Source organism: Sinohyriopsis cumingii, chromosome 12, assembly GCF_028554795.1.
Source record: "Sinohyriopsis cumingii isolate HCF-2022 chromosome 12, ASM2855479v2, whole genome shotgun sequence".
NCBI lineage: Eukaryota > Metazoa > Mollusca > Bivalvia > Unionida > Unionidae > Sinohyriopsis > Sinohyriopsis cumingii.
The window spans coordinates 15945120-16452648 of NC_142972.1; the positions used below are offsets into that span (position 1 = coordinate 15945120).

General features: G+C 34.3%; 1 protein-coding gene across 1 annotated transcript; it reads left to right on the forward strand.

The window, feature by feature from the left end:
- The first annotated feature begins 322 nt into the window (after positions 1-322).
- On the forward strand, positions 323-451566 carry LOC149786031 (E3 ubiquitin-protein ligase rnf213-alpha-like). The gene is made up of 96 exons (XM_089978103.1): positions 323-409; positions 2132-2522; positions 7287-8074; positions 11122-11168; positions 18719-18865; positions 32741-32937; positions 38949-39238; positions 44299-44404; positions 47255-47354; positions 47822-47991; positions 48460-48584; positions 55057-55322; positions 58661-58894; positions 61918-62107; positions 73036-73103; positions 78286-78571; positions 80326-80430; positions 87889-87996; positions 95473-95668; positions 98507-98824; positions 100759-101330; positions 109868-110021; positions 112965-113185; positions 118539-118694; positions 122625-122786; positions 123308-123944; positions 134406-134577; positions 136568-136710; positions 140884-140958; positions 145142-145248; positions 147624-147765; positions 151511-151697; positions 155371-155608; positions 167770-167916; positions 169622-169730; positions 171267-171432; positions 177776-177944; positions 184443-184588; positions 192526-192723; positions 200971-201093; positions 206978-207098; positions 207666-207907; positions 211289-211371; positions 213392-213525; positions 214687-214779; positions 222279-222494; positions 228650-228816; positions 230684-230906; positions 233685-233918; positions 236468-236577; positions 239618-239755; positions 244123-244282; positions 247379-247455; positions 252079-252211; positions 255682-255789; positions 257856-257941; positions 264136-264324; positions 266943-267075; positions 267667-267864; positions 273255-273391; positions 279636-279843; positions 280722-280966; positions 283840-284084; positions 285513-285654; positions 293715-294061; positions 297734-297897; positions 301498-301719; positions 302921-303114; positions 304864-304972; positions 312057-312157; positions 319468-319650; positions 326150-326419; positions 331867-331993; positions 340253-340515; positions 348632-348755; positions 349466-349582; positions 363465-363572; positions 365036-365089; positions 367833-368030; positions 373192-373288; positions 373717-373751; positions 380061-380158; positions 386569-386719; positions 393364-393538; positions 397550-397650; positions 400460-400517; positions 407594-407799; positions 408591-408732; positions 410945-411007; positions 416701-416869; positions 417748-417961; positions 422005-422079; positions 423942-424133; positions 432664-432753; positions 439351-439550; positions 445761-451566. Exons 2-96 carry the CDS (start codon positions 2195-2197, stop codon positions 445915-445917), a joined length of 16719 nt encoding a protein of 5572 aa, XP_089834229.1. The 5' UTR covers positions 323-409; positions 2132-2194; the 3' UTR covers positions 445918-451566.
- The last annotated feature ends 55963 nt before the right edge of the window (positions 451567-507529 follow it).

Below are 507529 nucleotides of genomic sequence, written 5' to 3' on the forward strand. Positions count from 1 at the left end.
GAAATAAAAGAAAATATGAATTCTTGTCACACTGATTTCTTCTTTTCGCAAGTCATTTTGCATACCGCTTTTTGTACTGATTGATATTGTGACCAAAATATTATGAAAATCATGTTGTAAATGCATTAGTCAATGTTTTTATTGTCACTATGTTTCATCTGAAAAAATTATTGAATTTGATAAAGAAATAAAGTTGTTTTCTCACTTATTTCTTCTTCTCGCGATATGAAGTTCTTTTTGCATTTTAGTACTATCCCAGGAATCGTATACCATTTCCCGCCACAGGATGTCGCTTAGTAACATCTACTTTCGGTTTCAACTTTGTGTGGTTGGATTTCCATGAAAATCTACCTCCATTTGCACTTTGGATTTTCCGCCATCAACATCATTGTGTTTCATCGGTGTTTTTGTAAGTAGATGAGTTCACTCTCTGTGACAGCTGTAAAAAGAAAAGAACACTCCGAAACATTTCTTTACCATATACACAGGGGCTCGTATCGTTGCTTACAATTTACATGTCGTACATGCACCACAGGAGTCTGACGTTTTATCAATAAATCACGATGAAATCTCTGACAACACGAAATCACCTTATCGGTGTTAACTTACAGTACGATAAGGTGATTTCGTGTTGTCAGAGATTTCATAATAACGTATTGATAAAACGTCAGACTCTTGTGCATGCACTGCACAATAACTATATATATATGGACCCTTCCTGTATGTGTATGTATATATATATATATATATATATATATATATATATATATATATATCAGCTTTAACGAAAATGGCAATCGCGTTTTGTAACTTTGATCAAGGTGGAAAATAAATCCACCATTTTTATATATTCTGTAATTGTGAACAAGTTATCACTTATCACTTGTTGCTTTAAGTAGATGATCTTCACAAGGGTAAGAGTTGGGATAAATATTAATAATTTCCTAGTCTCAAAATCTTGCAAGTCAATTTCCGTGTTTCATCAGCGCAATACAGGAAGGGTCCAATCTGAAATTAGAGGGGCCCTGGGCATCGTGATATCGGATTTGTTTTAGCACTACCTAGGATATGAAGCATAATGTGTCAGCTTTTCCATCTAAATCAAGCTATTTTTAATTGGAGATGCATCCAAGAATGATAAAAATCAAGTCTGAACTGTTTCTTATATGCTACTTGGAATGTTTTGCCCAAATGTAATCAGTGGGTGAGTGCAATTTTAAAAATGCATTTTTGTAAGTTTTAAGAAAAACATTGTCCCAAATAATTTAATGAAAATGAATAGTCTAAAACTCTTGGTTGTGCTACAAAACATGATTTTTTTCATCATTTTATTTAGGACAAAGAATAAAATCAATAGTAAGTCACATTTGACAGCATTCTTCTGAAGATTACATATACCCTTTGCCCTACCCAGGAATCTGATGTAAATTTTGGACCTTCATTAAAACTTTCATAAGGGTTTATAAACTTATTTCTTTAGATTGTATCCATGTTTAAGAGATACTAAACTTGATAAATGAAAAATATATTTGTAGCCCCATAATAAAGTGGCAATAACTCGATGGCTGTTGTGTATTACCAATGATGCAATAAAGTAAAACATTGGCAGCATAGTGAAAAAGCCTTCTTAGTAGGTTAAGCAAGTCACACGTTACATTTCTCACAATTTCATGGACTCTTTTGTTCACACAGATACATAGACACACAAAAGAACATACCTACACACCCTGATATTAATAATAATCACACACATGTGCATTAATACCCATTGTTGCATAACATATACACACACAAAAACAACTGACCCAGGCTGGCCTAGGCAGGTATTGAATGCACAATTCATGGATTACAAATCAGATGCCATACCTTGAGTCCCTGGATTTAGCAAAGAAATATTGGTAGGACTTGCAAATATGGGACATTATTTTCACACATTTTAGTTGATCAGTATGACTGAAACACATGCTTGCTCTATACCACAATTGCCTCAATTGCCTATTCCACAATTTCATGAGTTACTGGTAACTCTTTAGGGTTGTGTTTCACTTTAAAGTTTACGTTGTCCATTATATTTCAACAAATTGTGCATTTATGAAACTTTACATATTTTTCAATCTTTTTTTCCACCTAGGCATGACTCATCCAAATGACTTGACAGAAATATTAACCTGACGATTCTTGACATTAATCAGCCATGAAGTGTAGGATTTGTAAGGCAGATCTCAAAGAAGATGACAAGTTTTGTTTTGAATGTGGAACCACTGTCTCTGACAGTACTATGGTTGTCCTATGTGAGGGTAGACGGAAAGATGGGACACCATGTGGCGCAGAGTTGATGGGGAGCTACAAATTTTGTAGGCAGTGTGGAAAGAAGGTGGACAAATCATTGTTCCAAAAGAAACAGACACCTTGTGAGGGTAAGAAGGAGGATGGTTCAGTCTGCGGAAAGCTTCTGGAAGAAGATGACAGATTTTGTTTGGAATGTGGAACTGACCGATTAACAGCATCAGTATCACCTGAAGGTTATTTACAACATAAATTTATTTAATTGTATCTTAGTTATAGTATGTTGTATTTTGTCCATTGTCAAAAATTAATCCATACATAAATATTGATCCATTTTTCCAAGGTTTTGCTAAAGGGCAATTACAGTGAAATATTTTGACTTCACTTTGTGATGATTATTTTTTCCCATCACTTTCTACAATTAAATTGATGTTATGTTCAAAACAGTGAGATTGTTGTGGGTTTTATTTTCAAAACTTTTATTTATGTGTTTCTGATTGTTTCTGTTCCTTCAGAGATTTACTGAGTAACATTTTTATTGCTAATTATACAGTGCAAACCTTTTGGTGGCTTCCCACTGACCTATAAAATCTTGGAGCCAATATATCTGTCAAAGGTACATCCAATTAATTTTTTAATTGGCCACATCCAGGGTTCTTAGTGACCAGAGATCCTATTTGAAATAAGCATGACATTTTCAGTGGATGATAATTTTTTTAATAGCTTTACCATGACACATCCTTTTTGATCATTGTATTGGCAAATGGTGTAGTACCAGTCTAGTTTAGTAATTGAACATGCAGATAATGTAACTTGATTTCTGCATTATGTATATATATATATATATATATATATATATATATATATATATATATATATATATATATATATATATATATATATATATATATATAATATACTAATCATTTCAAATACTAGGCAAACCCAGTGTAATTAAATGCACAAATCAAAATTTTTTGATTTGATGGGGGGTGCTAGGTTCAGCAGTGGAAATAAACAGGGATGGTGGGTCTACCAAAAATACACATTTTGTTTTTTTTGGCCTAAAGGTTTAACAATTGAGCATATTCCTTATTAAGAAAAGACAGGAGATTCCTTATGAGTGAATCCTTGATCATGCCACAATGCTTTCTGTCAAATTTATCAAATTCTATTGAGTGAAGTTTGAGAAGAAATCATTTTGGAGATTTTCCATGTTCAGTAATGGGCTGGAGCATATTTGACAGTAAGTTAGAAAATTCAACATTACTTACCAGGTTGGAGTTTGATGATAATTTCATTGAACCTGTTGTACCCATAGGGATGACATGAGATGATGAATATGTCATGTGACGTGTCAGTCATGAGAAAGGTCACAAAATGCAAAATGAGAGACAGGGAGGGTGCATGGGTATGTCATCCCTGAGTGTACTACAGGTTCAATGAAATTATCATCAAACTTAAGCTTGGTAAGGATCATTTAATTTTCCAATTTAATTTAACCTTTCATTCCCTTTGGGACCCCATATGTTTTTAGTGTATCCTTTGACAAAGGCATAGTAGGGTAAAATTATTCTGATATAGATGAAGATGTACAACCTGGAAAAGCCTTTGAATAGTTGTTTGCATAACATATGCAATCAGCAGCATTGGAGAAAATATAATTACAGAAGGCATCCTAGTGGCCGAGACCTTTTGGCCAACTGCTATTGCATTTGGTTTTATAATTAGGCAAATGTCATCCCGGTAGGCAAAATGCAACCCATATAAGCCTCTTGGTTTGTTTTTATGCTCATTGTGTCAAAATCTGTTATTAGCAGTGGGTATTAACCTGTATGAAAACTTCTGCCCTGATTTTAACCATATTCCAGGTGGAATTTTAAAGCGGATTTCACCTAAAGCCTAGATTCCACTTATTATAAATTTTAGGTGTATTCAGGGTTGAATATGGCATGAAATAGGCAAATTACTCCGTCTATTACTAGACGGAATTTGTTTATTCTGTCTACTAGGCAGAATCTGTTTATTCGGCTTATTTAGCCTAGATTCCCCATATTATCACTTTTGGGCAGATTCAGGGTGGAATATAGCTCAAAACATGCAGATTACTCTGTTACTAGGCGGAATCTTTACTTCTGCCAGATTAGATGGAAATACCTGCAGAAACCCCATCCAATGATGAAAATGTCAAGGCAGATTTCAAATGGGCTTTTTAAGCGCTTTCTGCCTAAACCATAAAAAATATACTTCAGATTTCTATTAAACTGCCTAATGATTCTTAGACATTATTGGGAATCAGTGATAAATATTCACAATAATTTTTAAAATGGATCATAAATTTTATTTTGACAGACATTATCAAATAAGATTTAGGTTTTTCTTGTCCTCATTTTCTTTCTCGCATACAAAGCCTAATCCATGATGGCATCGCTTAAGTCTTTTTCATTTTACTGAAAAGTCTGGTGAGATTTCACAAATATTTTGACCAAAACTTTCATTGAAATTGTGGTGAGATCTCACTAAAATTTAACTGAAATATATTTCACAAAAAAATGTGACTAAAAATTTCGTGAGATTTCACAAAAATTTTGATCATTATATAGTATTTTACTAAAGTTTCAGTAGTTTTTCAGACATTTCAGAAAGTTTCAAAGAAATAATGGATAAGAATTAAATAGGACTTTATTAACCAAGGTGATATTTAAGTGTGCATGAAAAACATGTATACAGATGTATTTATATGACATCCAAGGCAAGAGGTATGGGAGATAATAATAATAATAATAATAATAATAATAATAATAATAACAATAATAATAATAATGATAATAATAAGACTTGATTTAGAGAAGGTAACTCAATTAGTTACAGAACTAATCTACCTTGAGGCCTTCTATCTGTGATGTACAACATATACACTATATACAACATGATGTGAAGAACCTGGCTTGACACAAAATAACTAAGTGATTTTAAAAATCAAAGTATCAAGCCTGGACATATGCACAGGCATCTGTGAACATATAGAGATATATAAAATATAAAATATTAATCTGCATTGAAAAATTCAACGGTGAAAATAATGCAAACTTACAGAAAAGCATCCATTTGAGACATTGATTATGAAAAGAAGAAAAGCTTGGAGCCTGCCTTATGTTACTTGTACTGTAGACTGATTTGTGATTGTACAAACTATGATGCTGTTGTGGTCTCTTGAATTATTCCTTGTTTCATAAGCAGCCGTGACAATCGTTTATCATGATATAATTACTCTTATTGGACACTGAATTCTAACACACCTAAAATATTTTGATCGTATGCACAATAATGCCTCACTATATTGAAAGATGATTCTACTTTTCGGCCAAGAAAATTCCGCAAAGATATGACTATCATTGATAGACATGGGTATCTGGCAACAATTCCCACCAGTGATCTATACATTGTTCCCCCTTAAATTCTGGAAGTTAATTAGTTTGGAGTTATATAACTTCAAAATCATCCTGGTTCAATTCTTTGTCATATTTAGCATGTTAGCCGCTACTGTAAAGCTCTTTACGGCACAAAAAGCAAAATGCTAGTCCTGGCGCTCAGTTTTTATACAAATTGACCAATTACATTCCCATCGACTTTGCATTCAAGCTATTCTCATTGCTGCACATATTTCAAATGGTTATTCAATCTTGTATCCCGCTCAAAAATTTGAATCGCCATGTTTAGCAAACATGCTCATCCCCATCAGTTTTTGTTATGCAATGATTTATTGGGCAAGTACAAAATTTTGACCAATCACAAAGCTCTTTACAGCAACCATCTGTTAAACAATAAACTGAACAAATACTTTTTAGAAAGGTCGTTGTGGAATGTGACCGGATAGAGCAAAAAAAAGTTTTGGAGATGATTTTAAAAAAGGGACTATATCGAGGAAGATCAGATTCAGATCAGGAGAAAAGCAAAATTCTGTTTTAAAACAGAAAACAAGATGAAAATATGTTTGAGGGCAGTTAAATCCAATCGAAGTTAAACAAAAATTAAACAACTACAACAACAAAAATTAAAAAGAAATATAACAAAGAAAGATGTGGAAAGAAGTTATAAATTGTGCCCAAAATAAACAATAAAGTTACAGCTATCTGAAACAGGAAATATAAATGCTGCTGAAAATCATTCAAATTGTACAAGGAACAATAAATTTTATTATATCTTATTGATATTTTTATTGAAATGTCAGTGATATTGCAATCACAAAATATCACTATATTTTCAGTCATTTAACTTTACAGACACACAAAAGCCAAGTCCTAATTATGCCTTATTTAACTGATGTAAATGATTAAGTTCTTCATTCTGCCTAGATGTTGGTTAGAAAATAAACTAAGTCCAGATTCCTCCTTTCATATAATAGATGCCAGTGACTAAGTTCCTAATTCCACCTTGATGGTGGGTGGAAAATCAACGAAGTCCAAACTTATGCCAAAAGATGTATTATATAGCAGGAATTTTGACAAAAGTCCATCTTAGACTAAGTTAGAGTTAGATGGACTCTAGATGGATTCATCTTTGATTTCTCTAATTTTCCATGTCTGCCTTTGTATTAACCAGATTTGTAACATTTTAGGCAAATTCCGCGTTGTCGGCTTAAGTTCCAGGTGGAATCCGCCTAATTATTATGCACAGGTATAATGCACAAAACATATTTTGTCATTGATCTCTTGACTACATTCATTCCGTCAATATGAAGCTGACAACACCCACCCCCAGCCCCACCCAAAAGGACCATCACAGAAAGTGTTGTTGCATTTAAGATACTAGAACCACTAACACGTGGGTAAAATTTTATAGAAAGAAAGAGTTCAAAGTAATTTTTCCCATTTCTAAATATACTGTACAGATTCTTATTACCGGTGTATCTTTTATATGAATTTCCCTGTTTTGAAAAAATATAAGTATACATCAACAAATTAGTTTACATGTCATTATTGTTTTTCTTTTATTTACAGTTGCTAGCTGCAGTTCTGATCAAAATCTGAACACTAATAATTCCTCTACTACTGAACGTGCTAGTTACGTACACCATGCCAAGCCTGATGTAGAAAACAAAGAGCAGACCTCAACACCAATATTTCCAACTTCATCAAGTGCAGTATCTCCAGAGAATTTGAATGTGTTTGGTATAAATGCCCCACTGGATGGAGAAAGTAGAAACACTTTGTCAGAAGAAAAGGACAATAATTGTGAGCATGCGTCAGCAGATCACTTTGATGATGATAAGGACAATAATGAAAGAAATAACAAACATAGTTCTGACAGTACAGACTCAGGTGAAGATGAAGTTATGCCATCTGCATCATCACAAGATCAGAAGATAAATAGGCGTAAACGTAAGAAAAAACAAAGCTACGAGAAAAATTCGGTTAAAAAGAAGATGATAGAAGACATTCAAAACAGTTCCCCTGCAAAATCTGGTGAACCGCAGCAGTTTGCAAATCAGGAAGCTGGAATGGAGATTGATAATTCTGTAATAGATGTAGATGCAATAACTGATTTAGAATGTCAGATGGAGAAGGATGGACACCAAATGCCTATTCAAATTGTACAGGATGGTGAGAGCATCTTAGATATTGATGTGAAAGAGAGCAGAGAGATTACAAATGATGTCCATATTGAAGATAAAAATGAAAGTCATGTTAAAGGACCAATTCAGGAGACTGGTACTAATAAAGACCTACAGGTTGAAAAGGACAGTTTGGACAAGATAAAGGACAAAGCATTGGCAGATGTTGTACAGGTAAGAAAGACTCATCTTGATGAAACAAACAAATGCAGAGCATTTGACCAAAGTGGTGGATAAGGAGTCTGTGGAAACTGATAAATATCTTGATATGGTTGACAAGACATCTTATATATATATATATATATATATATTTGTCTTTCTTTCTGATTGTAACAATTGCGAAACAAGGTTGTGAATTAGAAACTCATGGCAGCATCCAAATTTTTTAATACTTTTTTGTATTGTTATATACACATTTTCTTTTAAATTCGCACATACCAATGTTTCTTTATTACTTTTTAAAATTTTTTAATGTTGAGATTTGATTTTATGACAAACAAGAGGTAGTGAATTTGAAACTCAGGCATCCCATTAAAATATATTTTATGTACTTTTTTACATTTTTATGTTGAAACCTTCTTTTGAACTACATACCAATTGTTGTAAAAAAAAATTACCAGTCCTGGAGACTTGATATTCTATTATATAATTATATTCAATAAGATTTAATATAACAGATTTTAGGACTAAACTGAATAAGTGTAATAATTTTATGCCTGCTCAGTAGGACTCCTTTTCTCATCCAGACCCACAATTTCTTCATCAGGACTGACATTTTTGGGGGATTGAGAGTTCTGGAGTCTCAGTGTCAAAGGCCTAAGGAAGTCTCTGCCTTCCATTGTTTAATATAATATTTTTCTTGCTGATCACAAATATGGATGTTTATGTGATTTTTTTTTTACCTTGGCCATTGCTGTATCTAGAGCCTACTGTGTAATAAATTCCTTGGCTTTTCTTCCACTTTATCAGTGTATAGTAATCTGTGATGCCAGAGTCCTTTCAGATCATCCATTCATTAAAGTATTCTCAACAGGAATTTTCTCTTGCATTGGGGAAAGTATGTGGTAGCATTACGACAGTTGTTTTCTAAAATGTGTTATCATTGTAAAACTGAAGGAAAAAGAAACAAAATATAAAAGAAGGAAATGTTTTAAAGATAAAAGAAAAAAGCAGTATTCTGTATTTACCTGACAGAGACCATGTTCTCAAACCTGAGTTTTTGGTCAAAGTTTTTGGGTCTTTGAATTTAATTAACAGATTGAAAGTCTGTGCCTCAGCACACTTTTTATCCTCTTCATAGTTAAAAGGGTCCTTTCATGGTCAGAAAAAACAGATGAAGCACAAAGTTTATTAATGAGTGTAAAAAGAGACAAAATTTGCTGATTCCTAATTAATTATATAAGGCTTATTAATTTTTACATGTATGGACCAATTGCCTGTAGAATTTAAGAGAAATATTTGTTCACTATACAAATTAGTGATTTACTTTTGGAAAATTTAGTAAAGAAACAATATGTAATATTTATTTTTATATTCATGTTTATAAAACAGATAAAAGTTGAATATGAAAATTTCTCCCTTTCTTACTTTGGATAGACAAAGAGAAATTCCTTTGTCATCGTCTACCTGAAGTTTAGATTTATTGAACGAACTGAATTTTTGGTGTGTAATTACTCTGAAGTTACTGTTAAAAAGAGGAAGTCATTCCTGAAGTTTTTCTCACCTCATGTATGTTCCTGAAAGCAACAATTAAACATCAGCAACAGCAAGTACAAAAAAGGGAAGATTTCAAAATCTGAAAAATTGGCAAAATAGTTATTTATGCGATTCCACATATGCCTGTCCCCTTAATTACTGTTGCTAAGTAGATCAGAAGACAGCAATATGGTAGACTTACCATCAGATCCAATAATTTCCACTTAAGGAAAAAATATCTTCCATTCATTTCTAAAACCAGAATTTCATTTCTTTGGATCCTTCTTTATTTAATGGGGAAAATATTGCTACTGAAAGCTGAATTGGCAAACAACGCAGCAGATCTCAACATTGGGATAGCCAGGTACTGTGCAATTTTATGTTGGTTTTTTTATATGTATAATCATTCATTAGGATCACACCAACGGAAGTCATAATTGTTAATACCTGATCTTCTCCATCTTGAGTTTACACTTAGATTTATGAACCATCATAATGATGTTCAAAATGTATTTATTCCTTGTTTATAAATGCAGTGTTTGGAAGGTAAGAAATGAAAATTTTCCATGGGTTTTGGCCTTTATTCATATAATGAATTCTGTGTCCCATAGAACTACATCATTGGCACTGAAATATGACAAAGGAAAATAACTTTCAACAGGGTACGTTGAGTTCATTGATTGGTTACCTCTAATGAATTCTGAACTTGATCTTCCTTACCAGGTTACATTGATTGGGTTACCCGTAATGAGACAAAGAAACCTCATGATAGGATTACGGTCAAGATCATGGTCACTGTGACCTTTATCTACACAGACAAATTATATTTTATATATACTGTGTATGGTACTCCTGTTAAATATATTCATTACAATTTGGAAATTTAACTTATGGTGGGGGGAGGAGGAGGAGAATGGGGTAGAAGGGAGGAGGAAGAGGATGGGATGGAAGGGTGGAGGGTTGGTATGAGATGATACTGGTGAAATGAATGTAGGAATGAAAAGCTGTTAATAGCATGAGAATGATATTTATATTTTGCAGAGTTCCTGTAAGTCTTGTTAATATAGTCATAAAGCTGAAAATGGACTAGGCAGTGTTATTTTTTTTCGATTTAACACATTGGTACAATTAAAGATAATCTCTATTTCCATTATCCTCCTGTTTGTTAACTGTAGCTCTAACTAGGTTCTTATTGGGTACTTTTGCTTGCCTCTGAGTTATGGGAGACCTTTGATCTTTAATGTTAATTTTAAAAACCTTTTAAGAACTGTAAACATTATTCTTGTATTCATTGTATCCCCTAGGGGTGCAAGACTGAGAGTCAAAAATCACCTTGGTGTCAAAACTGGGGGTCAGACTGTTAAAAACAAACTTTGGTATCAAAACTGGGGGTCAGATTAAAAATTTGGGGGTCTCTGAAGCGCAAATGAGGGTAAAGGGAAACACTGTGTATTACATTACTGTGTATTTTGTTTGTGTGTTTATGGTTCTTTAAAAAAGAAACTAACTGTAAAGTAATTTTACAGGCCAGTACTTCTAGTGGAGTGGAAACTGAAAGGAATAGAAGTCAAAGGTAAAGTTAATGTTTCATTGTCATCATAATGATTACATTTGTAAAAATTAGAAATAACATATAATTGTAACCTGCTATTTAAATGTAAAAAATATCACTGTTGTGTAAATTATGATTAAGTGGTTCCCCTTTTATGAGGCCTTACAAAAAGGACAGCCTCACATCTGTGTGTCAGAATGGTCCATACAAACATGTACTTTTTGACTGCCAACATGGCCTCTTGGAAATAAGTGGCCTATTTTGAGAGGGGCCACTCAGTAGGAAGACAACTGTTTTTCATTTTTCTATGCATGTCATAAGTCAGGCATATTATGTTATGACATTGTGTCCATCTGTCTTTTAAGATTTTATAGGGGTTGAAAATCCATTGCCAGGTAGCCTGAGATTCTTTGAACTTAAAACTAACAAAAAGACTTGTACTCAAGGCCAATCTAGACAAACAAGCATGCTTGCAGTGATTTAAAATCAATAAATATGGACTATCATAACATAACATATTTTGTCACTTATTTTTTACATCATTTGTATGAAGGTTAAATACTAAATTTTGAATAATTCAGTCATTATTTTTTAATTAGAATTATCTACAAGATGTTTAATTGGACCTTTTTTCTTCTTCAGGGCAACTATATATCTTGCTCAACAGGACAAAAGCCATATGATCTTAAGTCAAGGCCATGTTTTTCTTGCATCAACAATCTACAGTTGCTATTTTCTACAGTTATTTTCTACAGTTGCTATTTTTGACTTTTGCTCAAAAACTGCTGGCACAGTGTGAAACAGACTTTGCAGGAATATTCTTGAGGTCATGTTCAACCCTACATTTGTTCCACATGGTTCCCTTAGCAATGTTGTGGCTAATCTCCATAACAGCCGAGGTAGTTTTGTTTCCTGGGGACAGGCTTCATCAAAATTGTGTCTGGGTGAGGATTACCTCTCCATTGGTGTGGTTTCAGTAGCAACCATGTAGAAAATTTATTTTTTATCATCTATAGAGTATGTGTGATTAGAATTTTTAACGTAGCTTTTACAATTTTTCAGTCATATCGCTATGATGTCTGCAGTGTGGCAGTTTATAGTGATGTCTAGCACTGGGTCATCATGCCGCAGACATGTAGCATGATGTCCCACCCAGTCACATTATCCTGACACCAGACCGACCAGTCCTAACACTAACCTCTTAATGCTGAGCATCTTGTGAGGCAGCTGTTAGTACCATTTTTGTAAGTCTTTAGTATGACTTGGCCGGGGTTTGAACCCACGACCTCCTGCTTCCGAGGGGGATGCTCTAACCACTAGGCCACTTGAGCGGTTTTATCATCTATAGAATAGCTTAGCAAATTTTTATAATCTTGGTAGGATCTTATTTAGATTATGCTCTGTCAGAATTGTGTTTTCCATATGGTTGCTATGGATACCACATCATTCCTGGGGGAACTACCCTAGGTATCCATAGCAACCATATGGAAAACTCATGTTTTCAGCTTCTTTGGAATGGTTGTTTCTTGGGGTACACTTTACAGCGTTATGTATGAGGTGGCTTCTCTGACATTGTTGTGGCATCTGTAGCATTTTGAAAGTCTAATTTTTTGGAACCACTGATTGGTAGGAATGTTTTTGAATGAAAATTTTGTCTGGGGTGTCTCTACTGATAATGAGGTTACTTCCATACCAAATAATTGGAAAACCTATTTTTAGCTTTTCCATTAGACTAAGCCACTTTTGACTGAATTTGGCAAGAATGTTTATGATGATATGCTTTGTCAAAATTGTGTCATGGGCAGCTAAACTAACAACAGTGGCTTCCTGAGTAGTCAGGTGGAAAATCTCTTTGAACTTTCCTTTAGAATAGTAGAAGCAATTTTGATCAAACTTTATATCAATGTTTCATAGGAATGGCTGTATTAGAATTGTCTTTGAGATGACATACTTGTGGCTTCTACAACAAGCATATGGAAAACTCAGTTTTAACTTTTTTCTCCAGTACAGCTGAGTCATTTTTTGTCATACTAGCTGGGAATGTTTCTTTGTTTATGCTTATAAGATATTTGTACAAGTTGGCTTCCCAAGCAAAGGTGTGACCTTCATAGAAGCTATGTTGAAAACCATTTTTAAGATTTTGCTTAGAATGGCTGAGCCAGTATTGATTAAACTTGGTAGGAACAATTCGTATTTCGTGTCAAACAAGATTTGTTTCCTGGGTGGCTCCCTAGCAATGACAAGGTTTTCATGGCATCGAGGTGGAAACCCATTTTCTGCCACTCCAGAAGAGCAGAACCATTTTTGAAAAAACTGAATGGAATTTTTACTATAACATTTCCTATCCATATTTACATTTGGGAGGTTCCTTTAGCCATGATATGGCTTATGTAGCAAAAAGGTGGAATGAAAACTATTATCAACGTTTTTACAACTGCAGAGCCAGTTGTGATAAAACTTGTTAGGAATAATTTTTAAGACACAGATCTTTGAGAATTTGCTTAGGATGGTGCCCCTGTGCAATATTGTAGGTTTAGCAACCAGGTGCAAAATCAATTATCATGTTTTTCTTCAGTATAAATCAGTGAATTTTGAGCTAAACTTGTAGGAATGATCTTAAGAATGATGCTGTGCCAGATTTGCTTTGGAGTGGTTCTCCTACTAGTGGTGTAGCATCAATAGCAACCAGGTGAAAAAACTACAAATGATATTCATTTATATATAGAAATCTTAATAGAAGGACTTTCCCTTCAAAACTAACTTCTAACTAACCAAATATTATAGGTAGAATCCTGGCAGGAACATTTTTCATATTCATATTAAAGGTATCAACATCTAGTTCAACTGAGGTTACTCTGAGTAGAAATACAGTTAATAATATGTAAAATATGAACAATTTCAACCAAATAGGTGTCTTAACCCAAGTTACTGCCTAATATTGTTACTACATTGCCTTTTATGTCAGTGAGTCAAGGCCCTCTTGTCATGCCCAGTTGGGAATTTGATCAGTCTGGTTTTCTGGTGGGCAACCAAGCAGTTTGAAAGTATTTTCTACTCCAGATTTGTCTGTGCAGTACATAACTTTGTATCAGTTGGAGAAAATATATATTATGACTAGATGTAATGTTACATACCATAGGCATGCAAATTGCCTGATGGTCAAGGATGCAGGAAGGGAAAATATAATTTGTTGTCATGTATCCTTACCTAGAGAATAATTTTTTAACCACCATCAGTTTGTCCATCTGCCCCAATGATTAACCTGTATGTTAAAGTTTTTCAATTGCCTTGTCTTTTTTTATTGGCTCAGCTTGCCATATGGTTGACTGAATGTATGGTATGGTCTTTCATTGTAGCTTGTTCTTTTGACAAACAGCTTGACCAATATGCATATGATTTTACAGGAGATTTCTGGCATCAGGCAACTTTAAAATCTCTCTTTTAAAAATTTTATAACATAATATTCCTAAATTTGACAGGATGCGTATTAGCTTGAAGAACTTTACCATGTATAGAAATGATGCCACTTGGCCATTACTTAAAAAAAACCAAAACATTTCCACAGAAAAGTGCACTTAACAGAATTTTACCAGCTTTATTAGAAAGTGTCCTGGCATAGACACCTTTCAATTATTGGACAAGTGTTTCTGATGTGCCATTACTAATAGATGAAGGTATAAAAATTAGAGAAAGTTTTAAACAATTGTTTTCATAAAATATGCAAACAGTACTGGAACAATTTTTTATAGAAAGCATCCTACTGTTCCAGATTTGTTTATCAGTTGCTTCTGTCTTACGCTGTTAGGTAGATATTAGGCAGGTGAGCAATCTTTGACCCACTTTAGTCTCTTATTTCAATACTATTTTGGCCTACACACTTTGGATTTAGAATAAAGGGGTGGGGCACGATTAACATGCAGGTAGTGGCCAGATTCCTGTTTTATAATAAAGAACTATTGGTTGGATCATATTTGTGGTATATGAATCACGATATGACAAAGATGTACACAAATAATGGAAAAAATGACCAAACAATATCCATGATTCAGTAATTCTGGGAAACAAGTAATATGGTTTGCACTCTACTGTATATTGGGTCTACACATATCAACTTGATGGTCGTTCATTTTGAGAAGGATTATAAATGGGTTTGGTGGTGCTGTTTTATGTGTGTTGGCATACTGGTTGCATTTCCATTGTGCAGGTTACAGAAAGACTTAGACCTGTCATCTGTTCATATACCATTCTCATCCTTGACAAGATAAAGACAAGAACATACTTCCAAACAGACTGCCTGTTATTTGTCAGTGTTTTTAACTCAACATTTTAGTCCTTTCAGACTGCTTCAGATGATCAGCTGCAGGACTCCTCTTGGTCACCATGCCATTTTGTGTTTTGCACTGTAAGAATGCTTTAAAAGAGTCTCATTACCAATTTCATGCCTTCACTTAAATTTCGAAGGTATCTTGAAAACAGCCGAAATAGTGCAATTTCCTCATGCAAGGAAAATCTTATCTAGAAAAAGACTTAAGTGTGGATGCTGCAGTTGAAAAACAACTGTATTTCTGCATCTGCCCCCTTGCTGATTCTGTGCTATTATTTGCATCATTATTACCTATATCAGCATACAAAGAGATATTTCACATGTACAGTTTAACTACTTTACAGATCATTTCATAGCCACTTTCATGTGAAGTTTGTATCAGTTTTGATCTAGTTAGGAACCCAATACTTTTAGATGTGTCATGTAGTTAATAAGCAACATTTCTGATTGGTGGTTATTATTTTTTTACCCAGAACTTGAAGAAACAATAATCACCAGTTAGAATTGAATGCAACATATTACACTGCTTGACACATCAGAAGTGTAGCCTTCAAATTCGATCCAAGTGTATAAGATATGAAACAGTAGAGAATCTTTATGTAAAAATAGTTATTATTGAAAAGTACTTTACATCTTACATGGGGAACAAATCTGAAATGTCTTTATTTTAATATATTTTATCAGTGGCTGAACATGCTGATGGGGTAAAATAATTGGCTTGGAATTAAGATGGGGGGGACGCAGATTTAGGAGAGTTTCATTTGTAGAAGGTGAGTGGGTCACATCAATAGTTATTTTATTTTACTGACAGGAAATGAGTGTATGTGTCAGGTATAGCAGTCTGAGATGATTTCTAAATTTAAAGAATAAAAGGCAAATGACTAATAAAAATTTACAGCAGCTTTCAATTAAAACAACTTAAATAATGAAGTGTCATTCATATCGTTTCTTCATCTCTTGATATGGGTATCAGTAGAAAGTATCTATACATGTATTGTTAAATTGTTTCACCCCTTTGATATACATACATGTATGTGTATATATATATATATATATATATATATATATATATATATATATATATATATATATATATATATATATATATAAAAATCATGTGAGAACTGCGGCGGTTCGAGTCTAAGATTCAGCCAATGTGGGTATGTGAGAAAGCTTGCCAGTAGCTTCTCGTGGGTCGGTGGTTCTTTCTGGGGTTTTCTCGGGTTCTTCCTCCACCATTAATACTGGTCGCCATGTATAGCCTATTGTGTGCTGCAAAATGGCATTAAACCCCACAACAACAACAACATCATGTGAGAAACCTCATACAGGCATACATAATTAAACTAATATGCTCACCTTCACCAGATTTTGAATATGATCATGTAAATCTATTGTGTTGTTAAATGCCACGTTTTTCAGTAGGAAACATTTTTTATTCTTGCCAAAATGTATTTATTAAATGCTATTTTTTTTTGTTGTTGCTCATGCTAATTTATTGCTTATGTGAGCAAACTCTTGTTCATGTGGGCAAAAGTCTTGCTTGTACAGTATTAACAATTCCTTCTCACATGATTTTCACATGAGCAGACTATGTCAACAAAATCTTGTTCATGTTAACAATATCTGCTCATGTGATATCAGATTTTGTTAGATTCTTTTGTACATGTGAGTTCTACCTAATTTGCATGTTGAAATGCACGAGACTAACATGAGTTAGATCTCATATGAGAATCTTGTGTGCCGAAAAATTAATGATATGCAATTTAATTGCTCTGCATATCTTGTGAATTAAACGGTTCATAAATATGGGTGAGTTAAGAATCTGGCTTAAAAGTTAATAGCATTCTCATTCGAAATTTTTATGTAACAAGGTATGATGCGTAGTACTGACTTTAGTGAAGAAAATTGATTCAATAATCTATCTACAGTCAGTAACTTAGCATTTCAAGGCCTACATTTTTTGCTTTGCTATAGAAGATTCAAGGTTACCAATAAGAGCAAATACAACAGACAAGTGTACATTTAAATCTCACCCAAAATCACTGGATGGCGTTACCAGGTGTTGGAAGCAAATGTCCTGTCAACCTTTGACCTTTAGATGAGGCAAACTATGTTTGAATAAAGCAATTTTAAATTTAAATTTTTTTGTTGATAAACTGGTTAAAAGTCCTAGTGCATGTTAATGCACCACATTTTCAATGCAATTTTCATTTAGTTTTTAAACTTTTGTGTTGTTTCATCATTTAGTTTCATTGTTACTTTGCTGTCATTTTCAGTACTGGTGTTTTATTCGTACTGACTATAGTAATGCTGCAATTTATTTCTCAGAAGGAGCACTATTATCCCTGAGTACTGGTGTTTTATTCGTACTGACTATAGTAATGCAGCAATTTATTTCTCAGAAGGAGCACTATCATCCCTGAGTACTGGTGTTTTATTCATACTGACTATAGTAATGCAGCAATTTATTTCTCAGAAGGAGCACTATTATCCCTGAGTACTGGTGTTTTATTCATACTGAATATAGTAATGCAGTAATTTTTTTCTCAGAAGGAGCACTATTATCCCTGAGTACTGGTGTTTTATTCATACTGACTATAGTAATGCAGCAATTTATTTCTCAGAAGGAGCACTATTATCCCTGAGTACTGGTGTTTTATTCGTACTGACTATAGTAATGCAGCAATATATTTCTCAGAAGGAGCACTATTATCCCTGAGTACTGGTGTTTTATTCATACTGACTATAGTAATGCAGTAATTTTTTTCTCAGAAGGAGCACTATTATCCCTGAGTACTGGTGCTTTATTCATACTGCCTATAGTAATGCAGTAATTTTTTTTCTCAGAAGAAGCACTATTATTCCTGAGAACTGCAACTTTTTTTGCGATCTATGCAATGCTTTGTCATAACTGTATGAGCTGTAATGCACATTGAGAGTACTGGCCCTATATATATATATATATATATATATATATATATATATATATATATATATATATAAAGGACACCTGTCGATGAAGGACAGTTCTTGTGTCCCATGACTGTCCTTGTTATATTGGTTTTACTGTATATAGCTGATGTTAGTTTCATTTAACATATGCATTATGATATGAAGGACTCAAATGAAATATATCAGCTGTAAATTAGGAACTAACAACTTTTGATGACTTGAATTCATTAATTTAAAATAAGCATTTTTTGAATAATTTATGTATATTATTAGATTTTAATTTTACTTGTAGAAACAATACAGAATCTGTTAGAGTCCATTTTCATGCTCTCTTGTCACCTGAGTATGACTTGACACCTACAGATGTAATTCTGGTACAGTTTGGTGAGGCTGAGTTGGGAGGATGGCGGTCACATTTGCATAAATGTGCAATAGTCAGGTAATTTAAGGACTATTGGTAATACAAATTGGCTTAATGGATGGGTGTGGTATGGTCAAATATCACGTATAGTATGTATTGAGTTTAAAGTTATATTATTAACTTATATGTTCATGTACAATCTATTTTGTGGAAAATGTATTTATTTGAGCTAAAACAGGCAATATGATATTGTATTTTACCTGCAGTAAATTACAACAATCAGAGAATATTGAGCTTTTGCATTTTAATTGTCTTGTTGTATGAAGACTAATCAAGATGCAACAAGTGTTACATTTTTCATATAAATCGGGCTTTGCATACAATGCACCTGGCAAACATCACAATGCCAAGCAATGGTAGCTGCCATATTGGTCTTCTTCCTGTCAAACTGGTCCCTTGTCATATTACGTGTATAAATGTAACCCAATGGCTATCAGACTTTCCATATTGAAAGTACAGTTATGGTCGGTACCAATTATAGCAAAGAGAATTGCAAAACATTTCTGAAATATATACTCTAAAATGAATTATATGTTTGTTTACATTTTACTTTTGTTCATCACAACTTTCATGGCATGTACTTCTGTAAGTATTAATCAACTATAGTTTATATCTTCAGGGATCATCAGTCTTTTGTTCTGATACCCATCTTATGATAAGGAAAAATACTTGTCATTCAGTAGTTATCTTAAATAAGCCTTTTGTGTATGCATAAATGGGATGCATAATGAATTTGTTTGCTTATATGACAACTATTCTCGTTGTGGTATTCATTCCCACTAGTGTGTGAGAAGGCACTTCCTGCAAAACAAGAATGTGTAACAAATTAAGAAAAATACAAATTTGAACAAACTTACAAACTGATCAGGTAAGATATATGAACAGTTGCACACTTTACAACATGGAACTCAGTTCGGATGGCTATCACAAATGTCACTAATTGTTACGGTTAAGCAAAGTATAGTGTAACATGTACACCACTCCCTTGATAACCTGCACCCTGATAACTCACGAACCAGCTTATAACACAGAGTTGGGCATAGATCCCATTTTTTAAACCAGAAAATACCAAAAAAAATTGATCCCTATTTGTTGAACTTGAAGAAAATCGTGATCAAAATTGGTAATGGAAACTTTGATGTATCGCTCGTTTTATCATTGAAAACGGTAGATAGGACCTGGGAATTTTAACAATACTATGAAATATCAAATTTAAAAATAGGTCTTACAATTTTTTACATTTTCTTTCCAAACAACATTCCTAGTACACTGCAATTAACGATATGTAAAGAAATTTCGATCAATGAAAACGTCACTCACACCGAGTGGAGGTTGTACTTATAAATAAATACAAATTAAATAATTTTTTTATCAATTGAAATTTGTGTTCTAGTTCTATCTTTTATATCCTTTTAAGTGTAATCATCATAAATGCAATGTGTCCTCTTGTAATTAAATGTAAAATGTGTCAATCTACCGTAACAGCTATGTCTGCGAGTGTTTCTGTGAGAACCTAATTATGTGCCAACCTTGTTTTGATAACTGACTTCCAGAAGTATTTGTTGTATTGTTACACTGAATTAAAATCTGGCCTCCTTTGTATTATCACATTAATTATGTCTTTTGAATCAAATAAAGGAGGTGGAATAAAAGAAAAGTTAAAAGGCATGAAAATCCTACAAACTTAAAATCTAGTGGCCCCTGTAAAATAAAGAGTTTGATTTCACAGATACGGACCATTGTGGGCAAGCAAATTTCAGAGAATTCCTGAATTGGCACTTAGAGATATACTCAAGGAAGAAAAGAAGTTTCATTATTAATTCCAGTTAATTCACAACATCAATATTGTACTAATTAAGCAATACAAAAATTTAGTTTCCACGTAGACGATTGTGTCACGAAATAAATGTTGTGTGTTTTTTAAAAAAAGGAATCTTGTTTGGTGGTGTATCAAGAGTTAGTCTAATTCCCTGCTCAGTGGACTCCCGATATGGCAGGATAATATTTAACACCACTACGGGAACCAGACTCGTCAAGAAAACAAAAAGCATTGACATGATACACAGATTTTATTTACGCGTACACATGATGGTTGTTGAAACCAGTTGGAACAATCTTTGATATGTTGGACATATTGAAAATAAATGTTATTTAAACAGAATAATGCACAAATTAATTAGAAAAAGTCCGTTATTAAAAATTATTATCGACATGATTGTAAAATGAGGATTCATTCAATAATCAGCCCAGTTCCCTAACGCCGCTCCCCCCCCTCATCGTTTTCTCGATGTCAAAAGCAATTTTTTTTCAATTTTTGTAGGACCCTTGGTAACTCGTACCTTGCTTATAGTGCAGTCTTTGTTTGTGGACCTTGTTGTGTGCACGTTATCGAGGGAGATGTGTATAAGGATGGTGAATAAGACATGTATTCATGTATATATCCATGTGCTTTTCTTCATTGGATTGTAGGGTGTGTTGAATGTGCCACATATAGGAAAATAGTTTGATCTTATATGTACAATTATGTATGTACATATTAGTGGTAGTTTAGTGACATTGTTATGTATTTGTGATAGCTAGTTATTTGTTGTTTTTTTGTGTGCCATTTCAACACTGGACTGGATAAGTTGGTTTTTATTGTTGTACAGTGTAGTTATTGGCGGAGACATGGATGCTTTAGAAAACAGGTTATAATGAGGCAGTTTAATGTGGCTGGTGGTCTGCATAAAGAGAATATACCAAAATCTTGGATTGCATATATTTTGCTTTGAACCCATTACTAGGATACCAAGAAAGGGGTGAGAGAACTCAAAATTCATTAATTAATGAAGTTTAGAAAAAAAAACTTAATTGCCAATTGTGGTATAATGGATAGTTCAGCATGAACAGAAAGACATGAACCGAGAATATGAATATTCCAGACCCTTGAATTGGGGAAACATCATAATGTTTTGGATTAAAATTGGGTCATTATTATTATTATTACCAAAATGCATGGCAAATTCTGTTATTGTCTTCATCATAAAATGTTGCATATGGCCAATACAGGCCTTCATACCATTTTTAGGAACTACTGTCAAGGTTGTTCAGGACTGACTAGAATCCAATTTATTTGCAAACATTGTGTGCAGAAAAGAGTTAATGTTCAGTTTCTCCAGGTTTTATTCAAAATCCACAGGTTATTCTTTCACACACTTACTGCTAAATGGTGCATGATATTTAACTCAAAGAAACCATAATTTGTAGCCATTTCTTAATCAGACTATCATACCCCAGCAGCCTGTATTGAATTTTTGCATTACCAATAGCCCTTAAGCATTCACTCCTTAATTTTTTATTAAAAAAATAATGGATGATGCAAGAAAAATACATTCCCATTTTACTAATTATAATGTCAGTACAGTGTTTGGGTCCACAGTCAAAATGTTCATCTGTAATTTGATTTGAAAAAATAGAAAAGCTATTGTAGACCATCTGACACCCTCTTTTGACAACCCATAGGCACATATACAGAATGCTGCTATACATTTTAAGATAAAAGAAGACAGGTATATAACATTCAGAATTCAGGACATGATCAAAGGCAAAGATGAAAAATTTAGACCCCAAAAAGGCTACATCCTCCCATTTTCTTTTCTTGGTATAGCCATTCTTGTTATCTCTTTCTCTCTCTCTTGCACACAAATTATGCTTACACTACTGATTTACGATTTAGTGGTAGCTGGAAATAGTTATTCACTTTACCTCTAAACCAAGTGTAGCTACTAAAATCCTGACATGCAAATTATTATATATAGATAGCTTGTTGTAGTGTGGGGTTCTTTTGGGTAAGATCGTTTATGTCCTAAAAATTATGTTCTCTTTAAAAAAATATTGTATGCATTACTTTTCAGAGGAAAATTGGTAGTATAATCCCCTTCTTCAGTAAATACTTCTTTGTTAACTACTGAAGTCAGTTTTATTTTTTCCATTTTTATGTCAGCTGGAGACCAAAATCCAGTCTTCAGTAGATGATACAATGAAGTTGTGTACTGCTGTAATTCATCAGATGGGAAATACAGTGGAGCCTCGTTAATCCAGACACATTCGTTCCCAGCGAATATGTCTGGATTAACGAGTTTTCCGGATAATTGAATCATGCACATTTTTTATTTTACGATATCATCACACCGTATATATGTACATGTATATGCTAGCTTTAAATGTAATGTACTGTATATTCAATAATGGTTGAAATAAATTAATGAATACATCTATTAATTTGTGTTTATTTCACATTATTATAACATGTGCTTATACGTGCATATACGGTGAATAGAAGTTTAGACAATTAACACATCGAACACATCACACTGTGTTCATGTACATGTATGTACTGTACATACATTTATTATGTCAATTTCCTGAAGAAGTCTGTAACCTTTGTTTGCCTGGATTCTTTGGCGGATCTATCTGCAATGATTACTGATAGTGGCCATAGATTGTCAAGGGCATCGCTATTTAATTATTAACACCCCCATCGGCGACTAGCTAAAACATTGTTTATACAATCGCTGGTTACAATATGGTCAGCTACTTAGTTATTGATAGTGGCCATAGATTCTCAAGGGCTTCACTACTGTGTTTTATGTATTATTCTTCTGATTGTATTTTCACATACGATTTTTCGAATTTTCTTATTTTTGGACAGATTATTTCCAGATTATCGAGACAAGTTTTAATGTAATTTTACACTTTGGTCCCCGATTTTGATTTCCGGATACGGAATGCGGATTTCTTGATTAACGGAGCAAATTAACGTTTAGGAATTCCGTTCCCATTGAATTATGTCCGGATAGCAAGGTTTCCAGATAAACGGAGTCCGGATTAATGAGGCTTCACTGTATATTGCATTTTATGTTTGTTCAATGCTGATTTCAGTACCTTCACAGCTTGCACGTGTATGATTTCATACTCTGAAGAGGTTTGTCAGAGTTCATGATTGTGAATTCATATAAGGATAGAATATAGTCTACATAATGAATTGAAGCAATAAATGCTATTGAAAATGATCAAGGCAAGGAAAACATACAATGTATTATTATTTCTATCATGATTTAATTATCATTTAGTTTGTGACATAAGCTTCTTTATGTGAGGTGTGTATGAGAGGATAACAAGAAATATATGTACATTATATGTGAGCACTTAGATCATAACATTAATAGTTTTTTAAAATTTAAAATTGAGGACAGCAATGAGGCTAGTAAGAATTTAAGCATGATGAGTAATGCTGGAAAACAATTTGTTGATGTAGGCCACACAAGTGACAGTTGTAATGAAGATAATATTATGTTCATATGATATAACATGCATAAAGTTATTTACAAAATGACTTTACTGGAGTATGTGGTAAATGACTTAGTTGAAATTCCATAGTAAATTCTACTTCTGAAAAACTGGTAGCTAACTAGGTTTTACCAGCCTACCCACACCTGAATGTAAACTTTTTAACCATAAAAACAAAAACAATCCATTTGGGAGCTAAGATCACCATAACACAGGAACCATGCAAGTCACCCACTTTGCATGGGGCCTTTGCAGCCTCAAAATGGATAGCAGCCTGCATCAATATCGCCTTCCACCCCCTTTCTTGGGAAACCATACAACCTAGAATGACAGACATGCAGTATACATATGCATCATGTTATAAAAGGCATATGATGAGTCTAATAGAAAGAAATATAAACATCCATCCTTAAACATAGGCAAGCATGTGTTAGATGTGCTGAAAGGTAGATTTTTCAAAATGCAAAATATGGCATTCTGCCTAAAGAAATTTGTGGCTGCCAAGTGAAAAGGATATAAGTGGTAACTGTGAAAATTGCAAACAGTGAAAAATGTTAATGCTATTATAACAGAATGCAGTTGGAGTTGGATTTAAAAGAGTGTAACAAAAAACTCGATTCACCTTTGTGTGCTAACTTAATTGAGTTCAGAAATGAATTATAGGTTGGAATGACATTCTGAACATCTAATATATCCTTTGAAAGCATCCGATTTCCAATGCCCTAACTGACTATCAGACAAGCCCTGAGCCACAGCAGTTGTTACTGCATTAATTCTAAAGCTGTGACTCTTGAAGCATTTTGGATCAGACTTGCAGAACTGCAGAGCAAGTTTGAGCTGTGCATTGAATTCTGCATGAGTTATAAGTGTGTTTGAAAGATACATAAATATTGGACCAGGACCAGTAGCTTGCATCGCTGGAGATTTGAGATAGGACAGACAGCAGCATTATATTGTTCTTATTAATTTTTAAAGTGAACTTCTGGCCCTGGCTGTGTTTGAAGGTGTTGAATGTTAGGGTGATGGAAAGGTTGTCAAGAACCAACTGATAAATGTGCAACAGATTAGGGTTATGATGGCTAAGGGACTGCACTGTCATCTCCCCAATTCTCAGGAAGGCATGGAATGTCAGCTGAGGGAACACGTAACTTGAAATAGGAGCTGTTTGTATCAAGAAGATATAGTGGGAGTTGTAGTGTGGGTGGGTTTTTCTAAAATGCACTTATCAATTGGCAATCTATCGTCACAAGAAACTTTATTCCTCTGCATGCGTGCAGCAGTTTCTATATTAGGAAAGAGTTTGTAGGGTCTGCATAATTATTAATTTTTTGTACAAAACCAATGGCAGATACATATGAGGATATTGTTGCTGAGGCATAGTGCTTGTTAACCAGATGAGAAATGAAAAGTGCCAAATTAGCCTGAGAGGCTGATATTGAGGTTTCCAAGATATATTATACAGTGAAAGCTCAATATAGATTCCAGCTGCATCTGTATGTTGCTTTCAACATTTGTGTCAAGGTACTATCTAGTAGAGTATCAAGTGTGTTTGTTAATGAATCAAGTTTGGACAGGTATTGACACTGGTTCTGGGTCCACATATGGAGCTAAGGTCCCGAATCTGCAGCAGCAATTGAGAAAGAGCATCAGCCAGAACATTTTTCTTTCCCAGCATGTGACAGTTTTGAAATTGTATGTTGTATCTGAGGCATGCAAGCACCAGATCTCTAGCAAGGAACATACTGGCAGGGTTCTTTGAGGTTTGCTTTTTTACAATATCTGCCAAAGCCTTGTTGTCAGTGTGAAAGTAAATGCAATAGTTTGCAAGCTGATGTGCCCAAATTTCGATGGCTAGAACAAATTTGGATATAGCTCAAGGAGAGTGATATCTTGCTCTCACCATTCTTTATTCCATGTGCCATGGAACCATTTGCTACCCGCACACTGCCAAAGCCATTTGTGCTGGATGCATCAGTGTGTAAATGAATGGCATGTGAGTCTAGCCAACGATCAGGGAGGATAAAGATTTACCATTGTACCATTGAATTATCTCAGAAATGTGCACCACAGTTGCAGATCAGCCTGAACCTGCCTCGTTATGTGTATGAAGTGATGTGGTTTTGACACACACACTGTTAGATCAATCAACCTTCTCAAGAAAGCTCTGCAAGGAAGGACAACTGCACATGCAAACTGAGTGTAGCAGTTATGGATTGGAGATTGTGGAGTATCATTTTGGGCTTCTGGAGGTAGAGTGTTATCAGACTGTAGCACTTCTTGAGTTTATTTATGGGAAGTCTTACTTCCATCTTAACCGTATCGAGTTCATAGCCCTGAGAATAAATCACAGGGCGAAGTCATTTTGCTTTCCTAACAGAAGAAGGCAAAGTTTACCATTTTTAGGCAACTTAGTCATCCACTTTGCCTGGTAGCATGACCCCTGAATAATGATAATAAACACATAATGTTATTTAAAGAAGAACATTTGGTCCACTGACCAGTCTCCATGATTCATTCTACAATTACAAGTATATGATGTACAATTTTTACAAGTTGTAGTGTTTTTACAAGCTAGATAATATCTGCTTATGCTACTATAAAATACATATCAGGTGCATTAATGATGAGTACACACAGGATTCATACAAAGATTAGTAGTGAACCTGTGTAAAACATTACATATGAGTACATGAAAGTACATTGGTTTATAAAAGAGTACTTCTGAATAACACAAAATCAAGCAAATGATGATTGTGACTAAGATGCTTCGTAAAAACATTGAATTTAGACCTTATAAGGATGGAATGGAATTCCACAGTTTGGATCCAGAAAAAGTGAAATGGAGGAGCAGCACCCTTTCTTTTGCACTGGGACAGAGAGCAAGTTGTGCCTTCTTGTCAGGGAGGAGCTGCAACCTCTTTTCATTCAAAAGGGTAGAAAGTGAGTCGTGCCCTCCCCAATGAAGTGGAAGCAGCACTCTCTACTTGTCCACAGTGAGTCATGCCCCTACCCCCACCCACATATGAGAGGAGCAGCATCCTTTTAGTCTCTGGAGGCCCATTGTTGGTAATGGAATCAAGCCTCCCCCTGTAATATTTTGGGAGAGCTCATGTTCAAATCTATCAGGTCTAGGGAATGGTTTTCCTGTATATCTGATTTGCCTGGTAAGTATTTGTCCTGGCACTGGGTACTTGGTACCAGGCACTGGTCTAAGCCCCTCTTGTATGCTGGTAGAGTCCTCTACTCTCTCCAGATGCTCATTTCATCCTGCAGGGGACTGGGAATTGGTTACAGATGCCAGATCAGGAAAGGGGATCAGATTGGCATTTCCCTTCCAACTTATCTCTCTTAATCCCTATGGGATGTGGGGCCTTCCACCAAAGAGATGCATTTGGTCTTTTCCCTAAATTGAGCCATGGATTTCTGGACCAATGGCGACATCATAGCAAAGATGCTGCCAGGCCACGGGATCACAGGTTTATTACAGCAAAGATAACTAGTCATGTAACTTCTCAAAACCAAATGGGGGGGTGGGGAAATGTCACATAAAAATATTTGCAGTTCCTGCAATTTGTTGTAACTAATGTGTAATGTTTTGTTCTTGTTTTGTTTAGGGTTTTTTAAAACCAAAAATTAGAAATTAAGGTTTGTCAGATTAAATCTTAGGCATCTATTTTGCTGGTGATCTCATTCAAGCTGTACTAAAGTAGATTTAGTGTTTGAATATAAGCATATGTGTGATTGAGATGTGCTGCAGTTGTTGCAGAAACTATCTAGGGGTTTCGATTTAAATGTGACCTGGAGGAGCATAACAAACTGTTCCTTAGATCAGCCATGACAGAACTTTATACTGAGTAACAAAAAGCAAGTTTTATGAATTTTGAAATGGAAAATAACTGATTTATTTATGGTAAGATCATCTGCTGTGGTTGATACTACAGAGTGAGAGTCACATCAGAAACAGTGAATAAACTGAATGACTCTTCAGATACAAGGGGGTCATATATAGATGATTCTCCTTTTCAGAGGCTTTGAATAAGTGGAGTAATAAGAAGCAGAGAAAACTATTTTCCATCTCAGCAAAGTAAATTGTGGATGCAGATGCTTTATACATTTGTTGTCAAAGAAGTGAGATAAAGTCATTAAATGCTCATCTTAAATTAGGTATTTTATAAAAATGCCACCCGTCAGCTACCATTTGGAATTCCCTTTCCCATTCCCTACCTCTAAAGGAGACCTCACCCTCTTACGAAAATTCCTGGCAGCATTGCTGTGGTTGTTGTTGTTTTAGGGTTTAACGCCATTTTTCAGCACACGATAGGCTATACATGGTGGCCAGTATTAATGGTGGAGGAAGAACCCGGGAAATCCCCAGAAAGAACAACCGACCCTTGAGAAGCTACTGGCAAGCTTTTTCACATACCCACATTGGCCGAATCCGAGACTCGAACCTACGCAGACAGAGGTGAGATGGCAGTGATCCATAACGGAGAGCATTTTAGACCACTTGTCCACTCGGGACCCCCATCTCTGTGGTAGTGAGGTTGTTGCTTTAGGCTGGGGTTAGACCTCTTTTCCCCCAAACATTCTAGGAGTGTAGAGAGTGCAGTCCATTACTTCCATGCCAGAAGTTAGTTATTTTTATATCTCTTCCTCCTAAGTCTCTGCTAGTCAACAGAGGGACATTGAGTTGTGTATTACTGCCTTCCAGAAATTAGATGTGATGAAGATGTCCTTTCTTTACTTGTCATTTCACATGACTTTGATACAGAGGAGGCAAAGCTGTGCTCATGATCTGTGTCCCAAGCCTTCAGACTCTGGTGACACTAAAATTCTTTTCAGCTTGGAGAAAGTTTCTGGTTTAACTCTCAACTAGATTCTAGTACAGTTCTAGTACAATAAATAGCATCTGCTTTTCTGTAATTTTGCATCATTTTCCCAGTTTAATTTTTCAATCCAGGATGCTATTTTATATATGTTTATGTGTTCACAGATGCCTGTGCATATGTTCCAGGCTTGATACTTTGATTTTTAAAATCACTTAATTATCTAGTGTTAAGCCAGATTCTTTGCATCATATTGTATATACTGTCTATATTGTACATAACAGATAGAAGGCTCAAGCTAGATTAGTTCTGCAACTAACTGAGTTACCTTCTTTAAATAAAGTCTTTATTATTATTATTATTATTATTTTGAGCATTTCTCCTCATTTGGTTATGTTTAAGGTGCTTTCCCAAAGGTTTAGTAAGGATCAGTATAATGCTAGACTATCTTATGTTAGAGGATGTCTGTCAGATAAAAAAGAGAGAAATCCCCCTCCCACCAGTTCAGGTCCTTGATTTGTGCATCAGGTTATGACTCGTACCTGTTCCTGGCCAATTTGGCCCACAGTGGATGCTCAAACTAATCCAGTGTTTATTTCCATGTGGACCTGGGCCTGCCTCCTAGATTAAACACTGGAAACCTTAGTGAAAAGCCTAGGTCACTTAGCCTGGAATGCTGACCACTGTTCAGCAGTATTGTTCAACCTGCTGTGGGTGGAATCTCTTTTACTTATAATTGTCCTTCATTATTTGTTAGAAGCAGCAGTGAAAACATCTTGGAATATGTTACCCGTCAATATCTATGCCTTGTTAGTGGAGGTTCTCCACTAATGCAGCAATGTTGCACTGGACTGTGACATCCAAGGTCTTACTAGAGCTCAGTAAAACCTTTTGAGGGCTGCTCCCATAAAAGCAGAGACTATTTTGAGGTGGGGGTGGGGACTCATTCACTCCTTGGCTTCTCAGCATCTCAGAGACCAGTAACACCAGTTCTTTGCATTCGATCCTGACCCATAAAATACGTCAAGTACTGAAATCATCAGGACTAATGACAGGGTCAGGGAAAACAACAACCCCATTTCGTCAGGACAAGGGTGGACAGCTCAAGAAACGTGCTCCCTCTTCTGCAGATAATTTCTTTTTCCATTGGTTCCTTGTCTGGTATAATGGTAAATGGCTGGGTCCTTTCTTTCATAAAGGTGGATACTGGCTTTGATCTCTAGATCTCCTTTATCTATTTGAGACCTCCATGTTCTTCCAGCAGTTGAATGTGATGAAATTATACTAAGAGGTACACTCTCTTTATTAGAAGTGTGCAATAGGGAGTTTGTTCATCCTTTTTAAGGTCATTAGGTATCTCAGTCCTCCTTTTTTAATGATTTCTTGATTTACCAGCTAGAGGACCTTGGACTAGATCTCTGTCACTGTTGGTCCATATTGATGAGGCTGGGTTTTCTCCTAGCCCATAGAAATCAGAGCTTACTCCATCTTAAGATTTCATCCATGATGGATTGATATCCGCACAAACAAGACTACTCAGTGGCCCAAGGGACAGATCCTGTCTTCTGTACTACATTTGGTGGAACTGAGAGCAATGACCACATTGTCAGCTCATGCTCATCTTTCTCTGCTGTGGACCTAGTACTCCACAGCAGATGTGGTTCCCATAGGTAGATTGTGCTTGTGCCCTCATGAGTTTCTCTTTGGTGAACTAGAAACCACACATTGACCCTCTTATGCTCATATTTCTCTAGGTGTGGGTTTCCATCATCATCTGATTTGGTGGACAAATTGGGACTGGCTTCTGACCGAAGTCCCCATGCTTGCCCTCGAAACCCACTTGTAACTGTTCACAGCTGTGTCAGATTCCAGATGTGACTCTTATCTGAAGCTGAAAGGACTGGGTCTTTAGAGTTTATGTTCTGAGATAAACCAATCCTCCACATCAGCAACTGGTAATGTGGGCAAATTTCTTAGCCTTTTTGGTGATGCATCAAAACAAGTCAAACTTTTATCCACCTGGCCACAGTAACTGTAGCTGTAAAGTAATATACCACATACAGAAGCATGCAATTTTATTCAGAGAAGTTGGTTTGGTCTTAATAACCAAATACTCCAACAGTCACAAACAGGAAACTGCAACCTAATATTTAGGTGGCAACCTATTTTTCAATGTAGCCTCAGGTGTGGCAAATGAGAAGTGAAATTCACCACACCATGCAAAAACTGAGCAAAACTTTCATGGCCAATTTGCCACTTGTACCAATTGGCGACAAGGTTTCCCATCTGGCTTTAATATCTGAATCAAAATAATGATAAAAAATAGATTAATATTACTATTAGGGTATTCATTTCACCAAGTTCAGTCGAGATTATTTATGAACAATTATTAAACTTTCGTGATAATTATGGGACCATAACTGGTGCTTTTATTATGCACCAAGTCAGATGGCTTTGTATGATAAAACACACTTTTCGCAACTGATATTGACATTGTCTTTTAATGTTAATCCTGATCAATAGTATATAACAGTGTTGACAGTGGTCACTGCCATGATTGCAATAAACATTTGCTGAAGTCTTAATTAGTGAGAGACCATTTAATTCTCTAATCGAGCAGGAGATGAATACTTTGAAACAATTGCCTTGTTCTGATTTGTAATAAAGAATAAGACATTATTCCATTCCATATTTTTCTTGAAACAAATTTATCTTGTGATAAAAGGAAAAAAAAATATAGGAAAGAACATCATTTTAGCCCCATACATCAATATGGTCAGTCCCTTACATTATACATACAGTAAGAAATGATCTCATTCAAAGTTTTGTGTGTGTGTGTGTGTGTATGTACAACAAAAATACAAAATTGTATGAGGACAATACATGCATTACAAGAAAATATAGGATATGAATCATTCTCTTTCTCTCTTACTCTTTTTCTTTCTCTCAAACGAGCCACTATTCATTATTACCAATATTCTACAACATCAAATTTATAACTAAAATATCATCAATACTTAATTAAAATATTTAAAAATACCTGGCTCTCTCTGGGGGTGCTACTAACAAGCTAGAATCTGAATGTACAAGACTTTAATGATTCCCAATCAGTTTATGGCTGGTCCCAGCATTATTGTTTTTTCTGGGCTGATTCCAGCTTAAATAGAATTGGTACTAGGTTGATCCCAGCTCAAGTAAAATCTGCAAGGTTGATTCCAGCATTTGAATGTATTCTGGGCTGATCCCAGCTTAAGTACGCTATGCGGTAGGCTGATCCTAGCATAATAGTTTGTTCTTAAGTTGATCTATGCTAGGCTGATTCCAGCATTACTGTGTTTTCTGGGCTGATCCCAACTCAGAGTATAATTGGTGCTATGGTGATCCCAGCATTCAAGTGAATTCTGGGCTGATCCCATCTTAAATAAATCTATATTAGGCTGGTCCCTGCATAAGAGTGTATTCTGGGTTGATCCCAGATTAGTGGAATTATAGGTAGATCCAGCATGAAGAAAGTATTCTTTTTTTCCTATTTAAAACTGTAGAAGAAATGTATTAAACAGCCATGGTCTTTATGTATTTTGTATTGCTTATAAGTATCTGATTGGGGGAAATGCCAAAATGAATTTGATATTATAATATATCAAATAAAAGTTTTAGTACACTTTGTTCATATTTTATGTTTGTGTGTTATTTTTTTAAATAAATTCTCTTTGCTTAAAATGTATTTAAATTTTCACAGGAAAACTGAAGATGACTATACTGAAATCAAGCTGGAAATAGAAATCTCAAAAAGACTTATTTTTAAAGAGAACAAAATTCTGTACAAGTATGTGGTGGTCAAAGATGGAACAAGTTGCAAGTATATGTGTGAATACTATCATGCGAATCGTCGTGCACAGAGGTGGTTGAACCATCCATATGGAATGAAAAATATGGGTATGTAAAATGAGCATTGAGAAAAGCATCTATTTGCAGAGTCTCTTGGCTGCAGATAGAGCTGCAACAGATATCAAATTTAAGACCTATGTTCGAAGTGGCAGACTTCAACCAGCCTTGAAAATTGTGACTGCTAATGGCAGAGTTTGGAAACATGCCACTGCTCATTCTTGCACATTTTAAAATTGGGAGTAAAAAATATTAATAAAGTTTATGTTGACAAGAAGCAAAAGTTATGTTTACTTAGATACCATAACATAATTTACTTGTAAATCCATGATCTCAAAAATCTTACTGATTTCACTTAATTTCAATTAAGTGACATGGAATTTTAATGGACTTTATTAGTAGGTACATCATGTCAGTTCATGGGGTCAGATTTCAGTTGCTTTTTCTGCATGTCATATATAACAAGTTTATTGTAGACCATTGCTTGGACAGTCATGGGTGGTAGCAAGTCACTGGGAGGATTAGTTTCTGCATGCCTTTAATGTACTTGCATGATCAGAATTTAATTGACTGATCAGTGCTGCAGCACTTTTGACTGTCCTTGTACATCAATACAATTTCTCCTTCGAATACATTCCCCACTCATTAATGTCAGGAAAATGAACTACCACCTCCCACGTTCAGCCCTCCCAAAGATGAACATTTGTACTTTTCTATCTATATTATATAGACAAAGGGTAATAACTCATACTTATTACTTCCCTTGCCACCTATAGGTTGCACTAGTTTCAAGCTTTTGCCATTGACCTGATATTGTTCACTTTGCCTAAATCCATTTGGAAGATACATAGTTGACAGTTCTAAGGAAAACTGCAAGAAACAGTGAGTGATCTGGGAAAGCAAAGGACTAAGAGTACTGATGTTCTCAACATTCAAAATCATACGGCAGTTAGTTTCTGAACATTTAACTTTATTGAGTTTTTGGCCTGCCTGGTGGGTGACTGTTACATATGAAGTGAGAAATCTGCAGCTTGTTCTCCACCATCTACACCATCTGAGTTACAGTGCTACATTTGGTACAACAAGCAACAACAGAATGTATTTGTTCTGGCCAATTTCTCCCTGCCCTTCAATCTTCCTCTGTGTTAGTCGAGATGTTAGATACTTTTGGGGTAGGGAAACTTTGTTTTCTATCCGCAATAGACTGCCTCCTAAACTGAATAGTAGATTGTCTCTTGCCATTGACTCGTGATGCTGACTGCCTCCAGGCAGCTATCTGGGAGGTGCCTGATTCTTGTTTTTTCAAACAGTGTTTGATTGATCTCTTTCTGTCAAGCTAGTGGCAATCCAGATTGCCTCAGAGGCTTTGATTTTAGTTTTGCTACCCACCTCCCCTTTCATCCTCTTCATTCTTGATGGAAGTACATAAGACTTGGTAAAGGACACATTTTTGTATTAAGAGATGCAGACTCATTGAGAAGCAGGTGGTGGACATTGTTTAGAATCCATAATCTCTGGATTTTCCTGGTCAGGAGAGCCAGTGACATTCAAGATGGAGACAGCAATATCAGTCTACTTCTCCATCCATCCAGTTGCATATTTTCTTGTTCATATCCCTCCATCCTTGCAGAAATTCCTTATTAAAGTAGCAAGGAAATTGTATCAGTTTTGCACTCTCTCTCGACTTGAATACAAGTCTATGGACATTTATGAAACTACGACATTGTGTCATATCCCTGTTCTATATGACTTTATCTTTTTCCTTGGCAGCATATTTGGACTATATTCTTCAGAAACATATCAGTTCCATTATAATCCAAGGAAAAAATGGTCTCACTTTCCTTTTACATCACCAAGGTTTTCCAATGAATTATGAAGTCCCATCTTTGTCTATCAAGTTAGTTCATCCATCTGGGTATGGATTTTTTGCCCACCTCAGCCTGGTATGTCTTCCTCACCTTTGAGTGGTCCAAATTCTCCTACTCACAGAATCCATTTCGAACACAAAATGGACCACAACGAGGGAGTTTCTCCAACTTCGTGAATTGTTTTATGAAGCATTGGATCTTATCCCACTAGGTTACCTCAACATGCACCCTTTGCAGATCACCTTGCTATCTCAAGTGCATCCCTCTTCCATGCTGCTCAGTTACAGGATTAGCATAATGAGTTGGATAGTATCATTCATGGATCAGTGAACCAACCAAGGTTGGCTCATGAAAGAAATACCTCTTGAATAGTTGCACCTAGATATGACTGCATGCATGCACCCCCACAAGCACCTGTACTTGAGGAACCCATCTGTTATTGTTCTTTGATATTGTCAGCAACCAGTGGGGTCTTGAGGACACAGGTCTCTACATCAAAATCTCTTGAAGATGAAAGCTATCATCAAAACCTTTCATTTTTGGAGCGACCATTTTCAGATCAATATGGTGTTCTTCATGTCGGACAGCTTGGTGGTGGTTACATACCCTCTTAAACAGGGTAATGCCAATTCACCTCAGTTCTACATTCTGGTCAGGGCATTCCATCACTGGTACACATAATGCAACATCAGCATCCAGATCAGACATATACCTGGCAGACTTGGTGTCTCTGTGAAGGAGGTAAGAGATTCTCTATACAGAATGGTCCCTCTTTCTGTCAGTCTTTTATCAGATTTGCTAGCTGTGGGTGCATCTGATGATTCAAATTTTTACAACCAGGTGGAATCACAAACTGTCAACCTTCATTTCCTTAGTACCAGATCCTGACGTTTGGTCCAGCTGCACTTGATCTCTCAGTTGGGAGCATCTGTGGCCTATAGCCTATCCCCAAATGATGCTAGTTCCTAACAATATACAGAAATTAAGGTTCTAGAAGTGCAAACTGACTCTGACTGCCTCTCTTTGCTCAGACAAATCCTGGACCAACAATCTTCTAGATTTAGCAATAGATTTAGTAGTACCAAGGAAGATCCTGATGAGGTTGAAACTTAAATAACAGCATATGACCCATGTGTTCCATCTTTGTCTGGACTGTCTTCTCTTTCACGAATAGGTCATCTAGAGAGCCTTGCAGCAGAAATAATTAAACTCTTCGATCATGGAAATAATTGCATGAGTATTATGAATATTTAATTTGTATTGTCTGTTGCCTTTTCACCATTATTATATGCTATGAATATCTGTATTTTGTAATTGGCCTTAGTCCAAAATCAAGTTAATGGTCTACCTAATTAGTGACATTTATTTTATAAATAACATAATACATAGCTAATATTTCTTTATTATTATAGATTAAAGATTCAGATCATTATTAATGGAGGTAAACATGTTTATGTTCATCTGAATGTGGGACTAGTTTTTAACTTGGAAATTCTTAATCTTGTTGAGAACTTATAATGTTTTAAAAAGGAAATTGACCTACATCCTGGCTTTATTATTGTGTCTTAACTTTTTATATTAATGTTTTTGTTTGAAAAATTACTAATTCCTACCTTAACATCTGAATCAGTTTTGAATTTGGTATTTATCTATTTAAATTATTTACTGGAATTAAAAAGTGCTCATTAATAATATTTAGACTAAATCATTTTTTTGGAACTGTTGTGAATTCATTCAGGGACCTTGCTGGATTATACCACATTCCAAGCCTTTGGTACATTAACACATCTGAGATTACAGGAATATACAACACATTCAGTATTAGAATTTATTTGGAACACCACTGGCATTCAGTTGGAACTCACTATACATTTGGACTTGTGATGGAACTTTCAGGACTATTTGGGATTTAATCCACTTTGAAGGCTTACAGGGGAAGTAGAACATTTACATGAATTGGTGTAAATTCAAAAACATTGTTTCTTGATTGCCTCTGTCCCCACAATTAGCTGGCATTTTTGTTTGCCTGTTTGAGGAATACAAGTTAGCTCTGATTACTATTAAGGGCATATTCAGGCATCATGGCGGTGAGGATCTTGGTCATAATAAAGACCTCTTGGACTTGTTGGCCTACTTTATCTTCATAGGCCTAAATCACCCGCATTGTTTTCCAAAGTGAAATCTTTCCTGGGTTCAAACAAATCTGAGCCTTTAGTCAGGACTTTGCTGAAACTTCCAACATGCAAAACCTGTTTCCTGACAGTGTTCACTTTGGCATGCAGAATCATGAATTGCATTCCCTTTCTGTTGACCCAGCCTCCCTTCAGTTTTGATAAGTTGGATTGGTGGTTCTTATAACACTACCCAGTTTCCTTGCCAGGAATCATTTGCTTTAGTGGGCAGCAACAAAAAATCATAATATCACGTCTCCGTTTTGACACAATTCAAGACTTTTTCAAACAGAAATTGGTATGTGTGCTCAGACCTTATCTGAAGCAGACTGAGCCAGTTTGTGAATCTCAAAGATGCCACTTTCTCTTAGTCTTGGAAGTATGACATAACCACTAAAGCCCTCTCATCGTGGTTGAAGCAGGTAATACACACGGCATACTCTGATATATCATTAGAACAGATTCGCCACATGAAGATCTCTGCCCATGGGATAAGAGTAATCTCTGTGAGCCTTACCTTGACTTATATCACTATCACTTGCATGATCAACCTTTTTGAGTATTATCTATGAGACTTGGCTCCACACCGACAAACTGTGGTTCTGATAGGCCCTGTCTCAGTCACACAAATGGGCTCCAGAACCAATTGACATCAGCACAAGCTCTGGATGGGCACCCTGAGCAGGTTTTGCTGGATTCACCCAGAAATTCAATGTGGTAAGGAGATCTCATTATTTCTCCATCCCAGACTTGACCTCATCACCTCTGGTTGTGCTGCTTGCAGGTTAGGGGGATGGTTCACCTTCGTATTGGGAATCCAATCTTCTTCCCTCAGAGGTTAACCAAGGTAGAGGTAGGATGCTGAACATTCCCTCAGCCTATTACCTATTTTCCTAATGGTAATATGATCAGGGAATGTATCTGAAGGAGATTTTTCAGTAAATTTATTTTTCTCCTCGAATACTTACCTGGTCAGATTATGTTAACACCCACCTATTCTTCCCACAATGTGATTATCCTGTTACATGGTGTTTTGCTCAGCTTTAAACAAGTGCTCCCTGTATGCAGCAAGAGGAGCTAATGTTCAGGAGTAATGGCCCTTTGTATATATAATATAGACAAAACGCAAATTTTTGTCTAAGGGAGGCATAGATTTGGGAGTTAGTAGGGTTTATATTCCTAATATTAATGTGATCAGGTATGTATTCTAGGAGAAATGTACTTTAACAAAATGTTTGCTTTCATCATCGTTAGCCTTAGATGCTATGTTCTTCTAATATCGATGAATGTGGAGGACATCATGTATCAGTTCCTAGACTTGTTGATTTTAAAAGTTTGAGACTTTATTTTTGGGCTGTAAGTTGGAGTTTAAATCTGCTTTTTGCAAGGTTCTAACATTTAATTAGGTTTTTACAAGGTAGCACGCAGAAAGAAATGGATATCCATGAAATTGACATATTGATTATGTCCTTGGTCAAGATTACAGCAAGTACACAGCGGTCTCATTGGTTTGGTTTCCAAAATACTGCATGTCCATGAAAGTAAATGCATGCAAACTATTTCTGTGCTAGACTTAGTTAAGTAACAGCCCTCTAATCTGCATCCTGGTAGATCAATCAGTGGTGCTATCTACCTTCAGGAATCAAAAACTTGACATATCACAACTATGTAGTTGTGATATGTCAAGTTTTTGATTCCTGAAGGCAGCATGCTCTATAATGACTGAAGGAAAAACAGGTGTCAGTCAATAGTGTAGTCTGACGTGTCGAGTGTCAGGTTAATGGAGAATTGAGGGATATGCAAGATCTAGACCCATGGATTAAAATTAACCATTGAGATGACATGTAATGAGAACCAAAATTATTTCCACTTCAGTTTGTTAAATACATTAATACTGTGTTGTCAAAATGCACCTAATGTTAACATCACTGATAATACTACTATATTTATTGCACATAATTCATCTTACATACCCAGAATTCTTATCATGATTGATTTCTTTATTTTTAATTTTGATTTACAGCTGAATGGCATAAGTATGATGGAATTGTCTTCCCTAAACTGAGAAAAGGAGTTCTTAATACGTTCATGAACTACATGAAAGGGAACTTCAAAGAGAGAGAAAAGGCAGATCTAGTACGAAGTGTAGAATATTTTCTGCCAAAATATTACAAAGATATAATCATTGGACAACATTCAGCAATGCCCATGGATGAGGCTTTGACTCGCCTTGAGGAGCTTCTGTACTCTTTGAGAGGAGTTTACTTTACTGACAGGCAATGCTACACTGACATAAGAGATTATGAAAAAAAGGTTTGTTTTCATAAAAATAGGTTATATTGACTTCATTGAAAATTAATTTAATTTTAGCTTTTAGCTCTACCGGTCTTAGACCAAAGGGCTTATGGGATTGTATGTTGTCTGTCATAGATACTTCTGTTAGCACAAATTTGTTATCACTACTTCTCAAAAACTTCTTGGAAACTTTATACACAGATTCATTTCAGGGTCTAGTTGGTCATAAATGATAATGTGCATTTGACATTCATTTAATACAGCAGCCTTTATGAAAATACTAACAGTATATTTCCAGAATAGATGACCATATGAACATGGAATCATCACTAATAGACATATTATGATATCTAGTTAGTCGGTCTAAAGCGCTCTTCGTTACGGATCACTGCCATCTCACCTCTGTCTGCGGCGGTTCGAGTCTAAGATTCAGCCAATGTGGGCATGTGAGAAAGCTTGCCAGTAGCTTCTCGTGGATCGGTGGTTCTTTCCGGGCTTTTCCGGGTTCTTCCTCCACCATTAATACTGGCCGCCATGTATAGCCTATCGTGCTGAAAAATGGCATTAAACCCCACAACAACAACAACAACATCTAGTTAGTCCTCAGTTTAAATGGTGCTGATACAGCCATCTTGAAAATCATGTTATTGCTACTGCTGTTGAACAGAAAGTCATATTGACATGGTGTTTTTACCAGTGAGACTTTTTGTGATGTCTAATTGGTCTTAAATTAAAATGGTGCTGATGTAATGTCAAGTCTGGTGATAATTCCCACACCAAAATTACAAACCCTTTTACACATGAGATTCTCACATGAGATTTAACTCAGGTTAGGCTCATGTGCATTTTAACTTGCAAATTAGGTAGAACTCATGTGAGCAAATAAATTCTAACAAGAAAATCATGTGCAGGAATTGTTATATGAGCAAGATGTTGCTTATGTGAGCAAGTCTGCTCATGTGAAAATTGCATGCTTATATTGTTGTTGTTGTTATTGTAGGGTTTAACGGAATTTTTCAGCACACAATAGGCTATACATGGCAGCCAGTATAACTGTTGAAGGAAGAACCCTGGAAAACCCTGGGAAGAACCATCAACCCACGAGAAGCTACTGGCAGGCTTTCTCACGTACCCATGTTAGCCGAGCCTGGGACTCGAACCCATGCAGACAGAGGTGAGATGGCAGTGATCCGGAATGGTGAGTGCTTTAAACCACTTTGCTACTAGGGGCTGCTGCATGCTTGTGAGCAAGATGTTGGGCAAAAACAACAAAAAACAACTATAGTATTAGTTTTTTTATTGAACACAGGACAAGAATTAAACAGAATAAGATCATATTCAAATCTATTGATCATAAGCATATTTGAGTTCAATTATTGATCACATGAGAAAAAAGACAACTTGTGTGTGTGTGTGTGTGTGTGTGTGTGTGTTATATTTAATACATCACATGCATTCTATAATAAAAGTTCTTAAAGGTCATAATGAAAGATACTGCAAGAAATTGGCTTCACATGAGGACCATTCTTCACTGTTCCAGAAAATTCAAAGCAAACAAAACAAGTAATTAACATTAAAGTTTCTGAATTTCATCATATATACACATTCATATGCCAGCCTGCAACAATATTTTCCCTTGGAGATTGTTCTCTTTGAATTGAAGCACTTACTGTTGACCACTGAATTTAAGTTTCCAGGCTCTGTTTTGAACTGTAGAAAAATGAAACCTGAAATGGAAATGAAAAAGTTGATGCAAGCATTTTTCTGGTCATGGCATTTGAGACATTCTGTAAGGTTGATTTGTGTTGATTCATTTGACAAGGTGAAGACAAAATACATAATTGTTGTTTGGATTTGATAGCACTTTTAACATATTATCACACACTTTGAAAGTAGGAACCAACTACCTTTCCAAGGACACATTTAGGCAGCCAACCCAGTCTGAAAATGCATCCCTTGGACTATGAGTCTAATTGCTTTACCAATTGAGGTACCATGATTCAGTACCAAACATATAAATTGCACTATTGATGAGATGCCTGCAAGTCACATAGCATATTTCAAATTTTGACTATTTCTATGCATCTTATACACCCCCTTTATTTGAGTCAGAATTTCCTCTGGCAATGTGGGTTTGCTGGACATCTTCCTGTTGCTGTTGATGTTTTGCACTTCTTTCAGATGTTTGCTAACTTTCTTGTGTTGATGAAAATTGTGTGACCTTCAAAAGGTTTAATCTGTAAAATGATGATTAGAGATTAGTATAATTGACCATTTTTTATCTACACAGGACAGAAAGAATGCACTGAGATGGGAAAAGGATTTGGTTGGGAAGAGTCCCAGTATATATAAGCATTAAGAAAAGCTGTAATCCTTATCCAATTAAATCTTTATTTTAAATCTACTAAGTCAAGAGACTTGACAGAAAGGGCAAAAGTCATAAAGGAAAACAGTAGTATATAAAGCTGTATCCCCAAAGCTCTCACCGCTCTTCTGTGTATCATAGCCTTACCCAATGATGGCAATGGTTCTGCAGTAAAATAGAGTGTGCAACGGTTCACAAGGTTGTGTATGTTGCATTAATTAAGTTTCAAGCAATACAATTTATGGCAAACAGTTGCACTCACTAAATTCTGTCATGCAATAATGTATTCAGTAAGATGCAAGTCACAAAGCAACGATCTTAAAAAATCAAGGAAGCACAAAGATTTATTGCATTTTGTTCCCAACTGCATATGCTTAACTTGATCCACACAAAATCAGCAATAAAATAATACTAAGAACAGTTATGTTTGTCCCAATTCAGGTAGGTTTTAAAATTCTGAATGGCTGGATTACTAATTGCTTCAATCAGTAATGCAAATGCTTCACACACAGGCATCTGCAGAATTGGGGAGGGGGCAGGCAGACATGTAGTGGTTAGCTATTAAGTTTTATAGATTTAGGCCAAAACATGTTTATAGGAGTCTTCCCCCCCCCCTTTACAAGTGCGGGTGCCCATGGTTCCACATTTGACTTGTGGAAGGCATAAATAAGTTTTGATATAGTGTTGTGCAACACGAAGGAGGTCAAATACTATTTGATGATTGAGTGGTGTAGGTATTATTGTTAGCAACAAGAGGTTGAATTATATCTTTAAGTTTAAGTAAAATATGGAGCAAAACCATGGCTTATTTTTAAACGACCAAATTAATTTATGCTTATACTAGTGTCTTTCATCATTCCTTAAGCAAAAATTGTAAAAAGAAATGAGTAAACACAACTTACCTCTTTCACAACAAAGAACCAGTCTTTCATAATCCTCAAATATTCTAATATGCTTCCCACTGTCGTTAATGTCTTCCGTTTCATACTGGACATTTACATCAGTACCGATGTGGACATCACTAGATGCTGATATTGGTTTATTTTTGTTAACAATGTCCACATTCTTGTGGTCACAGAAATATGTAAGAGCAAACTTGTTGAAGGAGAATATTAAATAATTTTCTTCCAAAACAGCAGTGCCCTTGGTAAGTGAACATGATCTGCGTGCAAATTTCTGTCTATTGGATTTAAATGTGCTCTTCTACAGGTACACTGTAGGTCAGCATGCAGCATCAGTTGAGTTCATTTGAGGTGCCAAAAAGGGTGAACTATTAGTAAACATTTTTTTTTATGTGCCTTTGTACATATTTACTCATGGATGACTTAATTTTATATATCAAATAAATTGTGTTTTTTTTTTAATCAGATGTTTTATAAAAACTGAGCTATAAGTGAATTCATATCATTGATAAGTTAATTAATATAGCCTTAGTTAGTTCTGATGTTTTTACAGTAGCTTGTGCTGAGTCATGCCCCATAGGACACTCTAATGGTTCTAACAAGCCAATTCTTCCACCGTGTACTCTGATAACCTGGTTCACAGACAAGTTAACGGAAACATCAGTGATTTGTCTCGTGATTATTTCAGTAGCAAACTTCTTTTATAAACTTTTAAATGACACAATCAGAATATTTAAAAGGCTGCAAATAAACAAGATTTTCCATTGCCAGGAATATACACTTGCAAAAAAGTGCAAAACAGCTACACAATCAAACACAACAGGATTCAGCACAGTTTCTTACAGACTAATAAATATTATACACAGTAACATATCATTCAGTAGCAATGATAAGTTCATTTTAGCAATGGTGTAAATTTAGTCTACTGTTTAACCTTTTACCTCATAGAGTGTATGACTTTTTAGCCCTTTGATATACATGTAGCAAAGTTACCAAGTGCAGTGCACTATAAATAGAATACCTGTTACTTATTCAACTCCATACACATAAGCCTGCCTGTTAACTGTTGAGCAGTGTAGTATATGTGATAGTTGACATCAGTTTTAACAATTTTACAGAGGATTACTTTTCATGCATAAACAGTAGGATAACTTTTCACTGTTCAAGAGAAGATCAACAAGGTCTTGTCAAGTCTGTGCATAAGTTTGTTAACATGTCTTTGAAAAAGTAAAAGAATTTGTTGCAAAAGGTGTTAATCAGCCTTTTGTAAATTAAAAAAGTACAGTAGTATTAGTACAGTTTTCGAGGTGCTGCGACTTTGTTAATATTATCTCAAATTTGATTTGGCATCGTATCTGTTACATAGTCTTCATTAGAACTTGGAAATGTGTATAATCATTTGATAACAATATAGATAAATTGGCATCTCTATCTCTATCTCTATTTCTATCTCAACCTCTGAAGAGCATGCTTGCAGGGGTCATACATAGTAAGCCGTGCCCATTTGATAGAGACCACATTCACTCTGTGGTAGTCATCCTTAATGACTTTGCGAGAAAGTATGGTGTGCAGAGCTATTCTTCATGAACTGCTGCAGCAACTCCATCAGGATGCATGGAGAGATGGTGGAGGTTTTTTCTACATTATCTTCTCCACTACCTCTCCACCACCACTGTATTGCATGGGGTTCCAATAATACACGTGGGCTGTACTGTCCATGTCTCTTAAGCATTTGACACTTTATCATTTAAGTCGTCTTTCTACTGTCAGTTGTATTCATTTTTGTGTTGTATTTGTTTTTTTCTTCCCAGTTCTTGCTTTATTTTCCTGTACATGTCCCTTTCATTGATTTTGAGGGTGTTGAGTACATTGCTGGAATAGTGGTGCTGGTGCTTCTTATGTTTCATCTCTTTGATGGTAACTAGTGTCAGAACAAGATGTGTAACAAGATAACCGAGTTGGGGTCAGATTATAACAAGAACACTTTTGATGGTGACAAAAGTACAATGTTTATTGATGAATGATTCAATGAAAAAGACTGATTCATGCACCCACAAAATCCAAATATTGGATATTTAACAAAATATGCATGAACCTGAATGTATTTCAGTTTAAATGAAATGTGTACTGATATGCAAGAAAAATCCTTAAATGGTAAAAAGATACAATGATTATTGATTCAAAATGATTCCACATAAAACAATGGAAAAAATGAATCACATAAACATTGACAATTGCCTCACAAATAGTAATACACGATATAGTTTACTCAACTAATGACATATGATGTGTTTCGCTCACTTAATGAAATATGATTGAGTTTTCACTCAAATAGTGAAATATGAGTTTTCACTCAGATAGTGAAATATGATGAATTTTCACTCTGCTTGTGAAATATGATGAGTTTTCACTCAAACAGTGAAATATGATATGAAACATTGGAACATATATCTTGCGGAGTCTGACATGAATCTGAAAGGTCTTCTCAGCCCCAATACTCTGTCAAATGGTTGAGGAGCCACCATGAACGGTCTGCCTAAAGATCCGTAGAATCTCTCATTCTCTGCAGACCCATTGGTCCAGAAGCCTTGGTTTTTAACCCCATGATGACCTTTATCTTCTTCTGGGCCATCGTCACCCTGACAGCAGCACACTGGGTATAACACAGCCCAAATTAGCACCACAGCTAAACAACACCTACAGTTTGGTGCATATACGGAGATACAGCATAACTATCACTCCGTCCCTCCTTCGCTCTTTCAGCACTACACTCAGAATTCACCAGTCACCGTTCACCAGTCACCGGCCATCATTCAATCAATCACCAATCAGTCATCAGTGATCAATCAGTCAGCTGAAAATATAATATCTGAATCCGTGTACTTCAAATGACTCGGTCATGTATAACAAACAGCACGTAATGATGTTATGTACTGTAGACTTGAGTTGATTTTATACAAATTATATTATCGGTACTACCGTACATGGTGATAATCAGGTTCAGAAGTGAACCTGTATCTGACAAGAATCTTATTGTACTTAACATATAACACCTTCTCTTCCTTAATAAATTCAACATTATTGCGAATATAATTGTTCTGTTAAGTGACATACAGGTAAACTAGAAAACAGACTATAACTTTGCATTATACAACACAAGCCAGAATTACCTATAATACAAAATAAATGTGATAGTAAAACAGTTATATCCTATAATACAAATAGGAAAATAATATTTAACTCACTTACCTCTACAGCTGGAAATCGCACATCATTAAAGTGGACTGCTCATTGACAGGACTCTTCATAATGTAATGTTTTACTATATGACAAAGTAATTTATACACAGGCCATGTAGCCATACACTGCCTGTGTGCTCCAGATATATTGGTTTTCCCATCATTAGCACTTTGCTCGTGCAGCATAGGATGAACCAAACTGACCATTTTGGAATAATGAACAATATATATAAACCACCCTCAGGTAAAGTGTGTACACAAAAAGAGACCCGAGTACATATATTTAATCCAAATAATAAATAAACGATAAATGTATACAAGTCCGTGACAACATGTACTTAAATTGGCATAGATTTGGGTTAGCCAAAGACAAATTTACTATCATCTTGCCCAGGCTAACAAGGGAATGATGCTATTCATATTGAAATGAAAATGTGAATGAATTAAAAAGTTTAACAAACATCCTTGCAAGATTCCCCACCGTCAATTGATGGCCAGATATCTATAGTTTCAAAAGATTGGAAATTTAATTTGTGTTTTATGCTGCCATTGGTAGTGATCGTAAGCATAATTTTTTTTCTTGCAAACAGGACACTTTCATGGCACAATAAATGCATTCCAATCACTATGGAAAATGGAAAAATCTATCAGATTCCATTGCTTTTATTTATGTTTGGTGCTGTCATCCTTTGATGAAAGGTCCTTTGTATTTATGGAAGATTGTAGTCAGCTTGCTTTGATGAAGATGCATCTATTATTGAAAATGCCACTAAATTTAGGCCATCTTTGGAGGACCAAACATATTCCTGTTTGCTACTACGGTGGCAACATGAAATAATTGTAGATCATTGATTGGGGCAGAATTTTGTTTTTCATATGCTTAATATTTATACAGAATGATTGGTACTTCAAATGTAATCAGTTTTCCTTTAAGTTTCAGCAAAACTATTTTTTCTGGTACATTTAAAAAAGAACAATATAGCCATTGTTTGGTTGATTATAGTCTTTCCTGTTCCAGAGGTGGTTGATTTTAGCTAGTCTTGTAGCATTACTATTTGTGTTATATTACAGCATACAGTACTAAGGCCAGATATGAGCATAAACGGATTATGATATAACAAAGCACTGTTAAAGATCATTTGTCAATATGAACAAAGGATTTGTTTATGTAACTATAGATTCCAGTGCATTATATATCCAAGTTTGCAGTATTCTTTCATGGTGCCTTTGAATTTCTCCACTCCAAACCCAAGATTGAATATACAAGTTTTAACAGCTAAAAATGTTTTCACCAAAAACAAATCACAAGATGGTATTTTGTTGTTGCCCATAAGGAAACAATCGCAATTTGTGACATTGGCAAAGCCCAGCATGATCAGTGCTCCTCTTTCCATAAAGAGGAAGGCAATTATTCCATGGGAGTTGCATCCTCTTCTGCAAAGACCATTTTATAGAGGTTTGGTGGGACCTCTCAGATGATGTGTGGGTCCTTTCCACAATAAAGGAGTGTTACTGACTTCATTTCCAGGACCCTCCACCTGTTTCAAGGACATTCACTTTGTGACACCAGTCTCAACTGATATTTTGATTAGCAAAGGTGTGTACCCATTTCAGGAAATTGCAGTAGAGTGAGTAAAAAACTTAAAATATTATGTTTGAACTCAACATCACTTTTTGTCTGAACAGATTCCTTCTGCGAGCAGTTCACCAAGGTGATGGATATAGTAGTGGCTAATGTGTGATCCTTAGGAGTTCACTTCCTCCAGAACTTGACTGACTAGTTGGTGCACATCATCATGAGATGTGCCATTCTGTGGGATCTGTCTGTTAGGAAATGGTGGTTCTTCTGGGCTTAATCTCCAATGAGGAGAACTTGGATCTGATCCAATCTCAGAACTTTGTTAATGTGGGCATGAATTGTCTCACCCCTTAAGGAACAGTCAATATTCTTCCCAACAGAATCTTACAAGGCCTCGTTGTCTTAGCTGGTTTTCATTGCTTATTTATATTGGTCTCCTGATGACTCTGAACATGTCATCAAGCATAATTACCCTAGGAAGGCTTCATATGCAGCTCTTCCAGTTCTTGCTTTTAGCAAACTGGAGATCTCACAAGGACCCTCTGTCCACTCAGATCCATTTAGGATCAAAGTTTTATCACCATATGAGTTGGTCGAGGAATCAGGACAGGTTTCTCACTGGAGTTCTGATTCAGGCTCTGGAACCTCGCTCTTCCTTTTCAATGATACTTCAGATTCAGGCTGGGGTTAGTCTTGCAGGGCCTATGGTTTCAAGAGGAATCTTCCCTTCACATCGACAATCTTGAAATGTGGGCTGTTTTTCTAGATCTTGAAGTCTCTTATAGTTGCCTGGTTAACAGCTCTCTGCAACCTGCCAGTATGATAGAACTCTTCCTTCATTGCTTTTCTGCAACATTTGTGGGGGGAATGGCATTATGGTGGTTTACCTTCCTTTTGACTTGAACCTTGCTGTGGTGATTCTTTGTGATACTGGTTTCCACTCAGTTGAAGCCTTGGCTGCATCGGATGACAACATAAAGGCATCTCTTTCCATATAGTTGTGGTCTTCTTCATGTCTGGAGTGGATGATATTCTTGCTGGTAATTAGCCTTCTTTGGCCTGTTCCAATTCATTGGGTTTCATTGAGGCCAAGCACTTTGATGTTGTACCTTCTCATTTCATTATTAACTTATGGTGTCTTCCTACTCTCATAGGGGTTCTCATGTTAAAGGTACCCTTCCTGGTGTTTGCCTTCATCTTTGGTTGGGAGCCTGGCTTCCAGGAGGCTTTTGCCAGGTCACATCATGGATCCACCTGTAGAGGAATCTTCCTCAATCAGGTGTATTGTTTTTGTCATTTTGTCATTTTTCTGTAATTTGTATAATCCACTGATGGGTGATTGTCCCAGGCTGTTTCACCAGAGCCCATCTGCAATGACACATCAAATTGGATCTTAGCTGGCCTTCATGGCTTTGTAACAGCTTTTTGCAGCTGTATCTTGAATGTTCAAGTATTGTTGCTTTCTCATTGCAAAATAGAGTATTTTATTTTTCCTATCTATAGTCCTAATATTAAAGGTACCTCCTCTACACAACTGTAACATTTCACTTTCCTCCATGGAAATAGTTGCAGTACCTACATGAAGGATTGCCATGAAACTTTAAACACATTTATTTGGTTTAGTTAGCTCTAAATAAAAAAGGTGTTGATTGGCCACTGTAATCTTGAGAATCTTGTTGTCACTACTTATCCAGAACAGATAGATTGAAATGGGGTTTTAAAACTGGTGCCAGTCTGGTGTTTAATGTGGCCACCACAGGAACCATTCTGAAGATCTTGTAAGCACTGCTCTTCCAGAATAGTGTTTTGTATATCTAAATTGTGTGCTTAACTTTTGGCCATAATTGTACATTGTACTTGAAAATAATGGTTATTTATAAACAACATGTTTAGATTACTAACTTTTGTCTTTGATTGTAAGTTGTAAATAAGATGTTGACAAAGCTTTGTGAGTTCTGAATATTCTAGAAATAGACTTGTTTACAATTTTATGGAATTTTTCAGTTAGAAATGACTATATTCCAGAATATTCCATTGCTTCTTAGGTCAAGTGAAATTCATATATATATATATATAGGGTTTGCTAAACAATTATTTGTTCTTATTTTCATATCAGTCTTTGAGAATCTATCGTCAGAGTTTATAGTTGTGTTCAGACATAATTCTAGAAGAATCATTTATTTAAATTATTCATTGGAAATACAAAATGCTCATTGACTAAAACACTATTTCGGGATTAATGAGAACTCATTCAACAACATTCTGGATTGCATCATTCTGGTAGATCATGGCAATCAAGAATATTGGATTTAATTTTTTTCTGTACTTTTGAACTAGTGATCGAACATTTAGGATTATTTGGGATTCAATTCTCAGTACTATAGGTGTTTTTTCTTTTATTTTCACTGTATTCTTGGGAAATAAATTGTTTGTTGAATTATAGTAAGATTTTGCTTTCACTTGCTTTCTTTTATTTTAAGACCTAGTGTTGTAACAATGGAAAGTCAGATTGACATGGGATTTTCACCAGAACACTTCTTAAGATATAGGTCTTCAGTGAAAATGGTGACCAAATGATGTCCGTTATGGCCACCACAGCAGCGATCTTGAAAATCGTATTGTTTCTCTTAATAAATGGAAAGTCATAATTACATGGGGTTTTCATTAAAAGACTTTTTATATTGCCCAATTGGTCCTAAATTAAAATGGTTCTGCTTGGGCATTCAGTATGTTTGTCACAGTGGTTATCTTGAAAATCTTTTTACAACTACTCCTTCTGCATGGATAGTCATATCAACATGGGGTTGTCACTAAAGACGTTTCATGATGTCCAGTTGGTCCTAAATGAAAATGGTGCCACCTGGACATCCATCTTTAAAATCTTGTTATTGATACTATGCCTGAATGGATAGTCATATCAGAAACAGGGTTTTTACTAAAATACTTCTTATGATGTCTAATTGTCTTAAATGAAAGTGTTGTCAATCTGACATCCACTTTAGCAGCTGTCTTGAAAATATTGATCATGGTGCTCCTCCCGAGATCTGAAAGTCATATCAGACATTAAGTTTTCATTGGAAGACTTATGGTGGTTAATAAAAATTGTGCTGATCTGATATCTTGAAAATTTTATTGCTACTCTTCTTGAAAGGAAACTCTTATCAGCATTTGGTCATCATCAGAAGACTTCTTACGAGATCTAGATGGCACCAAATGGAAAGGGTACTGATTTGATATCCAGTATGGCCATAATGGCAGCAGCCGTATTGAAAATCATGTTAAAGCAACTTCTCCTAAATGGAAAGTCATATTGGCATGAGATAATAATAATAATAATAATAATAATAATAATAATAACAATTATATTCAAAGAAGAAGCTCATTTAGTCAACTGGCCAATTTACCATGAGGCATACTACAATTAGATTTGTACATATATTCTCACCAGAAGACTAATTAAGATGCTAGTATTGAGTTGATCCTGATAAAAATTCTGCCAATTTGACCTCTAACATGTCTGCCACAATGAACATACTGAAAATCTTGGAAATACACCACTCCCTTGATAACTCACACCCTAACAATTCATGAACCCACTTATAACGTGGGGTCAGGCATGGATCCCATTTTTAAAACAGAAAATACCTCAAAAATTGATCCCTAATTGTTGAACTTGATGAAAATCGCGATAAAAATTGGTAACGGAAACTTTGATACATTGCTCATTTTCTCGTTGAAAATGGTAGATAGGACCTGGAAATTTGAATAAACATTATGAAAAATCAAATTGAAAAAAAGGTCATACAATTATATACATTTTCTTTCCAAATTACATTCCTAGTACACCACAATTAACGATATGTAAGGAAAATTTGATCAATGAAAATGTCAATTATGCCAAGTGGAGGCAGTACTTTAATAAATAAATAAATACAAATTAAATAAATTTTTATCAATTGAAATTTGTGTTCTAGTTGTCTTTTAGATCCTTTTAAGTGTAATTGTCATGAATGCAATATGTCCTCTTGTAATTAAACATAAAATGCATCAATCTACCATAACAGCTATGTCCGTGAGCATTTCTCAGAGAACATAATTAAGTGCAGACTGTGTTTTGATAAATGACTTGCGGAAGTATTTGTTGTAATGTTGCAATGAATTAAAAGCTGGTCTTCTTTGTATTATCATTTTAATTACGTCTTTTGAATCAAATAAAGGAGGTGGAAAAAAAAGAAAAGTTAAAAGGCACGAAAATCCTACAACCTTAAAATCTAGTGGCCGTGGTCATACTGTCAGGTGAACTCACTTCATTTGATCAATCGAACACTGTTATAAATGTTATTGTGTATGTAACATAAACTACCTTAAATTAACCGATCAAAGATAACAAGGCAGCCAAGCGAGATGAATACTTTGTAGAATAAAGAGCTTGGTATAACAGATATGGATCACTGTGGGCAAGCCAGTTGCAGAGAATTCTTGAACTGGCATTTAGAGATATCCTCAAGGATGATAAGAAATTTCATTGTTACTTCCAATGAAATCATGACATCAGTATTGTACTAATTGAACAATAAAACAATTGAGTTTCAGTGTAGATAATTGTCTCACAAAATAAATGTTGCATGTTTTTGAAAAAAAAAGGAATCTTGTTTGGTGATGTATCAACAGTTAGTCTAGTTCCTGGCAATGTGGGCTCTCGATTTGGAAGGATAATATTAAACACCACTATGAGAACCAGACTGATCAAGAAAACAAAAAGCTGTGATGTAATACACAGATTGTTCGCGTACACATGATGGTTGTTGAAACCAGTTGGATCAATCTTTCACATGGTGGACGTGTTGAAAATAAATGTTATTTAGACAGAATAACAAACAACTTCATTAGAAAAAGTGCGTTATTAAAAATTATTATTGACGTGATTGTAAAATGAAGATTCAGTCATTAAACATCCCATGTCCCTAATGCTGCCCCACCCAGGTTTTTCTCGATGTCAAAGTGATTTTTTTTCCTCAATTTTTGGAGGTCCCTCGGTAACTCACGCCTTGCTTATAGTGCGGTCTATGTTTGTGGACCCCATTGTGCGCAAGCTAACGAGGGAGAGGTGTAATTGTCCTGGATGGATGGTTATATCAGGATGGGATTTTCACCAAAAGTCTTCTGATTGTGTCTAGTTTGTTGAAATAAAAATCTGCTGATCTTGCTTGCTCAGTGCTAATTTGAAAATCTTGTCACTCAAGAATATTATAGAGGGTTTCAACACTAGGCAGTTAAAATAGAAGAAATGGCATATCATGAATTTGTGGAATTTCTTTTTGGACAATGGGGCACCATTCTTTTCAAAGTTATCTTGTTTTTTAAGCTGTATTATTTACTTTTTATAATTATTTGATGAATAAAAATGCAGAAGAACACCTGTTTTCATGGTATCAATTTTATAATTATTTGATGAATAAAAATGCAGAAGAACACCTGTTTTCATGGTATCAGTTTTATAATTATTTGATGAATAAAAATGCAGAAGAACACCTGTTTTCATGGTATCAATTGCCATTATGTGTTCATTTTCTGGTCCTATGCAACTTGACTATTGTTGAACTAGGTATGCATGAGTATTTGGTTCTGTTTCTGGATGAGATAACTGTTTCTTCTTATTTCATTAATTGTTAGATATGCAATGCACATATATTGACTTTTCATATTTTCCCACAGCCCAGTCAAAACCGTCTTTACATTCGATATTACAACTGACCACTATTAATGTTAACACCTACAACCTTAATAACAATGGAAAATCCTCCAACTATAAAGGCAAATTATAAGGTTGGAGAAAATAATTATTGTGACTGAAAGAAGTGAAAAAGAGCAGACCACTCATAAAAAAGTGTTTTAAATGTTGGTAAAACAAATTTAGGTTGTTGTAAAAGAGAAGGAGTAAATCAGAAATGATTTCATATGCTAATATTATGTGATCTTCAAATATAAATGTGATTTCATGTTTAGTGAGAGAAGTATATCTTTATTGCTATATAATTTTGTTTTTAGATGAATGCATACAATATTTTAGCAAAAACTATTAATAAAGAATATAATATAAGTACAGTTTTTGTGGTTATTTTTCTTTAAATTGTTCTGAAACCAGACCTTGGAAACTAGTCTTTATGTACAAACGTGCTATGAGAAATGACCTTTCTTGAGAGACCGTTTTTTGTTGGCAGAAGGGGCAGTCTCTCGTAATAGGTTTTACTGTACAAGACCAAATTTTACTGGTACAAATGCTAATGCTGCCTTCAAAGTTCGCAGTAGATGTCCCAGTTTTATTTCCTATAAAATAATTCCTATACACTTGTGAGAGTAAAGTTGTCCCTTCATTGGGGTCAGATTGCCAACACTGTTGTATGTAATTCATCCCCTTAAAACACTGACAAAATATTCTTGAAGTGCAAGTACCTAACACCCAAACTCTCTTGTTACCATTCTTTATTTGGATTTACAGCAGTTATGAACTCTTGATCTTTGCTAATAAGAACTTAAGATTTGTTACTAAAAATTACTCTTGACTACTGGTTTTCAGCCGCCTAGTAATATATATTTTTAGACCATAAAATATGCAATGTAAGATTCTGTAGAGAAATTATAAATTACTGCCTCATAGTGCATCTCCTGAATCCTAAACTCTTCAATCTTTGGTTGACAGTACTTTCAGAAACATGAACACTGACAGATTAAGTAAAAACTACAGTAGAGTCCTGCCAAAAAATGTCTATGATAATAAAAAATTATGATGAACAAGATAAGAAAGTACATGATTACTTCTTTTTCCCAATTTTTGGTCTGATGCTTATTTTTTATGGACCCCTCATTTGGAAACATTTTCAAAACTAACATGATATTCCAGTTACTTCAGATACTTTGCCACCAGTAAATCGTCATCAGCTATTGAGGGTCTGTTAATTCCTTACCATGCAGCACCATATTTTGTTTACATCACTAGGGAAGTAAAAAAAAAATTGCATTTGCTACAAATTGCAGAACACAGTCAGGATTGATCAATGCTATTAATGAGTGTACCTACTAAAAATATCAAGTTTGCATTTCTTATCCATGCAATGACTATTTGAAATCATAATTTACTGCCAGCTACACACTTTTGTACCAGTCAGGCCAGTGTAAGCCTGGTTGGCCATAGTGATCATTTTTCCATCTGTGACAGTGGAATTGTCAAGTTTTTGCAAGTCTAATATGGACTGTGAGAAAGGGGACACTCCAACATGAAATGTAGTCCAAGATTCCACAGATTACTTGTTTTCTTTTTCTTTTACTTTGCCTTTCTCCCCCCACCTTATTTCTCACAATGAATTAAGAGTTTACAAGTCAGTTAAGGGAGATTCAGGGTGATGTATTTAGCATAAACCTGCCATGCACAATTTCAGATACAATTAAAGAAGTTGAGTGGGAAAATAGTGAGCAAACAAATAATAAAGTTACAAAAATTGTCTGCTCCTTAGGCTCACAAAAGGCAGCTAGTACCTCATTCAATTAACTATTGGCATCAGTTCAGAGGGCATCTTCTGTTTGTAAACCTTATACATAAGGTAATGTAACAGGGATCAACACCAGAGACTGCAGCTGTATAGAGATTTTGGAGGTCAAAGCATCATTATGAGTATACACATTTTGCAGGGTTAGCTACAATGCATACAGTTTTCAGTGTCTCAACTGTTTTTCAAACACTTGCTTTTATTTAGATTTCAGATATGATTATTGCACCAGTGTTGAAATCATTCAAAGAAATTTCTCTAAGTGCTTGGAAGGAAAGTCCAGCAAATTCACAAATCAGAATGCTTCGAGCAGCCATGGTTGTTTCTGCACTAAAATGCTTTAACTGTGAATTGAGTTTAGAGGAACAGGAGCTTCTTGCAAAGGGACTGTTAGTGCGACCCAACTACGAACAGGCTCGCCTGTGCCATGACCTGAATTATATCGAACAAACTTATTCCCCAGGGATGAAAAAGTAAGAAAGAATGAATATCAATTAATACATGTATAACACATTAAATGAAATATATCCATATCCTGCCAAAAAGAGTTGAAAGGTTTTCATTGTTATGCTGCTTTCATTTATCCCCCTGTAGATAACTTGTTGTTACAAGTTGATGTACATATTATGTTTTTATTAAGATTTTTTTATTTTATTTCATTGCTTAATGTGTTTAGATACTGAAGATGATTTGTATACAAGATATTAAAAGTATAAGCTTTATTTTAGTTTCAGCAGAAAGTTAGACAAAACATAATTAGTATTTACCATTTGATTCACTAAAATTCTTTATGTAAATATAGTAACTGTTTGTTTATGAATGGAACTCAAACATGAACATGAAAGTAGAATAGATTCCATATTGAGAAAATTTGCTAAGCAATCCAGGCCTCTTTTTATAGAATGTACTTTACTCAACTCCAAATCATGCTAGAAAATATTGTGACCAATTAAAATGGCTGCATTTGTTCATTACCTCTTGATGCATATACAGAGAAATTAATGTGCTTCCAGAAGTTTTACAGGAGTTAATACTCTTTTTGACTTGCAGCTTAATGCATTGTATAATAGAATCTTGTAAGCACAAGTAATTTTAAAGATTTTAATCAATTGCCATGAAATTTTGATAATCTTAAGATGTAAATGTGAACAATGTGCATCTGTGACTTTTGTTAGAGTAATTGCCCTTGTTAATTGGAACCTGATATTGTGTTTGACAGAATCTTGTGAACACAACTTGTTTTCAGTGGAAACTTTGTATGGTCATCAGATTAAGTCTTAGTTTTTTGGGGTGTTTTTTTACCATCCTCTCACATTTTTTTTGTGGTCATTGTCCTTATTGTCCTGCAGTAATATGAACTGTGCTCTAATAGTGTCATATGGAATGTGCCTCCCTCGAATCTCAAAACATTATTTTCTTGCAATATAATAATGATAACATTAATAACAATTATAATGGTAATGACTTTATTTAAAGACGAAGCTTTTTTGGTCAAATGACCAATCTTCATTGAGGTGTTCTACAATTACATGTGTATGATGTATAATTTTGTATGGGTTTACAATGATAATAGCTTTTAAAGTAGATTTTAAGAACAATGATTAACAAAGAGAAAATATAATATAATATATTATGGTTTTTGTTATTATAGTATCTATACTTTGATATCATAAAAAAGAGTGTTCAAGTTTTTCCTATCTGTTCATAGACCAGAGGAGTTTATGAGATGGTTTGTTGTCTGTCTGTTTGAGTAGGTTTGTTATCGCTATTTCTCCTAAACTACTTGGAGGATAGCCATGAAACTTTACGCATTCATTCCATGGTCCTAATTGTAAATGGTGTCACTGAGATAGTCAAAATAGCCACATGGTGACAACAATTGGCCAGCTTGAAAATCTTGTTATTGCAACTCCTCCTGAACAGGAAGGCATATTAACATAGAATTGTAGTATAAAAAAAGAACCTTATAATATCTAGTTTGTTCCAAACAAAAACAATGCTGATCTGACATCCATTATGTCCACTATAGCAGGAATCTTAAAAATCTTGTTTTTACTTCATCTCTTGAACAGATAGTCATGGTATTTTAATCAGAAGACTTGTGATGTGTAGTTGGTCCTTAGTGAAAATGGTGCCATTTACACATCCACTATGCTGCAACAGTGATCATCTTGAGACTCTTCTTATTACTACTCCTCCAGAATGGATGGTTTTGTCAGCATTGAGATTTTTGCCAAAGACTTTTTATGATGTCTAGTTGTTTCTAAATAAAAATGATGTTAATCATAGGTCCAAAAAATGGCTGACACAGCAGCCATCTTCAACATCTTTTTCTTGCTACCACTCCTAAGCGAAGTATCAAATTGAGATGGGGTTTTAGTTGAAGACTTCTTGTGATGTCCAGTTGGTCCCAAATGAAAATCATGCTGTTTGAATTATGGCGGCCATAATGGCAATGTTTTGAAGATTGTTGCTGGGAATCACCCTGAAAGGATGCTCATATCAACATGAGGTTTTTATAAAAGGCTATTTATGATATATGGTTGGTCCAAAATGAAAATTTGCAACTTAGACAGCCAGCATGGCCACCACCATAGTGGCAATCTTGAAAATTTAGTTATCACTCCTTCTCCTGATAAATGGTCACATCAACAGTGGGTTTTTAGTGAAAGATTTCTTATGTTTAATTTGTCCTAAATGAACAAAGTGATCAACTGACTTAATATGGCCAGTGTTGAAAATCATATTATTGCTACTTCTCCAAGATGGTGGTCATATAGGCAATGTGCTTGCACCAGAAGACTTCTTATGATATCCTGTTTGTCCTGAATAAATGGTGTGAATTTTATATCCAATATGGCCACAATGGCTGTCACCTTGAAAATGTTGTTATAGTTGCTGCTTCAAAACAGTAGTATCAGCATGGGATTTTCAGTAGAATCTGATTTGGCTTATAATGTGGCCATCTTGAAAATCCTATCACTCTGCTCCTCTTAAATTGAAAGTAATTTTGACAAGGGGTTTTCATCAGAAGAGTTCTTAACAGTGTTCTGTTTGGTCCTAAATGAAAATGATGCAAAGTATCCCTTTGGCCATCTTTAAAATATTGTTTTCTCTCCTCATTCCAAATGGATAGATGACTATCAACATGGTTTTTTCACCAGTTGCTTTTGTATGATACCTAGTTAGTCTTAAATGAAAATGGCACCAGTCATACATCTAATATTGCTGCTATGATGGCTGTCTTGAAAATCTTGCTGTCACTACTCCCCCTTAATGGATGGTCATATTGTCATGGGTGTTTCACCAAAAGAATTCCAATGATGTCTATTTTGGCTACATTAAAATGGTGCCAATCTGACATCCAGTATATCCTCCACAGTAGCAAATTTGAAAATCGTGTTATTACTGAATACTGTTGGGAATGGTTTCAACACTTAGCAGTTAAGAGGAAGAAATGGTCTTATCTTGAATTCTTGGAAATATTTTTTACCAAGTAGAGCAGCAGTACATTTGAGGAACTATTTTTATCGTTTAATGTCTTTGTGCCTGTTCACATGGGTCAGTGTTTCAATTAGTCTAATTTTTTTCTGCTAGATTAATGGTTACACTGGTTGCTGGAGACTATTAAAAGCTCCATAGCAGCATGCTGTGCAATTGTTCATTACATAATGGTTCAGAAGAGACAGAAAAGGTAAACAATGGTGCCATTGCTATCTGAAAGCTACACTATTATGTTCAGAAAATACCCATGTTGCAAGCAAAGAGTTATACCTCGTGTTTTATCTGTAAGTGTTTGATTCTTTTTTAGGCAGTTGAATGATGCTATCATCAATTTTATTGATAGCATTGCCAATACAACAAGGAGTCCATGTTTATTTTTGTGTATGCCACTCCACCATTTTTTGATTGGTGCTGTGAAGCCATTTGAAGAAGTATCACTGGATTTAAGTCATGACAATGAAAGTCCAACATGGTGGGGAACTGCATGTGTGACCAAATCTGTTGAATGTTTCAAGAAAAATTCACCATCAAAAGGCACAATGTAAGTAAATGCCAAAATTTCTTTCCCCTCCATTTTTACTTAACCCTTTACCTCATAGAGCATAGTTACAAAGTGCAGCGAGCTATAAATAGGACACCTGTTACCTAGTCGACCCCATACTCATAGGCCTGCCTGTGAACTGTTAAGCAATGTAGTGTATGTTACCTTTAACAGGAATTCTAATCATTTTACATTTTTGGTACACATCTATCATATGTGGAAAAATTTAAGAGTAAAGTCCAGTTGTTATAGCTGTGTAATTATTTATCATGGAGGAATTTTTTATGTGCTTTAAAATCTTGAGAGAACTCATTCACCGTCATGTCAGTGATGCCGCGTGACCAACCGTAGCTGCCATTTCTCATACTCGAAATTTACAAGATTTTCGTCTGCGTCTACATCACTAAGTCATCTGAATTTGATAATTTATAAAAACTAATTGCTGCCTACATCAATATCAGAGCCTTTACCTTGGTTATTGAATCTTTCATAATTGTGATTCTAATTGTGAAAACTTCGTAAGTACTGAATGAAATCCGTGACCTCCATTTTGGAGAGTGGAGATTATGACCCCCAGTTACTTTAAATAGCAGTGTATAAATAGTGACCACATTATCTGATGTAATTGTCATTTGCAGAAATGAATGTAGTATCTAATAGGGGGTTTTCACTGAAGGTGGCGCTACGAAAACCGGTTTAAAATGGCTGATGTTTACAGCCGACGTCAAAAGGACATGCGATTTTGATTTTTTGTCTGGATTTTAGACCTTTTGGCCTGAGATCTAAGGCATAGCCTTCTGAACTACACACAGACAGGTGAACTTTTGCAAAAAGTAGGATAAGTTGGAGATTTGGAGTAAAAAGTTTCCAGGACATGAAAATGATGGCTCTCATTAAGTAAAATGAATACAAAATAAATTCAGACTTATGGATTAAAAGCAAAAACTATGGACATATGATTGTTGAGGTAAAATCTGGATAATTGACTCATCTTTGATTTAGATTTGGGTTTTATATTAGATTTAGTGGAGTTAGTCAGGGAACCAGACCAGCTTTACAGTAGTACCTCAGACGCTTTAAACTGCACATATTTTTTCATGCAATGTGTCTGTATGATAAAGCAATACAGATTGAAGACCAAATGGAAAATAACGCTCTTAAAGAGTGTTAATAATCAGCGCAGAAGAATAAAAAGGAATATTCACATCCTTGTGAATAAAAGCAGGAAGGGACACTTACGTTCATTGGACATCATGTGTCAATTTGAGTATGTCTCATGGTGGGAGATATAATTGCCATCGTCATATGAAGTGGAAAAAAATAATCCAAGAATTACGTCAAGTTGAGAGACAGCTACAAGCCATTGAGGTGCATAAGGATTTGGAACTGAAGTTTGTGCAGCTATGATAGAGGTAAATAAGGTATGCGATGTAGTTTGCAAACTTTTCAGTTGAAACCAGGTTCACCAACGCTGTTCATTCGAGTCCCTGAACTTTTTTTGTTTTCCAGCTTTACAATTGCAGTACATGATATTTTGTTACGTCTTACTGAAAAGTGGTCAAAAGTACAGGAAAAAAATCAACTGCCTTACTGAGATGATCTTGTTAGGGTTGGCAGGTCTGTGAAGGCTTTCAGTTTTTATACAAATGTTGCTGATCACTGTCAAAAATGGAAAAAAAATTCCTTAATTCTCAGAACAGAATTAGACTAAATTTGACAGAAAACATTGTGCCACTTAGGGGTTTCAATTATACAAATGATGCTGATTTGCCAATATATATGATACTAAAATTATAAATCCTTTAAATGACTTGCTCACAAATAAATTTGACAAAAACATTTTGGCCTCAAGAGTTTTTTTAAATTTGTACAGATGATGCCAATTCAGCTTTCAAATACGGCTTCTGCCGAAAATGGAACAAAATGTAATAACTTCTTCTTTAAGGTTTCATAAAAGAATTTGACCAAATTTAACAGCTGGAAGACCTTTTTTACATTTATAGGAATAAAATAGCAATGCAGCATAAAATATGTTTGTATGTAAATAGAAATGAAACCAATCACTGACGTGCTACACTTTAATATGATATAAGTGAATCACCAGGTAAATTGCATTAATTTGCATGGGTTTAACAACCCACCTTACCCCATCCCCCAGCTTAATGGGTTAGCAATATAGAAGTCATCAGTTCATTATAGGTAACTTATAAGTCAAGTATATATCACTTATAAGTCATAAGTTTAGATACTTGGCAAAGAAATTAGACAGATGAGAGATGTCAATTTGCTTTCTGAATTTCTTTCAGTGTGATACAGAGTATTTATGTCGTTCCCAAAACGTTTTATAGGATGTTGTGCTGGATTTTGAGCTCCCCTCCTTATTAACTGCATCTCTCAATTCCCTCCCTCACAGTTTATATTATACAAGATGCACCTAAAAGGAACAGGATATTAAGTAGTTTTAAGGAAATAAAACAAGGTTTCAAGAAGGAACTGGCTTACCATGCATGGACATGTCAAAGTGCCCTTGATCTCTACAAATATTACAAGATCTATCCATACCTGAAACTGAAATTTCTTCATTTGGGCATTCTGTGTACATGATGATTTAATCCAGAACATGAGTACATGCAGGGCATCACCATTTTTTTTTTGGTGTTAATATGCAGTGTAATTGTTGTTTAACATGTGTTGTATCTGTTTAGGGCTGTTCCATTTAATTACATAGGACCTAGGGAAGGCACTTTTTAAGTGGGGTACTCACCCATAGATGCAGTTTAGAATTTTCTTATCATTTTAATATGGACTCTGAAGCAAAGTACCCTGGTGTATATTTTTCAAATACTGCCTTCTCTGGGTACCATGTATGTTTAAATGGAACAGCACTTAATGGTTGCTGTTCCAGACCATTGAAAATATGTCAGAATAAATGGTTTTAAAATTAAAGGATTCCAACAATTTCTGATACGCAGTACTAGACTTTAGAATGGCAATTATGAATTTGAATCATTGCAATTTTGCAGGGTAATTGGAGAGGTAATCAGCCACTTGCATCCCTTATTTGAGATGGACTACCTTCTCCCACGCAGCATAATGGCAATGTTGACCCTGAATGAAGTTGTTGAGGTTATCAGTACTGGGATAATGCCATTTGAAGTCTGTGCTGCTAATCTTACCTATTTTGTGAAAACATCCAAATCAAATGAGGTTAAGGTAATTATGAAAAACTAGAACATTATTTGAGGAGTTCTTTTCATTGTGTTTGTTGATCTGTAACTTTTAGCACTGTGGTATAAATCATACAGCAAGTTCCTGGCATTTGTTGTTTGGGGGTTAAAAAAATAAGGTACATTACTTACTTGTTCAGTCTTACATATACTGAAATTTTATTTTTTAATTATACTTCTTAAATGGAGCTGAATTAGCTATACCAGCAACTACACTCTGTACTGAATTTTGAATATCAAAATATTTTCCAGCAGCGGATATTGATTAAAATTATTTTCATTCATCTATCCATAAATTTACCAATCACACTGACTGCACATGTTTTTGTTTTGCCAGTACCCCCTGGTTTGTGATTTTCACTTCGTGTAATAGCCTGAAGATTTTCTAAATGATTAGCAATTTTATCACCATCACCATTACTAAAGTCAATAACAAAACTGCTATCGATCAAGCCATTCAAACACTCATAAGCAGATCTATGTATGTGATAATTTGTTTCTGTAACACTAACTCGCATGTAACAGGTATTAGTTATAGTACCGAGGGGTCTTTTGCACTGACAGTGTCTGAGGTGATTTGCCTCATAATTATCAGCGATGGGATGTCTTCTGAATTCATCAGCATTGATAACATCAACATGCACTTGTTCCATATATATACTTATTTCTTTCTCCAATTAATAAGTTTTTGAACACAATTGGTTTCTAATCATGGATATTATATCAAGATAATCATTAGCATTTTTTATTGTGGCACCCCCAACCTCATTTTGTGTATCATAGTATCATTTAGCACTCTATATCTTCTCTTTTACCCCCCTCCACCATTCAACACAAAGCTCAGAGTTACCTCTGTCACTCGCCTTGCATATCGTGCATTATTTTGGCCCTAAACATCCCCATTGTACACTTGCAGAATGATTTCCACTATACTCATGGCAGCATGGTTTTCCACATGGGGGTTGTTTATCCAATCATAAGCCACTATTTTTGCTTGTGACATTATTATAATCTAGGATGATCTTTAAATAAAAAAAATATTTTGCCTTAATTCTACAATGAGTAGGAGGAGTGCAGCGAAAGTAGGAGGAGTTGTGGGAGAAACATTTTCAGCTAACTGGAATTAAGATTCACTTTCTAAGTTCAAAGGTTGCCCCGGAATGGTTTGCGAATTCAAAGTAAATAGTTAGAAACTATGAAAGAGTTTGCAAGATTATCTATAATTAAACTAGTGACCACCGGGTTTGATTTTGATAGAGTAGTTGATGATGAGAAAAAACGTCCACCATATGATTTACAATTACATGATTATATCAGAATGGCTAAGGAGGAGTTCAAGCGTGATGGTGCAGCTCATGTTTGGTCAGCATTCTGGATAGATCATGATGGTATTTTCATTGATGCTAATATGAATGACCAAGGGGCATGGATGATTACTGATTGTTTAGTTGGTGATGAAAAGTATTTATTTAGAATTTATTGTCGAACATGATGTTGGCCATCATGATAACCTTAATGTGGATGATCCGGGATAAACTTGACCCTGTTCAGGAAGCATGTGGACAGCGTGTTGTTACCATGGACAAATGTTCTAAACCGGGAATTCTGACAGATATTGACAGGCCATATTATTAAACATCATATCCTGTGACAGCGGTTGTTGACGTACTTTATCCATTAAATGCGCCTAATATTAATGTTCTTTTATCGATGTGGGGTGCAAGTACACCCACTGGCATCTTAAATTGTGTGACTCAGTGGGCCACAGAACATTCTTTGAATGTCTGATGAGGAAATGGATTAGCAGAGTCACGAATTAAAAAAATATAAACAAATGGGCACAGTGTATTGAATCAGGACATGGAGATCTCTGGAACACCAAAAATAATCCTGGTGATGTAATTTCTGTTGATATGTTAACTTGTTACCCCACTAGTTTTCTTGTAGCAGGTGAATATGGTCCTTTGCAGGTGGATCTAATAGGATTTGCTGAGACTAAATCATTTGAGTCTGCAGGTGGATCTAATAGGATTTGCTGAGACTAAATCATTTGAGTCTGCAGGTGGATCTAATGGGATTTGCTGAGACTAAATCATTTGAGTCTGCAGGTGGATCTAATAGGATTTGCTGAGACTAAATCATTTGAGTCTGCAGCAAACATTCATCTGGTTATTGTTGCTTGGTTTGGTCATCATTTTTATAAGCCAGATCCAAAGATAAATCTCGTAGACTGCTGTGCAACAAAAATACTTGGTTCGGCTTCAATAATGCTATTGCGGTATATGCTTGATAAAGGGATATTGACATTGCTGACAGTGAGTGAGGCAATAATTTCATATAGGCCACAAAAAGGGTCTGGCTGCCAAGCTTAAAGTGCAATGATGCAAAAGATATGAGCTGAAAAATTATTGGTAAGTTTACCCATGGTGCCTCATCTGATAACAAGCGCCGCTGTACAAGGTTAATGATGAACCAACCGGAACTTTATTTTATAATCAAAGATACAGCAGTAAAAAGTTTTTTAGCCACCACGGAACTTGCAAACCTACGAAATGGAATCACGATTGGTACCATCATCAGCTACTACAATGGTGATTCACCTGAGTTTACTCGTTGGAGATCTTTACTGCTTGCATATGCATCAATAAACCTGTTATTGATGATTAACTGATTTCCAAATGAAGCAATTAGAGTCACCACAGATTCATTTTATATAAGTAAATCAAAAACAGATCTTTTAAAAAAATCTTCCAATGATGCATATTGACTGTGATTCTGCTCCATGTGGTCATTGGAGAATATAAAATGAGAAAATATGTAATTATTCTGAATTTGCAGATTGTAAACCTCATTGTATTACTGTGATGATAAATTATCAGAACAATGGTGCCATCAGTAAATGATCCTATTACACGTCATCAGATGGTTTATCTTAATGGTCCTGGCTGTTCTGGTAAAACAATGTGTGCATTAGAATTATTTAGGAATTCCACTATAGTAGGGCTAACCCCAAACTCACTGGCTTGAAAGGGAGATGAAAAAGTGGGGTGTTAAGTCTTACACTTACCACAGCTTCTTTTGATGGCACAGTGATGAGTGGATTCCAACTTGAATGAGTGAGAAACATATTCCTAAAGTCATCATTTGGGATGAAATATGTACTGTGTCCAAAGAAATGTTAGAAATATTTCTTTGTTGGTTAGAAACAAAATAAACTGCTATTATCATGTGCATAGATCATGGGCAACCTCCTTCATTTACAGGAGAATCGTCACATAAATGACTAAAAAAATACGTTGAAGTTTACGAGGAAATTTTAAAAGACCACAAGGCCAGTGATGGATCACTGAGAGAGCTAAAAGCCATAATTTCTGGAACTTATGGTGCCCAATGATCTTATAGTTGCATCCAGGAAATAGTTCATGATTCACTTCATCATAGATTATTTGAGCTTAATAAGGAAAGATTTCCCGGGTTGCCAGTTCCACTGTGTTATTGTCCAGTGGTTACTCGTCTTCAAACTATTATCATTGATATTCCAGGAACAGCTCATGTGATGCAGCAAAAGCTTGTTCTTAATGATATAGTAGATGTTCCCATGGAGGTTGTTGAGCAGGATCTGGTACAACCATCATGCTGGACTACAGGACATGCAGTAACAATTAATTCATTGCAGGGGCTAACAATCTCAGATACCAATATTTGGTTTGTCGATGATCATGTCAAATGGTCAAATTTAGTATATTTGGTGGTACATCGCTCCCTCGATAACTAACGCTCCCGGATAACTCGTGATCCCGCTTATAACGCGGTGTCTGTCTTGGCTCCCGATTTTTTCCAGAGAAAATGTATATAAAATATCTTTAAAATATGCTGAACATGAAAAAATTACGATAAGAATTGATAAATTAAACCTTGATATATTGCTCGTTTTATCATCGAAAATGGTGATTAATGCCCGTAAAAATATAATCCATATTTTGAAATTTGCAAGTTCTAAAGAAGAATTAATTTCAGAGATCTCAAAAACGCTTAATTACCCGTATTTGGATGCCAATTTTTGATCTGGGACGCAGAAAAATCACTGAGGCGGGAGTCCTCCGTACGCATGTAATAGGTGCGCGGGAAAATTCAAAGATTTGCTGGTCCTGTTTCAGCCACCTGCTTTGTGGGAAAATGTGTTGATCAGTTAACTGTGTTGATATTTACAATGACAGAATTCTGTGGCTGAAAGACCCTTTGATGTACTGTTGCCATTTTATAAGAGTACATTAAAAAAAAAAAAAAAGAACATGATGCAACAGCTAGGCGGATAGTTCAAAGGCTTTGACTGGTGGCCGAGTGAGAAAATGTACTGATATTTAGTGATTGAATTCAGAGGCAGAAAGACCCAGTTTTAAAATCCTAGCGAGACCTCCATTTAAAGATATCATATATTATGTAAGTTTTTATGATAAATAGTTGTCAGTATACTGTAAATGAACAGTCTGGTGAAATAGCGATCAATGAAAACTTCTGGTAAATGCTAACAGGTGGCAACAGAGAATGAAATAAACACCAATTAAATGTCTTTCTGTGTGAAAGTCACGTTCTAATCCTTTAATTCCATTTCAGTGTAAACATTTTAATCACAACATATTCTGTTCATTGAAAACATGAAAAGAGTCAATCGACCGTCACATCGAAACCCATGAGTACTTCTGTGAGAACCTAATTACATGTACATGCTGGCTTTGTTTTGATCAACAACTTGGGGAAGTGTTTGTTGTATTAAAAAAAAAATCGATTACAAGAGACCTCGGGTGCTGGATTAAGGGTCTTGGAGCTGCCTTTGACGTAAAGCAAAACAGTAACAGAGACAACGACGATGATAGTGACTTCGAATGTTTCAGTGAAACTGATGTCATTAATGCCGAGGATGTTTGGGAGAAATTCGTACAGACTTATGGTCCTGAGATGGGCGTTTCTCTTGATGATATGGAGGAGTGGATTGTGCTGACAATGATTGCCCCACAGCCGAATACATGTCAGATGAAACTATTTTTAAATCTATAACGAACAAATTTGCAGCAGAAGACGAATCTAACTGGAGTAACACAAGTGTTGAAAGTGATGCAGACGCAGATGTTGCACCCCACAATATTTTGATACTGCTGTAAGGTGGCTGGAGACCCAAAATGTTGACTACATAAAGCTCATGCAGTTGAGAAATCTGAGGGAGTTTGCTCGGCGGCAGAGAAACAAGGAGTAACACAGACAAAAAAAATTAACTGATTTTTTCAAAAAGTGAATTGATACTTGTCAAACGTGGCACAAACGGCAAGTATTAACTTGTTCTAATTTACGTTGTTTTAAATTTGTAGACCAATTAAATATGTTAGTACTGATTAACCCTTGTTTTTTTTGTTTTCCATTTTACTTCTATCGCATTCAAATCTATATATCTATCTATCGTTCGATCGACACTGTTTCTCGAAAAGAGTCGATCTTTTGTATATAAAAAATGTCTAATTTGGATCAAACAATAAAACTAGAATGTATCCAATTCAACATAAAAATTAGTGACGTAGTACACAATGTGTAAAGTGGTACATATGTTAAGCAAACGGAAACCACATGGAATAATGTTTTCGATGATCGCCTCAATATACTGTACTTTATCCTGAAATTAATGTTGTCCTATGAGGAAATAATAAAGTACACCATTATGAAGAGATATTTATTCACAGTTAAACTCAGAACGATTATAAAGTGAGTATTCAACAGTATAATCTGCCTACCCCCCCCCCATTTTTCCGTTATGTCGTCACTTTATTGGTTTTGGGCTTATTTTATAGGTCCCTCGATAACTCGCACCTCACTTATAGTGCGGTCGATGTTTCTGGACCCCGATGTGCGCGAGTTATCGAGGGAGTGGTGTATTGAGAGTTACAAAAATATATCAGCTGCAGAGGATGGTTTATAATCAACCTCAGGTAATTGCACAAAGATCCTTCATTAAAATCCCTTCTGTGCCAATACCTGACACAGTAAAGAAAACATTAACTGGTGATCAGTGAGATGATAACAAAAATAAGTTGGAGTTTGATGATGAATTTATCATGATGCTGAGACATGTTGTGGCAGTATTTTCCTAACGTCCACCAACAATTTACTCTGGACAGAATCGATTGTAGTTTGGGCCACACATGCAAAAATGTCACACTGATACATCTTGAATGTAACTGACATCAAGGAGCCAGTGCCCTTTGCAAGCAAATCATGCTGGTGGTAATTGTGTATTTTCAGGAATTACCTGTAATTCACAGATAAATCCACATTGAGGAGGTGCCGCATCTAATCTGTAGATTGCAGGCCTGCCCGTAGATCTTACCACGTTGGAAATTTTATGTTTGGTTATGCTCCAGATAGAATCAGTTGCTCTTGCTTTGCCACCTTCAAGTTAATCAGGTTCATATAAATATCTGACTGTCAAATTGCTGCCCAGCACTGGTCTCGATGGTAAATTGTGCCGCTTAACTTGGAAGTGTTTCTTTGTCAATGCATTGAGTAATTTCATAGCAATGCATGACTTCTCTGTTTAAAGCAGGTATCACGCTTGGTAGTCTTGCAACTCATTCACGAGATCTGTCCTTGCTCGGTTTCCTGGGCATACTGATGTCCAAACAATTGCTCATCAAGTGTTTGATTAAATCTCTCAACAATTGCCTGATCATGATGTATTACATTGTGTCTGCATCTGATTTGAACATTATCTTGTTGCATCAGTGATGATACTGTGGCAAGAAATACTTTGCCAGGATCAACCTGTAGCAATTGTGGCAGTCATAAAGGTCCATGTGAATAAATTCGTTCTAACCTGGCTGTGACTTCAGTTGCTGTTTTAATCAATAGTGGTCTGCTTCCTTGTATCTGCTTGCAACATCGACAATCGTCAGCACATATTTGTATGTACAAGTCTGTCATTTGCATTTATGTGATGTGCCATTGATAGTGTCATGGGGTAAAAACAAAATATCTGCCTGATGAACTTAGTTGGGAGTGCTGACATCAAACCATCCATGTTGAATCATTTTAGGTGGCGGTAGATAAATCTGCCATATTGCCTGTTGGGACAGCCAATCTGTGGCAACAACACATGCTACACCTGCTGCATCGGCAAGTTTGCTTATTGCTATTGTACCTTGCCAGTACCCTCTTGAACTATAGTAGATCGACCCCCTTATTAATTACCAAACAATTAATTTCCTGCACCTATGGCTAACTTACCACTCACAACCAATCTTATCAGCCAGTTGGCAATTGACTCCCTCATAATTTTATTTTTTATAGGCTTCAGTGTGTGAATCAGCTTGACTTTAGTGTTATGTTGTTGTTGCAGATAAATTTTTTATACGCGACATCATGGGTGTGACATGCTTGTTCAATCACATTAACCGAAATTTTTGTTTGACTTTTTTCATCGAGTCTGATATCAAGTTGTGTTCCAGGACCACAGTAATTATATCCTGGAAGATGTTTTTCACCTGGGTACTTACCCCATGGAGTTCCTCTAAAGCTGTACCAATGTCATTTTTTGCCGATTATGTAGATACCGCATATAGCCAATTATTAAAATTGCAGATACCGATTATGAGACAAATTATTTCAAGAAACCGCCTGTTCTACAGTTAGTGAAAGCACTAACATTTGATTGACAAGTGAACCATGCCCTATTTTTGTTATAACTAACAATGCCTAAAATGGGTGCAGATTTATGTTAACAGTTGAAATGTGGTCTCAAGCTACCTTACATGTGATAACTATTTCCCACATTTTATATCCCACCTTATTTCTTATTGTTAACTCGTATATGCAAAAATTAAACTCTTTACTAAATAACATATTTATTCTGAATTAGTTTTTTGGGGGCACATATGCTCTGTGATATGTTTCTTCATTCCTTCTTTTAATTTAACGATGGTAATCAATGCTTATATATACGGTACAGTAATGCCAGGTCAAGTTGACTTGTGTAAGTTTAATTGGTGGGAATGGAGATCATAATTTGCTTGTCGAGAAAAAATCTACAGCATTCAGTGATCATTCCTGGGATTTAGGAAGCAGTTTACTAGCAAGCAAAGCATGTAAAGCGCAGAAAAAATAAATTTCTGAACTCCTGGTTGATGGAGATTTACATTGTAAAGCTAGCCATAAGGGGTGGGGGGCAGTTAATTCCTGAATGCATGAAATAGATGGTTGCATTATACGTCACATATCTTACATTGCAAACTTCAATTGTACAGTTTTAGTATTAAAATGTCATTATCTAAATAAAGTTTCTTACAAAACTAATAATTGGAAAATAATATACATAATATAGATTTGCTTAATACCTGATGTTTCTATTAAAAAAAGAGAGACTGTAGGAAAGTAGATATTTTACATATGATAATGCATTTATTTCAGGTGAAAGCAGTTAGACCTATGCACTAATGGTGGTGCGCAATGCAATGACCATAGAAGTAGTGCAAAACAGTCATGTAATGATTTATTTTGTAATATTATGGCTGTATTGCTTGTTGTCAATAAAATAATAACTATCCCATCTTTTTCAAATTTCATTGCCTATTACATTAATAGTCTTGGAAAAATATTCACTACTTATTCTGGTGACATTTGTTTAAAACTGGCAACAAAATATTGAGATTGGTGTGTTTTTTAGGTGACAACTTTTTAAAAGCCAGGACTGTCCCATGTACTGTTGTAGACTAGTTAAAGTGAGTGTTGAATATAAATAATTTTTCAGTATGCAGATTCAGGTTTGTAGTAAAAAATAAATGACATTTTTCATATGGTGTACTGAATTATGGTATATTATAAATTAGCATGATGTAGGAGCCTCAACAAAATAGTGGTATTAATGTTAGTAGTAGTAATATATAGATTATGCATATTATTGTCAGATTATGCTTTTTTGCCAATTATATTAGCAAAAATTATGCTTATACATTTCTTGGGGTTGGCATGTATGGAAAATTAAGGGCATTATAGAGTTTCACATACTAAGGACTTAACGTAATTGCATGAAATAAAAACTTTGAGAATTTTAGGTTCTCTGAAATATATTTAAATTTGAATTTAGAAAAGGCTTGTATATAACATGATTTAAATTTAAGATACTTCTGGGTAAAAAATTAGTATCTTTTTTATATATTGTATGTTAAATCTTTTTGTAGCTACCTTATATGAGTATATGTGTATACAGTAGTCCCCCTCACATATGGCCACCCCTTATGCATGGGGAGAGTGGCCTTATAAGATGGGTGGCCTTTCCAGAGGGGGACTATATTTGTGAGATGTGTATGTATATGTGTATACAGTAGGAAAGCTACATATAACTTAAATAGTTCTTATCTTCATTTAAAAGTAGCATTAATTATTAAAATGCTCTTCTTGTCACAAAACAGAGTTATTTCAAGGTGACATAACTTAATAGTTATTATTCTTAGGTATGGAATGAGTGTGGCATGCACATTACAAAATCATTCAAAAACGTTATTTGAGGCTTGGTACATACGCTCTTTCATATTTAAAATATTCTCTTTCTGTTTACTCTATTCTCCCTCTGCTACAGAATGTTCTCCTTATTTTTTACGCCCTTGTTTATTTGAGTCTTCCCAACTTAAACTTTTCGGCATGTGAACTCTCCCCATTGTCGTCAGGTTGAATAACTTTTATTTTTCTTCTAAAGTATTATTTCTTCATTTACATGATGGCATGTTAAAGTTTTTTTAATGATTTATTCCTTTGTGGCTAATCGTACAAGACTGCAATTTAATGTTGCTGACAAAACATTTGTAAATGAAATGCCTTATTATACAGGAAGTGATACATGAACTGTCATGTGATGTTTCGGTCTTTGTCTTGTACCCTGTTTTGTTTCATGTTAATTTGTTTCTGTGTGTGTGTGTGTGTGTGTGTGTGTTAATCCATACAATCTATTTTTAGCCTATCTGACCATGTTATCATCTTGACAATTACATCGGTCGTAATCAATTTAATAAAAAATCCACTATGTGAACCCCAAAGCTCTAACAAAACACTGCTGACCCCATTTCTATCTGATCATGCTATGATCTTGACAATTAAAAACGTCTTTTCGTAATCATCATTTTAAAAAAATATCCGCTGTGTGAAACCCAAAGCTCTATCAAAACACTGCTGACCCCATTTCCTGCAAAGTACATGTGCCACTAAGGTTATTATTATATCATAAACTCCAACAATAGCAGGAAATGGGGTCAGCAGTGTTTTGATGATGAAAACCTAACATCTGGAAACAGACATCGGGAAAGATAATTGGATTATTTACCTCACTGTAATTAAATATTGGTTCTGGACAAATTAATAATAAAATGTGGCCACTTGCGAGGGGTAAATTTTACATTTGTGCACTAATATGGTGACCGCTGGTTGCATTAGCAGGGTGGCCTTTCTTGAGGGGTACTTTTGAACACAAACTTGTTGGTGCCAAGGCGATTCTGGCCATAAAAAGAGGGTAACCACTGGTCAGGGGGCCATTCATGAGGGGGACCACTGTGTAAAATTATGTTTATAGTGAATATTCTTCTTGAGTATATCTGGACAGTTTGTGGATTCCTTAATCCTTGAGCTCTTTTTCTAAATAGTGGCAAAGTGAAAACCATATAAAGGTGTGGTAATTTTACATTTTAAAATTCAGGGTAAGTTTGTAGTTTCAGCAGACTATAGTCCCTGCATAAAGAAAACTAAGTCAGTTTCACATTTTTGCTCATGCAGCTTCAGCGTAGACAATTCTTGGTAAGTACTTGACTCTTCTATTTTATGGGAAGCAGTTATTTGCAGCACGTTTCTAGCTTTTGAAACTCTTAGTAGAATGTTTTATACTTGCAGAATAAAGTTGGTGGTGCCATTCATTCCTTCAAAGATTTGTGCAGAACAGCTAAAACACCTGATGAAAGGTATTTCTCTTAAAATGCATTTCATTGTGTGTGTGTATGTGTCTTTTCACAACCCACCGTATTTATCAACAGGCATTGAGCGTTGCAGACCCTGAAATGGGTTATTGTGTGAAATACACATTTTGCATTTTGTTTACATTTCATTTGTGTTTCATTTGCATTTGTAATGCATATAGAATTAATTTTGTATGGATTATGTTTGCATTCCATTCATATTTGCATTTCAGCTAACTTGTCATTTTTATTTATGGTCTTGGAAATTGTTCTAATATTTAGGAAAACGTTTTACTTTGATTCATCATTTCTTTCATTTTTTCTCTGAGGACTTCATGACTTGAATTAAAATTTGAAATAAAAACTTACCTAGATCAAGTTTGATTCTTAACATATTCCAGCAGAATTTTAGAGTTAAGTCCCCAGTTTGACTAAGAACCTTTCCCTTCAGTTTCCACAGAGTAGCTTTTGAAGGACTTTGTGGATTGAACCTTGATTGGATGTGAGGCTTTAATAAGATCTATATTAAGTGTTACTTTTTTCTTGTGAAATTTTATGGCCCCTAATTCACTTAGAACTCTGCCCTTTAATTGATGCATATAGGTTGGGGTATCAATGTTGTCTGAATACATTTATATTTTTTTGTTATTTAATTTATATCAGTTTGTGTGTCTATTTGAAATTTTTACCAATTTCTTTCTGATGGATGATTTGACATGAAATATTAAATCTGGAAATATTTATGAAGGATTTATTAGTTGTGTTATTTGTACTAAAAGTAAATATAAACTCTGTGAGAAATCGGGCCTGGATTTCAGAAAAAGAACTTTAGTTGGGATGTAAACTTAAGTCTAGAACCAAAACATAGCATGGGGAGAATTTGTTTTGTTTAAGGATGATTTTTGATCACAAAAGTAATATATTTGTAAATAATCTGAAAGTTGTTCATAATAACTTGCATTTTCTTTTCAGTTACACATAACAAAATCACATGGTAAATTGAAGATACAAAAACAGATGGAGGATAAAATAGATGAGTGGGTAGAAAAGGGAAAGTAAAGGCATAATAATACAAAAACCCCACAGATTTTAAAAAAATATAATTTACCTATATTCATGATTCATCACATAGTTATATTACAATATAAAACATTTCTATAATGATTTTAATTCGAGTGCAGAGTTTTTTTCTTGATGATGGGAAAAGGGGCCATGACCAGCATATATTTTAGAGCTAAAAATTTATGGGAATGCTCCCTCCTCTATTTGCAAATATGGGGAGATTTCTAAAGACAGTAGGATTAAGAAAGAAAGAATTTTGGGCTTGCAAATATGAAACATGAGATTTGATGATTTATTTTGGTAGGATTTTCTAGAAATATTGTAAATACAACAATTGGGCATTCTAGAGTAGACCCTGCTTGGAAAATCACTGTGGGCATCCTTGAATAAAACCTGCTTGACCAATAATTTTGGGCACACTAGAATAGACCCTGCTTGGCCCATCATTTTGGTAGGGAGGCCCATTGCCATCAGTCAAAACAGCATACAAAGCATATTTCAATTTTAGAAAATTCTTTTGTTTGATGAAGTCATTTCAAATAGATAAAGTACTACAAACTATGCAACATTCTAAAACACATGTGAAAAAATCGCATCATTATCTCTTGTACATTAATGATATATTTCATCACAAAACATATCAGGAATATGCAACATTTAGCTTTTTTGCCATGTTTCTTGCTTTGTTAGAACTTTGCACTTTATCCAAAGTCTATAAATTTCTCTTAGTTTGATTTTAATATGTAATACTATATATCTGAGAAAAACGCACAACTCTGGTAACTTTACTTTTATTTACAGTGTTAAAAATCTGAAAAATGACAAAATCTTTTAAAACATACAGCATTTCTCATGTTCGTCAACCAAAATATTTTGCTAATTGTCACACCTTTGTAGATTATCTTTAAACAGTTTCATCTATTCATACAGTACTAAAGGAAATACTACTTTTATGATAGAAAGCATTGCAAACAAATAGACAAGATGGTCTTAAAAATGCCACATTATGCATTTTTCTTTCTATTAAAAATATTAAGTCCAAGTGTCCATCATCAGAAAATAGAAAGACTGTTAATCAAAGTAAACACTGTTTCAAAGTGATCTACAGGTGGCCTAAATAATTAAACACCAAAAACATGTTTCAAAAATATCTACATTTCCTATTTAACCCTTTACCTCATAGAGCAAAGTTACCCAGTGCAGTACACTATAAATAGAACACCTGTTACTGATTCGACTCCATACACATATGCCAGCCTTTTAACTGCTAAGCAATGTAGTGTATATTATGTTTAACAGCAATTTTAACCATTTTACATTTTTAGTACACATCTATTATGTGTGGAAAAATTTAAGAATAAAGTCCAGTTGTTATAGCTGTTTAATTATTTTTCATGGAAGAATTTTTTATGTGCTTTAAAATCTTGAGAGAACTTGTTCACCGTCAAGTCAGTGAAGCTGCGTGACCAACTGTAGCTGCCATTTCTCATAACTAAGTCATCTGAATTTGATTAATTGCTGCCTACATCAGTATCAGAGCCTTTACCTAAGTTATTGAAGCTTTCACAGGTGTGATTATAATCGTGAAAACTTCGTAAGTACTGAATGAAATCCACGACCTCCATTTTGGAAAGTGGAGATTACGACCTAGTTACTTTAAATAACAGATTTCGACCAGAGCACAAACAGTGACCACATGATCTGAAGTAATTGTCATTCGCAAAAATGAATGTAGTATCAAATAAGGGTTTTTCCCCAAAGGTGGCGCTACGAAAACCCCTTAAAATGGCTGATATTTACAGCAGGCGTCAAAAGGCACTTCCATGCAAATGGAATAGAGGCATCCAAAGGCGCTTGCATGAGGTAAAGGGATAATTAACTGAAAAATTATTTCAGTTTTCTCAGACTTTTAAGGGGAGATAATCAGATATATATGGACCCAACTTTACTTGCAATTTAATATTTTTTCTTTGAATAATAAAAAAACCGTTATACTTATTTTTCTTAGTGCAAGCATAAAAAGATGCATGTGCCAGTTCACTCAATTCAATTTAGAAAATGTATACTAAATAATGTACAATGCAGCATTTTGTGAAATAATTTACACTCTTGTATCTTCCAAAAGGTTACAACATCTGATGCTGCCACTTATAATCTTATACATATGCATATATGTGTATAAAAGCAAACATTATTAATTTGTGGTCCTCTACAAAAAAAGACAATTTGCTAGAATAATAATGACCCAAAAGTAAATCTTTTTTGACAGTGAGGCTATAGGCTTCAAAGTTTTTGGCAATATGGATGAGGCAAAGAAATTGTCCTGTTGTGAGATTCTTAAAATAATCCAAAGTTCCAGATGACACAGGTGGATCAAGTTTGAGCAAACTTTCCAAAGACTGAAATGGCCAGTTTGGAATCGGATGACTCGAGTCTTGAAACCTAATATCACCTTCTGGAAACACTAGTTGTGCATACACATCTGAAAGATGATTATCTCAAAAATTAATTCACCTGTATGGAATTGTAAATATAAATTTTTATCAAACATGTTTAAAGTGTCCTTTGAGTTTTGTCGATAAATTGATTTATGAATGTCGAAAATTTGTCAATATTCATATGTTTCTTAAATTTCTTAAGGGCCTTAAAATTATTTTAGCTATTTAAGGAAAAATTAGCAACTGGGCTGGGGACAGATGCCAAGTCCTTATAATTATTATAATTGTAAATGCTCTAAATACAAGGACATTTTCAATTTCTTTATATCATTCTCACTGAAAATTCATTAATAAAGCAGAAATGCTTACTAACATGTACTGTTGTCATGAATTTAGATAAAAGCCGTGGGGGGCTGCAAAATGCCATCAAACCTTCAAATACTGAATAACTGATTATATAAATTAAATTGACAGTAAATATCATAATAAAAGAGCACAAAAGAGAAGACCCTTATTTCAGATTGATTATTCATGCTTATGTCAATTTACTGTGAAACGTATGTTGGATTTTCCAATAAAGTTGCATACCCAATTAAAGTTTAGAAACAACAGCGTTATTATCAACATACTTATTAAGAGTTGTATGAATTGTTTCCATTGATTGCATGCTGAATTACATAGTGGCCATTTTACTCTGGGCGCCCGATTATCTGGGAATCTTTAATTTGAAGTGTGGCATATTAATGCTTGCAAAAGACATGAGTTTTGGCTCATTCGATGCAGAAAGAAAAGTTTTGTCTATCTGACAGCACACTCCTTAAAATATCAAGAAATACTGGAGGAAAAAGAAAAAAACGTACCTATTTCTTTGTTCTTGCTTGTTCTTCATATTGCAAATACTGTGAGAAAGGTCATAGTGTCAGCTATACATTATATCCAATTTGATTGGTTGAAACTAACACACCTCCACGCACAGAGCAAATCAAATTGTCTGTTGTTTAAGAAATGTGAAGCATCAGTACCGTGCATTAGCGGGTCACAGACCCAGCCGCAATGGACATTCGTAGTGACTGAAAACAAAACAGCTGAGTGCCTATTTCAAACTCATTCTAATTACTTTATTTTTAATGAAAAAATGATAAAAGTTTCAAGATGTAAGGAATGGAAATAAAGCATGAAAGTGGTGTAATTTTTAATATTCTGGTCCATGGGAAACCCATCAAAATTAAAAGTTAATTGTTGGATTTTCACTGATTTGCCATTGATTACCTATTTCGATATCTATGGGCCTCTCTAATTTTGGGGGAAAATTTCTGTTGGGATTATAATTTTCTTGAGTCATTTGTTGGAATGTGGATGTCTTAATGATTTCAGGGTATTTTTTTGGGGGGATTGGGGTTTATTTTCAGCCTCTGAGGAATAATAAAATAATGTCTAAACAGATGTAGAAGTTCAAATAGTCAATCAGAAATTATTTATTGGATGAATATTTTTTAAGCATTGGCTTAACCAGTTAAATATATGTAATGCTCCCAAAAAAATCATTTTTCAGTTTGAATCAGTTGACTTTTCATTTTTGACAATTGCTAAGAGGTAATTTCATATGTACCTTACTTGTATATTGGATTCGAGGAAGCTTGTTATTTTCTAATGAACTTGATCTTGTTTTGTCTTTTTACAATACAAAGCTCTAGGTTGTCTGTGATTCAAACCACAATGTTCTACAAAATGGCTGGTGATCTGCTGAAAGAGACACTGAAGTGTAGCGTTCAGGATCTTGTTGTTGGAGCTGTTCAGACCTTTCTACATGCTGTTGCAATCTATGATATGATTAGAAGAAGTGAGAACTCTGAGAAACTAATTACTCGATTGCAAACAGACCATTTTTCTGATATTTGTAAATTGTATGAAAGTGTTAAAAGCTTTCAAGGAAAATTTGGTCCAGCAATACGGACTTTTGATGTCAGCCTAAAGGTAAGTACAGATTGCACGTCTTTATCCTCATTGTAGTCTTGATTTTATTACATATTCTGCTTGTCCATTTATTCATACCATGTAACCAGCATAGTTCATGAACCTCAGGATATATTTTGATGCCATTTAAAATATTTAAAAAAACAAAAATCTGCATAGTACACAGATATGTTTAATGTCAGAAGAATATTTACACCCAGTGGTAGTCCAGAAATTGTAGATAGCAACAGTTTGAAATTAAATGACTCTCAGTGAAGGTCTTTAACCCCTAGTCCTTAAGCCCACAGAACTGATAATCCAATGAACCATGACTCATACTTATGATAAGTGTGTACACTTGTGTGCCTATTATGTGTATAGTCTTGTCTCCATTTTGGATAGAGTTATGGACATTATGGAGAAAATTATTTTCTTCATAAGTGGGATGATGCTTTGCAGTCTGCGTTACACAACAACTACTTAAGTCTATTCGTAAGGAATATGGTAAGAACACTGTCTCATATACCAAGATGTGCTTTAGTTTTTGTGTGTCTTGTTTACAGGAGTTATGGCCCCTGATTGTTCCCCTTGCAGCTGTATATTGATGATACTTGAATGAGTTTCGTTTCCATCATTATACATTATCATTCGAATGTGTCATGGCTGCTGAATGCTTGCTCTTTTTGCCTGGAATTTTTCAGTACTAGTTCCTCTGTTTAAGATTATGCCAAGCAAACGGTAGTGATTGGAGTTCTTTGTGGTGTACCCATAGTTGATAGCTGTTGATACTCTGGTTCATTCATGCATCTTCCACATAATCAGCAAATTATGCAGGCTGCTGTTTTTATTTAGCATCGGTGTACTTGAAATACTTTGGGGAAAAAATAGATCTCACAGAATTTATTAAAACCAAACTGAATATTTTGTCAAATCTCAGTCTGATGTTCTGAAACCACTGCAGGTGTGAAATTTGCAAAAATGATGCTTATCCGCCATCATTTGTGTATGTCATTGCTATAAATAGAGACATTTTAGATAACTTCTCACTATTTGACCAATATTTTAATAAGTTTTCTTGTACTGAATATATTAATCTGTTGACCATTTTAGACTACCATTGACAGAGTGAAGTCTAACAAAATCTTTGAAGTATTTGCAAATGGTGTTGATCAGCAGTCAGATACAGCAGTCATAAAAAGTGGGAAACGTTGTAACAGCAAATGGCATAAAGACAATTTAATTGGGATCATCCATGCGGCAAGGTCTTTTAATCTAGTTATTTGTGACTTACTATCATGTCTATAGGGTTTGCTTTTGTTGGATTGGTTACCTGACAATCAGAAGTAGTTTTTTCTGTAAAGAAGTGCTTTTCCCAGTGCCAACAGATTTTGCAAACTTGTTACAAGCCATATATCATATGTCAGTTTTTAAATCCAAGGGCTCTTGGCATTAATTATAATGTAATGTTGCCAAAACTTATTTCTATAAATTGGTTGCTCTGTAAACAGTAAAATATGCCAGATGTAACAAAAACTTGTTTTAGTTTCATTATTTTTAATTGACATTATTGAAGCTAAAAGCAAAATACACTTTGCATGTGGTTTTAGAGCTTGGCAGGTATTTTCTGAAAACCATGCACATGCAGAAATTAGTTTCAGATAACAATTGGATCTTGCATTTGGTTTTCATGGGCGAGTATTAGAAGACTAGTGATCGATCTCATATGATCTAGTTTACTGACTCTTTTTGAGAACTTTTCATTTCTTCTTTCTCAGAACTGGAACAATATTTTTGCTCCCCATGATCTTCCATCAGAAGCTGTGAAGGATGCCTGGAATGATCAAGCAGAAAAAGATCTCCATAACACCCTCAGAGAACAGGTTTTTCCAGATATGCTTTTACACATGATCCAATCATACCTTTTTAGCTTTTACACATGATCCAGTCATACCTTTTTAGCTTTTACACATGATCCAATCATACCTTTTTAGCTTTTACACATGATCCAATCATACCTTTTTAGCTTTTACACATGATCCAGTCATACCTTTTTAGCTTTTACACATGATCCAATCATACCTTTTTAGCTTTTACAAATGATCCAATCATACCTTTTTAGCTTTTACACATGATCCAATCATACCTTTTTAGCTTGCTGCTATGAACTAGAGGATTGCAGTTGTACTGCCACAGCATCTGTGTATAAATGGATATACATATGTACAAGCTTGCTGTATCACTTCTTATTAGGTTATTGGCAGTAGTTTGAAGTGGGTTTCTTGGCCTTTTCTTGTTGTAATGTTATTTAGAGTTCTTTTGTTTACAATTTGCAAGAATGTATATTTTTTCTTCTACTACTGACAGCAGAACTGAAAACATGTTTTCACTACTGAAAACTACCTTAAACTACTGAAAACCAGAGCTTACACTACTGAAATGTTTCCAGAGGGTTTTACTTGAATGCCTTCATCAAAGCTTGTTGATGACTTGAATGTTGGATCAAAGGTAACTATTGATTTGGGGGTCAAAAGGTTAAATTCAGATATCAGATTTTCTAAATGAAGAAAAAAATGGTTTATGCACAGAAATTTAACTAATTGATCATGGAACTTCACCAAAGTTTGTGGATGACTTGTACATTGGGTAAGCAAGATGCTTGTTGATTTTGGAGTCAAAAGGTCAATGGTCAAGTTCACTGTGACTAAATTTTGTTCAAGACCACATACCTTGAGATCTGTTGCTAAATAATCTCCAGAATCAACCATACTCTACTTATGCCTACACAGAGGACTATTAAATACATGGCGGGCATATAATGTGTTCATGGCACTTTTGTTAAATTCTTTTTACAGTACTGATGCAAGTTTGTAATGTAGTATTCAAAAAGTGACATTGACTTTTATTAGTTTCAATAGCTGCTCTTTCTTGTTCATTTGGGAATGCAGTTAATAATTCTTTTTTCTTTTTAGTAGTTGTTTGTTAACCCTCATCAAAGATGCAGTTAATATATATAAGCAAAAAGTGACTTGGATCTTTCCCAAAATATTAAAGAACTCCATTGCAAATTAAGCTTTTGTTAGGGTTGGGTATTACTAGAAATTTTGTATAGTAATATATTGTGATGCAGGGCAGTATATTTGGGATATGTATATAGGGAAATCAGAAGAAAGTGCAGAATATTGAAGATTGAACAAGAAGTCAAATTTTCATATAACTTTAATTTCTTTTAAAACTCTATCTTTGTACAGTGGTGGGAAAACATTCATGCATGTGAATGAGTCCAAGCTACATGAGGCAGGCCGAATTTAATTTGCATCTTTTGAACTCAAGTCATATTGGCTGAGCTAAGATAAAATGATGTTGGCTTGTGTGAAGTTAAGTTCATCGTCCCATCCACAAAGTTTTACCTCTGCATTTCTTTCGCACCAAATGGCAAGATTATTGATTAAATTTCAATATTTCTTGGAATTTTAGCAAAAATGCTGCCAAACAAGTGACTTCATGTATTCATTCATATTTATTCAGCACCAGCTCATACAATACCATGATGGCAGTGTCAAATATATTTGATGATTGCTATGTAACATGCAGTTCATTCATTTTCTTTGTGGACATATCTTTTAGAAATCTTGAGTTTTAGAACAGCATTCAGTGACAGAAACAAAGGATTGATACAAATGAAAGTAGTTATTTATATACTTACTGTAAAAACTGATTTATTGGCAGTGTACTTTTGTAAAGGTTTAGGCAGATAATCATATACATGTAAAACTGCAAACCCCTAGCTTTTGTTATTTTATAGCTCTGCTGGACACAAGAGCTTATGGGATGGCATGTTGTTCATTGTCCATCATCAGTGTCTCTGTTAGAACAATTATGTTATTGCTACTATTCTGAAACTACTTTGAGAATTGCAATGAAACTTTATACACACGTTCATCCCATGGTCTATTTTATTTTAAATGAAAATGGCGCTACTTAGGCATCCATTGTGGCTGCTAAAGTGGCCTCATGAATTTTTTTTTTATATCACTATTCCTCCTGAACAGATAAATTGACATGAGTCTTTACCGTAAGACTTCTTGTGATATCTGGTTTGGCCTGAGTGAAAATATCCTTATCTGATGTCTGATATGGCCACTAAAGAACCCAGTTTAAAAATATTGTTATACATTACTTCTCCTGAATGGATGGTCATATCAACATGATGATTTCACCATAAAACTTCGTATGATTTTTGGTTGGTATATGGTTTCCATTATGGCTCCCACAGTAGCCATCTTGAAAATCTTGTTATTGCTGCTACTCCTGAACAGAAAGGCAGATTAAAATAGGGTTTTCACCAGAAAACTTATGCTGTCTTGTTGGTTATAAATTAAATTGGTGCCACTCAGACATCCACTATGGCTGCCACAGTGGCCATATTTTTCTCTGCTTGTCTTGAATAATGGTATTATTAGCACAAGTCTTCACTCAAACACTAATTATAATGTCTAGTTGGTTGTCAATGAAATTGGTGCTGATCTAACTTCCAATCTGGCCACCACAGTGGCCATCTTGAATTTTTTGTATTGCTACATCTCCTAAATAGTTGGTCAATCAACATTGTGCTTTCACCAAAAGAATTTGTATGATGTCTGGTTGGTCTAAATGGAAATGATGCCAATCAGTATTGCCAGCAAAGGTAGCCATCTTGAAATCCTTGTTATTGTTACTCTTTATAAAAAGAAAATCATAGCTATATGGTGATTTCACTAGAAGATTACTAAACAGGAAATCATATCAATATGGGATTTCCACCAGAAGATTTCTTATGATGTCTTGTTGATTCGAAAAGAAATGTGCCAATCTGACATAAAGCATGACACCAATTTTGAAAATCTTGTAGTTGGATAATATAGATGGTTTGAGCACTCTTCAGTCAAAAGGAAGAAACAGTATTATCTTCAATTTCTTGAAATTCTTTTTAGCCAGTAGAGCGAGTATATTCAAAGGACTCCTGTTGTTTTTAGCCTTACTGGTCACAGACCAGAAGAGTTTATGTGATAGCCAGTTGTCTATGATCCATTACCAGTTGTCTCTTGCCAGTCTGTCTTTTAGCACCAGTTTTTTTCAAAACTACTGAAGGGATTGCCATGAAACAGTACACATACATCCATCCAAAGATCTAGTTGGTCCTAATGGAAATGGTGCCCAGCAGACTTAAAAATTGACCACACTTGAACAATATTCTGACGGCTGAAAGAATCATGTTTTGCATTTTATATATGGAGTAAAAATTCAAAGAAACATTGCTGTTCATCATAATCTTGATTAAATAAAGATAGCATCAATATTTTGATGCAATGCACTGATGTATATTAACATTAGTTATTCGTCATGCCTCTTTGATGCAAATTAGTGAAATGGCCTCTCCCACAGCAGAATTTGACTTGACACATCACCCTTGCAGGCCTGTTGTCAGCCAGTTAAGTAATATCTGAAAGGTGGTTGTTTATCTTGGACCACCTTATCTTTTAATTACCTCTGCATCAACTATATGCCCAAGGATGGGTTTAGCCGAGCTTGTAGCAGGACTGTTTACTGTTCATACATATTGATAATGGGCATAATTACCTTTTCATTGTCTCTAAATCAAATGTATGCCCCAAAGACAGGGTTTGACACTAACTGAAGGAGCCAACAGGACTTCCTGCTTTTGGAAACAAGTGGTCCTTCTGACTGATAGAAAGTCCTTCTGATTTATGGTTATACTGAAAAAAATGTGTAATGCATGCAATAAAATAAAACACACACAAGGTTGTTATTTTATTACAGTTTACATTAAATTCTCAACAGTTTATATGCTTTGTTTTGTAATGCTGATGAATCTTGTACATGGTATTTATCATCATCAGCATCAGCAGCAGCAGCAGCAGCATCACTGATGCACCGTCCATTCCCATTCCATTGATCGTTTTGATCCATTAATCCATATACTTCTCTGACATAAAGCATGCTATAGCATGACTGGTGGTTTCACTGTCTGCCTTGAGTACATTCTTTATACCAGGGGTCGGCAAACTTTTTTTGTAATGGGCCACATTATTAATATTTTAGGTTTTGCGGGCCAAGGGTCAAACTCAAAGATGTTTATGTCGATTCACTTATATAAATAACAAAAAAGAAAAAAAAAATCACAAATTTATTTAACAAAATGTAACATAATAATACACAATTGTTTGAAATACAGCTCTACTAATGAGAAGAATGCGATTGATTTTTTTTGAGACAGTATTTCACCAAATTGGGGTTCAGAGTTAATACTCCCTATCATCAGAATTAATTGCAAATGTTCATCTGTTAATGCTGACCTGTATTGAGATTTTACATATATCAGCTTTGAAAATGTCTTTTCACACAGGTAGGTGCTGCCAAATACAGATATAAATCCATAAGCATATGATCTTAATTGACCCTATTCATTGCTTGGAAGACAGTTACATAATTCTGTTAGACTCTTCTCTTGAAATTTTCCTTTTAGCATGTCATCACACTGCAGATTAATCACTTCCAATTGAAGGTTAGGTGGAAGCTCCTCAATTGTACATGTAAATGGATTTTAAAATGTGGAAATGCTTACTGTGCTTACATCAAGATCTGAAAAATGCTGCTGGAACTGTAGTTTGAACTTAGAAAATATATTTGCTGCAAATTTGTGTGGGAATGGAGATTTCACTTCTTCTTTTAATTTTTGACAGCATGGGAAATGCACAAAGCAGTTTGACCCGACTTATGACTCAGCATCAGTTGTCGTAAAATGACTTTACTGCAGAATAAGTTTCACATATGAGCACTGTTTTGCCCTGTAGTTTTAAATTGAAAGCATTAAGAAATCCTATGATATCTGCAGCAAAAGCTAATTTCCAAAGCCATTCAGTGTTTGATAATAGTGGTTGATGGCAGTTTTTCTCGTTTAAAAAAATTTCAATCTCCCCTCGGAGTTAAAAAAATCTCAGTAAAACTTTGCTGGTGCTGAGCCATCAAACTGCTTTATGGTAGGGCAAGTCAGGGTATTCAGCTTCCATTTCTCACAAAAAAATCTCAGAACTAATGATGGTTAAGTCCATGAGAGCGAATGAAGTTCACCATTGACATAACTGGTTCAACAACATGTGATATACTCAAATATTTCCCACAAAGTACCTGCTGGTGAATAATACAGTGAATAACCATAGGCTTTGAACACCTTGCATTTACACAAGCTTGTAGATATTTCCAACTAAGCCTTTCCCTTTTCCACACATATTTTCACCACCATCAGTTGTGACACATTTTAGCCGATTCCACTTCAGATTGTACTTTGTTAACGTTTTTTCAGCTTCCTTGAAAATATTTTTGTCAGTAGTTGCTCCATGCAGGCTATTCATAGAAACTAATTCTTCAGTCACTTCAAACTCAGCATTGATTCTTCAAATAAACAGCAGCAACTGAGCAGTATCAGTGACATTTGTCACCTCGTCAAGAGCCAAGGAAAACCACTCGAAATCATTTGTCTTGTTATTTAATTGGCTAATGATGTTGGTCCCAATTTCCTCAGCTCATCAAGCAACTGTTCTCACCAAAAGGCTGATAGATTTAAATAAATCCACGTTCCCTGGACACATTTCTTCGGCTGCTACAATCAAACATGGTTTAATTAACTCACCGTCAGTAAATGGCTTTCCTTCCTTAGGTAACAAATGAGCTACTTGTAAACTTTCTTTAGTTACAGCCTCATTTTCAGTTTTAATTTTGTGAAGAAATTGCATTGTGATGAAATATTCCATTTTAAAGTTTCATTGTTTTCTGATCATTGCTTGCCTGTGAGTTGAGAATATTGTTTCGAGTGCGTTGACTCATAATGTATGCGGCAACGAAACCCGAGTACATTTTTGACAACATATACATATTGATATAACTCATACACAATTTCATGACAGTGTCTAATAACACCACCAAGCCCAGTGAACATGTTGGCGGCTTTCATTTTTTGATGTTTATTAAATTGTGAGAATCTTTTATCAACCACTGCATTGTCTGCTGCTTGGTTGTGTATGCAATTAAAGAAGAAACACATGTTGGCTATTGTTTGAGCAACGATTGCTTATAGAATTAATTGAAGACAATCACAAAGATGAATTACTGGCTTTACTCATGGTTAAGTATTAAGTAACATTTGCAGTAATGTTTATTTTGGCATAACACTTAAAGAACCTGGTGAAATTGTTAAATTTCACAAGCCACGCCATGATCATATTATATTTATATTCATACACAAACTCTTCCCCAAAATGATAATAAACATTTTACACACGATCATATTGTATTTGAATTCATATGCGATTTCTTCCCCAAAATGATAATAATTTTTTTGTACACTATTTCACGTACTTTGAACAAAAAATATTTTTTCATGTACAAATGAATATATGAAATTTTGGGAACAATGCCACAACCACGTTATATCCAAATTCTTGTTATTGCGATTGCATTTTAACAGGGTTGCACTGTACATTAAGGATGTAAAAGATCATTTCCTGGCCCCCCCCCCCAAAGCTTTGATAAAATTTAATGTTCATTTTCATCTATGTAAGACATGTTTTGAGTATGATTTGAGACACATTTATGATTAGGAATTCAGAGTGATGAGGGAAGTGGATGACAAAATAATTACCTCTGATAATCTGTTAATGAACTTTTTAATTGATCCTTCACTTCTGATTCACAATCATGATAACTGATTTACCTTTCTACCCATTGTCAATATGGCTTTGATTTCTAAAACAGAAAAACCATTTAAATATTAGAAAGCATTCTAGGAACCGAGTTCATTGGCCAACTGCTCATGTAATTGACATTTAGCTAAAATATGTCAACAAGAAGAGCAATTAATTTCAGGCCCACTTGGTCCTCATGTTTATTTAGCTCCTTGCACAGTTATGCAGGGACAGTCATGGAATCTAATTGTTGTATAATTGTTGAAAGTAGTAAACAGCTTATAAAAATAGTCTCATTGACTTACTATTTCTACTCCTGTGATACATTTTTATTTAGCTATATTTATGTTTTCTGCTACTTGTATGGTGATAAAGCCTGATAGGTGCGTTCGTTTTGAGAAGTACAATTATGGGTATCAAAATTGCCTTACCTACCTTAGCAGGTAGCAATGTTGTCATTGCATTGCTCAGTGGTGAGACCTAATCTATATGGAATCCTTGTTTATGTTTGACAGTACAAATCATGATGGAATAAATTTATCTGTCTTTAACCTGTCCAGTTGTCAGATTGTTTAACTCGAGTCTATTCTTACCTTTCAGATGCAGAACAGCACATCTATTACAGGACACTTGATAGAAGTCTACTGTAAAGATTTTGACAATTTCCATCCACGTGTGCAGAATTGTTTGGGTCAATTGGCCTTTAAGGTGAGTTCATATCAGACTGTAATGTATTTAATCTGGAATTTAAATTGACTTTCAATACTTGACAGTTTTTACAGCATGAAATCCCCCCACCAAAAAAAAAAATTGAGGGTACTCATGGTTTTCAAAAAAAAAATCACATTTTACTTGATACTTATATCAATAATCAGTTATTTTCTCCAGAATGGTTGACACAGATCGTTCACAATGTAAACTCAGGTTTATTTATTCAATACTGTTGATTGTCCCTAAGGCCAATACTGATGCACCTCAGTTGTTTCATTTGCTTTCCATGGTTCAAAATGGAAACGCCATGGTGGGTTTTAGATTCTGTTAAGGTGGGTGACTTCACTACCAGTATGGACCTGCAAAATGTGTATCTGCATGGCCTAATTTGCACATTTCTAGGAAGTTCCAGCATTTTGCTTTTAGAACGATTGATAGTTTACCAGTTCATGTCACTCCCTTTTGGATAAGACACCATTCCCCAGGTCTCCATATGTCCTAAGGACAAGGTCACAAGGTTAGAGCCCATTTTAAGACTACCGGCATGGCTGCAACATCTCATTTCAAGACCACTGGTGTGACTGCAACATCCACTTACTTGGATGATATTTTTCAGAAACACCAGGTGAGTTATATCTTGGAGAAAGAAATGAGAGTCCTTAATACTCTCCTCAGCCTTGAATTAGTGGTGAAAAAAGAAAGTCCAAGCTAATATCAACTCAGCATTTTATCCATTTAGGAATCTTATTCAAAGCACAGGTAAACAGAGCATATCTCCCTCAGGAATGGGCATCAAAAGCAGCTCAATGGTGGCTTCATTTCTTACACAGGTGTCTCTCAGTCTGAGAATTCCTTCATCTAATGAGTTTGTTCATTGTGGAAGTGGAATGCATCATTCTGTATCATCATTTAATGAGACTGCTACATGTTTTGTTGTCCCATTGGAGGCTGTGACTTTTTCCCCTGGATCAGTCTATAACATAGAGGTTCCATATCAGAAGATGGGACAACCTGAGTTGGGTGTTGTACTGCAGTACAATCTTCAGAGATCACGTATATAGAAGGCAGAGGTACACATCTACTGATATTATTACAGGAGGCCAGTGGAATATGGTCCACACTATTTCATGTCAACATCCTTGAGATGAAAGCCATACTGAAAGACTAAAAAGTATTTCATTGTGGCAGGAGGAACTACATGGAATGAGTGTTCTCTTTTGTCTGACAACTCCGCTGTGGCAAATTATATCAGAAGGAAGGAAGGTTTCGCATCATCCCTGTTTTCACTCACATATATGCCCCCTGTGATCAACCAATGGTGTATTTGTTTGTGACAAGGTGGAATGCAAAACTCCCAACCTTTGTCCAATTAGTCCTACATTCAAAGGCCTGCACAGTCGATGAGCTTTCCACAGATCAGAATGGTTTGAATGCACACACTGACCCTCTAACACCTCTGATTATATATGTAGGTGATACAGAAAGCAAGAGGATCAGAGTATCACCTCATGTGGGAAAATTCATGGATGAGTGACCTGATACATCTCGTTGCAGAAATACCCACGAAATAGAGGTATTTCTCATCTGCTCAAACAATCTTGATTGCATGTGTTCCATTCCAATCCAGAGTGGTTGAACCTGCATATCTGGATCATATTAAACAAGCCCACAAGAAAAGCTTTCACAGCATGCAGTGGAGAGAATTTCTCGAATGAGATGGCCCTCCACTTTTAAAGCATAAGAAGAGATAATATTCACACAATTTTCGGCATGAACACATTGCATTAATGATGGCATCAATGCCTCATATGGCTAACTTCCTAATTTGACTCTTTGACTAGAAACATTTAGCACTAATCACAGTAAAGGCTACCATTTGTTGCTCTCTGACATGCTGCATCATCATGACAGAGAGGATAATGTACAAACAATGACCTATCCCATCTTTGTCAAATTTGATTTCACAGGTCCATCTGTCTAATTAAATATTTTTTTGATTCAAATAAAAGCTTTATCAAAAATGTAATATACCATGAAAGTTTTCTGTAATTTTATATTTGACATCAAGTTTCATGCTTTAAAAGAGGATTGTTCAGATGGAGGAAATCAAAAGAGGAAAAAACATTTGAAAAGGAGAGTTGTTTTCTTTATCACATGAATACTGCTTATCTATGCAACTACCTGCATGCATGTACTGTTCATTATACAACAATTGCATATTTTTCAAATAACTTTGAATGCTTTTTAAATGAATGTCATTCAAAAACAAAACTTCAAAATGCTGGTTAATCAGCCAAACATGGCACAAATAGGACATTTTTTGGGTACATTGATATTATCTTCAGGAAGAAGCAATGATGTGTTTGTATGTGTGTATTCTTGTAGTTGATCCACCGAGAGCAATAGAGTGTTTCAGTGTATGTGTATATGTGTTTGCCAATGGGGATGTTTTGTCTCTTTGACAGAAACAAATGATGTTACATTGACCTGTAATGTGATCATGTGTCCTTTGCACAATTTACTTCCATAAAGTATATACCCATTCTAATCTTCCTGCCTTACCCTTAGAACCACTATAAGGGGCAGTAACTTCCAAAGTTGCAAGAGTATTAATACTAAAATAAAATATGCCAAAGAAATGGTTTACGTTCCACCCACTCCCTCTCTGTCTCTCTCTCTGTATGTCTGTGTGTGTGTGTGTGTGTGTCTCTCTCTCTCTCTCAAACACACACACACCTGTGTAACTAGATACATAGATTGGGTTGTATGTAAGATCCCTAAGGCAAGGGACATTGTACCACCCACCACCCCCAAATCAGGGAAACACAGAATCGTTTACAGGGACATTTTTTTTTCATAATGCACTTGTAGTGCCAGAAAAATGAAATAATGCGCTAGTAGTGTCAAAAAAATGAAATAAAGTTATTCGCTTAAAATGTTTTGCTACTTTGTCATTATAATTTCCTTCAACACTTACAATATTGCGATAAATAATACATCATGTACTCTAAAGTAACTTGTGAAAATATTGATGTTTTAATCTCTGGTTAACCTTTAATGGAATTTTCCATTCCAGATGATCTCGGTCTCATTTAACTATAACATTCATTTACTACTACCAGCATTTATTATAATACACATGTTTTCTTAATTACCTTTCCTTCCAAGTTAATAAATCTTTGATTTTGTATTTGTATAAGTTTAGCTGCTGATACTTTGTTAATAATTCAACCTAAAAATAAATATTCCTTGTCATTAGTCTTTCTTTAACCTCAAAAATATGTTTCTCTGGTGGTGTAGAAGAGTTTATATTGCATCTCGACTGACTACCACAAACCTTGAATGTTTTCATTACCAGATATATTATTCATTGCCATCTTACAGTTGTTTTGCCTTTACTGACTTTGGCATTTTCTAGCACCAACATAGATAACAAATAATGAAAAGTTGTAGATGTATTTTCTTATTTTGTCATGATGAAAAGGTGTGCCTAGCAGAGCACATGGTGTCAAGATTTTGGGGACAGAGAACCAAAAACTGCAGGAAATCTGCAATCTTGTACTCGGTGTGCAACACTGCAGATTAGTATTTGCCCATATTATCCAGTCATAGAGACATCAAAGAATTACTGCAAGAATGAAGATGAATTAGAGAATTTGACATGAACAGTTTTGATATGAAGGTGAAGAAACATTATTGTTATTTTTTTTAAAATAATAATTTAGATATCTTTCAGTAATCTAAAAATAGTAAAACTAATTACACCATTCAGTGTATCACTAAAAATATTGTTGGTACAAATTGAATAAAATGAATAATTTCACCAAGAAAACAATATACAATGATGCAATTGAAAACCATTGATGTCCTGATGCAAAAACCATAAGAATGAATTAGAAAATTTTAATAAACATTTAGAATAATTTAACTATTTAAGAAACATATCAGTTTTGGTAAAACAGAACTTTAAAAGAGAATATTGACTTCATCCTCTTGCATGTACACTGCTGCACACAAATAAAACAGGTCACTCATACATATAAAATGTTGATGACATCATTTGATGTTTCCTACTGTATATGATGTCCTCATCATTTTACATTAAAAAGACCTATCCATATGGCAGATTAAGATCTGGCATTGGTCCAATTTTAATCAAAAGTTAACCTAGTCTTTTAGCATTGTAACTTTGCTAGTCTGGAAAATTGGGTTTTCAGATTTTCCAGTCCTTGAAGCTACAGGGTGGTTATACTGACTTTGATAGGGATAAATAATTATCAACAAGCAATATTCAGAAAAAGTATCCTCTCATATTTATGTTGTCAGATTTATGGAGAGATCTTCTCTTTGCAATTTACAAATTTGGTTTTAAACACAGAAATATTCCAAATATATCAGGTTTATTTTTACTATTTCAAAGGTAAGTGTCATAAATTCCTATTTCATACTGCGACTCAGCCTGTTTGTAAAGAGTCTGCAATGTACACAGATTTTATCCTTTGAAATACCGTATATCCTTGCATATCAGCTGAATAATTAAAGAAAAATTAAAAAGCCTGGAAGAAGGAGGGAGTCAACTTATCCATGGGCCAAGGCCTAAACTTGAATATTTTTAAAGTTTTTTTTTTTTGACTACCATAAGGGCTGTAAATCTTGGGACAAAAAAATATTTTATTTTCCATGTTTCAAAACTTGTCTGCCTGTAAAAAATGCAACATTTTCTTTTTACCAGCACTTGTAGACACAAAAGATGTGACAAAATGTTCTTTATCAACTCCGGTCACACAGGAATGACCAGCTCTTAATACCATAGATGCAGATTTTGCTTTATTCATTGTTTCTACTAAATCATATTCTTTCAGACTACGTTTCAGCTAGATGCACATCGCTGTTTCATTTATATTAATCCACACACTAACAAGTTACTCTTTTTCAATGATATAAGTGATCCTACAGATTGAGGTAATCTTTATGAATAGGTACACATATTTAATTGTACAAGGCACTTAACTAGCATATATATTCACATAACTGTTATATGTTGATGAAATAATGATAAAATAATAACTATAATCTGAATATATATCAACTAAGATGATTATTGATCTATTTTAGTTTTGTATTTTGGCTGAACAAAATCATAATTTTCCACACATTGGAAAGCTAGTTGTTTAGGTGTCGCTTTTATTTATAATTGGCAGATTTGTCTTTTGTTTTCCAACAGCAATCTAGGCCACTTAATCATTAAAACCCTGAAACAGGCGCAGGTTCAGATGGGTTAAGATGAAATTTTGTTTGGCAGCTATATCAGTACTTTAATGTATAATTGCTTTTTGCTTCATGATATTAGCACAATTATCATAGTTGTGTCAACAGGGTTTGAGGATGCTTATACCAAAGCAAACTACAACTCGTTTTTGAAGGCATTAGAATAATCTTTGAAGCGTTATGTCTGAATCTTCATTAATGTATTATGATGATATTTTAGTTTTGGCTGTGGTGCCAAGGGTTGTACTTCATTCAGTGCATGTTCATGCCTTCATTGTACATCCAGTGATGCCATTATGTAAATATGCTCACTAGCCTAAATGTAAGCATTGAACCAAACACTATTGTTGTTTGTTGTTGTCAAACTGCAATCACATTTAAATGAGTTAGGTATTTACAATTTTAAGACAAAATAAAAACATAATTATGGGTGCATAGATACAGAATTGTAATGCAATAATGCATAAACAAACAATTATTACTTTGAGGCAGACGGGAGAGGTACTGTTACGGTAAACCATGATTGGTCAGTTCTTGTCATCATCTGATCAAATTGTTCTTAAATCTGAATTAAGCAGAATCAAAAAGAAAACAAAAAATAAAATTTATTGACTTTTTAAAGAAATTATATTAACTTATAACATTTCATGTAATAATATTACATGTGAACCACAAGAGAGGTATACATATAATTTTTTTCTAATATAAGTTCGCATAAAATAATGCTTTTAGAACATTTTGTAATGTCTTATTGGACAGGTCAGTTGGCTTATGTGTGGGGCTTGTACTTTTTAATGTTTTTACCTAATGAGCTTGATGGGTTGGTTTATATGTGAATGAGCTTTTACGCGAGTATATATGGTAATTTATTTCATTTTATGTACAAATATCTTAACCAAAATGTTGCAGGTAGAGTTCATTTGCTTATGAGAAATTTGCAATTAAAATTCCTGGTTCCAAGATTTATAGGATGAAAAAAAATTTGTACAGCACAATTTTGTAAATGAAATTTCAGTTTCAGATTTTTAGGTCTATTACCTCTCCAATTTTGGATGTCACTCTTTATCTTGATTAATTGGGCTGAATCTAACAAGTCTGAAGTTTTGAATGTCAACACTGTTTACATAAAAAGCTGTTATTTGTTTTAGTAAATTTGAAATGTCCCTGATCATTAATAAAAGTCAGAGAACAGAGCAACCTTATTTTAATTGATTTGTGGGTTATGCCCACTTGTTAGATAACATAGGATAAAGCTTGTGTCCCATTTTCAGTGAAACTGATGTTGGATTTTTGTACCAGGATAAGATAATCCCATTCACGGAGTCAACCCCTCTAAAGTGTCTATTAATCTCCAAAGTTGGTCACAGTTATTTTGCCTGAATGCACAAAGGAAACAATTTGCCTATTCTCTAGTTTATGTCCTGGTGTCCTCTCCAGTTTCTTGTTGGCTTTTAATGCTTTTTGTATTCTGGGTGCAATATTATCTTTTTTTTTTATCTGTTCAAACTGCAAAATAGAACAGTTTTAAAAGAGTATTTTCATCATCTTTTCTGTTACTTTATTACTATAAATATTTTTGTCTTAATTTTTGTGTTTATTACTGTTATTATTTTTATCTGAATTTATGTTGCAATCTATAAGATTCTGAAGTAAACTCTTATATGGAATTTGAATCTTGAAAATTCATACATTTGCATTCTAATCAACAACAAACTGTATTACTTGTTGGAGGTTTATAAGCTGCATGCTAGTTAAGGTAAACAAGTTTATTTCTTATTTCATCCTGTAAAAATAGGAAATGATGACTTGTATCTCCAGATCTGTCATTCATTGTGAATATTAACCAATTTTCAGGATTACCATCTTTTGCAAAAACAAAGTCATGCATCATATATTTGCTGAATCAAACTAACAAAATAGTTGATATTTTCATAAAGTTTATTGATTGTTTTCCTTTTGTATTTAATACTATTTAAAAGGTTTAGTAAAATGGCTGTTTTAATCACCTGTTTTAAACATTCTGAATTTTGACCATTTTGTACTCTTCCCTATTTTTAAATTCCCATCACTGTTTTGGTGGGAGAAAGAAGTCACTTTAAAAAAAAATTAGATTATGGCATGGACCCTATTTACATATTTAATGACTTTTGGGAGTGGCAGGCATCTGAGATCAAATGGTTTATGCTATTTTCTGATCCTTTATAGGCCATAGAGACTGGATATGATCTTCAAATGAGTCAGCTTGGAGAACATGAAAGAAGCCGCTTTAGACAACTTCTGTGTAGCTTTTTTGAAAAAGAGTGGAAAGCAGCCATGAATAAGAGAGGCATGGAGGAAGACCAACTCATCTTACACCACATCCTGACTTGGGCACCATTTTCACACTTTCTCAAAATGTTCTGTAAGCATCAGTTTACTAATTCTTTATGTTCCTTTTAAGCTTCATGATGTGGATGAGAGCTATGGTGCTACTCATAATGTCAACATTGGAACAGATAAAATCTTACAAATATTTACAGTTTCACTAAATCTGAACCATTCATTCTTCCCAGACCCTAGATACTAGTTTGTAGTGAGTTTCATAGAACCTACTCTACTGGAGAGGGACGAATAGGGCTAACTTTGTACATACATGTATATCATTGTTCACGTTTGGTCTCTTGCAGCCACTATGCATATTATACTTGGAATCATACAACTAGGTACAGAGATGCATCTTGACAAGTACTATGTCCTTATCACTGTGATTCATAAAAGTTATTTCAAGGTGTTTCAAATTTATACATATAAAGCTGATGTGCAGTCCTATATAACCATTACTAAAAAAGAAGAGGTTAGTGTTAGGACTGGTTGGCCTGGTATCAGGATAATGTGACTGGGTGAGACATCATGCTACATGTCTGCGGCATGATACCCCAGTGCTAGACATCACTGTAAACTGCCACACTGCAGAAATCATTGCGATATGACTGAAAAATTGTTAAAGCTATGTTAAAATTCCAAATCACACACACATACACATCACATGTCACATCTAAATGTTTGCATTTCTATGGTGGTGAACATCAGAATTATCATATATTTTCCATTATACTATCCAACTAACAAGTGCAAATATAAATCATTGTTCCAGGTGATGAGATGTATGAGTGAATAATGATTGGACTTGTTTTTGTTTTCTTCCTCTGTTGTATTAATTTAAGCCTTGATATATTATAGTAATTGATTTATTGCAAAATGGTAATAGCCCTGTATACATTGTTTCTTATTAGTGTACTATATAAAGCAAATGTTTCACTCATTGGAAATTCACTTCGAACATTCCACATTGTAAGAAAGATAATTGTTAATAAACTGATAAACTTAAAAAGCCAAAGTACTTCGGCAAATTTGTAATATCTTGTCTGTAATTTTGTTAGAACAAATTTGGTGCTTTTCTGCGACATATATTACAATTGCTGCTGTGATTTGTGTCATTTCATTATTCATCCCACTAGATCAGTATTTTAAAAGCAAAGAAATTCAATTGTCAAACAAGCTTTTTAATATTCTAAAGCATACTTGACAGAAAGGAACAGAACTCAAACATTACCATGTAAATTAAAATAAAAAACTTTCCTATATCTCTCTCTCTCTTTTTATATATATATATATATATATATATATATATATATATATATATATATATATATATATATATATATATTGAGAGAGAGAGAGAGAGAGACTTGAAAATGAAAATGGCATCTCTTACATCCATTATAGCCATTTCTACTCTAAGGAAATGGTCATATCTAAATAGGGGTTTTTGATAGAAAACTTCTTTTGAGATGTTGGTTCTAAATGGCATTGATGTTGATTTAGCTTGCAACATGGGCACCACAGGAACATTCTTAAAATTGTGTTATTTGTAACTACTGTGGAATCTGTTGATGTAGCAATTACACCAAAAAACAATGTACTAAGTGTTGTTGTTCCTAACTGAAAATGATACTGATCTGATCACCATCATGGCCACCACAGCAGTGATCTTCAAATTCTTGTTATTCTCACTGTTATATATTGATCTGGGCTGGTTATTAAAAGATTTCTTGAGATCTGTAGCTAGTTCAAGATGCTAATACGACATCCAATATGACTACAGTGGCAGTCATTTTGAAAATCTTGTCAGAACACTTCATGTTAATGGATGGTCACGTTAACATTGGGTTGTCTTTGGAATACTTTCTGGCATGTGAAGTTGGTGCAGTAACATGTAATTGGCCATTAATGGGTACATCTTTTATGAGAGACACTTTTTCTCCATATGGCACATGCATGCTTTCTGAAAGGTGAATCTTGGTCAGAATATAGTAGAATGTATTCTTTTTTATGATATACCACCAGAGAAAATCATCAAAATTTTGAAGAAATGCTGATCCTGTATTTTCAAGATTTTATATTTTGTTTACTTTTTTTGGTTTGATATACCTTTTAAAGAGTTTTAACTTATGATGACAACTTTTAAAATTATGCAGAAAGTGAGGCAGCTAGAGCTAAATATTAAATATATTTTAAAAATTTAATATGGACCTAGGCCACATACATAGACCACCTCAGAGCACTCCCCCCCCAATAAATTTGTCTTGCATCACTTTCATTATACTTATTTCTTTGGCAAAGTGATACATGACATATATATATTTGGTTTTCAAGTAACCATAGAATCTGCATTGGCAGACTGGTTCTAGCTATTTACTCACTTCATGCACACAGATACCTCACACTGAAACATGCAAACTGTGTGATGACTGTTCTTTTCAAACAGTCTTTATTTTGAACCAGATTTTGCTTCTAAATGGGCTCTATGCATAATCAGGCCACTATTCCACCAAATAACATATAAGCAGTCCACATAAGCTGCTGGTTTGTAGAATTATTCTTGTAAATAGCTAACTCTTCTCTAATTGTTAATGAAAAAACTATAATAGTGAGAGAAAAAACTTTATTCATCTTTCTATTCAATTATTTCTGTCTTCTGGCATCACGATTTTGATTCATGTCATATGACGTTTTGGTATCTCCTTATTAGAATGGTATCGAGTATCATCATTCATTGAATACAAGTAATGTTTGTAGGAGCTGATGTGTCATTAGGTTGTTGATAAAAGGGAACAAAAATCATTAAAGATTACAATGTCAGTCACAAGTGTGACAATTTCATGTGGGTTTTTTTTATATAATAAATTTCTATCTGTAGATGGAAAAGAAAAAGAGCTTTACCTAGACCAGTCACAGACCTGCCTTGAACTAACTCAAGCTGTATCACTCATAGAGGACAGAGTGCGTGCTCTAGAAAATGGAACAGTCACCCTCAGAGACCTGGAACAGATAAAAGCTGCTGAAGACAAGTTTCAAAAACTGATTGCTATCATGTTTGAAAAGTCTAATGAGGAAAATGGGAAACCTCTAAATGTGGCCAAGGCTGTGAAAATTCGTCAGCTAGAGGTGGACAGCTACTACACACAAAAGAAATATGTTGCAACTCTGGTCCAGCTTTGTCATCATGTACATTCAGGTCAGTATATACCTAAACTAAATTCAGGAAAACCTATGTGGTAATATCTTCTCATAGTATCAACTAGAAGTGATCTTCACAAGTACACCACTCCATCAATAACTCATGCCATGATAACCATGAACCTGCTTATAATGCAGGGTCAGGCATGGATTTAAACCAGAAAATGCCAAAAAAATGTATCCCTGTTTGTTGAACTTGAAGAAAATTGCAATCAAAATTGGTAATGGAAACTTTGATATATTGCTTGTTTTATTGTTGAAAATGGTAGATAGGACCTGGAAATTTTAACCAACATTATAAAATATCCACTTTTAATAAAAGGTCCTATAATTTGTTACATTTTCTTTACAAACAACATTCATAGTACATGGTAATTAATGATATTCAAGGAAATTTCAATCAATGAAAGTGTCACGCCTAGTGGTGGCAGTACTTTAATAAATAAATACCAATTAAATAATTTTTTTATCAATTGAAATTCGTGTTCTAGTTCTTTCTTTTAGTTGCTTTGAAGTGTAATCATTCTAAATGCAATGTGACCTCTTGTAATTAAATGTAAAATGTATCAATCTACCATAACAGCTATGTCTGCGAGTGTTTCTTGGAGAACCTAATTAAGTGCTGACCATGTTTTGATATCGGACTAGAGGAAGCATTTGTTGTATTGTTGCACTAAATAAAAAGCTGACCTCCTTTTCTATTATCATGTCAATTATGTCGTTTTAATCAAATAAAGGAGGTGGAATAAAAGTTAAAAAACATTAAAAGGCATACAACTTCTGCATTCTTAAGAACCAGAAGCCCTGGTTGTATCTTGGTTACCTCATTTCAGTTGATCAATCGAACACTGTTATAAATGTTATTTTGTACATAATCTAATTAAACTATCTTAAAATAACCAACTCATTCATAACTGTGATCAAAGAAAGCAATTCAACCAAGTAAAATGAGAACTTTGTAAAATAAAGAACTTTGCTTTTCTTGACTCAGTTTATTGCCCAGTCAATGGCAGTCAGTAAGTTTTGTATAGAAGTATTTTGATGACATCCATGGTGCAGATCACTCAACAGTTAGGAATGAGCAGATTTTGGTACAACTAAATTAGTAGAATGTTTAGAATAACAATTAATATTTTTATATAAGATAACAAAGGCACCTACATGACCACATGGACATACACTTTAGACTTAAAATGAAATACACATACTGATGCAGTAGGCTATTAATTTGCTGGAAATTAAAATGTTTGAACATCTGAGATTTGACAGTTTTCCACATTAGTTATCATTCCAGTAACAAGTTGAGTTTAGAACAATTACTGACAGTTATGTGTTGTTAATTGCAAGATCATAATAGGGACTGTTAAATACAACATACCAAGTCACATGGCTTCTAATGATAGAAACATACCTTTCCCAAGTTGAAATTGACATCACCTTTTGATGCTAAACCTTGTAAATATTTTGTAACTGTTGAGAATGGTCTGTTGAACATATGCCAGTGTCAAGTCTTTATTCGGGAGAGACCATTTAATTTCTAAAGTCGGGCAGGTAAATGCTTGAAACCAATTGTCTTTCTCTGATTTGTTTTATGAAGAAGCAAAAGTGCTAAAAAAATGTTTGTAATAAAAAAGAACTGTATTTCCTTATTCTTCATTCTGTCCTTTACGCTTTGAATGTTAACTATTATTGGCACCTTATAACCACTGTTGTGCTGAGGTGCTGTAAAAAGCTGCTATATACATACTGTCCAGGGTATATAGAATAAAATGGATTGATTGTATGACTAGTGTTCCCTTTTCTATATTAGAAACTTCCAAAAAATTATCTCACTTGAATATTTTGCTGAAAGAAACATTGAGAATGATGATCTTTGAGTACACTGGATTTTGGACAAGTTTTGTCATGCAATAACTCCTATATTTTTTTCAGTTCAATCTGAAGATATTGGTTTAGAGAAAACTATGAGATACCTGGAGGAGAAACGAAACCTTTCCATAAAAGATATTTGTCAACCAACTAATGTGGAATCTGCTGTACCAGAAAAATTTGAACCAAAGATTACAGCCTTCAAACTATCAGATAGAGTTGTCCAGATCCTTAAGCCTCTCCATGAGTCATTCAAAAGTAGCATTTTCTTGAACCTGTGGCAAGATATTGGACAGGCATCAAAAGCCACAACCCTTGATGAAGTGTATGAGCAAGTTTGGAAACCAGCCAATGCGAAAGTGAAGAAAATAAAGCATAAGCTTCTTAATGGAAAAATATCATTTGCTGAGTTGGAGGAATGTCTTGGGAAAATGTACGGAAACAATGAAGAAAAAATGGTGGAAGAAATGATGTTGATAAATGTGTCAGATGTAACAGCTAGAGAAAGGGTAAAGCAGCTGAAGCAGTATCGGCAGTTGGAGGCATGTGTTGATGGGGCAAAGACCATCTTGAATGTCTCAGAAGCTTATGAATTGAGTGGTGATTTTGAAGCAATCAAGACAATTGCATCACAGGTAGATTGGCATGTAGTAGGTTGTATATTTAATATCTGATTAAAACGTACAACATGATGATGATGGTGATGATAATAATATCAGTAATGAGGATGATGATAATGAAGAAGAGAAGTCCAAAAAGGTGGACAACAAATATGAGTGCATTAATTGTAGTGATCATTATCATCAAATTGCTAGATTATGGATTCAGTATCATTAAGGGAAGCTTGACATAATGATCATTTAGGCATCCGTATGCAGATCCATCTCTCTTTTGATTAAGTTAAATGTTGAATTTTTTTATTTCCTTGCAATAAGAGCAAGCTAATTAACAAAATATAGGTATCTTGTCGTAAATTTGAAAAATCAATCTTAAATGTTGAGAGGGACATTTATAGACTGATAAAGTCTAGGGAAAAAATACAAGTCCATACATTTTTGCCTAAATGAAATAACTGTTATGAAAGAAACATTAAATCTGTAAGACCACAAAACAAAAAAGAATTAGAAAAACAAAAACCACTTGGCCCTCTTTGAAAGAGATTAACCAAAGGATACAGGTATCGTCTTTGGAATTTTGGAAACACCATATCATTCTTCAGCATTCTTACAGTAGCTTTCCAACTTGAATATAGGCATGCATATGAACACAACAGAAGGTTTTGCATTTGGCAGATGTGTTACAAAATCAGCCGCAATTCCTTAATATTATTACTGCCCTTACTCTCATAAGAAAGGTACATTTTACATCCAAAATTGCTGCAGTGATATTAGTTAAAAAGACTTATTTCCTCGGAAATTCTTCATTATTTTGAATGATGAGAGTTTCCCTCAGTTGCAGGCATCTGGAAGTCCAGTTTGAAAAAAACTTAACAAATAATATTGAATACATGACACGCAATGCAAAAATCACTTTGTAAAAAGATTTTTTGAACTGCTTTTTGTTACCATGGATAAAGAATAGACAACAAGTTTAGTGTCTTTTTCATCATGAATGATATTTTGTTGATCTAGATGAAGTAAACCATGCAAAAACAAACTTTAAATTAAGGATAAGAAATAACGAACAAACAAACAAAAACTAGTATCTACCTAAATATAAAGGTCACAAACTGATGGAATACATTCTTAAGTCTATACATAATTGCAGAGTATATGTATATATAAATAAAAGTGTACATTTTAAATATCATAATGTAAGGAAAATACATTGTTGATTAGACCGTGTAAAGAAAAATCACAATGTAGACATAATGTAAAACAGCAAACCAAGTGACCTTGAGTATTTGTTTCTATCAAGGAATATCATCAGCATTGGTTACCATGGCACACAGTTTGGCAGGTTGATAATAAAAATACACATAGAAAGAAAAACGCTTAAATTCTCTAACATCTTAGACACCATCTCAGCCAGCCTGCTGATAATCTGAGTTGAACTTGATTTCCAGTCAGATTTCCTACACGCTACTAAAGCTGTCAAAGTTTTTTGTAAAGTCTACCTGATACCTGTCAGTTCTAATAATTGGTTACCCAGGTACTCAATGAAAGGGAAATTGTATTAGATGCGAACCTGAACTACTTTGCTGTAGGGTCATACATGCCACCACCCAGAGAGTTATAATTTAATTATATAAATTATTACAAATATAAGTGGCAAAAAAGTATATCTGAACATCAAATGAATAATCTATATATTTTTTTCCTCCTGTAAGTGCCTCAGGATCCCATGAGATGGAATTGGTCATGTGATGAGTCTGTGAATGGTCCAGCGTCAAGGAGTTGGTACTTTGTGTTTTTCTTGAGTTTTAAAATTTCAAGATTCCAGTAATTTACAGCTGAACTTTCATGCAAATTTGAAATCAGCACGGGCAGAAACTTTCTCTCCCATTTTAAAGGCTTTATACAGTCATAACTGTACCATACTTCATTGTTTCATCGTTTTTGAGTGTGTTGTCTCTTGCACAGCTTTGCACAATGGCGGAATCGGGACAAAGCCAAAGGTATCTTGTCAATACGAGGCATGGACTATTGCAAGAAATATTGCAAAATATAGCCAAGCAGCGTTTAGCTGATAAGGCCAAAGATTTCTCCATCATGGTTGTAACAAAATGCAATGATTCCCAAAGAGGAACAAGTATGCAAAATGATAGCCCTGTAGTGGCAAATCAAGGAGAAATTCTGCATCGACAGATAAAGGGACAATGTCATTACCGATAATAAGTTTGACATGTGACTGTGAAATCTCAAGAGAGTCAGTGACAGAAAACATGACTTCTGCACAACAATGGCGGCACCCAGATGACAGTCTTATTGAATGACAAGTGACACACAATCAAGTGATGTGGGACCATCAGCTTGAATTATTGACAAATTTTATCAGCTATGGCGACAACTTTGAAGTTACAAGTTGACAATCTTAGCAAAAAACACATGGCTGATATGCAGGGACTTGATGAACCAGCATGGAAACGTGTACGGACGGAAACAGTTCAGCATAACGAGGGAAGCGATCTTCCTAACACCAGGGTGGAAAGTGAGGAAGATGTTGATGACTTTGAGCATGGACTTTAAAAGTTAGTAACATCACCACCAAATTTACCCTCCGAAAATGAAGGAAATGACATCCTGAAAGAACTTTCCGACTTTTATGAAGTGCATGAACGTTGTGGGCCGCCCATTCAAGAGGGCTTGGTCAAAGTTGTGAATGCAGGATTCGGGCCCAAATAGCACAGGATAAATTTAAGGATATGAGTGAAAAACATTTAAAGCCACAAAATTGTCAGAATTTAAGTGTGCTTAAAGTAAATCCCGAAATTTGAGCAAAAATGAACAAAGCTACAAAACAGATGGATGCCAAGCTCCAAAAGTTCCAAGGAACTGTTGCTAAAGCTAGTGTTCCCCTTCTCAGGCTCATGGATGAATTACTACATAGTAAGTTAGAAGGTACAACTACAAATGTAAATAAACTTCTTGCAGATGCTGGTGATGTATTGCAGATGCTTTCTTCTGGATTTTGTGACATGTCTCATAAGAGGAAAGAACTGATCAAGCCGGATCTCCACTACAGTTATCAATCTCTCTCTGCACCCCAAAATAAGGTAACTGACCTCCTGTTTGGAGATGATCTGTCTACAAAAGTTAAAAATATTGCAGATGCTCAGCAGATGGGGAACAAAGTGTCTGGAAAGCTTTCAGCTTCAAACACTGGAAGATACTCAAATTATAAAGGTGCTCAAGCAAGACCCAAGTCTTTTTTATTCAAGATGGGGGCCAGGTCCCAGCCCTATCAATGGCAACCATACCAATGGGGACCACAGAACCTCAAAAAGAGAATTTACAAGCCCCCGTCAAGATTTGTGAACAGAGGCAGTGTTGCATCTTCCACAAAAACTGTAAGTAGCAGTTTTCCCATTTGTGAGAGCACAGTTTCTTTCCCAGCCTTATATAATACACCAGAAAATTTTGTTGCTGGTAAAGTTAGTTAAGTGTGCTAAAAAATGGCAGAAAATAACCTCTGATGTATGGATTTTATCAAATCTGAAAGGTTATAGACTTGAACTCGATAGCAGCCCAGTCCAAACTTGCATTCCAAAACAGAGAAAATTCTCTGACAAAGAATCCACTGTCAGTGCAACTGAAATTGATAAACTGCTGAAAAAGGTAAGAATTGGAGAGAATAAACTTTGCCTGTGTAAAGTATCTGTCTAACATTTTCACTTGAAAAAAGCATGATGGGAGCATCCGGGTTATTCTTAACCTGCATGCTTTCAATGCACATGTGGTACATCACCATTTTAAAGTGGAGACATTAAAAACAGCACTGACCATGGTTTGCAAAGATTCCTATTTTGCTTCTGTTGACCTGGAAGATGCATATTACTCTCTTCCAGTTGACATTGCTTTTCACAAATATTTATGCTTTCACTGGAAAGGACAATTGTATCAGTACACCTGGTTACCAAATGGACTGGCATCTGCACCACGAGTATACACCAAAATAATGAAGCCTGTTTTTTCTTCCTTGTGTAAGATGGGATATCTCAATGTTGTCTATTTGGATGATAGTCTTCTTCTAGGTTCAACATACTTAGAGTGTCAAAACAATGTGTGCCATACTGCTGTATTATTGGATGATTTAGGATTTACAATACACCCAACTACATCCATTATGCAACCTACACAAACTATCAGCTTTGTGGGATTTCTCATTAATTCAGTAAATATGATGGTTATATTGACTGAGGGAAAGACACAGGCACTGATTGAGTTTTGTGAAACAGTGTTGAAGCAAAAACATTTGACTATTTGTGAATTAGCACAATTAATAGGAACAATGGTTGCTAGTGAGCCAGGCTTAGAATATGCCCCTCTCTACTACAAACATTTGGAAAGGGAAAAAGATAGATTACGGAAAATGCATAAGGGCAATTATGATGCATCAATTTCTCTTTCCAACAATGTTAAAGGTTCAATTAAATGGTGGATCCAAAATGTTAAAATCAGTTTTACGCCTATTTGCAGAGGTAACCCAGATATTATTATCAAGAGTGACAGTTCTCTTATGGGATGGGGAGGGGTAAATGAGACAGACGATGCTAAAACTGGTGGTTGCTGGAGTAATACTGAGAAAATGAGCCACATCAGTGTTTTAGAATTGCAGGCCTGCTTCCTGACATTGAAGTCTCTTTGTGGATACAAATATAACTTACACATTAGGATCTTCATGGATAATACTGTAGCTGTTGCCTACATTAACAAAATGGGAGGTAGGAAGAGATTACTAGATCAAATGGCCCATGATATTTGGTTTTGGTGTATAGAAAGACAGATTTGTTTGAGTGCTTGCCATCTTCCTGGGAAGAATAATGTAGAAGCAGATCACCTGTCTAGGAATTTCAATGATGATGCAGAGTGGATGTTAAACAAAGCAATCTTTAATAAAATTCTTGCAACATTTGGATAGTTTAATATTGATATGTTTGCCTCTAGATTGAATCATCAAATTCACAAATATGTGTCATATAGACCAGACCCACATGCATGGGCCATTGATGCTTTCTCTGTCACGCGGTCAGGCCTAATTTTATATATGTTCCCACCTTTCAGCTTGGTGGGATGTGTACTTCAGAAGATAGTAGACGACTGTGCAGAAGTGGTTCTTGTAGCACCATTGTGGACAACACAGCCCTGGTTTCCCTGTCTTTTGCGACAAATTGTTCAGCAATCATACATTCTTCCACAGATTCGCTTCCTGTTGACCTTGACTCAGGATCCACTCAAGGAATATCGACTGTTGAAAACCTGGCCAGCAGTGTTTCGTTTATCAGGAAAGCTTGGTTCCATAAAGGCATATCAGGACAAGCTGCCAGTGTCATACTCAACTCATGGAGAGAATCTACAAGGAAACAATATTGGACACATCTCCAGAAATGGTTGCACTTTTCAGTTGGGAAACATATTGATCCCCTTGATCCACCTGTAAATTGGTCCTGGCTTTCCTGACAGAGCTGTTTGACTCTGATTTAGGTTACAGCTCCATCAACACTGCCAGATCTGCTATATCTAGTTTAGTTAAATTAAGTAGTAATGTTGACCTAAGTAATAATGTGCTCATAAAAAGATTTTTGAGAGGAGTTTTTCTACGTAGGCCATGCTTGCCAAGATATGGCATAAGCTGGGATGTGAGAACTGTGCTTCAGCATCTGGAAAAATTGTTTCCCTTGGGGAACATTTCTTTGGAACAAGTGACTCAGAAACTAGTGATCCTGTTGGCCTTACTTAGTGGCCAGAGATGCCAAACTTTGCATGTTATAAATATTGATGATATTACTATTTGTTCTGATAGAGTTGTTTTCAGAATTAGGGACCTTTTGAAGCAAAGTAAACCTAGTCAGCATCTATCACAAATGACTTTTTCTGCATATCATGATAAAAGACTATGAATAGTTGAAACCTTACAAGAATACATCAGTAAAACTTCTTCCTTTTGGGGAAATGAGAAAAAAGTTATTGATAACCACACAACCTCCTTTCAGAGCTGTTGCTAAAAACACCATAGCTAGATGGATCAAGACTGTTATGAAGGAGGCAGTGATTGATTACATCCATTTTTGGGGCCCACAGCACTATAACTGCATCAAGCACTGCTGCAGCTAAAATGAAACTGTCTTTGCATACTATTATTAAGACTGAAGGATGAAGTAATGATTGCACTTTTTGCAAGTTCTATCATAATCCTGTATCAGATAGCTTAAGATTTCAGCATTGCTGTGCTTGGGAAGTCCTAGCTATAAAAATTTTGATTCATTCTCAGATGCTTATATATTGTTCTTTATAATGTTATCTGCTATTACAAATATACATTTTACTTTATTTTTTCTTCATTGTTGTGCTTGGATGAGTAAACTCTGAAATCTCATGGGATCCGGAGGCACTTAAAGGGGAAATAAAATTTCACAATTAAACAAGACTTACCAAAGTCGCAGTTTTAATGGGATTTTATGAACCTGTAAGTGCCTGAGGGATCATGTGCCCACCCATATGCAAATTAATTATCTTCATGCATATCCCACCCTGTTGTTGTGCTCTGAGGCATCCAAGCTGATCATGCTCTAAAGACTGACTCATCACATGACCAATTCCATCTCATGTGATCCCTCAGGCACTTACAGGTTCATAAAATCCCAATCAAACTGCGACTTTGTTAAGTCTTGTTTAATTGTGAAATTTCATGCCATAATTTAAAAAAAAAACATGAAAAATATACATTTATTTTTGCTACTTTCGTGACCTACAGTTCAAATTCTTGTCACAAATTGGCTAAATCTTTGTGGTTTAGTATGAGAATACAGACAAAAAACAAAATAATAAATTATTATATACAACACTCACTTGACCTAGTCTACATGTCTAACTTCTGTTGAATAGTTGTAAAGTCAAGTTCACAAATTCTCTATGCTGTATACACAACAGTCCAATTCCTCTATCAAAATTTCTAAGGCGCTTTTGATTTGTCCTTTTCCTAATGCAGCATGTTCTTCAGTTTAACAAAATCCTTCTCCTGTAACATTTTTCAGTCATATAACATTCATGAGACACATTGATAATGCCAGTTTAGCTTAATATTTGGCACCATTTTTTTTCCCATATAGACTAGTCTGCTATCTAATTGTGTACCATAATATAATGGATCCGTGACACATAGTTTCAAATTCAAGAAACCCATCTGTTTTCTTGGAAATGTGTCATGTACAGTTCCTATAAATAGAAAACAAGGAAACTATTCAACAAACATGGCCCAGTGGTCACACCTGTCAGAAATATTAGATCAGTCAACGATGAATAAATATGCAGCAGCCAGTAGACACAAGACACTAGCTTTGAACTGTTTTTGTTATTTTGTGTCTCACTTGCTCCTGACATCACAAGATATAATCTTGGAAACATGTTGGTTTTTTTTACATGAACTAAATGGGTACCTTACGGCTCATTTAATTAATCATTTACCCCTTGGCATCTTTAATCCTAGCATGACAGACTTTTAAATTTTTGCAAATAATACTGATATACCATCAAATATGGACACCATTGCTAACAATAGAAAAACTTTTAAACATCTTCTTCATATAAGCTGATCATTAGAATTTGACTGAACTTGAAAGAAAATATCCTGGTATGAAGGCCTAGGAAGCTTTTCCAAGTGATATTGATCCACTGTCAAAGAATATCTGCCATTACTAAATATAGATAAACATTGACAACTTCTTCTGAAAAATTGCACAGCAGAATTTGACCAGATCTGAGAGAAATCATTGTGGCATAAGGGATTTTAAATTTATAAAAATGCAAATATGGCTGCAGGTGCCAAAAATCAAAAGTCTTACCACTAGAATACAAACAAATTTGTTAGAATGAACTGTAGGATAAAAGGGTTTCAGGTTAGTACAGGTTAGTACAACTGATGTAATCATGTTATTAAATATAGCTGCCATTACTAAAAATATAACAAAATGTAAATGTCTTTGTCCAAATGAGACAATCTACAATGGTCATGTTACTAAAAAAAACCAACATTTAAACAACCTTATATAAGACAAACCGGTCAACAGAATTTGACCAAGTTTGACAGCATCTGTCAAGTATTTTACTTTCAGCATCCTGGCAGTGATGTGGGGGAAGGGTTGGTGTGATCCTCACGAAGTAATGATGGATTGGCTTTGCATGACACTTTCTTCATCGATTCATTTTCTCCACTCTCAGACAAATGTTTGAATGTTTATGCATGTTTAGTTGGTTAAAAAGTGAGAGGGGCCTATTCTCAACTCAGACCACTGTTTAAAACTGAGGTCTGTATCCTCTCTGTGATGGTAAGCATTGCTATATGAGAATGCTAAAAGGAATGCCTGGTTCAATAATTTACTTGCATTTTATGACTTGTTTTGGCCATTTAATTCAAACTATCGTCATCTTGTATGAATTGACAGAAATTATGATTTTACATTGGGGTTCACTGAATTAATTTTATTTCATTTAGAACTAACAAAGTTTATTTTCAGGAAAATGCTTCAAACAAAATGATGAAAGAATTTGATGAATCTCTGCTTCAAATCTGTGCATTTCTGGAACAAATTTCATCAGAGAAAACCAAATGCCTGGATCACTTCATAAAGTGTAAGCGTCTTGTACAATGGCTGAGGGAATCCATGAAAGGTATGTGTGGCGTTCAATCTGTATCATCTTTTATTTTCTCTCCGATGCCTGAAATCTGTCAATTTTCTACAAAAGCTATTCTTATTGAAGGCTTCAAGGATATTTATGATACAACCCGGATTTAAGCTTGGAGGCAAATCGGGATTCCTAGGTTGCCATCAGAATTTCCCAATTAAACAACAGGGTCCCCACACTGTCAGGAAATTAGGAAAGAGTTGGGGGGAAAAATAGGTTTGTTTCTGACTGGGAAAAAGCTCTAAATTTTGCAAATGTTGGTCAAAGTTTGGGAGAAAAAAAATGAATTTTCACCTACCAATTGATTTTTGAAATAATTTTAAATATGTACAGTAATTGAGTGATGACAGATCAGGAGTTAAATATATTGAGTTCTTACTGGAAATTTTGGTGGAACTAGTACCTTTCGGTCATTTGGGATAGTCATTTGCTGTATGGATCATTTAAATACTCACCCTATACATATTTATATAGTTAATCAAAGTGCTCAGGCAATTTGATTGGTCAAGTGAACCAGTTACCTCTATGTCTGCACCATATTGGTGTCATTTTTATTTTGTTTAGAAGTTATAAAGACCAGTCTGGTATCATACTTTGTCAACATGGCTTTGATGTGTGATTGTAGTAAGTATTAAACAACAAAAAAAAAACTTTTCTTTCCAATCCTCTTTGATATGTAAAGTTAATGAAAATATATGGTGATAAATCATTGCTTACTACTTGGTAGTTTGCACTGGAAACCACACTGTGTCAAGCATTATTGCCAATAGTAAGTAACCTTCATCTCCCCAATTTGCCTTTGTGGTGAATTTTACTCTCAGACTTTACTAAATACTTAAGGGATGATTACAGTAATAACAGTTTTGGGACCCCGTCCCCAGAAATATAATTTTTTTTTTGTAATGAGTATCTTGGGGAATTTCAACACATGAATTTTATGGTTTCTAACCTCACATCCCTCATCACTTGTAGTTTTCGTTGAATTTATTTTGAGCTGATTTATGGTAGCAGATTAAAAAGTTAATATTATTGGGGTTTATATGTAGTGTAAACCAAAATTAGTTACCAGTATACAAGTTTATTATTTTTTTGTAGATAAGTTGCCTACAACTAGTTACATTGTGCATATACAGTGCAAAAGTAGTGAAATGACAAAGTGGAAGGTTTGATAATTTATATTTTAAGTTGTGATGTATTTGTCAAATTGAACAGGTTATAGTTATGTACATTTATGTTCTACTTTCTCAAAAGTCTTTTGGGATTCTGTTCCAAATTAGTGGTCATGAATATTGAAAACTTTTCTTAAAGAGTTCTTTATTTGGTTTTGGAAAAGAAAGGTGGTGTTTTCTAGCTTAAAATAATTCCGAGTTTTCATTCCACGTTTTTAAAATATTTGTCTTAGAAAATAGTGCTGATCTTAACATCTAATGTGGCTGCCACAGTGGCTAATTTGAAAATCTTATCTTTTAAGAGTATCACTGATGGTTTCAGCACTTAACATTAAACAAGAAGAAATGGTTTGAATTCCTGGAAATTATTTTCAGCCAGTAGAGCAGGGGTCTCAAACACTCAGCTTGCAGGCTGCATCACAGTGGCCCATGGAGTTATTTCCTGCAGCTGCAATAACATCCGGATTTTGTAAAATAATTAATAATGCAATTTTTTTCTTTACAGCTAGACAGTTTTATATAGATTTGATTGTTACATTGTTTACTTCTTGCTTCTGACATTTCAACTAGCTACATACTATATGAGCTGCTTTCATTGTCTGCATATAAAGCCTGGAAGGAAGACTTGAATGTCTCTAGTAGCTGCTTTCATTGTCTGCATATAAAGCCTGGAAGGAAGACTTGAATCTTTCTAGTAGCTGCTTTCATTTCTGCATAAAAAGCCTGGAAGGAAGACTTGAATCTCTCGTAGCTGCTATCATTGTCAGCATATAAAGCCTGGAAGGAAGACTTGAATCTCTCTAGTAGCTGCTCATAATTTATAATGTGTCAACCACAGGCTTCTGATCTTAATCTTCAGGATGTAATGATTCAAGTCAATAACAGTATTGGGATGTTTTCACCAGAAATGTCCTTCCTTTAAATCAAATAAATGGGAAATGCAATAAACATATTATGCCCCTTTTGACAGATTAAACATGGTCTTTATTGGATCCTATATATCTACTAATATCAGAGCCCATAAACCAATCTTTATCTAATTAGTACAGAACCTCTTATGTTACATGTAGAATCTGTTAATGCTAAAGTTCAATAACAACAAAGAACGGAAGCAGTTTCCTCATGGTTCCTAAAGTTGTGATGTTGATAAGTTAACCAGACTAAATGGGTTGCTCACCCTTCATGATAACAGTATGCAGAAAATTTTAGTTTATGTATGGCCTTTTATTGTATGAAAGGTTCATTGAATTGTAGTTTACGTGCAGGAAGCTTAGTAGCAGAAGTGTTGGGTTACTGACCTTAACATGACTACCAGTGATGTAATATTATATTTAATTTGCAGTATCTTCATAATTACAGGTGTGGAGAAACTAAATATTTTCATTGAATCTTTACATGTCGGCTCACAGTTAATGTGGAGAACTAAATTTCAAGGACTAAGTCGTTACAGTGCTTCTTATGGGAAGATGCTGTCTCTTATCTGCAATTTGAGATCTGTAGCTTAACGCAAATACAAATTTGCCAGGTAAGGGAGATTTCTGCCCATTCTTTCATGAGGTCTTGAGGATCTGAATGCATTAGTGGACATGGCCACCATCTCTGCTGAAGGGTAAGGGGCATAGAGACTGCCACTGCCAACTGTCTGAACCATGGCAATCCTGTATATTTCTATCAACCTGTCTTCATGTTCTTAGTGAAAGTACTGTATTATATGTCTGTCTGTCTTCTCAGTAAGAATGGTTTCTGGTCATTCTTACAGGTGGTTTGAAGGAACTGAAGGTGTTTGTAGATTTGGCCAGCATCTCAGCTGGGGAGGGGGACATGGAGATTGCCAAGGTCAACTGTCTTCATGCTGCCACTACAGGATATGCTCCACTCATATTTGACCTTGATGAGAATTCTGGGTACAAAGAGCTGCTGGAAAAGTGCCAAATTCTTTGGAAAGAATTGAAGGCTGATCCGGATTTGCCAAACAAACTGGTATGTCACTTGATGGTTAAAAAGCTATGACATATTTGTATGGTCCTGTGAGTAGTTTGCATAATGTATAATGTGATGCAATCAATCAATAATCTATTTAATTTTTTAAAATTCTGCTGAAATAAAGGTACAGGTTATTATAGGCTTAGTTGTGTCAAGACTGTTCAGATTTGTACCACTAATACAAATAATAATAAATAGATGCATATCTGGGACCTTTAGCTAAAGGAAAGCAAAATTTTGCCTCCTTTTTTGCTTATTTTATGTAAATTTGTTCAAAACTTTTCTTAAGCCATCATTAGGCTGGTGGAAAACAAAATGTTTACCTTGCAAAGTCATAACAAATTCTGGTTTGGCAGAAATTCTATGTACAGTATAAGACAGTTGGATAACGTACAACCTTGATTAAAAGTGATGTCATTCATGACATAGTTGTATATCAAATTCATACCATATATTAAATGAATGTAATTCATGACACAGTATGAACATGCATCAACTTAATTCATGCATATATTAATGTAATACATCAACTTAATTCACACATATATTAATGTAACTCATGACACAGTATGAATATGCATCAACATAATTCATACATATATTAATGTAATACATCAACATAATTCATACATATATTAATGTAACTTATCAAACAGTATGAATATACATCAACTTAATTCATACATATATTAATGTAACTCATGACACAGTATGAATATACATCAACATAATTCATACATATATTAATGTAACTCTTGACACAGTATGAATATACATCAACATAATTGATACATATATTAATGTAATACATCAACAAAAGTCATACATATACAGTGTTCACATGGTACCTTGAAAGGACTTGAATTTCGATTCATCCTTGAAAAGTACTTGAAAATCAATTTTACCTTGAATGTCCTTGAAAAGTACTTGAAAATAATCCTCAGTCCTTGAAAAATATAAAATTAATCAACAAATGGATGTACGAAAGTTTCTTTTCATACCATTACGTCATGTAATCGAAATAAAACTGTTTGCTATTGGGTGGTTTACAACACGTGACCAATCAGATATTTATAATTGCATGCACACCTGATTATAGAGAGCATTAAAAAGTGCATATATCTTTTCCAACAATCATTCTTCTTCAGTTTATTTTCTGTGGCAGCGGTACATCTTTGTACTTTAAATCATGGTGAATCAGCTGTTCAAACTCTCAAAACAAAGGATAATGAAAAATATGCACAAAAATGGTCACATTTTGTTCTTATTATATGTCCAAGCTTCTGGTTTTTGGCATATGATCTAAAATTCTGAAGTCTGCTGGAAGTCTATTATTTACTTTTTTGGTGTCACTAAATTACAGCTGTATGCATGTTAACAGAAAGACTGCTTTATATACAATGTGCTTATATTTATGTGTAAATGTACCTGAAAAAATTTTGATGAGTACTCACGCAACAGCAGATATAAAAAAATAGACATGCAGCATACTTTCACAATGGACGATTTTAAGACACTGTGTGAATGCATCCTATCATAAATCAAAGTTATTCCAGAAATCGATTTTGTCTGCTGCAGACAACTTCAGGTACGCATAAATTATGCAAATTGCTATATACGAGGTTGGCCGATGTGTTTTTGTAAAGTGTGTTGGAGAGAGAAGGTGGACTTTGGCAGTATCTGTAAACTCTGATTGTACCAAATATTCAGGAGGGTGCATTCACACCCATCAAAGGATAAACACATGTACATGGCATTGAAAATACAGAAGATTTTTCTGAGTATTTTTCTGCGAGAGCTTACCCATTTCACTTGGAGCAAAATGCCTGGGAAGTGTGTGTTCAACCCCAGTTGGTGTCAAAAACAATAATACAAGACCTGGTAATTAATTTCCCATATACTTAAAAGTGAAATAATGGTGGATTATACCTCCATAATGAGACATTCTACAAATTTGCCTTGACCAAATAACAGGGCTATCAACTCTAAATCTCAATCAAAATTTCCATCCTGTTGATTTTTGTAAGTGTTGTGCATTTATTCCTCTCATCTGATTTATTTGGTATTATCAGTCAGATAGCAGTGTCTTAGATTGACAATAGGCCAGGCCATTTTTACATGAAACTGAAAAATTTCCCATCAATTATAAGTAAACAACTGCTGCTGATTTCAATTATTGTCAATTAGTGGCCCATAATTTTTTTTTACTGGCCCATCACTATTAGTGCTCAGCCTGTAGTGTAGTTGGAGTTTAGAATTTCAAGAACTGTTGAACCTAGAGTATCTTATTTGCTATATAATCTATTGATTTTATTTTTTGTTCTTGATATAAAGATCTGAATTCATTTGTTTTTCTTAGAAATAAAGTGTTGTTATTCTCCTAAGATTTGTTTTTTTTATATTCTCTATTATAAAGTCTCAAGCCTATTTCACAAATATTAGGAAGCCCATTGTCAGAAAATTACAGTATTCTCACTAATCCTTTAAATGGTCATTGATGAATAAACCTAAAGTGCACTGGGCAATGTGGTCATTGAAAAAATTTGACAAAGTCCTTGAAAAGTCCTTGAACTTTGTCACACCAAAGGTGTATGAACCCTGATATATTAATGTAATTTATTACACAGAATGAATACACATCAACTAATTCATATGTATGTTAATGTAATACATCAACTTAAGTCATACATATATTAATGTAATACATCAACTTAATTCATACATATATTAATGTAATGCATCAACATGATTCATACATATCTTAATGTAATACATCAACTTAATTCATGGATATATTAATGTAATACATCAACTTCATACATATATTAATGTAATACATCAACTTAATTCATATATATATTAATGTAATACATCAACTTAATTCATACATATATTAACGTAATACAGCAACTTAATTTATATTAATGTAATACATCAACTTAATTGATGCATATATGAATGTAACTCGTGACAGCATCAATATACATCAGCTTAATTCAGGACAATTATGAGATATCAAACAAACTACCTAGAAAACTATGTATATGAAGATTAAAAATATTGGGAATCAGTTTTACATAAAGCACATAACGTCTCTACAAACAGAAAAAGATGCATGGGTACACAATTGTTTTCTTCACAAAAATATTTTAATCAACTCAGAAGCATACTTCCATATTCCCTGACAGTGTTTGATTGTTCCTAAGACTCAAAAGTGTTTTGAAGTCCCAGGAGGGTCAGTGCTTCTGATCCCAGAAAGGGAAAATTTATCAGTTAAGACTAAGATTTCTTTTCATAAAAACCAATAGAAAATGATTGGAAATTAAAATCTGAATAAAATAAAATAATTTGTATGTTTTCTTTAAAACATTTAATACACTTATAATATATAAAATAGTTGATAGTATTAGCATTGTCAGATATCATTACTATACACACATCTGTGCAACATATTTACGTAATCACAACTGCAATGACTTAAAAAAATTTGTTGTCAAGTATCTGTCTTTAAAATCAGTTGGATGGCAAAATACAGGTGTTAGATGCAGTCATTGCTGCTGTCATTAGTTCATTAGAGTGTTTGAAGGTAATACAAGTGTAATTAGAATTCATCTGTGAATTCATTAGAGAGGGATGGTATTGTTAATCAAACTTCACTGCTGGATTATCCGAGCAAATCCTGGTCAGAACTGATTTTATTCTTGATGACCATAATGTCTGCATTGTCAGAATATTATCTAATGCAGAACTTTAACCATGAGATATGCTTGGCTCTATAGAAAAATGAATATACATCACATTTGGGACTGACCATTTCATTGGGGAAAGGGAGGGGGGCATAATATTTTAAAGTTTAATGGGGGCCTTACAAGTAATACAGCAGTAATAAATACCTCTATCCAGTTAACACTTTATCAACACAAGTTGGTTGTGCTAGCATGAGTATTTGCTGATTACTGTCTTTGAATCAATCAATTTCATGGCTAAAATCATCCAGAAAAGCATGGGTTGATTATTATAGCAAGATTAAGATAACTACTAATAATAAAGAGAACTAATTTTAATGTTCAGTTCAGTGTGTCAGATATGTTCTAGTTTGTTCTGATGTTTCATGCAAGTGGTGCTGTTATTTCTATGAACGTCATACATTCCCCAGAGTGACTTGTCTTGATATGTTATTTGTTGTATGTGCAAAAAAATTAAATGGTTCCTCATGCTGCTATGCTTCACAAAGTAAAACTCCATCAAGCGGGAGTTCTGAAATTTCTGGAATCACAGAAAATGCGTTTTGATATTATTTCTTCAAAATTAATGTGAATCACACTTGGAGTTGAACACTATTCCGATAACTGAAATAATCATGATTTGCATTTTATAGAGTAAAATCTGACTTAAAAGAAACTATGCTGTTGACAAGCTTGCCAATAATCTTTAATACAGATGGTTTAAACATTCTCATTCAAGGCATTGATGTGTAATAACTTTTGTTCTTTATCAATATATTTGATATTACCTAGAATTTAAAATGAATTGGGCTGTTCCACTTTGTTAGCTTTACCGATGCAAATTAGCATAATGCCCCCCCCCCACATCAGCCTTCAAAGGATTTAACAAATCACTCTAGCTATTGTCAGCGAATTTAGTAATGCTTGAAATGGTGTTGTTTACACCTGATCTGTATTTTGATTGCCTCTTTGATCATTGTCCCAAGGATAGTTTTACATGAGTTCTAGGCAGGACTGCATACCATTGATACATGCTAATAGTTACTGGCAATATATATTGAGGTTTTGTGGGGTCTTTTTGTGAAGATTACTCAAAATCATGCATTTTGAAGCACAACAATGTCATAAGTTTTGGGAGTAAAAAGCATGTTTTTAGCCTGACATGTCATGCTATGGCACGTATGCAAAGGTCTTACAGTGTTGATAAACAGCGTTTATATTATTTGGTGCAAATAGAAGCAAATGGTGAGAAAGTAAGATGACCCTTCTTTTCATCTACTGAATTTACTGAAATGACTTCTCACCCAAGACTCCACCAGGTTGCCTATCCACAACTTCCCATTGACTTATCGTGGATGATGTACAAAATATTGTTCTCCTATCACATTAGTAAGTGTTACAGGTTACCCAGCAACAACTTCCTATTTGCTTATGGTGGATGTAAAATATTGTTCTCCTATAGCATTAGTAATTGTTATTATTTAACATTTAAAAACCTACTGTCATGATTACAATACTATCTATGTTAGTCCTATGTATTTAAATGGATTTGTGTTTTCTACAGAATCTGTATTTATTTGACAAATACATATTTTCAAGTTAAATTTTCATTTTTGACTTTGTAGCTTGATACAAACCGTCATCTAGAATGGCTGAAGACTGTAAAACAAGCACATGGGTCAGTAGAAGTTACCTCCCTTGCCCAAGCCGAGGCCATCAACTCCAAGGGAATCTTTTGTGTTGGAGCAATAAATATAGCAAAGAACATGACTATGGGCTTGGTGAGACATTTATATCTTAATCTGTATCCTGATGTCACACTGTTGAGCTGGTAGTTCATTATTTTGCATGACTCCACAGACACAGCTTTTACTGTAGCTTTTTTTCTTCAGTAATACACATGCCACAGGATTTATGCACATCCCCAGATATTGATATTGCCATGAATACATGTCTAAGTTATTCACAGCAAATGCAGAGACGGTGTGTATGCAAAGAAATTTATGAAATGCTTTGCTTTTTCCTGCTGAGTCTACTAATAAAAAGCAGTTTCAGAACTCCTAAAAGCAAATCATTTTTAGCTCACCCTTAGCAAAGTAGAGAGCCACTACCCAAACCAAATTTGCAGGCTTATTTTTAAGATTGCAGCAAGCTTGCTATAACTTTGTGCATGCTCAGATTTGAAACCGTGCAAGCAGGCCCATTACAAGCTTGTGCAAGCTTGCCAATTATGAGCTCGCGCAAGCTTACCAATTACATGCTTGTGCAAGTTTACCAATTACAAGCTTGCGCATAAGCTTGCCAATTACAAGCTGGCACAAGTTTACCAATTACAAGCTTGCAAACAAAGCTGACCTAGCTAGCTGCATTGGAAGGACTGTTATGGCATCAGTTAAATTATTCTATACATGGTCACATACCTCCATTTTTCTAGCTCTTGAGATGCGTAATGTATGTAATATTAAATATTAAAATGAAAATGTTAATATATGGTGAACATTAATTAGCATGAGATCTTACTGTCACAATGAAAGAAAAGAATGAAGTCATCAAATCATATGAATGGGATCTGTATGGGAAACTGAAGACTTTATACTTTTATTCTGTATGGCTTTGGAAATGTTTTACTAATTTTCTTCCATGTAGAAATCCATTTGGGGGAGGGTGTTGTCAAATGGTTAGGTTCCCTCTCTCATCTGTCAAAATTATAAACTATTAGGTGAAAAAACAAGAATGTTTGCCATTTGAATTACTCTGAACCACGTCTTCTAAACAAATTCCTCAGAATAAAATTCTGTATTCTCTCTTCTGGTGTGACTCAGGTACCAACCACTCAAATGGACTACAGCAACATGTACTATGTAACCAGGAAAAAACCCAGAGTATTTACCTCTTTGGCAAAAGCATTTCATTTTTAGTTCAAAATAATTTGAAGAAAATAAAATAGTTAGCCCAAACTAGACACAACATAAAACACCTGGACGTCTCAAGTGTTAAGTCACGACTGACAATTCTTTCTCAATACTTCAGTAATAAGTCTAACTAAGATGCAAAACAGATTCCTGGATGGGGGTCAACCTTCTAGAAATTGAAATTTGTTACATGATAATTATCACATCATCCAGGTGTGGCCTTGACTTAATAATTCTTACACTGAGAAAGAATTAAGAAAAAGAAAAAAATGTTGTTTACTAAAACTATCACTGCTTCTGAATTAAGGTCAGAAACTAGATACAGTGTTTCTATTATTAGTTGTTTATAAAAAAGAACAGTCAGGTCAAACAGAACTGAACTTAATTCCAGGACCATGTAAAATCCAGTAAATAACTTACATTACAATGCCATGTAATGGAACAAAAATAAATTAAAACTAACAAGCAAACAATATAAATTAAATATAAATTAAATCAAATATACATAACACTTCCACCCCCCATAAAAGGACAAGAAAGATTTTTAATCTAAAGCTTTCTTTTTACCATATATAAATTATACATGTGGTTTTTATATAAAAAAATAACATAAGACGAAATGTTATGAATGATGCAAAGCATACATGAAATAATACATTTCTATACATGGGAAAGTGCATCTGCTATTAAATTATCTTTTCCCTTGATGTACCTGATGTCAATATTATATTCCTGTAACAACAAACTTCACCTTAATAATCTTTGAATTTTGTTTTTCATCTTGTCGATGAAAGTAAGGGGGTTGTGGTCACTAAACACACTAATCGAAGAAGGAGCTGAACTAAGGTAAACTTCAAAATGTTGTAATGCCAAATCAGTGCCAAACATTAATTCTCGATTGTTGAATAATTTCCTTGGTGCTTATTTAATTTCTTAGAAACAGAGCACACTGAATGATCAACACCATTTTTATCTTTGTGAATCACTACTTCTCCAACCCCAACATATTTTGTATCAACAGACAGGTTTAAATGATTGACTGAAATTTGGAGCTGTAAGAACTGGTGCAGTCTTAAGTATGACCTTTGACTTATCAAAAGCCTCCTGATATTTTTCAGCCCAATGAAACTTGGATTTCTTGCTCAATAAATTTGTCAGGGGTTCAGTAATTATGGAAAAATCAGAACAAAATTTTTGATAGTATCCAGCCATACCTAAAAATTGCATCAGTTGCTTTTTACTAACAGGCACAGGGAATTCAGAGATAGCCTTGACCTTAGGATCTATAGGTTTAACTTGTCCATGTCCCACAATATGTCCTGAAAATGTTACACAAGCATGGCAGAACTCGCATTTGGGTAAATTAATTGTCAAACTTGCATCAGTGAGTCTGTCAAAGAATTTCAGAATTGTCACTAAATGTTTTTTCTAGATGTTGTTGTAGATGATGACATTATTGATGTAAGCATCACAATTATCTAGACCAGAGGAAATCATATTCATTAGACGTTGAAAAGTACTTGGTGAACCTTTCATTCCAAATGGCATCACTTTATATTGATAAAGTCCATCTGGAATCATAAATGCCAAAATTTTCTTTCCTCTTTCCGTCAGTGAAATTTGCCAAAATCCTTTCAGAAGGTCAAATTGGGTGACATACTTGGCATTTCCCATTTTATCAATGCAGTCATCGTTTTTTGGTAAGGAAAATGAATCAGTTTTAGTCACACCGTTCACCTTCCTATAATCAGTGCACACAGTGTTATCTGGTTTTGGAACAAGTATACATGGAGAACTCATTCACTTTTCCTGGGCTCTATGAGATCATTCCAAAGCAAATACTGAATTTCTTTTTTCAAGTATTCCTGTTTGAGAGGGTTCATCGTGTATGGATGTTGTTTGAACAGGTGTGCAATTTACAATTTCAGCATCATGAAAACTTTTGTTTGTTCTTGTAGAAACATCTGGAAATAAATGCTCATATTCAAGTTATACCCGTTTAAGTTCATTCCTTTCTTGTTGTTGCAAACATGAAAGTTTCTGGTACAGATTATTCATAATTTCTGAATTCCAAAGACTGGTTACTCCAAAATCAGTAGAGTCTGATTCCATCCCTTCGCTTAAATCCTCACTGAGTGGGACAGGTACAACTAAATTAATTGCATGATTAACCTGGCTATCTCTCTCAACATACTCCTTTAACATATTTATGTGGCAAAGTTGATTTGTTTTCACCTCCCAGGAGTATTTATGATATAATTTATGTCATTTACTTTCTTGTCAACTGCGTAAGGACGATAATACTTGGCCTGAAGAGGATTTTGTAGTATGGGCAAGAGATCAAAAACTCTATCACCAGGCTGAAAACTCCTTTCCCTTGTATTTTTATCATACCCTAATTTCATTTTTGCCTGAGTAGAGTGCAGATTAGTTCTTGCAAACTCACAAGCCTTTGACAACTTACACTTAAAATTGGAAACATAATCAAGAAGATGGATTTCAATATCTTCATTAGAAAGAAGTTTCTCTTTTAACAGCTTCAATGGTCCATGCACAGTATGTCCAAAAACTAGTTCAAAGGGACTGAATCCTAAAGATTCTTGAACTGAGTCTCTAACAGCAAACAAAAGTAAATGAATGCCTTCATCCCAATCTTTAAATCTTTAATATTCAATCTTTAAACAAGAAAACATCCTCTTGCAATATCTACTATTCAACTGTCATGCTAAAATATATTTTAGTTATTCTATAAACTTGATTATATATGTTAATGCAGGGTTATAAGTGTATTTCTCACAGAATCTTCAGAATACCCTGCAGTTGACAGTGCCTGATGATGAAGAGGAGTCCCACGGTCACAGGCAATACACATTTGAACAACTGCAGGATCTTCAGAGTCGTCTGATGCTGGTGGCTGGGAAGGCAGAGCAGGGGAAAGATGATGTTGACAGATTTATGCTGGTTAGTAAAGAAACTTATTAATTAATAGCAAAATGTTTAGAATTGGAAGAACATTAAGCACAGCCTGTATATTTCTTAACTATTGAACAATATAAAATATGTGAGACATTTCAGTAATTGGGATGTGGCAGAAAGTTTTTTGCAAAAAGTGGAGGATTTTGATTTTGTAACCAGTTTGTAGGTAAGGTAGTGATCACAAACCATGAATGGAGTAATATTTTTGGTTCCTGCTCAGGTGCTGTGCTCTAAAAATAGTCATCTCAGAAATCTTTTTATATAAAATTCAATACTTTTGAGAATTGTTTTCTAAACTTGGAATGGAAGAATTTTGGAGCTTGTTAAAAGTCATGATGGAAAATATAGGTTAGTTTGTTCACATTCATTAATTTTGTTTGTTGGTATTCTTAGGAATTATTGGTTATTAGTGGGAAGGGTGCAATGACAGTGAGCATAATGTAGGTATGGCTTGTTTTGTTACAGTATTCTGGTAATGTATTTCAAACTCTTTTCTACTCATGTAGGTATTTGACAGTGTGATGAGACTTGCCAGTGTTTTTATTAAACTGAACTCAGCAGGATGTGTCCTTTTCAAACACTGGCAGACAAAGTTTCTATGTGATCCCAAACGCCCTGTTTGTGCCTTTATAGAATTTGGTAAGGGAACCAAAACTCTAAAAGGAAGACAGACCAAAAAAGAGAATGTCATTACAGTCATACCAAAAATAGCAAGATTCATGGAGAATTGTCTGGATAGGTGGATAAGCCACATCAACCAAACAAGATTGGAATATTTTGAATTAAACTATTTCACAACTGACCAGCTGGTTATTTTACAACAAGAACTGGTGAAAGTTGCACCGGGCCAAAGTCCAAACATCAGGATCTACCCACTTTTATCAGCTGTGAAGGAGAATTGTACATATGAAGATCTGGTAGATGCCATGAAGAAGGCTTCAAAAGATTTGGAAGTAGTTCAGATGGAAGTGGATGAGGAACATAAGGAGATGGAAGGTCAGGAGGATGGGGAGGTTTCATCAGATGAAACAAATGACAAAAAGGTTGTACAAAACTTTATTGAGAAGATGATTGAGGCAGGATTTTCAGAGAAACTTGCAGGAGCAGCTCTTTTGCATGTGAAACCTGATGAGATTACAGAGGGTAAGTCTTGTCAATCTATTGAACTAATCTCAAAACACAACTCACAGAGAAAAGATAGATATATGTGTGAGAGAGGAACAGAGAAGTGGATACAGTTATCTGATAACATGGTTTCCATGATACAGAGAAACCAGAAAAATGTCAGGAGAAAGAATAGGTTTGATCCTGACTGGAAAAAGCCCTACAGTTTTGCAAATATTGATCATAGTCAGGGAAAGCAGGAAGTTTCAGTTGCCACTTAATCACAAAAGATTATGCATTTAAGTTGTAACTGAATAGATCAGGAGTCATTTTGTAATGTTTGGAGGTTGCATAACTCTTTAAGTTAGTTGAGATGCAGATTGCTGTATGGATCATTTGGGTGCTTGCCTGAAACATGACCAGTCTATCATCACAATGGGCCAACACAGCTGCAACATGTGGTAGTGTGAGTGTAACTTAACAAAATGTATTTTGATTAATCTTTGATTATTACTTGGTAGTTTTGATTGGGAGCAGCGTTTATCATTATTGTCAATAATAACTCCCCAACTTGCTTTTGTGATGAAATTGACTCTCAGACTTTGCTAAATACCTAAGGGGTAATTCCAGTAATACAATTTTGGGGTTCCCATCCCTAAAATTGGGAATTATTTTTATCATAAAACAAGTGCTTGGGAGAATTATATTGTTTATTACAATTTGTTTGTTTCTTGTAACAGATTAAAAAATTACTATTTTAAGGGTTTGGGGTTTGCAAACTAAAATTAGTTGCATAGTTTTGCTCTTGTTTTGTAGAGAAATTGCATTCTTAATTAGTGGCAGTTTCAGAAGTTGCTGATGCTATTGTGTTCTTGGCCTTTGTTAGAGCTATAGTCTTAAAATATGTAACAAAGGAAGTGAAACCAATAATTTCAGTAAAATTCAAGAAACATCTACTATCACAAATCCAACAGTTTATAATGTTCTGAATTAATTTGGATAGTCCTGAATGTCTTGATGTACCAATGGTCTTGAATTTCCTGATGTACCAATAGCATCAAATGTGTTGATATACCAATAGTCTTGAATGTGTTGATGTGCCTATGGTCTTCACTGTATTGATGTACAACAATGATGCAATCCAGTATGTTTTTGAATGAGTGCTCATTAATTCCATAGTAGTAGTTTACTAAAAAAAAAATCAAGAAGCAATTTGTAATTCAAATGAACAATTTCAAACAATGATTCCATTCAAATTATATCTGAACACAATGAAAATGATTTCACAAACTGATCTTTCAACAGGAATGAATACTTTGTTACCAATCCTCTATTTTTATACAAATCAACTGATCCTTGATGCAGCAGAATGTCCTGTGGGTAAATTTTCCATAAAATTATCAACATGTTTGCTTCTAGAACATTCTAAGCTCATAGATATGGTTAGGCCTTGAACTCAAATTTAAGAAAATATCTTAAAACCATGACAAAAAGTCAGGTAGGCACATACCTCAACATGACAAAAGTCAAGTACACAATATAAATGAAATATTCATAACAATGAAGAAATTTTTTCGTTCAATGACAAGTCCTTGATATGAAACAGCTTTATCTGTTGATTCATCTAATATAATATGTCTAGAGTGCAGTATAATACGTTGTTTGTTATTTTCAGATATTGCTGGAATAAAGGTTCCCTATGATCATATAGCACCATTAGTTTCACATCAAATTAAAGTTTTGATCTGTTTGAAAGGATGGGAATCTATGCAGTATATTTACCAAGCTGACAAATGGCAGACACATGTCAACAAAACAGAATACTGGACACTATTAAAAACTATATTCCCTTTATAAAGCAAGAAGCTTGAAAAATACGTCATAAAAAACATAATTTGGTTTATTAGAAATGGTGGAAGAAAGTCATTTAGTTGTCAAGATCAAGTGTAAGAACTAAATTATTCTTTCCACTCATGAATCACCTGTGACTATATCAAAATATACCCAATTTTGTATTCTTATATTTTAGCTATCTCTCTTTCCTTGTGTGTGTGTGTGTGTGTGTGGGTGCAATAAATTTCATTACTGAAGCCACTGGCTTTATTGAGTTCCACAGCAAAGTTCCAACAAAGTTCCAAAGTATTAGAAATTTCTTATGAACTGTTCTTTATTTACTTTTGGAATTTTATACTGCTTGGTAGACATGTATCATATCAGGCTACCTATACTGGTTTAGTGACTGCAAATAGAAGCATTGTTATTGGATATCTTGTGCATTGACTTATCTTTTCTCAGTTAGATTCATTCTTTTATAGATCCTATTTTTTAACTTATCAGCAATAATTTCCTTGTTTTCTGCTTGGCCTGATATTAGCCATTAGCCAGAATGATGATGTGCTAGCTTTGCTATGTTTTTATCATTTGATTTAAGTAACACACAATACATAGGTTCAGTATAAACTTTATTGTAAACATAAATAATCTTTGGCATAATGGGGGCAAATCCTGTCACAGCGCACTGTACCAGCCGAGCTCTGAAATTTTTCTATAGGAATCAACACATTCTTCCACTGGTGTTCTGTGACATGGAATACAAGCATTTCTGGATATTGTGTGCACAATTCAGCAGTCTCATGGATGCACAGACCGATACAGCCATCCATATCATATGGCACTGCACTTCGTATGGGTTCAATGAAGAGTACTTCATATGGGTTCATTGACGACGTGACTATTTTACAACACTTCAGTCTCCCACTGGCATTCTGTGACATGGAATACAAACGTTTCTGGATATTGTGTGCACAGTTTGGCAGTCTTGAGGTTGCACAGACCAATAGAGCCGTCCATATCATGTCGCACAGTACTTCATATGGGTTCACTGAAGAGCACTTCATGTGGGTTCCTTGAAAACGTGACTATCTTACAAGGGTTCAGTCTCCCACTAACATTCTCTGACATGGAATACAAACATTTCTGGATATTGTGTGCCACCTGACTTCAGAATTCATGCTATTTTGACACAACATGTGCAGGAGTTTGTGTTTTTCTGTGTCCGATAATACTAGGTCAGTGTACAGAACTGGCTTCAAGTGTTTCTTGAAATTTTGGCAATGTCAGACGTTGTCACTCTTTACATGAACTCTCAGATGTTTTGATTTATTTTTCACATGCTGTCACACCCTGCTGCACCTGCTGTATTCCACAGTTAAGCTGTACCATGTAGGAATTATATTCCATTACCTACAGGCTGGTCATAGTAACCCTTTTCAGGAGTCTGACAGGTGACAGAGTATACTTCATGGGATAAAAGGGATCAACATTTCATAGTAAGCCCATATTTCCTATTATATACAGGATGGTGGTGCAGTTGTCACCTATGTTGCGAGAGGGAGTTCACCAGGTGTGGACTTCTTGCTTCAGTGCATGTGTCTGATGGCATTTCTTGGATTCTTGCAATGTGGTGAATTTACGATTCGATCACTGCAGAGAAATTCCTCATGCAACTGCCTGAGGATTCAAGATGCGACTTTTTCAATGGACAAATTTATGTTATACTCACCTTGCCATCTTTAATTTATTTTAAAAGAAACAAAAAAAAGGACCCTTTTCATGTTGGTGTCAATGTTTCAGTCCTTCAGAATTCATGGTTGTGTCCCATGTCCTGTCTGGAGCAGTATTTGAGTCTATGGCAGCAAATTGCTTGGGCTAGAAATCATGGTGCAGCCACATCTGCAGCTGGAGTTGGTATGGAGGACCATTTTATTAAGATTTTAGGACAACAGTCTTCATCATGTTTTACATGCTAGATCAGAGTTCTCCCTAACCATCTTTTGTCTGCTGAGGAACATTTATGTACATACATTTAGTGTCATGTGCTTTGGACACCATTCCTTCCAAATGGATTGTCACAAACTGGCATCCACTTTGGGGCCTCTAATTTGATATATTTTATAACTGAGTACACTGAACTCATACTACAAACTACTTGTGTGCTGGTTTCTTATGCTTTTTTTGTGGTGTGGATAATTTGCTTCGTGGAGCCCATTTTTTTGCAACGGACTATCTGTGTATGTTGGACATGGTATTTCACATGAATAAACACCTCTTCATTCTGCATCGTAGAGCATCTGAGAATGAAATTTTCCATCAAGGTGTGGATATCATATTAATGATACAAACTATGATATCCTTGTATGTACTTTCCATGTGATGAAGAAATTCCATTGTATTCAGATATTAGCTGGATCTTGCCTTTGTGATCCACTGTTCCTCATGGACTATGGTCATGCTTTAAGCAGAACTATCTTTATTGATACTATTAGCGCTGTTTTGCTCAGGTTAGGTTATTATTCACATTGCTATAATGGACACACCTTCCACATCATGGCAGTTACCATTGCTGCTAAGGCTGGAATTCCAGACATGGTCCTCTAATGTATATTGTAGATATATTCAGGTGTACCCCAGTAGAGTTGGATTTGTGTAAAGGCAGATGTCACAGCATGTGCCTCGCTTGTCAGTTCACACTTATGTTAATCAATGCACTATTCAGCTTCTTTACTTAGTGATACCATCATACAATTTCGGAACACTTCAGAGACATTATATAGCTGTACATGCCAGTCATTCATTTTCATATCCAATGCTACATTGTCATTTTGGCTGTATCTTCTATTAGTGGACATGTGACTTCCTGATCCTGAGGATTGCTTTGATAACAAACATCAGCCGATACTCCATACATGCACCGTAGGAAGCGGGTATGAAGTATATGGGCATAATAGTTGAGTACGTTTAAGTACTCACACAAATTGGGGGTCAAAAGCAAAGTTGCGAATGCATGAAACTTGGCAAAGGCCCAAATGAAGTGAAGTGAGCTCTGTGACTTTGGAACAGTGCAACTGTAACAAAGGCCCCCAATTTAAGGAAATGTAAGGATAAATAAAGATAATAATGATTGAGAATGCAATAACATGGAAAATGCATAAAGTAGGTCCTGAACCGCATGATAATCTTGATGTGGCTAAAGTTTTCAATGTTAGATATATGTATTAGATAACCAGTTAGACTTACTGAGTTATGGTTATCAGTGTCCCTGTATACCTCGTATCAGCCCCTTGTGGCTCCACATGCTGGTGTTGGACACTCTTCACAACCCTACAGACTCCCCTAAGTCTCTCTTCCTGAGGTATTCCTATAGAAAAAATTCAGAGCTCAGTTGGTGCATTGTGCTGTGACAGGATTTTGCCCCCAATATGCCAAAAATTACTTGTTTACAATAAAGTTTATACTGAACCTATGTATTGTGTATCATTTAAATTATAATTTAATTTATCAAATGTAGTTTAAGTAATACACAGTGCAGCCTTCTCTGGCCCTTTGTCTGGCCCCTCTTTGTCTACTATGGTTTCATGCCCAGACATGATGTCATTGCAGCCAGTATATGTTAATAAGCTAGTAACTAAATTTAGACATGTTGTAATGTTGAACCAATCAGATGACTGAGCTGGAGCATGTGACCAAACATTGTGTCAGTTAGGGCGTCAGTCATTTAGCAACTCAGATACATGTAGAGATGCATTCCTTTCAGTGCAGATGCTGCATTTAAATCTTTAACATTATTTGCGGAAAGAACCACCTGCTTCCCCTCCTTCCACCATGTTGTTTATTTGGGACATTTCTTGCATAGCTTACCATTCCAGCTCTGTTCTGGGAGCCTTTGTCAAATCAGCTAATGTTTATTATCATGGCAATCCTCAGGATCAGACTTATCAAGTTTCGGTTATCAATGTCCCTATATTCCTCGTATCAGCCCCTTGCAGCTCCACATACAAGTGTCAGACATTCTTCACAACCCTACAAACTCCCCATTTCTCTCTTCCTGAGGTATTCCTATAGAAACAATTCAGGGGCCATTGCCAAGTTTCATGCATTCACAACTTTGCTTTTGACCAATTTGTGTCAGTACTTACCATCTTCACTGATCTGAACCTGATAGAACTGAAGTTAAGTTTGGGTTTCTGCAACCAGGTTGTCTAATTGTCATTTCCCCTACCACGGGAATGCCCGAAACGGAAGTTGAAACATGAACTTAAATAGAGCAGCATGGAAGGCATTGTGAGTGAATTATGGCAGGACTGGAATGCTTTTTGTCATTTTTTTTACATTGTCAATTGGTAGTCTGTCATCTGTTTGCAGTAAAAGTTTATGAAACACTTGCAGAAGTTTGGAATAAGAAAGGAGTTGGTTGGATCAGGGATATTGTTCAGTTTGTGCGCATAGCCAATAGCCAAGACATAGGTAGATATGGTAGATACCACATAGTGTTTTGCATAAAGATGCAAAATGAAAAGTGCCAAATTGGTACTTGAAACAGGGAAAGTGCTATGTAGTTTTAATGTGGTTAAATCAATATAGTGTATCCAAATGCACCTGTAAGTTTCCATCAGACGGGGAAAGAGCACTTTATAGTAAGATGAAACAATATTATACCCTGTCTGTTAATGTTGGTAGTTCCGGGACCTGTTCTGGGATTTCTTCTGCATAGGCTGGGTCAGAAAAAAGGGCACTTTCACATCCAGGCATTTTCAGTGCATAGTTACGACTGCTGAGGTGAAAAAAGCTGTCATTATTCTAGGTGACCTCACAGTATAGCAGAAAGTAGGTTGCTAAGCCAGTGACATCATCCTGACCGAACCTATAAGATGAGAGCTGGAAGAATCTGTGAACCTTCTTGAATTTGTTAACAAGATTTGGATGCACTATCTCCATGAACAGCAAGTTCTCCACTGCGTATCCATCGATTGTTTTAACGAAATTGGCTGAAGTTAGCTCAAACGCCTAACAGAAATTAGATTATGTTGCAACTGTTACAGAAGGGATGGATGTTGTTTTCCCCTAGCGCTGCATTGTTGTCAAAGATGGGGTCATGTGGCAGCAATGATTCTGCATGCCTAAAGAATAGCATGTCTGATGGATCCGTGCTTCCCTCGTTCCAATATTCCTACAGTCAATCAAGGAGTGAATATTTCTGGCTAATGTAGCTGCCATATTTTGCAATGCTACCACCACATAGCTGTCAAATCATTAGTCGGTGTTGAAGGTACTTCCAGTTGCACAAGGTGAATTTGTCTGTTCTTAGAATTGGCTGACTATCCATATAAATGTTGCTGCTATAGCCCACGATAAAACCTAATTCTCCGGTATGTCAAGTCATATTTGGATGTTGATGGCTAGCCAGGGCAAGCAGTAGGGTCAACTCTCCTGTAAAGGCTGCCTCAGTGATTTCGTTTGACCATGTTGTCAATGTTGTCCCAGTATAGACCTCTTCAAAGCCAGCACAGATGCATAAGAACATTTTGATGCAGAGAATCTAAATCCATTTTCTTTCCACAAATAATTTTAAAGATTTAAATGCAGCATCTGCACTGAAAGGAATGCATCACTACAGGCATCCAAGCTGCTATATGACTGATGCCCTAACTGACACATTGTTTGATCACATTCTCCAACTCACTCATCTGATTGGTTCAACACGACAACATATGTGAACTTAGTTACTAGCTTATTAACATATACTGGCTGCAATAACATATGTCTGGGCAGAGAAACCACAGTAGACAAAGAGGGGCCCGGCATGGGGCCAGAGAAAAATGCACTGTGTATTACTTAAACTACATTTAATCAATTAAATTATAAATTACCCCATACTCACGGTATTAATGTAATCTTGATAGAGGTGTATGTAACTGTTATAAAATAGGTTTATTAGCCTTTCTTTGAGAAAATACCTTGTACTGAGAAGCCATAAACATGAACTTATTTTTACTGATGATACTTTATATATTTAGTCCCTAAAGAGATTAATATCTACAAAACACCAGGTGCTCTATCATGGCAGATTATTATTTACAAAAACACCAGGTACCCTCTCATGACAGCCCATATGCAAATGTATATCCTTCCATTTTAGACATTGTTCATGACTATTAACATTTGTTCTTTATTGCCATATAGAGATAAGTAATATTTTAGTTTTACCTGTAAATTATAATGCCATTGCTTGTGTACCAGTTGTCCAGTTTATTTAGGGAAGCCTGTAAAGATATTTCTAACTTGTGCTTTGTGTTTTATATGTCTGATAAATTTCCAGTTCTTAAACATTTGCATCTTGGATGTCTGATAATGTTGTGTTGTTTGCATAACGATCTGTAGATGAAATTGAGTTCCCCAATAAAATTAGTTGGTCATTAATACAGCTATGAATAGTAATGGGCCTAGAATTGAGCCTTGTGGGACTCCGTATCTAATTGTTCCAGGAAGAGGCAAAATGTCATTTATAAACATGTTGTGTTCTCTCATGGTAAAACATTTAATCATGCTGTCATCACATTGGTAAATTTTAAGTTTGCTCAAAAGGATTTCATGATTCACCATGTCAGAAACCTTCCCGAACTCTACCAATACAGATCCTTAGATTATTCTACCTTGATCAAATGCTTGAAGCCCTTTATTGGTTAGGGAGATTAAGGCATTCTGTCATGAATGATTTTGTCTTAAAAGCCAGACTGGTTAGGGTCTAATAACAAGTGTTTGGTTATAAATGAAATGAATGAGTCATGGACATGTTTTGACAAGTTTGGTTAATACTGAAATTGGTCAGTGCCTATCTGGAATATCTTCCTAAATTGAATTCCATTTTTTGAGTACTGAGGCATTACTTTTGCAGTTTACAACATTTTGGGGACAGATGAGGGTGGAATGCTTAAATTGATTATGTATATTATGCTTTCTGAAATAGCTGAGTCTTGGACCAATCTAATCAGGTAATTTAGCTTTCATGGTATCAAGTTCAGTGAGACATTTTTAAATAAAGTTATCTGTACTGCTGGGATAAAGAAACATACCACCATAGGGATTTTGCTGATGCAGAACATTTTTAATTCATCAAAGTTGTTGACTGTTACTCGTTCCTTTAATTTTGTGGTACTGTTGATGACAACAATCATTGAAAACATTTGCAGTATCAGCATAATCAGTGACAATGGTGTAATTTACCGAAAGTCTGATTTTTGTGTGTTCTTACAATGAGTTAATTCAGCTAGAACCTGAGTTGCTGATTTCATTTTGAAGCATTGACTTTTAAGATATTTGGCCTTTTTAGTTTACACCCTCAAAATTTAATTTATGTCATCAAACTTTTGGATTATATTACAAAGAATTTTGTTTAGGTCATCAAGAAATTCACTGTTCTTCATTAAAGTTGTAAACAGTCAGTAAGTGATAGTTTTGTGTGTATTTTTCCTATTTGTCTTGCATTTTACCTTTCTTCTTAGAAAAATAGGGTAATGGTGACTAAGACCAACCTTTGTTGCTTTAACATTTGCCACATTGTCTGATAGATTGATAAAATGTGATCAATTAAAGTGCTTGATATTTCAGTTACCATTGTGGGTTTAGTTGCATTTATAGCTACTTGCATGCAGAGAGGTCTCTGCCATTACCGAAAATTAATTTTAAGCCTAAGGCAGCTACCAGAAACCAGCCTGTTCGGTTTGTAAAGTGACATCATCTTGTATAGCATTGGTTTCCTGATTCTCAAAATCTCACAATCCTGTGTCATTGGTATCATGAAGCACTTTCTGCATTATCTTTAAATCTCAACGCATGATTAATACATTTGGTCAAAGCGTTTGAACAAATCAGTACTGCTAAACAAGAAAATGGAGAGGTGCTGCTTACGTGCCTCTGGTGCACTGCATGTTTATCTTACAATACATTGCTTGTAGCAAAATTAGAGGCAAAATTGTATCTTCATTCTGATGTATTTTTCAAGATTTTGGCATCCAGTTATAAGCAAACTTTTGTTAGAAAATAAAATAGAAAGTAGTGCATTAGTTCAGATTCACTAATTTATATTTTTGGAATTTGTATTTTACACTAGGCAAAGGTTCACAAAAAACAATATAGTGTACCAAAGACAAAAAGTGGTGGATATTTATTTTGACTGGTTTTCTTGTCTGTGTTGATATGACTTTGTCAAACACTTCCACCTATTGTTATAATTGGCAGAGACCTAAGTCGCTGCCATAAAGCCTGAAATATTCCACATACTCAAGATATAAGACTGAGAATGCATTAGATGTACATTTGATAGAAGGCTGTGGTTCTCATATCGGGAAAGTCGGCAGTGTTAAATGTATTATCACTGTGGTGTAATAACATGAGAAAGCTTTTTTCATACTTACATCCATGTTTTTGTTGCTAACAGCATTTTAATAAATTATTTGCTATATCATGCCAATGAAATTGAGGATGAGTGCAATGGCCAATGATACACAGAGGCATCTAACCCAGGCTGGCTGGGCAGGTATCAAACCCATTACCACTGAATTACAATTTCATTATGATATCAATTGAGCTATTATGACTCTCTCACCTAAAGGTAAAAGATAGAAACAGTACATGTTTAAGGTCAAAATTGTTCATCTGTGTCAGGTTTAATTTGGTGCAATGATCATATACTTGAAAAAGAAGAAGAAGATACAGAGGTCTGTGGAGGAAACCATCCAGCTGAAGAGGCCATACCTTATGAAGGCTGGAATAGATCAGACCAATCTGTCATGTCCATCACTGCAGCCATCTTGAACAAACTTGAGGTGGCAAAGGGGTATGGAAATTTTGTTTTTACTTGTGTGATTTCTTGAAACATCTTGCAATGAGATTACATGACAATTATCATGTTTTATAAACAATTGATATGTATACAGCTTCAAATAGTGTCATTAATTTGTGAAGTAGGAGTGGATTTTAAGGAAAAAGAACCTAGTTTGCACAACTTCAGTTTAGTAGCAAAGAGAAGGAAATGAAATATGAAAGCATTACCTTTATGACATCTTTTTATATCTCCCACCATCTATATAGGTGGTGCTCTACAGTTTCATATTTTGCATCAGATTAGATTTTTAATGAAGAACAATTCTAGAGGTTTTCCTCAGTGGTTATCCTGGCTATTTATAAAAGATCTTTGGTATTGTTAATTCTCTTTTGGTCTGTGATTGATGGGTGTAATTTATGTTAGAAAGTAGATTTACCTTATTTCAGATGTGCACTTATCAAGAAAGAGCTAGCTCATCTTGGTTATTTTCACTTCTTGGACTTAAAATTTAATAATGTAAACAAAAGAGCTGATACCTTTCATCACTTTTTATAAATTTTATAATTCATTCATTACACTTTCAGAAGCTGGTATTGTCTAGTCTGGCAAATTCATTTTCCCTATTTTCATAACTGCTAATGACAGTGTACTTTAAACTAATTCAGGCTGACTTTTTTAGCACAAGCGAACCGTCATTTTGGTTATCGGTGTGCATAGATCATGCACAATTTTCCCAAGTAAAATATCCATAGAAATTCCAGCTACAGTACATGAAAGTAACATAAAGGTATACTAAGACTGTCTCCATTGTGCGTGTTGCAAATGCAAACAACTTCACCTTACACCTGTCACTGTCAGAGAATATTATCAGTTGTAGAGTGCCCCCTAATTAGAGGAGGGCAGCACAATTTTATGGAGTTATGACCCATGTTTGAGGTAGAACTTTGCCCTTTAATTGTATCTTATTGGTGGATTCATCTGTGACATATTGACCAATGTCTTTTTCCTTGATATGATTCATTAATACTTTTTCCTGTTAAATACATGTGTATTCATATATACATGTATTTTTTTTTAAATATAGCACAATTAGTACTGGTAATTTGTAGTAGTTCACTAACTACCCTTTCCCACATTCAGGCACATTTCAATGCACCTACCTTATTTCATTATGAGCATGTCTTGATGCCTTGACTGCATTTCAATGTAAAGTCCTTTGGACCCCCCTCCCACATCGCCATACATGTCCATGCACCTTGGTAATATTGGCTTTCATGAAATTTCTATTACATCATAACATGCTAGCATATTAAAAGAATTATACATAGTTAATCAGAGGATATTAGAAATTCCTCTACCTCACCCCTCCTTTAAATGGAATAATCAATGCAGGTAACAATCATGGAATCCAGACAATTAGGTCAACTTTGTAATAATAAATTTATCTAAAGACCATGTCAGTAATCATTAAAACTGTCTTGTAAACAATAAAAAGTACATAACCAAACAGCACTTGATCACTGATTTGAAATTCCAACATTGAGTGGAATCTGTTTGTAACCTGGGACTTGATGAACAAATAAGCAAGAAAATTGCTAATTATAATTTTATACTTTAAAAAACGATAATTTTCATGAAATGTTGAATTTGAAAGCTATAAATGTGCATTTTTTCCCCGGGCAGTGGTATTAGGATACTGTCAGTTTGTGGCATGTTGTTATATTCATTATACATTGTACAGTGTAGCAGGAGACATCACTATACTGAGCAGATGTTTTTTGGTATAAAGCTCATAAACAATGGTTAAGGGTGAATTCAACTTGTAGGTCCAACAATGGGTCCAGTAAAAAAATTCTTTGATAGCCAAGGCAGCAAAGCAAATCTTGAAAAATGACAGTGAAGAATTTAATTAAGAGTTATCTAATCTGATTAAGAGATTTTTCCTCCCTGCTCATGACCGATTGTTAATTACAAAAACATAAATATTTTATTTTTTGCACAGAGACATGGATGTAGATCCATTAATCACAGACTTAGAAGTACTATGGGAAAAGTTTCTGACCTCCGTATCTTCCAGTGTAACTGACTATCTCAGTGTTGAACATCTTGGACTCATTCTGAGAAGGCTGGCTGAAAATGCATACTGTAAGCATTCATATTTCTGCCTCATTTTTTGCACATCTAAGGCATCTGTCCATTGATTCATCAGTTAATTCATATGTTTACATTGTATGTCAGAGCTGTAACTTTTTAATTATTACTCTAAAACATATTTTTATAAAACATAAAAAGTTTCACATTGCTTAGTTACTGCGACATTAGTTTTGTTGTGTAATATTGATAAGTAGGTTAGCTGCAATAGTTAGCATGTAGGTCTTGCATTCCAATAGGATGTGGAATTGAACCCTGCACAGAGCAGACTGGGTCGACTATAGTGTACATATGAGTCATACATCAAATAACAGTCTTTCTAGATAGAGTGTATTCCCAGAGATCATGTTTGTTAGAGATTGATTACATGTGTGAAACAAACTGACCACACAGAGTGCTAAATAGTCTAAACTAGGCTTTGTGCTTTGAGACCTATTTATTGGTCATTAGGTCACAAGCAAACACTTACATAAAACACATATGCAAAATACAACAATAAACTTTTAAATATTTAATATTACAGAATCTAGCTTGTTTCTAATTGTTCTTTCAATTATGTAATAAAATAAATATATCTATATTTATGAAATGATTACAGCTATTTCTGTTGAATGCTTGATATGTTTTGATTGATTAAAAAAATTGGTAATAAATGATCAGAAACAAAAGCCTTTTAAGCATAGGGAATTGTTGTACCATCCTTGATGGGCACAACTAGTTTTTTAATATATTTTGCTATTTAGTCTCTTGCTAATAGATTATGTAATTTTGTTTTCTTTTGTTTCTTAAGTCATGGGACATATGAACTAGGTGAAAAATGTTTCACTGTAAGTTCAGGGACAAGAATTTTTAAATATTTTATCATGTCGCAATATATATAGTAAATGCAGTAGTCCTAACTTCTTATATTTATTGTGATTTCACCCAGCTGTCATTGTGAAACAACATTTTACCATTTTGGATACTACACTGATTATCATTTCTTGTATGATGTTTGATAGGTTTTCAATAGAATATATCTTGACCGTTTCTCTGTTCTTTTTTGTCCATGTTTAATACTTGTATAATGATTAACTTGTGAGTTTCAATCTAGGGAGTTTCTTAAACAGCCTGATGTTGATAGTTTGTTTATTCAGATTTAAATTGAACATCAGATCTTATATGAAAGTTCAGGTCCTTCGTTTATAATTATTTGCATGAAACCCCTGAAATATATCTGTCTGAGCTAATATCTACCCAGACACTGGATCACACATCATTGCTTTAGCCACTGCAGATTACCTTTAAAAATGCCATGTCCAGTCCTTGAAGCATTGATCACTGCATGGTCACAAATAATTATCAAATACTATGATTTAAATTGAGAAATAAAGCAAAGAAGGAAGTTTATATTCCAAAGAAAAGTAAATAAATTAGTTAATGCGTTGTAATTATGTTTAACACAAGCTACACAGTTAATGAGAAAACATCTGAAATTCCCTGTCTCCCCACCCCTAATTCAATTGTCAGTGCAGGTAACAGTCATGAAATCCAGACAATCAGATCAACTTTTAAGTAATAAATTGATATAAAGACCATGTCAGTAATCATTAAATCTGTTTTGTACCTTGAAAACACCCTACTAAGTAAATGAAACATTGCTGACTGTCAAGTCACAAGGAAGTGTCCAATACTGTGATTTAAGATGAGGAAAAACAAAAACCAAAGTTTATTTTCCAAAAAGTAAATATTAATAAGGATGTCATCAAAAAGTGCTTGTGATGGGAACATTGATACAGCCTGAATTCTATGTATTATATTTCAGTTCAACCAGTTCACTTATTAAATGAAGAGTCTATTAGATCAACAGCTATTAAATATTAAACATTTATGACTATGGTGATCAGATTTGTTCCACTGCAGTTTGGTATTCTGCACAGGATGAAATAATTAATGACAGTAGATAAAAATGTTGCTAGTCTCTCAAGTTTTTTTTCCAGTCGAGTCACAGAACAAAAACTACACACCAGTGAAATGAATTTACTAACATAATTGCAGTCAAAGAAGTGGACTGGGAGGTTTTTAAGCATTGTTCCTTTCTTAAGGCTACTAAACAATGTTATTAAATGTGAAAGATTTAAAAATTTCACATGAGAGTAAATGTGATGTGTAGCAATCAACTTAATGCCATGATCCTCTTGTCAGGTTGACTGGCAAAGATAATTGGGGCATTGATTCTAGTGTTAAAGGCACACACTGTCTTGAACAAAATGGGATATAGATATGGAATTTTGTGTTATACATGCCAAAGCACTGTTGTTGAAAAAGAAGAAACTGGTAGGATTTCATATTTTTATGTTAGTCTGTGCTAGCTCATGTTTTTGTGTTGACGTTTTTTTTGTGAGTGTTTGCCTGTTACAAAGGGACTAAAATATTCTGAAAGTGATAAGGGCTAGTTTACTATAGTTTTGCACTGTGTTGTCAATTTCTTATATATATATATATATCATCAGGTACCTAACTCAGGATTAAAATGATTTTTTTTCCTACAATGGATAAAATTAGTTTAGGATTTCTAATATTCCCTTTTTAATTATCATTTGTTATTGAATATTGTTCCATTTATAGGTTTATTTGAAAAATGTGCTGATTCTTACCCCAAAAAATTGTAAATTTAGAAAAGAATTGAGTAAATACTTTTATACTTGATTATTCTATGATTTTGTAGCATGTGCCAGTGTAGATAAAGATTGAAAATTACAGTTTCATCAAATACAGAGTCAAGTCAAGTTAGTTTGGCAAATCAGAAAGCATAAAATATTATGTTTGTTTTTCTTTCTCTGGAACCGAACAGGTATATATATATATATATATATATATATATATATATATATATATATATATATATATATATATATATATATATATATGTATATATACATGGTCCAAACAAAACATGCCAAACAGAGAATATATATATATATATATATACACACACACACACACACACACACACACACGGTCCAAACAAAACATGCCAAACAGAGAATGTACTTTTTCACATCACATGTAAGATCTGTATCCTTCAGTATGTCAGAGAAACTGAAATGTACATGATAAGATCAACCTTCATAGATCTAATTGGATGACAAAGAAGCTGTCCAGACGTCCAGTCGCAGAACACATCTCCCCGCTCATACTTTCAGTGATATAACACTTATTGCAATTGCTTACAATCCCAACTGGAGCTCTGAAACCAGGATAGAAAAGGAATCCTACTGGATATGCAGCCTTAGAACATTGAAACCAAGGGGGTTTAAACCAAGAAGACTAGAAAAAGACAGCTGCACACAAATACAACCATCACTCTCTAAATATGCTTATTAGTCACCCAATAACCTACAATTACTACTGTAACAAAGAAATATCTAGGACATAATTTGCGCTCACATAAATTCGCATAACAGATGGTGGAATGGCTCATCAATTTCTAGGTCAGTATAAAATATTTTTCAGCATCCCCATCAAGTTGATGTATACTAGTTGAAACAACATTTTTTAAAACTTTTATTCCTATAGAAATAACCATGTAAAGTTTTGTAATCTCAACGGTTTTTCTATTGTTTGGCTTGACTTGTCTCTGTTTTGTATTTGCCTTTGAAACAGACTCATTTTTGTTGTCGTCAGTTTATTGCATTTTATATATATATATATATATATATATATATATATATATATATATATATATATATATATATATATATGTAGACATATACGAAGCATTTTTGTTTGCTTTCAGAGAATAATGTGGTTTGTATATTAAATGATGTCATGCATAGACTCGGGTGAAGTCTAATTAGAAGAGGTTGCAAAGATTTTACCTTGATTAACCTTATCATCTGAAATAATGACAACAGGTTTTAGTTTTTGTTAGGGAACAAATATACCAAACAGAATGCCCTACAGTAAACATTGAACTTATTAGTGTGTGTAAGATTTAAAAAATTGTTTAGAGAACATCATTTGTTTAGTTTATATTAAAAACAATTTTAATGTACATGAATGAATAAACAACATTTCACTTTTCATACTTGATAGAATATGCAAAATGCATACAGAAAACCAATGAGTGCAAATGTTTCTGAGGTAAAATTTGATAACCACAGTGTATATTTTCAAAATTTTCAGTGCATAGTAAAATTAACCGACCTTTCCCACCAAGTTTTGTGCCAGGGACACCCAATCTGATTATTTGCCCTAAAGGTAAGTAATTTTAGAGGAGTCTGATCATATACAGTTTTGTTTGTTTGTCTTAATGATGAAAGCTGATGCCATTACACATCTGTGCTTGGAGATTAGTATTAATTTGTATAGTTCTTGCTCTCTTAGGTATTCTTGTGTAACTTAGTTCATAGGTTTTATGGATGTCATGTTTATGTAACTTAAAGCTGTGTGTCTAGTATTCCTGTGTACCAGAATTGGGTTTTACAGATGTCATAAACCAGTAACTTTAAGCTGTGAAGTGTCTAGTATTCTTGTGTACCAGAATTGGGTTTTACAGATGTCATGAACCAGTAAATTTAAGCTGTGATGTGTCTAGTATTTGTGTGTACCAGAATTGGGTTTTACAGATGTCATAAACCAGTAATTTTAAGCTGTGAAGTGTCTAGTATTCCTGTGTACCAGAATTGGGTTTTACAGATGTCATAAACCAGTAACTTTTTAAGTTGTGAAATGTTAGTATACATATGTATCAGAATTCATGGGTGTCATGGTAGTCATAAATCTGTAACTTAAAGCTGTGAATTGTGTAGTATTCCTGGGTACAGAGAATTCATCTTTAAACTATCAATTTTAAATAATGATAATAAATATAATCTTTTGCAAAACAGGAGAAATAGATACCAATTAGAATAAATAAATGCACAGTATCTGTTCCTAATATCCCATCTGTATAAAGACACAGTTATATGGAAATCCTTATGTTGTCTCATCCTTCCAGCCATACACAACTTTGTGAATGCAACTAATCATGCAGCTTTTGATGGCTTGCTTAGAAATGTGGCAAATATTGTTGTCATGGCCTGAAGATATGCTTATTGAAAGATCATTTTGCCTCGTGCAATATTTTTTTCACTGGACAGGCCAAGTGAGCTTATGGTATAATGCAACCATCGTGCATTTTCTGTTCATCGACAATTGCTTATTACCACTATGGAATCCATATTTCGGATTTATTTTTGATTAAACTTTGAATTTTGATTTATATCATTTAAATAATGAGGTGATCTTGGACAAGATTGACTTGTTACCACTCTGGAGGCTACATTATCATATTTCACATGAAAATCACAAAGTTTTAGCTCAATTTCCTAAACAGTCATGTGTATCAAAATACAACTTCCAGCAAATCTTGTTTGAGAGATTTATGTCCATAACCTGTAGCCTGTACAAACAGTAAAGAGTCATGTTTTGACTAGCACTGTTGTGGAAGGATGATTCATTTTTTAAGGCTAAATGATGAAAAATGGCTGTGATTCAGGAAAGAAGGATAAGTCATCAGTGAAGCTGGTTAAGTCCAGCAAAACTGAATGACTGAAATCCAGGTTGGTGCAGTTTGTCAGCAGCAAGGGGAACATTTCATAATTTTCACATGCGACAAACATTATATAAACTTTAGTCATTATGGAGTATATGACATCCATTGAAATAGCACATCACCTTGTATCTGGGCAGATGCATAAAGAGCATTTTCAGTATAGGAAATAGTGTGTTCAACAGGATCTTTAGGGAAGTTTGGATTTCAGTACCATCCTTTCTCTAAGGAGACTGCAAAGTTAAATGGTTATAATGATACATGCAGATACCTTCAGATCTTTTCAATGAACTGTTGGGAACAGCAAAGTCAGAAATTGCATGTTAATTCTGTATTCCACAGAACAATGGATTTGAAAAACAGAAACTGTGTTCTTTTTATTGAATGTCTGTGTGGCTTTGATTATATGAGGTGCACACTGTGTGTGTGTGCATGCATGCATGTGTGTGTGTGTGTACATACAGTACCAGTTATATTTTGTTCAGAAGTATTAGTGCATCAAGGAGAACATATTTTATAGGCTTATATAGGTAGATAACTTGTCCTCAATTGTACAGTGTTGCTCATTTGAGTCGCATGCTCTTTTTGGGTCTCAAAAATGTCCTAATACACTTATACATATTTCTGATTTGTCTTTTTGATTATACTTGGAATAAATGCTTATTTTATCAGGGTTTCCAGTGAGTTTGTTAATGAGTGCGATTGACACATATTAATGAAGATATCTTGCATATGATTGGTTGAGTTTGTTTCCTCTCTAAAGCCTATATTTCTGATCTGATTTTGATCAAATTTGGGATATCTGCTTGTATCATCAAGCTATCAGATAGGTTTGGTAATGAATGAGATATGCAAATATCAATGTTGGGATCTAGAATGTGAGTGGTTCAGCTTTTAACCGCTCTGGAACTGATATTTTTTTTCTGATTGTGATTAAACTTATGTCATCACGATCTTGGATGATTTCAGTATTGAATGAAATCCAAGCATATCAATGAATTGATCTTGCATTAGATTGACTGAGCTTGTTACCACACTGGAGGACATATTTATTATCTGATTTTGATCAAAGATTGGAATATTTACTTGTGTGATAAAGCTATTGAGTGATATTGCAAAGGAGTGGTATCAATGCATAATAATGAGGTGATTTTGTATCAGATTGGCTGAGCATGTTAACACTCTAGATCCAATATTTCTGATATGACTTTCATTAAACTTGGAATATATGGCTGCATCATGAAGATCTTAGACATATTCAGTAGCAGTGATATCCATTAATAATGTGATCTTGCATTTGATTGGCAGAGCTTGTTACTACTTTCTTAGGCCAAATTTCTGATCTGGTTTAGATCAGTCTTAGGTTATAGAATTATGTGGTCAAGATCTCACTTAAGTTTGATGTGAGTGCCATGTATATTGATGAGGCGAATTTTGCATCTGATGGGTTTAAATTCTTACTAGCCTAGAAACTGTAATTGCCATCTTTATTGTCTTGGAGAATGCTTATGACACAACATGGAAGTATGGCAGAACATTTTGAAAGATAGAAACTTCAAAATTTAACAGGGTTCCCATGGGTCCTGTAATCCTAGAAGAAGTTTTAAAATTCAAAACTTTTTTTTAAGGGCCTTGAAAAGTCATGGAATTTCTCAAAACCTTAAAGTTTTTGGAAAAGTCATGGTATTTCTAATAGTGGAGTTAAAGAATTTGATAACTACTAAATTCATAGAGTCTCAAGCATCAATTAAAACAACTTGTTTTGAACACAACACAATTATGATAGGTAATACAAGATATTGTGGTCCTTGAGTTTTGTGAAAAAGTCCTGGAAAAGTTTTGGAAATGTCATGGACTTTGTTTTTGTTACATCTGCAAGAACCTTGGAATTAAGGTTTGTAGCACCCTTTCTGAAAGCTATCATCATAGTGTACATCAGGGCAGTATATTGTCAGCCACCCTATTCAACATCAAAATTAACAGCATAGTGAAACATTTTGATCAAAGAGGATGCATACTAGTGAATGTCAACTATAGGTGAGCAGCATAGACAAAGTTCAGAAATGGAGACTTATTAGCTTTGGTTCTGTAGCTTGTACCTTGACCACACTTTGTGGAGTCTATGCACTTAATTAACTCATTAACCCCTGGAGATTTTTGTCATTTTCACCTGAAATGTGAGTAGGAAACTACATCTGAATACATCCTAATCAATCAGCTTGCAAGATATTATAGTTAAGCCTGCAGCAAGGTTGTGTTAGAAACATTGTGTTTCATTGGCTATTTTGCTCATGCATGTGCAGACGGTTAAATGTTGGAGGCTTTTAAAATTTTTTTTATTATTTTTGCTTATTAGACCCATCATTTTTGTGTCCTGACCCATTTCTTTCTCCAAAAGCCCATCTTGTCCCACTTTTTGCACAGGTTCTCTAGTCTGTGTGCAGTTCAGTCTGGTCTGCCTTAGATCAGAGGCGAAAAAGTCTAAAATCCGGACACAAAATCATATTCCGACCACAAGCTAATTTGGGGTGTAAAAAGGTCAGGTCTAAAAATGTGTTTTTCCCTCTGTATTTTGTAATATGACTAGAAAGCCCCAATTATTTGGTACCATTGTAGAGCTACATCTGTCTATTTTTCTGTAATAACACCCACTTTAGTGTATCTTAAATGACCTTGACACTACAGAGCTCGGAAGTAGGGTACTACCTCCTGAAGCTTAAACAGGGCACAAGGGGTTAATGAGTTATTGTATTGAACAGGTTTGTTGATTTTAGAGTCAAAAATCAGTTCAAATGACTATTAAACATGGGATTGGAAGATAATGTGCCATTAATTGGACTTTTGTTTTAGCTGATGTCTTGTCCACTGTCCTGTCAATGTACATGATGGATCCACACCAACCCCTCCCTCAGGCAGATGAGGTTCTGGTGTGTACACCACAGACAACACTGGATCAGGTAAGTAATGAAAAAAATGACTTTGTGAAAAATGATGCTCTGTAGTCTCAGTTCAAGTCAAAAGCGGAAGGTATGACTAAGGAAGGAATGTTTACCTTGGACTAGGGACTTGGCAGCTCAGAAAAGGAAAGCAATGCAATAGTAGAAGGTTAGTACAACATAAGTGACAGCATTGCCCAATTACATTTTGTATAATGACCTTAGTTTTTAGACCATGTTCCTTGATCAAAGTTTGTAGAGGGCTTGCATGGTTCACATGACATTGAAAAATTATTGAATTTAAGGAGTTGCCTTGAAATATCCTTAAATTTAAAAAAAAAATATTTTTATCTTTGAAAAGTTATTGAATGTTTTGAAAAACTCCTTTAAATATTCCCGAACTCCTTGAATTTTTCAGAGGGGAAATAACATTGGAGTGGGATCAAGTGACACATAAGTCTGGTAGTTTGCCAAATGGAGTTGTATTCCTTTGCTGCAGTGATGTGCTAATTAGTTCAATTTTCTTCTGCGTTAGGATGCACTTGAACAGTGACAAACAAATTTAAGTAATGTCTGGAGGATGTTCAATTTCAATAAGAAAAAATAATTCTTAAAATCATTTTGGGAGTCCTGGAATGAAAACTATATAGGGCTATATAAACTTTGGTGTTCTAAGAATGGAAAGACCTTTGATTTTGGGGTCAAAAGGGCAGTAGCAAAGGATAGTGTGATATTTATTCTTGAGTAAGTTCTTGACCAAATGTTTTAGATGGCTTACTCGTAATGTAATGAGGGAAACATTGGAGTCTTCTGTCTAAAGGTCGGAGGTTCATACCATGGTAAATCTAATTGGAAATTGGCTACAGATAAGACTGTTAACCATGAGTCAGGCCTATGCCTTTAATGGTACCCTTATTTTCTCTGTATTTTAAATTTTTTACAATATGTTTTTATATATTTATTTCAGTCATCATCGCACAGTTGTATCCATTGTAAACATGTTTCCTGTGCAGATGGTGTTGGTATTGGTATTGATTTCACCATTAAGTTTTTGTATCTGGCTTCATTTCTTTTACAGTGTTGCATGTACAGTCATGAAACTTTTGTGCATTTATCTTAAAGGGATATTGTTCACCATTGGGCAAAACAGATCACACTGACTTTTCATGCTGAAGTGAATGTTTATTGCTGATACTATTTTGTTATCTTTTTTGAAAATTCATGGGTACATTCATCTTGATGAGTAATACTGTGGACAAAGTGGGTCACAGTGATCTCCTTTTTCTGATTTTAAATTATGTTGAGTTTTGCATTAGCTTCATTTTACAGATACTTTCATTTGTGCTGTCATGAAACTTGCTATGTGCACTACTAAGGACAGGCACTACAAAGCATGATCGGTCATGGTGATATTGGTCAAGTACATTAAAGCATGATCAAAAAGCAGGTCACAGTGATATTGGTATGCAAGGCATTAGTAAATTGCATGCCTTCCTTCACTTAACTTGCAGTTGTTTTATTTGCAGTACATCTTTTATATGTCTATGTAGTGTTTGAGGGCACATCATCACAATGGTGACTATATGGTTCTGATTAAAAAGTAAAGTTTGATGTAACTCTATGTCTGTTACATCTTATTATGACAGGACTAAGTTTGTGAAACATGTCTTTGTTAAATATAATAGACAATTTATATAGCACATCCTAAGGACTGCTGTTATTGCATGTACTGCTACATATATGTACTTGACGAAAATCAATAATACAGCCAGACATTCAGTCTGGACATGGAGACAGAATGCATTTGTAGGATCAACAATGACTAAAGAAACTCTACATTGTCTTAAAACCTTTTAATGGTGTTTCTTTAAAATATATTGTTACTCATCAAAGGTCATATTATGAACATGATTTTCAAAAGTAAATAATGTAATTGAATTAATTTTTTTCTTTTTTTCAGTGCTTGTTTCTTAGAAAAAGAGAAATAGTCAGACTTAATATTGTGATCACTTTGATATTACGATCCAGCTATTATGACCTGGTTATAACAACCATCTTGTTTACAGCCCTTGAGTTTCTTATGCAGCCCTCCAGTATAAATAGTAACTGCCAGCCTAATCCAATCAGAGAACACTAGTTCTTAGTATTGTTGATCCAATTCACTGCCTATTTCAATTGATGGTCACGTATCTTGTAAGTATTTTATATATTATATTTGAAATATTGCCTTTACTTATCTCATATCCCCATATTCAATCTCCCTGATTAATTCTGTCTTCAGTATACATGAAATTTAGTTCTATTATAAAGACCACTTGTCTGTAAAGTTGACTGTAGGTTAGTCCACAAGATTGGCAATATACATGTATATTCTACATTGCTTTTTGTTCCTGTAGCTGGATGTCTTCTGGAGACTGACAGTAGCTGACACAAGTAGTAAGATCCACTGTCTGGTCAACAGCGACCTTTTGGACTTTGATGTCAGTGACCGTGGAGAGCGACGATTGGAGCATTACATGCAAGAAAAAAACCACATTGGTAAGATAGGACAAGGAATACATGATAATATTTGAATATCTTGAATTGACTTTTATTCATGAGACAATTAAAGTGTATCATGCATCAAACAAAATATCTTTTATATTTGACTCACATGAATTTATTTTTATTTGTTAGGTTTGAAATTTAATGGATTACTTGGTTGCTAGAAACACAAAAACAAATGATTTGATCATTTGTAAAGATCATGAGATCCTTATTCCAACAGAGCCTTATAAGAACACATTCACGAATTTAACCCTTTACCTCATAGAGCATAGTGACAAAGTGCAGCACGCTATAAATAGAACACCTGTTACCTAGCAGACCGCATCCGCATAGGCATGCCTGTGAATTGTTAAGCAATGTAGTGGTGTTACGTTTAACAGCAGTTTTAACCATTTTACGTTTTAGGTAGACATCTATTATATATGGAAAAATTGAAGAGTAAAGTCCGATTGTTATAGCTGTGTACTTATTTTTCACGGAAGAATATTCTATGTGCTTCAAAATCATGAGAGAACTCGTTCACCGTCATGTCCGTGAGGCCGCGTGACCGACTGTAGCTGCCATTTCCCATACTCGAAATTTACATGTTTTTCGTCTGTGTCTACATCACTAAGTCATCTGAATTTGATAATCAATAAAAACTAATTGCTGCTTACATAAATATCAGAGCCTTTACCTTAGTTACTGAATCTTTCGTGGTTGTGATTCTACTCGTGAAAACTTCGTAAGTACTGAATGAAATCCTGCCTGTGAACTGTTAAGCAATTTAGTGTTAGTTACGTTTAACAACAATTTTAACCATTTTACATTTTTGGTACACATATATTATATGTGGACAAATTTAAGAGTAATGTCTGATTGTGATAGCTGTGTAATTATTTTCCACAGAAGAATTTTTTTATGTGCTTCAAAATCTTGAGAGAACTCGTTCACCGTCATGTCCGTGAGGCTGCGTGACCAACCGTAGCTGCCATTTCCGATACTCGAAATTTACAAGGTTTTCGTTTGCGTCTATATCACTAAGTCATCTGAATTTGATAATTTATAAAAACTAACTGCTGCCTACATTAATATCAGAGCCTTTACCTAATTTATTGAATCTTTCGTGGTTGTTATTCTAATCGTGAAAACTTCACACGTACTGAATGAAATCCGCGGCTGCCATTTTGGAGAGTGGAGATTACGACCCAGTTACTTTAAATAGCAGATATCGACCAGTGCATGAATAGCAACCACGTGATCTGACGTAATTGTCATTCGCAGAAATGAATGTAGTATGTAATAGGGGGGTTTTCCCCGAAGGTGGCGCTACGAAAACTAGCTCAAAATGGCTGATGTTTACAGCAGGCGTCAAAAGGCGCTTCTATGCGAATCTTGCAGAGGCGTCAAAAGGCGCTTCCATGCAAATGGAGTAGAGGCGTCCAAAGACGCTTGTATGAGGTAAAGGGTACTGATACATCTACCAAAGAGATTTGTCCAAAAAATGTGCTGTGGGAAGAGCTACTTGTGAATGTTGATATAATGAATAAAAACTGGTTTTGACTGCATAGTTTCTTTCTAACGAATCTCACAGGAAATTGTATCCTCAGTGAGACATATATTTGTTAAAAATACAAATTTTGACACATTGTCACATAAATGATGATACACCTTTTATAAAGAGAATGCTTAAATATTTGACTCATCTGTTCATAAAAGTTGCCTCATCAAAATAATTTGTACAAGGTTGACTCTCCGTATTTATTTGTGGATATACCCAGCTGGTAATAAATGTAATTATTACAGAAATTGAGAAACTTGCCAATTATGCATTAAATGAAAAGATTCAAATTATTCCTACCAAGCAGTATTTTACACTATTGTATACCAAGCAGAGTCCATATTTTAAAAGAAAACAAGAATGAACCCACTATAATTGATCTTTAGATAACACAACGTTTACTTAAATTGTACTGTGAAAATAGGCAAATGACATATAATCATTTAATATAAATATTAGCAGTTTTGTATTCATTTTCCTTCTCAGGGCTGTTCCATTTAAACATACATGGTACCCAGTGAAGGCAGTTTTTAAAAAAATATATGCCATGGTACTTTGATTTCACAGAGTTCATATTAAAACAATAAAAAAAAATTAAACTGCATCTATTGGTGAGTACCCCACTTTAAAAGGGCCTTCCCTGGGTCCCATGTATTTTTTAATGGAACAGCCTTCAAGCAGTATTGATTTAATTGTGTTATAATATTATGCATATGCTTTCATTAGCATGTGTTTGCATGTGAAATAGTCAGGCTGTAGGTGTTGTTATAGAGCAGACTTCGTGTTTGGTAAGAATATTTGAAGAATACATGAATGTTTGTTTGTATGTATTAGCTATTTCCAGTACCTTATTCCAGTAGGGGTTATATGGTGCCAACCAGAGGTAAAATTAAAAAAATATAAAAAATGAAAAATTGCAAAAAGGCGGTTGGAAGATAAACTCTTCTGTAAATGTAAACATTAACAGCAAAATAAAATAAAATGCAAAGATGCTATAATTCTTTAAAATGTAATATAAAATAAAAGACAAAGTATTAATATTTATGTGTTTAGTGATTAAAAATGTGTACATTTCTTAGTAAACTTAACATATCTTGTGAAAAGAATATTAAATTAGACTTCCATAAAACTGCTCATACTCAGAAGTTTGACCTTCTTTCAAAATTGTATGCACCCAAACTCCATGTCAGATTCTCCAGGATTTGCTTACAGGTTGCTGGCTTACAGGTTTTGCTTACAGGTTGCTGGCTTGTTTCAAGATGACGGTTTAATGCAATGGACTTGTCATAGTTTTCAAAAAATCAACATGTACAATTTTAGCTGAGTATATTTTGAAAGTTGAGGTGTTTTGTGAAAGTGGAAACTTATCATTTTATACAAATATACACTTTGAAATATGCCTTTTGTCCTTAAATACAGCTAATGGTGCCCAAAATTAATACAGGTATAACAAAAAGCCAAATTTAGTGATTTATCCAGACTGTTTGGTAACAGATGAGAAGACATTCAGTTTGCTATATTTTGCCCAGACTTTAGAAGTATGACAAACTCAATTATATGATATCATATCTTTTTCTTTTAGAATAAATCTCACTGTTGTAATTTGCCTGTATTTATAGATCTATTTTGTCAATTAATTCTTCCCAGTGGTGAAACTATTTTGAATGTATATGCTGCTTGGCTGTTAATTAATAAAATTAAAAATAAGAATTATTTTTAAGTCTGTTGATTGGAAAACAGTGGAAATCATTAAAGTTCCATTGAATCATATATTCATTTGTCCTCATGTGACTTAAGACTTTTAAGTTAAATCTGAAAAGTATTTTAAGACCTCTAGACAGTTCTTCAATATGAATTTATCAATTTGGGAATACCATAGTTGAGTATGATTTGCTTTTGTTTATTGTGGTTACAATTCTTTATTCATAACAACCAGTTGGATTAAAACTTGAACTTTGATTGCTAATTGCATGATTGAGCAATGCTATGTCACCATCTGTATTTAATCAGCAACAAATATTTTCTTGAATGACTGTGTCTTATACATGTCTGTTTGATGGTTGATTCCTGTCCAGTGTAGCACATACATTGACTGAGGAACCCTGAAGAGCTAGTGTTATAGGTCATGGTGGGTTAAGGGTTTTGATGAAGATGAAATGTTTTCATTTGAGACCAAACAAATTAAATCTATTTCAGATAATCATTATAGACTAGTTGTGGTTTGCAGTGCTGAGAATGAGTTCAGATCTCGAATCATCACAGCTCTGGACAAGTTCAGACGGCCTTCGCTGTCAATAAGAGACATTCATCATATTGCAGATTACATGAAGACAAAACTTCAAGTGAACGATGGAAATACAGCTGCAACAGTAGATTTTGATAGGTTTGTGTGTGTATGTGTGTATACATGTTAAGTACCAGGTAGCATCTTTTTTCCCAACTATTTAAATTCCAGAAACGGCCATATTTACCAAGCATGACCAACAAATGTGCTCAGATGAGCTTATTCAGCATGTTGGACATTGGACAGAAGGTGCTTGCAGTTTTCCCATTTTTAAAAATGTTCTTTCAGTTGTTTAAACATTTTATACCAACAATCCACAAAATTAAATAGGTCTTAATGATTATTTCCCTGACTTGAAAAACCCTATAATTTATAGATTGCCCCAAAGTCTGTATTGAACACATTACATCAGTCCTTTACACTATGTGATTTCAAGCTGGCTAGTTTGTAAGACCAAGTGAGCTAATGGAATGTTCCTTTGTTGCCTGTATGTCTGTCATGAATCAACCATTGCTATTTTCAATTTGTGATGAAAAACCACTTGCCCAGTTTGAACCAAACATGGCACAGCACATCTTTGCATAAACGGCTTTTAAATTTGTACAAATGATTCTGATCTGCCATAAAATGGCCACTATTATTAAAAACAGAACAACTTTTAAAAGACTCTTCTCTGAAAATGATGAACTGATTTCGGTCAAATTGGACAGAAAAAACTCTGTAGTAAAGACCTTTAAAGTTATACAAATGATGATAATTCTTCATCAGATATGGCTGCCATTATTAAAAATAGACAAACCAGTCTGTCATCAGCAGCAGTTGCTGTTTTGAATGTTGCAAAAACATCTGACTGGTTTCAGCCAAATTTGCCTCAGCATCCTTGCATAAAGGACTTTCTGGTATATAAAAATGATGTCAGTCTGTCAGCAAATATGGTCTACATTATTAATAACAGAAACAACTTTTACATGACTTCCCTAAAACTACTGAGGAAGATTTGACCAAACTTGGCAGAAAGCATCCTGGTATGATGACCATTCAAGTTTATACAAATAATCTGATCGACCATTAAAGCTGCCATTACTAACAACAGAACAATGTTAGATGATTTCTACTAAAATAAACACTGAAAAGAAATTTGATAAAATATAACAAAGCATTGTAGCATTAGAACCTGTCAGATTTTTACAAATGATGCTGATCCACCAATAAATATTGTCACTGTTGCTAAAAAATCTCCAAACTGCTTCTTCTCCAAAACTTCTGGATAGAATTTGTCCAAATTTGACAGAAAACATCATGGCATGAGGACCTTTCAGGTTCATACAAAATAACCAATTCTGTCAAGCAATTTGACCGTCATTATTAAAGTTAGAAAATATTTGGATGAATTTATCTAAACAAGAAATGCTGAACAGTTTGACCAACTTTGATTTATGTCATACTGGTATAGAGACCTTTCAACGTTGGAAAAATGATAATGATATTCCATCACATATGGATGTAGATATTATAGAAAACTAAATGAAAATAGCGATGATCAGACTCCTAATGTAATGTCAGTGGCAGCCATTTTGAAAGTCTTGCAATCACTGCTGCTTTAGAGGTATGATTGTACACTGAATATACATGAGGTTTTCACTAAAGCACTTTTCATTGCACTTAGTTGGTCCTAAAACAAAAAGGCACTACTTTTGAATGGATGACTATACCGATATCCTCCCCCTTTCTTAAATAGAATTATCGTATATACTGGCATATAAGCCCATTCCATATAAGCTGACCCCCAAACTGAGCAGGTATAAACACTAAAAAGTGCATGACCTGTGTATAAGCCGACCCACAACTCCAAGACATCTCAAGATGCACAATTTTAATGTTAAATATCATGACTTGAGATTTTAGCAATTCTTGCTTGTGGGCATGATAACAGAAACAGTTATGAATGGATTTTGATAAAATCCATGGTACAGTGAATGACAATCATTTGATACATTGTCTTTTGTGTGGAGGGGCATTTCAAATATAATTAAAGCTTTAGTTAAACGTAACTCTGGGTATGTCTTGATATACTGAAAACAAATTTAATTCCATGTATTTCTATCCATGATGACAGGTTTGAGGTCAAAGACCATGGCAAATACTTTTGTACTGTACCAAGCAGGCATCTAGTGAATGTATTACTCATTTACTTGATAATGTCAATGAAACTACAAGTCAACCTTTTTAGGCTGCAAAAAACTAATTTTTCTTTGACTGTGCTATCAATTGGGGTGTATTTTGCAAGTTAGCTCTATTTGAAGGTGGACTTGTCATCAGTGAGTCAGTGTTGCACTTACAAAAAATGGACAAGCCAAACTGGATAGATTTATATATAGATAGGTAAGTGGGTAGGTAGGTAAAATAAAGACAGACTAGTGTAAAAGACAATTATGTTACAAGTGGAGAATTTTATTAATAAATTTACAACTTGCAATTTGTCAGTCTTTGATAAAAACAAATATTGGACATTTGAATGCCATTTTTATGATAATCCATGATTTAAAATATTGGCCACATACACGTGTAGAAATAGCATCTTAGAATGAATTAGAATAAAATAACAAGTATGATTAAAAAAAACTAAAAAAACTTATTATCAATCATTGCTTGAAAACAAAAAGAGCAACACAAACTCCATTTGGAAAGTCTTCAATGAACTCACTGGAGAAACACACAAAGATCAGACAAAAAAATTCACTCAAATTTCAACATCACCCCTAAATTTATAAATTTTTCTGTATGTCATGCATTAGGATGATTGCTACTCTGCATGAATCGAATCTAGTTTTCAGTAAGATTATACGGTAACTGAAATAAGTAAGAAAATTAACAGAGAGATAGGCATTATAAGGCCTCCTTCTGGCCCATGTATTTGTAAATTTTAATAAAAGTAGTTGATCTGAGAATTATATGGCTAAACAGTGATCAGCATATGAAAAACTTAAATTTTCAATTATTGATGTTTAAACAAGATTAAAATAGGACATAAAATGCTTTCAGTAATTCACTGGAAGCATTAAAGGAGATGTGAGTGCCATTAGTGACAATCTTTGCACTCATTATAACTGGGTGGTACTCCTGTTCATACTTCTCCAAAGATATGTCTCATAACAAATTGGGTTGTTTCACTTCCTTTACCTGTTTCAATTAGGCTACTGATCTCATGCACAGCATTGCTCCAAAAACTAGGAAGCATAAAATCATCCAAGCTATCATGAGTAATTTGTGGCATGGTGTTTTTTTAAATTTCAGATTGCCATTACCTTTTTTCATGTCTTTGGCAATTAACTATATACGCTGCCAAGTGATGATAGTATATATGAGCATTAAGTGTGAAGCTTTGTGAACCATGACTGTTTACTGTTGAAGTAGGTTATGGGCATATTTCATAGTATCAACAAATCTCTCTCTTGCCTCTTGCTTTCTTAAGAAGCCAAATTGTCCAAGTTGCTAGTGTGCTGGACTCGAAACTGAAGGGGTAAAGGTTTATTTGAAATTGTGTTTGTATAAATACAACAATATATGTGAGTTTGACAGTAAAAATCTTTTGTTTGTAACACCTTGATCTGGCAGGTAATCATGAATAAACCAAACAGATTTTTGCAAGTTTCTTGCAATTTTTTTTTCTCCATTTCATAGTTGCTGTTTCAGTATAGAAAATACATGTTATGTTACACTCAAAATGAATCTACATTGTTTTGTGTATTTACTGGGGGAAAATCTTTTTCAGCTCTACAGTTCGTGTTGTCAAGTCATGGCGAGCAGGGGTTGGAAAGTCTTTGTATGTTAAAAGGAGGAATGAAGAGCTGATGCAAAAAAATCCTCACCACAAGATGACCGACCTTGTGAACATCCCCCTCCAGGAAAAAGAGATTAATATCTCCCAGGTGACTCAGATTCTTCTGACTCATATACTGCCACCTGGTGTCACAACACCACGCATATTTCACCTGGACATTGCATATGAGGTAAGTCATACTTGTTAAGTTTCAGTCGCTATAGAACTGGTGAGTGAACTCTATTTGGCATGTCACCTTCCTTTTGAAAACAGTGGGTATTGATTTCATATTATCAACATCTCCAGGTCTCCATCCACACATCAATCTGTTATAACTTTTGTTAAGCCATTAAGTGTAATGCAAGATATAGCAGTCATTTTCCCAACAATAGAATTTTATTATCATGCCCACATTAGTGGGAAAGTAAAACATTGCAGTCGATTTTCACTGATTGAACATCGTCATTTTCAGCTGTTGTGTTAGGTTTTGGGTGAAGTATTTCCTTAACTCACCTGGCCATAAAGCAGAGTAAGTTCATAAATGCCAGCCATTATGCTTTTGGCACAATCATTATACTTTTTCACCAAATTACATCTTACTATTGCATGTATATGGATTATGCTATTCCAGTATGTTCAAAACTACAATAAAATTTAAGCAATAAAAGTTGTATTTATCATTTATAAAGAGAAAGACTAATGCATAGGGGCTAATTTGTCATAAAGCTACATGTATTTTCCTAATTTTCTGTTTATATAAACTGTATTAGACCAATTTCCAAGAAAAAAGACAAGTTTCTTTAATTTCAAATGTCTTACCGATTCATTACATTTATAAGTTAGTGGACCAGTCTGTACTTTTAAAGAAAATGGCGCCAGATTATATGTGAAATAGACTTGTACAATTTGACTTGCTGATGAAAATTCTAGAACAGAAGGGTCTTTTTAAACTTCAAAACATATCTGAACAGAAAAAGGACAAATCAACACCGCTTTACAAATTTGTAAAGAAGAAAATGAGAGTGATGCAATACATTAGTCTGATTGAGAACAGACCTCATGGACTTAACGATCTTTCTGCAAAACTTAGAGACATATTGATTAGTTAAAGTGAGCTTTGAATATGAATCATTTATCTGTATGTATTATGGTTATAACCAATGTGGATTTTGCTTTTACCACGTATTTTGACCTGCTGATCCTGCTTAGTAAAATAAGTGGATATTTTTCATATAGTGTACTGTAATTATGGCATGTAACATTAACTACAATGTCATAGCCTCATTCTGGTTTTCATTATTGGGAATGTGAGAAACAAATAGCAAAGAAATCTTGAAAGAATTGTTTTCATAACATAATCACTCAACAACATTGGAAGGAATCTCCACAGAAAGCATCCAACTGACCCAGATTTCATGGTCAACTGTTGTTTGATTTGGCAATCAGGCAGATTTCAGCTAGATAAGTCATCTTAGGCCAAACTTGGGCCTTATTTCCACAATGGATTCTTTTCATACTTGAGATTAATCATTTGAAACAGAAATTTCATTCTGCAGTACATATACTTACCTCAATGGCTTTGGGTCAATTTCATAGTTATAAGATATTTGCATAAAGATTTTGTAGAAAGTTTTTAATTTGCTTATGTTTCATATACCTTTGATGGGTCATTGCTTCAAACTTGAGATGAGTCATTGTGAAGTAAAGACAGTTAATTCATGAAAGAGTTGCATAAAGATTGTTGTTAAAATTGTTCATTTGTAGATCTTTCTTAAGCATTTCACAGATTTTCTTTGAATCACGGCATTATTTGTATCTTTAAACTATACACTGAAAGTATTTCAATATCGCAGGTCATGCAGAAATATGATTTCCTCATCAAAATTTGGTAAAAATATCCCATCTTCATTGCATAGTCATGTTGGTATCGAAGGGAGTAAAAGAATTTTTATTAAAATTACAAAATACAGCAAAGGCATATTTGATTGAATTGGCAATTACAAATATGCTTCATGACACATTTATTACCATTCTTCCTGGCTGTAGATTTTCCATGGTATTCCAGGAAAAACCATGTAAAACTCGAGCATAGAAATATTCCAGGTTCCTTCCAGGGTAGGATGGAAAAGCATGGAATATTGGCATGGAAAACCCTGGACAATTCTAACATGGAAAACCCTGGAGTATTTGGACTAATATTCCAGGCTCCATCCAGGGTATGCTGGAAAATTATGGAAAATCCCAGAGTACTGGCCTAGACAAAACTGTAATATTTGGCTGGAAAACCATGACAATTTTTCATGAAAATAAGATTCCCTTAGAAAATAATTTTCATAGAAAACAAGAGATTTCCGTAGAAAATAACCTTCATTTTGCTTAGACCCTTACAGGATCACCTTCCCATCTGTTAAAATCGTACACTGTTAGGTGAAAAATAAGAATATTAGCCATTTGAATTACATTCAGTGTCAAAAGATCCATTAACCTGATGCCAAGGGCCCCTCTAATTTCAAATCAAGCCCATCCTGTATTCTAAGTGAGGTGCCCATCAGGTTTGTAAAAAAAAAAATTTGCCTGAGAAAACATTGATCACACTGATGAAATGTGGAAATTTAATTTCATGATGTTGGAAGATTGGTAAATTATTAATACTTATCCCCATGTATGCCCCTTACCCTTTTTGAAGATAATCTATCATACTTCTATTGAAAGCAGTAAACTTTGATTACAATTAAATCGAAGCATGTAATCATTGAATGGGGAACATTGCTTGTGTTACTATAACTAGTGCTCACATGGCTTTAACATAGGCGTGATTCTGAAGTAACGTTTTGGATAATTTATGTGCCAGAAACCAGCCAGAACCAGTGTAGTGGGGTCAGGAACTGCTCCAGCAATTGTTGCAACCTGTGCAGCAATGTAATTAAGGCTAGCATGTATACATGAGAAGCTGTTAACTGATTACTTTATTGTTGTAATTTGGAGAGATTAGGCCTAATGCAGGATGTTTTTTCAGGTATTATGAGTAATAAAGGGGTCAAATGTGATCATATTGGCTTTTGATTATAAAAATCAGCTGACCTTGACCTTGAAATAAAAAAGAAAAGACTGACTAAAAATGATTTTGGCAAAAACCCATGTGTAAGTATTCTGATATTTTTATGGTATTATTTAATTGCTATTGCTCTGTTCAAGATTTTTCAAGTCAAAGATTAATGAATAATAATTCAGCTGTTCCATGCTTACACTTATTAAATACTGGTTGAACAAATTAAATGGTATCAATGAACTACTTCAGAAGTGTAAACAGAAACTGTACATAAATCAAGACATGTTTCTTTTGCTAATGAACATTAACACTGTTGATCCACTGAGTAAGACGGACATTGTTAGAGCAGTGGCTGACCTCAAGACCTGGAGGAAAACATTGCTTTTGGTGAAATTTGTCAAGAAGCAAATAAACACAAGAGTCAATTTAATATGATTTTGTTTTTTTTTTATATTTGAAGTGTAGCAATTGCAAAAATGTGTAAAAAATAATATTGAAAAGGAGAAATTTTGGGGACATGGAAATTGCAGTCCAGGCTTCTAGAGTATTGAGTCAGGGCTTTTTATAATATTTTTGTAAGTCACCAGCCCAGGGCCTGTGTTTAAAAAAAAAATTCTTTGAGCACTGTTAACACTGAACCACCTCTTCTAAACAAATCCTCTCAGAACAAAATATTGCATCCTTCCCTGATTTTTTTTATGATTCAGGTATCATCCATTGAAATAGATTACCGCAGTATGTACTATATATTCTGAAGAAAAAATCTGACTATTTACTTGTTCGTTTGATAAAAACATTTCAATTTTTTGTTCAACATTCGCAGATCACTACACAAGTCTTAGAAGCATCTCCAAGTGTTATTCATGACCATCCTTTAAAGAGATCCTAAACTTTAGTTTTACCATCCTTTTTGAAAGGGCTACAACATGTCCAACGATTGGTACTTTATATCTGTAAACAAAAAAGCAATGAAATTACTCACTTGATACCTTTGAAATAGAATGATTACGATCTTCTTTAAAAATGAAAAAAGTAGATGCAGTGAGCTCTGAACAATTGATGAATTTGATACATGAGAAGAAAAAATTTCCAAAGAAAAAAGGATATTAGATTAACAATCTTGCATGCAATTTGCTAATTTCGTCAGTCTATTGTCAATAACTGTCAACAGTGCATTGAGAACTGTAGCAGCTGTAAATAAAAATGATCTGCAGTTATCATCTCAGTAATTGTATGAAGCAAGATTACAAAATCTCACCTAATGCATTAAATCTTATGTGACAACTGCGCAGCAACAGACATAGATATGGCCCTACAGCCTCCAGACTATAGTCCTGTAAACCGACAGAATGTAACACGGTCTTGAATTTACTCACCAGCATGATAACTCCCTAATTTCACATTATTTCCGGGGTTCTAGGATCCATTGCTGCACATGTATTAGTACTGCATGCAATAAAATTTCCCGAATTAATGAGCTAAATTGTGACAGTTCAATACAAAAAAATTGATCTATTTTTCAAAATGAGGCTCTCATGGTAGTTCTGTCCTCTAACATCTTAAATATATTGTGCATATTTAGAGGTTCATAAACCAGTCTTCAGAACTATAAACAAGGGAAATAAATGCCGTTAAGATCTCGATGCCGAGCTAGGGCTCTGTTGTGGAAAACATTTTATCTTGCGTGATTTTATAAATTTGATTTCTTTTATAAAAAGTAAACAATTCTTTAGGCCATTCTTTTTGTAATCAATGTTGTGAAAAACTTTAAAGCAACTGAATCAGCCAGTTGTGGCAGTGAAATTCTCCACATCAAGTATTGTAGCAAATTCTTTCACCTTTTTGATAATCATGACACGATCTATAGATATGGTAGAATTTGCAGTGCATATTTAATTAAACCATTTAGCTGTGGTTGTCTCCGCATCTTCAGATTTAGCAGTTTTCTGCTTTTCCTATGGGGCGCGGGGCACAGTTACCTTCAAGATAGTATCTTTTATTGACTCAGCAGCTTTCAGCCATCCTGATAGAGTATTGTGTTTCAGTGAAACTTTTTCAAACATATCTTTGTGAGATATCCCACCTTCAGTTTTCTTCACAGCCAGGTATTTAATTTGAAGAGATTATAGATTTAATTATGCATTTTGTGCCACCATTGGTAGCCATCATAAGCATAAATGAAGTTACTTTTCTCTGGCAGAAAATGAAACTTGCTTGAGACAGTAAATCTGTTGTAATCAAGGATAACATTGCAAAATGCACCAATCAATCAGATTCCCTTGCTTTTATACAAGTTTCCTGATGGCTTCTTTTGATGAAGGGTGCATTGTTTTTGTAGAAGATTGTTGCTGGCTTGTTTTGATGAAGGGTGCATGCTCTATTAAAGTTGCCACAAAAACCAACTTCCGAGGACCCAACATATGCCCATTTGTTAACAAGCATTAAAGCCTGGTGGTGATATCAAATAATTTTAAATCAAAGTATGCATCAGAACTGAATTCAATTAAAATTTAAATTATTAAAATTAAATGCTTTTAGCAAAAATGCGTAGGGGTGTAGTTTAATGATAGTTCTTAATTTTAGGCAAGCTTGTTCTATTTAAGCCTTGATAGTTATTTCTTCAAGAGATTGACAATTTAATTTGCGTTTTAAGCCACCATTGGTAGCCATCATTAGCAGAAACAAAGTTAATTTGTTTCCTGCAGAAGGGTGCATTGTTGTTTTAACAAAAGTTTGCAGCTGGCTTGTGTTGATGAATGGTGCACATGTTATTGAAGTCGCTATGAAAACCAATTTCTGAGGACCTGTCTGTTAATACAGCATTAAAGCCTGGTGGCAACATCAAAAAGTAATTGTAGTGCAAACTATGAGTGTGAACTAACTGCTTGTTGACATAAACAGTAAGAAAACAAAGAGTTGGGACTGAGAGCTGTTTACATGTACAGTTATTTTTTTTTATCTTGACATCAAAATAAGCATGACAAATTTGGTAGTAATAATAGACCAAGGGATTGGGACTTTGTATTTTCATCACCATATATGGCTTGTCGACATAATTGATGTACATAAGTGGGTAGGACTGTACTTAAATTTGTTTAACTCTTGCATGGATTCATTTGCCAGCATTTACATAAAACTTTTTTTTGTAAAGTTGTGACCTATTATTGTTTCCATTCCTTAAAGTCCAGCAAAATTAATTGTAGCATGTTGAGCTCTTTTTTTTTTGTTCATACATTGCTAAAAGCTCTAGTTCACATTTTCTCAACTTTTTCTGAATGTTGTCAATACTCTGAATGTCTTGTTATGAAGCAAAGACAAATGGATTATCTTCTTACTTATAATGTCTCATCACAAAGTGAAAACAGCTGATTTTGCAGCAGACACCCTCTTCTGAACGTCAAGGTAACAGACACTGAAATTTATGTTAAAGTTCTGGGTAAAGATTTTTAATTTGCTTTATTCTGTGTATGCTCTTAAATGATACGGTTCATACTTGGGATGCCTCATCATGAAGCAAAGATAGTCATTCTTTTCTACATACCCAGACCACCTGACCTTGAGATCAAGGTCACATACAGAATATTTGTATTTTGGGTTTGATTGAATTTTGTTTTCCTAGCTTCTTATATTTTCTTAAGTCCTTTGTTGGTTCTGTTCATGAATAAAATGTTTCATTGTGTAAGAAAGACAATTCAATCATCAACACCCTTTTCATTCTTTTGATCTTGGTTCAAGGCTGCGTGTTTTCAAGTGATGTTTTGAGCATAGGCTTGACATACAGACCCTAGCATTCTTGGGTATGGGAATCTGTGAGCCAATTCTCACTCTATTATCACAGATGAAAAAAGATGGCTGCCATGTATATGTGGTCTTAACACAGCTCCACTCAGTTCCATGAACTTGATGGAAAAACTGGTGTTAAATATGCTAATACCTGTAGCCATCATTTATACTGTGGATTTATGACAATATTAAGTTAGTGTAAGTGAAATTTTATGTGCACATGTTCATGTATTCAAGTGAATTTGGAAACCTGTTCAGAACAAAGGATTTTTGGCTATCCAAGATGGCTACCGAAGTGGATATACTTGAAATTGAACTACACCTACCATATCTGAACTTCAGTTGATACCAACTCAAACACATTATGCAAGTTTCATTCAAAAGTTTATGGATATGTGCTAGTCATAAATAAGGATCTGATATACTTTTGCTATCACTGCTATGAACAAGCTGAAAATATCAGAATCATGGAAACATATTTAAATACCAGCCTTGTAGGTTCCTTACTCAACACACTCAGCTCAACCTTTTCTGCATCATTCTCTGGCTTTAGTATGTCTGATATACCTGAAGATCAGAGCCACACAGATAATCCCATGCAGGAAAGTCATGTTCAGAATAAAAATGAAAACAATGGTGCAGATGATGATTTGGAATTATCCATTATGGCTGACACTCCAGAATTCTTGAGGGTCAAACATAATAAATACAGTATCACTGTGAATATAGATCCACAAAAGTTTGAGTTTGTAAAACAGATATTGGATTCAGAACCTTGCATGACTTCATGCAGTTCAAGTGTACAAAATGGTATTATCTACAGAACAAAAGAGAAAAACACTGTGACAGCTACATTGTATAAAACAACATGTGTCTTACATATACAGGGGCTGAACAGTCTCACATGGTTAGATCATATTATCTGTAAATGTAAACAGGATGAGAATACCCATGCTAAAGGCATTTATATGCTGACATCTACACCAGTAACTAGATGTAGTACCAAACATGAAACAGTTCCTAAAGTCTTTGACCTAAATGACTCAGGCAATAAAATTAACACCCCTCCAGAGTGTCAGGCAATTACACGCTCCATAAATCATGACCACAGCAGTGATGGCTTAAGCCTTAATGATTTCTTCATGTGTGTACATCAAAAAACAATTAGGAAATTGGAGACCCAAATCGAAGAATTAAAACTACAGTTACATGCTATTAAATCAGCACAGGGAAGGGTTAATGAGCAAGTAACCTCATGTGAAATAGCAATTCAGACAGACTCCCAAATATCAACAGTATCAGATGCTCAGACACAGACAATCCCAGTACCAGCCAAAAGAAAATGTAAAATGACCATGCAAATAAAAACTGATGCCCAAAGTAATCCTGCATTGCAGACAACAGTATCCCCCTCTCAGTCATGTGACACACCTGCAACAGCAATAAGTGTACATCCATGGCCTGCAGTTCAAACAAGTCTGTTACCTTCACCAACAACTGCATTTACCAGTGCTCAGACAAATGTGTCAGAATCAACAACAGTAGTTCACACAACTGAAACACCAATTTCAGCACCTCTTCCTCCAAGATATGTGTCTGAAATACAATCCAGAGTCCAACACACGACATCACAAGCCAGAAAAGATAGGACTCTAATAATTGGCTCCTCAATTTTGAAAAGTATAATACCAAGGAGACTTTTTAAAACAGATGTACAGACTTTAAGAGGTGCAAAAATCAACAACATCACTGACAGAATAATGAACAGTGACCTAACCAAATACAAACAAATTATTATTTTAGTAGGTGGAAATGATGCCTGTGAGGGAAGGTCACTAAATCAACTCAAAACAGATTTTGAAAGTTTATTGTATGCTGCTAGATATTGCAGCCCAAATACATGTAAATTAATGATATCGGGACTACCTCCTCGTGTGGACACCAAGGCCAAAGAAATAAATGATCTGATAATTGACTTATGTGAAGATTTCAACCTACAGTACATTCCACAATACAAATCTTTCTTCATTCAGAATCAGGATGTCAACCTTAGTCTCTACCACAGAGACAAAATTCATCTAAGCAGAAAAGGAACCTCTCAGCTACTGAGAAATATTAACATGTATGCCCCTATTTTCAAGCACTTTAATGAAGAGTGTTGTCTTAACTGTGGAGAAACTGGGCACTTGACACAGGTATGCCATCATGGCAAACAGATCGAGTGTTTTAGGTGTCATAAATATGGACACAAACAAAGACTTTGTCCATCAATGTATACATATTAGGAAGCTGGCAAAGAGGGGAATGCCAACGCTTCATTTACAAAAAAACTAAATGTACCCAGTGGGACTCTTGACTCTAACTATTCAATGGACACTATTGTAGATGCAAATGTAAATGGATTTTCAGGGTTTGTATGTGACTTTGAAGATGCTAGTATATATGAACATTTAAATATAGAAATAGGATGTCAGAATGATAAAAGCAGTATGGAGACAATCTCAGTGAGTACCCCATTGCATGATGACATACATGTAATTGATATGAAACTAAATACAAAAGGTTTTAACATAGGTCACTTAAATGTACAAGGTATAGTGGGAAAGATAGACCAGATTAAGTTAATGTTGTCTTCCATGGAAAATAATATACATGTTTTAGGACTCACTGAAACCAAATTAAATGCTAACCACAATGATGATCTATTTCACTGTCAAGGCTACAATAAACCATTTCGTAGGGACAGAGAGACAGCAGGGGGGGGTCTTGTTGTATACATTAGGGAAGATGTAAATGTAAAAAGGCGACTTGACTTGGAGTCACATGAAATTGAGAGTATCTGGGTGGAAATTTTTCAAAATAATGCAAAATCTTTCCTAGCTGGTTTCATTTATAGACCACCTTCCTCCAAAGCATTTTGGAATGATAACTTTTTGAAACAAATAGAAAGTGTTCTAGCACAGGAGAAAGAAACATATATACTCGGAGATATAAATAAGGACCTTCTCAATACTCAAATAAGGAACAACTGGATGGAATTTATTGAATCATTAGGCCTAGACCAGCTGGTAAATGAGCCTACAAGGGTAACAGAAAAATTAAGCACTCTTATTGATCACATTTATACTAATCTACCAGACAATGTGGCTTGTGTTAATGTACCAAATGTTGGTCTTAGTGACCACTATCCTACTTTTTTGACAAGAAAGGTTAAATGCAAGAAAAATAAGAAAAATACACATAAAACGATCACTTACAGATCGTTCAAAACTTTTAATGAAGAACAATTTCTCAATGACCTATATAAAGTTCCATGGAGTATGATCCAAAATTTGGATGACATAGATGAAGCCATGAGGGTGTGGACTGACTTATTTATGGATGTAGTATCTAAGCATGCACCACTGAAAGTACATCGAGTAAAGACTGATTTTCAACCTAATTGGCTTACTACTGAAATCCTAGATGCTATGAAAACACGAGACAAATTCAAGGCTATGGAAAACCATGCACAATATAAAGTATGGAGAAATAAAATAACAAGTATGATCAAAAAAGCTAAAAAAACTTATTATCAATCATTACTTGAAAACAAAAAGAGCAACACAAACTCCATTTGGAAAGTCTTCAATGAACTCACTGGAGGAACGCACAGAAAACAGACAAATAAAATTCACTCACTTCTGGTAAATGACACCATAGTCACTGATGAAACTGACATTGCAAATGTTTTCAATGATTTTTTCATCAACATTACCACAAAGTTAAAGGAGCCAGTGATAGAAAACAACTTTAATGAACTGAAAAAGTTCTGCAGCAGTAAAATCTCAAAGGAGGTATGTTTCTCTATCCCACCAGTGTCAAAAAACTTTGTTAAAAAATGTCTCAGTGAACTTGATACCAAGAAAACTACAGGACTTGATCAGATTGGTCCACGACTCATTAAATCTTCTGCCTTTGCTATTGTAGATAGCATAACATTCATAATTAATTTAAGTATTGCAACCTCATCTGTCCCCAAAATATGGAAAACTGCAAAAGTAACTCCTATTCACAAATCTGGTTCTAAGGATGACGCTGATAACTACCGACCAATTTCAATACTACCAAACTTGTCAAAATTGATTGAAAAACATGTCCATGACTCATTCATGTCATATTTAACCAAACACTTGCTGTTACACCCTAATCAATCAGGCTTTAGACAGAACCATTCCTGTGAGACCGCCTTGATCTCCCTAACTGATAAATGGCTTCAAGCACTTGACCAAGGTAGAATAATAGGAACTGTATTTGTAGATTTCAGGAAAGCTTTTGACATGGTGGATCATGAAATCCTTTTGAAGAAACTGAAAATCTACCAGTGTGATGAAAGAACAATTAGATGGTTTACTTCATACTTAAATGAGAGAACACAGCATGTTTACATAAATAATGTTCCGTCTGAACCTGAAACAGTTAGATATGGAGTACCACAAGGCTCAATTCTAGGTCCACTACTATTCATTTTATTTATTAATGACCTACCACTTTTACTAAGAGACTCAATATCATCTACAGATCTCTATGCAGATGACACAACATTGTCAGACATCCAAAACACAAAGCATGAACTCGAAATTTCTTTACAGAATGCACTAAACAAACTGGAAAACTGGTGCACATGTAATGGCATGGTGGTAAATACTGGTAAAACTAAAATATTACTTATCTCAACACGGCAAAGAAGGACAAATCTTGATAGTGATGAACTATGTCTGACATGGAAGGATACAAATCTGCAAATAGTCTGTCATGATAGGCTACTTGGTGTTCTGGTAGATAATAACCTATCATGGACTGAACATATCAAACATACCAGTAAAAAAGTCAATTCAAGTTTATGGCTTCTCAGTAGGATAAGACATTTTCTCCCTGAAAGGCACAGGAAACTATTTTATAACAGTTACATACAACCCTATTTGGACTACTGTAGTACAGTATGGGGTAATTCAAATGATAAAAACATAGCAAAGCTGGCACATCTTCAAAAAAGAGCATTTGGGCTAATATCAATCCAGAAAGAAAGCAAGGAAAGTTTAGCTGGTAGGTTAAAAATATTACCTATTAAAGACCGAGTCTGTTTGAGAAAAGCCAAATTAATGTACAGGATATCTCAGAATAGTGCTCCTGAATATTTACAATCACTATTCCAGTATAGGCTACCTGGTAATACTCCCCACCTGCGATCCATGTCTACCAAACAGTATAAAATTCCCAAACCAAATAAGGAGTTATTTAAAAAAAGTTTCCAATACTCTGGAACTCTGCTCTGGAATAGTATTCCAGCTGAGATTAGAAATGCCCACTCTATTTCCTTCTTCCAAACCCAATATATTCAGTGGCTTCAGAGATGCAGCTTAAATAAATAAATTCCTTTGTATGAGGGCCTCAAGGTAGATTAGTTTTTAGCTAATTGTGTTACCCTCTTTAAATAAGGTCATTATTATTATTATTATTATTTTATTATTACATTTCAGGTCCAGGAAGGAGTTGACTATTTCCTGTTCAATCTTCTGATCCTGGGATGCTTGACAGACAAATCTGGATATGTATGGAGACGCTCACCAAGAGATCTGTACCTTGTAGAGACAATCCCAGTAGTTGAATCAGATCAGGCAAGAGAGGTAGATTTCTCATCAAAATTATAATAAGTTTAACAAGCATTCTTCAAACACATAGTGCCTTGTTTTTGCTGCAGAATAGGCCCTTATCTGTGACAAACTTTGCTGTAGAAGTTTAATTGAAAGTAGCTGATACCAACATTACTATCCTTGTGTCTTGTTTACTTTCACAGGCAAGTCACTAATAGTACAACTAGTGCTACTACTACCAGTGTTTAAAAATTATGTTGGCCAGATGGGTCTAAAATAAATACAAATTCATGGGAGCTGTAGGCACCATCTAAAGAGTAATAAAATAAGTGAAAATACAGAGTACAAAATGTGTTGCACTGATAATGCTGTCTGAAAAGGTCAATCTTAATCATTATTTGTATCATTGCCATCATCATTGCATCATCTGTAAATGCATCATCAAAATCTGAATCCATCTTTAAATTAAGCCTGCCATTGCCCTTGAAATGTTAATGGGGTTCCCACACTAGAGGAAAATCATGAAAAAGTAGGGAGACATGAAAACTTTTTTCCCAACTGTGAAAACTCCTTGAATTTTGCAAATGTTGATGAAAGTCAGGAAAACCCCAGAAATTGTATGCCACCACTTGATGACCAAAACAGTTATGTAATTGAGTCATAACTGAACTGATCCTAAGTTTAATTTATTGAGTTTTGACCAGAATATTCAGAGGCTACAGTATAGATCACATAGGTGCTTGCCATAAACACATTTGTATAGTCAATCCAAATACTCATTGGATCAGATTTGTTTTGTAGACTGGTTAATTCACAGTTATCTCAGTATCACTATCTTTCTTACATTGAAGGTATGAAAACCAGTCTAGCATCACAAGAAGCCAACATGGTGGCAGCAAAGCATAGCCACTTACTAGATGGTCTGCAAACATATGCTATTACATCAAGTCATACCTGCATGAAATCGATGGGAAATTTTTTTTTCTCTCAGAAATTATGAATATTATAATCATTATGTCTTTAATCTCAGCTGACAGATGAGATGAAGCTTCAGTATTGATGAAATTTGACTTGGTACTGCCATTTGTACTTTGAGGATAGCTTGCATTTGATACAAGAAAGACACCTTCATTTAAGGTCCATGGTCTAGGTCACATGGACTGAAAAAATGAGAAACAATTTCAACAACACTAAATAAGTTCATTATGCTTTGATTAAAATCTGCAGATGGTTTGCATTGGAGGCAAGGAAGAAATCTGTTGATTTTGGGTAGATTGGGTTAGAAGGACTCCAAGAAGGAAGACAGCAGTTATTCAGTAGTGTTACAGATACAGAAAAATGAAATTGATTAAACAGTTGCTGCCTTTTTGTGGATTTCATCAAAGCTGGAAAAATGAAGCAAATATAAGGACATTATAGCTTTTATCCATGGCATAATGAATACATTTCAAGTATTGTCTGCCCACTGCTTGTGGATGGGTATCTTGTTTGGGTTTTATCCATTCATCCTGAGAAACATGTTTGCACAAAACCTTGGAATGTAGACAAATAAAATTTGGGAGGCATATTTTATATGTGCATGAACTGTGCATTAAGATTTTGTGGTAAACAAAATAGTTTGTAGCACACACAGATTCTTCACTGATTACTCTAGGCTTTAGCAACTGAATTTGTCATTAAATTGTACCGTAAACCATCACTGTATGAAAAAGAAATTTTATTCTGCTTACATTAACAGGGAGGCAATGCATGTTATGTCCATCATGTATTTAACTTTCTGCCGTTCCTGACCTGCCGATCCCCCCAAGAAAGTTTGAATATACTGACCAACAGACCAAAGCCAAGAGGTGAGGACTTTTGTATATTAGCTGGTTATCAGATAAAGTAAACATGTCAAATGCAGAAATTACAACCATACTCAGATCTTTGAACAACATTGAAACCCCTCCAAAAACAATTTATAATCTTTTAAAATTTGCTTTCCACGCAGAAATCTCAGGAAGGTCTTAAATTTTACAGCCCTTTAATATTCCAAATCTTACAAAAAACATGATTTGCAGATGCAATCAGGAAAGAGTATTCTCTTCTGTTGGATGCCTTGCTACATTGGTATCAATTAATGAAGGGGCAGACTAAGCAGTGAAATTACTCCGCAGTATGTATAGATGGAAGATTCCATAAAATGACCACAAATATTATATAAATTGGCATGTTAAGTTAACATTTTGTTTCATGTTATCATTTAGAGGAGTCATTGCTACTAAATACCTATCTTTTCTTCGTGTTGTTTCCTCATCACGATTATCTTTGTTTGAGGCCCTATAATTTGTGCCCATTACTGTTATGTATATCAGTATTGTGTGTTTAACTTTTATCCATGATTGTAGAATGGAAGGGTCTTTTGTAAACAGCATATTACATAGCCAACTTTTGTTCTTAATTATACATTATACTTTAAGATAATGATCATTTGTAAACAACATGTTTACATGGACATGCATTCACTACCTTTGTTTTTCCCTTGGAAATTCTATTGTCTGCCTGAATTTTGACATGTTTATTTTAAACATAATTTTGTTTACTGATATTTGAATTCAAAGTCTACCCATGGCAATTCTAGAAGTGAACTTGTTACAAGTTTGATGGAAAGATGACTCATATCCTGGTCATCTTACTGTGTCTTAGGATTTATATTAGGTTCTCAAGTAAACAAAATTAGTCATTCCTGTATTAATATCAGTTTTTGATGAATCACTTTTAGTTATGCTCAGGTATAATTGGACAGGAATTATTTATTTAAATTATTGATTGGAATTGCAAAGTACTCAGTGACATTTTGGACTAAAACATTACTTTGGGATTATTGTGAATTCTTTCAAAGACATTGTTGAATTTATCATTTTGAGACATCAATAATATTGATACATCAGCACATTCAGGATTGGAATTCATTCAGAACGCCACTAGAATTCATTTGGAACACTTTATCTTTGTGGACTTGTGATAGAACTTTTAGGATTATTTGGGATTTAATTCACAATACTGTAAGTTCCTTTTAAACTTTCACTTTGGATCCTAGGGAAATAAAATGTTTGTTGAATTTTACAAAACATGTTGGTTTTATTTTTCTGTTACTTATTTTAAGACTAAATAGTCATAACAATCACCTAGAGCTTTTGTACACTATTGAGATCTTACCAATTACTTTATATATTGATATGTATTACTATACTGGATGATATTTGAGCAGCAAATTTTGACTCCTGATCTGTTTACTAGATATGCCGATGCATTAAGAATGATTGAGAATGCATGCAGATATATGGTTGAACACACTTCATATTAGACAGCAAAATGTTCACGTTCTTTATTTCTTATTGCAGATTTCAAACAGGAAGATCCACAGTTTGACTTAAAGGAGTTTAATAGTTCCATCTTTCAGATGCCATACCAATATTTAAGTCGACTTGACCAAGGATTTAGAATTGATGATGTAGATCCCAATGTAGCCACGGGGACACCAGCAGACTGCTTAAAGGTTCTTCTGAGGTAAATTGAGGAAAATTTTAATAATGCAGAATGTATGTAGTAAGTATTTTAATAGTAGTAATAAATTACCTGTCACTGTTGTCTTGCTTAATTATTCTAATCTGCAGGTCCCCTTTTCCAAATTCATACTTCCAACCTTCCATAAGATGGAAAGTTCCAGAACACCTAGAGTGGAATGAACAAAGACCCAATCTAACTCCAGTGTCATAAGCCCATGTACATTGTGCCTCTTTTCCTCAGATGCTATTTGCATTAGACATGCACTTCACTCTTGGAAGATTGATTGTTATATGAGCTTTCTTGACCATTTAATGGACCTTTATGTGACAGGCTTTTCTCAGCTCTTTCCATTTCCCTTTCCCAGGGTTTGGGTGAGGAATCACTTCTCTGTTGTATTCCAAGATTTATTTTAGTACTTGTTTCAGCAGTACTCTATTATACTCTTGCCTAGGATAAGTATTACTACCCATTTGTAGTTCTGGAATCTTATGTGAAAATCTACTGTTAAGAAGTACTTGCTATAGGCAGTATGATTATAATTGTTGCATTAAATAATTTTTATAGCATTGCTTTGTATGTATTTTTGAACAGGTATTTGCTGTAAATTGTTACAGTGAATAATTGTAAAGCTCTGGATAATATGCATACTGTATTTCATAATATTTTCCCCAGGTCTCCCTCCCAAAAGGAACGAAACAGCAGAGAGAGGAACAAATCTAAGCATTGAATAAGGTGTAAGCAAGATTTTCTACTTTCTCCCCCAAGACTTCTCTCCAGATGTCTTCAAATTTAGAGAACAAGAATATCTTCTCTAGTTCAGAGAGACTATCTGGGGCAGCATTATACTCATCCTTGCTTTTGCTCTTTCATTCCATGATGATGTTGGGCTTTCCCAAAGGTTTTCTAGGGGCCAGGAATTTGCCAGGCAACAAAGAAGGTGGCCTGTCCCCTTTATATTCTGCAATCAATCTTTGTTCTCAGCAATGAGTTCACTCACCTGCTGTGGACCCTTAGACCACATTCCTTGGACACTTGTGCATCTTAGATGGGGATTTTGGCAGATACTTGGGACATACCTCGCAACCAGATTCATGGAGGTGCTGGAGCTTAAGGCATACACTCTTATAACTACACCTTTGACTGCCAGTCTTTATGGCAGCCCCCATCAACAGTGTCCTCATGGAGTCCTTTCTGCAATACCTGTGATATTGTTGATATGCATTGACCAGTTTGGGGCTCATTCCAAAACTAGAGAAACTGTATTTAATCCATTTTTAGGATTTTCTTTGCATGGGGATGAACTTCCTCGCCTGTGTAATGTGAGTTCTCATTTTCCTGAACAGGATAGACAAATCATGTGTCTTTTATTGGCACTCTAAGCCAGGTTCTTGTCAGCTCACCTATACCATCCACTCCTGTTGACCTTGAAATCTGCATTGATTTGGTTACCCTATTAAGACTTAACATGCACCCACTCCAGTTTCTTCTGCTGGCTAACTGGGGTTGCACAAGGGTGTGATTTTCATTATCACTGAAGTTGGGACTGGTTAATGATGAGAATCCCAGACCCCATCAATACATCAGATTCACATTGGGGAACACACTTGGAACCACCAGGTACTTCCTCAGAGCTTGTGGTCCTTGAAAACTCTACCACATGAACAACTTGGAGATGTGGGCAGTTTTTCAAGGCCTGCATAGATGTATCAACCAAGTTTGGGACCATTGTGTCATGTTTTGCACACAAAAAATATGTTCATCATAGCGTACCTCAGGAGACAAGGAGGTACACATGCCCTTTCTCTTTGTATGGAAGTTTGGAACCTGGTTTGGTCGGCAGCCTCTTAGGAGTTCATGTTCAAAATCTGCTATATTCCCAGCAGGAGATATCTTGGCAGACAGTCTGCCTTGGAAAGGCCATTTAGTCCTTATTCAGAGTATCATTTCCAGTTTTTGTTGTGATCACTGGTAGACTTGTTTTGATAAGAATGAACAAGCTTCCCTTTTATGTTTCCCCAGTCCTGGATCAGAAAGCCTGGGTAGTGGACATCTCCAGTTTAGGATTGGATTGTCTCTTTGTTTATGCTGTACAGCCCTTAAAAATGATTCTGTAAGTTCTCCTCAAAGTCAGGACCTCCACTTCTCTGCTCATTCTGGCGGCCCTTCTTTGGCCCCCTTGGTCAGGGTTTCCTTGCCCATTTGATAGATGAGCCCAAGAGATTACCACTGAGTCGGAACCCGCTTCAAAGCAGCCCACAGATTCTCCACTTTAATGCAGGCACATATCAATTGATCAGTCCAGTATCTCACTCACTGATGCCAAGATTTTACGAATCTCTTGTGTGTTACGTGGTTTTTGTCAAAATACCCTTATGAACAAATGTGTGAAAGTTCCATTGAGAACCTCGCCTTTAAAACTGTCTTCCTGCTTTCCTTAGCATCTGCAGGTAGATGGATCGAGATAGAGATGGAGCGAGCTTAATGACTTACCTGTAGAGAAAGGTTGTTTATGGTTCAGTCGTATTCATGCATGTTTGTAAGCACAGGTGGGTGACTTGATTAGATTTTAATGCCACTGTAATATTTTTTCTATGCTATGAATTGTTTTGATGTAGAAATATTTGGTCTTAAGTGAATTTACATCTATTTCTTGCTCATTTCATTTAAGAATTAGGCCTTTTGTCTTGTGTCAAACTTATCCTAAGCTTTCTTTGTTGTACTTAAATTGACTGAACTGTTTTGATGTAAGGAGATGAAAACGAAACTGAAATTTTTTTCTATATCACACTCCTAATAAAATTTCATTTTATTTGCCTTTCCAGATTTTTTCTTAACTTTTTCAAGTACTAGTGAGTCATGTATAATGCTTTCAGAAAGAAAGCAAATTCCATTTAGTTTTTTTTTATCAAATTTGGTAAACGTGGTTATGACATATATATCTCAGATAATTGTGATTATGAGCTGGAGCCATGTATATTAATAATTTGATCATGAATATCTGATAGGTTGAGCTCTAAACAGCTAATTTTCTTATTAAATTTTGGTCAGACATTTTAATCTTTCATCATCAGGATGTTGGATGAGTTTGAGTATAACTGCGGATCTTAGGTTGGTATGAGGTAATCTTGTATCTAACTGACTGGAAACCAAATTGTACTTGCAGTTTGCTAAAGTATAGTAAATATATCATTTGCCATAATAAATGTAATCTGCACATGTTATTTAGGTGATCTTGCATCTGGTTAGCTGAGCTTGTTACCATTCTAGAATTGTTTTTCTCTTCCTGATGTTAATACAACTTTTAAATAGGGTTAAAGATATAACATCAAGATTTTGGACGACTGATTAGTTGTTTCACACTTTTAACACCTTTTTGTTTACAAAACCCTTGTTAGAATGGCCAAACAAAAACATTCAAGGTAGAGAAAGGAAATATGGTATCTATGTTCTTATTCATATGTAGGTAGTCTTTCTAATTTTTTTTTACTTTCTCTGACTTCCATATGCAAATCACTCTACTACCTATTGTGTGACCCTGCTATAGCATGTTCCACTATAACATGAATTCAGATATAACACGGTTGTGGTGTGGCTCACGAAATTTCATATACATGTATTTTTCTCATACATGAAAAAAATTGTTTCTTAAAAGTATGAAAAGACAGAAAAAGTTTATTTTCATTTTGGGGAAGAGATCACATATGAATAATATAAGACAATCATGGCATGGCTTCTGAAATTGTATATGTATTTTTCTAGTACACGAAAAAATAGTTTTTTCTTCTTAAAAGTATGCAAAATAACATGTAAAGTTTATTCGGGGATTGCGCAGGGCTTCGCCAATGTTGCCGATTGTGATTTTTTCCTTATTGGCTGCAAAGTATACCATCATACAATATTGGCAATATTGTTGGCTGTTTAAACTTTTATATACAACCATGGCCCCTTGAAAGTAAGCCGCAAACTTGATATGAAATGCACTGAAAATTATCTATTATTACATAAACAAATTCTTTGTCCATATTGACAAACCATCTTAACAGTGCATTGTTATATCATAATCCACTTATGTTGACATCTAGCATGAGTACTATATGTCGTGAGATATCTGCTTTTTTTGTTGTTGACATTTCTGGTAGCGGAGAACAACTGGAGGCATTATCTCATAATCTATCATTTGTTGGATTTTCTGCCTCTTGCTAGTAATTAATATATTTATTTTGACTGACATTTGTATATGGATGATAAGTAAAAGTCCTCTTCTTTTCACTCAGAATTAAATCAATCAGAACACTCACATTTTCTTTAGTAATCCCTGTCATCAGACCAGAACACCTGCGTCTCTATCATCTGTTGACCCTTTTTTAAATTTCTGACACATGCGTGGAAGGCAGCATCACTCCGCTGCCGCAAATGTACCCCCCCCCCCGATTTTTTCTTGTTGTCTATTCAACAGGAGGGAGGAACAGTAACTACAATCAACCAAATGACAGCCACAATTCCTTTTTTAAAAATGTACCCAGATAAAATAGTTTGCTGAAATTTCAAAGAAAAGATATTACCTTTGAAGCATGTACTGAGCAAATGGAAAAAAATCAGTCTCAATTATGCAATAAAATTATTTGATGTTGCCACCACAATATGAAATGTGCATTTGTTTGGTTCTCCAAAGCTGTCCTTTAGTGGTGACTTCAATAATGCATGCACCCTTCATCTAAGAAAGCTGACTATAATCTTCAATAAAATCAAAGAACCTATCTTCAAAGGAAGTCAGTACCAAACTTAAATAAAAGTAATGGAATCTGATGGATTGTTTCATTTTCCAATGTGACAGGAACACATTTACTGTACCATGAAAGTTTCCTTTTTGCAGGAAAAAGTTATGCTTATGAATGCTATCAATGGCGGCTTAAAACACAAACTAACTTTTACTGACTTGGGATGTACTGAAAAGTAAATGTGCTTTATCATTCATTACATGATTGTGCTATTTTTTCCACTGAATTCAGACCCATGTGACCTGTGACAAAATTATTGAATATTTTAAATGTGTGTGCATATTTTCAATGGAATTACTTGTATTATGGATTCAATGTATGTGATGAGATTCGCGGGTGAGTACACAGTGTTGATACTCTATTGATGCTATACATTAGATATGTAACTGTAAACAGTATACACATATATGTACCAATGCATGGTTCTCTGAATAAAGTAAATAGTATATGCCTTCTCTGTTTTCACTACAGCTGTATTTCTCATTTAATATGTATCGATTTAAGATGGTAACTGTGCCAATGAAGCAGGTACTGTTGCGCCTGCATTTATTACCTTAGCCCTCCAACACACAATTTTTTTTGGAGTACATGCATCATTTTCTTCAGCTAACTAACCTGGTTGTCTATAACATGGTCAGGTTATTTGGCTTCCAGCTACCGTGTTATAGCGGGGTTACTGTATATTCAAAAAAAGCTGGTTGAATAGATGGCCATCAGATTTTCAAATCACTTTAATTACCCTAGCTGGAGTTTCTCTGACCCTGCCAGCTGTTTTTATCAATATGCTGGCTGAAAAGGCCAGAGACCAGAGGGTAATCAGATCTGAATATTTTTATTTCTCAGAGAATCACCATATTCTGTCCACAGTATCACTTTACGTAAATAATTTCTAGTCATTAACTAATATGCAGAGAGGACCAAAATAATTTTTGCTTTTCAATGCATCCTTCATTAAGATTCAAAGTATACTTTCTTTTGAATGTTGAGGACATTACATTTTAATTGGTTCTATTTACTGTCACTGTTGTATTGACTCTACACGTGAGTGTTTAAAAAGGGGGTTATAACTTGGTACTAAAATAGATAATTTTGTTTGGTTTGAACTGTGCATCAGCCATAACTGGACCTTTGTGGTGATTCATCTTCAATGGCAGGATATGTAGATGAACAAAAAGAAAAACAAATATTTGAACTGCAGTTCATGTTCTTTATTTGTAAACGAGGTTACAGTGTAATCTAATTTACATGAGTCCACTTACAGCTGGCATTGAACTTGACAGGGCATAAGGACAAAATACAAGTTTTATTTTCTAGACAATATATTGGAGAGAACTGATTATTTTCTTTTGTCTTCAGATTATCTGGACAGTAAGAAAAGTGATTATTTTTTAATGTCCTTCACATTACGATTATACTTATTATGCCTATATTTTACTCTTAACAGCTGTCTTTATTTCCTTTTATTGTTTTCTCACTCACCTAATCTCTTTTTCTTCCCATTATCTGTCTGTGTGTCTTGTTTTTCTGTCATTCCCTTTCATAAATAATTTTTTTGGCCTTACCAGGCACTGTGGAGTCCCCGATCCTTCCTGGGCAGAGCTTCGTCACTTTGTTTGGTTCTTCAACACCCAGCTGAGAGACTTTAGGGAGTCTAGCTTTTGTAGTGCCACTGTGGCAGAAGATCTTCCAGGTTTCTCCAAATTTGTGTTGCGGTTCCTGATCCAGATGTCACGGGTATGATCTTTTTTACAGGCCAAGAGTTTACTCACATTTGATCTATTGAAGTATTTGCTAATCACTTTTATATTCTTTTTATTTTCACCTGCTATATTTGCACAGTACACCTCTCCCTTGATAACTCGCGCACAACGGGGTCCACAAACATAGATTGCACTATAAGCGAGGCGCGAGTTACCAAGGGACCTCTAAAAGTTTTTTTAAAAAAATCGCTTTGACATTGAGAAAATCGTAGGGGGGAGGGGGGCAGCATTAGGGAACTTGGCTGTTTAATGACTGAAACCTCATTTTACAATCACGTCAATAATAATTTTTAATAATCTGCTTTCTGTAATGAAGTTGTTCGTTATTCTGTTTAAATAACATATTTTTTCCCTCAAAATATCCAACATATGAAAGATCATTCCAACTGGTTTGAACAACCATCATGTGTACACGAAAAATCTGTGTATTACGTCACTGCTTTTTGTTTTCTTTATGAGTCTGGTTCCCGTATTGGTATTTAATAGTATCTTGCCAGATCGGTAGTCCACAATTTGGGAACTAGACTAACTGTTGATACACAACCAAACAAGATTCCTTTTTTTCAAAAACATGTGACATTTATTTCATGACACGTCTACGTCGAAACTCCTTTTTTTATTGTTCAGTTAGTACAATGTTAATGTTGTGATTTCATTGGAAGTAATAATGAAACTTCTTTTCATCCCAGAGGATATCTCTAAATGCCAGTTCAAGAATTCTCTATAACTCGCTTGCCCACAATGGTCCATATCTGTGAAATCAAGCTCTTTATTTTACAAAGTATTCTTTTTCGCTTTGCTGCCTTGTTATCTTTTATCACAGTTATGAAAGAGTCGGTTAATTTAAGGCAGTTTCTGTTACATACACAATAACGTTTATTACAGTGTTCGACTGATCAAATGAGTTCACCTGACATACGACCGAGGCCAATAGTCCGATTTTTGTGCGTTTTAACTTTTCTTTTATTCCACCTCCTTTTCTTTTTATTCAAAAGACATAATTAGTGTGATATTATAAAGGAGGCCAGCTTTTAATTCATTGCAACAATACAACAAATACTTCAGCAAGTCAGTTATCAAAACACGGTTGGCACTTAATTAGGTTCTCAGAGAAATGCTTGCGGACATAACTGTTATGGTAGATTGACGCATTTTACGTTTAATTACAAGAGGACACATTGCACTTATGACGATTACACTTAAAAGGAACTAAAAGATGGAACTAGAACACAAATTTCAATTGATAAAAAAATTATTTAATTTGTATTTGTTTATTAAAGTAATGTACTGCTCGGCGTAAGTGACATTTTCATTGATCGAAATTTTCTTACATATCGTTAATTGCGGTGTACTAGGAATGTCATTTGGAAAGAAAATATAAAAAAGTGTACGAGTTATTTTTGAATTTTATATTTCATAGTGTTGATTAAAATTTCCAGGTCCTATCTACCGTTTTCAGTGATAAAACGAGCGATACATCAAAGCTTCCATTACCAATTTTGATCACGATTTTCTTCAAGTTCAACAAATAGGGATACATTCTTTGGGTATTTTTGGGTTTAAAAAATGGCACTGATACCGTGTTATAAGTGGGTTCGCGAGTTATCAGGGCACGAGTTATTGCGGGAGTGGTGTACATGGAGGAAATGAGTGTTGATCCAAATATTTATGGAACATTAACAGAGTTCATATGGTCTTTGAAGGTCTTTGACAGTTTGGGAAAAATAAGGTAGCATTTTCAAGGCCTTGAACATTTGGGAAAATCAAGCAGATTACCCTGAGGTCTTTAAAAGTCTTTTGAAAATTGAAATAAACCCAAACATTTTAATTTCTTTCCATAATCATTAATAAAATTGTCCAAGGTTGTTAGATTTGGATGCAGTTGAGTTGTCCTGTTTCTTTCTTTTGATGACCCATTCAGTTTCATTTCATCATTAAACAATGTTGTAGTATTTTGCATTCGTTGTTTTCTCATATAACTTGTATACAAAATGTTATTGAAAATAGGTCTTGGAAATCTATGTTTGTGGTCTTTGAATGTTTGGGAAAAGTCTTTGAATTTATCATTCAGAATTCTGTGTGAACTCTGATTAATGACAGCAACAGGAACATCTTATTTTAGCCAAGGGTGGTCTATGCATTTTTTTTGTTTCACATCAACCCATGGCATAATGTAAGTAACAAGCTGAACCGCTATTTTGAACAAAGTGTCCTTTTGTTCATGAAAGGCCAGATGCAGATCTGTGATTTTTTCTACATGGGTTGAGTCAGGAAAAGCATGGTTTGTTGGTTGAAAGAGCCAGATTTCTGTCATTGAAAAATATGCTGTAATAAGTGGTAAAGACCCCATTTAAACCCCACTCCCCTGACTCCATTCAAAATCTGCCACAAAAAATAACAGCCCATAACAAGCAAAATCAGTTGATCTGTGCAAGAGCTTTATAATTGACCTGTTCAGTGTTCAACATGGCTGTTTCCATGTTTTATGTGAAAGGTTTAAATTATAAAATCTTAAATGTGATGTGAGTCAATACTTTTGGTGGCTTGTTATGATGCTTGCAGCTAGGTGTCTTCCTCCTTGGGAGGTAAATGTAATAAGCAATCAGATTGAATCAGTTTCTTCCAGCTGCATCCAGTGAGACAACAAACTGGTTGGTACTGTTTTGGTCAGTTCCTGTATGGAATAATTCAGCTGATTCCACTTGGAACTTAAGCAGACTCCAGGTGGAATCTGCCTAAAATGTTAGAAATCTGGTTAACACATAGCCAGACATAGAAAATTGGAGAAGTCAAAGAAGAATACATCTTGAGTCTAACTGTAAGATTGACTTTTGTCAAAGTTCCTGCTATACAATACATCCTTGCCATAATTTTGGACTTGGTTTATTTTCCAACCAACATCTAGGCAGATTTAAGAATTTAGTCACTGGCATCTATTAATGAAAGGAAGAATCTGGAGTTTGTGTTCTAACCAACATCTAAATGAAATGAAGAACTTCATCATAAATACATAATTAAATAAATAGGCAGAATTTGGACTTGGTTTTTATGTGGGTAAAGTTAGATGTAAATTTTTACTTTTCTACTCCTGCAACAGTGACAAACTGAATCTTTGTATCGTATTCATTTTACAAAGATAATGTTCCTTGCAGAATTACATGTTAAATGAGTGAAAGAAAATTTTCAGATAGTTCAAGTGCAAATAATGACTTTGCAAGTTTTATTTTGTTTAATATTTTCAGTCTTTGATGGTGGGACTCTACAAATTTGAAAACAACATAAAGTTTCAGACTTTCTAATGTGATGTAATCATTTCACAATTAATCTGTTGTTATAGACAAGTTAACTGTGGAACATCTCAAAGTCAATAAATTTCCCCCAAATATAAATAATTAAAAAAGTTGATGATAAACTAATCCATTCCCTAGTGAAATTTGATTGAAATTTCACTGAAATGTCCTTATTTCACCAAATTTCAGTGAAGTTTCACTGAGATTTAGCAAAACTTTTTGAAAATATCAGTGGAATTTGTGATTGAAATTTCACTGAAATTTAAGTGAAAAAATATCAGTGAGAAACAGTACTTATTAGATATGAAAAAATAACCTTTATTCCATTTTAATCTCATTTATTTTTTGTTTCTTGTACATTTTAAACATTTTCAGCAAAACTTATATTTCCTGTTTTTAAAGCTCTTATTGTGTTGTTAATTTTGAGAACAATAACTTCTTTTCATATTTTGGGGGGTTACTTTTCCTTTTTTTCTAAAACTTGTATTTGATTTAACTACCTTCAGATGACAAAATTGTTTTTGTTTTCAAGCGAAATTCTGCTTTTCTTCTGACCTGAATTCAGTATTCCATGATATGGACCAGTTTATTTTTTTATACATCTATACATCTTGGGTATAATTTTCATTTATGATCTGCTTGGTCTATTCTGCAACAATCCTAATATAACAGTATTCATTCCGTGTATTATTTAACAATAGATTGCTGTGAAGAGCTTTCTGATTGGTCAAAAATTTATACTTGCCCAATGAATCTTAATGGAAACTGATGGCAATGAGCATGCTTGCCAGACATGGCATTTTGAATTTTTTAGCGGGACACAAAATGTTTGAAAAACGGTTTGAAAAATGTGTGGAAAAGAGAACATCATGATGCAAAGTTGATGGAACATAATTGGTTACTTTGTAAGAAAACTGAATGCAGGACTAGCATTTTGTGATTTCTGCCATGAAAATCTGAACTACTACTATTACCAACTTGTAGTGTCTCATGTGTTAAATAGGATGGAATTGGACCACGTCACCAGTATGACTTGGAAGTTACATGATTCCAAACGGATTGACTTCCAGAATTCAAGGAGGGACAATGTATAGAACACTAGTGGGGAATTGATATTGTTGCCAGATACCCATGTATATAAATTTTGGTCATAGTGTTGTGAGTGGTATTATTGTTTAAAATATCCTTGTTGTGTTAGAATTTTGAAAAAAAACCACTGTAATTATATCACGATAAATGTTTCTCATAGCTGTTATGGATGGAGGGCTCGATCAAGTGATCACTACAATATCACAGTTTGTACATTCATAAGTCAAATTTTTGACTTCTGTATCTCCTGAATGTCATATAATAGCTGTATGATTTTGTGTCATTTATATTGAAATATTACTGTGGTTAATAAGGTGCTGTATAATTTGTATCCATTATTTCATTTGAAACCTTTTGATATGTAAGTGAAAAATTATTGAGAATTTAGTACAATTAGTCTTTAGTAACCCTGAAATTTCATTATTTAAGTTTCACTGGTAATTAAGTGAAATTTCAGTGAAAAGCTTGGTCAAAATTTTAGTGCAGTCTTGACAAAATTTCAGTGATATTTTTGACCAAACTTTCATTGGGGATTGCTTTTACTACAGCCTGATAACTTGGACTTGAACAGCACTTCATAGTGTCAAATTTAAGTTGCATAATCATGTCTTGAAATTTTGTACATCATATTCATAAACTCCCCCCCCCCATTTCAAATTGGGGTGTCCACCAATTTTATGTTGCAGACTCTGTGAAAACAGTTTCATTTTTTAAAATTTGTTTTGTTACCTTATCTCTAGAGTTATATGATGACAGTATATAATATATTCTGCCATAGCACAGGAGCTCACTAAAAAGAATCTGAAAAATATAACATGAATACAAGCAACTTTTCTTATTTTTTTTTGTTTATTATATTATGTGAGAATTAAATTTGCTTATAAAAGCTTATATTCAATTAGTCCATGCTGAGAAAATCCACTGTGTGTGTGTGATTTAGATTTTTAATGTAGCTTTAAAAAAAATTTCAGTCATATTGCCATGATGTGTGCAGTGTAAGACAGTTTATAGTGATGTCTAGCACTCGGGCATCATGCAGCAGACATGTAGCATCATGTCCCACCCAGTCACATTATCCTGACACCAGGCCAACCAGTCCTAACACTAACCTGTTAATGCTGAGCTCCTAGCGAGGCAGCTGTTAGTACCAGTTTTAAAAGTCTTTTCTATCAGAGTCGGCCATGGTTCAAACCCGCGACCTCCCGCATCCGAGGCAGATGCTCTAACCACTAGGCCATCGGAGAAACTGCAGACCTGTTCTGGAAAATGAACTAGTTGGTTTTTTGGGACTTAAAATACAAAAACAAGTTGTGAAGATTGACAGTTATTATTCAGTATTTTGAAGTTATCAACTATTTTCACTTGTATATATCATGTAATGTTTATTATTTTCAGCATGTGCTGGAGCTCTAGTAAATTTTACTCTGTCTCTCGCACTCCAGTGATAGAGACAAGTTGCTCAGCATGTCACAAAGGCTAAAAAACTATAAATTTTAAAGATTTTCGGGTTTCTGAGTTTTTTGCACATCATGAAATGAAATAATTTAATGTGGATAATAAGTTTTAGAATTTTATCATTTCTTATAGAAGGTGGAATTTCAGCAAGGTCAGCCAACATTTTGATGCTTTCATAGATATCTGCGATATATCCACCTAATTAGGTGAAATAAATACATAGTAACAGATATATTCTACCCTAAATGTGCCTAAATGTGATATTAAAAGGAATCTATGATAATTAGGCAGAATAAACAAAATTCGCCTTGTAGGCAGAATAAACCGATTCTGCCAAGTAGAAGGTGGAGTAATTTGGGCCATTAATTTCACCCTGAGTCTGCCTAAAAGTGATAATAAATAAGTGGAATCTAGGCTTTAGGTGAAATCGAACCTTGAATCTGGTTCAAGTCAGGGTGGAAGTTTTCATACAGGTTGTAACATGACAAGGGTCAGTGTGGAACAGAGGAAATTAATGGCTTGCAATGAATGTATTAAGATGCAACAAAAACAACAACAGGAACAACATCTGTGTGACTGTTCACTTATATATTATTTAATTTTCAAGTTATCTTTTATCACGTTTTTATTTTAAAAAGGACTTTTCCACAAGGTCCTTGCAGATGAGTGAGGAGTCTCCAGCTACAGTGATGGAGGTAGATGAGGAGGAGGAGGAGGAGGATAATGAGGAGGAGGGAGAGGAAGATCTGGCACAGTACCAGATGAGGAGGACATGGGAGAGTAGGTGAGTTATCTCATAGAGAAACTTTTATACAGTGAAAAGCTTTGTAGATAAAAATGTTGAACTTGACAAGGTAATGTAAGCTTAAATGGATACTTTGAAGATTCATTTGTTATGCATTTTTCATTTTCATTTTCAATGCAACAATTATGTTTGTCAGAGATCTTGGATAAGGTAATAGTTTTTAATTGCTAAAATGATCATGTTGACTAATATTTATATCGCCTCTGTGATAATGCTACGAAATTGTATAGTGTTAGGCTAGTCCATCCATCCTGTTATGTATGTACTTGCATACCAAATTCGTCCAAAGTACAACTTGCCATACATCTTTCCACTGAGTGTGTTATAAGTTTGCATATATTATTGTCATGTGGTCAGCATCCACAGATGATTCTGTTATCATGTACTGATGTGTTTTCAGAGTTGTGATCCTTTTTGTTTTTTAATATAGATACTATATGTGATAATTATTGTATGTGCAACTAGTCACTTAGATTTTGATGAATTGCCCTGACAACTTTGAAGATCATATTGACATGAGGTCAGTCTGTCTTGATGCTCTGATGTAGGTTTTTTCTGAGTAAAATCCCCTTTTTGATGTTAAAGAGTCCTTTGTGTGCAACTAGTCTCACATCTTTTTAAAAAAACAAAACATTGATTTGAAATTTTCTTGTGCATCTTCCATTCTGCCAAAGCTATTTGCTCTTTTCCATTTGTCGCATTCATTCAAGCAAGTTTGGATGGGCAGCAGGCATCCATGCTGTGTAGAAACAGTTCTAGTTTCATAGATGAAGTATTATTAATCATTGTTAGGGACTTGCTCAAAAAGGTCAGTGAAGCTCAATAGTTATCACATGGTCTGTACAGCTCCATCTGTCAACAATTAGTTTTCTAGCTTCTCAGGATATAGGTTTAAGGGAGCTTATGGAATACCATGTGTCTGTCTTGCATCAACTGGATATGCATCCATGCATCAGCAATTACTCTTTGCAATCTGGAGTTCATATTTCTGATCCAGATTTGATCAAAATAAGTTGGAATATATGGTTATATTATTAAGATCTCAGATGAGTTTGATAATAAACAAAATACATGCATATTAATTAGTTGATCTTGCATAGGCTGAGCTTGTTATCACTCCAGAAGTCATATTTCTGATTTGATTTTGAGCAGCCTTAGGATACATGCTTATATCCTTAGAAAACATGCTTATATCCTTAGAATATATGCTTATAATCAATAAGATCTTGGACAATTTGATAATGATTGAGTAGAATTCAAGTTATCTTGCATCTGATCAGATGAGCTTGTTACCCCTCTGAAAGCCAGAGTTTTATTCTGATGTTGATGAAATTTGTAATATGAATATATATTCTCAGGATTTTGGAAGGATTCCATATTAATGAAATAATCTTGCATCAATAGGGCCAGGGCCCCAAGTGGCTGAGTGGTCTAAAGTGCTCTCTGTTACGGATCACTGCCATCTCACCTCTGTCTGCATGGGTTCGAGTCTTGGTTTCGGCTAATGTGGATATGTGAGAAAGCTTGCCAGTAGCTTCTTTTATGTTGGTGGTTCTTTTTGGGGCTTTTCACGGGTTATACCTCCACTATTAATACTGGCTGCCATGTATAGCCTATTGTATGCTGAAAAATGGCATTAAACCCTACAACAACAACAACAACAACAACAACATTGATAGGGCCACTCTGGATACGATATTTCTGATCTGATTTTGATCTAACTTGGTACTCGTGTGATTAAGATCTTGGAGGGTTTCTGAAATAAGAAGGTTCCATGCATAATGATAAGGTGATATTGCATCAAATTGGCTGAGCTTCTTACCTCTCTATAAATCATGTTTTTGATCAAATTTTCATAAAACTTGAATATAAGCTTATATCAACAAGAGCTTAGATGAATTATATAATTAGATGTGAAACAATTCATCTGTATATCGATACATTGATACTTTTGCTGTGCTGATATACAGAAAAATTCAAGCTATGGAGAATCCAAATGATACAATATGCAAATCATTTTAAGCTTCAGTTGTCAAATAATTATAGCACTTTTTGTGACATCTATTTTTTCAGGTATGCAGGTGTTCACACATCTGGGTTCTTCAGCTTGACATGGACTAAACATGATAGGCACATGGTGCCATGGAACAAGAATTATGTCATAATTTAAACCTTGCATCAAGGAAGTTTTACAAATTCATTTTTAAAATACAGGCTACCTAGTAAACCCAGATTGTCTGAATCCCAGTATTGTTCATCTTCAGATGACAATTTCATTCAGCAAATACTGGCTGATGATAGATATAATGACAATAATTTTTAAAGTTTTGAAGTACCATATTTGCCGGCCTGTAAGTCAATGTGGAGTATAAGTCGTATGAGCAAATTTGGTAGATTTTCCATCCTTCATCCATATATAAGTCGATGCTGAGTAAAAGATGAGGCCAGATCAATACCTTGACTTTGTCTTTTTCACTTTGTTCCTCACAGCATCATGAATTTTATCCTATCTGTAACTCTAATCTTTCCGGTCTGGATCAGTAAATGTAACTAAAAGTACCTAAGTTGTTTCACACAGAGTATTTAAAATGTATTATGTACTTTTAGCTACATATAATGATGCTGACCCAAAAACTGAGGTACAGATAGGATAAAATTTGCGATGCTGTGTGGAATTAAACTATAATAACTTCCAGTTTCATAAATATTAAAAGTATCAATGTATGCTATTTCAGATTACCAGCAATATGGAAATTGCATCATTTATGCTAAAATGCTTTTTCCACATTTTGGGAGGGGGGCAAAAGAGATACACAGAGAGATGCATATTTATTCCCTCGCATTTTCTTCTTGCACTCATGAGCAAAATAACAAAATTAAAATATGGCCTTATATATATATATATATATATATATATATATATATATATATATATATATATATATATATATATATATATATATATACGTGAGAGAGAGATATTCCAGGTCTTTATGGGTTTTTTCTTCACCTTATTGCCTCAGTTTAGCTGAAGCTTTTGTCAAAGAGAGAAAAAATTAATAAATTAAATAGTAAATGTAAACTATGAAAATGCATACCATACTCCTTCAGGGTTTGAATATTCACAATAGTTATATCCATATAGACTCCATTTATTAGGTTAAATCCCAAGTATTGACCATTTCACATGATGTCTAATCTTCTTTGCAAGTATAATGACCTCTCCATTCCCAACAATTAAGATTATTTTTTCCATGTGCATGTAATCTTCCTGTACTTAGGTGTCAGTATTGTTTTTGATCTTTGCTTATGCTATATGTTGCTTTAAATTGCTGTTAGTTTTATCGGCAAGTTCAAAAGATGTCACTGGTTGAGAAATTTACACTAGTAACACCTGGCAATTCCTTTCATTATATGGTACCATATTCATAATACCCTAGGTTAGCCTCATTTCCCTATTGGTAGCCTCACTAATCTGATCTGGTCTGCCAAATCTTGACCTCAAACAGGTGTTAACTCTGGAAAACCTGACTACAGCTGTAGCATATTTAATTAGCATGTACATACCACAATAAAGCCACGTGATTCATGAGCAATGGAAGTCTTAAATAAAAAAACTAGAAGGAATTGCTAACCAGTGGTATTAATTGATATGGAATATGGTACTGTACTTTTGTACTTTTGATCAGAGTCATCAGGTAAGTGAACAATAAAAGATACCGTACAATCGTAAATACATCTCTCCCTCTCTCTCTCTCATAATGGGGCATAATTTTTATTTGATCATGAGGTGCAGTAAGAAAATTGTGATGCAATGTCTCTGTCATGGTTATTCATCTTCTAACTTTTCAATTTTAATGCACCAATATCAAATTTAAACAACATATATTACAAACAACTTATATTACTAATGCATGCTGTTTTAAGCACAATTACATCTGGTATAAGTTAATTTTAATACAGACGATCATGTAATTGTTTCAAATCCTCAATGTGGAGTCCTATATTTTTTCAACACGATTTCTTCTCCAGAATGAAATATGTTTTTACATATTTTTTTCTTACTTTGGAGAACATTTTGTATAAGAATTTTTTTTGGACACATGATTAAGCTATTTGGATGACAATATCCATATATAAGTCAATTCGGAGTGTACAACGAAGCTAAGATTTTCTGGTCAAAAAGTGTTGTCTTATAGGCCAGAAAATACGGTACATCAGGTTATTGTAGCTGGGAATGTGTTAATGGAAATACCAGTGAGGTTTTTTTCACTCACAAATGTCTTAAATACAAGTCTAATACATGCTAACTGACAAAAATAAATGGCTAACTGGTCAGTCCCCCTTTCAGTGGTATTTTGAAATGAAATCGAGAAAAAGAAGAATAATGAAGCTAATTAAAGTAAAGACAGTTTAAAAGTTGAAGGCAATTTTCATTTCTTTTCTCAAACAATGTATTCCTTCATAATCATGTGCAGCAAAAATATATACATACTTATGAGGATTAAGATAAACTGATTAATAAAAATGAAAAAAGAATGCTTTCCCTGGGTCCCTGTATGTTTTAATGGAACAGACCTGATTTCTTGTCTAATTCTTGTGTTTCCATAGAATAATTTTTTTACCAAGGAGTAGTTGATTTCAATCATATTAGTTATATTTTAACAATACCTAAAATGATTTGGGTTCCCTGTATATTACTTGATTATTGAGAGTAGTTATGACCCTTCATTGCTAGTCCTTCTAAACTTTGATTTTCACAGCATACCTTTGATTATTGGATTTTAGCAAAATCTTTGCTATGCAGGTTTGTTTTGATTAGATCTCATTTGAATGACCATTTCAGATTCTGTATTAACATTGAGAGGAGTCAAAGGTTCCCATTTGCCCATCTCCTAAATTTTCTCATTTCATCTGTTTTATTTTGCTAAGGATAGTAAGATTTCAACAAGATTTCAACAATATTATTACTGGAGTTATTACTCCTCATTTCTAGTTCTCCAAAAACTTTGGTTAAAACTCCATAATTTTCCAATGATTCTTGACTTTCAGCTAAAACAATTTATATGCAGTTTTATTTTTTATGAGACCTGGGATGAATATGATTTTAATCTGTGATCACATCAGGGTTTTTGTCAAGATTCAATTAGCAGACTGATGGCCCTAATTGCTCATTTGTGTCTCACCTGCATGAGCATGCATGGATATTTAATTACTTTTCAGGTGGTGGTAGTAGTAGTCTTGTCAACACTTTTAAATGCTCTGAAAGTCATATATAATTCACACCCCACAAAACAGAAAAAATCTGTTATGATCCCATGATTTTTTTAAAAGTTGTCTTCTTTTTTTGGATAGCAAAATGCAATGTATGACAGAATTGTAAGAATCCAGTACTCTTGCATATTTTAGTTGATTGTTGTGAAACTCAGCACACATTATCATCATCATCAGAAAAAATGCAGCTTGACCAAAAATTTTGCTCACACTATTTCCAGAAGAGTAATGCATTTTTATTTACTATGGACTCATCTCCATCATGGGATTGAAGGTGGCATGGAATATATTTACATGAGCAAATTGCTCACCATTTCTAAAGTGTTTTATCTTGGAATATTAATAAACCTAGTTATAAAATGGTAATGTTCATATTATTTTGTTAGTGAAAAGTATGCATCTAGAATAATAATATATGCAAGTGTAGTAGGTTATCATTTACTATGTTAAAAGATGGTACCACCTGATAGGATGTGGAAGCATTCCCTCACATCTGCTGGAATGGTCTAGTCACCTCTGGTACCTGACCCTTTTTTTCATCTTTGTATCTCATCAGAGAGAATTGGTCTTGTTGATTTATCCAGGTCTTCCACAACCAGAGTGACAACAAGTCAAGTGTCTGTTGCTACTAAACCACTTGAATTCCAATTGAGAAGAAAATAACACTTCAGGGATTTCCATAATAAGAAGGAAACCACAGTGTTTAAATACTTAACTAATCTGATCACAACATAAATTGTGTTTAGAATCAGATAATAAAAATAATCTAATCTGATCCAAGGCTCTCTAGTAGCAACATTAAATGGAAAGATAGAGAACTTGATTGGATACACCAATTACATACTCAACAGAACTATATTGGATACACCAATTACATACTCAACAGAACTATATTGGATATGCCAATTACATACTCAACAGAATTATATTGGATATGCCAATTACATACTATACAGAACTATATTGGATACACCAATCACATACTATACAGAACAATATTGGATACGCCAATTACATACTCAACAGAACTATATTGGATACACCAATTACATACTATACAGAACTATATTGGATACGCCAATTACATACTGTACAGAACTATATTGGATACACCAATTACATACTATACAGAACTATGTTGGATACGCCAGTTACATACTATACAGAACTATATTGGATACACCAATTACATACTTAATACAGAACTATATTGGATACGTCAATTACATACTATACAGAACTATATTGGATACACCAATTACATACTGTACAGAACTATATTGGATACACCAATTATATACTATACAGAACTTTATTGGATACACCAATTACATACTCAACAGAACTATATTGGATACGCCAGTTACATACTGTACAGAACTATATTGGATACATCAATTACATACTGTACAGAACTATATCGGATACACCAGTTACATACTATACAGAACTATATTGGATACACCAATTACATACTATACAGAACTATATTGGATACACCAATTACATACTATACAGAACTATATTGGATACACCAATTACATACTATACAGAACTATATTGGATACACCAATTACATACTATACAGAACTATATTGGATACATCAATTACATACTGTACAGAACTATATTGGATACACCAATTACATACTATACAGAACTATATTGGATACACCAATTACATACTATACAGAACTATATCGGATACACCAATTACATACTATACAGAACTTTATTGGATACACCAATTACATACTCAACAGAACTATATTGGATACGCCAGTTACATACTGTACAGAACTATATTGGATACACCAATTACATACTATACAGAACTATATCGGATACACCAATTACATACTATACAGAACTATATTGGATACACCAATTACATACTATACAGAACTTTATTGGATACACCAATTACATACTCAACAGAACTATATTGGATACACCAGTTACATACTGTACAGAACTATATCGGATACACCAATTACATACTATACAGAACTATATTGGATACACCAATTACATACTGTACAGAACTAATATTGGATACACCAATTACATACTATACAGAACTTTACTGGATACAACAATTACATACTGTACAGAACTATATTGGATACATCAATTACATACTGTACAGAACTATATTGGATACACCAATTACATACTATACAGCCATTTGGATCAACTGCTTTGTTTAAATTTGATTCCAGGAATTTCTAACTGATCATTTAGTATCTGTTGTATAATTTTTTGTGTAAACTTTTCATTAATGAGATAATGATATAAACTCTCTTGGTAAAATGGTTATGGAGAGCTGAAACTGCCCAAGCAGAGGGCCTCAATCATGCAGTATTGAAGACACTTGCATCTTGCTTTGCGCTATTGAAGACCCAATCTTGACTTCTGCTGTTGAGGAATGTAGCAGCTATTGAAAGTAAAGAAGACATCTTAGCTTTCTGTATCAGATGGTGAGATACTCTGTTTTAGGATAATGTGAAACATAACCTCACCAAGGTGTTAAAGTTAGGGTTTTTTTTCTTCATGAAATGGCCTCATTGATGATCTTAATTGTTAGTTGTAACTTGAAAGCCATAGTAATGTTGCTCATAGTAATTAATTTTTCTTCACAGCCCTCATCCATATGTCTTTTTTAATCCTGATGGACATACTATTACATTCCTGGGATTTAACATTGAACGCAGCACAGGAAACCTGATAGATCAGCAAACCAGACAAGTACTTGAAATGGCGATCATGCCCCAAAATCTGTATGACAGTTTGGTTCACAACAGAGTGCCAATACAAGAAGATTTTGATTCCCTCCCAAGGTTTGTAAGATTTGCTGAATTTTGTTTTGGATAGTGTTTTCTTGCTATATTACATATCTATCTTTTACATTATGCATTTTTTTTTTGCAGTTTCATATGCTAAAATGTGTATTTTTTGTAGAGCCTTTTGTTTCTATGATATGTATTACTCTGATGGATTTGGTATTCATTATAAGCAACATGCATGAATGTATAAGTTTTTTATGTTGTCTGTTTTAAAATGGAATGAGATATATTTGTTTTGTGATGTCCATCTGTCCATCCAAATGTTTGGATAGGAAAAAGATCAAAAACAATTGAGCTAAGTCAAACCACATTGGGTATTTAGATATGTTTAGACTGGGTTGCATGACCTGTTTGTTTCTTGTGACTGAAATTTTTCTGAGATGCTTTTTTTCAAAAAAAGCCTTGTAAGCATAATTAAGCAAAATACCCCATAGGCAGACATAGTCAGTGTTGATTAACCAGACTGGATTTTCAGTGAAATGGAGGGTGCGATTCTAAAGTAAGTGGGCAGCTTGGGGGACCTGCCTGAACAGGGATACAGGTATTTTTTTAAGTACCGTATTTCATGTATTTTTTCATTCCAATCCAGTTATCAGATAAATAATTATTTAAATGTATCATACCTTTTCATACATATCACTTTGTATTTTTTGAAAAATTATATTAAATTATCGGACGTAAAATATTGCCAAGAAGGTTTAGGTTTGCAAAACAGATTGAATATAGCATATTGCCATTTTGTTTTTACAAAAATTAATAATTGTTGGTGAGAAATACAATGAATGATGCATAAGCATGGGCGCCCATGGCATAAGTCAAGGAGTTCATACAGCTCACCCACCCTGACAAGTTTAATCATGCAAATGAAGCTGAAAATATGTCACAAGATTCTGTTCAAAACAATTAGTAAATATTAGCTTTAGTTTCAGACTGCTTACTATACTAACTCTCCTGTCCGTGACTGATTGCCCCCAACGCCAAAAAATCATGTTGGTGCCATAGTGCATAAGCTCTCTTACTGTCATTACAATATCTGCTAGTGTTTATTAACAAATGGACAAAGGATTTCACAGACCAAACCTTTAAATATTATCATTAATTAGTTCTCCTTATTAACTCTGTGACCATAACAAAACATCACATGCATTTTAATTACATCTCAGTACACGCTAAAGTGAAGACCACAGACCATTGGTCAACTAGTCTTATTATTTCATTATAGTCATACAAACATAAAATTTAAAAACCTAGTCATTTTGTATCATAAATATGGAAGTCACGGACTCCGTTAAATCGATTTGCATATATACATATACTATCTTTTAAGTACTTGTTCTGTTTTGACTTGGATATAATTAACATTTTATTACAAATCTATTCTATGATTTACACCACTATTATCGTTACTGGCTAGTTCAGATGATAAGTAATATGTATGATTGCTTGTCCTTATAACATCTGCTGTATGGACAACAGCTTCAATAGCACAGTGACAAATTTTCATTTCCCATAAGTGAGCCTCATTTTTCTACTGGCAGCCTCGCTGATTTGACCTCTTCTGTCAATTCTTGCACTCAGTCTGGTTTCAACTGAAATAACCCAAAGGCTAAGCATGTTTAATTACCGTGTAAATAACACTGCATAGCCATGTGGTTGTTGTGACATTGTACATCGTAATTAAATCAAGAATTAATTGTTGATTTAGGAGTGTTTATTGACAATGGAATATAGTAGGGTCATAATACATGAGGATTATCACAATTTTCAGGTAAGTCTTTTTCTTTCTTTGCAAATGCTACAAATAAAACCACCCTGAATAAATATGGTCTCGTACACTGATAAAATTTTGTTTCCTCTCTCTCTCTCTTTCTCTCTCTCTCTCTCTCTCTCAGACGTATGTGCACTCATGCACATTGACTAAAACGTGATTTCAAGTTCTTTATTTTTTACTACAATTTGATAATGAGTTTTTTGTTAGTGTAAAAATACAAGTTGCACTTAATTTCTTGACAATGTGGTCTCATATTGTTGCGTACAATTTACCAATAAATAATCCCCATAACTAATACATGTTCAAACCATCTTAATCATTTTGCCAACATTACACAACATAACAGCTGCATATGCTCTAAATGCAGACGAGCTTGCACAGTGCGACATAATTCTCCACCCCCTCTCGTTCACTAATAACAACAAAAATCTTGGAGTACTTTTATTTTTATTGTAATTAGATTCTTGAGTTGAAAGCAGAATGAGACAGAAAATATATGTTTACTTTCTACATTTGTACCGTTAGGTTATCGAGTAGTAGCGTGTGTTCCATAGAACTTGTTCAGGTACGATCCTTTTACTTTTCGTACACGGTCAGTACCATGAAATGATAATTATTTATTTTACATATAATTTTTCGTACCCTGAAATTAGTAATTATTTTTTCATGTATGAAAAGTAACATGAAATACGGTAGCCAGATGTAAAGTAAAAGTAGTAAAAAAAAAATCACCTGGTTCCCGGCTGATAAGTATGGCCTGCAGTCCATCATGTTCATTGTCAACCCAGCTGTTGTTATAATTACTTTAACTAGACTACTTCATTAAGATTGCCATGAAAATTTACATACACATTTATGCCATAGTCCGGTTGGTCATAAATGAAAATGGTGCTATTTGGACACCCAAAATAACCACTACAGCGGACATGTTGAAAATGTTATAACTGTTTCTCCCAGATGGAAGATCATATTGACACTGGGTTTCCACTACAAGACTTCTTAATATGATGTCTTATTGGTCCTAAATGAAAATTTTGCCACATTTTTAACATCCAACATGGCAATCTTGAAAATCTTATTATTGCTACTCATCCTAAATGAAAATTCATATTATCACAGGGTTTTCGCCACAAGATTATTCATTATGTCTAATGGCCCTCTTGACAACCCTCTTATTGCTGTTTGTCCTAATTAAATGATCATATCAACATGGAGTTTTAACTATGATGTCTAGTTCATTCCAAATGAAACAGCCATATCATATCCACCATGGCAGACATCTTGAATAGTACCAGTCTAGTGACTACTGTTGTCACCATGGAAGTTACCATGAAATTTTTTGTTGTCACTATTGCTCATAAAGAGAAAATCATACAGAAATCGGTCTTACCGAAAAGACTTGTTATGATGTCTAGTTGGTTCTGATTTAAAAGGGTAGCAATATAATTTCCAGTATGACCACCTTGGTGGCCATTTTGAAAATCTTGTCATTGTTATTCCTTGTAGATTAATGGTAATTTTGACATTAGGTTTTTGACCGTTTGTGGCCTAAGTTGTTAGATCATCTGCTTCAATTGTGGTAGGTAATGGGTTTGAACCCCGGCCAAGTCATACCAAAGATTTATAAAATTGGTACTTGCAGCTGCCTTGCTTGGTGCTCAGCATTAAGAGGTTAGTGCTAGACATCACTATAAACTGCCACACTGCAGACATCGTAGTGATAATGACTGAAAAATTGTGTGTGTGTGTGATTTGGATTTTTAACGTAGCTTTAACAATTTTTTTAGTGATGTCTAGTACTGAGGCATCATACTGCAGACATGTAGCATGATGTCCCACCCAGTCACATTATCCTGACACCAGGCCGACCAGTCCTAATACCCTGTACGAAAACTTCCGCCCTGACTTTAACCAGATTCCAGGTGGAATTTTAAAGCGGATTTCCCTTAAAGCCTTGATTCCACTTATTATAAATTTTAGGTGGGTTCAGGGCGGATTCAGGGTGAAATACAGCCCAAAATATGCAAATTAGTCCGTCTATTACTAAGCAGAATTTGCTTATTCTGCCTTCTAGGCGGAATTGGTTTATTCCGCCTACTAGGTGGAATTTGTTTATTCCGTCTACCAGGTGAAATCTGTTTATTCCGCTTATTTAGCCTAGATTCCCCTTATTATCACTTTTAGGCAGATTCAGGGTGGAATATTGCTTGAAATAACTGTTACTAGGCGGAATCTTTATTTCTGCCTAATTACATGGAAATACCTGCAGAAACCCCATCCAATAATGAAAATGTCAAGACAGATTTCATATGGGCTTTTTTAAGCATTTTCTGCCTAAGCCATAAAAAATTTACTTCAGATTTCTATAATGTATTAAACTGCCTAATGATTTTTTAGATATTATTGGGAATCAATGATAAATATTCACAGTAATATTTAAAATGGATCATAAATTTTATTTTGACAGACATTATCAAATAAGATTTAGGTTTTACTTGTCCTAAGGGGCAATGCCATTTTCTTTCTTGCATACAAAATTTAATCCAACATGGCATCATTTAGTAATATTCATTTCACTTTAAAGTTTGGTGAGATTTCACACATATTTTGACCAAAACTTCCATTGAAATTATGTTGAGGTCTCACTCAAATTTCTTTGAAATATTTGTGAGGTTTCACAAAAAAAATGACAACTTTTGTAAGATTTCACTAAAATTTTGATCATTATATAGTATTTTACTGAAGTTTTTGTTAGTGTTTCAGACATTTCAAAGAAATAATAGATATGAATTAAACAGGACTTTATTAACCAAGGTGATATTTAAGTGTGCATGAAAACAATTATACTGATGTTGTAATTATATGACATCCAAGGCAAGAGAAATGGGAGTTATTACTAATAAAAACAATAAGAATAATAATGACTTTATTTAGAGAAGGTAATTCAATTAGTTACATAATTAATCTACCTTGAGGACTTCTATCTGTGATGTACAAAATAAACAGTATATACAACATGATATGAAGTATCTGACACTAAATAATTAAGTGGTTTTAAAAATCAAAGTATCAAGTCTGGAACCTATGCAAAGGCATCTGTGAACACATAAACATATATAAAATATTAAATATTAATCTGCATTGAAAAATTCTTCCGTGAAAATAATGCAAAATTACAGAAAAGCATCCATCTGAGACAGTTTGATTATGAGAAGAAAAGCTAGGAGCCTGCCTTATGTCATTTGTACTGTAGACTGGATTTTTGATTGCACAAACTATGATGCTGTTGTTGTCTCTCGAATTAGTCCTTGTTCCAAAAGCAGCCGCGAAAAACATATATCATGATATAATAACTCTTATTTTACACTGAATTCCAACACACCAAGAATATTTTGATAATATACACAATAATGCCTCACAAGATTGAAAGTAGATTCTACTTTTCGGCCAAGAAAACTCCGCAAAGATATGACTATCTTTGATAGACATGGATATCTGGCAACAATTCCCACCAGTGATCTACGCATTGTCCCTCCTTAAATTCTGAAGTTAATCAGTTTGGAGCTGTATATTACTTCGAAATTGTCCCGATTCAATTCCTTGTCCTATTTAGCACGTTAGCCACTACTGTAAAGCTCTTTATGGCACAAAAAGCAAAATGCTTGTCCTGGCGTTCAGTTTTCATACAGATTGACCAGTTATGTTCCCATCAAATTTGCATTTAGGGTATTCTCATTGCCGCACATTTTTCAAATGGTTATTCAATCTCTCGTCCCGCTCGAAAATTTGAATCGCCATGCTTAGTAAACATGCTCTTTCCATTCAATTTCTGTTACACGACGATTCATTGGGCAGTTACAAAATGTTGACCAATCAGAAAGCTTTATACGACAATCCTCTGTTAAACAATAAATGGAACAAATACTTATTTGAAAGCTCGTTGTGGAATGGGACCGGATAGAGCATTATTTAAAAAAAGAGTTTTGGAGACGATATTAAAAAATGGGTCCATATCGAGGAAATTCAGGTCAGGAGAAAAGCGAAATTATGTTTTAAAACGGAAAACAAGATGAAAACTTGTTCGAGGGCAGTTAAATCCAATTGAAGTTAAATAAAAATACAACAACAACAACAACAAATTTGAAAAAGAAATTTAACAAGGAAAGCTGTGGAAAGAAGTTATTAAAAAATTGTGTCCAAAATAAACACTAAAAATTTACAGCTATCAGAAACAGGAAATAATTTTAAATGCTGCTGAAAATCATTCAAATTGTACCAGAAACAATACATTTTATTATATCTTATTGATATTTTTATTGAATTGTCAGTGATATTACAATCACAAAATATCACTATATTTTCAGTCATTTAACTTTACATGTTGGTTAGAAAATAAACTAAGTCCTGATTCCTCCTTTCATATAATAGATGCCAGTAACTAAGTTCCTAATTCCACCTAGATGGTGGGTGGAAAATCAACCAAGTCCAAAATTACGCCTAAAGATGTATTTATAGCAGGAATTTGACAAAAGTCCATCTTAGAGTTAGACGGACTCTTAGATGGATTCATCTTTGACTTTTCAAATTTTCCATGTCCGCCTTTGTAGTAACCAGATTTTTAACATTTTAGGCAGATTCCGCCTGGAGTCTGCTTAAGTTCCAGGTGGAATCGGCCTAATTATTTCGTACGGGACTAACCTCTTAATGCTGAGCGCCAAGCAAGGCAGCTGTTAGTACCATTTTTGTATGACTTGACTGGGGATTGAAACCACAACATCATGCATCCAAGGCGGACGCTCTAACCACTAGGCCACCGGAGCGGTCTGAAAAATTGTTGAAGCAATATTAAAAATCCAAATCACAAATACATCACATTAGGTTGTCAGAAGACTTCATATGATGTCTAGTTGGTTTTAAATGAAAATAGTACTAATTTGACATCCAGTATGGCTACCATGGCAGCAATATCAAAAATGTTACTTTAGCTACTCATAAATGGAATGCTATATGAGAAGTTGCTTTTCTTCAGAAATGCTTTTATGATGTGGTCCTCTTGAAAATCCTATTATTGGTACTCCTCTTTAATGAATGGCCATTAAAAATACAGACTCTAATATAATGGCACCATTTTTATAACATTGGACTGTTGTTGCAATTAGAATGCCTGATTCTGTAATCTATTACTACAACATTCAAGGTTTACCTAAACCCAAGAAACACTGAATAAGAAAGACTCATCATGATACCCAACTGGTCATAAATGGTGATGATCTTACATTCATTATGTTCTCTTGAGCAGGCATCTTTAAAATCTTGATATTTTCTCCTGAATTGATGGTCATAACAACATGAGGTTTCACTAAAAGACTTCTTATGTCTAGTTGTTCCTATATGAAAATAGTTCTGGTGTGATGTCCAATATTGCTGCCACAGCAGCCATCTTTAAAATTTAGTTACTCCATTCCTGAATGAAAAGTCTTATTGACATGAGGTTTTGTCCAGAATTTCTAGTTGATCATAAATGAAAACAGTGCTGCTTGCTATCCAATGTGGCTTTCACACTGTCCATTTTAAAGATCTTCTTGCTACTCATCCTGAATGGATAGTCATATGAAGATGGGGATTTTACTGAAAGACTTCTTACAATGTTTAGTAGGTCCTAAAAGAAAATGGTACTGCCCTAGAGAGAGAGAGAGACAGAGTGAGAGAGAGAAGAGTTTTAACATAAAACGTGGTTACAGTGAACCTAGACATAGTAAAGGCATTCGCAAATGTTAAACTAAAATTGAAAATTGCAATTTTAAACATATCTTAAGTAGATAAAGTTATAGCATAGAACAGTTCACATATTTCAGGGCCACATATGTGTTTAATGAAAATTTCTCCAGAGCATTCACTTTTTTCACTATCATTCGAGTTTTCTATTTATCCAGTGTAGAATCACAAGTGATTTTTCATACATTGAAGATTTTTGTTGTTGTTGTTGTTGTTGTGGTGTTTAACACCATTTTGTAGCACACAATAGGCTATACATGGCAGCCAGTATTAATGGTGGAGGAAGAACCTGAGAAAACCCCGGAGAGAACCACTGACCCACGAGAAGCTACTGGCATGCTTTCTCACATACCTACATTGGCTGACTCTGAGACTCGAACCCACGTAGACACGGGTGAGATGGCAATGATCCGTAATGAAGAGTGCTTTAGACCACTCAGCCACTCGGGGGCCCCCATTGAAGAAGAAAAAACTTGTTTAGTAGTATTGGATTTGCTGGATAGGGGTTATACTACCAAGGTATTATGACTGAGTAAGTATTTTTTGAAGAAAGATATACTACTTCAAAACTTGATATCTATTACATTGATAAATTTTATAATCCAAATTACCTAGTAAGTTGCAATATCATTTGGCTTTAAGACCAATATAAGCCAAGTGATAAATCTTGAGCCCACTTGTTTCATTTTTTTAAGGGAGAAAAAAATAGAGAGGCTATGTCAGGTGATGGGAAATACAATGCCTCATGACCCAGATGACACCTATGAATTGACAACAGACAATGTTAAAAAGATTCTGGCCATCTACATGAGATTCAGGTGAGATTTTTGGACATGTAAGTATTGTATATGCAGCTTTTTTTAAATTTTTGTTCCCCCATCCTTTTGATGAAGAAAAGGGGAACATTGTCTACAATGCTTCCATCCATCTCTCCTTGACACTTTTGTTTATGCTCAATAACTAAAGCTATTTCAGATTAATGAATTAAACGTTTGTATACTTGTACATCATCACTTAATTAAGGTAAGTTGCATATCAAATTGAGTATGCTGTATTTAAAGTGAATGGCATAGCATAATATTTTACATTTTAATCGCACTTTCCCTTCTGCTGTTACTGCGTTCATTTGAGATTAAGGTGTGAAATTTTGTGTACTTAGACATCACCACTAGAAGGTGTTTTGAGTCCTATATTTATAGTCCTGGTCACAGCTCAGTATTCTACACTTTCCATCACACCTTCTCTGCTCTATAACTTTTCAGCTGTTTGAATCAAGCTTTGATACTTATGCATGATCCCTAGAATGTCTTGTGTACCATATTGGGACCTGTCTTAAATGTCAAGGTCACAGCTGTGTGTTTTTCTTTCTTTTCCATCACACTTCTTTTCTAATACATACAATTATAGCTAAGATTAAAAATACAGCTTGGGACATATATATGATATTGAACTGAAATCTGATTTTGTCTGGAAGAAGTTATGGAAGGAAATGGCCATTCGTTGTGTTATACAAGAAATCTTTATCATTTTTACACAGCGATCACAAATGATTTGCATTATGTACTCTCTCTTTCCATGACTACAAGGACATGCATAGATACTTTTGCACACACATTATGTTGTTTCCTGTAACTACTGTAAAGTTCCATATGGCAAACATACTTATGAACTGAAAATGTTTATGTCTATCCTGTCCTTTGAATCATTCAGTAGGTGATTTGTATTTATTTCAAAGGAATAAACCAGCAAATGGGTGCTAGATAATAAAGTTAAACATTAAATGACAGTTTGAAAACTATATATATATGACAAGACAGATTTTCATGAATACATTTTTAATACAGTACCTGCTAATATTGACTGAATTAGCATATCTTTTTTCTATCAATAAATGGAGCAAGAAAAACAAATATCTTGACTAAAATGCTTTAATGCAATTGCGAATATTATGTAAAAGGGACTTAAGTATTTTAAAAAAAAGTTGAACAGTTTTGTGCATACATTTGTCATGTATACAAGAACAAATAAAATGAGCCATAATCCTCCAAAATAATCTCTCTCTCTCTCTCTCTCTCTCTCTCTCTCTCTCTCTCTCTCTCTCTCTCTCTCTGTGTCTCATATGTGTGTGCATTTACAGAGCAATGAATACAAATATAGTTTGAAAAAAGTTTGAAATGTTTCTGTTACTGCATGTTGCTGATTATATTAAAGAACCAGTTCCTTGTAAACATGATAAGCTTTCTCACCTGTGTAAAATAAAATCCCAGATAGTACTTTCATTGAAATACCTTTTGTGACTGAAAATAAAGTAATGAAATACATGCAAAATCTAGAAATAACAACATTCACATGTGACAACTTGATTTGAACAAAATTATTATGGATAGGAACATTTGTCATTTCCGAAAGCATAACATACAAATTCCTGACCTAGGGAGAGCTGTGTGGTGGTTAGTGGTGATTAGTGTGCTGTAATCACAACTAGATTTGAATCCTAGCACTGTACCATTGTAGGTACAGGTTTATCTGTCATCTGCATAAAAAGTCGGGTCCTTATATCAAGAGCATCATCCACATCATCAAACATAGATACTTTACTCTATGGAACATTACTGAGATCTTCCAGAAATTTGCCTTATCATAAAGCTTAGATGACCTGTATGTTATGGTTTTATTAGTTTGGGATTCTACAACTGTTGTTAGACCAGATTTTCTGGTTAGGAAAATGAGGAAGTGATCACAAAGACTTCTCTTTTGAATATGTATTTTTGTCGTATTTTATTCCATTTTTATATAGATATGATCTATTAGAGTTATTGAGTAGTCAGTTTGTCATGTTGGTTGGTCCATTAATTGGGTTAGACCAAATGTTTTAGCGAATTTCAATCAATTTCTGTTAGTGTTATTTTTCATTATATCCCTGTTGAAGTCGCCTAAAATATTAATTTCTTTTGGGTCATCAGTCACTTTATCTAGTTGCTTTTCAAAATGCTCATTCCAACTGACCTTCACATAGGAGACCTAAAGACAAAACCCAATGGGAATGGTTCTGTATTTGTTGTTTGATTTACCAGGATCCATATTGCTTCAATTTTATATGACTCTAGATCACTTGTCCTTTGCATAGAAAGCCATTTCTCTCATATACAACAACACGACTAACCTTTGAGCCTATATCACATCTGATTGGTGTGCTATAGCCATTAATGAACAAGAACTCAATTGCTTGATTGTTTTTAACTTTGTTTCATTTAAACCCAGAATATGTCCATTACTGAAGATGCTTTAATTCTGTATACATGCAGTTGATCTTAGATTATCCAAACTAATCATGGATATCTACGAAAATGGTTTGGATATTTAATAGTTTATGTCAGTAATTATGTACTTTAGTATAAAATATGTTGAGCCTATAGTAAAAGTGATACAGGTCATGTACTATTTCATTAATGGGTGTAATTTTTTAGAATTTGATTACACGTGCCTTTACAGGCAATTATTCACTTTATTTGGATCTTCATACATCCATATTTCTTTGGAAGGTGATTATTTACATGCACCAAGAAACACTTAGAGCAAAACTCATGGTTACAGTAGATCAACAGTTTTGGATGAGGTCAGCCAAGATACAATCAGGTACAAGCCTTGTGTCATGCACTTTGATGCCACAATGAAAGCTGCACACATTGAAAAAAATTTATATTACGCTATATTGTGATGGTTAGACCTGACATGCTTTTTTCATGACCCAGTTTAGTACCTGGCCCCCATTGTAAAAGTCCATAGCAATCCATAATTTTTGTCTTGAAGTTTCTTGGTGACTGTTAAGATGCAGAGCATTCAGTAATTAGGATTGAATATACTTTGATTAAACAATATTAATATGAAATTTGAGAACTAATTTCTCATGCCCTCATGTGAATGCTGACATCACATAACATTTGTCACTCTGCAACATACTTTTTTTTAGCCTTTGCAAGGAAAATTAACCTCCTTCATTTGCATGTAATTATATTTTTGACTTGTTTCTTAATTTTTGGCTCACCTGATCAGAGGCTAATTGAGATGATTGTATGGACCTGTTCTGTTATACTAGGTCCATTGTCCAACATTTTGTTAAAACTTGTTGTTGAAGACTCCAGAGGCTTCATTTATGGTCCAAGTTTTGGTCAGACTTAGTATGTATCTTAAAGACATGATCCTGCATCTTATTGATTGAGCTTGTAGACACTCTACAGGTCATTGTTGTTTATCTCTGATGCACACCAATAAATATAAGTATCAGAATTTCTTCATATATGTATTTGTGTAAAAATGATCTCCATATAAATATTTACAGATGGTTTTTGCAGAAAATTTGACACTTTTAAAAGTCTTGAATATCTTGAAGCAGATTTTGATGTATGATGAACGAATTTGAGAGATGCTGATTTTGCAGTATTAAAGTACTGGAAATATTTGTTATTGGATGCATTAATGGTTGTCTAAAAAGTTTCTTAGATATAAATCAAAGTCTTGTCTCCAGGCAGCTGGAAGATATCCAGGTGACAAATCTGGTTCTATACATGACTTATCCTTTTTATTCAGAGAAAGTGATCCTTTAAGTATGATATAGGAAAAGAGAAAAGTGACAGCAACATTAAATTTAGTAGAATGTGGTCTTTGTCCTCTACAGTTTCAATACATTTGTGAATTTACACAAGCTGACTTATGTCAACCATCCATGTCAGCAGTATTGGGTTGACTTGTGCCTCTTGCTCTTTTAGACTTTCCTTTAAACTCTGAAATTTACATATATTTTTTATGAAGGAATGAATCTTGGTTTAACTGTTTGTCATTACTCAGAGGGTGCATTACATGCTAGTTTGAATCTATTATCATCAAAATCAAGAATAGATCAATAGTTCAGGTTACAGTCTGATTTGTCTGTCTGCTTCCAAACTTGATGGCAGTTTAAGGTAAATGGATGAAGCTTGGTATACAATCACTGATCAGCTTGGTATACAGCCACTGATCAGCTTGGTACATAGTCACTGATCAGCTTGGTATACAGTCACTGATCAGCTTGGTACACAGTCACTGATCAGCTTGGTATACAATCACTGATCAGCTTGGTACACAGTCACTGATCAGCTTGATACACAGTCACTGATCAGCTTGGTATACAATCACTGATCAGCTTGGTACACAGTCACTGATCAGCTTGGTACACAGTCACTGATCAGCTTGGTACACAGTCACTGATCAGCTTGGTATACAGCCACTGATCAGCTTGGTATACAGTCACTGATCAGCTTGGTATACAATCACTGATCAGCTTGGTACACAGTCACTGATCAGCTTGGCATACAATCACTGATCAGCTTGGTACACAGTCACTGATCAGCTTGGTACACAGTCACTGATCAGCTTGGTATACAATCACTGATCAGCTTGGTACACAGTCACTGATCAGCTTGGTACACAGTCACTGATCAGCTTGGTATACAGTCACTGATCAGCTTGGTATACAGTCACTGATCAGCTTGGTATACAATCACTGATCAGCTTGGTATACAGTCAGCTTGGTACACAGTCACTGATCAGCTTGGTATACATTCACTGATCAGCTTGGTATACAATCACTGATCAGCTTGGTACACAGTTACTGATCAGCTTGGTATACAGTCACTGATCAGTTTATTGCTCCTTTTCTGTGCTTTTGCTGTAATACCATGATAGGTGGGCAACAAAAATTATGTTATCCAAATTTGCTTCTCTTCTTTCTGAAAGATACCATAAATTTATGTTATTTATTCTATTCTGAATTGAGAATACTTGTTGTAGCATGTATTTTCAAGTACATTTTAGTTGATCTTTATTCATGTATGGCTGTATGGTCTTACAATATATCACTGAATAGATTTGTATACATAATAATTTTTAAATCTAATTGTTTCATGAAGGAATTTTTTCATTGAATTTATTAAATGGTGACATCTAACAAAAATACATGGAGGGACAACATAAAATGTCATAAATAGAATGTTATAAATGGCTTGGGCATTTACATTTAAGGTCTAGACAATTACATCCCAGCATTTCAGACATTTTGTTAGCTGTTTTTATATTCTTTTATTTTCATATAGGCCATGTGAACTTATGGTATGACCTTGTGTCATTTGTTCATTTTCTGTGAACTTCTCAAAAACCATGAAATCAGTTTCAACCAAACCTGGTAGAGAGCATTCTGGCAAGATAGGCTTTCAGATTTGAATAGAGGATGTTGCTTTTGTTATCAAAGATGGCTACCGTGACTAAAACTAGATAAACCTTGAAATGGCTTGTCAAACACCACTCTCCAGCATTTGACCAAATTTGACAAAAAGTGTCTTCACATATTGGTCTTTCAAGTTTGCACAGATGATGCCAATCTAATATCAGGTATGGCCACTGTTAGTAAAGCAAGCAGAAGGATTCAAATATTTCAATATTTGACAAATGTTACTGATTTGCCATGAAATATGGATTAAGATAAAATAATAGAGAAACATTGAAACAGCTGTTTGTAACATACATTATCGACAGCACTGGAAGAAATTTCTACAGAAAACATTCCTACCATCCTGGATTTCATTGCCAGCTAATCCATCATTTGACTATTAGGCAAATTACATCCAGGTGAATGACTTCAGGCCCCTTGGGTCTCTTTTTTTTAACAAGGTGTGACATTCCTGTGATCATCATGGGAGAAACAGGCTGTGGTAAAACCAGATTAGTCAAGTTCATGTGTGCACTACAGACCCCATGTGGAACAGATGTGAAAAATATGATACTGATGAAAGTAAGTGCAAATGTTTATATCTCCTGTTCTTCAAGTTTAATTAGAATTGACAGTTTAAATCAATACATTGTGATGCAAGAGGAATGTTCATGGTTTCATGGTTTACTCTTGCCTAAGACCTCATCAAATCCTTATTTATTATTATATTATTATTATTCAGCACCATGTATAATTTTTTGGACAGTTTATGAGTATGTTTGTTACACATTGGGATACAAAACAATGTTGAAGGATCTAAGTAGATCATAAATATTGCACTGCCTAGAATATTTGCTTTGACTTTCTGAAAACTCACCAACAGTTAATCACAAGATGTATTTAAACTATTGCTATCCAAGATGAAGTTGCACTGTCTTGATATGTTGATTTAATAGACTAAGTGTAATTAAACTTATTTATAAAGAACTTATTAAGAATGTCTGAAAGCTATTACTTCATATTTTTTTATATTGATGAAAGTAAGTGCCTTGGACATAGTAGTTTGTTCACTTGGCCTTATATTTCATGTGCTGATAAACCATTAAGTGCCAACCAACCAATCATTCAACCAGTCTTTTTTTTCTACAGGTGCATGGTGGCACAACAAATGCAGACATAAAGAGAAAAGTAGAGGAAGCAAGGAATATTGCGCAACAGAATACAGACCAGTATGGACCTCACATGTACACAGTGCTTTTCTTTGATGAAGCAAACACAACAGAGGCTATAGGAATGATCAAGGAGATCATGTGTGATAAGTCCATTGAAGGAAAACCACTTGACAAATGTGACCGCCTCAGATTTGTTGCTGCATGCAATCCATACAGGAAGTGAGCTATGATTCTTCAAAAAACCTAACATTTGATAGGTTTCCCTCTGGTTTTTAATATGAGTGAATACAGCTATTGCTATGCCCTTATGTCTGTCTGTAATAAGTATATCCATAAATAATGTTTTTTTCTGGAGCATATCTGAAACCATTCAGGGTATTTAAACCAGACTTGTAATACATGTGAAGCACTTTGTATATAGTTGCCTTTGATACTCAGATTTTCGCTTTTAAAACTTTTTATGTTACTGTTGAAACAATGTGCATGTACATTGGAAAACTTATAGGCATTTGGTCATAGAATAAGAATATAAACTAAGAATGGCAGAACTATATGGTATTTACATAAGCAGCGGATACATCATCTGTAGTTACTGGCCAGAAAACATGCTTTCAAAATTCTTAGTTAAAAGCATAATGAGAATATTAGAAATATAGCAAACTTAATTGTTGTTACATCAAGTCATAACTTCATGAAATCAACATGAAAATTAGTTTTTTTTTTCTTCTCAAAAATTATAAGTGTTACAATCGTTATATCTAATCTGCTAAAAGAAGAGATGAATCTATAGCATTGATGAAATTTGACCTGGTACTTGCCATTTGCATTGCTAGTTCACATGAGTACACAGATCTTGCAACCCACATTTTCATGACATCATAGGTCTAGTTGTCACTTGATATCAACAATAACCGGTTTCAAATCTTAAAGAGACTGCTCCTGTGGCCTAGTGGTTAAAGCATCTGCCTCAGATGCAAGAGATTGCAGGTTCGAACCCTAGCCAAGTCATACCAAAGACTTTTTACAAAAATGGTACTAGCAGCTACCTCACTTGGCACTCAGCATTAAGAGGTTAGTGTTAGGACTGGTTGGTCCGGTGTCAGGATCATGTGACTGCTATGTGTCTGCAGGCATGATGCCCCAGTCACCCACCAGCTAGACATCACTATAAACTGCCACACTTCAGACAATCTTTGCAATATGACTGAAATATTGTTAAAGCTATGCTAAAAATCCAAAACACACACATAAAAATGTTATAAAACATAAAATAAAATAGTAAATGAAAGTTAGATACTTGTAATAACAAAAATGAAAGAACAAAAAATTATCTATACATTTATTCCGAGAACAACAACCAGGTTTTGTTTTATCACATGACTACCATGATGACATGTGCTCTCCGCTTGATGAATCTGACAGGCCTGATTGCTGCGGTAGTGACAGGATTCTGGTTGTTCTTGAAATAAATATGCTCTTTCTGGTTTTTACAAAAGGTATCTGACTTTCATGCAGTGTATTTGAATTGTTTGACAGCGTGAGAAAGGAGTTTATTTTTGATGTCACATGACTATTGGACTTCTTTTGTCATAGCACAGGTGCTCAACGCATGCATGATGTTGAAAAAAAGCAATAATCTGAAGAAAAAACATCATACCGATTGACAACATTACCTCAGATTACTTCCATGACCCGTTTTGACATAGGACCTTGTCTATCATACTATAAGAGTACTCCCATGACCAATTTTGACATAGGACCCTATCATACTATAAAAGAGTACTCCCATGACCCATTTTGACATAGGACCCTGTCTATCATACTATAAAAGAGTACTCCCATGACCCATTTTGACATAGGACCCTGTCTATCATACTATAAAAGAGTACTCCCATGACCTATTTTGACATAGGACCCTGTCTATCATACTATAAAAGAGTATGATAGACAGGATCCTATGTCAGAACATGTCATGGGAGTAATCTGAGGTAATGTTGTCACTCTGTATGATTTTTCCCTTCTGATTATTGCTTTTTCCAAAATCAAGCTCTCGTTGAGCACCTGTGTTGCATTAATAAGAAGCGATACAAACCCTTTTAGTATCAGTAGGTATATATTGTCCGGAGCAGTAGAGAATTCCTTTCATGGCAAAAAGTTCTTGAAATAAATAGTGTTGGGACCAACTTTTTACAATATGCATGGGTCCTTATCTCTGTGAAATTGTATATGAATAGATTATCTACTGAATCTCAACCAGAAATTTTGGAAAAACCTTGGTTTGCAAAAAAGACATTACTTTGAAAGTTTGAAAGGTTGCTGACAACTTGATTTTATCTTGGTGAAAGTCCAAGGAATTTTTGCAGCTAAACCACTAATCAGAAAATACAACTTAATGTTCAAAATCAGTTTAATTGCACAAAGTATTTTACAAAATTCCCAAAGACTAATCAAATTTGGTTTCAGTATATATTACTGCATAAAATTCTTGAAATAAAAACACCTTTTTATAAAAATTAGAGTTTCAGATAATAATAAATGTTATTTTTAAAATGTACTTATTCACCTGAAACATTATCCCATCTTTTTTGGCACTGTGTCTTGTGATTCAGTTTTGAAATGATTTTAAATAATGAATCAGAAATAACACTAACTTCTCGAGTACCTTTTCATTTAAAGTAATAATTGTAGGTCTGTTAGATGTGGGTTATGCAATTAATTTGATACTAGTCACATGTAAAAGATACATATGTATTATACACCAGGGAAGAAAACCTTGTTCTACCTTTATATAGAAACATTTTAAAATGATACTACATTTATGAGATGGACTTGGGCAAAGAAACAGTAAACTGGATCTTTTGAATTTGAATGTTACACATATATTAATTTAGTTGTATAGAACATTTATAGTGATGTCTCTCATTTGGAACTACTGAGATACATTTATAAAATCGTTATGAAGCTAAGACAATTCATTCCCTGAGATGAATGCTTGCTTGTCCATTTTACCTTGGATATTAAAAATTTCTTAATGCATGTGATGGATTTTCTTCATACTTATGATGAATCATTAATAAGCTTAAGATAATTCATTCTCTGAAATGCATTCTTGCCACTTTTTATCTTGAGGTCAAGGTTACAGGCATGTAAATTTTCATTAAATATTTGGTTAAAATTGTTTCATTTGCTTATAACACCTAAATCGCTTGATAGATTTTGTTCATAGATTGAATGAATTTTTATGAAGTTAAGAAAATTATTGCTGTGACATGCTTGCTGAACCTTTTCACCTTGGGGTCGCATCTTTTACAACAATGCTTCAATCAGAGGCTTGACACATAGGCCATGGCTTTTATCTTTTAATTCCATTTTAGTTTCCAATGACATTTAAAGTAAGATTCAAAGAAGCTGTCAGTATGTGCACTGTGTACAGTAAAGCGTAAATAAAACAGGATGTTTCTCATGTTCACTATTCATCAACAATAACTAAAGATCAAAGACAATATTTATTATGATTCACTTTTCTTTTGGTGGAATTCTATTTAATCTACTAGTACAATTAAACTTGTTTGTATTTTGTGCATTTCTATTAAATTTCAGGCACTCAGAGGCCTTGATAAAGCGACTGGAGCAGGCTGGACTGGGATACCATGTAGATGCTGACAAAACCATAGACAGGCTGGGTAATCATAAAACGTTTCTGATCTATCCTAAGATTTTTTATGATGTGCAGAAATAAATTATTTTTATTTTAACTTTTGCTGTATTGATTATTGCAGTCTAGTCCAGTAGAGACCCCATACAACATTGTGTCTTATATAGGTCATTTATTATAAATCTATTGACAATTTTGTTACAATGCACAGCAGAGATCTCATAAGTTATGTACATTGTTGACGTTTCTTATTGCTCTCATTATTCTTTTCCTTTTGAGTTGTCATTGTTTACTCCCAGGTGAGGCATTTGAGTGTTCTGAAGCTTCCTCCATTCATAAGAATTTACAGATATATAACTTTTTAATAGACTCTCAGAAATGTTCATCATCTAAATATATTTTTACCAAGATCTTGGAAATAAATGTTAGCTTCAGAAGAACAGAATTTTATAAATAATGATTGATTCCCCCCCCCCTTTTGGGGCAAAAATTACTTATTATTTAAGCAGTGACATTGTATGGAAATGTATAATACAGGAAATAAAATAACATTTATTTACTTAAATCTAGATATTAATGAAATCATTTATTATTATTATTAGAGGTTTTGATATTTAGCACATTCAGAAATGTTTAATCTGGTAATATTAAATATAACAAAATGGAATTAGTGGAAATAAAAAATAATCTTCGGGTTTAATTGAATGGAGGGCATCAGTGGCATAAAATTATTTCTTGTTTATTTGCTAATTGAAATTGTTTAAAAATTCACCTTTTTGATACCATCGTTTAAAATACATTGAATATTAGTGCAGATGGGACACTTTAACATCAGAATCTTGTCTTTGAGTATTCCAGCAAAATGTCTATTTGACATTAGTCTGGATGCCATGCCAGATATCAAACATTTGCACAGAAAATTTAAGTTCAAATTGTTCATGTAAAACACACACATAAGAAAATCCAACTTGGAACAAATTTAACATGTGTCAAATCAGAATCAAGTCTAAATTTCTCACATGATAACTCACTTGAGAAATTAGAGCTTTGCCTTATTTTCAAACATGAAAAAAATGTAATGGAAAAAAATATTTTCTTAGTTGTAGATTCTTATGTGAACATTAAAATTCTCACCTGAGCAAAATCTGCTCATGTGAAATTTTGTTTAGTTATTCCTTGACTCACAAGCTACCTGATTTGCATACATTGTTAACATTGTTCAAATGTGCAGTTTGTAAGAAGCTCTTGAGAATTCGTAAGATTTTTCTGCATGGATTGGAGCACCACTGCCCAGGGGCAATGTAGAAAGCATTGTTATTGCATGAGGCTGCTCAATACCCTGCCTGGTTGTCAATGACAGAGTTGTGTCTAGGGGACTACTTGCAGACGTGATTTGCAGAGTACTTCTTGGTGTTTGATTTGCAGAACTACTGAGCCTAACTTTAGCTGGATTCATTGGTGTGTCTCAGGGAAGTGACTTCAGTTCCAGCTGTTCAAAGAAGACAGAACTCTTGAAGAAACAATGACAGGATAATAAGCATATAAAATATTTCCACTTTCAACACTGATGACATGTAATTGGTGTCTGCTAACTGGGCTAATGCAACAGACAGCCCCCATCTCAGATTTGCCATACAGAAATGTTGTGGGCATGTCTGAGGAAATTAATAGTGCAGAAAGGCAAATGAAAACATTGACATTGCAGTGACCATCTTTTTAAATTTGCATAAAATTCTGACATCAGCCAGGCTATCAGCTTTGATCACTGTTTTGATTGAAGTCTTCTAAACATTCCATTTATATGGTAATATGTTGTATGCGAGGTAATCCAGTGTGTCCTGCTTTTTTATCAAATCTCGTTCATTATTTGTTCATCTGGAGCAGCTCATGGTGTTTCTTCTTCATGTTTAGATATATCAACCATACTCGCCAATCCAAGCTCAAGCTGTTACTTATCTAACCATTTTCCCTTCTACTGTCAAAGGAAACTTGTAAAAATGAGGTAGTTTGAGAGAGTGTTACAATAAGAATTTGTTCAATATTGACAGGTCGGGTTCCAATGAGGAGATTGGTGTACAGGGTACAGCCACTACCACAGAGTTTGTTGCCCCTGGTATGGGACTTTGGACAGTTGAACACACAGACTGAAGACCTCTACATCAGACAGATGGTCAGGAGATATGTAAGTACCCTACCTACCAATTCAAAGCATGCTGCATGAAAAACATGATTTTCAAATATCAAACCTCCTAACACAAATTTTCAATTATGTATCCATAACAGGGTGTATAAACAAGCAGTGAAAAAACAAAAAAAATTGTATTGCACAATTCATCCAACAAATTGCATCTTATATGCTGTTAGAAAAACCTGAAAGCAGGATGCAGGAGAAGTAACTGAGTAGTTATGGATAAGAACATTTTGGTGCATTGCCCCAGAAAAAAATTAAAATGGCAAAAAGATCAGAAATATTTTATTATTAAATCATTTTTCTGCTAGATCTTAGCATTGTCTTTTGAAAATAAAATAAAACAATGATAGAAAACACAGTGAGATTAAATGTTATTGTCATAAAGAATGATTATTCTAAAAATCCTAGTTTATTCTGACAATTTTATTTTTCATATTTAAAGGTCAGAAGAGCATCATTTATCTATTGCTATTTTTCCCACAAGTTTAAAATTCCTGCAAAAATAAGAGGCTCCAAAATTAACTATAGTCTGTAATTGAAAGTGTCTATTCAAATTAAATTTTAATTGAGTTAGACTGCTTACAGACACTACCTCCTCACTTTTCAACAAGGGCATAGTGGTGACTGAAATAAACAAAATTTAAATCCACTCCTGAAAAACAACAAAAAAACAAAAACAATCAAGTTAAAAGATATCAAGCCACATAAAGCTAACCCCTGAATCCAGGCCTGGTGAATACATTACAAGCTTGTTTACTATGCATATGTCCTGGACAAGTATTGAGAAACTATTGTGTGTCTGTTTTCTTTATAATACTAGACTGATTGTTTATTGATGAGATAAAAAAAAGTTTGCTATTTTGCATGTTGAATTTTTTTGAGATAGGGTATTCCACCTTTTCGTGGCCTAAAATATTTGATCTCATAAAATAACAAGTGTTTTGAAATACATGCATTTTCTTATATTCCAGAATGAAAAATCAAATCAATATGGCATTTTCACCACAAGACTTATTATATCTAATCTATATTAACTGAAAATTATCGCTACTCCATAATGGTTTGTCATTTTGGCATCTGGTTTTCACCATAATGATATCTAGTTTTTGTCCTAAATGACAATTCACACTTAATGTCTTTTGTTGATTGCAGATTAAAAATGGCAGACTTCCTGTTGTACAAGGATTGATTAAGGTGGTCAGTAGAGTTCTTACTGCCTCTCAGGACTTCATGAGACAACAACAGGTACTCATATATTACTAAAAGGTAATGTGCTTTCTCACTCATGTACTGGATTTGATCTTAGGTACAAACTTCTGTTTTAGTTGAAGGCTGCCTATTCAAGGCTGAGGTAAGCAGCAAGTCCACTTTTTTCAAATTTTAAAACAGTTTTGCATGCATGTCAACTTTATGCTTCTTTAGAACTAAAATGGTTTTAGGATTTAGCTCGCCTGTGAGCCTCTGGCATGAACCTGCATCCATTGTCTATTCATCTGCCTACATTTTCTGTCTTCAGCTTCTCTAAGAATATACTTTGCAGGAATATTGCTTAAATCATGCTTTACTAACTTTTGTTGAGGGTGGCTTCACTAGTAACAGTGGGGTTTCCATAGAAACCAAACCCATGCAAAATTTTCCATATAGACTGGATATGGTATCCATACATACTTTTTCAGAAATAACCATATGGAAATGTTATGGATTCCTTACGTACTCCTTATGGAAAGTCCCATGGAATATGCAAATTAGTCCATGAGATCTGTAGGTTGTCCATATGGAATAAAATTAAAATTCCATATGGACTTTGGCAATAATCCATATGGAATTTGGCAATAGTCCACATGGAATTTTTGAAATATACCACATAAAATTTGTAAATGGGCCATATGGAATTTGTAAATAGTTCATATGGAATTTGGCATTAGTCCATCCCATAAAAAATTTCCCAGGTGTACTTAAAAAAGCTAAAAAAGCTTATGGGGTAATTCAAATGATAAAAACATACCAAAGCTGGCACATCTTCAAAAAAGAGCATTTGGGCAAATATCAATCCAGAAAGAAAGCATGGAAAGTTTAGCTGGTAGGTTAAAAATATTACCTATTAAAGACCGAATCTGTTTGAGAAAAGCCAAATTAATGTACAGGATATCTCATAATAGTGCTCCTGAATATTTACAATCACTATTCCAGTATAGGTTACCTGGTAATACTCACCACCTGCAATCCATGTCTACCAAACAGTATAAAATTCCCAAACCAAATAAGGAGTTATTTAAAAAAAGTTTCCAATACTCTGGAACTCTGCTCTGGAATAGTATTCCAGTTGAGATTAGAAATTCCCACTCTATTTCCATCTTCCAAACCCAACATATCCAGTGGCTTCAGAGATGCAGCTTAAATACATAAATTCCTTTGTATGAGGGCCTCAAGGTAGATTAGTTTTTAGCTAATTGTGTTACCCTCTTTAAATAAGGTCATTATTATTATTATTATAAGGCAGATTTCAGACAGGGTTTTTAAGCGCTTTCTGCCTAAACCATAAAAAAAATCTGCTTCAAATTTCTATTAAACTGCCTAATGATTCTTAGACATTATTGGGAATCAATGATAAATATTCACACTAATTTTTTTAATGGATCATAAATTTTATTTTGACAGAAATTATAAAATATGTTTTTCTTGTCCTCCTTTTCTTTCTTGCATGCAAAACCTAATCCTTGATGGCATCACTTAAGTCTTTTTCATTTCACTGAAGTTTGATGAGTTTTCACAAATATTTCGACCTAAACTTTCATTGAAATTGTGGTGAGATCTCACTAAAATTTCACTGAAATATTTGTGAGGTTTCACAGAAAATTTTACTTAAACTTTTGTAAATTTCACTAAAATTCTGATCAGTATATAGTATTTTACTGAAGTTTCAGTACTTTTTCAGACATTTCAGAAGGTTTCACATAAATATTGGATATGAATTAAACAGGACTTTATTAAGCAAGGTGATATTTAAGTGTGCATGAAAAAAATTATACAGATGTAAAAGTAATTATATGACATCCAAGGAAAGAGATATGGGAGTTATTAATAATAATAATAATAATAATAATAATAATAATAATAAAGACTTTATTTAGAGAAGGCAACTCAGTTTAATTACAGAACTAATCTACCTTGAGGCCTTCTATCTGTTATGTACAATATATACAGTATATACAACATGATGTGAAGAATCTGGCTTGACCCTAAATAATTAAGTGTTTTTAAAAATCAAACTATCAAACCTGAGTGGAACATATGCACAGGCATCTGTGAACATATAAACATATATGAAATATAAATATTAATCTGCATTGAAAAATTCAACTGTGAAAATGATGCAGAATTACAGAAAAGCATCCATTTGAGACATTGATTATAAAAAGAAGAAATACTGAGAACCTGCCTTATGTCACTTGTACTGCAGACTTGATTTTTTATTAATGTACTAACTATGATGTTGTTGTGGTTTCTTGAATTAGTCCTTGTTCCACAAGCAGCCATGACAAATGTTTTTCATGATATAATTACTTTTATTTTACACTAAATTCTAATACAACTAGAATATTTTGATAATATAAACAATAATACCACTCACAATATTGAAGGACGATTCTACTTGTGGGCCAAGAAAACTGTGCAAAGATATGACTATCTTTGATAGACATGGGTATTTGGCAACAATTCCCACCACTGGTCTATACGTTGTCCCTCCTTAAATTCTGGAAGTTTATCTGTTTGGAGTCATACAACTTCAAAATCATCCTGGTTCAATTCCTTGTCATATTTAGCATGTTAGCCACAACTGTAAAGCTCTTTATGGCACAAAAAGCAAAATACTAGTCCTGGTGTTCATTTTTCATACAGATTGACCAATTATGTTCCCATTGACTTTGCATTCAAGCTATTCTAATTGCCTCACATTTTTCAAATGGTTATTTAATCATATCCCGCTAAAAAATTTGAATTGCCATGTTTAGCAAGCATGCTTATTACCATCAGTTTCCGTTACGCGATGATTCATTGGGCAAGTACAAAATTTTGACCAGTCAGAAAGCTCTATACAGCAGTCATCTGTTGAATAATAAACAGAGCGAATACTTATTAGAAAGCTCGTTGCAGAATGGAACTGGATAGAGTATTATTAAAAAATAAAGTTTTGGAGATGATATTAAAAAAAGGGTCCATATAGAGAAAAATCAGATTCAGATCAGGAGAAAAGCAAAATTATGTTTTAAAATGGAAAACAAGAAAACTTGTTTGAGGGCAGTTAAATCCAACTGAAGTTCAACAAAAATACAACAACAAAAAAAATTTGAAAAAGAAATATAACAAGGAAAGATGTGGGAAAAAGTTATTGTGCCCAAAAACAACAATAAAATTACAGCTATCAGAAACAGGAAATATAAACGCTGCTGAAAATCATTCAAAGTGTACAAGAAAGAAAAAATAAATTTTATTACGGTATATCTTATTGATATTTTTATTGAAATGTCAGTGATATTACAATCACAAAATATCACTATATTTTCAGAATGTTTGACAAACTCTGTGAAATTTCAATCACAAAATTTCACATATTTTCAGAAATTTTGGTAAAATCTCCTAAAATACCATAATTTTAGTGAAAAAGGACATTTGAGTGAATGTTAAGAAATGTTCATTGATTTTGCTGAAATTTAAGTCACATTTTCACTAGGGTATGATTTTTGTAGAGCATATTTTAATAGGAAGTCAACAAAATTACTTTCCAGAATAAACATTAGATCAAGCCCAAAATCCACCTTGCACCAGATTTTCTAAGTCCAAAGATTCATCTATACTTGTACTACCAGATATTAATATTCTGATCATGTTTACATTTTCTCTACTCTTTTGGTCATGTCTTTGCCTGTTTTTGAACATCTGTGGAAATAAAGAAAGCTGACATGCATGTGTTTTCTTCAAATTTATGAGTACAGTATATATATTCATACTTCCACATCAGCTACACTGACATATACATGTACTCAAACTCCCACCAATATTTCTATCTGAATCAGATAGTTTAGGTTATTAATTCTTCAGGGAGTATTTTCCATGATATTGTAACACATGAGCCTGCTTTCCATATGGAAAAAGTGCTTATGGATTTAAGTTAAAACTTTATTCCATATGGAATTTTTACTTGCTGTGAAGTACTTACAGAACTGATATGGAATAAATTGTATGATTCCATATGCTTTTCAGTCCATATCTCTTCCATACGGATTCATGAAGTATTCCATATGGAATCCATGAGAAATTTCTGTACGGGAAATGAAAAGCTTACTTTTAACTTCCTTAAAATGGGTGAGCAAGTTTGATATAACTTGGTAGGAATGTTGTCTAGGATATGTGGATATGTTGTATTTTAATTGTGTCCATGGTGGTTTTGATATTGTTGTAACTTTCACAGCAACAAGTTGAAAAATGTATTTTTCACTTCTTACTAAGAACAGTTGAGCCAATTTTGATCAAACTTTGCATGAATGTTCTTTTTGACATGCTCTTTTTTGTTCATGGTTTCTCCTGTAGCAATGGTAGAGTTTCCATTGAAACCATGGAAAACTCTAGCATGCAAGACCCTGGAGTATTTGGACAAATAATCCAGACTCTGTCCAGGCTTGCTTGGAAAATCCTGGAATATTGGCCTCGACAAAACTGTAATATTTGGCTTGAAGACCATGAAATATTTTCATGAATAGAAGAGATTTCCCCCCAAAAATAAATTTCATTTGGCTGAGACCCTGACAGGATCCCCCTCCTGTCTATTAAAATTGTACACTGTTAGGTGTAAAACTTGAATATGTGATCAAAAAGTCTGATAGCCCAATGCCCGGGACACTCTAATTTCAGATCGAGCCCCTACTGTATTTTAATTGAGGTACCCATCGGGCTTGTCCAAAAAGAATCTAATTTGCTTGAGAAAATATTGATTGTGCTGACGAAATGTTAAAATTTAATTTCAAGAAGTTGGAAGACAGAACTCAATATTTACGCAATCTACAAGCATATATACAGCATTTAAGGCAATCAAATAGCTACAAGCATTATGAAAACTAAAAATCTAATATGCTAAGCATTCATCTGATTAATGTAGCAGCAGCAACTTATTTTCTTCTGTTTTCATATGGATCATTTACACAGTAGCTACCAGACCAGGTCTTTACATTTGCTCATTTACTTTGGAACAAAATTAAATGTTTATTTACAATGTATCACTATGCCATATTGTTATGTATATCTGTATTTTTTGTAACTCCTGGTACATGATTTTTATCAATTTTAAAAAAAAAATTCATGGGTGTAAATTGTACAGATTATCTTTAGTTAGATTTTGCCTACATGACAGGGTCTGTTAAGAGCATAAAATTACATAGGATTTATAAATAGATGCTTAAATATGTGTTGATAATTACTAATAATGATCTTAATAATAAGACTTAATGATGACTTTGGGTTAATTTGTTATTGACTGATGGGGTTTGGACAGTTCTAGAAGAATTCTGTAAATTCCCATTGGTTGGCCTAGGTCTCATGAATAAGGCAAATTCAAGATAAATTGAGTAGTAAGGTCTGTCATGTGGGGTATGTTGTGAAATATAGTCATAATAGAAAAAAGGTGTATATATATAGAGAGAACAGAGCAATCAGATTCATTTTATTTTGGACTCATCCTCATTTCTTGTGTTCAGTTGTAAGTCTGCAGATGTATTTTATATTGTACTTAGATATTATTCAAGAGGAAGAAACATTTGTTTGGAGTATTCAGTGGAAATAGAAAGTGCTCATTATTTGACTATAATATTGTTCTGGAACTATTGTGAATTATTCAAAGGAGTTCTGGATAATAATAATGATAATAATAATAATAATAATAATAATAATAATAATGAAGACTTTGTATAGTGCCTAATCTTTAGAAGCTCTAAGCGCTTTATAACATTAGACAACATCTATAAGATAAAAAACATATAATGATATGATTACAAACACAAACACCTTGTAATTAGAAAACATAAAAACAAACATGTTGAGAATATTTAAGGTAGGAAACATTATTAGGTCCTTAAGTTTGTTCTTGCAGTCAAAATAAGTGAGTTTTGAGAGCCCTCTTGAATGTGGTCACTGTGTCTTTGTGTCTAAGTTCAGTGGGCAATTCATTCCACATTGCTGGGCCCCCAGGTATGCAAAAGAACGCTGTCCATATGACTTTGTTGTCATAGTGGGAATAATGAGTATACAATTGTCAGAAGAGGAGCGTAAGTATCTTGCTTTTGTGTACACATGAGTGAGGTTGGATAGGTATGTTGGACTAGAATCCGTCAGTGAAACGTAGCACAGAGAACAAATTTTGTGTTTGATTCTGTATCGAATGGATAGCCAGTGTAGGGTACAGAGCAGCGGGGAGGTGTGCTCTGATCGTGGTAATCTAAGTATGATCCGAGCAGCTGTGTTTTGAACATTTTGAAGTTTTTGGAGTAGGTATTGAGATGAATCCATTTTGACAACCCCATTTTGACAACCTCATGATTCCTGGCAGACCAGTACATTTCCAGCTTTGAAATTTATACTGAAATTTTCATTAATTTGGACTTTCATAGAACTTTATCAAGATTATTTTGGATTCACTTCATAATACTGTAAGTTCCTGTCACATTTTCATTTATAACTTTACTAATTAAATTGTTTGTTAAATTTGACAAAACTTGTTGGTTTTGCTTCTTTCTGTTACTTAGTTTGTGACCATGGAGTCATAACACATATGTATACATGTTACAGTGGACATAAAGTCATTTTGGTATGTCAAAATTAATTTATGCATTCATTGTAGCAGAAATTCAGTTTAGATATAGTTGATACATGGCTGTTATGGAGATGCAAGGTACCAAGGAATGCTGATAGACTTAAATTTTATCGTTGGTCACATGGTTCACGTGCATGAACCAAAACAATATTCTAGTAAAAGGTTATTCACTTATACATATATTCTTTACAAATATAAATTTGGTTGTCACATGTGAACCACCTTAATTTTATGAAAATGGTTCCAATTTTAGCACAAAATGGCAATTATATAGACAAATTTGACATCATGAGCATGTGTATATGACGTATCAGATAGTTTTTAAAAAAATTTAAGTTTTTCAAATGCTGATAACATCTTTGCCATGGTATTAATAGATCAAACCTTTTTCTAAAATTTGTATTAAAAATTATTGCCAAAAAGAGGTCATATACTACCTGTCTGTTTTGTGGCATTATTATTTTTGTACATTTTTAAAATTTGTTGTACTTTTACTTTTCTCTCTGCTGTATTTTACAAACACAATCTTTTTATTTTTCTAAGACTTCATCCTACTAGCATCTCTTCTGGACAAATCTCAAACATTATCCAAAGTTGTAAAAAGTTAAAACTTTCTGTACACTGCTTGAATTTATCAAACTGTTTCTTACATGTCTGAACCTCAAAAATTTGACTTTCTGTATCACTCTCTGCAAAATTTCATTCTCACTTTGCTAGATTTTTCCTTTTGATCCTTGAAGTACCAGTATGACTGAATGACATTAATTTTCTTTTTGAGAAGTGAGACATGCTTTTACTTTAAAAGCAAATCATTCTAGTATTCTTTTTTCACTCAAGAATGACTGAAATATAACCAAGGAATTTTGTACATTTTCATTTTCAGGATGAGTGCAGCTTTGTGTCCTTACGAGATGTTGAACGTGCTCTGAATGTAATGAGCTGGTTCTATGCACAGAGTCAAGAGGGGAGAACTCTATTTGACCAAATGGATGAAATTATTCAGCCCTTTACTGATGAAGATCTGGATAGTAATGATGAAGAATATGATGGGGAGGTGGAGGAAGAGATGGAATCTAAGGAAGTTCAGGCTCAGGCTCCAGTAAGATTTTGATATATTGAAATTTCTATACTTTAAATCATTGGCTTTCACTTTACCATTACAATCATAGACTGAAAATCTCATTATGAGGTAAAAACTGTTCCATAATGTTTTAAAATTTAATTGAGTGTACATCTTTTCATCTTATAAATGGGTAATTCTAGAGAATGCATGTTTCTGTGTCAAGATGTACAGTTTGAGGTTAAACTTCAGTATATAATGAAGGAACACTGAATTTATAATTCATTTAAATGCTATGGATGCTTTATGTTATACATATATGGATAGATTGCTTTTATCTTAAGAGATAAGCTGCCTCGCTTGATGCTCAGCATTAAGAAGTTAGTGTTAGGACTGATCGGCCTGGTGTCAGAATAATGTGGCTGGGTGGGACATCATGCTACATGTCTGCGGCATTATGCCCCAGGACTAGACATTACTTTAAACTGCTACACTGCAGACATCGTAGCAATATGACTGAAAAATTGTTAAAGCTACATTAAAAATCCAAATCACATCACGACACATCTTAAGAGATGCACTTTGGTAAATTGGGAATATTCTATTACACCTCCCTCTCAATAATTCACAGAGAAGTCCATAAGCATCAGCTGTAGAACATGTCAGGGCATGAGATAGCAAGGGAAACAATTTTTGGTTAATATTGACATTGGAGTGTGTGGTGGTACTTAGCACCTTCTGTAGATACAGATTTATGAATACTCTTGTCCTGCAGAAACCCTCATTTTAAGGATTTTAATAATAATGGATAAACACATAAATATAGTTGCACTAGTTAACCCCTCAAGATAGCAATTTTAAATGTTTATGGATTGTCAACTGAATCTGATGGACATGGGCACAACTTGGATCAAGAGATTGGGTTTCCACTACAGATAGTATTTATCCACTAGGTAGGTGGATGTCCCCTAAGCCTAGTGGACATCCACTCAGTCTTGTGGAAGTCTGCCATGGATTTTATTGCAGTTACAGTGAGGTTGATGGCATCAATGACTGATTTTATTGCATTTATTCCCTGTCTGAGCACAACAAACAAAAGAGATGAAAGCAACTATTGTGCTGTAATCCTGACCATAGCAATTCTAAATTTCATATCATGCAGTAGTAACATTTCTTGTAGTATTTAGCAGCAGCCTGGCTAGGCATATGCACAAACACGTATAATGTAGACAAAATTCCATTTTAAATATCTTGAATATCCCCCACCCCTGCCCCATGTCAGAGCAAAATCAGACAAATTGCCTAGCTAAACAATACATTCCTACTGAATTGACTACATGTATACTTGTTATTATGTGCAAATGCAGAAATTTCATTCTGCTTTCTCTCAGATGGTATCTTCAATACTCTATCTCAATAAATTATATTTTCATAAAAGTTCTGGATATTAATTTGTCAGTTTACCTTTAATGTCCTTGCTGTTTACAAGACCCACTTCGAACAAATTATTGAAAGGAGTAATACAAATAAAACACTAACAGAGATTACAAACGAACACAAAACTGTTTGAATTTGCATGCATTTTAAATTTCTTTCAGTCCACCCTCTTTAATTTATACAAAGTTTTGAAATGTATATTTAGTTAAATGAAAATGTTGTTATCGCAAAACTGCAATTTAAAATTAAGATATGTTTATGAAAAACAAATATGGACTCAGAAAAGCTTTAATGTTAAGCACTTATATTATTGCATGAAAAGGATAATTGGGTCAGAATGTTACAAGTTAGTAACTAAACTATTCACTTGACATTTGGAACAGTTTTGCACTATTTGTCATATGGACTCACAGAATGTGCATATACTGTAATAAATGAAGCTGCATCTCAGTCAAGTGAAAAAAGCATACATACTAGTTTTCCTCCTGCTGAAAATATTCAAGTGATTATACTTTTTCATCACATTCAATTTAATGATACAGTGTGACCCTGCTATAACATGGTAGTTGGAAGCCAGAGAATCCGACCGTGTTATAGACCGAATCATGTTATAAGCAACCAGAGTAGTCAGCTGAAGAAAATGATGCATGTACCCAAAAAAAATTGCAAAGGGGGAGGGACTAAATGCAGGCAGTAAAATAAGTGCTTCGTTGGCACAGTTACCATCTTAAATCGATGAATATTAAATGAGAAATACACCTGTAGTGAAAACAGAGAAGGCATATATAATATTATACTTTATTTAGAGAATCACGGATTGGTACATGTACGTGTATACTGTTTATATATACATGTCTTATGTATAGCATGAATAGAGTATCAACACTGTGTACTTAACCACGAATCTCATCACATACATTGAATCCACAGTACAAGTAATTCCATCAAATAAATGCACACATAGAGATTTAAAATATTCAACAGGTCATATAGGTCTGAATTTGTGGATAAACATAGCGCAATCACATAACGAATGATGAAGCACATTTACTTTTCAGTACGTCCCAAGTCAGTAAAAGTTACTTTGCATTTTAAGCTGCCATTGATAGCGATCGTAAGCACAAACCTTTTCTCTGCAAAAAGGAAACTTTCACTGCACCGTAAACATGTTCCAGTCACATTGAAAAATGAAAAATCCATCAGATTCCATTGCTTCTATTTAAGTTTGGTACTGACTTCTTTGAAGAAAAGTTCTTTGTTTTTATTGAAGATTTTAGTCGGCTTTCTTTTTTGAAAGGTGCATGCGTTATTGAAGTCACCACTAAAGACCAGCTTTGGAGAACCAAACAAATGCCCATTTCTTATTGTGGCAGCAACATCAATTAATTGTATTGCATGATCAAGACTGATTTTTCTTCCATTGCTTAGTACGTTTTCATAACAGTCGGTGCTTCAAAGTAGTGTTTTCTTTGAAATTTCAGCAAACTTTTATCTGGTACATTTTTAACAATGGAATTTGCTGTCATTTGGTTGATTGTAGTTACAGTTCCTTCCTGCCTATTCAACAGACCCACAAGTAAGATGTTTTTTTTTGTTGTTGTTGCATTTGTGGTACGGACGATAGAGACACATGTGTTCTGGTCTGATGACAAGGATTAGTACAGAAAATGTGGGTGTTCTGAAGGATTTAATTCTGAGTGGAAAGAAGAGGAATTTTACTTACCATCCACACACAGATGTCAGTCTCTGTAAATATATTAATTACTAACAAGTGGCCGAAAATCTGACGAAAGATAGATTATGAGATAATGCCTCGTCCGGTTGAATTCCATTATCAGAAATGTCAACAGCAAAAAAAGACAGATATCTCACAACATACATTACTCATGCTCGATGTAAACATAAGCAGATTATGATATGACAGCGCACTGTTAAGATGGTTTTTCAATATGGACAAAAAAATTGTTTATGTAAAATAAATTTCAGTGCATTTTATATCAAGTTTGAGGCTTCCTTTCATGGGGCCTCTGAATTTCTCCACTCCAAACCAATGGTTGTATATACAAGTTTAAACAGCCAACAATGTTGCCAATAAAAAAAATTGCCAGATGGTATATTTTGCTGCCAATAAGGAAAATAAAATATCATTCTGTGACATTGGCAAAGCCCTACACAATCCTAGAATAAACTTTTTACACTTTATTTTTCGTACTTTTAAGAAGATAAAACTTTTTTCATGTACGAGAAAAATGCATATAAATTTTCAGGAGCCACGCCATGATCGTTTTGTATTATTCATGTGTGATCTCTTCCCCAAAATGATAATAAATTTTTTAAGTTTTTTCTTACTTTAAGAAAGAAATTTTGTTTGTGTGCAAGAAAAATGCATGTATATAAAATTTCGGGAGCCATGCTGCGACCATGTTATATCTAAATTCATGTTATAACAGAGTGTGCTATAGTGGGGTCACACTGTACTCCTAAAATGACCCCATCAGTCATAAGGATATTTGTTTTAGCTGTTGGCTAAAGAATGTAGAGTTCGAATACAACAAGAAAGACTACTGTAAAGGTAAACACATGTCTTGTTGTTCAGTAAACTTGTCCCATGGACATGTATATTTAGTGCAGAAGTACTACACAGAGGCTGAACTTGAAGATGTATTTTGGACTGCGCTCTGTATATTTCATTGTGTGGGAATACTATGCAGGCTGGACTTGATGTTGTATTTTGGATAGTGTTATGTATATTTCATTGTGTGGGAATACTATGCAGGCTGGACTTGATGTTTTAATTTGGATAGTGTTATATATATTTCATTGTGTGGGAATACTATGCAGGCTGGACTTGATGTTGTATTTTGGATAGTGTTATGTATATTTCATTGTGTGGGTATACTATGCAGGCTGGACTTGATGTTGTATTTTGGATAGTGTTATATATATTTCATTGTGTGGAAATACTTCACAGACTGACTAGGTGAGGTATTTTGGATACTGCTATATATATTTCATTGTGCAGGAATACTACGCAGGCTGGAATAGATGATCTATTTTGGATAGCACTATGTATATTTCATTGTGCAGGAATGCTACACAGGCTGGATAAGATGTGTATTTTGGATAGCGCAATGTATATTTTATTGTGTGGGAATACTATGCAGGCTGGAATGGATGATGTATTTTGGATAGCACTATGTATATTTCATTGTGTGGGGGCATGTTAAGCAGACAATTTTAAAAGTGACCTGGGAAATGAAGCAAAAAAATGAGAGCATTTCTTACATTCTTTATTTTAATGACTGAATAAAATAGTTCAAGCAATAATGTTTAAAATACTGGTTCTAAATCTTTCTTTTTTACACCAATACTTATGTGTGATTTTTGTTGTTGTTGTTCAAAAAGCTGAATTTCATCATATCTCCCTCTCTCTTATTAAAATCAGTGTATCATTAACCTTTTTATATTTTGTGAAGCACCTAAATATTCTCATGGAATTCTTTTCTCAGAAATGTTTCTTCCATCTCTCACAATATATGTATGTCAATTGCATTTATGGCAGGTCATCCAATATTAAACAGCATTGTGTACAACTTAGAAAGAGCATTTTGCACTGTCCACTCTAGCTGAACCAACAGTTAAGTTCCATGCAGTTTTGTGGACATCCACTCTTGCTTAAAGATATTGCTGTAACATTCTATTTGGGGCAATACAACTTAATGTTTTCAAAAGGAGTCACACTTATCCATAATGACCACCATTATCTGGTTCATGACTGCCATCAGCATGAATGGATTAATTTAGAAAATGTTTTTGTTCAGAAAATGTTTACAAAGTATGTGGTTTCTTATTAAAATTAGCAAATATCATAATGATGTTTCAGAATTTGCCGATCACCATTTTCTATGACAAAGAGCAATATTTTGAACTTCCATTGACCGATCTCAAAATAAAAATTGTAATGCTAAGATAAGAAAAGCACACTTTGGTCTTTTCTACTGAAAACATGGGATCCACATTATAAGCAGTTTTGCAAGTTAGTCAAGCACGTTAAAATGAGGGAGTGGTTTATAGCATTTTATGTATGTTTATTGGTTACCATTTGCTTGAACAGTTCATAACTTTGTAAGCTTGATGAAGTTTAGATGAAACTGAGCACAGATTTTATATGATGACTTAACTGTGTGTTATGTACAGTAGGAAGGCGTTTTCTTTAAAGGACAATGTTACAGCAATGCAAAATGTAACTCTGTGATCTGTTTCCTTATCAAGGCTGTAACTTTTTAGACACCAGCCCATAAGCTATATTATGGTATGTTGTCCATCAGTCCATTACCAATATTATTTCTGCACATGAGATGGAATTAGTCACGTGATGAGTCAGTGAATGGTCCAGCGTCAAGGAGTCAGCACTTTGTGTTTTTCTTGAGTTTTAAAATTTCGCAATTCCAGTAATTTACAGCTGAACTTACATGCAAATTTGAAATTAGCACAGAGTAGAAACTTTCTCTACCATTTTAAAGGCCTTATACAGTCATAATTGTACTGTACATAAAAATTTCAGATATACAAATGTGCCAAAACATAATCAGAACTCTAGAAGTAGAGGTAGAATGATCACAAAACAGCTATATTGTGTACTATTTGCAGTACCATTGTTTTTTTATTGTTGCTTTACTGTATCTTTGTAAAAAAAATTTGAAACCCAGACAAAAAAATACAACACTATCCAAATTTTCCATGATTTTAATATACAGGAACAAGGGCTTGATGACATAACGAGATCTCTTGTCCTTGCTCTTGGAGTATGCTACCATGCCTGCTTGAAGAACAGAGAGGATTACAGGAAACATGTGGCACAGTTCTTCAAGGCTCCATGTTATCTCCCATATGGGTTTCATCAAATGGAACAGGAAATTTCAATGTAAGATTACCTGGAATAATTGTATGTTTTCTTCCATTTCACTATAAAATGTGTAACAAAGCCTGAAAAATTTGAAGAGGTGTGAGATAAACTTGAATCTCAGAATTTCCTTTTTATTATCTACAGGATATCTGTGATGCTAAATCTCTCATTCTGCTAATCATTCTAACACAAACTGGCCATATAAATCACTTGGATCTTAAATGTTTGTCAACTTTATGAAGTTTAATTTCACAATTATTGACTTTACCCATCAAGTTTTTCTAAAAGAATATGATACAATTTTTTTGTGGTTCAAGATGTGATGGTATTTGTCTTAATTATTGCCAGTAGTAGTTGGAATATCACTATCCTTGAATCTGCAAAGACTGTTGATTCCTCTTAGTATAAGAAATGTGAAGCATTGTTTAAATTTTCATTAATTATGTAGATGAAATTTGTGTGTAATACAACTTTATAGAGTCATATGCACTTTTTATCAGAAATTAGTTTTTGTCATTAAATAGGATAACTTTATTATATGGTTTGTTAGTGACACATACAAAATGATACTGAATCAATGGAAATTTTACCTTAGTAGACACTTTGCCAGTTAAGTTTCCTGCTGACTTAGCATCTTCCAAGATGGAGAATTAAGAAGCCATGCAACTTTCAAAGACATTACCTGAATGATATGTGGGACACTTTTATATGTGCTTGGTGATTTATACAACTTTAAAATCTTCCTCAGACATGAAATAAAAATGTCAGGAGCTTCATTAGTGCAGACAATTTGCTGAAGCAATATTAATATTGCAATTTGTTAGCTACATTCTATTTGTCTAACATTTTGGCAGAGCCTATTATACTGTGTGTTAATCCATCTATCTATCTGTTCAATCACTTTTCCATTTCAGCATGATCACTCATTTCTACTGCATAAACTTTTACCAAACTTTTTGAATGGCTTGTGATAAGGAAAAATCCTGTGAGTTTTGGGGTCAAAAGGTTAAAGATCAGTGTCACTGTGACTTAAAGAAAATTGCCTGATAGCTTGTACTCGGTGTAAAGAAGAAGCCTGTTGATTTTAGGGTCAAAATGTTAAAGAGCTAGGTCACTACAACTGAAAGAAAAAGAGAAGTGGTTTTCACATAATAATATTCATTCTGCTTGACATACCTAGGTCAAACATTGTAGATTGATTGCACTTGATATAAGAAAAAAGGTTATGGATTTCAGGATCAACAGGTCAGAGGTCAAGATTATTGTGACTGAAGGAAGAAAACTGCATTTCACACAATAAACTTAGTCCTGCATCACAAATTTATATCAAACTTTGCCAATAGCTTGAATGTGTGGTAACGTAGATAACATGGGGATCGAATGGTCAAAGGTCAAGGTTAGCATGACTTAAAGAACAATACATGTTTTCTTCATTGAAACTTTACTTCTAGCCAACTTTTGTGGACTTGACAATTAAGAAAAGGTAGAGGTCTGTTAATTTTGGGGTCAACAGGTCAGGTCCTTATGGCTGAAAAAAAAATGACTGGATCATGTGGGTGATTTGTACCTTGGGTAATAAAATAACCTATCAGTTCTTGGGCCTCAAGGTCAAAGGTCATAATCATGGCAAATCTAATAAAAAAAAAACATGGTTTAAACACAGTAACTTCAGTTGAAGATGACATATCTTGACAAAGGTCCAGGTCTTGAAGACCCACTGGTCAGTATCTCCTGAGTTGGTCATGCCTTAATAATTCCTACATAGAATAATACTAAACAGATGATGTGCAATTCTCAGTAGTCTTGTTTGTTAGTTAAAGGAGTAAGAGTAGTACATGTACAGTATAAATGTGTTGTACATCAAAACATATATTATACATCACAGATGCCAGGATGTATTCCTAGAAAATGTTCAGCTGGAGAAGAACATTGCCAAGAACACTGCTCTTAAGGAGAATGTGTTCATGATGGTCACTAGCATTGAGCTGAGGATCCCTCTGTTCCTGGTGGGGAAACCTGGCAGCTCCAAATCCCTGGCCAAAACCATTGTGGCTGATGCCATGCAGGGAAATGCAGCTCACAAGGATCTCTTTAGAGAATTTAAACAGGTATATACTTTGATTGATAGGTCTTTGAAATGTACATGTGTTGCTCATCTTATATCAGATATGACTGCTGTTACAAAAAAAAGAAAAACCTTTTAGCAACAACTTCTCAAAAGCTGCTGAACAGAATCTGAGCAAATTTGTTAGAAACTACCCTAGCTTGAAAGTGACTTGTGAATTTAGACAAATAATGCTGATCTGTCATCCTATATGGCCACTATTATTAAAATAGGAAAAGATAAACAGTTATATATAAAATATGCATCTAAGAGAATTCGACCACCTTCATAGGAAAACATCCTAGCATAAGGGTTTATCAGTATTGGTCTGATGGTGCTGATGTGCTATCAGATATGGGTGCAGATTTATAAAAATAAAAGAGAAACCTTGCAACAGTTCTTTCCATAACATATGCAGAAAAATCTATAGAAAGTGGAAATGGATACACCATTTATTCGTACAGGACAACAGCTTTTGCTGATTGTATATTAAGTGATGAAAATTGATGTGAGGATTGCTGATAAGCATGCTGATGGTTTGGCATCTCTTTTGACTTTCCTAGCAATGGTGTATCTTCTGTAACAGTTACACTGAAAAACCTATTGATCAGCGTGAAATGGCCTGTTTGCTGGACACTTAGCTTAAACACTCAATGGTGATTATTTTTAGGATATGTCTCAATCAGTTTTGCCTTGGATAACTTCCTTAGCAATGGAGCTTCCTTAAGAACTGGATTCATATCATTTTATCAACTGCTGCACCATATTTGTTCAATCTTAGTAAGAATGTTTGTTAAGACATGCTCAGTCAAAATATGTTAGGTATGCCTTCTTTAGCATTGGTGTGGCTTCAACAGGAAACCATATGGAAAATCTATTTTCAACATCTTCAAAAGAATGGCTTAGCCAGGTTTTGGTCAAAGTTGGTAAGATTGATTCTTAGGACATGCCCTTTCAAAATTATGTTCAGGGTGAGTCTCCTAGCAGTGTTATGGCTTTTAAAAACCAGGTATAAAACCTGATTTTGACTTCTTCTCTTTATTTAACCTGCAGAATGTTAGTCAAAGTCAAACTGTGTTGATACCCATTAGCCTTGATGAGTGCTAGCATTAGAAATGGTAGTGTGCATTATGTTATAACAAGCACAATGGTAAGTTTGAAAGAAATTCAGGTCTAATGTCCTGCACCTAGTCAACTAGATGGCACTATTTAACATGTACAAATCCAAATGAGCATAACTCCATCATTTTTTAACCAGTTGTTATGAAATTTTCTGAATATGATTGAGTATCAGACAAAATTATATTAGTGTAATTGCCTAATGAAACAAATTTGATTATGTATGATGTGGTATGCTACTGATTATGTGTAGTTATCTTCACTTGGGGATAGGTCAATGGCTGGTCCAATTTTGACCAAACATAGTAGAAATGTTTCTTAGAACATGATCTGTACAAATTTTATGTCTGGCTCCATTAGAATTGGTTTGACTTCCCAAGCAAACATGATGGAAAACCTTTTTTCATTTTGTTCTTCAGAGATGCCTAACAATTTGATAAATTCTGGTTTGAATGTTGCTTTGGATATGCTTTTTCTAAATTTTGTCTAGGTTGATTCTCCTGGCACTGGTATTACCTACATAGCAGCCAAGTGGAAAACCTAAACGTTATAATTATCTCACATCAGTTATGGCCAGCTGCTATTAAAATATGGTTAAAAATCTTTAATAAAACTACTTTCTCCTTGCCATCTCAGACCAGCTGTGATAAGTAAAGTCCTAACATGAGCACCTTTCACATTCATACAAAAGATACCAGTGCAGCATCTAATACAGCTGAAATTATTCCGAGTAGAAACAGTTAATACCATCAGTTTATACCACATAACTTAGAAATTATTCTGACATGGGTTTCTTTCAACCAAAGGCACCTGCTTTACTATATTTTACCTTTTAGACCACTGTTTGCCAGGTGAGCAATATCAGCCTCACATAGACCTCTTGTTTTAACTGTTTATATGTGTGTTCACAAAGAATGCAAAATTAATTATCCTTCAAAGCTACATTGTTAGCCATGTAAATGTTTTGAGGACAGTTCTTAAGTAAATTTTGTCTTAGAAATGTCACAGAATCGTGATGGAGATAATTTGCAGATTTATGCACATTTGTTAAGAACCTGCATAAAAATGATGTGTACATTACTTTCTCTCTCTCTCTCTCTCTCTCTCTCCAACAGAACTAGAATATCCTAATCATGTAAGCAAGTGTTAAATATTGACCTCATAAATACATTAATAACTAATTTGACTAAATATTCAGTGAAGTCAGTCTTGATTGGTCTTCAATAGAGTAATTATTCAACAAGGACAATTCTGATTGGCCTTTTGAATACATCCTCAATTTTGACAACTGTTTGATATGGTAGAGATCATGCTTGCAAACAGTTACCCTTTTAGGACTGACAAAAATTCCAAATGAGTTTGCCTATCTTAAGTTGATATGGTCATTCCCAGCTTACTTTATAGGTCGGAATAGACTTATGTGGGTAAATTATGTCCTCCTTATAGGTGTCCACTATCTGATACTACCAGGCCCTACTACTTAATACATATATGGATAAAATATGATAATAAGGCACAACATAATAATAATATACACAGGTAACTCTGCAGTAAGTATAGCGAGTCGTGTAAGAATAAAAAAGTTTAGTATAAATCACAATAAGTTTTCCTTCAGTATTTTGCCTGGAATGCAGTGTCATATGCTTCATGTCCCTTATTCCAGGTCCAGATGGTATCCTTCCAATGTAGCCCACTGTCAACACCAGATGGAATTGTGGGAACTTTCCGTCAGTGTGCACAGTTTCAGAAGGATAAAGACCTGGATAGATTTGTGTCTGTGGTTGTTTTGGATGAAGTTGGACTTGCAGAAGACAGTCCCAGAATGCCTCTGAAGACACTTCACCCTCTCCTGGAGGATGGTTGCCAAGGAGATGAGGAACCACAACCACACAAAAAGGCAGGCCAGATTCATGTTATCTCACTTTTAAAACATATCTGACACACAGCTCCCACTCATCAATTATAGTTTTTGATGACAGAAATTGTAGTGATTTTCTGTAACGTCCCATTTGCTATTACACACCCAAAAACATTTATGTACAGTAGAATTTTTGGTTTACATCTGAAATGCATTTCTTCAGAGTTTTTTTACAACTTGACTGTTGTTTGTTATCATTTAAGCATCTGTATTTCAGGTGAAATCTTGACTATCGTTTATCATTGATGCATATATCAGCTTTTGCTCTTTTTGTTGAATCATCTCTTGTATCTTTTATGATTTCATGATTTATTGTAAATCATATTTTTAGCATTTGGTTTACTCTGGTATTAACATGTTTATCATTTAAGATACATTATTACATTATTATATATTGTCATCCATTTGTCATTCTCCTAACAGCTTACTGACGTATTTGTAAAGAAGACTACAATGAATTATAACTCTGGAGGTATTTAGATTTCTGAAGTTTCCATCAGGAGTGAAATATTATGTGTATAGAATATTAAAAGTATTTCACTCTTACTGTTATTTGATTTAGAAAAGGTCTAGGTACTACATGGGCCAGCAGTGAATAGGCATCTATTTATGTACAGAGAAACTTTAAGATGCATTTGATAGTCATCATGATGACAAAAATTTTGTTGAATTCAATCAAATTACACATGTTGCAGGCTTCAAAAAATTTCCTACATAAAGGGTTTCCAGGCTTCTGGAAAATCAGGCAAAAATCAGGAGAAGTAATATATTTTCTTTCCAACCATGATAATACTTGAATTTTGCAAATATTGATCAGTCAGGAAAAACACAGGAATTGTTTGCCACTACTTGATGACAGACACAGTTATGTAATTGAGTTGTAACTGAACTAATTGTAAATTAAATTTATTGAGGTTTGACCAGAATATTTGGAAGTTGCAGTATGGATCATTTGTGTACTTGTTGTAAACATTTATATGGTCAATCCAAAAACTCAGTTGATTCAGTTAGATACTTTTAGTTTATTGGTTATTTCACAGATAGCTCCATATCTAATTTTCTTATCGAAAAGATTTGAAGACCAGTCTAGCATTAAAACAAGCCCAACATAACTGTGATACATGATCTTGGAGAGTGTAAAAGATAAATTGTACAGATTATTATAACCAGTTCCTGTTTTGATATCTGAAGTTATCAAAAACGTATTGTGATAAAACTTATTATTGGTAGTTAGTAAAGGGAACACAGTGTTAGAAATTATTGTCAATAGTAACCTTGGTCACAACCAGCTGATAACCTGATTTTTTGTCAATCTTGTGAGAACAGTTTTCAATTTCAGCACTTTTCACTTGCATCTTAAGTTGGTGCTATGATTACTAAGTCCTGTAGTAATGTTGGAAAATGGGTAATCTGAGTTTCTGCTGATGCTTCCAACATGATGTTTGATATATGGACATTTATTTTGGTGTGTAGGGTCAGAGTAAATTGTCTACTGAAAAATTAGAATTTGCGGAATAGTGTAATGAGTTACCAGCGTGTCTAGCAAACTTAAACCATGTTACATCAAGTGACATATGCATGAAATTAGTAGAAAAATTATTATTTAGGTGGGAGTATTGTAAGTTATATCTTTATTCCGCTGACAGACCAGCCGAAACTACAGCATTGATGAACTTTCATTTTGGAGAAAGTCAGATTCATTGAGAATAGAGCATGTGTCATTGGTGATTTCGATGTATTGCATGACTACCACATTGACATGTGATCTCTGCTTGATGAATATGTCCTGATTGCTGTGATGGCAGCAAGTTTCTGGTTGTTCTTGGAATAAATATGTTGAGAATTATGTCCTTTCATGTTTTTTCAAGTAGTATGTGACTTTCGTTTAATATTTTCAAATTCTTGTACAACAACATTGGAAAGGGGTTTAATGTTGATACCATGTGACTATTGGACCTCTTATGTCATGGGGATTTAGGCTGAGATATCTGTTTGGTCATGTGACTAGCAATGTAAATGGTGAGTACAAAATTTCATCAGTGCTGTAATTTCATCTGTCGGCAGATTAAAGATATAATGAATATAATGCTTGCAATTTCTCAGAAAATAAATCATTTTCTTATTGATCTTGTGAATGTGTGACTTGATAAAACAATGTTTATATATATATAAAATAGATATGCTAAACAGTTGGTCATGCATCAGATAGGGATGTCAAATAGTGTTTCTTCCTGCAGGAATTGTGGTGTCTATGCACTGTGCAGGTTTAAGATTATGGTCTTTGAAAAAGAATAGGTGCCATTTACCATCATGGAAAAATGCACCTGTGCACTTCACAGTCCATTTTTCTCAAGATGAGGAATGCATATCGGGATGTGGCAGAATAAAAAGTCGGGATCCGAAGTAAAATAAAGTTGAATGCAAAATTAATTCATCTCACTGCCAAATTAGATTTGAGATGTTTATTGTGTATATGTTATTTAAAGCTGTAAATGCACAATTATATTCAAAGAAAGTTTGTTTTATAGGTTGCCTTTATTGGTATCTCCAACTGGGCTCTGGACCCTGCTAAGATGAACCGTGGAATTCTGGTGCAGAGGGAGGTACCTGACTTGGAAGAACTCATGAACACTGCAGAGTTAGTTTGATTCTTTTATATAATATAGATGGTTGGTTCTTATAGCTGGTATCATGATTTTAATCACCAAGAATTCTGGAACTGCTACAGTTTTAGCAGTGTATCTGAGTGCCTGACTTTTCTTTATGTAAATGTCCTTTGATAATAATAAAAATAATGATAATAATAATAATAATGCTTTATTTATAGAGGGTGACTCATTAGTCAAGGACTATTCTCCCTTGAGGCCCTCTTAAGGAGAGTATAAGAATGCACATTATATGAAGATATCAATAATTAGTGCTTATTTTAACATGTTTAATATTAAAATACTAAATTCCATTATCTATTGTATACATCAGCATGATAAATGTGTTGCAATTTAAATTACTTAGGACCTCACCTGATGAAGCCAGCAGAACTCTATCTTAATCACATAAGTCCATCAACATTTTAGTTTCCTCAAGATAACTTTACTGACAATTTCCAGCATTCCACATTACCATTAGAATTATGTCCCCTGATTGCCTCTCTTCTTAATATTGGTTTCCAAAGCATAATGTTACAAGGAATGTTCGATTTCAATCAGATTTATCATGTATTAATAAGACCATGACAACATTGGATCGCCAGCAGTCTACATTGTGATGTAGAAGAGTTATGGCCCCTGGGTACACATCTTTGGTTTCTGAAAACAAGTTCCTCTCTTTAATCTCTGCTATATGAGCAATAGTGAGCAATTGAGCAGTCCGTATGCTATGCATCCATTGCAAAAAGCACTATTTAAATAGCTGTAATGCTGTAATTACTCGTTCTCTTCTAACTTAGTGGTAATAATAAGTTTTGTATTTAGATATCATTGATTTTACATATGACTTTGGAGTATTACTTTCCATTACTATTCTTGTATTAATACTACCTTTCATTTCTCTGTTAATTGAGAGACGGAAGCATATGCCAGTCTTAGTGTTCATCCACCTAACCATTCTTTCATCCATCCATCCTTCCTTCCAGCATTATTTCATTGATTCCCTTGAGACTTTGTAAATATTTTGGTCATTGCCTAAAGATCTGGATGTTGACAAGTTGTGTGTGTGTGTGTGTGTGTGTGTGTGTGTGTGTGTGTGTGTGTGTGTGCAATTATTGTTAGAGTAATTGCCTTTTTTAACTTGTAGTAGAACACAATCTCATTAACATAACTATTTCTGCAGTTTATAATGGACTACCGTGAAACCTGGTAAATATTATGTTCATCACCTGAAGGTATGCATATCTGTAAATCTATGTTCTTACAATTTTTGTTTGTATTATTGCCCTGTTTATATGCCCACCATAAAGTAGAGCATGCAGTTGTCTCCCTCTTGAAGAGCCCCACTGACTAACAGCCACTTGCTTGATATAGTCAGAATTTCTTGGCAGCTGCAAGTTTGTTTTCAAAAGTACCCTTTCAATGCATCCAATGGCTGGTGTATTAGTGCAGAAACTTGTCAAATTTATCTGTCATCATTGGCCACATAATGGTGTTTACAGATAGAAATCTCATGAATATTTGTTGATTTCTAAATTCAACACATTGACAATTGTTCCAACATGACATACAAATAAAGTAACGTAATCCATACAGAGAGGTAAGTAATCTGTTTATCCTTACCATTATGAGTTCCTTAGATGTTAGGTTTTTTCCTCACTTTGATAATTACTTGCAATTATTACCCATAATCATCAAGAGACAAGAGCTAGACACAGAGAAGCACTGTATTGTTCAGCTCAAGTCAGTGTGACATTCATTTGCCAGAAAGAAAACACATGGTATGTTGGTAGTTAGGCTTTTCTCTCATAGGCTACAGAATGTACTTGGAAGGATACCAGACTAAATCCAATTAATCACAATCCAGATTTCCCACACCCTCCTGACTTTTAAGGAGGTCCTGGAATCCAACTGGAATTTGAATTAAATGACAATTTCCTGGACACCTTCATAAAAATTACTTTTTGTCATAAAAATGTCCTGGAATTTGATATTAAAAAAGCTAACCTAATAATTTTGTTAGAGAAAATATGTTATTTTTCCACTGCAGCTTTGCAGTGAACAATTTTGTTACTCTCATCATATTATATTGACAGCAGTGGTTGTGATATTTTGGCACATGTGCCTAATTTTTTGTATGCATGTGTAGTCATCAGTTTGCTTTTTTTGTACTAGCAGTTTCTTTATTTTCGTAGTTTGATTTGTACCATCTACAGCAGCAGGACTAAATATTATTTCATCATGAAAGACTATAAAACATTGTTCAATGATGCGTGGTTAGAAGATGAGCATTGTCATGGATGGCTTGAAAGAATAACCTTTTCGAAAATCAAGACATTCTGTGGAATGTTTTCAAAGTATCATTTTCAAATTGGGAGAGTCTGCCTTGACATTATATATAGAATCAGAGATGCACAAGAGAAATGATCCCCATATAAAGAGCCACCCCTCTTATAAGGTCACTTTCCTGTTGCAGAAAGAAATGCCTTATAAAAGGATAGTCCATCTGTCCATCCATAGATTCATTTTCTTACCAATATCATGTCCACAGTAAATATAATTATCCACAATCTACAATTACCAAACTTTGTGAATGTCTTTCACTTTTGGTAAGTAAGAATCCTATCATTCTAGGGTCAAAAGGCTGCAGGTCACTGTAACTGAAAGAAAATTGGTATCTGCACACAAATGTTAGTTATGTAAATAGAGTACTATTAAACAACAGAGTTATTGCCCTTTTTTATTTACAGCCTTGACAGTGTTTGACAAACTTTGAGAATAAAGGTACCCTTCCAATTTTTAGTGTGTTATTAGTAAACACTATGAAAATGTAATAAGACTGGAACAGTGAAAAAATGCACTATGCAGTAATTCATGATATCAGTAAAAAGTAAAACTTTGTCAATTAACTGTGCTGAAGACACATCATAATAATATATGCATTTTCATATACATGTTTGTTAACTCAAATTCATTGTATTGCCTTGTGTCATGTTTGTAGAAATTACATATATGTACTTTTTTTTGTTTCAGTGGAATCTGTGGTACCAAGAATCATGTGTACAACCATGTGAAACCATTTATTGAACCCTTGGCAAAATCTTACCTCAATTTGTTTGAAGTTGCCTCAGACAAACTTCGTGAGTTCTTTGGCCTCAGGGATTTCTACAGGTTTGCATATGTTTGAATTCAAGATTTAGTTGCTATTTTTATTGAGCAATGAAGTAAGTCTCAATAATGTTTATTAATGCAATTGTTTTGATTAGATAATAAAAAGTAGAAAATAGTTGTTTAGGACTTAATATTACTTGTATATATTTATAAATGAAAATGGTGCTTATCAAACAACGAATATGTCCAACATGGTGGCACTCTTCGAAATCATGTTATAGATACTCCCCTGAATGGATGGTCATATTGACATTGACCTTTTATTAAAAAAAAGAGTTTTCCTTTTGATGCAGAGAAAACCATCTTTGGATCCTAGAATAGTGAAAAGTCATTTTTCCTCCAGGCAAATTAGGGCAAGGTGAAAGATCATCAGGGACACTTTATAAATTTTGATTGAAATACCAGAGTGACAAATTGTAATTCTATTATTATTATTATTATTATACCAGCTTTAGTAAACAGGAAGGAATATTTTATTTAATAGTGGGTTTTACACTTATGCCATGTTCAAAGCCATCAGGCCATAATGTATGAGTAGCTGCCAGTCTAATGGAAGTTGACTTAAAACTAAACTGTATGGATTTATCTTTATAACTTATGCATTTGTTCTGATTTAAAGTAGTAATTGAATATTTATTGCTGAAATCCAAATTATGGTGTTTTCAACATTTATGAGGAAAAAATACCCAATTAGATCAATATATTATTGATCCTTACTGATGCTCTGAGTCAGAGATTTACTTTGAATATGATGATTCTTGTGACAGTTAAATAATTATGGAATAAAAACTTTTTGACTGGATATTTGCTTCATTAACTGACCTATTCAGACTGCTAAAAAGCATTATGGTTCCCTGCATCCATGACAGTGGAGTGCATTATCAAATACTATGACCCAGTTGGTAAGAGTGGATATTGAGTGATATGAATCTCACTTTCTTATCAATTTCACACTAGAAAGTTACATTTTCAGCAAAATTAATTTCTAAAATTGGTAGGTGAGATGATACTAAAGGAAAAATGGTGCCCATATCACACCCAAAATGGCTGCCACAAAAATATTGCTACTTCTCCTGAACAGATGGTCGTCTTGATATGTGGTTGTCACTGAAGGACTTGTTCAGATTTGTAGATGGTCATATCTAAAATGGTGCCAATTTTCACAATTCAATATGGCCAACATGGTAGCCATCTTGAAAATCTCATTATGACTTCTTGTCCTGTACAGATGGTCACATCAACAAGGTGTTGTCACCAAAAGACATTTTATGACATATGTAGATATGGCCACCATAGCAGCCACATTTAAAAACTCGTTACTGCTACTTCTTCAGAATGGATGGTCTTAACAGTATGATAATTTGATTGAAAGACTTTTATGGTGATGTTATGGGTCCTGAAAATGGTGCAGATGTTACATTGGAAGATGCCCATCGCAGTGAATATACATTATAAAGGTCATGCATTTTTACATGGAGTTGTTGCTAAAATGATATTGCTGTATACTAAAATGATTATGATCAAACCTCCAAAGAAGCTGCCTGAGTGGTCATATTACAAATTTTGTTGCTTCTTATTCTGAATTTATGGGTAATTTTATTTATCAATCTGGGCTTTTCACTAAAACAGTATACCAGTATGTAGCAGATCCTGTATGAAAATGATCTAAGTGCTTACATGGAGACCATATTAACCATCCCAAAAACCTTGTTATTGCTATTCATTTAGAAGAATTTAAAAAGGGTGACACTGATATGGGATTTTCGTTAAAAGCACCAACTGCAATATGCTGGGGCTAAAAGTACACCAGGATTGACATCACTGCCTTTTTGAACCAATATTTGACTCTCCAGTGATATGCAAATGAAGTCTCAAGTTACTGCTTTAATACTTGGGATCACAGGAACATTAAAAGAACAGCTAAGTACATATTATCTGCCTCTTTATTACTTTTAGAAGAGGTTTCCAAAGGTGAAATTTAGTCTTGTGGTGGAGGGAATATTTTTTGTTTTCTTCAGGAATTTTGGTGGTTACCTTGCCAAATGCTTGGATGTGAGGATGGCTTGTACTAAAATCACACTTTTATAACAGACTTAAAGAGTAATGGGAACAAATCCAATGGCTGGTCAAATGTGGATATGGGCCTGTCTGGGTTTGGGTCAGCATAGTTGGTCAGGGAACCAGAGTAACTTTGCAGGAGTACCTCAGATGTTTTTATCTGCTTATCTTTTTTTATGCAAAGCACTCACATGATTAAACCTTTGCTTATAGCATGATCTAGAAAAGTCATCAAACAAACAAAAATGTGCTGATAGTGAATGGGACAGTCAGCCTCTTAAAATGCTCAGACATTCAGCACAGAAGTATTTAAAGGAATATTCAGTCTTTTTGGATAAAAGCAGAAAAGGCAATTATCTCTGGTATGTTTATTAGACATCATGTTTTTATTTGAACATTGCTTGCAACAGGAGAATTGATTTCCACCGCAATGCAGAGTTTAAAAAAAGTAAAACAAGGATTACATCAGCTTGAAAGATCTAGCAAGAAGCCTTTGATCATCATGGGAATTGGAACTGCAATTTCTGAAAATGAACTGGAGGTCACTAACATTTAAGTGTACTTGCAAATCTTTTATTAAAATAAAATTGCCTTAGCTGCACAAGATCACACTTCAGAACTCATGCACGTGACTTCCAGCTCTACAATTCACTGTAGCAGCACATCATCAAATATTTCATTACACCTTATCAGTGTATAACCTAGGAAGGCAAGATTGAGAGTAAAAAATCCCCATAGTTTCAGAATTTGGGGTCTGATTAAAATTTTGGGGTCTCTTGGACTAGTTGCACTATTGAAATTGTGTGTTAAATGAGTGCATGCCTTAATGAGAAGTTGATAAACTTACGGAAAATTTATTGACTTATGTATAATGTCTCATATGTGTTGGGAGGTCTGAAGAGGTCATGATTGCTTGAAAAGTACTTTAAGTTTGAAACAAATGTATTTTGCTGAAAAAACTTATTTACTTATATAAAATATGAAGAATGAAAATGATGGTCCTTTAAACAAAAAATATGGAATCTGTTGTTCCGAGAGCTGGGTCACTTGTAATGTTTAAATGAATGCATACTGTCATACCTGACAGAACATGGTGTGTCACATGAAAAACTTGATTTTTCACTCTCTACACCACCCTTCTCCTATCTGCAACAGAGCTTTGTTCATGAAACATGATTGCCAATATATCATGTGTAGAAGAAAAGAAAGGGACATTTTAACACAGTGATATATGCCCTTATCCTGTAGGCCCATCCCCAAGACCACAATAGGATTTATATGGGAATATTTAAATGTGCACCATAAATTCCTTTTCCTAAATATCCTTGGCTTTCTTTCCATTCCTATTAATTTCATACCCAATTCAATATTGCTACTGTATATCATAGGTCTTGCATTGGTGATGGTAATATTAAGACAGTTCAGCAAGAGAGTTCTGTGTTTTTACACATTGAAACGTCCTAAGATGATAATTATTTAATTGTAAATTGGAAACATTTTGAAAACTAAATGTGGCAATATTAAAATACAGATATGTAATTTTGTGTATTTTTATAAACTTTTTGTTATGTTAGCCACCTTGAGAAATCAAATACATCAGATTTATTTTTTGACAATATCTCTTCAAAACTAAACTGGAGTTCTTTGAAAAAGAACATGGGGACACCTGCCACCTTTAAAACAAAACTGTTATTCCCTGACATAATATTTAACCCTTATACCTCGTGCAAGTGCCTTTGGATGCTTCTACTTCATTCACATGGAAGTGCCATTTGATGCCTCTACACCAGAGGTGGGCAAACTTTCCAGTGCAAGTGCCATATACACAAATTTACACATTGTCACGGGCCACATAGTTCATTAAGTAAAATAATTAATATTTGAAATAGCAAAATCAAAAGGTTTTTCTAAATAACATCTAATTAATTTTCAGTTGTTAATACATTGTTAATATTTGAAAACTTAAACTTAAACAACAAAAGAAGCACATTTATTTGATAAACAGAGTAACATAAAGTTTAAATTTTTTTAATGTTATACTATATATATATCACAGTGAATGAGCATTAGCAATCTGATTATATATATATATATATATATATATATATATATATATATTTGTGAGACAATACACACATGATGTCCTGAATTATTGCATGGAAGAAAATGTATCATTTTTGGAACTTTTTCATAGGTTGGGCTTCTGGACTGAAATTGCAAAATTCTGTTGAGTACCCTGTGTATTTAAAGACTGGAAAATTAATATGACTGATATATTACACATGTCTTAATGTATTCATATCTTTTAGCCTAATGAAGATGATCTATTCCTTTGTTGAGCGAACCAACAAGCCCCTATCATGGTGCCAGCTTCTTCATTCCATCAAGAGAAATTTTGGGGGTCTGGACAAAATCAACCCTGTAGATACATTTGCCTCAAGGCTTACCATGGTGGATCGCAATGCAGAGGTTTGTTATGGGATAATTGCATAGAAATTATATTCTTTTGATTTTTAGTGGATTAAGTTCAGACTAAATAGAATTAAAATATGGCAGGGGTTAACCTTGACTTGAATTTTAGGGAGAAGTGAGAGCTGAACAGGGAGAAATGGAAACAAATATATATATATATATATATATATATATATATATATATATATATATATATATATATATATATATATATATATATATATATATATATATATATATATATATATATATACACATATATATTTGTGCATGTATGTATGTGTTTTCATTCTTTTATTTGAATTATGCCCTCTGTTTTTCAGTATGCTAAACTGCAGTATTTTATTTTCAAGTAGTAATTTGGTATGTATATTATAAACATATTTTGTACATGTATAAAAATTAACATATTCACTGTAGAAGCTATACATTGTAATAAATTTTAACTGATAGAAGTAACTAGATTTCAGTATTGTAATTGCAATTTAGTAAAAATGCTTATTCAAGTGCCCTTAATCAATAACTTTTTTTTTCTTTATAAATTTCACTATAAAATATCAGTTCAAAAAATGTTTAAATCTGTTTTGAAATAGCCCCTATAACATGTACAAGAAAGCAAATGAACATGTGTCTTCATACAATATTGTTTGTCTCAGTTTCTTATTTGCCAATAAAACATTGCCATAACTATTCAAAGATAACACACTGAAGCATTAAAGTTGGCTTATGAATGAAATAAAACTTTCTTTCCAACTGAATTGAAATTAATAGCCAACATGTGAGTGCATCTATTTTTAAAAAGTGAGGCTTTCTTAAAGTAACTATTCACTTTCTTGCTTCGTTATAACAGTGCATTGATAGGATTGCAAATTAATGGTTTTATTAATTGTCTGTGTGCATGTAGTAGTGTCAGGCATTTAAATAGTATTTGCTTTGCTGCTTTTTCCAGCATTTTCACAAAAATTAGTGAAAACAACTTTGACCTTGCAGCACTTCTTGATTTCCACAACATCCCATATGTTTGTGACCTACATAATTGCATTTTTATGCTAAATCTTCAATAACATAATATTTAGACTTTGCTTTTGCTGTCTATGAATTTAATATTTTCCTTAATATATTTGCCCAAATGTTTATGAAAAAAGACAATCTGACAGTGGTACTTCCCAGACACAGTTAGGTCCTTTATTATTTCTCCCTAACAGGTTCACTTACAGTTATAAATTGATTTATGAAGAAAATAATGCACATGTGGCATTTAAGATCTTCAGGTCACAGAATATATTCTTAAAACACAAATTGCTATTTACATACTATTGTTTAAGTTTCAAAACACAAATTTGTGTTTATTATCATCAAATGATCATTTGTGGAAATCAACACCAGCTATCTGATGGATTGATGCCTAGATTTGCATTGACCTGTAACACAACACCGGATATAACTGGCCAAGGTGAGGGAGCATCTCAAAAGCCATGGCTATTCAACGTACATCCCAAAAATTCACAGGGCGAAGTTGTTTTCACTTTACAAACAGAAAAGGCAACGTTTTCATTTTTTAGGTGATTTAGTTGCCCATTTTGCCTGGTAGCATGACCCCTGCATTAGCAAGGGCATAGGTAAGGTCATGTGGTTACAGTCCTTCACATTTATCAACACAAAATGACCTTTTCTTTCACTTTCTTTACAAAAATGGTATTAGTTTGTTAGAATCGAGATAACATTATTCTTTATAAGAATGTTAATGATGGTTTTGTTAGTGAATAATCTTAAACTGTCTTTAATGTAGAATTCTTTCCTCATGAATTTTTTGTATCATTGGAATAAGCATACAAAGCATTACAAAAGTTGTTTTCTGAAGCGCACATTATGATTATAAAATTTTTTAAAAATCTTTGCAGTAAACAAGTGTACATTTCTACATGGTATTATTTATTTTCCTAATTTGCACTGTGTTCTCAAGCTTAAATTTTTAAAGGCATGAAACTTGGTGAGGAGATGCAATTTTATGAGTACTATACCCTCATTGCAAAAGTAAATTACATTGACCCAATTTAATGCACCTCTGACTTATTTCAATTTATTTACCTTTAATTAAATAAGTCATCACATTGTTCACTTGATGGTAATTGTCACCTCACAGAAAAATTCTGATCAGTTTGATACATTGTTCAAGATTGGCTTATCAAACCCACCCCTTACTTTTTGAGTCTTGAAAAGGGTTGATTACTTTAATTTACCATATGATCATCAGAATAAAAACTGCCCAAAGCATCCTAGGGAATTCCTCAATATGCAAATGGTTATTGAACCTATGCATCACTGTCATCAGCTGCTCAAAGTGAAAACATGGCTGTATATACCTTATGCAATGGAGGCATCAGAGATTACAGTCTCACTGGGATTGGACCATTAATTAATTTCCTATTGAACTTAATGTTCATATTTTAGAAAATAATAATTTGTGCATTAAGATAGTTAACAAACCACACATGCGTCCATTCATTGCTATTAGAAAATTGTTTAGCGGTGAAACACAGGTGTTTTACAGCATTATTTTAAACCTCATGCCCCATAACAGGGCAACTCTCTAGTCTACAATAAATAACAAATATAGCCTTGCACTAACAGTCCATATGCTATTTTTCAGTGGGAATTTAAATACAGGATATCAAAATAAAAGTTAATATTTTGTTGTCAGCTATAGTACGTAGACTGAAGTTTATGAAATGAGTAATGAAAAAAACACAAATGAATCCATTTACTAGCCATTGGATGCATCTGAAAATATTGAGAACTCTATTTGTATTATTCTCCCACCAGTATGCTGGTTCTGTGACTGTAAAATTACTGGTCCAATACATACATACACCTCATGCACAATGAGGTCCAAAAATACTTCACTATCAGCAAGTGCATAAGTTATCGATGAACCTCTGAAAAATGAAAATGGGGGTTCCCACTGGGTGGAATTCAGTTGTTCAGAAGTAGGAGGTCACGGTTAATTAGTGTACTAACATATATGATGATACATTGTATGAAAAGATAGCTTATTATGAATGTCATAATTTCATCAGTACATTTTATATACAGCGTCGAGAGGGGGACCCTGACGATAACACCGCGAGTCTGATCACAGCCTGTCTATATGATACCAACAAGACACAGAGGTATGTATTCCCTCTTTTTATTATGAATTAGTATATGTGATATTCATTTGTTACAAATATTTATACAATCCATTTTCTCTATTTCTCATTTGCATTGCAAATTTGTAGTTTCTTCTTACATGTATTTGGCTGTGGGACAGTCATTGTCAGCAACATTGTTGCAAGTAACAGCCATCTTGGCAACATGTATCTTCATAAATTTCTCCCAAACAACCTCTGCATGAATTACATCTGTTTCAATGAAGCCTTTAAAGTCACTTTCATCATCACTGAATTGTTCAGTGACTGCTTTACATTTAAGGCAACACCAAGACCCTTCCTCCAGCACCTCTCTGTTATATTAGGAATGATCACTGTCCATGCTTGACCACCAATCAGTCTAACACTCTTGGGAAAGACTGTAACACCTTCAATATCCTGCATCAATTGTATTAACAGCCAACAGTAATTCTGCTTGCAAATGCTTATAATTTTTCAGATCTAGTGACTGGATTATAGACGTTGTATATAGGGATGATTGTTAGGCATGAATCATCAGTGTGTTGGGTTGGGCAACTATCTAAAAACTGAATAGCTTTCTCTAAGCCCCTGGATTGCTGGTAGTTTCTAGATGCAAGGACAAACATAACACTCCATAAATATAGTTACAGTCATCCTGTTATAAGCAAGTTTGTGATTTTTCTATGCTCTTATTACCATTTTTTATTATAAAATGAGTGATGTATCAAGGTTTGATTTACCAATTCTGAAAGCAATTTGCATCATGTTTATCACATATGGGCCAAGTTTATATATATATATATATATATACACACACACACACACACACACAAACACACACACACACATACATATATTCTTTTAAAAAATAACCCGGATCAATGCCAAACATTGTGTTATAAGTAGGTTCTCGAATTATTGAGGGAGTGGCATACAACCAGGCTATTCTCTAATCCATGTAATACTGCATATGATTGAGTCTTTAGGCCCAAATAGCAAACCATGTTTGATCAGAAACAAAATTACATTCTAAATTTTGGTATACAAATTCATTTTAGAAGCAGCAAAAATAAATCTTGCCAATACTGCACACTTCCGTGTACACAAATTATCACCTTGTTATTATCACACCTACCTTTGCCCCATGCAAAAATATTTGATCTTTGCCAGTTCAAAAAGTCCTCAATAAATCCTCATTTTTCAGAGTATATTCAATTAAATTTATGGCAAACTCAATTAGAAACTCTATGATGATGTAGCACCTGAGAAAATAAGGAAACTGTTCAACGTACATGGCCAAATGGTCATACACACCAAAAATATAAGATCAGTAGATGGTGGTCTACGATGGATAAATGTGCAGCAGCCAGTAGTCACATGAAAAGATCAGTAGATGGAGGTCTGCGATGGATAAATGTGCAGCAGCCAGTAGTCACATGAAAAGATCAGTAGATGGATGTCTGCGATGGATAAATGTGCAGCAGCCAGTAGTCACATGAAAAGATCAGTAGATGGAGGTCTTTGATGGATAAATGTGCAGCAGCCAGTAGTCACATGAAAAGATCAGTAGATGGAGGTCTATGATGGATAATGTGCAGCAGCCAGTAGTCACATGAAACGATCAGTAGATGGAGGTCTGCGTTGGATAAATGTGCAGCAGCCAGTAGTCACATGAAAAGATCAGTAGATAGAGGTCTACGATGGATAAATGTGCAGCAGCCAGTAGTCACATGAAAAGATCAGTAGATGGAGGTCTATGATGGATAAATGTGCAGCAGCCAGTAGTCACATGAAAAGATCAGTAGATGGAGGTCTGCAATGGATAAATGTGCAGCAGCCAGTAGTCACATGAAAAGATCTGTAGATGGAGGTCTACGATGGATAAATGTGCAGCAGCCAGTAGTCACATGAAAGGATCAGTAGATGGAGGTCTGTGATGGATAAATGTGCAGCAGCCAGTAGTCACATGAAAAGATCAGTAGATGGAGGTCTACGATGGATAAATGTGCAGCAGCCAGTAGTCACATGAAAAGATCTGTAGATGGAGGTCTGCGATGGATAAATGTGCAGCAGCCAGTAGTCACATGAAAAGATCAGTAGATGGAGGTCTATGATGGATAAATGTGCAGCAGCCAGTAGTCACATGAAAAGATCAGTAGATGGAGGTCTGCAATGGATAAATGTGCAGCAGCCAGTAGTCACATGAAAAGATCTGTAGATGGAGGTCTACGATGGATAAATGTGCAGCAGCCAGTAGTCACATGAAAGGATCAGTAGATGGAGGTCTGCGTTGGATAAATGTGCAGCAGCCAGTAGTCACATGAAAAGATCAGTAGATGGAGGTCTGCGATGGATAAATGTGCAGCAGCCAGTAGTCACATGAAAAGATCAGTAGATGGAGGTATATGATAGATAATGTGCAGCAGCCAGTAGTCACATGAAAAGATCAGTAGATGGAGGTCTACGATGGATAAATGTGCAGCAGCCAGTAGTCACATGAAAAGATCAGTAGATGGAGGTCTGCGATGGATAAATGTGCAGCAGCCAGTAGTCACATGAAAAGATCAGTAGATGGAGGTCTATGGTGGATAAATATGCAGCAGCCAGTAGTCACATGAAAAGATCAGTAGATGGAGGTCGACGTTGGATAAATGTGCAGCAGCCAGTAGTCACATGAAAAGATCAGTAGATGGAGGTCTGCGATGGATAAATGTGCAGCAGCCAGTAGTCACATGAAAAGATCAGTAGATGGAGGTCTATGGTGGATAAATGTGCAGCAGCCAGTAGTCACATGAAAAGATCAGTAGATGGAGGTCTGCGTTGGATAAATGTGCAGCAGCCAGTAGTCACATGAAAAGATCAGTAGATGGAGGTCTATGATGGATAAATGTGCAGCAGCCAGTAGTCACATGAAAAGATCAGTAGATGGAGGTCTGCGATGGATAAATGTGCAGCAGCCAGTAGTCACATGAAAAGATCAGTAGATGGAGGTCTGTGATGGATAAATGTGCAGCAGCCAGTAGTCACATGAAAAGATCAGTAGATGGAGGTCTGCGATGGATAAATGTGCAGCAGCCAGTAGTCACATGAAAGGATCAGTAGATGGAGGTCTGCATTGGATAAATGTGCAGCAGCCAGTAGTCACATGAAAAGATCAGTAGATGGAGGTCTATGATGGATAAATGTGCAGCAGCCAGTAGTCACATGAAAAGATCAGTAGATGGAGGTCTGCGATGGATAAATGTGCAGCAGCCAGTAGTCACATGAAAAGATCAGTAGATGGAGGTCTGCGATGGATAAATGTGCAGCAGCCAGTAGTCACACAACATGAACCTTGAATTGTACTCATTATTCTCCTGACATCACCAGATATAATCTTTGATCTTGAACTTGGAAACTTGTTTTTTTGTTAAATGAACTAAATATGTACGGCTAGTTTTATTACCTGGGTAATTATGAATGAGTGAATACCTGGGTAACCTTTGAAGCTTTACCCATGGTGATATTGTATCAATTTCCTATTTGAATGTATATACACAATTCACAGTATTGAATGGTTCGCATTAAAATATTGCTGAAAACATCCCTTCACTTGACTTTTTTAATTGTCTTTCTTTATAACAGTATTTTCCAAGGAGTGTAGCAGCCATTCATTTTGGCAGTATTAGAGGTTCAGATATGTTGGGCTGCAAATTAATGCTTGGAAACAGATTTTGCAGTGATCTCATATACTTAAAGCATTGAATTTCTGAAAATCAAGTGTAAAGTATGAAGTAGTTTTTAAAAAACTATTTCTGTAATAGTTTAACCACCTGATGCAAAAGAGCCAGTTCTAAAATCTACTAACTGAGATGCATGACATAATTAAATATTTATATGATTGTACTGAGCAGAGCTGTTGCATCTTCAGTAGACATATGGCATCTTTGATAGACATGCTGCAGTTCTGTTCTGTCCATTGCAAATAAACATGTATTCCAGGTTTATGCAAGGGCAGTCAAGATATACAACCTTGCACGTTTACTCATGAAATTTAGACTGCAAAATTAAGTACATCATTCTCTAGCACAGTGTGTGAAACTTAACTAAAATTCCAGAAGACCATACTAGCTAGGTCCTGTCTATGTCCACCTGGTCCTACATCTCATATACAAGAAGACAAAATGTAATCAATGATTGAATGCTAAAATAAAGTAGACATAAATATCAGCCCAAATAGGGAATTAATAATGACACATTTTTGGGTTAATTTAATAACTTAGTACATGTTTTCTCCATTTTTTGTTGCAACTTTCTTTTGACTGTATTTTAAATTTCACAAATATTTGTCTGCCAAGTTGATTTTCAGGAGACAATGTACAATAAGAACCATATGAATTCAGGAATCCCTGGTTTGTTTGTATGTTTGCATGTTTATGGTTAATGGCATATCAGCACACTACTGGTCATAGAGGAAGGAAGAACAGCCATGATGATATTTAGTCTTTTTATGAACAATAATACTTTGTACATTTTTGGTAAGAAGGATTTTCAGGGGAGATCAGATTTACTTGTCTGAATGAGTTAACCATATATATAAAGACATCATAAATATGTAAGCATTTTCTTTTTATTTATTTTTAGTGAGAGTCGGTATTTGTTGCTGTTGACTGAGAATTATGAGGCTCTTACCATTATGCAGCAACTGATTCTTACCAGGAATAACATCATTACCATATTTGGGAGTAGTTTTCCTAGTGACCAGGAATACACCCAGGTAAGTTGACATTTTTGACTTGAACGCCATTACAGTGAATTGGAATGTTACAGCCCCAATGCCACTGTTATGTGCAAAAAGTTGTATCTGCCAGGTCATCTGAATAATACTGAATCTTAAAAGATATTAATCCTAATCATTGTTGGGTCCATTCAAACTAGATAATATTGGTGCTTTATCAGATTATGAGCCATGTAACTGAGAAACCTGGCAATTTTCCAACTGTGTACAAATTTATCAGATGTTCATTGATGACATCCATGAATGAACTGATTTCAGTTGAAAGCCGCAACACAAAATTTGATGTCATCACCATTGCAAACATAAGCTAACATTATGCTCTATTGGATTGACTTCAGCCCAGGTTCATGCTTCATTGTATTTTCCAATGCCCCAGCTAATCACCAATATTCACATTGAGTCTTATTTTTATTAAATGCACACATTTCTACTCTTATCTGATTAAAAAAAAACAGGCATTCCTCTCTTTATTCCTTATTCATTCATTGTGTGCACCACAGGTTAATGTTGTTGTTATTCTCATAATATGGTACAGAAATGCTAGGTGTTTACTGGTGTAAGTTTCTTTGGTGGTAACAGAAATGTTAGTTTGCTTGTAGAGAAAAATACACAGCTTTCACAGTTATCATTCAGTGGATTGAAGCTAATTGGTGACAATTTTATTGTTGTGGTTTATATTTGACTATAGTAATGTTGTAGGGGTTAAAACATTGCTGAAATTTGTGTGAATAATGTTTAAATTTAACATTCTCTTTACTGAGAAAAAAAACTTTGTTGTGTGATATTAATTATTTTGTCACAAAGATATTCACAGGTGATAAAATAGAACATGGCTTCTGTGGATTGCATATATCTTTTTATGTAGGATTTTATCAAAGAAATGAAAATTGACAGACATAATGTAATAATTGGGAGTTCTCTGCAAAAAATCAGGAGATATTTTGAGATTGGGATGGTAGGCATGGAATGATCCCAAAAATCGGGAGTTTTTTTTCTCCCGGCATGAGAGTTGACAGGTATGCAGATCATTTCCTTCCTTCCAGAGTTTAGTTAGTTCAGAAGAATGGTGAAATTTATGATGAACAGTGGCATGATATTTTGTTTCTAACAGTTAAACATTTAAAGGGTCTATATTAGACTCTAAATTCTAGAGGGTAAATTCACACCTGTATTTTAAATTGAAGTTTCTAAATATACAAAGGATGAATGAAGGGATTAAATAAGGGCTTGAATTTTTCTGAATGATTTTTAGCTGAACTGGTCAAAGAAAGCTTAAACACTGGCTTGTCATCCATCATCTGTTCATCTATCTATTAGCACAGGTTTATTGTCACTATGCCTCCTCAGCTAATTGGAGGATTGCCAGATAACTGTACATTTGCAATCAACACTAGCAGAAGGAGGATTGCCACAAAACTGTATGTTTATAATCATCCCAGTACTATGAGGATTGCCCCTGAACATTTACAGTTATCCCAGGGTCTACATGGTCCAGAATAATGCTGCCACTGAGACTTGCCTTTCCTTTTTTGTAATTTGAAAATTCCTTACAGTATGTAGTTGATCTTCAATTGGAATGATGCTCCAAAGGGCTGCTTAGATGACCATCCTTAACATAAGGCTGCTTGTATTGAATGGAGGATGATATTGGAAAAGTGTTTTCACTAAAACACTTTAACAGTATGTAAAATAGTTCTGTATAATAATGGTGTTCCAACATGGCAGCCATAGTGGCCATGTTAAAAATTTTGCTATCACTGTTGAATGAGTGGCAGGATTGACATGGAATTCCTATTAAAACACTTCTTGCAATGTGTAAATGGTTTTAAAGGAAGATGGTGCATATCAGAGTCTTAGCATATACATACTTCTGTGAATGAATTTAAAAACAGATCTAATTGACCTTGGTACTAAGTCCAAGATCATTGCTTGAATTTTTGTTCTTTATGACTCAAGATCCTTTCAGCATGACAATATGCTATATAATTCACTCTCAAAACTTTGAGTCCTCAACATTTCTGCAGGACCAAATGATATATAATTCACTCTCAACTGCTGTAATTCTTACCCTGGTACAACTGTCAGTATGCTACTAAACATCAGTTAAATTTGGAAACTCTGCAATTTCCTGCCTGACAAGAACCAGTGGTGATAATAGTACCAAAATCAGTCAAGGACATACTGACCGTTTCAACTACTTTCCCGTACTACTAATTGCAAAACATTGAAATCAATGATAATGACAGATTACTTTGTGTCCAACAAACTACTATTGTTTTCTACATAAATTATTCAGTTCTTGAATGTTTATTTTCACCAAATGTCTGTGTCTTGTTGGATGGCTTGCACTTAGGGTAAGAAAGAAAACATAGATTTTTGGGTCTGTGTCAATGGTCAAGGCCATGTTAAGTCTAATAAGATAATGGTTTCTGTACAGTTAGTTTAGGTCAAAACTGCATTACCTTGTCATGATCAGTTTATACCCTTCCGTTAATAATCTCCAGAGTAAAACAGGCTCTGTTGTTGTCTATATAAAGGTCTATAATGTACTTTTTGCAGTACTCTTGATTACAAAGGTTTGAACTTTCTGTACCTCAACTTTTATAAAGACAAATCCATGCTAGCACAGTTTGAGAAAAAAGCACTTGCAACAAGCAGAATAAATTCTGTACACATATATTTTTATGTATATCAGCTGGACTACATTTTTAAAATTGTTTAAATTTGTAAACATTTGTTAAGAAACCATAGGCTATCCTTACCATAATAATGGAGTATTTTTGCTGCTTTGTCAAAAGCACCATTATATTAAAACTAAAATGCAATAAAATGGTATGAAAGGGGAAAAATTTGTGTAGCTGCAATTCATACAGCTGAGATGAATGTTAAACTTTGAATCTCTTTCAGGGAAATCTTAACCAGAAATTGTACAAAATCATCAGGTAGACGGGAATTTGCCCAGAAAATGAAAAGTAGTGATAAACACCTGGTTGATGCATAATGCCATTGGATTTATTTCATGCACATCAGACATAACTTCTTCCAAGTTTTTCTGGTTATGTATGGTAAATGTTGGGCCTTTTTCAATTGGTACTCATTCTTTTTACAGGGGCTTTAGAATCTACAGCAATCCTGAGACTCTTAACTTGTCAATCCACAATCAAAGCCTTGTTGGCTGATATGTGCAATAGATTTCATATATTGCAAATTTCCTGTTTATGATGTGGTACCAATTCCCATGGTTTGCTACAGACCACAAATATAAAGATGCAATAAAACAATGACCCTACAAAGGAGCAATGAAACCCCCTGCCCAATCCACAAATTAAAAATCCCATGAAAATGTAATTTTTTGTATGACTATGAAAGTTGATAATCATGAAAAATAAAAATGAATTCAAAGTACATGTATTTACTTGTTGTAAATACCTATTTGTTTTGTTTCATAGGTGTGTAGGAATATTAACCGCATCAAGGTGTGTATGGAGACAGGTGACACAGTGGTGTTGATGAACCTGGAAAACTTGTATGAAAGTCTTTATGATGCTCTCAACCAGGTGAGTTGACAAGTAAAGGAAAACATAAATTAAAAACTTCACTTCTTGCTTAAATGCTAAATTTTGAACTACAGTGTACAAAAGATATTGGGAACATCAGATTGAAAAGTTTTCAGATTCATGCAGTACAGCCCACAGGATTTTTTCAAGCACATGTTAGTAGGAAGTAAGACACAGCAGTTACCATTCCAATTCACAGGAATGTCATCAGCAGTTTAAGATTTTGGTTAATGTTTCATTAGCATATATTTCCTAAACCATTGAATGATTTTCATCATACTTGACATGAATCATTATGAAGCTAAGAAAATTATTTCTACCATATGCTCACTTAACCCTTTTACATTGGAGTCAAAGTCACAGTCATAGAAAATTATCTTTAGACTTTGTCTATACTGTTTTATTGATTATATTGCCTAAGCCCTTGTAGATTTCTCTTTATACTTGGAATGAATTATTATAAAACTAAGACAACTTATTTGGTGACATGCACACTAGCCTCTTTGAATTTGGTTCAAGGTTACAGTCAGAAAAAATTGTGTTAAGGCTGTTTCATTTCCTATAATTTCCTATACCACTTGATTGGTTGTATTCTTGCTTGGAATTAATCATTATGAGGGTAAGATAGTTCATTCAGTGACATGTACTCCTGCCCTTTGACCTTGTGGTCAAGTTCACAGTCATAGAAAATTGGCAGTTCGGTTTTGGTTAAAGTTTTTTTCGTTTGCCTGTATTTCCTAAATCCCTTAGTAGAGTTTGTTCATACTTGGCATAATTCATTACGAAGCTTAGACAATTCATTGTGACATTTTTCACCCATTTTTCTTGGGCAGTTTATATCCTCCATGCACAGTCTGTATTAAGGCATTTTACATCGGAGAGGTAGATGCCGGGTAACTTGCCACAATGACTCTGTAGTTGTATTTACTGTACTGTTAGATACAAAGAATAAAATGCTGACCCATGCTGCTGTGCTTTGCAAAGTCTTACTTGGTCAACCAGGAGTTCTGAAATTTAGTTTTGCTGGGCATTGCATCCTTCACAGATTGTACAAATCTGAACCACCAACATATCTGCACTTTTGAAAACCAGACCTACTGATCCTGGTCAAGTCAAAGGTCATTGCTTGCATTTTTGTGTTTTTAAACATCTACTCATATTCGGAGGTTTAGGAGTAAGAAATCGTTTTTCTCATGACACTTGGCATGTATAAAATAGAACATGTTACAACATAAAGCTTTCAAGTGATGGCAATAAGGGAAACAATTTAGTTATACTTCTTAATGATTTGTCCTTTATTCAGAACATGCAAATCAGTTTGTGACAGTTATATATCCTGTATGAGACAATTCTTCACCTTCAGATGCAGTCATTTCACAAATTTGCAGGAAGCAACATGCAGAGGCTTTTCCTTAATTCTCTCCATGCAGTCTCCACTCTCACTCTGATGTGTAGAGAAACAAAAAATCATCTGAGCTGTACTGTACTTGTATTTCATTTATTGTCTCCATGTTAAAATAGGCAAAAATTTAGCAGGTAAAAAAATATAGGTAATTACAAGTCTACTTTACATGGCCCAGAATTCTGATTATGGATAAGTACAAGTCTACTTTACTACCAGAACTTTTTGAGCAAGAAACTCAAAGCTACAAAATCAGATTTGATACTTAGACTGCATCTACAGTCAAGTTGAGTGACTGAAGTGGACAGATATCTAAAGGTTTTATAGTTCTGACTTTATATTTATTCTAATTAAAGTCATAGAATGCCTAACTTTTAGGACTTGGTGCTTGAGTGGAATTTCATGATGAAATAGTGACTTACATCCGCCACTTTTATGCTGCATAAAAACAGGTGTCCAAAGGTACATCATTCTGTACAACTTTTAAGCATGAAAAACAATTACAGTTCATTTCAATGATGTTGAAATGAGTTCAGTTTGGCACATAATGTCACCATTTTTGTCAGTCAGGATTTTTTGTTTTTAATTTTCACAATAATTAAGTAATAAATTTCAAACTATGCTTTTGTATGTGTGCTAAAAATTGTATTGTCACTTTTTTCAGTACTATGTTTATTTTGGAGGAGAGAGATACGTGGATCTCGGGCTTGGAACCCATAGAGTCAAGTGTAGAGTGCACAAGAATTTCAGGTACTACCATTCAGAATGCAATTAAGAACTTATTTTTGTGTATACTATTTTTTCACAATGAACTAATTAGAATTACTTATACTGAAGTTTGCAGTTCACAGGACTCTTGAAGCCAACTGCAAGAGACTTGAATAGATAATTTTTTTATCTCTATTGTTTAGTAAATTTCCATTTTTACTCATTCAGCCAAATTTGATGTGAGCTTATATGGCATAACCCTGCATCCATCTTTACGATCCTCTTACCAACAAAGTTTGGACCAGATATAGCTTTTCTCGGGTTGTGTTCATTTGTTTGTTCATTATGTCCTTAATAACTCAATGTTTTACCTACACTTGTGAAAATTGGTATATGAATGCAGCCTAGGATGAGTCATACCAAAACTAGGTCACTGTGACCTAATTTGCACATGTAAGTGACTTTTGCATTTCAAAAGTTCATTCATTGTGCCCTCAATATTTAGGACCCTGTGTCACTAACACTTATATATAGATACATTTGACAAAAGTGACTCGATCATGACAAAACTATGTCAATTGTGACCTATTTACATGCTTGAGTGATTTTTATATTTTCAGTTGTTTATTCTTTACAACCTCATAATCTTGGACCCTGTTTAACCTACAATCAAGAAAATTGTTGTGTAGATATGTCTTGACAGAAGTGATTCAACTTAATGAATAAATAATTGTGACTTAATTTGCATGCTTGAGTGACATTTATATTTTTGACTGTCTATTCACTGCACCTCTATATCCTGGACACCTTCACTTGCACTAATCAAAATAGGCAGATAGTTACATCTGATTGAATGCAAGTCAACCATACCAGAACAAGGTCAGTTTGATCCATTTTATCATGCTTGATTGACTTCTGTATATAATTTTGACTGCTCATTCATTACACCCTCATTATCTTGAAAAAAAATGCAAAATTTGGTATATGGATAAATCTCAACACAAGTCACTCATCTTTAGCAAAACCATGTTGGTGTGATCTAATTTGCATGCATGACGTACCATTGTATTTTCTACTGCTTATTCACTGACCTTATTTCACCCCTCACACATGAAAATTGGTAGGTAAAAAGATGTAAATTAAATTCAAACATTCAAAAGTAGGTTACTGACCTAATTTGAGCACCTCATTGACTTTAGTGTTTTCAGCTTTTTGTTACATTCTAAATGTGTTGGACCCTATTTCACCTACACTCACGATAATTGTTAAGACATCTCATTGTGAGTCACTCACTTATACTGAACCTATAACAGAAATATGCTGCCAGATTTAGTTTATCCCAGAGATTTATGCCACAGCTGCAATCTGTAATTCTTGTAGACCCATAGATGCCCTCAAAGAGATGAGAACCCTGACACATCATCAGGGAACTGAAATAAGTGGAATTTCAGATTTCCTGTAGGCAGTTTGCAATAAAAGATGAGGATAGCATTACAGCTGCAGTACCTACATACAGAAATAACCCTCTCACTGGCATGACCTAATTGGATAAAGAAGCAGTTATCTTCCACTGGTACAAGACTTGAGAAGATGTGAATCACAATTTGACCGAACCCAAATCATTCAGATATCTCCGCCTCTAAAACCCAAATCATTCAGATATCTCCGCCTCTAAAACCCAAATCATTCAGATATCTCCGCCTCTAAAACAATCTAGGCACCCATGCTTATGGACATTCATCTCAAACCTGGAAGCTGAATCATCTGTCAAAGCAACAGTTTTAACAGTCTTCTACACACTACAAATATATAACTATCTCTCTCACTCTACCCTCACAGTAAATTCAGACCTGCCAACCCTTACGATTTTGCCATAAGTCTTACAAAAATGACCCTTAAAATACGAACTTACAGAATAAGAGGAAAAATTATGGAAATATGATTGTTGAGGTAAATTCCAAATAATTGCCTTATCTGTGTTTGATTTGGATCAGGGTTTCATATTAGCGTTAGTTGAATTAGAGAACCAGACTAACTTTATAATTGTACCTCAGACACTTTAAGCTGCACATATATTAAGCCTCTGCATGATCATATTGATGATTATTGAATGTTTAAAAATGGCATCCAGCTAACAATACATGCCTCTTAAAAAAGGCTTAATAATCAGGACAGAAATATAAAAAGGAATATTTGGATTGTTCACAATAAAAGCAGGGAGGAACACAATTATGTTTAATGGACATCACATGTTGATTTGAGTTTTCTAAGAAGTAAATAGATAATTACTTGTATTTTACCTGTTGTGTTACCTGTTTGTACCTGTATTTTAACATTTGTAATAGATATGCACATTTTATTCAATTAGTCGTAAAGTTGGATTCTTAACCTTGATTTTGACACCTAATCCAGCCAGATATCTTTAAAATTGGCAAAGTTGTTATTTCAAAATCCACAAGTCATTTTGCTTTACAACTCCAAAGTTACTTAGTATTGAAGACGCTATGCCCCAAAAGTTACTTATTGATGAAAGGGTTAACACACTACTGTAGAGTTGGTAATAGTTAAAACCTTTTGCAGACCTGTCCACTCTTATGATTTTGCTAAGTCTTATGAAATTAACCTTAAAATACCGACTTACAGCATACTAGCAAAAGCTACGGAAAAATGATTGTTGCCACAAATCCGGATAGTTGGTTCATCCTTGTTTTATTTGGATCCAGATTTCATCTTAGAATTAGTGAAATTAGTCAGGGAACCAGACTAACTTTACAGCAGCACCCCAGATGCTTTAAGCTGCACCTATTTGTTCATGCTAAGCATCTGCATGATCAAACTGTCAGTTATAGAGTTTTCTAAAATGGCATCCAGAAAGCGATGCATGTTTAAGACGAAAGGGAAAATAAGCTTCTAGAAAAGTGTTAATAATCAACACAGAAGAATAAAAAGGAGTATTCAGATTCTTGTGAATAAAAGATGGAAAGGACACGATTACGTTTATTTGACATCACATGCAAATTTGAGTATGAATTGTGGCGGGAGATATGATTGCCATCGTCATGTGAAAAGAAAGAATTTCCAAGAATTTTGTCAAGTTGAGAGATAGCAACAAGCCATTCACCTGCATAGGGTTTGGAACTAAAGTTTGTGCAACTGTATTAGTGGTAAATAAAGTCTACGCATACTTTACAAACTTTTCAGTTGAACGTAATGTTTATCATCGATGCGTGGAACTTTTAATTACGTTTTCCAGCCTTACAATAGCAGCTATTGATATTTTGGTACACCTTACTGGAAACTGGTCAATCTCATGGAAAAAATCAACTGCCTTACTGAGACGGACTCGTCAGGGTTGGCAAGTCTGCTTATGGCAAAAATCAGAAAATGCTAGTCTTGGCATTCAGGTTTCATACCAATTGACCAATTTCATTCCCATCCACTTTTCATTTAAGCCATTCTCATTTCCATGCATTTTCAAACTTTTAGTTGTGTCAGTGTCCCACTTGCAAATTAGGAATGCCATCCTTGGCAAGCATGCACATTCCCATCAATTTCTGTTGCGCGAAGAATCATTGGGCAAGTTTAAACTTTTGACCAGTCCAAAAGCTTTTTACAGCAGTCATCTATTAAATAATGTACAGAACAAATACTAATATAAAGATCATTGCAGAATATGAATCACAAATCTCACTGACAATTTCAGAAATTTTGGCAATTTCTCAGCAAAATTTCATTGAAATTTCAATCACAATATCTCACTATTTTCAGAATTTTTCACAAAATCTCATTGAAATTTTGTGAAATACCTTTATTTTGGTGAAATAAGGACATGTCAATGAATTTCAGTGAAATTTCTCTGAGATTTCACTGAATTTTCACTGACATTTTCATTGAGGATTGGAATTTTAAGCTAACTAGCTAGTCAATGTTGAAATGAAGAATTTTGTTTTTCCTCTCAAATACTGTAATATAGCAATCTTTGTTGCTTTTTAAAATTAAATTCTACAGTACTATAAAAGAATAAAACCGTTAAGTTTTGTCCTTTGTATTTCTTTTTTTTGTCAAATACACTTGTATATTTTACTTTTTTACAATTTGTTTAAAGACTTTTTTAGAATCTGAATTCAAAAATTTAGGAACCCTTGTGATCTTTGTATTTCATTGCATAAACATTAAATCATAAAAATTCTAAGTAAAAAATTCATTTCCCTTCTTTCAGCAAGTTTGCTAAGTTCACATTTCAATACCTTTTGCTACTAAAACCCATTTGAAGTCAATGTGCAGGATTTCTACACTGGTGGTGGAATCCTGTTCATGGTCAAGCACCAGGAATCCGTGCTAAATTATGTGTCCTGCTCATGCAGAACCAGGTTTATGTTTTTCTTAAAAATCCACACGGATTCCTTGCAAAGTTGTGCCATAGCTAGGCAGATTCCTGTTCATAATTTTGTACAGGATAATGAATTGTTAAGGAATCTCACTGAAGATGGACAATTGAGTTTCATAAAGAAAATTTGGTTCATGTTTCCATAAGTAGAGTATGATGATCGTGTTATTATTTTGTACAACATAACAACTTTAAGAATTCATGTATTTTTGCAATTTTGTTTAATCATCAAAATGTATTTTTAAATTAAAAGAAGATTCAAGAAAGAAATAATCCTGCCAATAATTTAAGAATTGGTTGAAAATATAATTACTGAAAAATAATAATTAATTTTTCAAGAATGTATTTTTAATAGTAATACCCTAACTTATTGTACATTACTGATTTTTTATTATTTATATTTTGTATTTATTGCTGCTTGGAAAGGTAGTACAATAAGCTTTAAAGTGAATCTGCCTGTCAAAAACTTCTTTTATGTATGCATAATAAATTTCTTCCTTTCAAGGTAATTACTTTTCAAATTTTCCAGCAATTATTTCTATCAGCAAATGTCAGAATCGTTGGAGACTGATAAGTTTATAGAGATTATTGTATTTCATCCATTCTTGTGATATTAATGAAATCAATGAAAATTTTATAAAATTACATTGTAGTTAACGAACATAACCCATTTAAACTTCATTTATAACCAAATAACAATCATCAGCATCAAGGATATGAAGACCTTTTTTTCTTTTTTTTAAATTTCATTTCTATTGTTTGTTTTTGTTGTGACCATGTTAACTTAATTATAACAGCAAAAAAAGAGAATACCTTTTTAATAAAATAAATGCATTGAAGCTATGATATCTTTGTGGCACATTTTTAAGGTCTAGATTTATGTGTGATTTTATTCTTGTACATTGTGGCTATTATTTGTTTTCTTCTTAGGCTTTTTGTTTTTGGCACACATTTGGTACATAATGTTATACAAAAGACCAGAGTATCTTCTGAGATACATGTGGCAAAAAATTGCAGCTTTCTGGTAAATTCCATTCAAGAGGAGTTTGTGTGCTAAAAGTGGGTTAGAAGTGTGCCACTAGTGGCACACAACTGCATACTTGTGGGACACTCATCTGGCAAACTTGCATGTGCTCTGCAACCCTGCAGCAATTTGTTTCGTTTCTGTAAATGTTCATCTTTGCATTCATTTGAAGTATTACATCAGTTTGGAATACAATTACAATAACTGAAATAAATATCCTTAGGGCTGTTCCATTTAAACATACATGGTACCTAGGGAAGGCAGTTTTTAAAAAATATTTGCCATGGTACTTAGATTTCATAGAGGTCATATTAAAATGGTAAGAAAATTCTAAATTGCATCTATGGTTGAGTACCCCACATTAAAAGTGCCTTCCCAATGTCCCAGGTATGTTTTACTGGAACAGCCCTTAGTCCAGTTGTCAGGGGGATTGGGATTTAAACATAGTCACTTTATTCACCAATCAAAAATTGGTTAGTGCCTCTTTAAGAAAACTGTGTCAGAAACATTATAGGTGTTGGAATTTCACATGTGTATTTTCCTAGTAGCAGTGCAGTTTTCATCATTCGATTCTATTTCATCAATTCTATATCCCTTTCTTTGAACTCATCCTAGATACTCTGAAAAGTCCTTCTGTTGATAATAACTGATCATAATGCATGGAAGATGAATAATTTATTGTTATGTCATACACAAGTTTTTTTTCTGAGAGTTTATGATTGTTTCTCTTAGTCCTTTATATCATTGAAATTATGTTTATTAAGTTACATAATAAATAGCAAAAAATGTTAATATCAAATTCCATTTTCACATTTTTCTCCATAGATTGATTGTTGTAGCTGAGAAGGATGCAGTCTACAAAAAGTTCCCCATTCCACTCATAAACAGACTGGAAAAGCATTTTCTGACAGCAAATACCATCTTGAACAGGGAACAGAGTGATCTGGCAGAGGAACTTGAGAAATGGGCCAAAGATTTCTGCACAGCAACAGATATACCAATATACATGCAAAGGTAATACAAGTACTGTTAATATTTTTCTAATTCAGTATAAACTTCTGACATGTTTCATGAATTTTCTTTAAGGTTTCAAACTTTTATGAGGAATACCATTTACTGGGAATTTTGTTTCCATTGTTAAAGTTTTATAAATTCATTATTTAGGAACATTCAGTGTATTTGATTTTTTGCAGTGTTATCACTTCTTGATACAAATTGTTATATTCTCTGAAATTTCACACATGGAAAACTTTGTGATTTTTACTTTTACCATGAAAGTCATGAAAATAAAACTATATGGAGATTTCTCTATTTAAAGTATTTCTGTTGCTAAAATTTAATATATTAGCATGGGATGGCAAATGACTTCTGGCCATGAGATCTAGCCAACCAGAAATTTACAGACGTAAGTGCTGTCTTGCTGAAAATGATCTATTACATGAAATTAGTTACTGTACTGCACTGCAATGTATGGAAAAGGACTTAAACTTCACCTCTTAGAAACTGAGAGTAAATTAGTTTATAGAAAAAAAACTGTGTAATAGCATCACATTTTAAATTAAAACAAGTAGTTAATGTGTAAGAGCTTTATAAATGTTGTGTTAGTTTTATATTCTTTGATTTCTTTAAATTGTATTAACTCTGTGTGTGTGTGTGTGTGTGTGTGTGTGTGTGTGTAGGAAGAAGCAAGTTCTTTTTAAAATTGGAATCTGATCTGAGCATGATAATAATATACTTGCAGTCTAGTTTTTCTTAATGAGCAGTATTAATTTAATGACAAATTTTTGAAACTCATGTTTAAAACATCCAGTATTGTGCATATTTAATAATGAATTTTCCATGCTGCAAGTACATTTGTTGTTTGGTTCCAGGTCATGCTACCCTTGTGAAAAAGACCAATTTGCAAAGGTTTTCTTTAGTAATTACTATGATGTATTACAACAGGAAAAAGTAATTGAACTCGGACTTAACAACCATGATGATTTTTCTATAAGTTTTACTGAAATGACCATCAACATATGAATTTATGGAACAATGGTAATACATGAATTTATGGAAGAATGATAATACATGAATTTATGCAACACTGGTATATTGGCTTGTCCGAGTTCAGTTCAGATCTTTGTTTTTGTCTAAACTCAGTGGAGTTGGACCTGGTATTATACTAACTTCTAAGCATGTACCTTAAATGCTTTAATTTATCATTGTAGTTGGTGGAAAATGTTAAGGTGCTCAAGATTTTGGTTTTATTTCATAGAATCATTTGAAATTGTTGTTCCATAAAAACATGTTGAATTAAAGGGGTCAATAAACGTTATAAAAAGTCCAAATCAATATATAAATATAAAAGGACATTCAGATATTAGGTTGAACTTAGAAAAAAGCCAAATTGCACAGTTACTTTTATTGCACATTATGCTGCATCAATTTTAGTACTGCCCATTGTGGGTGAGATGGTTGCCAGTGCCTTTTGAATTTTGAAATCTAGAATGAAGTCAGATCTCTGTTGGGTATGTGTGTGTGTCTGTGTGTGTGTGTGTGTGTGTGTGTGTGTGTGTGTGTGTGTGTGTGTATATATATATATATATATATATATATATATATAGTTTAATGGCACATCAGCACTGTCGTGACTACATCTAAGTGCTTAGTAACTTACTTTAGGCATCCTAATAACTCATACAAAATATAGATAAGACCAAAAACGATACAATCCTTAAAATGCAAAATCAAATTTTTCATACAAACCTAAATATTTTAAGAAGTCTAAGACTTTCCCAAGATAAATATCTGCACAGGATGCATCCCAGGTAAAAAATGTTGACTTGATTTGTTGGCTTTTGCAACATGCAAGATGGCAATTAGGATCTATCTTGCATCCCTACTTGGAGAACTGAACTGTAGGTCATAAAGATTGAAGAGTTCTTTATGAATTTTTTACTTGAACAGAACATTGCCATTTGCTGCATCAGACCATGTTTCTAAACATGTCAAGCATGTTTCCCATGTTGACAGTAGCAAATAGTTATCTGTGTGGTGGGGAAAAAAAACTACTGCCTTTGTATTACAAGTCAATTCAAGAAGAAGTTATAATTTAAAAGTAGTTAGGATTTTAAGTATAGCAACTGATGGTAGCAGTGATTCTGAAAAGCTGTACCCATTAGTTACTATTTATTCTGATCATACAGCAAGGGGTTCCAACTGAAGTTCTTCCAACATGCTCTACTGAGAAAGTATTTTAACATTATTGAATGTTGTTTTGACACAGATAAATATACCATGGTTTAACAATATTGCATTTGTATCAGACAGTTCTTCATTGATGACAGATTGCAAAAAAAGCATGTTGGCACTTGTATTGATTTTCATTGAATATGATGCTTTTAGTAGCTGAATGTAACTTGAAGAATTAAACTGTCAGTTATAGTTGTTAAAGTTTACTTGTTGCTGGTATACATTTTTTCTTTACACCTTGCTAAGAAGGTTCTTTCAGGATTGGCAGTTCTGTTGAGTGCAAATTTTATGCTTGCCTCCTTAAGTTGATAGGTTGACAGAGATAATTGAAAATATATAGCAAAGGGTAGAGTTACTAAGGTGTTAATAAGAGCTTTTCATCTTTTTTCCAAATATAGGAATGAAAAGAACAAGTTCATTTACTTAGTTGGAGAGGTATTTATGGGTTACCATGCTGACACTTGCTCATCAATTATACTGTATATCTGGAAGAGAATTCAAGAAGACAGTTCAAGACACAAGAGAGGGAAGGTAGTTACTGATTCAAAATAACAAGCACATTATTACAGGAGACCTAATGCAGTTCCCCTCAATTTCCCCACACTTTTATGCATATATATATATTGCTGCAATTAGGTCAGTGTGATCTATGTTTCAGACTTTGATGACTTAAATTGGATATGTATAATATTTTTTGAAAGGTTATGGTGAGCTTACCATAGGGAACAAAACAACTTTTCTGAACTTTAATACAGGCACATCTTGATATCCTTACTGCATTTCCCTGCAATCACGTTTTGATGCATCTGCTACATTTGAATGTAAGCACATTTAGACACCATACAGCTCTTCTGGAAACCATGGTAACAAATACAATTTTCATTTGCATGGCCAGTTCATGGCCACACCTGATGGGAACATCCCCTCCAGTACTACAGGTTCTCTGTAATTTTTTGTATTATAGTAGCACATACTAGTTTATAAAATGAATCATAAACGAGGCAAAAGAGTTAAGTAACAATTTGTATTTTGTGGGGTTGTTCCTGTTTATACTTTCCCTTGGAGAGTTATGAATGTCTTTTCTCTTATTCCTGTGATATATACTTGGTCCTTCTTTCATAGATTCTTCATGAAGCCAAGAGAATGTTGTTGTGGTGCGCCACCCCAGATTCGGTGGTGCGACTTGAAAGCTGTAGCTTGATGCCACAGGAAAAGAGGATGCTTAAACAGGTGTACCTGAGGGAGCAGTGTCATGAGAATTTGGCCCAGTACCTGAAGTTCAAGTTACAGAAAGAGCAAACACAAGAGCTATTTGCACAGGTAATTGTATGAATACAGCAGAGCTGTCATTTTACTGCAATATCTATATGGAAAATTCAATTAAAAATTACAGGCTACACCTCTAGATATCAATGTAATGGGAATAGGTTTTCTACAAGGATCTGTGTATCAGAGTTATTTTCATTCATAAGGATTTTCAACTGATGAGAATGCTTTGTTGTACTTAATGCAAGTATCTGTATGATTGTGAATGAACTGACATTATATATCAGGCCTGCAAGTTTGATATCATTATAAATTGTTGATAAGTATATAAAAAAAGCAATGGCACTAATGACTACTCTGAAAATAACAGCTCATTTGGGAATTAAACTATGCATCATGCTTTGTGAGGTTCTTCAAAACTTTTAATGGTCTAAGTATAATAAAAATATGGAAAAAAAATATGCCAAACTACTGATAGACATCAGTCATTATAAATAATGGGTGTGTATATTGCAGATAGGTAGATAATTAGATAGCTATATAGACAGGCAGGTATGCATGTATAGAGACTGAGAAGCTGTCTGCATATGTGCCTTTATGTGTAGGAACAAACATATACATATACGATTGTAGACTTACTATATTTGACCGATTAAGTCCTCAGGGTGTTTTTGAAAATTTATTTTTTGATTGATACTTGAGATTAAATGTCCTTCTTATGTGTGCTTAACCTCCACCTTCCTAAAGGTTCATTAATAACCAGGCTATATGTAAACATCAGAAAGGTTTTGTAAAGAATTAATTATTCCTTGAATTTGTGTTGGTTCTTGACTTTGTACTGTTTAATGATTATTATCAGATCAACCTGAATTTGGGAATCAAGATAATGGTAAGGTCTTCCTACATAGTTGTTTTACCGTCATCTTTTTCATATATCTTTTTTTCAGAATGTGACATCTTTACCTTTTTTGTACATTGGCCATAATATGCTATGACCCTGCCTGTGTTTTAACTTTCCTCATTCCAAAAGATGCCTTAAATTCAACACCACATATTACAGCCAAACTATGTGGATAGTCCTCACTTGGGGTAAATAAGAGTCCTATTGAATTTGGAATCAAAAGGTCAAATGTCAAGGTTACTGTAATTTGCAAGAAAAAGAATGACTGCCATACATTAAAATGAGTTCTCCACAATCAACAGTTGCCCAACATTTTGGCTTTCACTTTAGTTAAAGAAGAAGCCATATTGATTTCATTATCAAAAGTCAAGGTTACTTTGAATAGTTTATGCACATTGACTTAAGTGCTCTTCCATTTAAAGTTAACAAACTGAATGGTTTGTCTTTGGACAAGGAAGAAGCTTATCAGTTGCAGAATCAATATATCAGAGTCAAGGCCACTGACTGAAAGAGCATAAATTGTTTATGCACAAATATTTCTCAGATTTGTATAAAAAAATGTTTGTGGAGTATTTGTACACTGGGTGAGAAAGAACCCAGTTCCTGTTAGTTCCTACAAAGAGGACTATTAAAAATGAGATTGATGTATACTATGCTATTCTCAGTTATCTTGTCTTTTATCTTGTAGTACTTCGTGCTTACATTTAATTGCAAGGACTTATTTTCCTAAAGTTTTTTTTTAAATCCTTTATAGTTACATTTTTAGAACTTAAGTTTTAACTGGTAGGATACATGGCTATTGTTGAACCACCATGGCATTAAACTCTGCTATATCCTTCTGTCCATACACAAATACAAATCAGGGATCCTGAAATTATGATGGCTTTCATGAGATATTTTTTCCTAAATGTAATGTGGTGGACAAATGTTTGTGAAAATTATTATAAATACATTGAAAAGAGATTTACAGTTTTACAAAAATAAGAAAACTTTGATGTGAAATGTATTAAATATTAAATGTATTGGAAAATGTGTCATTTCAATTCCAGATTTAGTATCATCATTCCATACTGCACAAGTTTTCAATCAGACTATTTATAAAAATGATTCATTTTTGTTTAGCAAAGCTATACCTTAGAATTTTACTAACTCAACAACAATATTTAGTGCCACTCAACTGTTTGTCAAACCACCTTACTACCTCAAAAATACTAAACACTTTTAATTAATAATAATATTTATTAATAATAATAATAATAATAAAGACTTTATTTAGAGAAGGTAACTCAATTAGTTACAGAACTAATCTACCTTGAGGTCTTCTATCTGTTATGTACAATATATACAGTATATACAACATGATGTGAAGAATCTGGCTTGACACTAGATGATTAAGTATTTTTAAAAGTCAAAGTATCAAGTCTGGAACATATACAAAGGCATCTGTGAACACATGAACATATATAAATATAAAATATTATCATGCATTGAAAAATTCAACTGTGAAAGTGATGTAAAATTACAAAAAACACAGTCAGTGTTTATTGTACTAGAACTGTTCAACTGTCTGAAGATATCATCCATTTGGGACATTGATTATGAAAAGAAGAAATGCTAGGAGCCTGCCTTATGTCACTGGGAATGTTGTTCCATACCAGTGGACCAGTATATTGAAAACTTTTTTTAAACAATTCCTTTTTTGGCCTTGGTATAATCTTATGGACCTTAAATTTGGAGTGCCATCAGCATCTCTTTGGTGAAAGATATTGCTTAAATAGACAGGAATGGCTTTTCTGGATACTTTATACATCAATTTATCCTTTCTAAGAAATATTCTTTTATATATTGTTAAAACCTTTATATTATTCATTGCATCCTGGAAATTGTCTATACATTGATCTAGAATTAAATGGCAAGCCCTCTTTTGGAGTCTTAAAAGTGTTGTTATGTTTGAATTAGAGGCATTACCTCAACTTACATTACAGTAGTCCAGATATGGCTGAATATAACTTTTATAAAAGATGACCCTATACTGAAGGGGAATGTATGTTTTGATTTTCCTCAGTAGCCAAAGATAAGAATCAACCTTTTTTGAAATATGTTTAATGTGAATAGACCAAATAAGATTGTTATCTATGAATACACCAAGAATTCTATCCTGAGAGGTCATATTAAGGCTTTGATTGGCATTTCTGGTCAAGACTGACAGTAGCGTTTTTCAGCTAAATTCCTCAAACATAAGTGATAATAAAAGTTATATAGTTTTGCTTTTAATTAAGGCTTAGGCTTCATGTATTTTTCTCTAAATGTCTGGTCTGTATAGACTTAAAACTACAGTGTTAAAAAACAGGATAAGAGGGATATGATATTGTAATGCCTATAATATATTGACCATGAGGCAGTCGTCGTTTGTTGGGGGGCTATTTTTGAGGGGGGACAGCCATTGGCAATACTGGTAGTGTAACCCCCAATAACCTTAATGAGACCCATTTTTATTTGTACCACAGTTTCAAGCTGAGTCATCAACAGCTGTATTGATTGACTAAGAAATAATGTGTATACACAATTACCTTTGAATTTTACTTCATTGAGGTATTTATTGCACACTTTAATGGATAACTAAATCAAGAATACATTTGATATACTGATATTTCAGATGTTCTATTTTCAGTGTACAATTAATAAAACGTATTACATACATACTGGTACTTACATGCATACGTACATATATCATACATACATACATACATACATAAGGGTACATATATACATGCATACATACATACACACACACACACACACACACATACATACATACTGGGATGCTACTGTTTCAGTTTTAGTATTATCCATTCAATAATTCCAATTTTTATGACTAGAACATGTTTTCTGGAATTTGATTGGATGTCACGTGATACTGATCTGGAAATTTTTACACATCAATAAATTCTGCGGACTACTTTTTTTTCCCAGTTTCCGTGTCATTTGATGTGAAGTTTTATCTATATCAATTCCTTACACCTTAATAATAACAACAAAATTCCACCCACCTACTCTTGTAATTTTCAATCAAAATTTACAAACCTTAGATTAAAATGGACCAATATAAGTTAAAACAATGTAATTGCACAGACCTTCATGCACTCCACCACTCACCCCTTTTGCCGAAGAAGGCTTGTGGTAGGCTTTACAAAACAATCTTCAGAAATTATTGCATTTCATCTCAACAACATGTTACACTAGCAGTTTTTAAAGGTCAGGGTAATATGTCAAGCAAGGGATCTCACTAAAAATGGACACTATTTTGCTTTTGAAAGCTCAAAATGCATAGAAAGTAACAATGTTGCTATAACAACAAGTGCCATATTCAAATGTAATTTTTGAAGAAAAAAAAGGAATATCCTGGTTTAACCTAAGCAATCATTTATTATATATTAAAATTATGATCATAACAGTCTATCACTGGCATGACCCATTATGAAATTCTACCCTGTATAACTGTATAAACGATCAACAAATCTTGGCTAGTGAAGATCAGACTATGTATTCCATTGCAGTCAAAAGGCTAATGAAAGAAAACTTCGATCTACATAAAAGTGAATGTTTTGTTGATTAAATCTGCTGATCTGATGTTAGAAAAGAAGTAAATTGGAATTATAAGCATTGCATACATTTTTTAAATTACTTTATTTACTTTGTGAGAGATTAGTTCAAATTTACACATTGATTATTACCCAACCATGATCATTTAATATTTTATTAATCACTTCTAACCATTTCAATTAGTTATTTTTGTAAAAAAATATTTTTGTTTATAAAATTTAGCTTAGAATCTTACTCTCCAACCTTCTTGACTAGAAGATGTGGCAAATGACTTGAATAATTTTCTAAAAGAGGGTGGGGATACTAATGTAAGTGCAGGGCTACTTAATAGGTTAGATTCAGTTTTTCATAGATGTGCAGTACTTCTCCCATGCTAAGACCAGATTTAAAAGTATAGAGGTTATTAGAGATAAACTTAATTAATATTTGCAGATATTTCTAAATAATTGTAGGGTATTGACATAAATAAATTCAGTATATTAATATAGATATGATTAAGATATGTGATAAAACGTTTGTCATTTATAGGTTATTTTAGTTTTCAAGATTTGTGTTTTTCATGCATGGAGGGGGTTGGGTTGGAGATCTTCTCAGAGAGTTAAAGGTTATAAGCAAGAATTTGTACTTGGACTGGGAAGGTTTTATAACCTCCAGTCCACTTTCAAGTTTGAAACAGAGTTTACTTGAAACTTTTGTGATAACTGCATGTAATTTTCCAACATTTATAATTTTCTATTGTGACTGGGTTTGGAAACTTTCAACAAGGCTCCAATATATGAAAAATGAAGTTCTGATTATAAGATTATAATTTTTAAGTGAAATATTTAATCAGTTCTAGTTCAAATTTTTTAGCTAAATTCTAAGCTAATACTTAATTCAAGTAAGCAAATCAAGAATGTAATAGTTATAATTTATTGAAGTGGACTTCAATATTTTTCAGATAACAACCCATTCCAAGCTTTTATCAACAGCAGACAAGTTAGATATACATCAGGCAGTGGGAATTCCACCTGAGAGGATTGCATTGGAAACTCTTCAGTCCTTTGACACGGAGCAACAGTTCAACAGAAAAATCAGGTTAAAAGAATGCAAGGCTTATATACTTTTGTGTGCACTCATTGGTTGAGTAAGTGGGACCTATTTCCCTTTTTTATTATGGTTTGCACTTCTTGACATGATATAGTTCCCATAGTCTGGTTCCCTTTCTTATTTGCTCACTTCATGACATGATATAGTTCCTTAGTCTGGTTCCCTTTCTAATATTAAGTGCTGCACTTCATGACATGAAATAGTTCCACATAGTCTGGTCATAAACTTTTAGTATCTAAATATGTACATTTCATTCCATCATGAACCTGCATCAAAATGCGGTAAACATGGGTTTGAAATAAAATATTTTCACCAATCAGCTCTTGGGAAATGTGATTGCCATAGGGCTGCCAGATTTTGATGCTGGTTTAACATTTATGGCAATATGTTTTTATACTAAGCAGCTAACATTAGGGGCTATATGCCAGAAAAAGAGAATTTCAAAGAAATTATAAGATTTATTCAAATATCGTATGATTGTTGCTGTTGAAGCCAGACAAAAATTATGTTTCCAGTTGGCTGATCATCTTTATTTCTCATTTCTGACCCTAGCCCATATTTCAATCATAGTAAAAAAAAAACTCAAGAAAAATCACACTAAATGTATAAATTGTTTTATTATATTAAAAACCTGCCTACCCTATTTTTAAAACCAGTGCAATAGGAAACATGTATTCTTGGCCTAATGATGAATTTAAGTTTTCTTGAATAAGCAAGAAACAGACAAGTATATTTGCAACCCGCTTTTAGCTCACCTTGTCATGAAGCCAAATGAGGTTATAGTATGGTCATCCATTTTATATAGTGTATTGTCCCTGCATGAATAATTACTTGTTACCACTCTGGAGTCCAGATTTTTTATTTGATTTTGATCAGACGTAATTTGAGTTTACATTATCAAAATCTTACATGACTTCGATAATAAACAAAATCCATGAATATAATCCCTTTAACTAATAGGGTCTGCTGTACTGTAGGCAGTTGATATGCATGAACCAAAGACACACAGTGCTGTGTGCTATAAATAGAACACCTGTTACCTTTATGATTCGATGCGCATAGGCCTACCTGTTAAATTCATAGCAATGTAATATATGTTCATTTCAACATCAATTTTTAACCATTTTACCATTGGTATGCATATACTATCTGTAGAAAGGTTTAAGAGTAAAATCAGATCTTTATTATTGTATAATTATATTTCATGCAAGAATTTTTTATATGCTTTGAAATCTTGAGGGAATTTGTTTGACTTCAAGTCTGGAGTGAAGTAGTGTGAGCAGCCATAGCTGACATTTCTCAACCTTGAGATCTACCAGTTCTTTGACTGTCTACACCACTTAATCATCTGAATTTTTAATAAATTATCAAAAATCAGTTGTGTACATCAACATCAGAGCCTATATCTGACTTAGTGAAGCTTTTCTAGTCATAATTCTGGTCATCCAAACTCAAGAAAGTACTGAAAAAATCTGTGACCTCCATTCTGGGGGTGCTGAATCAACTCAGTTACTTTAAATAGCACATTATGACTAGATCTTAAATAGCAACCACATGATCAGAAGTAAGGGTAATTTACCTTACTGCCTGTAGTATCTTGGGTTTTCTCTGAAGGTGACATTGTCAAAACCAGATCAAAATGGCTGATATTTATATCAGGCGTTCAATCATGCTTCCATGCAGATGGTGCAGAGGCATCCAACTTGCTTGCATGCAAATTGGGTTGAGGCATCCATGAGAATGGGGTAGAGGCATTCAGAGGTGATTAAATGAGGTAAAGGGTTAATTGAAGCAATCCTGCATCTGATTGACTGATATTGTTACCACTAGAAGCTTTCTGATCCAATTTAGTTGAAGTTTAGAATATATGGTTCTATCATTAAGCTCTTGGATGAATTTGATAATGAGTGAGGATCACAGATAAATTTGGTGATTTGCATCTGATTGGCTGAGATTGTTATCACTTAGGAAGCCATATTAATGAAATAATTTCGATCAGACTTGAAATAGTGGCTTATAGCATCAAGATCTAGGTTGGGTGGGGTAAAAAGTAAGATCCACTTTTATTTAGGAGGCAGTCTTACATCTGATAAGCTGGCCTTTTTCATCTCACTCCTGGGGGTCAGATTTGTCTATAACATCAAGGTCTCACATGAGTAATGCATGGGATCATCTCATATTAATGATCTTGCAGTTGATTGGCTGAATGTGTTACCACACAAGATACTTTTTTATATCCAATTTTCCAACAGACTTTGTTATGTTTAAATCACTGAGATCTTGTAAGAGTACAATTATGAGCAAGAATCGAGCATATTAATGAGGTGGCTCTGCATCAGATTGGTTGAATTTGTCAGAACATTCTGTTCCAGTTTTGGGGGACACCACTGGTGGACTTGTTTGAAGGCTAAACAACAAGCCCCCATTTTTTATTTCCCATTGCCATCTAAAGGATTTGGACAATGTACACAGTCTGCCTTAAGTGGGATCATTTATTCACTTTTGCTTTGCCATCATTCAGGATCATCCCTCTGGTACTTCACAAATGAGGAACTCTGCTGCTCATTTCATTTTATTAACCTCTCTGTGGCCCCAGTGATTGTGGCTGAATGATCTCCTCATCCTGCTGGTAGGCCATTCCAAGACATTATCCCCAGATGATGGACCTCATGTTATGGCAGAAGTTCTCTCTCTTTCGCACAAATTCTTCCCCATTTTTTCTCCCCCTTTTGGCTGATCTGATCTCAACAAGTGGTAAAGTTCATTATTCAGTCCATCTTCATTTAAGGTGGAGCACCTTTGGGGATTGATGCAGTAGGAAATGTTTCAATCCTAGCTGCCCTTCTTTGAACACAGAGACTTTATTTTTCTTCTGACCTTTTGAAGAGAACAATGCTCAAGACCTTATCTTACCAACTAATGCATAAATGGAATCTCTCTTGCATTTTGCAGTCCCTAACTAAACCCCCTATGAATCATTGGGTAAACTTTCTTTGAGAACTTTACAGTCAAGCCTGTTTTCATGATCCCCTTAGCAGTCTGTTAGTGAGAGAGACCTTTCATTCATGAAATCTAGCTCATGAGCCCTTGCTACCTCATGGACATTTTTAATTCATTAGTGACTGAAGGATGTAATAAGGCCACCATTTTGCAATCTCTCATTACTATCTCCTCCTTTTACCTTCTCTTGTTGATTCATCACAGCAGAGGTATATTTTCTTTGGGTCCGATTGGTATAGCTCAAAAGTGACCCATGTGTATACCATCCAGCCATAGTCTTCTATTCTACAGGACATTTGTGGGATCATCAGCCTCTCAACAAAATGACAAAATTCAGCTGTGCAATTAAAGCAGGTTTTGTATTACTGATATTAAAATGAAGTGTTTGTGGAGTAAAACTAATATTAATGATGTAATACTTACCTGTTGCTACTGCCAGGTTCCCTCCTCCTGCCCCACACTGATGCCCCACTAGTTTAGGCTGCATCCTGAAAAGAATGATGAAAATGCATATCATCAAGGTGTTCTAGAATCTTCTGATTTACACTAATGGGGAGGACAAATTCTCCTATTAGAGTGCCTATTGAGTTTGGTGTACAAAGATAACTGACTGAAAGAAGAAACGTGTTTTTTTCCATAATGAGTTGTGTTTGTAATAAGTTCCTTGACCAAACTTTGTGGATGGTTAGCTCTTAGGAAAGATGGAAGTCTGAGGTCCAATTTAATGTCAAAGGTCAAGGTCAATGATAAATCTAATTAGAACAAAAATGGTTTCTGTTCTAGAGTTAAAAACTGCATAACTTGACCAAAAAGTCAAGGTCATCAGGACCCATTGGTGAGTAATCTCTTTAGTCAACTATGACCTACTATTGCCGACATGAAAGATTTTTATACCATTGCCATAATCCAAACCATATTATGTTATGATATTTCCCATCTGTTACCAATTTAGTTTCTGCACAGTAATTTAAGTTCTCAACTAAGTACAGTTTCTAATCTTTTGTGGAAGGCATGTAATTGGGATAAGGAAGAATGATATCGATTTGAGGGATTAAAGGTCATTGGTTAGGATCACTCTATCCTAAAGGTAAATAAAATGTTTTTTGCACAATAATATTAGTTATACATTACCTACCTGGAGAAGAATTTTTGGATTGCTTGTACATGGGATAAGACAAAAAACTTTCAGTTGTGGGGTCAAAAGGTAAATAGTTTAGGTTAGTGAGAAAATGGAAGAAAAATGGTTGCTGCACAAAACTTTGAGTTTGGTGGCACTATACATTTTCGTATTTTGCATAGGGTTAGGATTTTAAAGAAAAAGAATTTCCCAGGCTTTCCTCACTTGTTATACTGGCTGTTTAAAAAAGACCTTGTATATCTTAGGTATAATTAAAAGAACCTTTAATTCCCTTTATTTTGGTGTATGATTGATGGGTGTACTATGGGTTATAGAGTATACAGCTTGGCCTTAGTTCAAATGTGCACCTTTCAAAAAGTGCTAGCTCTACTTGGTCATTTTCACTTCCTGAACTTCAGAGGTAAATTGTATAAAAAAGAGCTGATAACATTTTTTACATTTTATATATTTGGTAATTCATTCATTGCACTTTCAGAAGCTGGTATTGTCTAGTCTGACAAAATTCATTTTCCCTATTTTAATAGCTGCTGTGTATAGTGTACTTTTGACTAATTCAGGCTGATTTTTTAACACAATGGAGCAGTCATTTTAGTTAGCAGTGTGCTTAAATCATGTAAAATTTCCAAAAGTACAATATCCAAAGAAATATCATCCACATTACATTACTGTAGCATATAGGTATGCCAACATTCTCTCCATTGTGCATGTTTTAAATGCAAACTACTTCACCTTACATACGTCACTCTCTCTAAAGTACATATTAATTGGTAAGATAATGTACCTTCACCAAGGTTTGTGGATGACTAACACTTTGGGTAAGAATGAAGCATATTGAATTTGGGATCATGTGGTTAGAGATTATAGTCACTGTGACCAAAAGAAGATTAATGAAAGAGAACTATTGATTTGGGATTCAGATCAGTGGTCTTGGTCATTGTACCTTGAATATAAAAGGGTTTTGCAGAATAAATTCTGTTCAGGATTTAAGTTCCTTGACCAGACTTTGTGGTTGGTGTCATTTAGAATAATAAAGAAGCCTTTGGATTCATGAGGGTACAGGATAGAGGTGATGACCATTGTAATTCTGATAAGAAAATGATGGTTTCTGCACATTAAATTTGTGTCAAGACCTTATATATTGAGATCCATTGGTCAGTAATCTTCACTGTCAACCATAGCCAAAAAACCATTAAATATGGGGTGGGTACAGTCACATTACTCTTGTTTTACAGTGGACACAAAAAAAGTTGTAGCTGAATTTGTTTATTTCATGAAATGTTGTCACCTTGTGCAAAAAATATTAGCAAATGGCAGTTATGGATACCACTTATGAGAACATAAAAAAGATCATCAGGTACGATCTTACATGGAAAAGTGTGGTACAATTATTGGGGAGGCACCTACCCACCCAACTATGAATCTCATCTAAATTGGTCCTTGTAACCATTTGTTATTATGTGTAGAAGAACATGCACATCTTTCATCTAGTCTAAACCTTGTACATGTAACACTGACCTATTTCAGCCATAAGTCTTAAGATGGACATTTACCACTGCTATAACCAGATGACCTTTAATGACATTTATTTGAAAGTTTGATGCAGTATTTTTCTCCACTTTATACTTTATGCCATTAAAGTCTAATCATTCTTGCATCTTACAGTATTTATATAAAATATTGAACCTTATTTGTATGGGCTGTTTACAGTAATATTTACTCTCTAGGAAACTCAAATTATCATGGCAAAATAATAATGATATTTTGCTGCTACAGTCAAAGAAGTCAATATTTACTGAGGTAAATGATGGAATGATTGCCTGAAATGCCAGATTATGAGATATTGCAGACATACATTGAATGGGGAGCACAATAAGGGTTTCTACCAAGAGTTTGCCATAAGGATGGCTGCTTGGTTTTTAGTGGTGTCATTAAAACATTATTGGCTCTATCATGCCAAGATAATTGGAGCTAAGTAGTCCTTTACCAATGACACAACAAATTAGGTGACACTTCCTAAAGGTCATATAGCAAGGTCAAAGAAGGCAATATACATGCAGTGTCAAAGGATATAATTATATTTTCTTTCTTTTCTAGATCTTTCTTTGAGTCCAGCACAAAGAAGGAGATACTTCTTGTGGTTCAATGTGACTCTGGTGACACCAATGCCAACTTGGTGGCGTGTGCTAGATACTGTATCCTGGATGAACACCAACAGGCAAAGGACAGAAGAACAGCTGCCTGCCATGTGATCTTAATCATACAGCTGCCCAGAATAGCAGGGGGGTGCTTTACTGGATTCCAGGTTAGTCTCAGCCACTGGGAACTTTGCTTTACCCAATATACCAAACAATTTTGTGCAAGAAACCACAGGTCAAGCTCACAATACCCAGTTTAGATATGAAACCTTGACTATATTTTACACTGATGACATTTAGTCTGCTGATAGAGGAACCAAAGTTTGGAACAATCCAGATAGATCTATAACCTAACTTCATTCTAATCAGATTTACATGCTGTTGGAAGGGTGTTGACAGATAATCAGTTGTGTGATTTGGATTTGTAATGTAGCTTTAACAATTTTTTAATCATATCGCTACGATGTCTGCAGTGTGACAGTTTCTATTGATGTTTAGCACTGGGGCATCATGCCGCAGACATGTAGCATGATGTCCCACCCAGTCACATTATCCTCACACCAGGCCGACCAGTCCATTTTTATAAATCTTTGGTATGACTCAGCCAGAGATCAAACCCACAACCTCCCACATCTGACACGGATGCTCTAACCACTAGGCCACCAGAGCAGTACTATATCACAATGCAATAATCAGTTGTGTGATTTGGATTTGTAACGTAGCTTTAACAATTTTTTAATCATATTGGTACGATGTCTGCAGTGTGACAGTTTCTAGTGATGTTTAGCACTGGGGCATCATGCCGCAGACATGTAGCATGATGTCCCACCCAGTCACATTATCCTCACACCAGGCCAACCAGTCCATTTTTCCATTTTTGTAAATCTTTGGTATGACTCAGCCAGGGATCAAACCCACAACCTCCCACATCTGACGTGGATACTCTAACCACTAGGCCACCAGAGCGGTACTAGATCACAATGCATTGTGTATGTTAAATATATATGAATGTGAAGCACAACTGCTAGATGTCATCTCATTTCAGTGTGGGCAATGGCAATCTGCCCATATTGATGACCTAAGGGCTCACAGTGGAGAGATGCCATCCATCCTTGAGATGCTAGGTAAGTCAGTGGGTACACTGATGGAGAGGGCAGTTGGCACTAAGTCTGCAGACACAGCTGACATGGAGGTGGAAGAATTGTTACAGGCCAAGAGGGACAGTCAGTGTGATGCTGCCATGGAAACTGATGATGTGGAAACTGAAAATAATAGACCTGAAATACCAAGGTATAGCTTGTCTCTATTGGTTGATACAAGTGTAATTTATTACTGTTTGTTATTATCATACTTTAGTTATAACAGTCCGGTATTTTATTAGTGTGACTCTATCCATTTTCTGTTTGTCTGTCAGTAACTTGGTACCTTCATGAACAAGTGGGTAGAAAGCCACTAGACTTGGTAGTTTTCTCATCGGTAATATAACTGTGCGAAAAGTGTTTTGTTTGTGCTTTTGATGGTTGTTGGTCACAGGCCATGTTAGAATGGAAGGATGGTGGGGTGTTGAGGCTTTGAAGTACTGTTTTTAATCTAAATATCAGGACTCTCCAGGTTTCCAGAGACTATATTTTAAAAATTTATACAAATTTAAAAAGTACATAAAGTATCTGGACTTCAAGCATGTTTTCTTAAGCCAATTGGGAGAAATTAAATTTGCAACATAAACCGCGAAATGTTTTACCCATACTCAGTAATGGGTGATTGAGTTGATTGTCAGACTTTGAAATCACTTTGATAATCCTAATTATAGCCAAAGTTCCTTGGGCCATCCCAGCATATTTTCTTTTAGTCTTTCTCCCGGCTGGGAGCCAAAGACTGGCAGGTAACCACTTCTGAAGATTTATATTTCTCAATGGGATCACTGTATTCTTGCCACTTTATCGCCTTATCTAAACAGTTTCTCATCATGGATAAGACTGGAGTGGACCAAATAATTTTACTTTTGATGCATACTACATTAAATATCAAACTGTACTTACGTTTGTATGTAGAGGTCATCAGATAGTTAGGACCGAGGCTCATCAGTTCTGTTTATCATTGGCTTAATGGATAAATGCATGAAAAGGGGATGTCACACATACCAAAAGAGACATGCATCTAACATAACTAAACCTATGTACTAACTTATCTCCAATCACTATACATCTACATGAGCAAAAAGATAAACAAACACAGGAAATGCTACCATACAGTCATACCTTCCAGCCTTCATGGCAGAACACAGGGTTTTTTTTAATTTGAAAATTGTTTTATGGTTGCAATCCCAAACCAAAATTGCAAGCTTATTTTTAAGATTGTGGCAGGCTTGCAATTTAACCTTGCTTGCAAGTTCATATCTGAAACCACACAAGTTTGCAAAAGCATGTCTAGTTTATTTTAAGCGTGCACAAGCAAACTAACTACAAGCTTGCATAAGCTTGCAAACAAAGCTGACCTAGCTAGCTGCATCAGAAAAACTGATATGGCATCGAGTAAATTATTCTATACATAGTCACATACCTCCATTTTTCTAGCTCTTGATGTGCAAAAAGTATGTTTTACAGGATTTTCCTAAATGGAATTTTTATCCAGTCTTCCATTCACTGACAAAAAGAATATGTATCTGATTGAGTGTACAATCACTTCAAGAATTTCCTTTAGGCAAAAATCTCAATTGTTTCTCTAACATGAATATCATTTTCTTTAAACTTCAGAATTGGAAAAAAGACATTTGTAGAAAAAAAAGGTAACATTCTATATTTAGCCTAGGACAAGAAATAATTGTTTATTTTGAAATATATTATTAATGTTCATAGCTAATTTAAAGAGAAATGTTGGAATAATACATTTTATTTATTTATGAGGGTAAGTACTTTGGAAAGATTAAACCATTAATTGATTCTGGTTGGGTTACAAAAGGGCTCAGACAACATAAAACAATAAGATATTCTTTAGTGCTTAAAATAGTTGCAATGGACTTACATATCGGATAAGGATGAATTTTAATAATTTCTATGTCCAAGGTCAAAGTCACTCTGAAATGTTTTTTGCATAATAACTAGTTCTATACCATGTTCCTTGACCAAACTTTGTGGAGGGTTTGTACTTAAGGTATGGAAGAATCCAATCACTTTCATTGTTAAAGGTCAATAACATTGTGTCTGAAGGGAAAATGGTTTTTTCGAGTGATGTTTGTACTATACTACTTTCGTTGACCACACTTCATGGATGGCTTGCACATTGGGTAATAAAGAAACTTGTCGAGTCTGTGGTGTATAGCTGAAATGTCACAGTCATGGTAAGTCTAATAAGAAAATAATGGTTCTGCAAGTTACGTTTAGTACAAGATCTGATATTTTTACCAAATGTTTATGGTCATTGTGTCCTGTTGATCAATAATTTCTAGAGTCAGTCATACCTGACTAGTCCCTACATGAAGAAACCTATATAATTTAAGGTCTAAGGGTTAAAAGTCACAGTGATGGTAAGTCTGATAAGAAACTAATGGTTTCTGCACTTTAAATTTTGTACAAGACCTCATGATTGGACCAAAGACCAAGGTTATTTAGACCTATTGGCCAGTAATTTCCAGAGTCAGCTGTACTATACAAGTGGCTTCAGAAAGAACTGTTAATGTGGTGGGCATATAGTGTTCCATTTCACAGTATTCTTTCTATAAATTATATCTTTTGGGAGTTTTCACTCTTTGTTCTGAAATGTTTTACAAATAAAAGTGATGTATTATATACCTGCCTCACATAAGTACATGCATTGCCACTGTAGACATCATCATAGCTGAGATATCGTGATGATGTCTACAGTGGCAATGCATGTACTTATGTGAGACAGGTATATCTGTCATAATGTTGGGAAGAATGGATGACATCACTAATGTTAAAGTTTTAGAAATACAGAGAATTGTCTAAAGGAGAGCATAATAATATTGAATTTCATGTTGCAAACAAGGATTACTGTTATAAGTAAAAATTTGTCTTTTCAATAATAAAACTACAATAATTAGTGCAGGCATTTAAAGTGAGTGCAGAATGTGAGCAGCACTTCAGTTTGACCAAATTTTAACAGTGGTGCTTATGTATGTCACAGATATGTCTTACTTACAACAGGCAAGTTGGAGCAGAGGGAATGGAATGGGAAGGTGAACCTTCAAGTGGCTGTGATCAAGATCAAGGTAATGAACTTCAGGAGGTCATTTATGAAAGAGTTGACCACAAACTGGATGTCCACAGCTTAATACTGTCTTGTATCCAGCCAGCTTTGGCTATGGTCAAGGATAAAGAAGAAACTACTGACAGATCAACACAGAGAATTGAGTTGATGCTTGATCTGCTACATCAAAACCCTACTGAAGGTGAGTATTTGGCTTTGTGATAAATTGAAGGAACTAAATTAAAAAAAATTCCTGTGTTGTAATATTATTTTAAAAATTGTTCAGTAATCATTTGAAGTGCTGTCAAAAATAGAAATATATTACAGGTACCAGTGCTGATGTCACTTTGTTAGTTAGTATTGGAACTGAGCTTTGCATTTGTGCATTGTTCCAAAGCTAGGTAGTATTATACTTTGTTGGAAGATGTAGAACACTCCAGCATGATTAATCTCAATATGGCCTTTGCAGCATGTGCAGTGAATAAGGGACCATCTATTTAATTTTCAGTAGGAGGGGCACAGTTGGGATTTTTTTCTTTTTGAAAAGATATGGTCCCAGAATAACGAGAAAAATATACTCTTGCTCAGATTGGTAGAATAGAACTATTTCTATACATCATTTTAGTTGAAGAAACTACAATCTCTTGTGATTAAACTCCTTCTCCCCCAGTTAAGTGATCAGTCCCTAGGATATCCAAAATTTTGTTTTGCTGGACTTTGTTATTTCACAGATTGCTCGCCCTTCTGTAAATCAAAGCTGTGTTTCAACATTTTCCTTTAAAATAAATAACACTTGCAAACAGTCCTATCTAGCAAATTAATAATCATGTTTTGGTACTTTATGTATGGAGTAAAATCTGACTTCAAAGAAACATTTTGCTACTGACCATGAACTAACCAGTAATCTTCACTAAAAATGGCTTAAACTTTCTCATTCAAGCAAAATGTAATTTTTGTTTCCTCAACATGCATCTCTTGGCTTTACTTGGCTGTAAACAAAATTGGATTGTTCCACTTTTTTCTACTTAATCTGTACTGTCTTTACTTTATAATCACTTCTGAGACAATCAACTTTTTATCTGCCCTGTAGTTTTCCATAAGCATTAAGTTTAACTGTTTGATGTTTATACAAGCTACAGGTTACATATATTGTGGTGTAAAGAAATTTCTTTTTCTCTCTTTTTTCATAAAATTATTGGAAATTATGTTTTTATAAGCACATACTGTCTTCTGAATGGGTTGTGATTTTTTGGAGTAAAAACCAATATTTCACTCACAACCTGTTCTGGCAGGTATGTATACAAAGAGCTCATAAAAGTACACATTCATTTTGCATAGCATGACATCTGTGAATGGCAAGAAAGAGGCACTTTATTGACAGCATCAACATAAAGATTTTGCATTAAAGTGTTTGAAAATCTTCTATCTTATACATTAGGTGCAGTATTTAATTGAAATTTTAGTATAATACTACAGCATGTCTGAAGTTTATACCTTGATAGACTAATATTCACTGTTGCTGTTTGTACCAGTAACTAGGAAACTGTGTTTTTATAATGCCATTCAAATTGTGTTCTGCAAAACCCTTGTTATACCTACCTGTAAATGCTGATAACAAAATTTTCCATAGGTTTACCCTCATTCCTGCATGGGCTGTGCTACCATGTTGCTACTCTTCTGAAAGCAAAGGAGAGAACTGCCTTCAGAGCAGATGACTGGTTGTATACCGAGGCAGCCAAGCCTGAGAACATAAGCAAGGCTGGCACTTTCAGGTACAATTTATATTGATCATGAAGTTAATTAATACATGGATCTTTATGGTATATTATTTATTACAACATTATTAATTTGTTTTACTTTTAATGCAATGAAAAAAAGATATTGCTCTCATGGTGTTGGCTATTGTCTATGGACAGTTTAATTTCAAAAGTCTAACCAGAGTATCTGAACATGACACATACTTGCAGTAACACAGTGGAGGGTTTTACTGATTTAAATTTTTCAAGTGCTTTTTCAAGACTGACATAACCAGTACTGAAATCAGAACTCTGAATCAGTTTTACAGTCAGATTTAGACCTAATGTGATAAGAAAGCATCTAGATAATACAAGAGCTTCCTTTCTCAATGGCTACTTAACAAAAACTACTATATAATAATAATAATGATAATCCTTTAAGGATGGTTACACAATCAGATAAAAGCTGGTTTCCCTTGAGTCCCTCTAATAAATGAACAAGAGCAATATGTGCAGATGTTTGGAGTAAAATATTTAACCAACATCATTATAAAAGATAAATATGAAAGTCATTGAACAGACAGACACTCACAGAGAATAGAGGAAGACAAAATCATCTAATAATTATTCATTTATGGCATGTCTATATTTAGATTTAAATTCTTATCAACTTATGACAGCATTAACAGATAATTAGTTCCAGGCCGTAGTGACAGACTACTGAAAACTTCTTTTAAATAATTCTTTGCATATTTTAGTCATTACACAGTGTATTTTGCCAATAAAAGTTCAAATGAGCACAGCAGAAACTATACATTGTAATTCATTCTGACTCACAGGGTGTTTTAACTACAAATAGGTATAAATAGTTAATCAGCTGCTACAACAACAAGCAATTTAATTTCTATAGTTATAAACTTAACCAAATATTGACAAATCCAAAAGATTCATATTAGTTCATATCCATATAATATCATGGACCACTGCAGTTTGAAAAAAATGAAACTATGTTGTGAAGACACCTGTGCATGTGTTCACATGTGCTTAATATAGGGGTTATTTCAAGCTCGTTGGGAAATGTTTTTGACTGTTACATTCTGGTGATCATTAAAAAAAATAATTATGCATGGTTTCTGTTATTCTCATTTGAAGTCACATGTCCAAAATATATGGTATAATGACCATGAAGGGCACGTAAACCTTAAGCACTGTGTGATACTTCACATGTCAACTGTTCATTTTAAATGAGGCTTTTCCACTCAGAATCAAAACCATGTACTGCACAACACTAAGTGAAAAGAACTTGAACATGCTAATCTGAATAATCTTTAATATAGGAGGGGCTAAATACGAATGAGATTGACTTTGACAAAGCCTTGGGAAAATGGAAAGAAATTAAAGTGAGACAGAAAGTGTATGGTTATGCTGTAATAGTTTATATGTGTTCTAACATTTAAAATCTATGTAAGCTGTAAACCTTCAATGGTTCTAAATCTCCTATGATTTACTTATTGATGACCTTGAAGTGAATGATATTATGATGATGATTGTAATAAAAGTCTGTTTTATGTGTGTAAAAGTAAACTGGGTTGGGGTTGGATGATAATCACCAATCATGGTAACAAAAATACAGTGTTTATTTATAAATGATTTGAAGGTAGAAAAACCCAATATCTAACTCATGTGCATACAAGATCCAAATATTGGACATTTAACAATGATACGCACTAAGTTAAATATCTGATATAAATAAAACAGTTCCTAACTGGAATGAATTTTAATTTAAATGGCAAATGAACTGAGATCAAACAAAACATTAAACACAAAAAAATAACCAAGATACATGACTCAAACAATATGATTCCACTCAAATAATAATAAGAGTCATGTAAACAGTAAGTTATCATCCAAATAATGTTAAATGATTCATACAGCCAATCACAAGCTTTCACTCAAATAGTGACAAATAATTGTGAAAAAAAACATGACTATGATTTACAAATAAAAAATGATAATGATGCTCACACAAATAACAGATTTCACACACAAGTAACAAAGACTTTCACTCAAACAGTGATAATGATATTAACAATAGCAAAAAAGATGTTCGCTCAATTAGTGATAATGACGTTAGCTCAGATAGCTATGATGATAGTATTTCTGGTCTTGTAGCAATGATGGTGGTTTTTATGTTCGATTAGTGATAATGATATGTAACCCAAAGATGGGAGTTAACCTGTGGTGCTCAAATGACATGCACATGGCACTTTCAGTACCACCACTGTCGAATGGTCAAGGAGCCACCACAATTGGCCTGCCCCTCCCAGCCTACACATAAATTCCTTGGACCCTGCAAGCCTGTTGGTTCCGGAGCCATGGTTCCTCAACATGAGATAACCACAATCTCCCTCCGAACCAACATCACCACCAACAGCAGCACAAGGTACATATCAAGTCACAAAGAACCACCACTTGACATCCAAACCAGCTCCATGTCTAAAAACACCCGTCTAACACATAGTTCCACAGGTGACAGCATGAACATCAACAGGCCTAATGCACATCCAACACGGACAATCACACAATGGCTTTCACATCAGCTCCATCACATCACATCACCAACTGCACAGTTCAGACACAGCTCCAAACCAGAAAGCATCAACAGCTCTACAGCTGCCACATTGCCCGACACAGGCAGCTCAAGCAGACTGGGTAAACCACAACAAACACATTGTCCAACTTCACAGTCAAACGATGGCTGACCCCAATTCAGAAACACAAAAACAAAACACAAACACAGACAGCTGAAAATATAAATCCTAAAGCTGTGTAACACGTGACATGGTAATGTATAAAATACCATGACATATGTTACGCATGCACATACATGGAGTTAATTACTTCATAGTAAAGTATTTTAACAGGACTACTGTACACGATTATCACAGTAATCAGGTTTGTATGCGAATCTGCATCCGACAATTAGAATCTTACAGAACTTTAAGTAACATTCTCTCGTTCCTCAATATATCCAACATTTATGTGAATGCAATCGTTCTGTCCAGTTACATACTGGTAAACTAGAAAACAGACTTTAATAAATCTAACATTGCCTTACATAGCTTGGAACTATCTAAAAATACACAATAAATCTTAGAACAAAACAATTCTATCCTGTAACATATATAGAAAAAACAATTCACATACCTCTACAGTTGGAGATATGCACTGTAAAGTGGATGCTTACTGACAAGACTCTTCGTAATGTAAAGTTGGCATCTACCATGAGCCTGTATGTACACAGGCTATGTTGCAATGCAATACCTGTGCTCTCATGGTATACTGGTTTTTCCATCATAAGCACTTCGCTTGTGCATCATGGGGTGAACCGAACTCACTACATCAAAATAACATATATAAATATACATAAACAAAACCCCGAGTACATTTTACTCCAAAATACACTTAATAAATAAACACAATTCCATGACACATAAATCCATCCTTTGTCCATCCATCAGTCTATATATCTCTCAATCCAAAGCATATGAATATGATACATTCATACACTTAGAAAATGTGTTTATGATATACTTTACATACAACACATTTTCTGCAAGAAGATAAACTGTTGTACACAACCAGTGTTAAATGCAAATCTGCATAATGAGAAATAGAGGACAGTTAAAAAAAGAAGCATGTATGTACACACACACACATTTCATGCTTGAATGACTCTAGTACTGTCCGCAGTTTGTTAATGAACCCTCAGTTTCTTGGATCCTATTTCACCTACACTAATGAAATATGGTATATACAGTAGTCCCCCTCTTGAACGGCCCCCCTGACCAGTGGCCACCCGCTCCTTACAGCCACAATCCATTGGCACCAACGAGTTTGTGTTCAAAAGTACCCCTCACAAAAAGGCCACCTGGCTAACGTGGCCAGCATATTAGTGCAATGATATAAAATTTACCCCGCACAAGTGACCGTATTTTATTTTGATATGTATCCAGAACCAGTATTTTATTCATAATGTGTGTTAAGTAATCCGATTTCTGTTTCCCAATGTGAGGTTTTCATTACTGGAAGAAGTGTTGACTAAAGTACATGTACCACTAAGGTTAATATTATATCATTTATACCTCACAAGAAGCCACATTTATTCCATAAAACCGAGAAAGACTCAAATTTTTATCCATACAAAAGGGTAAGTACATGTAATCCAATTAGCCTTACTGCTGCGTTATTAGAGATATCCGGTTTAGTCACTCTGATAATTGTTAAGATTACAATTATTGAACAGTAGTAACAGCTGAGAAGTGGCAGCATCGATGTACAATACACAAGTCAGCAGGAAAATAGTTTGATAGCCTTTATGGCTTCCCTTAGTAAGATGTTGAGCTTGTTCACTTTGATAATTAGTGGCTATTACTACTGACAATAATTGTCAAGATTACAAATCCTAATGGCCATGAGGTCAAATCTGCGTGATGTTAATGGTACATAACGAAGCTGTTTTGGCTTCTCTCATTAGTTTAAGGAAATGTATGAAACAATAGAGACCAGACTATGACTAACGAATCATGTGACAAGATCACTTCCTTTAAAAACACATGGCAATTTGTTTAAATGTATAAAAATTGTTTTATCAGTCTTCTAGTTGGCAACTTGAATAACTAACTGCAGAAAGATCAACATGTCATCGAGGAAAAGAAAAATTCTCAGTTTAGAAGAGAAAGTGAAAGTAATTCAACTGACTGAAAAGGGTTGGGGTTGAGGATCCTTGCAGAAAACTGATATGTCAGAAAGACTCAGATAAACATTATCGTGAAAGATAAGGAAACATTTCTGCAGAAGTGGGAAGGTGGAATGGACAGAGAAAGGAAAATTGTTTGAGCCAGGAGATGTTTGTATCCTGATTTGAATGACAAGGTTTTTGAATGGTTTTGCACTGCACGTGCTAAGAAAATTCATCACACCGGTCGAATGATTCAAGAAAAAGCAACAGTTTTGTCAGTTGAAATGGGATATGACGTCTTTACCACAAGTAACGGATGGTTGCACAGATTTCAAGTCTGACACAATATTAAGTGTTCTGTCCTTAGTGGAGAACCAGCTGATGATAATAATGAAGTTGTTGAAGATTGGAATAAAAGACTAAACGATATATGCAGAGGATATGACAGCAAAGATATTTTTTATTGTGACGAAACTGGTTTGTTTTTCTAGACTGTTACCAACAAAGTGTCATCCCCCTTTAGAAAGGCCACCCTCATTATAAGGTCACTTCCCTGCTGCAATAGGGGTGGCCTTATAAGAGGGAAACTACTGTAGTTACATTAAGTTGACAGAAGTAAATCAACCATACCAATACTAGACACCAGTTTTACTTAAGTATGTTGGAACTTTTTCTCCTGCACTTTGAAAATCAGTACTTGGATGTATACATCTCCATAAAAGTAACTCGGTCATACCAAACGGGATCAATGTGACCCAGTCTTCATCCTTGAGAGACTTGTATTTTCAGCTTTCTGTTAGATATACTAATAATATTTTGAACCCTATTTCACCAACTCACATGTAAATTTGTAGTCGATTATATTTCAGAGAAAATAAATTAACCATAACTAGTGCTCTAAGACATACATTTTCATGTTTTAGTGACTTTTTTAATATTTAACTCTCAGTTCATTACATCATCTAATGATAACCAGAATTAGCAGGGTTATCACATGCTTGGCAAAGTCCTGGAAATTATGAGGGTCATGGAAAAGATATGAAATTAGGTTATAAGTGATTTTGTCCATGAAAATCTTTGATCTTTGTCAAAGCATTCTGGAGCTATTAAAACCTGAATAAAATAAATGGGTTCTCTGAGTTTATTCTAAAGTAAAACATTCACATTTGAAAAAGATCATTTGAGTTGTAAGTGTATTAGTATTGCCTAGATGATTTTTTCTGTTTTTCTGTTTGTATGGTTTTTATTATAAACGCATGTTAGGACAGTACATCTGGTGAATGAGCCCAATGGTCTTGCCATTTAGAATCTCCAGATTCTCAGATTCTGATAGTTTACTTTGAAATATGCTTTCTGGCAAAGCAGATTATACAAATTCCTAGTGATTGAATACAATATAACAAAGGACAAGGTGTTTACAGTATTGGATTATGACTGGATGAAGTGATTCACTGGAGATAAAAAGGAAATTGGTTGGTCAGGCATGTGAGAGAATTATTGATATTTCAGATATGGATGGAATTTAGTACCCTGGAACCTCACTGGAAAACTGTAAAGTTGAGAAACATAGACAAAATGAACAAAATCAACCCAGTGTGACAATCTGCCATGTAACTGACTGATGAAGATGGAAAAGATAAACAACTGTTGTTTTCCATACAACCTTCCCCCTTGCAACCAAGTGATTAAACATTAGCATAAGTCAACCATTTCATGCAGCATTGGAACCTTTATAACTAAGGATGATGTTCTAAAATCATAAATGTTATGGACATTAAAAACTAATCACAGATCACCATTTTTAAAGATCATCAGCAAATACCAATAAACTTTTTCAAACAGTGTTTCCAGACAGTTATGTAGTCAAAGGGTTTGCATGTGGCAGTAGGAAAATGGCTTACATAGGTGTAATTGGCTCAACATTCATTAATAGAGAGTGTTTCAGGTCTGTTTGTTTTATCTTTTATTGAAGGTTTAAGAAATGTTATTATTGCTGTTTTGGATTTAATGTCATTTTTCAGCACAGGACAAGCTATAGATGGCAGCCACTATATTTAGTGGAGGAAGAATCCGGGAAATGCCCGGTTAGAACCACTAACTTGTGGGAAGCAGGCAAGCTTTCTCACATAACCATATTGTCTGAGACTGAGACTCAAACCCATGAGGACAGAAGTGAGATATCAGTGATCTTTAAAGGCAAGCACCATAAACCATTTGGCCGCCCAGGGCCCCTTCAAGAATAGCAAATAGATAATCACATTAGACATTGGAATAATGCCTCAGAAAGTAAAAATTAGACATTTTATGACAGATTTTCTTGGTAAGTAGAGTACTCGAATTAAAATAAAATATCTATATAAGAATTCTCAGAACTTGTATTGTTTCTACCAGAAGTCTCACATATTACATTTTAAATATGCAGATAATAATATTACTTGACACATCGAAAGGCCAAATGTAGTATTTTTAATATTTAAAAACCTTTGCACTTATCTGCCCATTGTAATGTGATGATGACCAAAAAAGTTTCAGATGTGGTCAGTTGTGTTTTAATATTTTTAATTGCAGAAGCTGAAAATTATATTCTGCATCTATTTCTTTATAGGTTTGATGACAAAGTGAAAGTTAGGTCTCCTGATATAAAGAAATTTCTTTAAAAGGAATAATTGTTTGATTGATCATCCCTCAAAAGCATTATTTACAGAACTGAAATGGTTCACAATATATGGCAGGATAGATTTGCACTGGGCAATTCTTTTGTATAAATGTCTACATGGGACTGTACCAGAGTATCTTCAGGACTTAATCATGCCTTTTTCAACACAATACCAGTTGAGATCAATATCACATGGAAACCTTCTAGCACTAAAACCAAGAACAGAGCAATTCAAAAAGAGCTTCCAATACTCTGGTCCAGTGCTGTGGAACAAGTTTCCACTACATGTAAAATCTGCTGAAGATATTAGAGTATTTAAGAAAAGATATCATGAGCATGTATGTGTTTTTATAAATAATGGAATTTAGTATTTTAATATTAAAATAAACAGTAATTATTGCTATCTTCATATAATGTCCATTGTTATACTCTGTTTAAGTGGGCCTCAAGTCCTTGACTAATGAGTCACCCTCTGTAAATAAAGCATTATTATTATTATTATTATTATTATTATTATTGTTGGTGTTGTTTGAGTAAAACTACTTCTTTTTTGAATGTCCTGGAAAAAATTTCGCCATGTCTATATGAGCCCTGTACAAATATACATGTATTATAAAGTTTGAGTGAATTTGAGTTGTCCATTTTGTTCCTTATATGTATTGTGTATATTATCAGATTACAATCTTTTTTATTATTCAGACAAGCTTGCATCCAATACTTTGAGTCCAGGATCTCCCCAATACTTGCTGGAATCTTAGCCCACATTGATACAAACCATAATCTGGACATTATACACAGTCATATCACTTCTGGTGACTGGAAAGCCAGGTTATGGCTTCAGATTCTCAACACTCCAGGTGCCATTCAACTACAGTACTCTGACCTTCAGTCTCCTACTAGGCAACAGGAGTTGAATGAGGTCATCATCAAGACAACGGGGTGTGAAGGTCAAATGTTTACTGGAGTGATGCCCTTCTCCTGGTTGATTTATGAGCAGATAGATGGCATCTGGAAAACTGACCAAGAAAGCCAGGAGGAGGATGAAGGTAAGAAAATTCTAGGGATTTTCCTTCAGTTTTTAATGAATCTGGTGCATACATGTGAGAGAACCAGGATTTGAAACCAGGTGATTTAGATATTTGTATCAGTAAATTGGCTTTTAAACCAGTAGATTTTTCATTGGCATAAATTTTACATTCTTCAAGAAGATTGAAAACAAAATAAATGTGCTATGTATTCTCTTTATTCTATAATAAAACAAGAAGATTTTGAATATAAATCAGATTCAGATTTTGATTGCAATCTTACAGTCATTTCCTTCACAAGATCACTGTCTGGAGACCACTGTTGATATCCACTGTCATTCTTAAGCTTCACACTTTACAGGATCTCGGTAGTTTTCTGCTCTGGATTTCTCCCTGAATCACTTTGTATTTCACACAGAATGGAGAATGTCATCTCTGTATTTGCATTAGAATGTTGTAATGACAAGACAGCTCTGCACAGCCTTCAAAGAAGTTCTAGTTTCAGTGTTCCTGTTGCTGAGTTTGTAAGGTTGCTGACTGCTCTCCAGTAGTTCTCCAAGTTATGTTCACCCAACAACAGAAGTTCCTGACTTGGATTTATGATGTATTCCTGGGTCTCAATCTCTTTCTCTTCATGGATCAGATCCAAAATTTGTTGGCAAGCTTCACCATTGTAAATAAACTTTTAAAAAAGTAAAGATTAATTCAGACTTAGAATAAACAGTGGAAACATTCATGTTGTATTTATCATTTATGAATAATTTATCCCAACTTTAATGTGAAATATCTTTTAATTTTTGTTAACTGATATATCTTATCTAGGAATTAAACATAATTTAGGTGCATGAAAACTTCAAATCAACAGAGGTGAGGTGGCAGTCATCCGTAATGGTGAGTGCTCTAGACCACTAAGCCACTCAGGGCCCCCACTGACAGAGAGAGACAAAATGGTATTCTAAATGTCTGAATGACTTGACTGACTCTTGAACAGTGAACATTATGAAATTTTACAGAATATTTATACATTGTGGTGTATCATTCAAAATTATAATGAACATATAAAGTTTTATAAGTATCTCACTTGTCAAATGTTTCTTGTGATTAGGACTGTATTTCTATTTGGAACAACTGTATTTATGTGATGGAATGTGATTCTTAAATATTATTCAGCTAATGTTTCAATAAATATCTGTTTTTAAAAGAAGAAAACAACAAAGAGCTTTCTTGATTTTGTGCACTCTTGCACAGATACTGATGTTCTAATAATTATATTCTCTCTCTCTCTCTCTCTCTCTCTCTCTCTCTCACATAATTGCTTAGAAAAAGACATATTTTTTCAAATATGTCCAATCCTCAGTAAACTGAAAACCTCGGCTCATGTGTGATTTTGCATCTGTATTTTTGTTTTTACTTTTAATTTATTGATCAGTCAGTGGGGCATAAGTATGTTTTTATGATTTCAGATGTTAATTTGTATAATGTTTGCATTATATTAATCATGAATTCTTGATTATATTTTTGAGGGTATTTCGTGGTAAATGGAATGGTGGAGTAAAACATTTTTATATCCACCATCTGCCCCACACAAAGACAGTTTGGAGAAGTATACTGGAGTCAGCTAATGGCCCATCTTCTGTCAGTCACTCTTTTGATTACTTAATATTAAGGAACCCCTTGAGATATCTTTATTTGGTATGCTTTTTTATAATGACTAGACATTGTTTTCTCTTAAGAAATAAAGTGGAGTCTGTACAATCATCATTTTGAGAGCTATTCCCTTTTTCTTACATGCACATTAAGGTTGAATGTAAATGTGATGATACTGTCCGTCAAGTCTGTTTGCTTCTAGTTCATCAAACACAGTAACTCAAGTTTTCCACCACATGCTGTTAAAAACCCTTGCAAATAGCTAACGTTTGCTTGCAAGGATGAAACCTTTCGATTTTAGGGTTAAAAGTGTCTAAAACTGTAGAACAAAAGACAATTATTTTCAGCACAATGACATCATTTTTATGTATCAGAACCAAACTTTTTATATGGCTTGTACTTGGTGTGAGAAAGAACCCATTCAGTTTGGGAGATATAAATGGTTTAAGGTCACTGTGACTGAAGGAAGAAAACTGGTTCAGCACAGTATCATTAGATTTAATATTTTTAGGTTTATGGGTTTATGTTTGAATCATGGGCACCATATAACCAGTTTTGTGTTGACATGAAGTTAAACCCTATACATTCATACACATGCACATCATGGACAGCGGACCAAATTTTGTAGATGACTTGCATGTGGATTATGAAGAATCCTGTTGATTTGGGTTCAGAAAGGCAATGGTCAGGGTCACTGATGTACAGAAGAATGGTTTCTGTATAATAGCTTTAATTATACTTAACAGTCCTGGACTACAGTGTTGATGCCTTGCAACTGGAGTAAGACAGAAGCCTTTTAAATTCATGATCATAGGTCATTGTCACTCACTGGCTGAAGAATGAAAAATGGTTCATGCAAAAAATGTTAGTTTGGTAAGTATGCCTATTAATTTGTTGGGGAGGGCAGTCAAAAGTCAGGGTCATTGTGCTGAAAGAATTTTTTAAATTTTCATAATGACTTTAGCTCTAGACCATTTACCTTGACCAAAGTTTGTGAGGGGCTTAATGTGTTTATTTGGAAGTGGTCTAATAATTTTGGGTTCAAGAGGACAATGTATGACAGGTTCACTGTAATTTCAAGAAAAAAGGGTTGTGGAGAATAACTTTTCTTGTAGAGTAAGTTCCTTAAGAACAAAAATGGCGGATGGCATACAGTTTTCTAAGAGGGAGGAGAAGAGATTAGGATTCTCTTTGAAAGCTTGAAAACAGTGGTCTTAGTCTGATTTATGAGAGGACCTTAATTATACTTTATTTTACCTGAAATAGAAAAATCTTGTAATGAAAGGAAAAAATATTTGGTTGGAAAAAATTTGCTGTCCCCTTCCTCCATAAAAAAATGAAATAGCCAGTCCTTTACCATTCACGTGCAATAGTCATGAGAAAAATCTCCAACTTCATGAACATGTGCTATTGTTGACAGTGTGTTCTACCTATAATTGACATAGCCAATAAATGCAGATAGAAATATATTTAATAGAAGTTGACCAACCTTTCCTAAAATAAAATTGAATGTACAAGGCTCTTTTTAAATTATTTTTTTTATCGTCAGTTATTGATGAGAGCTGTGCTAATAGCCTTGATGAAAGGTCATAGTCAGTGAGAACATACTTCTTTGCTAATGCCTAAATAGAAACAAAGCACAAGTGTTTAATGTGCCATTCAAAGTAATGTTGTTTATTATTACTGACTGTGTCTATCAATTACACTCTTGTCTGGTTCCATCAAAAATACAACCCCTGCCTATTACATAGGAGATGTTGCTTGCTGACAGATCTAGTTAACATTATTCCCTAAATACTTTTTAGTCGTCAGTTAATGTAAGTCAAATCAGCTTTGGTCTTTCCAGCACACTGCGGCACTTTGCAGTGATATAATTTGATTGCATCTGAATCGTGATGTTCACTGTGAAATGATGGAAAGCTATAATTTTACAAATTGTTGTTCCCAACCAAGGATATTCATTTTAATGGAACATTCATTTTATAATTGATGTAAGATTTAATTTTTGTCTTCTTTTACAAAATGAATGTATTTATATTATTCCAGCACACATGAGAGTAGAGAAAATTGTAGGTCTGGTAAAGAAGACCAAACTAGGACAACAGCTTGAAACTCTGGAGGGTAGTGTTTCTTCAGAAGATGTCGGATACCTGTATGCTCAAGATTTTACCTACATGGTATATCATGCCAAGTCACCTGTTGAACATGAGGTGAGTGTTAACAGTGGTATGGACAGAAAATCATTTTGACAGAAGGCAGTCGGCAGCTGTTGAACACTGTTCTGCTGAGGAGTATTCAACTTGGCAGTAAATTCAGACATTAATACAGGGATAAATGTTACATAGGTTCCTAGTTCAGCATCCATCCTAATTAAGGACAGATAGTATAATATTCATTAAAGCTTATAACCAGTCTGTCATTAATCCCTACAAACAAAAGCTAAGGTTTCCAAATTTTTTTCACATAATTTCTGTCATTCAGCAGACATCATTAGGTACTTCTTGTGTTTGATTTTTCGTGAATTCTCAGATCATATCCAGATTTATAGCTTTGCATTGTCACTTTGTTTCATATTTGTTTACAAAGTATTTGTACAACAGTGTTTAGCAAATTGTGCAGACTTGCTGAACCTGTCTTTCTTTTACCATGGAATTAGGTGTTTCGGGCAAATACTAAATATTATATGACTTGTTTAGATGCTGGAATGTATTATAAATAAATTTGTTTTGAAGGATTAGCATATCATTTGATCAATAAAGGACTATCCAAATCTACAATCTGTTTGAATATTTCCTCAAATTGATTGCTCAAAATCTGTCTTTATGACTGTTGTGTTAAATTATATCACATGTTTCAGTGAACAATGTGTATGAATCTGCCTCTTAAATCTCCATCCATACATTTAATGTTTATTCAGAAAAGTTATTTTTTAAGGTTTACTACAATTCTATTCATTTTGCAAATATTACAATGCATGTTTGAAAAGTGGCTATAATACAGTCATCTAAGTTGTTGCCTTATCCTAGTGCCTACAATAGTTTGTTCATTATTTTACCATTATGCAGCTAGCCAGTACTGATTAAATACATGATATGGAAACTGTCAAGTAATGATTTGTGCACAGTACTGTATATATTATTAATAAAAGACGCTTCTTCCTAGATATAGAGTACGTACAGAATTATAAAATTACGTAATATTTATTTCATTTTAATGCTTGCATGTAAGGTTCAGCCATAATTGTCAGGAAAAGATGATGCTTGGAAACCTCTTATCCACCAGCATTACCTGAAAAAGCCCACTCCACCAGGAAAACCCAATATTCTTGGTACCCAGCGGCAAACATCAGTCCATCTCCTTGGCAAGGTTAAGCCACTGTCTGTGGGAGGCTGTACAACAACAGTCCTTATCCTGTAAAGTGCCTTGTGGAAAAACAGCAGTGAGCACCTCATGTATGAAAGCCTTAGTGGCATTAGCATCCAGCTCAATGCCTCCATGGCACATGTAGAGCTAAACCTCAGTTCGGGTGCAACTACTGGCTGGTTGTTTGGACTCTTTCACATGGTTTTTTCTAAGATGTTTCACTATAAGCCCTTTATGGGTGAATGGTTAAATAAAAATTGTATACTGCACTGAGTACATTTTCATTTGTGAGATTTTCAACTAATTTGGGGGAGTTAGCATGCATCACTGCTCTGCAAGTGTGTCAATTTGTAAAAAAAATTGCACAATTCACATATCCAACAGCATCTCTGCTTAAGTCCAATACACAGCAATATTAATAATCACTTTTGTGTTAAGTTCCTCTTTTGCTATGTCAATAGATCCTGTGTGTCACACAGTGAATAAGCTAGTACATTAAGTTCTAATTGGTGGTTATTATTTATCCTGGACCAAAACTAAGAAATAATCACAAATGTGAATTCAGTGTAAGTTGTGTAGCTTCCAAATTTGACCTAAGTAGGCAAGATACAAATCAGTAAAGAAACTTTGCATAAAAGCGGTTAATAATTAATGAATAAAGTACTTGATTATGCTTGTGGAACACATTTGAAATGTCTCCTTTATGCTATGACTTTGGGATAAATACATAGTGTGGAATTGGACAGGGGTGGAGGGGTGGCTTGGGGAGGGGGCAATATTACAAACCACATCACTTTGTGTAAATTTGTAGAAGGTATTATCAAGTCTTTTTCATTTTTGTTACTAAAAATGAGTGTGTGTACCTGCAACAGCTGTCACAGACTAATTAGTGACAACTGCTGAAGATTAAAATAACTTGCATATGGTAAGTGTCATTTTGTATCAGTTGTCCACTTCTTGTTTCTATATGTGTATCAGTACAGCAAAAGTATCGATATATTGATGAATTGTTTCACCTCTAGTATGCAGTGTATACCCATAAACCAATATTGGCACCAGAGGAATGGATGTCAGTGCAAAGTATTCTTTGCCTAAATACCCAAAGCCAGTGAGCATGAACTTACCACCTCATATCCCTGCAGCTTCCTGGAATTGCACCTAAAAAAGTGCAGCTTTTCACATGTGTCCAAGGAGCTGCATTCACAGATAGATTTGTTAGATATGCTAAACCAAAGCTTGTGCATGAATAGCTGTCTTGACCAGAAAGTCTTGGCCTCACATGCTTTGTACTTATTGCCAACAAAAATATACCATTTTGTGTACAGACAACTGAGAGACACCACCAAAGCTCTTGTGCAGGTGTGTATCTGTCCCTAAACCAAAAATAATGCACCTTCTCTGCCACTTGCCATTCCACAATTCTTCTTAGTGATATACAAAGACAATATCATTGTTTTCTTTGTATTCAAGTAGAAATGCTTTTAAGGACTTTTAAAACTTGTTCTGTAAATGTAAAAGTTTTCATTTTTAAATCATATTGTATGAATTTGTATTGTACTCCTCTATGGACACATTTTTCAGGTTCTTCAATTACATCATTAAATGTCTTTATTTCAACAATGCATTTAGATTTTTAATTGATTATAATATGCACCATAGTGCATTGGAAATGTTTGTGAACAACAATATCAATAGTCTTTGTGTTTTGCTAAGAGAGTGTACTCATTAAGTAGAATAGCTAGTAATAATAACAAAATCTTGAAAAAGTATTTCACTTTGCTTGCTGTCATAATTCATCAATAATTAATTGTTGGAGCAAATTAGTGTATTAATATCATTTTTGTGAGTTTTGTGGCATACCTTGTGTGAAAATTGCTGGTTTTGTGGTTGTGGTCTATGGACTTAAGTCCAAAATAAAGACATTATTATTATTATTATTATTATTATTATTATTATTATTATTATTTCTTCTAAAAATTTGTTCCTTTCTTTCCAATTCTTTCTACTACATTGGTCTCCCTCTTGAGAGACCCCTCCAAAGATAGGTCACCCCTTGTATAAGGACACCAAAGTAGCATATTTTATTTAGTTTGTCCCTCATGAAAGGCCATCCTTTGTATAAAGCTACCTTCTTACTGCAGAAGAGGTGAACTTTATAAGAGGAGGTCAAATGTATTCTATTTCTTGAATACTTTGAGTTACTTTTATTTTTGCACTTTTTGAATTATCACTCAACATCTAAAATCATTTTTCAACCATTTATAAATATTTCAAACAATCTAACAATGTTAATTTCTTCATCATCAATCTTCAACCCATATCTGGATCACAATTTTTATGTTTATGTCTCCATCCTGAGTCATTTGCTTTTGTAAGGTAATTCCTACACAATCCTTTGAATTGAAAAAAGAAAATAATTATACATCATATTTGATTTTAATTTTTAGCTGGTGCACAATGCCATCATGCATGCATTAGCTGTATTCCTGGAGGACAAGTCCCCTAACATCTTAGCCAGGCTTGTCTCGATCCATGAAAGTCAATACAAGATTGTTCAGCATCTTCAGTACTTCCAGAGCATTAATCAAGTGTGGCCTGAGTGTGCTGCAGCCATCAGGACTATGCAGGAGGAGAATCCAAACCATTTTCTACTGATCTCAGAACAGTTTGTAAGTATGGAAACATGTTAGCAATTACAAAAGTTTTGGCAAAATTGGCAAGGAATGTATATTTGCAAACAATTTTTTTTTATTTGCAAGCATATTAATTGTATTGGTGAAATTTCCTGACACTGAAATATCAATTTGCAACATTATATACAATTGTATTAAATTTGTGTTGATGAAATTCAATAGGCAAAGAGTGAGTCAGAGCTCAGAGGAGTGGTGAAAGTAACTGAATGTAAAATTGTATGACTTCGAGCTTCAGTTTGAATTTTTCACTTAAAAACTGTCTATATTATCTCTATTTTAACACTGTTTGGACCTATATCCTAAGTTTAGGTCATATAACATGACAACATCCTACATGAGTATTTTTCATTTCTCTGCCATGGTTTATGTTAGACATGTCTGCACACCTGGTTCTGTCAGGAGTTTGGTATGAGGCTTCATATTAAGAAAATCTAGGTTAATTTATAAAAAATGTCTGACCTAATGTTATAGAGTTATGGTCCCTTTTACACTGTGAATTTTGCCCTCACATACTACATGACTTCATTTGCTCCATATTGTGGGTGTATAGTTGTTGTTTTTAGGCTAATGACAGTTAACTAGATTATGTGACACGATTTGATTTTATTGAGATAATGTGTCTCCACTTAGTGATATGTAATATGTCATACATTTTAAGTTAGTGTGTCAAATTTAAATGAATCCTAACAAGTTTACATGCAGAAAACTTCTAATTTTTTTTATCAGAAACATGTTTGTCTACAGTAAAACATCTATTATCCAAACAAATTGGGGGTCAAAGAATTTGTCCAGATAATGATCTGAATAAATAATAAATATATTCAGGGGGCACTTGGTTGGTCTATATGATTGAAAAGTCTTAAGAATTAGCATTACTATAACTGGCTTTTTACTATATTTGTCCTTAACTCAGTATGAGATTATTTTTTGTAATCACGTTATTTCAGATTGAGATTACACATTTCCATTTTAATTTTTAAAATTTGAAATGAATAATGTACAAATTAAAAATTACTTCACACGAAACTCCTCCGTGATGTGCTATTATCAGAAGAATAACCATAGCTTATAACATGTAATGCTTTTTTGCACCATACATGGAAATAGAGTTGCAGGTATTTTAAACACTTAAATTTAAATTTGCTTAATATTTTGATGTAAGATTTATTTTACCTAGACACTTGCCATCCTTGGATTATGCCTGCTTATTGAGCAGCTTAAACCTCCAGACAGAAACTACCTGAACAATGCAGACAGTCGTCATGAATGGCTGCAGAAGATCTGCAACTATCGACCTGTTGTAGAAAATGGACTGTCTCTCTACTCCTCAGTTAATGGAACTGGAGTGGATCAAGCTGTTTTAAATGCAAAGTAGGTACATATTCATGTGTCTTTCTTTTTAGTTCACCTCTACCACCTGACATAATCATCCAATCAGAAATTTATTATTCCGAATTAAATTAAAGCTTCTATTCAACCTGTTTTTAACTCTACCTAAAAATGGATTCTACAGACATGCACCAAAAGCTAAACAACACAAAATATTGATACTTTACATTACAGTGTCTGTTATCAATTTGATTTCTCCACAATAACTTTAGTCGTCCATTATCTACAGTTACCGAACCTTGCGGATAACTTGCACTTGTTTTTGGTGTGAAAAGGTCAAAGGTCAAAATCAATGTGGCTGAAAGAAGTATGATTTGCACACAATAACTCTAGTTCTGTATCATCTTAGGTCACCAAACTTTGTGGATGGTTGCACTTGGGGTATGAGAGAACCCATTTATTCAGGGTCAAAAGGTCAAAGGTCATGGCCAGTATGACTGAAAGAATAAAAATTGTTTGCCATAACAACATCAGTGCTATATGAAATACCTGGATCATATTTGTGGCTGGCTTGCAGTTAGGGTAAGCAGACACCTATTGTATTTTGGTCCATAGATAAAGGTCACTGACTGAATTTAAGTAAAGTGGTTCCTGCACACAAATTTCAGTTATCTCCATAATATATATTTTTAAACACAGGGCAAGCATATAATATACTGTTTATAGTAGTTATGTTTGTAACTGTTATCACCCTTTTTGACATACAGCATGATAGAATCTTGTAAATTGGTTTAAAAGTATTCACTGAGCTTAGTGCATAATATGGTCATTATCAAAAGATGTTGACCAGTCAGTGTCATATTTTTCTAACTTTGACACATTAACCCCTGGAGCTTTTTGTCATTTTTGCTTGAAAATTGAGTAGGAAACACATTTTGAAAGCTATTTCTGAATAGACTCGAAAACACCAAATCCCCAGTCATCTTTCAATAACATACTGCCTAGTTGTATTACAAACATCATTTTTCGTTGGCTATTTGACTCACACATGAGCAGAAGGGTAAAAGTTGGCCTTCTTTGTTTTTTTTTTCTTTTTTTTTTTTGTTTTTTTTGCTAAATGGAGCCATTATTTTTGTATGGAGACCACTCTTTATTCCAAATGCCCATCTTATCCTACTTTTTGCAAAGGCTCAGCTGTCTGTTTGCAGTTCATACCAGTTTGCCTTAGATTTGATACCAAAAAGTCTAAAATCCAGACACAAAATCGGAATCTGACGACGGGCGAATTTTGGGTTTAAAAAATAAGGTCCAAAAAATGAGGTTTTTCTATCTGTATTTTGTAGTGCAACTAGATATTCCAGATTATTTGGTATCATTATAGAGCTACATCTGTCTACCTTTCTATAATACCACCCACTTTAGTGTATCATGCATGACCATGATGCTACAGAGCTCAGCAGTAGGCTACTACCTCCTGCCCCGTAAAGTCGTCGCTAGGGGTTAATGTGTTATGGGTATAGAATTCACTTTGTACATATGTTCCTCCCACATACATGTAATGAATCTGGCTTCCATTTGATAATGATGATGAATGAAGGACTCCATGAACTTTTGCCGTATTTTGTATGGAGTTTGTAATCCAGCAAATTCAGGTCATTTAAATGATTTTATCTCGTTGTCTTAGAAGTTTATCCATGCATCTTGAACCAAGATAGCACATTAATTGGGACATCCATATCCTCAGATCACAGTTCTAGTTCTAATATGCTGATGATTTCTTTTCATTTGTAGACAGATGTGGACAAGGATAACTGTGGTGAAACTGTTCATTGAGCATGTGGTAACATCAGATAAAGAAACAGAGAAACATGGACCTAAAAACATCATGCCTCTCTGGGTGGTGAGTAATCATGTACTTAATTATAACAGTATGCTATAAATTAAACAGGTTGAAGTTTTTGTGAATTGTTTTTTAATTAATAACATTTTATTGTTTTGTATGTACTTTCTCCATCCCCATATGTAATACAGAAGAATCTAGCTAGCTGTTGCTCTGTCTGTCTGTCTGTAATCCATCTCTCTGTCTGTTAACATTATCATTTCAGGAGCATAACCCCGGCCGAGTCATACCAAAGACTTACAAAAATGGTACTAACAGCTGCCTCGCTTGGCGCTCAGCATTAAGAGGTCAGTGTTAGGACTGGTTGGCCCGGTGTCAGGATAATGTGACTGGGTGGGACATCATGCTATATGTCTGCGGCATGATGCCCCAGTGCTAGACATCATTATAAACTGCCACATTGCAGACATCGTAACGATATGACTGAAAAATTGTTGAAGCTACGTTAAAAATCCAAATCACATCACACATCACATCAGGAGCATACCTCTCAAACCATGTTGTACTTCAATAATTACATTTATTTGGAAGGGTTCTTCTTCCTTGGGTCTTTGTGAAATTACTTTTTACATTTTTTTAACATCTCTGTTTAGTTGGTACCATATTTCCACTCTTTTGTGCCAAGATGCTGTAAAGCACTACTACAAATAAACAATGAAACCTCTCAAACCATTCAGGATATTTCAGATTTGGCACACATGCCAAGCTCATTTCATAGAGGTGTCTTTTGATGCTTAAAATCGTTTACATTAAATTTTGTGTTACAATGGAAATAAAGTGTAACTTAAGTAGTCCAACCATCATACTTATATTATTATTTAGCAGAACACTGAATCTAAAGAAAACATCCCTATCAAGCTTGACACACATATTAGATGAGTGGTCCAGATGTGTCAAGCTTGGTACATATATTGGAGGAGTGGTCCAGATGTGTCATGCTTGGGACACATATAAGATGAGATGTCCAGATGTGTCAAGCCAGGTATGCATTTTAGATGAGTGGTCCAGATGTGTCTAGCTCAGTGTATAGATGAGTGGTCCAGATGTGTCAGGCTTGATACACATATTAGATGAGTGGTCCAGATTTGTCAAGCTTAATACACATATGAGTAGTCCAGATGTGTCAAGCCTGGTAAGCATTTTAGATGAGTGGTCCAGATGTGTCTAGCTTTGTATATAGATGAGTGGTTCACATGTGTGAAGCATGGTACACATATCTGAAGAGTAGTCCAGATGTGACACGCTTGGCACACATATTGGATTAGTGGTGCAGATGTGTCAAACTTGGCATACATGTTAGATGAGTGGTCCTGATGTGTTGGGCTAGACATACATATTAGATGAGTGGTCCTGATGTGTCAGACTTGGTACATGTATTAGATCAGTGGTCCAGATGTGTCTATTTTTGTTTACAGATGAGTGGTCCTGATGTGTCAGACTTGGTACATATATTAGATCAGATTTTGGTTTACAGATGAGTGGTCCTGATGTGTCGGGCTAGGCATACATATTAGATGAGTGGTCCTGATGTGTCAGACTTGGTACATGTATTAAACCAGTGGTCCAGATGTGTCTATTTTGGTTTACAGATGAGTGGTCCTGATGTGTCGGGCTAGGCATACATATTAGATGAGTAGTCCTGATGTGTCAAACTTGTTACACATATTAGATCAGTGGTCCAGGTGTGTCAAGCTTGGTATACAGATGAGTGGTCCTGATGTGTGATCTGTCATTCATATTTCTTCAGATTTTCAATATCATTATTGTTTGTGTAGTTTTGTCTCTGTAATCAATGCATTATCCACACTTTTATTTCCAGGCAAACTTCAAGACTGTTTAAGATGTCTCTGTGAAATTTGGTATAATTATTAGGCTAGTGGTGTAGGAGTGCATATTGCTATTCACAATTCTGCAGTTTCAATAATGTTAACATTTTTATATTTCTTTGTTATTCTATCCATTCATCCACCCATCCATCCATCTATCCATCTTTTGTATCCTGAGCATCGCTCCAAAAACATTAAAACTATTTATATACATTGTACATATATTTTGCCTTTTGCTATTTACAGTTCTTTACAGATAAATTGTACTTTTGTCTCCCTGTCCATTAATCTTCTATTGACAGTGGGGGCAAAACTTCAAAAGTTGTAAGAGATCTCTCTGAAATTTAGGACAGATTAAACGATGTTATTGATTTGTTACTCACAATTCATTTTCAATGTTTTCTTAATTTTGTTGATTTTGTTATCCATCCTTCCATCATTTACACATTTAAAGGACCACTCCAGTGGCCTAAGTGGTTTCAGCATCCTCCTCAGATGTGGGAGATCATGGGTTTGAACCCCGGCCAAGTCATACCAAAGACTTATAAAAATAGTACTAGCAGCTGCCTCGTTTGGCGCTCAGCATTAAGAGGATAGTATTAGGACTGGTCGATGTGGTGTCAGAATAATGTGACTGGGTGGGACATCATGCTACATCTAATTTTAGCAATGACTAAATTTGTTAAAGCTACGTTAAAAATCTAAATAACACACACATTTATTTATGGAGCATAATTCCAAAAACCATTCAACATATCTCTTGAAAACTCTAGATGTACCTTTTGTTATTTGAAATTCTTCAGTTTCAGCATTTATAATGATTTTGTTCTTTTGTCTTTCCATCCATCCACCAATATCTACACTTTTATTTCCAGTTCAAATACCAAAACTGTTGTGAAATTTGCTACGCTTATTAGACTATTGGTGTAAATGTGCCATTTGCTATTCATTCTTCTTGACTTTCAATATATTTAACATTTTAACTTTTGTTCAGTTCATCCATCTATCCAGCACTGACACCTTCAATTCCTGAGCAAAATTCCAAAATCATTAAAAATTTCTCAATGAAACTTTATACACATATTAGACTAGTAATCTAAATGTGGTTTCTGCTTTTAGGAACTCTTCAGGTTCAATATATTTAGCTCACCTGGTTGTAAGTTTAAGTAAACTTATGGTTGATTGATTGATTGATTGATTATATTTTTAACGGCGCATCAGCACTGTAAGGCTATTTAGCGCCAAACAAAATGTTATATGGATAATCTTTTAAAAATTATGACAAGTCTCATATCGACTGCGATATTAAAACACAAATAGTTGAAATTAAAATGGTAAGATGGTAACGGTGAAAAAAAAAGCTTCCCGAGCAACGGGGGATGTAAATGTTGTATGTTAATGAAAAAAGTTGAAAATGTATTAAAATGGGACGGTATAAACTTATGGTATGGCCCTGCATCTAGCATGCATTGTCTGTCAAAATTGTTATTTTTAGCTGGTCCAGTCATAGATCAGAAGAACTTAATGGCATGGCCTGTTGTCTGTCATCCATCATCCATCATGTCTGTCCATGGAGGATTGCCATGAAACTTTTCACAAACATTCATCCCAACATCTAGTTGGTCTTAAATGAAAATAGTATTGTTCAGACATCCAGTATGGCCACCCCAGCAGTCATTTTGAAAATTTTGCTATGGCTATTCTCGGTATTAAATAAAATTGCACTGATCTGATATTAAATAGGGCTGTCACAAAATTTATCATAAAAAACATTATTGCTACTTCTCAATAGAAAGTCATAATGAGATGGTGTATTCACCATAAGACTGTTTGTTGTCTAGTTAGTCTTGGAGAAAATGACGTTAATCTGACATCCAATATGGCAATGTGGTGGCCATATTGATATAGTTAAGAAAAAGACTTTTTATGATACATAGTTTGTCTTTTGTAAAAATGGTGCCAAATGTATATCCAATATGTCTGCCATGACATTATGAAAAACTTGTTATTATTGCTACTCCTTCTAAATGAATGTCCATACTGACTTGTAGTTTTCACCAAACTGATGTCTATTTGGTCCTAAATAAAAATGGTAAATGGTGCTGATCAATTTGGCTGTCACAGCAGCCAATGGAAAATCTTGTTATGACTGGAGAATATCAGAGATGATTTCAACACAAAGCAGTTCAAACAAAGAAATAGTCTTTTTTGGATTGCTGAAAATTCTTTTCAGCCACTAGAGATTCAGTCCTTTTAAGGGCTGTTGTTATTTGAGTTACTGCCCTTTATGTCCTATAGTTAAATGCAATTTATGATGCAATATCATTAGTGCAACAAATCCTTTAGTTTCTGTTGGACAAGCAGAAAACTTTGTCAGTATTAGGGTTATCCACAGGGGAAGCGTATATCAACAAATTACTTTGCATTCTCCACTTTTGCAAATGCTTTTGCCCTTTTTTTGAATACAGTGTATGACAAAATCTTATGAATGCAGCTTGTCTCACATTTGTTAATGGTTTGCCATGAAACTTGGTAAGCATACAATCATCATCAGATGATGATAATTTCAACTCTCATGATCTTTGTTTGAGTTATTGCTCTTTTTATATTGTTGTCATGATGCAAAAGGTATTATGTTATCAGTGCTGAAGGAAAGTCTTTTTATATCCATGTCCAAGGCTGGTGACTTAAAAAAAATCACATGCCCTGACTTGTTAATTCTACAAGATGTGACTCCAGTGTTCATGTGCCTAAAACTTTCCTATTTTTTTACTATTATTTGCCACACACTGTTAAACTTGCTGTAATGCAAATATGAAAAGATAAAACTGAAACTGACTTGGGTCTTTATTCAGATCCTAAATTACATAAAGCAGTGTTTTCCTCAGGTCTTGAGGTTAGTCACTGTCTGATTGCTCTCTCGATGTCCTCCTTATTCGCTGGATCAACAGCGTTTATGTTCATTAGCATCTGAAGCATGTCTTGATTTATAGTTTCTCTTCAGACTTTTGATGTTGCTTATAGGTGCCGCTTAATATGTTTAACCAGTGTTGCATTACAAGTGTGAGCAAGGGGCAGTTGAATTATTATTAATTAAACTTTAACTTGAAACATCTTGAAAAATACAATAACAGTTAAGATGATGAAGTCACAATACTTGAGTGCTTCTGCCGAATAATTTTTTAGTTGGTCTTTCCTTTTTATATCACCTCTGCCAAAGGGTGGCTGATTTTTAATCAGAGATTCAAAAGCCATCATGGACAACTTTGAATCCCATTGTTACTTATAATACCTCAAGAAAATATACTACATATGGTCTAAACTCTCCAGATTACAATAATAAAGTAATCAAATAACAGCTTGTTGTGTATCCAAGCTGGCCTTAATCTCATTACTCAGCCATGCATCACTGCACTGGTTGCAATGACTGCTGGACTAGTTCCATTACCCACTAGCTTGGTTCTGGGTTGTTTCTGTAATGCACATAAATATCTAAAATGGTATTTTCTCTTCAATAGAATCACATATATGTTAAAGCCAAGTGAGCACTAATTATGGGTAACCCTGGCAATCAGTTTACCATTCATAGGTCACATGCTTTGCTTTGTACACAATGTTTACAGCTTTTGGTAGAAGTATGATAAGTAGACAATCTTCATAAGGGTAAGAGGTATATATCGGAATAAATATTAATAATTTACATGTCTTTCAACATCTTGAAAATCTTAAGTTTTCTCAGCTAAATTAGGTTTTAGTTTTCAACAAGCCCAATGGCCACATAACATATGGTACAAGAGGGACCTGACCTGAAAATTACAGGGGCCCTGGTCATCTTGCTATCAGATATTTTAAATACTGTATTATGATGTTCTTGTTGTAGGGTTTAATGCCATTTTTCAGCACACAATAGGCTATAGATGGCGGCCAGTATTAATGGTGGAGGAAGAACCGGGGAAAACCCGGGAAAGAACTACTGACCCACGAGAAGCTACTGACAGGCTTTCTCACATACCCACATTGGCCGAATCCGAGAGTCGAACAGAGGTGAGATGGCAGTAATCAATAGCGGAGAGCTCTTTAGACTACTCTGCCACTTGGGGCCTCCTATTTTGATGTCCATCCTTCTATCAGGTACCAATTTTGTTTCTCCACAAAAACTAAAGTTCTACTATTGCCAAGCTTTGTGAATGGTTTGCAATTGGAGCATGGAAGAACCCTAAAGATTTTTATATCAAAAGGTCAAGAGTCAAGATCACTGCAACTAAAAAAAGAAAAATGCATTCTGCAAAATAACATCCGTTAGACTTCATTTATCTGGACCAAAATTTGTCGATGGCTTGTAATTCAGGTAAGGAAGAAGCCTGTATATATTGGAGTTAATGGCTTACACCACAGACCTGAAACAAACTCTTTGGCTGGTTTGCACTTGGCAAAAGGAAAAAACCAATTGCTTTTGGAGTCAAAAGGTCAAAGGTCAAGGCCATTGTGAGAGAAAGATTTTTTTATAATAATTTTTCATTATAATAAATTTAAATTTATCTCTAATCCACAGCTGTAGACCATAGATAGTGGTTGACTTGTACTTAATGTATGGAAGAGGCTTATTGAAATGGGATCAGAAGATCAAAGGTTAAAGTCATAGCAGCTCAATGAAAAAGTGGTTTTACAGAAAAATGTTTGTTCTAGAATGTGTCTTAACCAGTCTTTGTGGAGGTCTTGCACATAGGGTAATAAAAAAAAAGAATCTTGGGTTAAAAGTCAGAGGTCATGGCAAGTCTAACAAGAAAATAATGGTTTCTGCACAAGAGCTTTTGTTCAAGATCACATACCTCTACCAATGGCCCAGGACACTGAGACCTATTTATCAGTAAGGTCCAAATTCAACCATGTCCTGCTAGTGCATTTTAGAGGACCATTGTCTCTTGCTTGAAGACTTTTTTTGATCATGGAGTAGGAGCTGCATTTATGATTTTTTTTTAGGAAATCGCTTATCATTCTTCTCGTCTGCTTTTCAGTTGTTTATTTGTATGAAGATGTGATTCATTTCTATGCTGGTTTTTTTTCTCAAACATTAAGAGACATTATATGTCCTGTTTTTTTTTTTCTTTTTTCTGGCAGCATCAGCAGTAGTAAGATTATGTGTTAAAGTGTTTTCAAACTCACATACTTTGGGAATTATGCTACTAGTACTTGTTGCAGTTGAGTCATCTTGTTCCAGAGAACCATTGTTTCTGAACTTTTGTAAATTTATCTTTCAGATGCTTGGGGAAGCTCCAGATTTAAAGCAAGTGAATTCCATTGAAAATATGGAGAAATTCCTGAAAATGTGCAATAGAGCTGCCATCAAAGACCTTTTAGGGTAATTCTGATGGACTTTCTTCCTCATAATAATAAATATCTTTATCAGGGTGAACTGATCCAAGTAAGGTCACACAATTGGGAGCAGAATTTGTACATCATATGATGCACAAATTAAAGTTTAACCTGCTAAAAAGAATTGGCCATAAAAAACGTTCCTTCATTTCACGTCATTGTCGCATTTGCTATGCAGTAGCAACTGGTATGGTATTACTGCTATTAAAATGTAGTTGGGGTTGGGCTAAAATAATTTACTGTGCCAGTCCATTGCTTTATGAACACCCAGGTACTTTCCCTCAATAGCAGGCACTTACCTTTGGCACCAAATATCATTAAGCTTCAGATCACATCACAGTTTCAACCTACACCCAGTACCACCTGAACTGGGTGGTCTTTCTTTTATTTTACATAATCCTGGTCTCAAGATGCAGAGAGAGTCTGGCCTTCAGGTCACGTTTAATGTTATGTTGCAGATTTCCAAAATAACCAGCACTGGATTCAGATGACCAGTTCTCCAATAATATGCTGTTATGTATATTTAATTTGGTTGCTAGTTTAATTTTTTTCTCATTTTATTTACATGCTATTGTAATGTAAACTTGTATGCTGGACTTGACCTTATCAAAAATTGAGTTCATTTCTGCTTAACCTGATTGTCTTTTTTTTTAATTTTTTATACTGATTTCATTTATGTAAACAGCTAATAATACCTTCATTATTCTCTATGTGTATGAGCTTATTATCAGGATTATTATTCAGGTAAACAAGAAGGAGTAAATATGTTGATCAGGGTCGAGGTTCTGGAGATTCCTAATTGAATTTTGTAGCTATTGTGTTGTTAATAAACAAGGCTTATTAGATCATTCTAGGTTATTTTCCATTAGGTAACGGTTGTTTTTAGAAATGCTACTTGTGATCTGAGGTCAAGCAGAGAACTATATTATCTTGTGACTGAGGATTTTACCAGTCATGCTTTAACATCTAGCACTTTAAGTTGTATTATGTTGTGACCAGTTTAGGCTGAATTTTATTTTCCTCAAATTATTGAATTCGAGTTTGCAGGTTATAACAGACACATCATGGCCTTCAATTTTGGATCTCTTCAGGGCTTGAACTGAGTTGGTTCATTACTTTTTATTACTAGGACTTGTGTCTTTAATTCTTGGATTATTTTTTGGATTTAATTCACAATACCATAAGTTCTTTTTTACACATTTTCACTTTGTACTTTAGGAAAATAAATTATTTGTTAAATTTTACAAAGCTTGTTGTCTTCACTCTTTTCTGTTACTTATTTTAAGTGCGTAGACTCATAAATAGGCAACAAGTATTACAGACCAGCTCTGGACATGTCCATCACAAGTCCCAGCTCCAGTACATGCCAGTGCTAGCTAAATGATGTCACCTTACTAGCCACCAGGTAACTGTCTTGGACCTTTTGGTGGCAGTCAAGTTGAATACCTGAAGATCACATTGTCCCAACATGGCCAGAGTCCCAGTCTTGTCCATTATTTCCAATTACTTGCTTTGCCAGCTCAGTCATGGTTACCCTTGCAGGTTTCTTTGTGAACACAGTCACAGAGAGGAGGTTAGGAGACAGCTCACAGGAGAAGTAGGAAGAATACATCTGAGGCTCACCAGATTAATAATCCCTCCTCCAAGGCCTTTTTCTCAGCAATTGCCCAGTTTTGAGGCTCCACTAATAACAATATATGGGGAGACTGGTTTTGACCCACATTCTCTCCAGATAATTTTACAGAAAGTGACATCATGCTTGTGCTGTCCATTTTAAGCATCCACGTTGGGGAAAGACTCCAACATTTTACCACACAATGGGAGAAATTCTTGTAGGCCTCCACATCAAGTTCAACAACCTATCCTCAAGGACTTCCATTACTCCATCCACTTGGAGAGATAATTTCAGTCTGAAAATGTCACCTCTTGGGTCATATCACTTTGTCTGCAGATCTCATTTTGGATTGCTTTTTCAAGACCCCTGCAGATGATCCTTTTATCCCAATAATGACTGAAAATTCATCCTCATCACCAAATGATCTGCACAGACATAGCATGACATGCTGAGATGCCTACATCCTGCTTTCTTATCAAGAAGTGAGCTGCGTTTGGCCCCCTTTGTGCACATCAGTGAAGGCCATAGTGAATGCCTTTCAATCATGGCAAGAGATGAAGTCTGGAAAGGACATTCTCCTTTTGTTTGACAATTCGACAGTTGTCAAGTTCATATGAAGGCAAGGGATAACTATGTCCCCTGAACTCTGTCTAATGGTTTGAGATTTTCTTAGATGGTGCCATCATCCACAGATTCATATTAAAGTCTTCCAAAATCCAGGCAGGCTTTAATGTCCTAGTGGTCTAAATGTCCTGATGAAATCAGCCAATCCACACAGAATGTTCCATTCACCCCTTGATCTTTAATTGTATCTGTACCAACAGGGGTTAACTGCTTGTGGACATGATTTAACTGAGGTGGAATGTCAAGGTTCCAACTGTCATCTCGCTAATCTTGAATCCAAAACCCAGGCAGTTGATACTTTTTCCCAGAACTGCATACAGTCTCATTGCCTTTATCTCATTTCTAAAGTCTAGCAGAAAGAAAAAAAAACCCAGAATGTTGACTATTCATGATTGCTGTCCTGAAGTGATAAAAATCTTTAATTGACCACCTCCTGAATCAAACAGTGGCCTGTTGTTCATTGTCTCCTTGTCTGCTGAAACAACCATATGGGTTTTCCTTCTGAATCCAAACATGTTGAACCCATATACCTGATCAGAGAAAAACATTTTGTTAGAGAGAATTACTCAGCAAGAAAGATTGTCCACTTGGAAAGTGCATAAGGTAAATAGAGGGTTTTAGTTACAGTAGTGCAAACAGGGCATATCTTTCCTTTCCAAGCCTCAGCACCACCAAAAATTTATATTCTTAGTTATAAGTTTTCAGACACCTTTAATTTTTTCATAGCAATTTTGTATTTTACCATTAGTTGTCAGACAGCCATGGTCAGAAATTTATTGCAATTTTCAGGCAGTAAATAAGATCAGTGACAGTTTTCACTAAGAAACAGATGGGTAAATTAAATTTAGTTTAATACAGCACACAGTGTTTGAGAAACAAGAACAATGATGATTGATACAGCCTCCAAAAGACTAGCAGTAGTTGCCATTTTCATTAGTTTTAGGTTATATTCAATATAACTATTATTTGCAAGGTGACATCATTTTATAGGTATGATAAAAGAGAGTGTTGTATTAGTTGCATGAAGAGGTTTTGTTTTAAAACAAGGCATTCCTATTGCCTGAGGCTGCACACTGACTTGACTGGTGCTCAATGACATATGTGAAGGTGTATCCAAGGGACTATCTTGCAGAGTACTCACTGATGTCTGACAGGCAGAAATACCGAGCCTAACCTCATGTAGGTTAGGGGGCATATTTGTGAGTCATGATGTCATCCCCAGATGAAAACCCTGTCTGCAAACTGGCACTGTTTGATCTTGACCTCGTGACCCAGGTGGGTCAATATCTAAGGGCTTAAGGGGTTGTGTCTAGCTGCCATCTTGAGTTCACTTCAGATTTTCTTTATAAATCTGAAGAAGGTGAGCCATCTTTGAAAAAGCTGGCATAATCATAATTTCACTAATTTTATTAAGTAGTTTTGCCACTGACCAATTTTTAGGCAAATGAGGCCTCCCATCATTGTCTGGTACAGGCCAATCTATGACAGTAGGACCCTTGAAAAGTGGAAAGCTAAAACGGTTTATCAGTGGTATAAAAGAAGCAAAACAAAACAACTATCCTTAGAGTCAGCAATGCACCAGCAGAACAGTAGACTTTGTGAAGTAAACAAAGTTATGTAACACAAACATGAAATCCACTTGAAAGAATGAGGCACATTCCTCCTGTGGAAGTGTAGTATCTAGATGAATCAAAGTTCTACCATCATGACATGGGAATATTCAGAACTATATCAGCATTTTACCACTATGGCATATGTAGGAGTCCTGAAAAAGACTGACAAGCTCCAATAAAACAGAAAACTTGAACAATGGATGAGAAGATAATAAGCAAAAACAACCTGTCCGATGTCTGAACTGATCACTGTAAATGAATATCTGCTACTTGGCTAGCACATATACCTCATTTCTGATTGGCTGATAGTTGATAGCAACAATTGTGGGAGTGACTTTGGCTGAACGGACCTTGCATAATAGACTTTGACTAAATACTTGTCAACTCTCACGCCTGGAAGAAAAAACTCCAGATTTTTGGGGTCCTTCCATGGCTAACTCCTGATCCCATAATATCTCCCGATTTTTTGCAGAGAACTCCCAATTATTACATTATGTCTGTCGATTTTCATTTCTCAAAAACAAATCCTTCACAAATAGATATATCATGTACAATCCACAGAAACCATGTTCTAATTTATCACCTGTGAATATTGTTGTGACAAAATAATTAATATCACACTTCAAAAATGTTTTTCTTCCTTCAGTAAATAGAATGTTAACTTTGAATATTATTCACATAAATTTCATGTATTTTTTAATCCCTACAACAATACTATAGAAAAAGAACAAACCACAACAATAAAATTGTCACCAATTAGTTTCAATCTGATGAATGATCACTATGAGTGCTGTGTATTTTTCTCTACAAGCAAAATAGCACATCCATTCCCACCAAAGAAATTTACACCAGTAAACACCTGAATTCCTATGCCATATATATTAACTTTAATTATCATGATTAAATTCAAAGCTGGAATGAAAAAATATAACTCATTCTATATGTTCCCTAAAAGAACTAATCCAGAATAAACATTTTATTTTGTAAACAGTGTTACATGCCTTACAAATTGACCCTAGGGAAATAAGGTGGAATATAAAACATGGGAATAACAGTTGCCACATGTACATTGACTGCAGATTTGAATTGTTAAAATGAAGTCATAGACATCATGAGTTACGACAAAACAGGGCATCGTTTATTTGCCAATCAATTGCTGGTGCTTACATACACAAACTTAGTAGGTTTCTTTGAAGTATATCGGAGAGATAGTCCTTTTCACAAAATAAGTGCAATGAAAAGGATTAACTGTTAATTAGTCACACTGACTTTATTGCTTGTAAAGTCTAACCTTTAGCTGTTGCACAGTTTAGCCACAGCTGACCGAAATATGAAAAGGGGTTATGTCCTGGGGAAAATAAGGCATGTCACAGGGAGAACAGCATTTCCCATGGCCCCCCCCCCATTTCACCTCTAAACATGATTAGGTGAACATCCATAAAATTTTGAACCACCCCCACCCCACCCCCGGAATAGTTTCTGCACTTCCTTTGAGAATTTCTTGCATATTGGACAAAGAAGATCAGTCAGTATTTATTGAAACCAGCACTTAAAATATGTTCTGTAAAAACCTCCAGATTTGAGGTCTCAATCTCCCTATTTGGCTTTTGAAAAGTTGACAGGTATGTGACTAGCATCCATCTTTGTGTAAAAGTCTAAAAACCTATTAACTGTTTACATTCATGGTAAACACCTACAAAGAACTTCATTTGCTCCATTATTGCACAAAATCATGATTATCATTACTGCTATCAGTCATCTTTATTAGTTTTAATGTTGAGCATGGCAGTGAGATAACAAATACTAGCTGTAGCTGGTTCAAAGTTTTTTTTTATTTGCCATTCTTTTCTATGTACAATCACTAGACATATAATGTTGGAGAGCATGTGTTGGTGGGGAGAGATACCCAGCCATAATGCCAAGTATGCTTATGGTATGTCTCTGCATCCTTTTGTGCATGTGTCCATCAACAACTGCTTGTAACCACTCTGGCATACATACTTCTTATTTACTCCAGCATCCATATATCTTATCCAGTCAGGCATCAGTATTTTATTCAAATAATGAACATGGGTTTATACGAATCTTGGGTTTATCCTGAAATAATACAAATCTTGGAAGAGTTCAATAATGAGCAAAATGCATGAATATTAATGAGGTGATCTTATACCTTAATGGCTAACTTTGTTACTTCTATGCTGGCTATATTTCTGATCCAATTTTAATCAATCATGTATGTTATGCTTATATCATTAGACTCTCAGAAGAGCAGTGAGCAAAATCCATGCATGTTAATTAGGTGGTCTTTCATCTGATTGGCTGAGTTTGTTACCATTTTCTCTGATCCAAAAGAATCTTTTTGGTTGGTAGGGTGAACCAAAGCCAAAATAAAAAGAGACCAGGATAGTACAATACCTCCACTGCCGTTGCATTCTTATACCTTTAAGATCTTGGACAAATTCATTAAAGAGCAAGATCCATGCATACTAATGAAGTAATCAGGCATCTGATTGGCTGCCATTGGAAGTCATATTTTTTATCTGATTCTGATCAAACTTAAAATATCATTTTTATTGTCATGCTCTTGGATGGGTTAAGTAACAATGCTAAGAAGATTTACTCATATTAATGAGATAATCTTGCATCCGATTGGCTGACCTTGTTACCACTTTGAAAGCCATGCTTTTACATTCTTAAATCGTTAAGATAATTAAGTTCAGTAATGAGCAAGATCCATGCATACTAATGAGGTGCTCTTGCATCTGATTATTTCAACATGTTACCACTCTGGAAGCTATATTTATTATTTGATTTTGATCATTTGAATGATGTAATACTTTTCTGTTACTATTGCCAGATTCTCTCCTCCCTTTCTGCACTGATGTCCCACTAATTTAAGCTGCTCCCTCAAAATAATGATGAGGGCCTTCACAAATGTCCCATGTCTGGGATGTATCGGGTTCTCCCAGGCCTGATTCAGTATTATGGAAGATTCTGTTTTCATCATTCAGTCTGGTATTTTCCTCCTGGAAAAGTATTTGCTATACAATAGCAACAGGTAAATATTACATCACTAAAACATTAAAATTATTTTTATCCCCTCCAAAAAGTTTCATTTATGTCTACCTTGACAAGAACAATTTCACAGCTTGTAAGGGGACACAAATTGCCTGTCAGTGTAAAGAATCTGATCCTGGATTATAGTGCTTCTGACTGGAAATTTATCAGCAGCTTTACAATCTATTTCCAAATCCGTGCACAAAATGCATTGATGTTTTGTTCTGTTTTCATATATCATTTATTATTCTGCTTTTTGTATTTGTGCTTTCCATTTTCTTTAAAATGTATTCATTCTGCATTTTGTTTTCATTAATTTTTTGCTTCCTTTCCAGTCTTGTTTCACTGGTAACCTTAATTTTATTTTAATGGGGTTTTTTTCCTCAGGCAAGCGCTGACTTGTTCCCACTGTGAAGACCACATTGAAGGTATTCCAATTGTACTGCCATGCAAAGACACAATTTGCATCAGATGTTACCGTGACGTACAAGCTCTTGACAATAAGGAATGCCCGAAGTGCTCCAGAGAGATCCCAAGTACATTTGATCCAGATGCAGCTGGAAGAAAAGGGTTTGTCACACAAATACATTTGCTGAAATTCTAGGAAGGCTTTGCCCAGTGCTAGTTTATCCAAGTGACCACTTATGCCAAACTCATTTGACCAAAATAACATTATATGTCTCTTTACATTTTTCTCTCAGCTGGATGTTAAATTTCCAGGTGGCATAATCTAGCACCTTTCCATAGCCTTCAGGGCCTTTTCTGAGATTGGTGTAATTTTGAAGATAAAATTAAAGTGGGTATGGGGTAAGGTTGATATTGCAACACTGATACATTGTTCTATCAGCCTGATCAGTTTCTTTACTCTGCATTATTATGAAATAGGTGCAAAATACAAATGATATGACATTGAGTCTCATGTTGTTTATGTGTGTAAAGTGATGTTTCCAGGTTGTGACGGAATTTAAAATAATGTGAGAATAATAGTGAATAGGTCCTCTGATCAAGAAAATTATCTGTAAGGAATGTCACTAACACTCAATCATCTTCCACCATTCTTTTCCACAATGAAGCATAATGTGCAAAACATCAGAATAAAAGACTGTAAGCATTTCTGCTTTAAGCCTGATTAAAATGTAGCTACATACCCTGTTTAACATATATGAATTGTCATTGAGCTTGCTAAATAAGCAGGGTTTGGCTGCACTAAACACTGCTTGCTATGAAAGGCAAGTTCTTCTTTTTAAGATTATATACTTATTCTAAAATCTTCAAGTAGATGCTTCCAATACGAGATCAATTTACAGAAAATTATTTTTGGCCAAGGGTTTTGCCCATTTGTGTCCCCAAAAACATGGTTTCCTGGACCCACTTTTTGGTACCTTTGATGATTCCCGCCCCCAAATTTATATTTCCATTTCTATTTTAGTTTTTTGACCATTCTCATCCCTGTCATAGTGACTCTAAAACTAAAACTGTGCAAAATATCTGATCAAAAATTACAATTCCATAAAGGAAACAGCATGTCCTCTAATAAATTGTATACCCTTGCCAAATATTCATGAAAGCATATAGCATTTGGCCTGTTCATTCATTTTGTTTTTTTAAATTTGATCTTTGGAACAAAACCAAAAACATTTCCCATTATCACTCTAATTGTACCATAATGTTTTGTAACAAACATTTTAGAATCTCTCTGTCAATAACTTGAATGTATTGTACATGTGAAAGTAATGAAAATGAGGATGATATTTCAAACATGACCTACATTATTAATAAACATAATGATTTATGTACTTCCTTGATGCCCATGAGGTCACATTATACCTAGTATCAGTGGGTACAAGAACAGGGTAAGGATCAAAGAGATATAATTGCTGATTATCCAGCCCATTGGTTTATAAGGAAAAGGACTCATATAGTTGATGTTGCTATACAAGGACTCTGTAATAAAACTAATTAAATGAAACACATGAAGATCAAACAGTATACATAGATTAGGACAATATACATAGATTAGGTATTTCCAAATCTAGGCATAAAGCAAAGCACCCTGAAAGAATGTTTGAAAAAATTGAATACAAAATGTCAGTACGTAAAGATAAGACCACAGACTCTACAGGTGGTGGAATAATAGCTTATGTTATGGACAATATTGTATACAAATGCAGAGAGGACCTAGAAACCACCAACACAGATGCTATTTGGCTAGAAATTAATCAGAGAATTCTACGGCCATTTCTGGATGGTTTTGTTTACTGAAATCCTAGATATAAAAGTTAATCAAAAGATAAGTTTTAAACTTTCATTGAGGTCACGCTTATTGAAAATGAATTTTTATAATATGGGATTTTAATCAAGATTTAAGGTACAAGTCCAAGAAATTGGTTTGATTTTTGTGGAGTCTTTTGAATTATATCAAGTAGCTAGGGATCCCACAAGAATCACATGTCACTCAGTAACACTTCTTGATCATATATAGTGCAGTAGACTTCAAAAAGTAACAAACATCTCCATGCCTAAAATTGGTCTCAGTGATCATTTTCCAACATTGTTCACCTATCAGTGTAAAATGAGTCCCTCTAAAGATGACCACACCCCTATTGAATACAGATATTTTAAAAACCTCAACCGGGACAATCTTTTATGTGATTTGAAATTTAGGTACCATGGAATACAAAAAAGATAATTGATAATTCAAACAAAGCCCATGACACCAGAATGAAAATATTTAGAAATGTAGTTGATCATTACTTACCTATGAAAACTCTAACCAAAAATGGGTGATGGCCAATATTACTAAAGCCATGAGGTCAGGACAGAGCTAATGCTTAGGAAAATGAAAGCAGTTGCAAGATGTTGAGGAACAAAGTTACAGAACACATTTTGAAAAAAATTTGATTTTAACTAGTCCATTTAATAATAATAATAATAATAATAATAATAATAATAATAATGCTTTATTTATAGAGGGTGACTCATTAGTCAAGGACTATTCTCCCTTGAGGCCCTCTTAAGGAGAGTATAACAATGCACATTATATGAAGATAGCAATAATTACTGTTTATTTTAACATGTTTAGTGTTAAAATACTAAATTCCATTATCTATTAGAAACACATACATGCTCATGATATCTTTTCTTAAATACTCTAATATTTTCAGCAGATTTTACATGTAGTGGAAGCTTATTACACAGAACTGTACCAGAGTATTGGAAACTCTTTTTAAATTGCTCTGTTCTTGGTTTTGGTGGTAGAAGGTTTCCATGTAATATTGATCTCAACTGGTATTGTGTTGAAAAAGGCCTGAATAAGTCCTGAACATACTCTGGTGCAGTTCCATGTAGACATTTATATAAAAGAACTGCCTTGTGAAAATCTATCCTGTCATATATTGTGGACCATTTGACTTCTGTAAATAATGCTTCTGAAGGATGCATCTAAAATTACACGTGCTGCTCGTTTCTGAAGTTTATAAATCCTGTCAAGCTCAGATTTGGCACAGTTTCCCCATACATTAGAACAATAATCCGTTGTTGGAAGAATATATGACTTGTAGTATAGATTTCAAATTTCCATATGTAAATATTTCTTGATTCTGCTGAGTAGGCAATTTTGGATGGCAGCTTTTTACAAAGCTTATCAATATGGTCATTCCATAATAAATTATCTACGGACACACCTACAAGCCTTTCATGTTTGACATTTTCTAATGGATGATTATTTATTGCAAGAGTTTTGGGTTCCCTGACTTGTGTAGCTTTTGTGATGTCCCCAAAATCATACATTTTGTTTTACCTTCATTAATTACCATCCTATTTTGTTGTGCCCAGTTTTGGACTCTAATAAGGTCTGAGTTTAATCTTATTTGAAATAACTTAAGTATCAGAACTAGATGTATACAAGATTGCATCATCTGCAAACAAATCTGTATTTGTGGATTCATTATTTAATGGGAGATCATTGATATAGATAAGGAAGAGGAAAGGGCCCAAAACTGAGCCTTGAGGGACCCCTGAATGAATAGTGTGAGTTTGAGAGCTAATATTGCCAATGCTTACATGTTGAGACCTTTGTTTTAGGTATGATCTAAACCAGTTTAAAGAAGGATTGTCAAACCTGTAACAGTTCAACTTTTGCAGCAGAATTTCATGATCAACAAGATCAAAGGCTTTCTCGAAGTCAAGGAAAACAATCCCAGTCATATGTCCATTATCCATTTCCTTCAGTCAAAGATAAATTAATTTGGTATATTCTGTTTGCCATGAGTGGTACTTTCTAAATCCTGATTGTGCTTTATGAAATAGAGTACATTTCAGAAAATTTATAGACCTGAATGGCTACATGCTTTTCAAATAGTTTTGACAATACCTGTAGAATTGATATTGGTCTGTAGTTTCCTGGATGCTCATTTTCTCCTTTCTTTAAGATGGGTGTAACCTTTGCACTTTTCAGTGTGTCTGGAAAATTACCACTCATTATACTTAAGCTTAAGATATGCGTTAGTGACTTTGTTATTACTGGTACAGCAATTTTAAGAATTCATGGACCAATACCATCCAGTCCAGAGGATTTATTAATATTCACCTTAAGTAGCATATAAAAAACATCAGCTTCACTAACATTAGCTATTGAAATATAATTATCATCAGGAGTTTTAGCTCTTATAAATAATAGAATAGCATCAAGATCAATTGGGATGTTAGTCTGGTTCTGGTTTAGCATGACTATTGGAGTGTATTACAGCATGCAAGGCTCAGATTAGATGTCAGCATAAGCAGATTATGATATAACAGTGCACTGTTAAGAGGGTTTGTCAATATGAACAGGCACCAATCTGGTGGCCTAGTGGTTAAAGCGTGCGCCTTGGATGTGGGAGGTCACAGCCAAGTCATACCAAAGATTTATAAAAATTGTACTTAGAGCACCTCGCTAGGCACTCAGCATTAAAAGGTTAGTGTTAGGACTGGTCAGCCTGGTGTCAGGATAATGTGACTGGGTGGGACATCATGCTACCTGTCTGCGGCATGATGCCCCATTGCTAGACATCACTATAAACTGCCACATTGCAGACATCGTAGTGATATGACTGAAAAATTGCTAAAGCTATGTTAAAAATCAAAATCACACACACACTCAATATGAACAAAGAATTTATTTATGTAACGATAAATTCCAGTGCATTTTATATCCAGTTTGCAGCTTCCTTTCCTGATGCCTCTGAATTTAAACAGCCAACAATGTCACAAAAAAAGAATTACTAGATGGTAAATTTTGTCACCAAGAAGGAAAAATGTCACAATATGTGGCACTGGAATTAACTTTTTAGTTGGGTTTTTTGGGTACTCTTAAGAAGAAACAATATTGTTTCATGTGCAAGAAAAAAACATTGTAAATGAAATTTCATGAGCCATATCATGATCATTTTATTTTAATATTCATATGTGATCTCTTCCCCAAATAACAATAAACTTTTCAACATTATTTTTCATACTTTTACATGCACAAAAATTCATTTTCTTATACGAGAAAAAATACAGGCATATGACATTTCGGGAGCAATACCATGATCATTTTATATCCAAATTCATGTTATAACAGAGTGTGCTATTGCGGGGTCTAACTTACACAACTTAAATGGATACAAAAACCAGTGAAAGAGGAGTTCACATAAAAAGTAAATACAGTATTATTTACTATATGGCAGGCAAGGGGTGTACCAATTATGGTACTCTTGTTAACTAATGAGTCAGTTTTTCCATAGTGAAGACACCACTTTGTATTAAGCACTTAAACATTATAATCAGAGCTCTCAGGGACCCAAGATACACATGCAATTTTCAAATGATGCACCATTTCTTCCTGTAACATTTCTCATTTATCCCAGGGTGCTCCTTTTTTTCACAATCTTGTCAGCCATGGCCAGTCTGCAGAATAACTAAAGGCTAGACTTAAGTAAACAAACAAAACGTCAGTACAACTAATTAACAGTTATTCCTTATTATTGTAATGATATTGTAGAAAGGACTGTCAGCCTCCAAAGGCTACTCAGATGTACTTCAAAGAAACCGTGTTCTATTGAGAACATATGCAAGCATCTATGATTGATTGATTGGCAAATAAGCAATGCCCTATTTTGCTGTAACAGTGATTAAATTAATTGTTGATGATGTGAATATAAATCATGAATGTAATCAAAGCTATCACTATTGTCAAATCATTGATATTTGAGTATCAGTACATAAAGCTTGTACATATCATGACAACAGTTCATATCTGTAGTCTCAAGCTACATGTATTTAGGTAATGTACGTATATCAAGATTAATTCATCTTTTCTAAAGAGCCCATGTTATATCCTACCTTTATTCCTTAGGATCAGATCTTAAGGCATTTAACCCTGTTTACTAATTAACTTATCTATTTTGAATTATTTATGGGGCATTTGTGCATAGGCTGCATGGTATATTTTTTTAATTCCTTTTTTGCTTCATTTAATGATGAATTTCATTTTTCTTTAAGCAGGGGGGTGTAATGTCAGGTGTTTATTCATGCTTCTTTGGTGGGAATGGAGATGCTGTTCTACTTGGCAGAGTTAACAATAGAGCATTCTTAGTGATTATTTTTTGGATTGAAGCTGATTGTTGACGATTGTATTGTTGAGGTTTATATTTTTTTTTAATGTTGTAGGAGTGAAAAATATATATTTACATGCATATTTAAATTTTTTAACTTAACATTTCTATTTACTGAAAAAATATTTTGTTTTTAGTGTGATGACTTAGAATTGAGTTCGTATTGTATTAAAATAATGAGCATGTGCTTTTCCTTTGCCTTTCTGTTCTTTTGAAAGTGAGAGACCCCTAAGTTTATGCCAGGGAATTTCAGAAATTGGCTGGAGACTGAGTTCCATGAACGAAGAATCCAGGACTCATCCTGAAATTCTGTCGAGAACTCTGAGTTTCACTTAATTTGAACACATTGCTTAGTTAATATTTTTAGCATCATCATTTCTGTCAAATAAGAGCTGTTATCAAGGCATCTTTTAAATTTTTCTTTACCTTATCAGAAAAGAAGCTGAAAAGTTCAAGGAATACCAGAGTAGATGTAACAGTTTCTTTATGGATGTTGTGACACAGCTGTGTTTTGCTGACAACACTGCTCCATCAGATCAGGTGGTTGACAAGTTGCTAGGATACATCACCATGACAACAACACCTGGGAAAGAAGGAACAATGGAAACTCGTCAGTTGACAAAGGAACTGACCATTTTCAATGACTGTGTAGATCCCAATCCAGTCTTTAGATCATTCCTCCTACAGTTACTGCTCAGAACGAGGTCAGAATGCAAACTTTGTTTTTATTTTAATGTTACAGTAAATATTTACAATTGTCTCTGGCTGACTTTCTTAAATTGTAGGTAATAAAGAATGCTTATTGGATTCTGCCTGCTTTTGAATGTAGATAATAAAGAATGATCTTTGGGTCCTTTTGACTTTCTGGGTGTAGATAACAAGAGTGGTTTTTGGATCCTGCTTAGTTTTTGAGTGTAATTAATAAAGACTGGCGTTTAGATCCTGCTTACTGTCTGGGTGTGGTCTTGGGATCCTGCTTGTTTTAATTTGTGTAGGTAATAGAGACCTAGGAGAATCATGTAAAAATTGCTAACTATAGATGTGGACCTGCCATCCCTTATGATTTGGCTTTAGTACCAACAATTATCTGGTTAGACTTGAAACATTCATTTATGATGCTTTAATAAAGAAAGAAGATTTAGTAGCTGTTTTTTTCAACTTGGAAAGGGCCTATGATACAACGCGGAAGTATAGAATAACATAATAGTGAGTGACTTGTACAGTCTGGGTCTAAAAGACCTTCTTTTGTATTAGATAGGGAATTCAAAGTATGCATGGGCTTCACACCCTCTGATATGTACGAGTAACAGATGGGTGTGCCCCAGAGAAGTATTTTATCGATGCTTTTTGACATCAAAATAATAACAATACAGAAAGTGTTTTGCTTCTGGTCTAGATTGCTCACATTATATATGATTTCTAATTTGTTATCAATCAAAGCACAAGTATACAATTGAAAGATGATTGCAACAAAATATAACAAGATTCAAAATTGGGTCACTGTCAATGGTTCAGATTCTCATAATCAAAATTAAGATGCATTTCTGTCAGCTATTAAAACAGCACGCTGATCCTAAACACATGCTGGTTGTTGTTGATGAAACAAAGTTTTTAGGTCTTGTCTTTGACAGAAAACTCACCTTCATTCCATACATTAAGAAATTGAAAGCTAAATGCTTGAAACCCTTGATTTACTTAAAGTAGTAATGCACACTGATTGGGGTGCTGATAGAAAAGCTTTTCTCATCCTATATAGAACCTTTATTGGATCCAAACTGGACAAGGGTTGTGTTGTTTATGGCTCAGCCAGAAAGTCAAACTGAAAAGTACTTGACCCAATCCACCATCAAGCAATACAACTCTTGGGAGCATTTTGGACATTCCCATTTGAAAGTCGTTTGACTGAAGTGAATTAGTAAGTCTTACAAAAGTGACCCTTAAAATACTGACGTATGGAATAATAGCAAAAATTACGGAAATATGGTGGTTGTTGTAAAATCCAGATATTTGTCTGTGTTTGATCAGTGACTTGGTTTCATATTAGAATCAATGGAGTTCATCAGGGAACCAGACTAACATGACAGGAGTACCTCAGATGCTTTCAACTGCACATATTTTTCATGCAGAATGTCAGCACGATTAAGCTGTTTCTTACACAATTATCTAAAATGGTATCTAAGAAATGATATACGTTCAAAACCTCTTAAAATGTTTATATACCAAATAAGCATGAAAAGGAATTTTTGGAGAAAAAAGCAGGAAGTGCAACAATTACATTGGGCAGTTATTTTTTTGGACATTGTATTTTGATTTGAGTTTGTTATTGTGGCAGGAGATATGATTACCATTGTCATGTGAAATTGAAAAGCGAAGAATTATGTCTGAGGTGCAAGAATAAAGCTGAAAGAATACATGAAGCCATTGAGCTGCAATAGGGTTTTTGGAACTGCAGTTTGTGAAACTATTGAAGGTAATTTTGGTCTATCTATTTTACAAACCTTTTAGGTGAAAGAAAGGTTTACTGCATCAGTCTCTTATTACACTTCTGAGTGTCTAAAATGCATATTTTCCAACTTGAAAATATTAGTACATATTTTATTATACCTCACTGATAATTAGTCATGACTGATATTTGCTGCCCTACTTACAAGATGTTGTTAGGGTTGTGAGGCCTGTGATGGGTTAACATTTAACTTTGTACACTGTGGTGTTCCAAAAACCCCAAAACTACAAAATGCATGGTTAAACTTCCACACTATCCACACCTTGAAATCATTCCACTTTTGCATTCTGTTATTACCTTTACATCAATAATTTTCACACAGCAGAGTCCAAAAACATGTACCATCCAATAAGTAAGGGCATGAGTTACTGAGGGACCCTAAAAAATGAAGTGGGTGCCATCTTGGCTAAGGCAACAAGAAGACACTGAAGAGGGGGGTAGCAGTGCTGTTTAATGGCTGAATATTCATTTATATTCTCATTCAGAAGTGTAGTCAGTAAACAGCTCTTTGTACTGAAATTGTTCACTTTTATATATTAAGTAAATTTCCAATATAACCAATCTCTGAAAGATCACGGTTTATAACACATCATGTACATGTGTGCCTCATTGTGTAACATCGGTTATTTATCACAGCTGTTTGATGTTAAATGACAAATTGGGTTGTTATACTTTGTACATTACCTATGCAAATTAGCAAAATGATCTCTCCCACAGCAGAATTTGACTTGACACATCACCCTAGCAGGCCTATTGTCAGCCAGTTAAGTAATATCTGAAAGGTTGTTGTTTATCTCGGACCACATTACTTTTTAATTGCCTCTGTATCAACTATATGCCCAAAGGATGGGTTTAGCCGAGCTTTGAGCAGGACTGTTTACTGTTCATACATACTGATAACAGGCATAATTATATTGCAGAGGTAAAAATGTTTTTTGCTGTTTTCAAAAAACTTTGCACCTAAGATTCCTGAAAATCATGGTTTTCAAAACATGACTATGTCAGGTGGGCAATTGGGAGTCCAAAATCATGTTTTCATGTGACAGCACATGTTATGGCAGCTATGATGAATGAAATCCCATACTTATTTAAAAAGTGTCTGGGATTTTGTTATACTGTCTGTCTGTTACCATCTTTTTCAACTGGATGGACAATCATGGTACTTTGCCCTTGTGGTGAGCATCATTCTTTGCTCATGTGCTTGGTGTGCGCTGGAAGGGGTCAGAGGTCAAGTGTATTAAACTGTCAGTTAAGATGATGTTTTAGAATAATTTCTGACCAAACTTCAAGTATGCAGTTAATACAGAAAGATGCTTGATATATGTAACAAAAATTGCATTGTGACCCCAGGAATGCTGTATGGGGAGGTTGGGTGAGGGCAAGAGTTTGGATGTTGGACTATGCAGTGAAACAGGTGGAGATGGTGAAATATTGCAATTGTTTTGGTTTCAGAGTGCAATGTTTGAAAAAATAAGGGAACTTACAATGATACAATAGCTTGTTTGAATTAATTCTACTGGATGTAGGGGGCTCTTGGTGGCTGAGTTGCCTAAGTTATTAGCCTTTACGGATCATTGACATCTTACTTCAGTCCATGTTGGTTCAAGTCTCAGCTCGACCAATGTGGGTATGTCGAAAGCTTGCCAATAGCTTCCCATAGTTCAGTTATTTTTCCAGCTTGGTGTTTTTCTGGGTTCTTCCTCCATCTAATATACTGGTTGCCATTTATATACTATTATGTACTGAAAGATGGCATTAAACCCACAAAACCAAATCAAACCTACTGCCCATAGACCAGAATAGCTTATGGGATGGTATGTTGTCCATTGTACATAATCTGTCCATCCATTAGTAGAAATTTATTATCACTACACCTCCAAAGCTACCAATGGAGGATTGACATGTAATTTGTTACACACTCAGACATCCATTAGGGCCATAACAGAGGGCATGTTGAGAATTTCTTTATTGCTACTCCTCCTGAATGGTTGGCCATATCAATAGACTTATGATAATAATGGTAAAAATAATGACTTTATTTAAAGAAGCTCTTTTGATCAACTGACCAATCTTCAATGATGCATTTCTACAATATATATATATATATATATATATATATATATATATATATATATATATATATATATATATATAATGCAAATTTTTTACAAAATGATGTGTTTTTGGACAACAAATGCTATTAAAAGCAAGACATTTGATCTACTGCCACAATTTAATATGCAAAAGGCTTTAAGGATGAGTGCTTACAGGATTCATACAAAGAGTAGTAGTGAACATGTGTAAAATGTTATAGGTGAATACATGATAACAATGTAGTAAAAAGTAGTAGTACTGAATTAAACAAAATCATGCAAACATTTGTTTCTGTAGATGTTGACTGTGAAGCTTTTTGAAAGTTTGACATGAGTCAGCTGCCTTGATATTGGGTGGTATGGAATTCCATAGTTTGGCTCCAGAAAAGAAAAACACTTTTTATAAAACTCTGAATTTGGTTTAGGTATAACTTATTTGAGAAAGTTACATTCAAGATAATCAGGAGCCAATCAATATAAGGATTTATAGACTAGTAAACCCTTTTGAAACTGAGTTCTCTACTGAAATGGAAGCCACTTAAGTGTTTTAAAAAGATTTGTTGTTGGTGTATCTAAATCAGCATCAAGAATAACTCTAGCTGCTCGTTTTTGAAATTTCAGTACTCTTGCCTGATTTTCTGTACAACTATTAACCCATATAGAACAGCAATATTCTTGGTGTGGCATGATACATGCATTGTAGAATAACTTTCTCTTGTGTCTAGTTGGGCGTAGAGTTTTCATCGAAGAATTTTTATGCTATGTAACTCATCTTAAATAAAAACATGCTGCTTGGGCATCCAATATGACCACCACAGTGGCAGTCTTGAAAGTCTTGTTTTTGCATCTCCTCTTGAATGGAAAGTCATGTGAACATGAAGCTTTAACTGAAAGATTTCTTGTGATATCTACTTGATCCAAAATGAAAATAGTGCTGATCTGTTATTCAATGTGTACATGTTTTCATTGCATTAGATAAGTTCAGAAATGGATAATTGTAACAAACACATGTATATATTATATCATCACACCTTTATTCTTGCACCTCATGATCCAGATAAACTATGCCTTGATGACCAGATAGAATTTTTTTAATCCAAAATGAGCCAGTATAATTTATTTGCTTTAATATCAGAAAGAGAGTGAATGGTTTTTGGTATGGTTTCATGCTAATTTGCACAATATATTTTGCTTTCAAATGTCTCCATTTTGCTGAAAGATAAAAAGTATAAACAAAAGTAGTAAATGCAAGTTATTTAAAAACTACATCCACTGAGTTAAAATTCCAACAAAGGTGATATACACTGCAAAATTAGTCACCTTAAGATTGAATATGTCTTTTCTGCAAGTAAAATAATGGCCTACATCCCTGCCAAAACAAAGAGAATGATCAGTACCTTTTATCCTAAAGTATGGATAGACTTCCTGTACTTAAGCAGTATTGGATCTGTCTATTTGTGTTCTTGTTCTGCTACAACATGCTTCTTATTCTGACAACTTTTACATAGCTACAGTTTATTCTTATGCAATACATGGCTGTAACTTCATTTTTCAGTAAGGAACGGGTACACTCAAGTCTGGAAAAGTACTTCAAAAGAGCAAAAGATGTGATTGGTCAAGTCAGAATGGATGCTGAAGTATACATGGTACAACTATGTCAGCTGATAGTACAGTGCCTTGAGGTGAGAATATAGATGTATAGGAACATATTAAGCTAGCTTATGAAATAATGTTGTCTTGGCTGCTGATGATATTTAGTACTGACTGTCATACTTTGTTAATACTATTATCCAGTTACGAGTCATTATGTATTGGCAGCTCTTTGGAGCTTCAAGTTATCTAGAAGATATGTACAATAAAGATTGTTTATAATGTTTCAGAGGAGACCGAAATGTTAGAACATTATATACAGGTAGGTTTTATTTTTCAACATGTTTATGTACTTATCCATGTAGATGACATCAGACATGCATGTAGCAAACAATTTATACTGGTATGACTACTGTTGGAACTTGTATATACTAGTAATAAAATTTTCAAGAAACATCATACATTTTATAAATACATGGGATCATGAAGACAAATATTATAAATCTAAGCATCTGATCAAAGTATCAACATACATATATATATATCAGCCGATAAATCACAAAAATCACCTGATAGCTAGTTAAATTAGTGCTTTATTTATTTGGATCGACTGAAATTGTCAGTAATCTGTTTTTTATTAATCTAAAAATAGTAAAGTGTTAATGCCAGAATCATCTTTTTTTAATTGGTCTTTCCTTTTATCTCACCTTCACTTCACCAAAGAGCAATTCATTTTTTAATCAAAGACTCAAAAGCCATCATGGATTGCATTTTAATCCTTTATTACTTATAAGATCTTTTACTGTTGTGTACACATGTTACCCTTAATCCCTTTACTCAGCCATGCATCACTGCACCAGTTGCAACAACGGCTGGTACAATTCTGATACCCAGCAGACTGGTTCCTGGTTTCTGTAATGCATGGATAGAATGTGTGAACATCCATTTATTTTCTTTTTAATTAAAAAAAATTCTGTTAATTTTCTCAAATGGTAAATTTCAGCTGTAAAATGGTATGTTCAGTAGAGAGCCTTAAAAATGGTAATTTTGTCCTGCCACAGGTAGAATCACATGCATACCAATTATAGGTAACCCAGGGAATCTGTTCCCCATTCATAAGTCACATGCTTTGCTTGGTACTCAAAGTTTACAGCTATCATTAGAAGGATGATAAGTGGACAGGATTTGTAAGAGTAAGAGGCATTCGTGGGGATACCTATTGACAATTTATGTCTTTCAATAACATTTAAAATAAAATGCCACATTTCATCAATGTGATTGGGCACCTCAAAATACGGGGGGGCCAATCTGAAATTAAAGGGACCCCATCTGTCAGGTTATCAGGTATTTTTGGCACTGACTACCATTGTTTATCTAGCTTTGGCACATCAGGTGATAAAAATGTTATAATTGAGCTCATTTTCTTAGGCAGACCACACAAATCAAATGCAATAACCATTTAGAAGTTGTGTCAAAGCAACATTATAACAAAGCCTCTGTTATGCCTGTTACTTTGGAATTTGGCTGGAGAATTTAAACTCAGATGTTATAACAGAGATAACATAATAAACAATCTCTCTCTCTCTCTCTCTCTCTCTCTCTCTCTATATATATATATATATATATATATATATATATATATATATATATATATATATATATATATATATATATATATATATATATATTCTAGCTACACATGGCCATTCATTATTTTAATTCCTTGTGGAGTAACAACTGATTTTGTGAACTTCATGTAAAGACAAAACTAATTCAAATCGGCAACGAATCAGTAAAGACCCCCCAAATTACCCAGCAGTAGTACCTAAATCTTTAAATATCTCCTGACTGAGCTATGATACACAACATTAAATGCAACCATTACTGTTCACAAAACAGTCGGCTAAATTACTTAGGTAATGATAAGACATAATTACTTAACTCAATAAACAGTTTATATGTAACTTTATTTCTTATATATATCATTTGTAATGACTCTATGGTCTTAAACTAAGTAACAGAAAAGAACAATAACCAACAAGTTTTGTAAAATTCAAAAACAATTTATTTTCCTAGAATACACAGTGAAAAGTTAAAATGAACATATGATTGTGAATTAAATCTCAAATAGTCCTAAAAGTTCAATCATAAGTCCAGATGTATGAAGTTCCTATTGAATTCCAGCGATATTCCATATAAATTCCAATATTGAATGTCTTGGCATGCCTATAGACTTGAATATGCCAATGTGTCAATAGCCTTGAATGTGCTTATTTGTTAATCCTTTATGATGGATCACAATAATATAATCCAAAATGCACTTGTCTGAGTTCACTATAATTCAAAATTAATGTTTTAGTCCAAGAATATTATTGAGCACTTTGTAATTCCAGTGATTAATAATTTGAATAAATAAATCCAACCAAATTAAAAACTTAACAATAAGACCGATTCTGCTTTGGATGTTAAGGCAAGAATGAGTAATTCTTCAAGTAAACAACATTATATATATATATATATATATATATATATATATATATATATATATATATATATATATAAAGCTAAGATACAATAATAGAGCCATGATGTAGGTCAGACTCCTCTCGAAAACATTCAGAGTTATCAACAAGTTTAGTAATTTCCAAGTGAAAAACTAATGTCCTACATTCAGATAGAAGTAAACATGTTTACTTCATTGGTAATGATCTAAATATGTAATCTATACTCATAGAGAAATATTAGCTCTGTATTATGTTGTTTACAAAATGTCACTACTAACTTCATTTTAACGAAAGGTCCAATACAAAATACAGATATACATAACAAGAAATCATTAAGAAAAGCCAATAAACAATACATATTAAGTATACATAATACATTCAGGTGCTATACAGTCACTGAGATAAGTACTATTTGCAGTGATAACAGTTCAAATTGTATAATGTCAAAAAGAAAAACATTGATTAAAGAATATTTTTGTAACCCCAAGATCAGGGAATTTCATAAAATCAACCTTCAAGTTGGTAATGCATGCCATTCTCAAGGATCATATACATGTTGTGAAGCTAACAAACTGCAGATGGAAAAATGCTGGAATCTATTTTCAATAGAGCTACAGAATAAGCAGGTGAAGCTTGGAACATTACTCTATTGGCAATGAGAATTTACCAATAGACAAGTTCCAGTCCTTGAATGAACTGAGTCAGCAGAATAGAACTGTTGTTACATAAAAACTGATCCAAGATGACAATTACATGACTGAATTGATATTAGTGATATCAAATCTGTTAGGGAAAGCATGATCAGATCTGTTTAGGGAGAGCATGATCAGATCTGTTATGGGAAAGCATAATCAGATCTGTTAAAGGAAAGCATATCAGACCTTTTATGGGAAAACATGATCAGATCTGTTAAGGGAGAGCATGATCAGATCTGTTAAGGGAAAGCATATCAGATCTGTTAAAGGAGACCATGATCAGCTCTGTTAAAGGAAAGCATGATCAGATCTGTTAAGGGAAAGCATGATCAGATCTGTTAAGGGAAAGCATATTAGATATGTTAAGGGAAAGAATGATCAGACCTGTTAAGAGAAAGCATATCAGACCTTTTAAGGGAAAGCATGATCAGATCTGTTAAAGGAAAGCATGATCAGATCTGTTAAGGGAAAGCATCTTCAGATCTGTTAAGGAAAAGAATGATCAGATCTGTGAAGGGAAAGCATGATCAGATCTGTTAAGGGAAAGCATATTAGATATGTTAAGGGAAAGAATGATCAGACCTTTTAAGAGAAAACATATCAGCCCTTTTAAGGGAAAGCGTAATCAGATCTGTTAAGGGAAGAATTATCAGATCTGTTATAGGAAAGCATGATCAGATCTGTTAAGGGAAAGCATGATCAGATCTCTTAAGGGAAAGAATGATCAGATCTGTTAAGGGAAAGAATTATCAGATTTGTTAAGGGAAAGTATGATCAGATCTGTTAAGGGAAAGCATAATCAGATCTGTTAAGGGAAAGTATATCAGATCTGAATGAGAGGAATATTGGGTATATGCTGGATGAGCCTACAGATTTATTAATGCATAAAAATTTGATTCTCTGGATGCCATTAATGGATGGTGAATAAAATATCTGTTTCAGGAAAATAATCAGTGTATCTGCAGCCTATGCATCCAGCATAATTGCATGAATGCTTATTTAGATTCAATCAAGATTTCCCTGCAAAAAATATATGGTATGGGATCTGCTGGGGCTCCTGTTGTATCCAGGAAGAATGGCAGTGTAGCAGAATTTCTACTAAGTATGCTAAAAAAAATCACCAGCACATTCACAAGCTCTAAAATTCTGGCAAGATCTGATGGGTGTAGTAGGGTAAAGCCATGATGGGATTGGATTTAGTGAAGACACTGAAAGTAAATTCCATGTGTGAGATGTTTATTTATGATGTAATTGAATGATGACCTAATCTGATACTGTTCTATATGTTTATTTATGATGTAATTGAATGATGACCTAATGTGATACTATATTATATTTGCTGGCCTGTAAGTCGATACTTTTTAATGAGAAAATCTGGGCAGCATCTTATACTTCGAATTGAGTTATATATGGATTATGTCATTGAAATTGCTTTATCATATGTCATGTAATTTTAGAATGTAAAAAGACAGTATCTCCAAAAGTACAAAAAAATGATGTGTAAAATCAATTATCATTTTGGGGAAGTAATCATGAATGAAGAAGCATAGAACCCGATATCAGGAATGATTTTAAAATATTTATGTGATAGTCAGTATTAAATTCAGGTACATCAGATGTAATTGCACTAAAGCAGCATGCGCTCATAATATATGTTGTTTAAATTGTATTACTTATACATGCATTAGAATGCACATATTAGAAAATGCAATACCATGATGAAGATGGGTATTAAATCGCATTTTTCTTCTAGCACCTCATGATGAAATAAAGTATACCTTGATGGGGGGGGGGCAGAATTATTGTAATCTGTATTGTTTAGTTATCTGATGATTGTGATTTTACTCATTTACAAAGGTATACCATATTCCATTATCAATTAATATCACCGAGTAAACAATTCCTTTAGTTTTAGTTACAACTCCAGTGTCCCAAGAATCATATGGCTTTGCAGTGTTATTTACATGCTAATTAAATATGCTACAGCTGTAATCAGGTAATCCAAGACAAGATTAAATTAGTGAGGTTACCAGTATGGAAATGAGGCAACCTATAGGGTATTGTGAATACAGAACAATGTAATGAATGGAAATGGCAGGTGCTTATTCATGTAAATTTGTCAACCAGTAACACCTTTTTGTACTTTCCGACAGAACTGTCAGCAGTTGTAAGTACAGTGTGACCCTGCTATAATGCGCCCCATGATAATGCTAATTCAGAAATAATGTGGTTGTGGCGTGGCTCCCGAAATTTCATATATTCATTCGCACCTGAAAAAATATTTTTTTCTTCAAAGTATGTGAAATAGTGTATAAAAAATGTATTATCCTTTTGGGGAAGAGATTGTGTATGAATTTGAATATAATACAATCGTGGTGCGGTTCCTGAAATTTTAAATACATGTACATGTATTTTTCTTGTACCTGGAAGTTTTTATTTTTTTTTAAAGTACGAGAAATAGTGTAAGATGTTTATTATCATTTGGGGGAAGAGTTTGTTTATGAATTCGAATACAATACAATTGTAGCGTGGCTTCTGAAATTTAACAATTTCACCAGGTTCTTGAATTGTTATGCCAAAATAAACATCATCGGAAATGTTACTCATTACTGATCCATGAGTAAAGCCAGTAAGTCGTCTTTGTGATTGACTTCAATTAATTCTGTATACAATCATTGCTCAAACAGTAGTCGACATGCATTTCTTTAACTGCATACACAACCAAGCAGCAGACAATGCGGTGGTTGATTAAAGATTCTCACAATTTAATAAACATCAGAAAACAAAAGCTGCCAACGTGTTTGCTGGGCTTGGCGGTGTTATTAGATGCAATCAGTTGACCAGTAAATAATGTCCACTTTATTAGCTGGAAATTGAAAAGGTATGAAATTTTATGTGTGTTCAGCTTAAAAATCTTTATAAAAGTATTTTTCACATGTTTCTTTCGATATTCACAAAATCTAAAGTAAAAGTTTTATGCACGCTGAAAGCATGTGTTGTTTGTTAATTATTCTTGCTTTAGTCATTCAAATGAAAAGACATACAAGTGTTAATTATTGGGTATTTACAATGGATAAAGGTACATGGAAATGCGTATAAGAAATTTTAGCAGTATGAAATTTATACAGACATCGTTCATAGACCATGGAATGTAATGAACCGTACATGTGCTTCGTCTTTATTAACCTAATTTTGCTGTTAATTTTTCCCATTGAATTCAGACACATAATGATGTGTGACAAAATTACTGAATAGTTTAAATATGCATGCAATTTTTGCAATGGAATTACATGTATTATGGATTAACTGCATGCCATGACGGTATGATGTCAGATGGTAAGTAAACGGTGTTAATACTCTGTTCATGCTATATATTAAACATTGAATTCAGACACAATGATCTGTGACAAAATTATTGAATATTTTAAATCTTTGTGCATGTTTTCAATAGAATTACATGTATTATGGATGAATTGCATACCACGATGGCATGATAGTAAATGGTGTTGACACCCTATTCATGATATACATTAGACATGAATAAACATATATGTGCCAATGCATTGTTCTCTGAAAAAGTAAAATACTGTAAAACCCTGCATTAACGCAACCCCACTATTAATGCAATCCAATTTTTTTTTACCCCAATTATTGCGTTATAGCAGGGTTCCACTGTAAAACAGGCATGAGCAAAGATCAAAGCCAAATGCCACTAACTACAGGAAGTGTACATGAACTTACTCATAAAGGATAATCTTATTTATTGGGAATAGAAGTCCTTGTATTTGCAAAGAATTTTACACAGCTGCAAAATATTTATTCTTGGGAATTAACCTAAATGGAGTTTATATGAATATAAATATTGTGAATATTTAAACTTTGAAACAGAAGGAGTATCTTATGTATTTAATAGTTTCCACTTGTTTGATTTATTACTGTTTTCTCTCTTTGACAAAAGCTTAAGCTAAGCAGGAGCATGAAGAAGGTCTGAAATCTATCAGATTTTGAATAAATTCCAACATCTAGTATGTAAAATAATTCCATCACATAAAATGGATGGCAAGATAGAATACAATTTTATATTTCACGTACCTCTACAGCTAAAGATTGCTTTCATAAAATGGACAGCTTCCTGACAAAACTCTTTATATTATGATAATGCAGTGAGAATTTTCTCCATAAGTACCCTGGTCATGTTCAAATCCATGGCCAGGGAACTTGAGGTAATCTGGTTTCTCACTGCGGGCACTTTGAAATAACCCAAGCTAAAATAAATCACTCTCAGTAAAGCTGTATGTGTCTCCCCTCTGGACACTTGACATTTGTAGCCTAAATTCCTTTGCATACAGGAAAGGGATGAAAATAGATATATCCATGGCAAGAATCATTATTAAATTCAATATGGGTGAAGAAACCATCCAAACTGCTTAATGCTCAAAGAGGGAAGTACAAACATGATTTAAATATATTTAAAGTCTAAGCTGCGGACACAATGAATGGAAACGTGGCAACTGGAATTTAAACCTCCATGCCTCCTTCTAAAGTCAAGATGAACTCCATTCAAAGTTATCTTTCCAAATTCAGTTGAGTTTAGAAGGAAAATTGAAAGTAGTTTGACTGACTAAAAGGATTCTGGGATCAGTGCTGAGAAAACAACATCAACACAGATGAAGAAAACATTCTACAGCACTAAGGAAAATGAAATGGATGGAGAAAGATAGTTACAGTCAAAAGTTTATATTCTAGTTTGAATGACATGGTTTTCAGATGGTTTTGCCTTCACCATTGATGATTAGTCATAGATGTTTTAAAAAATACCAATAGAATTTTTTGCCAACTTGATGACATTCCTGTGATTTTTAAATGTATTAAATATTCCAGTTTTGTATACACTTATGTTATTTTATATGTAATTACTACGATATGTTTAGCCTGTTGGACAATATTGTTTGTGTTCCAAAATAAGACTTTCACAGGCAAATTATATGTAAAGAGGATAAAGCACTGTGAGTACTGAACTGAATATACATTCTGTATTTACCTGGAGAAAAATAACATATCCTAACAGCTGATACAAGATGTCATTAGTTGATATTAACAAACCAAATGGAATGCAACTTTTATCTTCTGTTTTTTTCATTTAAAATTTCAGGATTCATTTTACCTGCAGAGCCTTAAAGAGGATGAGGTTACCATAGCAACCAGGCACTTAACTGAAGCTGAAAAAGACATAAAAACAAGTCCAAACATGTTATGCAGACTGTATGGCATTGCCAAAACCAGATTTGGCCTTGCAATAACAGCAAAGCACATTCACAAGACTGTGTTGAGGGAGGGATATATGCTTAATCCCCAACAACGAAAACTAATTGAGAGTGCTGCCACTTTGTGTGAGGATGAATGCAGGTGGCCAAAGTGAGTAATATTGAGTAATCTTATTTCTTTCACAAGTACATTGGAACAGCTGTTTAAATGCCCACCTTTTTGTCTGTCTATAAGAACTTTTTCTTTTCCACACGACGACTTTAGTTCTCCATCAGTCAACATTACCAGATGTTGTGGATGGTTTGCACTTGGGGTAAGTAAGAATTCTGTTGATTTCAGGGTCACAATTTAAAATATTAAGGTCAAAGTGACTGAAAGAAGAAAAAGTATTCATGCAAAATAACACAAGTTCTGTCACATACCTGGACCAAACTATGTGGACAGCTTGCACTTTGGGTAAGGAAGAAACCTATAATGGATCGAAAAGGTCAAAGGTCACTGTGTTTGAAAGTAAAAAATGTTTTCTGCAGAATAACATTAGTTTTACATCACATACCTGGGTCAAACATCGTGGATGGCATTTGTGCAAATAAGGAAAGTTCTATCAATTTGGGATCAAAAAGTCAAAGGTAAGAATCACTACCTGAGAAGAAAAATGGTTTCTGCACAAAAATGTCAGTTCTTGACCAAATACCGGCTTATCAAAGTTTGTGGCTGACTTGCACATTGGGTAAGACAGATGTCTATTGACTTCTGGGTCAAATGATCAACGGTCACTTTGGGTTTTTGCATAAAAGTTTAGTTCTAGGTCACATACCTTCATTAATATTTTTCGAGGGCTTGCACTTACGTATAGAAGAGGACTATTGATTTTTGGATCAAAAGGCCAATGTTATTGCTGCAAGAAAAATGGGTTTCAAAAAAACTTTTATTATAGAGATATGTTGTGGATGGTATGCATTTAGGATAATAAAGAAACCTATACTTTCTGGGGTCAGAAGGTCATGAGGAGTCTAATAACAAAATAATGGTTTCTGCACATTGACTCACAGTAATGTTAGCTTAGAAGCACATAAGCTCAAATCTTTGAGACTCATTGGTCAATCATACCATATTAGTTCCTACACAGAGAACTATTAAGCATCATGTGTGAGTGTGCGTGTGTGTGTGTGTGTGTTATTAATGGTATTCTTTTTTTTTAAATGGAGCTACTTCTTTCCAGTGGGGGTATTTTAATGAAATTCGCAGTGAAAGGCAGTCTTGGCTGTTCCAGTGACCCCACTTCATATAAGTGCCAAATACAGGCAGGATTGTAAAGATATACCACATGTAGCAGAATGTGGCCTAAACATCCACACACATTTGGTTCAAACAAAGAACCAGAAGTTATTGAACTTCTTTATTCTTACATTAAAAGGTGGTATCACATGGTATTATGGTATTGGTTTCAATTTACATTAATTTTAACCCCAAAAGACAAATAAAAGAATATTCATTATCATGATTGTTTAACTAGTATCTAAATGCCAATGTTTCTTTTGGTGCTTCTAAAAATATTCCACAATTTGTTGGCAAGAGGAAATATAGATATATGCTAGGGATAGATAGATAAGGAAAGATAGAGAAAGTTCATGGGCTAGCTTATAATCAAATTTCAAAGAATATAGCCAGTTTCATTAAGATGTAAGAGAGAATATGGTTTAGTACAGGGGTGTCAAACTCAATCGCTCAGCGGGCCAAAACTCAAATCACACGTAAGGTTGCGGGCCGAACAGGATAAACATTCAATAAGCGGAAAATTAAACCTTTTTTAAACATTAATATAAATTAAAACAGAAAAAAGTTTTAATAATAAAAAATCATTGGCATACCCATTTTCGCCCTTATGCCAATTTGTCAGAGCTGGATGTTTGGCAAGGCTGCTAATTAGGGAATTTGATTTGCACTTTATATCGCAGGGCCATTAAAAAATATTTTTGCCTAAAATTCTCTCTTGGGCCGGATATAATTGTACGCCGGGCCTGATGTGGCCCGCGGGCCTTGAGTTTGACACATGTGGTTTAGTATAATCACAGTTGAACTTGTTTGTGTGTTTTTGTATATATTCCAGACTTCAGATAATGAAAATTGTAATGAAGTGAATTACAGGGGTCTTAAATTCCAAAATTGCAAACAACAGTGCTGTATGTTTTAATTTACAGTTAACTTAAAGATAATAGCAAATACTTGTTAAAGCATGGAGATTCTTGTTTTGTTGGTTTACGCCATTGTTTTAAAATATAATGGAATTCTATTTTCAGAAACATAAACACCCATTTAAAATTATGAACATAATTGCTTTGAATTTTTTTGAAAACAATTGGCTGTATAAACACATTACCTACCTAGTATGCCTTGTGAATTTCAGCTTGTTTTACTTGTTCTTAGGGAGGACTCACATCTAGTAAGCATGTGTAGCACTAACTTGTGTTCAATACAAATTCATGCTTTATGTCTTTACCCAAAACCAACCAATCAGGTTTCCTTGTTTTTTATGGGTGACTAACCATTTAACCTTTTAGGTCCAGATTTTAGTCTATATTGGTAAGTAATAAGGTTAAAAAGTTGCATGTATAAATGAGGATCCCCACTAGCAATATATTGGACAAGACAGCAATTATAAGTTTGTCTACATTTGCTTTGCAAATTATTATACCTGTCACACATACATGTGTGTGACAATTCTGGTATTAGCAGTGACTCACATCAATATTAAAAAACCTGCTTTCGAAAGAAAAAGAAAAAGTACCATGTATATTCGCTTACGGGTCAACCTTTGTTTTAATGAAAATTGTATTCATGTAGAGTAGCGGTCATCTTATAAGAGCAACATACAAAAAAGTGGATACCTTGTGTCATGTATTTTTTTGTACCCTTTAATTTTTTGTACACAATCCAGGTATCAAAATAATAATTATTTAAATGTATCATAATTTTTCATACATATCACTTTGTATTTTTTGGAACAAAAATACATTAAATTATCGTACATAAAATTTCTACTAAGAAGGTTTATGTTTGCAAAAAGGATTGAAAATAGCATATTGCCATTTTGTTTTTACAAAAATTAATAATTAATTGTTGGTGAGAAAATGCAATGACTGATGCATAAGTATGGGCGCCCGCAGCATAAGTCAAGGGGGTCACGTGACCCCCCGAAAAGTTTAATCATGCAAATGAAGCTGAAAATATGTTCAGAACACAGTAAATATTAGCTTTAGTTTCAGACTGTTTACTGTACTAACTCTCCTGGCTGTGACTGACTGACTGTTCCCCCCTTGCAAAAAATCCTGCGGGCGCCCATGTGGATAAGCTCTCTTATTGTCATTACAATATCTACTGGTGTTTATTACCAAATGGACAAAGGACTTCACAGACAATACCTTTAAGTATTATCATTAATTAGTTTTCCTTATTAAGTCTGTCACCATAACAAAACACCATGTGCATTTTAAAAATTAGTTCAGAAGACCTTTGATGTTTTCTTATCCAACAAAAATTACATCTCAGTACATGCTGAAGTGAAGACCACAGACCATTGGTCAACTAGTCTTATTGTTTCATTATAGTCATACAAGCATAAAATATAAAAACCTAGTCATTTTCTATTGTAAATATGAAAATCACGAACTCCGTTAAATTGATTTGTTTATATACATATACTATCTTTTAAGTAATTGTTCTGTTTTGACTTTGATATAATTAACATTTTATTGCAAATCTATTCTACGATATACCCCAATATTGTCTTTATTGGCGAGTTCGAATAATAAGTAATATGTATGATTGCTTGTCCTTATAACGTGTTGTATGGACAATGGCTTCAATAATACAGTGACAGATTTTCATTTCCCTAAGCCTCATTTTCCTACTGGCAGTCTCGCTGATTTGATCTCGTCTGTCGATTCTTGTACTCAATCTGGTTTCAACAGCAATAACACAAGGGCTAAGCATGCTTAATTACCGTGTAAATAACACTGCATAGCCATGTGGTTGTTGTGACAATGTACATCATAATTAAAACAAGAATGAATTGTTGATTTAGCAGTGTTTATTGATAATGGAATATAATAGGGTCATAGTACATGAGGATTATCACAAGCGTCAGGTAACAGTCTTTTTTTTTATTCTTTGCAAATGCTACAAATAAAAATCACCCTGAATAAATACGGTCTTGTACACTGAAAAAGTTTGTTTCCTCTCTCTTTCTCTCTCTCTCTCTCTCACACACACACACACACACACACACATGCGTGGTCGCATGCATTAACTAAAATGTGATTTCAAGTTCTTTATATTTTATTGCAATTTGATAATGAGTTTATTGTTAATGTAAAAATACAAGTTGCACTTAATTTCTTGACAATGTGGTCTCATATCATTGCCTATAATTTGCCAATAAATAATACTCATAACTAATACATGTTCAAACCATCTTAATCATCTTGCCAACATTACACAACATAACAGCTATATATGCTCTAAATGCAGACAAGCTTGCAAACTGAGACATAATCCTTTCTCTCTCTCTCTCTCTCTCTCTCTCTCTCTCTCTCTCTGGTTCACTAATAACAGCAAAAATCTTGGAGTACTTTTATTTTTATTGTAAATAGAGTCTTGAGTTGAGAGCAGAATGAGACAGAAAATATGCATTTACTTTGTACGTTTGTACCATTAGGTTGTCGAGTAGTAGCATGTGTTTCATAGAACTTGTTCAGGTATGATCCCTTTATTTTTCATACACGGTCAGTACCACCAGATGATAATTATTTATTTTACATATAATTTTTCGTACATTGAAATTATTAATTATTTTTTTCTTGTACAAAAAATAACATGAAATACGGTAAATCTAGGGTAATGTTGGGAACTCTAGATGTCTGCAGCATACTAAAATACTTTCAATTCAAATAATTTTATATTGTCATGCCTCTATTTCCATTAAGAAATGCATATATGGTATTGCAAAGTGTTTATTTATCCTTTTCATGATGGTATTCATTACACAATACCTGTATCTACAGTTAATTGGATTTTAATAATTTTAAAACATCATCAGTAAATTAAACATTTACCCACTGCAGAGTGAAGTGCCCATCAATGTTGTTTACCATGGGTGTTTACAAGCAAGTATATTGCTTCCATTTTCATGTAAGTTATAACAACCCATATTTCTATCAATATTTGTGTTTTGCTGTATAACCACTGTGTTTGATGCCATAAAAATTTTGGTTTAAGCTGTATTTTCCTTTTTCATAAGTTATATTTCATTGCAGAGTGACATTCTCCAAGTTTTCTGCCTGCGCACAAATTCCCTTTAAGCCTTGGCTTGTAAATGCAGCTCTTACTTCCTTTCCAATTTCTCAATCCTTTTGATAGAGGCCCCATTTTAATACATGTACTTGTTCAGTGACAAGTAGAGTTCTACATCTTCCAGACAATATTTTTCAGCACAATTTATGTGCAGCCTTTAGTTGATTTCACAGACTGTATGATCAAAGTGTTTAATTTCTTACAAAGTTCAGTCTCTGCACAAGCACCCACACATGACAGTGAAGCTGATGAAACAGTCATACAATATTTACAATGACTAGATGACAATGGAGAATTTCAGAACTTTATCAGTGAGGATGAATTCTAGGTCCATGTACCAGATGACATTAGGTCTGATAGAGGATATTGTGAATGACAAAAAAGTGGACTTCACTTTCATTGTTTACTTAGAAGATGCATGGAATTAACATATTATGGGATATTGTGAATCAGATCATTCTCAACTATTTTTATACTCGTATATGACCTATAAATAAATTCATGGATTTATCATATAAATGGATTTAAAATATCAAGCACTGTGGATTTTAATGGATTTAATTAGAACAATTTGTCTGTTTATTTTTGACATATTTAACTCAGTAAATCAAGTTTATTTTTACACTGGTTTTGTTGCTGTTTTTCCCATCTATCCATCCATCTAGTTGGGCTTGTTTATTTTAACAGAGTGCAACTCTGACTTGCTGATGACAAGTCACCCCTTGAGATGGATCTGACTTGTAAACTACAATCCAACTTATAGGAGGGGCTAAGAGAAATTGGATTTGGTAGCCCTATTAAAGGAGGGTGGTGGGGTGGTGGACTTGTAGTCAAGTGGACTTGTAAGCAAGTACATACAATACAATTGAAAAGATGTTCAGTTCTAACAGTATGAACTGTGTGTGTCCCAATGCTTGTATGTTACACATAAAGAGTAGGGAAGACAAACATCTTAGTGATCAGCCAGTTTTAAAAAATGGAAGCTGCATTAGACACATACTGCATAAACAAGAATCATTATTGATGATCACTCCACTGCAAATTGTTGTCAACCACCATCCAAAGAATTTTGTTATAGATAACAATTTGGAGGCTAATTTCATTGAGATTCAAATTGTTATTTTCCAATTTTATTCTCTTTTGTTGGGTTGTAAACATTACTTTAAACCTGTCTGTGTTTACTTTGATGCCATTTTCTTTACACCAGGAATCTTTTCTAAATAAGGCTATCATAAGAGAGACCTCTAAGTCTGATCCTAAGCAGTGGGATCATCGGCATATAAGTGAGTAGATGAAATACAGTTGCCTATTTTCAGTGCCATCAGAATCTGCAGGGTAAAATTCAAACAAATTTAATCATTTCAGATTTCCTTGCCACTCTGAGAACTTATAAAATCTTAAATTTGAAATCCCATTACTATCCCGAATCTTACAGAAATATGATTTGCTCTTCATGTCTGAAAAGTATTCTGTACACTTGGGTGCTTTCATAGCTGAACACAGAATCTTTAAAGATGATGACTTAAACACTTCCATGCAAGGCAATGGAATGTAATAGTTATTGTTTTTTGACCATGCATAAGTTATTTACATCTCCAACTAATAAAGTTATTCCACCTTTTGTACTTTACCTATCCAAATCAACATAATGGGCTCTACCACAGAATGACTGGCAACACAAATCACACAAGTACTATGCCATATTATAAGTAGTTTCTAAACAATTATTGATATAGTATTCTAGCTATTGCTAAAAGTGCCACATGTTCATGTTTCCCCACACTTTCTTTCCTAATGCATTCATATCAACAAAAGGAGACTCTCCTAATTACTCTAAACCAATATATAAATTACACAAGAGGATAATTCCTTATCTAATGTAATATGGTAAAAGGAATGCTATATGGTCTTAGTTATGACTATTAGTCGGTATTAGTCAAAGCAAGAGAAATGTGCACATGTACACATGTTGTTAAAATGTTTACATATATAAATTTATATTACTTCATAGTTTTAGACCTTCACAAACACATTTTAGAAAAATTTTACATGTACAAATTTTAATTACTTTGCATTGTAATTCTGTCAGCCAATATCAGCCATCATACCCTAGGTGTTGTCAGATCACTTAGGTAATCTGTGGAAAGTGGTTATATGCCTCTGTATGCCTATACCTTTCAATTCCCTACATTTAACTGAAAACTTTCCAGCTTGAAAGTACTCCAGGAGAATTAAGCATGAAACTGTGAATCATGACTGTGTATTGTTTAGGTTACAATTGCCTTCTTCACAGACTTCATGCCTAATGTCATCATACATTTTCAGCCAGAAGGTCACCTAACCTTCTTTTGTTACAGTATTTAGTAATCTGTTGTTTACTGGCTGTCAGAGAAGTTAACAAGAATGCTTTCCCCAGCATGTCTCCATGCATGATATGCATGTGACTTGCTTTTGTACAACTGTCCCTTGTTATAAAGCATAGCTAGGTGATGTCCATAACCATTGAAAGTGTTATATACTGAACTATTGTATAGTGAGAACCACACATGTATGAAACTGTGGTATGACAGGAATGGTCAAATTTTATGAAATAGTGATGTTTCAAAGAGGGAATATATAATGTACTAAGTTTCCTGTTGTTTTCTTTTGACACATATTGTCATACATTTGATAGACAAATTCAAATAAAGTGGTTTAATTTTGTTAATTTGATCCACAGTGGTACTGTGTTCAAGAATTTGCATTATAAAGTATATTACATCAAGGAAGAGCTGTATTATGAAAAGAATTTCTTTAATAATACATTTTATTATTAAAAAACCTTAACGATCATGTAAAATTCTCTTTAAAACAACCAGGCTTGAAATGTTAATTACTCAATGTAGATCTTGATTATAATTTAATTATTTCACAGGATCTTCTTTCTCAAGTATCTGTGTCGCTTTTATGGAGTTGACAGCTACCAGGCAATATGCAATAAGACTGACGTCAGATACCTTACATGGATTAAATATCAGACTGCAGAAGAAAATGACAGGGTATTAGCAATTTTCCTATGACTGCTATCATTTTATAGATACAAAGTTATGTAACGCTTTTTAAAAAGTGACTAATTTTTAACCTGTTTCACCACACGAATACTTTTTTATTGTATAGCATGGCAAAGGTATCACATGTTATGTGTGAAGATGGCAGCATTGTTGGCATCAATAAGATTCTATATGAAAGTTCTTTTAAGTCATACATCTTTTATATCAGTTGCTCTATTCAATGTTAGTAGACGTCTAAAGTTTGTATCCTTGTTTAATAAGGTTTCCTGTCTCTCTTGCTCAGAAGACAACTGCATCATGGTAAGGTCTGTCACAAGTGAAATGCACATTCTATCAAATCCTAGTTTTAAAACGCATGCATCTTCTACATTAGTTGTTGTATTCTGATAAAATTTCAGTGTAATATTAAATGTCTAAGGTCTGTACCCATGTATACTAGGGTATCCTGTCTCTCCTGCTCAAGACAAAACTGTGAGATACACATTCTGTAGAATCCTAGTTTTATATTTTAATCTGCACTATATAGCCAAGATTGTGCTGTTGTGTTATTGAATGACATTTAAAATCAATCAGTAATCAGTAAAAGTAATTAAGCTATGGATATGATATAGTAAAAATTAATTGCCATTTCCTGCAACAGGTTATAACATATTCATAGCAATAATATTTTTTTATGAAATATCATAATTGTTATACAGGTGAGAGAAGTGTCAGACAGGTACATTGTGGTTGGACCCCACTACATTAACATCAGAGAGGCTGTTACAAAAGTGGTACTTGGAGAAGGTGCTGGGCAGCTAGATAAGGCAATCAAGGTAATATTTTGACATGACCTAAAACTGTTTAGGAGAATTTAAATTAAACTTTAGAGATATATTCATCCCAAGGTCTAGTTGGTTCTAAATGTAACTTGTGTCATGTGGACATCCAATATGGCTCACACATTGGACAACTTGAACATTTTGTTTTGGCTACTTCTGCTGAAAGGATAGTCATATCAAGATGAAGTTTTCACTAAATATTTCTTATGATCTCTAATTGGTTCCAATTGAAAAGGTGCTGATCAAAGATCCAGTAAGGTCACTTTGGTAACCATCTTGAAAATCTTGTTAGTATTACTCCTTATGATGGATGGTTATTTTTGTAGGGTTGTCATATCAACATGCAGTTTTAAACAAACTATATATTTAAACCCAAACCAAAATTGCAAGCTTATTTTAAAGCTTGCAGCAAGCTTGCCACAAGCTTATTTATAAAGCTTGCGGCAAGCTTGTATTTGGAACATTGCAGCAAGCTTGCGCAAGCTTGTTTTAAAGCTTGCAGCAAGCTTGCCACAAGCTTATTTATAAAGCTTGCAACAAGCTTGTATTTGGAACATTGCAGCAAGCTTGCGCAAGCTTATTTAACAAAAGTGTCATAAGCATGCACAAGCTTGCAAAAGCTTAAGCTTGCACAAATTTGCGCAAGCTTAAGCTTGCGCAAGTTTGTTATTTATTTACCTAGTACAATAAGTATACACAAGCTTGCGCAAGCTTGTTACTAGCTTGTTGCAAGCTAGCAGAGATTTCTTGCTACAAGCATCTGGGCTTTCAAAATTCAGACATGATTGTGTTTTCCCCCCTTCCAAAAAAAACCCTGAAAATGTGAAAGGGGGGGGTCTGGGAGTCCAAAGGGCCCTGTCCAAAAATGCATTTTAGACTCAACTGCTCCTGGTGGACCATATTATCATAATATATTGCAAAGTTTTACTTCATTCCAATGAAGTAATCTGCATATTTAATGATTAAATAATGTAATCTTATAGTTGCAATGCAGTGGAAAACAAATCTGTTCCGCCAAAACATTAAGTTTAATTCTATTGTTGAAGTTTATTCATTCACTGCAAGCTTACCCAAGGCTGCAGAAGCTTTATGTGTTTCCCTAGCTGCAAGTGTCATGCCCCTATGAAATGATCATGAATAATGAATGAACTGGTATGAACTGTTCATGAACTTGGTTCAAGAACCATTCATGAAAGTTCATCAAAAGGTTCATGAATTATTCTAGAATGTGCATGAACTGAAAACAGTCCACAAATTGGATCATCATCATTCATGAACAAGTGCATGAACATATTCATGAACTATGATGAACAAAGTTTCTCAATGATTCATGACTTCATGAACAGTGCCTATAAAACAAAATATGATTACCTGACAAGTCACAAATACCTATTTCATCCTGAATCATACAATAACCTTAGATAGGGGATGGGGTTAATACAGTATAAAATGCAACATATTATCTTAAAAACTGTATTTGATTTCAGATAAATTTAAACTGACAAGTGATATTCTTTTTTTTTTACCCTTAGCAACACTTTTTGTATGTTCTGTAATTTTTCTTTGAAAAATGTTCAAGAGATATTGGGGCAGTTGCCTGCAATCAACTGTTGAAGCATATTTCATCGTCATGGGGCTGTCTTTCAGCTGGGGTTTCTCCTGACCAATCTTCTTCCAGAGACTGACCTGTCTGATAACTCTTTTGTGAAGATGTTCAGGGTCTATAATTTAATCAAATCCTGTCCATTGTCACTACTGAATGTCTCCTTCTGCAGCTTAAGCTGTTCCATCCAATTACTGTTTGGATCTTGTTGCAGCAGTCACAATTTAATGTCTCTTCCATCCTGGATCCTCCAGTTTTCAAATTTTCCTCCTCAACCTACAAACTTCATCCTCTAACAATTTTACTTTTCTGCTGTCTGGTCTGAAAAAAAGGTAAAGTTAGTTAATTACAGATAATCTCTGTTCAACATTGTTTTTAGCCTTCAGCACATTATCATTGTACCCCACTTTACTTACTGGAATAATATGATCCAACTCAAAAATGATTTAATCCCTTACACATAATACTGAGCATTTATATTACTGCAGAATTTTGTCACTGTTTTATATTAATTGAATCTGTCTAGCCATAGGTATGGTCACAGGAGACGGATGTTTTATTCAGTAAAATATGACAATTTTTTTGACAACATCGTTACACTAAATAACCGTATATATTACAGACAACGGTTATTTCATGCTTTCAAATATTTTCGCCATTTTTTACTGATAAAACGCCAGACTTGTGTGGTATAGGCCCTTAGTATGTCACTAATGCATCCACTCTGACTCCACATGTTGCATATAGCTGCTTCCGGTTTCATCACGTTGTTATTTGCACTTTTATTGTGAACAGTTTCAGGCATTAACTATTTTCTTAAGGTTTTTTTTTTAAATTACCAAATTACATCAGATTATAGAAATAGTGATGTCATGTAAAAGAAAACTATCTCGAACATCTCAACTCCTATCGATATCGTACCACGTCTGGTATCGAGAACTGGGGGGTGGGGGTGATAATGTTTAGTGATTTTCAAAACTTCGATGAGCAAGTTTAAATTAGGTCTGAACAAAATCGTGTCATTAGCTTGGTTATAAATAATATGATGACATATATAAACCAATAAAATATCCATATAACTTCTAATGAAATAATCACGAATGACCAAGAAAAATATACTCACCGTAATTTTGGTCATCCAGGCTTGGTACGCTTTTCCACCTAATTTTGCTCTCACCAAATCATTTCCTTCATATTCTTCAAAATCGCTTCTCTGCACTTCTACTTACTTTAAAAAAATGATATTGAAAATATTCTCATCTGTCCATTCCATGGAGTCCACAGTTTTTGTTCAAGGTTTTTGCCTAACCATCTGCATGATCTTTGGTTTCTGAGGAAGCTTAACTGTTGAAATCGCGCGCGTATATTAACCAATCATATCACGTCTCTTTTCAAAGTCATCCAGTCAGGATAATTGTTGTTAATATATTTCGGTTTTTACTTCAAATTGGCAACCAGTGACTAAGTCAATAGAATGTGAAGTTTATAACAGTAATGGAGAGAAGAAAAAAAACGTTAGGACAAAGTCATTGAAAGCTTTTTAAAGCAAATACATTTTGTTGATGCTGGCCAGAAAATATTTTCCCATATTAATCCAGAAATACTCAGGTTAAGTACACAAGTATTGAATTAAAGATCTGTATGAACATTTTATACAGTATATCATTTTTTAAAAAGAAGAAAAAATTCACCTTTATTTAAATTTCACTAATATTGTGAGAAGTTTGTATGATAAATTTTCATGAACATTTTATGAATATAATGATATAGATATTTAATATACATTTTTTAAAGAAATACCATGGTATTGCATCAAAGTACTTGAATTGTTCATGAACCATTAGTTCATGACATTTCAGGAACTTCAAAGATATTATAATAGTTCATAAAAATTCATCATTGTGTTCATGAACTTCAAGTACATGATTCATCAAAATTCTTGAAGTTCATGAACTTAGTTGAGGAACTTTCATGAACACTTCATGATTGTTCATCAAGTCATGAATTTGTTTTCGTAGGGGCGTGACAGTAATGGTGCCTGCTACTTGGATACATGGTCTCAAACTTTCACAAGCAATGGATATATACATATGTGTGTGTATATATATATATATATATATATATATATATATATATATATATATATATATATATGAAGAAACTTGTTGCAAGCTAGTTTAAATTTACTTTCTGAAACATACAAGAAAGCTTGCGTAAGCTAGTTTTACTTTCTGAAGAAAACAAGCTTGCGCAAACTAATTTTACTTTCTGAAGAAAACAAGTAAGCTTGCGCAAGCTAGTTTTACTTTATGAAACAAACAAGAAAGCTTGTGCAAGCTAGTTTTAATTTCTGAAGCAAACAAGAAAGCTTGTACAAGCTTGTGCAAGCTTGCAGTTATATCCAGCTATCTTGCCTAAGCCTGCACTTGCTTGTACAAGCTTGCACAAGCATCCATGTTAGCTTATAAACATCAAACTAGCTTATCGCAAGCTTGCCACAAGCTTTCAGCAAGGATGCATTTTGGTTTGGGAAGTGTTTTATTTGTTTCCTTTACCTTTAATTTTATATACATTTTATATAATTTTAACATCTTTGCATTTTATATTTTATATTTTTATACTTAATGTTTACATTTATTTGAAAGGCATTATCTTCCTACTTTGTGTGCATTTCATTTTTACATTTTTTAAAACTGTACCTTATGTGCAAGGCATTATCTTTGAATTCTTGTGCGTTCATTTTACAGTTTTTAATACTGTACCGTATTTGGAAGGCATTACCTTCCGAATAATTGTGCAGTTTATTTTTACGTTTTTTTTTCATTTGTTCCTTTAGTTGACACAATATAGCTGGTATTTTGCTGAGGTGTCATAATGAACCAATACATTCAAACATAACTTTAACCAAAGATTTTTTAATGATGTATGGTTGGTCTTAAATAGAAGTGGTGCCAATCTAACATATCCTGTACAGTCACCATGGGCACCATTTGCATAATATTGTTAAAGCTACTCCAGCTAAACAGACAGTCATATCAACATGGTTATTGTCAACAGAGTACTTTTTATGGTGTCTGGTTGGTCATAAATGACAATGATGCCAATCTTACAGGTATGAGACCACTAATTATTTTACATCCAGAGGACCAGTCTGCTGGTGGGTGAATAAAAAACTTAAGTATTAAAATATTTTGAGATATCTGGTAAATGAATTTAATTTTCTTCCATTATACATTTCAAAAACTTCAATCCATGTACTATAGTTGACAACAAAATATTTAGCTTATTTTGATATCATGTATTTAATTTTCAAAAGACAAAATAGTGTATGGACTCGGGGTGTGAGACACTCTGGTTTAGTAGCATGAGGCTCAAAAAAATGCTGCAAAACACATGATTTTCAAGGCTAAAATATTCATAATAGCTGTTTAAGGTAGAGGGATGAACCACAATACACTTCTGCTTCTCACTTTAATGGCATCTCGTGTATAACAGTAAATTTCTTTCTTCAGTGTCAAGGTCACTGATTAATGATTTTAACCCTATTTCTGCACTTTTACCATAGTGCTTTTTATGAGAGGGTACTGAAACTTGGTTGCTTGCAATTTCTGCCCAGTAAATTTACAGCTGTGTTGAAGGTCGTGGTCAGATTTCATGATTGCAAAATTTGATGAACTCATTATGGTATGCTGAGGAAAAACATTTGCTGAATTTGCTTGTAATGACTTTTTTTCAGTAAGAACATTTTCCTGTGAAAATTATGTCCATGTTTGTACATTTTTAATAATAATAATAATAATAATGACCTTATTTAAAGAGGGTAATACAATCAGCTAAGAACAAATCTACCTTGAGCCCTCATACAAAGGAATTTATTTATTTTAGCTGCATCTCTGAAGCCACTGGATATATTGGGTTTCGAAGAAGGAAATAGAGTGGGCATTTCTAATCTCAACTGGAATACTATTCCAGAGCATAGTTCCAGAGTACTGGAAACTTTTTTTAAATAACTCCTTATTTGGTTTGGGAATTTTATACTGTTTGGTAGACATGGATTGCAGGTGGGGAGTATTACCAGGTAGCCTATACTGGAATAGTGATTTTAAATATTCAGGAGCACTATTATTGGATATCCTGTACATTAATTTGGCTTTTCTCAAACAGATTCAGTCTTTAATAGGTAATATTTTTAACTTATCATTTGAATTACCCCATACTATATTACAGTAGTCTAAATAGGGTTGTATGTAACTTTTATAAAATAGTTTTCTGTGCCTTTCACGGAGAAAATGTCTTGTCCTACTGAGAAGCCATAAACTTGAATTGATTTTTTTACTGATATGTTTGATATGTTCAGTCCATGATAGGTTATTATCTACCAGAACACCAAGTAGTCTATCATGACAGACCATTTGCAAATTTTTATCCTTCCATGTCATAGTTATCATTATCAAGATTTGTCCATTTTTGCCATTTTGAGATAAGTAATATTTTAGTTTTACCAGTATTTACCACCATGCCATTGCATGTGCACCTGTTTTCCAGTTTGTTTAGGGCATTCTGTACAGAAATTTCGAGCTCATGCTTTGTGTTTTGGATGTCTGACAATGTTGTGTCATCTGCATAGAGATCTGTAGATGATATTGAGTCTCTTAGTAAAAGTGGTAGGTCATTAATAAATAAAATGAATAGTACTGGACCTAGAATTGAGCCTTGTGGTACTCCATATCTAATTGTTCCAGGTTCAGACAGAACATTATTTATGTAAACATGTTGTGTTCTCTCACTTAAGTAACAAGTAACCATCTAATTGTTCTTTCATCACATTGGTAGAGTTTCAGTTTCTTCAAAAGGATTTCATGATCCCCCATGTCAAAAGCTTTCCTGAAATCTACAAATACAGTTCCTATTATTCTACCTTGGTCAAGTGCTTGAAGCCATTTATCAGTTAGGGAGATCAAGGCAGTCTAACAGGAATGTTTCTGTCTAAAGCCTGATTGATTAGGGTGTAAAAGCAAGTGTTTGGCTAAATATGACATGAATGAGTCATGAACATGTTTTTCAATCAATTTTGACAAGTTTGGTTGTATTGAGATTGGTCGGTAGTTATCAGCATCATCCTTAGAATTCAGATTTGTGAATCGGAGTTACTTTTGCAGTTTTCCATATTTTGGGGACAGATGAGGTTACAATACTTATTTTCCATGGAACTTTATATAGGTCATTGAGAAATTGTTCTTCATTAAAATTTGTGAACGATCTATAAGTGATCGTTTTGTGTGTATTTTTCTTATTTTTCTTGCATTTAACCTTTCTTGTCAAAAAAGTAGGATAGTGGTCACTAAGACCAACATTCAGTACATTAACTCAAGCCACATTGTCTGGCAGGTTGGTATAAATGTGATCAATAAGAGTGCTCGATTTTTCTGTTACCCTTGTGGACTCATTTACCAGCTGGTCTAGGTCTAATGATTCAGTAAATTCCATCCAGTTGTTCCTTGTTTGAATATTGAGAAGGTCCTTATTTATATCTCCGAGTATATATGTTTCTTTCTCCTGTGCTAGAATATTTTTCTTTGTTTCAAAAAGTTATCATTCTGAATTGCTTTGGAGAAAGGTGGCCTATAATTTATGAAACCAGCTAGGACTGATTTTGCATTATTTGGAAATATTTCCACCCAGATACTCTCAATTTCATGTGACTCCAAGTCAGGTCGTCTTTCCGCATTTACATCTTCCCTAATGTATACAAGACCACCACCCCAGCTGTCTCTCTGTCCCTACGTAATGGTTTATTGTAGCCTTGACAGTGAAATAGATCATCATTATGGTTTGCATTTAATTTGGTTTCAGTGAGTCCTAAAACATGAATATTATTTTCCTTGGAAGACAACATTAACTTAATCTGGTCTATTTACAGAGAATTATTTCTAAATCTGTGCCTCATTTTAAATTCATAAATATTTGGAAGAATGTATGATACATTTAGTGAAATAGAGTTTGACAGTAGCTGGTATTGCTATGTTAATGTGCCTGAAACATTTTTCATTATCTTATGGTATCTCATATACTCAGTGCCATTACTTGAAAATTATTTGGAACTTATGTTATATTTTGTGCTTTTAATATCTACAAAGTACCCCAAGATGCTTTATCCTCAAACAGTTCCATTTTGTTATTTTCCAAGAATATAAAAACACATGTCCATAAACAAATAACCTGTGAAATATAAATTTGATGTGAAACACATGTGATTCTGTGAACCATAAATGAAAGCTTCATCTGTAAATTTCACTTCTACAGATCTGTATTGACTTCAGATACAGGCAGGAGAGGGCATGTTAATTTTATTCTGCTTCTGTCTATCTATCTTTCTATCTACTCTATTAGATATATCTTTTCTAATAAGTTTAATTAATGGAACAAGTTTTTAATGTGCAAGGAAAAACGTAAAAAGAAAACACAGCCAGTTATTTATGATATAAGTACAACAATATTTAAAATAAACATGCCAAATCTTATCTTATTTTTTAAACATGATTGTAACATTGTCATAATTCTGGGCAAGGTCAGATCTCCCAAAGGCAGGTTCAGTTTTCAAGTTGAGGTTTCCAGTAAACTTCACTTGGAGCAATTTGGCTTTTATAAAATTTGTTCAACCCTGCCTTCAGTTATGTTCATATGTAAAGACAAATATATCAGACTAGAACATGCCTGCATCCTGTTAGATCCATTTTGCAGTTAACTGTGAAAAAAGCCTATAGACCATGACAGTTAATATGAGACCATTCTCCCATTCATATGACTTCTCCTTCAGTTAGGTAATTTGGTTAACTGTGTAGTATAATGTAGATACAGCTGGGAAACAAGAATTATACAAGAAATTATAAAGGATTTAGTATATACAAAACCAGTATAATATGGACTTTGCACACAAAGTAGTATATGCTCACACACACACACACACACATACACACAGGTAAACATCCAGAGACAGTTTGATATGATTTATACAATCATATACAAATAGGCCTTTCTTCCTGACACCTCACTGATTGCATAAATGTACACTATACAGAGCAGGGGTGCTCAACACCTGGCCCACGGGCCGAATCCAATCCATGAATATGTTCTCACCGGCCCTCAGGACAAATTAAAACAACACAGAAGTCTTGCCTGTGAGCAGTAATTATATTAAAGAAATTAGTGTTTGCGGCCCTTGAGTGGTATTAGAAAATGCAATCTGGCCATTGGCCGAAAAAGGTTGTGCACCCTGATATAGATGGTCTACAGTTGACACAGTTAAAGATCTGTACATTCAGAAGAAGAGGGAGAGAAAGAGAGGAAGGGAGAGGAGAAAGAAGGAGCAGAAGAAGAAGAAGCAAAATGAAATAGGCCTAAATATGGAAATCCAGGACTGAGGAACAGACACAAGAGCAGATATATTTCTAAATGGGGAAAAGTGATATTGCCAAAAGTGGTGTTGCAACTGTGCTGCTATCATTTTACTCCCACTGATGTATTTCAGTATCTCACTCTTAAATAAATAATAATAATACCTATTTCACTGCCCCTACAATCTCTTCTAAATTGGTGTCTGTCACCTAATTTGGTAATGGTGGAAAATGGTTAGCCTCTTCACTGTCAAAGCTTGAAACACTCAACTTCTTGTCTGAGGATTCCATTTTGATATTTGAACATTCATGATTCGCATTCCACAGTGCAAAAATGTATAACTCGGAAATAATCCCTAATCTGTGATTAATTCTGCTAATTAGCATTATTCAGTCCAGTCACTATATATTTCATACTTCTCATTGTCTTGTGTCATTTTGAAAGGCTAAATAACAAAACACACTGTGAAATATATATCCAGTAACCATTGTGAATGTGAATAACTCAACAAACTATGTTATTGTGAAGGTGATTGTAATGTGCTCGAAAATTCTATAATTTGTAACACATAAACTGAATATTTTCAAGTTCTAAATATGTAATAACATCAAAACTCTGGTGTTTAATTTTATTGTTGCTGATTAAACGTTACCTTTGCTATTCATCAGTGATGAACTGAAGCATTAAAATCAATATATGAATGAACTAGATTCTTTTTTCTTCACCTGAAACAGTACACAACCAAGAAAATAAAATGTATCTGTCTTTACACCTGGATTATCTTAATATGACCACTCACCTTCATTACCACAATCCATAGAAATGATTGGTTTCAATATTTGTCTGGATATTCATAATAACATTGTGTACTGTGTTAGATGTGTATTGGTTCAACATTGTGTCATATATTGTTAAATAAATTTTGCTTTACTGCTCTTTTTCATATTTTCACCAAACTGTGCCATAAGAAAACAACCTTGACCTTACAGGATTTCTATAATTCCACAGTATAGTAATGTGTTATATTTCAGACATAACAATTCTTATTTGTAAGTAAAATCTTTTATCACAACATATTTAAACTTTGTTTTCTATGAAATGTGTATTTTCCTTAATTTACGTACCAAATGAATCATGAAAACAGCCTAATGAAGGGGTACTTCCTAGACACAGTAATGTCCATAATTATTAACCTTTGATAGCTTCACTTACACTTCCAGACTGATTTTATAAAGAAAATAATGCAAACATGGCAGATAAAATCTTCACAAAATATATTTAGATATTGTTTTCACCAATTCTGTTCTTAAAATACAAGTTTTTTATTTTCATATTGATGTTTTATGTTTTGAAACAAGCTGGTATATTTGAATCATGAAATGATATCCATTGGGAACTTGTTGAAATCCAGCAGTGATAACAAATGATAACTTGTGGTGAGGGGAGGGTTAGCTTCCACATCTTACATCAGTTTATGTGTAATGCTTTCTTCCTGATAGAGAAGCACAATTGACCATCTTGTCAGACTTGAAACATTCAGTAGAAAAGCTTTCATAAAGAAAGAACATATAGTACTCATCTTTTGTGAGAAATGAAAGCTTATTATGCCACATGGAAGTCTGGCATGATGAATTCTAGAAGCTGCAAAAATCAATTTCAGCAAAACTGCAGAATTTTCTGTTCCTAAAGTATCACCATGGTTATCACTCCCCACCACCACCACAAAGTATAAAACTTTATCTTTTCCATTATAACCGAGTCCACTGCCAATTCTGTCATTTTTCAGAATAAATTCAGTGAAAACAAAGCCTGCTATTTTGGCTATTAGCATAATCTACCCTATTGAACATCAGTTATACTAAGCAGAGTTAAAAAATAGTCTGAAGAAAACAGGTTCAGATTTTTTGGCATCTAAAATTATTTGTATGAACTTGTCCAATTACACAGAATTCTTGGTGACACAAAACTCTGTCTTGATTGTTCTCTTATTCCAGTTGTGGAGAAGAGCAAATATTTAGGACTTATTTTTACTATAAACTAACACATATTTGATACTTAAGGACAAATATAAAGGGGGAAAAAACACTTGGAATTGATATTGACAAAGACAGATTGTGGTGCAGACTAGATGATCTGACTTCAGTTCAGCAGGACTTAGCTCTAAACTTGACTATGGGTAGATTGTGTACAGATCAACTCACAAATTTTACCTGTAGATACTGTATCCTATATACACAATCAGGGATTTGGAATACAGTTACCAGTTATAAAAGTAAACAAGTATTCTGGCATAACACTGTTTCATGTTTGTAAAAATTATGCCAGTGCACCATCAAATGTGGCCACTAAATAGAATTGAAAACCTTTTAAATTAGCTCTCAGAAATTGCTGTTCAGAAATTGACCAAATTTAACAGTAAACTTACTGCCTTGAATGTCTTTCAGATACTGCTCTGCTGTCAAATAATCTTTCTGTTACCACCAACCTTTAAACAATGTTTCCACTTCTCAAAAACCATGTGACAGATATATGAATAAATTTGACAAAAGTAAGATGTTATCCATCCACCAATATGTTAACAATTTTGTTTCCACACAATAACTTGAGTTCACTGTTATCCACAGGTACTAAATTTTTGTGGAAGGCTTGCATTTGGAGTAAGAAAAACCCTATTGATCAAGTACCAAAAGGTCAAGGTCATTGTCAGTTTAAAAAGATGGTGTCTGCACAATAACTTAGTTTCTCCACTATCTAAAGTTTCCAATTTTTTGTGTATGACCAGCACAATGAGTAAGGTAGTCTAGCATATCAATTTTGGAGTCTAAAGATTAAGAAAACGAAATCACTGTGACTGCAAGAAGACCAATGCTTTATTCACAATAACATTTCATCAAATACAGGTTAAACCCATTATAATGCGATGCTCAGGGTCCAAAGAATGACATCATGGTATAAGGAAGATCATGTTAACATTTTTTTAGGAAAACTTCCCCGTAGAAATTATGCATTGAAATTTCAATGTCATCAATTTTAACTAACCTCTTGATCATATAATCTGCAAGGGATACAAATAATTGGCTTTTCTGATAGCATGTATTTTGGATGTTAAAAAGAGAGGTCACCTTAAATTAAAAAATGGGAGCCATAATGCCATCACGCTATAAGTGGAATAGTGTTAAAACAAAGTGCATTATAATGGGTTTTACTTGTACTGGACAAATGTTGGCGGATAGCTTGTAAATGATGTAAAGGAAGAAGCCTATCAATTTTTGGGTCAGAGGTCAAGGTGACTGACTGAAAGAAGAAACATGGTTTCTGCACAAAAGCATTAGTTTTACATCATAGATCAGAGCCAAACTGTGTAGAAAGTTGCACTTGGTGTAAGAAAGAATCTTCTTAGGTCAAGGTCACTGACTGCAGGGAGAAAAACTCTTTCTGCAGAAAAGTTTCAGCTATTGACCATGTAGCTTCACCAATGATCACCTTTGGTAGGAGAGAAACCTACTGACTTTGGGGTCAAAAGTTCTGAGGTCAGCATAACTTTTGCATAATAACCTTAATACCATAACCAAGCTTCTGGAGGGCTTGCACTTGAAATATAGAAGAGGCCTATTAATTGGGGTGGGTGGGGTGGGGGACATGTTAAAGATAAAAGGTCCAGGTCATTGCAGCCTGAAGACAAATTTGTTTTGTTTTAGAATAAATGCCTGAACCAAATTTGGTGGATGGCTTGTACTTAGGGCAATAAAGAAACTTGTAGATTCTGAGATCAAGACATCAAAGATGATCATAATTGTAAGTCTGATAAGAAACATAATGGTTTTTGGACATTCAGTTTGGTTCAAGACTTCATATCATTGCAAGGTTAATGCCATGATATCTCAAGTAATCTCAGTAATCTCTCAAGTCAACCTTACCATACTAATGTCTCCACAGAGGACAATAAACAGGAAGTGGATGCATAGTGTACAGTTCATAGTACTTGAACAAATGATGCCAAACTGCTATCAAATATTGCCATCATTAATTTGTTTTTGTTTTGCGCATGTTGGGTATGATTTTCTCTTGGAACACATTGATGGATATTTCAAGCAAAGGAAAATGGAGCTAAGTGCTTTTTCCAAAGACACCCTGAGGCAAACAAACTTGGCTGTCATGGAAAGGATTCAAACTTGTGACTTTTAGATTATGAATCTGATGCTCTACCAGCAGAACTCCTGCAGGTCCCTACTAAAACTGAAAAAGGTTTACATGCCGTATTCTAAAAATTGCTTAAGAAAGTTTAACCAGATTTGATTGAGTATACTGACTTCAGATATGGGTGAAGATCTAGAAATGGAGTAACCCTCAACAACTGTTTTCATAAACCAATCAACAGAATTTAAATAAATTGTGCTAGGAAGCATCCTGCTAACACAGATTATTTGGTCAGCTGATCTTGGATTTGAACACATATACTAGGTAGACTTCAGCTAGTTAGCAACTTCTTGCTCACTTGGACCTCTTGTTTTGTTCAAATGTTTTGTTGTTTTTGACATGATAGTCCAAATGGTCTAAGCTAGATATTTGAGTGATGTCAAATATTCTGATCCGATCATGTCTGAGTTATCATGACTTTATTTTTTATTGTTCAAAACATTCCTTTTATCAAAATGTAGATGCAAACTATAATGAATTAATACTGGTTATTGAATAAGACTTATTGTATATGGCAAGTGAACACACCTGGATTGTTGCTCTAAAAATGTGACAACTGTTCTAGTTTTGCTGCACTTTATTTCAACTCTTTGCTGCTTGAGCTTATTCCCAAAATGTGGTAAAACATTACTTGATTTCACCAACAAAAAATTTAATTGTTTTAATTTCTTTTGCCAACAGAATACTAAGATGCCAGAGAACAGGATTGAATATCTTATGTGTCTTGCACTGCATAGAGAAATTACAATGTCAAGATTACATGGAGACAAGAGTACAGTTACACCAAAGGTAAAATGTATTAATTTTAACCCTTTTATTAAACATTTGTTTTCTACTTTTATTAGAAGAGTTTTTCTGTATAATTGTTTGATTGAATCAAGATATAATCACCAGACTTCATAGCATTTGTCTTCTTCATCCATGCATTTTCGACAATTTAATGAGATAACTAATGTGTGTATTTATTTGATATCTAATGTACAAAGTGTGTTAATCAAAGACAAATTTAATTATATTTTTACTGGTAAATCTTGTTGATAATATTAATTTTACCTAAATAAAAGATTGATATGTTCAATAAATTGTTTTCAGCTGAGCACTGACTTTATTTGGAATAGATCATGATCTTCAGGACAGTATGGCATAAGATGATATGTGCCATTATTTTCAATCCTGCTGAAGCTCAATATAGCAATGTCCATCCATAGATTAACTTCAGTGTTAAATTTTGTATCTTCACTTCGCATCCACCCTAGCCACGAATGTTGCTGAGGGATGTAGAGACAGCGATATCTGATTGTCAGTCTGTTTATAGAAAAGGTCAGTTCTGCAGCATAACTTCAGTATGCTGCAGTCTTCTCAAGCCTCATGTGGCCTACCCAAGGATAGAGGCAGAAGATAACACATTTTTTTGCTGCTAGGTTCAAGGTCAAGGTCACAGAATTTGAAAATGTGGTTTTCATTTCTGTATAAGTGAGTTTTTCTTGGCTTATTTTTCAACAAACTTCGATGGTATATACACTTGGGCAGCGCCAGATGCCTATTAATTTGCTTTTGTTTGGTTGGGTTTGGTGCTTCACAGCACAGCAACACAGGTAGATTATTTAGTGCCAAGGTAATTGTAGTAAAGTGGTTGGATTTGAACCTACATCGATTTCTCAGCATGCCAACCAACAAGTCACCGTGGCTTCTTAGTGGTTTGAAGATCAAGAGGAGAAGGTCACTGGAGCACATTTTGAGGTTTCTGATCAATAAATCAAGTTTCTAGAGTCTAGTTTTCATCAATCCTCATCAGTTGTCTACACATGTGATGAATGGGATGAATCATCTCCCTGTTGATTCTCAGACCCAAAGGTCAAAGTCACAGGAGCTAAAATTGCTATTTTGGGCACACATGATAAGTCCATTGTCCTCAAGATTCTGACTTTTTTGTTCTTCATAGATCAGTTGCAATTGAGAAAGATAGATCACAATTGATTCTGCAATCTATAGATCAGAGATCAATGTCATTGAACAAATTTTTTTAAAAAGTTGTTAATTTTATATTTGTAATAGTTATGGTTGGTCAGGGGGAGTGGCCATTCTGATGTCGGTTTTCTTTTTTACTTTCCTAAATACAGGGCCCCTCAGCCAATAGGGGATCTCTTGTTTTATTTAGCAATTTTTACACTTGTAGAAAATAAGGCAACCCTGTATTTTCAATTCCATGATGAAGATTTGAAATATTTATGACTTCTTTTTGTTTGTTTTAGGCCATTGAAATGCTTCGTAAATACTGTTCAAAAGCCACTTTCATGAAGAACAAGGTAATTATGTCAATACCTTGTCGATACATTGCTAAAAATTAAAATGTTTATCTCAAGAGTAAAAACTGAGTAAAAGTTTTTTTCAAGAGCGTGTTTACTGAAGTTATCAGAGTCCATCTAAGATGCAATGACATTAGTTCTGTACCCTTACTTATAACATGTTTATATTGATTAGTGCCTACATTATATTTTATTAATATAATGAGTTTGTTTCTGTTGATATTTGTACTGTAAGTGTTTGCACTGATTGTGCTTTAACTGAGATGTATAATATTGGACATAGATGATTGTCAAATAAACCTACTCTTCTTTGATTTGTATATTTAAACACTGGCACTACGCTACGAACAGTTAATTTTGATATCTGTACTTTAGCCATGTGTAAAGTCAACTCATTAGCCTTTTGTTTGCATTGGCAATTACTCTTGGACCATGCATGTGATGGATTTGTCTAACTTAATGCATAGCTAAGGCTATTTCTAGACCATTGACTGACCACATAACTGGAATCTGGTAGCTACCTGGTTATGTGTTAAGTAAGTTTTGGTTTTACTGAGTTCATTTCATTCTGAAAATGAAATTTGAAAAAATAATAATATTAATGACTAATTTTTATCTTCACCTTCTGCAAATACTGAGTGCTCTCCCAACAAAGCTTGCTAAGCTGCCTGCCTTTTAGCAGCCATTTGTAGACTAAACCCCAGAGCATCATAATGGTTACCTGAGTGGGAGCTACTTGAACTAGTGTTGTCAACATTTTTTATATCAGTCTTGTCCCATGCAAACTAAGTAATTTAATAAGAAATACAATTTTAAGCACCAAAGTTTATTTTTGAGTTTGCATCAAACTAAATACAACATGTACTCCATGAAATGTCTTCATTTCTGCAACCAAAGTAGGTGACCACTGTGGAACAGACTTTTTTTTGGGGGCATATCTGTTCATTTCAGCTACTTTTGACTGGAATATTTCTTTAGGAACAAATTGTAACAAGAAGTCCATCTCCCTTGCATTTTCATCAAAGTGAAATGTTGAACCTGAATCTGCTGTAAAATTGTCCACATGTAGTGGTCCACGTGTTCTAACCTTGCAAGATTGTTGAACGCTTCATCCAGATTCAAATAAATCGGAAATGTCAAGTGTCAGAACAAGATTTATGCTAATGGCTGATTCTTCCTCTTGAATCTGACCATTAAAGTCAATGTCATTTGCAATGTCATCACTTTCAAATCCTTCAAAACTGTAATAAGAATCATCTGAATACATGAATGTTACCATTTTGTTTGACTGTCACTACTGACCTCAGTGGAAATTCTCGCTTTTAGGCTGTAAAACTGCTAATAGAACACTATCATCATTTTATATAGGCTAAATATTGTTAAAAAGACACGATGTTTGCAATTTAATTGAATGCAAAGCTTTAATATGAATTGTTTATATGCATTTCTGGGGTTTCCTAACCCTTGACCAGAAATGCATGTATGAGTCAGCAGGAAGAAAGACAGTATTGTACATTGTGTATAAACTAGTTCCACTTTTCATCCATTGAATTAGATTATAATTAAATGCATTTATATTTGTGCTTTTGCTTATTTCTGTTGGATTCTGTTCCAAATTAGTGACCATGAATAATGAAAACTTTTCTTGAGAAAATATTTATTTGGTTTTGGAAATTGGTTAGTTGAAGTCGTTCTTAAATTGGGAGTGTTGCCTTGTTTTCTATAATGAATATGATGAAATAGTTCCTTGAGATATAATGGGGCAATATTGCTTAAAACTTTGTGCACAAATATAGCCTTTCTCAAAAATGTTCATTCACATACTGATATCATTTTAATATTGCATTTGGGATGTTTTCAGCATTATCTAGGATGAGTCTGCAAACTCTTTGTTTGCAAGTGGAATAATTTGAAAAGGTTCTTTCAGAAGTGTTTCCCCAGACAGTATTATAGTAGTCTTGGTATGATTGTATATAGCATTTTGTAATATATTTACATATGTTTAGTTGATAGAGATGGCCTATCTTGCAGATAACCACAGACATTAATCGACTCTATGATATACGTCTTGAGTATGTTCATTCCATTGCATATTGTTGTCAACCATCACCCCAAGGATTTTGTCATCAGCAGCCATTTGCAGACAAATTTCATTCAACTAAAGATTGAAATTGTTATTTTTCAAAAGTTTTCAGAGTCAAGGATTTCAGATAACTGAATATTTTTTAATTAAAAATAATAAAGGAAAAGTTTGGGACCAGATATTTTTGTTCAGTTTCAAGAGGATTTTAGTTTAGTGACGTTTTGGTTTTCACTGTATAATTTTCAGTCCTATTTGTTTTTGACAAAATTCTTTCTCAGTTTTAAAATTGGTTAACAGTAGCTCATTTCTGATTTCACATATGGTATCATGGGGCCTTTTCTATCTGCTCTCATTCTTGATAAGTAAATCCCAAAACTTATTCACATAAAAATTGTTAGATTATGTGTGCATACTATTGGTACTGGGATTATGATCGTCTGTTTAGAAGTTTTCTTGTGAACAAGACTTTTTTTTTTTTTTAAAACGACCTTGTAGAAATTCTATTGTACATTCCTGTCTAGCATGACATAAAATGGTGAGTCACAATTTCATTGATGAGTGTTTTCTAGAAATTCAGGAGGCAACTTAGGAAAATAAAGTTCTGCTATTAATTTGGCCAGATGGTCATGGATTATTAATAAGTATTATTTCCCTTTGCAGAATATAGCACAGAAGGTTCTTAAAGGTACATATGGGCACCAGTCTCCATTCCTGACTGTCACCCCAGGTCTTGACCTTAAACATCAAGGAGTATTGTGTCTACTAGTACACTGTGACCTTGCCCTTAGAAATCTTCATGGCAACAGTACACTTGTGCAGCCATTGGTTAGATTGGCCACGCAGCCTCAAACTATGAGGGTAAGAGTTTTGATAGTTTGGATATTGTTTCACAAACAGTCCATCCCTTTCCATCAACCTAAAAACTATAATACAGTATAAATCTCATGAGATTTCTGTTTGTGTCATTATTAATAAACATAGAATTAACTCACTGTTTGACCATTATTAGAGCACTTATACATATCTAGCTCTAATTTCTGATGTTGTTTTTTCTTTCTCAGACCTTGCAACAAATGTGGAAGGGCATATAATTTTACCGTTTGTCCTTGATTACATTTTGCATTAAGTCAGCTTCTCAAGCAGTGTTAGCCATGGAGTCAAGCAACTTGGTTTGTACATGTATCTTGATGAGAGGAATGATATGTAAAAACTAGGTCCTTATGACCTAAATTTTATGATTAACTGAATTCAGTTTTGTTTTGCATGTATGTCATTTTTTGGTCATTATTGATGAATGTAGTACCAATCACCTCAGTTTTGTATTTAGGTCATTTTCTTGGGCCACATAGGCATTCATTTTGATATGAAGTTACATATTGCTAAATATCGTACCATCTTTACAAATGTTGGTTACTGTGACCTAAATTTCACACTTACCTGATTCTTGGTAAATGTTATGTTTAGAGTCAGCTTTTCATGCATAATGAAGTGCATGATTATATACAAAGATCATTTGTGTTCTACGATCACATTTCTTTTTCTTCTTCATTTTTTTTCATTCTTAGTTCATTCTAAGGAAAAGCAGATATTCAGTTAAACATCCATTGCCAGCTGTGCCTCATATTCTCTTGAAATTCTTTTAGACAGAACTTTAGCTTAGGTCTTCTCTCATCCCCAGCAAGATGTGAGACTTTAAGACTGTCCATGTAATTAAAATTGGCCAAAATGAAGATGATCCTTAAAGTTCTGTAATTCTAATTAAATTACAGTAGAATTTTTTTTAACTTGAGCCCGACTTTTGTACTCAGTTTCCAGAAATTTAGGGTCTCATTGTCGTATTCCTGAATAGAACAAAGTACTGATTGCAGTCCAGATAATATACCCCATACATTATTTATCTCTGCATTGCCTATTGCTTTTAGAAAAATTCTGCTTTGAACTAAAACATTTTATATTGTTCCATAAATAATTTGTATTTAGAACAAGAAATACTTTTCTGTGAAAAGAATGGGCCATTAATATGGCCTTTCAGAAGATGCCTTTCTGTCTATCCCATTTTATTTCTAGACAAAAACTCCCTTAATTATTAATGCACTCAACTTAATTTTCAATACATCTTGATATAGATGAGACCTTGGGAAAGGTTGATGATACATCATTCATTGGAGTTATAGCCCATCATTATTGAATGCATCCACTTTCACTTCTGCACAAGCTATTATTGGATATCATTACATTTTTGTAGGCAGCTTGATGCTTATGTAACTTGGTATTGAACGTCAGTGTTTTAGTTATAATCCCAGATTGTAATACCCACCTGCTTTTGTTTCATTACAATAACTGTCTTCATTATTGGAATTCAATAAAAATTTGGCAGGCAGCTTGATAGTAATGAAGCCTTAGATGAATTTGATTGTCTGTGCTCTGCATCATCATTTGATTATATCCCTTGATTGTGGGACTTGCCAAATTTCATTTCTGTACAGTAACTCCTTTGTTTAAGAATATATTTGAAAGATAATTCAAGGCAGCATGATATTGAAGACACCTTCGTGGAGTTTGGTTATCAATAATATGTATGATCATTTATTGAAGTTATAGCCTTTAATTATAGATCCACCAGATTTCATTTCCAAACAATTACTTTATGATTGTTTTCAAAGAAAATTCTTAGAGTTCTTGATATTGTTAAATCCATGGCAGAGATGGACAATCCACATGGCAGAGGTGTAGATCTGGTTGTTGGACTCATTCTCTTTCTTTTCTGAACAATAACTTTCTTAATTATTGTTACTGGACTTAAACTAAATTTGTATGCAGTTTAATATTATTGAAACCTTAGCTCACAAGTGTTGGTGTCCATAAAATCATATCATGATATACATACGATCAGATTTTTAATACAGTATGATGGTCCTAACTCAATATGAAATATCAAAATGGAAGGTATACGAAGACATGGATATAAGCCGAATACAATTTCATTTTCTTTTTTCTCATACATTACTTTGTAAAGCAACGGATATTATAAATTATTCATTAAAATATTTCTTTTCTTAGGCATTCAAAGCAGTATAAATTGACAACCAGTGTGGCACATGGTCAGATAGTAAAGACGATACACTGTCAAAATGACAATAGATCTAGGAATGTGAAATTAAATTGTGACTGAAAACCTGCTTAAGCAGCCTGCTTCCAAGGACACAGAATACTCTCCATCTATCTTGTTTTCCTGTTAAGTCAGGGTTGGGCAAACTACGGCCCACAGGCCGCATGTGGCCTGCCAAGGGCTTTCATGCGGCCTGCCAAGGGTTTTCATGTGGCCTGCCAAGGGCTTTCATGCGGCCTGCTAAGGGTTTTCATGTGGCCTAGGAACAAGTCATCATTCGCACTGACTCTGTTTATGTTACTCTGTTTATCAAATAAATGTGCTTCTTTTGAAGTTTAAGTTTAAGTTTTCAAATATTAACAACATATTAACAACTGAAAATTAATTATGATGTTATTTAGAAAAACCTTTTGTTTTTGCTATTTCAAATATTAATTATTTTATTTAATGAAAATTGTGGCCCACGACAAGGTGTAAATTTGTGTATGTGGCACTTGCACTGGAAAGTTTGCCCACCTCTGTGTTAAGTGAATGTAAAAAGTATCCAAGAACTGAGGCAAGCTTATAACATTCAGTGAACATGCATTGGAGTGTCATGGTATTTTGACAGCCATGTTCTATTCTGTTTAACAATAAATAACACAGAGCTCAAAATTGTTGGTAGTCTGCTATTAAATTTCCTGTTGGACTAGTCTTGTTCTTTTCATATATTTTAATATCTCAATGGCTAGTAACGTTTCAGTTGTCACCAGTCAGTGTTTATTTACATTATTATATGAAAACTTTGAAAATCTGAATTACCAGTGTCCAGATTCTCTCAGAGTTAATCACATAAATCCCCAAGAGTCAATTCAATTCCTCCCTTAGTTAGAACATATGAGAGTTTTAAAACTCATATTTCAGTATGAGGCTGTATAAAACATTACTGGTTTTGTTAAATATGTAAGGCAAAGTTACATTTCAAAGACTGTTATTCTGAGTTTCATCTGATGTTATTTTATCCCATTTTAGATATTTCAATTTTTATATTGGAGTGTGAGGTCAGAGAACATTGCATATTGAAAAGTTGGAATTCACTGAAACCATGTTGGTATAGAATAGCTGCTGACTACCAGTTAAACAACCTTACATGGAGTCCTACACACATGAAATCAATAGGAAGATGATTTATCTTTTAAGAAATTATGAGTTTAACATTTCTCTTTAATTGATTGACAGACAAGATGAAACTACTGCATTGACAAAATATGATCTGGTTGTCTCCATTCATTTTGATGGTCTCCTGGCAACCTAGTACTAAGTCCACCTATCCATGACATCAGAGGTCCAATAATCACATTATACCAACAAAAATCTCAATTCAGATGTTGTTATGCAAAAATTCAAAAACTGTTCAATAAAAGTGATGTAATGTTTATTTTAAAAAACCCAAAGGCACATAATTTTCAATATGTTTATTGTGAGAAGAGCCATCATAAAACCTGTTGTTGCAGCACCTGGAAAAAACGAGATTCAACATGTAGAGAGCACATGTCAACATGATAATAATATGAAGCTAACAAAAGCAGCATTGATGCATATTCTATGAGTGGTGAATCTGTCCATAAATTAAAGACATAACAAAATGTTATACTTGAAATTGTCCTGTCAATTTCATGCAGATATGGCTCAGTTTAAGGTTGTTTAAGTATGCCTGGTAGTAAGCACCTACCATATGATGACATGATAAGGTTTTGCTGAATACCACCTTTTCAAAAGGCAATCAGCTTTGACCTCACACCACAACATAAATGTCAGAATATCTAAAATGAGGTAAGAAACATCTAAAGGAAATTCAGACTAAAAGACTGTAAACAGTGTTATGAACTTGTTAAACTGCTACTGTAGTGCCATGGTCATCAAAGTTTCTATTATGATTAACCATTCTGTCTTTAAGGGTCATGGAGACAAAAATTTTCTTCAAAAGGTTCATATATCTTGAGAATGTCTACATTGCTATAATGAGAGATTTTAGCTTGTTTTCACTGTAGCACAATGCCTACAGTGCTATAATGGGAGATCTTAGCTTGCTTTCACTGTAGCACAATGCCTACAGTGCTATAATGAGAGATCTTAGCTTGCTTTCACTGTAGCATAATGCCTACAGTGCTATAATGAGAGATCTTAGCTTGCTTTCACTGTAGCACAATACCTACAGTGCTATAATGAGAGATCTAAAGCTTGCTTTCACTGTAGCACAATGGGTACTGCCTTAAATCGTCTGTCGAGTTATGATACGTAACCACCAGTATAAATCAGGTCTTTGTCTTTTCTCTTATTGATTTTTTTTCTCCAGATGATAAGGTGATAAAAAATGTTTACTGAGACATCTTTTTTTTACAGTTAATTTCTGGAGAATCAATTTTTTGTTTTTGTTGTGAAATTGTAGTGAATATTTTGAAGTAACCATGGTGGTTTTCTAAAGCAAGATTTTTCTTCCAAATTATGAATTATGATGATATTTAAGAAATAAAAATGTTGTCAGTCTAGATACATGTCTAATATTTTTGTGGGAAAAACTACCATAGAGAAGACCCAGCATAACTTGCAGATTTCAGGGTGGATCTGAATTTAAATGCTACCATTGGATCACTTAATGCAGTGTGTCCTAATCTACATGTGCTGTTGCTGCACTGTAAAAGATCAAACACCATACAATTCGGCTTTATATTGATGAAACCTCAGCTGAATTAGACTATCCATATTCTTTGTCATCACTAGTGGTGCTGTATCTCATGTTTGTTGAACCCGACATATAACAGGTACATCAGTGTCTGAAATTTGCTTATTATAATCAGGTTACCATTAGTTGCAAGATAGAAGTAAATATAGTTTATAGTTGACTATAAGAGTATCATAAATGTACTCCAGGATGCATTCATGCCCACAATGCCTCAGGATGATGTAGAAGAAATAAAAGAAGTGATTCTGGCTCACAGAGGGGGGAATGATAACCCTACCTTCTATCGTAAGTTGACGAAATATTACTAAATATTTATGAAATAGTTATATTTAACTTTCATGTAAGAGCAGCGTCAGAGCTAGTGAAGTCTTCTAAGAAATTAAGATAACATGCCGTCGGAGTCTTTCATACAATTTCTAAGTTTGTATTCTTACATTGTGTATTAATTAACTAGCGGCATTGGTAGGTAGTAGAATGCGAACATTTTGTAAGCCCATAAGGTGGATGATATAAATCAAATTTAGATAAATGAATATGTTTAGGTTAAAATAGCCAACTTTCTTGCAATGGATTATGGATCTCAAGTAAATAAAAATGTCTTTGTTAATTCTATTTTAAATTTTAGACACTAAATTTTATTTCGTGTTCCCTTACTTTCTTGCTAATCTGTTTGGTTTGGCTACATAAGTGAATTTTCTTGGTTGCAATTTCAGGTTGTCCCAATGGCCACCCATATGTAATCGGAGAAGTAAGTAGTCAGCTTCTGCCCATATCAAATAATTTAGGTCTAAAATTTAGTTTTCGATAAAACTTTTTAAACACTTTGATAATTTTTTTTTAAATTCATTTTTTAATCTACTATTGTGTCTGATAGTTGTAAGCCATGACTGAGGTAACATGCTGGCTGCACAACTCTTTGGTACTGCATTCAATCTCCAATTCAGACTTGCGAATTCAGAGTGGTGTCCAGTCAAATATAGGTGGATTACAGTTTTCTTCTCATCTTAGACTGTCATCTGTACCTTGATTGTTGAGATATGTTGGGCAGCTTTATCACTTACTTAGCACTGGGGGTCATCCATTTAGTATGTACACAAAAATCTGGCAAAGCTTGACCCCTCCCCCTCCCTGTACACATGCATACTTTTTTACACACACCCCACCTGTGTACATACACTTGACGCACACACACCCAGTTCTATAGAATGGCCTATATTTAATCCACACAGAAACCATAAAGGATTAATAATATTAACTTGTTTAATAAAACAGATAGTCCACTGACATTGAATGTATGGCTGCATCAAAGAAATAAGCTGCGTAACTTTAAACAGTTTGTCTAGTTTCCGCTAAAATTCAAATGCAGACTGAACCAGTTGAACAGGTTATGTATTAGACAAATTATCGAGGTTTCACCCCCAACCCCATTTCCTATGCACACATACATTATAAGTAGACCACCCCATACGCGGGCATATGCATTTGGGTTACCCCCTCCCCCTCCATGCGTACATACTAAATGGATGGCCCCTTACATGACATGACCTGAAAAGTATGATTTTGTTTTTACCCTTAAACCCCTCAACATGGCCATGTTTTGAAAAATACAATTTTCAGTAATCTTAGAAAGAAACTAAAATAAGAGGGAGTAGAAAGAGACCTTTCCTGATGACCACAGTATATGACTGTAACTTGTATAAGCAGTAAACAGTGTTGCATTGTGCTTGTTTAAAGTATTCTCTGGGAAGTTTATATAGTTAATTATCAGAGACAATTAAACCAGAAGGCAATATGAGATCAACAAACTCTAATAGTAACTATTGTGCTAGTGTGGTAAGTTATGTGATCACTAAAATTTCACTAGTATTTCATGAAATTTCACTGAAAGTTTTGGTCAAAATATAAGTGAGATTTCACCAAAATTTTTTGTGAGATCTCAGAAAATATCATTAAAATTTTGGTGAGATTTCAAAAAAATTGACCAAAACTTGCACTGAAATTTTTGTGAGATCTCACTAAAATTTCACTGAGCATTTGGCAAGATTTTTTAAAAAAATTGATCAAAACTTTCACTGAAATTTTGCTGAGATCTCACTAAATTATTTTCATAATTTTTTGTCGAAATTTCATTAATTTGCCAGTGAAATTTGACTGAAATAGTAAACATTTCAGAGTTACTATATACAGTATTTTATTGATGTTTCAGTAATTTTTCACAGATATGAAAAGGTTTCAAGTGATATATTGGATATGAATTATACAGCGCTTTATTGACCACTGTAATATTTCAATATAAATTTAGCAGAATTATGCAGCTGTTATAATTATGACACCCACTATCTATGGGAACGTTATACTGCAGACAACTTTTGAATGTACAAACTATGATGCTGTTTTGATTGTTTGAATGAGCCCTTGATTCATAAGCCACCTTGACAAACATTTATGATGATATAATTACTCTGATTTTACTCAAAAATCTAACACAACTAGAATATAAACAATAATATCACGCACGACATTGAAAGATGATTCTACTCATGAGCCATGAAAACGCTGCAAAGATATGACCATGTCTATTCTTGTAATCAAGAATCAACCACTGTATAATTTACTATTTTATATACACTGTAACCATGATAAGTTTATATCTTTTGTTTAAAAATTAATCGGGAATTATTGACTATAGTAAGGAGTAAAATAAAAGAAATTGCTATAGGGAACAAATGTTACTTGGCTTTTAGCAGTTTGGGTTACATAGCTTAGTTCAGTCACATGCAGCTTCCTTCAGGGTGCAGGCTGGATAAGTGATTTTTAAAACCACACCCTGTGATCTAAATAAGTAGATAAAACCTGGTCACATAGGTTGGATCCCACCCGTAGGCCATTGGTTACACATGCCTGTCATAGAGTGTAAGTTTGTCCACCCTAATGTCGTTATTCACTAAAAATGTCAGATTAAGCCAGTTACGTGGCTGGTTTAGTGACCCATCTTGCCTAAACTGAACATTGTTTACCCAGTGACCTCTATGTGACAATAGATAATTGGAAAATTAAACAAAACTTACCAAGTTGAAGTTTGATGATAATTTCATTGAACCTATGGTACCTTATGGATCACACAAAATGATGCATAGATTACATGACTGGTCAGTCTTTAATGAGGTCACAGGATACAAGCTGAGAGCCAACAAGAATAGGTGGTCATATGATTCCTAAGGCTAGTACAGCTTAATGGAAATTTACAGGCATTTACCTTTAGAATCATAGTTTAATTTATACAATAGAAAATCAGCCTCAGTATTCGATGTGACAAGCAGATGACAAGCACTGAGCCAAATATCTATTACTTCACACCATTCCAATATTTCAAAAAATCTGATTGGGTTCCTGAACCCAACTTAACCCCCATTTTATTCTCGTGTGAGACAACACTATTGTCCATAAGCAGTTTTACTTGCTAAATCTAAATAAATATAAGGCTTATACATAAACTATTGGTGAGAAGGCAAAATAAGTCACTTGCCACAGCACATACGCATTTAGACACATCTCTTGAGGCCTGCCACTCTCTTTGTTTGTGAGAAAAAGGTCCATAATGGAGGATGCAAGGGGAATGATGATATTGATCAAGCTCCCCTGAAATTTTTACATTTGGATGTCAGGAAACTGATTATGGCCTGAAATCTGAAACCAAAATTTTAGATTTCCTTTTGGCACTGTTATATTTTGGAAAGCTATAAAGATATTAATGATAATTCAGAGTAGTGTCAGTTCTTGTAATTTTGTCTTGAAATAACTTTGCAAAAATTGCTCTGACATAAGTTTATTTAAAGCATCCTTGGATGAAGGTTTTAGAAGCTTGTATCAGTGATGAAGGTCTTCCATCAAATATGGCCACTTTTGCTAAAAATAGAGGGGAAAATATTTAAAATAACTTCATAAAAACTTTGCAACAAAATTTGATTAAAATTGACAAAGAGCTCTTTGTTTTTGGAGGTCTTTCAATGTCATATTCAAATGATGCTAATCTTCCACCAAACAGTTAACACTAAAATCTATAGAAACAGTGAAACAACCTTTTGTTTTTAATCAATCAAATGAATTTGAGGAAATATTGACAGTGTATCCTGCTAACACAGATTCATTGGCCAATATAAATTTTATATCTAACCTTCTATTTTCTTGAAATCAAATTTGTTTCTGCTTCTATTTTCCCTCCATTCTGTATATTTGTTCACATTTTAAACTAGTAAACTATCAATAGAATGCCTTGATTTCACCTTGGTTTTCACCCAAGGTCAGTAGAAGAATATGATAAGTGGTATACTCAAGGCTGGGATCAACCAGCAATGGGCCAAGATCATCTTACCCTCAGTTTAGATACTCATTTACTAAGTTAATAAGCTACAGTTTGTCTTGATTTCACCATCAAGTTGGTTTTTAAGCATATTAGTATCGGGGATCATCCTTGCCTCAATAGCTTTTGGGATCAGCCCATTTCTAGGATTAGGATTGTGCTGGGATCACCCAGTACAGACTGTGGGATCACCACAGAATATTCATGTCAAACAGCTCTCACAAAATTAACTGATCAATGGCTGGATAAAATTAATAAGGGCAACCTAACTGGCATAATATTTATAGATTTTAAGAAAGCCTTCGATCTAGTTTTACATGGTATTCTTCTAGGTAAATTACAATATTATAGATTTCGTGACCATACAAAGAACTAGTTTAATTCATATTTATGTAATAGGAAGCAACAAGTGTGGGAAGTGTGCACTCTATCCCTATTATATAAGGATTGGTTTTCCACAAGGTTCTTTACTTGGTCCATTTTCTTTCTCGTATTTATCAATGACCTTCCACTCTGTACTCAACATACAAATACTGACATGTTTGCAGATGATGCAACAATTTCTTCATCAAGTAGTAATGTCAATATACTGGAATGCAAACTAAGTTCAGACCTTACATCAAAATGAGGAGTGTTCAAAACAAAATAAGATGGTAATAAGCGAATCTGAGACAAAATGCATTCTTATGGAAACATCTAAAAAAAACTTGCAAAGTTAAAGAAGAAAGACCTATCACTGTACATTAATAATAAGACGGTTGAAAATGTAAATGATGAGTAGCTACTAGGAGTAATCATTGACAAAAGTCTTAAATGGGAAAAACAAGTAGACAGTATATTTTCTCTCACATCTAAAATTTTATTTCTATATAGAATAAAAAGTACCTGACAAAGGACTCCAGAATTCTTTACCATTTTATAATGCTTATATACTTCCAACCATCGACTACTGTTCAAAAACAGTATGGCGATATTGTACTAGTTCACAATTGGACAGTATTCACAAGCTTCAAAAATGAGCAGCTAAGTTGATTCTTGATGTCCCCATTCAGATTTTTTCACAGAATTAAATTGGTTAAGAATAGATGAAAGGAGATTTTATGAAAGCAGTTCTGGTTTTTAAATGGGTCAAAGGAGATGTTTCAGAATACATGACCAAGTTATTCTATAAAACGTCTTCTCCCTTTAAACTTAGATCAAATTTTAACAACGATTTCGAATTCTCAAAACCTTGCATTGAATAGTTCAAAGGAAGTCTGCAAGTCAGAGACTAAAATATGGAACTCACTCTGTGCTCACATTCGACCTGCTGTTTCAGTAAAATCCTTTAAGAAAATGTACATACAGTTTTTCAAACCTACATATTAATGAACAAACTAGAAAATGTAAGTTCAGGTTTAAGTTCTGAGATTTATTGCAGTGTTATTCTTCAAATTTATCCACCTTTTACTTGTTTTGCATCTTTTAAATTAGCATACTTATAAAAATGTGTGCATATATGATTTGGATTTTTAATAGTTTAGAAACTTTTCAGTCATATCACTATGATGTCTGCAGTGTGGCAGTTTATAGTGATGGCTAGCACTGGGACATAATGCCGCAGACATGTAGCACTATGTCCCACCCAGTCACATTATCCTGACAACAGGCTGACCAGCCCTAACATAACCTCTTAATTGCTAGAACAATTTTTATAAGTCTTTGGTATGACTCGGCAGGGAATTGAACCTCAACCTTCTGCATCACTCTACTTTGTACCTAATATTGATTTATGAAAATGTATACTATAATACTGATGTGTAACTTAACTACATTTTTGCAGAATTGCCTATATCTTAGCAGAAATGAGCATTAACTGCTTTGTATACACTAAAATTTTGCTGAAAGTCATTTTCAAAACATAGTTAATGGAGAGATGAAACAAAAATCTATATATGCAGCTAAATCCTCCTTCTTGCATAATGTTTTAAGTATGTATTTATACATATTATAGATAGATGTGCTTACTTGTCCATAGTTTTTTTTATGTGTGTGTGTGTATATATCTTCATGCACATAACTATTTACTTTTTTGTAGAGGACCTCAAGGGAGATTAGTTGTATTTAACTAATTGTGTTACCCTATTTAAATAACGACATGATCGTCACTATTATATTTTAATTTTATTATTATTATTATAAGCTGTATACTAATGTTGTGATCAACCTGCCTTAAGCCAAGGATCATCTTTGTGCTCTAGCTAATTACTTTCTCAATGTGAGTACCCCCAGAGAGAAAACAAATTTACTGTAGATATTTTATTTTTGAAAATGATTGATGTGTTTTGAGAAAGGTTTCCAGACTCAAGTTTTACCGCTGTGACACTTGTAGTTCACAATGATTAGAATTTGATAACATTGTTTGCATGATTATTATATTGTAGGTCTGTTGGTTGAAGAAAGGGAGGGGGTCAGCAGTGTTTAATGTACATAGCAGTTTTATGTAGATAATAAAAAAATTATGCAAACTTTCAGATCTTGAGTTGTGTATAAAATTTGATGCATGAAATTACTATGTAGTCATCAGCTTACAGAAGGGGTACACAAGGATGTGGTCCAGCTATTGGTGATGTTAAAAATGAACTAAATCAAGCTGAATATTCAGGACTCTTGAGGGTACATTTCCATTAATATTCTTTTCTTTGTTTGTTTTTACAGTGTGGTCGCCCTTGGTCAGTAAGTAAATGTCCAAAATGTGGTCTGGAGATCGGAGGCAAATCACATGTGCTACTCGCAGGGAATATTCTTGATCCAGGGTAACTATGAACGAAATGAAACAATGTTTTGCTTCTCCAGGTATATAAATATTATATACTAGATAGTACTCCTCTTGTTCCTTCCGTCTATCCATCCATCTATCCATCCATCAGTCCCTCTGTCCAGCACACATTTTAGTTAGTACAACTAGACCAGCAGTGTTCAGTTCACCTGGTTGTAAAGCCAAGTGAGCTTTTGTTTATGTCATGCATCATGTGTCATTCATGAACCTTCATACATTGTTTGTCCATCAAGAATTGCTTGTTATCACTTTGATGTCCATATTATTTATCTGATTTCAGTCAAGCTTGTAAATGTGTTTTATCATTAAAATCTCATATGAGTTTGATAATGAGTAACATCCATGCATATTAATGAGGTGGTCTTGCATCTGCTTGATTAACCTCTAGAGGCCATATTTTTTATCTGATTGTGATAAGGCTTGGTGTATATGCTTATATTGTTAAGCTCTCAGACAGGTTCATTAATGAACAAGGTCCATACATATTAATGAGGTGTTATCTTGCATGTGATTGGCTGAGCTTGCTACCTCTCTTAAGACCATTTTCTGATTCAATTTTAATCAGACTTGAAATATGGACTTATATCATCAAGATTTTGGAAGGGTTCAGTAATGAACAGATCGACACATATAAATGCTGTAATCTTGCATCTAATTGGCTGAGTTTATTACCAATTTTTTCATTTGATTTTGATATGACTTCATTTGTAGTATTATGTGATAAAGATGACTATATTCCTGTATATTCCAGGAAATTTTTGTTTAGAAAAGTGTGGGAACCATGTAAATATTAGGGTCATCATTTTCATCTCTTTGTCTATTGTAGATTCAAACTAATAACACAACTCCAGATTGCCAAGATTAGCAATATATGTTTGAGAATTCCCTTCCAAATTAAAAAATAAACATAAAACATGATATTTTACCCAATTTATGTTTAAATTAGATCAAATAAGATGTTTCATGTTAGTAAATCTAGGTGAATGTAGAAATCTGAAAATAAAGTGCTTTTTATAAAATTTTTTACAGGTAAGCTGTTTTCTCAACTTGCCAGATTAAATGCTTCAAAGATATTTACAATATCTAAGTTTTGTTTAATTGTTAATCTTCAGCTAAAGATGAACGAGGAGTGAGCAAACTTCATGTTTTCCTTCCTTGCATTTCCAACATATAAACATTTTCCATTTATTTTTCTGCATTCTTTTACTATATTAGTATTAGTAACAGACTTTATCAAGTTATCAATCACAGATTCATTGAAACATTGATAAGAAATATTCTACAGTCTACTTGACTTTATCCAACCTCCATTTAAGGACCACTCTGGTGGCCTAGTGGTTAGAGCATCCGCCTTGGATGCATGAGGTCATGGGTTCGAACTTCAGCTGAGACATTCCAAAGACTTATAAAAATGGTGCAAACAGCTGCCTTGCTAGGCGCTCAGCTGTTAGTTTTAGGACTGGTTGGCCTGGTGTCAAGATAATGTGACTGGCTAGGACATTGTGCTACATGTCTGCAGCATGATGCCTCAGTGCTAGCCTTCACTATAAACTGCCACAATGCAGACATCATAGCGATATGACCAAAAATTTGTTAAAGCTATGTTAAAAGCACAAATCACACACACACACACACACCACCATTTAACTGATGATTGTATTTATACAAAAATATTTGAGAAAACTTCCTTGTTCAGACTCTTCATTTAGATAAGAAATTCTTTAAATTTATATTATTAATTCATTTATCTCATGTTAATTATCCTTAACGTAATTTTCCATCATTCGGATGGTGGATGAGTTACTTTGAGGTCATGATAATGAATAGCTGTCACATGCACCCAACACAATGGTCAAAGAGCGTTACAGTTACTTCTCACTTAAGGATGCCTAGTTAGCAATCGATAAAATGCCTGGTTAACAATTGATGAAGCAGAAGTGTCAAACAGAGAACTTTTCTTTAAGTAAAATTGTTTAACCTATAGTCATATTTAGTGACTGATTTTCAAACACAAAGAAATTAATTCTCAAAAGAATGTCACAAAATTTTGTTGAGATGATCAAACTCTGTTTCTGTATAGAAAATGATTTTGACATAATTATCTGATATAAAAAATACTTTTTCTGAATTTGTACATGAAAGCAGCTCCTTGTCAGTGCCAGTAAGGTCCAAGTTAATGCTATCAGAGTGTGATGCATGATCATTTCAATGTGTACAAGATTAAACAATTTCAGTTTTTGTTATTTTGAAAGACATCATGCAAATACATCCAAGAAATATTGCTTCCTTTATTCAAATGACTTCTGTATTAGATCGGTGTATGATGGGCTTTAAAGTGTGCCACAGTTTTCATATAAACTGAGCAACTAACAATTAAAGTAGCATGCCGTGTCAGCATGAAGTATGAATGTTATTGCTGTGTCGTATTATATATTCAAACATCACAGTCACATTTAAATGAATTGAGTGGCATTCAGTGAAGCAAACATCAATCATATTTTGAGCATTATGGTCTGTAGTAACCTCACTGTCTTTCATTTGAATGCAACAGACGAAACTAATTTGAGTAATAAATATACAAGTAACATTTACCTCAGTGAAAGCAGTGCATTAGATTGACAAATAAACAAAATTAACCCCTTTAGTAAAATAGCAGATATGATATCACCTTAAGGTTGAAATGCCATATATTGTATGCTCAAAAACCATGTTTCATTCACCATTCATCTTCATCTAGAAACAGTAAATAAATCAATGTTACCAGTTCTGTAAATTCTCTATCACCAAACCATTATATTGTTTATTAAAGCCCAAAAATAATATTTGATCTTTGCTATTACAAAAGTTGTCCAGGTTAATCTCTCATTTATCGAAGTAAATTCATTGTAATCAGAAATTCCTGTGGCTATATGGATGGTTAGAAGGATAAAGACAAGGTTGCAACTGCTTTTGCAACACTCCATGGCATCAGTTCAAGATGATATTTTAGCCTCCACCATTGCTAGGTCGCTTGCATTAACTCTCAAAAGAGCTTTCAAGTAGGGACCTGTCTGTCATGAAAATTAAAGCCTGTGAAAGTTCAAGCTTCCTCATGGACCTATCTAAATCATTCATCTTTAGAGTGTTACAAGTATATCGTCTTAAACTAAAACATAGAAGGAAGTGAAAACCAACAAGTTTAGCCAAATTCAACAAATAATTTATTTCCCTTGAATACAAAGTGAAAATTTAGAAGGGACTCAAATTATAATGAATTAAATCCCAAGTTTCCCTAACAGCTCTATCACAAGTGCAAAAGTATAGAGTATTCCAACTGAATTCAAGCAGTGTTCTAAATAAATTCCAATCTTGAATGTGCTGATGTGCCAACAGTCTTAAAGATGGTGATGTGCCAACAGTTTTGATGTATCACAAATATATAATCCAGAATGCTTTAAATGAAATTGCAATAATCCCAAAATACTGATTTACTCTGAAAGTATCAGTGAGCACTTTGTAATTGCAATAAATAATTTAAATAAATTAATCCTCTCAAATTTTAACTGAACACAACTAAAAGACTGATTCTACCACAGATGTTATAATAGAAATTAATAATTTTGATGTAACTAACCTTAATATTAAAACCTAAAACACAATAAGAGGACTAAGATGAGGATCAAAAGTTCATTTCTTGAACATTCTAAGTTGTAATTAAAATCAGGTGTTTTACTTAAATTTTAGTAAAGAACAATATAAATTTCAGGTACACTAGAAATTCCCAAGGGGAAAACCAATGTTCTGAACTTAAATAGAAGTCAAATTGTTTACAAAAATTATCTTAAAGTCTTGTCTACACTCATGGACAAAAATTAGATATATATGTTATTACAAAATGATTGTTATGATCTGCAATCATGAACAAAAGTCAAACGCACATTAAATATATACATCACACCTCCCCTCATAAAGAAAAAAAGATTTACATAATAAGGCATCATTTTACATGTTAGTCAAACGTATGATACTATAATAATTAAAATTACATAGGAAGATGTCTTATTAATGATACAAAATATATACAAAAATAAAGTAATATTGTTCTTATGAAAGTGCATCTGCAATCAGATTATCTTTTCTTTTTAATTTGCTTAGTCATTGTTGTATTCCTACATTATCATCTTAATAATTTCAGATTTTTATTTTTTGCCTTGTAAGGTGGTTGTGATCACTGAGTACAATGACTGGAGAAGGAGCTAAACTAATATACACTTAAAAGTGTTGCAAAACCAATATCAAAGCCAAACATTCATTTTCAGTTGTAGAATAATTTCTCTGGTGCTTGTTAAGATTTTTAGAAATATGGCACACTGGATGATCCACACCATTTTTGTCATCTTGAATTGATACTCCACCTATCACATCACTACATCAACAGAAATGTTAAATTATGGACTAAACTTTGGGGCTGAAAGAACTGGTGCACTCTTAAGTATGGCCTTTAATTTTTCAAAAACCTCCACAGGTTTAACTTGACTCTTTCCCAGAACATATCCTAAAAATGTAACACAAGCACAACAAAACTAACTTTTGCTAAATTAATTATCATATTTGCATCACTGAGTCAATCAAAGAATTTCCAAATGGTTTCCAAGTGATCTTTCCAAGTGTTATTATATCATGTTCATTACATGCTGGAAAGTTGTAAGAAAACCTTTCATAGCAAATAGTATCATTTTATAGTGATAAAGTCCATCTGGAGTTATATATCCCAAATTTCCTTTGCTCTTTCCTTCAGTGGAATTTGCCATAATCCTTTTAAAAGGTCAAACTTGATGACATATTTTGCATTTCCAATTTTGTCAATGCAGTCATTGATTCTTGGCATAGGAAATGAATCTGTTTTAGTGACACTGTTCACTTTTTCTATAGTCATTACACATACGGAAAGTAGTATCTAGTTTCTGCAGAATACATGGTGAATTCCAGTTACTTTTAATTGGTTCTGTGATATTATTCTCCAGCAAATATTGAATTTCTTTTTTGAAACATTCCTGCTTGAGAGGTTTCATCCTGAATGATGCTGATGCACAGGTGTTGAATCTACAATTTCACCATCATGGTATATTTTTTTTCTTCATGATGGAACATCTGGAGACAAGTGCTCATATTCATATAATAGTTGTTTAGGTTCACTCTTTTCTTGTGACTGAGACTGCTCCGGTGGCCCAGTGGTTAGAGCATCCGCCTCGGATGCGGGAGGTCGTGGGTTCAATCCTAGGCCAAGTCATACCAAAGACTTACAAAAATGGTACTAACAGCTACCTCGCTTGGCACTCAGCATTAAGAGGTTAGTGTTAGGACTGGTCGGCCTGGTGTCAGGATAATGTGACTGGGTGGGACATGGTGCTACATGTCTGCAGCATGATGTCCCAGTGCTGGACATCACTATAAACTGCCACGCTGCAGACATTGTAGCAATATGACTGAAAAATTGTTAAAGCTACATTAAAAATCCAAATCACACACACATTTTCTTGTGAATGGATGTGGAAGTATCTGGTCTAGATTGTTTAATATTTCTGAATTCTGAAGATTGGTCAAACCAAAGTCACTACAGTCCAATTGCATGACATTGTTTAAATCTTCACTGTGTGGGCCAGGTACAACTAAATTAGGTGAAAGATTAATAGAGCTATCTCAATCAACAAATTCTCTGAGCATATTAATATGGAAAAATTGTTTCTGTTTTTGCCTCCCAGGAGTGTTAATAATCAAATTTAAGTCACTTTGTTTACAATCAAAATGTTGAAAGGTTTTATTTTTTGTATGAGGGCTTCACATGTACTGTCTGTAGAGGTTGTTTAGTTACATATGCACTGGATCATATCAAAAGAAGAATGAACTATTTTAAGGTTTCATGAGATTGGCATGTTATAGATGCTCAGCTGGCAGATATGGCACATATTTTTGTGCTGATGGCAATTTCTGGTGTCCTGTAGTTTTTTGGATAATACAGAACATGGTAATTACAGAATAACAGTCATTGCTGATTAGTCCAACTTAAGTAAGTGGCTGCCTAAGTCTTTAAGCTGATGAAAACCGGAAATTATGTCAAAGGGTGCTTTGAAGAAGAGCTGTATGTGCATGCATCCAGAGAATTGCTACATGACCATACCAGAGTAGGTCATTGTGACCTACATTCTACCACCTGTTGTATTTTCATTCTCAGGTAGCATAGATCAAATTATAAGTAAATCTCTCTATAGCACATTTGACAAAGATTAAATTTTAGCTGTTTTTTAAACAAGTCTGCAAAATTAAAAAAATACCAGATATATCAAAACAGTATGGCCAGAGTTTTTGCCACATTTAGCACTGCAAATTACTATATTTTTTCCTCTGCAGTGTGGATCGTACAGAAACCGGACACATTCTAGGCCATGCTGAGAACAGGACACAGATTGGTCCAGAGAGAAGTCTTACTCCTGCTTACTGTGGCATCATTCGTCTTCTGACCCATCTCACCATGATGCTTGGAGCCAACATTGATTCATTGGTTTGTTTTTATATACTAGAGTCCCATAGCAAAGAGTATTTAATGCAGCCATTTGCAATTTTCAACAGGACATGGGTCAGATAAGCAATTTTTAAAGCCACACTGTATGATTTAAAAAACTGGATATGACAAGGTCACTGGCCATATTTTGCACATACCTGTTATAATGTTATGACATCTAACCATGTATCAGTCCATCCATATATTTGTCCATATTTTCCCTAGTTTGTTCCCACACAATAACCTGAGTTTTCCACCACCTATCATTACTAAACTTTGCAGGATGCTTGCATTTGAAGTAAGGAAGAAGTCAATTGATTTCCAGGTCAAAAGGTCAGGGTCTCTTTGAGTAAAAAAAGAAAAATAGTTTCTGTTAAATAACATTAGTTGTAAATTACCAACCTTTATGGATGGTTGCACATCTGATAAAAAAAGAAATCAGTTTGGGGGTCAAAAGGTCATGGTCACTATCTGCAAGATAAATTATTTATACATAAAATTTTTGTTTGCATATGATAGACCTAGACTAAACTTTGTCAATGGGTTGCAGTTGGAGCATGGTGTAAGGATGTTGATTTCAGGGTCTTATGTCAAGGTCACTGGTTACTGGGTTAAAAAAAATGAAAGATGTTTTATGCACGAAACTTTTAATACTTGCCAGTGTACCTATACCAAATAATGTGGATGATTCATACTCTGGGTAAGAAAGAAGCCTATTATTTGTAAAGAAAAATATTTTTACATAATAACTATTGTTTTAGACTACATTCATTGACTGAAGTTCAAGGTGTAGGGCTGCACTTAAGATGTAAAGTCAGAAGATCAAATATCAAGATCGAAGTGACTTGAAGAAATTTTTTTAACGGCTTTCTCTTAAAGTAATAAAGAAACCTATTGATTTGGGGGTCAGTTGGTCAAAGGTCATTGTCATGGTATGTCTAATAAAATAAAATGTTTTCTGCACATTAAGTTTAGTTAAAGATTTCATACTTTGACTAGAGGTCCAGCTCACTAAGACCAGCTATGCCTTATAAGTGCCTACACAGAGCGCTATTATGTATGGGGCAGGTGTATAATGTGCTGTTCATGATAGTTTTGTTGCAGCTTAAGTTGGAATTCAATGGCGAGAAAAGGGTATCACTTTCCAGGTGGCATTGCAGTCATCACTGTTGCTCCTGTAGGTATCAATATTATGTTGCTTAATATCAACATGTTACCTGTCAGTATTGCATAGCTTAGTTATTCTGGGATGGAATTACCCTCATACATATAATAGAATTCATCCTTCAATGGATAAACTTCCATAGAGAATTCTGGGAAGAAACCAGAATTCAGCACAGACCCAGTCTACTGCCCAGGTCTCTGGCACATGCACTGTAGTCATTATTTTTTCTGGATGCCTTATGCAGTGCAATCTTATGCAATGTTGCTTGCCGAATTTTTTACCTTCACATCATATCCACTGAATGTGCATGGGTTTCCGTAATTCTCAGAAGTAATACACTCAGTCCATTACTTTTTTTATTTGTGGATTTAGACTCTTGTGTGAGTATTTCAGAAAAATTCTGTCAGTGACCTGATTAATTTTGCCCCCACCCCGTCCTTGTGGTGTGTGGGTGATCTGTATTTTTCATTTGTGATTATTACTTTGTTTTATTCCAGACCATGGGTAGGTATTATCTCCCTTAATTGCTAGAACCAAAAAACCTCCTTGTTAGACTTTCCCTTTTTCTTTTTATAGAAAACATCATTTAAAGCTTTATTCAATTTGCTTTACATTCATTTTAGTCACACACCAGCAATTTGTTTTTGTGTGTTCAGAATATTTGCAAAAACAACACACATGATTGGTTTTATTAAATCTTATACTTGGGGTAGTATTGCCATATGTCAGTAGTACCTTCCTCACTGGGATTAGCACTGTTTTCCAGAATTATACATTAGAGTAAATTATAAGTGTCACACCACTCACCATCCTCTTTATACCTATGGTGAGTGCTATCAATACATTGCATGACCTTGTATGTGCTTACTTGTTTATTACTCATATTATTAATTACTCATATTACTCATAAGATGGCCACATGGAATACTCAGACCACTTGCCTTTCTTGCATGAGTTGCAGACAAACAGATTGGTACCCATTCTGCTGTCTGATCTGACCTATCTGAGAGCCATTATATATATATTAGTGGAGGAAGGGAGAGCCATCTTCCTCCTCTCAACACTCAGGCTTTCTTTGTGGGTCTCTCAGTGACTTGGAAGGGAATATCTAACCCATATCAGATGAATACACCCAGATCTCAGAAGCACACACTGTTGATTTCTTTGGAGATATATAAGACTTGAGGACTTATGATGTCCTGGAACCTTCCTAGGGAGAAATGACTAAGGTGGAGAGTAAGACACATCCTTACATGAGGGATGAACAGCACCTTTTCCAAACTGGGAGTGACGTCACCCCAGTCCCACATGGCCCCAGTAATTGTGATTCAGCAGTTTTCTCAAGCTTTTTATAGACCTGCATAGCACATTGTCTCGGAGGAGGGACTTTCTGTTTCAGCCCAGGGGCTGTCTCCTATGCAAAGCTCTCCACCTGTAAGCTTGGATCTTGTCAAGTAAATTTTCTGCCAGGACAGTTTTCAAGTAAAGTTGCTGAATGCATCTTCCATGCTAGGTGATGCTGCAGTTTCAATGTCTATGATGCAAAGTGGAGACTCTTTTGTGATTGGTGCAGAAGGAAATGCATTTATCCTAGCTGCTTCTCTTTTTGTGCAGTTGCTGATTTTCTTTCTTTCCTTTTTGAAGAGCAAAAACACCCAGTTTGTACTATTGTAGGCTATTTGGGCAACCTTATCAAACCCCTCAAGTTTTCTAAAAGACCATCCATTGGTTCAGATTTTCACATTGTTGACCTTGATAAGCTTTTGAGCTGCAGAGACCATTGTCTCACTTACTTATAACAAAACGGAACCTCTCTTGTATCTTATGATCATTATTTATCCACCATCACCATGAGTCTTTTGGTCCAGAAAATCCTTCAAGAATCTTACTCTTTGGATCTTTTCCTGCTTTCACTGTGTCCAGAAGATGAAGAAACAAGTTTCCTGTCCTGTCTATTAAACATGGTTGTCTAGGGTTCAGTGGTAATTGCAAGTTAGTATCTCTCCTCTGCCAACCCAGTTTCTCAGCGAAAAACTATCTACCTTTAGTATCTCCACTCCCTGTAAGAGATTCCTTCTCTCACTTATATGTTGGGATGATCAAGATTGACTTTTATACCCAGTCAGGGCATTAATGTTCTGTTTTCTGCTTCTAAAAGGAGAAGAAAGGGAAGGAAGCATCTTCTCCCCTTAAAGTGCTCTGCTGACATTGTGGTATCCACACTTTCTAGATACACTGGACAAACAGTCAAAAGCACTTATTAGCCCGTGACCAATAGGGTTCTTTAATTCATGATGATTAAAATTGTGAGGTCCAAGCCACTGCTACCTCTTGTCTGTCTAACCCTTGTGTCAACAAAGGATGTTATGATGGCCAAACTATGGAATCACGTGTGACCTTATCATCCTACCTTCGTCCCTTAGTGCGAAGAAGTGAAGCCATTTTTTTTCTTTCTGGGCCTGTAATCATGGCACAAAATGTAGCTGATGCGGATACTAACTTATAGTATTATTAAAGGATAAGTCTGATTATATCCTTGGTTGTATCAATTCTTGAGGCCATCAGCCTCCCACTGCACCAGCAGATTCAGCTATGCAGTAACAGCAGGTCATGTATTAATGGTATTCTGATGTTGTTTTGGTCGTGTAAAACTAATTCTAATACTACATACCTGTCCAAAAAGTATTGCCAGATTCCCTCCTCCCACCTCACTCTGATGTCCCATGAGTACTGTAAATTAGGGAATATAACACACATTTAAGTATTACATGCATTCATGTATTACTCAGTTTTTCTGTTGTGTGTAAAAAAAAAAATAGAGACCTGTGGACATACATAACCCACAAGTGTATGTAAAGAATAGTAAACAACCAAAGTCTGTAATTTATTTATTATAAACATTGTATAAAATACTAAAGTATGGTGAATCATTCTGTCTATTTACTTTTGAATCCCTAAACTGTTTATATTTCAATCCACATGCTCACATGGTAAAAGTTCATACCACAGCAGGGCCATTTCAACTAAACTGGGACAGGTGAAAATTAGTTTCAAGCCATCTCAACCATTCCACAATAATGCCACTTGCTTTCTTTGTTAAATGCATGAACAAAGCTGCACATGTCCATTTATTCAAAATCAATAAAATTATCATCTACCTGTAAATAATCGCCAGATAGCATGAACTACACACCTTCCAATTTTACAATAAACACTGTCGTCAGTTAGGGTGTAACAGCTTGGACAAGAATAACACTGGCTGCAGTTTAAAATGGGATTCCATGAATATGAAATACTTCCGGAATTTGACTCATCTAGCTCTCAATCTGACTACGAGAGCAAATCAGATGCAGCATCACAGGTCTAGACCATCAGTGAAGCACACCTAGCCGAGTTAAGATTTTAGTAAACACAACAACATTGCCACTCTTCATAAATTATTAAGTTATTGAATTGAAGATGCTGATGTTATGTTGATTAAACTGTGAGAAAATTTAGCTGAAATTTACAATATAGCTATATCATCAACATTTGACTTGTTTACTATTTCGTACTTGGTACTTTGTTTGAAATAGGACATGAGTCTTTTAAAATATTACTACAACATGGTAATATGAGTAAAATTCAAAATGTATTACATGCAGATATATATATACCCTATGGGGGAGGGCATGATAGGGAAAAACTTGGATAACTTGCATGTTATATTCACTAATTTATGGTAGTCTGGTCCTGAAATATGGCACATGAGCCAGTGACCATGACAGCAGACTGGGTCTGTGTTATATTCTGGTTTCATCCCTAAATTTTCCATGGAGATTCACCCATAGGATGATGAATGTTTATTATATGGATGAGGGTAATTTTATCCTGGAATAACAGCTATGCTGTACCAACAGGTAAGTGTTACAGTCTTAAAATTAGTTTTACCCCACCCCACACATGCACCCAAATGATATTTTAGCTGACCTGACCATTGTCCAGCTTTCTATCAACAATTGCTTGTTGCCATTCTTAAGTCCATATTTCTGATATGATTTCAACAAGACTTGGAAAATGGGTTCAAATAATCAAAATCTCAGATTATTTTGATAATGAGTGATATCTATGCATATTAATGAGGTAGTCTTGTACCAGAGTTGCTAACTTTGTTTCCGTTCAGGAGGCCATATTTATGATCTGATTTTGATCAAACATAAGATCTCACATGAATTCAATAATGATCATAATTCCCCACATTATTTAGCTGATCTTGCATCTGATTGACTGAGCTTGTTATAACACTGGTGGTTGTATTTCTGAAATGACTTTGATCAGCATGGAATATATGCTTATATATTAAGATATCAGACAAGCTCATTCATGAGCGAGATCTGTGTATAATGATGAGGTTATCTTGCATCTCATCATCTGAGCTTGTTACCCCACAGGAAGTCATATTTCTCATCCTTCTTTGTTAAAACTTGCTATATGGGTTTATATCATAAAGATTTTGGATAACATTGTTATCACTTCGGGGGTTATATTTCTGATAAGATTTTGATAAAACATGAAATTAATGCTTACATCATTAAGATCCCAGATGAGTTCTGTAATGAGAGAGAACCACACATTAATTAAGTGATCTAACATCTGATTGGCTGAGCTTGCTACCACTCAGGAAGCCATTTTCTGATCTGATTTTGATCAAACTTGAAATATGTTTACATCATCAAGATCTTGTGTGGATAGAGCTTTCTGAGAGCCATTTTGATCAAACTTGAAATATTGTATTATATCATCAGAGTTTTGGATGGGTCATGATAATGAACAAGATCCATGAATTTTAATGAGATAATACTGCTTCTAATTGGCTAAACTTGTTACCATTCAAGAAGCCATATTTATGATCTAATTTTGATCATACTTGGAATACATGCTTCAGTCGTTGGGATCTTGGACTTCTTCGTTAATGAGTGAGATCAAGGCATCTTAAAGAAATGATCTTGCAACTGATTCTCTGGGCTTGACTGACCACTCTTGAACTCATTATTTTGATCTGTCGGAGTTTATTATCATCATGATCTTGGATGACTTCAGTCATGAGCAAGATACAGTGCTCATTTATTATGGATTCAGTTTTAGAAAAAAAATTGTCAGCATATAATAAAGTGGGTAAAATCAACATGATATATAAGTTTACAAGCTAGTTTACATGGAATGTATTCCTTCAGGACTACTTTATAATACTATTTATGCATGCTTAGTGAAACAGTCAGTTGTTAAGTTATGTAAGCAGCTGAGCAATGTCGAACCCACTTGGTCCTCTTTTATTTCATTAGTAGATTCATTTTTCATAAAGTGTTACTTGCACAGTTCTGAAAGTTGGTAAGTACATTCATTTAAAAGATTTGTATGGGATTAATAATACTGTATACTGTTTGTCATGACTTTGATTCTGTATGGTTATATCATAATAATCTAGCTCTTTATTTTTCAGGCTGTTTGTCAATTTATCAAATCAGACATAACTGTTGACACAGTTTCCCAATTTCTATGGAAGCATATTGATCATGACCTGGATGACCTTCACAACACTCTTGGCAAAAGCTTGGATGATGTTTTGATAATTATGCATAGTATTTTGTCTGGCATGATGGAAAGACATAATGAGAGTAAGTTATTGGTAATACCAGAGTTTATGATGGGGGTGATTCAGGTGAAATAGTCTCTCCATCCATTGCCTGTCCTTTCACCTAGATAGAGAGAAAGGAAAGTCTTCAAACACCACCACCCTTTTTGTTGCCACTGTTGTTGTAGTCATTATGTCTCCAATTAAATTTAAATCTGCAAGATTCCTGATGAAAATTATATGACAAACATGCATCTTGAGGAAGTGAATGAAATTGCATGCATTTATCACCCTGTCACAAGCAAATTATGACTTACCAGAGTTTGATGAACTTGAATTACTTCCAGAAATAGACAAGCTTAAGTTAATTTCATATTTCATCTGGTAAAAGTAGGAAGAGAAGGCTTATATCTTGAGATCTGTTACCAGTTTTTGATACTAACCTATTTTCGAGGTTACCTATTGTTTTTAAAAAAACAAAGTGATACAACAGATTTGCTTGAATAATCCTATAAAATTTTAACATTTTCACAAAGTTTAAAGAGTTTAGCGACACAGCTATTTTAAGTGACTGTTGTCAACATTCACTTCTTCCTATTTCTTCACCACATTAGAGTAGAGAAGTCACTTTGCCCTCAAAGTTTAGTCCCGCATGGACCCTGAATTATGTTATGTGTGCATGCCACCCAACCTCCCAGACAGTGGGGTTTTTTTTACACTAATGGGTAAGATGTTTTTGGGGGGGGGGGGTTGGAGAGTAAGTGTGTGCACCCTCAAAGAGGCAATTTGGTACAATTGGAAATAAATTATCTGCACATATAAGACTTTAGAAAATGACTGGAAATTCAGATTTGAATTAACTAAATATTTGTTTTCTTTGAAACATTTATCGCATTTTCAAAATGATTTTTTTTTATTGACTTCAGGAAAGGTCAGTTAATTTTGGGGAATTTTATTTCAAACCAGGATATTTTTTATTCCTTGACCTCAAGAAAATGTATTCTTTTTCAACTAATGTAATTTGTTTGTCTTCCAAACAAACCTAACGTTCCAAATTAAATAGTTTTTCCCTTTGCATTGTCAAATATCATAACCTCACAATCAAACATATATAAAGACACTCACAAATTCTCAGCCACATGGAGACTAAATAAAAGATTCACTGGAATACCATCATAACTAGATATAGTCCTTATTGTTCTCAGTAGTTCAGTGGGAGGTTTGAAAGTGATGTGTCATTAGAGTTGAACTTTGCACTGACCAGAGACATGTTGGTAAATTTGTTCAAACTTGCCAAAAGATCTTGTTGAATTTTTCTCAGTTTTGAAAATGATCATTATGCATCTGCGTTGCTGTCAGATATGCAGTGTTCACACTAGTTAGAATGTTTAAATATGTCACTTTGGGAATTGAGCTCTACATTCATGCATTATGTCAATGCTTGGTCAGTTGGTGTTATGTTGACAGATGTCATACACTCCTAAATGAATAATCCCGATATGGTGCTTGTACTATATACAAAGAATAATGTACTATATGCAAAGAATAAATGGCCAAAGTCAAAGTCCATCAACCAGGAGTTCTAAAATTCAGTTTTGCTAAGCTTGGTTCATTTTGCAGATGGCTCCTTCTTAACTGAATCACAGCTGTCATTTGACATTTTGCCTTCAAAATTGGCTGACACTTCCACACTGGTTCAACTACAGTTAAATCTGATTTAGAAGAAACATTGGTGTTCATCACAAACTCTTCAGTAAAAATTCAAGGCAACAGAGAATGATGTGTGTTTCTTTAACTCATACAGATCTGACTGTTCCACTTTGTCTAGTTTACCAGTGCAAATTAGCCTCACAAGTTCTCTCACAAAGGATTCCAGTTTGGTTCTAACAAAGTTTCTATTTAGGTTAAGAACAACTTTTCTATCAGCACCCCATCAGTGTGTGCTGCTTTGAGTAAGTCAAGGGCTTTCAGTTTCTTAATTTGTGGAATGAAGATGAGTTTTCTATCAAAGACAATACCCTAAAAACTTTGTTTCCTCAACAGCCAGTGTAAATGTTCAGTCCAGCACGAGTTTAAAGGAATCATGTTGTCTTCACAGACAACAGAAATGCATACTTCATTTTGAGAATTTAAAACCATTGGCAGTTGTCCAGTTTTTAATCTTGTTCATATTTTGTCGCAATTATCTTTCAGCTGTATGCATATCTTTTGATTGATAACATATCAGGAAATCACCAAAATATTGGGAGCAATCCACCCCACTCGGTGATGTTATTAATCTTGTCTTTAAAAAGCATAACATATAAAATACTTTCAGAAGGCATTGCCCCCTCTTGACATATCAGACAGGACAGTGCCCACATGTAATTTGATTTCCTTATCTGAAAGAAAGTTTGGTTTAAAAGTAGGTTTATGGCCTTTTAGACACAGGTTGTGCACATCATTATTCCATACTTGTATCACAGGAAACAGCTACTAAAATACCAAAATCACCAAGAAACTATTTCATCTTAGTTTCAAAAAGATGGTCTGCAGAATTTGTTGGGGTTTTCTTACAGTTTTTTTTAAGGAGCAAGTTTAACCCTTTACCTCATATAAGCGCCTTTGGATGCCTGTACAACATTCTCATAGAAGTGCCTTTGGACTCCTCTACCCGATTCACATGGAAGCACTTTTTGACGCCTCTACACCATTCTCGTGAAAGTGCCTTTCAATGCCTGCTGTAAACATCAGCCATTTTAAGTGGGTTTTTGTAGCGCCACCTCTCAGGGAAAACCCCCAATTATACTACATTCATTGGTGTGAATAGTCATTACATCAGATCACATGGTCACTGTTTATGCTTTGGTCAGAATCTGCTATTTAAAGTGACTGGGTCATATTCTCCACTCTCCAAAATGGAGGTCGCAGATTTCATTCAGTACTTACTCGAGTTTTCACAATCAGAATCACAACTATGAATTTAGTTTCAATAACTTAAGTAAAGGATCTGATATTGATGTAGGCAGCAATTAGTTTTTATCAGTTATCAAATTCAGATGATTTAGTGATGCAAATGCAAGGAAGATGCTGAAATTGTTTGCAGCATGTTACAAATATCATACAGGAGGGACTAATAGTAATTTCACCATGACATCAAACATCCATAAAAGTTATATATTGCTTGTCATTAAACATCAAGTTCTCATCTTTAACATGGCCACATATCGATTCCTTCTCATTTTTCCCCAAATTAAGATAAAAACAGCTGCTAAAACGTGTTATTTATTTTAAGTAAACTTAGGCTCAGCAAATCACACTCACAGTTGGTATGATACAGCTTTTCAAAATGGTAAACTTGGTTGAAATATGTATCAATAAATAATGCAACACAATCATTTATATTGCAGTAAGATATCAGTTGGCAATCACATTTAATGTACATAAACAGTTGTCTACCTTTGTCCAGGTTGGGAGTTCATGGTGGTCAGTTCACTCACCCAGTATTTTTACTTTTATTAAACTACATGATTTGACACTGTCTGAGATTGATTTGTTCAGTTCTAATGAGACAACAAGTATGCACGGTCAATATTTCCAAGATAATCATAAAGTTCTTATTGGGTATGTGCTGCCACTTCTCTCCCATGAAATATATTGGGATCAAGATCCATGCATCAGTTGTATATTTGTATGCCTTTATAACCAGAATAATGTGTTTGTACTTATTAATGCATTTGTGGATATTATGTTGAATGTGGTAGCTGAATATTATGTACATAAATCAAAGAAATTGTAGTTCCAAACTGAAGTGCTTTTATGAGTCCATAGATAAAACAAAATGCTTTATACCAAACATATTTTGTGAAAAAGGTTTTTACAGTTTCTTTATTCTTTCTTCAGAACTGAAGCAAAGAAAAAAGGATAAAATATCTTCTTTTTAATCCTCTTATATCTAAGATATATAGGCTTTGTCATTTATATCTTTAGTTGAACAACAAAAACGTCTTCCAATTTTTTATGTTAAAAAGGTAAATAGTGTCTTTTCTTTTAATAACACAATCTAATCTATTAGATGAGAGGCTTGAAGATAACCTCTGTGGATTGATGACCAAAAGAGCCAGAAATGACTGGGAAAAGAAATTTTCTGAGAGATTTGTTGTTCCAGTATTACAGGTATGAAACTTTGTGGGGAGGTGATTTTAATTGTTTTCTGACAAGTCTAGATTGCTTCAGTTGCATTGCAGTAGTATTGTGGGAAGGGGATGCATTATGAATGGTGTTTGCTTGTCTAAGGTTGCAGTTTAAACTGTAGGTCATGCTTTCTGGGTTGTCAAGTACACTGCTGTGGTAGCCTGGTATTAGGAACTTGATCCTATTTGCTTTTGTCAGTTTAGTTGTTTGGATGGATTATTAGCTTCAGCTTTATATAACCTGTAATTTGTTTCCACTTTATCCAGAGAGAATCATTTTCTACTGCTTTGTGCTATTTGAAACCTTTGTGAAGTCTAGATTTATTTTAGTAACTATGTGAGGACAATACCTGTACTATCAACCATTTTTAAATAGAAATGAATGAAGAGCGGAGTTGATAACTGTATATGTTTAACTTGCAAACATTTAGTACAGAAGCAATGGACATTGTCAGTTTGTGTTAGATGGATTAGCAGCAGAAAAATGATGTTTTTAATATAGAAATTTAGTAGCATAGATTGAGTTCAATTCATCTTCACCATAGCATAATCTCATATTTAACCCTCGCTCATACTTTGTATCCTTCCTAGCCAGTATTTGTGATAAGAATATCCCATGGTGGTTAATGAAAATGAATTATGGATCAATTCGTTTCATAAATTCATAATGAGGCAGAGTGTATCTTATTATAATATAGTCCATCTGTCCATCGATATAATTCCTGCTTAGCTCCACACAATAAAATAAAGTTATCCTCTGTCTAGCATTACCAGACTTTGTAAATATCATACATTTGGGGTAAGGAAGAAACCAGTCAATTTCAGGGTCAAAATGTCAAAGTTAAAGATCAATAAATTGCAAGAAGAAAAATGGTTTCCACAGTAATATTAGTTCTACATCATGGACTTAGACTAAGCTTTATCAGTGGCTTGCATTTGTGGTAAAGATGAAGTCTATTGATTTGGTGGTCAAAAGATCAAAGGTCAAGGTCACTGCTGTTGAAAGAAGGAAAATGGTTTCCTCACTACAACTTTAGTTCTATATCACAGACCTTGACTAAACTTTCTCAGTGGCTTGTGCTTGGCCTAGGGTAGAAGCCTTTTGATATTAGGGTCAAAAGTCAGTGTCTCTGTGGCTGAAAACTGAAAATGGTTTCAAAACAAAAGATTCAATTCTTGGCATGTACCTTCACCAAAGTTTGTGAACCTCTTACACTTTGGATTAGAAAAATTCCTATTGATTTTTAGAGTTAATGGGTTATAGTCAAGGTCACTGACTGAAAGAAGAAAAGCATCCATTCCAAATTTCATTTCCTCAAATGTTTTTAAAGAACTTAATGATTGAAACCACATTTGGTTTGAGACTTTACATTAAGAAACAAAGGTAAAGTTTGATTTTGTGGCCATTTGACCCCAGTTTGACTTAGAAACTTCAATCTTCCATTTCTGCTGAGGATATTTTGAAGGACTATATAGACTGAAACCAAATTTGGTATGAGGCTTTTACAAGATCTTAGTCAGGTTCAGTTTTCACCATGTTTCCACCAGACCTTTATGGATTTATGGCATCCTGTTTGACTTACAACTTTGCCCTTCAATATCCACTCAATAATATTTAGAGAATTGATTGAATTGAAACAAAATTTGATATGAAACCTTACATTAAGAAGACCTAGTTCTTGTTTCACTGATTCCCACAAAATATTATGGCTCCAGAGCCTATCTAGTTTAAATATTGTCTATCAGGTTCCCATTTTGTCCCCACACACTGACTCTAGTTCTCCACCAATCTATGATTACCAGATGTTGTAAATAGATTGCACTGGAGTAAGGAAAAAGCCCATCAATTTGGGGTTCAAAATATCATTGGTCAAGGCCACTCTGACTGAAACAAGCAAAATGGTTTCTGCACATTAACTTTAGTTCTGTATCACAGCCCTGAAATAAACTTGTGGAAAGCTTGCATGTTGAGTAAGGTAGAAGCATATTGAATTTGGGATCGAAGCTGAAGGTGACACTGTGGCTGAAAATTAAAAATAGTTTCTACACAGAAATCTCAGTTCTCAACCATTTGTCTTCACCAAAGGTTATGATAACTGAAACTTTAGGCAAGAATGAAACCTGTTTATTTGAGGGTCAAAATGTCAAAGTATTAGGGCATTAACTGAAAGAAGAAAAATTGTTCTTGCATAATAACTTATGCAGGGCTTGCACTTAAGGCATGGAAGAGACCTATTGATTTGGGGGTGAAGGGTCAAGGTAATTGAAACTAAAGGAAAAATGGGTTTTCCACAAATGCTGCTGTTTTGGCATAAGTTCCTTGAGCAAATATTGTGGATGACTTACACCTAGGGTAATATAGAAGCCTATGTATTTTTGAGGTCTAAAAATCAAAATTATTGGTCATGGTGAGTCTAATAAGACAATACTTTCTGCATAGTAAGTTTAGTCCAAGGCTGCATACTTTGTCAAAAGGACCAGGTCAACAAGACAGCGGTGATTGGTCAACTATCTCCAGAGCCAACTATTCATGTGACTTTCTTGAGGGGAGGTATGAGAAAAATTTTTGGCAGTTTTTAATTATAGTCAAAATCTAGGTTGAAATCTTTACCAGAGCAACTTGCAGCCATTGTGGTGGTTCAAATCATATCTTTATGTTGTCATCTTGTAACATTTTTCAGTTTCAGCATATTTTAATTAAAATATGGATGATTTTTCAAACTGTTCTGTTTTTATTTATAAATATGTGTTGATGAAAGAATTGCTAAGCATTTTCTTGTTTTCTTTCATAGAACATGGAACAAATTTTGAAAGATTGCATTCAGCAGCTAGCCCAGGACAAAAGACTAGGTACATTTTTTTCATGTTTTTTCTTTCCTTGATCTTTTCCTGTTTTCTGGTTTTTTTAATATGACTTTATCTGCAGAAAACTTTTTACAAGGCTATACATCTTTTCAATTCTGAGAAAAATGTAAAGAAGAAGCATGCATGTGATAACCTCCAGACCGAATCCTCTGTGAAATTTCATGAAAGATTTGAGATTTTTATTGACCCTTCAGTCTTCTTGTCTCATTAACACCTAGAGATTCTTGTCATTTTAGCCTAAAATAGTAGTAGGAAATGCATTTTTAGAGTTACTTCTGAATATATCCAAAAACATGTTCTTCCAAGAGATTTTGTTTAGCCAGTTGCACAATTGTGTTAAAGACATTGGTTCAGATTGGTTAGTTTGCTTGCACTTGTGCAGAAGGGTAAAAATTTTACTTTTTTCTTTTTTTTTTCATTTTTTGTTTTGTTTATTGGACCCATCATTTTCATGTCCTGGTCACTTCTTACTCCAACTCTCCAACTTATCCTACTTTTTGCAAAGGTTCCCGTCTGTGTATTGTTTGGACCCAGAGTTTGCTTTAGATATCTGGCCAAAAAGACTAAAATTTGGTAAACATTTTATTTAAGGATGTTTCACAGAGCTATTTGTTAAATAAATTGTCATTGTGAATAAACTTATTGGGGGTGGGGTATATTTCACAGTAATGAAGGCTACTCAAAGCCATTAAGATGATGCCTGAAGACAAATTTCAGAATAGGCCTACAAGAAATGTTAAAGGTAGGAAAGATCTAAAGGAACTATTAATATTTCTACATGGACCCACATATCATATATATGAGGCCTACGACAAATTCTTGCATGATGTCTGTGTGCCATGTTTGGAAAAGTCTTCCTAAAAAGAATATAATGAAGATATAGTGTATGTTCTTTGTTTCTTATTAATTTATTGCTAAGGCTGCATTAATTATTTTTAAAAAGGATATTATGAAGGTAGGAAAGGTGTATAAGGGACCTTTTTATTTACCCTTGTAGCCATATTTTACAGTTATATAGTCTGATTTCAAGTAGTTTCATGATGGCTGATACCATTTGCCAGGATTTCAGTTATGAAGGCTCTTCCAAGTTGGTAAATTATAACTTCATGTCCTTTTTCAAAATGTTAGGTTAGAAAATAATACTAAATAAAATAAGGTGTCCATGTACTTCTTTCTTTACTTATTTATTCAGGGACCATGCATGGGTGTCTGAGTGGACTTAGGTGCTTGCCTTTACAGATCACTGACATCTCACCTCTGTCCATGTGGGTTCAAGTCTCTGGCTCAACCAACATGGGTATGTGAGAAAGCTTGCCAGTAGTTTCTCATGGGTTGGTTGTTCTTCACAGAGTTTTCCTAGGTTCTTCCCCCACCAGATATACTGGCCGCCATGAATAGCCACCTGTCATGTGCTGAAAATGGCATTAAACCCACAACAACTTATTTTTTCAGCTGCATTATCTATTTGTAATCATTTCAGCCTAGAAAGAATAATTTGAAGGTAGGAATGGTGTACATCAACCTCTGGAGCCATATTTCACAGCTTTGAAGCCTATTCCAAGATGTTGTATGATCAATGCATGCCATTTTTAGCGAATTTGGCACATAAAGAATATTTGGAAGGTATCAAAGGCCAATAGCAGTGGTTCCCAATCTCAGGTCACAGTCCAAGTCAGGGTGGGTTGTGGTGGAGTATTCTGTAGGGTTGCAAAGTGTCATAAGAAAAAATCATTTCATAAGCCCAAGGATCAGAAAATCCTTCAGATAGCCAGTTCAGAGTCACAGCAAAAGAAGCATTGGGAACCACTGGTGTAAATGGACTGTTACTATATATCACCCACTGAAGCCATATTTCACAGTTATGAAGTTCATTCCAAGTTGTTGCACAATGCCTGCATGACATTTTTTGGAATTTAGAACTAAAAGACTATTTTAATGATAAGGAAGATCTTGAACAGAGTTGTTGCATGAAAAGAATATTGGGAATGTATTTGAGGTCTAAAGGGACTGTTACTATAGCCATGTGGAGTCATATGTTACAGTTATGAATGTTATTCCAAGATTTTTTGTTGTGGCTCGATGTCCTCTTTGGAAAATTGGTCTTTAGAATATAATTTTAAATTTAGGAAAGGTCTTAAAGTGTGTTGTTGCATGAAAAGAATATTTGTGAAGATATTCAAGATATTCAAGGTCTAAACGTTTCACAGTTATGTAGGTTATTCCAAATTGTTGCATGATGCCTGCATGCCTTTTCTCAGAATTTAGTCCTTAAAAGTAGGAAAGGTCTTGAAGGAAGTTAGTTAATATCATAAATGGATGAATATTATATCCCCAAGGAGCCATATTTCAGTTATAAATCTATTCCAAGATATTGCATGATGCTAGCATGCTCTTTTAAGCATAAAAGACTATTTTGAACCTAAATAGAATAAGATATCCATGTACTTCTTTCTTTCTTATTCACATAGTGGCCTCATTATTTTTAATCATCACAACCTAAACAGAATAATTTGAAGGTAAGAATAGTGTGTAGGGACTGTTATTATTGACCAGTGGAGCCATATTTTATAGTTACAACACCATTCCAAGTTATTGCATGCAGCTTGCACACCATTTTTGCCAATTTTGTCCTTGATAGATTATTTTGAAGGGACTGTTACTATGTTCCTATTGAGCCATTTTTAGGTTTTCTTTGAAAACAATCTGCTGTTTAAAGATATGAACGGACCATTTTTATTTTAGTAGTTGTTAAAATAATCCACATACTGAAGGGTGCTTTAATAGTTGTTAAAATAATCCACATACTGAAGGGTGCTTTAATAGTTGTTAAAATAATCCACATACTGAAGGGTGCTTTAATAGTTGTTAAAATAATCCACATACTGAAGGGTGGTATAATAGTTGCTAAAATAATCCACATACTGGAGAGTGATATTATAGTTGTTAAAATAATCCACATACTGAAGGGTACTTTAATAGTTGTTAAAATAATCCACATTCTGAAGGGTGGTATAATAGTTGTTAAAATAATCCACATAATGAAGGGTGGTATAATAGTTGTTAAAATAATCCACATAATGAAGGGTGGTATAATAGTTGTTAAAATAATCCACATACTGATAGGTGGTATTATAAGTGTTGTTAAAATAATCTACATTCTGAAGGGTGGTATAATAGTTGTTAAAATAATCCACATACTGATAGGTGGTATTATAGGTGTTGTTAAAATAATCCACATTCTGAAGGGTGGTATAATAGTTGTTAAAATAATCCACATACTGATAGGTGGTATTATAGGTGTTGTTAAAATAATCCACATAATGAAGGGTGGTATAATAGTTGTTAAAATAATCCACATTCTGAAGGGTGGTATAATAGTTGTTAAAATAATCCACATACTGATAGGTGGTATTATAGGTGTTGTTAAAATAATCCACATAATGAAGGGTGGTATAATAGTTGTTAAAATAATCCACATACTGGATGGTGATATTATAGGTGTTGTTAAAATAATCCACATACTGATAGGTGGTATTATAGGTGTTGTTAAAATAATCCACATAATGAAGGGTGGTATAATAGTTGTTAAAATAATCCACATACTGATAGGTGGTATTATAGGTGTTGTTAAAATAATCTACATTCTGAAGGGTGGTATAATAGTTGTTAAAATAATCCACATACTGATAGGTGGTATTATAGGTGTTGTTAAAATAATCCACATAATGAAGGGTGGTATAATAGTTGTTAAAATAATCCACATACTGATAGGTGGTATTATAGGTGTTGTTAAAATAATCCACATAATGAAGGGTGGTATAATAGTTGTTAAAATAATCCACATACTGGATGGTGATATTATAGGTGTTGTTAAAATAATCCACATACTGATATGTGGTATTATGGTTGTTAAAATAATCCACATTCTGAAGGGTGGTATAATAGTACAATCAAGTGTTAGATTTGTTAAGGTTGTATTAGCTGCAGCATCAATAATTATCAGTCTTGTGATACAATCATAAAAGAAAGCAATTCCATTTCTGTACTTACCTAATACAGAATTAGCCAATAGTTCTGAAGTAAACTTGTTGTTATGGAAGCAGATATTCTCCAGTTTGTAATCTTGGTTTGCATATTTTATTACAATGTTTTTTCTATAGTAATCTTAAATTTCAAATCCAGAGGAAGAGCATATGGATAGAACAGGCAATGATTTTGTAGTATCTGTAAATCTAATTGAATAATGAATTTCCTGAAGTACAGAATAAACTCAGTAGCTTCTGTGCCATTGTTAGTTCATTAGCCATTTAATCCTCCATAACTACTTGCATGTTTATAACAATAATCCAACTGATATGCATAACATTCATGATATTTATTTACCATAATCAAAATAAATTTGAAACAAATTTAGTACACAATTAACTAAAAATTATGACCAAAAATACTACACTATGCATCCACTTGTAGAGCAAAAGTTCGGATTTATCCTGCCCCATTTATATATGCTTCGTGGGGCGCTGCATGTAACGAATACTTTTGTAATACCTTCATAGATTGATATTCTTTAACTGTACAGTGGAACCCCGCTATAACGCGATGATCGGGGTCCATAAAATCGGATCGCGTTAAAAGCGGGGTCGCGTTAATGCGGGGTTTTACAATATTTAACTTTTTTCCGAGAACATATACGTGTATACATGTACAATTATCAAAAGTCGGCTTATCATCAGATGAATATTAACTGGAATGCATTAATTAAGATATATTCAAAATAATCGATGGCTAATATATTTATAGGTTATTACTGTGCATTAAAAACATTTACTAATTTTTATTTGTTTGAACGATAATACAGATTGACCAATAATACCAGACTATCGCTATATCATGAAAAGTGTATCAACACCGTATGCTACCGTGCCGTCGTGGCATGCAGTTCATCCATAATGGATGTAATTTCATTGAAAATCGTACAGATTTAAAATATTCAATAATTTTGTAATAGTCTGAATTCGTCGTGTAAAATATAGGATGAACAAAATATTGAAACCATTTACTTGCCGTCTGATATCGTACGGTCATTCCATGCAGCTATTCCCGGGTCTACATACGGTGTCTGTATTGGATATTATTTACTTTCAACTGTTTGTTGTTTGATCACACCGCCAAGCACAGCATACATGTTGGCGGCTTTCGTCCTTTGATGTTTATTAAATTGTGCGACTCTTGTATCAACCACAGCTTTGTCTGCTGCTTGGTTGTGATTGCAGTTAAATAAGAAGCCCATGTCGGCTATTGTTTGAGCAACGACTGTATACAGAATTCATGGAAGACAATCACAAAGACGATTTACTGGCTTTACTCATGGATCCATAATAAGTAACACTTCCGATAATGTTTACTTCGGCTTAACAATTCAAAAACCTAATGAAACCAGTTTTCTCTTCTAGAGTAGAATACGGAGCTTCACCACAACCTGTTCAAATTGATAAATTTCAGAAGCCAAGCGTTGTACACACTATTTCTCGTACGTTATATATATCGTATTATTTTAGAATTCATACACGATCACTTCTCCAAAATCACTTAAAGAACCTGGATAAATTGTTAAGTTCCGATCGTTTATTATTAAAAGTCATACGCGAATTCTTCCACCAAATTATAATAAACGTTTTACACACTATTTCTCGTACGTTAAACAAATATTTTCACGATCCGATAAAAATACACGTAAATGAATTTCAAATTTCAGGAACCATGCCACGATCATATTATTTTAAAAGCCACAACTAATCTCATGCCCAAAATGAAGTTAATTTCTTGTTTTGTTTTTTTTTACTTTTCTCCAAATTTTTTTTCTCCATGTGTGAATGAATATACGAAATTTCGGGAGCCATGCTACGACCGCGTTATATCCGAATTCGCGTTATGGCGGGGCGCGTTATAGCGGGGTTCCACTGTATATGAATAATTAAAATGGACTTAAACTTTTTTCCCATTTTAACTTGTTCCTTGAGATTTTTGCAGGTAGAGGGTGGATTTTAAATACCTGTAATGTGAAAAGGCAGGATCATTTTCTTTTTAATGCAGGTTTTCAAATGCATTCACAATTTCATCTACTTTTAATTATGCATGTTTTCATGTTTGAATGATTGCAATGCAGTAAATTCCAGGCTCAGATTATCTTTTGTCTGAGATAGACCAACACAAGCCAAACATCATTTTATCCAGTCTTAATTTGCATGTTGTCATGATTCCAATGCAGTAAATTACAGGTTCAGATCCACTCCTATGCCATTTGTCTGAGATAGACCAACACAAGCCAAACATCATTTTATCCAGTCTTAATTTGCATGTTATCATGATTCCAATACAATAAATTACAAGTTTGGATCCACTCCTATGCCTTCTGTATGAGATAGCCCAACCACAAGTCAAACATCATTTTATCCAGTCTTAATTTGTACGTTGTCATGGTTCCAATACAATAAATTACAGGTTTGGATCCACTCCTATGCCTTTTGTCTGAGATAGACCAACACAAGTCAAACATCATTTTATCCAGTCTTAATTTGCATGTTATCATGATTCCAATACAATAAATTACAAGTTTGGATCCACTCCTATGCCTTCTGTATGAGATAGCCCAACACAAGTCAAACATCATTTTATCCAGTCTTAATTTGTACGTTATCATAGTTCCAATACAATAAATTACAGGTTTGGATCAACTCCTATGCCTTTTGTCTGAGATAGACCAACACAAGTCAACTATATCATTTTATCCAGTCTTAATTTTTATGTTATCATGATTCCAATACAATAAATTACAGGTTCAGATCCACTCCTATGCTTTCTGTATGAGATAGCCCAACCACAAGTCAAACATCATTTTATCCGGTCTTAATTTGTATGTTATCATGGTTCCAATACAATAAATTACAGGTTTGGATCCACTCCTATGCCTTTTGTCTGAAATAGACCAACACAAGTCAAATATATCATTTCATCCAGTCTTAATTTGTATGTTATCATGATTCCAATACAATAAATTACAGGTTCGGATCCACTCCTATGCCTTATATATGAGATAACCCAACCACAGGAGAAAGTTCCTCTTGAAATGCTGCAGGAAATTCCGTCCATGTGGCACTTTCGTTCACGGATCACCATGGACCATCTGTGTCACCAGTTTGAGGTTCAGATGATGGCAAAAATGAAAAATCAGAGGCAGCATAAGATTCTACAGCATTTCCTAAAAGAGGTATATCGTTTTCTTAGCAATTTTATAAGTGTAAAAGTTAAAAGTAATTTGTGTTGCAAGAGTGACAAAACTGTATACTGCTATGTTTTCATTAAAGTTTCATAGAAATTGCTCACAAAGGATGAGCTGCAGTTCATGGTATTGATTTTATGAGCAAAGTCTTTTTCTGCAGAAATGTTGCATGCCAGAGTTCTGTTCATTTACTATGCTCTTCAGCTGACAGGGAAGTGCTTCAATGTGCTCTGTTGAACTACATTCAAGCATCTACTGGATTTTGGCAATCGCATCTCGAGCCAGCAAATTTGAAGTTGTGATGTACTGTTGATAAGTTTAAAAAAGAAATGACGGATGAAATGGTATTAATTGACCAAGAATTATGAGTTTATTAAACACTTTAAGCAAAATTTAGTTGTGTTGTGATGGGAGGTTCAGTCAATGAGAAGATCAACTAAACTTTAAATAGCCACATGCATAAATTGTTTGTGGGGTTCTTTAGAGCTGTTTTTGTTGGACCAGCAGACACTTATGATAAATTATGGATAGGATTACAGACAAAATGTTTGCAGTTAATTGCTGATAGCTATGAAAGTAAACAGGTAACAAAATTTGTGCTGACCCTATGGTCATGAAACATCTTGAGGAAGAAAAAAATCAGTTTACAAATTGTAACATATGATTTTCAGTAATTTATCCATGACTAAAAAATCCTTAAGTCTAATTGCAACAGAACCCTGAATTAAAGATTTAAAGCCACTGTCTTCAGTAATAATTTGTTTTATCATATATTAAAGGAACACCATCTGCGGGCAATTCGCTTCCTTCCCAACATCTTGAAGATGGAGAGAATCCTGTTCCAGAAATATCAGAGGAAGTTGGATCGCGCTGAAGCCTCTACCATTACAGTGGAGATGCTCAGAAAACAGTCTGATGGAGGTTTGTTCCAATTGGTGAAAAAACTCATTCCACCACCTGTATTACTGTCTCACCTTTTACAGCTGTGGAAGGATCAGCTCAGCATGAAAACAAAGATGAGACACACTATTCTACAGAACCTTTATTATTCTGAGTTCAGTAAAATAAGTTATAAGGCTAAGAGAGGTTATTTTTGGCTTGCCCATAACTGAGAAAAAAGATGACACATTTTCATGCAAAACACTTATTATTTAGAGTACCAGTAGTTAGTACAATGCTAAGTATGCCGTTCCTACCATATTTTAGCCAATAATACATTGTTTCAGTCTCACAGTGGGTGATTTATCATCACACATTTGGGGTGCAGAGGCCTTTGTTCATGATGTAAGTAATTTTCTTTTCATAATGAATTTAAAGTTTTTGTTGAGTTAATTTATTTAATTTTGGCAGAAAAACTTTATTTTGCAGAGATTTTACAGTTTAAAAATGAAGAATTATTAATTATTACCTAATTCACTGAAAGATAGATTATCATGACTTTGTTAAAAGAAGTGTCACCATATATATGATAATATGACCTGCTCAATTTTTATGAATATGACTATTAATCACAATTTGGTCTTCTGTTTTCTTCGCTCACATGACCTTAAGACCAGGTGAGCTTATGGTATGGTCCTACGTCTAGTGCATATCTTGTATTGTCCATCCACAGTTGCTATTTTCAACCCTTTCTCAAAAACATCTTGACCAGTTTCAACCAAATTTGGCAGAGAGTATCAGCATGAAGGCCTTTTAAGTTTGTACAAATGATATGATTGACAGTCAGACTTGTCTGCCAATACTAAAATTTAGATAAACCTTTAAATGTCTTCTTTTAAAAACTGAAAAGAATTGACCAAATCTGACAAAAAGCATCCTGGCATAAAGACCTTCCAAATGTGTACAAATGATGCCAGGCCATTGTTAAAAAACAGAAGAAAAAATGTATATGTCTTCTGAAAAGCTGCTGAACAGGACTGAATGAAATTTTATAGAAAACATCCTGGTATAAAGCCTTACAAGTTTATATAATGATGCTGATCTGCAGCCAATACTGCCACCATTATTACAAATAGAACAATATTTCAACATCTCAAAATCTGCTGAAGATAATTTGACAGAAAATATAAATGCATAAAGAACTTTCAGATTTATACAAACGATGCTGAGCAGCTAACCAAACATGGTCACTATTACTATAAAGTAGATAAACCTTTAAGCCAAATCTTATGAACTTGTACACATGTGAATGTACATTACATAGACTTAGTGCAATATGTGCTTTCACAAACTTGGGTTTATCTGATAAAGTTAAATGCCATGACCTTCATAAGATAAACACGAGTAGATTGTATCCTTATGACATGGATTTTTTTGGTCAAATAAATAGGTTTCTTTTAAAACATTGGTCATTATATATTTCTCCATTTTTCAAGCAGTCAATTAACATTAAATCCAGTATTAACAGGTAAGATAATAAACATTGAAGGAATCCCCAATATGACTATTTGAATGTTTTTACACAATCATAGTTTGATCCTCTCATTCATGCTAAATTGTCACAAATACACTTCTGATTTTCCAACAAAAATTAGGGATAGCAGTCAGTATTTTAAGCCAGATTTCATTATTGATATTAGAGTCATTCTAGTGTCAAAAAGAGTTTTACACAATGACACCAGGTTCTTGCATTGTGATTAATTACTGTGAGTCAGCAAGTACTGGGTGTCTTTTTCCAAGGACCTCGACCATCTTGGTATAGTGGGGTTACACTCTATTGAGCGTTCCTTGAGCACTCCTGTGCATCATGGCCATTGCTCTTTGAGAACAAATGAGGACTCAGATCCTTGTGTTATAGTAGGGTTTTACTATACTCAGTGCCTTTTTGAGAATTCCTGAAGATCCTACATCATATTTTGGAACTCATGAAGACCATCATGTTTTAGTGGTGTTAGTGGTGTTTCACTTTATTGAGTGCCCTTTGACAAATCAGATTCCGAGGACCCAACAATTGTCTTATATTAAGATTTGACAGTACTGAGTGCCTTTTGAGAACTATTGAGCATCTCCAAACATCATGCTATAGCAGGGTTTCACATTATAATCAGTGCCTTTTGAGAAGTCATGAGGGAAGTATTTTATGGGAAACTATCCTGATTCCTTGGTAAAATTAAATTTTTCTGTTTTTTTACAGATGAACTACCAAGGTTGTTGGATGAGTATGCAGAGGTTTGGGACCGTATCAGGGAAGCTTTGGGTAAGATGTCACAAATTTATCAAATCCATTATTCTTGGTGTATGGAAACTTTGGGTAAGATGGTACTAATTTATAGAATCCATTATTCTTGGTGTATGGAAACTTTGGGTAAGATGGTACTAATTTATAGAATCCATTATTCTTGGTGTATGGAAACTTTGGGTAAGATGGTACTAATTTGTAGAATCCATTATTCTTGGTGTATGGAACTTTGGGCTCATGTTATAAGGATTTTTGTTTTATCCTCTTTCATGTCAGTTTATTGTTATCCCCTACTCAGCTTTGGTGGGGTTGGAAAATAGGAATGCATTTCGAACTGTCTATCACTTCATCTATCCATCATACTTTTATTTTGATGTTGTAACTCAGAAACCATTTATGATGTCTCAGAAACTTGGTACACATATTGGAATAATTTTACTAGAGCTGCTTACTCAAAAAATTTCTAACTGCTATATTTCTGAACAAAACACAATACCTACCTTGGTATATCACAATTATATTAAAGACCAGCAACTTAATGTTCTGAAAGGGTTCTGAGACTAATTTAAAGAGAAAATTCCACCTGTCATTATCTAGAAAAAATATCTTGCTTTGATTTGTAGCAAAATAGCACCATTTCATATCCATTATTATTATTTGAGAAATAAATATTATCTTGAGATAAATGGAAATAAAATATCTCAGCTCAAAAGAAAATTGCAGACCCTCCCCCCACCAAAAAACTTGAAGGGCAGTATCTTGTAGAAGATGGATTTATATGTATATGGTAATTGTTATATAAATTGTAATCTCAAAACTAACTAATGAGTTGATCAAGCTTATGCTATAGCTGACTTCTTATCAAAGACACCTTGCTGATGTCAGGGAGCTTGTTGATAAAAATGGGAAGTGTTTACACCAAAGCCTACAATTTACTAGCTTAGGCAGGGAAACTTTGAGTGGGTTGCTAACACCCAGGCAAGAGTTCTATCAGAAGGCCGGTAAACAGAAACACACAGTGACTCAACAAATGAGAAAATATTTAGTGGATTTGGAAATACTGCATAAAATTCAGACAGAAAACAACTGTTCTTCCCAGAATGTTAGGATGATTTGTAGTCTTACAATGGAATACTTGTTCTTAATACATTAACATATGCTAGAATATAATAATAATAATAACAATGAGGACTTTGTATAGCACATAATCTTTAGAAGCTCTAAGCTATTCAAAATTAATTTTTGAAAAATACATCTGTGTTGTAATAGAAACAATAATTTTGTTAATTATAATCTCATGTAAAATGAAAACATGCTGTTAATGGCATTAAATTTATAACAAGATTACTCAGAAATTTCCTTACTAATGGTATAAGTTGAAAAAGTACTGATGTACGTACCACTGGAATAAAATAATGCAGTAAACCAGTGTACCAGTAATACTGCACACCTCTAAATTTGACATGCGTATCAGACTAATGATGTAGCAGTGCCTTCTATGATTCACAGTTCTTAAATTTCAGTATTTGAACATTGTATCCATTTATCTGTTCATCCATCCATTCATTGCTGATGATTTCTTTTCCTGAGCATAACTCTGAAACTATTTGATATATCTTTCAATTTGCTACACGTATTTGACTAGAGATATACTAGTGCCTATTGCTATTCCAAATTCTTCAGTTTCAGAACTTTTACATTTTTTGCATTTGTCCATCCGTCTATCCATTGTTCACATCTTCATTTCATTTTCAGAGCATAACTCCAAAACTATTCATGATATCTCTTTGAAACATGCTGCATGTATTAGAATAGTGTTTCATATGTGCCTTTTGTTCATTTTCAATATTTTATGTTTTGTTCAACCAACTTTCATAACGCAGTTAAAATGAACATTTCATGTCACCAGTATCAAAGTATTCAGTTTACTCGCAATTTGTAATGACTTAATTAACAAAAACTATACTTTTTTATAATTCCATGAGTTAGCAATTATGGTAAGATAAATTGCTGGAGAAAATTTATTTTGCAGTCATAACTGTGACAGATTTGATTTTGTCCTCCAAACTTACCATCAATACATGCATATGTGAAGAAAGCACTGTTGCAAAAATAAGTGATTTATAGAAATTACCTTTGGAGCAGGTTCATTAATGTATGACATTATATGTCAAAATACTGACCTGTGTTGCATACAGGTTATTCAGGTATGACAACCTATATCTCAAAATACTGACCTATATTGCATACAGGTTATTCAGGTATGACAACCTATATATCATAATACTGATCTATATTGCATACAGGCTATTCAGGTATGACACACTATATCTCAAAATACTGACCTATATTGCATACAGGTTATTCAGGTATGACAACCTATATCTCATAATACTGATCTATATTGCATACAGGCTATTCAGGTATGACACACTATATCTCATAATACTGATCTATATTGCATACAGGTTATTCAGGTATGACACACTATATCTCATAATACTGATCTATATTGCATACAGTTTATTCAGGTATGACAACCTGTATCTCAAAATACTGACCTATATTGCATACAGGTTATTCAGGTATGACAACCTATATCTCATTATACTGATCTATATTGCATACAGGTTATTCAGGTATGACAACCTATATCTCAAAATACTGATCTATATTGCATACAGGCTATTCAGGTATGACAACCTATATCTCATAATACTGATCTATATTGCATACAGGCTATTCAGGTATGACACACTATATCTCAAAATACTGACCTATATTGCATACAGGTTGTTCAGGTATGACAACCTATATCTCATAATACTGATCTATATTGCATACAGGCTATTCAGATATGACAACCTACATCTCATAATACTGATCTATATTGCATACAGGTTATTCAGGTATGACACACTATATCTCATAATACTGATCTATATTGCATATAGGTTGTTAAGATGCAAGAAGGTGAACTAATATTTTTGCTGTTTCAGAAATCACAGGCACACTAACATTAAGACATTTTAAAGGACATGGCTGTTATGCCACATCAAGTATTTTTATATGCCTGATATAAAGCAGAATGCATCATACTTTGTTTTTGCCGTTAGCTTCTGGAAATTAACTTAAGTACAAGACCATGGACTTAATGGACCAAACCATCATGTATACTTGCGTATAAGCCAAATAATTTAGGAAAAATCAAAGCCTGAAGGAAGTGGGCATGGGATCAGCTTATCCATGGTCCAATGTCGCCAAATAATACTTGAAAATTTTAAAGTATTTTTGTTGACTACTGTAATTATGGCTGTAAATCTAGGGACACAAAGAAATAATTATTTTCTTCCATTTCCCGTGACTTGTATGCATGTAAGAACAAAATACATTTTTAGTGTCCCAACATTTACTAAACTATTATGACTGACTTTGTTATTATTTTGCATGTGCATATTTTCTGATTTCTCCAACCTGAAATTAAGACTTCATAATTCACGGGTTGGTTCAAGTTTACCCAGGAGACCAGGTTGTACTACAATGAGTAGTACTTACATGATGCAAATCATGCTTAGCATTACTTAAATCCTTGTTTATTCCCAAAAATATTGTATGCAGATTTTGCTTTATTCATTGTTTCCACCAGACTGCATTCTTCCAGATCACATTTCAGCTAGATGTACATAGCTGTTTCATTTGTGTTGATCTATGCACTCAGGAGTTACTCTTTTTCAGTAAAATAAGTGATCCTTCAAATTGACATAATCTTTATGAAAGGTACATATGTTTAATTGTGCAAGGTTCATAACCAGTATATATTTCCATAACTGTTACATATTCATGAAAGAATGATAATAATGAAGGCTAAAATTCTGAATATAGATCAACTAAGATCATCATCGATTTATTTTGTGTTCTGCTGAACAAAAACAAAATTTTCCACACACTGAAAAGCTGGTTCTTTTGGCATCTCCTTTGTTTATAATTAGTCGATTCATCTTTTGATTTCCCACACTAGTCCAGGCCATTTAATCGTTAAAACCCTGAAACTGGGTTAGGTTAAGAAGGCATTTTGTCAGTCTGCTATACCCATACTTCGATGTGTAATTTCCTTTCACTCCATATTATTAGCACAATTACCATAGCTATGTAAAACAGGCTGTAAGGTTGCTTACATCAAGGCAAACTACAACTCAGTTTTTATGGTATTACAATAATTTTCAAAGCATTATTTCTGAAACTTGATTATTGTATTTTGGAGATATTTTTTAAGTTTAGTGCACTGGTGCCTGTGATTTAGATCCAAAGGATGTACTTCATTCAGTGGAATGTACTTTATTCAGCACAAGTCCAAACCTTAATGTACATGCAGTGGTGCAATTATGTAAATATGCTCACCAGCCTAAATGTGAGTACTGAACCAAACCCTATTGTTTTTCATTGTTGTCATCCTGGGATCGTATTTTAATGAGTTAGGTATTTACAGTTTCAAGGCAAAATAAAAATGTAATTATCCAGAGTCTAAAGTGAGACACACAATACAGCAAACCATGAATGCTCAATTCGCAGCATCGTCCAATCAAATTATACACAAATCTAAATTAGGTAGAAGCAATAAAAAAAACCCAGAAAATTCAACACATTTATTGTCTTTTAAAACATATTATATTAACTTTATAAGATAATTCCATGTAATAACCATTGATGCCAACCACAAGAGATGTATACACATAACTTTTGCTTATATAAGTTTGCCTACATAAATGCATTTAGAACTTAACACATGCATCTTGTGATGTCATATTGGATTTGTGGGTCGGTTTATGCTTGGGTCATGCACTTTTTAATGTTTTTACCTATTCATCTTTGTGGGGTTGGCTTATATGAGAATGAGCTAATGCATGAGTATATAAGTGAATTACTTGGGTAAGGTAGCATAAAGATGACTATTGTCTTCTGTTCTTATTTTTGTAAGTCAAAAGGTCAAGGTCACTGACTGTTATTAAGAAAAACATTTTATGCACAATAACTTTAGATCTGGACTCGTACCATGACCAAACTTTGTCAATGGCTTGTGCATGTGATGAGGAAACCTATTGATTATAAAGTTAAAAGGCATAGATCAGTGTGACCCAGAGTAATAAAAATGGTTTCTGCATAACAGCTTTGGTTCTAAACCATACAACTTGACCAAACTTGGTGACAAGTTAAAATTGGGACCTATGTGAAATGGTCATGGTCACATTGGATCATATTTGTAAATAAAAAGAGTATCCACACACCACTTAATGGCATAATGCCAAAAGGTCAAGTTCAAATTAACCCCAATAAAGATCATTGGTTTCTACATAACTATTGTTTTACATCATCTTGTTGACAAAATTTCATAAATGATTTGATTTTTTGGTCAAGATAGTAACCTTGCATAAAGCGATAATAGGTCCCAGCCATAGTTCAGTGTTGTCCAGAGTCAACCATGTTCTATTCATTCTTGGATACAGAACTATTAAACATGGGGTATACATATAATGTACCATGCACTGTATTTTTGTTTGGAGTTTTTGCAGTTTCTTGTGATCTGTTCATTTGAAGGGAATTTATAATTGTTACAAAAACATATTATTTTTTGGTTTTTTAACAATGCTGCTAATTTTATTGTGCATTAAAGCTCTAGTAAGGCTAACAGTTGAACTACTTTCTAATTTTTACAGTGCTTGTACCTAAGGAATACCGTAGACACCGTATTGATGACTCCACACCTGTGTCCCAGCTTCTGCCTACAATGAGTGATGCAGGCCAGTGTGCCTATTCTGTACTGGAGTTCCTGTTCCGCAAGCAAAATGAATTCCTGGATAACTACTACAGGGAGGTCAAAAGAGGGTAACAAATCAGATTTACTTAGTATCAGTCTGCACATGTATGTACACAGATTGGATAACTAAGTTATAAGTCTATTAATTTGCAGATCTGATGTCTATATTACAATATATCTCTCAAGTCCATGTATCTCAGTCTAAGATCTGTATGGAAATATACCGGTTTATATACATGATGATTGTATGAAACAATGGTTAAACACTTTTTATGACCTTGTTGGTCATAAGACTTTGCTGTCACTTTCAGAGGTTATCGATATCCATCAGTTCTCAGCTTTGTGTCCCCAGACTCCAAAACTACAGTATGCATAGACTCATATTTAAAATATTTAATGAGAGTTCTTAAATTAACTGTACATTTTTCAGGGGAAAATATATTTTAGTAGCTCTGTATGCAATAATAAAAAAGTAAATATGTATTTTGGTAATTTTTAAAATGCTTCTGTATTTTGTTTCACTGTTAAAGTCAGCCTAATGTTGAGTCAGGAATGAACTTAAATTTAAGATGAATCTGGACAAAACCTACTATTATGGGTGCTTTGATCAGATGTGTCCATAAAGACTTTAACTTAAATAAGATTAACAAACATTTCCTTTCAAAGTGAAGAATGTGAATACTGGATCTGTTGACTATTAGTAAATTCATAAAGTCAATTAACTCCTGTTTCTTTATTTGTTTGTTTCAGATTGAACAATATTAGAAGCCTTCATATTACAAAACTAATTTGACATTAATAATTTGGCAAGTCAGATTTCATAATGCAATATTTATACCAGCCTGCAGTCAGAATCTGAATTGAATATCTTTACACTTGTATTAAAGGTTTATTTTATTTTATTTAAATTTTTTAATTCACCTTCTTAGCATACTGTTAATTTCAGAGTTGGTGAGATACCACATGTGAAGGTAAAGGACATAACTCCAGCTCACCTGATCAGCTATCACCCAGAGCAGGATATTCTGCCCCTACTTCTGGCCAACTGTAACTATTCCTTTGAAGTTGGCAAGGGAACAACCATTGAATACAACTTCACCAACCTGGAGAGGCAAATTATGGATAGATTCCTCTTTGGAAAGTCTCAGATAGATATTGAGGTAAAAGCACCTTTAGACACTTCTACTCCATTTGCATGGAAGCGCCTTTTGACATCTCTACTCCATTTGCATGGAAGCGCCTTTTGACATCTCTACTCCATTTGCATGGAAGCGCCTTTTGACACCTGCTGTAAACATCGGCCATTTTTGTGGCTTTTCGTAGCGCCACCTTTGGGGAAAACCGCCTATTAGATACCTCACTCATTGCTGTGAATGACCTTTATGTCAGATGACGTGGTCGCTGTTTATGCTCTGGTTGAAATCTGCTATTTAAAGTAACTGGGTCGTATTCTCCACTCTCCAAAATGGAGGACACAGATTTCGTTCAGTACTTTTCATGATTAGAATCACAACTATGAAAGCTTCAATAACTTAGGTAAAGGCTCTGATATTGAAGTAGGTAGCAATTAGTTTTTATAAATTATCAAATTCAGATGACTTAGTGATGTAGACGCAGACAAATAACTTGTAAATTTCGAGTATGAGAAATGGCAGCTACGGTTGGTCACGTGGCTTCACTGACTTGACGGTGAACAAGTTCTCTCAAGATTTTAAAGCACATAAAAAAAGTCTTCCATGAAAAATAATTACACAGCTATAATGATCTGACTTTACTCTTAAATTTTTCCATACATAATAGATGTGTACCAAAATTGAAAATGGTTAAAATTGCTGTTAAACATAACATACACTACACTGGTTAACAGTTAACAGGCAGGTCTATGTGTATGGAGTCAAATAGGTAACAGGTGTTCTATTTATAGTGCACTGTACTGGGTAACTTAGCTACATGTGTATCGGAGGGCTAAAAGGACATACACTCTATGAGGTAAAGGGTTAAAACAGATCTTGTTTACTACCATTACAAGGTCCCTTGGTGGCCAAGTGGTCTAAACCACTCACCTTTACTGATCACTACCATTTCACCTCTGTCTGTATGGGTTTGAGTCTCAGGCTTGACCAATGTGGGTATGTGAGAAAGCTGCCAGTAATTTCCTGTGGGTTGAGGGTTCTTACTGGGATTTTTCCATGTTCTTCCACGATTAATATTGGCCTATGTTGCACTGACAAATGGTGTTAAACCAAAAATGAAAATGGCAACAACTTTCATAATATTTTTCAGAAATAGATGTTTAATTATAAAGCAAAATCATTTAGTCTAATATTTGGCTGCACTTTTTTAGCACATTGAGTTGTACTTCTGTATTATTAGGAATTATGAAAATGAGAAAAATATTGTTTGTTAAACCTTGTCAATTACAGTGAAACATGTGTATAAAGGAACTTGTATACTGTCAGCTTTCCAGATAACATTGGAGCCCAGTTTTTGCATTAAAGAAATTTCGAGAGTAAAAATAAAATGTATGTTATGGTCCCAAGGGGAAGTCAGTGTGCATTACCCAAATAAGCAGTGTTGTACCATTAAAAATAAGTTTTATACTCACACAAACTTATAGAAAATAACAAAAAATTAATATTTCAATAAAATAAAATAAAAAATGAATTTTTCTTTGAATTATTAATACTACTCTGAAACAGAAAAATAGCTGTTAGACTTAGCATTGTCATGAATCATCACAACAAAAACATGTACAGATATATATATATATATATATATATATATATATATATATATATATATATATATATATATATATATATATATATATATATATATATTTATTTTTTATATACATATATATATATATATAATTACCAGTAAAACAATTAAATGTATAAACTGCCCAGTGGAGATGGCATTCAATGAGCACAAAGCTATGAGAAGAATCACAACTGTTTGCAGTTTATGCAGGTTACAGAGATATATTTCAGTGTTACAAAATCTCTCCTCCCCCTCCCCGCCATCTTAGTCACAGAGGATTATTTGGAAATCATGTTTGTATAAACTCATCTACACTGGGGGGTAGGGGGAGGATGAAAACATTGTATTTTTTCACATGACACATTGTGATACCATAGGTATGACTCAAGGGGTTATTAGATTTGTACTATTTATATGACAAAAAGTATGATTAAAGGAAAGCGACCCATCTCATCCTCTTTGGACAGGTTTCATTTAATGAAAAGTTTCAAATATTGATGAAAAGGAGAGTGACCTTTAATTGTTGTTCTTTTTTGAACTTCATTTTTATATCAATGTTAAAATAATAAAGAAATGGATAGTGACCCTTAATTATTGCCATTTATGGGCAAGTGTCCTTTATATTGAGTTTTCCAGTAAGACAAGTTTCGTTGTATTTGTTGTTATTTAATTAATTTTATATGTTGTGCATTTTAGTTGAATGTGTGCATGTCCTCTCTTTCCTCATTAATATATTATTATCATGGGTACATATGCTTTACATACCAATACAAGCATGGTATAATTTCTATACCTTTTTTAAATTTAATCCAGTGATCTCAATATCATTAATTTAACCATGATAAAGAATGGAAGATGTGAATTTCTAACATACTAGTAAACAGCTGTAGTTCACCTTGCTTTAAGGTCAAGTGACTTGTTGTGTGGCCCTGTGTTTGTTGATTAACAATTGCTTGTTATTACTCTGGAGTATATATTTCTAATCCAATTTCAATCAGACTTGTAATATTGGTTTATATCATCAAAATCTCAGAAGATTTTAGTAATGACCAAGATCCTTGTAAGGTTAATGAGGTGATCTTGCATCTGATTTGTTAACCTTGTTACCACTCTGATCTGATTTTGATCAAACTATAAATATCTCATTTTATCATTAAGGTTTCAGACAGGTTTGATAATGAGTGAGATTCATACATACTAAGGGGTGATCATGCATCTGACTGGCTGAGTTTTTACCATTCAGATGGCCATATTTCTGATCTGGTTTTCATGAAACTTGGAATATTTGTTCATATCATTAAGATCTCAGATAAGTTTGATGATGAGCGAGATTCATGGATACGAATTAGGTGATCTTGCATATGATTGAGCTTGCTACCAATCTGGAGGCCATATTTCTGAGTTCGCTTTGATTAAACTTGGAATATATGCTTACATCATCAAGATCTTTTACAAGTTAGATAATCTGCAAGGTACATGCATATTAATGAGATGATCTTGCATCTGATTGATTGAGCTTGCCAAACCCTGGAAACCTCAGCTTTGATCCCATTTTGATCCAACTTGAAAATATGAGCTTATGTTTGTAGAATCTAAGACACTTTTGATCATGAGCAAGGCCCATTCAATTCAATGATTACACCTTTATCATGAGAAATAATTTTTATCAGGATATAGTAAATAATTATATATCAGAATAATATAAGGTTTTGGAGACAGTGTAGATAGGATGTACCAATATTCTTAGAATACTTTATAAGCTTGCATAGTGAAATGGTCAGCTGTTAAGTTACATAGGCAGGTGAGCAATATCTGACCTACTTGGGCCTCTTATTATGAGCCTGCCATAAGGTGGAGCATATCATGTTGTGATGTTGCTTGCTTGCATTTAAGTCGAGGAAGATACCTATTCCTTTTGGGAACAAAAGGTAAAGGATCAAAGTCACAGGGACTAAAGGAAGAACATGTTAAGTTTTATTGAAATTACTCAAGTTCTCTAACAAATGCCCTGGCTAAACATTGTTTATGGCTTGAGTCTCAGAGGGACTCCAAGAAGGAATATGGTTTCCACAGAATAATTCCTATGCCATAAATTTTGACCAAACAATGCAGATGACTGGCACATGAGATGATAAAGATACCTGATGGGTTGGGGGGGGGGGGCAGTGGGGTATTAGGTTAAAGTCACCAAGACTAAAGAAGAAAAATGGTTTCCACGAAGTAACTTGCATTCTGTGTTCTTGTTTTTTTATCACTTTTGTTGCTTTTTCTTGCTTTCAAGACAAAGAAGATGGTTTTAAAAGGTAAAGTATCTGGTCCATCAAAAAATTGTTGGGCATATCATGTTCTTTTTGCATTCTTCATTTTACCATAAATTGATATAAAACTTATTGCAGCCTTCTGTTTTGGAGTTATTTAAGCATCTTTTTGTGTTATTTAGATTGAGTTGATGGTGTACAGAGCTGAATACACTAATGCCACAGTTTTCAGAAAGCTACAAGAGAAAATTCCACAGGTGAGAACAGATTCTTCCAAAGTTATTTAAGGTTTAGATATTTTTTATTTGTACATTTACATAGGACAGTTGATCACATGATGTGGGAAACTGCAGTATTTTTAAATGTCAATTGTTACAACTCTGTGGTCTTAAAATAAGTAACAGAAGGGAAATAAAACCAACAATTTTAGTAACATTTCCCTTTATTACAAAGTGAAAATTCAGAGGACACTTACAATGTTGTGAATTAAATTCCAAAATAATCATAAATATCCTATCACAAATACAAAAATATCCTATCACAAATACAAAAGTTTTGAATGTTCCAAGTGAATTCCAAAAGTCTTAAAATATCTTGATATGATATAATCCAAAATGTTTTTGTAGGAGTCCTGCATAATCCCAAATTAGTGTTTTAGTCCAAAAAGTCAATGAGCATTTTATAATTCTAATGAATAATTTAAATAATTAATTCTTCTCAAATTATATCTGAACACAACTATAAACTCTGACCATAGATTCCCAAGGACTGATATTAAACAGAAAAGAAGACTTTGTTTACAAAACCACTACTTATACATAAACTGTCACCTGAGCTGTGATGCAACATAATATTCTGGAAACTAACCATTTCCAATGGAAAAATTAATTAACTTGTAAACAAGGTCAGATCTTGAACTTAAATTCAAGTACACGTCTTGTTTACCTCTTAGAAGTATGACAGTAGTCAGGTAGGCACAACCCTAAATTACAGACAACAATTAAACATGATATAGATGTACATAACACAACTGACAAAGTTTTCTCTCCTTTGGAAAAATAAAAATTAAAAGAGAACTGTCTATAAAGGACTGGGCAGTTTTCTTCACATCCCTAAATGAGTATGACAGTTTTCCAATATAAAATATCTATTGAGAATGTGTTTTTTTTTCTTCATAATGTGACTGTTGTCTTACATCACATGCAGTCCAAACAGCTTTTTCATTGTACATCCCCACTGGCTCTATTGTCTGCTGTTGTCATGTTGCTCTAATTTCAGTTATTAATTTATGTTTTTTGCAACATTTTGAAGTTTACATCAATTTTGTAATTTTCCATTTTAAAAAATCATGCACTCATGTTATATATCCAAACATTTGTAATGGATATTTTGATGTGTTTATATGTACCAACTAAGCATAATTTTGTTTATAACCTAAATTTATTCACCCATGAATGTGATGGATATGAAAAATGCACCTTCTGGATTGAAATTTTTCTATCCAACCCTGATGCTGTTGAAGATATCTGTTAGTTCTATATAGATAGATGTAACAGATAGGTTTTCCCCACATGCCACCTGAATTTACATAATCCACACATTTCTATATGTTTTTGTCTCAAAAAATTAATGGATTTTAAAATTAAGATGTATGTTTTGACATGTCTGTTCATCACATGTTCAAGTAAAGTCCCTAAATAATTCTAACAAATGTGAATAGATATACAAGAAAAATGCTCACTATCAACATTCATGATCATATATTTTCTAAATATTCAGTGCAAATTTGATTTGTGACAGAAGTAAGTATTGTATATCCATATCAGTGTTGGGAATAATAGCATTTCATGATCAATTAATGGTGTTTGCAAACTGATGTTGATTGGTCAGTAATTGATTTATTGTGCTCACATTATGTCTTGCCAACCAGAGATATTTTCAACTAGCATAAAACAGCTGACTTAATGTTTTTTTTCTTCTGTAGCCATCATATGTGCAGGTGTTTACATTTATGAGGCTCTTTCATTTGTAGCCTAAAAAAAATATCTTGTATAACATCATCTCTTTCACATTGCTTCAACAAATGTTTAATTATTGTTTCAATTATTTCACATCTAAGGAACCCCTGAGTACAGCAGTCAAGCATAAAATAAGTGAGGAGTTCCGCAGTTTGCCTGACCTGTGTCAGGCCCTGGATAACCTTGACATTGCTATCAGCTTCCTGAAATCCATTGGTGGTAACCCTGAGAACAACCTTGACAAGTTCATGGTGGAGACACTCAAGATGGAGCAGTCTTTGTATAGTCCCAAGGTAATTTTTTAATTATTTGCTGTCGCAAGCATATTTTCAACATAAATAATTAAATATGCATATTTTACAGATTGATCACAAGTTTTTGTCATCTTTAAAATTTTCAGATCAGTTTTGACCAAGCATCAAGAGTTCAGGATCTTTTTAAAAGTATGTGCAAGTGATGCTACTCTTCCAGAAAATTTGAAAATTGCACAGAAAAATCATTCAACCTGTATGAACAAATGTCAAAGGCATACCTTAATATTGTACAGAACAAGGCATTATCTCAAAATTTTGGACTGTCAGTTTCACTCCTTGAGTTAAGTTTCTCTCTGAATTTTAATAAATTCTGTTGTTGAGGTTTTTCTTTTGATATTTTAATGTTTCTGTTGAACTGATTGATACATGGGACAAAAAAAACTAAATAACCATAACTAGGAAGTGTTTTCATGCTAAAATGCAGACAGAGTAAATGTGTACAGTAACCCACCTCATGTAAGGTCACCCCTTCTGCATTAAGACAGTGGCCTTAAAACAAGTGTGCTATTTCATGCGTAGGGACGAATTAGCTAAAATATACTGCTTTGGTGTATAAACAAGTTAGCCTTACAAATGGTGTGGCCTTTCAATGGGGGGGGGGACCACTGATGGAACAGAATAATAATCTCGTTTGTTATTGTGTGCATATTTCATACTTTATGAAAATTATTAAGCATGATGTGAACCATATCATGCAGTATCCAATCAAGTCACTTAAGAAAATATTGCATATGTATTCTCATAGTCTTAGCTGTGTGGGGAGGGTATGTTTGCCAGACTATGGACATCCATGATACGGTTTCCAGCTTGATGCATGTTAAACAAGAGATCCTTAAAACTGTTATTACATATTTAATATATACTTTTTGGCAGAGAAGCATCAATTGGAACATTACATATACATGAATAAGAAAATTGGCAACTGAAGTGTAAATAGTTAGAATGTGTGTACTCGCCAACCAGTGTTTTGTATCCATAATAGTCATTCCATTGAAAATGTGCTTAAAGGAAGCATAATTTTCTCAAATCATAATGCTTAATTTCTCACTCATACACTCACACTAGCTTATGAAACGCTGTATTTTCCCAAAAATTTATTTTTGTTGGTCTTGTCCAAGGATCTGAACTTTTGTGCAGTCAATAAAATGCATAAATCAGATGTTGATAGTTCTAAAATAAAACTTGTATTTAGGCTTGAAAAATACTTAATGAAATTCATACAGAAGGTCAAGGTTATTGAACTCATAAGGTACTTGAGATGAATAATTTAGAAGGTATGTATGGGAATTTATATTTAAAAAAATCAGTTTCATGGATAAAAGCAGTTGAATCTTTCTCTAAAAGTCAAAGGAAAAATGACTAAATAAACCCAACATTCACTGAAACTTTTTTTATAACTATGAATTTACTCTTCTGCACAGCAAAAACAGGGAGTAGTATTTTGATTATAATAGCAAATCCCTACACCCCTACAACTAAAATGGTTCTATTCCAGTCATTGTTAGTATTACCATGATGAGTAGCTTGTGTATGTCTGAATAATCTGAGGCTGATGTCTCCATTTCTGACTAGAAAATAGAAAGATGAAGTGATGGGGTGCATGATATGGGAATGACCAAAACTGTTCCAGACACTGGGCGATACACTTCTGTATGACAGTTGCTTTAGAAGGCATTGTTGGTCTCTTGTTTTTCCTCAGATAGGTAGTTTTTGGACAACCACATTATTTGGTGTACGTCAGCTGATTGAGTAAACATGTGTTAGCTATTGTTTATACTGGATTGATCAACAGTTGTGCACAGGTTGCATTTAAGACAAACACAAAGATAACTTAATGACTTCATTGTTGAGGGTTCAGTAATACAGTTATAAACTTTTTACCAAGCTAATATCTTTAAAAAAATAAGTGTCTGATAAGATATAATTTCTTCAAGAATATAACAGATTATTGAATCAAAGTCTTGTTTATTTTGGCACTAAACTTTGTAGTACTTCAAGGTATTGTTGAAATTATTGCAAAATTTTGAGGCCATGCCACGACCATGCTATATTCAAATTCATGTTACAAGTAAGGATGTTATAGTTTGATTTCACTAGACTCTGAAAATATCACAGTATGCACAGGTAACGACAAACTAATGCTATGCCATCCAGGTGGCTGCTGCATTTATAAATAGAATCCATGCTATAAAAGTTAGGCTCTTTTTATGAAATTTAATTGCACAATTCTTAGCTTTAAGCATTTCATTGTGATGAAGTCATATGGGTTATAGCCCCTCAATATATGTTTAGTTTTTCTTGGTATTCGTAGAAGAAAATACAGCCACTCAGAATAGCCACCAGTCCAGTTAAACTGTATGTTTGAAAGATAAACAAAATACAGCCATTCAGGATAGCCACCAGTCCAGTTAAACTGTATGTTTGAAAGTTAAACAAATTAAAAAAAATTGCTTCTGAGAGCTATTTAAGGAACATTAGTTCTTGGAAAATTAGTAATGAATGCTTTGAATATTTGTTCCAACATTAGACTATAGAAACACGCTATGCATACATGCATGGTAAAAGGTCAGCATGAAAGGAATCCAACTATGGATTAGGTTCATATCTTTTGTTGTAAACCACAGTTCATTGTGTTGGATTGGACAATATCTTTTTTAATTTTGTGCTAAGTTTTCTTAATGGCAACTTATGGCAGTGTATTAATGGATTAATTAGAAAATAAAACAAGTTTTCTTAAATCTTATTTTCTTGCTTTTGTTTTATGCAAAGCAAATTTCTCTGCACTCAGCAGTCATTCACTTGGAATGTACCTCTCATAAAAGATTTTCAGTGTTACACCATGCCAGAAACAGTGCATTTCTAGTTTTGCTGATGTAATTGTTTTGTTAATATCCATAATTGTTGCTCAGTATTTTAAATAGAAATTGGATTGTCCCAAAAGCTTTGTTAACCCTTTACCTCAGAGAGCATAGTTACAAAGTTCAGCGCACTATAAATAGAACACCTGTTACCTATTCGACTCCATATGCATAGACCTGCCTGTTAACTGTTAAGCAATGTAGTATATGTTACATTTAACAGCAATTTTAACCATTTTACATTTTGGGTACACACCTATTATGTTTGGAAAAATTTAAGAGTAAAGTCCGATTGTTATAGCTGTGTAATTATTTTTCACAGAAGAATTTTTTATGTGCTTTTAAATCTTGAGAGAACTTGTTCACCGTCATGTCAGTGAGGCCACGTGACCAACCATAGCTGCCATTTTTCATACTTGAAATTTACAAGTTTTTCGTCTGCGTCTACATCACTAAGTCATCTAAATTTGATAATTTATAAAATCTAATTGCTGCCTACATCAATATCAAAGCCTTTACCTAAGTTATTGAATCTTTCATAGTTGTGATTCTAATCGTGAAAACTTTGTACGTACTGAATAAAATCCGCGACTGCCATTTTGGAGAGTGGAGATTATGACCCAGTTACTTTAAATAGCAGATATCGACCAGTGCATAAACAGTGACCACGTGATCTGACGTAATTGTCATTCGCAGAAATTAATGTTGTATCTAATAGGGGGTTTTCCCCAAAGTTGGCGCTACGAAAAATCGGCTTAAATGGCTGATGTTTACAGCAGGCATCAAAAGGTGCTTCCATGCGAATGGAGTAGAGGCGTCGAAAGGCATTTCTATGTGAATGGAGTAGAGGCATCCAAAGACTCTTGCATGAGGTAAAGGGTTAATAATCCATATTTTTAAAGAAAAGGAAGAAAATCTGGGTGCACATTACCTGTGACAAAGCAGTGCAGCTTCTAAATCAAAACTGCATATAATGCATTGTCTGCACTTAGTATGCATTTATTTGTCAATATGTAAATCTGATGCAGAAAGAAGATTAAAAAAACTCCCAGTGAAAATGGGCCTTGAAAGTTACCCAGTTTTTTCCAGCAATTTCCACACAGTTCAGATCATGTACCTATTTATGGACTGAGGCAGTCATGTGGCTGGTACAGTCAGATCAGCAGAATCACTTGCTTATGTTATGTATATGTGTTAGACAGCATTGTGACAGCTTGGTTGTAGATGCGGTTCACATCTATACCTAAACATATAATTTCATTGTAACTGATATGGCTATGTCCCCTGTTATAGATATCACCCCAAAGAACCAGTCTACTGGTTGTAAAGAATGAAATATGGAGCACTAAATATTTTGAGATGCACCCATTGGTTTGTAAATGGATTTAGTTTTTTCCGTAAACGTCATAAACTCTAATCCATGTACAGTGTGACCCCGCTATAGCACACTCCGTTGTGATACAAATTCATATATAACACAGTCGTGGTGTGGCTCCTGAAATTTCATATAAGTGTATTTTTCATGTACACAAAAAAATTCTGTTTTAAAAGTACGAAAAAACATTAACACTTTATTATCATTTTGGGGAAGAGATCGCATATGAATAATACAAGACGATCGTGGCATGGCTCCTGAAATTTTGTATGTATGTTTCTCATACATGAAAAAGTAGTTTTTTCTTCTTAAAAGTAAACAAAATAATGTATAAAAAGTTTATTCTGGGATCACGTTGGTCTTCACCAATGTCGCAAATTTGGATTGTTTTTCCTTATTGGTGGCAAAATATACCATGTGGCAATTTTTTTTATTGGCGATGTTGTTGGCTGTTTTAACTTTTATATACAACCATTGGTTTGGAGTGCAGAAATTCAGAGGCCCCATGAAAGAAAGCCACAAACATGATGTAAAATGTACTGAAATTTATTGTTACATAAACAAATTCTTTGTGGATATTGACAAACCATCTAAACAGTGCATTGTTATATTATAATCCATTTATATGACATCTAGCATGAGTACTGTATGTTGTGAAATATCCACTTTTTTTGACATTTCTGGTAATGGAAATCAACCGGACGGGGTATTATCTTGTAATCTATCTTTCATCAGATTTTCGGTGGCTCGCTAGTAATTGATATATTTACAAAGACTTACATTTGTATGTGGATGGTAAGTAAAATTCCTCTTCTTTTCACTCAGAATTAAATCCTTCAGAGCGCTCACATTTTCTGTAATAATCCCTGTCATCAAACCAGAATACCTGCATCTCTATCGTCCGTTGACCCTTTGTTAATTTTTAGATATGTGTGGAAGGCAGCATCACACTGCTACCACAAATGTAAAAAAAAAAAAAAAAAAAAAAAAAAAAAAATACAACTTACTTCTTGGTTTATTCAGTCAGCATGGACAGACAGTAACAAGAATAGTCCAAACAATGGCCAATTCCTTTTTAAAAATGTACCCAGATAAAATAGTTTGATGAAATTTCAAAGGAAACAGATTACCTTTGAAGCACTGATTGTTATGAAAACGTACTCAGCAAATGGAGAAAAAAATCAGTCTCAATCATGCAGTACAGTTTTTGGATGTTGTCACCACAGTAAGAAATGGGCATTTGTTTGGTTTTCCAAGGCTGTCCTTTAGTGGTGACTTCAATAATGCATGCACCCTTCATCAAAGAAAGCTGACTACAATCTTTCAATAAAAACAAAGAACTTTTCATCAAAGGAAGTCAGTACCAAACTTAAACAAAAGTGATGGATTTTTCATTTTTCAACCTGACTGGAACACATTAACTGTGCCTTGAAAGTTTTCTTTTTGTAAGGAAAAAGTTTATGCTTCTGAAAGCTACCAACGGCAGCTTAAAATGCAAACTAACTTTTACCGACTTGGTACGTACTGAAAAGTAAATGTGCATCGTTATTCATTACGTGATTTTGCCTTATTTTTCTGCTGAATTCAACCAATATGACCTGTGACAAAATTATTGAATATTTTAAAGCTGTGTATGTGTATATTTTTTTTGATGGAATCACTTGTATTGTGGATTCAATGGATATGATGAGGTTCGTGGGTGAGTACACAGTGTTGATACTATTCATGTTATACATCATACATGTATATATAAACATTAGTCACGTATATGTACCAATTCGTGGTTCTCTAAATAAAGTAAACTATTATATATGTCTTCTCAGTTTTCACTACAGGTATATTTCTCATTTAATGTGCATCGATTTAAGATGGTAACTGTGCTGATGAAGAATGCATTTTACAACCCACATTTATTACTTACACCCCCTCCCCACAATTGTTTTGGGTACATGCATAATTTTCTTCAGCTAACTGACCTGGTTGCTTATAACATCGTTCGATCTATAACGCGGTCAGGTTCTATATGGCTCCCAACTACCGTGTTATAGGGGGATCACACTGTACTGCAGATTAAGATTATTTTTGTTATTGTTTTAATTTGCCTTACATTACTGTTACCCTCCTTTATGAAACAGTACATACAAATTGAATGCTAATTCATTCTTGTAAGATTGAATTATTAAATTTTTATTTCATCGTTACAATTTACAGCAATCTAATTGGCCAGGACCTTTTGAATTTTTTTTGGGTTCATGCCGAAATGAATCCATTTTTATTTTAAGCCATGCCCACCTGCACTACTTTTCTATACATATACTCAGTGAATGAGGACTATATTTAGAATATAGGACCACTCAAACTCAGACTTCTTGCGTAAGATTTTAACTATGAACCAAATACTGACTCTTTTTCAAATAAATGAGATATGTTTGCTAATACCACAACAAAAATGTACTTTAAATGAATAAATAAACATCATCTGCTTCATATCTTGACAGTAGCATGCAAAGTTCATCATTGTGTGTATGTATTAATGTATGAAATGAAATCTGTATACCATTACAATATGGAAATTTGAATTAAATGGACAGGAAAACAATGTGGTCACAGGAGGAATCAAACCCATGACCTTCGAATTATTAGCACGACACTCTATCCAATTGAGCTATGCAGTCACTTGATAGTAGTATTAGATAAAATATAAAAGCCAGTATAGTGTCTTTACAGAGTTTATGTTTGCACTTTCATTTAAGGATTAGTGTTTCTTATGAAAGGCATTAGACTTGCATGAAACACATGTTATCATCTAACATTTTCCAGCTGATCAGAGTTGTGTATTGACATCAACCAGTGAGCTTTTCTCTGACTGGCTGTAAATATGTCAATGGGATTCACTTTTCTGTATTATCATGCCTCAGTGAATGAAATTCAAATATGATTAAATAAAATAATGTTATCAAACTATTACTTTATTTAACTATTTATGATGTTGAATTTAATTGTAAAGATTGACTGTTTATTTTTCTAAAATTCAACAAAAGTGTTTACCAAGAAAACACTATGCAATCTTAACTGATTTTAAAAAATACACAGTCAGTCCTTAAGTGATGATGAATTTCTATTTAATTCATTTATTCAGAGTCTCTGGCATGCAGATCAACTTATAAATCTTTGTTAGTCAGCCTTGGAAACTTATATTGCACAAAAACTCTTTGAGTAGCAAGGTCTGAATCTTTTTTTTTCCAACAGGATTGTACCTGCCAGAAGTCTTTTATATTGTATTTTTGTGACATCCATTTCATTTTTGTCACATGTTACAGCCTTGTATGAGAAATATTTATATTTTTGCAATAAAATTATCCTTTTTAAATAATCTTTGATTTCCCTCTTTATTTTTGTCATTTTTGACACTGTAATATGACTTTAGTTTATGATTTGAGTTTCAAAGTGTAACTAGTATTTATTTTACACTGTTAGAATTATAGTTTGCCAAGTTCATGTCATTTCTTTGTATTAAGGGAGTTTGTGTCAGCTGACAGTCTGGCTGGATCCATTTTTGCCATTAGGTTTCCAACCCCTATATACACCAGTATACACCAGTTTCTAATGTGACAAATGATGCTAAACAAACTGAACATTTTAGCTGTTATAAACACTTATTGATATGTGATTCAAGAAAACAAAAACGTATATGAACATTTTAGGCATCCAAAATACCAAAAGTTGATGACAACAGGGGGTTGTGTAATTTTATACCTCTTATTACATAATGCACATAGATGTATATTTAATGCAAGCAGATGAGTATGGCAGACGTGAGATGTGATGTGTACCTGGTCTAAAATTATCAAGAATCCAAATTGAGTAACTTCTGGCTTTTACACTGTCACATGAGCTGGGGACACTCTCCCTTGGAAACTGACTGAAAACAATGTTTCAGAGGCAGTTTTCTTTTGAAATGAATGTAACTACTAATTGTGAGATTTGCTTGACCAGGCATCTATCCCGACAACAGGTATACTTTGGATAAACTGAAACACCACTATGTGTATATATTGAGACCCTGAAATAGGTGTCAGATACTTTGACGTGAGACTAAAACACTTTATCTTAATTGCCTGGCCTATCATTACTACTATCCTCTTTTAAACATTAGCAATGCAGATCTCTGAATCTGTTTGGAATATAGTGTTGCTAACATTACTAGAGAAAGAAAATTTTAGTAATTATAGTTTTGATACTCTGTGAAATATTAAATTTTGTTGTTTTTTCACAGGCTAAGCAAATATGTCAGTATCGACATGCACAGTCACTTTGGTTACTTTTGTCCTTGGAAAAGAACAAACAGCTTGCACTTCATAATCAGGTATAATTTTCTTTCTTCATTTTTAGAAGCTCTATTTTGTGATAACATGGTAGCTAGAGTACTTTGCTATATCCAGAAGCACATTGTAATGAGGCAGAGTTTTAATAACTATCATTTTAATATCAGTAATACCATATTTGTTGCTGTTTCATAGCTGGTACTTTTCAAGAAAATACCCTGAGCACATGATGAAAATTTCATCCTCCCATTAGGGTAAACTAGAAGATTTCAGAATACCCCACATGTACTGATCATGTGCACAGCCACTTTCATTCTTTTTTTCTCAGTTGACATTTTGAATGTCCAACATCGTTTATGCCAATAAGATTTAGCCATTGCTTCATGGGTCAGTCAGCATATTACTATTTGTCTTGTGTGCTATATTCTTCATAGATATTCCAATTATATTACTGATCAAGCTTTATTGCTGAGTTTTGTTTGATTTTAGGTTGAGTCCAAAAAAGAGGGAGGGAAGTCTATTCTCTCCCTCTTTTTTGGACCCAACCTTGTAAGACAGGGATGACTGACATTCTGAAGGTCTACTTCTTCCCCCAAATATTCTAAGTTGGTGAAGAGTCATCCTAACCCATATCTTGAGTCCACTGCTAAGAACAGTCCATTAGCTCTACTGCAGGAGTTGAATGTTCAAGTTTCTCTGCTCTATTTCTCCTCTGCAACAGAGAATCACATAGGTCTGCCTCCCAGGAGAGGGAGCAGGATGAAGACATCCTCATCATTGTACACAAGGTTATAACAGAAAAGGCGTATGTGGTACCCCTTCCCAGGGTCTGTTGCCAAAGGCTCAAAAACATTTGTTTAAGGCAGTGGCAAAAAACTTATGTGTTGTCCTTGTCCATGACCTTGTCAGTGGAACTTCTCCACCTCTGCAGGGATGTTGCTGTGGACACTTCCAAGGTCTTACTAGAGCACAATAAGAACCCTCTGAGGGCTGCCCCCCCCCTCATGCCAAGACTTTCTTTGGATGGTTCATCCCCCCTATAACTACTCATTATTTGAGAGAACATCAGCATTGATACCTTGCATCTGCACATGACTTTTCAAAACCAACCAGGAATCAAATTCATCCTGACCACCCTCAGGGTTCATCAGCTAAACTGTTTTACAGCTGTACAGTCCCAATCAAGGCAACAAACCTATTTCAGAACTACCCCTTCACAGTTGGGCCTTAGAAAGGCATGGTACAAAGGCCCAGGGAGGAAGAACTCTGGGCCCCTTCCCATAAGATAACAGTGGACAACCCTAGGAACTCAATCCCCTTCCTACAGAATCTACCTCTTTGTTTGGTTTCCATTGACACCAGGCTAAACCTCTTTTCACAGTCTTGGTCTGGCTAGGTCCTTTCTTTCATTCAAGATGGCAATTAACTTCAGTTCTGGGATCTCCCTCCTCTTATAAGGCCCTCTATGTTTTCCATCAGTTAAATCTGGTGCTGTTGAAGAGGTATACTCCCTTCTTCAGAAATGTCTAGTAGATAGTGTTAAAAGACCAATCACCAGCCTGCAACTCAAGAATGGGGAAAAGCCCCATCTAGTTATTGACCTTTCCTCCATAAACAGATTTCTGTTAGAGGAACCATTCAAAATACAGGTCACAGCCTCAGTCAGGAATGACATGGCAATTGAGCAGTCTTCATCAGTCTTCCAGATGAGTACCTTCACCTCCATATTTTTGTTCCATGCATGGCTTTGCTTGGATGGGGAGGTTGTCTTCCAGTTTCAACCTCTGCCATTCGGCCTGGCCTCTGCACCCAGAACTTTACCAGGATAAGGGGAGAAGTTGCAGCCCATTCAAGGCCGCTTAACAGACCGCATTTAAAGGTTAGTTTTAGGACTGGTGAGCCTGGTGTCAGGATAATGTGACAGGGTGGGAGATCATGCTGCATGATGCCCCAGTGCTAGACATCACTATAAACTGTCACACTGCATACATAATAGCATTATAACTGAATTTTGTTTAAAACTATATTAAAAATTCAAATCACACACACATATACTAATATTTTCAAGAATCATTTGAAGCTCAGAAAGGTTTGTGCAAGGTGGGTACCCACATTTGTTGACAGCTAATCAAAAACAGACTTTGGGTTGAAATATTCAAAAGGTACTCATCAAGTATGAAAAGATTGACCAGAGACATTTTATTGAGATTGTCACAGATGATGAAACATGGGTTTACTCTTTTCAGCCTGACTCAAAAGTTGTGATAAGAGAAAATCAGCGGAGACCACAAATCACTTGATGTAGTTGGACTGATTTTTATGTATATTATTTTTTCGTGTAAAAAGCCCTGTCATCCCAGTGCTATTGCCTGACTCTGCAACTGTTATGAACATTTTTATTAATGTTTCCAAAATCATGAAACAGTACTGAACCAATCAATCCACTTCATGACAACAGCAAAATTTTGGTGCAGACTTCCTGAAGGAGTACACCATTCAAATTTTGCCAATCCTCCATACCAAGTGAGATTTGACTGAATCCTGTTCTCAAAGGTTTGCATAGGGGCAAACAATTTGGAAGCTGACATGCAGTTGGAAGTGCAGTTTTTCAGTAGATGAACAACATGCCCAAAAGTGAATACAAAACATGTAATAATCAGACTGTGAGAGTGTGTAGAGGTGCATGGAGAGTACCATATTTACCGTATATGTTGGGACACCATAAATTTATTTTAAAAGTAATTTTTTGTGCACTATATGTTCTGGGACACATTGTTTATTTTTAGTCGTAAGTTGTTGGACACCTTTTAAATCATTAAAAAATTACATGTTGGAAAATGCACTCAAACATAAATTTTATTAAAGAAAACTTTAAGAAAGAAAATGCTGTGAGTGTTGTTTGTTTACACTTTTCTTCCTAGATGCAAATTTGCTAAGAACAAAAGCTCAGGTAAGAATAAATCGTTTATGTATATGAGAACAAGTTCAACTTTTTCTGTTCTAATTTATGTTTCAACAAAGTTTATTATATATATATATATATATATATATATATATATATATATATATATATATATATATATATATAAAATGTCCAGGTTTATTTGTCATTCGTGCTCGTTACATGACTTATTTTGGCAAAATAACTATTGATGAGCACAGTATAAACTATTCACTGTAATTACATAAAAATATATACAGAGAGAGAGGGAGAAAGAAAGAAAGAGATACTGGTAGATAGTGATGGTACAGAGTGATTGATAAACATACTAATTCCAAAACTGAACATCTTTTATTTTCACAGCAGTGATATCTGACATAATCCAAGTACTGCTGAATAAACTTGAGTGCCGCTAATATATTTAATTTAAATCCTTCAATCTGTCTACATTCTTAATTGCCCACTCAAACTCCTCAGGCTCAAATGCATCACATTCTTCCTCTTCACTGTCGCTGCCATCACATTCAGTATCTCTTATGATATTGTGATGTGATGTGTGATGTGATTTTGATTTTAAACGTAGCTTTAACAATTTTGCAGTCATATCGCTACGATGTCTGCATTGCGGCAGTTTATAGTGATGTCTAGCACTGGGGCATCATATTGTCCTCACATCCATTCAAGTTATTGTTAATACCACAAACTTTAAATGATTTTTGGATCAGATCTGGCTTGTTCCAAAGCAGTTGGACTGCTTTCACAATCCAGGGCACAATTGTTTGTTTATCTGCACTCTTAATACGAGACATTTTGTCATTTTCCTTGGAAAGGCCCTCTGCTGCTTTACGAATAAAATTTGTCCAGCTTTTCCTCATGTCAGACTTGACCAGTTTATTTACACTGTTATCTAGTGACTATAGCTTGGAGATACATCCACCCAGAATAACTGCAGGCACCGTGTTACTCCTCAAAGCCTGTTTTACAGCATCTGTAATAAGCGCCCAGAATGAATCCATCACTAAAAGAGATCGTTCCTTTCCTTTATACTTGAGATATATCTCTCGAATCCACTGCAGCATCACCCCCTCATCAACCCAACCCATCTCCTGCACATGTACGATTCATCCTTTTAGTGCCTGGATATCTTTTAGCTCCCTCACACCATGAAAAATTATCAATGGCGGCAACACATCACCTGCCACAGAAACTGCATGTACTAAGGTTAGATGCTTTTTATCTACACCAGTCATGCGAATTCTCACACTTTTAACACCTTTCGTTTTGACAGTTCATCTGGGAATGAGATCAAAGTACACAGGAGTTTCATCCATGTTAATTATCATCTTGTCTTTGAAATCGTCTTCTTCTCTTCTTGCCTTTACGAATTCATGGAATAATTTTATTTTCTCCTGCAAATCTTCTGGGAGACACTGGGCCATCGTTGTCCGTGAATGAAGCACGAGGTTGTATCGCTTTAAGAAACCTGTTGCCCATTTCCTACTGGCTTGAAACTCAATTTCTGGATGTTCACTTGACACAAATTCCTTGGCATAAGCACACATAGTGTCCACACTAACAGAGATCTGCAGATTGCGTTGGACAAGAACCCACTTTGCAGTTTTTCCATCTAACTCATTGCCATATGATACTGGTATCCCACTCCTTGCTAAATGTCCCCATTCATTCAGCTGCTGAGAGGAATCTATTTTTGACCAGTCTGCAATGGTTGATTTGGGGAGTTTGAAATGTCTTGCTGTTACTCGAATTCCATACAAGTTTGAGAAATTTACAACTTCCTCTTTTTGCTTTAATGTAAAATCTTGTAATGCCCTCGCCTGACATCATCATTTTTGTAGGCATCATCTCTCTCCTGACTGGGGTCTCCAATTTCGTGTCTTTTTCCAGCTGGTTCATTTTCTTTTACATCACACTCCTCCTCTCTAGCACGCTTTTTTGGTCAACCTATGGGCCTCTTAGGTGAAGCTTTAGGCAACGCATTTTCTTTCTATGCATGAGGCAAGGCCTCTTCACTACTTGAGTATCGCACTAAAAACTTATCCATAATTGCAGAGATCTATGATGTGTTTTTTTATTATTTTTTTTTATTTTTATTCCCCTTTATATATGATATGTACGCGATAACAATGACTGCGAGGAATCACTTTTTGTGTAAATGTGTGAGAAGTTTTCATTTCGAAGTGTTCCATTGTTTCTATTTATTTTCAAAATCCCAGTGAAAACCGGTAGAAAGAAATCCAAGGTGGCTTCCCCATGTCAGCCGACTTTGTATACATATGTATAGTTTTAAAAAAATCTCCACACTAAAAGGAATCCAAAGTCTGCTTCTGGGGTCAGCTTGCTTTGTAATAAATTAACCTTTGTATTTGATATCCTACCGGTAAGTTCAAACAATGAGTTTATGGCTGTTACAAGGTGTGTTTATTCAACACCTGGGCTTTCATTTATGCCATCTGTAGTCATAATTGACACAAACAGGTTTCGAGTTCTTCAGTGTAAATAGTATACACAGCATTAACTTGCTTTAATAATATTTTATGTAACCCATGGAATCAAAAAGATTGTCATTTGTACTCACAGTGAATGTATTTCTAATAATGATTTTACTTTGCGAGATATTGTCATACTGTTACCCTGGATATAATACACTCTTGGTTATTTTGTACTTTACACCGTGTCACGCATGAATGGCAAGTGCTTTCAGGCATTGGGGTTGATAATTTTCACTCCCTCTCTCTCTCTCTCTCTCTCTCTCTCTCAAACTCATTCATGTGATTTTGCAGGATCAGTTTTCATTCTCATGACATTCAAACCTTTGAGGACAACCAAATATGATTCGTTTCTCAATATTCACATCAATGACCAATGTGTTGTGTTGTCTGATGATAGCCATAACACTATGGATGCATGCACTACTTATATAGAGTTCGTGGATATATTTTTCATTTAATAAAATGCTAATGTCGACCAAAAATGTGAATAAATGAGAACATTACAAGGTTAGTTTCTTTCATTTTATTATCAAATAAGCATTTTATTTAACTATTTTATTGTAACATGCGGTGTGGCCAGTTGCAGTGGGGGGGCGGCACAAATTGAACACAGTTTATTTCATTTCCTAATTCTTGAGACACAAGATGTAGGTTAAAACATTTCACCATAAGTTCTGGGACACACAAAAAAATAATTATTTTTTCATGTCCAAACATGCGGTAAATACGGTACTTTGAAGGGATGTTCTCATATACTGTTCAGTATAAAGATTTTTGTTCTAGAGTGCACTAAAATTCACAAATCTTGAAATACCTCTTGTACCTGTTATTTTATGGACACCTTGTTTTTATATACAGTAACTTACATAGGAAGAAATAGTTGTATCTAATCATTTTTTAAGATGAACAAGCCATGATATAAATATGCAGGAAGTCCCAAGGGCAAAAGTCACAGGTGCATGCATTTATTTCATATGAATTTAGGGTAGTTGTGATCTTGGAGGTATAATCTTCTGTACAGTCCTGATAGAAGATGGCAACTTCCAGTAGGATTCCTTATTCTTCTATGAAATACAAACGGAAATGTCAGCATATGAATGTGATTTTCTTTTAGCATAAAAGTGTTGTAATAGGCTGCTGTTTTTTTTTTTCCACTGTCTACTTATGAAATGAAATGTCTCTTTCAGGTGATATTTGATGGATTACCGGAGCAGTTCCACGAACAACTGAGTGCTGAACTCATGGAACAAGTGATGATCTTCCTTCAGCCACTGTCTTTAGAGAGACTGGGACTTCTTCTGGAGTTGATGTTTGAGTGTATTGTCCTGGTCATCTCTGTCCCCCAAAACCAAGATAATGAGGATTATGTTGATGCAAATGAGAAAAAGTGAGATACTTTATGCCCTTAACTACTTGTAGCAAGGACATAACAATGTTTGTCCTGTTCATGTATTGGTCCATCCATCTATCCATCCATCATAATGTTGTTAGTATGATTTGCCAAAAACCAGCTGACATAGACAAATAAATGGACATGGTTAGATGAAGAACAATTTTTGACCCATAAATTAGCAATAAAGTAAAGTGTTTGTAGCAATATTTTTAGGGTTATATCATAGCCACAATATGTCTACTATAACAGATATACACAGGATATAATTAATCACTGTGGGATTAATGGTTACTTTTATTTTTAAATAGGCCTATGTTCACCCAACTCCTCAAATTGTGCTGGATTTCTGCATCTTTGTAGTCCTCAAAACTACCAGCGCAGTTGAGAACATGTTTGAATTTTTTTTACACAGAAGACACTTTTTGTAAACAATTAACAAATAAGCAAATTGTATACATTTTTATTTGCACTCTTCCCTAATGAACAGCATAATGAAGAGAAACTGCATTCTTAGCTCACACATTATAATGTCCATCCGTCACCATATGTTCCTATTTCACTGCATCACAAAAAGTGCCTTTTTTTTTTCTGTAACCAAACCTGACATTTCATTTATAGATTCCTGTTTGTTAGGAAGACTTTTTTGTTTCTAATTACATTTTTGGGGTCATTATTTAGTGCAAATTATAATCAGTCAGACTATTTAGATGAGATTAGCTAAACACAGAAGAAGTGAATGAAGGAATTAGATTCACAGTAGCATAAAAAAAAACCCCAGCTAATTACCGTATATACTCGCGTATAAGCCCATTCGCGTATAAGCCGACCCCCCAAACTGAAGTGGTAAAACTGTTATAAGTGCATGACCCACGTATAAGCCAACCCATAATTTTTAGACTACCGGTACATCACAAGATGCACAAAGTGAGTTCTGAATACGTTTATTTCAGCAAATCACATTATTAAATAAAATGAAAGTAAGAAATCTAATTTTTATGTTGAAATAAAAACAATTCTAAAGTGTTAAGTCTTGATGGAAATTTAATTAATCCTCATTCTAAAATCATGAATTATAAAAGTTCTATCACTTTTAGATCCTTCAAAATCTGGCTCTGTATCAGATTCGCCAAGCAGTTCACGAAACTCGGCTTCTGCTACGGGCATGCTTTCATCATACACGTCATCATGGTCATCCGATAGTGTGATTCAATTGATCAAAATATGATTGGTTTCAGCGTGGACATTATTCAAGCATTGTGACAGTTTATAACTTTGAGCAGAAACCATGTCCACAACCATATCTCATTAAACAATACATCTGATTAGTAAAGTCATTGGCATTGTGCAACAAAACAAACCTATCAGAGATCTCGGAAACACTTAATTACGCATATTTGGACACCAATTTTTTTATCTGGGATGCAGAAAATCCCTGAGGTGGGAGTCCTCCGTACTCATGTTATAGGTGTGCGGCAAATTTCAAAGACTTGCGAGTCCTGCTTCAGCCACCTGCTTTGTGGGAAAATGTGATGATTAATTAGCTATGCTGATATTTACAGTGACAGAATTCAGTGACTGAAAGACCCCTTGATGTACATACATGTTGCCATTATAAGAGTACATCAAAAAGAACATGATGCAATAGCTGTGCGGCAAGATCAAAGGCTTTGTTTGACTGGCAGCCAGATGCAAAAATGTACTGATATTTACAGTCATTGAATTCAGAGTCAGAAAGACCCAGAGATGTACATGTGGTCATTTATAAAAGTACATCAAATAAACAACTTTAGCTTTCGTTACTGTGTTCATTTCCGAATGTATCGGAATAAGTAGTGCACGAGAATCAAGACATGTTGAGACTTAGACAAAATGCCATTCGTAATTTGGATAAGTATTTTGGGGTTAAACGGCAAACTTAGAAAGATTGTAATGAGATTCAGAAGAGTGCTTAAAGCTGCTAGCATTGATAGTTCAGATAGGACAGTAGCCAATTGTAATAAAGTGTGTGATGCCTAGCTTAGTGTTTGGAATAAGTCCTGACTTGGATTGACAAAATTCAGTATCACTGATGGACAAACAAGAGCTATTTAAGAGGTACACTGACTGACGATACTTTTTTTAAAAAATGCAGCTCGCCTTAGCCGGGTTAGTTCTAGTGTTGTAGCAAAATGTATTCATCAATACATCAGTAGCTAGGCTTAGTTTTGATGTCAATTACGTTGACAAACAAATTCTTACCCATTCACAAGCATATGTTTTGATAGCTGATTGACCATTAACCCTTTTCCGGGCAAAGTAGCAACTATCAATATCCTGCATGATACCCTTTAATGATAAAACATACAAACTTGTGTGTTAAGATCAGAATTGGTGATTATTAACTGCCTCGTGTACACTATTTCGTCATAAAATTAGTTTGAAACTCTAAGTGAACCATTAGGCCTAACGGAAAATAATGGCGGACTTCGCTAAGTCTGGGATGTACCAGTTTATTAGATTGTCTGTTTTCTAAACCATCATGCAACTATTTTCAGAAAAATATACAGATCATTGAAAGCAAAGCCAAGGTATTATTTGATGAAAGATTTAACTTTAAATTGAAAATTATGTAGGTCAGAAAACATATGAGACAATGCTATGTTGTGTAATTCGCGAGATGCGCTTTAAGGTCTAATCTGTTTTCTGACCTGACACGTATTTGCGAAAATACGGGGGGGGGAACAGCAAATAAGATACTATTTAATAATTGCCTAAAATTACTACAAGGACTTAGACAAATAAATAAGCAAAAAAAAAATTGCGATCATGTCAGTGGACTATTTGTAATGAAGCTATATTATAGTGAGTGATTGCATTACGAAAACCTCTCCTTCTACAAATAGATGCAAGTACGTTTATGTTCGATTCTATAGAAAAGAAGGGACTGCAACTTTTGATGGTGGGATTCCTACTTTTACCAAAATGGGAGTCATGAACTCCTGATTTTAAAATCCTAGCAAGATCTCTGCATATTATCCCCGAGGCATTTACCACAGATTAAGCATATGGTAGCTATTATACAACACTCAACCGCTAACAAACCACTTTGCTTTATTAATAACCAAACAACAGTAGTATATAAACTGTGTTTGCTGATTACTTCTAAAACACCTGTCAAAGAAATTCCACAAATTATATTGTTTTACAATTATTCACGCTGACTGGTATATTGCCTTGTTATTTACCCTTCCTAAGTGTGCGCGCAACAAACCCCTATGGAGTCTCTCAATATGGTTCCTTTAAGACTATCGTACATGTATTTCTACTCTCGATCAAAATGTTTGTCATATATACCTTCAGTATCGTAATTCTTTTATTTTTTACGTAGATTCTTTTCATATTTACACCGAAATAAGCTAGCGTGCATTTGTACGATAACGTAGAGTTCAGTGATTACTGATTAGCTGAGGGTTAAATACTTGACTGGAGATTACTAATATGGCGGTTCTTTTGGAAAATACACGCACAATATGGTAAAACATGTTTTTCATTCATTATCCTACCACTTAAGTTCAAAATAAAATATTTGTTTCACTTCACGACAGCACAAATCATATGAGCCATGTGGCATCATTAGGCATGTGATCTGATCTTCGGCGATCGACAGAAACAATAAATACTAAAAATCAAGGGAAAAAAGCGTTAAAAATTTCAGACTTGGACCTTGACCCGCAGATAAGCCGACCCCCATTCTTCCAGGTTTTATTTTTTTCCTAAATTTTTCGGCTTATACGCGAGTATATATGGTATGTTGTTTAACCCTTTACCTCATGTAAGTGCCTTTGGACACCTCTACTCCATTCTCATGGGGGGCCCCGAGTGGCCGAGTGGTCTAAAGCGCTCAACGTTACGGATCATTGCCATCTCACCTCTGTCTGTGTGGGTTCGAGTCCAAGGCTCGGCTAGCGTGGGTACGTGGGAAAGCCTGCCAGTAGCCTCTCGTGGGTCGGTGGTTCTTCTCTGGGTTTTCCAGGGTTCTTCCTCCACCAGTTATACTGGCCGCCATGTATAGCCTATCTTGTGCTGAAAAATGGCGTTAAACCCTAGAACAACAACAACAACCATTCTCATGGAAGTGCCTTTGGATGCCTGTACCCGATTCACATGGAAGCGTGTTTTTGACACCTCTACGCCATTCTCATGGAAGTGCATTTTGATGCCTGCTGTAGACATCAGCCATTTTGAGTGGGTTTTTGTAGCGCCACCTTCGGGGAAAACCTGCAGTTAGATGCAACATTCATCGATGTGAATGATATGGTCGCTATTTAAGATCTGGTCATAATCTGCTATTTTAAGTAACTGGGTCTTATTATCCACTCTCCAAAATGGAGGCTACGGATTTCATTCAGTACTTTCTTGAGTTTGCATGATTAGAATCACTACTATGAAAACTTAAGTAAAGGCTCTGATATCTATGTAGGCAACAATTAGTTTTTATGGTTGCTGTTACAATACTGTGATTTAAACTGGTTGATTATGTGATTAAGATTGTTACAAAGTACCTAAGAAAACAATTTAATTTTAATTTATGGTAGGCCTAAAGAACCAAAAAAATGTACATAAATTGTTAAGTTATGATAGTGTTAATTACTTTCAGTAAAAATATAGTTCCTATAGTTTTCTTGCAGAATCAACAATCCAAACACCTGTGGTCTTGACAGTGAATATATCAGAACTGATATCTTGAGTCTATGCAGTAATAAAGTTACAGCTATCTAATTCTTTCTTTCTTATACATTTTGTGTATAAAATTATCAAATTTTGGGATCAGTCATCAATTAAAGGAATACATTGTTAACAAAATAAAGTAAGCTTTTTCTTACCAACACATACATTGGGGTAAGTAAGAAGTTTTTCAAATTTGGTTTCAGAGGTCAAGCTTATTTTGACTGAAAGCAGAAAATGGTTTCTGATAATAAAATGATCTCAACAGGTCACTGACGTGAACAAAAACTTTATGGGTGGCTTTCACTGTGGCCATCAATTTGTTTGGTAAAAGGTCAAAAGTTAAGGTCACTGTAACTGAAAGAAGAAAAATGATTTCCCCACAATAACAATGGATCTGTAACATAGACTTGAAGACTAAACTTTGTTGATGAATTGCACATCGAGTAAATTAGAAGCAGGTTGATTTTGGAATCAGAAGCCATGGTCATTGTCTAAAAAGTGATTAAATATTTCTGCATACAAATATTTCAGCTTTGGATTATGTACCTTCACTAAAGTTTGTGGATGAATTACACTTTGGGTAAGAAAGAACCCTATTAATATGGAGTCAGACATCAAGATTACTGTGAAGAAAAGAAGAAAATGTCTTTTGCATAATGTCATTAGTCCTAGACCACATAGTTTGACCAATGTTTGTGGATGGGTTTATTTAAGATATGGAAGGGGTCTGTTGATTTGGGGGTCAAAAGTTCAAGGTAATTGTGATCCTAAGAAAAATGGGTTCTGCAGTTGTTTTAGAGCAAGTTCCTTGACCGTTCTTTGTGGATGGCTTATGGTGAGGGTAATAAAGAGCTGTAGAGTTTGAAAACTGAAGGCCATTGATCATGGTAGGTTTAAGATGAAAATAATAGTTTCTGCACATCTAGTTTAGTTCCAGACCTCATACCTTGACCACAGATTCAGGTCATTGACACCTGTTGGACAATAATCTCTTGAGACAACATACCCTATTATACAGGGAACTAGTATACACTGGGTAGGCATATAAAGTGCTACACACAGTTATCTTACTTTATATATTTTTTACTTTTTGAACATAACTCTTTTGTAACGAAACCTTCCTAGGACAGTTACACAAAAACCACTTGAAACAGACAAGTAAGTATGATAGGCAGATCAACAGGCATATATAGATGACCTTACTAGATTATTGTGCCATTCAAGCATTTTAAACTATTTAAATTTGTTCTTTTGCATAGCAGGTGGGGCATGTGTGTTAAAAATACAAATCTAGTCTCTTTAGTTTTCTCTCATTAAAATTTATTGACTCATGGCATTGAGATTGGCTAAGCATATGTCATTTTTGCAAATCTGCACATCTCTGGAGTCACAGTAGCTCATTTATTATTATTTTTAGTAGTAGTAGTAGATTATTATTATTAGTAGTAGTAGTAATATTAGTATTATTGCATTTGATGCAAATTATGTTTATTTCAGGTTCAAAGATTATCTACTTGCCCTGATGAGTGAAAAGGAGGTAGAGCTTACTTTTGGACTTGATGCTTTCCCTGACGATGTTCAGTCCAAATTCTGTGTGTCCACCTGGACACTTGCTTATCAGCATCTGCAGGAGAAAAAGAGACAAAGATCTTAACATTGGTGTCCATTTACCTTAAAAGTGAAACACTTACAATTTTGAATTCAGTTTCCATGTACCTGTTAATTTTAAAAAATGTTCAAAGCATAGATACTAGTGTCCAGTTATTTTGTGACTAAAGATTGACCGCAGTGACCATTTAATGTGCATGGTTACACTTATTGTCCATTTACCTGCCAACTGTCCATTTCTCATGTTATTAGAGATACTGAAACTCACATTTTTTTTTTACTATTGCTTCACTCATAACAGTACGGATGTACACTATTCATTGTGCATATTTTGGGATAATGACATCAGCAACGAATTACCTGCTGATGAAAATAATTAAAGTTGTATAATTGAATTTTCCTCTATCCAAATAGATGTGCTTCTCAATACTGTCTAACTCTGGCAGATTTAACATGAATACTCACAAACTCTCTGGCATATTTAACATGAATACTACCATGATACTGTCCACTCAGTGGCATATTTAACATGAATATTGTCAAACTCTGGCATATTTAACATGAATACTACAATGATACTGTTCAACTCAGTGGTATATTTAACATGAATACTGGTAATGTATAACTCAGTGGCATATTTAACATGAATACTAGTATTGTCTAACTCAGTGGTATATTTAACATGAATACTAGTATTGTCTAACTCAGTGGTATATTTAACATGAAAACTGTCAAACTCTGGCATATTTAACATGAATACTACCATGATACTGTCCAACTCAGTGGTATATTTAACATGAATACTGGTACTAACTCAGTGGCATATTTAAATGGAATACTGGTATTGCCTAACTCAGTGGCATATTTAACATGAAAACTGTCAAACTCTGGCATATTTAACATGAATACTGGTACTGTCTAACTCGTTGGCATGTTTAACATGAATACTGGTACTGTCTAACTCAGTGGCATATTTAAAATGAATACTGGTACTCTCTAACTCAGTGGCATATTTAAAATGAATACTGGTACTGTCTAACTCAGTGGCATATTTAAAATGAATACTGGTATTGTCCAACTCAGTGGTATATTTAACATGAATTTTGGTACTGTCTAACTCTGGGGCATATTTAACATGAATACTGGTACTGTCTAACTCATTGGCATAGTTAACATGAATACTGGTACTGTCCAACTCAGTGGCATATTTAAAATGAATTCTGGTATTAACTCAGTGGCATATTTAACATGAATTCTGGTATTAACTCAGTGGCATATTTAACATGAATTCTGGTACTGTCTAACTCAGTGGCATATTTAAAATGAATACTGGTACTGTCTAACTCAATGGCATATTTAACATGAATACAGTTTGACTCAGTGGCAGATTTAACATGAAAAATGAGTACATTTACAAACGCAGACAAGGACATGTTCTTTCTTTTGTTCCTATTTGTCAGTTTAAACAAAAGATATACTTTAATGAAAGGTATATAATTTTTGCTGAGTATCATTTCACATGGCACACAAAGAATATTGAAAAGTGAAACCATTGAAAATATTGAAAACTAGATGTTTTAAAATTTTGATATATGTAATTTTCATTTAAGTATTCAGTTCTCCATTTACCTGATGCTTCTTGTGATCATTTCATAAAATACACATGGGCTGCCTGAAACAGTCATTTTTCTATAAAGAGGCTATGAATAGCTAAACCCTGCAAAATGATTATATTATGACAGTTTGCCATTAAATTCTGACAGCAATTTATCATAAGTACATAGATCTCATTTACATTTTACACTTGTAAGAAAAAGTAATTAAAAAGTTATGAGCTTACTGTATATGAAGCAAAGTTTGATTTCTAAAATCTTGTAAATTTTAAATATAATTCATTTAACATATCTATAAAATTTTATTCTGGTGAAAAAATTACACATTTATATGATGTTAGTATTTTTTTCAAAATAATTCACTGATCACTTTTTAATGTATAAAATGTTTAGTATTTTTCCAATTAAAGCAGAAAACTTGTTTTTTTACTACTTATAGTGATTGTGCAGTTTTAATGAAAATATTTTTTGTGTGTTGACTTTAAATTTCATCAATAATTTCATATATTTTTAATAATATAACCCTGTGATGTACTAAATTACACATTATTTTCAACTCTATTGGTAATAAACCAAAAGAGTTTATGAGATGGCCTATTGTCCTTCATCCATCCATCATTCAGTTAGCACAAGTTTGTTTTTGCTACTCCTCCTAAAATACTTCAGGGATTGCAATGAAACTTTATGCACATATTCACTGCATGATCTACTAAATCCTAAATGATAATGGTGCTGATTGGACAGCCTATATGGCCAGTGGTGTACATCTTGAAAATCTTGCTATCGCTACTCTTCCATAACAGAAAAAGTTGTGAATGGAAGACTTTTTCTATCATGGTTCAGTTTTGAGAAAGTATCAATAATTTTGCATACAGCTTTCCACTGAAAATGTACTGTGTGATTGAAAATGAGGCTTCAGCAACTTCATCCTTCCTCACTCTAGTTCCACCACAGTGTGTAACATTTTGATATGTGTGCTACAAATATCAATACAGGAGATTTACAGTTCTTTATAAATTATACGTGTCCAGCTCAGTATATTTTATTAGTTTGTTATACAAATGCTATAAATAAAATATAAGAGTATGTTAGTTATGGATCCCAGGTGATATTTTATAAATATGTGTAACTTTACTTCCTACTGAGAATCAGACTACAACAAGTTTATTACTATGTGTTGTTTGCCTTGGACAAGTAGATTTTGTCTTGCCTACTTAATTATAGAATGTAGGAAACTTTGTATGGCCTCAGGCATTGACACAGGATTCTTTGTTAAAATCAGATACATGAGGGGTTTACATCGTAATATGAAACGTAAATTATAGAATGATATACATATAGGAATTCATTTTATGACCTCGGGCATCAACATAAGACACAATGGAGGATTACATCCTAACATGAAAGACAGCAAGATACCACATTTTATGTGTCCCCCCTGTCATAATGTCATTGATTTTCAGTGCAAGATGTTTTTGTTTTCTGTAATTAACAATGTATACATATCTTTTAACATCTTAATTGCACCTATTAATATGGTCATATAATGTACATTATTGCAAATATGTTAATTATGCTTCAGTGCTTAAAAAAACCCAACTATTTTTGCTAATGTTGTCATTTTTCTTTTCTTGGGGCAATGATCAGTTATGAGTTATGATCCCTGTGTGGTCCCATATGTTTTTTAAGCCTTTGGCTTCACATGTAAAAATTAGCATTTTTACCCAGACACTTGCTTGAGAGTTGCTTTTTAAAGAGAAACAAAATCATCTGTCACTTAGTCATATAAAACCAGCTGTTCACAACCCTCTAAATGTTATATTTCACTTTGTACTAGATGAGAGGTCGTAAGTATATGTATGTATATGTGTCTCTGTGTGTGTGTATATATATATATATATATATATATATATATATATATATATATATATATATATATATATATATATATATATAACAAAGAAGCAAAACCAACAAATTTAGTAACATTCAACAAATAATTAAATTCTCAAAGTTACAAAGTGAAAATTTAAGAGGAGCTTTGAATATTGTGAATTAAATTCCAAATAATTCTAAATATGCTGATATACTAGTAGGCTTGAATCAGCTGATGAACCAATGGCCTTGATGTGCCACAATGATATAATCCGGAATGTCTTTAAACAAGTCCTCATTAGTTCCAAAATAGTGTTTTAGTCCAAAATGTCACTGAGCACAATTAGTTAAATTATTCAATCAAATTATAACTGAACACAAGTAAAGGTGATTCCACAGACTGATATTAATGTGGGAATGAATAATTTTGTTTACCACAACCTTGTATAAAAACCTAAGATAATAGAACGACCAGAATGTGGATAACATGTTCACTTCCAGAACATTCTAAGTTTATAAATAAGGCAAGACATTGAAATCAGATATCAGCACACAGCTTATTTACATGTTAAAAACATGACAGAAATCGGGTACAAACATAACTCTATCCTCAATCATGGACAAAGGTCACACAAACACTATATATATATATATATATATATATATATATATATATATACACACACACACAAATTAAATGTAAATAAATCATCATGTGTTCTGTTTTTATGATATACCCATGGGGAACCCATTTATATATGGAACTGTTTAACCTGTAGTACTGACCACTAAAGACTCCAATTCCAAACATAATAGGTCAAGTGGTCAGTCACCCATAAAACACAAGAAACTAATTGGTTGGCTTTTAGGAATAGAGTGCAAAAAACACAAATTTGTGCTGTAGGTGAGTTCTGCCATGCTTATAAGGAATTAGCTAGTCCCATGAAGAACCACTGAAACATCATTTGAAAATAAGAAATATGAGGTAGGTAATATGTATATACAGTAGAAAATTTTAAACTTTATGTAAAGTTTTATGTTCATGATTCTAGACAGTGTCTCTGTTCTTTGAGAATAGAATTTTATATTTTTATTATAATGGTGTAGCCAGTTAGAGTCCCTACACTTTATAAGTATTTACAGTATAGTATTTTTAAAGTTAATTGTAAACTAAAACATGTAATAATAATTCAAGACATTGCTGTTCATTACAATACTTCGTTTTCTAATTTGTCTGTATATCTGACAGCATCTATTTGATTCATAGAATTTGCTCATAATGATCTATGTTCATTGTTGTATATATCTTCACATGTAGAAAATACCAGAAGACAAATTAATGTAGCTGCTAGCAGTATCAAGTTACCCTGGTTCTATAAATAGGATAACTATAATTTGTGATTAGATCATGCTGAGGTAATTTATCATGTTGCCTTATTAATGAAATGTCACATGTTACTTAGTTTAGCAGTTGAATATTACTTCTTCAAATTAGGAAATGACAAAGATTTCAAATATACATGTATTGACATGTTTAGTAGTAAGGATTGAATATTTGATGTTTGTTTTGGTACCTGCCTATCATGAAGTGCAGCTGTAGTGATACTATAATGCCATTCATGTTGTCTACATTTAAACATAATTTGCTTTATTCTTTGTAGTTTGTAAGCTGTCCATGTATTTATCCTTATATTTTCTTATCTGTCTATTCTTGGCATCTTCTTTCTTCTTTCTAAATGACAACAGAAGATGTCATCCTTACAGGATGGAACATTGTGAGTTGGCTAGTATTCAAATAATTAAGGTACTGAATATTCTTTTATTCCATTTTCAGGGCTTAATTTAATGCAGGTTAACTTAACTTAATGTAATGTAATTTGATGAGATGTCAGTAAAACCAGTAATGTGGAACCATGAGTGTTTCCTTGTATCAGGGAAATTACTGCCCCAAACCCAAGCATGTGTGGAAGACCACAATGCTACATACAAGTCAGATACAGTGGGGGATTTCATCATGAAATACATGTAAGATGCAACATGTCATTCATTTTGATTGCCATATGCTTATTTTTGTCCTGTTAGCACTAGAAATTTTAATTTTCGCTATTCTGAATTTTTATAGAGGTTATTTACATTTATTTGGAATTCTAATTTGCACGCTTGTAAATTTAATATCTTGATCTTGCTTAATAAATTATTTTAACCAATATTGGCTTTTCTTTTTCTTTTATTTTTTGAGTACTGATCAGTGTTATATCAGTGTATTGTCCATTCTACATCACGAAGAGCCTGGAACAACAACTTGGTCCATCAAGAATCCCTTGTATTTTCCATTCTCCATCATGAAGTTGTCTGGAGAAACAAATTGGTCCATCAACAATTCTTTGTATTGTCCATTCTGCATCATTTAGAGTCTGGAAAAACACATTCGTCCATCAAGAATTCCTTGTATGGTCCATTCTCCATTATGAAGAGTGGGAAACCACGTTAATCAATGAAGAATCCTTTGTATTTGTCCATTTTCCATCATAAAAGGTCTGGAATAGCACACTGGTTCATCAAGAACTCATTATGAAAATTATAAGGGCTTTATACTGGCATAAATCTGGATGGGTGCAGTTGTCTGCTATGTTATGCAAGGGAGTTTTTTCACCAGCTTTGGGCTTGTCGAAGCAGTGCATGTGTCTAGTGGCATTTGTCTGGATTCTTGTGATGTGGTGAATTCACTGTTCTATCAATGCAGAGCAATTCCTCATGCAACTACCTGAGAATTTGAGATACATGCATGATATTTTCAATGGACAAATTATATTTATACTCACCTTGCCATCTTCAAAAATGGACCCATTTATTGCTGGTATCAACATTTCATTCTTTCAGCACTCGTGGTTTTGTCTCGTGTCCTATATAGAGCAGTATTTGAGTCAGCAGTGGCAAGGTGCTTTGGCTGGAGGTCATTGTGCAAATTCTTCTTTATTTGTCGATTCCATTGGATGTTGGTTTAGTAGAGAACTTTTCTGTCTTACTTGAAGCTCCTGCTGGTGCACCTAGGCTATGATGAGCACAACTTTTCTGGTCATTCATTTCCCATTGGAGCACCCACAACTGCAGCTTCAGTTGGTATGGAAGACTGTTTAATTAAGACTTTAGGATGATGGTCTTCGTCATGTTATATGTGCTATATCAGAGTTCACCCTAACTTCTTTCTGCTCAGGAACAGTTGTGTATATACATTTAGTGTCATGTGCTTTGGACACCAGTCCTTCCAAATAGATTGTCACATTCAAACTGGCATCCTCTTGGAGGCTCTCATTTGATATATTTTAATATCAAATTCATATTGGCATTTTTCCCCAATCAGATACTCATATACTATACTAATAACATAAAGGTCATGCCTGTTTAATACATTTCTTTTACAGTTTGAAATAGGAAACAATAAGAATAATTTCTTCGTGCTGGGATTAGCCTAGCTCTATTCCACTATTCTGGGATCAACCCAGTATACACTCTTATGTGGGGATCAGCCTAGCATAGATTTAGTTTTGATGGGATCACCCCAGAATACACTAGTATGCTGGGATCAGCCCAGAATATACACATATGCTGGGATCAGCCTAGCAGATATTTCTTGAGCTTGGATCAGCCTAGCAGTCTACAGAAGCTGAGATCAGCCCAGAATACACACATATGCTGGGATCAGCCTAGCACCAATTATACTTGAGCTGGGATCAGCCCCAAATAGACTCACTTGAAGATCAGATCAGCCCACCATAATACACTATTATGCTGGGATCAGCTTAGCATATAGCCTACCTTAAACTGGAATCAGCCCAGAATATGCTTAAATGCTGGATTTTACTTGAGCTTTGATCAGCCTACCACCAATTCTACTTGAGCTGGGATCAGCCCAGAATACAGTGTAATGCTGGGATCAGCCTAGCATCAATTGGGAATCATAGTCTTGTATATTCATATTCTACCCCATGAGTAGCCCCCACAGAGAGAGTCAAATATTTTTAAATATTTTAATTAAGCATTGATGTTATTTTTGTTATGATTTTGATGTTGTAGAATATTGGTAATAATTAATAGTGGCTTGTTTGAGAAAACATGGGAGAGAATGATGCATATACTCATGTATCCTGTATTTTCTTACAATGCATGTATTAAATCTTTCCTCGTACAATTCAGTATTTTTTGTTGTGCATAAATGAAAATTATAATGGCTTTATATTAGCATAAATCTGGATGAAATTGGGAAGGACACCTCTAAGTCAGCTCTAAGTAAAATTGGCACAGTGAGTAATTATTCAGCATTTAGTCAACTAAGCTATTAATGTTTCTAAATTTACTAAAAGTTGGTGTTTAAAACTTATACTAGCAAATATTTAAGGAGGAATTAATGCTGTCAGGAAGCTCGACATGTATGAATGAGTAATTTAGGTCGGCTGACAATGACCACACTCAAAATAAAATAAATTATACTTGGCAAATAGACTTATATCATCAAAATCTTGGGGTTTGATCAATTATGTGTCATCCACTCATATTAGCAGCATGAGTCTGAGACATTGGTTGAGCTTATTATCATTCTTGAGGTTGTACATTTGATTCAGAGATCCCAAAATTATGATGGCCCTCACTGGACACTTTTCTTGAAAATTAACTTTGCAGCCAGATATTTGTTAAATTTAATAAAAACACTCAAAAGTATGACAAAGATTTAACAAAGAGAAAGCATTTATATCCTTGATTATTACATGCATGAAAGATCTGTTATTTTAATATCAGTAATACATAACCTGTTGCTGTTACATAGCTTACTCTTTTCTAGCTGGAAAATACCCTTGATCCTGTGATGAGAATTCATTCTTCTATCATAGGGTGACTTTCTGGAAAGATCAAAACATCTTGACACTGACTCATACATACTAGCCCTCATTCTTTTTCGAAAACACCACCATTATTAAGGCAGTTTCAATTATTCATCAATTTGCTTCAAGTCATACATTGAGCATTTTCTTTACATGCATCATTTTTACTGTTTGAAATTGCTTTTAGATTAATTACTATTCCTGTTTGGAATTTGCTCTTGAGAGAGAGTTATTGGGGGTTTTTTTTGGTTACATTTTTATAACCTTGACATTTAGGTTCGTCCCCCTGCCTCTACAAGGATGTCACGGTAAAATTTATTGTGACTAAGAATTATTTTATTCCTTTTTCTAGCTCAGATAGGTATTTATATATCAGTCTCATATTGATTCTGTTTTGTTGTTTTGATACAATAAATACTCGTTAGAATTCATATTCCAGTCAATCAACATTTGCTATTTTTATTCTCCAGAAGGAGGCTACACACCAGTCCTAACTTTAAATTATTGTTGTTTAGTGATCAAACACCTTTCATTCTTAAAAGTCAGTTTAGGATAGTATTCATAATTATTATTACTTTATTATTAGCATCTTACCAAGCTGCATATTTTGCTATTTTTTTGTCTCCTGTACACAGAATAAATGCTGTCGATGTCATTGTCATTAAAATATCAGTATCATGGTTGTTTGAATTCATTTAATAGAGACAACACCAGAGAACAGAAAAGATCTTGCTGTTTAAATTGCACTGGGCCAAATACTATTGCCTAATACTTTATTGAAGTTGTTTTTCTTGTTTTTCAGTTTGTCTCTTGCAGCAATGCCTAAACAGTGGGGGGTAGTGGCAGCACACAAAAAAAAAACACTGGGATACACACCTCATCTGCCAAGCATGTACAAGTTTTAAAATTACAGAGGGTTGTCCTTTGTGAGTCTCTGGTCCGATAAGGTCTGGGACCTCACTGAAAATAGATGAACTTACAAAGGGAGGAAGAAAGGGCCTTCTTCTCCTGCAGAATGTTCTGTTTCCTATTGCATAGTCCCTTGCATCTCAATGTAGGATTGGAAAAATCTCAGGATTTTTTATAAGGCCCATGTGGCCCCTCCTAAGGAAGGATATAAGGGGGCTGAGAGTGATTCATAAAACACCTCCAATCCTATGAGGCTGAGAGTTAATTGCACCCCTCCCCCATTAGGGAGGAGCAGCTCCCTATAATGACCTACAATTTGGTGTTGGCTTAAAGCGATTTGCTCCCCCTGTGACGGAGGAGCACCCTTTCAGTCCCTGAAGATTACTGTTGGCAAAAGGATCAAGCCACCCAGAAAAGGGATAGCTACATACAAGTCCATAAGATCTGAGGAAGGGTCTTCCTATAGATCAGATTCATCTGACCTGTTTCCATTATTTGCTCTACTCCTGACTGAGATACCCAGTCTCAGCCATATCTGTACTGGGAATGATGAAGACAGCCTTTAATGTCCAGTTAGGGCTCTATGTTTTTACTTGGCAGCTTCTAAATGGAGAAGCAGGGTAGGAAGCTATTTTTCCTCTCCCTTAATGGCTTTGCTGATATTTCAGCTTCCACCATTTTGAAATGGATTATAATGGTGATCAAGAGAGCTTATCAGTTCCTACTTAGACCTTTCATCTGATTTCTGTTTGTGTCTGTACCTTTGATTATAATTACAGTCAACAAACCAACTGTTGCCACACCAAGGCAAATAAAATAATCAGATGTCACATGAATAACTTGTCCAGCTTGAGATATTAATGAAACATTATATATATATATATATATATATATATATATATATATATATATATATATATATATATATATATATCACTTCCAACTGCACCCCACCCCCAGTAACTGCTTTGCACCTCCTGTGATAAAGCAAGAGATGATTTAACCATAGATACAGCTGCAAAAGGTCATAGCAATTGTTGCATGTTTTTCCTAAAAAAGTTTTTAATCTGTCACCTAATGGTAACTTTTCTGTGTTATTAATATTTTCTCTAAAGTTCTTGATTTTCTTTAAGTGTAATTGCTTTAAAGTTATTTACTTACTCAAAAGTTATTCTCTAACTCTTTTGCTTTCATAATATTGCAATGGTTCTTGCACTGTAGCTACTGCTTTGCATTGTTCAAACCTTGCTGAACAATCATATCTTTTCTTTTAATTCTTCTATTATTCACACATTTTAACATTGAATTTCATTGGCATTTATTTTTATTTTAATCCAGCAAAAATTTAATTATCTTTTCTTTATGTTAGCATTTTTTTCTTCATAACTGTCTCTAAATTTTTACTTAATTATTAATTTATCTTTCAAAATCAATATATCTTTCAATAAAATTATGACAGAACTCTCCTGCATCATCAAAAACTTCCATTGCTATTCAGCTGAAATTGGAACATTGTTTGCCTTTGCCAAGCTCTTGACTAACATGAAAACATAATCAAATCACTTCCACATCTACCTTTAGCTATAGAGTTAAGTCATACTGCTTTGTGTATCCTTTTCATTTGGATTTTTTCTTTGACTATTTCCAGGTAAACTATTTTTTTAATTATCTTTTTTATAAAGCATCATTAATTATATTTTGTAATCTTATGCCATGTTTGATAAATTCTATGTACAAATCAACTACACCTACATTTAATTATTGTTGTATGGAGTTTGAGATCCCTCATCAGATAAATTATTAGTATAACCTCACCAATTCCTACATTCCTTATTTTTTACTCGCAATCATTGTTATCATAATCATAATGTTCATGAAGGCCTTCAACCATCTTTCCACCATAATCATTTTTCAAACTATATTATTTGCCACTATTTAAATGAAGCAAAACCAAACTGAAAAAGAATTACCATGTGTATGTTTAAACTATAATGGTTAAGTGACAGTATAAGTTCGAAATCATGCAGAAAAATGCAAACCGGAATTAAAAAATTAACACAATGAATAGAGTTTACAAGGAAAACATTTAAAAGATTAAGATAATATTGATGGAAAACAATTTTTAAAAACTCACAAGAGTTTTTTAAATCCTGGATCAGCAAAATATCATTCATTGATAGATGCAGTACTACTGGAGGTAACATCTCTGAGTAGTAAGCTTTTTCCAATTCTAATTTCAGAGATTTACAGTTAAGAGAAGATTACATAGCAACAACTGGGTTTCTCTATTTACTTAAGCTAGGATTAACTACATTAAGTGCAAGTTTGATACAAAATTTAAACATTTTTTTTGTAAATGGTAAGCAAGAGAGCAAACCAAGAGATCAAGTTCGAGGGCCAGTTATTTAAATTATTCCATAATAAACAGGCACTGTCTGAACTTTGTTATGTGTAATGATGTTTTGTAATCATTATATGTGTCCACTAACATTTGGCAGTGATTTCTTTCTAACCATATAATTAAATAGTTTGTAATAGAAAAATATAAAACAAGTAAAAGATTCATATAACGTACCCTAGAGACAAAATTTTCAGGTCAGAGAAATATAAGTTCTTTTTCAAGTGAAAGAAAGCAAAACTAGTCAGGGACTCAAACAAGTTCAACAGCATTTCTTAATATGAGTTAGAAGTTGTAAACATCTATTTAAAACCTGACAAATAGGTTTAAACTTATGTTTGAATTCTACTTGCATTAATTAGATCTATGTTCAATCACCAATTTTTAATTGTGCTCCAAATTAAATAGAAAAAGGAACAATACAAAATAAGGAAGGAGAGAAGCAAAGTTCCAAAGGAAGTAGAATGATTCACATAGATTTGAACATGGAAGACAAACTGGAAAACAAGCACAAGAATTATAAACAATTGAAAGCAGAAAAGCAGAAAAGAAACAAAAAGATAACAAATCAAAGTACTTTTCAAAAATATAGAGCCAAATGTAATTTTCTTGAATCTTTAAATAAATGTTGTTATTGAACTGTTATTTTTTTCCAAAGAGTTGTATTTCTTCAACTTTTTTACAAGATAAAAAAAAAAAACATTTGAGGAGTGAGAACAAATTGAAAAATCAGACACTATTGCACCAGTAATTTCATCTCCAGAAATGCTATAAATGTCTTTTGCCCATATGACAAAGAGGAGACAAATAATTAACACTATTTACAATGCAGCTTAACATTCAATTCATATAGCAGGATTTTAAAGAGTTTATTTAAAATAGCAATAGATTTGCCATCAGGCATGACTTTTGAATAGATAAAATAGTTCACTATCACAGCTTTTTTAAGTCATTATTTGATAGCACTTTGATTGTTCCCAGTAAAATAACTATATAAATGTGTGTTACTTGCCTTAAGACAAAAAAGGAAGTATTTTTTTTTTTTAAATAAGAGACGGAAATAACAAGAGTAAAAGCAAAATAGGGCAAAATGATCAAGCTGTTATTTGTGTTGAGAGAAGAGAGCAACACAAACAAGTTCACGAAAGAGAACAAGCTCAAAAAGAAATAATAGTTTGATCGAGTACAACTGAAAGGTAAAAGGGTGGACCATTGATAACGTGAACAAGTTCAAGTCAAGGCTGCCTATTTCATGGTGGAAACAGTCCTGATGAGCAATATGTAATAACATAGAGTGGCAACATTCTCAGATTCCAAAAACTCACTCAAATTAAAATAAATTGGTTAGGGAGGTAGAAAATTACAGATTCGATAGAAGAAAGTATAAGAAAACATATAGTAGAGGCAAGCATGATAACAGATTCGTGTTCGTGGTGTATGAGTATAGCCGTTGCTAGTTTAGGACTTGCAGGAATACCAACAGGATTTATAATTCCAATAACTTTAAGTGGTTTGGATGCAACTTTACTAGTGTTTGTTGCTATAGGTTTCAATGACAAGATACTATATGGTAAAATTGTAAAACATAATGGTGTTGTCACCTATGGTGTAATGAACCTTACCAGTAGCAATCATTAGTGCAATAAACATTAATGATATAGCTGATGAGGAATTAGATTTAATCATTTGATTATAACAGACATAATGAAACAACAAATACCATTAGGAAAAAAAGTAAGTAATGAAGACATCTAAATATTAATGAATTGAAAAGAACCTTTTATATGCGAGCAAGCAAATTAAAGAGAATTAAAATTTTAAAAGATCACAGCAAATAGGATAACAAGGTCTAGTGATCAAGAGAGCAAAGCAAACAAGTTCTCAATCAAGGTCATTTTTAATATTACTAAATGGAAAAGCACCCTTACTTAATAGTAGATACTGCATGTTCTATTTACTTATCAGTAGAATGTCAGACTGATATCAAAAGATATTTTACAAATCTGATTGATAAAACAGAAATGATAAATTGTCAATTTTAACACTTAAGGAGCATATGATTTATACTTGGCTATTATGACATTTCAAAAAATAAAAATGCATTTTACACTACAATAACTATTAGAATCAAACAAATTGATTTAATTCCAAATGGGTTCTATAATCTTTAACTGTACATAAAAAAACTCAAAGAGACCTCTAATAACATAAATTAAGAAAGTATTGATGCTGGTTACTTGAAGCTCATTTCAAAAAGTAAAATAATTCCTACTAATAATTATGCAGCATATATAACCAACAACAGCTATGAGTTACCATGATTCAAGATTCAGCTATCTACCTGTATATGGACTGTTATGGTGACCTTGTGAATTTAATTCTGCTTGTGGTTTTTTAAAACCAACAAATCCATGCATTTTCCTACATGTTTTGATACAATTCCTTTACCACAGAGTTAAATAACAGATACATTTAAATCAAAACTAGGAAATGCAGAAACATTTAAAAATGAATTAAAAACAGAAAATAGAATAAGGAATATTGCAATGAATACTGAAACTGAAGAAACAGAATAAGACAGTCTGGCACAAAACAAACAAGTTCTTAATAAACTAAACAATGGACTAGCAGTTGGATGTGTCTTGCTTTATAATTTTTTTAATGCAACAGATCCTGCTGCTATAGTTAACTCATTAACCCCTGGAGGTTTTTGTCGTTTTCGCTTGAAATGTGAGTAGGAAACACATTTTGGGGCTATTTCTGAATACAGACTAATACATCAATTTCCAAGAGATTTTCTATTAGCCTAATGCCTAGTTGTGTTAGAAACATCGTTTTCCATTGGTTATTTGGCTCGCGCATGAGCAGAAGGGTAAAAGTTTTAAGTTCCTTTTTTTTTTTTTTTTGCTTAACGGGCCAATCATTTTCGTATTGAGACCACACTTTATTCCAAATGCCCACCTTATCCTACTTTTTGCAAAGGTTCATCTGTCTGTGTGCAGTTCAGACCAATCTGCCTTAGATCTGAGGCCAAAAAGTAAACATTCTGTACACAAAATGTGATTCCGACCACAGGCGAATTTTAGGTGGAAAAAAAAATGGGTAAAAAAAATTAGGTTTTTCCCTCTGTATTTTGTAGTGCAACTAAAACGTCCATATTATTTTGCATCACTGTAGAGCTACATCTGTCTACCTTTCCATAATGCCACCCACTTTTAGTGTATCATACATGACCTTGACGTTACAGAGCTCGGCAGTAGGCTACTACCTCCTGCCACGTAAACATGGCGCCAGGAGTTAATGAGTTAATGTAAATAAAATGGTTTATAAAACAGACTAGATATGAAAACATGTTTAGCATACAAAAATGGTTTGTTTCATTTTTTCTCCAGTTACATGATGCCACATGCAATACTCACTACATCTGGATCTATGTTCCATCTCGTTTTACAACTATGATACATTAAGATGTTATTCACAGCACAGAATCACTAAATTACCCAAAATAAATATTAAAAGAAAAAGTGTTTTTACTCAGAATTTAAACATATTACATGATGCATCTTTTCTTTATTCTTCTACTCATCCTGATAGTGATTTAGATGTTACTAAACAGTCTAAACTTGAATGATTGACAAGAGTCTTCTAGTAAAAAGGATGATTTATGAATATTAATTAAATTATAATGAGCATAAGTATCTGTTAGAGAATCCAGGGTAGCAAGTTTGAAGCTATAAAGAGCAATGTTGGTCTTCGAAGTTAACCGATTCTGAAGGTCACAATTTGTGAGTAAATAAATGGCAACATACGGAAAATATATAACTTCTCGTACGCAAGAAAAAACATTACAAGGTGTAAAGCATCTTCAATTCATCATTGTCTTATTGCGTATATTCTGAGTTGTGTTATATCCAGAAAATATTTGCAAGTGTTAATACCAAGATTAGGACCAAATATTATGATTGTACCTTATGAAGGTTAAATGAGATGCTCATAATTCAGATGTAAACAGTTTACGAAGAGTGCTTGCTAAAGATATTAGAGTTTCTTAATGATAGTGATGATATGTAAGCTAAATGATCAACTGGTTTCATGATTAGATTGATCTGTTGCTAACCACCTATATTAAAAAAAGTAGATTAGAGAAGCTTATTATGAATTTAAATAACTTTGACGGTTACAATCAGGTGCAGATCATGCACAAAAGACTGGTACTGAAGCTGTTTAATGTTTAGATTTTTAAAATTCAACTTGATTTCCAGACTACATGTATAATAAATGAGTATTATTCTTCCTTAGGATATATATATATATATATATATATATATATATATATATATATATATATATATATATATATATATATATATATATATATATAGAGAGAGAGAGAGAGAGAGAGAGAGAGAGAGAGAGAGAGAATTATATTTGTGCTTGCTAACACAACCTGATCCAATATCATACTACATTCACCAAGAATGAGTGCAAAAGTAAGTTGTATACTATAGAAATTAGACAGAAGGGCTGATCATGAGGATATTAATTTTTTAGAATGATTACAAGCACTTTTTAGTTTAGTTGTATGTCTAATTGTATATATGACTTAGTATGTTTATACTGAATGATGTACTTTCCTTTATCTCAAGTGTATTAAATAATGTATCCACTATGTGCATTTTTCCTTTCTTTTCAACTATCACTTTGTTTTATAATGGAGATCATTCAGACAAATCAGGAGCTAATAGTTCAGGTGCTAATGGATAGTCTTTTAAAATAATCTTGATTTTATAACAGAACTTCTAAGCCAGTTTCCAACATGCCATGAAATTTTGTTATGTCTCCGACACTCACATTTCTCAACTACTTTCATCTGATATTTGTTTACCCATTTAAAAATTTTAACAAGCTGTGTTTGTCACAGTGCCCTGGCTATGTAATGATTGTTTGCACCTTGATAATACTTTGGTAAAGATGAATTATGATCTGCATCATTAAGAACTTGTTTGCATTTGTCTAACTCGCTTTACTAACTGGAATAAAACTCATGACTTGATTTGGCATATCTCTTTAAATTCATACAAATTCCTCCTCATATCACTGATTTAAACTGTTAGAAACATGTAATAGTCTTTTAACAACTCAGATTCTACTAAACACTAAACTAATGTGCAAGATCTACTTTGTAGTTACTTATGCTTGATCAGAATTTTTCCGAAATATCACACAACATCAGCATATATCTTTAACACAATAATCATGGGTATCAAAAATTAAGCTGTTGTTTTTTTAAACCGAAATCTTTCAAAACGTCTTTAACCCATTTGCAATAATCTTTCCTGATTGCCGATAGTGCATGATTTGAATAAAATCTTTCAGTTTTAGGTAGTAAAGTCTCTTTAAACCTTTGAAATATATCCATATAGTTATAAGATAGATGTCTTTTCTGAGATATTTTGTCATCATACTATTAAAATTGCATTTTTGACATCATTAACATTTCTTTCAAGTTCTTCTAAAGATTGACATAAACAAAACCTTGCCTTCAATCTAACCCAAACTAATCTACAAGAAAGGTTTTCAAACATAAAAGTACTTTTCACTATTTTCTAGAATAATAAGACTTCTTGTGTGGGATCATTTCTTGTTATCATTTTCTTGATGAATTGATGTTAAACATATTCAGATACGTTATGTATAAAGAGTGATATAAACTGAGGATATTTATAATATAATTTACATGCCTTATGCGCTGGTGCTCCATATTTACCAGTTAGGTTGCCATGACACTGATTTGATAACTTAAAGAAATTTGTTTGCTGTGCTGACTAGAAATTGTTTTCTTTTGAGTTCTGCCCTCTGATATCTTTTCACAAGTTTATAATGTTTGTCTGTGAATATGATTTCTTCATCATCTTTAACTCTTAATTCTTCATAGATCATGTATGCAATTAATTATAATTGATTACAACAGTTTGCAATACAATATTCTCCTCCATAAACTATTGGCTCATATGGACTTATGAATGACAATGTCAATACAAAACCCTATCGAAATGTGATAAACTGTTTAAATTATCAATGATATATCAGAATTTTGTTTGCAGTTATCTATTGGAGCAATTAGAGTTTCAAAAATTACAATACAATTACAATACATTTCAAATGGAACATTTTATTTATTTTTAAAAATTTCACACTTGATTTCAGGAGATAGTTATATCATATTATCAACTTTATTGCATACTGTTAGATGGGAAATTAATATTAACTTTAAATTATAATAGAAGGTTTTTTTTTAGTTTTACACAGGTAGTTTTTTTATCCCACAATAACTTTAATTTTCTGTATCAGTAAGAATAAAACAGCAGACTCTATCTGGTCTTAGAAATATTATTGCTTGTTATCATACTCTCAGCAATTATTTGATTTATATATTTAATACTATATTAATTTCACCAACAAAATTATTAATATCTGTAATCTTTTTTGGACAGTGATGAACCCTAGGTGTGTAGCTATACATCTTGCCTGTTTGCATGATCTGTCTGAGTGTCTATAATATTGTCATGACCCAGATACATTATAGGAATAATACAACAGACATCGTGCATTCAAGATTTTCGAGTTTCCAGTCAGTCAATCTGATTAAACTCAGATGTCCATATAGTACAGTGGAGATCTGTTTTTCATCAGATTGTCAGTCATCTTTAGCAGACACTATAATCACATATAAGAACACATGACATAATAGATACAATCGTTTATAACAATAAAATGTAAAGAATCCATTTAGTAAATAGAATAACACAATTTCTCAATCTCTACTCAATCATATGCTCATAGCATGTGGTCTGGTTGGTTGAACTCCATTCAACAATTTAACAATTTAGTACTTCCTGCAAAAGTTTATGATTTATTTGTGAGAGTATAGATTGTTCTTGGGTCGTCTCGATACTCATCTATGTCTATGTCTTCCTCTCCTATCTTTTTTCTTCCTCTATCCTCCTGTCCATTTCTATTCCTTCCTTTCTTTCCCCATTTGTCCTTCCTTCTCCCTACTTCCTTTCCCCCATCTGTCCTTTGTTTTTTCCTTTTAATCCTATTCCGCTCCTTTGCTGCCACCCTGAAAGCTTCCTTTTGAAGCCCTCAGTCCTATTACATCTCTCAACTACAAATAATGTTTTTCTCAGAAAACATAGAAAAGTATTCATTGACAACATCTTCCTTTTCTAAGGAAGTTTTGTCTTTTTACATATTTGTTACAGAATTCTCTTTCAGTACCTTTAAATGATGTTTTGTCAAATAATCAATTACGACAATGATCTACATCAACATTGGGTTGGTAAACAAACTGACTGCTATTGTATTACACAAACACACAAGTTTCAGTCAGGCCTATATTACTGATTGTGGTTTTACTTTCTATGTGACTGCAGAAATAGGATTATTGATCTCCCCACTACACTATATGGATGCATATATATATATATATTATGAGATGGTTAATGTGTGACCTGTATGTGATTACACCATTGGCAGATGATAAAATGCATTATTTTATTCCCAAAGATTTTATAGTAGCATCAACAAGAAGTATATCGTCCAACGTTGATTTCTTTTCCACAATCGATGACGCTCCCACCACAGATGATTTGGATTTGCGTGCAAATAATCTTGTTGTATACAACCTATTCAACAATTTATCCATCAAATACATTACCTGATCACATTACATTAGGATAATGTTTCCTGATATCTCCAAATCTGTCCCTCCTGGAAAGACAGAAATACCTCTTTCTGCCTATGCGTTATATAGACAAAGGGAAGCAAATCTCATATGTTGGTTAACTGCACTTTCTAACTGCTAGTTTAACCAGCTTTTATTTTGGCAACCATGCTGAAAAGATGTCAATTAATTCTATAACTGTTGTATCTTAAATTTAATCATCCACATTGTATTTTTCAGTGGTTTATTAAGTCATAAATGTTTTATATTGTACAAGTATTACAATACATTTGTAAAAATCCAGTGAATTTATTGATATTTTTCCATAAGATCATACCATTCACTTTTGTCAAAATTAACTGGTGGACTGTCCCAGGCACTTGTTTAGGCATTTACTTTAATTACTCTAATTGTAACTCATTTTTATAAAATGGTTGGCATTTATTTCAAATTATATATACATTTTATTGTATCAACTTGTTTGTTTCATTGCTTCTTCTTTTCAGGGATGACAACGTGGTGCAATAAATGCTAGTAATTGAAAGTCATGGAGGACATTGGCAAAACATACCTGGTCTGTACCAAATGTTCTGCTTTTAATCACACATATGTAAAGTTTGTATTGTGTGGACAGAGAATACAGTGTCTAATGTTCTTAGAAACAAATCAAGGGCTGAAAAATGAGATCACTATTTCTGCTTGGCATGAACTGCCAAGTTTTTGTCTCATGTCTGAACCACTCAAAAGTTTCATGGGGGATATCGAGATGCCGCTCATCCCCCATGAAGATACAGAGGACAGAGCCTGATTTTATACAGTTGGAATAAGGGACAATTCCGAATTAATGCTTGCTTTCTGTAATAAATAAGGATTTGTCATTGCGCTTGTCAGTGATGGAATAGAAAGAACCTTTTCAGGATCCCATTAGTGAATAATTCCATGAATATACAATACCCTATACTCTATCCATGCCTGACAACATTCTTCCTGGATGTGAAGACATATTATTTGACTTGTATGGATGTACGGACCCATCAAGTTACAATTTGACTTAAACATACCATTATGGCCTTTATTATCTGCCATACACTATCCCAACTGTTGGCCAACCAATTGTGATGTACAATTGTGCAATATATGACTACAATGGGCACAAATCAGTTATCTTGGACTGGCTGGCAATCTATATGTTCTGACAGCTATGATAGTTTATGCCAAACATGCTGCACAACAAAACTGACCAGCTGGAATGAACATTTCTATGCCTTTTCATAATGAACTGGCTTTATTGATAGAGCCATCCACCCAAGCCAATCTGGCAGCTCTGAATTGGTATACCACCACTTTTCACAGCATATCCTATGGGCAAAATGATACATGCCAATGATGTGACATCATCATTTCCCTATGGGATGCTCACCCCCAATGTATTCAAGAGTAGGGCAAAATCCAGCAAGTTGAACAGGACAAAAAGGAAATGCCCAAAATAAACTGATCCAACAATGAACCAGACAGAATTCAGCTTTAAGGCAGAACTACAATATATCTGTCATATCCTGTCTCCATTCAGATGTTCTAGTCCATTGCCTGCAGTCATCCCTACCTACAAGGTCAAAGCTTCTGTTGATTTAGACAAAGATGAAAACAGTCCATTCATCTTTCAGTCTGACAAAGGTAACAGAAATCAACAAGTGTCTGTTGAAAATAATGTGTGACCCAGTAAACCAAAAGCCTTTTGCTTTCCATGAATCAGTTGTCAGCTAGCTTCTTGTCTCAGGGATCTAAGTTTTGATCTTCTTAACTCCTCTGCTTATTCAGCATAGTATCAGATTTGTTGTACTCCTTGTCCACCATTACATGTACCCATAACAAATGGCCCTTTTAGCCCAGTGATGACATTTCATGGTCATCTACATCAGAACATTATGATTTATATCCACATCAGAAACTCCCTTATCCAATGGCAAGACAGGAAATGGCTCACAGCAAGAATAACCTAAAACAACCCACAATATTTCAAAGAACATTTGGTCGTTACAGGAAAGAGAAACATGGAGAGAGTCATCTTTATTTCCCCCTACATAATATTCATTTACAGTGTCAGTTATACACTTTTTGACCAAATCAGTATACTCAATGTTCCTCAACAGTTGGGTATTAAATTTCCAATATCCTTTTCCCCTTGGAAACGTTGAAAACGCCACACTCAAAACAATAGCTGAATGATCAGTCTTGTACCCTGGTAAGATACATGCATCAGCTGTATTCATATGAATGTCATCCGATACAAGAAAGTAATCTAAGTAATCTAGTTTACTTTGTTTCAAGGGAGATTTTTGCCTCCAGGTATACATCTTTAAGTCTTGGTTGGAATTTCGCCAGGGATCAATTAATTCCAATTCGTTTTTCAGGTCTTGAATTGCTGCCCTAGAGTGTTGGTGTTTGTCATGTAAAATATTATAAGTATCCAAATCTAAGTCTTGAACAGTATTCCAGTCTCCGTACATTATAATTGATGAGTTCTCAAAAAATAAAGTCTCCTCCTTTAACTTTCTAAAAAAGCTAGGATTATCATCATTATAACCATACAAATTCACGAGGGTTATTCTGTTGCCATTAATTGTAATATCTAAAATAATAAATCTCCCTTGACTGTCACATCTTTCTCTATGAATTATAAATTCAAAAGTATTTCTAAAAAAATATTGCAACCCCAGCACTCTTACTAGAGCAGTGGCTAAATATACATTTGTATCCCCATTCAGCTGCCCAATATATTTCATCGTTCTTTGTACTATGAGTTTCTTGCAAGCATATTATAGATACATTCTTTTGTTTTACCCAGTGAAAAATATCCCTTCGTTTTAAGACTGAACCTTGCAGGCCTCTAACATTAATAGATATAATTTTTATTTTATTATCCATGAAAACAGCAGAAATTTTACACATACATATTCTTGTACAGGAATGTATGAAGTAATTATCACCTTGAGTTTATCGTATGCATGGCTTTCACACTCACACTCACACAGAATACAAACATCCATAATAAAATCATCCATGGTGTTACAGTAAATGCTGTAGCTTTGGCTGCGTTTAACATTGATACAGTATACTATGGACAACAAGTGAAACAACTCCATTTGTGATAACTCTTATGCACCTGTGACAGACCTTTCCTAAGCTAAGACAGTTTTGTAAACCAAACGGCACAGATTAAAAAGAATATAAATTACAACTTAATGAATGAAAGAAGGGGTAAAAGGGAAGAAAAAGAAAGGGTGAAAGAGCGCATACATGGAAGTGGTGGGTGATTGAATGTATGAGCAAAAAATGTGAGACTGAGAGATTATTCGTGGAAGAGTAATGTTGAGAAAAGTGAGTAAACAACTGAGTAAATGTGTATATGAGAGTATAAGAGTGAAAGATGATTTATAAACTAGTGAGAGAATTTATTAGGGAGAGATATAACAGTGGACCAGCTAATAAACAAACATATTAATTAAGGATAAAATTGGTGAGGGAAAGAAATGTCTTATAAACAAAATATTAAAACAAATTAGAGTAGAAAAAGGAGTATAAAAACGAAAGTTCATATACCTATTCGGTCAATTTCATAAGTTCACAGAATTACATATTACACTTATAATCTAATTTTCTCATCAATTTCATCATAGATGTCAAATTTTATCCTTTTTCCTGATTTGGTTTTACCAGACACAGATCCATTAAAGTACCATGCACTGTCAATTTCTTGATGCCTAGATAATTTATTGATAAGTTCAGTATTCAGCCTGGTTACATCCTCTACCAGTCTAATTTCTTTGTACTTCAGAAAATCCTTCCGCTTCTTGATAATTGGAAGTTTACAATCCAGACTCCAAAATTTGACAATCACTGGCCTTGGTTGTCCCTGTCGACCTGGAATCCTGTGCACAGCCACTATGTCCCTGTTATCTAAATTAATTTTTGTAACTTCCTTCACCAATTTCGGAATTCTCTCTCTCAGATTTTCATTTTCCTCCTCCTCCAGCCCTAAAACTTTTATGTTCAGCTTCCTTGAATATTGTTCGAATTGGTTTGAAGCTGCACTTGCTTGCTCTGATCTCCTCTCATAATCTTCATATCAATCCTCATTTTATCATTTTCCTTCTTTGCTTCCTGGAAATGAAAATTAGATCTGAAACTATATGTTATTCTATTAGGAAATCAAAAGAGAAACGGGAAAAATTAAAGAAAATTGAGCAGGAAATAATAGAAATTCAGGGAGGACTGTCAAATAACATAAATGGGGGAATTCTGGAAAATTTAGAGAGAAAAAAAGCAGAATTAGAGGAATCTAGGAAAAAATACATAGAAGGTGTTATATTAAGATCTAAAGCTAGATGGTATGAATTTGGGGAAAAAAGCACAAAGTACTTTTTAAATCTTGAAAAAAGAAACTATGTTAATAAGACAATAAAGGAAATTATTTTAGATGATGGGACAAATATATCTGACCAAATAGATATTCTAGAAGCACAAAAACAGTTTTATATGGAATTGTTGAAAAGTAGAATTGCTCAGCTTGATGACGAGGCTACTCAAGAAACTCGAAATAGATTTTTTAATCACAATATTAAACTTAGTCGAGAGGAAAGAGAATCATGCGAGGGTCTGCTTACAATTAAAGAATTCGGTATGTCTCTAAAACGGATGGAAAATGGGAAAAGTCCTGGCTTGGATGGATTCACTGTAGAGTTCTATAAATTCTTTTGGAAGTCTCTGGGGGGATTTATATGTAGATCAATAAATTACGGATATACTGTAGGAAAACTTTCAGATTTTCAGACTCAAGGAGTTATCACATGTCTACCAAAGGAGGAAAAAGACAGAAGATATTTTAAAAACTGGAGACCTATATCACATTTAAATACTGATTATAAGATTGCTTCGGGAGCAATTGCAGCTAGGATTAAAAAGGTTCTTCCATCAATAATCAGCGATACTCAGAAAGGATATATGAAGGGTAGATTCATTGAAGAAAACACCAGACTATTATATGATGTCGTGGACCAACTTGAGAATGAAAACAGATATGGTTTATTATTGTTAATAGATTTCGAAAAAGCCTTTGACTCAATTAACTGGATCTTTGTGGAAGAAGCTCTACAATCTTTTAATTTTGGTGATTCCGTTTGTAAGTGGTTTAAAATGTTTTGTAATGACTCTAATAGTTGTGTTATAAATAATGGACATATGTCATCTTTGTTTAGACTTGAAAGAGGATGTCGTCAAGGAGATCCCCTTGCACCTTATTTGTTTATCATTAGGGTTGAGATTTTAGCTATAACTTTAAAGCAAAACGTGAATGTACGGGGAGTAATCTTTGACGCCAGTGAATATAAATTGGGTCAGTATGCCAATGACGCTTTTATTCTTCTTGATGGATCTAGTTTTTCTCTTGAAGCAACTACGAATATCTTGCAAGGTTTCTCTCTATTATCGGGACTTAAATGCAAAATAACAAAAACAAAAGCTATTTGGATTGGAAACAGGAAATTTTCTAATGAAAGAATATGTCCCGAAATGGGCCTAATTTGGTCCTCTTCTAACTTTACACTCCTTGGCATAGAATTTTCTCCAGATTTACAACAGATGGTGGAAATTAATTACATGAAGAAACTAACAAAGGCAAAATGAATACTGGCAAGCTGGAGTCAAAGACATCTGTCAATAGTTGGTAAAGTAATTGTTGTAAAGACTCTTGTTCTGCCCATATTCATACATCTTTTTTCAGCACTTCCTAACCCATCAGCAAAAGTTGAAGCAGAACTAAATCGCAAGTTATTTAAATTTGTATGGGGTGGAAAAGTAGAGAGAATAAAACGTGATATACTAGTTTCCCCAGAAAACGAGGGAGGACTAAATATGATACACATATTTTCATTCATTAGGTGTATTAAGATAAGATGGGTTAAAAGATTGCTGGAAAAGGAAGATGGAACGTGGCAGAACTTAGTCAATACAACTATACTCAGAAATAAAAAGGATATTTGGAATTTAGGGAGAAGGAAATTAGAAGAATTTAGTAAGTTCATTAAAAACTATTTTTGGAGAGATGTAATTTTGGCAGTATCTACATGTAAATGGAAAGAAGAACCACAAAGTCCTAACGCGTATCTATCCATGAGTATTTTAAATTTTGTCCCCCCTAAAATGATTTATCAATACAAATCCTGGACAGAAGCTGGTTTTGAAATTCTGAACAATCTAGTAGATGATCACAGTAATTTAATACCTTTTGAGATAATAAAACAAAACACTGGAAGCGATGATTTCTTGAAATACTTCTCCTTAATATCCAGAATTCCTAAAGCATGGAAAGGTGCCATAAAAAAACACCTAGTACATAATAATTTTGATAAGCAGGAGGATAAAATAACGAACTTCTGAAAACAAGATTCACTCAAGTTTGTTTACAAAGATCTTTTACAGGAAACTAAAAGGTAACACACTGCGAAGCAAGAAACTTGGATGCAAGTATTTAATAAAAATATAAGTAGTGAGGAGTGGTCTGATATATATAGCTGGGCAAAACGCTGTACCAAGGATACCAAGTTGATCTCTTTTAACTTTAAATTAATCCATAGAATAATCGCTACTAATGATTTTCTTAAAAGAATTAACATATTTGATGACAACAAATGTACTTTCTGTAAGAGTGAAACTGAAAGTATTGAGCATCTCTTTTATGACTGCAGTATTACTTCACAGTTTTGGTACCATTTTATTGAAGTTTTTGCACCTTTTTGCCCAAATATTGTACATCTGTCCAAAAAAGAAACATTTTTAGAAAGTGAACAACTGGACAGTTTGGGTAATTTTCTGCTTATTCTGGCAAAATATTATATTTATACTTGCAGATTCAATATGAAAAATCCTTCTATTTTTGCTTTTAAGCAAATAGTTGCAATGCATAAGAACATTGAAAAATACACTGCTAAGGTAAATAAAAAAGAGGACCAATTTCTTCAAAAATGGACCTCAACAATGAACATTTAACTTGTCTCGGACTTGATGGTAAACAGGAACAAATTATTGTAATATCACAAAGGCCATGTCACCTAGATTGTGTGCCTTATGCATGTGTATATGCGTGTGTGTGTGTGTGTGTGTGTGTGTGTGTGTTTTCTTTTTTACTTTCTCTGTAAATTATATTTATTATCCCTAGATTATCTGATAACCAGAAAAGTTTGATTGTAAGGTGACCCTGGGATGGTTCCCCAACCCATTGGTCAACCTATCAAGGGGGTAATAAAAAAAAATAAAAAAAAACACAATAAGAGACCATGATATGTGCAGATGCTAGTCTGTCATGTTGGGGAACACATTTGCAACCAGATTATACAATGGTAAGTGACAAGTCAGTACTTCAAGAGATGGCAATGGTAAGTGACAAGTCAGTACTTCAAGAGATGGCTCTTCATATCCTCTTCCTGGAAATGAAAGCCATTCTCAATGTCTCAAACACTTGGGTAGAACACATGTGCAGACATATGGTCCTGATACTTTCTGACAGTTTGATAGTGGTCACATACTTCCACAAACAAGAATGGATAAAATCACTGGACCTTTGTCATGGTATGGGATTATCTTTGGTGGTGTGCCCAATGCCAGATAAATATTCAGGTCCACCACATACTAGGATGGCTGAACATTTTAGCCATCTCACAGCCAACTACTTCATATAGAGTGGACTCTCCATCCTTCCAGATTGAACTGAGCCTGCCGAATGATAGGCCTATTAATGATGAGGTGGAACAACAAATTGCCCACCACTTTCTACCCTATGCCTTCCCTTCATCATTCCTGATAACAAAAGTAGTTCAGAGAGTGAGAGACACAAGCCTCAACAAATTCAGATAACATATACAATAAGATACTTTTAGTCAACAGTTGATTACCACTTTAAACCAGTGTCAGGAGACTTCTGTGTCAGAGTGGTCTAAGATGCTTACCTTTAAGATCAGTCTCACATCTCACCTCTGCCTGCATGAGTTAAAGTCTCAGATCAACCAACATGGTTATGTGAGATATCTTCCAAATGGTTGGTGGATTTTCCCACGGTCTTCCTTCATCAAATATACTAGCCTCCATGTATAGCCTAAAAAAAGAAAATTTGTATTAAACCCCACAAAACTAAAAACTACTGAACCAGTACCCTACATTGGTTGAGGTAATGGTTACAAAGAAATATATAATGACCAAAGCTGAGCATTTTTTTAATGCCTGGATCCTGGACATTTTTGGAGGAATTTTGGTTGGGTCTAACCACAAAGTGGTTGAGTCTGGACAAGTTTGAAGCTAAATTTACACAAACTGGCATGAACTTGTTTTACTTCATGCATATTCATAAATTTATGTGTACTTTAATATGTGTATGCTAAAATAATCGATTTAAATAAGACCCAAAAATGAAAAATTAGTTTTACTTTCTGTTTACATTCTTCACCCCATTAAAATCCAGACACCTTTCAACCATTATATTTTCATTGAAATGTAAAATATTCCATTAAACATATCAACTTTGACAAGCATTTTTAGAATCTGAACCAGTTACTCACAATCATGTTCATTCTTTATTCACATCTGAAATTTGCAAAGGTTTCAAAAATGAATTTAGCTATTAAGATAGTTTATGATCATTCAGATGTTTTGTACTATCACTGGCTTTAATGCAGTTAGTCCATTTTTTTTCTGACCTTCCCCACCAACTTCACAGGCCAAATGGGAGGGGAAGGTTGATGAAACTATGATGGATGCAGTTTGTTTTGGTCAGTTTTTAAAATTGGAGTGCCCCTAATTTGAGGATCAGTTGTATTAAATTGGTAAGGAAATTTCCAACATTATTTCCAGAACATCTAAAAAAAATCCAGATCATATTCAGAGGTCATTTTTCTTTCTAGTGGAGAAGAAATTTTCTTATGCATTTGACTTTCTGATCTTTGATCAGCTGCTAAAGATTCATTATGAATTGGTCTTTTTGTGAGTAAACTTTAACTCGCAGCATCCCTATTTGCAGACCATTTCAAATCCAAAAGAGATTCATGATGAGTCATCACAGAATTTCCCAGTGACATATCAACCTAAATTGTGTGTCATTGATTGCTCTTTCCAGTTTCATAAGCTGAATCTGCACCTAAAGAGCTCCTATTCTATTGTGTTCATATAAATGTTTCATAAATTGTTGACCACTCTTGTGGCCTAAGTGGTTAGAGCATTCACCTTGAATGCAGGAGTTTGTAGGGTTGAACCCCGGCCAAGTCATACCAGATGTATAAAAAGATACTAGCAGCTGCCTTGCTTGGCACTTGGCATTAGGAGGATAGTGTTTGGACTGGTTGGCCTGGTGTCAGGATAATGTGACTGGGTGGGATATCATGCTACATGTCTGCAGCATGATGCCCCACAGCTAGACATCACTATAAACTGCCACACTGCAGACATCATAGGGATATGACTGAGAAATTGTTAAAGATATGTTACAAATCCAAATCACACACTGTGAATATTTACCTCAGTAGTTTATATATGGCACATTACTTATTGTAAGCAAAGTAATGAATCTTTTTGAAAGAATTGTTCAGCTAAGGCAAAATGTGAAGGATAGGTACTACAAGACCGCTTCTTGGCTCAAACATATTCAAATTTTCAAAAAGAAGTTGATCTGAGAATTCCCAATCAACATTTGATAAACCTGAAATTGATGTTTAAATATTGTTTACATACACACATCATTATGATGTCACATTTGCCTATAAAATAGCCATTTTGTGCTACAATTGGAGCTTCTTTTTTTTAATTCAGGTAGTCCACATGTGACAACCAATTTCATATTTTTAGAGAATATAAAGGATAGCATGAATAACCTATTGCTATTATTACAACTCTATGGTCTAAAACTAAGCAGTACAAAAGAGTGAAAACCAACAAGTTTTTGTAAAATTCAACATATAATTGATTTCCCTATGATACAAAGTGAAAATTTAAAAGAACTTACAGTATTGTGAATTAAATCCCAAATAGTCTGAAAAGTTCTATCACCAGTTCTAATTTATAAAGTTCTAATTAAATTCCAGTGGTATTCAAAATAAGATCCAGTGCCAAAGGTGTTGATATGCCTGTAGTCTTTAATGTACTAATATACCAGTTGTGATGATGTGCTAACAGTCTTCCAATCAATCACAATAATATAATCCAAGATGTCCTTGTCTGAATTCACTATAATTCCAAATTAATGAATCTGTCCACAAATATTATTGAGTACTTTTTAATTCCAAAGAATAATAATTTGAAAAAATAATTCCACCCAAATAAAAAAGTGAACACAACAATACAAATGATTCTGCTTCTGACATTATTGCAAGAATGAGTAATTTCTCAAGTAAACAAGATCATAAACACCTCTACTTGACCAAGTAGCATTTTCTGAAAATACTATGTCTATTTAGTTGAATTTTCTATTCTAGAACATTCTGGTGGATTGTTTACAAGATAAAATCTGTTGCTAAAACTATAATAAAGAATGTGGTAAACATCAGGTACAACAGGCTTATCCCTGGGGAATACCAATATCCTAGACCCATACCCAAATAAACAAGTTTACCTCTAATAGATAATAATCTTAATATTTAACCCACACTCCTAGTGAAATACTAACTATGCATTATTTGCTTACAAAAATAAATGTCATTGTTCAGGTACACAATGAACTTTATTTTGGACAAAGTTAAGTCCAAAATAAAATTATACATGACATATAATCATGAAGAAAAAAATAAACAAACATTACAAATTAACTACACATAACAAAATAATATTGTTTTGGTTGTCACATGTAGACTATGTGAAAAATTAGAAAATTTAAATCTGTCAGTGTCCATAGGACACACCTTGCATCTTTGTAATGATCAAGTATTAACTACATCTAAACTGACATTTCTGCTAAAATTAACAAAAATTTATTTTGCTAATGGGGTCTGAAAGATAATGAATGATGATATAATTAATGATTATTGTGTATCTTTTCCTTACTTTATCATATTAAATAGCATTTTATATTTTATTGGTTTTGTAAACTGTATTCTACTTTTGTGTGAATTTACAGTCTTGAACTCTGGAAAACATCATCAGAATATGAAATAATGTGAATTATACGCATACAAGCTATGAAAGTACCAAGAATTGTGCCGGGCTTCACCAGTGTCTCTAATTGCACATTTTTGTCCCTACTGGCAATATAATATACCATCTTGCACTTTTATTTTATCTTTTTATTTTTTTTGCTGTTAAAACTTTTATAAACAATCTTATGTTTGGAGTGGAGAAATTCAAAGGCAACGTGAAAGGAAGTAATAAACTTGGATATAAAATGCACTAGAATCTGACCCATACTTTGTTCTACAATTGTTTGATGTTGCTGCCTCAACAACAAATGGGTGTTTGTTTGGTCCTCCAAAGTCAGCCTTTAGCAGTGACTTAAATGAGGCATACACCCTTCTTCAAATCAAATTGACTACATCAAAGGAAGTCAGCACCAAACTTTAATAAATGCACTGGAATCTGATTGATTGTTGCATTTTCCAAAGTGAATGAAACATGTTGATTGCGCCATGAAAATGTCGTTTTTGCAAAATAAAGTTTATGCTTATGATCGCTACCAAGGCAATGTAAAACGACGGTGCAGTTACAGTCCATATTAAGTCATCTTCATTTGCCAAGGTTTCGATTTGTTAAAGACCACCGGCCCTACTCCAACAACTTTCTTTTTACACCAGAGTTGCATTACATGATTAAGAAAGTTATACTCGCACAAAAAGAAGTTAAAAAATATCAAGTGTAAAGAAGAAATAATAATTTAATTACTCGCAATAGAATTATACAACACTGTTACTTCCCCTTAGGTACGATTTCCACCTATAGAGGACGCCAACCTGAAATGATGTACATTTATCTCCACAAGACGAAGGACATGCTTCTTGTTGTCGAAACATAAAACACGATAAACTATGGATAGGGAACATTTAGATAAAACTATTGAAAACTGATTTACTGTTCAGTTTATATCGATATGCTTGCACGACGCACTAGATTGTGTCACTTTCAAAACTGTTCCATTGTTTCAATTTATTTTTCAAAATTCCCGTTAATACGTTAATACAGGTAAAAAGAAATCAATGCTGGCTTCCTTATGTCGGCCGACTTCGTAATAAAAAAAGGACACACTTAAAAGAATCCAAAGGAATCAAAGTTGGATTCTTAATGTCGGCCGACTTCATAAAAAAATTGGCACACTAAAAATAACCCCAAGTCAGTTTCCGGGGTAGGCTTGCTTTGTAATAAATTAACCTTTGTATCTGATATCCTGTCGGTAAGTTTAAGCAAGGAGTTTATTGCTTGTTGCCAGTTGTGTTTATTCAGCACCGGGCTTCTATTTGTTAGCCATATGTAATCATAATTGATGTTTACAGGGTAAATAGTGTATGCAGCAATAACTTGCTTAATAATAATTTTGTAACCCATGCTAGCGAAAAGATTATCATTTGCACTCCCACTGAATGTAGTTTAAAGTAATGATTTTTATTTGCGAGATACCGTGTTACAGTTGAGCTGGATACAATACAATCTTGGTCAGTTTGCACCTTATAACTTATGCGTGAATGGCAGGTGTCTTCAAGCAATCTGGTGATATTCTCGTCTCTTTTGCGATTTTGTTATCTGACATAAGAGATACACACTGCAGTAAGGATGCTTACGCCAGCCGGCATTCGCTACATATTCGGAGTTTGTTGATATATTTGTTTTCTATAATAAATTTCGCAGGATGAAAACAGAAGGAATAATTGATAAAAGTGGAAGGTTAGTTTCTTTCATTTTATTTTCAGACAAGTAATTGTTTATCTATTTTATTGTACCGTTCGGGGGGGGGGGGATAAATTCAACACAAAATTATTTAATTTCTTATTTGTATGAAATAATGGAGCAAATATGGTTGACGATATTGACTGGTAATGACAAGCTTTCAGTTTACGCGCGCACACACTAAGATATCAACTTTAAAAACAAACAATAAAATTGCTGGTAAGAGCTTCATATTGCAGTAACGAAACACTGACAAAATAATCAGCATTATTCTCTCTCTCCCTCTCCCTCTCTCTCTCTCTCTCTCTCTCTCTCTCACACACACACATGTGTACTCGAGTGTGTATTATATGCAGCAGTATTAAAACCTGAAGCCTAAAATTAAATATATTTGTTATAATATCTCATGTACACTACCCTTAGAAAAATGTATAGGTATTCTGCAGAATATTGTCTGTTAGGTATTATAGTTTTATAATTCAATATTGATAATTTGACTGGAAGACTTAAATTGAGAAAGTCGTTGTGCAGATGCATATATTTTTAGCATTAAAAAAAATGAAAATATAAATATTTTAATTAGAATGAGCAAAATATGTCAGTTTGTATTTTCTCATATATGTGTACATGACGAAGTATGATTTTTTTTTCTTTTAAAGAATATCAGAATAGTTTAGTTTGTTCAGATTTGTTCATTTTCTCCTAAAACCAAATCTATTTTACAACCTATAAAAATTGTCAAAAACATTTTTTCTACATAAATTATATATTACATTTTATCTACTTGTTGTTTGAAGAAAAAGAACTTGTTCAAACTGTTAAGTTGGGACGAATTGTCTTTCGAGTTCGGACGAATTGTCTTTCAAGCTGGGACGAATTATCTTAATTTCGGCCCAGTTTGGGCCGAATTGTCTTTGGGCCACATTGACTATAATCCTGCCTAAATGGTACAACTTTCCCATCCCTCACCCTTTTCAACCCCACAGCTTCAATCCACTTTTTTTCTTCTGCTAAACAGGGTCTTTCGGAAAAAGAAAGAACCCTTTTGTCCCATCATCACTCTTTTGGTTACATCCATATGCAACACAGTGCACCATATTTGCTGTACAAAAGCACGATCGAAAAATATATAACGTAGACATTTATGTGGGTAAATTAAACACTTGAATTGCTAGGTTGTATAGAAGGTATTATGTTATATCAAATCCGTTTTCGTAACGCGGAAACTACCGATTGTTCACGGAGATTGCCGAATAATTATTTTCATTTAAAAAGGGATCTTTTTAAAAGTATAATTAAACATTTTCATTGCGTGCATACATGCGTTTTTTTAATGTTTATGATAATATCACACGTTTGTACTGTTACAAGCCAGGAGTCTTTACTTGACCGAGCGGTGTCAAACCCTGGCGCGATTCCTGCTAGAAGTCATAAGTATGCAGTACTGATGTCTAACTTACAATTCGTGTATTTTTCTGCCCTATTAGAACAGCGCAACACATATGCATTACATCTAACCTACAGAAAACCGACATGTATATTCCAGCCTACTGAGCGCAGAATCCAGCATCTAGTCTGTATCGTGTGGCACTGTACTGACTCGAAGGTCCACGATAGTGTTTGGAATTAAAAATCAGTTGCATTTTCCTTGTTCAGTGCAGAAATATAATGCGAGATTGTGTATGTATGTGTGATTATTTATTTATCGAGTAATAGAGAGGATGGAAAATCTGGCAATTAGATGATCTAGACCGGATGTTCTATCATACATGACGTGGTATAGTAAATAGTAAATTCCTTAATTTAGCTTTGTTTTGGTGAAAATATATCATATAAACGTATTTCTTGAATTCAGAATTGTATTATTCGAAATTAGTTCCGTACTATATATTAACTTCCGAAGCATATGTTTGTAACAAGATTTGATAGCTCAATCGGTATCGTATTGGACTGTGACGCTCGCGGTCCAGGCTCGAATCCCCATGGTTGACAACATGTCGGTGGTTTGCGCATAATTGCGATTTTTATAATAATTGGGGGTGGCAGCAAAAAGCCCCTCCGCTCAGCAAAACTCAACCACGTATCAACCGGTGGTTGATACATATTTTCGTATCACCCACGGGCTTAATTATAGTGGGTGGGTTTTTGCTGAGCGTATATGTTTGTGCCGTCCTTTATTCAATTATTCATTGTATATATTTCATTTCATACTTAATGAACTTGCTAAAAAAACTCGAATAGAAGTTAATTTCATAATATATATTCGTGCCGTCATTCATTCATTGTACATACCCATTTCATTGTACATACCCATTTCATTGATACTTAATGAACTTGCTAAAAAACTCGAATAGAAGTTCATTTCATAATATATGTTTGTGCCCTCATTCATTCATTGTATATACCCATTTCATTGTACATACGCATTTCATTGTACATACACATTTCATTGTACGTACCCATTTCATTGTACATACCCATTTCATTGTATATATCCATTTCATTGTATATCTTCACCAAACACACCCTCTTGGGCCTCTAGACCATTGTTTGACGGGTTAGGGGCTCTCATAGCGGGGTAGTGTTTCGTGTACCTGTACCTTGAACTCGCTAAAGACTCGATAGGGGTTCTAGGGATAATTTTTTTTTTATTTTAAAGATTTACATATTATATAATGAACCATGAAAATATCAAAGACATTGTTTCTGCTAATATAAAACTAGAAGAAAACGGAATTAATATATCTGATGAACTAAATCCTGAAAAAATAATATCTGATTTTGAAACGTTAGAAGAACTTAAAAATGAAAATAAGTACGTTCTATCATCTCAATATAAGTTCATAAAGCGGATTCAGGCAGCTATATTTCAGTCACTGGCTATGGTGAACGATGATCAAGTAAATGAATTTATTCCTCTTTCTGTTGCAATAGAAAATATCAGGTCGGGATTATCCAGCGAATACGAAACAAAAAAAAAAAAACAATCAGTACCCGCATAAGATACTTAAGAAAAATTATGTCAGCGGGTAACGACTGAGTAGTAATATAATTTCCCTCACTGTATATCACATCAGAATTAATTTACAAATATTTTTTGGAAAACTGATTAATTTGTATACCTTTGAGTAGCAACCACCCCATCAAAATTAGCACACTGATTGATTTGTATACTTTTAAGTGGCAATTACCCCATCAGAATTAGCACACTGATTGATTTGCATACTTTTAAGTAGCAATCGCTCAATCAGAATTAATAAATTAATTAATTTACATAAATAATAAAAATATTTCAGAATGATAATGCAATATTTTTTGGGGTAGTATTTTTTGGAAAACTGATTAATTTGTATAATTTTTAGTACCAATTACCCCATCAGAATTAGCAAACTGATTGATTTGTATAATTTATCCCATCAGAATTAGCACACTGATTGATTTGTGTAATTTACCCCATCAGTGATTATATTTATTTGTTCTGAAATATTATTTTTTAAGTTGATCGACTTTAATACAGGAGTGTGTATAATTTAGAATCTGATCTCTCTACAGATGATCTCGATAATATGTTCTCGGCGGAGCTCATCTAACTGTTCCGTATTCATCAATAACTAAATTAACGCTAAATTGCTCTGTTTTTTGAAAACACTGTTCTGATGGCGTTTTTCAAGTGTATAAAAACAATCACGTGCTGGTACATTATGTAACATTTACTGGACTAATTAAGATTTCACATACAGATTTACCACAAGCTCTTCTCCACGCATGTCAATTAAGCGATTAAGGTGGTCTGTGAGCTTAAAATTTATTCGTGCTAACATATTATTGTGACACCGCAGATACACAGGATTAGTTGGTTCTTGCACGATTAAACTTCCAGGGGGGACTTGTGGTGTAAATGTATATAAAATATATCCTTGTTGAGCCTGATTTGATTTTCCGAGGTCTATTTGATAGCTGCCATCAACTACGTCACAAACCAGATTGACCACAATCGTGCTGGTTATATTAACGATTCCCGGAGAAACGTGCCTGCCGCCGCCATGTCGATCATTATTATGTCTGAGAACAGTTGGAGGTGGTGTTACTTTTCTCCATGCATCGAGTATTTTAGGAAAATATTCATCAATGACATCATTGACAGATTTTCTCCGAGCGTCCGGGTCATAATCGGGAAATTTGAACGTCGGTATATCAGATTCCTTGATTTTATATTTATCGATTAAAAATTTTTTGAAGCAGGAGATGATTTTAAAATTAGATCTATAATTTTGTTGTGATTGCGTTCTATAACTTCTGCGATATAATTCAGAATTTCTATTTGTTTGATAATTTCCCCTCGTGTCTCGTGGGATGTTATATCGAAAAGATACTCAGTGAGGCGTTCACGCAGTTTATTTAGCTGATCTTTATGATCACGATTGGAACTGTCGATAGTTCTTTTAATATCTTCTTCATTAATATAGCGACTGAGTTTACTTTCTGGTGAACCTGAAAATAAGCCACCACTATAACCAATTAAATCATCCAAACTAATATCACAATTTCGAAATCCACGCCACCACCAGCAAACACGTGTTATTTCAATATCGTGACGAGAGCTATTTGTTGACGTAAAATCAGATTTTTGGGGTTCTGGTGGTCCTTCATACACGGGGGGAATTTCAGGCCAACCTAGTACGGATCTTATCGATGATTGATAAATATCAACGGCATAATCAGGAGAATGTATCTCAACCGTCGAGGACAGCGTCGGTTCATGAACGTTAATTGATATTTTTGCTTCTTTTCCGGTTATTGATTTTATTCTACGTTGAAATTCCTCATTGATTTGTTCGATCTCATAACTGCCAGTGGGTATTCCAACATCTATCCAGTCAGGAGTACCATCTGGTTTGTTCTTGTTAGCAAATACAAGCAAATTATTTGCTGGTGTACCATTAAATGATTTTGATCTGATATTTGGCCAGCTGTAATATACCCGTAATTGAGCTAATGCTATTGCTTTTACTGGAATTGCAGTAGGAAAATTAATACTAAATTCAGGATTAGTTGAACTTACCGAGATCATCGTTATCTTTGGCGGAGTTGTGTTAGTCACGATCTGCTGTAGTAATTCTGTCATTATTAGTATTTATGTCTTTAATACCGATACCTTCGTCGTATATTTTAGTCATCATTGAAAACTCGACATCAGATATAATTCCATCACTGAGACTCGCTGATAACAACGAGGATAACTTCGAGTATGCGACCGTCGCTGTATGCAATCTTATCATGTAATCGGATAATTTTTCATTCATGCAAGTACATACCTTTTTTGCAATGATATTAAGCACACCTGCAATAGGTGTTGCTGCTGAAATGCAAATAGTTACGGCTGCTGGTGCCATCATTGTCACCGCTGATAATATAACACCGGTTCCAGCAACAACAGCGGATACTGAATAAACAATCACATCAACGATAACTAATCGTCGTCGATATTTTTGTACTTGTACTGTATATTGTTCGACTCGATCTTTTAGCGCCGCCTGCCATTCACGCGCTTGATTGTATCTGTATTGTGCACCATCCATATATTTTTATGCTGTAACCAATTGAGGTGTTTCAGCTACAAATTCCAAACACCACCAGTAAGATGTTGCGGTTAATTTTCCACTGGTGCATCAACGACTCTCATTCGACCACTACCACCTTCAAGTAACATGGCTTTATCGCTAAGTATGACCGCGATTGCTCTATAATTAGCACCACCTGTATTCAATGTTGCTTTAAGATGTACATCAACGACAGATTGTTTTGATAGATCAAGATGTTCCAGTGGAAAATAATAAATCGGATACAAAGTTCTGAAATCATATTGTGATATTTGCAATCCAGTATCAACATTTTGATCACGTCCCATGAATGACATTAAACGATGATATGCACGTCCTATACGATTCTGTTCATAATTTAGTTGTATATTTTCTGTTGGTTCTTGTTGTCCGTTTATCCGTAAAGAAATATCTGTGATACCTAGTTTATCAAATATTATATGAGAGTGAACTTGTGAGCCTAATCGATTAGTTTCCTGAAACGCAACAAAAATAGGTCGCGGTGCAGAAACACCCTGTTGTGATGCTATATGCCATGTGAACTGACCGTTAACGTTAGTTTGCATACTATCTGTGCTTGTTGTTAACCATGACAACAAGGATTTACCACCAGTGTCCATGAAAGAAATTAATTTTTGTTCTACTGCGATCGTTGGAGTCATTACCGGCATCCACAGTGAAAGTTTAGACAATATTACTTTACCAGCATCACCAACAGGTCTCCACAGAGCTTTCTCACAAGAACAACCGTGTGTCTAGCTCCAAAAATAACCTTTCTAAAATTTCTACAAAATCCAAAAATATGCGATAGTGGAATTGCACATGAAAATCTTCTATTGTCTCCTAGTAACATATTTTTACGTGCTGCAAATCCCAAGTTGAAATTTTCGCTAGAACCATGAACCACTGGGGCCACATCAGCATCAGCGTTATTGGCAAAATTTCTTGGTCGTCTTATATTATACGGATCGCTTTCAGGGTTATTGGAGTTATCTTTCACAAACATCATTGTAGGACCTGCTGATCTTGTATAATCATCAAAATATCTTGCTAATCCTATTATTGTTGTAGCAACGTCTACATCTTTCTGAATCGATTCAATATTTGTTCCATCGATCATATAAGTGGCGCTATCAAACAACGCCATAATCCCATTGTTGACAAAACCAACTTTTACTGCACCTCCGTAATTAGTATCATCCGTTTTTATAATTGTACCTTCTACCTCAAGAAAAGCCTCAGCGGGTAAAAAGTATCTACTTGTATCATGAACTTGTAGTTCAATTCTTCCACGTTGATCTGGTATTCGTGCCTCATAAGAATAAAACTGATAATCACGTACCGATTCACCTTTAAGGACAGGTGCCTCCATATCAAATGCTTCATCGGATTCACGTTTAAACATTTTATTATAATTATTTTCGTCTAACACGAAAACCGTGTTTGGAAACTCTACTTCCTGATATCATGCTTGAAATATTATTTCCTGATTCACTGAGTCTTTGATCTATCAAATTTGATGTTATATTTCTTTCTGCCTCTTTAGATAATTCCGCTAGTTTTTGATTTTCAGCCTGATTTATTATTTTACTTACGTCTGCGGGCATAATTTCAGTACTTGCCAGTTTCACTGGCGGTTGTTGTTTTCGTCGCAATAATCGTGCTAGTCTTTCTTTGATTGCCGAAAACGCCTTACCAGCAACATTGACAATTGCTCCAGGAGCTTTTTCACGAACAATATCGATAGCTTTCATCGATATTTGTTTTGCAATAGGTGCTGCTTTTGGAGCTATCCTTGTGAATAATCTCCGCACAACATCACCAAGTCCATCTCCGTAAGTAGCTCTGTAGATTGGTAATCGTGAGTTCACCGATCTGACCTGTACAGGTTTACGATGATTATTATGTATGATTATCTTTTTTAATTTACCATTTATTTAACAACTAGTCATCAACAAGTTCATCGATAAGTTCTCGGTAAACTCCGATATCCATGATACCGGCTTGAAATAATCGCCGACAAATATCAGTTGCTTTATTAATTATTTCTGGTGAATTATTTCCGGCACGTTTTCCTCCTATGAGAAATTCTAACCCTGACACGTCATTGAGGATATTATCAGGACAAATAAAATTATTTCCTTCTGATGTAGTCAGGAACCCACTTCCTACAGCGCTTGGAAGATCATCGTCAGGATCTCTTTCTTTACCCAGTGAACGTAATTTCTCCTGTTGTTTAGTTTCTATATCTCTAAATATTTCTTCTTCTTGTTTCCATTTTTCTTCTGCTTTTCGCTTCATTTCCTTTGCCATCTGCTTCCTTTTCTCTCTAGATTGTTTTAACATCAATTGCTGTTGTTCTATTTGTTGTAAAGGTGGAGGAAGTTTCTGCTGGGCGAGTTGTTCTTGTTTTAGTTGTTTCAGTCTCTCTCTATAAAGTCTTTTTACTTCTTCATTAATAATTTCATATTCTTGACCTCTAGCTTGTTTTTTGTTGTAATATACGCGATATATATATTTAATAAGATTATCATCATTTACTTTTTCATAATGGGGTTTTAAAATACTAGATTTATTAAATAGTATATTTAATATTGCTTCGGGTAATTGTTCTTCTTTAGTATTTCTAATTTCTTCAACAACCCCTTTCCTAAATTTTGCAATCAATTCTACGTTTTTTTCTACTAGTTCGGGTTTAGGTGCATGTTCTTTTTGCACGTCGGCGACTTCAGTACGAAGTTTTCCAATACTTTCAAGTATTTCCTCACCAACAGGTGGAGATTGAGCCGCAGCTATGCCAGGTGGAAGATCTCGTAAAATCTTCTTTGTCTGTTTAGTTCTTCTTGCTATTTTTTCAGTTTGTTCTGCTGTTTGTTTTGATACCGGAAGAAGATCTTCTTTTTCTTTGATGACAGCTGTAACCTTTTCAGTAGCTGCAGTGACGGGTTTAAACAGTTTTTTCGTTTCTTCTTCGTACTCAACTTGTGCTTCTTGCTGCGCTTGTAGATTTTTTCTAAATGAATCTCCGACAGGAAGAAATTTTTTAATTGCTTCTAATCGTTCTCGTGCTATTCTTGCAGTATGAGATTCTGGATATACCATTATTTTTAATATAACAATTTTTTAATTGATATTAGCAGAAGGGGTGTAAAGTTAATTAAACAGATATCATTAATATAATGAACAACTGTGCGTGTTTGCGTCAAAGAACCACTAACAAATGCAACAAAAGGTGTCGTGGAGAATATTGCAAAAAACATAATTATCTTATAAAGAAAAATCCTCATGCTGGTTCACGAAGTTGTGTTGGATGTAACAACGGCGTTAGAGGATTATATCAGATTTGCAAAAATGGCGGTGGAGATCGATACAGAAAAAGAAAGAACATAAATCCAAAACCACCATCAGAACTTGAATATTACTTGAAACATAGAACAAATAAAGATGAAACAGATGAGGAGAACGCGTTGAGAAATATTCATCAAACTTGATATGGTGGTAAAAATTTCTTTTGCAACATGAATAGCAGCAGAGAGGGTTCGTCTACAATCTTGTTTGGGACAAACAATAGTTGTAGACGTGGTATGACCTATATGAACGAGCACGGATTTTTGGGATAAAAGATGGGTTTTGCTCAGATAATTTGGTCTGTTCACCCTCTCTGCTGCTTGGAAACTCACTAACACTTTACTCCGTGACGTTTGCTCCCAATAATTGGCTAATTATTTCTGGCAGAGGAATATCTCTATTGCACCGAATTCCAATAATCAGACAAGAAATATCACAAAAATCTAAAAATTCCTTAAAACGGGGCTCTATAACAAAATGCGCATACTCCAAATTTATTACAGTACAATATAGGTGGCCAGTGACCTTTAACCCTATCTTCATCTTGGCGGATCGATATTTCAGTTCTTCGGGCCTTTGTATTTCATCGTATGCAGCGCAAGCCACCGCATCCAAATAAAATCAGTTTGTTAAAATCTGAACACTGTTCGTTCGTTACCGAGACAAGGCGAGTACACAGCTGGAATGGACTCATAAATATGCAATTTTCCACTGTCGGTCCGTGTTTGTACAAATACATTCTTTAAAATACACCTGTAATGGCTTCTGTCTGGTTCTTTGTCACAATTTCGATGTTAAATTTTAAAAAATATCCTTCTGATGTCAGTTGCCTCCACCATTTTTTTCCGACGTACAATGCACCGCTGTAACATCCTATAGGTTAGCTGGTATTACATACTAAGGGAGACAATTCATGAACTCCAATAGATGCCGCTAGGATAAAGTACTGAAATATCTGTTCGATCCGCATAGGGTTAACATATCGTAAACTTGGTTAGCGAAGATGATATTAAGTAACAGTCAGTTTACCCTCACACACGACCGCTTGCTGTGTTAAACTTTTTTTTTTTTTTTTTAAATCGTTTTCGTGAGCGCGTATTTATGTATGTTAGGCACCTACATTTTGTCGCAGTTTAAGACTAGATGCAACATGCCTAGCACATTTTGCACCACAACCTGCACAAAATATGAAGACCTTTAAATTACTGCGTGTACTCGAGATCATATATCCAACGTGTACGAATAACAGATATCGATTAAATTTGCATTCAGGACGAAAATAACATCATATAAATACGCTTTATCATAGTTCATGGAAAGATCGTTCTTTCTTACTCTATTTTCTGAAAAGGGTGGTTGATTTCAGAAAAGTGCATTACGTGCAAAGGCCTTTATCTATGGAATATAATTTGACCCTTCGATTGCACATTACCTACATTAATGTTATCTACGTCTCTTCGGGTGCAGAGTTCTTATGAGTAAAAGAATCGTTTTCGCCACAGATAACATACAGCGTTATGTGTCGGACACGATCTATTTTTCATTTACTGCTAGTTAGAAATAGATTAAAGGATATTAAAGATGCATTATGTAAATCCTCTCAAATCTTGCTGGATTTAAAGAAATATAGCGTAGCTTAGTATTTCAGATCCATATGTACGAATATGCTGGATATGATCCTCAAAAAGCACTTGGTCATAATATATATTAAATATAATTTTATATTCGTATTTATGTTAGTAAATCCAGTGTCTACACGGCAGTACTCGGAAAAGTTACTGCACAATGGACGAACCATTTGTGGTGGGGGAAGGGGGCGTTATTCTATCGCACCAGGATGATTTTGTTATCGTCCAGATATGTTTTATTTTATTTTGATTTTAAAAAATGATATAATTTATTTTCTTACAAATCATAGTAAATCTAGTTTGTTCAAGATATTTGAGTGCCGGAATTTTTGTCCTCCATACCCCTCCCCCAGTATTTTATTAATGTCGAGGTAGATGTGCAATTCTCCGATCAGACTCCCTGTTATTTAATAGATAGATCACACAATTCGGGAAATGATAAACCCGATGTTTAGATAACGGTACAGTCATGTACTCAGATTGAATATACTGATTACCTCCAGGTCTGGAAAACAAACCAAAACGGACGGGATCCTCTCATATAGTAAGGTTACCCATACCTCTATCCCGAGAGAGAGAGAGAGAGAGAGAGAGAGAGAGAGAGAGAGAGAGAGAGAGAAGTAACAGGGTATCTCGAGTGAGCTTAAAAATGAAGGTACTTTTGAACCTCAGAATTTGAAGCTAAAACTTATTGAAGTTAGCATAATTCAATAACTAGGGACGCAGTCCTTATCTATGCACTATCTTCTTTGAAATATCAATTAAAGTTATTAAAAATGACACTATTTATCACAGCAGAAATAATGGATGTTTAACATAAATTAATAATGATTGCAGATATCAAGCCTTAAATTTTATATGATACAATTCACATGCATAATTCTTAAATTTGTTAACAATGAAATCATAATTTTGTAAAGTTGTATAGCAGTAGTTAATGGGGGCGCTATAGCCTCACTTAGACTTCTATGTTAAAAAAGGGTCCCGGCACTATAGCCTCAAGATTTATAGCCTCGCTAGACTTCGATGTTAGATTTGGTCGTTTGTACTATGGCCTCAAGATTTATAGCCTCGCGTAGATTTCAATGTTAAATTTGGTCGTTTGCACTATAGTCTCAAGATTTATAGCCTCACGAAGACTTCCACGATAAAAGAGGTGGTTTTGCACTTTGGCGTCAATGGGAATTTAACATGAGAATGTCACCTGGAGATCAATGGAAATTAAACATTGGGTGGCGTTAAGGGGTTAATAGGGTCAACACTTTTTATAGCGTGAAATGTATTTGTACTGTCAAAGGGTTGATTAGGGCAAACATAGACATACAGAAACAAACAAATACACATCCAGACACACAGAAAAGAGGACAGAAATGTTCTAAAGAAAGACTCGCAGAGAGAATAGAGACTCGAAAAAGAAAAATATATTGTATCGATACAAAACATTTATTCAAGTATATAAGTCATGTTTGTATTGGTTCGAAAGAAATTGCGATTCAGAAATTTGTTGATGAATTGTTGAATACATTTGATATATTGTATTAAATTTTTATACCTTTCACCTCGAGTCATTTATAAACCTAGACCGTCGGCATTACTGACTGGAGGCTCGGAACTATTTAAAGTTTAATTGTCGACCTTCTCCGGTGTTAGAATACGTAGGTAGCACGTGACAAGAAAAAGTGTGTGTGTGTGTGTGTGTGTGTGTGCTCGTCCGGGATTTGAAACGGACATGAATATGATCTTTACGAGCAAAGAGGTAATTATTAGGAAGAACTGTTGTAAATTTTAATAAAGAGTTCCCATTCTGTGTCTTTCGCATTTTCACATTTGCATACTTGTTAGCTTTCATTTACTTACAGTAGTAGTGAAGCAAATATCGGGTCAGATATCTTACCTGAGGCAAATCAGTTCGTTGGAAACGGGTAAGTATTTCGTTGATAAGAATGTATAGCATCTGTTAACTCTGTAGTAAGTTGAGGCAAGGTATCACTGCAAGGTATCACTTATTGATAGCATTACTTTGCGATGGCGATGAAAGACAGATGGTAAAGGATTATCGTGCGATTGGCATGGAAGACTTAGGTTACGATGGCCACCTACTCGCCGCGTTCATTGAAGAACTAATAAAAGAATGGAAGGCAGAGAAAGTAGCAGAAAGAGAAACCCATAAAGAGCTAACCAAGATAGAAGCTGCTGCGAAAGAAAGAGAATCCGAGACAGAGCTGACCGGGATTAAAGCTGCTGAGAAAGAGAGGAATTCCAGAATGAGCTGGCCAGGATAGTGTGTGTGTTTATGTGTGATTTGGATTTTTAAAGTAGCTTTAACAATTTTTCAGCCATGTCGCTACGATGTCTGCAGTGTGGTGGTTTATAGTGGTGTCTAGCACTGGGGCATCATGTTCCAGACATGTGGCATCATGTCCCACCCAGCCACATTATCCTGACACTAGGCCGACCAGTCCTAACACAAACCTCGTAATGCTAAGCGCCTAGCATTTTTATAAGTCTTTGGTATGACTTGGCCGGGGTTCGAACCTGCGACCTCATGCATCCGAGGCGGACTCTCTAACCACAAGGCCACCGCAGTGGTCCTGGGCAAAATAGAAGCTTCTGATAAAGAAAGAGAAGCAGAACGACGAGCGGCCGAGAAGGAATAAGAGCTCGCTCACGCTCTCGAGATGGAAAGATTACGATTTAGAGGCTAGAACACCAGATAGAGATGACACCAATTCGAATCCTGGAGGAAATGGAAGATCGATTCCTGACTGCCGTATTGTCCAAAAAAACATGCCGCGATTGAACGAAAAAGAAGAATCGGTTGACGATTTCGTCGTTCACTTCGAGAAACTCGCGTGCGTACATAAGATTCCTGAACAACATTGTACTATCAACATTTAGGTATTTCTGCAGGGTGCAGCTAGAGAGGTTTATCACAACTTAGCAGTAGACCAAGCAGACGATTACAACACACTGAAGAAGGTCCTTCTTTGCAATTATCGGCAGATTGCCGAAACATAACGGAAACTTTTTCGAGAGTCAATGAAAAAGCCAACGGAGACACACTCTCAATTTCACACCCGAGTTCGCGGGTTATTTGAAAAGTGGATGAAAAGTGGCAGATGTACACCGGTCGTATGAAGGTTTACGTGAGGAGATACTCAAGGGACACGTCCTGCGAACATACAGGCGAGAGTTGACTGTTTCCCTTGTGGAGAGAGAGCATAAGACTCTCGACGAGATTGTCAGCATTGTGGACAGATATGAGCATGCGCACTCAAAGGCTTGAGTCCCTGTGGGGTACGGACAGACCCCGCCCCACCGAGTCGCACCGTGTGGTTGAGGGAGAGCCAGCCGTACGTAACCGTCATGGTGACGGGAATGTCGGAAGCGGATCTACGGGGAAGGATTCCTCCCACCAACCCGGACGGGATTCAAGCACGGAAAAGGGCTTTGCCGCCGACGTGCTGCAACTGCAAGCGCTCAACGCATTTTTTCTAAACATTGTCTCAAGGGCAGGTCGACCCAGGTGAATACTGTTGCCAGGGAGAAACGTGGGACCGAGGAGATCTGTAAACCACCAAACCTCGCATTCGCCACCGTCTATTGGGAAGATGCTACCGTCTTGTACGACACTAAGTGCAGTTATCGCACCCTTGTCGACAAGAAGTACTTGAAGCCAGAGGACTATACAGGGAAGGTAATTGAGGTCTAGTATGCAAACAGCTCTCATGACTCGACACCAGTTGACGTCATTGACCTCGATTCACCTTTCGTAAAAGGGAAAAATCAAAGCCGCGTGCTTCTCTTGGTTGTCACAAGACGTCATACATGGATGTCGATCATTACAGCAACCCATATATATATATATATATATATATATATATATATATATATATATATATATATATATATATATATATATATATATATATATATAGGCCCCCAATATTAAACAATCACAAAAAGTCATCAATAGGTACTGTCCGCTGCGTCCAATGTTCCAGAATTGTAACTACAAAGCAGCATGTGACTTATGGCAACCCAGAATTCGTAATACAATAATGTTACAAGTTTGTTTTGGTACCCACATTTCGTTCACAATGACAGTTGCGATATCTTCCGTTGAATGATGAATTTTTGTAAAATACTGAATATGTACACACAGTTATTTAAAAATTTACTTGAAAGTTAACCTTTAATAAAGAAAAGTTCAAACCTGCTGTCTTTTTTTTATATAATATAAATTGAACGATAATAAGTTTCAGAAGTAGCCATTGGTCAAGGAAATAAATTTGATTATGTTCAATAGTTTGATAAATTAATTATTATTCTGTTTGAATGGCTGGTGCTGGTTTTGATAGGATTGTTATCTGGTAAAAGATTATTAAAGTGGAACTAAGAAATACGGTAATAAAAGCTCTTTTCCTTTCATCTTTGGCACTTGCGGATCCAGGAATTTCGGAAAGTGAGCGGGAGTTATTATTTGCTTCGAAAATGTTTAAAACCGGTCTTTGCTAACAATTCTCTCGGTTAGAAGTAATTTTGTATCAAGTTTAGATGGAGAATATTTAATTAACGTATTCTCATAATTTCAACAGGTTGCTCCTTGTCCTTTATTGTTATTCCACCTTTAGTTCACTACGGAATCCTTAATTAAAGTCAGCTGATTAAAGTGCAAGTCAAAGTGGTTATGTAGGCACATTTGCTCAAATTAAATTAAATATTAATTAATGCTATTAAACTTTCTAATAATTGCCATTTAAAGGCAGATGTACTCAAATTCTAGAAAATACACCCATTACTGAAATAATCCATGACCTGTTTGATTTGAACTTCAACTGGATTCGAAAAGTCGTACAATTATGTTCTGAACAAACGAAGATAAAAAACAATATGAAATGACCCTTGAGAAAAGACATTACATCCACCTTAATATTATATAATCGCGGACCGATAGGTCGGGTTCGTAATACGCAATGGACAGAGTGCGCAATGGTCGAGTTGAAATGTGCCGATTTGGGTAGTCTGAGTTCGTTATGGGCCCAAGCACGTTAATGGGACGACTCTGCTATAGGCCGAGTAGTTGCGGAATCTTCCATTACGCAAACGTGAAAATTTCCTGGAGAGTTAGGAAATCATAAAATCCTTAGTTTCAAATTACTTGATAGACATTACGCGATGGCTTAGACTTGACAGGTACGATTATTAGAAACACCTAAGTCCTCTCAAAAGCCGAAATATACCGTAATGCACACAGAAATTATTTTGACCATAATACTCATGAATATAAATAGCAGCAGAGGATTAAAACAGACCTTATTTCCAAGGGTCCCAACGACGAAATAGGGGTTTGTAAAGACGTCAATTTATAATCGATGTATTTTAAATCCGACCTTCTAACCGCATTGGGGCTGCACCAACCTATTTAGCTTGTATATTTCCTCACTTTATTCTATCTTGAAATTTTACAATTTTACATAAATATTACTAAAATTGAACCGAATTTTGTGTCGGCGAATCCTCTGCTGCTATACACTTCACTAATTATATAAAATTTTTATCACACACAACAAGATAATTAAATCATCATTATATTAATAAATGCTACCGGCTAGTAAATCTTACACCGCTAGATTAGCTCAAGAAAGACTAGAAGCAATAAAGAAATTTATTCTCGTCCGAGATTCGGTGCGACAAAAATTACAAGAACGTCAACAAGAACAGGTTGAATTTGCAGAAGACACAGAACGATTATTTAAACCTGTTACAAAAGTTACCGAGAGTTTACTCCCTCCGTTAGAACAAACTGCTAAACAAACTGAAAATATAGCAAAACGAACTAAACAAACAAAAAAGATTTTACGAGATCTCTCAACCGAGATAGCTGCGGTACAACCTTTTGACAACAATACCGATGCCGATGTAGCGCCAGAGGTTCGTGGAGCTAATTCGGATTTTAACCTCGGATTTACAACTCGAAAATCGATGCTGCGAGGTGACGATAGAAATTTTTCATGCGCAATTCCACTATCTCAGATTTTTGGATTTTGTAGAAATGTTAGAAAGGTTATTTTTGGAGCCAAACACACAGTTGTTCTCGTACGAAAGGCTACCGACGATGGTGCAATCTGGTGTCCTATAGGTGATGCATGTAAAGTAACATTAACGAAACTTTCTTTATGGATGCCAGTAATGACACCGACACTCACCGAAGAAGCGCGTCTACTCTCTTTCGTGGCAAATCTGCATTATCATGGTTAACGGTGACCACAGATAGCGTTCAAAGTGATGTTAATGGTTTATTTACATGGCATATAGCATCACAGCAAGGTGTTTCTGCACCACGACATATATTTATTGTTTTCCAAAATATTGAGCGATTAATTTTACAATTGCATAGTCATACTATATTTGATAGACTTGGCGTTACCGAGGTTTCCTTACGAATAAATGGACATCAAGAACCTGCCGATGATATATTATTGAATTTTGAAAATAATAGCGTAGCACTTGTGTATCATCGCGTATTAACTTTCATGGGATGTGATCAAAATATAGACACTGGACTGCAAATCTCACAACTAGATTTTACAACATTATATCCAATCTATTATTTTTCACTTGAGCATATAGATATAGCTAAGCAATCTGTTGTCGACATTCATTTACGGGCTCGTGTAAACCCTGGCGCTATTGCTAATTATAGAGCAGTTGCAGTCATTCTTAGTGATAATACAATGTTACTTGAAGGCATATCTGGACGAATGCGAATCATTGACGCTCCAGTTGAAAATATGTAAATATTTTCTGAATAACATGTAATTAAATCACCTATTGATTAATAATGCCCTATACTCACGTTAATGTAACCTTACCTCAAGGTCAAATGAAAAAAAAATACAATCATCGTTAGAAAAGAATACGGGAACAAAACTAATATTAAAACAAAGTCAAATCCAATGTGGTCCAAACAAGATATCTTTGTCTCCACGCCAGTTAAAACGCTTCAATAAAACTCGACAATCAAAGGCAGGAATTAAATTCGATCTTTCTGCGAATTCAATCAAAGATATGGCAAAATCTGGTGGTATATTTCCTCTCCTCGCAGCAATTCCAGCATTGATTGCCGCAGCAGCACCCGCAGTTGCAAAAGCGGCCGCACTTGGTGCTGTTGGATCCGCCGCTGAAATGGCTTTATAAAAAGCAACAGGAAGTGGGATTAAAAAAAGGGCCGCGGTCTGAGGCTTCCAGTATACCGACCATGTTAAAGTATAATTTCCCGATGTCAAAATTCGATTTAATCGATGTTACTAAAAAATCAAATATTAAAAACTTTAGAGGTGTTTTTATGCGGGATCAATTACCAAGTCATCCAAATAACCCCGAGAGAGGTATTATTAATCTCGATGGACATTCCGGTATAGGAACTCACTGGGTTGCGTACGCAATTGATCCACGTGGAATCGTTTATTTTGATTCGTACGGAATAGGGCCACCAAAAGAGTTTTTAAAATACATAAATACAATAAAAATTCCGGTTTGGTATTCAACATTACCAACACAAACAATGACAGATCCGCCAATATGTGGTCGTGAAGTGATCAATGTACTCAATGCTATATCAATGTCAAAATACGCACCTCATAAAGCCGTTCACATGTATACTGCCATTAAACAGTATATTAATACATAATAGTTGATATTTATGGAAGATCTTGTCGCAAGGGAAAGCGCACCGATATTGATTTATCGAAATACGCGACTAAAGATGATCTCAGTGAAATAACAAATCTTTTTGGAGTCGACGCAAATGAACTCCTTATTTTATAAGATAAACAAGGTGTTTTAAGAACCAGCAATATTGCATATGGTGATATAATTACACGAGTTCTTGGCGCGATTATGGATAGTATTCCAATCTTTACCTTTGAAGGTAGAATCAGAGACTCGAGTATATATATCGCGTCTATAAGAAATCAAATATTGCGTAGTGTTGCTAATCAATTGAAAAACATCGGCAATACAATGAATGGAGAACTCAGCATGAATGGAAATAAAATAAGTGTTTTAAAAGAGCCAACATCTGATGATGATGAAACGACAAAAATATATGTTGATACCGATTTCAATTCCTTGAATGGTAGAATATTATCATTGCAAATCGAATATGATGCTCATATAATTATATTTACAAACGTCCGTAGTATTTTATCAGACTTAGTATAATTGCCGATGATTTCTTTGGCACTCCGTGGACTGATGACATAAAACTTTCAGAGATCAACACAAATATTGATACACTAAAAAAAAACATTAGATGATGTCGTAATTGGAATTCCTAATATTACTAACAGAACTAATCAAATAAAAATTCCTCATAAAACCATCAATAATATAGTATACGTGGTATCATACAGATTTGCCACATGGTCACAGCAAAATAGAAATATTAAACATATTGCAGATATAACCGGTGTGTACAGGCTGTCTATATTTAGTGCTGCAGAATTTGAGATATTCACAACGTATCCATAGCGTCATTCAACCGTTGTGTTTTCTGGAGTTGTGTCTATTGTGTTAAATAAGGGAGTCGAAGAAACATTTTTTTTTCTGGAAGCAGCCAATAAGGAATTAATCGCAGTGTCTTACTGGTGGTGTAAAGAATTTGTAGCTGAAACACCGCAATTATTCACTAATTAAGGTATATGAACACAATAGATATTACATCTCAAAATTACCGTTATAGTCAAGCACGTGAATGGCAAATAAAATTAAAAGACATTGTTGATCAATATACGGTAAAAATTAAAAGATATCGTAGACGCATTATTGTCGTTGATGTAATTGTTTATTCTGTGTCTGTAGTTGTTGCGTCTACCGGTGTATTATTACCAACAATGACTATGATGGCTCCAGTGGCTGTAAATATGTGTATTTCTGCAGCAACAACCATTGCCGGAGTTCTCAGTATTATTGGCCAAAAAAATCTGTACTTGCATAAATGCAAAGTTAAATGAATATACAATAAAATTACACATAGCAACTTCCGCGTATACTAATCTATCGTCATTGTTATCAATAAGTCTCAACGATGGAGTAATCTCGATTTTGAGTTCTCAGAAATGATTAAAATTTATCATAATGCCGCAACAGGTATAAATGAGTCCAATTTAAATGATAGCAATATTAATAATGACGTCACTGATAACTTCCCTGGAACTATCCCGGGAATTACTCCAACAAATTGCAACGAACACAACTCAGCCAAGAACCACGATGATATCAGTAAGCTCGACTAATCCTGAATTTAATATTAATTTTTCAACTGCAATTTCAGTAAACGAGATTACACTAACACAATTACGAGTTTATTATAGTTGCCTAATATCAGGTCGAAATCATTTAATGGATTACAGGCAAATAATTTGCTTGTATTTGCAAATGTAAATAAACCCGATGGAACTCCCGATTGGCAAGTCTTCGGAATACCCACGGGTAGTTATGAAATCGAAGCAATCAATGAAGAATTTAAGCGCAGAATTAAATCAATAACAGGAGTAGAATAAAAAATATCAATTGATGTTCACGAACTAACTTTATCCGGGGAATTCCCATAATTTTTCAAGACTGCCTTTGCTGAAGAAACCACTAGATAATAACGATTTAAAGAACTACCGCCCAGTTTCTAATCTCCCATTCATATAAAAATATCTTATAAAAGGTTGCTCTATCCCAGCTTGTATCTCATATAAATTCAAACAGTCTTTTTAGCAATGTACAATCTGCATATTGCCTTTGCCACAGTACTGAAACTACTCTTTTAAAAGTAGTTAATGACATTTTCTCTGCGTTGGATAGCGGAAAGATTACAGTCCTCACCCTTCTTGATTTGTCTGCAGCATTTGACACAATAGACCATGATATATTACTTCACCGTCTCCAGCATGTATTTGGCATTCATGATACAGCCTTACTGTGGTTCAAGTCCTACATGGTCAACAGGACACAAATTGTATCTGCAAATGGAATACACTCCAGCCCAGATGATCTATGTTGTGGTGTACAACAGGGGTCTGTTCTTGGACCTGTTCTCTTCATTCGTAAACTCAGTCGCTCTTAAGTGTCATAGATCATCATCCAGTGTCTCACCAATTGTACGCTGATGACACCCAAATATACACATCTAACCACCCAACTGAAGTTGATGCTACCATCCAAGGTGTAGGGAGGTGCATTTCTGATGTGAAATCATGGATGACATGTAACAAGCTGCAGATGAATGATGATAAAACTGAGGCCATTCTGATCACAACACAAAGACTTTCAAATTCACATCCTTTACCTCAAACAATAAATATCAGCAACACCAACATTAAATTCACACAATCAGTACGAAACCTAGGTGTTACTCTGGACAGTACTCTCACATTGCACCAACATGTCATGAACATATGTAAGGCTGCATATCTTGTGCTGAGACGTATCAGTTCAATTCGCAAATATCTTTCAGTTGATGCCACTAAAACACTTGTGTGTTCATTAGTACTTTCAATACTGGACTATTGTATCTCAATTCTGTCTAGTTCATCTCAATATCTGCCCCAGAAACTTCTGAAAGTTCAAAACACAGCTGCTTGGATCATACTTAGAGTACCACGATCAGAGCACACCTCCCCGCTGCTCTGTACCCTACACTGGTTATCCATTCGATCCAGAATCAAACACAAAATTTGTTCTCTGTGCTACGTTTCACTGTCGGACTCTAGTCCAACATACCTATCCGACCTCACCCATGTGTACACACCAGCAAGATACTTACGTTCCTCTTCTGACGATCGTATACTCAAAGTCATATGGACAGCCTTCTTTTGCTTACCAGGGCGCAGCAACGTGGAATGAATTGCCCACTGAACCTAGACATAAAGACACTGCGATCACATTCAAGAGTTCTCTCAAAACTCACTAAATTTCGACTGCAAGAACAAACTTAAAGACCTAATACTGTTTCCTACCTTAAATTTTCTCAGGATGTTTTTTTTTTTAATGTTTTCTAATTTTATGGTGTTAGTTTTGGTAATCATATCATAATATGTCTTTTATCATATAGGTGTTGTATAATGTTGTAAAGCGCTTAGAGCTTCTAAAGATTAGGCGCTATACAAAGTCCTCATTATTATTATTATTATTGTTATTATTATTATTATTATTATTATTATTATTATTATTATTATTATCTGTGTAAAAATATCTAACATGTATTCTCACTCCTTATTTCGTGCGTTACGATCAAATATGTTTTTTATTGCCCCTTTTGCTAAATCAACGAGATATTTTTTATCTGACGTAAAAAAATTCATTAAAATAGGAACCAGTATTTGAATATCTTTACTATTTGATGAAATCAGTGATTGTGGACCATATATAACATCTTCAAGTTTATTAATAAAATTTCGATTTTCATCAAGGTTGCTGAATATGGTTTCCTTCTCACCCCTGATTTTATCAAAGGTATTATAAAAATCCTGGACCATTTTATCGTGGTTGTCAATAACCTTGATCTTATCATCCTCCTTGATTAAATCAAGGTTATCAAGGGCCTTGATCTTATCAAGGTTAAGGTCATCTTCCTCCTCCTTAATTTTATCATTAAATCTTGGATAATTTGATCCTCCTCCTCCTCCCTGATTAAATCAATAAAATCAGAGAGGGTTTCATCATTAATGATTGTATCGTTTAGGTTATTATGGGCCATAGCATATATTTTCTTCTTGTTTAAATCTTTTTTCAGACATAATAAAATTATATTCATGTATTATTGGGTTTTGAAAAGGCATTTCCTAATCATGCGCGCAATGCCGCACAGATTGCCTATTTATGTCAAAATGTTTTGCAGCCTCGTATATAGAATGAAATTTGATTTCATACACAGCAATAACGGCGACAACCGGTTTAGCATGATATCCGGGCCTACCGGATATGCCATTCTTTCCGCTTTTGCAGTTTTAACTTTGAGTAATATCTCTTAGATTAAGTAAATTGTTATCAGCTGTTTTGAATTTATGTGATCAATCATTAGTTTTTCCTCAATTAATCCATTAAAACACTCATTAATAAATCTATGAAATGCATAATGTTATTTTTTTAGTTGTGAAGTATACATAACCAGTATTATTTATCCAACCAATTGTTCTCCTTAATTTACAAAGTCTGATGGCTCCATCGCGAGAGGCCTCATAATTTTTAATTACCGGATGTTTTACGAATTCCATCTTCGTAATATTATAATCAAATCTTTAAATAGTTATTAAACGGTTTCTTCTGGGCATTGCTTCGATTTGATATACTCATGAATGTTCATGAATTCCCTCTTGTGCTAGTTCACGATATTTCTTGCCTCCACATGCTACACATAATTCTGTCTTCCCCCGAGTTTCCTTTTGGCAATTTATACAGCGGATAGGGCCGGTGTAATTAAATTTGATGTATTGCTTATGAGATGAACAATATTCACTTATGCAGCTGAGGTTGCAAGTATCGATGGATCCAATTATTAGCCACTTGCATCTATCTCTATGTTTGGTCATTATATCAATAAAAATAACGTTAAATTAGACGTTCTTCTTGTAAATAATACAATGAATAATACCTCGCTCACTCATGAAGATACCTACTCGATTTTATCAACCTTGATTTCATCAAAGATGATTTCATCATCTAGGTTTGATCTCGATAAGTCTATATACGATTCACAAAGAAGATTTTTGTCGGAAAAAAAGAGTAATAATTTGATTAAAGTTATTTGAGATGCTAAAAAAGAATTTCGTAACGATGGTGCTGCTTATGCATGGACAACATTCAAAATTATCCGTAATGATGAAATTATTCATGATCTTGATAAAATTATTGATGCTACGATGAATTATGATCGCGCTAAAAAGATTATAAATTATATTGATGATGGAACATATTATTTCCGGATAAAATTTGTTAAGTTGATTGAAGATACCTGAATTATAAACGATAAGCGAGATCCTGTAATTGCCAATGGAAAAATTGTAACGATAAATAATAAATCTAAACCAGGTATATTGATTGGTATCGATAAAACTTATTATACAAGATCGTATCCAGTAATAAGTGTTATTTATACGTTATATTTACTAAAAAAACCAACATAAATAATCTCAAACCGATGAAAATATCCCGATTAAATTGCGTAGGTGAACGGGTTATAGAACATTTTGCATCTTCGACGCGTGGAAATAAACTGACTGATTTGAGACGTAGTAAGATAAATAAATGGGCTGAATCAGTTAAAAATGGGGCAATACTTGATGACGTCGCCAAGTTAGAGAAAACATTAAAATTCCCAATAACAATAAAAATAGTAACAGGAGATATTTTACATGATTCGAATCCTTATAGGACGAACGGAATACCGATAGATACTATTGATCCTAATGAACATGCCTGGACGCATGCGGTAACATGCGGTAACAATATTCCCTTGTTATCGAACTGTTAAATTTTATCACGGCGATAGATATGATGCTATTTTTGATAGAGCAAAAAACGGTCCTGTATCTGTATGGTTATTTAAAAGTTCATCGGATTCTATGGATAGTTATGATCAATTTCTAACGCCACATGGAGATATTTACCGCACAGAATTACTTCATAATGAAATTAATAAAATTACACAAAAATATATAACTGACGATATTAAGATTGAACAATTGCTTAGTAATTGTTTCACTGTTTCATCGGTTGCCGCATATTTCGCTAGTAAGAAAAACAAATGGAGTCCAACTCGGTTTGATTTCCTTGACGATGTAAGATTAAGTTGTGTTGAATACCATATTCATGGAGGATTATGGAATACTAAATATGATTATAGAAATGTAATTTCTGTTGATATGATTGCGTGTTATCCAGGAAGTTTTCTAGGATATGGAGATTGTAGTAAGTATTTTGCAAGATTTGGTCATCCAACACATATGATGACTCATGTATCGATAAATGGACCGCTGCCGGATTTTTATTTAACTGGATTTGCTAAAATTAAATCGTTTGAATTTGCAGAAAATTTACATAAAATTTGTTATATTTGGTTTGGAAAGCATTTTTCAGCAAAGATGTATGCACCAATAGTATTATTAAGATATATGTTCGACTCAGGAATATTGATAAAGTTGACTGTCAGTGAAGCAATTATATCGTATTATAAACAAACAAATGTTTGGCTGCCAAGTCCAGATAAGTTTGATGAAGCTGAACTTAAGAAAGAATTTCCTGATCTTAGCGAAGATGAAATTAATCAAATTATTAATAATATATCCGTAATTAGAACTGATATTGATGAGAAGATAGCAAAGGATCTCGGTAGAAAAATAATCGGTAAATTTACTCAGGGAGGATCAGACTGTAAACGTATATGCATTAAGATTAATTACAGATGATGCCGAATTGGATTTTATAATTAAAGATACACTTGCAAAGGAAACATTTATAAATATAAAAGAAAGTTAATTTATCGAATGGAGAAAAATTAGGCACAATTGCAAGTTATTAAGATGGTGAGTCACTTCAGTTTGTTCATTTAAGATCTTCGATCTTGCTTATGTTTCAATAAATTTATTATCAATGATGTGCAAGGTTTCTTATGTTGCCGTGATAGTTGCTACGGATTCATTTTACATTGATAAGAAAGATGTAATGATGTTAGAAAAATTAAATATTGGTGCTAATGAATCATGGGGAACGTGGAGAATAAAAAAAGAAAGGAACAATTGATTATGATGAATCTGCAGACGTTGAAATATTAGATGAATATGTAAAATCGTGTTGTCTTGATAAAATTAAGGATGAAGAAATATCATTAGCACCATTTGTGTTTGATCCGGTATCTAGACGTAGGATAGTTTATTTGAATGGATGTAAAGGCTCCGGTAAAACAACTCGTGTAATTGAATTATTCAGACAAACTTCTTCAATGATTTTTTAGCGCCTACACATAAACTTGTTAGAGAAATAGAGAAGAGAAATGTTAAGTCACGTACTTATCATATCTTTTTCAACTGGAGTGGGGGTTCTTGGACACCTGATTGAATGGGTAATAAATACATTCCAAAAATCATTATTTGGGATGAGATATGTTCCGTGTCGTTAGATGTATTAAAAATGTTTCTTGACTGGATATTAACAAAAAATACTTCAATAATTATGTGTGGAGATCACGGACAACCTCCACCAATATCTAGTATTTCTCCACATATTTGGTTGAGAGATTTCGTGGACTACTACGAGGAAGTAAATGATGATTATAGATCACTAGATCCAACATTAAAAGAATTTAAAAAAACTGATCAGATTAGAATCAAATAAAATTCAATGTGAAGCAGCGCGTGCAAATGATTCCAGAAACACCTGTTGATGATTTTTGTGACCTATGGAAACTTTGCGATGTGATAGTTGCGAGTAGAAAATTGTTCGCGATACACTTATGCGGAGATTATTTACATTGCATATGGAGAACTTTCCAGAATTGCCTGTACTTTTATGGTATAGGCCTTCAGATACGCAACTACAAAATATTCCTGCTGATGTGCCTTGATCATCGGAAAAGCGAATCTTGTGCGTAAATGACATCGTTGAAGTTAATATTTATGTTGTTAGTGGTATGGACATGAAAAAATCCTCCATGCAAGTTAGGATATGCAATGACGATTCATTCATCGCAGGTTTAACTATTTCTGATAAAATTATCTGGATAGTAGACGATCGTATTGAATGGTCAAATTTAGCTTATTTAGCTGTATCGAGGGTTAGAAGAACATCTCAATTAAGGAGGTTTATTCCAGCTAAGGAGATAATTTACGAGGATAATATTATTAAATATGAAGCTAACGATGACATAATGAGAAAACTAGCTAGTTATGCACGGTGTGATAAAAAAAATAGGCGTGATTTTAACAATGACTTAAAACTTATTATGATGTTAAAATCACAACAGAATAATCACTGCATAATTTGTTACACAATAATGTTATGGCAGTACTTAGAAAATGATCGGAAGCAATTTACCGTGGACAGAATTAATAATGAACTTGGTCATGTAAATGGAAATGTGACACTGGCCTGCCTTGAGTGTAATCGGAATAAAGGTGCTAGTTAAGTGAATACGGTGGTAATTGCGTATCGGTAGGAATTGCTTGCAATTGTTCACGTACAAATCCTCGTTGAGGTGCAGCTGAATCTAATCTGTATTTTTCAGGCCTACCAGTAGATGTAATTACGCTAGAAATTTTATGTGTAGCAATACCCAAAATAAGATCAGTTGCTCTTGTTTTACCACCTTCAAGTTCACCTGATTCGTATAAATATCTTACGGTAACATTACCTACTACTGGGTTAGTTGAAATATCACGTCGCTGTGGTATATATATATTTTTAGTGATCGCATCAACTGGTTTTAATGAAGTTGTTCGAGTTCCTTCATTATTTAATGCAGCTATTACGCTTTGTAATCTTACAACGTATTCGCGAGATCTTGTATTTTGAATAAGTTCTTTTGCATATTGATATCTAAATAACCGCTCGGCAAGTGTTCAATTAAATCATTCAACAATTGCCTGATCACGATGAATTGCTGTATTTTCGCGTCTTATTTTAACAACATGTCGCTCCATTAACGATGATACTGCACCAAGACATTCTTAACTGGATCAACCTGTAGTAGTTGTAGCCATCGTAAACCACCTTGTGGTCCACCTCTACGCCGATAAATTCAAACGCAGAAGCTACTTCAGTTGCTGTCTTAGTTGATAATGGTTCCGCTTCTTTACATCTACTTGCAACGGCGATGACAGTCAACACATATTTATAGGTTATCTTACGTCGCCCAATTTTAACAACGTCGTGTGGTAGAAACAAAGTGTCTGTCTGGTGAACTTCATTAGGTCTACTGACATTAAAATGCGGGTAAATAATACGTGTAGATGGCGGTAGATAAATTTGCCATATCGATTGCCGAGCTAACCACGATGATGCATGGGCACGTGTAACATTTGCTGCATCGGCGAGTTTATTAATTGCCGCTTTACCTTTCCACTGTCCTTTTGGTCTATAATAAATTGATTCCATTATAGTAATTGGTTAATTAATTACCGGCATCTATGAACAATTTACTTTTCATTGCGGATTTCACCAGCCAACTAGCGAGTGATTCTCGTATAGATTTATTTTTTATGGAATTTAATTTATGAATCAACTTTACAACTGCAATATGTCTACGTTGCAAATCTGGATCTTTATAAGCCACATCGTGGGCGTGACAAGCTCGATCAATATCATTGTTTGGATGTTCGCCGGGTTTTGGTCAATCGAGTTCATTAAGTCGGATATAGAGTTCTGTACCGGGACCGCAATAATTATATCCAGGAAGATGTTTCTGGTCGGGATATTTAGCCCATGGAGTTCCTGGTAATTTCCTAATGAAGTTGCTATATCACCACTGACTTGCATGGGATAAATTTATATTTACGAGTGCCACATCGCGTACACTTGCCTGTTATTGCATATCTTTTATTTTTTGTCATAATTGTTGATACGTCGACGGTATCTGTATGTAAGGCACATTTCATGCAATATAAATTCATATTTGTATATATATATATATATATATATATATATATATATATATATATATATATATATATATATATATATGTATAATGTAAGCTATTGATTTTTCGGCAACGCGAGCACGGCAGCATATCAAACATAAAAATGCACTACCAAATTCTATCAGGATGATTATTATTGGCCCATCTGGATCTGGCAAAACACAATTATTACTTAATTTGATAATGAGATGGTTAAAATGGGATGAATTATATTTAGTACCTCCATCAGTTGACAATCAACGATGCTATGAAGTATTAAAAGATTTTAATGAAAATGCTAAACCGTTAAATGATAATGAGGATGTCATTGAGTTCATAACGGATGTCGATGAAGTCCCGTCAGTTGAAGATCTAGACGGATCTATTAACAATTTAGTTGTTTACGACGATGTAATGCTCGATAAACAATCAAATCCAGCTAGAATATTTTCTCGAGGAAGACATAAAAATACAGATATTATTTATGTTACGCAACGACATACACAAATACCGAAAGTAATACGAGATAACTGCAATATTTTAGAGGTATTTAACGGTGTAGATAGACATACGTTTCGAAATATTCATACAACTTGGTGTAGCGTCGATATGGATATGGTTAAATTTCAAAACTTTTCTTCACGTGCGCAGGTGACACCACATGGGTTTGTAACTGTACACATACATGATCAAAAAGATATCGAATTGGTATTGATACAATTTTTATATAATTAATGAAGTGTATAGCAGCAGAGGATTCGCCGACACAAAACTCGGTTCAATTTTAGTAATATTTTTGTAAAATTGTAAAATTTCAAGATAGAATAAAGTGAGGAAATATACAAGCTAAATAGGATGGGGCAGTCCCAATGCGGTTAGAAGGTCGGATTTAAAATACATCGATTATAAATTGACGTCTTTACAAACCCCTATTTCGCCGTTGGGACCCTTGGAAATAAGGTCTTTCCAAATTCTCTGCTGCTTAAATGTATCGCGATTTACATGTGTTTTAGTAATGATGAAAAAGTAAAACAAATTTTAAGTGATTTTTATAGGGATTATTTACGTTTTTCTATTTATTGTTCCATTCGTGTAATGAAATCACTCTTTCGTACTCG

What these genes read in the sequence shown, in the direction of transcription:
- LOC149786031 (XM_089978103.1), top strand. Translation starts at nt 2,195, where the DNA reads ATGAAGTGTAGGATTTGTAAGGCAGATCTCAAAGAAGATGACAAGTTT. An exon ending in AGAACATGACTATGGGCTTG is followed by an intron (nt 118,695 to 122,624) that starts GTGAGACATTTA and finishes TATTTCTCACAG; the next exon opens with AATCTTCAGAATACCCTGCA. An exon ending in TGATAGTACAGTGCCTTGAG is followed by an intron (nt 331,994 to 340,252) that starts GTGAGAATATAG and finishes TTAAAATTTCAG; the next exon opens with GATTCATTTTACCTGCAGAG.